At 44.6% G+C, this 576716-nt stretch overlaps 7 protein-coding genes and 3 long non-coding RNA genes across 15 annotated transcripts; 6 read left to right on the top strand and 4 right to left on the bottom strand.

Annotated features, from left to right (window-relative positions):
• Positions 1-14078: 14078 nt before the first annotated feature.
• On the top strand, positions 14079-47402 carry LOC130593944 (uncharacterized). The gene is made up of 2 exons (XR_008970929.1): positions 14079-14367; positions 45942-47402. It is a non-coding gene; the product is annotated as an uncharacterized LOC130593944 (long non-coding RNA).
• Positions 40436-77970, bottom strand: CHRDL1 (chordin like 1). Of its 2 annotated transcripts, none has more exons than XM_057399450.1 (12): positions 77441-77970; positions 74398-74544; positions 72456-72568; positions 68791-68884; positions 52476-52621; positions 51385-51478; positions 50724-50791; positions 49321-49495; positions 45838-46032; positions 44217-44384; positions 43022-43111; positions 40436-41781 (listed from the first exon to the last, which is right to left on the bottom strand). In XM_057399450.1, the coding sequence occupies exons 2-12, from the start codon at positions 74492-74494 to the stop codon at positions 41651-41653; spliced, it is 1371 nt and encodes a 456-aa protein (XP_057255433.1). In that variant the 5' UTR covers positions 74495-74544; positions 77441-77970; the 3' UTR covers positions 40436-41650. The 2 variants fall into 2 exon arrangements, with proteins under 2 accessions (XP_057255433.1, XP_057255434.1); XM_057399451.1 differs by having other exon boundaries at positions 52476-52618.
• Positions 77971-97085: 19115 nt separating this feature from the next.
• Positions 97086-214321, top strand: PAK3 (p21 (RAC1) activated kinase 3). 2 transcript variants are annotated; one of them, XM_057399448.1, is made up of 15 exons: positions 97086-97234; positions 183537-183733; positions 187705-187805; positions 192345-192498; positions 194153-194190; positions 195927-196058; positions 197018-197180; positions 201330-201393; positions 203526-203574; positions 205752-205864; positions 206717-206834; positions 207659-207758; positions 208171-208367; positions 212463-212600; positions 214057-214321. In XM_057399448.1, the coding sequence occupies exons 2-15, from the start codon at positions 183559-183561 to the stop codon at positions 214144-214146; spliced, it is 1632 nt and encodes a 543-aa protein (XP_057255431.1). In that variant the 5' UTR covers positions 97086-97234; positions 183537-183558; the 3' UTR covers positions 214147-214321. The 2 variants fall into 2 exon arrangements, with proteins under 2 accessions (XP_057255431.1, XP_057255432.1); XM_057399449.1 differs by lacking the exons at positions 97086-97234; positions 183537-183733; positions 187705-187805 and adding an exon at positions 191062-191226.
• A 9919-nt stretch (positions 214322-224240) lies between these two features.
• Positions 224241-280021, bottom strand: CAPN6 (calpain 6). Its single transcript, XM_057399447.1, has 14 exons — positions 279594-280021; positions 272703-272789; positions 271752-271926; positions 245207-245338; positions 244540-244748; positions 244003-244195; positions 241650-241843; positions 239912-239989; positions 237919-238114; positions 234955-235077; positions 233598-233800; positions 232769-232890; positions 225292-225428; positions 224241-225001 (listed from the first exon to the last, which is right to left on the bottom strand). Exons 3-14 carry the CDS (start codon positions 271914-271916, stop codon positions 224819-224821), a joined length of 1935 nt encoding a protein of 644 aa, XP_057255430.1. The 5' UTR covers positions 271917-271926; positions 272703-272789; positions 279594-280021; the 3' UTR covers positions 224241-224818.
• Positions 280022-300169: 20148 nt separating this feature from the next.
• Positions 300170-413083, bottom strand: DCX (doublecortin). Of its 4 annotated transcripts, XM_057399453.1 has the most exons (8): positions 413067-413083; positions 370151-370352; positions 368232-368622; positions 357463-357803; positions 316806-316908; positions 312618-312755; positions 303281-303378; positions 300170-301120 (listed from the first exon to the last, which is right to left on the bottom strand). In XM_057399453.1, the coding sequence occupies exons 3-8, from the start codon at positions 368593-368595 to the stop codon at positions 301064-301066; spliced, it is 1101 nt and encodes a 366-aa protein (XP_057255436.1). In that variant the 5' UTR covers positions 368596-368622; positions 370151-370352; positions 413067-413083; the 3' UTR covers positions 300170-301063. The 4 variants fall into 4 exon arrangements, with proteins under 4 accessions (XP_057255436.1, XP_057255437.1, XP_057255438.1 ...); XM_057399454.1 differs by lacking the exon at positions 413067-413083 and having other exon boundaries at positions 303284-303378; XM_057399455.1 differs by lacking the exon at positions 413067-413083 and having other exon boundaries at positions 312633-312755.
• Positions 399495-400327, top strand: SERTM2 (serine rich and transmembrane domain containing 2). The gene has a single exon (XM_057399466.1). The coding sequence runs from the start codon at positions 399697-399699 to the stop codon at positions 399976-399978; it is 282 nt and encodes a 93-aa protein (XP_057255449.1). The 5' UTR covers positions 399495-399696; the 3' UTR covers positions 399979-400327.
• A 1982-nt stretch (positions 413084-415065) lies between the features above and the next one.
• Positions 415066-443339, top strand: ALG13 (ALG13 UDP-N-acetylglucosaminyltransferase subunit). Its single transcript, XM_057399430.1, has 29 exons — positions 415066-415189; positions 415441-415609; positions 415840-415978; positions 417713-417821; positions 419394-419969; positions 420288-420371; positions 421160-421210; positions 421953-421999; positions 422865-422937; positions 424668-424749; positions 425104-425284; positions 426162-426237; positions 426927-427035; positions 428203-428267; positions 429093-429193; positions 429953-430080; positions 430752-430989; positions 431155-431268; positions 431480-431636; positions 433581-433710; positions 434178-434213; positions 434339-434394; positions 434651-434661; positions 434962-435120; positions 435357-435562; positions 436214-436336; positions 440476-440516; positions 441354-441537; positions 442369-443339. The coding sequence occupies exons 1-29, from the start codon at positions 415109-415111 to the stop codon at positions 442632-442634; spliced, it is 3792 nt and encodes a 1263-aa protein (XP_057255413.1). The 5' UTR covers positions 415066-415108; the 3' UTR covers positions 442635-443339.
• Positions 443340-455500: 12161 nt separating this feature from the next.
• On the bottom strand, positions 455501-550091 carry TRPC5 (transient receptor potential cation channel subfamily C member 5). Its single transcript, XM_057399443.1, has 11 exons — positions 549861-550091; positions 521026-521424; positions 502209-502730; positions 486677-487013; positions 483516-483655; positions 479482-479804; positions 474789-474984; positions 459674-459880; positions 459464-459505; positions 456966-457055; positions 455501-456255 (listed from the first exon to the last, which is right to left on the bottom strand). The coding sequence occupies exons 2-11, from the start codon at positions 521401-521403 to the stop codon at positions 455521-455523; spliced, it is 2970 nt and encodes a 989-aa protein (XP_057255426.1). The 5' UTR covers positions 521404-521424; positions 549861-550091; the 3' UTR covers positions 455501-455520.
• Positions 467458-487889, top strand: LOC130593933 (uncharacterized). Its single transcript, XR_008970924.1, has 5 exons — positions 467458-467591; positions 473832-473930; positions 478920-479078; positions 486681-486791; positions 487773-487889. It is a non-coding gene; the product is annotated as an uncharacterized LOC130593933 (long non-coding RNA).
• On the top strand, positions 503046-508711 carry LOC130593932 (uncharacterized). The gene is made up of 3 exons (XR_008970923.1): positions 503046-504426; positions 506863-506934; positions 508410-508711. It is a non-coding gene; the product is annotated as an uncharacterized LOC130593932 (long non-coding RNA).
• Positions 550092-576716: the final 26625 nt, after the last annotated feature.

Below are 576716 nucleotides of genomic sequence, written 5' to 3'. Positions count from 1 at the left end.
GTCTTGGAAACTGTTCTGACTTCTGGAAAGCCCAGTCTTGTGTAGGGTATATGTTAAATACCCCTTTAAGCTGTTTGTGAAAGGGAACTCGTAAGGCTTTAAGGAAGGATAACACAACACGTGAGGAAATATTCTCACTTAGGGACAAAATATCAGGAATTGCCAGAGTATCTGGCACAGCCTTGGAGGACACTTGTGTTTATACTGTGCCCAGGACGCGTTACGGTAGCTTGAGGACTGCTCCAGGTTGTTCTGGTCTGTAGGTGTTCCCTATGGATTCGCTGTGCTTACACAGATCACTAGAGCATGGCATACTTTTAGCCCACTCCTCAGCTTGCTCTCTGATGCTTTTTACTTCCCTGATTTAGGAGAAAACAAGCAGCAGTTGGCACAAAGTTGGTACATTGGCTTGACATCAGTTAAGTTTCCCAAGCAGCACCAAAAGCAATCCTTAGTAACCTATTTAGGACAGTATGAAAGCTGCAAAGCATGGACTAAGAGCTAGTCCCCGGTTTTCTTTGTATTGCCACTGAAAAGGGAAAAAGCCTCAGTACTCTTAACTGGGTTAGATTCAAGCCACATGGGACTGGGTTATGAGAGGCTGCTGCTTTGGAGAGCAATTGTGCATCTGTGAAAGGAGCTGGATGCTGCCCTTACTTCAGAATGTGCTTCTGTTTTAGCATCGGTTTTTTAAGATATGCCAGACAAAAATGATGCCATAGGGAGCACAAAATACTTGATGTGCTTCAGCCATGGTGGGGTGTGATCACTTGGTCGTTCCGGTAGGACTGTCCACTTCCTGTGGTCAAGCTGTACTTCTGTAAGACTATCTGAGGATTTTATCCTGCAGAGCTGTGTGTGTGTGTGAATGTATTTACTATATACCAGTTGCTGTAGTTTCACACAGAGCGACATTCCGCGGGGCTGAGGAGCTAAGCATTTGTCCTATGAAAACAAACAGGCGTTTAAGTTGCGCATGTTCAAGGGCAGCTGAAGATGCCTCACTATGAGCTTCCCTTTTGCTGATGCTTTGGAGAAAAAGGCCCATTTTCAGGTCTTCTGGTCTGTCTACAGTTCTAACTGTTCTGATCCTTTGTTGTTCTAGGAGCTAGAAGAGTAGACAATCCCTGAGGTAGGCTGATCATTTGCTTTGTATTTATAGCCCGGCAGGCACTTTCTGAAGTACATCTCCTGACCAAAAGGAGATTTAGAGTATTACAAATTATGGCCTAAATAATTGTGACTGTTGTTACAGCATTTGCTCTCAGACAAAAGGCAGTAAGCACTTCCATAGATCTGGCTTTATTATATATTATCAATTTCATGGTGACCTCAAGCAGTCTGATTACTGATCTCCAAAAAACTCCTAATGCAAACCTTTGTTCCTGTCTTTGAAGCACCAAGCGATAACAGAAAAGACTGTAGACACCTTTTTTGTAAGCTAATAAAACCTAAAGCCAGTAATCATGACATTTAGTGGGTAATTCATCATGTATGGTACACTGCCAGTGATATATGAGCGCAAGACTATCATTAGAGGCTAGTGTCTGTGTGTTAGCAGATGAAGTATGCATTAAAAAATGAGAAGTTTTTTCCCCACAAATGAGGTCATTAATTCAAACACTCTTTTTGTCTCTCCTTGTTATGAAGAGGTTGCTAATGCAACACAATAAAGCAGTGCCACATCTCAAACAGTTGGGAACTTAGTATTCTGAACCATTCTCTCTTTGTTCTGTTCTCTCTTTGTTGCATTTGAATAGTACTGAGAGTCTAGCTCATAAATTATATATATGAAATAATGCACTTTTTTGTACTTTTTTAACTTACGTATAACATAGGGCAAAAGTGAAAAGAAAAGAGCATGCCAGAATTGTGAGCAGAGAACAGATGGGTGGTTTGGCATGGAAACAAAGATGTTAGTGTACAGTCATCGTTCTTATAGCGAAGCACTAACACTTATGGTGCCTATCAAATAGATGTATGGAGAAAGTACATCTTCCACCAAGCATCATGCTTTATATCATGATACCTCTAAATTATCTAACGCACTCCTGAGAGCTGAATGTTTGAATGCTGTTGTTCTTCTTCAGGCATTTCTTTAATATCATATGACTCGATTTTTGCCTGAGCACCCAGTATAAGCGCAGTACTGGCTTTCATCTTTGATTTCCCTGGACAGAAGGGGAGAAGTATCCAAAACTAGTGGTATCCCACCAGGGCTGACTTAGCTGTGTAGCCTATAAATGGTTTGCCATTGTGCACATACGGATTTGGATTTCAGCATCCAGTAACGTTTGAGAATCCGTTTGTAGGTGTTGGTTGATCTGGAGAAACAAAGTCCCATCCCTACCAGTGCAGTCAAGTCACTAACGTGGCTGCAAATGAGAATTCCATTACAGAAACTTGTTCAACAGAATAAACTGGGAATGCAGGTGAGTGTTTTACACACTTCCCTGGGCAGGATGCCACCAGCTTTTCCTCTTAGGAAGTCTCTTGTTCAGGGAGCTCTTTGGATCAGAACTTCAAAATAATGTCTGGCACATGTAGATCACTGAAGGAGGAACATCTCCAGTGGATTGACAGACAATGATCTTTTGGGGACAACGCCACAGTTGGTACAAAAATGACATCTTGCATTATTGTGACTGTGACCATGATTTGAAGCAAACAGCCTCAAATGTCAGCCCTGGTAAGACCAGTGGGTAGAGAAAGAGCACAGTACCTCACACTGCAGTATGAAAACGCTAAGGATGAGGTTACCTGAAGTAACCTGGGGTAATGAAAAAGGCCGAAACTTCATGGGAGATCTTTCGGAAGTGAAAGCAAGCTGATCATTAAATTAATGTAATACCTTGGCTAATTGCTTTGAGAAAATCCCTGTTTTAATATCATGAGGCATCATTGACTAAATCTTGGTCCCACTAAAATCAATAGGAAAACTCCTGGTTTTTACTATGTTATCACCAAATCAACACCCAAATATTTTTTTACCGAAGCTTAATAATGTGGGGTTAAACTGGATTTATTGACTCAAAACAACTGGGAGTTCCTTGGGGTCTTTAAATGTTTTCCCCCATTTTGTTTAAGGTGTCAAATCAGTGTTCTGTGCTGCCTTTCATGTAATATATCCCTAGATGCTTTGCTTGATATTAAGCGACAAGTCAAAACAATAGTTTGGAAAATGCCAGTCTAAAAGCCTGAAGATTAGGTCCACTGGATCTTAGGATATCTGTTGCTCAGTATTATATGCTAAATAACTTCTGGGTGGAATGCCAGAGGTTCTTTGAGTGTGCATTATTTTTAATATGGATATTTTTTGCCTTCTGCTGTGTCTTCAGAGGCATCACTAGTGTCCAGGGCATATCGTAAGTGTTAGTGCCTTGAAGAATGTGTCTAGCTGGATTGTTTCGACAGGAGGGGTCTGGGTTTGATAGGAGAAGGCATCCTGAGGCTAATGGCCTTGCCTACTGCAACTGCCTTTTCCCTGTTCCAGTACGGCGGTCCGTGCTATTTATCTAGTGTGCAGACCTGTGCAAAAGACCTCATTATATGGCAGGAACCCAGAAAGCCCCTTCCTGCACCTCACAACTGATTCACACGGGCTTGCTGCAATACACGTCTCCCATTCTAGCTATGGCTAATGGGGCTGAAACAGTTGTTACATACCAGAAGCTCTCCACTCTTATTTTCTCTTCTATTTTTTGCCTTTCTGCCCTGCTGTCTGGGACATTCTCCTTTGTGATTAAACCCCACTTTTAATCGCCATCTCCTTGCCAAGAGGAGTGTTGCCCTGTATTTTGGCTTTCTTCTTTAGCTGGAAATCTGTTGTTAGGATGGGTAAGTCTCATCCTGTAGAACTACAGGGAAGATGCCAGTATAAGAGGAGGTGTTTGTAAAATGGATTTTCTTCTCCAGAGGACTGACTGGAAGATTTTGTGAGATCCCTGTAAAGGTTCTGTAACAGTCAGTGAAAAAGCAAATAAAGCCCCCAAAACCAGAGGAAGGGCACAACCCTGCCCTCCCCCTGGGCACTGAGTTTCTCATCAGTTGCCACTGCAGATTCCACACCTGCTTTTGGCACTATTTCAGGAAGTCTAACTCTGTGCTGTGCTTTGTTTGATTCATGACTGGTTGCAGAGATTTCCTCTGGTGTTCCTCACATGAGACATAGAGCATTATCGATCACCTCAGCAGTGTCTGGGAGCAGGGTATGTCAAGGGTATAGTTTGCTTCCCTGAGTTTATAATGGCACATCTTACTGTATTGCTTGCCCTAAGGTACTAATTTGATACATTCTGCATCTGTTTAGCCTGAGCATTGCAGGTTCACTTTAGGAATTTAATATAGTAAGAAATGGCTATTAACAACCACCAAACACCCTATTATTCCCATGCTATGGAGCACTCGGTTTGGCCTTACGGTAGTATAAACCAGGATACTTCAAAGCAACTGACTTCTGGGCTAGCATCTCCAGTACCAGAAGTTTTACTCCAGATGCTGGGGAAAACAGTGAGCAAGAAAGTCCTGGTTCAGCACTGCACGGCTGTAAATCCAAGTAATTCTTTCTAACCTTAGACATTTCAGATGAGTGTAGAAGTTGAGTTAGGTTAACTGGCATCTCCTTCTGTGTGATGAGCTTCACAGTGACAAAAAGGGAAGATACTTTATCTCATAGCTGTGATTAGCCCCGTTTCTAAATGCATGGACTCCTGTGAAAAGACTTCGGGCTTTGTTGTTGGACTCCATTTATTCTGAAGTGTACAAATCAGGAAAGGTTCCTTTGAAAACCAGCTGCAGCCTGCAGCCCATCCCTGTCATTCTGTCCAGTATGTTCACAGTGGGGAAGATTTGCTATTGCAGTCACTGCACTGCCTTTCCCTTCTCTGATCACTATTATCTGTCTCCAGTGCAGTGATTCTGTTTAAGATGGCTTTGAGGTTCCTCTTGTTTCAACATACTTTTATATCTCTGCTGCCTGCAGTCAGACTATCTAAATACCCTGGGAAAGTGTGCATAACCAAATAGTACCACATTAGTCCTTTGAGGTAGGATACTGATTTTATAACGGAGAAGAAATGGAGTAGAGAAATTAAATGACTTGTCAAGAGCTGCTCAAGAAGAATATATCAGGATCCTGACTGGAGCCCAAGCATGTGGGTTTTTTCAGTCTATAGCTGATCTGTGGTGCATTTGGATACTGGGAAAATTTGGAAGTGTCCAAAACCAGATTAAAAAAAAGCAAAGAGGAATAAAGAGGAATAAAATGCAGTGTCAGGAAGCTTTTGCAGTGTGCACCATCATTCCAACATTACCCTTTGCCTTAGAGACTCGTTGCTACCTTTTCTGTCCCTCAGGGCTATTTGATCTGTTTTCTCCATGGCAGTAGTATTTTTATCAGCTTACGGTGTTTTTCCCGTCAGTGAAGATGTCAAACATCTTCTGTGGTTACGTGTACTCCTGAAGTTTTGTATTTCCTGGTTTAGATAGTACTGTCGGTAGGAAACATTGAGCTCATTAATATCTTGAATCAGGAAAGCACTGAAGCATGCCAGTAAGTTGGCATTGCAGTAGAGTTGTATTTAACCATTCCTTGATTAAGTGTTATTTTCATATCTAAGGCACTTCAGTACTATTCTGAGGTACCTTCAGTACTGGGGCTTTCTCCTCTTCCCCTGCATGCACCAACTTTGGATTTCCAGAGGCAAGATTTTGCAATAGCTGGATCAGAGGTCTAACGGGGTAAGATAGTTCTTCCATTCCTGTCCAAAGAAGAGCCTGCCAGTTCCAACACCACGTTATCTGATGTGTAATAAACTGGCCAGCAGGGCTCCATAAAATTATTCTTCTCCTTCAACAGTTTAATCCCTTGGTTTTTTCTCAAGAAAAATTCTCCTGGCTACAATAGGAATTTAGCCTGGGGCCTGTGGAATCCTACCCAAGATGTAACCGCGCTGTTTGACAATTACTGTTTATAACACATAGAAAAGTTATCCAGTGTGAATCCCTGGTGGATCCAGTCCCGACCTTTCAGCAAGTTGGGTGCGGTCAAGAAGCTGAACAGTTCAGAAAGTGTTGTTGTTAATATTAAGGGAAATAATTTGATGGTATTTTAAGCCTGTCCCATTGGTTAATTCAAAAGAGAAACCCCAAAGTAATATTTAAAAGCAGTTGCACATGATCGGCCTCGAAGACTGTGCTACAGGATTCCTGTGTTATGGCTAATGGAAAAGAGTATTTGTTTGGACAAATAGAAGTGGAGGTTTTAATCTACTGATTTGTTCCATGTAACGCGTTTTTCCACTACTGCACCGTGCTTCTCAGTGGTGTCACTTAGAAACCCCTCCCAAGTTTAAGTTTATGGGGAAAAGGTTAGAGGAAACGCTTTGAATTTAATGTGAAGCTCTCAGCAGATGCAAAGCAGCAGATTACTGTGAAATGAAATTTCAGCTGTCCCTGAGGCAGATACATTGCCATGCCTTTGCCCCTTGTATGTCTATTTAACGTTTGACAATCGATGATCAAGTTTGCTGTCCTGTTGGGGCAATAGAAAAGCCTCCTCAAAGACACAACCACTAGATTTTCTAGTGCAAATGTGCTGCTCCTGGTAGTGATGCCCCATCCACTTGGGCTGTGTACAAAAGACGTTGAAGAGGGGAAGAAGGACACGTAGGTCAGTGTGGCCATCCTGAGTCACTGCCTATGCATGCTACACCCTGTGGGGGTCTAATTCAGCTGGGAGAGAAGCAGGGAGTCAAGTGCCTCTTGATGTTGTCCTCTCAATGTTTCCTCAGCACAACTGAATTCACATGACAGCAGTGATCTTTTGTTAGGTCTTTAGGGAGTATACTGTGTAAAATACAAGTTTCTTTGCTTTTTGAAGTATGTTTCTGTTGATGTCCGACCTTTCCTTTGCTATGCCTTTGCAATCTGCATCATTCCAAAGACCAGTTTGGTCTTACAAGTAGCTAAAGAGGGTCCCTTAGCCCAGTGGCTGCCAGCAGCTCACCTTCCTTGTTTTGGCAGCACTTCTGATGCTTTCCCTGACATGGGGCTTTCTTTTTCTTTCTTGTTTTAAACAGAAAACTTGTGTTTATTTATTTTCTGTAAACGTGGAAGCCATTTAATCAGAATATTTAATTATGTTTCCCTCCAGTTTAGGTCTGGAGCCAGTTTGGGTTTGTTTTAATTTGAACAAGATTTTCTAAATGAAGACTTTTTTTCAGTGGCTTTCAACTCAATTACAGATCAGAATCTTAACTTCTGTTCAGGGCAGGCATTCAGAGAAGTCTATAAGCCTGTTCTCAAGTCACACTGACTCCAGTGGTGCTGTTCAGGGCGCTGCAGTAATGAGCATGTACCTCCATGCCTTCCTAGCCCCAGCCTGAGTATCAACCCAGGACTTGGGAATTTAAATGTGTCAAAGAAACAAAATTATAACTGGTTATTTTATAACTGCCCTTAAAATTATTGATTTACTTTCTAATTTCAATGAATATGTATTTTGTTGGCATCTTAATTCCCATGTGGATTGAGTTAGCAGCTGAGAGTGATTACAAGTTACAGGGGGAACATGTCGACAGGCAGAATGGGTCAGGATGGGTCAGACCCCACGAGTGTTATCTAGTGTGGCAGGGTTTATAGTTCCAGCCTTGAACTGGGATGTGCTTTGTACATGTAGGACTAGGAAAACCAGGAAGATATTACCTATCTCTTTGGAAGCATGTAGAGCTTTAGTTCATTGGCACCAGTCTGTTTCTTATAGGGCAACTTGCACCGAGTAAGCAAAGGGCTGCAGCCAGATTCCCTGATAATACAGTGTCTAATGGAGCAAAATTAGTCAGGTGTGTATATATATATATATCTTTATGAAGCAGGAGCTGTCTCGAGATGTTTAGCTTTCACCCTCACAAGCAAGTACCCAATTTTGCTTTTTCTCTTGCGCTAGGAGAAACACAACCAGTGTAGAAAATGTACCGAATAAGAGCTTTCAAATGCAGTTTAAAGCACAGATGTGGTAAGCAACGTAAGGCAACCTGTGCTCTGAGGAAAGCCTGCACAGTTCTTATGCTCTGCTTTCAGTTGCTAGAGGGCAGCATTGCATAAACAACGAGTCTGGCACCTTGAGGGCTGTAAGCATCCCATCCCTGAGTTTAACCGTGGTTCTCTGAAGGATACCGGTGGTTTCTCAGTTCTGTGATCAGGGTTTAGTTAAAAAAAGCTATTTCTGCTCTGACTGCCGACCGTGTGATGTTAACAGTCACGTATCTACATTTCCCTGGTTTCTTTTTGGCTCATCAAAAATGCTCAAGAGACAGTTGCCTTGCTCACTATTCTCCTTGCAACAGCTAACACAAATAAATTATGAGATTTGAGGAGTATTTTCCTAACGTATTTTATTTTCTATCTGAGAATCATGTACAATGAATTCATTTTCCTGCTTCCCCAGTAGATGGCATCTGCAAAATGCTGATGTGTTGGCCCTTGGAACAGAGAACAGTAAGGCATAAAGTTTGTGATGAATTATTTATTTCTTAGTTATGGATGTTGCTTTGCATCCTGTCTCAGAAGGGTGTGTCCTCTGCTTTATGTGGCTCCTCTTTGGCTATTCCTTGTTTTCCCAATGCGATGCTTGCTGTACATGCGCTTTAACACTGAGTATAGAATCAGTTTTGTTGACAGTCCTCATAAACAATAAAGCACTAGAACAATACTTACAATAAATTTTCATTTCAAATGCTTATACAACCCAATTTTCAATTATAGACAATGATAAAGATTTGAAATCCCTTTAGTTTCACTAAGATTGTTGAGCTTTTCATGGCTAGATAGAACTTTCTGTGGCGTAGAAGGGTCATGGTCTTCAGCTGACAAGAAGTCAGCGTACGAAAACGAGTCTTTTCAAATATGGCAACTGATTTGGGGATGCTGGATGGGACATCTTTATCAGGCATCTGTAAACTAAGGACATCTCCAAATTGGGAGCTCCTTGTGAATAACTGACTATAGTTGCTCTGGATACTGCTGCTTTCTGCCTCCTGTGGAGATTTATTTTGGTGGTTGTTCATTGTACACATTTCATAGAAATAGGCAGAAGCATCTGCAGGGTTGCCCTGAGCCCTCCTCAGCTCTCGGGCATGCTCCCTGTGTCTGGGAGGGGCTGGACTTCACATTCCAGCCCCGACCCTGACCGTGCACTTTGCACTGAGAAGCTGTCGGCGAGCTGGATGTGGAACTGGATGTGAGCGATTGCTTTGCAGAGTTTATTTTGCCAGACAAAGCACACTTCGTAGGAGAATCCTCCCTGTCTTTGTAGGGAAACTTTACTTGTAAACTGGTGTGAATCTAAGGGAAGATACCAACAGTAACATCAGTCACAGAGTTTCTTCCGTGTTCTCCCAGATGCTATCCCTGTGACTCTTAAGCTCTAATGAAGCCCTTGAAGATCCGTGAGGCCAGGGTTATTTCTTTAAATTCCTCTGCTGCTTGCTGGCCTTGGTAGCCCCCTTTTTCCTTAGAGCCTGATGTTCAAGGAGCCTTTCTTTCCTGCATGGTCAGAGATGGTTCCTCACCCTACCTGGCTGCCCACCCCCCGGCCCCCAAACCTGCTTTGTGCTCCTGAGTGCAGAAAGCAGAAACCTGTCAGAGAAGAGCTGAGACGTAAGAGCCTCTCTGAATGTGAGGACTGACATTACTTAGGTGTAGAGGAGACTGAATGAATGTCACTACTTAGGCATAGTAGGTAGTGAAGCTGATGCTAATTTCTTGGACTCAGATAAAAAAAAAAAGTATTTAACCATTTTAAATTAAGATACAAAACCAAAACCACCTTCTAAAGAAGTGCAAAATAGCATCGTACAGTTGAAATCAATGGGATGAACGGGCTTACACCAGCAACAAGCGTGCTCCAACTGGCCTCTTGTGTTTTGCCAGTCAAGTCTGCTCATAAAAATAACAGCTTGTAATTTCAAAAGTCTTGGTTTTAAAAAAGCTGAATTAAGGAATTAGTCTGTATTTAATGAAATGATGGGATGGATGGGGAGTCAGAAGTTCAGTAGGTGTCAAAGCTTTGACAGTTTATTTGCTGAAAGACCAATGAACCCCCCAGGAACCAGGATCTACTGACACCCACTATGGACAGTCCCAGGGAAGGAGCCATGGGACTGGTGTTGTCCATCCTGCTGCTGTGGTTCTGAGACAACCGCCTGAGCCTGTCCTACCACCTGCGGCAGTTCCTTCTACACCCAGCAGCAGCCTTTCCATTCCTGCAGTGGGAGCTCAAACAGGTTTCTGGTACCTCCCAGTTCTCGCTGGCTGGAATAACCTTCCCTAGGGAAGGTCACTCCGTCACTGCCTGTTATGTGGTGTCTTCCTCTTCTCCCCTGTACCTGCCATAAACCAACTTATGTTGGCAAGAGAGTTCTGGAGGAAGTACCCACGGTTCTAATGTCCGACGTGTTTCTGCAGGGGTGAGCAGCAGACTTCAGTCTCTACAGGCTGGCAGCCTGCTTCCTTTCAGCAGTGATACAATCAGTTCATTTTTGAACTCTATGCCTTTATTTGCAGGCTCTCGGTATGAAGTTTCTTTTGGTTGTTTGTCTAGTTTTTAGTTTCACAACTAAAGAACAAAAAACACTTTTAGACCTTCTTTTAAAAACCTTCTTTTTTTTTGACTTCTGGGAAGTAAAAAGCAGCCAAAGACACACAGTACTGAATAAGTCCAATTATACTGCATTCTTGTGGTTGAGTAAGACACAGAGCAACTAAAACAAACTAACGTAAACAGGGAAAGCCAAATGAAATACTTACATTCGTATAGTGCAAGAGGATCCTGGGCTCAGGAATGTAATTCAGTCTTTATTTATTTTTTAAGTAGGCAGTGCATAAAATAGTTGGGGATCTCTGCAATGTAACTCGAAGGCAGTGGAATACTTTTTGCCTAAGGAGTCAGCTAATGCAGTGTTGTAAGGGACTAAGTGTTTGCTCAGCGTGCAAGAGGGCTTTGACAAATCTAAAGAAAGGATCATAGAGTCAGTCATGGCTCTTCATAATGCAAAAGCAAATTATCAAATGGATACCTGACACCAAACAGGGAGAGAGAATTTGGGTGTCTAATCGACACATGCACAATCTGTTTAACATTGGAAGTGTGAAGTTCTACTTGAGGCAAAAATGATTGTGGTATGTAAGGAATGCAGATGTTTATCTATATATCATTGCCAGTGGGCCTTCTCACAGTCCTCCTAATAACTGTGCTGCACAAGAGCTTTTGGACTTTTCCAAAACAAATCTGACCTTCCCATCACTCCCACTTCAGTGGGCTTTGTACAAAAGAAGACCTGTGAAAAAGTAGCTGCGGCGCGGTATGGATGTTAGGAAATGGCCACAGCACATTATTTTATAGCTGAAGATTGGGGGAGGAAGATGTCATTTGGAGGTAATACAATTCACTCACAAATCATTCACACTAGGCCACTAATTCCTGCACTGCTGCTGAGTCTGCCAGTGTGTGTCCCTGGAGCACGGACACACGCAATGCCTGTTTCCTGCTGGCAGGTTGAACTGAAGAAGCTGCAGTGTTTTTCTTTACTAGTTACTTTTCTGTGCCCACAAATGCCAGCAGCTGGTGGCATCATCACTGGGACATTTGGGGCATGAAGGAAATGTGGTGCATGTTCACAGATGAAATGGAAGGTGAATCATAACCTTCACTGAGCACTGGTCCAGGTAAGGACTATGTAGGTGTATTTCCAGATTCATCTACCATTGCAAAGGGTGGGCTTCTGGTCAGCCTGAGGGTTGATTTCGCTCAATGTCAATCTCAGTAGCAGGAATTCCAAATCCATGAAATCCACACCCATCCTCCCGATTTGCTCTGTTAGAGCTGTGTGTAGAGTTTGCCTTGAAGGCTGTGATAAAAGGACAGATCCACAATGCTTCTGTGTGAACGTTGTGGGGAAGTGTCTCAGTGTCATCCTTTGCCAAGCTGTCACTCCATTGGAAGGGATCCTTGTAAATGGGTTTTATTTCGTTGATTCAGTCACTGAAGGAAGATGTCAGAGAGTGGAACCATTCAGTGTCCCCTCCTGGGGTTACACTTTACAGCCTCTTGGGGCAATAATCTCCATCTCTGACACTTTGCCTTGTAGCAGTTGTGAGGACAAGGGACAAAATTCTCAGCTAGCAGGCCCAAGGAGCTTAAAAATGTTGTCATCCCGAATGATTTCAGCCTGTCAGAGGAATGTTTAACCTCCTGTTTTCCTTCCCCTCTAGTTTCCTCTCTATGAATGACTGTTTGCTTCTGCTTCCCCCTCCCCACCTGACTGCAGTGAAGAAAATCTGTCAGATTCTGCTGGAGTTGTTCTGCTTTAATACTCAGCCTGCACATGAAAGGTTACCAACCTTGACCTTCGCAATAATACAACTAATACTAGCTTTCTGTGGTAATCCCACTTCACTTTGCTTGTTGGCCTTGCACCATCCCCAGCTGTTTTGATATGTAAACCAAAATATCAAGATGTTATTGTTAAGAAGAGGGGCCAAGCTTTAGCTGTTCAAATGCATATTTAGTTGCTTGTGAGAGGATAGATTCTTATATAGCAGTTTCCCCAGAAGCTGCTGGACACTCAAGGGTTCTGGAAGTCAGGCCCTTCTTCAGTATGGAAACAGGCACCTTGTGAGAGCTGAAGAATGACAAAAGCTAATATTAGAATTTCCCCATGGGGTCCTCCCTGGGCTGCTGGTGGAGATTTGCTCCCCCATGGACCTCCATGGGCTGCAGGTTCACAGCCTGACTCACCATGGGCTGCACCATAGGCTGCAGGAGAACCTCTGCTCTGGTGCCTGGAAAACCTCCTCTCTCCTTCTCTGACGTTGGGGTCCGTAGGGCTGTTTCTCCCACATATACTCACTCATCTCTCCTGGCTGCTGTGGGGAACAGTTTCAACCTCCTTCTTAAATACATCATCCCAGAGGCACTACCATTGCTCCTGATGGGCTCAGCCTTGGCCAGTGGTCGGTCCATCTTGGATCCAGCTGGCATTGACTCTGTCAGACACGGGGGAAGCTTCTGGCATCTTCTCACAAAAGCCACCCCTGTAGTTTTCCACTACCAAAAGCTTGCCATGCAAACCCAATACAGCTCTCTTTAAAGATGTCTGTGCCTTTTAACACTGTAAGAAGAATGCTTTGCCTTGGCAGCAGGTATGTCAGAGCTGTTACGGGAGAGGTAACTTCTCTCATCTTGTCTGTGAGGCATGCAGCTTGCAAAGCCACCACATGGCTCTCTATCTGCACTGCACAATGTGCTATTACAGAAGCTTCTGGGCCTGCTGTAATTCTTGATAGGACTGTCCTCTCTATTTCTTTTTGAGGGCCAGGCACTTCTCATCCAAGTAACCTACACTGGTGCAGTGGGAACATTAGTAGGCTGTAAGCATCCAAAGAGTAAGACTGCATATGGATCATCTCTCAAGACATAAAGAATGATGGTTTACTGGAGTGTATGTTGTGATACATAAATTCCCAGCCTAGTTACCCTCTTCTCTACCTTCAGATCTCATTAAAGATTTAGACTCTTAGAGCTGAGCAAAGCTGACAACATGAAGTGCATTGCACCCATTTACAGTACGTATGCAGCCCCATGATGCAGCGGATGTGAACGCTCCTCCAAGTGGATACTTGAGGAGTACCAATAAAATTGTTCTCTCTGGAGTACGGAGGCATATGCTTACACATAGGCTGAACAAGCCTGTGGGCTTCAGACTTAATGGACTTTCTGGGCCTAACTAACCTCCTTTTTATACTGTTGTCAGGGAGCAGCTTGCAGGGGTTTGCCGCTGCCTGCAGATGTGAAGGGAATATGTATTGCCTGGCTTCTCTGGCCATGTTTCCTGTGCACTCTCTGCTTCCCAAGAAAGGAACCTCCACATTCTACCCAGTGGACCATGGTAAAAATGAACAGAGTGTACCTGGTGTTCATGATCTCCTCCTCTGCAGTGTTTCTAGCAAATTGGGTACCTGAATTCCTAAAGGGCTGGGATATTCTAGATATACTTGCCAGATTTAGGGGGTTCACCGGATGTCCAGCATAGTCAATGCCCAGGGGAAAGCCAAGAGAACAGCTGGAGTCTTGCTCAGAGTGGGAGAGCTCTGTTGTGTGAAAGGTAATGGAAAACTTTACTGTTCTGTTTTGGTGCTGAGTAACTTGATCTATGTGGTTATTTTTATTCTTTTCTGTTTACATTCTTAGTACCCTTTTCTGATTTTCAGACCCATATTGTACTTTCTCCTTCTATCTCCTGTGAGCTCCTGGATAGAATTCTCCTGAAACCCCTTCCCTCTAAAAACACAGACAAATGCAGATTAAAGGTATGTGCTTTTGCAAGAGAGTCTGTATTCACACTGCCACTCTCTGGATTAAGATTGCTGTGGTTTATGTATGTGCAGCTGCTTTCTAATTAAAGCCCACATCTGCCCCGGCTTTAATGCCAGTCAACTGTAGCAAAGCCATTAACCCTCTCTGTTACTTCCACCTTTTGTCCTATGGGCACGTGAAAGGACAAGTGGGTTGAGGAATGAAAACCCTAAAGCATGGTTCTCAGTCTTGCTGGGTTTATGCTCAGTACATCTGAAGAGGTAGGGACATGGAAGTCAGGTCTCTTTGTGTTCCCTCAGTCGTGGTGACATTCTGGTTTTAGTCTAATTGGACACACACTCAAGGCCAGGCTGCAGTCCTTCATCCTGCTGCTCAAAGACCCTCTACATTATTGTGTCTGCTCCCAGTCTATGTAGTTGCTTACCACTCCTGACAGGCCTCTTCTGGGAAGGACATGCATTTGTTGTGTTAAGTAGGTTACCCTGTCATCCGTCCACCCAAAGAATCCCCTGTGTCAAGGGAAGGAATCCTTAGTAATTTCTCCCTTGCTTTGTGTTGCTTCAGCTGGAGAGCCTCTGGTCTGGCTCTGGAGACTGTGCAGAGTCTCCCATCCACCTTGTAGAATTCAGGAGGCCATGTCATCCAGAAGGGATTTTTGTATGATTCCTCTAAATGATAGATGAGATAAATGGGGGCAGATGAAAGGTTTGCCTCATTTCCTTGTGACTGACCAGTAAAACAGGGAATATGAATTAAAAAAACCCAAACAAACACCAGAAAGAAACAGAAGGGAAGTTTGACCTCTTTGACTCTTGGAGCACTGTTTAGACTTTCAAACCTGAATCAGCCCAAGTTTGTGGCTTATTATGCAGGCTGCTCTTGATAACTTCTGAAACTTCATCCAAATGAACTATTCAGATCCTGGGTGGAGTAACATTAATGGTGATGTAACAGACCTGAGGTCAGTGCATCTCCTCCCAGTGTGTGGTCTGTGAATAATACGTGGGCCTGTGGGTCCCAGAAGCAGTGATCTCTGTGTGAAAGAATTCGAAATAAAGGGTAGCTGTATCACAGTTAATACTCCCATTTCCTCAGAGAATCCATTCACTGCACAGGAGGAAGGAATGGGCCTGTTCGACATTTGTCTTTGGAAGAGCACTCAGAAGTGGGGGGGCTCTGCCTGAAGTCAGGTACACCTGAAGAAAGTCTCCATCTGAAACAAATGCCTGTAAAACAAACTGAAGTCGACGTGTGATACAGGTGGCTGATGGTTTCTGAAGTCACAACATTTTTGTCTTGATGCCTACAAATGGGATAATCGCACAGTATGAGAGGGTATTGAACAATCTCTTCTCTCTAAGCATGACTTTAAGAGTGTTGCTTTAGATGGGGCAAATTTTAAGGCATTAGCCCTGGTGGTTTTTTCCCTCACTTGACAAATGATGAATGGCTAATGAGAGTTTTCAGGGGAAACTAGTGGGGTATTTTTTAACCAAACAGAAGTTTAACCTTTCTGTGTATGTTCTGTTCTCCAAAGCACTGTGCAGATTCGAAATGTTAAGTACCAAAGTTTAATGGAGAAGTTCTAAATCTCTCTCTGTAATGCTGTCTCTTCCTATGTACAGCAGAATGATCGGTATAATGATCTTATTCTGTGGTTTTATTTATATCCTGTAGTTTCAGGTTGTGAACTTCATATGTAAAAATTATTCTCGACTGATGTGGTTGAGGTGAAGCTTGTGGAGTGATTCAAACTCACGGTGGCCTGTCGGATGTGGATATGTCTTCATGGATTTTCAGATGGACATTTTCCAAATGTTTTAAGTGGAGAAGTTGTTTATTTGCATCAGCATAATCCCCCTTGCTTATGCCATGGCCCATGAAGGAGTTCAGATGGGAACCAGGGCACCACCTTGACAAAGCTTAGTGAAAGGAGCAGTGAAGATACTCTGCAGCACCCTTCAAAGCTTCAGAATAACTGCTTCCCATATGCTTCTTGATGGCAAATGGATGTTTTAAGATAAATACCATCATATAAAATCTTATTTGTCAATAGGTCCCCTGCGAGCCATCAGCCAAGTTTTGTTACCACATGCTGATGCTGTTACTGAGGGGTAACAGCAACTAGAGACTCCAGCCCCTGGCAGGCAGATGAGTCATTTTGGACTGCTGTTATGGTCCTTTTTGTTAGCAGAAAGAATCTTCTACCAGAGGATATTTCTATTTGCTTTTATCTCAGGTATATGCCTCATATGTGCCTTTGTGTTCATCTGTGTATATGTTTGCTTGTGTCTAGAATCCACTATATTTATTCAAGAAGGGTATTGAGTTCTTCAAATACGCGTAGGAATTGAGCATTAACCAACCTTGCTGCTTAGAAGATGTGATCGTTTGCTGGGTTAGAATTTGTAAAAAGAGGGATTAGCTCACTAAAAGCATCTTTAGGGACAATGTTTCAAGGCTATTCTCTCTAAGAAGAGATTGGTAGAGGTGATACAGTCAAGAGAGAGAACTAGATCTGGAGAATGATTCTCAAGAGCTTTTTAATTGTCATTTGTATGCTCAGTCCTGAAAATTCCTGTTTTTTTTTTTCACCAGTTGCTATTGGAATAATAAATATCACAATTGGATTTCAATTGGAAACTTAGAGGAAGAAAGAAAATAAATAGCCTTTGAGCTACCCACTGTGGCTTGGGCAAGAAAGCTCATGATTTTGAAGGCCAAAAAGAGACCTTGAGACATTCTTGCTGTGGATGAAAACTGGCTGGTAGTTCTCATGAGCAGTCTCTTTTCTTCCCATTAGCTCATCATTTCTTGATTTGTTCAGCTAACATTACCTGCTGTGTTTTGACTTGGAACTGAATTGTATAAGCATGTTATCAGAGATGAAGAGCATACATTTTGCTATATTCTCCCTGGTCTGGTGGTAGATACGATGCACCTTAGAGTATAATCATGAAAATCTAATAATCAAATGCAGTTTTTTCTCTTAGCTTTAAAAATTCATAATATGGCTTCTGAGTTAGGAATTTATACAAGAAAGATGACCTTGGCTATCCCTAAGGATATGTCTGAATAAGCATGATTTATATAGCATAAAAATTTCAGCAGCTGTTCTATATACTGATATTTGACATGGACTGAACTGACAGCAAGTACCTGTCATTTTTGAGGTATGATGGATTAGTCTGATTGTTATGTTTTATTAAAATTATACAGTAATGCTTAGTCATACCTTAGATGCAGTTACTGCAATAAAGGTAGATTGTGCCCTAGAGGGAAGAATCGCCTTTATTCCATTGGTGACTGTGCAATTAAAACCACATTGGAGTGATCATATCACTTTGATTCATTGGTGTAATCTTGGAGAAGGCCCTTCCCTTGAACAAGCAGGCCTTATGTCCTAATGGCCAAGTTTGTGTACCATTTTACTGTGGGAACTAAAACATACCTCTGTCAATTCTCATTTTTGGGGTCTTTCTCTGTTCAGTAACTACATTTCCAGCTGCTGTTCCTTGTGAAACTGAAAAAGAGAAAACAATCTGCCTTCTCTCCAAATAGATGCGACTCACAACCACAGTTTTTACTGATCTGTGTTTGAAGTGCAGAGTAAAAGCAAGTTTGGGGGAAGAAGCCCAAAACCACATCTGCCACCTCAGTGAAGGATCACTAACTGGAAAGGATCCTTATAATGACCAGGTTTTCATTGTATCGCAGCCTTTGAAAGTTTGCTGCTGTCAGACTGCAAATACAGAGCTGCTTCTCCTCTAGCTCCTGACATTTAGAGGAATGTGAGTCAGTGATGAATAAGGAGATGGATAATAAGTACAGCAGCAAGTGGTTTCCTTTTCTTATTAGGTAACAACCAGTTCAGCACCTATAGTCACTCTATATTTGCATAAAGGTAGGTTTCATATTGCAGTAATTAAACCTGTTCTTAAACAAGGAGTGAGTATAACTGGCAGTTTGGGAGACTTCTGACCTGCTACAGCAATAACGGAAGTGTGTGGGAAAGTGAGAGTCTGTCCCTGACCTCTTCCCTGTGGATTTTTGATAATGAGTACATAGGTGCATATTGAATGCGTCGTTTGAGACCTCCTATCTTGTGGGGTTGTAATGTGTTTTGGGGAGCAGAGGTTGCTAGAAATTTCTGATGCTTTAACTCACTAAAATCAGTGGAAGTGTTGCTGGCATTGATTTTTTTGACTATTGAAAGCAATTGTGAAGACTTTCGCCAAGTCACATTTTGAAGAGCTCATTGTTGCTCTTGCTTCAAGTCTTGCCTCTTTATTGCAGAATATCAAATTGTAGATGAAATCTGTCCAGCAGGAAATGCACACAACTGAAAATATTTCAGAGATTTTCTTTTCTCTGGCCTTGAGCTGGCATGGAAGCGAATCCTGAATCTGCAGAACATACAGAAATAGCTACTGCTTTTTAAGGAGTTTTAGGATTTTTTTCCTAAAGCTTCAGCTGATAGAATAATCTGATTCTGCAAGAATCTTCGTTTTCAGAAACACAGAGCTCGAAGACTTAAAATCTGTTTAAAAAAAAGGCCGAGGTCGATTTAAAAGAGTATTTTGATGTGGCTCAATCTTTAGGGAAGGAGAAGTTGATTTATTTTTCAAATAGACAGTCCTTAATATCTCTCACACTTGATTATTATTAATTATATCCCTTCTGAAATGTAAGAGACACTCAAAATGTAGCAGGATGAGACCAGTCCCTACGAAAACCTGTTGGCTGCACAAAAAACATCTCTTCATGTATTGCCACCAGTAGTTGCTTCACTGGAACAGGGCTGACTCACAGAGCTGAGACACCTTCTTGCAGCTGCTGAACACAAAGGCATCCATCCCCACAACACTGCTACTTCTTATGGGATTCTTCCAGCGCAATCAGTGCCAACAGCAAAATAAGAGCTCTTTCCTTGTAGCCTTTAATTGAGCTAAGCTCTCTTTGATTCAAGAGCTAGTTTTGCCTGAGCAATGAGTGCAGAACTAGGCCATACAAATAGTTTCAGTATAGATCAAAAGATTATTGTGTGTAGACATTAACAGTGAACATTATTGATATTAATGAAGAGACATGCTGTGCTTACCATCTGCAGATGTTGGAGTGGGTGGATAAGATTTGGGGTTTAGGGAATTGGAAACAACCTGATTTTTTTTTTTTTTCCATTTGGTTAATTATGAAATGATTCTTAAACCAGATAACAGTGACTAATTTGGCCAATGAATTTTATGGGATGAAAGGCAAGTACAGAAACAAAGCAAACAAAGAAAGGAGGAAAACAAACCAACACAGGAGCTTTAGCTTGTATTTAATGATGTGTAATTGCTGTTGGTATCAAAAGGAAACTTTTTTCCATAACTAATAAGGGCATTTTTCAGTTTTAGATGTTCAAATCTCAATCAGCATTTGAACACATGATAAATATCAATGGCAGAGACTGTTCCTGACTCGTACAAGGTTTGGAACACTTATGTATCCTGCATCAGCCACTAAAGGTATGGTTCAAAGGAGGAAATGTATCTATGGGTGTTACCTATCTTATCACACAATTCATGATTTAATATTTTCTGTTCATGGGCTGGTTTAAGTTTTTAATACAAACCCCACATATTCATGTTGTGTTTCACTGGGGGACTTGCCCAGTTCTGGTGAGTGTTTCATTCTGCCGCCTGCTGCTGTGAGCAGACTCTTCAGTATGTTCTTTACGTGCTGCGGCACTGTTGCTTTCTTGACATTTTACTTGCTGTAAAGAACAAAACTGTCCCAACCCAAGGAGCAGCCCTGTCAGCACTGACTGCTGCTGGAGCAAGGTCTGTTTCTAAAGGCAAGGCTGACTGAGTTTTCTCGGTGTTACAGGTCATGTACCATCAAACTTGGATGAGAGCAGATTTGTTTAAACACAGGTTAAAAAGAAGAAGAGCTAATTCGTGGCAGTTTAGGGCACACAGGGAAAATTTATTGTTATAGTCCTTTATGGGAGATTTCTTGTGAGCACAGCCCAATTGTCTTCATTCTCTGTAATTCCTCTTCCATCATCAGTCCCTCGTCTGTTCTGCACAACTTCTTTTCAGTTCTCTTGTCTTCTCTTAGGTTACTTACCTGCTTTCTTTTTGCTCCATCCTAGGTCTTACTGTGACCATGCGTCCTTGGGTAGGAAGGACACCACTTGTTGAATCCAAGTCTTGTCTTGCTGTTTTCTGCAGAGAGCCTCTAAGTTGTGGAAAGAACCGGTGCTGTGGTAACAGGGTAGCATGTTCCGCAAGGAGCCCTTCACCTTCCAGCAGTGCCAGTAAAACCCGGTTTAGTTGTGCTTTTCATGGTCATGGCAACATGTGGGGCACTTGTTTTCACCTCTTAAGCCTCAGATTGTGTCCAGGGCTTTTCTCTCCTCATGTTCAAAGGTGAATTACTCCAGTACTTCCCATTGTCCAAGTATACAGCATGGTTTATTCAGGAGTCAGCGCTAACAGACTCTGCAGAGGAACAGGCTCAGAGAGAAGAGCGAACACAGCATGACCAGTGCTGTAACTACTGCTGGTAGCGTGACTCCAAGGAAAAGGCTGCTCTGTCCACGTTCTGAGCTAAGCTGAGAGACCTGGGCTAGCAGCAAGGGCTGAACCAGAGTACACAGAGCTCTTTCCTTCTCAGTCTGCAGAGCAAAAGGAGATGTCACAAAGATGAAGTGACTTGCTTGAGGCTCCACGGAAAGCCAGTGGCAGTACTGGATCTCCCGAGGCAAATGGGTGCTTATGCTTTGAACCACAGAGCTGCTCCATAGGCCTTTAGCTCATTACATAATGTTGGTCTTATTAGCGAGGACTGTTTTTATCCAAGCAGAGCCAATGAACCTTAGGCTGCTTCGGGAGGAGGGATGCATTGCATGATAATTGCAGGATGCTAGAGCTGTCCAAGAACATTTTAAGTCGAATGTATTCGATATTATGCAGATATAAAAAGACTGCAGGTGGCTGCTCTCTCAGCTTCACCTCTTGACTTTTGGACTGTGCCTCTACAGAGGATTTTCAAGCACTTCTATGTCAGGACAACAGATAATGGAAGGCTGCCCAGATACAACTTGTGTCCTACTGGGAGGAGAAGAAATGACCATCTTCATGTTCAGCTTCTCTGTGCATGAGGATTTCATTTTGGCCAACAGACATAGCAAAGAAATAAACAAAAGAGGCGCACTTTCAGTAAAAGCTCCTACTTAAACAGCTTGTGAGAACAGAGTTTCAAGCAATATCAGTAATAAGCAAGCAACTACTCATTGACTGTAGAAGATAAATTACATAGAGGAATTTGTAGTTGACCTACCTAAAAAGGCACATATTAGTCATTAGGTTTGATTTTCTTTTAGTACTGCTAGAGGGGTGGGACTGGGAAAAACGGTTCTGCATTGCCTTTTACTAAGGGGTGAATCTCATCAGTTGTGTTTGTGTTTATCATACTTTACTGTAGGGATAAATCGAAGTTTTATATGAGAACTTCTCATATTGGACTAGTCCAGTCTAGACACTGCTTTCAGTAGGCATCGGAAAGTTCTGACATATTTTCCAGCAAGGTTTCTTTCATCACTGGTGAACTTGGACAGCAGACAAATGAAATGGATGAAAAACATGTATTTAGATCATGGCATGGAAGAAAGGGATCTCGGCGCAATAGCCTGTCACCAAGAGAGTTCCTTTTGAAGTACTGATGTCTTTAGAAAATCCTTCTCTTGCTGTAAAATGTATTATTAGTGAGAAGCTTCAAAGCAAAACATTCTTCCCTCCCACTTTTGATTATTAGCTGAAGGGATCCTTCCCATAATCATATGGTTAAACTGATTATGTAAAATAGCCTTTTAGCAATTAATACTTGAGTGAAAGCCTGCTCTCAAGTGAAACGGTAATGGATCTTGGTTACACTATCAGGTTTCATTAAAAGGCTGTTTAACCGAGCGTTTTCTGTACAAACAAACCAATAAAACACAAGTGTGAAAACCTCATCATTTTAGGACTTTGCTGTGGAATATCAGCCTCTTTGCTGATACTGGGGCAGATTTGTCTGTAATTCCAACTCTTTTCTCTTGGAATATTTTAACATAATCAGTGCTTTTGCACTGTGATCATAAGGTTTCCTTATTTGTTTTAAAGCTGTTAAAGGAGAGAGTGGTACTTTGGCATGGATTCGCAAAGAGCTTTGATGAGTTCCAGAAAAGTGACTGTTCTACAAATACAAGGAATGAAAAGAACTTGTTATCTTTAACAAGAGCTTGATTGGATGTAATAAAGGTTCCTTGTTAATTTACTGAAGTTAGCAGCTATGCTGGTAATGAATTTATAATCAACAACATTTGATCTTCTGCGGAAGCTTTTGCCCCTTTCTCCCCCGCCCCCAAAATGTTTCTGGAGAGAGTCCAGATAATTTCCTTTAATAGGGATTAAAACTTTAAAGGAGCGGTGCTTTATAGTGACCCTTTTTGGCAGTTTATCAGAACACTTATGCAGCTGGTAAATGTAACTACAAAATGCTGTGGAGGGATGGCTATTTTTCCTTAAACAGTCTCTCCTCTCCCCTCCCTGCCACGGGCAGCACATTGTTTACAGCAACACTGACAAAATAAAGAATCACAAAAATGAGTTACGTGAACAGGAAAGCTTTGATTCTGTGGGAATCGCTCCAAAAATGTCTTTGTGTAATGCATGTTAAATGAAGTCATTATCCCAGAACTTTGAAATAATTCTGCCCAAATAGACATAACCTGTTTTTTTAAGTCATTATGTTACAATTAAGAGTTCTGAGAAACTGTCTGTGTTTTCAATGTGAATTAGGGCTGATGTTCACATGCGCACTCACACAAAAGGCTGCCAAGGCGTTGTGCTGCACCTACAGAGGAGTTTTCCTGGACTCGTTTTGACTTCACAGTCCTTTCACAAACTCGGATTGTTGGAATTCAGCGTTTTAGCACGAGGAGCTGCAGCTCTGCTGTTGTTTTGTTCATTTTTTCAAAGTCTCTCGATCACCTCGATATTCCCTTAGTCCCAACTCCTGCCAAGTACTATCCTGGTCTACGGGGAGAACACCAATGGCATAGCGACAGATGGATAGGGCAGACAGACGGCCCATATAATCCATCCTATGCTGGTTTTATAAGTCTATAAAAATGCAATAAAGAAAAGGGTCTCATTAGGTAGAGGCAGGGGGCTGATCGATTTGCAGGCCACACTCAGTTTATAGCTGCCTTCTGTGTGAAAGTCCACCTTACCGTGTGAGTTCGCCCTGTTTGCCGTGCCTTGTTTAGTTAGACTTAATTTACCTCAGGTAGCGTTGAGCGTTATTCATGGTTTTTGTGGTGACTTTTACCCCAATTTGGCACCTAGGAATGGACTCACTCTCATTTGACTGCAGAAATGAAACCCTTAAGCCAGAGGTCAGGAGAAAAGCTGAGTGAAATACCAAGTGCGGGATGTCTGAGAAGGCAGGAGCTGTTAATTGAAAGGGAAACTTAATACTGTCAGATCTCTCCTTTCAACTCACGTGTGTTTTTCTGCATTGCAACAAACACCACCTCCAAGTATTGAAAGAGGCCAAAGGAAAAATACTTAGTACATAATCAGTCTCATTGAACCTCAAAGCAATCCATTTTATCTTTTGCTCTGGGAGTCTTTCTAGGGAAGAGCTTGTTTTCTGTGCAAGAAATAAGAGGAAGTGATTTTAAAGTAACGAAGGCAGTGGGACTGGGTGTCATGGCTGCATCAGTGATGTGGCGCTCTTCACATAAGGTCCATCATGGTTAATGGTGCCAACCTCTGGTGCAGGTGGGATCAGGGGGAGAGGTGAGCATGCCTGGCCCCACACTGCAGAGCATGAGATGGACACCTCATCACTGAGCGATGGGTAATGTGTTCTAGGACCTAGTCATGGGCATGGAGCAGGCAGCTCCTGACATGTGGGAAGCAAGGACCAGCCCTTGACTCTGCTGCTGACCTTGGACAAACTGCATTATCTCCCTGAGCCTGAGTTTCCCGATCTGCAAAATGGGACCAAGGACTGTGGTCGTCAAGAGATTAAAAGTCTCTGTTTCAGGTAAGTATGAAAGAAGTTTGTATCTTAGATGACACTGGGAAAACAGCACGTACTGCCCATACGCAATGTATTTTTTGGAATCCCACCTGAATAAATGATGGCAAACTCCTAAAGCTGAACTGTTGACCAAGTCCTATGGAACTGTGGATATTTTTATTCATGTACTCGTTAATATTTCAGTGAATCCAGTTAAGCTTTTCCTCAACTACCTCCTGTGTCTGTGAGTTCTTCCAGTTCTTGTTCTGCATTAAATACTTTCTTTCTACCAGTTTTCAAGTTGTTGCCTCTATGTTTTAGTGGCTGTTACTGGTTCTTACTAAGAACAGCAGTCCATAAACAGCTGTGATAATTTAAGGAAAGGACCAGTCTTCAATCAAAACTGCCTTTTAAGTCCAATTGGTGGAAATGGTTTCAAAGTGATCAGGATTATTAATGTTCAGAAAGACCCATCAACCTTAAGAGGGCTGTCACTTGGATAGCTGAATGTTCCTACCATTTACATCCATGACATTGTAATTTATTTCTTTCATTCTTACTGGATATCTAAAAGCTTCTCTTTAACCTTAAGAGAATAAAATGAGAAAATTGGCAAACTTCAAAATAAATAACTGTGTTCCAGCCAATAATGATTTGTCAAATTGTAGCATCATGCCAGAAAAGATCTGAGCCTTGAGTTCACTCAGAGTATTCCAGTTTCCATTATAAAACCTTCCACAGTGTTTAAAGTGTCTAAAGCCCATTGGGAAAAATCTGGGTATTTACTTCAATCTATTATAATTATTATTATTATTATTATTATTACTATTATTGCTGTTGTTGTTGTTATCATTATTATTCTCCTTTTTTGTTGTTTTCTTCCTCCCCCCTTCCTTTTTATTCAAGCAAACAAGCAATCCAGTCCCATGCGATGCAGTTAACCATACAACTCATCCCTACCCTTTGATATTATACATTACCCCCACGGAGCTGATTCTTCAAAGCCATTGACTGGGTTTGAGGAGCCAGTTTCTGTTAATTTTAATGGGGATTAGACATCCATCCCCTAAGGCAGCTTTGAAAAATCTCCACCAGATTCTTTATGGCTCTTCTTGGAGGCAGCAAAATGTTTACCCAGTTATGTAGCTACATTTCCCAAAACACTGCTAATGTAAAGCTGGAGATCATCTTACTTCCTCAAGCTTAAAGAGCCCCACTTTTCTGCTGAGCCAGATTTTCTATTTCATGTCTGTTGAGCCCTCTGTATGGCGCAGTTTCAAAGGGGAGTGACAGTTTTGGAAAGGAACTAGTAGATCATCGGTTTTGCATGCAAGGAAAATGCTACCTTGTTTTTTTGACATGCATTCTGTAGCTATCAGTTTATATCTTGTTCTCCTTTTCTGGAGGTTACATTGACAGCCTCCTTCAGAAAAGTGGTTTCTTTCCATCCTGCTCTGAACAATGTATTTTAAATGTGCTTCACCTTAAATATGAGGGCTTTCAAAACAAGATTACTGAACCAGACAAGGGGGAGGGAAGAGGAGAATTGCCTGTTCGGGAGAACTAAAAGTGAGAAACCCAAGTACATTTTCCATTCATTGCCACACAGAACCCAGCAGTAGTCTGGATTCCCTTTCTCATGCATTGCTACCCTTCCATCTGAATAGACTCTGGGAAATAATAAGAGCAAACCTCAACTTTTACCTTGGGCAGCTTCCTTAGAAGTATCTGCTCTGCAAACATTTCCTTTGAAAAAAGTCAGAAGTTTGCCATGTATATAAACAGAAGTGGTTTTAGTTATAGCAACATGGACGGCTGCTAAATTGCATTTAAATTGTCCTTGTTTAATTTATGTTCTGTGCTGTCTTCCTTGTATATATCCCTTAGTTATGTTTTTGTCAGTTGTGTTTCTTTAAATGTATTATAAATCTGTATTTCCCTCATAAACCAGTCTAGAAAAGGGCATCTGTACTGGAAACTGGTTTTAGTGACTTGACACTTTGGCTCTTTTATGTTGTGAAACGAGTTTTAATTTTCTTAACATAGGCCAGGCATGGTACATAAACCTCTTCCCCCCCAGGGAGGCTTTTATGTTTGATTCCTTTAGTGGCAAAGCTTTTGAATTTCTCCCCTTGATTGACTTGATTATGATCTTCCCAGTATATATCCTTCATGTTGATGAATTCCTGGTAGGGATCCTCAAAGGAGTTTACAAGCCTCAATGCTAGATGAAACAGAAGAATTAAATTATCCCTGCAAAAGCTGCTACCAGTGAAAATAGGAAGTTGAATGTTAGTGCTGCCAATTTATTTGTGCTTTGGGTGTCTAATTTGAGATACTGGGGAAAGAGTCATTTTTAGGGAATAGGTGCTCTGGGGTTTCTCCAGGTGACTGAATCTGCACAAATGCAGAACCCAGTTTGGAAACGCAGGTCAAAGCCTCTGTAAATGTGGTCCTGGCTCACTCTGCTTTTGTGCTTTGTTAATGCTGGGATGGAGTGGATCTGATCATCCTTGACCAAGGTCTTCTACTCAGGAGAAAATTGTTGATAGAATCTCCCTGCTGCAGGGAGCAGCTAATCCAACAGTCCATAAGAGAACTAAGCAGTGTGTAGCCACCACGGGGACATCTTACAGCCCTGAACAGAGGCTTTGCTGGCAGGGATGTTGCTTGAAGTATGTACATGGCAGGCGATGCTTCTGTCTTCTCTTACTCAGTATGTTGCATCAGAAAAGGCAAGGTTTTGTGCTGGGAAATTTGTTCAGAGCATGGTTGGCTTCATAATCGGCTCTTACAGGTCATTGCTGCCCAGCTCCATTTGGCTGTTAGCACTACTACACACAACAAGGCAGCTCAGGTCGTCTTAAACTTCATTCACTGGTGTGGACTCGGCCACACAGCATCAACACAATTGTCCTACTCAGAGGCTTTTTAGGTGAAAGGCAGATTACCTGGGGATGGAAAATAACTGTTAAAACTAACAACAATACCATAAACACAATAAATAACACAATGTGTACCATATCTACCCACTTACTTACAATTTGTTCATGATAGGTATGACCAGGGGTACTCTGAGATGGCGTTCCTACAGCTGAGATGATAGCCACTATGAATTCAACAGCTCTGGAATATAGATAGCAAGAAACAAAATGAGGGCAGGATATTTTGACCTTAATATAGTTTTCATTGTTGGATTTCTAGTGTAAATACAGATTGATAATTTTTTGTATTCAGGGAAGAGAGTCTGTATTGACTGTCTTTAACAGTTAGTAACATCCTGATCAAAGGATGAGTGATCTTTGGTACTCAGATTCACAGTCTTTATGGATCTTTAACTTCTTGAGAATTAGCACGATTGTAACTGATTCAGGTTGGCATCGAGTTGGATGCCACAAATAATCCAGCAGGGACCTAAGAAGATTTGGCAGATAGGTAGCAATGAGTCTGGGTGCTGCCCCTTTAGCTCTAAGAGGCCAGCTTTGCACAGGAAGGGGCTGAGAAGTTTTCCAGGAGGCCAGAGACAAACAGACCTGCTTCTTCTGTGCTTTCACAACCATTCTTTGTTCTTTTCTTCCTGTAAAGTACATAGGGAGCCAGTGGAATGGGGAAGAGAATTGGAAGTGTGAAAATGACAAAACTCGTGGATTGAGATAAAACAGTTTAAATAATGGTGATGATGGTAATCGTAATGATGATGATAATAAATTGTGAGGAAAAGGAACAAAATAACAGAGAGAAAAATAAACCACAGGAAAGACAAGTGATGGAAGTGAAAACAATTGCTTACCATCAACCTGCTGATGCCCAGCCAGTCCCTGAGCAGCATCCCCACCACATGCTTTACATGCTCAGCATGTAAAGCTGAGCATGACATGATAGGGTCTGGAATATACCCCAGGTCAGTTGGAGTCACTCTCTGTCTGTCCCCTCCCAAGTGTTTGTGCTTCCCCCCCCCCCACTAATGGGGCAGGGTGAGAAGCAGAAACAGCCTTAACTGTAAGTGCTGCTCAGCAGTAACTAAACCATCCCTGTGTTATCAGCACTGTTTCCAGCACAAATCCAAATCATCTCCCCATAACAGCTACTCTGAAGGAAATTAACTCTATCCCAGCACGTAAGGAAAAGGAAACTAAGTGGAGAATGGCAGACGAATGTCATATTTTTCACAGACTTCTTTTTTCCTTATAAGAAAACTATGGTTGGGGCTTATTCAGAAGTTAGACAGATTGGAGTTAATAAGAAAGAACTGGAAGGGTGGGCAGGAGAGACAGAGGTATGAGTTGCCTGAAAAGAGGCATAAAGTTAGGCCTGGATGTCTATGTGTATAAATTCTTTTCTAAACACAAAAATTAGAAATAATAGAGCAGTGCAATAAAGGAAAGCATGAATCCCTCTTGCTGCAGAGCTCCCCTCCCTCCTACACTGGCTTTAAGTCTCTCAGCTGTCGTTCGGCATTGTTGTTAGAGCTGGTTGAAAATGGTCCAAGCTTTATGAAAACTGTCATGACCTATTTTCCTGCCTTGACAAATAAAAGGATGTTTTTTCAGGGTGGGGAGAAGTGTTATTATCTCTAGTGAAAGCAAGCTTATTTGTTTTAAACTGGTTTGATGGTTGTTGTTTCTATTTTGGTAGGTCTGTGTGTATGGAAAATGCTGCCAGAATGCTAACACTGCGCACTGCCAGAACTCCATTATCATTTGCTTCTTTCTTGCTGTCCCATTATGAAAGTGAACTGATTAGAGGGTTCGTTATTGACTGTCTTACTCACATACGTTTCTAATCGATTTTAACACTCTGGACGCCAGTGTGTGGTCTCCTGCAGCAGTGTTCTCAAAGGGGGGAGTTACCAGTTCTGAATTTGCTGCTATTCACTAGATCAAAGAAGGTGAAAAGCAAGGATTTGTTAAGACCTTTGGGTGTAGCTGGTGCCTGGTGGTAACTTTCTGACCTTAACATAGTGGCACGCTCACATCACATCCATACCTGTTTTCCTGGGGAACCTCTGGCTAACTTTTGCTGTGTGTGAAGGCAGATCCATGCTACAGAGAACTGGAGCTGGTTTTCCCCCAAATCAAAGGTTATAAATTCTATTAGTGATTCCAAATAAGAATCAGAACAAATCTAATAAAGAGCTGTATTTTCAGATGGCAAGATTAATAAATGAATGTGAATTGCACAGGAATACATACAGTGGGGAAAACTGTTGAGTTAGCCTCATTTTTTGGAATTTGCAGGCCAGAGAAATGTACAGGATGAGAAAATGTTTCTCCATGCAGTTTCTGGTCAGGTTCTGATGTTTCTAGAGCTTTGTAGATATTTTCAGACCCTCCTCACCCCAAATGAAATCTGATGATCCAGATAAGTTCCAGGATTTGTATGTTTGGAGTGAGACCACAATGAAGTTTGAGATGTCTTGTTTGTTTCAGCATGTGCTAGGGGTGATCTGCTGGATGATAGGGAAAGCTGAGCTGTACAAGATGGGGTCCTTCTATACTGGGTTCTGTACAAGCCCAGTATAGCTCTCATAGGCAGGACTGGTGGAGGTCTGCTATCTGCTCCTTTCCCCAGGGCATCATGCCATTCCTATGCCATGTATTTTGGCATTTGTGAGCAATTTCAGGGAATCATTTTTGTGCTGTGACCAGGCATGTGGCTGTGAATATTTCATAGTCCATTCTACTGGTTGTGGTGGCGGAAGTATGTCTGGCACTAAGGTTCACCCTACAGAGGAAGTGTGCCAAACAGGGGAGCCAAGACCACAGCAGAAAGGCTTGCATGCAAACAAACAGTAAAGTGCTGCAGGAAACTGCTCAAGAATTTGCAGTCAATCGGCAGTAGTTGTTCAGCAAGACACAAGACAAGACCAGGGTGGTGCTTTCTTTACCCCTTCTTCCCCATTATAGATCCTTTGCTCATGTCTGCCCTCTGCCCAACTGTAAAAGTTCTCTTTCCCCTCTCCTTTGCTGCCTTCCTCCTTACCTCCTCCTATCATGTCTATGTCTCAGAAGGGTAGACTTGAGGAAACCAGGATAACTATTCCCACTGTCCAGCTCTCTAAAACCACAGGTGCCTTGTAGGAGTTTCAGTCATTGTTTTGCCTCATTTTAGTTGTCCTTTTATTCTTCAGGCTAACTTTTTAACAGCAACCCTTGCCAACAAGATGACAGAAGAGCCCCCACTGTTCTCCAGTAGCCTTCAGCATTTTTGAATTGGTGGCCAAAACTAATTGAATTTGTGAAAAGAGAAAATAATGAGGAAAAATGCAGATGAGGTAAAGCAAAAGCTTCAGGGACTGGACTGGAATGTAGATGAGGGAAGTAGGATCGTGGGAATAGTCAGTTCTAGAATGGGTTTGACTTTATTAATGAGTGTGAATTGAAAAATGCATATTTATTATTGCCTTGTTTCATGATTCAGGGTGTTAACAGCGTAACTCATCTGCAGGCACCTTCCTGGAGAGCAGGGTAGGCTAGCAGGGCCAGTGCTTCCCGCTGTACAGCGTGACACCGCACTTTCTCCCTTCGGCTATGCTCTTTTTGGCACAAGTCTGTTCAAAATGGTCATCTGTCACCACTGCCTGTTCACTGATATGATCAACTGCATAAATGAGATGTTTGAAAAGGAATATGTGGTCTGAGGGGCACAGGAGCTGAAAGGCAAAGAGGACTGACAAGCCTAAGGACAATGGTAAGGCCTGTTAGCAGGAGTGGTGGGGCAGGGAAGAGAGTCAGGGTGAATGCTACAGGACTAGGACAGCTGGGCAGAGCAAGAAGCAGAAGGCTGAGTGCAAAAGTAAGAATGGAGCTTCAGGAGAAAAGACTGTACTGAAGGAATACCACATTGATATACACTGCAGTGTGAGACTGAGTTAGCTGTGGTGGTGACATGGGAATGATACAGTGCTAGAGCTTCTGCTCAGTCACATGGATGAAACATACCTCACTGGGGTGTCTGCAAGTACAGGAGACCTCCCTGTACCCCCCTGAGTAAATCTGCCACTCACATAGTAAGTTAACAGGCTTTTAGAACTGAGTTCTTTCTTGCTGGGTTCATCACCAACATTTTGGTGTATTTTGTTAAGAGAGAAGTTGGGAAGGTTCATTTGTCCTCGAGAAAATGAGTATTTGAAGAACAACTCCACATATAAATTGTGGAAATGCCCACCTTGGTACTGATGACTCCTGTAGTCCTCTTCCCCCCACCTCTGTTCTCCCTGGTGGGGCTTTATCTCTCAAGATGCAGCATGGACAGGGGCTCCTGTGCTGTGTCATCTCTGTGAGAGTAGGTTGTGCATTTTGGGAAGTGTGATCTGATGAGGGGCACTTAAAGGGAGGTGGGATCAAAATGTACTTGGACTTCAACCCTCCCAGGGTACCACAGAGATCCTCATTTGCTGTAATATGTTGGCTGTTGGTTTTCTTCCTGAGCTTCCAGATTTTACATGGAAAGCTTTTACAGTGACAGAATGTTTAGCTTTTTACTAAAGACACACATTCTGCACAGCTTGCCAGCATTCTTGGACTCTCTTCTACCATATATGTGGGTAGGTTTGGAGTGTTTACATGACTATCACTGATCTGATTCCCAGGGCCCACTAAAATGGAACGTGTTTCAAAACACGTGGCTTCTGTAGGGCAAAGGAGAAATTAGTGGTAAATGCCTCCAAAAAGTGAAAGTTTTAACCCTTGGGTCCTTTAAAACCCAGTTCCCATTGGTGATAGCTTCTTTTTCATTGCAAGATAATAAACCTTCACTGCTGTTATGTGTCCTCACCTTCGGCGTGGGTTCTCTGCATGCCTCCCATTGTGGTCAATTATCCAGCAGGAGAGGCCCACAACAGCAGAGACTATTGCTTAATTGTTATGGTGGGGTCCTGATGCCCTGTGCACTTGCTGGGGCTCATTTACAATTCTAACACATCCATCTTGCCCTGCATCAGGAGTCCTGTGAACTGGACAAAAGTTAGAAAGTGGCAGCGCGGTTGCTGGCCAAAAGCTCATTAAGATAGACATCTCCTGGTAGTGAACATCACGCGGATGACACAGACAGCTCACTCCAAACGAGGAACATTCTTTTGTTCAGCCCTTACTGGGGCTTTCAGATAAAAAGAATGAGAGGCTACTCAAAGGGCCAGCTGTGATATGAAGGGAACAGGTTTAAAATAGCTCTGAGGGGCAGTAAATCCTTAATGATCAGATCTTTCATTGCTCTTGGAACATTTGAGGAAACTCAGCCAGCTAAAATTTTTGTTGATTACTTTAACAGAGGCCCTTTGTTCATATTATCATGCAGAATAATTAAGCCAATGCAAGCAAGGCTGCTTAGCTATATACATAATTAACATGTTAGGCTGTGACTGAACGGACTGTATTGGCACAGAGACCACCTATTCACTACATAAAAGAGTTCCATCACTGCCTTAAGCTTGTTTTCAACCTATTTTATTTGTTATTATTTTGGAAAAATGAGGTTTTTACAAGCTAGATAGTGGAAGATGATATGTTTCCAATGAAGTTAATGAGATTTTATAATGGAGAGGAGAGATAGAAGCATATCCAAAGTGGTTAGCATATAGGGGCAAAATCTAAGATGTGAGAAAGAGCACATCAGCCTATTTTAACTTAAAAGCTTATTTTGAAGGGGTTATGTTGAATTTTCTCATTTCCTCCTTGATTTTGGTATCTCCTATGCAGAAGTCAAATTGTAAAGTGCACCATTATGTGGCACTTGAAGCTTTGTCAGACAGGAAGACCCTTTGATCTATAAAATATTTTAATTAAATGCACTTTCAACTCACTGGACTACCTGTTTTAAGTCAACAGCTTATTGTCAAACATTACATCATCCTGAGGGCTCCCAAGCCTAATCACCAGCGTTCTTTTAGGATTCCCTCTCAGTTGGCAATTAGTGAAAATGACTGTTGTGCTGTCAGCAGGGGCAGGCTGGCTTCTCACAAGTCTTGCACAAACGGGCAGGGATCTTTTTTGATTTCCAGGGCAGCAGTGCTGGAATTTTACAGTTTCTCCCAGCCAGGGGACCAGGAGTTCTTAGGAAGAACATTGTGTCTCTCCTGCTTTTTTTGGCCACAGAAACTTCTTTTACCAGAGTTATTTCAGAGCAGAATAGGTACAAGAAGAAAGAGTCCTTAGCTCTAGGACTGGAAGGAGGGGAGACACTTGGTACAAGAGAGAAATCTGTATCTTTTGACTATTTTTGTTAATATATGTTAGGTAACAGAGACCATTAGCAGTGGCTTTAAGACATGTTGGCTGGTTGAGGCAGCCCCAGAAGAGATCCTGGAGTTCACCTGGACTACCTTTCATGTATTAGACCAGAGCAATCTTTATTTACAAGCAAGGTCTTTGGATGCATCTTCTGAGCTTTATGGAAATAAAAGCTGCTCATCCCACTGCCCTGAAGTAGAACTCATAGTACCAGCTACTCTACTCTCTTTACTAAACCTCTGGGCAAAGCAGCCCCCTGGGAAGCTCTGTTTGGAACTCCGTTCAAATTTCGCAGGTTGTTCTGCAGGAGTAGCAATGAATAATTTGGAATGGCTCTGAAAAAATAAAATCTAAAAAGAAAAGATGGGAAAAATCTTTTTCCTTACACTTATAACAGACAATGGCATATTTTTCCTATGTTTTTCTTGTGTCTTTTGTCCAGATCGTAGTGCTCATTCCTCTGTTGGGTCAGATGTCCCTCTAATGTTCAAACAGACTGATCTACATAGTATTTGATCTGGTAATTTCCTTTGAAATCCTACTTGATGGATCCTTTTCAGAAAACCCCTCAGACTTTATCATGTCTATTATGTAGATTTACAGGAAAATGTATTGTAAGGGAATGGTGACAGGCGGTGAGTTTCTGATAGGTTTGAGCTGTGTAATCCAGGATGTGGAGAAGCCCAGTTGCCTGTTACTGGATTTTTGGCTTCAAGAGTCTTCCAGCAGATTGATTTTGCTGGAGCTTCATTCTGGAGATACTGTTCTGGCAAATGCTCCTTTCAGAATTTTAATCATAGGCAAAAAGATAAAAGGTCTCTTAAGAAATATACTATTTGGTGGAGATGCCAGGAAAAAAGAGCTCCAGGTTTCAACATTTAGTGCTCAAAGGCAGTTCTGCAATCATCAAGGGTTTCTCTGTTCCTCAATTTCTCTAGGGTTTGCTTAACTCCTTGAATTTACTAAATTATGAAGTCACTAATTTACTTGAAAACTGCATCTTCTTAGGGACTCTATGTATTGGTATGAGCGATGTTCACCACGAGCATGGTACTTATGATAGTTTTGTCTTAATAAGAGTGACCTCATCATGGGTATCATTTAGATGGGGTAAGTAATTCCCAGCACATGCTGACTATAAAGAAATAGGGAGCTTGTTATGAGCTGATGTCATGGCAAGAGCCCGGTCTCTTCAGCAGGGACTCATCAGTGCAAAGGTCTCTAAAATATATCTGACTTCAAATTAAGAAGAAAAATCAGGGTGGGAAAAGCTGTTGTCAGTTCTTCAGTCTCTGTAGGCTTTGACCATTATTATCAATTGAATCTTCCAGTTACTTATGATTGCGAAATCACAGAGAATCCAGGCTGAGTGTTCTCTGAATTCACAAAACCCCTGCCATTTTCCCCTCTCACTTGTGGAAACAATCCATGATTTATAAACTGAACCCTTCACACAAAAGAGCAGCAGGGGTTTTATTTCCAGAAATTTAGCACATTTGCTGAAGCTCAAAATAACTTTTTTTTTCTTTTTTTTTTTTTTTTTTTTTAAATTAGACTTGGTTATAGTAAGTTACATAGCGTGAAGGGAGTGAGAAGTGCTACCGGCAGGATTTGGTTGCATGAGTTTACAAGTGGTTTGCATTAATATAAATGGCAAAGTTAAACTTTGTGGGTAATCAGTTCTGATTGTAAACATCCTCTAATATTTTCAATGCTATCATTGGACTGTTCTTGAAAGAATGCCACTGTCTGGCTAGATCTAAACCCAAAGAGTTCATGACTCTTTGCTTGTGTGAATATAGAATATGGCATTCCAAGCAAGAAAATATTTTCTAATAGCACAGAATTGAAAACATGATCTCAGCAAAACACAGCTTTCTGGAACATATCATCATTTGGAGCTGTACATGCGTCTCTAAGAGTAATATTTGCTAACTAAATAACCGTATTTATAATCAAATCTTCCTATTTCTAGGAAGAAGTTTGTGAAGATTGATTAGTTGGTGACTGCTCTCTGTTAGTTTATGAGATAGTTATGCAGCCACAACTATAAATACTCCTACATAATGTCTTTTCAATTCATTTATGAAAGAACTGGCCTAAGTGCTCACTTGTCTTGTTTGATGCTTCTACAGCATTTCCCATCCCACCCTGAGTATACCACAAAAAGTTTATATAGCAGCTTTTCAGTCTTTATTGAGCTGCAGCTACCTCAAACAGCACAATTTACCAGCACACAACCTGGCCATGCTGCGCGATGCTGGAGTACATGGAATTAAAATAAATACCATATTCATTTAAAGATAGGTGTTTTAACAGGGGAAGTCTGAATGTTCTCATTTAGAGATGTGGAACAAAAATATCCCCGCAGATAAACCTTAAGCATCATTTGACTCCTCTTTATGCCTCTAAAATTAGGACTCAGATTCATTGTCCCATCCTAGCTGTAGGCAGAGGGGAGAACAGAGGTGGGGAAGAACAGGCTGGAGTAACAGTGCTGGCTAAAGAACATGAAGTAGCTGGGGGTCTGCCTGTGAAAAGTATAAAGTGTACCTTTAGAACACACTAAACACTAGGGCACACTAAAATGTGTTTAATTCCAGTAGTATGTGTCAGTATGAGTTCTTCAGGGACCTATTTAAGGGATTGGGAGTTTTGCCATTTAATTCAGTGGGAATTTACTTCAGTTTTAATTAAGACACCTGATTTTGTGGTGATGTGATCCTGAAACAAACCAATAAAGAAGATAGAAACAGAAGAAGTAAATCTGTAGGAGATAGAACTGACCTTGGGGGAGAGATCAACCGGCCGTTAGCTACACTTCAGGCTTAATGTGATGTCCTATCTCTGTCTTTTGAGCTGAGGTCATGTGAGGACAGATGGAGAGTTTTTACTTTGAGTTGTAATGAGATGGGGCTCGCTGTCTTTTCTGAACACGCTGAACTGTCATCCACTGTGACTACATTAAAAACTGTTTTGCTGGGTCCAAATCAATTATTTGTTTTTGCTTTGGATGCTTTGCATTCTTGCTCACAGTTGGGTTGGTGTTATGTGAGAAGGGCAGGGTTGTGGGTTCATACTCATATACTCATGTAGTTGCAGACATATTTTACCCAAGAAGTAAACCAGTCCAAAACCTCAGATCAGAAGATGAAGACATTTTTCAAACCCCAAACAAAAGCAATAAATGGAGATGAGGATTAACTTTGTCAATTTTCACCCCTCCCACAATAAATCTCAAAAATCTTGGCTTTTATCTTCGATGGATAACACAATAGGCACCAGAGCACACCAATATTACGCAAATACTTCATGTGCTATCAATTATTTTGCACATATTCATCATCCAAATTGTGAAATGGTTTGACCTTTTTTTTTAAATGGAGAGTGTATGAAGATGAGAGTGTCGGGCTGACACATTCTCCTTTTGTAGTTGTGTAGGTATAATTTAAATATCATTTCAGCAGAAAATAGGAGCCCTATTCAGCAGTGAATAGGGCTCTCCTCCTGAGTATCCAGCCCCTCCTGGCCTGTGGAGTCGGATGGAGGCAGAGAAGATCTGTGTTACTTGAGAGGGGAATACAAGTGAAGTGAGAAACAAGATTTAATGTGCTGCTAAAAAGCATTCGGATGTTATGAAATCAAGAGAATACATTCATCGGGGATGTGGCTGTGCAACCCTGACTGTTTGTGACTTCCAGTCTGCAACTACTAGGAAGTCTAATGTTCCTCGTATAGTTTGGCTTGGAGAAGGGGGCTCTTACAGGAGGAGAGCAGAGCAGAGCAGGTTTGCATGCCTGGGGTATGTCCCCATGGAAAGGATTTTTGTAACAGATGTCTTGCTAAAATAAAAAGGTGGCTAAGACAAACACGCAGGTCGTGGTGGAATAACAGAAAACTGATGTAATGATGAATTTCCAGAGACATCTTGAATTTCACATTTGATGTACTTACTGATTCAGAGTGATTTACTGTGGAACCACTTTGAACACTCATCTTTCCCAAGGCTGATACTCTCCATTTCAGTTACACTGCTAGCTGTGTGTGAATTAATGCTTTACACTCTTATGTTTCTAAAGACCATCTCTTTTTAGTCATTAACACAGATTAATTCCATCATCCTTTTCCCAATTATTTTGATCTTCAGAGTATGCATTGCCCAGAGTATGTATACCCTGTACTCTTCCCTCAGTTGTCAATGCTCAGTTTCTTCTTTAGTTGGCTTCCATATAGAGATGTCAGTGCTTTGGTTTTCAAAATTCATCATCCTGGGTAGGTAAAAGCTGAATTAAACTGGCTGTTTCCCAAAGGTCAAATAAGTCTGAGTAGAAAATCTGTCTATTGCAGGTCCTGTGCTGTCTCCCCAACATTCTATTGCTAAACAAGTCATGGCTCTTGAGATTAAACAAATTAAATGATAGTTTGAGCATCCCGCTCCTCCTTCTGATTTGTCTGTCCGAGTCACCCAGGTTGTGATAATTTCTGTAGATTTCAGTTTAGATCAGGTGAGTGTCAAAGTTGGTTCCTGAGAGAAGACCGGAAAGGATGAACTACGGCAGCACTGAGGACACAGCTGTGCTGCAGCAAGCTTTAGCTGTCTGATTGTCAGACATGGCGAGCAGTCAGGGCTCAGGATGGGCCCTGCTGAGTTACAGCCAGTTTTTACTGTCTTGGTCTGAAACTGACTGAGATGGGAGCAATGTTCCCCCCCCATGGATTAAACACTGCAACATGTTGCAGTGCTTTAATTCATTGAAGCAAATTTGGCTGTGGAGGGCCACACAGTTCTGCTGGGACTCCCATGTGAGCACTCTGTGGAGCTCCTCAGGCCTGCTTGTAGATGGCAGTAAGTCAGAACTGCTCATAGCCTGCAGACATCTCTTTGGGGGTTGATAAACTGGTGTCTTAGGTGCGCTGCTGAAGTCCATGTGTTCAGCTCACACCTGAAGTGTGAAGGATGCTGGTGAGTGCTGAAGCCTTACTTTGCACCCTGTCCTGCCGTCCAGAGTGTTGAATCTGACTCTTCGTAGCTCAAGACCTGATAGCACAGGACCTGAACCTAGCCAGGCACGTGGGTTCAGGCTTTCTGAGGTGGCAGCAGTGGGGCTGCAAACAGGGAACTGAAACCAAGTATCTCAACCAAACAGCATCATACACAAACCATCTCCTTTTATTATCAACTTCAGGGTTTATTAATTTATCAAACCAGGCCAAAGTGATGCAACAAGTACATAAATAAGTACTGTAACAGACATACATCCCATGAAGAGAATGAAAAACATGACACTGTGTATTTTGTTGTCTTAAGTGACCAGAAACTGGAAAAATGCAACACTGCATTTCACTAAATGATGCTTATGGGGTTTCCTTTGTCTGCTTTTCTTAAACACATGTTTATTATAAAATAAATACACAACCCGGATTCCACCTGCCCTGTCACACGTACAAAAAGCAGGTTGCCTTCTTCTTAAAAGAAAGAAAATACGAACACTGTACATTCCCCCTTGGCGTTTTTTTGACCAGCTACTGCTACAGACGATGCCCGTGAGGTGAGAAACCAACTGCTGGCCATCCCACCAGATTGCTACATTTCCTTAGAACCTCTTCCTCGCAATGTCTTCCCAAAGGAACGATCAGCTTCACTCGTGACTTATTAGAAGATTTATAATGAAATTTTGCACTTCTGCAGCACGTTTCAGCCCATGTCGATGCCACGTGCAGTCGGTGCTGCTGGTGCCAGTTACACTGCAGCAACCTCTGACCCTGCGAGCTCCCAGGACCTCAGTCAGGATACACTGCACCCCTTTCAAGGAGCGGGGCAGGATTCATGGAGGCAGAGGCTCCGTGGGGTCCCGTGGAAGGCGGCGGGGCAGTTCACTTAGCTGTCCTTGTAACCCAGTGGTACAGCACTGGTAATGGCGGGTGCCAGCTCCGCCTCTGGAGCGGGGCTGCCGGCCCTGCTGAGGGAGCCGAGGGGCTGCCCCGGACCGGTTCCCGCCGGTTCCAGCGGCCCCACAGCGGGCAGCGCTGAGGCGCTCAGCGGGGCTGGAGGAGCCGCAGGAAGGTGGATTTAGGGAAGGGCAGAGCGCTGCTGGGCAGTGAAGGGAGAGTGCGAGGAACAGCCCCGGGCTGGGCAGGGAGAGGGAGCTGAGAGTCCCGGGTGACCATGGAGGCACCTTGAGGGCTCTCCCTGCAGCCCATGGAGGCTTGGGCAAGAGACTGCCATGGTTCACACTCATACCAGGTGAGAGTGTTTCGTTCTTGCAATCCATGCATTTGCTGGTGGAGCTCCCTTTTAGTGTTTTCCTATTTTGCAGTGTTATGTTGAGTGCTTGGTAGGGAGGAAAGTATTCCTAAATATCATCTGCTCTGTCCAGGCCTAGGGACATTGGGGTGGTTATATACAGGCAGGATTGCTAAGGAACCGAGATCACCACATATGTATTCTCCTAATTCCCTTTGGCTTTTCCTTTCCCTTCATGTCTGTTCTCCTCACCTGCTCCTTGTTGGGAAGCCCTGCCTTAGCTGCAGGCCCACACTGCAGAGGGAGGTTGCTGGGCTTTGCTGCTTGGGACAGGGATCCCCTCAGGATGGGGCAGCTCTGCCTGAAAGGGGCTCTCCCACACCTTCATCCCTTTGGATGTGGGTACACCCTGGCGTGCTGGCACTGGCAGGGTTACAAACCTAAAAATCCTTGCCATCACTGTTGATTTCATTCCCTGTGAAGACCCAGGCCCTGGATCAGGCCGTTTCCATAAAGCTTTGTTTCCTAGTGTGTGTTTGAACAGCAGTATTCCCATCTGCTTGTGGGGTAGAAAATGGGAGCACAAGCAGGCAGACTCGCTTGCTTCTCAGGATTTAATCCAGCATGGCAGACACAAGGCAGAGCAGATGAGAGGCACCTTTCTTACAGGCACTGCAGACATGCTACGCTGCATTAAACAGGACCTCTCAGATTTGTTTTTCACAAAGGTAAGTCTCCACAGAGCTGCTGTATTCCGAAGGGTTGCTGTAGCTGTTTGGTGTTTGTCATGGGAAAAACCTGTCCTTCAAGTGTGTGAGAATAGAGAGGTCACCCTCGGGAAAAGGCGGAAGATTCAGTTTGTAGCAGATCAGAACCAATAAATTAAGCACTGTGGTAACTTTGAAGGAGGTTTAACCTGCTAGGTGTTTTGAAAGTACTCAGAGTACTTCACCACCTTCTGCCATGTCACTTTAGAAGGCAGTTTATCAGCCAAGCCCATGCGTTAATAGGGCCCAGAAGAATGAAGTTGTTAGGGCTGTGATAGGGAGCTGACACTTCACATTTTTATAGAGAAGTGGGTGGAGGAAACAGTGAAAACCACTTAAAAGTGAACGTTTGCTCAAATTGCTACAAAAATACAGTGATTGCCACTAACACCTGCTGTTCAGTTTATGGACTCAGTTTGCTCAGCTACAAGACATCATCCCAAAGGCAGGCTGCTTAGGAGTTTGTTAGTTTAAATCTGGTTTTTTATGTCTCCAACGCAAGTATTGTATCACTTGTATTTTTTCTCCACTACTAAAATAATCCATGAGTCATTTCAACACCAGAAATGGTATAAATTCAGCACAGGCAATACTGCTCTCCATAGCTCCTGCGCATTTATTAGGTGTCTTTCTTTTCATTAGTTTGAATAAGTTGCCAAATAATAATAATAATAAAAATGTTCTGTTTTCTCTTTTTAACTTGTAAAGAAATGCAACTCTGGGAGAGTACAGTCTCTCTTTCTCCTTCCCCCACCAGTAACACAGAGCCTCCTAGTCTTTTGGAGGAGATATTTAAACGGTTGACACAGACCACTACACATAAAGCAGCAAATTTGCTGTGCATGATGTGAATAATTACTGCATTATAGTTTTGGTTTTTAGGGCAACTGTTGACTTAAGCAAAATAAGCCTGCAGTCCAGCTGCAGATCCCAAGTTTTCATAAGTTTTCTTGTGTTTTTCCCTCCAGTGCTGTCTCCCTTAACAGTGACCCTTTTCAGACTTCTCAAGGTACAAAACCTTTACCAGATCCTCGAGCTCAGTCCTGCACACTCTGCTTTCACACATTTGGCTGATCTGAGCTTCTCCCTCGCTAAATATTTTCCACTGGCCTGAAAAGAAAAACACAAAGGAGACAGATACTTAGAAAAGGGCACAAGGATCTTCAAAGACATTTACAAGCACTCTACAGACCGGCTGATTCACAATGGTCAAAGAGAGAATGCCCAGTCCTCCCATGGAAAATATTTAAAGTATCTTACAATATTCCATGCAAAATAACTTTGTTAAAAATAATAAACAAAGACCAGAATATTATTCCTTTCTTTAATTAAGTAGTACCTTAAGTTGATCTATTTAGTTAACTATTTAGGTTGTTGGATACTCTGCTTTATGATAGAGTGATGTGAGGATGTAACTCTGAAGATAAACCAAAATATTTGAAAGTTGAGAAGGAACAAGTCCAAGTGGTTCATGCACTGTGGGAACTCTGCCTGCCTGTGTGTAATGCAGACTGTGTTTGCTGGATATTCATATTTTGTACACTTTTTTCTAATGTGAATAGGAATGCCCGTTGTCCTGGTAACTACAATACTGTGGTATAGACAACAATGACAAGCTTATGGAAGGCTGACAGCAAAAATTAGGAAACTTTTTACATGAAAAGGGGTCTGCTTCTCACTAAGCCTGTATTACCAAGAGTATATGATTCTTGGGAAGAAGATTTCTTTACCCAATTAGAGACCTCAGCAAAAATGACAACTTGTAATGCAAAAGCACTGGGAACTGAAAATGCCTCTGCCTTCATTCAGCTATCAAATTAGGCGTCATATCCCAAGTTGGATAAAATACAAAAAAGAAATTAAATCAAGAGTGACAAAAGCATTACATGTGCTTTCAATAAACAGGTTTTAATAATGAAGATACTGTTAAGAACATAGGACAGGCTTGCTTCGAACACAACATGTATATTGGAGAACTCTTTAAAAAACGTCTCTGATTTTTTCCCTTCTGAATGACTTTGTAAAAAAGCTGAGGTAACTTGAATTGTTACTTAAATCCAAATTGTGCTGCTGTGCTGATGTCAGTCATATTTCAGCCTTGTGGCATTATGGGCAGAAACCAGCTTATTTATATTTTAACAAAATACAGGAGGCTAAGACAGCATGAAAATGAACTACTGCTTTATGTATCTATATGATAAATTGCTGTATTTTCTTTATTTAAATATAAACTTATAAATATTGGAGCCATGTTCTGGAGGAAAATTTGGTACATCTGTTTGTGTTGAGTAAAAGAGAATGTTTTTCAAGGCTATGTTTATATGGAGAAAGAGGTCAGAATTTTACTTACTAGGGGTTGTCCTTGTTATCTGCTTGAAGTAAGGAAGTTCTTCAAATTCTCTCTTGGACACTTTTTCAACATAGAAGTGACGCAGAATGCCTTCAGCAAGGATATGAGAAGTGCATGTTACTGGAAGTGTGCCTGTTGTTCTGAACCTGCCTATATGTAGAACTACTGCCATGTTAAGCCGCCCTGAGAAATCATCCTTACCAATTACATGAATTTTCAGCCTATTCTTTATTCTGGTTGCCACCCCCTTGGTTTTTTGCTACTCCCCTGTAAATCCTTCTGTGGATTTATGATTGCAGTTTGTGAGGGGTATGAGAATTAGCCAATTCTTTTCCAGCACAGCTGAACCCCTCCTTATTATGAATAAATGTAAGATTACAGCAGAAGCCAAAATCCCAACATCTTGGAGAAAACCAGCATCATTTTGCAGTCAGATACCATTTTGCCTGTCATGAGCTAGCAGGCAACATCACTGTCAAATCATCACGAGGCTTTGTGGCTTCTAGAACACACAGTAGTTATTAACCATCTGTTCACCTGACTTCTTTTCCGCTCACACTTTGGGCTTGGCTTTATGCCCAAGTACATTCTAGAGATGTATTGTTTCCATGAAGATATATATGAGGGTTTCCTATGAGGATGACATGCTTTTTGCTTTAAGTAGATTAAGTAGACCAGCTCTTCAGGAGGCAGAAGAGAATTTTTATTGTACTAAAAGTTCAGGATTTGCAGAATTTGGGCTCTGAATGCTTTTCTATTTTGTTCTAATTACCAGTTAGTGTAGTAAAAGATGCTGCTTCCATCCTTATACAGGTTTTGTCCATGTTCTAGACCATCACTAAGGCATCAGATAAGGCAGACTGATTTTAATGCAAAGCTTTTTGGTCCATCCTAAATAAGAACCTCTTGGCACGTGGTTTAAACCCTGCTATCCATTTCTCTGCAATAAGTTACACAGGGTATTTTTGACAACCTGTTTGTCACTGTGCTTTTGCTCCCAATGAAGGGTAGGAGTCTGCACAACTAGAGCTTTGTGTGTTATTAATGGGTTTTGTACAGCAGAACTTGAGGATGTTGGTAGTGGCTGTAACTGCAATACCCTGAATAGTGAGATCAGTCTCAGAATGCTTCAGCTTGTCCTGGGAAATTAATGGAGGGTGATACACTCTTTAAAGAAAGAACTTCCTTAGCTCACCTTTTCTAATTGTCCACACATGTATTTCTATTTGAGGTGGCTTTTCAGTTTCTACTGCAATTTTTCTGATGGTTTCTCCTTCCTCCGTGAAAACGGATTCATAGACGGGAAATGTCTCCTTCCCACAGAAGTAATCTTTGTTGTCAAAGGCTTGACTTGGTACTTCTTCTGTTTAAAAAAAAGCCCAAAACACATAATTCAGTTGTAATCAAGTCCTCCAGAACTTACTTGACAAACAGGAAATGAGCTGTGTAAAACCATGTGGTCTGTGAGACTCCTCACAGTTTTTCAAGCATATTTGAAATAATGGCAGAAGTCTCAGAGGCAGCAGAATAACTAAGTGAAAACTGGTGAAGAGACCCGCATTAATGTTTTGCTGAGGAAAAGGGCAGGTAGAACCTACATGGTTTGCATTCTGCTTGGCCAGTGCAAGCCTGTGCTAGCCACGGTACACATTATCTCCTGCTCACCTGGTAAAGTCGTAGAGCATAAGGAGAAATTGTAATTGTTCTGTTGGTAACTGGGAGTTGGACAGGAATGTGAGAGAAATGATGCAACTCATACACTCGGACTACAATTTGTGGGAAAACCTGACAATGAATACATCTCCACATAGAGCAGACAGAAAAGGTTCAGCTTTCTTAAAAAACAGCACATAGAATCGCAAAGAAAAAGACAGTAACTTTCTTTTTGCTGTTAAATTTTCTATTAAAGCCAGGTTTTGCTGACCATTCTCATAGCAAATAAGCTAAATAAAAGCTGTAATTCACAAATATCCAAAAGATCTAGATACACATCTCCTGCCTGCCTACTGCCACTGCATTGTGCTCTTCCCCAGTAAGCAAAGAAAATGGGAAGTGTGCATTCTCTGAAGGATTTCTATACATGACAGAACAACAAGCATTTCCATCCAGTGTATCACCAAACATAGAAATGAGCCATACAAATGAGAAAAGTTTAAAGGCACCAAAGGGAACTGGACACTCCTTTACCGCTTGTGTCATATGGAATGCAGCTGGTTAACCATCAGCAGGTTTATATTAGCAGATTTTTCACAAGTTGTAAGCACTGATTTTAGTAAGTAATGTCTACGTAAGTTCAGTCATTAGCACAGCATAGAAACAATGCAAAATCTATGATAAGTTAGTATTTATTTTAAGGATTAGGTTATGTAACTGACAGCAACCGATTTCTAATTGGGAGTTTTGAATCCTTCTGGTACATTTTAACAAGCAGAAAGGCTAATGATCCCCATGCAAATTTATAAGCTAGAAAAAATGATGTGAAGGTTCCGTGGGCTCTGCAGCTGGGGAAGGATGGGAGAGTCTTTTGACAATAATGAACTTTCTGTGTGCCTCTCTGAAATAGTCTCTTCAGAAATGGGCATCAGAGAGTTGTGCTACCAGTGGAGAGAAAGGCAGGGACTGATCAGAACAAACGTGTCTTCAGCAGCAAACCCCCATTTGAGGAGCAGCAGCTCTGCCTGTCTCACATTGAGACCTTTGCACACGTATGAGAACAGTGGGCATTGCTATTGCTGTTTGCATCAGATCTTATTGGCTTGAGCCAAGCCCCTTAACATGCACGGCAAAAAGGTGGTCTGTGATCAACTTTGTTTTACCTGGACAGACTTTACAGCATTTTCCTTCTACTTTCTGAGGGTATTTGCAGGGATATTGTTCTGGACAGTGAATTTTCTTACATTCTTGTTTGGTGATGTTGCAGGTGCACAACACACACTCTACGATTCCGAAGGCTCGGAGATTAGGATGCCAAGATTCACCATGTGAATATGTTTTGCCATTTGAAACGCACACTACAAAAGAAGAGAAAAGGAAAAAAAAGTACAACTGGAAAAGGTACCTTCCTTGGCTACGTCTCTATGAATATTCATTTCATTCATTCACATGTTTAAAGCAATGTCTCTATACATCATTTGTTAGTGTCTCTTGCCCATTTCTCTGGTTGCTGACTTTGAGTTTTGCTGCTTTAAATGAGTCTGGGCCTATGATCACCCTTTTCTGAGCAGTTTTGCCTTGATTCCATCTCTGCTGACACTAGTGTTCATCACCATTTAGAGGTGAACAGTGAAGGTGGCTGAATCAAGTATTTGAGTAGTTCCTCTCCAGTGCACACATTTCAGTTGTGCATCACTAACCTGCTTATAAAATTCACTCCTCCTTCCTCTTCTAATCTCAGTCACCACACAGGACACAGCCTGCCACATTGGTTCTGGCTTCTAGAATTGAATCTGCAGATGACAGGATCATGACATTTGATACTGAGTCACCTGTACAGCTTTTCTAGCCATTAACTCAACACGGCTTCTGTAGTGAGAGCCATGCTGTCAGCAGGATGAGTTAATACAACCCTTCATTGCTTTTGCATGAGAGCTCCTGCCACACAACACACAGACCAAAGTAAGGGAATGTTGCAAAAATAAAGTTTTATATCCTTTATGGAAATATACGTGTCTGTAGGTATATAGAGATTTTGCTTTTGTAATCACAAGAAGACACTAGCATGAAAGGATTTATATGGTACTGAAATTTCATCCCAATAGCATCTAAGCACCTCAGAATATTTATTCATCAGCGCCCTTAAGAGACAGAGAAATACAGCTGACACCAGGAGAGTGGAAAAATCCATGCTTGGTGGAAGGCAGTTTGGGTCACCCGGCAGTTAATGGGAATTATATCACTTTACACCATGTTTGCATTTGTCCTATAAACCTTACTTGTTTCTTTTTCAATATTTTATAAACACAAAGAAAAATGCAAACTAATCCTAACAAGGTGAAAGAAAGGGCACTGCTTCATTTCTAAAAGCAACTGAAGTGAAGCTGGGATATGTTGTAAATATTTCCAATTCTTGTAATATGCCATCATTTCTATTAATGCTTTTATTTGTAAAATATGTTCCTATTTTGCCTGTAACTTTCAAAAGCAATTTAATTTTTATCTGTAATCTGAAATTTACATCTAACTGGTAACAGATGTGACCAACTGGCTTAAACTTTACCGAGTTACTGAGATTTATGGGGAGTATTTTTTGCAATGTATTGTCTTTCAGGGGGTTATGCTATCATTTGGCTTATAATTTGCTACTTTTTAACTCTTTCTTAAGACGTGTCTTTGTTCAGAGATAGGAAACAGTTTAGTTTCTCAAATAAAAGCAACTAAAAGTGTTATCTGTATACTAAGAACATGGAAGAAAAAACATAACTGAGAAAACTGGTAAGTACTGAGCTGCTCAGCAGGCCTCTTACATGCTTGAATACTATATTATTAGTCATATTTCTGCTGAAGTAGATATTTTTTCCCCAGCTTCTCCAGATCCTTTACAGACATAAAGGTTTCATGATTTCACCCTCACAGGGTGATTTTGACATTGTGTCCATACGTATTCTCTCTGGTTTAGGGTTCTCTCTGGTTTAGGGTTTCTTTAGCACAGACCAGTTAAATAATTACTCTGAGGTGGCAGATGAAGCTTCCAGTAGAAGCCAAAATATGGCAAATAACTTCTAGTTCCCTGATGCCCTGTCATCAGTGCTCTTCATGTTTAGAATGATAAATTTGTATTCCTATAACTGCACAGTATTGGCTTGTCAGGGGAGTCATTGTGTGTTTATTGTTTAACTTGTTGAAATGCATCTCAAGGGGCATGTGCATTAATTAATAAAACACTTCTTAATTGCACAAGGACAAAAGAAAATACATGGTCAGCATTTCTGTTCCCAGCATTTCTCAGGCACTTTCCAGGCAGTGAGTGTCTGAAGTTGTGGCAGTTCCTATATACTGCACCCAGAAATATGCTGTTCATCTGTATGCTCTTTATTTGCCAAAACAAATCAGTTAGAAATTTCTTTGATGATGTCTTCATGTGTGAATTACACGTCAAAGATACTGCACTGCACAGAGATTCCTGCTCCTAGACTCAGCGTAAAACACTGGCATGATCTGAATGTTTTTTCATGCTTGTTCAGGTGGATAATAAAGATCCTATGGCCAACATTCCTTCTGTTAGTTAATACCTTAAACGATTAGTTGGCCCTAATACAAGGGCCTTTAACTCTTTGTGGGTAGTTTCTCAATGCACACTGACTGGTATTTGTGGATAGATGCTCTTCTGAACATGTGTTTTTACATCTATTTCTTTTATGGTTTCTTAGGCCTGTTCCTGCAGGCCTCTGTTCAAAGAACAGAGCATCCCACCCTTTTTATTGTACAAACCCCCTGTCCCACTAACTGGTGAATTGACATTTTCCCTCTATTTTTGTCCTTCTTGTAATGCAGCAGGTATATGGCTCAGTCATGTTTGGATGAGGTTTGCCATAGGGGCTCAAATGTCTGCTGTCCCCATAATGTAATATGTCCTATATTGTCTTATCAGGAAGCACTAAAGGATTCTTAGAGTGAGATTGATTATCTTTGTTAATTTTGCCTCTTTACAGCTCAGGCATCCAGTACAGGCTAATTGCCTACTCTGCCTCTAGTATTAGTCTTGGAGGATGCAAAGCACCCCTTGCATCCCACTGTCTCAGACAAGTAGCTTAATGGGTGGGAAGTCATGCAACTGCCTTTCTTGAGAATAATTTGCTAAGCCTTGGAAGCAGAAAACCTCTTGATTCTATGGCAGAACTTTATGGTCTGAGATTTATGGGCCAGATTAAACATACACTGCTTACAGCCAGTAAAGTTACAAAATAAGAGATGGTGTAAGGAAAATAGGACAAATAATTTCCTACTGGAAAGTCAGTTTGTGAACAAGTTAATGAATCTGAAGGCATTGTGGTGTCCTCTATGGCACAAAGCACTCACTTCCCTGGTAGCCACTGCACAATCCTACGAGGTATTTCAGAGAGCAACACAAGTGTGGTGTGCCTTTGCAGAGTGAAACGCAGTGCTGTCTGGAGGCACAACTGGTCTCAGTCAAGAGCTGATTTCATATCCTTAATAGCTTACTGCTTTTTGCCTCCCTGATTTGCGTTGGGTCTGTGCGAGTTGGCACTGTATATCCTGCTGTATATTTTGAGAACTCTTTCTGAGCTACAGGTGATTGATTCCTGACCCAGAGTAATACCATAAAAAGTAATTGTCTTTACCTCGTCCGTGCTTGTGCTTGTTGTTGATGACGATTTGTACTATTGTTCCTGAAGCTTGTTGGGGATCTGGGAGGACTCCACGGTTACTCCTGGCATTCGGAAAGCGTGGAATGTTGACTACCTGCCTTGCAGAGCTGGGTGACAGGTCATAGTGGGAGCGATGATATGAGTGTCTCTGTTTAAGAGACAGAAAGAGAGCAGGAAAGTAAATGTCTTATTCCAGTGATCTGACATGGGGAAAGCGGCTGCACTAGAAGCTTAATACAGACGAGTGTTGCTTCTATCATCAAACATCATTCACACACATATGTGGTTGTAACTCATCTCACAGACTCTATATGTCAGTGTAGGTGTCTTACTTAAGTTGGTCATCTGAAGTCCTGAATTGAGTCAATGGACAGAGAGGCAGTTTTAGAACCTCACCTGTTGTGGAACTCTGTATCATGAGGAGATGAATCACAACCCAGGAGTCCTGTTTCACTCCATGTGTTAAAAATGATGTTCAGAATTAGATGCCTACTTTACTGATGTCTACGCTAAGATTAGATGAGAAGAATTGTAACCCTGTCTAGTTTTCCTCATCAAAATTACTTTCTGCTGGGTCTCCAGGGGCAGGGCACGTCCAGAGTGACTGTCCAGCTTTGTTTGCTTGCAGCTTTGAACTCTGATGCAAGGCCAGTGTTAGGCATGCACAGACTGAGCAAGGATCTGTCTTACAGACTGGGAAGTCTCATTTTATTTGCAAAGAACAGTAGGAGCAATAATAGTAATGTGCAGTGTGTTTCCTAGAACAAAACCAATGGTTGTTTTCAGAAAATTATTTTCCAAAATACCCATGGGCATTAAAGAATAGTGTATTTTACAGCAGTTATTTTACAAGGCATGATTCTTCTCACTAGTCCAAAGACCTGTTAGTTCATGTATTTAGGTAATGCACCTAATGCTTAAAAGCACTTCACATTCTCTCCAAATGCTGTTACAAAAATCATCTCTTGAGAAGTAAGTTGTTAATGGATACTCTTAGCCCCACGGCAATGAAGCACCTAAAGTAAATATATACATGTGTAAATGCCAACTGGGAAGTAAGTTTTTTCAATTATGATTTAAAAGTGATGCCTGCATAGCAAACAAACTGCTGAAGAGTTTTATTCTTTATAGAGCGTATACAACAAAGACAAAATCCAGAGCCTGCAGGAGCTCATGGGAGTTTATAATTCAGCATTATTCCTGAAGGCTGAGTCTATTAAGGGATTTACTGAAGTGCAAGAAACCTATTTTGGGCTAGATTCACAGAGCCCAGGATGAAGCAGTAGACCTGTTACCATCCTTTTCTATTCTTTCCCTGATGTACTGATGCACAAAGCACAGCAAAAATCTGTCTTTAAGTTGTAGGTCACACTTACAGCTTCCCTGTTGGCCGGCTGCCGGAAGATATCCCCATCGGAATGTTCCCATGATAATTCTCCATCTCCTGTGTGCGAAGCAGAGCAGGAGCAGTTAGGGGGTAACTGAGCTACACCTTGAGATACTCAGGGGAAAAGTCTCATCCATTTAAAATGGATTAATTTAAAAATTCATTTAGAGTGGAGGTAGCATCAGGGTGTAGAAGTGTCAGTCTTTAGTCTGACTTCATTGTACTAGACTCTGCAAAGACCAAAAGGAAGATCTCTTCCCAAACACCATGCAAACTCAGGATGAAGATTTGCTATCGGATTTATGTGGCTTAACAAGACACTGTGTGCAAGGTGACTTCCAGCAACCATTTGCTATTGTCATCTCAGGCAAAGGTGAGAGACCTTTTTGAAGCCTTGATTAACCTCGTTCTGGGAATGGAACTTTATCATCAGTGCATACTCCTCTTGTTTCAATTTAGGAACACAAAGTTAGCAGTGATCCCCTGCTGACATTTCCCAGTGGTTTAATATCCCAACATGCTTTGGATTGTAAGTACATGGGAAACTTGCAGATTGTGTCCTGAGGGCCCGTGCTGGTGCACAGACATGGCCCTGGCAGGTGAAAGAGTAAATTCAGGGCCTGTCCTTCTGTAATTATGGTTGAACTTACCTCTGCAAACTGGACAGCAGGACTCCGGAACGGAAACTGGGAATGAGCAAGTTAATTTGGGACAAGTCTTCAACCCACAGTACACATTTCCTTCCTGCCAGCAGAACACAAGAATTTAGAAGGAGTCATTGATTTGCCTGGTACTGTGTATGCATTTTTTATGGATGTGCTTAAATCCAGTATGTGTGTTTCCATAAATGCCACTCTAGTATGCACAAGCAGAGTATCAGCCCAATGAAAAGTCTGAATAGCTTTGTTAGAATTTGTTGTCACACAGAAGAAGATTCCTTTCTTTAAAAAACTCAGAGGAAAATGGAAGAGATGAAAGTGTGTGGGGAGATTAACTGCAATTACTGTAGGCTGAAAATGTACCTGACATGGTTGGTACCAAATCACCCAGTGTAAATTCTTCCCCCTGCTCTCCTTCAGCTGTGTCTTCCCAGTGAAAAGGAGGAAAAGCTTGGCATTAACTAAAAGTTGTAAAGTCTTTTCAATGCTTGGCCTATTACATTTGTAGTTAATGTAGAATATGATGATTTGATGAGAGGAGGTCAGAGCTGCCAATACTTAATACGGAAGAGCTGGCTGGATTGAGAGGGGTGTTTTGATTCAGACACTGGCTCTGAGGAGTCCCTGGGTTACTGTTCAAACATACAGGATTTGAACTGGTGACATCTCGGCTCTGTGGCCCAGTGCCAGTTGACAGAGCTGTCCAGTCCCAGACTGTGGGGCTCTACTTATCAGTGCAGTCCAGATGAATTCAGTTTCAGGCATTGGCTTAGCACTGCGTTTTCCAGTCGGGTTGAAGTGAGATGTTCTATCTATGCCAAGTAGCAGTATTTTACCTGCTGCCTCTGCACTGTAGGCTCACTTAGAGCAGATGCTCGACAGGGTAAGCTTTGTCCACAGTGTTTGAGTAAGAGGTAGCCTGGCATTTACCAGGTACTGCAGACTGGCTCTGAACACTATGAGTTTCAGCATTAATTCTCAACTCCCAGTCTTTGCTGTGTATTGCTTATATTTCGGTGTCATGTCTTCTAGAAAGGAGAAATGAAGCACAGAGCAGGGCTCTGTTGAGCCGTGTTACTTACTGAGCAGCTGCACTGGGCACACTGGTTTGCTTGCCTGTTTTGGAAAAGTCCCTCTGCCACAAACATTTCACCATGATGGTAGGTGGTGCCATTGTATTCACAGGATTTCCCGGTGATTTTGCTGCTTACTGAGAACAGGGAGTCTTCTGGAAGTAACAGGAAAGGAACACTTCATGCAAATATCCTTGACAACTGGCAATATCACAAATACAGGGGAGGAAAAGCTTCTGTTCTTCCTCATTTCTCTTTATTATGAAAGGACAGGTTTTGTCATGCTACAAAGTGTAAGTGATATTCTCATGCTGCTATTTTGCTGCATGTTAATAATTCACACTTTGAGTTGACTGTCCCAGTTTATCTTAGGATGCTGATGATCAGCTGCAAATGCACTGTTTAGCCAGCGTGTCTTGTGCTGCTGTATTTTCTCTTGCTCTGCCTGCTGTAGCACTAGGTATTAGGATACATTGGTGCAGTTATGTGCTCACTTGTTATACATGGCTTTTTCATGCTTTGATATTGAGGGCATTAGGTCCTGTATACAGTATCCCACTATCACTAGCACAGTCCTTGTTTTCCCCTTCTTAGTACTGGTATCATTTTATTAATGATTTGTAATGTTGTAGCCTGTAGAAGACTTAATTGCAGGTTAGCAGGATATGCCATAGGACATGCATCATTCCATGCCATCCACAGGCTCAAACCTTCTGGAGAAGGAGCACGGTACTGGTGAGGAAACTGCATCAAGACAAAACCGTGGACTACACAAGTGTTTGTTCCTAGTGGCCTTCACAATTCATTGCTGCTGTTTGTTCTCTGACATGCATTTTAATGTCAGATGTGCAAATGAGTGCATTTGGTTTGCAGAACTCAGTGCATATGATGGCAGTCTCAGTTCAACCCTGAAACCTCCTGTTTCAACTCAAGATCATATCAAAGTCTGCACCACATGGGCTAAATTTTCTTCTAAGACATAAAGCTTTCCATACCTTGTACTAAAACATCCTCTAGATTGTTTAATTATTAGCAGTTGACAAACTGTGCAAAGGGATTATACTTCACCTATGAAATGTAAGTCACTTGACACCTATTGGGCAGTGAATCTGGCACTATACATTTACATTCACATGAATTTAGCATCTCAGCATGGGAAAAGACATTTTGAACAAGAGCTCCATGGAAGTAACAGTGGAGTGTTTGTTCTCCAGAGCCTGAATCACTGCAGATTTCTAGGAATGCAGCTGAAATTTCATTCAGTGGGTTTAGGTTTTCATGTAAAAGAAACCTGACCTGAAGACTCAGGTTTTGCTGTAGCCCCTTTCATTATCTAGCAGATAAACCTGGGGAGATCTTGTGTGAAACTGTGCCACCACAGAATGCGCATTTTTCAGCTGGGAGCTCAAGTGAAAAAGCAGTTTTCTGCTGGCCTGCACTGGCATTAAACACTGACATTTAGTTTTCCATAAAAGCATATATTTAGTTACATGGGTCCATCAAATACTAATAATATTCTGAATGTCAAATCTGGCTGTGGAACATACATGTGCTACAGTATATGAGAGTCTGTGGGTCAGCAAAGAATGTTCTGCAGGAGAATTGCAGGAGAATTTAGCCACTTAGGCATCCGTGCCTGACATTTCATTTCTCTTCAAGAGAAAGTCATGGTATTTGCACTCCTCCTTTTGGAAGCACTAAATACATCATTATTTCAGTGCAATCAATGATACCTTTCCAGAATCTTACAACTAGTGCAGAGCTTTGACACCACCTGTGCTTGGCATAAGAATGCAGTGCTTGTGGCTGTATGGTTTGCTAGTAACACACATTCTGGGATGGCAAGGTGTGTGCTCTCATCAACACATATCCTTTGACAGGCATTGTCAAAAGATTCAAGTGGCAAGTTCAGTGACTGTCCCATCAGGCCCAAATACTGGAAAACATGAATAATGAGGCACTTCTCAGAACTGTGCTTGTATCACCATAGTGTCTTGGGCTTTCGCAGAGTCATCTCATTGGAAGCAGAAAGAGAGACTGCCAAACCCTTAGTTACCTCCTTGCCCTTAGGGCAACTGGAAGAGCAGCAAAACTGGAAAGAAATGTAAGTGGAAGGAGAATACAGTGGTTCTTGTCTGGATGCAAGGCCCTGATCATGCAGCCTCTGCAGGACATGGCTGTGCCCATGTAAGATGCCAGTCCTAAAGCAGTGTTTGGCTTGTGGTCTGACATTTGCAGAGACCAATACCTGAATGACTCATTGTGACTCTTCAGAGCATTGGATGAAGAGAATAAATTTTACTGCAGGTTTACCTTGGTATATGCCACATTGCTCAGTTCGTTAGGAAATCACCAAATGCCTTTAAACTGTGGCTTTTATATAAGGGAAGGAGGATGGTGAAACTCTTACTGCTTGGAAAATGACAGTGGAAAGTTGCAGTAGGTAGTTGTTTTCATCTATATTTCTTTTAAGTCGATCATGGAAGTTGGGCCTGCAACAGCTAAATCATGACATGCAACTCGAAACACATGGACATCTGCCTATCTTTGGAATTTGGGATAAAATTCTATTACTATTTTGAAATCTTATTTTATTAAATAATTCTAACAAAAGTCAGTTTCGGTTACAGGGAATAAGACCATGTTGAGGTCCTGTGCTGCACGTAACTGTGCATATGATTATCCTTTAGTATATTAAATGAATGGGCCTATTTGGGTTCATAAAAGAAGGTTTAGAAGAAGTTTTCAGCTCAAGACCATATTACTGTTATTGCAAAAAAATACATACATTCATATATCAGAAACAGCATATGGGAGAGCATGACTGATCCTCTGCAAACACAGCTTCTGTCAGAACCTGCAAGGAAGCTCTGTTTATATTGTACGTCTAAATATAACTTCTGTCTGGTGCAGTTTCTCTGTCTTTGCCAGTGTGTGACTGACTTGCTACAACTAGGCCTTGCCTTGGTTTCTTTTCTAGTGCTCTTTAAATCATGGCTAATTAGGGGAGCTCAGACTCCCTCCTGATACCATATTCTCCTGTAGAATATGAAATTAGAGTCATTGTGGATTGTTTTAGTAAGTGCCAGGTTTGAACTTTCAAAAGTCTTGGCATTAATATTGCTATCAGCATGCATTATCCTGTGCCTTAGTTAAGATACGTTAGAATGCAATTAATGAACTGCAAATATACTCCTTTGCTCAAAGCTGTATTTGTGAACCTTGATTCCTAATCAAGAGTGTTCCCAAAGCTTTAGCTGGCATTTTAATGGTGCTTACTAACATTGCTTTAATTAGCTGCCTCTGGAAAGCACCAGGCAATCCATCTGTGTGAATCCTGTAATTAACTGAGTTCAATCTGAGCTCTTCTTTGTGGCATTCACAGCGTGTCAGTGGAAGCAGTATAAAATGGAGAGGGTAAAGATGTTATAGCATCAATTAAAAAGGAAGTATCTTTCTTTCTGTGCTTGGCATTTATTCTCTGAGGGCTCAGACTTCAGTATAGAGGTTGACAGGCCATGCTTGTATTTGCCTGAAATTTCAGTGCCCTCAAGATAGGACCATGAGTTAGCAATATGGATAGCACATTCAAACATTAACATTAGGCAATGGCAGGGGGATAAGATGTGCAAGTTAGGCTTCACATGACTTGATATGAACTTATCCTGTGAGTAGCTTTAAACCTTGAACCTGGCTGAAGAAATCTTTCAGGTTTTACAAGCAGGCAGCAGAATACAACTGGCTGAAAAAGAACTGCTTTTTAAAAAGCAAATGGAGACTATGGTAACTATGCTTGAATTCTTATATCCAGGCACTCCTCTGTTCCAAACACAGGATTCTGTCCAGCTTCTGCTGTCTACCTAGGCTGTTTTTCACTGGCATGCCATACACACAAGGTAAATCCTAGCCTCAGAGAAGCCAATGGAATGGTTGCCTTCAGGATTTAGCCTAGGGACTTGCTTGATCACTGCTGAAGATGGATGGTGGTACTAGGAGGAACTGTTGATCAATAAAACAAGATTTGTATCAATTCAGGTCTGTAGTACAGCCTGATAGAAAGGTTCACTGTGACCTAGAACTGCATGTAAGTGTGGTTCACAAGTTCCTATAGTCTATTTGACAGGGGGTGTGAAGAAACAGTATGGCAAAAGTTTGCCATGAAGGGATGTGAACTTCGTGTGAAGCACAGCATTAATGCTTTCCTGACAGGCTGACAGAGTTAGGTATTGATTTGATAAACTATGGGCATTTAATGGAAATGTTGTGAAGCTGTAAGCTGCTCCAATCACACATTTTTCATGGGAACCTGCCTGGGTTCCTGATGGTCTGCCTGTGACTTGAGGTTTCCAAGGACCAAGGTTTGAGGGCATCCATACTATGGACACTCACCAGGGCCTTCTGGCTTCTGGAGCTTTCCAGTCTCCTGGGACAAACAGATGCTGGATCACATGGATCACAGTTTGGGAAACACCATCTTTTAGCATTTTCTCATTACAACTCTATTCCTTCTTGAAGTGTTATAAAAGCTTGATTCTTAGCTGCTTTACCCCTACTTTCCTATGTAGCAGAAGAGCATCAGTTATCTGCAGCCAGTCCCTGGAATAGCTTAGACAAATTCCACGGGCAGTTCCTAATGTATAAAACCAGGTGGCTTCTGTAAAAGTATTTATGTGCAAAGAGAATGAAAAGCAGTAATTGGGTATGAGGAAACCAGCCTTTGGGAAATGTGAAGTGACTTACTTGAGGAAGGGCTTTAGGATCCAGGCCTTAATATAGTCAATTAACTCTTCAACTTGGGTCCTTCTGGATAAAGGCAGGACGTGCTCATACAGTTGCTAACAAACAGTTTTAGGACACTAACTAACAAACTGCCAAAATAACCTTAGAATCAGGACAGTTATGGCATGATAAGCAGTAAAGTATTTATAATGTGACATCTGATCTTCAAGACAAGAAAAACAGCTGCTATTGGGTGGTCTTCGACATCATGGACGAGGAGACCAAGCATCCAAGAGTCATTATGCTCAGTTCTACTGATCTGCATCCAGTAATCGGTTGAAGTGGTGATTGAGTGTCCTCCTGAAATGGAGACTGGACAGACTGGAAGAGGAAGGTGGGCAGGCAGAGCTCATGCTGCTGCTGCATCTCAGCATCTCAGGAAGGGTCTGTGGGATTTTACTGCATCTCTATGAGATACTTTCTTGCTCAATATTCTGGCCATTCTTGTTAGTACTTAACACTCTCACTACTGCTTATTTTAGTATCAGAACATCTGGCAAAGATCACTGTTTTAAAAAACCTACAGACTGTTGGCTTGCTGACTTAGGAACTATTTTTAAACTGCAACATTCAGAATCACCTTGTGTCATTACTGAAGAAGACAGGCTCTAACAGCAAGCAGAAACGTTCAGCCTGGCGTGGGCTTTGCAGTTTGTCTGGTTTATTAACCACCCTTATAAAAACAATCAAGTGCTAAACAATATGAAATGAATCATGAGGACTAATGTCTTAAGAAACTTACCATACTGGGAACTGTTTTGCAGATAGTCTCTCTGGTCTTTTGTAAGTAAAGATGATAGATTATGCTTTCAATCCAGAGAGGATTTTATGAAACATGTTTTCTGAATCAACACAGAGCATAAGCATGTACAGACCAAGAGACTGATCTTCGGTTTGAATTGGGTTTGGAACCTTACTTACTAGACAAGCAGTTGAATAACTCTGGGGCAACTGCTTGCACTGGCATCTCTCCTGCATATTCACCTGTATTCCCAGTGAGTTTTGCTACTTACTGAACACAATCAGGAGATTCAGTTTAGTTGCAACAGGTAGTTCAAAGCTCTCTAGGCTGTCTCCTAGTGCAGGAAACTGTTGCTCTACACCAGCTACCCAGTCATCTCACACACTGCTTCTGTACAGAAATCAGGTCACCCCAACTTCTAACGTATCATCATGTGAGGCTCTATTATTGCCTTGACATTTAAAATTGATATAAGAATTGCAGGTTAACTATTCAGAAACAACACATAAAGAGCAATTATGAAGGTCAAAATAATCCACAATTCTTGGAAATGTGCAGATCACAAGCATTTCTAATGCGAAAGGGGAACATGATGAGTATGAGAGTACTTCCCCCTGTTTTGCTCACTGAAAATGTTACGAAAGCTGAATCAGTTCAGGTACACACTGTCCAACACAAGCAGGCAGCACAGAGCAATCAGATCTAATCACTTCCAAATTTGCTTTGCAAGGGGACCTGGGCTGAACTCCTCTCCAACTTTAAAGCAGGATGTACCTCTTTCTGTTGCTGGAACAGACCTTGTGACAGCTAGATAAGCATGTATAGATGTGAGGTGTTGTGGAGCTGCTCTGATTAAGAGTATCTCAACTCACCTCCTTTCACCTCAGCAATCAGAGCACTGAGAAGTTGTAGTGAGACCTGTGACCCCTGCTGCCTTGGTGTCCCTGTTCCAGTGGGTTCAGCCAAAGCTCTTCCCAGTCCTGGAGAAATCTAAGTGCTAGTTAACATTCCAAGTAAAAGATAAAGAAGCCTACCTCCAGGCAGAAATCCTCAATGTTAGGCCTTTCCCTCTATTACACATATATAAGAAACAGCTATTCAGTATGAGACACGTATTTGGAGTGGAGGAATAAATACGTGTTGATAATCTGATCCTTACAAATTCAAACCAGAGCAGCCTAAGAGTTAAAGAGGTGAGAGAAGCATCCTGCAGAAAGAGATTATGCAGCTTGCTAGAGGGTGACAGAGAGATTTTGATCATAGTTACGCTGAATAAATCTGGAACAACTCTGTTGATTGAACTAACCTTGATGTTAATGTTCAAACCAAACTCTGTTTTTAAAAGAGATTTTAAAATAAGGATTCTTTTTAAAAAGATCCTTATGTTTATATGGAAAAAAGATCCCATAAATTATACTTTTCTATTTCTATTTATGCAGTGCGTTTCATGCACAAATAGCAGTGCTTTATATAACACAGAGCACTTGACTATTTTCCTGCAGTTCCAGTGACACTAAAGTACAGTAACAGCAGTAGGTCTGTTTTGTACCCCGAGATTCAATTAATGATCATATTTTGGCCACCTTAGCATGAGTTTGCCATGGTGGGGCTATGTGGTAAGAGGGGCCAAATGCAGAGGGATAAAGAAAACAGCAAAGCCAGGGAATCTCTGTATTACAGGAAGCAAGGGATATTGTGGGACAAGTGTCATGGTGACCTGGGATAACTCATAAGGTTTTTCCCAGAAGTTTACCAAACCTTTTTGTGGAGGTCTCTTGCATACATGTGCCTCAGAAAGGCAGGAAACCTGTCAGCACCATCACCTCAGTTACTACATATTCCTGACCTGCTCCCAGGACAGCTTCAGGACTGGAGTTCTGAACCGAGTGCCATCAGCCTGTGGTGGGACAAACTGCTCTTGCAAACTGGCTGCTGCAAGGGCAAAAGCAGCAGCTGCTGAGAGGGTTAATGATCTTACCCTGTCATGTCAAGGGGAGTGAAACACAAATAATCTATTTCATCACCAGAACTAAATCCTGATTTGTCTTACAGTTGGACTTGATGATCCTAAAGGTCTTTTCCAACCTACTTGATTCTATGATCATCTCATGAGAATACAGGAGCCAGAGACAGAGAAAACCTGTAACACTGTTTCAGTGCAAGGTTATCTCCTTGAGATCACCAAGTATTGTTTTAAATAACCTTTGTGGCTGGAGGTCACTGAGGAATTACAGCACAGCATAAGAGAGCAAATGGACTTTTTTCCTATTAAAAATTCCTTTGCTTAATTTCTGCCCTCTACTTTTGTTTCTGCTCTCCATGAATGTGTCACCTCAAGGTCTGAAGTCCATTGAACTACATAGATTTGGAACTTGGCCCAAACACCTACTCTGTGTGGTAGAGCATAAAGGCAGTTTCCTCTTTCATCTTCTGTGTTGTATTTTGACCATACTCCCCAACATTTCTAGAGAAGGGACTATATCACAGTCAATAACTGCATCTGTTTTCATGGAAGGCTGAGTCCAAAAACTAGCCAAGCTAATAGAAATCTGTTGATTGACTACAGTAAACTATGGATCAACCCTCAGTCCATCTACATTCAGCCTTCTCCCTCAGTCATGCATCACAGTCCAACTTATTATGAATCTGTGATTTAAAGAATCATAGATGATGTGTGAAGGTCCCTTTAAAAAACAACAGAAACAGTGCAAGGATGTTGTTTCTAAAGCAGTGGCTGAGGCTGACAGTAAATTTGGATTGAAAAGTTGTGCACCATCCAAAAACTGCAAACACAAGCTCTAAACAAAATCCGTATGTGCCTCTCCGAGGTGCAGGTGTCAAAAATAATAAGCCACAAAATGCTTTACATTAAAATAACTTCAAGGGCCAGGTTAAGCTTTAAAAACGCCAGGGTAATTCAGAGGTAATCACAACAGCCAAAGTGCATGAAACCCATTGCTTGAAGGAACTAGTAGCACCTTATCTAGACACTATGAGCTTTCAGGCAGATTCAAGGCAAAGATGTAGTTTCAGTTTAAACATTCTGTTGGTTGTTTTTTAGCTTTCTTGGGCTAAAGTCAAGCTCTTCACATTATTTTAATATATTTTTCTGCAGCTTAATTTCCTGTGTTTTCTTTTATAGTGGCATAAAAAATTGCCCAGCAACTCCGAAGGAGTCATAAAACACTTTCTAGGTTGCTCCATTTTAATTCCTGCTCTAAGGTTGAATTATTATATGAATCTACCAATCATTCTCCCAGCCAACAAAACAAATTGAGTAAAGCTTTGGTGTACTTTGAATCTTCTCTAAAGCATCTCTGAAGCTCTTGGAAGTCATCTTGGAAAACTTCTGAGCAGCCTATCCTATCCTGTCATGTGAGTCCAAGGAATGGAAGTTCTAAGTTTGTCATCCATGTGGGAAGATGTATATTTTTTCAGTGCATTTTTATCTGCAGAGTTTTTATGGTCAGAAAAGCAGAATGGAAGCAGGTGATGACCTGAGTCTGGTTGTGATAGCAAACACTCCTTACGAAGCTGGTAACAAAGGCAAATCATAAACCAAACTGAATTATCTGAGCACACATCAGACTTTTCCCAAGAATCCCTCTATCATTATATTTCCAAATCAAATTTACTTCCAAATAAACAATTTATTTTCACTATTTAACAGCTACTCATTGTTGGGACTATACAAAACCCAGGACATCTTACTAATCTCTAGTGCTGTGTAACATTTGTGAGTCTTTCATGTTCCAGATATGAGTACCCACCTTGTTTGTAGATGTGAAGTAACCATAAAAAAGCACAGCTCTGTAATTCTGTGGTACCTGCACATGAACCAGATGCAGACTGGAAAAAACTGAAGCTTGCTCTTATAGATACTAGTAAGTAGTTCTGTAGTTATTACTGACAGCTGCTGGGTATGTTGTTACACCATCTCCTGTACTGTGACTGCTGAGAGCTGGAGAGCTTGGCTCACAGGTTATTTTCAATCTCATTTAATTTGTTCGAAGGCTTGACTGTACTGGAGGCTGAAATCGGCCTGACTGGGAGGAAGTGCCAAAAGCACCCCAGTGTGACTGGTCCAGAGGCTACATGCATCCTGGGTATAGACTACCTCAGGAGAGGGTACTTCAAAGACCCAAAAGGGTACCGATGGGCTTTTGGTATTGCTCCTTTGGAGACAGAGGAAACTGAGCAGCTGTCCACCTTGCCTGGTGTCTCAGAGGATCCTTCTGTTGTGGGGTTGATGAAAGTCGAAGAACAACAAGTGCCAATCGCGACCATAACGGAACACTGGAACAGGCTGCCCGGGGAGGTTGTGGAGTCTCCTTCCCTGGAGACATTCAAAACCCACCTGGACCCATTCCTGTGTAACATTATCTAGGTGTTCCTGCTCCGGCAGGGGGACTGGACTAGATGATCTTTCGAGGTCCCTTCCAATCTCTAGCATACTGTGATACTGTGATAACACTGCACCAGCGGCAATATCGCACCAACCGAGACTCCCTGATTCCCATCCAAGTACTAACTGAGCCCGGCCCTGCTTCCTCCCGGCTTCCCCTCTCCCCAGGCAGAGCAGGAGACTCAAGAGTCTGAGAAGTGCAGAGGTGGGCAGTGAACGGTGCTGGGCCTGCAGGGAGTAAGCAGCATGGCTTAGAGGTCTCCAGAGGAGCAGATGCTGAAGTAAAGGAACAAGGGAAGGCAGGGGTGAACACTGAAAGGGAGCTGAGTATGCAGAATTTCTTCCGTGAACTGAGGCTTATGTCAGACCTGTGGCAAAGTGGGCAGGATGCTGAGAACATGGCCAGTATTTCTACAATGTGAGATGTGCCTATAGCCCATACCCATACTTCTATCAGTGGACTGTTAGTTAAGTGCCAGGTGTCTATTCCTTGGTGTCAGGAAGAAAATCCTTGTAGGACTCATTCCTGAGGTGGTTATGAACTTGTTATACACCATGCATCACTCCTGAGGCTTATGCTGCTCTTGATTTTCTTTCATCTGAACATTTCTGCCACGATTCAACCATTCTCAGTCAATGATTTACACAGTGACTGTCCTTCACCATTCCTTAATCCCTGCTGCCCAGAGTGCCATGTGTCATGGCACAGTACTCCCATCAGCTGTGTGTAAGGGACAAAGAATTCAGTATCAAAATTACTCACAGGCTGTTGTTGTTCTCCACAAGTGATGGATTTCATAAGATTTCTCCATGATTTATCAGGTCTTTCATAAAATGACAGTTGTTACTGCTCTGTTGTGTCCATCTCCCAGAGTACATCTACGTCTTTAGGAGGCACCTTTGTAAGATGCCCTTTTTTTTTATTGTTGTCTCAAAATACAGCATGTGTCAACTTTCAGTAGCTATAATGTTCGCTACTGTCAAGTTCAAATTTGAGTAAGAATCATGGAAGAAAGAAGTAGTTTCTGCATATCATTCTCATGAGAATCTTCCTGTGGCTTTCTTCCTTAATCCTTTCACCATTATATAAGAGAAAGGAAATCACAAGCTCAGAGATTGTTTATACTGCTGCATGACCAATGGTCTTAAATCTTTTGATGGGATAAGATGGGAAGTGGGTGTTTTGGCAGCACAGTTCATGAAGAAATTCTGCTGCCTGGGGACTTAGGCAATAGAGGGATTAACACTCTGAAAGGAAAAGTGTTTCTGTGTTTGCAGCTTGTCGGGGTTGAGAACCTTGGAAGATCTTTGATGCAAGGGCAGGAATCTGATCTTTCGGACAGTGGAGAGTTCTGATGTTTCACAAGTCATATGTGAAATCTGCATCAATCTCCAAATTCTCGTGAAGTATTTGGATGTTTGAACCATGTGTATTGGTTCAGGCACAACTTTTAGAAGGATGATATGCCCTTTGCCAGGTTACTCATAAAAATTCTTGATCTTGAGTATTGCTACAATGGCCTGTTTTCAGTCTGGAATTCAGGATATAAACTATTTCTGACTTTAATTCAGAGGTGTAGCATCAGTCAGCAGAGATACTTTTTATATGAGAGGTAACAACTGTTCTTTTACTAACAGCACAGAAAATAGTATCTGGCCAGTAAGAGACCAGCTGAACATCTCTTAGTATTACCATACTATGGGGTTTTTCTCTTTCCTACTCAGGCCTCACACCCATCTATTTAAGACAATTAAAACTCCCTGTAACTTCAGTGAGATTTGAGCCATGAGTTTCTCAGTGATATGAGAAGGGTGGGTGGTAGCAACAAGAACTGTATAGAGGAAGGAGGACCTGGGCACAATATGCCTTCCTCCATCCCACGAATATTTGTGATCTAGATTGGATTCTTCTGAATGGAAGAGTGAGAAGATTGCAACTGAGAGCCTGGAACTCTGGTGTGTGGGCTGGGTGGAACCCAAAACCTCTTCACCAAATGGTTTATTGTGTGTACATTCTGCAGTGGAAAATCATTCCACCAGAGCATTCCAACTACCCAGGTGGAAGATTTAGGTTGTAATTCAGGGCAAGATGCATTGTATTACATATATATATGTATATATAGTATTCTGTGTTTATACATACGATGTGTATCAGGCCAGCAGGAGCTACACATGCTCAACACCTTTCAAGGCTCAGTCTGTAAGAGTATCTACACTACAGAGTGCAGTGTGTTACCTGGACTAGCTGAGTTCCTGAAAGGAATTGTGAGAAGGTAGCACTGAGCTCACTGCAGGCACATTTTTCCTGCTTCTTAAGCAAGTTTTGCATTGTGGGGAGTTCTGCACTGTCCTAACTAGGCTGCTTCCAGAATCTGAAATAGCCAGTTCAAAGATACAGGTACATTTGCACGCTGCAGTCACGCTGCAGTCTGCCATGCAGACACAGCTGTTCAGGTGATGTTCTCAGACCACTGTTGTAATACCTGGTCTGGTCCATCTCTGTATTTAGTCCAGCTTTGTATATATGTACAACTTGGCATTTTGTTGTTATTTAAATATCTAAAGAACAATGAAAAGTGCATCAGAAAAATGATTTGAATTTGATATAGAAACATCACAGTACCAAAGGAGCTTAAACTTAAATGTGTTACTAATCATGAATGCTCTTGGAAGCCAGTGTGTTTAGTTGGGGCATCAACTAACTAAAAATACTGGAGCCAGATGGGCTGCTCCATGCGTCAGTGTGCAGCCTTATCTGCTGAGAAATCAAACCAGCAAGTGCAATATGGAAACTCTTTCTGACTCCTGCAGTTGTGCCTTTTTGCTTCTGATGTAAGCTTCCCCTATCTTAGATTTACATATTCCAGAGTGTACTCAATAATTTAGCTCTTTAACTAGACTCTGAATGCTTTGATTTGTAATCATTTCATGTAGCAGTGATGCAATCTACAATAAATGTTCCATTTGTAAGGGCTCCATCCATAGTAGCACCTTAAAGGAAAGCCAGCTGCAGCTAAATGCTTCAAGAACTTGTCCATTAAGCTTATTTTCATGACAGGAGGCAGGAGGTCTGAAGTCCACTCTAACCCAGAGCTAATCCAGCTCTAAGTATGACTGAATTCTCTCCTTGACTCTATAAAGCACTTATCTCCTGATGATGCCTGAGGTGGAAGGGAAGGAGTTCAAGCTCAGCAGGATGTGATGTCCTTTTGGGTCTCACTAGAGTCCCAGTGAATGTGAACCTAGTACTTTTGGTTACATATGTGTGATGATAAGAATCTAATTCAGATAATAAAATACTTTTCAGAGTTGCAAAAGGGAGGAGTTTCTCGTTCTATACAAGACACAAGGTCTGGATTGTGCCAGTGCTAGAAAAATGTTTAAAACAAAAAAAGGTCAGCAGTGAATCTGTGATAGAAGCTGGTAGATTGAAGCACTGGTGAAAAGTAGAAGATGCTTCATAATATATGTCTGACAACTACTTAAGATTCATGGTGGCTGGTGCCAGGGAGACAGGATACAAACACTGCATCTCTTTGTGTCAGCAAGTCCAGTGTCACTATGGATGCAGGAGACATGAATTCCAAGGGGAGAGTGGTGCCAACTTTTCTCAAAGGGATCCCTTCAACAGCTCCTCCACTTAGGTAGTTATGAAGTTCAGTTTCCAATGAAAGTTGCTGCCTCCTGGCATTACCTCTGCTTCATTAAATAAGGAGGCAGTTATTTGGGCAGTTATACTCTACAAAGCTACACTCTCCCTCTTGCAGAAAGGCAGGAGGAAGAGCCCAAAGTCACTCTGAGTAGCACTACTCATTTCTGAAATGAGCTTGAGAACAGAGGAGAAACCTACATGACAGAATATAATGAGTAGTTACAGTCATTCGAATGGGTGGCTAATGGCCAGAGCTCTATCACCTTCCATTAAAGAATAACCAGAGAAACCAGAGAAGTGAAATGCCAGCTTATCCTGGAGTGCTGCACAAAAGACATTGTATGCCAGACACATAGGAATGGAAAGCTAGCATAAGATGTGCAAGAATGCTTGAGATTCCTTTTCAAATCAGGCATGAACATTACTACTGAAGATAGGACACCAGATACGATATGCATAATCACTGCAGCAAGCAGAATGCAAATAACCCCTGAAATCACAGGAGATTCCTGGCCTCTTTTGCCTGACATCAGTGCAACTTTATCTGAATTATGGATTCAATTAGGGAAAAAATAGACCTTAGTAGGACTTTCATTTCTAATGAGGTGCTGCCCAGCCAGCAATTTAACTTACATATTAAATTCATTTAATACGTAGCAGATAGACTATAGATGTATTCTAGGAGCATGTAGGAGAAGATAATGGATCACAATTCAGGAAAGGCTCATTCTGGTAATTTTCTGCATTTATCAGTTTAAACACACAGTACAAAATTCTACCTGAAGACTGTGAACAGCAAGAACTCCACTTGATAAGGATTTGAGAGTTTACAGTTTATTCTTCCTTACTAGGTCATTGGAGAATGTTTTAAAATCTTGATAGGTATCACAACATTTGCAGTCCCATAAACAGAAAACAGCCAAACAGTGCAGTGCCAAAGAGCACTTGAAGCAGAGCCAGTCACTCTGAAGCATTTGTTTCTGTACTAAATACTGTACAGAGATATTTAAAACAGAAAGAAGTTCCTGACCCCAGATGCCAGTCACATACTGAGTGGGACTGCTGTGATTTAACTTAAGATGTCAAAAAAGTGAGACTCTAGTGTGAGCTATTTGCTTGTGCTCCCTCAGTAATCAGTGGAGAGAGATGGGCATCTCCAGGGGAAACTTCTCATTCTGGGTAGCAGGATGAATCACCCTCTGGGACAGCACGTTGCCAACAGCTGTGATTCCCTTCTCAACTGAAGCTTAGATTAGATGGAAAACCAGACCAGATTTGGTGCACACTGGCACACTAGTCCTTCTTTTGGTCTGAAGGCAGAAGAGGGGTTTATGTTCCCAGCATCCTACCACTTAATCTAATGCTACTAGTTAGTCAAGTAAAGCATACTACCTTAAAAAGCTTCTTGCCTATGAATTAGACCATCATAGATAAAACTGTACCATCAACTAGATGCCAGAATGTTAGATCTGAAGTTGAATGGGATGAATCTCATTCCAGGACACAAGCAGAATGTGTCTGAGCAACCTAGTCTAGTGGAAGGTGTCACTGCCCATGGCAGGGGGTTGGAACTAGTTGGGGTTTTAAGATCCCTTCCAACCCAACCCTTTCTAGGATTCTATACTAAGAGTGGCATCATGACATTAGATGAGTTATGCACTTGAAATGGTTTTTCCTCATCACTGATCAGAAAAGGATTCTGGATACCTAGACCAGATACTGATATGGCCATCTTATGTACAGATGTACGTGACTGTCAGGACAGATGAATCCAGCTGGTGGGTTGGTGTCATTTATTCTCCAGTAAGTGCAATGAACACACTCCAATCCCAGCTGAACAGCAAACTGCTTGTGCACTCACCACTGGGTACTGCTCATAGGTTTTGGTCAGGGAACAGCTGTCTGTTTTCCTCAGACAATGAAACTCTCTGGAGAAAGTCAAATAAACCCTTTCTATGATGCTGCATGAATACTCTTTTATAAGTGGAAATGAGGGGGTGCCACTAAGACAGACATTTAGGGGAAAGCTCCATTCAAATCTACCAGCCATTAGGCCATGTCGGGAATGCTGTAACAGCCTCGTGAAAGATCCTGCTTAGTCTCTTTCATACAGTGGCTCTTAATAATGAGCGTATAATAAATGTACAGTCTGGAGAAATTTACTATACAGTATCCCATTGGATTTATATAGTCATAAACTCCTACAGCACTGCTTCTATGATTTACAACAGTCTCTACTAATTATGAAGCTATGCCTGGATTTGAGATGTAAAAGGCAAATGTTACCAAACTAGTTGTATAGTGATACTATACAAATGCACATTTGCCACAGCAATTTTAAACTGCTTGTTAACAGAGAAGTAATGCAAATAACCATGTATTTCAGTCTGCTCTTAGGGAAAGCACCAAAAGCAGAAACCTAAGAAATTTGTGGGATGGGGTTTTGTTGCGATGAAGTTTAGAGATAAGGGAGGGAGTTGGGAGAGGATAGTCCATAGACCCCACCAATGAAACTTTTGCTGCCTTCTGCTCAGATTGTAGGGCACTGGGCATGCGAGCTTGCCTGATCCCTTCCCAAATCTATACTTGCTGATTTCCTAAACCACCTGTAGGACAAGCCTCTCATGACCTAAATGGACACAGAAGGATTCACAGACATTTTCCAACACAGACATTTAAAGTTGCTGTTTCTCAGCATCTTAAACAACTATTTCATCAAGGACTATATGACATTAATAGGAATTACCTGGGCATCGTGGGCAGCACAGCTGTGGTACGTGCACAGGGGAAGGACAGTGTAGACTTGGGCATCTTATTCTGCTGCACAGTACATTTCCATTCTGCAGGTGAACACAATACAATACTTTTATGAAACAACCTACCTTATAAATTTCTGTGTTCTCTATTCCACATCCAAATATTCTTTATTTAAATGCATTTCTACAACATTCTGATTTCACTCACACCAGGTTTCACTGCCTCTGAATTCATGCTGGCAGTCATAATGCAGCAGAAATCCATACAAACCTTAAAATCAGAGGAAGTGCCTAAAACTGGATTGCAACAATCATCATTTCTGTTTTTCTTTTGAGCAGATTGTGCTTAGGAATTGCATTTTCAAAACTGAGACCCAGATAATGAATGGTCGGTCTCTGAGTTATCCCCTGCTGAGGGTTAGTTCAAGACCACAAGAGACAATAGCATCTGTAATTGTTCCTGAAAACTGTGGAGTGTCTTTTGTTTTCATTTTATGGGTTCCCCAGCAGACAAAAAACACCAGTTGGGAAGTAGCCATTTTTCTAAGAAATACGAGCAAGTCTTGGGAATAGTGTTCATTATTCATGTCATTAACATCATATTCTGTTTGGCCACATCAAAGTTTGATCTATAATTAAAACACAGGGAATTTTCTTTCTCCAGTGTCTGTAACAAGCAAAGACTATCCATTTCAAATTCCCATTTCCCATCTATAATTCATCCTTTTAATTTAGCTCTGAGTTGCTCATGTTTATAGCAAGAAGGATCTTTCAGCATGAACACTGATACTATGCTATGACTGCAGTTTTAGGTGGTGTCAGGAATAAACCCACTTCATTTTCCTATGCCTTCTGGAGCACTGAAATGTTTCCAGCAGTGGTGCAGACTTCCTTAGATGGTGTATGTATGGGCTTTCCTCTCTTTCTTCTCTTTCAAAATAATCCATTGACTCCGAAGTCTCTGCAGACCACAGGCTGTAATCATAGATCATTACTACCCACAAACTACATTTGTGCATCTGCTTTGGAAAGAGACACCAAAAATGATATCACCATCTGTTTCCAATGCTGATTGAAATTAAATATACTGATTTTACAGAGGAGGAACAATTTTAGGCTGTAGATTCTGTGTGGCATAGAGACTGTCACTGGTGTGCACAGCCCCTTGCGCGGTGTACCATCACCTAAGAGCCTGTAAAGCACTGCTGTGGAAGACAGGCTGGAACTGTGCTGGCCTGGCTCCGTGTTGCTTACTTGTCCTGCTCCATGGCCTCACTCTCTTCTTCCTGACTAGTCCTGTGAAATCTCATGAGGTGAACATTTACTGCCTGTGCATGATCAGCTGTGATAGTTCTTCAGGACTGATTCACTCCTCAGTGCTGCCTGCAGTGCTCCGCTGGTTGCAGCAGGACACAACTATTCCAATGGATCTTGTGCTTCCTAAGACTGGTCTTAGACTCACAGTGATACATGGGAGATCAAACCCTACTAAGTAGGGCTTAAGCACCTAGAGCAGGACTTAAGCTCTTGTAGGCCTCTATGAGTCAGGGCCATGATGAGCATTTCTGCAGCAGATACTCCGAGTAACAATGAGTTCCTCTTCTCAGCCTGTGGTGTCAGTACTAACTGTAGAGAGCATTCACTTTGACCCTTGAAGTCTGCAGATCTGACTATGAAGACAAGCAACAAGCTGCTGCTGTATTTCAGGGAGTGAAATAATGATGTGACAAATTGTGAGTGTTCCAATATACCTGACAGTAACAGCCAACAGTCTCCACTGTACACTGGTGGGGAGGAGGGGTTGTAAAAGAAAGGGGGAGCAGGGTGAGAACACTGACCTATGTTTAGTTTTGTTCCGGTTTAAGTATGTAAATTATAACTTGTAAAAATACAATGCTACATACACACAACACCAGGAAGACTTTTTTTTTTAATCCCAAACTGAATAATTTGGCCTCTGTTCAGTTAATTGTCTTGCCTTTTTCTTCAACATTAGACATGTGTGTGTTGGGGGGATGGACAGTCACATCCAGGCTGTTGTTTAGAGATGGAGCAGAGATCTCCGTCTGTTGCCTGGCTCATAAGACTTGTTTTGTGCAGAGATCATATGGATCATGATGTTTGAGGCCAGCAAAGAAATTTTGGTGTCACTGGTGACAAGGACCCCTGGGGGTGTGTTTTTTATGCTGTAATACTAGGTTTAAGGTCTGTGCTTGTGCTATGTCATGACACATTTTCTAATGCTTTATCTAGACTTAATTTGTTGAAATTATAAATTATTGAGAGTTTCCTGATGATCTGGAACTTTCACTGTAGGTCAGTGTTCTGAGGGCACTTCTTCTGGCCAGGACAAAGCTTAAATGGATGGCTGGATGCTGCAGTTGTTATTTGGAGTCTTCTTTGCAGGCAACAAGAATCACATCCCAGAGATCCCTCAGAGCATCCTCACTGCTGAAATAACCCCAAGTTACATTTTGCACCCTCATAATGCAGCAAAGGTAAAACAGAACAAACAAGGAAGTAGAGTACAGAACCACTTCTGAGCTGCATGTACTGGTCATTACTACAGTTCCTTCTTTCTTAACAGTGTTGCCCTGAACTGTCACTCTGGTCTTTCATGCCATGAAAGAAATCAAATACACTCCACTTGTTGGAGCCTCACAGTGTGTGGGGTATGCTTGTGCTGTACAGGAGCATACCGTGCACTTTCCCATCCCTCCAGACTAACAGCTTCCTAAAACTCATTGAGCAATGATTTGTATCCAGATCTCTAGGGTTTCCAGTTAATTTCATACCCACCCAAGACACAGCCTTCCAGCAATTTAATATGTTTTACCACACACGGATTCTGAGGGAGTTTTCCACTTACACATCAGCAAAAGTGAGTGGAAACTCCTTTTTGCTAAAATCAAGGACTTAATTTTCTTCCTACTAGATTGCTTTTCTTTTACTGCCTTTTCTCTGCTGCACAGATCTGAGATGCAGCCAAGCCTGTGGGGCTACTGTTGGTGCATCTCTGCACTACACTGTAGTAGCAGATCCCTCGGAGCAAATGCTGCACGAGAGCCCAATATTTTACACTTGCAGGGGAGAAATAGCCAAGAAAACTTTATTCTGCATTAAAACTCAGCATCTGGAGTGTCTCATGTGTTACTGATTAAGAGCCCCTTATTTAGTCATTTTAAAGTACTCCAAGGACATACTCTGACCTCATTTTCCTGCCCCCCCCCAGCTGTATAAGCCATACTTAGGGGATTTATGGCTGCTGTGTCTTCATATCACGCACCACCTGATGATACCTAAGGACCTGTCCCTTCATGTCCTATTCAGTTCTCTCTGCTTCCCAAACCTTTTTCTCATTTTTCATCATCTAATTCTTCTTTCATAGATTTCTACAAGCAGTGTTACACAGTCCTGTTCCTTTAGCACATTAGGGCAGCAGATGCTTTGACTGTAGAAATGCCTCTGAAGTTGTGGGCATTGTCCATACATCCAAACAACTCCAAATTCAGGTACAGAATAATCATCCACATTGATGGAACTGCTGTTTCCTGCAGGGTGACCCACTAGTGCAAACCTGTGCATACAACAGGAAGGATTCTGGTCAATTAAGCAAGTAGAAGTGTTTGTAGGATGAATAACTCAGCAATCCTACCTCTGAGCATAGACAATTTACGCAGTAGACAAGGCCATAGGGTTCTAAGTAAGGATGCCATCTCTCTCCAACACGATACTTCTTATCTTGAAACACGCAGTATGTATCTGAGTCTGTAAAGCAGAAAAGAATTGAAAGAGCTGTGAATGCCTGTCCTCATTCCGTGCTTACCAAGTGTTCCTAGGTTTTATGTACACTACTTTTTCTTTCCCTGGAGTATCACATAATGGAAGTATCCTTGATTTCATGTACTGTTGTCTCTAACTTCCTAACATAAATGCCATGGTCTCCCATCTTTCCAAAACTGCAGCTCCTGAAATAGCTGACACAATGGCTGTCATACAGGATGAGTTTATCCTTTCACCTGCAAAAACACTGGCTAAGATCCCAGCAAAACTAAAGTGCTTGATTGCTCAGATGGGTTTGTAGGAAACAAAACCTTTTTACTGCAAAAGCAAAGCAATTGGCTCAACTCAGGAAAATCCCAGGTTGTACAGCTGAGAGACTTCAAACAAGGGGTCTGCAAAAGGAAGGTAAATGCACTGTATTTATACTGCATGTTCAGTGTCTCCCTATTTTAACAACCTAATAAAAAAGAGGTTTATACTAGTGTTTCGGAACAACTTGTGCTAACTTACATATGCTTCAGCATTCACAGTGTTTTAAGATCTTTTTGTACATTAAGCATTTCTAATCATGTGGGTGCAGTTCTGCAGGTATCCATCTACCTATCAGACATTACTGCCCTATCTCTCTCTGTCACATTACAGCCTCACATTGAAAACTCAAATCACTTCAATAAAAGGATGTTCCTCATGTGTTTTCATGAGAGAATTCCTTCCTGTTATCTTAATGATGTCCAAATTCAGCTTAATTCATTACCCTCAGTATAGATGATACTTCAGGGTATCAAACAAAATACCTCTCTTCCAAGTGATAATCCAAGCAAGGGACATTCTTCACATTTACTGGGCTAAAAGAAGGTAGCAAGAGGCAGGGATTATTAGTAGCAACTGTGAAGTGGTCTGCTTTCACTTCACACTAAAGCATGACAAATGAAAGGCAGGATCTGGAAAAGCAGATGAATGGAGTTTGGTAGTTTCTCAACTGTGCTTTCTATGACCAGGGATACCTGCACATTGTTTGCTTGGGAGCATGTTCAGCAGAAAAGGTGGCCTTTTTGGAACTCTTTTCCTTTTTTAATGCACCTACTTCCTTAGAAGCAGAAGTTTCTGATACTGAGGCTGAAAACTCTTTTTCAAGGGCAAACAATGTCTTTGGTAAGAAGGCGGCCAAAACCCAGCCTGCAGGTGAGGAGAGCAGTCCAGAGAGCTAGTAACAGGCCTGCAGCAATCTTACTTGAGTAGTTATTCCTCCTTGTCATGCTTTCTGAAATGTGTTAACATCTCCCACGGATGACAGGCTTTGTAGAAATACTCCCTTTGTTTTGTTTGTATTCTTTTCAGTTATCCTCGTCAAGTTTTTGACAGTGCTTAGACTCTTAATTTTCTCAAAGGATGTATCTAATCCAGTTCATATGAGGTTGTTTTTGGAACACACTGTAACAGTCTTGGACGAGCTTTACGCTAGCTGAAACCTTCAGCACAATAGTCTTACACATGGGACAGAATCCAGATAATCTGTCAGATGTTTACAGAGATCACCAAAGTGGAATTAAGCACTCTCTGGATTCAGGATATTTGAAATAAAACAGATTCTCCAATTGATGTGTTATGTTCTTTATGATGCAATGAAACCTGTACAACTTCAGGAAGAAGTGCCTCAAATGTGGGGGTGACCTGACTCTCCTAAATGCAGGATTAGGAGGAAGAATGTTAGAAGGTTTTGAACATAGTACCCCAGTTTGAAGACCTTTTCTGTCAAATAGAAGGAAAATGACAAATGTGGATGAAGGTGACAGCTTTGTTTGAAGTTTACTTACGTTTTACTTGTTCTAGTTTACTTCCATCTATGAAAAGGAGACAGAGCACACCACAAAAGATAAAATGAAAATCCTTCAATATCCACTTTTTTCTCATCTTTATCGACAAAAGGAAAAGAAAGAACCTCCAAAGCAGAGAACGTTGAGCTGTTGGGAAGAAAAGATTAAATTAATGAAACCAAAATCCTCTAAGATACTTGAATTCCCTGACATAATTTTATCCAGTACACACAAATCCTAAACTGTACCACGGATCTTCATTTCATGGAAGCAGCTTTGGCTTCAGATAATTTCAATATTGGAAAAGAGGCTATATCCCCATCCATGAAGGTTGAAATTGGGTATTACGTCTAATAAAGTCCTTATTTTATTCCAAAGCAGAGAAATCTGGCTTTGGAATTCTTCAAGACCTCTTTCATAGGAAGCCAGGTGGGGAGATGTTCTTGTGAAGCAGCTCTTTTGGATCTAACTGAGGAAATGCAGGTGTCAACTGTAACATGTTGGCTTCAGCATAACATGAACCTTGGCCATTTCTGGTGCGCTGGCCCCTCACTGTGGCACTCCCTGCTTAGGGCAACATGTTGGCCACGCTCTCAGCAACCAGAGCTCTCCTGCCACATCTCACAGGCTTCCACCACTATTCACCTCCTCTGTTTACCCCTTCCCAACCACTATTGTTCTGGGATTGTGTATAATTGGTTTTCCCTTCTGTGACCTTGATATCTGAAAGTAGAATGGGGGAATGACGTGTAATCTTCATTCCTGTAGATCTTTGATGTCAAAACCTGGCATATGGTCAAAGCTCAATGTGTTCTTCTCTGTGTGGTGCAGAGGTGGTATCATACTTGCTGTATGCACAGTTCCGCTTGTCTTTTTCTGCCTTTAAAATTTGGATTATTTATAATGAGGAAAAGGCATAAAATAATGAACTAAAGTAGAATTCATTTATTTCTGACAGCCAACCTAAGGTTCTGAACTGAGAAAAATGGTGATGCTTTACTGTTCATCAGAATTCACTGCAAAAAAAATTCTCTTCCCAGAGTCCACCTGTCTATAATTATAGTATCAGAAAGATTGGGGGTTGATCTGCAGAAGTTTGATGTGGATTCACAAGTAGCTTTACAAAAGTTCCAAAAAAAAAATTAAAATAATTCACTATTGGAAAAATAAACCGTCTGCTTTGTGAAGTCATTTGACTTCTTCAGATTTCATTAAGTAACAGAAGTGTGAGTATGTTTCATCTCACAGATAACCAAAGCAGAAATGATAATTTATACATGTATATTCAAAATCAAGTGGTGGATAACTTAGAGAAATCACCAGTAAGTTAACGGCACCTAAAAAGAAACTCTTCCTACTGAGGCTGTTGAGATCCAGAATCCTGCAGCGAAGGGTGGCTGGTCTGATTTTATCAGAGTGGTTTTATTGCCTTTCCTGTTCAAGGCTTGCATTACTCTACCTTCCCAAACCACAGCCAGAATGGGCATCCTCCTTAACTAACCAAATCTATGCAGCTACTCTGCCTATGCTCAGTCAGCTCACTCGAAAGGACGCAAACTGCATCTGAAAACACCCCAAAGAATAACCCCATTTTAAAAGCCCACTCCCTGTGCAGTAACAAAATACAACTTTCCATTTATTTTGGAAGCTGAGAATAATATTCCAATTTCAGAAGAAAAGTTTAAGTCATTTTTTCCTTTCAAAGTCTTCAGATCACATAGGACATTTTTAAAGCCAAACAAGCTTTTAAATACTCCTTTAAAGTTAAACCCTTGTAATTCAGTCCCAGGAATCATGCAGACACCGAGAACAACAGTAGCACATCCTGGGACCAGCAGAACTGTGAGCATTTCAGTGTTTTGGCCTTCCTGGGGGTTGCTTCAGCAAAGCATATTTATAAATGGAGTACAATTACCCTTTGTGCAGCACTTTACCTGTTGGCCAGCTTGGTTAGTTCCAACAGAAAGGCTCAGAAATCCCTCCACTTCAAAGGTCATGTATTCAAAAGGAAGAGCATTTTAAAAGTTGGCTTGCCTAGGCTCAGAAATGCTGCACGGTGATGTGAAATGGAGGAGTTAATAACAGAAACGGGATGGAGACTTTTGATGTCTTCCTTAATTCTCTTTAATTTCTGTATTGTTGTTACTCCAAATATAAACACATACTTTTCACTATTAGCACACTCCCTTTATTTCCCCAAAGGGCAACATCCTAAAAATATTCCTGGATTTAAATAATCTCGGTTAGGCTTAACCTGTTAATTATTGGTGTGTTTTCGGCGTGGTGGAAACAATGAAAGTGATCACTTCTTACATGAGGTACTCACTAGAACACAGCTTGCGGGGCTGTGTTTAACGCCTCGCCCTCCGAAGCGCCCGCCGTGGTGACCGCAAGTGGTAGTGCCCGGCCCCGCCGCGTTCCCCCGTTAGTGCAAGAAGGGAATAGGCAGCGAGACGGCGCGGGGCGGGCATCGGTTGTGCCGTGCGCGGGGACACCAACCGCGGCTGCCGGGGGGCGGCGAGGCCGGGGGAGCTCAGCCCAGGCCCGCAGGGGGGCTCTGTCCTACGCCCTCCGGTGCGGGGCACGCAGCTCCCGCCGCTCGCCCCGGGGTTTATCCCTGCGCGCCCGCCGTCGGGGGTGCTTTTAAGCGAGCGAGTGTCCAAGCGAGCCGCGGCCAGAGGCGCCTGGCTCCGCTGCTCCAGCACAACAGCCGGCCCTGGGGCCCCGAGCCCAAGGCGCGCCCCGCAACCCCGGGGCCGGCGACGAGGGTCAGGTCGAGGGCTGCCGTCGGTGGAGCCCCGGTCCGAGCAGCGGAGCTCGGCAGAGCGGACGGCGGGCCCCGGCCAGGTGCCGGCGGTGCCTCCGCGGGGAAGCAGGACCAGAGGCCGTCCCCGACCACCGCCCGGGAGGAGTAAGCCGGACCCCCGCAGGGCTGGCGGTGTCGCCATCCCAGCCGCGGGCAGCGCTCAGCCCACGGGCGCAGCTCCGACAGCGGGACCGCGCCTCCCCCGGGGTCCTGCCTAGGAAAGAAAAGCTCACTAACCTGGGGCAGGGCTGGAGGCCGCTCCGCTGTGCCGCGGGCCCCGGAGGCTGCCGGCGAACGCGGCTTCGGCTCGGAGGGCCGCGAGGCTCCGTTCTCTCCGCTCCGCCGGGGTACGGGAGGGCTCCGGCCAGGCGGCTCCGCTTCCCAGTCACGTTGCCATAATCTTCTCCCGCAGTTCGCCCGGGCTTTCAGGTTTTCTAGTCGCTCGCTCAGTGGCGGGCAAGGAGGGAACCGACGGCAGCCCCCCGACCGCCTGATGGACGGGATGGGGCGGGCGGGAGGCTGGAATCCGCTAAGCCCAGGGCGGACGCTTCGCAAGGTCCCGGGCTGCCTGGCAGGGGACACCTGCCACCACCTCCTGTCCCAGCGGGGAGCGCAGCGAGGCCCCGCGGCCGGAGGATGCTCTCCGCGGCGGGTCCTGCCCCGCAGCCCCGCCGGCACTGGAGCGGCGGTGGGAGGAGGAGTGGAGGAGCCCGCGCCCCGGCGGTCCGCCTCCCGCCCCGGCCCCCTCCTCTCCCGCGCCCGCTCCTGCCGCCCGGCACAGCAGCGTGACTGACACGACTCGGGGTGGAGTTTGCTCCCCTCTGGGGGGACAGGGCAGGCGGAGGGGGGGTGGGCTGCGATCCCGGGAGGGGTCTCGGCTCGTTGCCCCCTGCCGCCGTGCGGGAGCCACCTGCGGGACCCGCGCGGGGTTCTGCCTGCAAACGGAACTGCGGGCTGGGTGACCGCCTCGGTTACCGAGCCCCGCGGGCCCTTTGCGTAGAGAGGGGACTCTACACGACATGGCTCTCTAATGGGCTTTTCACGCACAGGGTGCCCTCCAGGGCAGGGCCAGTGGAGTCAGCGTCCACTGGGATTTGTCAGCCACCTTCTGCTGATACCCTCTGGTCTGATTTATTGTGTTAGAAGGTTTCAAGGTCACATTGAGATTCTGGTGGAACTAAATTAAACCCATGACTCATGACATTATATGCTTGGTCAAACATTCTTTTTCTGTCTTGTTGTAGCCCCTGTAACTAATAAGAAGAGATCAGTGAACCCTTGACAAATGATCTGAGAAAAAGGGTGAGGTATGAAAAGACATCCTGTGGAGAAACAAATTACAACCTATTTCCCCTAGTTTGGGAGCAGGGTGTTTGGGGAGCACTGCTGGGAGGTCACACACCTCCCAGGCTTGGTAGATCTTTTCAGAAGGCTGAAAACTGAGCAGAACTTTCATTTCTTCCATAGTAATTTAGGGGATGAAATACTGAAAACAGAATGTACAGTGAAACCTTACACTAGCATGAGGAAAAAACAGTTAACTTACTAAGGACTTTGTGGTGTGACTTTAAGAGGAACGGGGGCTGTATGTTAGTAAAATGTGACTTTATAACTCCTAATATTAAAAAAGGAAAAGAGAAAGGAACTGCATTCTGGAGCTAAGCACTCTGAAAACACTGCTCCTTGCCTACTTCTGTGTCACTGTGCCACTCTTTGCTTTGCTTTAATCCCTGTTCCATGATGACAAATCATCACTTAAAGCTCTGAGTCCTGAATGTGGTGGCTACTGCTGCAGGCTGATAGTTTTGGAGGTGAATTAGGGATAATTTTGTGTGAATTAGGGATGGGCAAATGGAAAAACAAATGGTGACTTTGAATCAGAAATATGACAGTAATTCACACATGTAGGCCAAGAATCTGAGCTGTGCAAGCTCTGGTCCTGCACAGGTATATCCATGCTCATGGAGGGAAGATATAAGCGTGTACACACATGCTTCTAAGTTGTGGGGTCGTAGTACTGTTGTTCCATTAGATGTACTGGGTTAGATTGGGCAGGCTCAGCCTGTGAGATAAACTGTATATGAATAACATCTGCACCCGGGTCTGCGACTGAGCCACCCCTACTGCATTCTGCAGAGCTAGACCCAAACCCAGTTAGAGTCTTCCCACTGACATGGGCACAGGATGGAGGGGCTTCCCTTGGAGATGCCTTTGGCTACCTGGGAGCCCACAGGCTATGGGAGTAGTAGTAAATCCCATCTCAGGAACTGAGTTCAGACACCAGCAGGAAATGTAGAAGCAAAGGGTGTGACGCCAAAGGTAAATGAAGTAAAATGAAAATAGGGATCATACTGTGAAAGGAAAGGAGTTCGGTACTGGAAGAGTCCAGCAAGATGCAGTGGATTGTGTACATCCCTTGATAGCTCTAAATTTCAGTGAGACTGTCTCATCAGGGATGCTTCCTGGATTTAGTGCAGCAACAAGTGAAGCTCTGCACTTCTGCGGTCCTTACAGGAGGCTGAGGTTCTGCTGATGAGTCTGTACGTGGTAGTTTTACTTCCAATTCAAAAATCAATCCATTCCCTACATATTGGAGGTAAATTGACATGGCACCAGATTTCAGAGGAGTTAATGAGATATTAAAACGCCCTTAGTAATGTCATTTAAATGACATTTCTCTATAGAGAAAGGGAATTGCACAGGGGTCCAAATTCCAGTCAAATGGTTTGATTTCCTAAATTCCTGTGTTACTGCAGTTGGATGAAGGCTGGGTCGCCTATCTGTGATGGTTTTCTTCTGTTGGTGATGTCAGTGATTAGAAGCTTTGTCTTTATTGTCTTTATGGATAACGGTGGCCAAAGTGATCATACATATGTGTCTTTCTCAGAAGCATCCTGGGGACTGTGAGTATCTGTTTGCTTCAGTGTTACTCAAAACCAAAGACACAATTTGCAACTCATATTAGAAAAGATTTTGCAGATCTCTGTGAGCAGGAATCCATGGCTTCTTGTGGGCAAGCTTGACAGTTTGGTTTTATAGCATCCACATCACTTTGGTGCTGCTTTGGGCCTGGCAGAGCTCAGGTTTACTGTGTTGACATCCTCAGGAGCAGCTTACCCAACAGAGCTGCCCACCTCTGTCAGACTGCCTCTAGACAGCACTCACCACATGTTTCCTTCTCTGGGCTGATACGTAGACCAGTGTGTGTAGATAAAGCCAACAGTAATCGTTGCAGTGATCTTTATGCATAGTCAGTGGAGTAGTAATGAGAAGTGAAATATTTTCTATAGACTCTGTGACCTGAATTCTTTTGCAGAGAGATTCCTTGAAAATAAATTCCTTATTTGGCCTGAAGAGTGCCTTGGGAAAGTTGCTGTAGATGCCAGCACTTCCCACTGTGTTCTGTGAGACTGTTTCAGAAGATGATGGTGTCTGACAGTCTAATTCAGGTGTAAGACCTTTGCTGAACATAGAGATATACGAAAGGGAGCTCTTTTCTCACTCTGGCATACTTAGATTGTAGAGAATTGGCTCAAAGATCCTTTCTTTCAGGTGAGGGCTTGGGACCACAGCCCACTGTGCTTTGCTTTTGTCTCACTATTAATACAGCCCCGTATAAGGGAGTCTGTCTTGTTCCCCTTAGACCACAGCACTGGTGTGATTTAGCAAACACACTGCTAAGCCCTGTCAGTGCTAGGCTGTTACTGCAGCTTGTGAACTTCAGGGCTGCCACACACGTGGGACACAGAGAGCTCCAGAGAAGCATCAGATACGTAGCTGTTACCTTTCATGCTGCCAAGCAGAGCTCACTGCTTGAATATGCTCTGCATCCTCAAGTCTGGAGAGGAAAGAACTGCTCCCCATAGGGAGCATTAGAGATTCAAGGATTTCCTAAGCTTTCAAGAGCACAGAGATTTAGCCATGTAATTCTCACAAAAGATAGTAGAAAATAACCTGTGACACTGACAGTAGGAGTCCATCTCCTTGAGCTGTGCCTCACAGTGACTGAGCAGTACGTAGGTATCCTGCTATTTTTTTCATTTGTGAGGGAAAAAACAGGATAAAAGGTTCGTGCCAATCCTGACATGTTTATGCACCATGTGGAGTTTCCTTAATTGGAACAGACATTGAGCTCTGAGAGATGTGAGACACATGATACAGCTTCCATTTACCTCCCTGTCTTTTTTCCTTTGCTTTCAAGAAAAAAATATTACCTATGGTCAAATCTTCACTCCTGAAAAAGTATGAAAGGAAATTCTTAAACTAATGAAATCCTTTGTTTTTTGCTCGCTATAAATTCCGTGGATCCTCTTGGAAAATGTGTCTTAAGAGTCTAAAAATTATTCCCAGGATTTTATAAAAAAGAAATCTAAATTACTTTTTGTGGTTTGGATCAGCCCTCCAACTATCGTATTGGGAATAGGGGCTGGATGCTCATCAAGCAGTCTTCACTTGTACTCTTAAACTAAAAGGGCTTCAGATGTGCATGATTTTGTGATTATGGCATAGGATGGTCATGAGCATTCTCCACCCTCCTGTTCATGCTGTAGCACTGACTTCATTCGCGGTGGGGTTTCAGTCCTCTTGTACTAGAAATGAATTTGCTTATTGAGCAGTGAGGCAGATGGATGTGGGGAATCCGAGATTCAGTGCAGTTTGCAAAATAGCAACAACAACATTACATAAAGTGTCTGTTTGCAGCCCGGTTCCTCATTACCTTGATGTGGACATACTCAGCTGAGACTGAACAGTAGCTGAAACCTGTCATTTGTCAAGAAAGGCAAATAAAATCTATGTTGCTAAATTTCACTTCCAAATGCACAGGTGAGAAGAAAGTCCTGAGAGTTGCCAGTGGCAAACATGAAAATGCAGAAGGGAACTACTCTTTTTCATCCTGTCCTAGAGCAAATGATGCTTTGCTAGGTGAGGTGTTGGGAATACCATGTACAGGTATAGATGTACATGCACTCAGAGGTGAGGTCCTCCTGAACTCTGCATTGGTTTCAAAGTGCTCATCTGCAGCAGTTTCTATCCTATCCTATCTAATCCAATCCCATCCATTCCAGATATTTATAAGATACTACAGTGTGTGTGCAGCTGTAATTGTGATACTATAATTCTCTTTCATACCTCTAATGTCAAAGAAAGTCTGCAAGACAGTTTGTAGGAATACAGATGTTTTAGTGGTTTTATGAGCTGCATGAGCTTCACCATGGCGTGTCAACACACCAGTACTGAGTGGTTTACTGAGAGGGAAAGAGCAGTGAAGTATCATTACCAAGATACGTGCAAGCAGTTATTATTCAGACTCTCAAAAGAATCCAAGGAATGCACACAAACTACAATGAAATTATGACAGTGCTGATCTTTGTGACATTCCCAGAAAGTTTTCCCATCTCTGCTATCTTTCCTTGTACTTTCTTATCCAGACAGTTGAATTTTCCAATTGGGAAGTTCTTGACCAGGTACATCTTACTGTCAGTGGTGCACTGTAATCTTGGACAGAAACTCCTGATTTCTGGTTTATCCCCTTTGTGTGTCAATCCATCTAACTTATGTTTTCTAAAAATGCAATTACTTAGCTATGCCAGATTTGGCTTTTTGTCTTTTTCCAGTATTAATAGTAGTGATGGATTTCTTTTGCATTATTTAATCTTCTATTGAAATGCAGTGGGTGTTGGAGGCACACTGTCAATAAAGTAGGTGAAAATAGAGCTCTAAATCCTGAGTTGGTGTCACATATTTGAGGAAGCTGAAAGGGGCCTTTTTTCCCTCCAAATCTTCAGTCCAATCTCTCATCTATAGCTCTTGCACAGACCATATTCTGTGGGCACAAAGCTTGCACAGCATCCAGTTCCTGCTTCTACCAGAGTGTAATACCACATAGCAGGCAGCAGCATCTCGGTGCCTTTTTCCAGCAAGTGAAAAGCAGCATCAGACAACCCATGTAAGTGCTTAGTTCTGAATTCTGGCAGGAGCATTACCTTCATTGGTTTTTCAGTACCACACATTTTGAAAACAGCAGAAGGTGGTGTAGCTCCCATAAAAACAACAGACGTTTTCCCTGCCGTTGGAATTGTTGATTAGAATCACACTTGGTGGAAATCTGCAGGAGTTTAAGAGAGTCACAGTAATCTGCACTTGCTGAGGTTATAGCTGTACATGAGAAAAGCAGTCACAAATCTGACAGATTGATCATACCATGATAAAGATCCACTTGCTGAGGCATTTCTGTACAGCTGAGATGCACCAGATAAAGCAGTGAGTCCTGTCTCCCAAGGCTGCCAGAAGGAGTCAAGGCAGCCTGAACGGGGCTCCAATTGCAATACAAATACACTTCTCTAAACCCGTGATTAGTGCTGCTAATCTTGCCTCGCTAAGCCAAAGATAATAACAACGAGGTTACTGAACACCTCGGCTATTAGGTAGTTCTTCTGCTTAGAAACTTGCTGGTACTAGAGGCTTTTGAAACCCATTAGTAAAACTGAACTTGCCAAATGAGCCTTCTCTAGGGAGAACAAAGTCAAATGTGTGCCAGCATGGAGCCAGAGCCTGCCAGGGCTGAGCACTCGCAAATCCCATTGCTACCAGCCAGACCTTCGTGTAACTGAACCCAGTTGTAAAATGAACTGATAGCTGTGGACCTGCCTTTCACATTGATACCAGGATTGTGCATTTGCTCAAAGCAGACCCTAATGTGTTGACTTGCACTAAACTGTGATGCTTTGGACAAGTCACATTGTCCTCTGTCTTGCAGCATCCAACTGACCATGAGGGGCCCTTACCAGCATGGAGTTAGGCCAGACAGTGGGACCACTTGTCTCTCTTGTCTAGTTCATAAAGCTGGTCCTTGAGCTTTTCTTCACCAGGAGATGGTGATCCTTTCACATGAACAGCATTGTAGAGAGAGGGGAAAAACAGCCAAGCTGTTTCAAAAACCCCCAATGAATTTTCATCAGAGGATGGGAACAGTGGAAATTTCCAAGAGGATACTGGTGAAATTAGAAATGGCTCTTAGAGAATAACTATCTACAGAAAAAAAAAAGTTAAAAATAAGGAAAAGGGGGAATTTCCTTTCATCAGGAAAAACATCAGTATAAAGCACATGGAGAAAAACAAACAGTGAAGACACTGTTGCTAGTGGGCTGCCTTTGTAAGTATTAATGGAACGTCACAGAACAAGAGTTTCTTTTATTCCTTTTATCCCAGCTCCCTGCTTGCGAGGTTCTTGTGTGAACATGCAGCAGTTTCCAAGGCTGTGAAATTATCAGACCTGGAGCAATGCCAGTACAAACCAATTTATTGGGGTCCAGCAATTAACTAAAACCTAGAAAGCTTGATTAATTGTGGCACTGCTCAGCAGGGAACGCCGAGGAAAAAAAATCAGACTAAACTCGTGCAGTGCCTCTGTTCATGTACCAATTTACACTGTATGTAAAGAAAAGTTTCCTCTCTGTAAATACCCTCAGTGTATTATTTTGCACCATGTACAGAGAATTATTACAATGCCATTTGGGAAAATGCTGGTTGATGGCTCTCTGGATAATAATTTCCTAATAGCCGTTATCCTGTTCTATATTTTCGCTGTTGAATTCATATCTTATTGTAACCCAAACAATGGGATATAGTATTTTAAAACATTGGTTTATTTAAGCTTCTCTCTGGAGGGGCATCTTGAGAATCCAGCACTGCTCTGTTTCTTTGTCTTCCCTCGAACACTGAAGTGTGCAAGCAAGGTGAGGGTTTGGAAGCTGTTCAGAATTAGCTAGGGTAGAAAAGAAGCAAACAAAAAGGTTGAGCAAAGAACCAGTTCACCAGTGCAGGATATGTGGACTGAAATGGAGTCCTGTAGTCTGAGGAGACAGACAGGAACTTGCACAAGCTGAATTAGAAATGTCTTATACATTATGAGAAACAACTACAAGGTGTAATTAAGGCATCATCTGATTTCATTATGATAGTGTTAATAGAGTGTCCACATTGCTTATTTTATTGTAGGGCTTTTCATAAACCCCTATGCATAAACCAGGATTTTAAAATCTAATTTCTAGTTGCCTTAGTGGTACATTAATCACTTTTAGTATAGATCACTGAGAAGAAAGTAAATATTCCAACTCAGTGTAATGCACCACTGCAGGGTTATTGTAATGGGTGGTACAAACCACTGGGCCTAGCAGTGCATCTTAGTGCCTCTTACATCCAAATAATTCAATGGCTAGTAATGGAAAAAAAAAGCTGGCTGAGGATAAAAAAGTAGTGGTAAAAGAACCCTCCCCCTGGCCAGTGGAAAGGAAAAGAAAGATCCATGCAAATGTTTTCACTTTTTCAACATCATTTTGTATCCTAATCTGCATCCAGCTGTGACACTGTCACATTCTCAGATTCAAAGGATGCCATCCGCAGACAGTGCTAGATCACATTAGGCAGTGGTGATAAGAGAGCCAGTGGAAGCATCATGTCCAGGCAAGGCATGAGCTGGGGCTGTAGGGTGATTTTGGCCGTTCAGTGAGGTGGGAAGGGCTGTCTCCTCCAATTTCATTGTATTTATGGGGGATTTAATGTATTTTTATTTTTTTTTGTAAATACTTGCAGTGAAATGGGTTTGTCGGAGGTCATCTAATTGAATCTACAGCCCTGGCAACCCTTCACAAAGGCTGCCAGGAGTGACCGAGTTGCTAATGTTTAACTGTGAATACCCAGCGGGGGTCCTCCACAGGCCTGAATACAGTCAATTATGTTATTTTTCTAAATATTAGTGACTCAGCTGTCTCTGCTTGTGAAGAGTTGCCAGGGTCACAGATACAATCAGACAGATCCTCCCCCCCTTCACCTCTAAGAGATCCGGAGAATCATTTTCGATATCACACTGACTGTGAGAGGGAAGGGCTCTTTCAGGGCTGCGCTGCTCCTCCAGAGTGGCTGCAGGCAGTCTTCTGCTTTTGTGGGGTTCCAGTGCACCAGACAATGTGTAATTGCTTGGGGGGAACGCTGGCATGTACAAGCAGCCTCACTGAGCTCAGTGAAATACGTTTCACAGCTTAGCTTAGTAGGCACTAGGGCTGAGATGTGACAAAACACAGAGGTGCCAATGGCTTGTGTCTCTGCTCGAGTACTGTTTTGTTCTTTCCCTCTTACAGAATCATAGAATGGTTTTCCCTCATCGTGCTCCATATATATCTCTGGGAGGAATATTTTTATGTACTGTAACAGTTCAGGTTTCCATTTTCCTCTGTAGATTTGTCAGTGAGGAACACAGAGCTGTGTCAGCAGACACAGGCACACATCCCCTGTCCAGAGCCCTCTTCAGCTGAGCCTGGCAGATGCTCAGCAGCCCTGCTCCTTTGCCCTCTACACGGAGCTCTGCAAGTATTTTGGTTTTGACTACAGCTTCCATAGTTTTTGGCACAAGGGCTCTTTTCCAAAGCCCAGCATTCTCCAGCAACAGCATCCCCATCTTTGTGGTCCCCAGCCCAGCTCTTCTTATCTGATAAACAGCTTTTGGCCAAGGGAAAAGTCCTAGAGCGTTTGAGTGCCAGTGTATCGTTCTGGCCCATGTCTGAGGTAGTGCTTTGCAGTTGGCAAAGTTTCCTAATTTACTGCTGTTAAATTTTATCCAACTTTAGGAATATTATGTGGATGTGGCCAATCTCCAGCTATTCTGAATCCATTGCAAATACTTTGCCAGCATGTGTCCAAGTATAATCCAATTTTGATGTTTTCAATGCTGATACAATTTCCCTATAAGTACCTTCAGGCATGGCATTTGAATGCAGCAGACAGGAGTTCAACTGTCTGGAGCCCCACTCCCAGGAGGTGAGACCTTTATTCCTTTGGCTCCCTGTCTCTCCTAGGGATGGAAAGCCCAGACTGGGTCTCTAGTGACCACCGGTGCTGCATCTCTGACTTGCTGAACAGCATTCTGTTTGTGAGTGAGGATCTCAACAATGGAGTGAGCAGAGAATCAGGAGTCATGAAATGTCTTTGCTGTTTGACATCAGTCCACTTCATTTCGGGGTACCAGATGTGTTAGAAATAAAGTAGCTAGATAAAACTGCAGTGAAAACAGAACCGAAGTTTGAAATGCTTCAGTACTGCACAGAACTTGACTTTGAAGAACCAGACATTATCAAAAGGGTGCCTTTGTAGCTTGTTCTTGCTATAAAAACAGGGAGGAAACCAAGCCACCTTCTGTTAAAGCTGGAGTTTCCCCTGACTGGAGCTCTCCTAGGGAGAAGGAAAATAACCCAGCAAGGGAGAGGAGGCTGGCTGTGTTTAGACAGTCTGTCCTCTTCTGATCTGCGTGTGCCTCTCAGGAGGAGGAATTCCCTGGGAAGGTTTTGATGTCTGATTAATTACCAAGGCCAATGTCTCCCTCCTGTAGGAGGAGATGGTTTGGGACAGCAGCTAAACCAAAGGAGGAGATGGTTTCCTCAATGGTTTTGAATTCTTTGCCTTCTTCCCAGATTGTTGTCATGATGGACAGAGTGTAAAACTATTATGACAGTTTAGGACTCCATTGTGGAAAACTAGAACCTGGATGTTACTAATGTTGCAGTTACATGTGACCAATCTTGGTTTCAGAAACAATCAGGTCAGCAGCATCCTGTCTTGTACTCCAACTCTTCCAAGTATTCGTCAGTGAGAACTGTGTAAATGGTGATATCCATTGCTATAAGCAGCCTATAAACACCCATCAAAGAGGGAAAAGAAGATATTTCTATCTTCTCTTTCAACAAATGCACCTTTTTTTTTCTGTTGGCACCAGCACCCATTATTGTTCACAAGACTTTTCTGCATTTCTGTTTGTTACTTTATAACATTCAATAACTTAAGCTTTTAGCAGAATCATATCAACAGCAAAAGCAATTTATCAGTCAGTGTGTTCATCTTTCCCTACTGGTTCTGTCACCATAGAGCTCCACCCTCTCCTGTGTAGTTAGAAATGCAACTGTTATGTGTGATTGACCATGGGAGGTTTTGCAGACCGAATTCACGGCTAGTGGAAGCAGGCGAATTTCACTTCAGTTTACCTGAACTCATATTCTTCTGTGCCAAAAGAAGTAGCTGACAGAACTGGTTTAATGGCGGTATAACACTAACTGATTGATTGCATGAAGTACAATAAAAATGACCATCTGAGAGCAAAATTAGTACCGACATAGCATCCTTAAAAATCCTTCCCTTTGGATCCAGTCATACTATGAAGTGGAGAGGGGAGCAGGAGTTCCAGTAGCTCACTGTTAGATGTTGCACTGCCCCATCTGATGGCAGGGGGCTGTGCTGACAAGAGGGGGATCAGACCTTGGCCCATCTGATGAGTTTGTGCCTGGCACTGCTATTGCACTGCACTGCCTTACCTGAAGGGACTTTAAAGCTTGTGACCATTTCAGGTTATCTCTTATCCAAATGAAGAAACTGGGGCACAGTAAGAGGAAATGCTTTGTGTGGAGGGACCCATCAGGCTCAGAGTGGAATTACAGTAGTCCCTGTCTCTTGAGTTTTGGCTTGGTGTGCTACCAGCTCAGTGATATTGCCACTCAATAAACATGCTTTTTCAGGTATTTATGCATTCCTTCAGGTATCTCAAATCCTGGGAGGATACAAACCTCTCTCTTCCTCAGTTAAGATATGGAAGAACCTCATATGAGGTCATAGGCTTGCTGCTTCTTCTACCATGACTCTTTAAAAGAGAAAGCAGAAGCTGATATTAAAAAACACCACCCAAACAGAAGCCCCCAAAGTTGGATACAAGCTTTAAAAAGAGCCAGTCCTTTGTTTGCTTTTCCTTTTACAGGCCACCTTCCAAATATACGCAGGTTAACTGTATTACAAGGAGTGGATTAACACAGAAAGGTTCTCTAAAGCAGACCTGTTGAAGTTATCCTTAACATTAAAAGCAGAGTGTTTGTTTTCTTTAACATGGAGGCCAGCACCAATAAAAACACCAGTGAAGGAGGCCAGTATTACTAGATCACATGTCTGCTTTTATCTCACACTGGAGTTAGAGTAGAATGATTTTTGCTTGGAAACTTTGAAGCTGGACTGCATCCTTTCATGCTGAAATCATATCTCCTGCAAGGATTATTGGAGGATATAATGTTTCCTCCAGCTTCTTATTTTCTCCACTCCTGAACTTGGACTCTTGACCTCAGCTTTTCTCTGGTTATGACCAAGCACTGGCCTTCAATTGAATAGCTGAGCTTTTTACAATCAGATCAGCTTCTGCTCTTGTAATTTCAGACTCATTTTGTGACATTGATATTGTAGATCTTAATTAAAAGCCAAACATTTTATATCTTGGGTAATGACCATACAGGAACGGCCAGGTTTCGCTCCCATGTGCGTAACCATCCAAAGCATTCAATATGTGTGATTGAAGTGGAGTTGTGCACAGGGTGTCTGCGGGCTCCTTTTCCTCTTTGTGTCCCCTCTGCAGCACAGCTCTGCACCTGGCTTTGCTCTGCGACCAGGCCATGAGTGGCAGGTAACACAGGCTTACAGGGCAGGGTTAGACGGTGGGTAGTAAAGATATCTATTGCTTGGCTATGCCACTGTTTCTTGCTAGCACCAATGGGGGGTAATTGCATTGGATTGTCTGTGTCGGTAAGGTTAGATGTACTATCCAGGAGAGTACTAAACCTGGACAGCCTTCTGTTCACAGGACTCAAGGTATTTTTTAAACTTTCAAATTATTCTTTATTAACTGGATATGTGCTTTCTCTCACTGAAGAGATGCCAGGGAGATTGGGTTTTGGTTGTGCAGCTACAGTATCAGCTCGATTATACATCTACTGATCTTGTAGCCAACAAATTTGAATGTCTTTGAATGTTTGAGACACCAAACAAGATGCTGGAATACGGTCTTGAAATCAAACAGCACTGGGTTTGATACAGTCGTGTTATCACTGTTAACAGCTATTTCATGGGCATTTCTTTGTTGCAGGAGTGTAAAAGTCAGGATAACTAGGTACCTCTGCTGTATCGCCCTGTGCAAACTTTGCCTTCTGTCAACAAGCCCCAGCCTGATAGTGTATGCATTACTTTCTGGTGAGAGTGAGACTTTCAGGGTATTTTTCAGACATGCAGATCAAGGGAAGGTTACTTAGTGAAGTCTTTCAGGTTGATTAAACTGTTGTCCAGAACACAAAATATGCCTGAAGAAGTGGGACTGCGAGTGAAGTTTTGCCTCTGAATACAACAGACGTTATCTTCACCCTGAGTGAAGTCAGTGGTAGAAGTGTCTCTGGTATTGATGGGAAGAGAATCAGTACCTAGCAAAGAGTTTCAGGATGCTCATTTACCAATACTTGAATTGCCTGCACAGGTGAGGACAGTTTATGAGGTTTTCACAGATACAAATTCTATATTTTGTAAAAATTAAAATGCAAATAGTGATATGTTTTGTGAAGCCTTTTACTTGAAACCTGACTGTCAACCAGTTATTTCAAACTAGCCATCCTCTTGGGCTTCTAAGTACCTTCACTAATAACACTTGTTTGATTCATTAGTGTAACCTGCTGGTCTTAGTGAAAGTACAGTAAACGGGCCTGTAATTCACTGTGCCATGTAGAGATAACTTATTAAACAAACACAACACAGAACAGAAAACACTTCACCAAAAGGAGACATTAACCATCGCTAATTAAAACTGAACTTGAAGCTGTCAGTCTCACTAGCAGAACTGTGGGAAACGCTGCCCCTCAGTGGTAGTAAGGACTTACTGCTTAGGAATAGTTGCACAATTATTTGCTCATCTTCCTGCGTACGTTGTGGTGAATGGCCTTACTGCACAAAGGGTGCAAAGCCTTGAGTCGCAGCCTGCCAGTGCACAGTAAGTGATGGAGTCTGAGAAAAGCAAGGCAGCAGTACTCGGGGGGGGGTTATTTCCAGAACATGCTGAAAGGGGCAGAACTCGATCCCAACATTCTTTGTACCCCAGTGAGTTCCTCACCCCTGCGCCAGCCCTGCTGAACTCACAGCCTGACAGTCCCACACTGTAAGAAAACAATGAACACCTTCAGTTTCCACTGCAGCTGAAAACAAGCTGTGTGCTTTATGCAGGTGTGTCACAGGCAGACAAAACCACAGTGATTCCTCACATCTGAGCACCCAGGCTTCCTCGCTGCCTTTAGGAGAAGGCATTCCTGGGTTTCAGGCACTGCCCTAGGGAAACTTGCTTCTTTTTCTCTGTGCTGCCACAGTCTATGGATAGTCTGGGGAGTCAGTCTCCTGGGCTGTGTAGTTTGCCTGCAAGAAGGTCATTATCATTTAAAACTTAGAATATGTTCTGCTCCTTGGCCTCACAGGTCCAATTGCCTTGTGAGGACAGTCAGACTATTTACACATGTATTTGTGTGGCTTCTTTTAGCTGTTCTTAAAACCATTATACTGTCAATACACTATTTTTTGCCAGTGGTATGTATTTGTGTCAACCCTGGTGTGTGATAATTGATTGTCACCTGTATGATAGGAGGGGCATTTGGCGGGAATGCTGCTGGAGTCCAGCTGTGGAATGCTGCCTTTTCCATTGCTGTTCCTGGAGGGTCCCAAACTCTGACATGTCTCCATTACCCCACCACAAGAGGGTGTAAGCTGGGAGACTTGCTCGTGGTTGTCTGGATTGTATCTGCTGGACAGTAGGCTTTTTGGGGATTTGCCTTTTCTATGCAGGATTCCATCTGTTGGGATATAGTTGGTGAAACTGGGTTGCCTCCTAAGAAGTTTTCCAGTGTAGAGACAGGAACATGTGAGCAGGAACAGGCTCAGACGATAATAATCATCAATTTTTCTCTGCTGCTCTCTAAAGATAGAAGGGAAAGGAATGGATTCTGTGAGCAGTGAAGAAGCTGCTACCTCACCATTGCTTTTAGCTTCTTTTTCCTGTGCTCACAGCTTTTTGTCATGCTCAGTGGCAAGTTCAGTGTGAAGCTTTCACCGAGCTTTGGAATGCCTTCAGCTGAAAACTTGTCCCACATCCTCCATGGATGCTTTTTAGAAGAGCCAAACCTGTCTGAACAGTCACACAGACACTTTGTCTGGACCTTTCTGTTTCTTCATAGTCTTCTCCCCTCCTAATTGCCTCCTTACAGAGCTTTAGAGAGGGTCTTCTTTTGGAAACATCTGTGGAGCTCTTCTTTGGAAACTCATGAGTTACCAACCATCCATTTACCCTGCTGAATTAACAAGCAGATGTTTGGCTACAGCATTGGCCAAAGTAAAAGAAGTGGCAGTGAATAAAAGCACCATTTTCCAATAACACCATCAGTAGCATGATATAAAAATTGCCAAGTTTTGAGGAGAAACAGTTGTTGTCATTTTTCTCTAGTAATTATTTCAGATGAGCAGAGTGGGTTTTTACTTCAAGTTCGTGGTTTCTAAAAGCATTCATTTCCTTTGGGAATTTGTCTCTGTTTTATTAACAGCAGATTGTTTTCTCATATTGTAGCATTTATGGGGAGAAATCTGTAATTTTTATACACACTGACAAGTATATTATTAATAAAATACTGATAATAGCAGAAGGAAATCAGTTACCAAGTTCTAGAAGAAAAACTCAAACAAAAAAAGGGGTAATTGAAGAGCATGTCAAAATAGTGACCCAGACATGATCTCCAGAAGTGACCGGCTGTTGCCAGCTCCCTCTTTCATATCCTACATGATGCCCACAGCCACTATGTAGCTTTGCATTCAGTGTGTAATGATCTCTGTATGTGCAGTAATTCCGAGTCAGGACTTTGTGCCATGGGCTGTGGGACTGACTGTTGTGTAGTTTCACTTTTCTCCCAGGAGGAGAGCAGCTGAACACAGTGAGTAGCATAGCTGGGGGCTTTTTAAATGGGGAGTGTTGCTGGACACGCGTATTTAGATGTCTCCCTGAGGCCCTGTGGGTATCTGGACTTTAACTGAGGATATTTTTCAGGACTCAGCCTGTCAGATCTCCTGTGGTGCCTGTTCTTCAGACTCATGCCCTCTGCTTGCACTCCAGTGGTTTACCTAGGGAAATCATAGCAGGACTGATGTTGGGGCTGTTCAGCCTGGAGAAGAGAAGGCTGCATGGAGACCTCATAGCAGCCCTCCAGTATCTGAAGGGGGCCTATAGGGATGCTGGGGGGGGACTCTTTATTAGGGACTGTAGTGATAGGACAAGGGGTAACGGGTTAAAACTTAAACAAGGGAAGTTTAGATTGGATATAAGGAGGAAATTCTTTCCTGTTAGGGTGGTGAGGCACTGGAATGGGTTGCCCAGGGAGGTTGTGAATGCTCCATCCCTGGCAGTGTTCAAGACCAAGTTGGACGAGGCCTTGGGTGATATGATTTAGTGTGAGGTGTCCCTGCCCATGGCAGGGGGGTTGGAACTGGATGATCTTAAGGTCGTTTCCAACCCTAACTATTCTATGATTCTATGATTCTATAAATCACACTGAGATGGAGTGTGTGCATGTATTGAAGAGGAGAGGGGAGGGAGGAAGTTGAGCCTGCTTGCACACTTAATAGGAAACACTTCCAAGGGGAATTCTGCTGGCCTAGCACACCTCATGGCTAATGCACATTTGTTTTCCCACTTCCCAGAGCTGTCTGTTTTGCTGGAAGGTCTCAGAGCACACACCAGCATGCCTGTGAGATGGTGGCTGATACACTGCAGGCTTATGCAGTGACTCTCTTCCCATATGTTCTGGAGGATTCCCTGATGTATGGAAACCTTTGGCTGTTCCCCATACCTGTCACCTGGTTGTACCAAAATATGAACATTTGAAACCAACAACACCACCTGGTGTGAATTCACAGTGTATTAATGAGTGCTGCTCCATAGCTGCCACATGGGTCCTCAGACACAGAGCTGAGAAAAGGCATCACTCATTGGCATGAAGCAAAACACTGTTTCTTTGCCCTTCTCTGCCTGTAAAACTGTCAGTGGATTGCTCAGTGCAGTCTTTAAAAGAACAACTTTCTTTAATTACAAGCAGACTCGTAGTGGAAGCGCTATCTGGTAGCAGAAGCAAGGCATATGTGCAGAGAGGACACCTACATCTTTCTGGACGTTTTAATACTTCCTGCTAGTCAATAAGCGAATCTCTGTGCCTCTCAGTTTCCCCTGTGGAGACATAGAATGAGGTGTTGTAAGGCTTCATTTAAGCACCATCTGTGAGATGCTTTGAGATCCCTGGGATGAAGGGAAGGTAGTGGTGGATGTGCGTACTGGCATTTCCTGGAAATCAGACCTGTATTTTGGGGTGTGAGGAGGGATTTGCAATAGGCTGGGTTAGATTGTTAATGGCAATTTGCTTTAATTGCATTGTGGATTTGTTTGCATCAGCTTTACGCACAGTCTTGTTCCTTTCCTATTCATTTGGGGAACCCAACAGGGGATGGTTGATTTCCTACATTCATACACAGCGGAGAATTTAAAAACTTGAAAGAATCAATAGTGCTTCAGTGGTTTCATGAAACTGACAATTTTTTTCGTTGGCTTTATGAAACTGCTAGATTACACCAGATGGATTCATTTATCTCACTATGTCTTTATATATATATTTAGATGGCTCCCATCTCTGTGGGACTTGTGTGCCTCCCAAGTATTTTAAAATAGAAAAAAGCTGTTTCCTTCTCTGCCTTGCTTTCTATCTAGCCCATAAGAGGAATAGCTTGATTAGCTTATATGGCTTGCATTTGTTGGGCTGGATACTAGCATTCCCTGCATGTTTCTGCGTGAAGAAATGAAGCTGAGGAGAGAAGTTTTGCATTTACTTCTGAATGAACTGAGATCGGGGTTGTTTGTATCTCCATGAGGCAAAGTAAGTTCCATAGTGCGGAAACACCGCCTGGGAAGGATGAAATTCCCAGAGTCTTGTCTGACCCCTTTGTCAATGGCTGCAGTGCTCCAACAAGAGGAAGAACAGTATGAAGGGCTTTGAATATCACAGAAGAAGACCAAAGTCTGTACTTAGTGAGAAACCAGGCTGTTCTCCATTGCCAAGCAGACATCTGCTGTGTTTTACACGCCTGTGGTTTATTTCAAAGCATAGGGAGTTGCAGCAATGAAGCTTCAAGACACAAATTCATGCATCAGTGTGTCCAGGTGTGCAATCCTCAGGATTAGATGCAACCTTCTGGCCAGGCCCACCAGGAAAAGGGCACTCCTGCTGACACTGTTCATCCGGGAGGCCACGGACACCCTGAGGCTGCGGGACAGATGCAGGCAGCTGACTAAGCAACTCCCTTGCTGTTGGGATGTGAAGGAAATACTTAACACAAAACTGAGCAGAGGTAAATCTGCAGAGTCCAGAACAGCAGGTCCTGAACGTGCCACTGGACATGCAGATGGCAGCAGCATTGACTGTTTTAATGCAGCACCAGAATTTAACATGGGGTTAAATTCCACCATGACACTGTGAGCAGGTGGCTTCTGGGGCAAGAGACCTCAGCAAAGAGTGTCCCAGTCATCTCTTAGAACACCTGCATCACCTGATATGAGTTACTTGTGAAGCAGAGTTTAGAAAAGCCTTTTCCAACCCATCTACTACCAGCACCCGCATGCCTCCAAACCATTATTAACCATTATTGGGAATTTCAATTGCTATGTGTCCAGGCCTGCCCAGGCAAGCCTTCATCTTTCTGATCTGGGCAATGTGGTATGGAGCTTACCAAGCTTGCCAGAAGCTGTGGAGACGTTTTTAGGCTGATGCCACCAAATCCTCATTACCAGTGGCATTGCTGTGAGCTGGAATTCAGTCAGCTCAGGTATGCCTGTTAAGTGCTGACTTAACATTTTCCTCTTAGTCTTTTGGTCCATGTGCTCAGCTCTCTTCCACCATCTTTTCTCTTCTTGCCTTTTCTGCCACAGGTCACTGGAGCACCACACTGGGTGGTGTGTGGCCAGGGAGGTGCAGAGGGGAATTCTCTAATGCAGACTTAGGGAGGGATGGAGTATCACTGCCTCGACTCCACTCCTGTGCTTCTTGGCTGGGGGAGATGCTTGGTGAGTCTGTTTCAACATGATGCTGCATGCTGAATGAAGAAACTAACATTTGCCTTAGTTAGCTGGATGTTCATTTGGTGCTTCTCTCACTCTGCTCCTCAGTCTAGGCATGCAGCCAGCTGCAGCATGTAGATCTGAGCCCTCGCTGGTCTGTAACATGCTGCGGGAGATGCTGCACGTTTACAAAGCACAAATCATAGAATCATGGAACGGTTTGGGTTGGAAGGAACCTTTAAGCTCAACTCGTTCCAAGCTTGTGGCAGGGGCAGGGACACCTTCCACTAGACCAGGTTGCAACCACCCCGCGCCGGCAGGTGCTAGGTGCGCAGCGGCTCCTCCCGCTCCGCGCCCACCCGGCCCTTGGCAGTAGTGGCCCCGCACCGCAGGATGTCACTGCGGAGCCGGCACACGCTCATGCCTTCAGCTGCATTTTGCAGCTTCCCCTCCCGTGCTGCCGCCGCAGCCGCTCGCCGCTGCAGCACCACCGCCGGCTCTCCCATCCGACCCCGGCCCTGGAGGCCGGCAGCGAGGGCGAGCAGAACCCCCTAGCTGGCTCCAGAACGCGATTCCCCCCTTTCAGCCTCCAAAGTAACCCCTGCCTCTCGGGAAGAACATTCCCGCCTGGGGGCCGAGCGCCCGGAGCGGGGCAGACCGGGGGGCCGCTGCCTCCCGCCGGGCCCGGACGCGGCCGGGCTGTGGGGCCCACGGAGCTCCCGCCGGCCCCAGGCTGCCTCCAGCCCCGGAGCATCGCGGAAGGAGGAGGGGGGCGAAAACGGGTTTCACTTCCGCCTGGTTGCAGGAACCACAAGCCCCCAGAATATATTAGAATAATAACAACAGAAAGGTTCCCCTTCAGCAGCCCGTGTTTTTGTGCCCCCCTGAAAAGAGAGGGTGGAGGGAGGAGGGGGAGAAAAAAAATAAAGGAGTCTCCCGGCAGGCAGAGCAATGTGGAGCTGGTGAGGACCGCGACCGGGCCGCCAGCATCCCGCCGGCAGCGCGGCCGCAGCCGGGAGGACGAGCGCACCCTCCCCAGCGCGGAAGAGGCCCGAGAGAAGGTCTGTCCTTTGCTTTTTTTACCTTGTGTGCCCGGCATGGCTCTGACCTGGGTGGAAAGGGAAAGGCAGGCGCCTTGCAACCTGCTTCACCAGCCTACAGCCAGCCAGCGGCAGCAACAACGCCCAGCCAGGGGGTCCCTGTGGGGCCGCAGGCTGGGAGGGACTGGGGAGAGCCCCTGAGCTACTTGTCAGTTCCCCTGCTCCCCGTGACAGTTTCCAAATCTTGTGCCTCCAAAGCACCTCAAGCCCTCTCTTCCTGTTCTCTGGGGGATCTGGTTGGTGTGAGGCGTCAGCAAGTATTGTCTGTATGGAAAATGCTCCTGCATGTGCCTGTGGTGCTGCCTGGGCCTGGCTGCCGGGGGAGCACTGGGGTGCCACTGCTGGCATCACTGGCTGGAAAGCGCAGGGAGCTGGCAGATGCAGGCAGGGAGGGTGCAAGGCCAAGCCGTCTGTGGGCTCCTTTTGGTGAGGCCCCGGAGAGCCAGGTTGCTTCCCCTCTGAGCCAGGCTGAGTTCATTCCGAGGCCAGATGTACTTTAAGTGATTCCCCCTTCCAATAGCTTGAGATCAGTCGCTTTTCATGGATTAAACATTCCCCAACTTTTGCCATGTCGTTATTTTTAATCCGAAGGCTCAGCGGGTTGGTCTTTGCATGAGTCACTTCCAGACTCACAGGAGGAGAATAATTGGAATGGGCTCCCTCTGAAGCCAGTCACAGCCTAAACCTGCTCCTGTTTGCCAGCGACGTATCCCGTGTGATGTAACCCATCTGCCTAACCCTTCCTGGGTAGATCTGATGCCCTAGTTTGAGGGAACACCATCAAGCTGGCTGAGCAGTTTGAGAGATTGGCAGCGGTGAAATGGAGATGAGCACTGAACTTCTGCTGAAACAAGACAGCAGGTTACATGAGCCCCCTTCCCCTTGGCTCAGGTGCAAGGCTCCTCTTTGCCATTGCTCCTGTCACTTCAGTGCAGCGTTTAGGTTTTGTCTTTTTGCAAACCCTGGGCACACTGAGATCATGTAAAAACTTCCAAGAAGCAAAGTACTGAAAGGGGTCCCAGCTTAAGGGTGACTCACTGGCTGCTGGAACATACACCATCTTCAAGGCTTGGTTTAAAGAAGTAACTGCTCTAACACACTATTGTACCCCCACTTGTACATTGTTTTCTTCACAAAGGTAAAACTTGTGGTGTGTGTGTCTTCAAGTAATTCTTATTTGAGTGAGATTCAGGATCAAACAGAAACTCAGCTTGGGATATGTATATCTTAACTAAGAGAATAAAGGCATTGACTGCTGTGATCTCTGGTATGTTTTAAAAGGCAGAGAGGCTGTTAGGGCTATTCCTTCCTAACTAGGGATCATAAATGTGTTGATTCTGTTTATCTCCATTTGCCTTTTTGAATTTATGTTTGATGTCTGAGATAGCTGAACACCCTGAACTCAAGAGTGCTTTTATGCCTCAAACCTGTATACTGGTAGCTGAGCCTGGTACTTTGGAAGTCTTGCCAGGACCCTGCTCCATTTAATAGTACTTAGATGTGTAGCAATGTATAAGGCAAGTGATTTGCTTAAGGCCACTGAAAGGCTGTAGAAAAAGGCCCCTGCCTATCACTGCCATGTGGCTGCACTTCCCATTGCTATTCCTTTCCTCTCGCCCTTTTTTGGCCAGCTACAAGCATGATAGCTGGAGTTGTTTAGGAGCTACTTGCCCCCATTCCCTAACAATTTACAGAAATCACCATCACAAGAGGGAAGGGAAAGTGCAAGTTGTTCAGTCCACATAGGTACCTTAGAGAAATGAAAGTATGGCACAGAAGAAATAAGGAGCAGTGGGACAATGCAGACTGAGCTGGTTTGTGAAAAAAGAAAACCCAAGGATTCCATCTGTCATCTTGCTCATTTCCTTCACGAAGTCTGCAGTATATTGAAGACAATGTGAAAGTTCATTTGAATTAGGCTCCTGACTCACGTCTGAGAGAGTGAGGTGACTTCTCAGTGGTCCCACAGTTAGAGACACGGCTGGCATCCAGCTGGTGTGTGTGGGTCTAGTGGTGTGGTTAGTTGCAAAGAGTTTTAATAATGGGCTATAGAGAACAGTGGTCCTTTTGCCTGTGAATGTGCAGAGAAAGGGAAAGAATTTTCTTTCATCCTGCTTCCCTTTGAATAACTTCTTCTGAGGTCCCTTCTGCCTGTGATGTGACTAGAATTTGTGGTGAAGACAGGATGTAACTATCGCTTCCCGGTTGGCTGGAGAGGAAAGCCCTGCTTTAATCTGGTTTGGTGGTTATGTAGATCTGCTGCTGCAACATGGTTAGCAGGAGTGATAACATGGTGAAGTCTAACTCAACTAACCATAAATCCTTTGTGGAAACTGAGCCTTGTGAGGGCAGTCATCACTTCAGACTCAGTTACACTCAACTGTGAGCATGGGGTTTGTATCACATAAACATCTGCCTCAACACAGAGGAGGCCGTGCTGTGGGTCGAGTAACAGTAGTAAGATCTCACCTCTGATTATACTGTTCACTGCAAAGATGGCAAAATAATTGAGAGGTGCTTTACCTGCTAACCAAATACAGTCCTGTAGGTAAAGTACAGCATAGCTCTGAACAGTATGGCATAGGGAGACCCCAACCTGCCAGGAGGCAGCAGTGATTCCCCCAAATACCTTCCAGCCGTGGCAGTGTTACTGGAATAGTATTGTATGGCTTTCCCTTTTAAACTGGGTTTAGTCTACAGAAGCCAAGGAAATCTGAATATTTATCTGCATTAGCAGAATGGCATTGAATCCCAGATCCTTAGCTGCCATAAATATTTATTGCTACCTTAGCTGGCTTCAAACTGCATCTCTGGCTGATTGCCATTCCTAAAGGTTATTTCAGAGAGGTTTTGGAGTGGACAAACACACTGACACACCTCCAGATTTCATATTCCCTGATGTTTCTAAACAGATTGTCAGTAGCTGGCAAAACAACTAAATGAAGACAGTCAGTGAAGAAAGTATGGGCCCCAGAATACCTTTGGGCATCAATAGATACCACTTTAAATCATCAGATCATAGCTATTCCAGTATGCATAAGTACTCCCAGTCTCACAGTGCTCTCTGAGTGGTTTAAAATTGTGCTAGTTGAAGCCTTCTGATAGAACAAACTATTATCTCATTCTATTCTGAGATCCTATAGGATTTTTGATTCTGATTTTTCTCCCCAGTAGTCTTTCTTCCAGGTCAGGAAGGTTTCCCTGTGGAACCAGTTGTCCATTGTCACAGGTTCCTGGTCTGTTGAGCACAGCAGAGTATGTGTAGTATCTTCCTGGACACGTTGAGTCCATGGTGGGTGAACTGTTTGGGGAGTGCACTGGAGGAGGTTTCTGAGTGTAAAGCTCTGCAGTGTGGATGCTGGCTGTTGTGGGTGTTTTGTGGGTAGTGCTATAATTCATCTTAGCTGAGCAATGTCAGCCTGCCTTCATTCTTGATGTGTGCCAAGGGTCAGCTTAAGTACTATAAACATGTATTAATATTTACTAAGGCTCTATGGTATGGTCCCGAATATACCCAGGGAAAATCACAGAATAATTCAGGATGGCAGTGACCTGTGGAGATTTTCTAGTCCAACCTGCTGCTCAAAGCAGGACAATTTATAGCAGGTTACTCAGGACTTTGTTCAGTTAAATTAACAGTATCTCCAAAACTGGAGAGTCTACAGCCTCTCTGATGCCATCCTAGTGCTTGACATGGAAACACCAATATCTAATCAGAATTCCCCATGTTTCACCTTGGGTCTGTTACCTTTCACTGTACGCCTTTTGGAAGAGGCTGGCTACATATTTTCTGTACCTTCTTGTTAGATACAGGTATGTATATGCATACATAGATAGAGAGTGAAGCTAGAAGAGATACGAAAGGGGCCTTTTTATAGATGCTGCTGGTTGCAGGCAGCTTTACAGTTTTTTCTATATTCTGATTTTTTTTTTTCTCTTGACTAGACCTTGTTGAGACAGGGTTTTGGAGGCAGTGGTAGTAGTAGTGCCAGAGCATATGTAGTACACTAAGATCTTCATATGGTTTGCTCTGATGTGAAGATTGGCACAGCTACAGCCTTGCAATGAACCTGCCACTGCCTCCTACATCCTGCCTCTGAATCCAGCATTATGTGACAGGCTGTGGACTGTGTTACAGGACTGGACTAAGTTCTGAATTACCTGTCTCCTTCCACCTGGGCTTTTCTGTGAAGCTCTTGGAGTTTCAAGTGCTTGAAACCCATTTGTTGGCATGTTTTTCCCCTAGGAAATTAATTTGATTTTGGAATGGATCCATCTTGCAATATTCACACAGTGTAAGACATTTCCTGCCCTGTTCCTGCACTGTCCAGGTGTGCCCCAAGTGAAGTCACAGAGCAGTGTGTCAGCAGTTTCCCTAACTTCAAACCTTGGATGCTATCAACTGGCAGCATTTTCTGCAAGGCAGCTTTTGACTGTGACCATCAAACACTGCAGAAGTGGTGTGTTTCTGTGGGAAAGGGAAGGTAAAGGTAAAGGTGTGGATAGCCTGCTTTGGCCTCGCACATCACTAGCACCTCGAGAGCTTTGGAACATGCATCAGTCAAAGCAGAGTAGGGATGAAACCATGTAGTAGATAAAACCTCCTGTGTATGCCAAATAATGGATAATGTCCCAGGCTAACACTGCTTTTGGGTGCTGCGGCTGAAACATTTAGACTTCATTTTCCCCATCCCTCCCAACTCCTGGACCTGCTCCTGTTCTATAATGTTGTTGTCAGAGTTTGTTAATGAAATCTTTTCCAATAGGCTCACACAGGTTAATGCACTTTGACCTACCCACGGTGGTGTATTAATAATCAGTTAAACACTGATTGAATTCTCAGTAATAATTCCTGTTCTAGCCCTTAGTGGATGATTTATGCAGAGGTTAGCAGAGAGCAACAATCAAGCAGTGTATCTTCCATAATAAGACAGAGGATCAGCTGGAAAAACTGACCTGCTGTCTGGCAATTGGTGTGAACTTCTTGTTTTTGTGGAAGCATAGGAACTGCTGTATTAGAGTAGGTCCGGAGGTCACCCACTCTGCTGCTGTAGTCTGGGTGGCCCAGGGGACAGCATAAAGACCACACCAGAGGAACTTGCTGGCTAGTCCGTTTCCCCACATTATAGCTCGGTGTTCTTTTGCCTTCGGAGTCCAGCACACAGTTAATATGTTTTTCAGAAGTTTATCATTATAATTGCTTTAATCTGCCCTCTTCATTTGCTGCAGTGAGCCAGAGAAACGTGTTTCCTTCATGGCAAACAAGTTGAAGCTGAGCAAAGCATGGGAAAGGTTACCATTTCTCTTTCCAGGGCACTGAGGTCGTCACACAAACACATTAAAAAATGAGATAGAACAGTGGGAAAAGATACACTTAGAAAACCCAATCCTAATTCCATTGAACTCAATAGGAGTTTTTGCCCTTGTCCTCAGTTTTGCTCCACACCTTTAATGTATCTCATCAATCTTTCCATTGCGCAAGGGCCTCATCAAAGTTTGATTAGCCCTTTCAAGGAAAACACTTTATTGCTGAGAAACAATGAATCAAGGCCTTCAGGTTAAATTAAAAGTCAGGAAGAGCCCAAAACCCAGCCCAGCAGTGAGATCGCTGACCTCTGGGAGAAGACCTGGCAAGGTTGTTACTGAAACAACCTCCTCTGCGCATCGCACAAGCTCCTGCAGCCTGGGCTCCCAGACCGGCCTGCTCACTCTTTTGGGTGCACATTGGCAGGACAGGCTTCCAGGATTGTATCAGCTGATTTGGATTCTGCCCCTGACTCTCCCATTGCCTTTCCGTAAGAGGCTGGGTTGTTCAGTTAACCTCCTTGCACTTTGCCTGCTCCAGATAGAAAATAATTTGTATTTATCTCTTTGAGATCTGTGTAAAAAGGATGCCACGTATCGCCCTCCCTCACTGCAAAAGCACCTAGAGGCAAATAATACAAAAGCCTCATAAGTGCAGTACGTTTTGGCCCGGCAGGTCTTTAACTGCCATTTCTCTGCAACTCCCTAACAGTTACAGTGACTGAAATGGAACGTCCTCCTCTCTCATATTCAGAGGCACTTCAGGAGAGCTACTGCCCAGCTGGTTGTGCACCACGAGGGGAGGACATCCCTACAGCAGATGACATGAGGTTCCATCGCAATAGGGGGTTTCATTTCTGCCATAGCACCCACAAATCGTGGCGCCCCTGTAACAAACTGGGCAAGGAGCCTGACACCTGTGTGCTAAGGTTTTCCCATAGGGTCAAAGAATCTGTCCATTCCCATTTTCGGGTTATTGCTCAGTAATTATTCATCACTGAAGGGAGGAGAGAAAGAGGTCACTTGCTTTTGCCCATCTTGAATTTCGATCAGGGGCAAAATTGTACCTTTAAGAACTGTTTATAAGACCTTTCCTCTGCTAACAGCTAGCAACGTTTACCACTGATCTCCTCAGCTGTGGCTGGAGTCTCTTTGGCTCTGAGCCTGCACAGGAAGAATAAGGGAATAAGCTGAAGGGCTGTTTTTAGGGGATTTTTGCCTATTGTTTGTTTTCTTCATGATGTCTTTGGTGCTTGTTTCCATGGGAAAATTGCAGGTAACCACAGAGCTGAGGAAATTCTAGTGTCTTGGGAACTGAGGAGTGAAAGATGAGATATCTGAGGGAGAGGAGATTTTCAGGCAAGGAACTGTTTATGTTTTCACAGAACATTCAGCACTTGCCTGCAGTGCTTTAGCTACAGAGTATTTTTTTCCCTTAGACCACCCCATCTTGGCTCTTAGCAGAGTCTGAGAAGAGTAAATCAGATATTAGAGACCATTTAAAATAAGAATTTTATGGACATCATTCCAACTCTATGGTTATAACTATCCAGCACAAATGCAGTGTAATATCTTTACATAGTGTTTTACTGTAATGTTCTTGTTTGTCTTCTTCCCTTCTCTCATTCTCACCCTGCGAGGAGTGTGAGAAGTCTTAGCACTGGCAGGAGGGGATGACACTTCTCCTGCAGCAAGTCACCACCTCTTGGCATCTGCTCGCCTTCTGGAACCACTTACAAAGAGATACCTGCCACGGTGGCAGGTTACTACCCAAAGGTAGTATCAAGAAACGCTTACATCTTCTCTCTGTTAGACTATTAATTTCTCTCTGTTAATACCACAGTATCAAGCAGTGGATCTTTTCAGTGGGCTCTATTCCAGTGGCAAGGTCGCAGAGTCTACTTTGGTATTACTTTCAGAACTTCCATCTCCAGAAATATCCGATTGGAAGGAAGTTGAGTGAAAACTGAAATTCCTGAAGCTCAACAAGTCTGAAAAATAAGCCCTAAGCAGCTCTGCTTGAGATTACAAACGGAACCAGCTTCCAGTCCCCATCCCTAGTGGGTTTTCGTATTTCAGCTGTCAATCACAGAATTCTCAGCCTTCCTCTGAACTCCTCATCCAAGAAAGGACACTCATAATTCAGTGAAGTCCAGTGATGTTGTGACCCAGATCATTTTCGGGTTTATTCAAAAGCTTTCCCCAAGTCCAGGATGTTTCTAGAGAACTCATCTTTGTCAAGCAGTTCATTTAGAAGGAAATGTGCTGAGCAAGAGACAGAAATAGCTATTTGCCTTCACTGTCCACATACGGCTTCTTGAATTTTCCAGTCAAGCCCAAGAATTACTGGTATTTATTCAAGTAAGATGATGAGATTACTTATTTTCAGTTGGCAATTAGTACATTGGCTTTAGGGAATGAAAACTGTGTTACATGAGAAAAAAGAACAGCAACATCAACAAAAGATTTTCTTCTGTTCCTTGTGCCAGTTTGTGTTGTGTGTAAATCTGTAGCTCTCAGCTGCCTCATTATCACTCATGTCTGGAATCTGGGGTGTGCCTGTGGTGTGGAGGGAGTTGCCTTTGCTAGCTCTTTGTCAGGCTTGTTTCAGAGAACAGCTTAGGAAAGGAAAGGCTTGTTCAGCCCCATGAGATCCGTTCTAGTGAAAGATGGGACTGTCATCCCTAGAGGTTTGCACTTTGCCTTGGAATGAAGTTAACCATCTCTTTCAAACCCTGCAGCTCTGGTATTAAAGATAACCAACCAGTCTTCACTTCAGAAGTTCCCATCACGGGGATCTCGAGGGGGATCCAAGCAGATGAAGCCATATTCTGAAATATTCTAGAATAAGTGCAGTAATAAGGAAGAGTTACGTGGGCACACAGTGTCTGTGTGGATTGGTTTAGCTCCTCTAATCCCTTGGGTTTGGGAGTGGAAATAACACCCCCTTTTTTTCTTCCTGTTTCTTGGTTGGACAAAAAAAATGAAATGAGCTCTGTCTGCCCTTCTGTGCCTTTCTTGCAGAGAGCTTGGGAGGTAGTAGGCAATGTCTCAATTAATGTGCTTCCTGTTTTCTGATAAGCTTCTTGTAGTTTTTTCCAGGTTTGATTTGACTCATGTCTGCGCTGAATGGAGTTGAGACATTCTCTTGATGGTTAATAAACAGCCAGGAAAGAAACTCCTGTCTAAGGGGCACAGAGTGTGAACTACAAAAGAACTGCAAAGTCCTATTTTCAGAAACCACAAATTAATTATTAATTAATGAATTCAGAAATCTGAATTAACTCAGCCAAGAAGACAGACATCTAAACACACCAAGCTCTGTTCGTTATTAATGTAAAGATACCAAACACACATTCTGTAAAACACCTTATAATAAGTCTTGATTTGAACTTCTCCCTGGAGAGTCCAGGCCTTGGCTGCCTTTTGCTTAATTCCGAAGCTGAAATTAGGAATGGGGTGAAGTTTTGCCTCTTTTGACATCAGGACGGTCTTATTTCTGGATCCAGATAAGCATGTGGATTTCATGCTGGTTTTAAAGAACTTGAGGCACAGCTTCCTGTTTCCTAGCTGGAATTTGTTCTGGTTCTCAATGAGAGAGTCAAGTTGGACATCAATGGCTATGCCTTTGTGCTCACAGGCAATTACAGCTGCAATTGATTGCATAAAAAAGTAGGAAAAAAAGAAATCTTAATTTTAAGCACTCTTAAGTCATTTGTCCAGAAGTGTTTTAATGCATATGGACAGGGACTGTTCATTTCCTTCTGTTGTGCGTCTGAAGTGTGAATAAGGTGCTTATGGAGAGCAAGTTGTTACAAGGGAGATGGACTTCTTTATTGCTTGAGTTGCTTGTGAAATATATTTTATGTAAGGAAGCACAGATTACCTAAATTAGAAACCCAGAACAATGCTGTTGTCTCATTTGGTCAGAGACGGGGATTGTGTGGACAACTGAAAGCTTGCTCAAAGGCAATCTGTGACCCACTCCGTACTATTCGTATGCTAATGTGAGAGTGGGTATCCTGGGCACCATCTGCTGTCCCTGAGGTCCCGGCCTTGGGCATTCAAAATTGGTTTGCTTTATTAATGCTAGGCCATCCAGAACAGCAGTGGTGCATTTGTTAGAGTCTATGAAATCAGAAGTTCCAGTTGTACACATACAGAGATAACTGTCACTTTTAATAGTACCCTCAAACATGAGAGCTACCACATTTTCCAACCTCTTAGGCAAAGATGCTGTCTTTCAAGCTGTAGTTACCTTCAGCAAATCCAACAAAGGCCTCTGGCCTTTCAGAGAGATGGGTTTTACTTCCTTGGAAGGTCATTTCATTCTATACAGGATGGATTTATTGGCTGGCTCTGCCTTTTAACTTTTGTAAATGCCCCCTAGAGAAACAGAGGAGTGTCTTGATAGAAATCAAAATTAATAAGTAGAACATACAATGTAATTGTTTTTGAGGGGTTAAAGGGATGGGGTATCAAGTATCCTCAGCTAGTCTAATTAAGCCAGTTGATATTTAAAGGACATCAGGCATCAGTTTTGCCTAAGCATATTGGCAGAACAAATGGCTGCAATCTCAGTTGTAAGTATCTTAATAAAGTCTCCTGTAATGATGATTTTGTTTGTGCTTATTAGCTATATAGTCCTTTCAGTGTCCATGTCTCTAATTGGAAAGCGATTCCTCCTTCTGCTCAATCATCTGAGTATTTAGATTGCTCATTACCAAGTGCCTGTGAGATACAAGTCAGCATAGTTCAACTGGTAGCCAGCAACTGAGGCCATCTGACCTGCTGTGTGCAGGGCTGTGCTCTTGGAAGAGGCAGAGCACATGGAACCCAGAAACTGCTTGTGTCCTGTTTCATCCTTGTCGAGGTGTAGGGCGGCTCTGAGCTGACACCCAGGCTCCAGCTGCTGTAGAAAACAGCATCTTGGCTTCCATTTTACACTTTCCACTTCCCTGACTGAAGTGAAGCATGACTAATACTGTGCCTTAGGTCCCCAGCCCTGAATCAACATTGGCAGCATTAAGGCTGTGCCAGATTCAGCCCCAAACTGCTCACAGAGACGGTATAAGAGACCTGAAGATGTTAGGAGAGTGGGGAAACAGTGAGGCGAAGCAATGTGACAGGCAGTGGGCTCAGCTGATGTCAGGCTTTTTATGGTGTCCTGTTGGGACAGCATTTTCTGATGCAGTGGGAAAGGAACAGGTCACCCAAGGCTGTTGATGAGCCAGTGAGTGTAATTTGGTGTTTGCCAGTCTGTCCTGGTCATTCCATTTCAGCGTGATGTGTGTGCAGAATGTATTTACAGCGACCTCTGTGATGGAAATAATTAGCCAAAGAACCAGTCATCTCTGGTTACCAAAGCAGACAACACACAGCCAACTGGGAGAGCAACTTTGAGGAGCTCCTGTTGTTCCCTCCCTTGCCTCCAGAGCTTTCTGTTGGTTCTTTCAGTTACGGGTGCAGGAGACAAGCACTCCAGGGCCAGGGGAAATGAGGGGTAATTGCACTGTGGAAGGGGATTTTTGCACAAGGCTTGTTCTTTCCCATCTTTAGCTCAATTGCTTGAGAGTACAACAAGAGTGAATAGACAGAGGTGGTCAGTACCATCCTTTGGTTATTCTGGAAGCACTGGAAATAAAACACTGGATCTCTTTCCCCGAAATGAATACAATGAGGAGTAGGCTTCTCTTTGGTCTCCACATTCATGTAAGTTGTGCCATGGTCAAGTGACATTCAGCAGAGGTGGATCTAATAGTACATAAATATTTTAGAGAAGAGAATAATATTGTAACAGTGTGTGGTATGCACTCCTTAAAGTTCCAGATTAATCTGTATTTCCAAAAATATCAACCCAGTAGGTTTTCCTTTGGTCTCCTTGCTGTAAAAGCTAGGACATCCCTGAGACATGCATAGAGGAGAAAATACTTGTATCTGGAGGGTAAGTCAAACAGTGGGATATGAAGGATTGTTGTACAAATCATTCTAGGTAATATTTACCCTTGGATCTATCTCTCGCACTTTGTGGGATTACTTACATGGCACACTGGCATTTGGCACATGGAAAAGAGTCCTTGTTTTCTTTCTTCAGTCACCCTCAAGAAAGGGGTGAGATAATGAGGGGGGTGCTGATGAGAATGTCCCCTTTGGCTCTTCTGAGCTGAGGCGCTGAACTGGAACTGGGATCTGAGTATACAAGATGTGCTACAGATTGCTGATTACTCTTAAATTTCTCAGTGATTGAGAATGATCCATTTTCACGTAGCAGAACCGTTCTGAAGCATCATCCTTGTTTAAATGGGAGTCTTTCCTATCAGGACATGCAAACCCAGTGATTATTGTACTGAGCTGAGCTGTGACAGATTCAAATACTAGTCCCTGATGTGAGATGAGGGATCTTGAACCTCAGTGCTACTGGGATAGGCTTGTTTTCATCTCACCGTAGAAGGCACTGAAATACTGAAACTTCAGACAGTGTCATGAAGCAAACTAGTTGTCTTCTTATCAGATCCTGTATGAACCATGAAGCAAACTGGTTGTCTTCTTATCAGATCCTGTATGCACCAGCTCCGGCTTACACACAGCTGGGGCTTAAGAGCATTTGCAGGGGGTGTTTATATGAATACACAGCAGAGAGGACTTCAATAAATGCTTCTTATCATGTGGGATTACATATCTTCTTCAGTGCCTGACCAAAATCAGCTCCTCTGCCTGCACCTTGCTGATGCCTGTACACACGGAGCAGTACGTGATGTGAAATAGTAAACTATTCATAGGTTAAGTTCTGCTCTTCCTGATTTGTTCTTCTCTTGCCGGATTCTGCACTGATAGGGCTGATTGAACACTTTTGAAATAGGTTTTTAGTTTCTTCCCTTGAAATAACGTGCCACTCCATTGGAAGACAGCTGACAGTAAGAACTAGGTTCTGATAAGTGAGGGAAACCAGAAACAGCAGAAGAGATGACTGTTAGTGTCTTTGTGTTTTCATTGTTGGCTGGATAGGAAAACTAGCCCTGTTAGTATGCTGGTGCTTGCATGTGGCATGAGGGTATCTGTCAAAATCTGTTGAGGTCCTTTAAAAAACTGTGAAATAACATTTCTGCAGAAGACCCAGAAGCTCCTGGAGAGATGCAGGGTCCATCTTCAAGAAGGCCACACTGACACATCTACACAAACAGCATCAAGGGAAAGTTTGTGTCCAGAGAAGATAGAAAGGAATTGTGAAGAGAGATATTCAGAGATGGCAGGACTGCAGTGGGCAAGTCCTGGTTCTTCTGTGCAAGACTCTCTGGAGTGACAGTTTTAGTTAGGAATGGTGTAGTTACTTGTTTTTGAAAGGCTAATATTGTTTCCTTCAAGCTAAATTAAGTTAACTTAGTGCTGTAACATATTTCATTTGTTACCTTGTCAGCAACTACTGGATTTCTTCTGATCTCCTTGTTATGGGAAGGACAGCTGGGGAGGCCAGAGGACAAGGATGCCTCTCAGAGGCACTGGATGCAGACAGTGGCTCAGCTTTGGTCTTGATTATCTTTGTGTCTCTGACTTGATCTAAACTGAGCCAGTGCTTGGTTCTAAGTAGGTATTTTAAGACACTGAGATACCAGTGTTACACGAATACTCGGGAAAATGGACCTTCTTTCCTTCTCTCTAAGCATGGTGACCTTTGTAGCTGTTTGGTGTGATAACCCAGCTGGGAATCAACGCCTCATTGTTCACCAGGGACTGGCACTAGGCAGTTCGAACTTGTTCTTACACCATTTTCAGACATACCATGCAGTGAGATACGGTGGATGGGCCTTGGGAGCTATTCGTTAGAACAGCAGTGGTAGTACCTTCCCCCTACCTTGTGAATTCAGGAGCAGGCTGAGCAGAAGTGCTTGCTTCTAATAGTTACCAGAGCTGCCCATACCTAGCTGTGTTGGGGTGACTGCTGGCTGGGTAACAAGAGCGACAATATGTTCTCCCCAGTCACCAGCTTCTCCTTTAGCAGAATTCTTGTGAGTGTTCACTTTCTACCTGCAGATTAACACCCTAAAAACCATCTTGTGGCATGATTTACATCCTTGCATTTGTGCACAGTCGTGGTTCTTTTCTAAGCAGAAAAAGTCCTAGCAGAATACAGCCAAGGAGGGAAGCTGAATGTAACAAGTACCAGCAAAGGGAAGAGCAAGACTGCTTTTTTCTTCCTGCTGGTTCTGTTCTTCTCCTGGTGCTTCTGGGACACTTCTGCTTATAGGCCCATTCTGCATGAGCTCAGCAAGACCTCTTCCTCAGCTCTGTGTGTGTACCAGGCAACTGATTTGCAAGGCCCAGTTTAAACTGGTAGATCAAAATGAGTGCAACTCTGCATAGGCTTCCTCAGGAGAAAGGAATGTTTTCTCATTCCTGTCTCACTTCATATTTCACAGCTGCAGTTTGTCTTGTTTTCCTCCTGCCTAAGGCCCAGCAAGTGCTGCAATGCACTGGGGTTTAAAAGATTATTTATTTTAGGGCACTGATGCCTTATTTGAAAAACTGTGCGTGTTTAGTTTATTTTACCAGGGACTCTGAGCAGCATAGGGAGTTTGCAGGGAGAAGAGGAAGGCAGTGAGTATGCGTATCTCACCCAAAAGTGTGTTATATAAAGGCATGCCTCTCAAATTACCTTAAGCAGGATGGATTGTGTTGATCTTTGTCCCTGCATTCACTTTTCTTTCGCAGTGGCTGTACATCCCACTTTCTCCACCTTAGTATAATTCCATCCCTGATTGCATTGATATCTGAATGTCCTGGAGTTATCCAACACAGGTAAAACTGGTAGGAAAATTAACTTCCATTAACCTCAGCACGTACATGATTAGTCCTTAGCTGCACCGTCTCCAGCCAAAACCAATTCTGGTGACAGTGTAGGAAGTGAAGCATCAAGAATGAGCTACCAAGTCCTGACACCTGGCCGACGGATCTCTTGTGTCACTGTGACAGTGGTATGTTGCTGCTCTACTTCTAAGAAAACTTCTTGGAAAAGGGCTTATACTTTGGAAGAAGATCTTGGAAGCAGCCATGATGGCTCTTGAAAGCTTTAACCTGGTAACTTGAGTGTCTCAGCTACCTTGTACTCCAGGTTGATCCAGCAGCACTGAAGCTTACAGTTTAGCTTAGTCAGGCTGCTGCCGAACAGTGCTGTCTTACACGTGGGTATGCTGCCAGCAAGAGTGCAAAGACAAGGCTTGCCTCAGTACATGGGGGATGTCACTTGTGAATCACAAGGGAGGAGATGGAAGCGTGACCTTCCTGCCAGCTATAGATCCTGAGAGGGAGCACTCTTCTTTCACACCATGCTTTCATTTGATTATTTCCACTCATAGGTGCACCATCTTACTGTCCTTGTCCCAGAGAAGGTCTCAACAGCAGAATTCAAAGAATGTGGCAAGGCTGAAATGTATAAATGTCTGTTAAAAATTCCCACTCTATATAGAATCATTTGCATTTTTAATTCAAGGGGGATCTCAAAAGCCCATCCATAGTGTGCCGCTTGTCAGCCTCTCTTGGGTCTGGTAGGCTTCTATCAGCTCAGGGCTAGCTTGTCCTGCTATATATGGGAGTGCTGGAGGAGTAGGTTGGTTTAGACGCACTGGTGTAATGTGATACATATAATTAATGTGTTGCTCCCTCATCTCTCACCAAAATAAATGAGTAAGATACAAAGCCAAGTCCTGCCTTGAGCCTTCCTCCGGAGCTTTCGAAATGTTTGGATCAAGGCCTCCAGACTCCAGGCTATTTGATCATCCCATCCAGAACCTGGGGAGACACTGTTGGGTTTAGTAGAGCCCCGATGTCTCTCTCATACAGCCAAAGGTCACAAAGTCTCCTGCAGTGTCTCAGGTTGCGTGAAGTGAGTTTGACAGTTCCAACAATGTGAGAGATTTCTTCTGAAATACATTTTGTGTGGATCTGGAAGTCCAAGCACAAATGTGCTGGATTATTGAATGGCCACGTCCCTTTTGCAGTAACTGTGAGAGACTGGGTAACTAATTCATCCCAACAGCATCCACAAGGGTGGAAAACATTTCCAACACATTTTCTACCTGGAAGAAACCTGCAGAAGAAAACATGCTTCTAATGGGGATATGCACCATCATTCACTTGTATGAATTACCCACTCTGATGAGGTTGCATATATTTCCTAAAATCCTAGCTCTGAAGTCAGGTGATTTATGGGAAGATTCTCTGTCTTCATATAGAAGACAGTTTCTAGTACTCCTTGTTGTGAAGGGGAAAATAAAGGAAAGCTTGAATACATAGATGCAAAAGGCAGAAACACCATCAGGCAGACAGATCATATAATATCTAAAACCATCTTGTTTTCTAAGCCAATCTCATTATTCTTTAGGATCTGACTAATGATTTTTGAATGCCCAGGTTGGCTTTGGAGACAAGAGACCTGATCTTCACAAGAGCCAAGTACTTTACTCCAGCTGTCACACCTATGAAAATCACCCATTAAAGTTATGCCTGAGGTCCAGTAGTCAGACAGAAACAGTTGGGAGTGGAGAGATGCAGATGCACGGCGTTATGTACCTGAGATATGCAATGGTAATATGTGAACTCTGTTAAGCAACACTGTCTTCTCTGAGGCAGAAACAAGAAATAACAGTAGGGGCTTCTTCGTATTTTGGTCTTTTAGGATGTAAAACATTAATGTGAAAATATTATGAAGTAGTTACGAAATCGGCATAGCTGAGATTTACATCTAAGGAACAAATTAGGTTAAAGGGAGGGGGAAGTAGAGAAAAACACATGATATCAAAGGGAAGACAGAAAGGATTTTTCACTGGGGAATACCCTGAAGTAAAACTGAGGAAATTGGGAATTTTGCCTTTGTTTGGAAAAAGGGGTTTTTGAATACCAGTGCAAAGTCTTACTGGAGACAAAGCCCCTCTTGCAGTGTTCCTTCATTACAAGTTTTGCTGGTTTGAGGTTTTCGTTAAGCTCAGGGTTCAGAGGAGAGCCTCAGCATCCCCTAAGGAAGTAATTTCCTGTGTTCCCCATCCATGGAAGAGTAAGTGGAAACCTGAGCCAGCTGCATGTTAAAGAGGAGAAACCTTTCTTGGTCCCAGACCCCGACTGCTGCTTGTTTGTGTTTATTCACTTTGAGTCCTGACTCTTGTCTTGTCAAGTGCTGGGGGTTAGTGATAGTTCAGCTTTTACCCCAAGGTCACTGATTGAACCTCGTTGTACACTTCGCAGTGGGGTTTACCTCATGTAGCTCTCTCAAGGTCAGGATGGCAGCACTGCATCTTTGCTAGGCTTTAATCTAAGGAGAACAGTTTCCCTGTAAATACACTTCTTGCAGCAAAGGTAGGCTTTTTTGAAAGTTCAGGTTCAAATTACCAGAAATAATAGGAGCACTCAAAGCCTTGAATGTTCCATACTTTTAAAATAACCTACAATTTTATAACAGAAATAAAGGGAGAGAAATTTATGTTTCAGGGATGCTATAAAAGAAGTGGTGCTTCCAGCAGGTCTCTTAATAGGGAAAGGGGATGACTTGGCTTCTGAGGGACGACAATAGAAAGTTGTGTGTGTGAATAACAGGAAAGAAAGGAGAGTCCTTATCGTGCGTGCACGATGTATGTTCTACCTGCTCATTTTCCCAATAATTATATATACACCAAACCAAAAGTCCCTCTGTGATCAGTGCCAAGCCAAACCTCCCTAACAGAGTGCTCCAAATAAGCTCCTTTCATTCCTCAATTCTACTTGTCCTTTTCAGTGAAGTAAGCTGCTATTTCCACCTACGTGTTCTCCTATTGTAGGAGGCCTTTCTCTGTCTGCTGGGGATCTTCCTGAATGTGAGGGTACACAAAATCCCTCCCCTGCAAGTAAAAGAGGGCTTGGTTTTGTACAGTGCAGTGGTAGCTGGCAAATGAAGCCGTGTATCCACAGAAAGTGAAAAGTATTCTTTTTTCTGTATAAAGGGGCTTACAGGGGGTTAATTAACGCTGACCCCATTGAAAGGGATAGCTTATGTGCCTGCTTGAGGGAGGGGAGGTTAGAGCCTCACATGTGGTGGTGGAAATCTCTTTTTCAGTGTATTTGTGGCCTGGTGCGGGGCTGAAGGGGCAATGGAGCCTGACAAATCAAGCAGCTGTTTGCCCCACAATAAGCCAGCTGGTTTGAGACCCAGGCTGTGTCACTGAGTCTCTTGCATATTCAAACCCAAGGCATATTTGCTCCTTTAATTAGTGCTCCCCCTGGTCCTTGGAATACAGGTTTGTGACAGGGGGCTTGTTAACAGCAGATGAAGAAAGATTCCCTGCTTTCCCAGCCTCTCTGAGGGGGAGAGGAGGAGGGGAGCTGGGGGACCACTGGCTGCAGGGAGGGAGGGTTGCTGTGTGGCTGAGGTTTGGGGATGGAAGAGGGGCTGGGGGGAAGCTGCTCTTGCCCATTGGAGACAGGGTTTGTGTCAAATCAGAACTGTGCTTTTTGAGCTGAACCACAGCCGTGTTTGAACTTGAGGGAAGATTCCAGCATGGTCGCAGTTCAGAAATGTGGCCTTTAGAACTTTAAGCTTTTTCTTGAGCCCATCTCTTATCAGGTGCATGGAGGAGGCTACAGAATATGACAGTCTTAGTGGTTATGTCTGTAGTGTGGGGGTCCAGCCTGTGTGACCTGCTCTCAGCAGAGATCCCACACAGACGTGTCCTCCACCAGCTCCAGGACTGAGAGGGAAACCTCCTGTGTGACTACTGTAATGCAGTGAAGTAGGCTCCTATGAAATGACTTACTTTGATGGACTCTGATAGCTCAGTTGTCTTTTGCCCCAGCAGGTCCAAGTCTTTTCCTGACAAGGTAACAGTCCTCCCAGCCTTGCTGATAAGAAATTGGCACTTAGAGTACAAAGAAGGAATTTACCTGATGCTCCCATTATCCAAGGGGATATTGCCTCTTGTTATCCCTTATCAGTGACTTCTTCTGGTGATACAATCAGGGAGCTGCTGGTATTGAGGTATTATTAGTAAGGCTGAGAGCTGTCACATCACTTTAGGTGGATTTGCTCTGTCTCTGCTGTCACACTGTATAGGAGAAACCAGGCAAGCCCTGCATTTCCAGGGCAACAAAATGCATTAAACTTCCAATAAAGCTGCTTTTTCATATGAACAGCTATAAATTAGCAAACTGCTGAGTGGGTCATTTGTTCTATGGAAGCAAAGCATTGATCTCCCAAGATTGACCATTGTTTTTTCTCTTTTCAGCAATATCATTGGGGATGGATTAAACCATGACTCAGTTTAACCCTTTGTTAGTAGGAATGGTGTTAGGAAAAACCCAAAGGAGGAGATAATGGAAACTGGTGTTAGAGTCTCAGAAAAGTGCAGTAAATTAACAATTTGGTCATTTTTCATGTTATTATTGACTGCTTTTAAAGCTTGGAGAGAAATAGAGAGGGAGGTCTGAAGAACCCCATTAGAAAACCTGATCAGTGCTTTCCTTCTCTATTTTACCTTGGGATAGAAAAGGGAAATTCAAACAGAGAAATGGGCAGTGAGTAACAGCTGAAAGACCTTATTGCATGCAAAGCAATGGGCTGGACTGTAAGAATTAACTGCCAAGAGGAGTCTTCAAGGAAAACCACACAGTAGGATTGGAAGAGGTAGGAAACATTTACCAGTGCTGACAGCTTCGTCAGCTCTGAAGCAAAGCCGTGGTGGAAAGCAGTCAGCTGTGAGGCTGCAGGGCTGCAGCATCTGCTCTTTGAGAGGATCCCCTTTTGCACAGAATCGTTCTGTGTGATGAGGAGAGGTGTAGCAGGGGGGCAGGCCGGGGCTGTTTGTCTGCCCAGGGACCTCAGATCTTCTCGGAAGTGGCCCCGAAGGAAGAGCATGGCAGATCGTCTTCCTCCGTGCTGCCGCTGAAAAGCTCTCGTACATGTTGTGTAATTAATTAAGTTTCCAAGCTGTGTAATAGCGGGTTTGCTGGAGAGGTGCTTTAATGGCACCACAAAGTGTCCTTGGGCGAACTAAAAAGACATTACTTTGAAAGGTAACTGCTCGGAGCCACACAGGGACTTTCGGGGAACGCCTGCGCTGTCTCAGGCAGAAAGACACGTACGTCTTTGTTATCAGGAGCCGACCCCGTGCTCCTGGGCATCCACTGAGACAGAGGAAGATCTGCTGTTCCCAGGAGAACCTTATAATGTGGCTTCTGGTTGGGGAATTCTGCCCCCAGCCCTCTGGAGGGGAAGTTGTTGAAGTTCACAGGACTGGAGATCTGACAGCGCTCCTGCCCTCACCTCAGGGAAACACGCGTGTGCGCTGCCTTGCGGACCTGAACCCAGCAACCCCAGCAAGGTGATTCCCACTGCTTTCGGTGGCTTTGGAGTGGGCCTGTAAGTGCTTTGTTGTCATGTTCGGGGCTTTTAGGGACAGGAGACTGGGGTGGAGACTGTAAAATGTCAGTCGTGCATCCCGTGGCTCCCTTCTTCCCATCTATCTACATTTCCATCCCATTTGATCCTCATCTCCCTTGTTTTCAGGCCAGTTGACCTCTTGCAAACTCTGGTCAGTGGTGTGAAGGAAGGTTCTCGTACTGACTCCTCAGAGTTGTGGACTCTTCACTCCTGGCAGCAGAGCTGCCAAGGCAGCCTGAGCTCCTGTAGCTCACAAATTGCCCTGGTTCCAACACCTCTGCCCCTCCTTCCCTGCCTGCTAAATTCTTCTTTGATGAAAGCAAGCGGCACGTGCGCTCCAAGTGCTGGAGACAGGGAATTTCCTAACTGCAGGTGAACTGTTAGGGCATGTGTGGTCTCCCTTTAGGAAAGTGAGTATGTTTATAATAAAACTGTTCCTCTGTAGATCAAGACTTTCAGATCTAAAGGTTCAAGCTGCTTTTTGGCTTCCATAACAGCTCCCTGGGTTGTTTGGAAGCCTTGACTCAGGTACAAGGTCTGGTATAAGGTGTGTGCACAGCAAGAACTTACTGGTTATTCAACTGGAATTCCGGGGCTCGGGGGAAAACCGTTAATGCACTTGCAATGCTTTCGCTGCATGTGGGTGATCTCACAGCTTGGTTCTTTGTGTACAGAGGAGGACAGGGGTGGTTTGCAGTTTGTTAGCCCATGATTTTCACAAGATAGAGGAGCACTGTTTGTATTTTTATTACCCTCCCTAAAGGGTTTTGGTAGAAGATGATGTATATTTGAAATAAAATACTTTGCTGTTGTTTGGTAGAGAGGTGGGAAGGAATCAAAACTCTGTTTGCTTTATTTCAGAAACAAATCATTCCTTTTGTGTTTGATTTGTTTTTCTCTCTGCTTTGGGTTTTTCTTGCCTGCTCCTTCCCACCACCCACAGCATTTTTGAACTCCTGATGCAGTTCATAGAATCGCAACCTGGTTTGTGTTGGAAGGGACCTTAAAGCTCCTGCAGTTCCAGCCCCCTGCCAGGGGCAGGGACACCTTCCACTAGAGCAGCTTGCTCCAAGCCCCTGTGTCCAACCTGGCCTTGAACACTGCCAGGGATGGGGCAGCCACAGCTTCTCTGGGCACCCTGTGCCAGCGCCTCAGCACCCTCACAGTAAGGACCTTCTTCCTAATGTCTGATCTAAATTTACCCTCTTTCAGTTCAAAACCATTCCCCCTTCCACATCGCCATAAAGCTTAGGGTTTTTTTAGGGATATTTTCTTTTATATTTTTCTTTCCACACTTTTTTGGGAAAACAAAACAAAGCTGTAAGATTTCCAAAGAAAAATGAAGGAGAAAAAGGCAACAGTGGAATTTTGCCACTCTGTAACTTTGCCAAAATCGGAGAGTTTTGGAAAGGTAGAAAATAAAAAGGGTAACAGTGAAAGGAAGAAAATGAAACTCCTCATTCCTATTTTTGCATTTAGGAGTAGAAAAAAAGGAGCTTTGACAGATTTTCATTACAGAAATTGTAACTTCCCCTCCGTCCTCCTCGTGTCTCCCCATGTGCTGTCCATGTATTTGGTACTCAGGCTGCTTCCAGGGGGGAAAGCTGGAGGACGAGAGCAGGGTGTGAGTTTGGGCAAGCTCTAAAGAGAAGCACCTCGTGTGTTCCTGTCTCCTGGGGCGCTGCAGGAGGTGGCTCCTCCTGCATCTGGTGCTGCTGAGGGGCAGTGGCACATCCAGGCCAGTGATGCCATCGGGAACACGCAGTTTGGATTTCATCTGTACGCTGGACCTGACTGACGAGCAGTGGTTAGCCAGAGCTAAAGAGGGGATTGCAGCATAGCTGAGCCAAAGGAGAAACAATGTGAATCTGATTTGACTGGATTGCTCATCCCGAGGAATATGGTTCAAACTCTTTGTGAGTCATTACAGGGTGGAGGGGTGTGAAAGCTGGGTGAAGAGTTTCTAGAAGAGAAGTCCTTGCTGCTCAGGGCTGTTTGCTCACTGTTGCAAGGAGATGTGGGAAGGGTTCAAGATGCAGCTGGATTGTTTGGTGCCAAAGAGATGGTCTCAGTGTTCAACTTTGTAAAAGATCAGTGTAAATGAATTTTTGTTTCCTAATGCTGTGGTGAGACAACCACCACTTGGAGCCTGAAAGCATTTCTCCTACAATGTCTTCATTCGTGATACGATCTACACCCCAGACTGCTGAGGATTTCCTTATAATACCATAGGTCAGAGAGGAAAGATTTATCATCTCTTTTGGGAGGCTCCTAGTTCGCTGTTTAGCACACTTATGCGGTGAAAAGTAGATTTACCCTAAATAGGGAGAGGAAGAAATTGTCTGTGGTGTAGGTTCTGCCCCATCTCTTACCCCCAAGGGTTTCCTGACATACTAAGCTGTGACTGGAGCAAACTGAACAGCTCTTAGAGAACTCCTAGTTGAGAAGCGAGTTCTCCATTCTCTTCGTTTGCTTTTCCTGTTTCTGTAGGAATAGTGATTTTCCCTCAGTTTCATTTTGTTTTGGAAATGTGGTGGAGCTGTACCTTGTGACAAATCCTTAAGGACTGAAACCTGTATTGCATCCCACAAAACCCACTTTCTTTTGTTTTTCTTTCAGGCAGGTTTGGTTCCATGATCTGGTTGACTCTATCTGTCCAATTTTGCTGCTGTGTGATCTGAATGGTTTTGATCCAGGAGAGGCTATTTCTTATTTCATCCTGCTTATTTTAGGGAAGAGAACTCACGTTGCCAGCTTCTCCTTGCAATGAAAACTGCGGAAGCAGCATCCAAATGGATTGACTAAGCAAATTCCTCAGGCCTAGCAACAGTTTGTTTCACTTTGTTCACTGGATGAAAATTGCTTCTGGAATTAGTCCTGCAGAGAAATGCTCATCTTTGCAGATGCTGCACTCACTCTCTGGTACTCTTACAATCTGCTTTCAGCAAACTTGCTAGTTTTCCAGTTTCAGCAAACTACGTGTTTATGTTCTTTGGTGAGGAATATCATTTGCCCAGAGATGTAAGCAAGGGGAAGGTGAAAGAAACATCAGCACAGGCTAAGTGTACTGCTCTGGACATCTGTGTGCACTTTTGTTCTGGTCCAGATACAGAAACTAGGGCCTGCATTCAGCGTTGCTCTCGTGATACCAGTTCTGCTGGCGCCTGCTTTGGTTTGGGGTGATTTACTGTGTGGTGCATTTGTAAGCAGGATGTGCCAAAGTTAGAACAATTTCTCTGCCTCCTTTTGATCCCTCAAATGTATTGCTTTCAGCTACAGCAGGGCGTTGATCAAAAGCAGTTCTGACTTTTGTCCTTTTCTGGTAAGAAGAACAGGGTGAATCTTTGCTCCTTCCTATCCTTTATCTCTCGTTGGTTGTGGTTTTTATGGGATGACTTTGTTTTGCAGATTGGAATTTGAAAGGCAGAGTTGATTTTTCAGCCCCAAAGAACCGGCAGGACAGCCCCAGGGAGATGTGACCTCGTGATGGACGTGGTTGCAGAAAGCTGTTCCCCTGCTCCATAGCTGAACTATGTGCAGGCACAGGGTGCATGGGCGATGGAGAAAGAGCTGGAGTCTTTTTGTCCTTCTGAACAAAACCCCAAAAGCAGGAGCAGACAAAGCAGGGGCACTTCTCATGCCACAGAGAGGTAAGGTGTTGTGGTAGCTTGTCATCCTCTTTGGTTGTGCTGCACGTGACTGCACCGTGGGAGTCAGCCTTGTCAGGGACTGACTGTGCGCCTCACTGGCTTACAGTGTATTCACACTGACAGGGTTTTCCCAGGTTATTAGACTCATTTGAGGAGGAAGCTGGATGTATTTTGCTAGCAGTGCTTTGGACACCTCTGTCATCCTCAGCTACGCTTTTAAACCTTAAAGTAAATTCTCACTTAATATAGGGCTTGCTTTTCCTTTCCCAAGTGAGTAAGCACAGAGCTGATGGGGCAGGCCATCAGCTATCTTGGACTCTGAGGCTGGCTTGTCATTTCCCACAGATGTAAGGGTTGTTCAGCGTGCTCTTCCCTCAAGCCCCAATAGCTTCTTCTGACCTTCTGTGCCATGAGCAACTTCCTGGGTGGACCTGGAGCCGCCCACCCAGTTCACTGGGGACCTGGGAGCCACCTGCCCAGCCAGTTCATCAGGGTGGCTGTGAACTGAGATCTAACAGAGCCGTGCTTTCAGATGAGCCCCGCTAGAAGGCACCCCTGCCCAGCCAGGAACCAGCTCCAACTCCTCCAACAAGGGGCAAAAGATGGTGAGCTCCTCAGAGAGGGGGTTTTTATGACATGGGGAAGAATAGGATCGTGGGTCAAATATCTGCTCTTGGACACTGCTGCTGGATGAATGGGAAAATGTGCTGGTTTGCTTCTTGTGCTTAGGAGAAAGTGAGAGAAATAGCTGCTGCTTTGGGGGCCGTGAGGATGTGGAGGAGACTGCTCCTGCACCTTTGCCCAATCCAGAGTCTACGTGACACCAACAGTAATCTGACCCCACATTCTGAGAGTAGAATTCCCATACTCAGGTGGGTTATCTGGCCTGCCTACTCGCTCTGTCTGCAGTGGAGAGTATCTAAATAGATCTGTCCAGACATTTCTAGAGTTTCTCTTTCCCTAGCTATGCCAAGCACAGTCCTTTAGCTTGGCTGTTCACAGCTGACTAAATCCTGTTAAGAATGAGTCACTCCTAAATGAGAGGTGACAATGGATATGCAGACAGCAAGAAGCTGAGAGTGAGATAATGAATATTAGAGAAAGGCTAAACTAAATAGGGAATGAGCAGTATAAACTTGCAGCCCTTATAAATAGCACTGTGCTGGAAGGATTTGGTTTAGTTAGAAATTTAGTTCCCAGGGAGAATTTAGATTTCCTGACTCATAAGTTTATGTCTCTCAACCTGTCCTTCCTTGCCAGCTCTTAAAAGGGACACAGGTTGGCACAGGTGTGTCAGTGAGGAGATTCCCAAGGCAACACCCCCCTCTGTATTGATTTAAGACGTGGCATTAATGACTGGTGAAATAATGTTCTTCCCTCTCAGTCAGCCATTCTGTGGAGCAGAAGATGGAATGGAGCTACTTATCCCAGGCTCTTGGCACTGTATCTTGTGTGAGGAAACCTCCTGTGGGCTTATGGCTAAACAGAGCACTCCTGCTTTGTGCTCCAGGCCCTGTACCAGGTCAGCAGTGGCTGTTTTTCATGATGGAAGTAACTGTACTTCAGTGGAGACAAAAGTGACCCTGGAGTTTGTTTTACACATTGGTTTGGAGTGGACATTGGCACAAGGTTATTGCTTAAGGCAAAGATTTGCAATAAACTGAAGGGAGTTAATTGTCTGAATCCCATTAAAATGCAATATAATTATAAAATCCCATTAAAATTTCATAGAATTATATAGCTTTATTTTATTTTAGTTATTTATATTGTGTGCCATGCACAGTGCTAGTTCGCATGCATCTCTGTTGAAGCACTCTGAAAGACTAATGTCCCTCCTAGTGCTGAAAATGAACCACTTACTTTTCCTAATTTAACAGTATCAAAAGCAAATGTTTGACTATTTAAGAAATATGATATCTCAAAACTTCATTTATCTGTACCTACACCAAAACATCTTTGACACGACTAAAAAGACAAATTACTGCTTTTGTCTTAAAAGAAACAAATCAGACTGTGAGGCAGGCAGGAGTCTGGAAGCAAAATGAGCAAAGAAGCTTGTGGATGAAATCATGGCAGATAAGTGGGAGAGTATCTACTGGAGTTGTCATATTGGCTTCCTGTGGCTTTCACTCATAATTGAATTAAATGAAATTTAGCTGTATGTGGATAAAAGAAGCAGGAGGGCATCTGAACGCTCTCTGGTAGCTATGGGAGGAGCAGTGAAGGAACTGAGATTATTTGAACCATTAATAAATAAAATGGCCCATGGGGACTGAGTTCTTTAATTTCTTCCCTGTGGAAATCTGAAGCCAGAAGACAACGGGTGGTGGGATGGAAAGAGGTTACGTGAGTGTGTAAAAGCCACGGGGCCCTCAGCTGGGGCATTTTTGGGGTCTTTGGTGAAATGTTATCTTCAGCCAGGTCCCAAACAGGACTGCGCAAGACTGAACCATCAGCACCCCAGAGCAGCTTCCCTTTGGGGAGCGATCTGTGTGATGGATTGTCAGGGGGATGCTGATGTGCAAACAATTGCAGGAGTTGGGAATATCTTTTCCCCTTTTTTTTGGTAGTGGTATTTTTGCCTTTACTTTCACTCCTTTTAGAAAAAGGAGCTGCTGGTGAGGGACATGTAGAGGGAGAGGACTGAAGGAGGGACATGTAGAGGGAGAGGACTGAAGCGAGGGTGTTTGCCCCCATTACGAAAGGCAGTGGTTTGTGGCATGATGATTTATTCATTTAGGAAAATAGATGGTATTAAAATGAAATAGCAGAACTCAATTTCTTTGCATGTTCTGATCCCACTGACTTCAGAGCAAATGGTTCTAATTTTCTCTGCTAATAACAGTGTTTTGTCTCTGTGAGTGTAGAGCTTTGGAGTTACCTGAATCATTGGTACTAGCTTAGACCAGCCTGGCTGATACTGGGCACTAGCTCGGCTGCTCTGGCAGTCAGTGGCAGCCAGAAGGAACTGAGGAGCCACTTCACTCCCATTATGTTGCTTGAACTAAGCATAAAGACTGTGTAGCTGGGGGGTCTTTGACCACTGACCGTTGGATTTGGGTTCTCATGGGAGGTTGATCCTCCGAGATCCCCAGTAAAACTTTGTTTTCTTCCTTCTTACTATGCCTCAAAACTTCCATCTTCCACAACAGCATTTGTTATTCTGCAGGTTCTGACAGAAGACAGTGCTATTCCTATGTTTGACCTAAATCATCCTCTTACTTCCTTATTCATCCTTAGCTGTGCCCACTTGTTACTTCAAGCTCTGTATCTGGTTTAGCAGCTCACTGGGAAGGCTGCGTGTGCTCATTTGGTCTTCTGGGGTCCTGGCCTGGGAGATGGGTCTTGCAGGTCCCACTGCAATACTGGTGATGATGATGATGCTTATTTTAGGGTTGGCTAACAAAGGCAGTGAACTCTTCAATTATTAAGGACACTCAGATAAAAGCTGGCTCTTTCTGTGCAGCAGCACCTCAGCTCTTCTGGAATAGGCACTTGCTCTTGTTGGATCATACTTGCATGTTCTGCACTATTAATTTTCCCCTGCTACAATCAATCTTTTAATATTAAGAAACATTAAATATCAACCCATATTTCATATCACTTCTGTAAAATTACTGGGCAGAGTGAGCTACAGGGTAGATCTTTAAATGGGCATAAGTACCCCACATCCCTTTGTAACTGTCTGGCAGTTGGCACTGAAGCTCATTGGGCTTCTCACTGATGCAAAAGTGACCTGAGAAGTGGAGGCAGAGGGAACTTTTTACTGTGTGGAAAATGCAACAAGGAATCAAAAGGTAGGGGAGAAGAGGTGGCTCCCCATGCAGAAGGCAGAGCGTATGGCAGGGTGTCTGTGAATTTCTATCCATTTTCATGCCATCTGCTTGTGCTCTGTGTTTCAGTTCCTTCAGGAAAGGGGCAGCAGCACTAGGGAGAGGACAGAGAGGCTTGGGTAAGACCATAACAGCTTTTTCACCCTCTTTTTTCCATTTTGTACCTAAGGAGTTGGACACACGCAACACCCAAGTGGTGGAGTCAGGTGAGCCCATAGTGTTGCTGGCCATAGAAGAGGAGTGAGTGACTGCTCTGATTCTTTGCCACTGGGCCCCTTTGGACATCGCAGGACTCATTCTGCATGAGTCAGTGATGATAATGAATCCCTCAGCCATGTGTGGGAGGGATGTACTGCGTTGTACAATGTGGGTTGTACTATGTACCTTGTGGGACAATGAACAGGTAGGAGTTGTAGTTATGTAGTACAGAGGTTTCTCAAGGTGGAACTCCCCTACTATGTCTTTGGCCTTCATCCCTGTCTCTGTTTATTTTTACCTGACTGAAGCAGTCCCTCAAGCAAACCAAGAAGCCACCCACTTTGGTTCATTGATGTAGAATGTTCTTTTTAACACAACCACCGATACCCATTTTATACAAGGCTGCAGTTCATCTGCTGCACAAGAAAAACACAACCCCAGTCTTGGCAGTGTTCAAACCATCAAGTCTGTGTGTCTTGAGCCAACTGCTGACATAAGGTGCTTCCCACCCCTTTCATTGCCCGTTGTAAAATGTTCTTGAACTTCTTCAGAAACCTGATAAAAGAAATATTCTCTGCTCTATTCCTGCAAGGTCCTTGGAGCCAGGCTCGTTTGAACAGGAGCCATGAGCTCTGGGCTGGTGACCCTGAATGTATGTGCATCCTATCTGCAGTGGCCAGCTACAAAAAAGATAACCTGTATGTGTGGTGCATATGCTGAGCTGCGTGTCATCCCTGTAGTTCAGTGCCCAGACTAATACAACAGAGCTGGGCAGTGCACTGGAGAGCAGGAATGTTTGCAGAGCCTGCCCAGCCCCTCTCTGCCTAATAGGGTTGATTCAACCTGAGCAGTTGCCACAGAGAGGCATCGACACAGCAGGGACCAAGATGTCTACCATGTTGTAGGCAAACTTTGTTGTTTTCTCATCATGTCTTCAAAGCTTTACTATTACTGTTTCTCTATGGTAAGAGGCAACCTTCTCTGCAATAGCAACCTGTGATGCAAATATTTAAATGTGCATCTCTTAATCTAGATTTGCACATTTTCCTTGGTGCTCACATGATAAGGAATTCAGGTTTTGGAATATTGCTTAGACAGCAGCCAGTATTGCATCTAAGTCCTATTTAATCTTCCCCACACGGTGAAGAACAAAATCCCAGAGCTGTGGCATAAGAAAGGTCCTGTCCTGCTTGGAAGTGATTAGAGTACTGCTGTTGTCAGCGTTTGAAGAGAGCTGTTGCCAGGCTACTTGACCAGTCAATAATGAATGCTCATTAATCTGTTTTCCACTTCTTGATGACAGTTGTTAGATAGCCTGATCAATTTTATGATTGCCATTTGTGTGATGGCCTCCTGCTGCTTTACTCTGTCTTTTTGTTTTAAGGAAGAGGAGAGCCAAACTCTGAGAGCCCTGCTTCCCCCAGCTTTGGGATGAGGAGGAAACATCACAGGTTTATTTTAACTCGCATGAGTTTTCAAGATCAAAATCTCTCGCAGTATTTTCTGTGACAACCCTGAAAGTATAAATATAGAAACCACAGACAGTTCCCTGGAGACTGAAGGCCTAATATGTGAATAATCTCACCTCCTACTTCATAACAATATCATAGGGAAAAAAAAAGGTGTATTATGCATACCCACAGCTCTGCTTCAACAGTGTCTAGTCTGGTGTGTGAAGTGTGTGTGTAAATATTTGAAGGGTAGATCTCAAGTCACGATGGTGGGAGAGACTACACAAATAAGGTGATAGAACTTTGTGCTAACACTTGGTAAGGTTTGGAATATGCCCTATATCCAGAAGCCAGAGCACACTGGGCTGGGCTTATAGTGTGCTGGGCTTATAATGGGTCTTACCAGAGCTCAGAAGCATTGTGGTGTTTTATGTGCCTGTAGTCATGCAGCATACTTGAGTTATCGAATCACCCAGCATTTAAAATGGCACTCTGGTTCTGCTTTGTCCTCAGCAAGCGTCTCTGGACCATGAAATCATTCTGAAAGTGTCAAAATCCAGATAGATTGCCAAACTGTTAAAATAATTATGGGGTTGAAGGGGATCGTTCCAGACTACGGAGGCTGAGGCTTTGGTAGTACGGGTCTTTGATTTGTTTTGCTTGGTTGTGCCTGTAGGATAAACGAAAGGTAACAGTCTAGGTGTGGATATGGACCACTGGGGCACCACCAGCACACCTTGGCCTCTCACCGCTCCTGGTGGGGTGAAAAGTGATTCTAGCAAAACTTTGTGTTTTACTGTCCACGGACACCTGATCAAAATGATCTGTACTGATAAAAGCAGTGTTGTCAGGACAGTGGTTTCTCTGCTGGCACAGCTGGACCACTTCTATTTCATAACTGTATCATAGGGAAAGGAGGGAGGAACAACCGGATACTCTGCTCGTGGAAAGTCTTAGGCTAAAGCACTGTGGCCCTGTGTCCTGAGCTCTTTCGGATCATACAGATGTGTCCAGCATATCTATATTTATATATGTGCATAGGTATATTTCTACACATGTGTATGAACAACATGTTTACACATGTGTATATATAAATGTGTATTTTGTGTGTGTGATTCTAGATGTGTTGCTTTGTATAGGAACTATGTAAGAACTCTTTGCATCGGTGTAACAGCGTTTCACAATGTAGCTCCTTTAGATAAATTCGAGTGTTGCTGCTGAAATAAATGGATGCAGAGGTCAGGCAGTGATTCACATACAGTGCTGCACTTCACGTCTGCTGCACTGCAGATTACTCTAGGCTTGCTTCCTCAGTGCCACACTACAGCTGAAAGCTGAAGCAGGTTAGTCAAACACAGCAGTAGTTTTTCATGTGAAAAGCAGAAGCTGCCAAGGCCTAATCCTTGAGAAAGGGTTGGGTTTTTTTTGTAGGTGGAAACCTAGAGAGGTGCACCTGGCTCTTGTGTTTTGGATTCTGACTAACTTGGAATGGTTTTGTGATGGAGAAGTTTGCGCAAGAAATCAAACTTGGTGTTTTCTGGGAGGGGAAATTAGAGAATTTATAAAGTCTGTGAGCTGTAATGCAGAGACACAGTGCAAATGCTTCAGTTCTGAGTCTTAAGCTATCTGTATATGCTTAAAGACTGAGCAACCACTGAGATCAGAAGTTGTGCCTGAAGAACAAATCACTCCTCTAGAGCAATTGTTATCAGCACATCTCAGAGTACTTTATAAATGAGGCCACTTTCCTAATTTCCCCTTCACAGCTGAGAAGACAGGCACTGAGATCGACATGGGAGTCATCCATCCTGAGATGGAGGAGGAAAGTTGTCCTTGGAGCCTCCCTGCCCATTCTGGAGAACTGGAAATGGTCCAATGAAGATGTTGGAGTAGCTGTGCTGTGTACCTGTGTGCTGGCTCTGTACAGCCCCTTTGCCATGCAGGCCTCCAAAGTTGTACCTGAACATCAAAGGTTGAATGTTTTTTTTTGATTCCTCCACTAGGAGCTCTCAGGACAGGACAGGACAGGACAGGACAGGACAGGACAGGACAGGACAGGACAGGATAGGACAGGACAGGATAGGATAGGATAGGATAGGATAGGATAGGATAGGATAGGATAGGATAGGATAGGATAGGATAGGACTATTTCAGTTGGAAGGGACCTACAATGATCTGTTTCAATGAGGACATTCCTTCCAGCCCTCTCCTCCTGCCATCTCCTTGGGATTGTTTCTATGGCTGATGGTAGGGACAGGCAGTAGGTTTGTCTCCAGCATATCTTCCTCATCATGAAAATTATGCTTATGCCCTTTGCACAGCCCAGCTGCAGCTCCTTATAGAAATGTTCCCGAGTCTATGCTCTTCTAGGTCACCCTGTCTCACATCTGTCCCTATAAGTGACCACTCTGTCACCTTGAGGGAGACCTCAGCTTCTTCTCTCTGGGATTGTAAACAAGACAGGAGAGTGGATCCCATGCAAAGTTTGGCCTCCAACTTGTGTAAGGAGTCCAGAGCAGGGAACTGAACCCAGCTGCCTCATTGCCCAGCCCAGCCCAACCAAAGTACCACTCTGCACCATAAGCCTGCTTGGTTTTGCCCCTGCTACTTGAGTTATGGCCCTGCCCCTCTAGTCTGGGATTTAGTGATGTAATTTCAAACAGTTGTGATTGATCGAAGACCAGAAAGAGATTGCAAGATCCTGCAATGTGTTAATAAATCACTCTGTTGATTTATCTGCAATGTAAATCACCCCAAATGAAATGCTCTGATTTATGCATCTTTACTTCATACTTGTAGCAGGAGAGACTGATATAGTGATGCTGAGCCCAGCCATTAATGTACTGCATTCATAAATCATGATGTGCATGTGTTCAACTGGGATTTATAACCCCCAGTCAGACTTTCTGATTCCTGATTTCACCCCATAGCTCTGAAAATGGGCACCTTGAAAGTTATATATAGTTATCAGCTATAGTTATAAGTATTTCCAGATAGAGAACAGTGTTAACATGACCTTAGCAGGGATTTCCTCTCTTGGAGCCTGGGGAGGCTCTGCACTTTCGGATTTGGAGATCAGATCAATAATCTTTGCTTTCCCTTTCTCATTCACAAGTCAGCAGAAAGAAGAGAAGGATGGATGAGTCATTTCTGCTGGGCACATGGGGGAGAAGGGAAGGAGCAGGGTTTGATGCAGCTGTCTGTAGTCATGATTGACTCTGATTACCTGCTGCTTTATGTTTAGTGGAGTCACAGGAGATATGTATGGGGAAGAGGGAGGTAGGATTTAAAGTGAGAAGGCATTGCCACCATCCTTCAATCTGACTTCCTGAATTATTGAAGATGTGCTATTTCACTTGTGTTTCTCACAATGAGGCTAGTAACTTAGCCACTGAACTAGGCAACTGGGAAGAGATTTAAGCATTCTCCCTTGGCCTCACCCCAAAACCACACATTCACATCTGTACTGTACCGAATAAGTTTTTTGAGGTATGAAATACTGCTGGGCCTTTGCCCTGAAGAGCTCTGAGCTTCCCACCTTTGTATTTTACACCAGTGCTGAGCTGTAAGAAGCCAGAGTTGGCAAGTTCTGTGTTACAGATGTGCAATTCATGCCTTTCCATGAGGACATCCAAGGTGCAGGAGTTTCTTGTGTGTAGCACTTGCTTTTAAATGAAATGACATAGTTCATAATTGCAGGTATGCATTGTTGTGCTTTCAGAATGGAAAATTTTAATTGAATTGGGAATTAAACTACCCCCACTACACTCTTCCCAATGCTGGGTAGTGCCAGATGAGGCTTGGTTATAATTATGGTGTCATGAGTGATAAAGCTTTCTAATGCACACAGTGATGCTTTAAAAAAGACCTTCTTCATACTGAGATTTATCAAGTTATTATCATTTCTGTATGTGTAGATTAACTGATCATAAACAGAGCTTCAGGAGGGTTGGGGAAACTAAATGGAATGTTCTCCTAGGTCTCATATCTGGACAGGTTGACTGAATTTCTGTGACTTAACAACCCACTTTCTGCCTCGCCTGTGGTCTGATCCTGTGTACGTGCTGCTCAGGAGCAGAGGTAGCACAAGCCACTCAGTGTATGGCAATACAAGTAAACTTTTCATTTCCCTCAACAGGAATGTTGGTGCCAAAAGGATTGCTAAATATTTGCCTGTTCCTTGTCCCGGTGCTTGCTCAGCCACCAGCCAGGCAGAGCCCTGTGATGGAGGAGGGTTTGCTGGGTCTCCGCAGCAGCAGGTTTCGGCAGGCAGCAAGAAACTTCCCCAGGTCTCAGGGTCAGTGCCCCAAGCTCTCTGCTGCACCGTGGCTGGCTGCTCAGCTTCCAGGTCGCAGAGGGCCAGAGCAAACCCAGGCAGAAGTCTTGCGAAATAAAGGCTAGGAAGGTAAAAGAAGTGTGACGATGAGCAAGCTGCCTGTGAGCAATAAGCTGTGTCTGCCACTGAACACTGTTGCCGTTTGTAGCATTTGCTAGGAATGTCCAGTACTGCAGAGAAATACTAATTCTCCTTTTTTCCCTTCAGTTGTCATCATTGCTGCAAGTAGCACTATTTACAGTTCTGCTTTTGTCTTTAGAAGTGAGAACTCTTGTTTAACAACTGTAGGGAAATGTGGGACAGGCCCACTTTTACTTAGTGACAGAGCATTAAGTGTTGCAATGAAATCCTGATTTTCATGAAATCAGTAGGGAAATTTTTGCTGACGTCAAAAGAGGCCATGTGCATCTATGGATGTTTCTGGTTTTTCCTGGAAAAGAGAAACTTAAGGCTGATGTCATTTAAATTAAATAATTACTATAGAATGGCTCTTAGGTCCCACAGCAGATAAAGTCATCATGCAAAGGGCTGGACAAGGCAGTGCTGAGCAGCAGACTCTGCTTCACAGACGTTATGATCTGAAGTCACAAGTCAGGAGGGTGTTTAATGCGTGTCTAACTTGTAAGCCCACAAATAGCTCCTGTGACTTCAGAGGAAGGACCCATGTGCCCAAGCTTCAGTAAGTGCTGAAGTGCCCAAGCCACTTCTAAATTAAGACACACTACACAGACAGTCTTTCTTGATTTTTAGGTTTCTCTGCCTGGCTGCCCTGACCTTCTGCAAGCCTGGGGAGGGCTGATAACGCTGTTTCTGTACATAGATTCAGCCAGTGCAGTTTTAATCTTGCAATGACGCTGGCCTCAAAATTCAAAGTACAAAACACCCTTAAACCCTCTGGACTGTGCTTCCCTACTTTTGGGAATTTAAGACAGAAAATGCTGTTGAGAAGAGCGCTATGGATGACTGTAAAATGTAACCATAGCACAATAAATCTTGGTCATTTATTAACATACCTAGCAAAGACAGAGCAGAATGGAGGATCTGCTAGGGCCATATGGAAGCATGTCAGGGGCTGTGGGGCTCTTCTCTGCGTTGTACCCCGCCAGCACTCAGCAGTCACCTGTTTGGGTCTTGGGGGCAGAGATAAAACAGTGTGTGGAGGGAAGATGTGGGCATACTGCATGTTCCAGAGAGCCTTTTCACTGTTTCTTTAATTTCTTCTTGTTTTGTTGCTTAGATCAGTCTTGAGATCCAAGGTATTCTGGTGGGGCTGACAAGCACCTTCTTATCTGTGGGAAAGAAGAAAAAGAAGTCCAAATAAGTTATTTTGCACAACTTTCTACTGTACTATCCCTTTGAGTTTGCTGCTGTGATTAAACTAAAGTAACTGTTGACAGGAGAGTGTGAAAGAGAAACCTGTGGGTATTTCTTACACGGTATATTTGTCAGAAAGGCTTCTGTTTAGTTTTGAAATGTTTGCAAAATAGGGAGATTATATTAAAGAGGGACATGGATACAGTTTGGAGATGCACAGGAGGTGCACAGGAAGCTGTTTGTTTCCTGCACTGGGTTTCCTTCTGCTGTGTGCCTTCTCACATTTTTTTTTTACCCATTTTCTTGATTTCCCTCTCTCCCTTCATTTTCCTTTTCTATTTCTACCTCTTGGGGCAGGTTAAAGATATCATCTCCATGCATGCAAGGAGACAAGAATGAGCTCACTAGTGTTTTGATCATGATAACTAGCCATGGAGTGGCACTGCCAGGCTGGCAAAGAACAGATCTACAGGCAGAGAGATCACCATTCCCTTCATGAGAATGTCTGCATAAAGCATCATATAAACCAGCATAGAATCCTTCCATGTCAAACCTGGAATGCTCCGTCCTTAGCTGAGGTATTGAATGAGTGAGGGTCCTGTGGCCTTCTTAAAGGAAAAGGGATGCTGTGCTAGAGCTCTCTCAGCTTAGAAAATAAACCCTTAAAACCAGTTTTGCCTGTTTCAGGCCAGCTGAGTTTCCTTCTTCCTTTCTCTGCACCCTGAGTTGTAAATGTTAAAAAAGATTCTGAGAAGCAGACACTCTGCTTTTGTTTTTGTGTGTGCCTGCTTCCTGCTGTCCATGTCTCTTGGGCCATAAATTGCAAATGGACTGTACTGGGGAAAAAGCTGAGCCACATTCCTTTGGGAAGTTAGAACTAGAGATGGAAGTGTTTCTCTTCCTTTCTGATTCCTGCAGATTCCAGTTACAGACTGAATATGAGTCTAGAAGCACTTGACTGCTTTTCCTCCTAAGAGTTTGTTTCCCTGCAAGGGAGTGCTTTTGGGTAGAGTTATTCCAAGAGCTTTTACACAGTTTCCCAATGCCTCACTGCAGATGTGCTACAGCAAAATCCCAGCTGGCAGTTCATCCTGGAGAGCGAGTGTGGGGCAAGTGTCTGTGTTTGTGATGAGAAGCACAAATGATGAGGGAGCCCGACTTCTCCTCTGGGCATTCCTCCTTGCAGAGCTTGCTGCACTTGTGGCCTAGTTTTAATGAGGGAGTTTTGACAGCAGTGGTGAATTCTGACATTTTCCCCTATTTTAATATTTGTTTCCTTCCTTGGGTTTGAGCTTAGCACCCGGTGCAGTGAGGAAGCTCCAGGGTGCCTGATTCAGCCCCTCTGACTGAGGTACCGTGTCCCAAAGTCTGCTTTATGAACTCCCAGAGATGGTTAATGGTTTCTTTCCCCCATTATTTCTACTGACAAGTAGCATCTGCCTCGTCCTTCTGGTAACAGAAGCACTGTAATTTCTAGCCCAAATTTTCTTATGGCCTTTTAATTCCTGTTTATTCCTAGTCCCTGATCTTGACTAGCTATTTTCTTCCTTGGTGTTTGCCTTTGAGTTATTTCTGGATTGCAGTGATGACCCCTCTCAGTCTCTGTTTAGTTAAGCTAAAAAAAGCTGCTATTCCAGTCTCCCACAGAGGAATCTCCCTCATTCTGATCACCCTTCCAGTCTTGGTCAGTCTCTGGCTTTTTTGGAGTTCAGTATGTGATGTGTGTGGAAGAGGGGCCCACACAACACCCTCTGTGTTCTGGCCACTTCCCCCAGGTTATGGACTGCTTAGAATGGCTTTGCTCATCACAAGAGCCACATGTGATTTTCAGTAAATACATGGTTTTGTTTCTTAACCCCAAGCCCCAGCCACCACTTACTGAATGCAAAAGCAGATTCTTGCCTGTGCAGAGTAAGGAGTAGCATGCAATGCTTTGGGGAGCTAAAGGATGGGATATTTGTTGGGTGCTGAAGGTATTGGAATGGCCTGCTTCCCTTGCTCCATGAGAGAGTGGCAGTTGTTGCCACCAGTCCTTTGTACTTGTCTTCTCACTTTAAGTTCGGGCCTTGCTTCTTTAGGCAGGATGCTGTTTTGTGGTAATAAGTGGAACATTTAAATGCAGTATTTATGGGTTGTGTCTGAACTGTTTATTTACAACCCACAGCAAAAGCTCCCAAACTTGGTGCAATCTAGTCCATACTGGAGCAGGACTTGCCAGGCAGCCTAGTGCAGCAGGGGGGGTGGCCTGTGCTGTTGTGGCACTTCCAGAAAGCAGCTGACTTCTTTACTTCAAGCTGTGCAGCACAGCATAAGACAGAATGGTGCGTGTCAAGCCAGGGATGGGTGTCCTGCGGCAGGAAATCCAGAAACAAATTGCAAAGTGTAAGGAAAAAACTAGTGAGGTCTGGGAAAATCAGCCCCTGGTCTGCAGAGAATAGTGAGTGGGGTTACTGCGCTGTTTGAAGGTAGGGGAGGTGCAGGCAGCACGTATGCAGCGGGAAGATCAACATTTCAGTCAAGGTAACAGAGGAGCTGATGGCCCTGTGCAGCTTTCTGCCAGCTGAGGATTGGGCCTAATCCTTGTTTTCCAAGTAAAAGGGTTCAGTCAGTCTCACAGCCTGCCTGGAGAACAAAGGAGTGAGACAGATTTGGTGCTCGTTCTAGTAATTGCCCGACGGCCATTCTTTCAGCACAGATCTGTGTTTATGTGCCAGAATGATTTGGGTTTGTGTCTGACAGAGATCTTACTCGTGGAGGGATTTCAGTCTGGGCTGTTATTCTTGAAGGACTGGGGAAATGAGGGCATATCCTCCCTGCCCTTACAGTTTGCAACTGAAGACATTCAGGTAAGAGTTGTGGCCTGGTGATGGCCAGAGCGGTGAGTGACATGTAAGCCCTCTTTTAAAGCAGAGTGAGAGGGGAAGAAAGAGAGAGAAGGGACAGAAAGGTCCTGAAGGGTTTTCTTCAGCCTGGCTTAATTTGGAGGTGACACTTCATATGTCAATTTAAATTAAGCCATTTCAGAGAGCACCCATCGTAGAGCCTCTGATGCACTCTAGACAGCAACTGTGGGGCACGTTGGGTGACTGACACAGTTGAGGGCAGAGAGGGAGGGAGCTGCAGGAGGAGCTGAGATGAGGTGCTTCGTGACAGGGCTGCTTTGTCCCCTGACATGTATGAGCACATTTAATTATGAGGATGTAGTTCACCCCTGTTTTCTTTATCACACATCTGGGCCTAGTGTTCTGTGTGTTAAATCTAGGTGACTTACATCATGATTTTCTGCAAACCTTTTAATGTGGGTAAGGTTTAAATAGGTTTCTTGCCTGGGTGTTGAACAGTTAATGTAATAGAACACTAGCACCTGCATCTGCAGCTGAATAGCATTTCTTAATGGCAGGGAAATAATTCAGTAAAGCCAGGCGCTGCTCTGTGAGCAATGAATGAAGCTCAAGTGAAGCAGAGGTCACTCGTGTTAATCTGAAGCAAATAGGATTGTGGGGCTGGGAGAAGAGGGCAAACTTCCTTTTATGTACAAATTCTATAGCTCGGAGGCTTAGGAAACACTTCATAGTAAACATGTGCAAAGTATCCATGCCATTACCCTTTTCTGAGAGGACAGACGAATGGTTTTCCTGCTCCTTTTTGTGCAGGCCTTGCATTTTGGTCCCTATGCAAATTGTGCTGGGTGGCAGTGTCTCATATAAATCAGCTTGAGATGCAGAGGCAGTCATGCAAGCAGAATGGCTTGCCTTCCCCTGCAGCTGTAACGAGACTTGTGGCACAGCAGGACCATGTGGGAGAGAGCCTGGTTTGTAAGGAAGCATCAGGGAGAGAAGAAAACCAGGAATCCTAGAATGCTGGCACAGTAGCAGAAAGAGCTGTGTCTGTGCTACAGTGCTACCCTGTATTTTGGTGGCCCAAGGAGCATCCATTAGTGTTTGGGTTTAGGATCAGTGTCTTTATCCTAACTTTTCAAGGCATGGAAATATATGAGCAGCTCAGGCTGCATGGAACTGGGGAGATGACATTTGGGAGGAAGAGATGAGCAGCACCTTTTTGAGATAAGGACCAAAAATGAGCTTGGAAGATAATACAGCTATGAAACACAAGCAGGCAACTTGGGATATTGACTGCCTGTTGTAAAGACAGTGTGTGAAGGCTGGGCACTGCAGTGTGATACTGACGTTCCCTGTCCTGGATCCTTTGTGGATCTGTGAATCACGTTTTTCCATGCTGTTTAACAGCAGTTACTGATATGCCTCTATAGGATCATCCCAATTGTACCTCTTCTGTGTCTGTAATCCTTTTGCAGTGTTTCTTTCATGAGTTGGGCAGGCAACAGGCGTTTACATTTCTAAGTAATGAGTCCCCTTTTCTCTTCATCTTAGGCTGTGCTTTCCCATCAGGTGTACCAGGAGCGAGTATCCAGCAGGTTAGACCAACACTGACTTTCTGAGTCTCTTGGTTAACAGAGTAACAAGACCAAATCTTATTTACTTTTAGTGATAAGTGACAGCAAAACAGAAGAGGAGAGGGCCTGGAAGCTGATAGAAGTTCCTAAGGCCATGAGCTTCCCTGGCTCCATGCCGTGCTGGACCTGCTCCCTCTTGCTCTTTGATCTTTTTTCACACTGAGTAACAGGCAGCATGACTGCAATGTGATGCTCTGGCTGTAGACTGCATTGTCATGTTGCAAAAATGAATTGCCTCAGAGTCTTCAGCCCATTTCCTGGGCTATTTCCTGTTAAGACCAGGAAAGCAGGGTTCTCCATGTGATTTTGAAGCTCAGAGTTCTGACGCACAGAGAAATCCTGTATGCGTTCATTCATTGCTGCTTCTGATCCCTCCTTTTCTCTTCCATTATCTCAAATGCTTTTGAAAACATCATTTTCAACACACTAGGCCATCTCATGGGCCACTGCTCACTTCAGTTTCCTTGTGTGGGCATCATGATTTAGTAGGAGATGTAACACTGCTTTGAAATGTTTGGTACACAAGATAGGGGAAAATCCATTTGTGAGCTGTTGAGGGTGAGAGCAGCGTCTTTTACCTTCTGAGCTTACAGTTACTTTTTTCCCTTCATATCTGTCAAACACTTGGGCTTTTCAGCATCGTCTGTGTCCAGAGGGTGTCTGTTTTGACAGGGAATTCTCTTGGACGTGCAGCCTATATGCAGGTGCCTCAGTCAGCTCCTGATCTCAGTGGCTCAGTCCTTCTGCGTGCACTAGGTTGTGTTTGTTTTAGCATTTCACCTCTGGTCACTCATGAACTGCTTTTGTAGAGGCAGATTTGGGTATTTCGTTTTGTAGCTCTTCATCCTCATGTGAACTGCAGGGAGAGCCTGGGCTGCACTAACTGAAAACAGCCTTTCCCCAAGGTGAGGCACTCTGCGCTTGTGACACTGCCTGTGTGGGACATGTGAATGATGGCAACAGTGGGAGTCCTAATCAGACCCTTAAAACCCACTGAAAATGAAGCAAGTTAAACCCAGCTCTTCCCCCGACCAGACCGTTCCCCTCTGAAAGAATCTTTAGACCAAAAAAAGTTCTTTTCTTGTGGTAGAGCTTTTCCAGTTGTTAGGGCTTGTCCGTGGAGGTCATGTCTTCGGTTAATATTTCATTCTCATGGGCTGTTGTAAGGTGTTTCCTTTCCATTCCCACTGTTTTCCTGGCAAAAAAGGAGGAGAGATACCACAGCACAAGTAGTGCCCTTGTTTCGCCAGCTTCACTGCACTCAGAGGTATATGATCTCCACTTGCTGCAGTTTTCAGCAGAAATACTCTTTGACTCCAGCCATTAAAAGCAGATTAGACTCTAGTGTCCATTGCAATTGCTAAGGTGCGGGAGCTGCTTTCTAGAGGTGACAAACACCTGGGAACTTCACTTGAAATGGCAAGTGTGGTGCTTCTAACGCTAGGTGTACTGTGGAAAGGAGCACTTTCATTTCTCTGCCTCTGCTGTTGCAGGAAATTCTATCCAGGGATGCTTTCCATGAGCAAGCCATATGGAGATGCCATATTGAGATCACTGGATTTCTTGCCCCATTGTAGGGCTGTTCCACTCTCTCCAAGGTTAGAAGCCCTCTCCTAGCTTTACAGTTTAAACCTAATGGGCAACCTCTACCTGTTGCCCACACCATCAAGGAACAAAGACAAGATACAAAGGCTGTATTTTAATTAGGCCACAATCTAATGAACGGACTTGTGAACCAGCCAGCCTGCACACTGTGCTTTTCTTGCTCCTTCCCACTTCTATAGGGATTCGTTACCAACCTTTCCCTCTCTGTGGGAGGAGCCTGGAAGCCAGGAGCTTTGCGCTGTTTCTGGCAGTGCTTTTGATTCACTTGTGACCTTGTGCAAGTCCCTTTGGGTTTTGCTTGTAGGGCTTTGCAAACATAGGAGGGAGATGAACACACTTCTTCACTTCTCAGCTTTTATTGAGAGCCCTAATTAACACCTAGAAAGAAACGGGGTTCAGGCTACAGGGTGCTGCAGAGGGATATTGCTATGGGAATGCAATTAATAAATAATAACATGTATGGTACAGGAGTTCCCAAACTGCATATTGCAGTGCTTTATTTTCATTATTTGTTTGCTGCATGTAATCTATATGAGTCATACTGTCCGTCTCCTTAATTTTCATTACTGCTGGGGAAGCCCTGGGTAGGCAACATTAATATTCTGCCTCCTAAAGTATTGCGTACCTAAAGTAATGGTATTGTGATCCCAGGAAAAACCATTGCTGCCGTGTTCTACTGTTCTTTGGCTGCCAGTTCTCAGACTGAGGGAGCAAAATAAGCAATGGTGTGTGCAGATGCTCTTGACTTGGGCCCATGTAATGAAATATTCCTTTGTACAAAGTGTGCAGGTTTGGGATCCTCTTGCTTCTCTCTCCCAGGAAAACTGGATAAATAACCCGTGTTTGTCCCCCAGTGGCTATCACTGCAAGTGTGGTCATTAGGGATGAGATCACTCATGGCAGAGCCATTCTTTCTGGCTCTCAGCACACTGCAAGAAACCTGGGCATCCGAATCTTGAGGTTTTGTTTGCAGTCCTTAGAAGCTGAGGTTGCAGGGGGCAGACAGTATGGGGATATGCTGGTATTCTGTTTGCACTGGTGTCTTCTTATCCAGCTAGCAGAAGCATCACCAAGAATCTCTTGAGATCTCGTTTCCTTAACTATTATCCTTTCCCTACCAGGAAAACTTACTCATTTTACTTGAACAATCCTTGTAGTAGATGATAGATTGAATCCACCTGATTTACTTCCTTGGGAGGTTGGGATACTGGAGAAGGCACAGACTTTTTCCCCTGCTAGGGAGGGAACAGGAGCCAGTGGTACCTGTGTGCTCTGGGTCTGGAGACACCCCACAAAGTGGCTTTGTAAAGGTTAGTGGAGACGGGGCCAGTATATGGCATTCATGAATACCCCACATTGTCTCAGGGGCTTGCAGGGCCACAACCACTTCTTTTGGGCATGTGTAGCAGCAAAATACGCTGAATTCACAGCCACAGCTCCAAGGCAAGTGGCCAGTGCTGCAGTAAGCAGATATCTGCGGGTTGATGAGCCCAGGAGGTGGGCAGGAGCAGGAAGAAAACTGGATTTGATGGCCATCCTTATCCCCTGCCCCATTTCCATTCAAAGCAGTTCACTTTTCCAGGCCTTGTCTGTACAAGGACACTGGAGAGAGATGTAGTGACCCAGACCTGCCAGTTCAGTGGCAGCAATTCTGGACAGACAGTTTACTGCAGGGTCAAAATGAGTTTTGCTTGGAAAATTACAAAGTAGAGCAGATAGTATAGGGAGCAGAGTGCAAAGTACATGGGCTCTTCTGCAGTGCTGGTGTGGATGTGGGGCTCGCTGTGCCTCGTTTCCCTTAGGTAGGGTAAGATCTGTTTATCTTACTTACGTGAGGTTTGGGTAGCTCATGGAGCGGAGCTGCTATATAGAGGGAGGAAAATTCCCATGTTATATGTGAGCATTTTGGTTTGGAGTTTGCCTTTTGGAACCACAACTAAAAAAGCTCAAAGGCTGTGAAGCTGAGACGCTTTCAGTGCTAGTGCTTTCTAACATTAAATCACTAAACAGCAGACAACTAAGGCCTTTCTCCTCCTGTCTCCTGAATCCACCCAGTGGATCCTGAGCGGATCACTTGGGTGCAAATGAAACTCAGTTTTGTAGTCTCCTTCCAAGGGGACTGGTGACTTTCCACCTCTCCAAGGCGTGCTGAGGGTGGCAGTGGCAGGAGACAGGAGCTGACCCTGGCAGACCCTGGCACTGAGTTAAGCTTCCCCTTGTGCCTGCCCAGTGCCCCTCTCCTGGGACAGACCCGTTCAGCTCCTGCCTGGTGCCACAAGTCTGCCAGCATTCATTCCTGATGGGCAAAGCAGTGACATTCAGCTTCCATTAGAAGACAAAAATGGCATCACAGGCCATCTGAGGGCACGTTTTCAGCAGTCAGAGCGCAGGCACGGTATGGGCTCTGTTTCTGAGCCAGAAGAGCAGTCTGTTCCTGGTCCATGGGACTTGTCAGCCCAGCAATGATTAGTGAGGCAAAAAGCAAAGGCTGCAAAGCGCCTCCTGTCTTGCTCTTGTGAGAGGTGCTGATAAGGGGTTCATTGTGAAACCGGGAGGTAACTGGCAGCAGTAGCATGAAGCAGTGCCAGTCCCTTTTGCCATAGCAATTGTCCAGATGTTCTGTTCACAGCTGTAATTCACCTTGTTGCCCAGTAAATCTGTGCTGGACTATGCTCTGTTTTGAAGGGAGCGTGGCTGCCACATAAATCAAGTGGGATGCACATAGGCTGTGTGGAATTCAGCGTGAAAATCCATTTTGGTGGAGCAGGGCTTGGGGGAGGCAGGCGCTGAAGGGACTGCACCTCCAAAGGACAAGCCAGCTTCCTCTCCCCTGTCTCCTCTCTCACTGTAGGCACTGGTAAGTGTAGCTAAGACTGTACAATCACTTAACTCCTTGTGAGGAGGAGGAGCTGGGCTGTATGTGTCTCAGCCTGAACTGACAGATCATATCTCTTATGGGAGATAGAGCCCATGACTTGTGTGTTGATAAGCTTGAAGGACTAGGGGCCTGGTCCCTCTGATGATGCCCGTGCGAAAAAGGGAACAGAGAGCTTTTGGCTTAGTTGAAAGCCTTAGTGCCTGTGTCTTACTGACCTTCTGTACGGCACACAGAGCCCAGGCTTGATGTGTCTGCCCAGCACACAAGGAGAGCAGGATGAGGCTGTCTACCGATGGCCTCTACTGTAGCTTGACTTGCAGGTGTCACCTCAAAGGAGACAGTGTGGTCAGGGTGGCTGGGCTTGGCTGCAGTGGTCTGACGATGAAGAATTTATCTGGCATTTCCCCCTTTGCTTTGCAGAGACTTCCTCAACTCCTGGGGTTTCACCCCCTCACCATGGCCAGCCATGGTTCCCACCAGGGCAAGCACCAATTGCCTCCTCAAGCAGCAGCTCTCCCTTAGGCTCTGCAAGATAATTGGCCTGTTTCCCTGGTGTGGGACCAAGGTGGCTAATGAGAGGAAGCCAGGGTAGCAACATGGTTAAAAACATGTATGAACAAACATCCTGTTTGGACTGCGAGGCTGCACTGAAGCAAGAGAGTCTGGGTCTCACAGTAAGCCAGAGGCAGGCGGGGTTGGCATTCAGACTGGCAGTCATACAGGAAAGCAACACTGGTAGCATAGGAAAAGTGAGGGCAGGAGCCCAGTCTCACACTGGTGTAAACTGGAGTTATGTCATGGAATCACCTCTTCCACTTGGCTGTAGTCTGGTGCAGATACATGGCATCAGGAGAGCGAGCAGGCAGGATGCCACTGAACCCAGCTCTGGCCTCTGGCTTTGCTCCTCTCTGGCAGTGCCCTCAACATGGGATGGTACCTTTCACTGTAAAGATTGTTCATATGGAGCCATTATCTGCTTAACAGAGACCAGGAGCAGGGAGGTGGATACTGAGCGTGGTGACCCCATCCTGGTGGGCTCCATGGGGCACTGGCAGAAGCTGAGCGTGACTGTCAGTGAAGGTATCAGCGTGACGCAGAGGTGGAGTGGGAGCTCCAGGGAAACGCGTTGCTTTTCCTCCCATGAAAAAATCAAGGTATTTAAGTTTAATTTCTATTTTAAAAGTGATTGTTCTTGGCGGGGTTGGGTCCCTGTAATACTTTTCAAAGTGAGTTCAGGTAGTTGAAGCCTGTCAACACACCCCAGTCATTTTCCTCTCGTGCAGTGAAGGAATTTTGGGGAGGAAGGTTTATGATATATCCTTGCATTGAAGCAGCTCAGACTGGCAGGGAAACTTATCAGCTAACTGCAAAAGCACTTTTCTGACAAGGAAGGCTGTCTTGGTACACTGGCTACAGGCTGCACCTATGCAACCTGAAGAGATGAAAGGTGGCTCTGAGGTCTCTTCACAGAGAGAAATTCATCTGCTCAGGGAAGGAGACAGTTTCTCTATTTATGTGCTAGGTTTACCATAAATCGCTGAGCTTCGGATTTCATGGGTACTAAAACCAGGAAATACCTCATGGAAGATGGTGGTTAGGGAAATAGTAGGGCAACCGTGCAGGTTTGTAGCCTTTGTGATGCAGGAGAGCAGCCAGACACTATTGCTGTGACAGGGATTCCTAGACCTTGAGGGAGCTTCTTGTCACTCAGCAGCCTGCGGTGTAAGGGGAGTCTGACCTGGTGCAGGAGCAGCTTGGAACTGGTCAAAAGCTTCTATCAGTCCCTGCCTCCAGTGGCCTTAATGTCATGTGTTTATGCTGGAAATCAGACCCTCTAGCCCCATCCCACATATTAACAATTCCAATCAAAATAATAATTGGATTCAGTCCATTGCATTTAACATTTCAATGTCACCTGGGGATTCCTTCCTGATCCCAGCTCTTGATTAGATGACAACTTTAAGCACCAGATGAATCAGCTTGACTGGATTCTCTGAACAACCCCCTTTCACAGCCAGAGGAGGGCTCAAATGCGCAGCTTCCTGCACTGCCAAGCTTCATATACTTTACTGAAGCTGGTCAAAAGGTCATGCTCGTGGTTCTTAACGTGTTTTTTCTTCTTTTTACATTGGTTCTTGATCTGAACTGGATGGAAACCAAAACTTTCTGAGCTTGCCATGACTTGTGTTCTCCCGTCTTGTGGGTGCATGCTGGAATTGAGGCTTTCTTGAGTTTTTTAAAGGAAGCTGGTCACTGAAAGTGATACGAACAGGTCCTCACATCTACAACAGGTCTCACCCTCACTCTATGGTCCCTCTTGGGTTCCAGATCCCATGAACATATCTGGCCATAATCTTGTGTCCAAACCTCTTTGTCCAGATAAGACTTGTCAGGCGTGAGTTATTTTGTACTCTGAAGAGCATAATTTTTAGAAGAAAAGCCCCTATTTTTCCAGAAAACTCATGCTCCCCTGCCTTCTGGGCTCTGAACTTACGATAAAAATGCTTTTTCTGGGGTCGTGGTGTATTGGCTTCAAAAACTAATGCTTGGTTCTGCCTGTGCTGTGTCAAAACATACCGTAACTTTCTCAGTGACGTGAAAGATAAATGCATGGAACAAACCTCTTGGTGTTTGTACCTGCACACAGGTTTAGCTGGGTGACCTGTCTTCAGTATTCCTTATAGAATTCTTTTTGTGGCCAAACAAACCCAAGAGTCTGGGGACAAATAGTAGTGAAATGCTGTTTGGCATGAACAAATCTCTATAAGCTTTCACATTTTACTTGCTGTGTCCTGATGTGTAGTGAGCTGGAAGCATGTGCAGAGTTACAGGGGAGAAAGGGAAAAAAGGTAATGGAAGGGTTCACAAACAGTGATGAGGAGAAGGAGAAAGAAGAAGGAGAAGGAGAATGAAGGAGAAGGAGAAAGAAGGAGAAGGAAGTATTCTCCTCTAAAGAAGTATCTGCTGAGGATGTGTTGGAGGCACGGCTGTGTTTTAGGCTCTAGTAGCTCCTCTCAATACATAGAATTTGTTTATGGCACATTTACTATCGTGATGTGGTCAGTCTTGCAAAGCTGAAAGTCCTTCCTCTGGAACAACTTCCTGAAACCCTGTGTGAAGTGTCACTAAATCAGGTTTCAGAGGACTCTTTCTCTTCAGCTGTTGCAAGTTGTTTGTATCACAAAGGCAGGCTCAGTCCCGCTGCTGTAGCTGCTGTCAGGCACGCTGAAGAAAAGAGAGGCACTTCAGCTAGTGCTGTTGATACCTGTCTGCTCTGTCTGCTATAGCCGAGAGCCACTGAATTCTCTAACCCTGCATCAAATACTTTGCCTGGTCAGCAGCCAGTTTCTTGCATTTCAGCTTTCCAGGTCACAGCCCTGGTAAGCTTGGGAAGGGTATTCTCTAAGTCAAGCTCACATTCTGGCTGCTGGGAGGACACTGCCCTGAGCTGGCATGGTAATAACTAATTGTCATGGGATATTCTCCAGGCAATGAAGTCTTCATTCATGAAATGGCAACTACATAAAGACCTTTTTCTTCTCCAGGCCCTCTGGACTGATGTTATCCCAATGCCTATAGTACCTTTGCATTGTAACGTGTTGGTAACTCGGCATTCTTCAGTGCTCACAAGCCATCATGCAGTGCCATGTGTTTGCCACCCATAGCACCTTTGTTCGTATTCACGTGACGTCAGTGGAGCTGCCATAGCTGTGAAATCAAAGTTCAGCCTCATCTGGTAGGAGGTTAATTCTCAGATTCACATTTCTTGTGGGAAAGGGGGCTCTTTAAGACAGAGCTCAATGATCAGGAGGAGATACATGTAAATAAGGATGTGCTTTCATTTGTAGGGACAGGGGAAGGAACTACAGGTCATAGAAGCATAGAATCTTAGAACAGCAGCCTCAGCTCTCCCATCTGTTTTGAAGGAATAATTCAGACCCTCCTCTGTGATACCACAGCTGGGGGTCTAGGATCTCTAAAGGGTTCAGCCTCCTGTATCTTCAGTCCATAATCATCCCACGTCTGAAATCTTCTGGTTATGGAGAGCCAAAAAGAGATCTGAATCCCTGCCTAAGCCCTTTCTGTTCCTGAAGCACAACTGCATTGTGCCTTGTTGGCTTCAATCAGTTCATTTTCGTGAATCAGATCAGCTACATACCTTCCCTTTGGATGTTACCTTCATGTGGTTTGATCTGGGATGCTGAAATGCTCTGGACAATCACAGATTATATATTGGCTTCCATATTCAGCGTCTGTGAAAACACCAAGTGTCAGGTACCCCCAATGCTTTACCCCTTTCAGATACGTGCATTGAGGTGGGAGCTCTGCAGGTCTCCCTGTGGCATGTGTGTTCTCAGCACAGGGCTGAGCTCAGGTGTCACAAGCAGAGGGATGTGCCACAGGGCTGCTTCACGCTCACTCCTCCTCAGTGCCACAGTAATGAGTCCTGCTGATTACATGGAGGTGAATGTAAATTAAAACCCCAGATCCAGACACTGCCACAGCAGTGGACGTAGCCTGTAAAATGGTGACACTTCACCTCTTGAGCCTCTTGTGATGTCTCCCAGCAGGCACAGAAACCAGTATCACTCCTGTGCACATGGAGTTGAGGGAGATAATGGAGAACAACTTGTGTAAAAATCCTAGTATGTTGGCCTATGCTTTTCAGAGGAAAACAAAGATAAACAGCTCGGAGAGTAGTTTTTACATGTCTCACCCAGCTCTAGACATTTTATAGGTGGAAAAGTGAGGCACAGTGATGTGTGGCTGTTCCAATGAAGAATCAATGTTGAATGACAGCTGTTTTTCAAGGAGAAGATAAATTTGCTGCATGTGCCCATCTTGTTGTAGTGGTTTTACTGTTTGGATGTTGCCTTAAAGCTTACAGCAGTATACTTACATATATGTGTTCCTAAATGAGAACAATCTCTCACCTCTGCATGTACATGGTTGTGCATGTGCACGTATCAGTAAACCTGGTGTTTGTGCTGGGCTGTGGCAGCTTGGCCACGCTCCCCTGGGTCTGCAGTAGCACAAGGAAGGACTGGAAGCTGTTGTGGAGGAGCAGTGGTGCTGGGCTGTATGGCCTGTCCTTGGGAAGCATCACGTCACAGTTCGTGTGGTATTTCAGAGCACTGGTTTAATCAGTATCGACTCGTATAGCTTCCCTCTTGCGAAACCCTATTCCAGGATGGGGGTTTCCTTGCACACATTCCCCTCCCTTTCAGAGAGAGGCAGGATTTGTGAAGCCAGTGCCTTATATTAATCTGTGAGTATTTCTGCTATATGTAATCAACTATATCTCTGTCTTAGCTTTGGATTTTATAGCACACACGGCCCCGCAGTAGGAGAGCATTACATTCAGTTTTACTAGTTCCTGGAGGTGGATTAAATCCCACTTGATTGTTTGCAACAGTTGTGAAGATTCAACATTTTAATGAGGTGTAGCAGTGGTATGTTAAGAAATGTATCTATTAAATGCAGTCTTCAGTAGCTGATTGCTATTTAAATGGCATGTGGCAATATTCTTATTACATCTCAAATCCACAGTTGAGGCATTAATTTTGAGTGGGAAAATGATGATATGAGGTAAAAATACAAACTAAACTAAAGTACAGCTGCTTTTAATATGAAAATTTTATTCTACTTATACTGACATAAGCAAGTGTTTATAGTAGGTATTTTTAAAGCAGATGAAGATGATGTGAAAGAAGCATTCTGTCAGTAATTGCTGTAACACTCATGAAGTTATTGATGGAGGTAAATTCTGTCTCATCCTAGGAAAGATTCAGACTTCATCATATTGCAGGAAAGTTTTATCCAAAAGTGTGTTCCTAACATGAGTGTGGGCATTCTTCTCCAGGGACCTGGACTCAGGGGTCAGTAGCTTGGCAGCTGAAGCTTCTCCAAGCAGTGTGGTTATCACCATCCATAAAGGTTTCAGCACCCCAAACCACTACTGTTGCAGGCAATGGGAGGTATCTTGAGGGTTTTCTGAGAACAGGGTAAAACCCGTGTCTTACAAGGACAAGGTGATGGACAAAATGTTTTCTGGGGTGAGAAGGCAGTGTATGTGTAGATCCCAGGGGAAAATACCGTGTTTGGTGCTTTGCATGATCCTCCAGGCTCAGTAATGCCAAGGGCACAGCTCTGTCCTGCCTTGTCATTCTTGCACCTGAGCTGTGAGGATCCTCACAGTCACCCATGAATTCTCTTGGAATGAGCTGCATTTGGTGCCAGTCCCTACCCTGCCCTGTACAAGGTTTGCAGTATGTGTACTTCCCATTGCCCATGGCATGGTGGTGGGAAGGGATTCGGAACACTCACAGAAGTTACCTGCAGATGGGGTGTACTAAGACACAGAGTCTCTCAGTGACTTACTCCCTAAATGGGAGCAAGTGGAACTAGTAGCACAGTGTGCCAGCCTCACTGTGTCACTTGTCCCAGGCTGTGTTATTGCCCTGTGCCCAAGAGACCCCTGGGCACCTTCACCCCTCAGGGGCTCCAGTTGTTCCCAAGCAGCACTCGTGTGTCCTCCTTGCTCTGTCTTTGCCTGGATCTCAGCATATAGCAGATCCCACAGCTGTGCAGTTGGGACCCCCTCACTGCTGGCAGGCAGCCTGCCTGGTTCCCATCGCTACGTGTCGGTAGGTGGTTCCTGTCTAATGAAGCTCCTTTCCAAGGGAGGCTGTTGACGTGCTCCAGCATCGCCAGATGGTCCCCTTACCTCTCCTGCTCTCACGCTCCCTCGGAAACATTAATGATCCCTAAACCTCTCTGATGGAGGGGCTCGTTTTTGTGACAACCTCATTACGTGGTTATCAGGAGCTGCCACTATCCACGTTGTCACGACAACCAGCCTGATTCAGAGCTGCTGGGAAAGGTCTGAACCTCAGGCAAACAAGCAACCCCAGCTCCCCGCAGATGCTCACCCACAGCCAATCCGCAGGGCCCTGGGGAACCATGACATCATGGGCCCCCAAATTTAACTGTTAGCTTCCAGCATCCCTCCGTGTCCCTTCCATGTGTGCCCCACATCAGCCCCGGTGCGGCTGAGTTGGTCCTGCCGTGGTACCGCTCCAAACGGCTCCGGTGCTGCTGCAGCTCAGCAGGGCTGGCAGAGGAGGTCCCTGTAGCCCACACTTGATGCAGCCTTGGTCAGGAGTAGGAGCTGTGGTGGCCGAGTGCTTGTGCCTTTGTGGTCTAGCACTGGCAGAAAGCTGCAGGGTAGTATAATACCCACAGCTGTGAGGAGCCAGAATGGATTGCTGCTTATTGGGGTTTTGTTAATGGGGTGGGAGTTAGGTGTTCAGAGTTAATTTTAGCTGCAGGATGAGCTCTCTGGCAGCTACCGCTAACTGTGGGAGATTAATGGGATCCTTTCCTCCCTTTCCCATGAAAACCTACTGACACTCAGCTGCCTGTCATGCTGTGTTGCTCAGATTGTGTTGCTTGCCAGCAAGGTGTGATAAATGCAGCAGAACCAGTTCTGTTGCAGATGGAGAATGTGTCCCCCTTCCTGCCCTGCTGAAGCAGAGAGGGGTTTGTTGCAGATACTGGGGTGTAGCTGAGCTACCTCTGGAGCCATGTACCCCATTAAGGTTACATCCTACATAGTACTGACTGAGGTGTCTTGCAGGTGTGTGGCTGCAGAGCTTTCCTAAATTCCTGCCCTCCTGCCCTGCTTGACCACATTCGCTATGGAAGCAGGATCAGGCAGCTTTTGATGGGATTCCTCCATTTGCTCAAGAAAGACTTTACTTTGGTAACTTCCTGGTCACCCCCGCTAAGAGTACATTTGGTTTCTGAAGATGCTGGTGCTTGGCCTCCTTTGCCGAGACATTTCTTGCACACCCCCCTGCCACAGGGAAGGGTGCTGGTCCTTTCAGGCAGTGTGGGTCTGCGGCACTGCAGTTTGGGAGGGTCTGTCTGATTGCATCTGACAGGTGGGGGTAGGTGGCTTTTGGCTTCTGAAGTCCTTGGGCATCTTTTGGAGGAACAAAGGCTATGAGAACGCTGTTTATTACTCAGAGCTAATATCTCATCGTCTTTCTCTTTGCTTTGCTGTGTTGGCCACCTGGCCTTGCATTGCCATGGGCTGCATCTCCAGGAGGAGTTGTCTCTGAACCGCTTTTTGGCAGGGGGTGCCCACAGAGGGGCTGAGGAGCTTGTGCACAGCCCAGCATAGAGACGCTGCGGCATGGATGGTCCTGACACAGCCAGTCCTGCCTTTTGTAGCACGGAGGAAAGGAGCTACTGGGGCTGGCAATAGGCCTGGTCCAGGCAGATCCCTCCTCCTGCTTCTCAGACACCTAAGGCCTGGGGCATTGGGGCTCAAATTAGGGCAGCTTCTGAGGTTATGTTTGCAAGATGAGACCCTTGCTCGGAGATGTCGCTGGGGCAGGGCAGGCCCTGCGGGTGTATAGGCTGGGCCTCACGGGCATGCAGACTGTAAGCATTTCCAGCTAGTTTTGACACCCGTGTGACAGTCACCCAGGACTCCCATCTAGCAGGGACTGGCCTGCTTTCCGGCACCCCGTGGGGACAAAGCCAGCACCCTGTCCACGCCTGGGCTGGACCAGGCTCAAAGGCACCCTGCTCGCCTGGTCCAGCCCAGCCCATCCCATCCCAGGTGCCAGACCTGTGGGGCCAGTCCAGCTTTGTGCTGCCGAGCCCTGTGCCTGGGGCTGGGGGGCTGCTTTCCTCTCCCAGCAGAGACTGGCTGAAACAGCACAGGTTCAAGGGGCTGTGAGGACTCCAAAGGCCAACCTTGAAGACACAAAAAAAACCCTGTGGTGTCCAGGAAGAGCTTCACTGTGCACAGGCAATGTTTGCAAGGTTTCCTCAGCTCCCAGGGGAGCTGTCGCTTTGGGCCAGGCTGACAGTATGGGGTCTGATCCTGCTTTTTCCCTGCATGCAGTCATGGAGCCAAGTTTCTGCTCTTTCACAGGGAAGAGGAAGCTGAAGCTCTTCCTTCATCTGCTCTCACCCAGTCTTTGGCAACTTTAGAGGGAAGCTGAGGCCCCGGGGTTGGTGTCTCAGAGAGCCTGCCGGTTTTGTTACAGTGCTCATGAAACAGTGCTGCTGATGGTTTGTGTTAAAACTGTGTTTTAGTTGGACTTTGTAAAATGAATGGAAGCGATTCACCCACAGGTTCAGTCCTAACATCTGTAATGGCCTGAGAGTGCTTTGGCTGCGTCTTCTCCTTGGGCTGCCTCCATCCTTCGGAAGCCTGTAAGCGAGCTCACGCTTCACACTGTGTAGGAGCTGGTCCGTAACCTTCTGTCCTGTGTCTGAAGCATTTGGGAATGATTTCTGCTCTGGAGGAGGCATGTCCACCACCTGCTCGGGCCTTTCGGACTCCGTGGGCTGTTTTTAAACAGCACTTTGCAGGGTATAGCCCTTCAGGGACCCCTGACAGCTTCTTCCGCAGCGTTCCCTTTATCACTGTTACCCTAGATCCTTGCACAGCCTTTGAAGGGGCAAAAGCTGGGACAAAGTATAAGCCCTCTGCAAACTCCGCAGTCTTGGCGGTGAGGGGTCACCCAGCCCTTGTCCCGACCCCCATGAGTGCACACTGTGACTTGCAGCAGAGAGCGGAAAGTGCCTCTTCCATTGCTGAGGCCTCACAGGGTCACTGCTGACCTTGGAGGATCTCAAGAGCCATCTATCACAGGGGTATTTCTCTACAGGGGTGGAAGCGGCACTGGCAGCTTGCTCCACAGCTTGACTGTGGCTAAGTGATAGGTTTGACTTCTGCTGGGGAAAAAAGCCTTGGTGAGGCCTCAGCAGGAGGGGACAGTGGTGATTCAGTAGGGGCTGCTTGTCACGGCAGCGTTGGCTGCGTGACTCAGGGAGCATTTGCTCCTGGAAAACACGTCCTTTGATGTTCTGTAAGGCGACAGCATGACCATGCCTGGCCAGAGAAGATCACATACCGTGTGGCGGGGCTGGGATGGTTTGTTATCTCCTCTTGGGTAATGTGACCTGCCTCTTACCTGGGGCAACAGCAGCCAGCAGAAGGCAGTCGTCATTCCTTGCCCATGGCTGCTGCATAATGCATTGATAAACGCGGCCTTGTTCTTCTCCCTTAGGAAACGATGAGAAAAGGGGTCAAAGCTGTGCCCATGTTGGGACGGAACAGCACAGCCCTTCCCGCAGCCAGTGGGGCTTGTAGAAGTGGTCACATTTGTCCGGGGATTATTTTGTTCCCCATAAACATTGTAAACTGAGGCCATCCTCATCAGAACAGTGGCTGTTTGTACTTGTCAGACCTTTCGTGGAGGAGGTGAACTTGTGGGTTTGGGGGAAGCAGGAGCAGGACTGCACACTGCCCAGGAGAGTGTGATTCTGGATGGAGGGAAGTTTTTCGTTGGTGCGTGTGGGGATCTTTGTGCCCTCTCTGTGTCCAGAGCGGGCTGCTCACGCCATGCTCCTGGTGGGTTTCCCCACGTCTGGATCAGGACAGAAGCATCCCACAGGCTGTCACGTGGCGAACGTTATCGGGGGGGAACCCGACACTGCAGGGAGGGCGAGGACCGGGCCGCACCGTGACGCCTCTCGGGACCCGCCGCGGTACCGGCCGGGGAACTCCCCCCCCCCGAACCGCGCATTCCCCACGCAGCGGCCTTGAAACACAAGATTTGCCCCCTCGCGCGCCCGCCCGCCTCGCGCGTCGAGGGGCCGTCGCAGCCGCGCGGGCGCAGCCAATGGCCGGGGCGGGCGGGCGGTGACGACACGGGTTGTGGGGCGCGGCCGCGCGCGCGAAGGGGGGGGGGACGGGGGAGCGCGGCAGATGGGCTGCGCCCGGGGGGGCAGGGGACGGCCCGGTGCCGGCCGCGGGGCTGCCGGCGGCGACACCTGTGTTACCGGTGTCGTCTGCGAGCCGAGACCGGCGGCGGGGGCTGGCCCCCCCCCGGCGTGGCCGCGGAGCCGCGGCCGGGTCCGGAGTTGTGTCGGCGCCGACATCGGCCATCGGCGCTGCCGTGGTGCGTGTGCTCCCACCTTGGACAATGCAGCCCGGCGGCGCGGCTGCGGCGGGCGGGGGATCGGGCTATAAATAACTCTGCCTTTCCCTTTTCTAAACGCTCTTTATTGGCAACGCGCAGCCCATCGACCCCTTTAGAAACGCCTGCTAAGTTTTGGCTGAAATCCATCGGGAAGGGTGGTCTCCCCCAGCACAGGCACGGTGGTGCCGGTGCCTCGCTGAAGCCGATGCCTTGCCGGGTGTCCCTTTGTCCCAGGCTTGCACACCAGCCAGTCCCGGAGCTGCTCCGGCGCGGTGCCTGGCTCCAGCCGGGAATGCCCCCGTTCTGCTCACCCAGACCGCTTCCAGATCCAGTTCTCCCCGGTACCAGAAATGAGCCCCCCCCCCCCCCGGTCGGAATACAGCGGTGTGTTTAATGGAGAAGGTTGAGGGAATTCAGACAGCAAAAGCCGTGGCTTCAAAGCGAGCAACATCTGAAAGAGATTGTGGGCCTGAGCTGGGAAGATCAGGGCTGTTCCTGGACTTGCAAGCTCCGAACGGTATCGAGGGGTTGGATTCCAGCTCCATTTGCCGGGGTGGGCACAGGGTTGGCAGTGAAGACCCAGGTTATCTGTATGGAGAGTTGGGCAGATGCCCCTGAAGGCTTCGTTCCCCTTCTCTCCCCCCCCCCCCCCCCCCCCCCCTCCGAATTTGACGCCGTGTGGAGATTGCGGGCGAGGGGATCCCGCTTTTTGTTTTCCTCTGCGCACGGCCGGTGATGGCGTTGAGCGCACGGAGCAGGGAGGCAGGGATCACGGTGGGCTGTGCCGAGCCACTTGGGCTGGCGTGAATCCCCCCACAGTGAGGAGGGACCGGGGGGTGCTGCAGGGCCCAGGCTCCCACCTGCCTGGCTGAGGGGGAGACAGAAGGAAATGCTGCGGCCGGAGGGGATGCTGAGATGAGATCTTCTCCCTGGCTCCTCCTCTTGTGTGAATCCACCTTCCCGGTGGCTGTCAGGCAGTCCCACTGCGAGGCACCCTGAGGGGGAAGCTGCTGTTGTGGATGGGGGCAGGAAGGGGGAGCGCAGAGGGGGAATGGGGATGAGGACGTAGCCTCGGACGGGTGTGCTGGGGGAGAGCCTGGTGTCCCCGAAGCGGGAGCTGGTGCAGGGAGCAGCATCGTGCAGAAGGGGCGTTGGGGATTTTCAAACACCTTAGCTCCAACTCCCATGGAAGTGGTGCATGTGGCTGCAGAGGAGCCTCGTGCTTCCAGGAAGGGTGTTCAGTCAGCAGGAAAAGTAGACCAGGAATTGGGAATAAGTGGTTTTAGCCCAGAACGTGGTGGGTTGCTCAAGGCCAGGGAGTGAAGGATGCCCTGACACGTTATGTGCATGAAGGATTGCCCTGAGCCTTGGGGTTTTCTGTGGTGAGCACAGGGCTGGTGAGGGACAGTGGCTGCACTGGTTGGAGCTGCCTTCCTTGAGCATGGGACTGGGCAGAGGAGCTGGTGGCAGGCACGGTGCAGGGGATGGGTTTGAGGTGTTGCTGGATTCACATGTGAGGGGCTGCAGAGGAGTTTGTGCTCTGATCTGAGACCTGCACGGAGGCATTTCTTCACTGAGTGACTCTGGATAACTCAAAGTAATTCTCAGTAGCTCCTGTGAGCCCTGAGCTCCTGTTACAGGATTAAGTTTCCAGCCTCATGGGCCACCGCTCGAAGCAGCAACAGTTCAGGAGGCAGCTGTGGCAGCAGTGCCGCAGGAGGCAATGCGCAGGGTGAGCTGCTTTGGTTGTCCCAGGTCCTGTGCTCTGGCCTCCTTCACCTCAGGGCTTTAGCACGAGCGTGTCAGCTTCTTGTGGGGGATGTCTGATGGGGGCTTTGTGCTCTCTGAACCACCAAGCCCAGTGAGGCGGTAGGGGTGTCCCACAGAAGTTGAGGAGCGTTCTGCTGTTGGGGTGCAGAGGGGACTTCACCTCTCCGAGTAGGCCATTCACTGGGCAATTTGTCTGTGAGGATCTGAGCAAAACTCAGTATTTAAAAGTGCATGGAAGCTGGAGTCCAGATTATCCTGTGTGTCCTGGGCCAGCTCACAAGGTCTGGAAAAACAAAACTTGGCACAAGAGGTCATCTTCCTCCATGCCCCGTATTTCTTTGCAGCTTTTGTGCATATGGTTACAGGGACAGGCGAGACAAATTCAGCTCTGCAAGATACTGTTCACCATAGCAAACCCAGCTCCAGTGTTAGCCATCTCCTGGCCTGGCAGCATTTGCTCCTGGAGGAGAGCTGGTTTGTAGTTCCTGTTCCCTCTGCCGAGGAGCTTTCTCCTTTCTTAATACTTTAATAGTGACTGTGGATCCAAGTGTTCCTGGAGCTGCCAGTGTTCTGGGATCAAAACCAGCCTGGAAGCTGGAGGCCTTTCAGATCTGCCTTCAACTCCTTCATTTTAGCCATGCCTGCACAGAACTGTTCACAGCGGAGGTGTTGCCAGATTTGGCATCTGCTTCTGCTCTGGTTGGACTCCCTGTGGCTTTGGGACATGAATGCTGCTGTCTGTGCCTAGCCGGTTGGAGTGCTGATTTCTGTTCCTTGCTGTGCTACATCTTCCTCTTTCATTGCCTGCCTTGGCTCCTGCAAAAGGTGCTTGAAGCTTTTTGTTCCAGGAAATTCATGGGCAGGGAATGGAGTGACAGGGTGGGGAGGGGGAAACATGAATTAACTTTCACTTGCAGAAATAAACCTTTCTACTGGTCAGTGCTGTTTTGTGTTTAACTAGCATTACCCCCTGCAGCTCTTGTTTTGCTTTTACCTTTCAGACACAAATGGTAGACCATAGGTATCTTCTGCTTCTTCTGTGTTTATTTGGCTTGCCCGATACTGAAGAATGGCATCAAGCTGAGTGGTGATCAGTTGGGCCTGGGTCAGCACAGGTGGAGATGCTGATGTGAGTGGCCTGTCTCAGACCTGCTGTTGCTGGGGGTACCTCCTGCTCTTGACAGTAATTCTGTGGTTTGCTGGTGGCTCGTCTCAGTGCTCCGTTCTGGAGATCTCTTGCAGGTGACCACATCAGGTGTGGCTTGTGTGCAGCTGATGGCCAGTGTGGGGTGTGCTCTGCTGGGGATAGCAGAGGGACTTGTCATGTGGCATGTTGAATTGCACAGGTGAAAGTTGGCTCTGGGGGTGCCTTGTTGATGAGTTGTCCAGCTGGGTGTCCTGAGACAAGAGACTGGCTGTAAGGTGGCCCTGATCTCCCCAGTCAGGTGGTGTGGGACATGGCATGAGGGTACCCCTTGCTCTGGGCAAGCACCATGGCATCCACGCAGTCAATGCCACTGCCTGTCATCCAGGAAGCCTCTGGTCTTGTTGATGCAGTCTCATGTCCCCAGCTTCTGGGGCTCTTGACCCCAGGAAGCCCTGGGTGAGGACAGGAAGGCCTACAAGCGCTCTTGGTGTGGGAGGATCTTTGTGTCAGCATGTGCCACCAGCCCTACCTGCAAGTTTGGTGCTCAGGGCACTGGGCTTGGTGCACCTCTGGGTACTCTGGTGTCTGGTCTCATATCTTCCCTTCCAGAGGCAGACTTGGAAGTTGTGTCCCTCTTGGAACAGGGCATGTCCTGCTCAGTTGAGAAAGCTCTGCTTAGCATGAGCAGATGTTGGTTTGTCTTGCTCTAATGTCTTATTGTCATGACTATGTGTTAAGTACTCAAGGGTGGTGTTACTATTCAGTGGGCTCATTTCTCACTGTTAGGTTTTATTGCAATTGCTTATCTAGTAGCGTATTGACACATGCAACTGGCTCTTGACTGAGCCAGAGCAAAGCACTTCTGTGCCCTGGAGTCTCTGCTGTCACTTCCACACTTTGAATAGTTTGCACTGCTTGCATGTGACAGTGCTGGTTTTGGGGCTCCCTGTGTACTGCATGTAAGACACTCCAATACAGCACTATATAAGGCTTGCCAAGATGGGAAACAGCAAAGTGAAGGTTTGATACACCTCCTTTACTCTGTCTGGTCTGGTCGTGTGTACTTTATTGCCATCAGAAGCAAATTAAGGCAATTTGGATCCTAAAACGTGTTCAGGGAATGTCTGGGGAAGTGCTACACGTTTCTTTGTAATTCTGAGAGCAGAAGTGGGCCTTCTCAGAGAAATAAAGATTCTGGTATGACCCCTTTACTTGTGAAAGTGGTGCCTCACACATGGACCAGAGGTAGCTGTGCTGTGATCCAGCTTGCTGCATACATGTGTGCTTGGCTTTACTGCAAGGCAGTGTGTGCTGTGTCACTTTTTGTCCAGCCTTAGATCCCCTATAAGCATAGAATCCCAGACTGGTTTGGGTTGAAGGGGGCCTTAAAGCTCCTCCAGTTTCAACCCCTGCCATGGTCAGGGACACCTTCCACTAGAGCAGGTTGCTCCAAGCCCCATCCAGCCTGGCCTGAAACAAACTGCCATTTCAGCATTGCAGTGCAGCGCAGGCTCCAGAGCGGGACCACTCTCATCCTCTTTCTGATCCTCAATAGCTGAAATTGCTCTGGCACCTCAGCTGCTCCCCATTGCTCTGCAGGGTTGGCTGAAAGGGACTTGGGCAGTGCTGGAATGTTTTCTTGCCATCACCTGAGCGTGCTCATTCCTCCAGGCAGAGCTGTTGGGGGAGCAGCAGTTGTGTGATCCCCAGTGCCTGACCCTTTGCTGCATGAATAAATTGCTTTTTGGGAAGGGCAGTGGAAAGTACTTCAGTGTGTCTCAAGGAGAGAGCAAGGCCTCGTGTTTTCCATTTTCTGTCTCCTCCTTCTCTGTTCCGTGTTACGAAGGAGAAAATCTTCCAGATCAGAAATTTTCCAGCACTTCCCTGCAGAGGATCTCCATTCGCCCTGCAGTGCCCAGATGCCAGCTCACATTTATCAGGTACCCAGCCCCTCCTTGGCCAGCACGTGGGGCTGCTGGTGCACAGTGAACCTGAGAGGGAAGAACGGAAGGCACACAAAACCCTGGGCATTTGCTAAAACTGTTTTTAATGTCTCCTGCCCCCCCAGGCGGAACACTGTGGATTTGGGATGCTCTTGAAGTGTCACCAGAAAAGCTGTCACATATGTGCATGCAGAAATGGAGGCTTGGAAAATGCTTTTAATTGTGATTCCACTCTGCACAACACAGATTGTCATGCTTTGAGCTCAGGTTTGTTTGTATCAGGGACAGACATTGATACCACAGCTCCTATTGGGGCATAAATATTTCAGCAACTGAAACGATGCCTGCCTGCTCCAGGAAAGGGCTGCTTGCATCCTCGTTTGATCTTTTTAGTGAGCCTAGCAGCTCAGGTTGGCATCCTGGTTAGTTATTTCCTACAGATAAAGTCCCTTTTAGCTCTTCCTTCCAGAGGCTCTGGGAAGTCAAGTGGGGAAGAAGTGAGATTTCTAGCAAGAAAAAAGGCTAAAGCAGCCAGAATTTGCTCCCTGTTTAGTTTCTTTTTGAGGAAGCGTCTTCACTGTGTAGGATGCATGGACCACAAAGAGGTGGGGTAATATCTGGAAGTATCCAGAGTGGCAGTCTGTGGGGGCAGTGTTCTCCTTTCATTTCTTCCCCAAATCCTCCACAACACCTTCTCTCCATGCTGTTGGTCTCTATCTACTACTTTTTGCACATGGGGAATGGAGAATCCTGCTGTTTAGCGGCATTAATGAATAGTATTAAGCATTTCAGAAGGAATAAGCTGGAAGTGGAGGCTTATTCTTTTCTGCAGTACATTGTCCTGAACCCTTTTGAAAGCTGTAGTGATGTGGGAGCACTGGAACTCCCAGGACTGTTTTGTGCTTCTGAAGCAAAATATCTCCAAAGCATCTGATGAGGGGGCACTTCCTGCAGCCACGATCCATAATGCAGACAGTGAGACCTCTTAAGCAGCTTGCTCTTCAGGACTTGCCCAGTGTTCTATGGTCTGTAGAGTACTCTGGACACTTGGGGTGAATGCCAGGCTTCCTCATGTGATCGGGAAAAGCAATAGGAATCTGAGTGTTGGAAGCCCTTGCTGTGGCAAGATCTATCTCCTCGTAGTGAGCAGCAGCATGTGGATGAAGCTTGCAGGCCCAAGGATGGTGCAGGAGGTCAGTTACCCGAGTCTTCAGTAATTTTTTGAGCTGTATTCCCTGATGTTTGCATTACTGATCCCAGCAGGATGGCAGAGCTTGGCCTCATGGGTACAGCTGAATGTGTGCTATCCGCTGCTTGAGGAATACATCTGTTGGCTGGTTATCCTGAGTGTAGTTGCTTGAATACCAGAACAGAAATTACACATTGAGAGTTACTGCTGCGTATGTGCCCCAGGAAAACTGATGAACATAGTCCCAAAGTCAGCCCACAGAAGGACTCACTGGGGGTAAGGAGAGGGTAAAATTGTGCTCTTACATATTCCAAACAGTGTATTTTCTGTGGAACTGATGTAAAGGTTTACAGGAAATGGCTAAAAGTCAGGCTCAGAGAAAGAGCAGAGATGTGTTGGGGCAGGGTCTGACTGCTCCAGGGGAGCTGCTGCCAGGCTGACTGGTGTCAGACACACTGGAAGCACAAGGATGAAGTCAGTGTCCCAGGTCAGACGGGTGTTGGCGGAGCAATGGAAGGGGTCAGTTAGAAGCAAACATGACTGAATTCTTGTGTCCTGACCTCGCTGTGGGGATCAGTGGTGGTGGTGTGGCCGGGGACCTTGCAAACCTGGCCTGGTAGGTGCCTAGATGGTGGAGTTTGTGTTCATGGTGACTGGCGAGGACAAGTTATGGTACAACATCACTTCATGTGTTCTTTTTGAGAGCAGGCCTGTGGTGTTTCCATCAGGAATGCTTGGGAGAGAGGAGACCTGGCACCCGGATGTGGTGAGGTTCATGCAGAACAGATACACTGAAGGGGAGGGCATGTTGGCTGAAGAACTGCTGTTTGTGATGTGTTAGGTGTTAAGTGTATCTGATACAAGGAGCTTTTAGAAGGATCTGGATTCAGGGTCTGCTTGTGCATAGCAGAAATGTCTTGGTTTGTGGTTGTTTTGAGCATAAGGACAAGGCCACCACTGTGGGCTGGTCCCGAGCAGTGCTGTAAGGTTGCCATTCCCCATTACACAGGTGGTGGGTTTTAACATAGCAGGGTTTGTAATGGAAGATGCGAGGACTCTCTGGGGACTTGGGATTTAAAGGCTTTTCAGACGTTTTGCATTGCATTTCGTATGTACATGTTTGGGAGGAGTGTCCTTGTATGCATATATATCACATGCAAATGGATGGGGAGTTGCTGTGTGTTTCGTCTGAATTTAGAAAAGAATCCTCCAGGAAATGTTGGTTTTGCAAGCACAGGCCCCTGGGCTGGGATTTGGGGGGGAGAAGGGAGTGGGAATGAGGGGGAGGCTCACTGAGGTTTTCTTCTCTTGTAGCGTTTTGGGAAAACTCCAGCCAGGGCCCACATACAGGCAAATGAATCAGCCTCCCTTTTTGCCATAAGAAATTGGCAGCTCTAGCTGCAATGCAGTTTTGATGTATGGCTAATACACTTGTTCTTGGTTAATTGAGAAGAAACACTGCAGTAGAAGCCTGATGTCGAGTTGGCCTTTGTATGGAGCCTTGAAGCTAGTAGGGAGATGTTGTTGGCTGCTTCTTTAGAGGCTGGAATTTGCTGCGAATTCTATTGCATGCTCTCATCTGAGGGCTGTTGTTGCTGTTCATCTGCTATAGAAATACACTGCTTGTTGCACACAAGTGTAGAGGGCACTGTAAGCTGGCACATGGCGCTCTTGCTCAGTGCAGGGTTTCCTTGAACAGAATATTCGTGCTCTTGTCAGCCTGTACCCGTGCTGACAAATAAAGCATTTTGGCTTCCTCATACTCCTGTACAAAATGAAATCCACGTGTTTTCTAAGGCATCTGGTGCCAGTTCAGACTCAGAGCTCGCTGTGTCTGCTGTAGGATTTGCACCGGGCTCGGAAAACTTACCAGACAAGCTCAGCATTCACCACTGGAAGTACCTGGAGTAACTGGAGGGCTTTCTTGTCCTGGAAGCAGGACATGTGGCAGTTGCCCTTGGCAGGCTGAGACTTGCCAAATGCCTTTTATTTCCTGTTGGAAGCCTAGTTTTACATGGAAGGACTGTATTCCTTTCATAACTGTAGTATCTGTTGGTAAATATTGGCTTTAATAACATACGCTTCAGTTCAGCAGGGTAACAACAGTGAGGGGTGAATGTCAAGCAGTGAAATAAGCGTGCTGTACTGGGGCAGTAACATCAGCATTCTTTTACAATGTTTTAAATGGTAAATGCCATACCTATTATTTTCATAGCATTTAAAAATTCATTGGAAACAAGTCCCTTTGAGCAACCTGTAGTCATAAATGCGATTAACTCAGCCATGGGAGTTTTAGTCATGGCCAAGCTCCACTAAATGCTGTCTAAACAGACAAAACTAGCCTGGCCTGGAGTTATTCTTTCATAGGACTGCTTCATATACAGGATGCATGTGGCCTTCCCCTCCTCCAGTAGTACTGTGGGGGAAGAAAACATTGAAAGAAGCTTCAAATGGAAAGTGTTCACGGTGGGGGGACAAGCAAAATGGTTGGCTGTGGAGCATTTTGCACTTGAAATGGACCACAAAAGTGGCTGTTCTTGTTATGGGTCAGAGAGAGCTCTCGAGCGCTTGATGATGCAAACACAGAGAAAGCAGAACAGCATGTGCTTTCCATATATACTTATCTGAACAGCACTCCTGCTTGTTTGGTTCAGTGTATGATGTGTGTCTGGAAAGAGATTATATGCAGGGCAGTTGTGCTGAAGTTTGCTCTTTCTCTCTTCAGTTCACCGGACACGTGTTTTAGTTTTCTTCAGCATAACTTTAAATGGACAATGTTTTACCTTGTTCTGGGAAGGAGCTGGTATCCTTACAGCTCATGCTGTCATGTAAGTAACCTTTTTCTTTTCTGAACAAGGTCATTACATCATGATGCAGTAATCCTCTGCCTGTGGGATAAACCTTCCTCTCTGTCCGTGTCTGTCTACTGCTCTTATCTGTGTTCTTTCTTAAAGTGTGTACAGGGGGAGGAGAAATGAGGGGAGAGCCAAAGTTTTGATGCTGGCCTGCTAAACTATGTTTGAGAGAATAATGTATGGGTTGTGAGATGCAAAGGGCTGTTGTCTCATAGAGCTATTGCTTTGATATTTTATCCACAAAGACAAGCTCCAAAGTCTCAAGTCAGAAGAGCCTGGGGATGAAATTACACCTTTGCCAGGCTCTGACAGGTTAAACTTTATGGAGATGCAGGGAGCAAATTATCCACAGGCTGAATTGCAAAGGAGAGCTTTAAAATGGGCTTTAAAAACCTGCTGGGGAGATGGAGTGAATACAGATAGTTAGTTCTTGTATTCTTCTTTTTGTCTGTAGGGCTAAAAGCAATCAACAAAGGAAGGACAAGGTCATTATCTTGGTCCCAGCCCAGAGGAACCTGAGGGATGGAGCATTGCCACTGTGGGTGGACTGGGTCAGTGTGGGAGTCAGCAGCAGGACCTGGCATCCTGCTGCCTGTCCCATTGCCTGGCCATTAGACTAAGTTGCCTCCCTGCTTACTGCAGTTTCTAATTTGTCTTGGATGTGTCTGTGTGCTCCTTCCTGAGTCAGTTTACATCATTCATGGCCAGCCTGGGGTGTGCCCCATGAAGCATCTTTCATAACTATTTTTGATTTCACTTATAAAGGGATTAGGTGACATGGTTGCACAGCAGAGCAGGGACTGTACTCGGTGACCTGGTGGGTCTCTCCCAATCCTGTGTGTTCCTATGTAACCTGAGGTGTTGCCATCTAAGCTGCATCAAGATGCCAGTGATGTAATTTCAAACTGTCTGGCCTGAGTGCCAGTGAAGTCAGGGAGGCTGCACATGTGTAAGATAGGATTGTCTTTGATCCTGTTTATTTTGCCCAAATAATAAGTGGAAGATAGGCAGGGTTTGATTTGAAACCAGTTAACTCCACAGAGCAAGTAGAGCAGATGTATTCGTGGCTGACTCCCATCTTTCGCCTGCTCTGACAGGAAGTAGCCTGTTGTATTTTACCATGCAACTCCAAGGTCCTGTTGCAGATAAAGAGAAATACCTGAGTTGAGTCATCAGGTTGTAGTGTCTCAACAAACTACTTTAAAAAATGTCAGGCCCTCACTGTGGGTGGGTGGTGAAGTGGCAGAGCTATCAAAGAAACACATCTAGAACCACATGAAGACTTCACTGTTACCGTCATGCAGTACTTTATGGCTGTTCAGAGCGTTGCAGTGGTAGAGCACATGTCCTGCAGGCTGGAAGTGATAGACTTCTGACTGCTGTCAGCAGGATGCGACTATGATGGACACCTTTCAGAGCGTGCTGGCACGGATACAGCTCTGCACTCACATGCCTTTACAGCTATCAAAACAGACACGTGCGCCAAGTTACTTGGAGTGCAGGCAGAGGAGCTCAGCTTGGGCTGTGTGCGTCTGTGGAGACTTAGTTGTGGCTGAGCAGTCCCTGTTCCAGTCAGAAGGAACACCAGTAACAGCACTGTATCTTCATGATAATATTTCTATGTTTGCACTTGTCCCTAATTTATTATATCCTCAAATCCAAGAGTCTTCTCATGGAGATGGCTTTGCTAACAGCATCTTCACCCGTGTTTCAGCTCTGCTGCCTCTGTTGATAACAGGCTTCATGTAGTTTGGACCAATATCAGAGTATTTTAATGGAGGAGGGGGATTTCTAAATGAGATGAATTTATTATGCTCTTTTATCAATGCCTGTTACTAGAAAAATTTCTAGCAAATGGGTTAGTACTACTTCATTATCCCTGTTGGGTTGCTTCTGCTTAATTCCAACAGAATCTTTGCACCCAGGTTCCAAGTGGGTAAGAGTGTTGTAGGAAAAACAGTCACAGAACATGGTCACAGCAGAACTCCCAGCCATTAGTTATGATGGCTTTGACTTGTCTACCAGGCTAAATTTCACAGCAGCATTGATTTTTATGTCTTCATGTAACTTGTGATTTGCTGAGCTATAGCTGACAGCAGCTTTTCCCTGTCCTTAAGGGGTCATTCTGCGTATGTGTGTGTGTGTGTTTGAAAACTGCAGAATCACATCTCAAAAAGAAAGTCCTCTAAACATGCTTAGCTGGGTGTTATACCTTTCCCTTTGCACTTAGTTTTAAAGCCAAAAGTCATAGAAACAACTTTCAGTGCTTTGATGTGGGCTCATAATTTTCTCCCTGATGCTATTAATATTGCAAGCCCACTTGCTCTGTGGTGGGTGTCAGCGCTTGCTAACAGCAGCCATCTGTGAGAAAGGAGCTGCTTCCTGTTAGGGAGTAAAATTTAGGCCAGCTGTGGATGCTCGAACCACACCTTAGAGCCTGTCCCTTCTGGCTCTCCCTTCCCTGTGCTTTGCCTCAGACTCTGCACCGAGCAGAATTCCTGGTACCCAGGGTCCCACAGCCTGTGGAGCTGCATATCTGTAGTGATGTCTGTGCCTTGCACTCTGAAGGCAGAAGGTAGGGCCTGAATGATGACCACGTTGGGCTTGTGCTGTTGTCATTCCAGAAAGCTGATATCCCTAAACTCAAGGGACTTGCCTGTTTCAATCCATTTAACTGTGAGATGGTTACCAACAAATGATGCTCTTGTTCCATTTGGGCAGTGCTTGAAACCTGATGTCTGCTCCTGCACCCATTCAACATGAGGGGTATGTTTTGGGTCTAGTGAAACAAGTCAAAATGCAATTGCAGCTCTGGCTTGACAGTTTGGGGAGGCCAGTTTTCCAGTGATGTCAGAAGAATCTTATTTGCCCTTCAGCTTTAATTCCTGGAAATCTAAATAGGTTAAAATTACAGCAGGGGAAAATAAACTCCAAGCAGCATCCCAGGTTAGTCTTACCTATAGAGGATGTTTTGCCACACAGTGAGTTGTTTTGCAGTCAAGCTGCTGAGATGTGAATGGATTCTCAAACGTGTCAGAGCTCAGTGCTGAGATTACTTTAGCGAAAGGGAAAAACCAAAGCTGTGCACTGCCTTCGGTGTGCACCTCAAACAGGCAGTAATTTCTCTGCTGCATTACTGAATCCAGTTGCATTCTTTCAAAGCAGATGAACGTAGTTTTGGTCATGGCTGGCAAGAAATTTATGGATAGGATGTTTAGCACAGGAATTTTGTTTCAAGGGCGTCCAAGAAGTAGATGCAGGAATGTATGCATTCAGGTGGAGGCCTTGCGTGAGGAGCAAACAGGCTGTGCAGTGAGGTCTGTCAGTGTTTTCTCATCAGGTTGATGTTTCTTTGTGAATGAAGAATGGGACGAGCTTTGTTTTGCCAAAGAGAATATGGAGGCTCTGTGTTTCCTTGGAAGTTGCTGTTTGTTGTTTCCTTCTTAAAATCCTTGATGCAAGAAAGAATTCTTTGTGGTGCAAAGTGCTTGTGCCAAGTAAAACAAACAGAGGAGGTGGCTTGAAACAGAGTTAAGTATTTCTGGGAGAAGCACAAAATGTATTTTACTTTCCAAGCTTGCATTAATGCCACATCTTAGATTTTCCTTGATGGCATTTGTAATCAGCAGCCCCTTATCCATCCTCTACCAGTATTAGTTGCAGCTTAATGACACATAATTATACTGGTTCTTTATCACTCAACTTGCCAGGTCGTTTATCTCTCCTAAGGAAGGATGGAGAGGAGAATTTATAGCCTGTTGTGCAACACAGATGCATGATTTGCCAAAGCCTTGGGGAAGATGCATTATCTGAAGCTGCAGGCAGTTGCACACTTAGAGATGGAGGTGTTGCATGCTGCCTGCCCTGATAATCTGGCAGAGTCTTTTTAATATCACATTACTCTGTATCCACAGAATTTGGTTAAAAGGGGATTAGTGAGACACCAGGATGATAAACAGGAGTTTCTGATGCATGCACATACAGCACTTGCATGCACATAAATTGGATTTTTGATGGCTGTTGGCACCAAGTTATCAAGGTGGATTTTTTCCTGAGGATAGATAGGTGAAGAGGAGAGGTGTGTAATTCCTGGGGCACCAGAACAACTGCAGGGGTCTATTCCAGGGCATGAGGTGACACTGCAGCTGGAGGGAAGCACATCTCTCTGGCTTCTCCATTGAAGTCAGCGTGGGCCAGTCACTCACCAAGGCACTCGCTTCTGGGAGAAAAATGAACTTGAGTGCATCTTCCAGAGCTGGAGGCACAGCTGTGGCTGCAGAGTGGATGTTTCTTTGGATCTTTGGCTTGCACAGGAATGAAGGTAATCCATCCTGTCAGGCTGGGAGGGGGAAGATCTGGGCTTGTCACGGAAGTGGCAGGGGCTTCACCAATTCAGTTACAAATCACCTGCTTCAGGTGGTGTGGACACTGTGTGAATGTGCTTGTGCAAATTCCAGCCTTTGCTTTGATCCACTTTGGGCAGCTGGGTTGTCAAATGAAGGAATACCTGCTGCTGAGAGACTTAGACCCACATTAAAGGGTCTAACTAATAGTTAGACTTTAATAAATGATTTTCTAAGGGTAGTCTGGCTGGCATCTTCCATGGTGTCAGTTTGGGTAAAACAGCTGAAGGGAAAGCTGATGAGTTCCAGTAGATCCAAATCCTGGTGATCCTCTTCTCCCCTCTGGTAGGAGGTACCGTTCTTATAGCCAAGTTGCAAGGAAGTGTGCCTCAGCACTGTGGGGTTGGAAAGTGAGCCCAAATCTCTGCAGTGGCACTTCAGGCTCAGTCAGCAGATGCTCCGTACAAATGGTTTAGTACAGACACATCTTCCTTTCTGCCAGTGTTTCTGGGTGAGCAGTAGCTTTTGGCAGAAGGACTTCTTCAAATAGTCTCAGGGGGCAGAGCAATGTCACACAGCTCCATTTGCATGTTGAGAGCATGGCCCTGTGCCCATCTCCAGAGCTCTCATCAAAGGTTTTAGGCCATGATGATCGTTGACTTATTATAACTTACATGTGTGCTTGGAAGAACTGATTCATGTTGAGTCCCGTGTCACAGATTCGTAGGAAGGATAGAGCCAGGTTGCCTGTGGCATGTGTGTCAGAGCATGATAACAATGGGAAATGGTAGCAATACCTTTTACCTTGTCACAGCACTCCAGTAACTAATTACTAATGTGCACAGAATCTCTGGGACGGGGCCAGCAGAGCAGGGAGCTTGAGTGGAGATTCTAATGTCAGCTCAGCTCATGATACCCTGGTCACTGCGTGTACACAGCACCACTGGTAGGTAAATGGAATCAAAGCTCTTTCCCTGTCCTAGGACCAGGCAGGAGATGGTTTCCTCTTCTCTATCTCCCTGGCACTAAGACCCTTTAAAGCTTCTTTTAGAAAAGGACAAGAGTGGGTGAAATTATGTTTTCACAAAGGAGTTGGGGGGGACTGGGATTGTGCCTGGAGAATCTGATCCCCTGAAGCGTTCAAGGCCAGGCTGGATGGGGCTTAGAGCAACCTGCTCTAGTGGAAGGTGTCCCTGGCTGTGGGAGGGGGGGTTGGAACTGGGTGAGCTTTAAGGTCCCTTCCAACCCAACCCATTCTGTGACTCTTACTGTACCTGTCAGGCTGGTGCTTGCACTGAACCCAGGTTCCTCACTCCTGTTAACAGTTCAACAGCTGCACTTTCTTCAGCTGCTCTCTAAGAGAACAAGTAAGAGACACATGCTTCTGATGAAGCCTTCCAGAACAGTCGCATATTCCCATTAAAAGTTTCTTTTTCAAGCCAGTGAGATGTAACTTGATGAAAAATTCATGGACAGCTTCAGTCAGAGACCTTGGCTCCCCCAGGAGCACGGCCTGTGCCTGTTGGATTGCGATGTGCCTGCAGGGAGGCAGGATCTTAAGTACAGGATCGGTCCCGGGTGACCAGGGATTTGTTACAGCATAATTGTAGTCACTGAGAAATGAGGGAATTGAGGCACATTGTAATTATGCTTTTGGCCAGAGTCAGCATAATAAGTTGGTTACAGAGCAGAAGAGAACATCAGATTCCTGATGTCTCCTCCTGTGCTCCTGCGGAGGGAAGCAGGATGGGAAAAGCCCTCCTAATTCTTGGACTTGATTTGGATATTGAAGGCTGCATTTTTAAAAGACCTTGGTGGCCCCTGGAGAGCATGAGAAATTGTGGGGATGACAGGAGCAAGTTAGTGCAATGTTTTAAGGAAATCAGCCACTAAGCGTTACAGGTGCAGGGGATCAGAGGCTGCAGGCGTGCAGAGGGGATGTGGTCAGTGCATCTAGCAGGAGAGTATTTGTATTGATGTGACCAGGTACCCCTGCCCTTAGAGCTGCAGGCCAGTGTTTGAGTATCGGAATATCAGGGTGAAGATAGCAAAGAGTGTGCACCTTTACAAGGAGAAGCCAGCTGTGTGACAGGTAAGATTTAGTGCTGCAAACCACCTGCTAAGGTTGACTCTCCATAGACCTTTATCTGGATGGAACTGTTCTGGATGGCGAATGGCTAACAAGTGCAGTATTACACCAGGGCAAAAATGATTTTGCTGTCACTGTTGTCAACTGGCAGTGATTGCTATTCCATAGAGTACAGAGCTGCTTTGTACAATTTAATTCAGAATATTTGATATATTAGATGCTGTGTGTACAGAGTGCAGGGCCGTTGTATTTTCTGTCTGGAGAGCTTACAACTGCTAGTGATGAAAGCTAGACAGCAAGAGGAGGAGTTTGGGCTCTTGGGATGTATGTCAGGGACGGGTGGTGGCACGGGTGTTAATTTGTCTCATTTCTACATCCATAGATTTATTAGGGCAATTTGGAGTTGTAATTGAATCTCTGTGCATTGATTTCCCGATTTGTAAGCTCTTTGTAGGCTGGTGCCTGTGTCTGGCCAGCTCAGGTAAGCTCTGATCAGCTTGTAATGCTGAGGGTGAGCTTTGTCTGGCATGGGCTGTGTGGTGTACAGTCTGCAGTGTCTGGCTTTACTCCTTTGTTCTCATTTAGGCTGAAAGGCTGAGACTTTTGGCAGTGGAAAGGCCAGGATATTCAGGCCATGGCTCTGCAGAGAAGTGTGTGATTTGTATGGTTAGAATTCACTGATCAGTCCGGATGTGGTTTGAGATCATTGAAGTTAGGTAGATTTCAGCAACACCCTTCCCTCTATGGGCTTTAATTAATTGTAGCTGGTGAAGGGCTTTGTAAACCTGAGGTGACTCTTTGGATGCACAAAATGTTATCATTCTGTATAAATATTTTCTAGATAATGGAAGAAAAAGACTTTAAAACACAGGAAGTAATGCAGGAACAGGATCTGTAGGTATTGCGTTTAGGAGCTGTTGCAGTCTGAATTGAATCTGCAGATAATGAAATAGTCATAAACCATGATGTGATGGCCCACATTTTCCAGCAGAGGTGCATTCAAGTGTGCACAGCATTCTGCACCAGCCCAAATTAGCCTTGCGGGTCCCAGAGTGACATGGAGAAGCGTGCCCACTGGTACAGCAGGACTTGTGTGCCTGGCATGCACAGTAAGGGATGCAGGGCTGCCCATTCCGAGCCATGGGCTCTGCCTTCATTCTTTCTTCGTAGGGTTTTGCATTTACTCAGCTGGCATCTTGGCATTCGGCTCCTGTGTGGCAGGCAGCCTGGGTTTCAGCATGCTGAGTCTTAGAGATGCCCTTGACTTTGGTGGGAGCTTAGTCCTCTGCAGGACTGGGCCAAGTGTGTCTGAGTCAGAGCAAGGGCAAGCAGCCAGGGCATCTTCCTCACAAAGGCAAGGAAGCTGAATTCATTTAGTTCTTAAAGGAGTGTTTAACTCCTCAGATTGGAATGGCCCATAGAAACCTGATACAGCATTACTGGAGTCTATTTGGCGACTTCAGTGGGAATTGAATAAGACTCTAAATGTGTTAAAGTCTTTGCACTTTTAGCTGTAATGATGATGCTGATAAGCAGAACTGAATTAAAGATAATAGAGGAAAGAGCTGTCTTTCCTGTTCTGTTATCTGGTTTCTCTTGATAGGAGTGTCTGCATCTAGATTATTTTAGGTTTTGTTTTGTTTCCCTGTGGTGTCATACTCTCTTTAATAAATAATTTGTGGTTCTTTGTAACAATTTTCTTTACTCCAGAAGAGAGGAGATCCAGTTTCGTATCCCTTCTGGCTTTGAGGTGTGTAGTTGCAAACAGCTCCTCCATCTTTTCTCTTCTTCCCATTTCCTCCTGTTTACAGTTGTACCTGCACCTTGGGAAAAGTTGACTTAATGCAAGGTAAATATTTCCTCTCCTCTGGTAAGCAAGGTTTCATTGTCTTACTTTGCTTCTGATGACAAATAAGAGCTGTTTGAGCTGCAAGAAATGATTCATTTTGCTGAAGAGCCTGCATCTCTTAAAAGCGGGAGGATGATTTCATTTGGGTATAAAGACTGAGCAGACAGGACGGGTGGTCGCTGTCTTTTCCTGGAGTTTGCTCTTAGGTTTCCCTCTGAAATTTATTGTAAGGAAGGGAACAAAAATGCCTGGACATTTACACTGGCAGCTCTGTGGCTGGTTTCCTGCTGTAGCTTTCTCCTAGCCCAGGTCTGTGTGTCTCACTGATGGGGACCTCTGAGCTCCCAAACAAAGACTGGGATGTAGGCAGATATTTTTGGTTGCTGTAACTTGTTTCACCCAGGACAGTGGCACTCTGATGAGAATGAATGGCAGAGGTGCATGTTAACAACAGAAGTTCTGAGGACGATGCTGATACATCATAATATGTAGTCTTGTGCTGTTTTTCTCTTGTGATCTGGCCTGTCAAAAAGCAGTGTTGCATTACTGTCTGCAGCACTCTGAAATCACTTTGAGTCTCCCATTATATTTGGGTGTGTTCTCTCCTGTCTTCTCTTCCATGGAGACATGTACATTGCATGCTGTAAAGTTCCCTTTCTACATGTCTTTGCTGCTGTTAGTGACCAGCCGGGAGGTGCTGTATGCTGATGCTCTCTGAAGAACATGGGCAGTTTGCTCTAAGGATTTCTTTAAAGGCCTCAGGGGTAAATGCAGGGCCAGGAATTAACCTCACTAGGAACAGACTCGCTCAGTGATGGTTCTTACATCGTGCTTAGTCTTTATAACCTGTTAGTTAGTGTGGCTTTTAATTGGTTTAGTGTGTTTTGTGGTTTTGTTTTGCTTTGATTCTGTTACAGTATTTTAATCAAAGCCTCTCGTCTTCTAAGGCCTTCCAGAACATAAGTTTCTACAAAAATAGTAATATTTCTTTATCAAATATGTTTATTTCCTGCATGTCCTGCTGCCAAGCAGTGGATGGCTCTGTCTGTCAGCTTCTGTCAGATTAAAGTGATAATACCTCTGGTTTTGTGAGGTGGTTTTTTATCAACAGCTTGTATTTACCCACTGACCTCAGAACATGATTTTATCTGTTCTACATTTTCAATGTACACGATGGTCAGGGTAAGATTTCAAGACCAGGTTGGACAAGGCCTTGGGTGATATGGTTTGGTGTGAGGTGACCCTGCCCATGGCAGGGGGGTTGGAACTTGATGATCCTAAGGTCCTTTCCAACCCTAACTATTCTATGATTCTATAATGTTTGGTGGCATTTCTCCAGTCTGAGATTGCCTCTTGTCACTGCAGCTGGCTCTGCAATCCAGCTGGGCTTTGATTTAGCGGCAAAGCAGCAGGCATAGCTGCAGAATGGCTGGCAACTTCTTTTGCAGAGCCTGACTATTGAGAGCCCTTTCGTCTGCTGAGGTTGTACTGCAGAGATCCTTCTTTGCATAGGAGCATCCTCAGTCACTGCATTGACTCCTGTTACTTGCTGGAGAAACTGTATCCTGAAGGTGTTCTGTTTCCTGTGTGGCTTTACCCTCTTGCTCTGAGCTGAGCATTTATCTTGTTCTGTACCTTCCTGTACTGTGCTCTGGACCACAGAGCTGTATTTTCAGCAGTCTGTCTCTCTGTGCTTCCTGGGTTCCTTTAACCCTCTTACTCACTGGGTGGTTCAGGTGGCTGTGCTGTTTGGAGGCATTTCCCTACAGCTGGATGTGGTGCGTGTCTCGGGCTGTTGCCTGTTTCATTAGGGGACCTGTAGTATCTCCTGAGTTCCGCATAGACACGGTGACACACAGCTCTAGCACCAAGGCTTGTATTCTTTTCTCTATTTCGTGGTTTTGCCTAGACAGTAGTTCCTTTAGGCAGGTTCATTTTGCCTGAGAGCAGACAACATCTCGCTCATTTCTCATAGTTTTCTGCCGCTTACTAAAATAATTCCACTTCTGTTTGGCTTGTCTTTCCCTCAAGGACACATCAGTGTTACAGGCCCTGTTCTTGCTTCTGTACTTTTTTCTAGCAATCCAGCATCGCCAGAGGCTTAATATCCCCCTCAGTCTTCCCCAGTTCTCAGCCTGCTTTGCTCCTTATAGAATATATAGCAATGCAGTTGTCGTTTTGTGCTTCATAAAAACCTCAATTAGTGTATTTTAGTTTTCTTTCAAGGCCTGAAGTTGTAAATAGAAAGTAGGGGGTGTCAAAAAGTAGTAGGCTTCAGCCAGCAGCGGGGTTAATGTTGATGAGCTGTTTTAAGAGCAAGTTTCTTTGCAAAGCTTTTATGCCATAAATCTGATGTGTGCCTGGCACAAGGAATCTATTTTGGGTCCTGTTGTTACCCTCTTTCCTCTTCCTTTGCTTTTCTGTTTGTTTACTTGTTCTCTGCTTTGTGATGGTTCCTGATTTCTGGTGCTTTCTTTGACCTGATACAAGATTGCATTAGTGTCAACTGCTCTGGGAGTTTGTACCTTTATAGGGATTGGCATTAGGTTGCTTTAAAAACTCCTACAGAGCAGCGGAACCTCTTCCCTTTTAAAGGAGCAAGTGCACACAACTCCACACGTTCTGGACAGGGACCATTAGAGATGAGGGTACCCTGATCTGTTAAGAACAGATGTGGCTTGGCTCTTGTCTGCTTATATCCAAAGATTTGTGTCCTTTAGCATCAGTGACTTGCAAATGCACTCTCAAGCTCTTCAGATGAGGCATCTGTGGTCGTACAGAGGAGCTGAGTGGTTTGTCCTAGTGAAGATTTGCAGTAAACAGGAATGAAACTGAGATACCTACCAGTTGCTCTAACAGGGATTTGCAGCGTGGACACAGTGCCACTTCCCAAACTAGAGTGGTCCCTGCTGGCTCAAGCACTCGCCCTTACAGTGACTGAGGCTGGGATGTCCCTACTCCTGGATGCCACCACCTTTTGTGGGTGTTGTTCCCTCCTGTGCTGTGCCCAGTGTTGTTAGCCATGGTGGTCACAGACGCTATCTATGCAGGAGGCTGTGGACAAGTGCAGAGGAACGGGGAGCAGTTCCCCAAACCTCTTTATTTTTTCATTTGTGTCTGAAGAGTACAGTGAGCTATGTTCCTGTCGTAATGGGGAGTCACGCAAGGAGTAGCAGAACACTGCTCTGGAGCAGAAGAGTATTTTGGGGGCCAATGAGGCGTTAACTGCTGAATCCCTGTTCTAGCAGTTTAAAAATACCAGACCGTTGTGGTAGCTGAGAAAACAACAGATTTAGTGTGTGGATCTTGTTTTGCTGTCTGCATCCAGGTGTCTTTTCTCCCCGGCCTATTTAAGAATAGCATTTGTACATTGGCTTTTCTGGCCTTCCCATCCTGCTGCTCTGAAGCCAGGTCTAGCTGGCAACTGGAAGTAAGCACGCAGAGCAACTGCTCCGTTCCCCCCCCGTGACTGCTCCAGATCCATAATACCCCCAAGGTAGATGTGCCATTACGCACGATAAGATCACTAACGTATCAGGTGAATATTAGATATATGAAGCTAGTCAGCTGTAAATAAAAGGCCTGGCAAAGAATAAAAGGCAAAATGTTGTCCCCGAGGAAGTAAATGGGGATATGAATGCCTTCCTGCCCTAGTGCCCTAAAGAGATGATGCAGAATCTGGACCGCATCCACCTCCTGGGTGAGAGGCTTGTGGCAGCCTGGGCTTTTCCCTTTCCTTACCTGGAGGCAGAAGCTGTGTCCTTCTAAATGTACCATATCTCTCAAGAAGATCAGTACAGCAAATCTCTTGGTATCTGTCTCTGCTTGTGGCATTTGGAGTCTTGAAGTCCATCCTGTGCTCTCCTGATTAGATGTCTTTGTCTTCAGCCCCAGTAGCAGAGCTGGAGACATCCAGGGGACACCCTGTTCTTTATTTTTCCCTTTTGGAGTGGGGTTTGCCTCCCAGCTCTGCCTGGAAGTCCTGGGATGGCCTTGAGTTAAGTCTTTTAAATGTCAGCTTCATCCTTCTCCTCTGACAGAGGAGGGATGTGACACAGGGGTTTAAGTGTTGTTTATTACAGCAAGTTTCTCAGTTCACAGACTAAGGACTGCTGTCCTTATCTTTGCCTTTTTGCAGAGGCAAAAAGACCTAAAAGATGACTTGAAGGTGCTGGGAAATGGCAGCTGTCTGTATTTTTCAATTCCTGGCATTGTATTGCTGCTTCCTTGCCTCTTCCTCAGTCATGTGGTGGTTGTATGGTGTGTGTTTGGTGGGGCATGGGTGGAGTTGTAGTTGGCACGTTATAGCCTCCCTCTTGCTGGCTTCCTGGAGAGCTGCACACGTGTCTTGAGGCAAAACCAGCTCTTGGTCTGCCCATGGGGACCAGTGCAGGGGAAGGCACCATGGCCGTTATCTTAGGGAGTGCTGTTGGTGTGGGTTGGAGTAGTGCTGGGATGGAGGGTTCAGCTGGTCGTGTTTATTATGGCACGTCTTCTGCGAGCATGTCAAGCAGAGAATAAACTATAGAAGAGCAGAGAAAGCACCAACACCTGCAGAGAATGAGGAGCAGCGAAAATGGTCCTTTCTTTTTCCCCCTCTTTCTTCTTCTAAACCTCATTTGATTCTTTTTATAGAATCATAGAATAGTTATGGTTGGAAAGAAGCTTAAGATTGTCCAGTTCCAACCCCCTGCCATGGGCAGGGACACCTCACACTAAACCACGTCACCCAAAAAGAAAAATATAATAGGCAAGATGCCAGGTGGTTTATTAAAAGCAGTCTCAGTGCACCAGCTAGAGTTCAGCAGGAGTTTAGAGTGCCCCAAAAGTATCAACTCAAGGGCTTTTTCTTATAGATAGAATTTTCATTCTGGAAGTCCAAGCAAGAAGAGGCTTTCTTTGTTATTGCTTAAATGGTAAGAGAGAAAACAGCGATGAGAGCAAGCTCACATCTGCCAAACCCTGTGATTCGTGAATGCTCTGCCTAGATTGATGGTCTTTAGCCTGCATATAGCTGGGCATCAAAACTCTGCTTGAGAGTGGCCAAATTCAAGGTCCTGTGCTGGGGGTTTGCAGTGCTGTCAGCTTTTCTCTTGCTGCAGCAGAGCATACCTTGTGAAACAGACCTCAGGTCTCTGCTTCGGGAGGCAGCAACCTGGATGTGTCAACAACCTGGATGCTGGTATAGATTCACCTTCGAAACACTACAAAAGAAGACAGAAGGTGCTGAGTTGCAACATTTGTGATCTTTGAACACAACAATAGCGTGCTCCCCACCACATGAATACGGGTATTATTCAAACACTGCCAGGCTAATGTTCTGAGTGTCCAGGTGCTGTTGCTGTGAGGCACAAGCCCAGGTTTGGGTTCTCTGGGTTGCTTTGGGGCCTTGCCTTTCTCAGCTGAGCTAACATAATCCCAGCCCTTTGGGGGAGATACTGCTGTAAAGCTCCCCGGCATGAATGCTCTTTTGTACCAGAAGACAAGGATGTCTGAAGAGCGCAGATCCTTTTACTCTGTGCTTGGGTTGACTGGCCAACTAAGTGAGCCAACCAGTGTTCAGCTTGAACTTGCAGAAGTCCAGCAGCCTGGGTTACAGAGTCTTACTGTGGCCAAAGGATTTCTGCCTGGCAGTTGAGCTGCGGTCGGTGAATGGTCCATTTTAATTGTCAGTTAGGAAGCATTTAAATCACTTTGAGGATGCAAGAGGCATGGGCAGGCTTTGCTGCCACGCTCAAAGGACTCATTAAGTCACAGCAAGTGGATTGCTTATCAATGTCTCTCCACATGGAGCTTGCAGTAGGGGTGGCTGCTCATACCTGGTCATGGACACTGCTTCAATATTGACTTCATGTTGCTAACTCAAAATAGAGCTAAATTACTTTGTCTTGCCTACTGTAATCTGAATTAAGGTAGTGAATTTTTAGTGCTGCAGTTGTGATATTGGTGTCTCCAGTAAATGGCTTCTTTTGGTTTAGAGGACAAAAGTGAACCTGAGGCTTAAGCTCTGAACTAGGAATAATAAAGGCCATATGGAGAATTATTTCAAGCCATCTACAATGGTTTAAATCTGCACTTCATTTCACACAGGTGCTTTTATGGGTAGACAAGGGCAGTGCTGTGGAATGTGGGATATTTGATAGGCACAGTTGATTTGGAGACACCCTTTTCTGCTTTGTGGATCCTTTCAGCTGTGTAAATAAAAAACAGGAGAGGGACTGGTAAGACTTCTGGGTTTTCCTCTTGCATATAAATGTTTTTGCTAGGTACTTTTTCATTATTTCTTATCAATCCCAGAGAAGTGTTTCCTGGTACATTAGAAAAATAGAATAAAAATAGACACACCAGCAAAACAAAACCAAAACAGAGGGAAAAAGGCCCATGGAGATAGTTCTGGGAGCTTCCACTCTATTTTGTTCTTCTTTTAGCTCCTTCTGGAGTGTCCATTGCTCTGGCAGTCTAAGCCTGGCTCCAGATTTCATGGCTTAGAGCACACCCATTTTGTTTCAAGTCCTGATTCAAAACCCCATATGCAGAAATACCTGTGTAGTGGTCTGGGGTTGGGTATGAGAGGGTGGAGGTGCCAGGGGCTCTTCCCAAGGGAGCCAGGAGGGTGAAGTGTCCCAGAGACCCAGCGAGCTTTTTGGCCTTATCAAGGTGACAGTACTGTTCTCATGTGAATGGTGTCCTGTGACAAGTAAGTTAACTTTTCCTGTCAGAAATAGTTACCCAAAGCATGTTTCTTGATGGTTTGAAATCCACGTGCCCTCAATATTTTAAAACCAGTAATGACCAAGAGGCTGCCTGGCAGAGGGTTACTGCAGGGGCTTTCCTGGTAGCCAAACTCTGAGCGTCCCCAAAACCTGAAGGTGCCTGCAGGAAACCTGGAGAGGGACTTTTCACAAGGGGTGGGACGAGGGGGCACTGCTTTAAGCTGGAAGAGGGGAAGTTCAGGTTAGAATTTAGGCAGAAGCTCTTCCCTGTGAGGGTGCTGAGGCGCTGGCACAGGGTGCCCAGAGAAGCTGTGGCTGCCCCATCCCTGGCAGTGTTCAAGGCCAGGCTGGACACGGGCTTGGAGCAACCTGCTCTAGTGGAAGGTGTGCAGGGGTTGGAGCTGGATGAGCTTTGAGGTCCCTTCCAGCCCAGATCAGTCTGTGATCCTGTGGTACATGTTATACCTGTACTCCCTCTTTCCGCATTTGCTTGTTTCTGTTATGTGACTGTGTGCATTAGGTGGGTTTGTAACCACTTCGCAAACCATCTTCTGATGCTGAGAGGTGCTCACTTAATGCAGCCCCATAGGCGTGTGCTTCCTTTCCCTGCTGTATTGTTATGAGGCTTCGTTACTGAATGCCTGGACAAGGTTGCATGTGGAAATCAGTTTTGGTGCCTCACATCCTTTGTACACACGGTTCTTCCCTTCTTGAGCCTTGTAACCATCCCAAAGCTCAAGTGGTTTAGTAAGCAGCCAGGACCCCATCCTGAGCATGGTGTGAGCACATTGCTTTTGCTTTGATGTGATTAAAAAACACCCACAAAGGAAATGCATTGGGCTGGTACTCAGGGGTGGAGAGGGACTTCCCAGTTCTTTCACAACGTCTCACAGCTACACTGATGCCTCAATGGTCTTGTTATCCCATACATTAAGTACTGGTTAAGCACAGCCCTTAAATATAGACCTGACTTTAAACATCGCTGGCTTTAGTGGTGCAAAAATAATCCCATGTTTTGCTTTTTGGGACCACAGCCTGGCTTTGTCCCAAGAGCAGAAGTGGGAGGTGGGTGCTCTGTTAGAACCTGGGCAAGTCCCAGTACTTGCTGCGCTTGGAAAAGTGAAACTGTGTGAGGAGCCATGAGGGTTTTGTAGAGAGAGCAGGTACTGGGTATTGGGACTCTGCAGATTCCACCATGTGGGAAGAGGCCCTTGGAGAGAGTGGGCTGAAGGGTGTTGGGAGGTGGTAGCCATGCGTTTTGTAGCGTGTTGCTTGTGATGACATTGGCAGTTTACAGGCAAAGAGTTGTGGAAAGAGCTGTAGTTACAGAGGCAGGCTGGATGTTTGAAGTGGGGAGATCCTTGAAGGTGTTTGCTGGAAAATGCTGTCAGAGGTAAAGCAAGGAAAAAAGCATACGTTTGCAGGTTACTGCCATCGGTTATGACGAGCTCCGCTGATTCAGTCCATTCCCAGCTCTTGGCAATTTAACTGGGTGACTCTTGAGGTCCAGACAAGGGACCTAATAATCTAAACAGAAACCAATACATTCATAGCTGCTGCATTCACATTTGTTCTGTGCTGATTTTGTGATGCTGTCGCTTCAAGCGCGCTGTCAAGAGTGATTTTTAAACCGGTGTTAGTAGGGTGCTTAGTGCTGCAGTTCCTAACAGAAACTTGGTTATCCCAGCTCAGAAAGCAGTTACAAGTCCTTGTGACCCAGGCGGTTTTGCTTGGGTACAGCTTGCTTTCAGAACGCCTCCTCTGCACAGGGAGCTGCTCGTGAGCAGCCAGTTCAGAGGCCACAAGTTATTTGTAGCGAGTTGTGGAGATTAACTTCTGAATAAATGAATATATTGGAGGAAATCCTAAGCTGCTTGCGGGGTGTTTGCAAACAGAGAGCACCTTCATCAAAGAAATTGCTCGGTTTGAATAATGCGAGCAGCTCAGAGCCCGTTTACCTGCCTGTGAGGGGAATGGGGAGGCTTAATTGGCAAATGCTTGTGTTGTGCTTTGAGACAGCTGTGTGAGAGGCAGCACGAGAATGAAGCGTTACCTTTGCGGCTCCCAGGGTTGTGATTCCTTCTCTAGTTTGTGAACGCTGCCCTCTTCCAGGGCTGCACAAAGAAGGGGTGCAAGGGGTGTTTGGGTTAGTTTGCCACACGTGCGTGTGGAGGAGTCCTGTGTCTTTGCTCCCACAGGCACGGGGCACCCTGGCTGCATCCACCCTGCAGAGCAAGCCTTGGCACCCAGCTCCCAGGCTGCAGGCATCCAGGGGTGCCCTGGGGGCATTACAGACCCTGGGTGCCCAGGCGGAGCTGGGTCTGCTTCAGCTGATGGGGAATATGGCCCTTTTCCGCCAAAAAGGCAGCAGTGTTTTAGTTTAACTTAATGTAGCTTTGCTGGGAAGACAGTGAACATCTTCTGAGGAGTGAGACTGTGTGTGCAGCCACGCTGTACAAGTCACCAGCTGCTCTTTCAAATGAGCTCTGAGAAAGCTGCAAGTAAACATGCAGATGTGGAATAGCAGATACAGTTCTTCTGCAGCTGGGCTGGGAAGTGCTCCATAAATACCTTCAGATAGTACTTAACAGAGTGTCTCAGTACTCAATATCCAGAGAGAATCCTTCTCACATCACCATTGATTTCTGGGTTAGGGCTGAGTATCTCTGGGCGCAGAATTGGACCAAATCACAAAGTAATAAAATAGCATATTTATAAACAAAGAGCGAGCGTTGCGTCTTCAAGTTACCTTTGCAAAGCTCCTGCCTGGGAATTGGCATGGCTCCTTCCAGTCGAGGGATCTTGGAGGCAGATTTGCTGCATCACAAGCTGCAATTGTATCTGTGAGGCTTTGAAAATGAACGCCAGTGTCTCTGCAAACAGGATACCACTTGTGAGGTTTAATTGGAACCAGTCATGTCTGAATGCTGCAGACTTTGAAATAACGTGAGTAACCTAAGAAAGCCATTCAAAACGTATCTACAAAGAGTATTCCCCAGATACACAGGGGTGAAGAGCTTACTGGGATGAAGGCCCAGCATGAGATTCTGCTCTGAACTTGAACTGAAGGAATTTTGTGTGTGTGCTGTTTTGAAGACATTTGGGTGCTTCAGATATCTTCCTTCATCTCCTCTCCCCAGCTTGGCAAGAACTAGATGCAAAAATATTGTAAGGCAGGCTTTTGCAAAGGGGGAATTGAGTCATGGAGAAGCTGAATGCCATATATTTAAAGTCAGTGTTTGTCTTTGCACTTCACAAAGCTGGTGGTTGGAGGAGGTGGGGGGGAAGTGACACTGGATCATCTTCTATAACCCTGTAAGAGCTGTGTAGAAACAACTGACCTGTTTGAGGATTTAATTTCAGCTTTTGCCACCTGTCTGTGAAGCCCTAGCTTACAGACTCAGATGTGCTCATGTTTGGGTACAACAGTCTGCTCGCTCTTCCGTAAAGCCAGTGGGCACCGAGAGAAATTCTCTCTGGAAGTAAGTGGTTATCGGGTATCCCTTTGCACACATGCAGATCTATGAATTTCTTGTCAAAGGGTTACCCACACTGCCTTGGTTGTACTGATGGGGTCTGTGAGGACTGAGATGAAGAAAACCCGCTGGGCTGTGCCCTCCATGGTTTTGGTGAGCACAGGTAGGCCTCTTCCAACGCAGCTCTTCGGCTCTGGTGCGGTGAGCTGCGCTGGTAGCTGTACTGCAGCAGCACTAGCAGCAGGGCACAGTGTTCCAAAGTGTGCAGGGTTTGCCAGGATCTCATCCCTGCTGCAGAATTACTCTGCAGTCTCAGTTCTGGTTTGCTTGAAGTTCACTCCCTAGAGCACAGAGCTGCAGGAAGAGCCTGGAAAATGTGACAGGAAAGTGAACCAGTGCCATGCTGCCTCTCCGAGCTTGTGAAGGCTGTGGAATATTAGCTCAGAGGCCCTGGAACTGCTCCCTGCGCCTCTGTCAGTCCTCTGGGTTTTGTGATGTTTGGCCATCGCTGTGTGCTACTTCAGCCTTGTTCTCCTAGAATTTGGGAACTGGGAGGGAGGGTTTTTTGTCTTGTTGGGGGTTTGCTTTCAGTAGCTTCTTCGAGAGGTCTTGAGTGGATTATGTGTTTCCTGAAGAACTGCATAGAAAATCAGCATGAAGTTGAGAGACTTGGGAATTCATCTTGCCCCTAAGAAATGGGTGTTTTGTGAGCCTTCGGAGAATGCAGTCATCAACCTTTGCATGTTGAGTTGAGACAGTGAGTAACAGGGATCTGCCAGGAGGTGCAGCCGAAACTCATGAAACCAGGGTGTGTTTAGAGTGGAGAGACTTGTGTTTATGAGCATGAGGTGTATGAAGGGGATGAGGCAGCAGAGATTATTTCTGGAAGGCAAGAATTGGTGCTGTTGCAACGCTTAAGGATCCTTAATGTGGCAGTAGTTACTGTTTCTGGGCATGGAAAAAAGGGCACAAACCCCATCGTAGGAGGCTGAATGCACTGTTTTGCAGACAGTTTCCTAGGAGTGCTTGCTGCATGTTTGCTGGTTTGGTGAGAGCAGTGAAAGCATTTGGTTTGGAAGGGTCATGTCCAAAGAATGACGTTCTCAGTGAACCTCACGTTTGTAAGAAATCAAAATAATTATCTTTTAGAATAGAATACTTCAGTTGGAAGGGATCCACACCCATCGTGCAGTCCAGCTGTGTGACCAAAAGTTAAAGCATGGTATTAAGGGCATTGTCTAAATGCCTCTTAAACTGTGACAAGCTGGGGCATCGTCCACCTCTCTAGGAAGCCTGTTTCAGTGTTTGACCTCCTTCTCAGTAAAGAAGTGCTTTCTAATGTCCAAATACAGCATAATCATTCCAATAGACAGGAGGTGGCTTTGGATGGTGTCATCCTATGCAGAACAAGAGTAGCAGAACCAATGACTTACTATGGTGGGAAAACCTGGTCCCAAGGTAGAGTTTAACTTGGGCTGTCATGCTGTTGGCACTTCTGCAGTGTAAACCTGAAAACCTGACAAGCTTCTGAGCAGATTCTTCTTGACCTGTCAGGTTTTCTCCAAGTTGAGGTTGGAGCAAATCAGTGCAAAACACTTAAAATCTGAAGTCTGATGGGATAGTGAGTGTTCTTTTGTTGTGCTGCAGCGCATGGCAATTCTCAAAATCAGAATGAATGGAAGAGCAGATGGGCTCTGCTTAGGAAAACCCCAAATTGTAAGTCTCTTGGTGTGTATTGCCTTGTGGTTTGCTCTAGTTTTCATTCAGACCAGCTTTAGAGAGTTAATATCAACCGTTAAACCTTTTAGACTATCACCCCCCCCCCCTTTTTTTTTTCCTTTCCTCTGGTTTAGAAGTGAATAAAAGAGCTTTGTATGGTTCTTGAAACTGAGCCTGAATCAGCTCTGAACAGAATACAGTGTTCCTTTCAAAATCTTGGGAATAATGACATCATAGGCAAATTGGGCCAGAAACCGTTAACAGTATTCTTTGTGGAATGAAATCCCATGGGAGGACCTATTTCAGCAGAGTGGCATTGTTTACAAATAGATGCAGTGACAGATACAGTTGTCCCATTCTGAGGGACAGCTGAAACTGTGCCTGTAATGGACTCACAGAGTGAGTGACTGGCTCTGTAGCAAGCTGAGAGCGTGCCCTGGTGCTTCTGTGGTCAGGCTCATGCTGATGATCTCGGGGGTTGAAGGCTCTTTGGCACTGGAGAAGTGGTTGTAGGTGGGTTAAAGAGCAAATAAAAGCCTCTGTGGCCATGTGCTGTCTGTGAGAGTTGCTGGAGGTGCCAGGAGCTGTGTCCGGATGTCTCTGTTGGGCTTCATAAGCTGGGAGCTCCCTCATGCATCCCTGTGCAGAAACACCTGGGCATCGCGTACTTCCCCTTCACCAGCGTAACACGTGCAGCACGTGCAGTTCTCCCTGTTACCTTACAGTCATTTTCATCACTGGGTCTTCTTTTTCCTTCTGTTTTGTTTTTTTTTTATATTCCTCATTACTGGAAAACCATCTGCATTTCAGGATAGAAATCCCACAGATCCCTAGTGTTAACTGCTTGACTAAACCCACAAAAGCTCTGAGTTCTCTAGGTAAATAGGTTACTCTGTGCTTGAAGGTTGGACTCAGGGCTCTTCCTTGGTCATTGCCTACATCTGTGCTTCCATAGGATGGTGGGCTGTGTTCCTCCATCACCAGAGCAGGTCTCCTGGTAGCTCTCCACCTGGACAGTGCAGATGTGTTTGCAGAACCCTCTTCTAGGGACTGGATATATGTTTGTGAATCAAGTTCTCCAGGACATCAGCTTCATGCTGTAGGTACTTGGGAGAGGGCTGGGACCAGCAGTTGCTAGAGTTTTCAACTGTGTGACTCTAGGACAGGTCCCTGGGATCCCTTGGGGATCCAGATGTTCAGGAACACTGCTTAGTGGAGCCAGGGACTGGAGCAAAACAGAGATGTGATGGTGTATTTCATTTATTATTCTTGTCACTAGGCAGATGCTTTGAATTTCAGATCTGGCATTCTGGGATCTCATACAGGTGAAATTAAAAATGTAGATCAAGTACTAAAAAAGTGATTGTTTTATATGTGGTAATTTGACAATGGAAACAAATGCCAAAATGCCCATGTCATGAAAACCAGTCTAGAGTTGGCATCTCTGTGTGTTTCAGTTGGTCAGTTGGTTTTTATATGGAAGGTACTGTCAGTTAAGGCAGTGTGGACTTGATTATCCACTACTGATATGTCAATGCCAGTGAAATTCCAGCTATATCAAAGTAAATGCACTTGTTGAAAGTGTTAGCTCAGGTTTTGGGGTATGAAAAGCAATCAAAGAACCCTGAAACCCCTCAGCCACACCAGCTTTACCTGACCAAAGGGAGAGCAGCGCTGCTGCTCCATTGGAGCTTCAGGACCTCTGTGCAAGTGACGGTCACTGTGTTTGGCTGATACTTCTGAAACAAACCTGAGGCTTCCACAGCTGAAAAACATTGTTTGCTTCACTTTAAATACAAGAGAGTGGCCAGTGAGTGCGATAACTTGTGTTAACTGTGAATCAGCGCAGGGAGGGATCCATAACACATGCACAGTGCTCTGCACGTGCCTTCCAGAACAGGAGCTGCATTGATTTTAGGGGGTTGGAAGCAAGGTGCCTGTAGAATTGTAACCTTTAAAAACGCGCAGTGTAGCCCACATCACATCTGATCTGTCTGAAGTCACACTCTATTTTCAGATTTAAATCAGTTGGGTTTACCAGGCGTCGCTTGTTTGCTAAACCAGCTGCTTAATCCAGACTTGAATTTTAGGATTTAAGATCCATTGGGCAAGTCTCACCTGCCCTGTGTGTTCCCAGCTTTGTGACGATTTCTGGGTATTATTTTCCTTCAGTCAGTACCCCTGTTCTTTGTTCATGTTTATGCACAAGAAAGTTTTTAATCGGTGCTTCTGAATGAATTTCCTTTGGGAAGATCATTCCTTTTGAAGCCCCACAGTCTTAGGACTAAAGCCTCCCCAAACACCGGAGGGAGGGAATAGAGACCTTAACGCTTGCTACCCATAGCCCCCCCGTGTGTGCCTTCTTTCTTACATTGTAAAAATGGTTCATTGCCATTACAGGTAGTTTCAGTAAATCCTTTAAATGTTGCTGGTTTCAGGGGACAGTTTGGATTGTTAACAACTACAGGAAAAAAGTTGTAAACAAAAACTTGAAAAGCCTTTAGCAGGGCTGTAAAACCCTTTATTTTAGTGATAATACCATGATTTGTAGGAATTGGCCACTGCATTTATTTATAGCAACCAGCAGTAACCTTATTCAGAGCAAACCTTCCATAGAGAGACTTCCTTATTCCACCTTTCCTCCTTATTGCCCTCTTTCCTCCCCAGGACATGAGCCTCGACATCCTCACTTGACAGACATGCTTTCTGTTCTGCCTTTGCAGGAGGCTGTGAGGGCTGCTGAAGATGTCCGATAGTCTGGATATTGAAGAGAAACCTCCAGCCCCACCGTTGAGGATGAACAGCAACAACCGCGATTCTTCAGCACTAAACCACAGCTCAAAACCGCTCCCCATGGCCCCTGAGGAGAAGAACAAGAAAGCCAGGCTTCGCTCCATCTTCCCAGGAGGAGGGGATAAAAGTAAAGTATCAGCAGTGCCAATGGCTGGCTCCGTCTCTCTTTGCCTCTGTTGGTTCTTGGTTGCTGTGTTTTATTTCTGCCACTGTTTTCTTTTTGGTTTGAGCTGCAGCGCATGGTGAAGTCCTTCCAAATCTTTCTGTTGACATGACTCTGGTGACATGTTTCTAAAGAGGAGGACGTGTTTGGTCAGTTACTTTCTTGTCTTTGAAATCCAATAAAACCTGCACATGTTGTGCAGCTTGCCTTTTAAAAGTAACTTCATAGTGAAGCTGGGGAATCCTTTCCATTGGCTTTGCATTTGCAGTAAAAGCAGAGGTAAAGTTGTGGACTTTTGAAAATAGATTTGCAAAAGAGAGAGGCAATATGCCTGATGGTTTGGGTTTGGTTTTTAATGCAATCCTAGAATTACTTCCATTCCAGGAGCCAAGAGCAAGCCTCTTGTTGCTTTTGCAGTGAGAGTGCGCATAGAATGGCTTGGTTTAAAACCTGCTTGGTGTGGTTACAGCAAAAAAGTTTCTTGAACATGCAAGAAGCAGTATTTCACTTGCATTCTGTAACATGCATTTGCAGAAAGGAGTGTGGTTTGAGTTAGTGTTTTTACAGAATTAGGGGAAGGGATCTTTGTAATGCCATGGGACCTGGTGGGCTGTACCCACAAGTGCTGAGGAGCTGGCTGATGTCAGGGCAAGGCCACTTCTGATTACCTTTGAAAGGTTATGGTGACTGGGGATGGTCCTAATGACTCTAAAAAAGCAAATGTCACTTCTGCCTTTAAGCAGGAGGATCTGGGGAACTATGGGTCAGTCAGCCTCGCCCTGTCCTTGGGAAGCTAGCTGAGCAAACCCTCCTGGAAATCATTTCAACACAAATGAAGGACAAGAATGTGGTCAGGAAGAGTCAACAAGGATTCATGAGCCTCCATGTGAGCCTCTTGTGTGAAGGCTGTGCCTGCATGGGCCCGTTCCTCAGGCAGAGCTGGCCGGTTCACTCTGCAGAGTGCTTCCAAAATGTCCCCTTTCGCAAACAAAAAAAGGCCAAAATGAAAATCCCTCCCGGCTTAATTCCTGCAAGGCCTTGGGTCGCTTCTTGCCCTTACTGCCAGCAGAATGGTATTATCCCTCTCCGAGGAAACATTTCTTAAGGAGGAGGTGCTGTGTGAAACACATGCAGAAATGGGCAGCTCCAGAGGCAAACCCTCCTGGAAATGATCAGTGACATTAAAAATGTCTTGACCTACCAGACAGAGCAGTCATCGAAAACATACACGTACCATGAGTTAAAATGTGATGTGAAGGAAAGTAAGCTAAGATTTATAGCTTAATTTTGTTGCTGAAATAATAGAGAACGTGTAGCTTGGCTGGCCAAGCTGCTTGAGGTGGTTTCATGTTGGGGTTGTTTTGTGGGTCAAACCAACCTAACCTGTGTGTGCTTCACAAGTTCAGTGACGCGTTTTTTGAGAGTCCTGCTTATAAAACAGAAGGGGATTGATACAGCTGCTCTCATCTAGTGCAGTGCTTTGCAGCATCACAGTTTTACGGTAACAGTGCACCACTAGTAAACAGAACGTGAAGAAACCACTGTGGCAGGAGGGGTGTATTGTGAGGGGCATGTATAAGAAAATGAAATACCCCTGAATGCACTCAGTCATGGCTACAAGGAAGTCGTGCCTTCTTGTATGGTTTTGCCAGCTTATGTAAAACAGAAGCAACTTGAGTTGCAGGGCACAGACAGAAATGTCAGGGGTTTTAGGCTGGGGAGGGAGGAGGGTGTTTCAAGATGTTTAATTGTATATTTAATTTACAGCTTTTCAGCATTTGGACTATAGGTGTTACATCCACAGTCTGGTAGGCAAAGGTGCATGAAGCAGATGAGCCAGATCTTGGGGAATGAGCTGGAACGCTTGTCCCCGGCAGGAGAGGCCTGGAATGGGCAGGTGCTGCATTTGATGGAATGCCTAATTTTGCTTCTGGATTTGACTTTTGTTTTGAACTGAATTTGATGATCCTTTAAATCTTAATTTTCACTGCATTTGCTTGTAAATGATGAGGTGGGAGAAGCCAGTTCTGTTATCTGCAATAGAAAGTTACATATGCTGAACGGAGATGACAACTTGTAACTGGCAACATCTATCCTGAAAATTACACAACATCATCTTAAGAGATAAAAGAAGGGGAAAAGCCTTTGCATTTGTATTTGATATATTGCTGCAGTATTTACTGAATGCTAAATGAAAATAATTCATCAGTGAACATTGTGTAGGGGTGTGCAGTGCAGACAAGGGGTGACAGTTAATTTTTTAATGAGGATAAATGGAACAGTGCAGAGAAAGCATTAGAAACATCCAAACTACTCTGGACTGTAATTATGAAGAGCAGAGCATCTTCCAACTGAAGGAAGCTATAAGGTAGAGTAAAACAAACAAAATTGTCTTCATCCAGCTGGTTTTGATGTGCATAACGTGCGCATGAAGACTGGCCCTGTGTTAAGGGAATATGTCAGGCAAAGGCAGGACCTGAACAACTGTTCCCTTCTCTCCTGTTGATGTGTAGCTATGGCATGGGTATTCATTTTTGATATTATCATTAATAGATGGTGATACACTGGCCTATAGAGATCCTGATATAGAGTCCCTTTGTGATAGGCACAGTATAAACCTCTTGTGTATCTGTGGGCACTGTGATATTTGCGCTGTTCCAATCATTAGCATGTGATTTTTCCCCAGTTTCAGTGACAGATGTATTTGATAGGAAGGCAGTTCCCTTCTTGGCTATTACAGATACACCGCTACCACCAGAGAGGATCCTACAGGTAGTTCTGTACTGTATTGTTCAACCATGTAATAGTCTTGGAGCACACTGGTTTTCCAGGGAAGCCAAATGTTTCAGGTACCTGCCAGCAGGATAGATGGTTGAAGATGGATGTACTCTGTGTTTATCTGGATGTCTGGGAGTGGTCCAGAACTGCCATTGTTGTCACTATTTTTCAGAGAAATCTCTATTGAACATGGATTCTTGATGCTTCAGAGTGAAGGCAGCTTCTCTCAGCCTTTATTCACTCGTTTGTTATCAGAATCAATAAAACTGGGCTGAAGTGAAATTTGTCAATAGTATTAAAGCACAAGAGATGGCCGACCACCAGGGATGTTGCCTTCAAAAGATGTTAAAATAGAAGGGAGATGAGAAATATATGCAGCTGAGTGACTTTCAGGTCTGTCTCCTTCAATAAGATTCTTCACACTCTGTGAATACTCAGAGTGATATAAAACAAGGAATTCCTGGAGACTAATAAAGCCTGGCTTTTATGGCTATACGTCTTAGCTAATGAGCAGCTCAAATGAAGCTTTTCCAATGGCATTTATGGGATCTTGTTGCTGTGCAGATTCTGTGGTTTCTAATACAGAGCTGCTGCTTGAGCCTTTTAATCTGAGAGGAGCCTTCTCCTCAGTTGCCTGTTTTCACAGGGCTTGTAGGAACCTCATTACCTTACAGAACTTCTCCTCTCTAACTTGGCTGAGCTTGAAAACAGGCTCAAAGTACGCTGGAGAAGAGACACACATGCAAACAGGCATGCACGTGTGTGTGCTGGGTGCTTTGCTTCTGCAGGAACCCACAGAGCAAAGTCAAAACAGGACTTAGTTGCTAGATATAAAAGCTTGACGAAGAGCAGAACTGATAACAGAAATCATACTGGTTAGAAATAGCCTAAGATGACTACTTCAAGGACAGCTTGCTTTGGCAGCAGTGATACTGGTTGGAAGAAAATCAGAATGAAGTTACACCACGTAGACCTTCCCAGGCAGGGGTTGACAGCTAGGCTGGTGTATATTAGCTTGGGTCTATTTGTCAAGTGAGATGGATGTTAATTGATCTGGTTTCCACGTGTGAAGTACTGTTCTGAGCGCACCTGCTAGAGAAAATGTTTGACTGCAAAGCTGCCCAGAAAATAAGTGCGTGTTAACGTTTTGCCTCTAGCCAACAAGAAGAAAGAGAAAGAACGTCCTGAGATCTCTCTTCCTTCAGACTTTGAACATACCATTCATGTGGGATTTGATGCCGTCACTGGAGAATTCACAGTAAGTAACCACACTGCCTTGCCTGCTTACCAGAGCTTCTAGTTTTTTGGTAAAATAACCTCCTGTTGCCAGAAACGTCAGATGACAGCAGCCAGGCTGTGAAGAAAGAGACTTTCATTTGTTGGGCTTAAGATTTGGAGTGGGTTACTTCTGATTCAGGCTGCTTTATGGTTTTTTTCTCCAAGGATTGTCAGCAGAGTGTCTGTGGCAAATGAAAACTAGGAAGAACGTAGGTGTGTGCTTTTATCAGTCCCACAGGCTGCTACAGGGGTTGGTTACTCAGCGTCTTTGGGAAAGCATAAAGAAACCCACGCACATGTGCATAGTCTGGCTGTAGACAAATCAGTCCCAAAGTGCAAAGTCCAGCTGCTCTGCAGACAGCCCTTGGAGACACCAGGCAGCAGCAGCATTGTGGATGTCCATTCATTTTAATTCAATATCTTTCAAAGTATGTCCATAGGCTAGGTGGTCAGACACGTTTCTAGCCTTTATGTATTAATAAAACAGCAGTCAGCTTTTTCTGCCTGCATCACAATGAAGTGTTGGGAAAAATGAGTCTGATAGGACCTCCTTGAGGTGTGCAGGGGGCTGAAAGCGTTCTCTTTCAGACTGCTAGTTAAGTGCTGAAGCCATTAATCCTTAAAGCTAAGGTGGCAGAAAGCCTACACTTGGTTGAGCTGTGGAGGGGAGAGGAAGCATTAGCAAGCAACTCTTCGTACCATCAGCAGTACCCTGTGAGCTAAGTGGTCAGACTGTGTTAGCACCATGCGTCGAATTGTGCAGCGTGCTAGTGCTGACAGGCTGCATACACCAAACAGGATGGGACAAATCATTTGCCTGGAAAAAAGGTGGCTCGCTTTCAGAATGTGAGTCCTAACGTGACTTCATCAGTTTTTACTTTGATTGCTACTTTTGGGTCTCACAGGCAGTTCAGAAACTGTGTGTGCTACAGCAGCAATAGTAATAATAACAGTAACAGTAGAAGAAAAGACACATCTAATGGCAGCGTGTCTTCAAAGGAGGAGTGAAATTGAATTATCCTTAGTAATGAGGAGGTACAGCTACGTTTAAAGTATGCAGACTAGTTCATTAGCCTTTATAAAATAGATGTCACTTAAAAAATCTTACTTCAGAATGTGTTCTGTGCCAAACCCTAGGGCTTGATTAAATGCTTATTTAAAAAACCCAGATGTGGTCATTTTTGATCAGAATCTTTGCGTAAAGCCTTCAAAACTGTGTTTTCCCTGCTGTCTGTCCTGGTTTTCCTCTTATTTTTTCTCAGTCTCTCCCATGTGGGCACTTTGTTCAGGTTAATCTTCAATGCCATTCTCTATCTTGGAATTGTGTTACTTTCTGCTTTTGTTTTCTCCCTCTTGTATTTGCATCCCACGTTCCTATTTATCTTCTATTTTCTTTCTTTCCTTTCTTTCCCATTTCACTGCTCTCCCCATTAATGTTCAGCTGTTCTTATTCTATATTTATTCTTCTTTCAGCCTTCTGCCTTTATTTCTACCCTGTGCTTCAGACTTTTTCCTTGTGGCTCTGTGAAAATGTGATGGGTCACAAACATGTTCTCTTGTAGGCTGACTGGTGGTGAGGATCCCAGTTAGTCTCAGGCCCCTGCCAGCTGCATCAAAAAGGAGGGATGTTGAGGTGAATACGTTTGAGTCCTCAGCACAAGCACTCTCTATCAGTACTTGAGACATCAGTTTGAATGTTTTGATTGTCATCCAGTGTGTCAAAACAGGAGCATCAGGGATTTTTGATTATTGTTTTTAATTTGTTTTTGGTGTCAGATGCCCCCAGCACAGGTCCTGGCCTTTTGTAGAACAGAGTGATTGTACAATGCTAAACATGTCCAGCTTTACTGCTGTAGCACCGCTTCATTTTAAAATCTTTTTCCCTTTCAAAACAGCAGACATTAGGTGGCTGCTGTTTTACAATGACACAATACTTCTGCAGCAATACTTGTTCCTACAGTTCCTATCAGCTCCCAAGTAATCCCAGATGCAGGTGTTGGGTTGCACATCACACTAGGCATGTTTGATTTGTCCCAACCTGGATACAACCCGTGTATCAGCTGGGTAGTTACGTGGTAAGTACGTCCTGCTCAAGGGACTGCCACTAGCCATATCATGTACAGATATTCCCACTGTCTAGCGATCACACTGCCTGTCTCCTTCAGAAGTTTGGAAGTGACATGGGAATGTCCAGTAAATGTGCAAATACCTGGGGGGTTTGGTTTGAATTGTTATAGTTGTCATGCCAGTAGTGTCTGCTCCACTGCCTATGTGCAATGCATTGGGCCATTTCTGACACCTGACAGTCACACACCCCAGCTGCATTATCTGACTGCTCTTAGCATCCCAAGTCAAAGTTGCATGGACTCCTGAGTTACAGCTTTCAGGCTTGAGCACCAAGCTGTGTTGTTGCTCATGAATGCGTGTTGTATCTACATTTCACTGTGCTTGGGGCAACCACATTTGCTTAGAAGGAGAGCTTTTAAAGCTCAAAATGGAGTTGGTTGGAAACCGTTGGGTGGGAGCATGCTGCTAGAGCTTTATGTTGGTTTATTTTGAAGGAGCAGTTGCATTTTCTGCCTGGAGGAAGGAGTGTATTGGGGAGCGCATTTTGTAAGGCATGCGTTTCTGAAACAGTTTCCTGATCCCCAGTCTAGAACAAAACGTGGTCACCCATCAAGCTTCTCAGGTGTCAAGATTATGACATTAGCAAGTGGGGGAAAAGGTTGTGGCTGTAGATCTAAGGAGGTTACAGGTTATTAACCTGACCGGTCATTCCTTTAGAGTTGTCCTGATTGTCAGTCTGACACACAGGTTGTGTTATGACCGTACCCAGTCTCCCAGTGTGAAGTCTGAGTCTGATCAGCTGCTTTTTCCGCTGCTCTTTGTTGGCTCTTACGCTGGCCAGTTGTGATCCTGGGGCTGGAGAACCACTGGAAAACACTTAATGTAGAGCCGTTAAAAAATGCTGACCTGGCTTTCAAACGAGGCAAACAGCAAAAGCCCAGATCTTTCTCTGTTGTTTTTGTTTTTTACTAAAGATATCACCGGTAATTTTTCCAGTCACTTGCTTTAATCCCCAGTAATGTATTTTTATGAGGGAGAGAAAAACTGGTTTAAAAAAAGAGGAGGGGGAAAGATGCTTCCAAACATTGGAACAGTTGTGATTTTTCTGTTTCCCTAAGCCTGCCTTCCTGTAGCCTGTCCACCACCTAATCCATTTGTTACCTACCTCGTAACTCCCATTTTAGATGGGACTTCCCCATTTTGGCCCATTGGTTTCCTCCTACCACCTTCTAAGTTGTCCCACATTCTGTTTTAACTTTCTTTTCTTTCTTTATTTACGTCCATTACAGCCAGATCTCTATGGCTCACAGATGTGCACAGGGAAGCTCCCAGAGGTGCGTCACAGGCCCAAAAGAATCTTGCATCCAAATGCTTCTTTGAGATGTCATAGCACTGCAGCAGCAGGTTGATGTGTGTGCAGTAGATTTGTTGCTTGGCTTATCCCACTCTTCTTGTCATTAATCCTAAACTTTGGAGGCCCATGTCACACATTGTTTTGTGGAGAACTTCTTAGGAAGAAAGCGTTTCCCAGATTGGGGTGGCACTAAGGCTAAATGTAAATGATGCTTCAGGTGTGGTTTCTCATTCAGTAAGTCCTACAGTTTGCTGGTAGATGTTGGCTGTGCAGTAATGGGGCAATATTACAGGCTTTCAAATTTAGGAAATTATACTGGATATTTAAAGCAATTTTCCATCAATACGTTTCCAATGCAGAGCTGCAGCTTTCACTGATTGGATCAATTTTCAAATGCCACCCTCACTCATCAGATGTCTGAGAGCTCCTCCAAGGCTTTGGCACTCTCAGCCTGTTCTCCGAGTCCCTGGTTTCTGTATATTTACATTAAAGAACCGACTGAGCTACAGGAGCTCGATAAAGAGGCACCCTCAGCAGCAGTGATACAACTCAGGGTCACAATTTTGAGGATTTAAATGCAGATTCTTAACCCCACAGTGTTCCCTGGTATGCTGAAAATTAATTGGATAAGGATGGGGTTATCCTTTTAATCCGACAGCAGTGAACGTCTCAGCAAAATGTGTTTGTGTTATTAAGCATTAAAAATCCAGTGTAAAGCTCCTAAAATACACTGTGTTGTCCACAAACATAGAATAGCCTTGTTATGTCTGCACTGAATCACCAGGAAAACAAGCTAAGCCTTAACTCATTATTCCATGGAAGAGCAGGGTTGATTTAAAGATGAGCTTCATGCACTTTTTTTCCTATCACAGTCATAACTTTCTTTTCTTTTTAAAGTTGGATCCCGGTTGTAGCTCTGTATTTTGATAGAGAACAGAATGATTGCATCTGATGTGTAGGCTCCTAATTTTAATTGTAGGGTGTCAATCAATATTTCTCAAAGTAATCTTACAGGTAGCATGGGATCTTGGTAAAGATCTGTGAGGCTGTGGCTGTTAAATACTCTAAACACACATTCTTTCCACTTGACACCTGCAGGGCATTCCAGAGCAGTGGGCCAGGCTACTACAGACCTCCAACATAACCAAGCTGGAGCAGAAGAAGAACCCACAAGCTGTTCTAGATGTTCTCAAGTTCTACGATTCCAAAGAAACAGTTAACAACCAGAAATACATGAGCTTTACGTCAGGAGGTAAGTCGACATCTCGCTGCGAAGAAGGGAGTGTCAGGCCCCAGAATGAGTCAGACCAAAGTTCCACATTCAAGTGGTCAAGAAGTAGCCTTAGAAATACTCCTGTAATCAATTATATTTCTCCTTGTGTCCCCTAAATGTCCCTGAAACTGAGTTTTCTTTGTTGCTTGCTTTTAAAACTCAATAAGGTACTAGATGGAACAATCATTAGCATTTTTAGTCAGAAGCATTGGTGGCCAAAGGCTGTGTTTCCTTCTGTTCCCTCACATCCTTGTTCTTTCACAGTGTTCACACTGGGGTACAGGGTAAACTCATTCTGTGCATTTCAGGAGTTATGCATCCTTTGAGAGACAGGTTATGAACGATGAGGATTTTTGGTGATACTTTGTCATGGAGGAGAATTTTCAAGGGTTTGTGTGCAATAGCTGTAGAGAAGTTTCTATGCATAATACACAAACAAACCTAAAAAGGCTGCTATTGTGATGTAAAAGGAATGTTGCCACAGAGGATGTGCAAGGAAGAGTCAGTGTCCACAGCAGTTTCCATAGCAGAATCATCATGACTTAGGCATTGCCATCCAAAAGGAGCCAGCAGACACGATGGGGGTGTCTTTCCTTCCCTTGTGTAGAGTCTGCAAAACTGCAGCATGGCACTGTGAAAATGAAGGAGCAAGACTGTGCTGCAGCGTGTGGTTTTCTTTATTTGGCTCACTCTTTTATTTACTAGACTCACTCCTGCAGCTGACATGCCAAGCAAGTAAGCAGAGGGTTTAACTAGGTGCAGCTTATCTGGCTTTTGTGTCAACATGTTCTTTTGCTATTCCTTAATGACCGAGTTGAGTTTTAAACAAAAGTGCCATTAAGATACCATTAGTTTGGTGAAGCTGGCGTCAACAGCTCCAGGTAATAAGGGGGTGTCTCTGTCCAAGGGCATGTGGACAGCATTTGTAATTCAGCCTGCTGTGGGTCAGTTCCATACCCATGACAGCCTGTGGCAGCAGTCTGTGATTTCCTCAGTTTGCTGGTTCAACCAGCACAACTTCTAAAATGCAGACGGGGAGAGCTCCAACTTTACCAGCATTTCTCTCACGTTGAGGGAAAGCATCTTTTTCTTAGAAACTCCATAATTAGAAGATTTGACTCTCAAACTTGATGCTTGTGTTTGCTGAAACAGCAATTACTTCTGTGATGAAATGTTTTAAGCAGTGTATGCTCCTGAGCGCAGGAGCTGCTGCTGCGCTGTGCCAGGACAGAACTGCCTCTGCTAAGGGTGATTTTGGGGAGGCTTTTATGGCAAAACATTTTCAGCAAGTTAAAGAGAATCAATGCATGCAATGGGTTAACTGAAAAAAGGAAAGAAGCTGCTTTAGCTCTTGGCTGGAACAGAAGCATTGGCTATTAAAGAACAATTTGAACTTTCTTGACCAAGTTTCTATTTGTTTTATTCACTGGCAAAAAACAGACACAGAAACTGCAGAAAAATAATAGCCTAGTATCTTGTCCTGTTATCTTGCTTGCTACTTGAAATAACTGCTGCTAGTGGAAGGATGTTGTCCAAAAAAATGCCGTCTGTTTGAATGTACTTGTTCTGTGGGACTCCCCACACCAGGCAGTTTTCTAACAGCATGTGGTTAATTTTCCCTTGCACACTGCAGATAAAAGCGCCCATGGATACATAGAAGCCCATCCTTCGGTGAGTGTGGAAGGAACCTCTTACTATCATAGCATTTAAGAACTGTGGAACAAGCTGTGAGCTTTGCTTTTGTGATGGAGTGCCAGCCTTGCCGGCTGAATGACAGACAGTGCATTGTAGTGCTCTGCAGCAGCAGAGGAGGAATCACTGGCTGTTCCCTAACTTTCTCTTTAACATCCCTTAAACAGATGCAAGTCTGGTTTTGCAGACAGAAGATTGCTTGTTGTTCTTAGCCATGCTGGGATATGTAATTCACAACAATACACACAACTGTCTAATTAGCCCTTTTTAATTTAGTTTTAACAACTTAGAATCCATTTCTGTTAAGTTTTATGATTTAGCCTTAGTACAGCTGAGTGTGTGGCTGAATATGTATAAGGTTGTAATTGATATGGAACCGGTGAAAGGAAGTTTTAACTACTCCCCCACTCTAATTAACTCTGCCTTACCATAGCAATCCCAGAGATGTAGCCATGACATCCACATTAATATTGACCAGATTTATTAATGTTAATGTTAGTGCATTAAATAGCAAATGACTGAATGGGGATTGAGCCTTTATTTTCAGGTATGAAGCAACTTAATTGTAGGTCTGTGATTGCACAACAGAGAGTATGTATAATGAAAAGAAGATCATCTTTGTATATTCGCACGCTTCAGACATTCAATTGATGCCACTTTCATTATCTTTAATAAAACTTTAGTAAGCATTCCCAATAGCTTTTCCAGTGGGTATGGACCCATGGTAAATGCTGTGGTATTTTGTTCTAGCAGATACCGAGAGTGAGACAGGATGTCAGCTTTCAGACGTTACCAGCTCAGGTCTCTCCTGCAGGACGTCCCTTACTGGTATTTCTTACTGGACTAAATTGATGCCATTTTAAGGAGAACACAAATGAGATGTGCACATACAGAAGAGTGCCTTTGATTTGCTTCAGCTCCCCAAGTGGCTTGTTGTAGCCAGCTTTAAAGCACTTGATAAACACTGAACAAGGCGCTTTTTCAGTCTTTGTTTCACCAGCCCATTGTGACAATGTGATAGGACCCCCTGCTCTGAGTAGCTGGTGGGGGGAGATGCGCCTTGCTCTGAGAGGGCTGCATTCACCCTGGGTTATTGCTGTGGTCAGAAACAGGAAAACAGTTGAAAGATCAATGTGTTAACTTAGCACTAGGTTAAGAGGAGGATGGGGCTGAAGGAGCTTTGAAACGGTGAATTTGAGTCCTTTAGAAACAGGCAATACCCACGGGTAAAGTAGTAAAGAAGCAAACAGCCTTTCTCTCTTTCTCTCCAAACCCAAATTCCCAGCAAGATGCTGAAGGAGGCTTTGCACTTTGAAGTGTGTTAATTAACCAGCCAGTAGACACCTGTTAGCTTAATTACCTGTTACCATTTGTGCAGACACAATGCCAAAGCAATTAGCCAGTAACTGCATGGGATTTCTCGTGATAGATTCAAGTGTTACGTTCTGCGAAATCAGACTCTGAGCATGGGAAGGATTTAGTTGTTCTTAACAAAACGTGAAAACCACCAAGACAAATAAAAGACAACAGCACAGTAACGTGTAACCTTTAAGTTGTATTGTGCTGTGTGTAACTTGGAACTGCGGCCCAAAGGACTGTGTCTAGGCATGTGTCTAGGCTGGTTTCTGGTGTCTAAGCAGACTAAAGTTGTGTGCTTTAACAAACCTCTCAGGTGCAGAATGGTGACTGTCACTCGTGCTGCTTTCTGTCCACAGAGCACTAAAACAGCATCAGAACCCCCACTAGCTCCCTCTGTTTCTGAAGAAGAGGATGAAGATGATGATGAAGAGGAAGATGACAATGAACCTCCACCGGTTATCGCACCACGGCCTGAACATACAAAATCAGTAAGTCCAGCTTTGGTCAGCAGTGTGTTTGCTGTAATTCAGAGCTCTGTGTTTCTGATCAGACAGCACTTGCCATTCGTGAATGAAGATTGAGGGCTGGAGTCCTACCACAACCTAGTGCTTCACCCAAGCTGCTGACACTAGGAGGTTTGAACCTTCACATGGAGTAATGAGTTCCCTGTGATAGGGACTGTGGATTCATCTTAGTATCAGATCAGAGGTAGCATTGTCTCTTTTAATGCTACCGGTGTAGAAGTGAGCAGCTTTGTCCAAAGTATCTGTGTAGGCTGTCTTGTCATCAGTGGAGAGAGTGGTCATCAGATGCAGTTCACAGCTTTTCAGGCTCCATGGCAGAAACTGTTGCCTGGAGGTGCCTGTTCCTCCCCACAAGCTATGCAAGTAGTTAAATGAACTGCTTAGGCTACACCTTCACTTTTACAAGACTGAAGGTTGAGGAGAAGAATCCTACACAGCTGTGCTTTGTAAAGAGAAGGTAGGTCTCTGATTGCAAGTCCTAATGGCCACTCTCTAAAGCTTGCAATACTGATGAGAAGTCAGTTCTGCAGTTATCATCAGAAAAGGGAAATGCTCCCTGCTTCTCTTCAGGCACGTACCAACTAAAGAGTCATATTGTTACTCATCAGAACACATGAGCATCACAAAAAAGGCTGTGGGGCCCTGCACACATCTATTTTTATATCCTTCCAATGCAGTAAGTTCATTGTTTCAGTTATCTTTCAGAAAAAACAATGAAAATTGTAAATGAAACTGGCTCTGAACTTGTGTTAAAGTGGCCTTTTGCTTCTTTCTGTTCAGTTTGAGCAGTGGACAGCAAACCCGAGCATTTTAAGAGCCTTGGATGTGGCCGAGGGCATCTTCCTAAGGGTTTGCATTTGAAATGTGATCTCAGGGGCATCTCTGCAAGCACCTTTCTGACACAGAATACTTTCTTGTCACAGATCTACACGCGCTCTGTAATCGAACCTGCCGCTGCACCAGCACCAGCTAAAGAAGCCACCACTCCCCAGCCTGAAAACTCAAACACAAGCACTTTGTACAGAAACACAGACCGGCAGCGAAAAAAGTCCAAGATGACCGATGAGGAGATCCTGGAGAAACTGAGTATGTGTCCTGGATTTCTTGCCTGATAAAGCAGTGTGCTGTATGCGTGTCTCAGGATTGCATGCACCAAATGTTCATCCTCGGTTCAGTGTCACAGAGTCACTTATGGTGCCCTATGCAAATTTAGAGGGAGTAAGAGAGCACTTTGGATGTTCCTTCTGCCTCTGAGGGCAGCGAACAGTGGGTTGGATTTGCCTGAGCTTCCTACTGTGCTAAAGGCAAAAGCAGAGATTGTTTCTGGTTGAGCAGAGGGCTGTGATCTAGTGAACTCCTGTGTGCTAATGGCCAAATGGAACAGGAAATTTGGGTGCCTAAGTTCTCTTTAGACTCCTGAAGTGTAAAGAGAATTTTCTTGGAGCCGGAATGCTTTGCAGAAATCTGTTGGGTTTATTTGTTTGTGTTGGGGGGTTTCTTGTACCAGTAGACAGCCAGAACACTCAGCTGATTCTTTAGCCTCAAGGAGCTCTCATGCCCCAGATATTCTGTTGGTGTCATTTCTATGATAGTTTTTCCTACTTTTACTAGTATATCAGAGTTAGAAGAATCCTGTGTTTCTGTCAGAACTCTTTTGAAGCTGATACCGCGGATAGAGAGGAAGAGGTGTTTTTAATGTACTCAAAAGAAAAACAACTTTGATAACAATCCTTATTTCATTTCTTAGCTATGTGCTTATAAAGATGTATCAGAGATACGTTTGTGTGGTGTGATTGGGTGAAACTGCACTGCAGGCATTTCTCAGGAGCCAGTCTCCAGCGCATCCACTGTGTATATTCCTCACATACATGGCACTTTGTCATAGCTAATTCCCAGCCAGTTAATACTGTTAGAATCCTAACCGTTGGCCCCAAAGCCCTGTGCAGATCATGCTCTAGGAAAACACTAGGAATCAAGCCCTTTGTGATTCTGCAGTACAACTAATTTACTCTGCTGCTTGCACATAATAGCTGCCAGTGCTACGCTCCCAGATGATAAATTGTTGGGTTCGTAACGTAGCCCAGTTTACTCTGTGTCTACCATTAACTGTTAGGACAAGAAGTGGATTGATCCATGCCTCCTTGTGTTTGATCTCAAAGCCAGTAATGGTCTGTCTTTAATGGGGGCAGCTGTTTGTAAAGGGGTGCAGTCTGGCTGCGGCTTCTTCTTAGTGGCTGTCAACGCTTGTTCTTGCGCTACGTGAACTGTTTTGTTATACCTGCCCCTGCCACTGATGGCTGCTCTGGCTGCAAAGGCTGAAGCCCTCCTTAGCTGTGAGATTTCAGCTGCTTGGGTAGAGTTTTTTGTACCCTTAGCAGGTTGACAGGACTATAAAGAACTGAATCTCTCTGCTGTTAGAGAGTATCCAAGGGGTAAGTTCAGTAGCTTTATTTGAGGGCACAATGAAGTAAATTCCAGAGCAGATAAGTTACCTGCAGGTATGTCAGCTTATAAAGGGAGGAATTACAGCTTCTGCAGCCAAGGATAAATGTTTGAGGCAGGCTTCCACCATGAGATCTGCAGGTAGCCTGCGCACATGAACCCAAGTGTGCCTGGCATTGCTCAAGCGTGTGTGTCAGCCAGATTAGGACTGAGCCCTGGAGTTATTGTGGGTTATGTATTTGGAATGTTACATGCTTTCATGCTTTTTCTTTCTTATGAATTTGATACCAAGTGAGCGAGGTCTGAAGCTCTGCCTTGGGCAAACTGTGATGTGGACAATGAAAATCTTTTTGTGCTTTCATGAAGCTATCTGGAAACAGGGGTGATGCTTTTTTGTTAACAGTCCTGGGCTGATTAGCCTGTGTGGTGGTTGGGGTTTTCTCTGTTTTGGTTTAACTCTTATGACTTCTCCACCTGCCTGCTTCCCCCACAATTGATTTTTATACTTCAGGAAGATGTCCTCTGCCCTCTTTCATCTTCAGTTGCTTTCATAATTCTGTTCTGCTGGAAATAACCCTGGTTTTTTTAGAACCACTTTCATTGCAAGTTTTACTGGGGAGCAAAGCCTGTAATACTGAGATAAGATCAAACAGAATTCTGCCTGTAATGAAATCACGAATATGTCCCACTGTAATTATAAAACACAAGTGGCCCAATTCTGCTTCTTATCCACTTAATTTAGGACTTGATAAAGGAAAGTGCTTAAAGACATCAAAATGGCTGATAACGTGTATCTTTTGTCCAGAGTAGGGAGTGCTGCTCTGAACTGCAGCCACGTACCAGTCACTTTGTTGATTTTAGTGCTGTCGTATTAGAATGTGCATTGGCTTAAGCACAGGAAACCAGCTACAAACAACTAACTCATGAAGCAACTACTCCAGCCTTGAAGAAAAACTCCAGAATTCTGACCTGCAAAATCGGTGGCAAATTTGGAAAATTCGATTTCAAAATGCTTATTCTGCAGTCTTGCTCTTTATTCTTTACTAACACAAACTTCCTTGAACTTCTCTGTCTGTTCGGGTAGACACCCTCTCCATTAACTAGCTGAAAATAGCACCTAGGCTGAGGCTGGCAGCACAGTGTTGTTTTCCTGTTGTCCAGCCCAGCGCAGGGTTATGGCTGTGTTTGTGTCAGTACTGCAGAGTCTGCTGGGGCTGTGCCACAGTGAGCACTCCTGATGTTCCTGCAGTGCCAGGGAAGAGGAGTGAGTGCCATGCGGCAAAGGAAGCCTCTTCTCCCACAGCTCGCATTGGGGATCTTGCCAAGGCCAGCAATGTTCTTTTAGCAGGGAGTGTACCAGATGGTGCTGATGTCCTGTCTTCGTGCCGTGCTGGCAGGCAGTATTCCTGGCCAGGCATCCAGTCAGATGCCCATTTGGATGCTAAAGCCCTCTGCTCCAAAGAAATGGCCTGGACGGGGGGGGGAGAGGTATTTGTTACTACTTACAGCAAATGGTGCATCACCTAGTTTTGTTTTGGATGCACAAGTGGACAAATAAGTGTGTGTGATACAGGAATAGTGCCAGATCAGTCAAACAAAATATGCTGTGACACACTGGAAGTCTTTCCTCCTTAATTAATCTTCAGGTATTTCAGTGATGTACCTTCCAAGTTAAATCTTTAGAAGTCACTCTCATTGAGCCATCACCTTAGGCTTCATCGTTTGTACTTGATCTGGGAAGCCACCAGACCAGAAAAAACAATATTGGTTTTGTGCTTATTCCCTCAGATTTGAGCTTATCAGGTTTTGGCTCTCACGTTTGATAAACACAGAGCAGCGAGTGCTTTAATTGCAGCTTTCAGGGGCACACGAGCTCCATGGGGCCGATGGACCCGGAGTGCTGCACGCCTGGCGCTGGGCAGGCCGGCTCTGCCTTCCCGCTGCTCCAGCGCAGAGCTGCCGGGAGGCGGCAGCACCCGGGCCGGCCTGGCTTGGCTTTGCCTGAGCCGCGGCACCTGCACTCCTCACACTGCAGCAGCTCCTCTGTGCAGCTCTGTGTGTGTGGGTAACGCTGGTGCCTCGGGAGTCCTGGTACCCGTCACGGCTGTGTGTGCCTGGGGAGATCCGCGTGTGTGCGCTGCTGAGAGTGCAAGTCAGGTGTGAGTTAGTGAGCTGGGTCAGGTTGAAGACAAGCAGTGTGGTTCTTAACATGGCACGGACAGGGTCTTCCTCAGAACCCGGTAAGAAATGGTGAGGGTCATAGTTCTTAAGGCCCCATAATTACTCATTATAACATAATCTTTGAAAACACAAAGGCATTCTTATGGCAAAGTGCCGAGAGGTTGAGAAGATCCCCTCCTGGAAACACTTTGCAGTATTCTTCCTGTTCTGAAAATGGCACCTGATGGTAAAAACTGATTCCAGAACACAAGGTGCATTTAATCTTCTGAACTATTAAACCTTCTCTTGAATCACACACGGTATTTATCCATAAAAGCTTTGTTGTTCCAGCTCTCATTAATGTTTATAGTCAACAAACACTTGCATTGGTACCTGTTCTTTTCTGACAGTGCTCTTGTGAATGATTCTCCACGTTCTTAGTCTCCTAAGGACTAACTCTCCAAAGGACTGTAGAAAATCAGTGTTTGTGGAGGCCATCTGTGCCATGGAGCTGCCTGTGGGGGTGTTACCCAACTGACTACAAAGAGTTCACAACCCCAGAGAGTGGAGCTGCAGTTCTGATCTGCTGGAAGTGGTGTCTTCATTTTAAGTGAGCATCTTTGTTTCTTTCAGGGAGCATTGTGAGTGTGGGAGATCCTAAGAAGAAATACACTCGATTCGAGAAAATTGGCCAAGGGTAAGTCCAGTCCCAGTTACTTCCACAAAAATGTGGGCTGGGTATTTTGCTGGTGTCACATCAAGCATGAAATCAGGCAAGCTCCAAACATGGTCAGTGATGGGGATGATATCCACATCGTTTATCCTAAAGAAAAAAGTCATCACAAAGGTAATGAAACGGGATGATCAGGAGGAACCAGGCTGCTGCATGGCTAGGGTCAGCAGGGCTGGGCTGAGATGTAGTGCCTTGAATGGGTGCTGATGGGCTTACTGATGGTGCCAGTTCCTGCCCACCCCTGCACTGTATGTGTATAGTTATGTCAAAGGCATGAGTAGTGTTGGAAGTGGGTAGTCTTTAGTAGCTGCTAATAAGAGCACTGCAAGGCAGCAAGAGACATGGCTGCTCGGACTGCCGGCAGAGAGCAACTTTGTACATAAGGAAAAGCAGCTTGTCCAGCATGTAGCACCTCATGGCCTCATAGGGCAGGTAAGTTAATGAACAGTGTGAGGGCTTTACAGGCACTCTGCAGTGAGCAGTAGTCAGAAGGGCTGTGCTGAAGAACAGGTCAGCTTCAGTGCTGAGTTTCTGGTTTGTCATCAGTCTCCAGTTGAGGACTTAACACGCTGCTGACGCCGGAGGGAACTTGGTTAACTTGTGCTTGATAAAGAGGCTGTGTTTGCTCAGGCAGTGTTAGCTCTTGCTAGAAAGACAAATGAGTACGGAGCCAGGAGCAGCCTGGGTTCAGGCTGGTTTTTTAACTTGTACTGCACTGCATCACAGTGACACGGATCTAATTGTGGGCCCTGGTACTTGCCTAACTGCATTAAACCCAAGATGCTACAGAAGCTTTTAAAAGGTAGATACAGATCGGGAATTGCAGTTGCTTAGAAGTAAAAGTTGGTAATGCACAATTGGAGCCCCTGCAATTAATTCACAGCTTTACTTAAATTACTCACCTTTATCTCAGCTCCTCGCAGATGGCCTGGAGCAGAGCAAAAGCATCCTAATTTAAATAGCTGGTTTTAAATGAACTCTGATAGGACTTTGCTGAGGAGCACAGCATAACATTAGCGAGTCTGAATAAATGGTGTTGGCTTTTTATGAAAACAAATTGGATTAATCTCGACAATTAGTCATAGGAAAATGCATTTGCATTTATATTAAAAGAATACATAGCGTGCCCAATGAGAACACTGTTCTCAACACACACAGTCTCTGTGCCTGTTGAACTGCAATGCTTCACAAGTATTTGAGCCTGCAGGTAAAGAGGCCAGGGATCACCTCAGAATGAGCAAACTGATGTTGGCATTTTCAGTCAGTGGGACACTTGCCGGATGCATGTTCCAAGAATTCCCACCCTGGCCTCACTGCCCATGCGGATACGGACTTAAATGATGGCAGTGTAAAACTATGGTTTAGCCCAGAAGGAAACCCCATGAGGGTTTACAAGCCCCAAGCTGCTTTTAAACCCAGAAGGATTTCCTCTGATGGTGCCTTTTCCAGCCCTTCACATGATTACAGGGGAAGAACCTCTTTCAACAAGAGGCAGATGGCAAGCAAACCCCCATGCTGTCTGGTCTGCAGGTGAGCGCACCATTTGCTGCTGGTGGCTCTGCAACACAACTGATGTCTGCCACAGAGCAAAGCATCAGCACCATGAAGAGTCCTTCATGTGTCTGCTAATGGAAGCAGCTGCTGATGGCTCTTGACACACACACAGAGAAGCTGTCTGGGGATCCTTTCAGTAGGTGTCCATGTGTGTGTGAAACCGTATCTCCCTTAACCTGCTGTAGCTGTGACCTCACAGGACAGCTGGAGAGCTTTCCTTTGTGTAACCCACAGCCACGAAAAAAGGGGAAGAAAAACCCCAAACCAAAGCAAAACTGGTGAAAATGGAGAAAGAATAAACGTAGAGCTCACCTTCAGTGTTGAGCTATAATAATTTAGTTCGAGGTTTGCACGAGCCCTTTTTCTTCATGTTGGACATAGTTTTATCCTGGGTACTCTGCATTGCAGAGGGTGCTGCGCTGCTGGTTGAAGGAACAAAGGTATTTTTATTTATAAACACTCCAGGCAGCAGAGATCTGGGCTTGTGTTCACCCATAGGGACTAAACTGCTTCTCCTTTCTTTGCTGCTGTTTTGTTTCTAGGGCATCGGGAACTGTTTATACAGCAATTGACATCGCCACAGGACAAGAGGTACGTGCCAGCAGCCCCGGCAGAGTTTGCAGATATTTGGGGCTTTCCCCTGTGGTACAAACTGTGGATGGGGCTTTTGGGTGCCAGTACATCTGTACTGCAAAGGTATAAATACCTCTGAAGCACAGACTGGTGTCAGCCTGCAAAATACATCTTCTGCTAAGGCTGTTCCTCCTAAGCGCGGACTGGTGTCAGTTGGCAGAATACATCATCTGCCGTCTTCAGCTTTGCTGTGGAAGCTCCTTAAGGGGAATGTGTTTCTGTGCCTCAGTAGCTGAACACTTCCCGTGGCCATCAACTTTCCAGCAACCATTACACTGAGGTATTGACAAATGCAAATTCCTTGGGGGTGTCCTGCTCCCCCTGGAAGCAGTAAGAGCCTTGGTGCTCTCTGCTTGGGTGAAGCATCAAGAGAAATGCTTCACCCATAGCTTTTAAGGCCAATTATAATAGCATTATGTTCTGACTTACATACTATATTTTACTACATACTACATTTACAGCATAAAATCTACCTTTGGACCTGGCCATAGATGGGTTAGCAATACAAACAGTAAAATCTAAAGCTCTGTCATAAAGCGAGGCTTCAGGAGAGCAAATGGGGTGGCCACAGGCTCTCCTGTTGCTATAAGGAGTGAATAGGTTCATTACATAGTGTAATTTCAGACAGACTTTGTCCTTATTCACAGCCAGAAAGGATGCAGGGAGGAAGTGGTATCTTTCAGAGAAGGATATATAATTAAGACAGTAGCTGTGTCTTAATTACTAAATATATTAATGCATCAGCTAGCTGATGGAGGCTGCCAGCGTTCAGTCCCAGTTAATCACAGGTTCAGGCAGCAGTGCTATTTAGCATTTTTTCCATTATATGTTTTGCCTTCGAAGTATAATGTGAGACCTAATTAAGGAGAGCTCATGTTTAGCACGCAATTTTGTGTTCAGTCATACTGACACTAGTTGACACACACACACTGACAAATGAGAAGGTGTGTATCAAGAGCAAAGAGCTCTCCTAAACCATACAGCCGTGTTTAGGTCCAGTGGCAGTGACAGCCCTTTACAGCCCACAAACTGGTCACAGGGAAGTGGGGGCCAGATATTAAGTAGCCACAGGGCCACATCTCCCCCTGAGGTGTGTGTTGGGCAGGAGGTGCTGGGAGCCCTGGGGAGGGTGTGTTTGCAGTCTTGGCTGGAGCTGGGTGCCAGGGAGGGAAGTTGGGCTGAGCCCAGAGGGATGGGGCTGGCAGAACTGGGCTCGGGAGGGAGGCCAGGAGGAGAAGCTCAACTGGAGACTGTGGGAGATGGGACCGGGCAGAGGCAGGATGGCTGCAGTGGTTCAGAGCAAAATGGATCATATTGGCAATAAATTATGTCTTAGAGAATCCTATTGCTCTTTGGTGCTACAACTTAAGATTTCTGATTTACCATTTCTGGCTGTCACCGATACATTTGGATCTTACTGGTAGTTTCTCATCTACCTGCAGTACTGCACTTTGTAACTGAGTCTGCAAGGGACCTAAGAGCCATAAGCCCTGCTTATAACCCTGGGGTTATCCATAAAATACCATAGAATGGATTAAACTTTTTTTGATCCAGAAAGTATTTGCAAATCCAAACTGTGTTGAAGAATGTTACTTAGAATTGCAAAACCCAAACGGAACAAGTTGGGAAGTACTAGGACTGGTTGTGGGGTAACCCTAGCGATCTTTTCAGTGTGGCATTTTATACGAATGTGCGTGTGTTTTGTGTGTGCAGTCAGGTGTAGCAGCAGTAGCTGACATCATGATCAAAAATCAGGGACTTGCAGAAGTATTTACCTGCTGGCTTTAGGTATTTTCACAGTAGCAAAATCGCGTCCTGCTTGCAAATGCATGAATAACAATAGTGGTGATAAACTAAGGCTGTTTGAGAGCGTAGCTCCAGAGAGTGGTGTTAGAGACTGGTGGTTAAGAGTTTAAAGACCCTTTTTATAAGGCAAAATGTCAATGGCCATGTGTCCTGCACCACCCAGGCCACAGAGAAGCAGGGTGTTGTAATGTAAGTTCCTAAGCTCTTACTCCATATAACAAGAAAGTTTGGCACAGCTCTGCTACGTCATTCCAAAGCCACTCTCTCCATGTTCATTCTGACCTCGTGCAACGGACTACTCAAGTTGATGATTTTCAATGTCGTTTTAGGTGGCCATAAAGCAAATGAATCTCCAACAGCAGCCCAAAAAGGAACTAATTATTAATGAAATCCTGGTCATGAGGGAAAATAAGAACCCCAATATCGTTAACTATTTAGACAGGTAAGTAAATGGTGTTGGACAGTGGCATTATCACGTGCATGTTCATTTACGTACTGCAAGGCAGACATGAAAAACCCCTTTTGGATGCTGGCAGCAAATCGATCTCTTTATTATTTATCTACTATTTAGTGTGTGGGAGGAGATCGCACTTTGTCTGCATTAATCTCTTCTGGCAGCTGTAGTTTGAAGACTGTTCTCAGAAACCTGGATCAGCTGGATCTTTATAAAACAACAGCCTCTAGTTTCACTGCCTCCGAGTTGCTTTATTGGGTGGCTTTGGTTTACTGTTTTTTTTTAAAGTTGATAGTATTTTCTGTGTCTTATGATGAGTGCTGATAAATCATCTTAGAAATGATTTTCCTTGGGCTATTCCCGCTATTTTCCATGGCTGTGGATGCCAGGAAGACTGGGTTCTTGTTTCCAGAAACATGTAATTTGCCAGTTTTTAAACCGTTTTTCCTGTTTCTGAATGTATTTTATGTAAGGTTTTCCAGAGTGCTGACCAATTTCTGTCCTCAGTGGTACACACCCTCCTACCATGGACACTTTGAGAGCTGTGCTGCCTTGTTCCTGGAGTAAATCATGGAATTTATGTGTTAAGATGATGAACCAAATGATGTGATAATCTGTGCAAGATTTATCTGTGCCATTGCCAAACTGCATTTTTTCACTTGTTTGCCATCTAGGACGTCTTATTTCTCACTTAATGTGCTTTCTGATTTAGACTGCACAGCTTCTAAGTACTGTATAGGCTATCAGGAATGAGCTGGAAACACAACTCAGCTGTAGTCTTTTGCATAAGGTAACTCAGCTTTGCACATTCATCTCAGTGCTGCTGTGTTCTTCTTCCAGCTACCTGGTGGGTGATGAGCTCTGGGTGGTTATGGAGTACTTGGCTGGCGGCTCTTTAACCGATGTGGTTACAGAGACATGCATGGATGAAGGACAGATAGCAGCTGTCTGTAGGGAGGTAAGGGATCCTACACGTGCTTCCATTTACTCGCACAGGATGGTACTTTTAAACAGATGGTAAGAACATGAGTGATACCTTGTTCAGAGCTTTGTTTCTGTGTTGCTTTAGTAATAGGGAGAAGAAAGAACTTAAGTGAACTGCCTGCCAGTATCACTGCACTTACTATACTCTGTTATTATACTCATATACTGTTACTGTACTGTCTCTTTTTTAGTTCTATTCTCAACTTTGCCTCTTTAAACATTTGTCTGGAGCACATCTCTACTGCATTCCTTGCCTGTAAAAGCAAACATGCTGGTGGCAGAGTTTTAAAACAACAGCAAAGAAAAATAGAGGCTCATTTATCACAGTCCTCAGCTTAAAAGGAAAGCATTCCTCCCAAAAAGGTGTTTGATTCTGAAAAATTACTAACATGCTATTTCCAAATCTGCTGTAGAGCCTAACAATAAAACCTTTGTCATGCAGCCTCCAACCTGAAAGTGATCCACTTCATACTAAAGGAAGGGAATACTCTTTGGCAAACAATAGTTTCTCATGTGGATGGAGATAGCACGTTCACTGCAGCAGCAGACATTCTCTCTGTGCTTGCAGGGGATAGTCTGTAGCAATAATTGACATTTCTCTTTCAAAAGCTAATATGCCTTCATTTAGAAAGTTATTACTCAGCCAGTTGGTGCAGCACGGTGTTCCTCTTGACAGCACAATGTTCTGCCATTAGTCACAATTCATCTAGAAATTCAATCTTTTGGAGCCATTTCCTTTCTTGTGTGATGAACTCAGGTCATTAATTTTCACCCTCCTGTTTCTTTTTTGTCTGTCAGTGCCTGCAAGCGCTGGACTTCCTTCATTCAAACCAAGTGATTCACAGAGACATCAAAAGTGACAATATCCTTCTCGGAATGGACGGCTCTGTCAAATTGAGTAGGTATTCTTGGCCAGGCGCAGCACTCCCAGGATGTGGCGTGGGGCTGCTTTTGACTGACTGCCAGTTACCCAAAAGCGATGCCTGTGGTAGCGCATTAACCACTGCTGCAAGCTAAGAGCACAGTTCCAACATGCAGAGAGGTATAGGAGGGAAAAAGGTGTTAAGAGTAGCTTTGGTTTGTGCGTGTCCTTGTCGAAGGGAGGGAGTTACAGTCTCCAGCCTCAGGTGAATCAAAGCCACTGTGTGAAACTGGCCTAAAGTGGCCAGTTCAGTGTTTCCTTGGCTGCAGCGCTGACTGAACAGGGCACGGCTCCTTCTCCAGAGAGACTCAGCAGCGTGTTCTCAGCCATGTAGTGGGGCTTTCTTTTGCTTCAGTCTGCCTTTAACAATACTTGTTTTTCCCATCAGCTGATTTTGGTTTCTGCGCTCAGATCACCCCTGAGCAGAGTAAACGGAGCACAATGGTCGGGACTCCTTACTGGATGGCACCAGAAGTGGTGACAAGGAAAGCATACGGCCCCAAAGTGGACATCTGGTCTCTTGGGATCATGGCAATAGAAATGGTGGAAGGAGAACCTCCGTACCTTAATGAAAATCCTCTCAGGGTAAGGTGCAAACAAAACCAGATACCTCTCTTTCTAATCTGTCCCATGCTTTGTATCCATGAGACAGGATCCCAGTCCCATCAGCTCCACCAAGAGCTTCTGAAAATGTCACTGGAATGTACCAGCGTATCCAGTAGTTTTGGTTACATCCATGGGAGAACCTCAGAGGAGAAGGGAGCTGTAGCCAGTTCAGAAATGTGCCATTTTTGCCTTCAGTTGTGCTTGAAATTTCTCACATGGTTTTTGAACTCTGAGCTGCATCTCAATGGCAGGAATTGCTCAGCAGCAGGTTTCCCCAGTTGGGGAACTTTCCTGAAGAGCATTTCAGCTGTATCTGTGAGCAGAGCAGACTCAGAACAGTGCTGATGGCTTACCTGAGCCTTCCCCAGAGTGTCACTGGTTATAGGAATGCCAGAATTACTCATTACCAAAAACATTTCTAAAAGTACGTTTTAGCAGGGATATTTGCAGTAAACTGATGCATTTTTAATGTTTTGAAGTTTTCCCTTTTATCCTGATTCCTTAAAATGACTTTTCCTGCCAAAGAGAGAACCCCATAGTTAATATGCTTCCATAGAAGACCCTTGTGGAAAAAAAATGCATTTGCCTTGTATAAGGCAGCAAATGCACATGAGGAGAATTAGCATTACTGGTCTGGATGCTGGAAATTCCCAGCTTCCCTAACCTCAGGTGTGGATGAGGGCTCCTGGAGAAGCCTCGGGTTAGAAAGAGAACTGAATTTCTGACCTGACCAAATTCCTGTTCAGCTCTTCCTCCCTTTAGCCAGATTATTTGAGATGCTCTCTTTCTCCATACATGGCTCATCTCCTGCTGAGGTTAAGATCACTTTGAACACTTACTGCTGCAAGGCACCTTCGGGTCTGAGGAAAATAGCAGTACATTAAAATCGGGCATCTCAAGTCAGTACTATCTGTATTAGCTTCTGGACGCTTCCTCAGAGGTTGCTACCCCTGAGGTAGGAACAGTGAAGAGCTTGTGATGGACTGCCTGAAGTTCCCCAGTTGTCAGGTAGTTTTATTAAGGTAAATCAACCCCAACAGGGACAAGATCCATCCACTACTGTACATGGAGCAGAGGCTTCAGTGAGAGGTTTCAGCTGCATCCAAACAGGAGAGCTTATAAGCAAGCCCTGTTTTTATAGCTGAGTTGTTTAGCTGCTGGCACACAGGGGTGGTTGGTTTAATAGGCACATGTAGACCACATTCAGGGTATTCTGCAAAGCCTGGAAACAAAAAGATGCTCTTTCATTTTTATGAATGATTGTTTTAATAAAGGAAGGCGTGCAGGAGCTGCAGTTACTGACACTAAATACATGAATAAATTATAAGGGCAATAAGGGACCTTAATCACAGAGTTAACAGCAGTCTTGATGCAAACACATTTGTGTTTGTGTGTGTAGAGCAGACGTGTCCCATGTTCCTCAGGTTCTTTCCAGCCTCACAGAAATGAACCGTTTTCCAGCCATGAGTGTCCTGGATATTTCTGTGATGGTATTTGTTTTTTCTCACTGTGATTTTCTTCCATCAGGCGTATGCCTGGGGCCTGAGGGGCAAACACTGGTGTGATAAATATCCTTTGAAATGTAGGTTGGACCTCCCCATTTCCAATTTAAAAAACCCAAACCCTCAGCATTTCTGTTTGCTTTTTCATTTATTAACCACAGCACATCAGTTTCCTTCAAAACTGGAGCATGTTTTCCAAATGCTTTGGATCTTCTACAGTTTCAGGCTTCTAAATCATCTGTATATTGTTCTGCCGTGTATCTGGGTGGCCTGGATAACTTTAGGATATCGTTTTCACAGACTGCAGCTATAATTGTGTGCCAAATCCTTTCTTCTTTCTTGGTATGTTAAACAAATCAATGAGCTTATTGCCCCTTTGCAGCTACTGCAAACACTCGTTTCCTTTGTACTGCTCGTGTTTTTCTTTGCTGGCTATATCACAGGAAACCAAAAGATACATAAGAAGGCGCTTTAGCTTCTCGTAGACCTCTTTCTGTCATCCTAGAAGTATGTAAAAGGTTCAGTTGCAAGCTAAAGATGACTCTTCCTCCTGATTCATGTGCTGTGGAGAAACAAGCCACTAAAAAGAGCTCCATTTGTCCTGGCACTCCTCGTTCACAGTCAGGTGAATGCGGCTGGAATAAAATCTCCAAGGTTGACATTGGTGCTGCTTTACCACAGGAGAAGTAGCATCCCTTAAGTAGCACAATTTAAGAGTGGTGAGGACAACCCTGCAGCTCGGGTCAGCTGCAGATGGACAGCAGGACCAGAGTGATGCTGTGATGTTAACGTTGTGGGAAAAGTAAAGCAACTGCCTTTTATTGTTTTACTCCAGGATAGTTCATTTGCTTTTTCAGGGTTGGAAATCTTCCTGTGTATTTAAGAGGATGACAGAGTCAATTTGGTCACAATCTATTTAAACGCCAGTCATACAGAGCTGTCATTATCATGCACGCATTTCTATGGAAGACTCCTGGGCCTATTTCTGTTCTTACTGCTGTGTATTTGAAACACATTCTGTGAGTTTAACTAGTTCAGAATTATTTACTTGTGTTTCTAAGTAACATGTTGCAAAGCCGGAAGGGACTGATCTCTCCAGCTTCTCAGCGTGTTAGACCGTGGTTACAAGTGAACCAGGCTGGATAATGCTCACCCTGTGTTTCGCAAATCTACATTGTAATTCCTGGGCAGTGGAATATCAGGAGGCCTTGCTCAGATTCATGAGCACTCCTGGGAGTGAGCATCTGTGGCTTTGCTTAAGAAACTTCAGCTTCGATTAGGCTAGATGCTGTTGAGGAGGAGAAGGGCTTGACTTTCCAAATGTTTGGGTAGGCCTGTGTGCACAGATGGGCAGCTGGATGCTTGTGCACATCATGGAAGGGAATTCACAGAGGACTCAGCAAATACTCCCAATACTCAGGTAACATTTTATTTGGGGTTTGACGTTGTTCCAGCTCTTCTGTCTGTGAAGATGACCCTGAAAACATGAAATACGTGTAGCAGATCTAATCTTACCTTTAAAAACCAAACCAAAGTAAAACCCCCAAACCACACAACCAACCAAACCACCCCACCAAAACCCCAGCACCTTTCTAAACAGGGGTTTTGAGATATAAACTGCCCCCAGTTCTTCTCACTGGAAGCTTGCCTGGAACGTGAAGATTATAGCCCAAAGGCAACATGGTCTGTTCTGCCTCTTGCCTGTTTTTCCTGAAATACTTAGTGAACATATTTCTTTCATAGTCCACTTTCTCTATGCCACCAACCCTGAGCTTCCAATAACCAAACTGCCAACACCTCCCATTTCTTCCCTGACAGTTTCTGGAATAGGGACATCATTAATGTGTTTACTTGAGTATCCAAATTAGCACAGGGCTGCCATAGGGGCTGCCATAGGAATGGAGTTACTCATTTCTCTGCTTAGACCAGTAAGTTCTCTTTTACCACATAAGCTGACCTGGAATTTGGAGGCTGCTGAAAGGCGTAGTTGCAGGTGGCCCCTGTCTGCCCAGTTACACATTTTCTTCATATTTGTGGATTTAACTTAACGTGTGTGTGTTGAAAATGAGGTTCCAAATGTTTCTGTTTCTTTACCCAAGGAACAAGCTGATGGATATACTTTTCTTTTCATCCAGTGACCATTTTTATGAAGAACAGAGCAAGAAAACTTGGCTAGCTTTTGTTCCATGGAAGCTGTACTGCAGGGACCAGTGAGCACTGCAGAGACACATTTTTATGTAATAATCCTTTGAAATTACATAGTTGGACCAAATTCACTCTTTAAAATAGCCTGTAAAGCTAGTGTCAGTACTTAGAGGAGCAAAATGTGCTTTTGCTGATGTAGTTCTTACTAACTAGGTCAGGCAATGAAATCAGCTGTCAAGGCAGGATTGTTCTGATGTTGGAGTAGCTGTGGCTGCATCAGGGTTTTTTTGTTGGTATAGAAAAATCCTCTCTCACCTTCTGCCAGGGAAGAAGCTGCCACTGGAGACTGGACTTTAAAGTGGGGTCTATGTGAGGAGTTATGGATGTGAAAGACACAGGAGGAGTCTGGTGTTTCCTTCTTCCCTAGGCGCTGTATCTGATAGCTACCAACGGGACACCAGAGCTGCAGAACCCCGAGCGACTCTCCGCTGTATTCCGAGACTTTCTGAACTGCTGCCTGGAGATGGACGTGGACAGGAGAGGGTCTGCCAAGGAGCTGCTGCAGGTACAGTGCGAGTGGCTGGGAGTGACACAGCTCTACTGTGGGATGGCTTTTTGGAAGCTGAACTCGAAGGCATAGAATCATAGAATAGTTAGGGTTGGAAAGGACCTTGAGATCATCCAGTTCCAACCCCCTGCCATGGGCAGGGACACCTCACACTAAACCAGGGCACCCAAGGCTCTGTCCGACCTGGCCTTGAACACTGCCAGGGATGGAGCATTCACAGCCTCCCTGGGCAACCCATTCCAGTGCCTCACCACCCTCACAGGAAAGAATTTCCTCCTTATATCCAATCTAAACTTCCCCTGTTTAAGTTTTAACCCGTTACCCCTTGTCCTGTCACTACAGTCCTAATGAAGAGTCCCTCCCCAGCATTCTTGTAGGCCCCCTTCAGGTACTGGAAGGCTGCTCTATCAGTCTCCAGTGCTTTTCAAATAAAAAATGAAGTAGAAGCATAGAATGATTGGAGTTGGAAGGAACCTTTTAAGCTCATCTAGTCCAACTCCCTGCCATGAACAGGGACATCTTCAGCTAGGTCAGGTATCCCAGAGACCCGTCCAACCTGGCCTTGAATGTCTCCAGAGATGGGGCATCTACCACCTCTCTGGGCAACCTGCTCCAGTGTCTCACCACCCTCACTGTAAAAAATCTCTTCCTTATATCTAGTCTGAATCTGTCCTTCTAGTTTAAAAACATCACCTCTTGTCCTACCACAAGAGGCCCTGCTAAGAAGTCTCTGTCTTTCTTACAGGGCCCCCTTTGAGTATTGAAAAGCCCCGGTAAGGTCTTCCTGGAGCCTTCTTTTTTCCAGGCTGAACAATCCCAATTCTCTCTGCCTTTCCTCGCAGGAGAGGTGCTCCCTGGACCTGTTTTGTATTTTGATAGTATATTCAGTCCTGCTGTGCAGGTGCCAGCCAGCACAGGAAGGGCAGTGCATGGGCTGGATGAGGCACTACTCAACCCAGAGCTGAGCCCATCAGTGCTGTCACTTGCCTGCCTGCTCTTGGTGCTGGAAAGCTGTACCTCAGTGGCCTTCAGAACAACTCACAGGCCTACATTCTATTGGGATAAAAGTTTCTGCAAGATTCTGTAGTTCCCTGAGGAATGGCTCATGCCCCTCATCTTTTTTGACAACTGAAATAGTCCATGTCTTTAGAAAAATGGAATCTTAAGTATTTCAGGTTTCCTGAAAGGAACAAGGCCCTGGGACAGCAAACAGCATTCCCACAGTGCTGCCAGGGTAAACACCCCAGCAAGCTGAAGCCACCTTGATAAATGGATTAGGAGGATTATGGACCATGCTTGCCTGTGACAGCAGGGTCCTGAACACAAGGACGCAGGTGCAGATGGTCCCCGCAGTCCTATTTCTGCAAACTCCTGGTAACCAGAGGACAAACTGCTTGAGCCTGTGAGTAACTGTGTTTGGAAAGTAACAGTTCTTTTTTTTTCCTTTGGGCAGCATCCATTTTTAAAGTTAGCCAAGCCTCTCTCCAGCCTGACTCCTCTGATCATTGCAGCAAAGGAAGCGATTAAGAACAGCAGCCGCTAGCGCTCCAGGCCGGTCTCCCATGCCAGCTCAGAGCAGGACTGAGAACAGAGACTCTGTGAAACCTCAACTCTTGTGCTGCGGGACAGGATGGATGCACACACCAACGGTCACAGTCACGGAGGTAGGAGGGAGAACAACCCAGTCCCTCGAGGAGTAAAACTTATCATTTGTCTTCTTCCTGCTTTCTGGCTCCTTAATTTATTTTTAAGATGAAACAGGGCTTAAGACAGAGAGGTGATGACCGAAAATGCTTTGCTGCCTCCACCATTCCCAAGGTAAAGCAAATTCAGTTGGAAGATTCCCTTCCTTCTCACCCTGTGAATAAGCTGTACATTCTCTTTTAAATTGTCAGTTGTTTCTTAAAGACAGAAAGTCCCTTTTACGGGTTTTTTTTGGTACGGTTGGAATTGGAGAAGGTTCTCCTTCATTCATAAACTCCAGACTGCACTGCCTTTTGAATACAGCCCCCTCGCTGGTATTTGCCCAGTCATGGTACTTGCATTGTATTTCCAACCAAAAACCCATCAAGAGTGGGGCAGACAAAACATCCTGTTGAGATACAGGTTTTCAACTGTGAATACGTAGTGTTTCGGTTCTTGGCAATTTGGTTTGTATAACTAATTGTAATCTGTTTGCCTGGATGCGAGTCTTACTGAAGTGAAAAAGCAGAAAGGTTTCTGAGCAGACTGTGCTCAGAAAGGGCTCGTCTGGTGCAAAGCTGTAGGAGAAATGTGAGAGCAGGCCCGGCCCTGCCTGGCACTGAGCCCCAGCAGACCCCTTGCAGAGCGCAGGGCAGCCTTGGCACCTGCAGACCCAGGCCAGAGGAAGGTTCTTGTAGCAGGAGGTGGCCACAGACTGGGGCTGGGTGCATCCCTCTTCCTGGGACCGGAATAATCATCCCGTGTCAGAGCCAAACTGGCAGCAGGCTGCTCCCGAGGTGAATCCTGGCCATGCTGTGGAATGCACAGGCTGGAGGGATTAGCTGTCTTGAGTGTGTGCAGGAATAGAGAAGGGTAGAACAGAGCTGAGTTGTGGTGTCACATCAGGATGCCTGCTCTCCCAGTCTCCTGGAGCTCCTGGTTCGTAGTGTCTCTGGGAAGAAGGGGAGGAGGGTGTCAGGCTCATATGCAGGTGAGTGTCCTTCAGGCACACGAGTTCTGACATGGAAACTCAGGCTGACAGCGTGTGAATGAGTGAGTAGCAGCTCGGATACACATGGCCAGAGCCACAGACAGCTCTCGAGGGAAGTGTGTTAAAACCTGGGGCTCTGAGCAAGAGCCAGCATATGAGATGCAGAGTGCTTTACAGACAGAGAGGCACCGGTTGCAGCTCTTGAGTTGCTGGGAGAGAGGTAATCCTGAATGTGAGTAAGGATGGTGCTTGACTAGTCCGCTGGTTTGTAAGCAGAGTTTGCTTACTCTTTGGAGCAGAATAGTTGCAGTATGCAGTTTGTGGTTTATTTATTCATTTCTGAAAGAAAGGCGCAATGTGGCTTCACTCAGAAAAAGCCATGTAGAATTCCATGTAGAATTCCATTCAGCTCCTGCATGCACACCCGGAAGCCGGCACGGGGTGGATCTTACAGCACTCTCACTTGTGTCCAGCACTCCTGTACGTACGTGCGTGTTTATTCCCCATCTCTGCACACAACTGAACCCCAGTACTTTTATAGCTGTTCGTGCTGAGTTTGAGACCGGTCGCTGCATGTCAGCAGGTCTTTCAGTCAGTCCTGTCATCAAAAATGAAGCACATTCCAGTCACCACAAGAAGGGAAGTAAGTATCTATCTGTCTCCTGTCCTCTAGCTGTAGGAACGTCCCCATCCCCTGGTGTCTATATGGCAGTTAGTTCCAGTATATGGTCAGTGGTGTGGCTACTGAATATTCCTCACGCTGAGCATGTAAATACCCATCTGTCCTAGTCCAGGCCTGAGCAATGAGCCAGGGCACGCTCTGTAACCTGCGCTTACAGATGTGTTCCCTTGCCTGACACCCAGGACATGCACATGAATACCAGCTTCACCTTGCTAGGTCTTGGGGAGTTAGTGGTCTGCACACCTTCCCAGTGAACCGTTGTTCATTCATGTGCAGATGTGCAGCAGTTTAATGGTGGGTGATGGGGAACCTGATGAAGGACCCATAAATGTAAGTGTTCAGCTTTTCTTCTCCCCCTCTCCTGACCAGGTAAATACCTTTAATTTTAGCTCTAGGTTTCAGGAAGCAGGCAAAGGGCCACCTTTGTGTTGTCCTGGCCAAGGCTGCTTTGAGTGGGATGTGCAGTTCAAGGATTCTTCAAACTTTATCTGTCCTTGAGCTGACAGGGTAGTTTCTTTTTGTGGCTGAAACTTGCAGGATCTTGCTTACCCATCCTCTCTTTGGATGAGTTTAGAGCTGATTGCTGTAATCCTCGGCGTGCATTGAATGTATAAACCATCAGTCGCCTGAGCCCACCTGTGGTAGTGACCTTGGCAGTGTTGGGTTAATGGTTGGACTTGATGAACTTAAAGGTCCTTTCCAAACTAAATGATTCTGTGATCCCAGCTGCTGGATTCATCTAGTTCCGTATTAGCAACACTGGTTTTATCAGAAAGTTTACTCTCAACCAGGTCTTGCAGGCTAAAGCTACTTTAGCTACCAGTGCTCAGCTGCTAATGCTAAAGAGACTACTCAGAAGAATGCAGTTAATCACATTTTGCTGTAACATTGAGGGAGGAAGTGAATGAACTGAGGCCATGAGTACTGTCCCTATGTCACCTCCTTTCTGGTCTTCACCCGTTTCAGGGCTTGAAACAGAGAAGAGTTTCCCTAAAGAGAGAAACTAAGCAGTGTGTTACCTTTCACAGTCTTGCTCTTCCCAGTCTCTGTGCTTGACTGATTCTGTCACTCTTCCTGTGCCCTCTGGTTTTCCTCTGCTTGGTGGCTGATAACCAAGACTCTGCAACTGGCTTAGAGTACTTGAGATCCTCTTTTCTCTGCCCTTTGAACTCCTGCTTACAGCAGCCTTTTCAGTCTGTAAGCTTGGTCTGGAGAGGGAGTTGAAAATCCCCTTCACTTAGTGCATCACCTCCAAGAACTCGGGGCCTGACATCTGAAGGCCATCGAGGGCTCCTAGGTGCCTCAAGCTGACATGATGCTATTGCAGATGTCAGGGAATAGTGGTAGGTGGTTGGTTTTAAAGTCTGGTCCTTTGCTGCTGCACAGTATGTGCATCATGGGGTATGTGTCAGCCCAGCCACAGACCTGGGGATCAGATACAGGCACTGCTGTTACTCCTAGTGAGGTCAGTGAGAGTTTGGCTGTTGGCTTCAATGATGGCAGAACTGGTCACCTCCTGAGCTGGTGCTGGTAATGCCCAGAGCACAGGGGCTGGAGACATCCTGGGTGGGAGGGAGCTGCCTGCTGTTGTTCTTCTCCATCATGCAAAATGTCCAGGGCAGAAGGACAGCAAACAGGAAGCATGCACATCTCTTACATCCATGTCCCAGCAGCCCTTTGCTCTCCAGGTCTGTAAAGGCAATTGCATTTGTCTAGCTGTTTCTGTTTGTGTCAAGCAATGCTGCTAAATCAGTCTGTAGCACAGCAACGGGAAAAAGAGCCTCTCAGCTCTTCAGGGGCCACTCTCGTGAGCCGCCTTGGCAGGTACGTAAGTGGAAGGCTGCTGCTGTAGCTGGGAACAAGTAGCAAAGGGGTGCGCACACCGTGGCCCCAGTGATGAGGGCAGCTCCTTGGGCAGAGCCCAAAGCCCGTGTGGGAATTACTGGCAGCTTTTGTGGTGCAGGAGCGTGGTGTCTGCCCTGCGGATGCCGTGAGTACAGGCACACAGGTCAGGAAGATCTGCAACAGAATTCCACAACTCTTGACTGGGTCAGGATGTAACCGATGTAAAACTCCAGTTTAGTCCAAAGCAACCAGTTTACACCTACGCTGGTGTCTGCTAGATTACTCTTTTTCTTCAGGGTATCCAAACAAGAGTAAAGAGAGGAGGAGCCTACATTGTCATCGTTATCAGAAATGTATCTATCTCATTTTGCCGTACATTCCTTTTTTAGGACGTGTTATCTGTTTAAAAAAAAACAAGAAAAAACAGAAAAAAAGAAAAAGCTAAAAACAAAAAACAAATGTGTAGTGAAAAATCTTCTGTAACTTTGGATCAAGAGGTAACGGATCTTTTTAAAAAGAGAACTAAGTTATTTACTTTGTAAATGTGCTGATGGCATGGATCCATCTTACTGACCTCAGCATCCTTTTTTTTAAGATTTTGGGTTTTGTTTCCAATATTAAGTTATTTTAAATTGTGGTTGAAGCAATAGAAAATTGAAATATGGATTGTGCATGACTGTGTCTTGAGTGTAAAAATATTGCAGTTTGAAACTTGGACCTAAAGTATTGCAAATAAAAGTTATAAATACCAGTGATTGCGTGGGTGCAGCTTTTCCCGTAGGACCGGTGGGATGAAGGTCCACAAGCCTCCATCACCTGGGGGTGGAGCTACGTGAGCTTTAAGGTCCCAATCACCCCAAACCATCCTGTGAGACTTCCAAAGAGTGCACACGTCACTGGATGATGTGGACCAGTCACTCTAGCCCTATACATCTACATATGGTATACACATACAGGGATATAAAAGATCTATACATACATATGCACATATATATAAATATACAGTGATACGTAAAATTACACATACCTTTATATAACTGAACAAAAGTCTCATGCATGTATATTTTATAAATAAACATGTATACAGGCATACATATGAGCCAGCCTTATACACTCTCCCTGGTGACCTATTTCTACACACATTTTATATATAGATATACACAGATACAGTGGGATCTATGTTAGAGCTATGTAATGTACTCTTGCTATAGTATATACCATCATTTATGTATTACATAGCTATGTATTTCTATAGGCATATATACATATGCACACATATGTATAGTATATACACACACAAAGACCCGTATAGAACTATATAATTCTATGGACATATACTTTAATGTATGATATGGATATACACATATATAACTACATTTGCATATCTACATAACACTAAATATTACACATCTATAAATACAGCTATAAAATACGTATATAATACAGATTGAGAAAGCGAGGGAACATTATATGGGGAGATGTATACAACTGTTTGTAATTATTGTATATAATTATTTCAATATCCTACATAATTATTGTGTTTCTAGACAGAGAGTTCATAGTGCTATAGTCATCTATGTGCTCTATACTGTATACAGGAGGAGGAGAGGGTAAGGCTTGCAGGCACATGAGCATAAGCACACACACGCTGAACTTAAGCACATCACCAGAGTGTGTGTTCTGTAGTTATGGACAAGTTTCTCTCTGTAGATGTGAGTACACATGGGGTGGGGTAGGAGACAGAAACCCTGCTCTATCCATGGAACATCAGCCATGTGTATCAAAGTATACATATGAATACATACACATGCCCACTAAAGCTAGAGCCATACAACTATAGTTAACACAGTCTCTCCATGGCTTTATATATGTATGTATACATGTACATGTGTATGTATTTTTACTGTTTACATAGTTTATTGGGTGCACACATGCAGCTCACCCATATAACTCTCTCGTGCTGTAGCCCCTTATGCAGAATGGTCCCTCCTTAGCTAGCTATGTAGTATTTTTATATATACACACAGAGGCCCTTCTATAATCTTACACACACTATATATATATATAGTAATGTGACTAATACAATGTATGGTATCTTCTATAAGCTATATACTATTTTATACATGTGTACCAGTCACATATTTCTAGCCATATAGATATATAAAAGACACTTAAAATACTAAAAATACATACTAAAATTAAAAACAACACGTTAAAATGTTTTTCTATATGCACGCACCTTATATATAGGGGGAGAAAGAGACACCGGTCTACAGGTGTAACACTCCCCATTTTATATATAGACAGGTTTAGGCATGCATATGAAAATATTTTTGTATATGTGTATGTATTCCCAGACATAAAAATCCATATTTCTCCTTATTTTTATATATACAGAAACACTTAGAGAACAATCCATCCGTCTGTTTTACTACACTTTTATCTGTAGCTAGTGCTGTGTGTACATGTATGTTACTGTTTTATATATATATATATATATGAAAGAGCATGTAAGCAACTCCTGTAACTATGTAACACGTCTTTAATTATCCACGCATGTTACCGTGTAGAAGACAGACACACAAGAGACAGACCCGTATGTAGCTGTACAGCAGACACAGCTCTAGCGTGGTCCCAGCTGTACGCACCCGCGGGCCCATGGCCTTTGAGCCTGTGGGGCTCAGGGACATCGAAGAAGACTGGAGGGAGGCAGACGTCACCCCCTGGAGCAGGAGGAGCCAGGGCTCTGCCCTCAGTGCCTGCGGAGGTGATGGAACCAGGCCCTCGGGGGGGCTCCAAGCCAGATAAAGCACCTGAGAAACGCCACCACGATTCATTCAGCCAAGGCAAACGAGGCATGACAAACCTCATCTGCAGCAGAGTAACCTGCCCGGTTGAAGTGGGGCTAGCCATGGCATTGTCCACCTTGAGTTCCTCAACCCTTTACATACGGTCTGCCACAGCCTCCTCCTACAGCAGCGGATGCGGTACGGTCAGCACGGGGGGGCTGTGGTGTGTGGGGACCAGCCGCACCCCAAGAGCGGGGGTGAATATATACCTATGTATGTAGCCGTATAGCAGGAGAAGACAGGCATCACTCGGGCATCCCGCTGTGGTTTAGATACAGGCGTCTGCAACACACGGCGGGGAGGAGGAGGGTGTCACACCGCTACCGCCATGTCGGTACCACAGACCCCCCCCACCGGGCACCCACCGCCCTCCCGCTGCCACACGGGCAAGATGGCGGCCGCTCCCCTCAGCCACGGCCGCCGGCGGAGCCGGGAGCGGGCCGCGGGCGCCCCCCAGCGGCGGCCTGGCGCTTCCCGCGGGGTGGGGGATCCGCGTCCAAAGCTTGGGAACGGGAAACGCCACGGGGGTCCCGGGCGGGAGCAGAACGGGAGAGGCGGCTGCTGGGGCTCTTAGCGCAGCCCCTGAGCCTTCACACCTCACCTGGAGCGGGCAGCGCCGGGCTGGCAGGACCGAGAGCCGCTGCCCGTCCCCATAGGCGGCGGGACGCTCGCAGGTGGTGGCTCTGGTCGCTCACCGTCCTCCGCGGCCTGGCAAGGGAGGTGATGCTGCGGATCCCGCCGCCGTCCACCCTAGAGTGAGGATTCCAGACAGTGAAGACAAACACCGAACCCGTGGGTGGAGAGGGGCGATTCCGGCCCCGACACAGCGGGACGGGTCTGGTGTGCTGGAGGGTACGAAACAGCCTAACGGAGAGACGTGAGGCTTCACAGGTGAAGGGAACGGGAACACAGCCGTGGGCTTCACTCAAAGAAAGAGCACTTCACAGTAAGCCATGTAAATAGTGCTGTGCTGGGGTCAGGGGCTGGGCAGGGGGTCCCAGTTACACCAGGAAATCCAGCAGCACTGCCGAGACCCTGCAGCTGTGCCGCACGGACAGGGCAGGGCCCCAGAGCTGCGGCGTGGGCTTCCTCAGCCTGAGGGACAGCAAGGGAGGCCACGGGGCAGCGGAGACCACGATGAATGTGAACCCATCGGGCACAAGTGGGGACCAGCTGTGAACTCAAAGGCAGGAAGAGGGAAAAGCTGTTCAGTGACCACATGCTGCGTCTCAAGCAAGCTGAAAACTGGCATTTGGGGTCATCCCAGACCCATTTCAACTGCTTCATGATCACTGAACATGGTTGGGTTTTTTTGGTTAACCTTTTATTTAGGTCGCTTCATGTTGCAAAGTAAACACAGGTTGTAATGAAACATCTCCCAACTACTTCCCTCTGTTTTAACTTTCGGGGGGCCATTACTCTCTGCTGAAGGTGGCAGTCTCCCACAAAAACAACCCCTTGGTTTTCCCACAGGCTCACATTAATTATTAAACAATAATGCCCAGCTCTGGTAACACTTGATACTGAATGCCTGTGTCTGTCTGAAAGGCCATCTTACCTCATCTCTTACCTCAAACAGACCACAATTACCTTCTATGTAAGCCAACCACTCACTGCTGTTGCTGGCTTTGCTTTCAGTGCATGGCAAGATGTCCAACACGAGAAAGAGCCTGCACCATCCTCTGCCTCAGGCAGCAGTGCAAGCCCCTTTCAACCTGCTCCTGCCTTGGCTTCAGCTGGGATTCAGCCTGGGAAGCCAGAAGCCTCTCTGCATCAGCACAGCAGTCGTGTTCCAGGCTGGATCAGTTCCTGCTGATGCGCAAATCCTGCCTGCTCCAACTACCTACAGAAACAAATAAATACAGAGGTACAGCCCTTCTGCTCGGCCTCAGCGTGCCTGAGCCTCCCACAGCTACCACCGCACTGAGATACCCTCAGGGCCATGCCGAGGGAGCAGCAGAGCTCCATTTCCAGCCTGGCCAGCACTGGTGTTCAAGGGACCTCTGTCCCTGCACCACAGGGACAAACTGTGGGTACGTCTTGAGTTGACATGATTATCAAGGCCTAAAACTCATCACCTTTATACACCTCATACACAACAGTCCTTAAGTAATAACCCATCTGAAATGGGGTTATACAACATGACCTATTCTGCTCTGCCTCAGCATTCTCTCCTGCGCACCTTGTTGCCCTACAAACTGCAGTGTGGGGCTTTAACCATACCTGGAATAGCAGCACGGTGCCCTGCACCCAGTGGTGAAGGTGTGCCAGTGGGCTGCAGTCACCCACTGTGCCGCACTGCTGAGAAGTGGCTACCATGACATAAAACAGTGAGAAGCAAACCAAACCGAGTGCAGGGCTAGCACAGCCCGTACCGAGGTGCAGCTCCCTGTGTGGCTTGCCTGAGCTCTGATCTGTGTGAGGAAGTCGGGGGGGGGGGGGTAAGAAATTGCAGCTTACAAACATATCTGTGAGCGAGGACTCTGAGCTGTGACTTTACAAAGAAGAATTACACTTGCCTGCGGCGCTGCCAACTAAATGTAGTTCACATCTGACAAATGCTGTGTGTGCCAAACAGCTTGAGCCCAAGCTATTTAAAAAGAGAGCTGGATTTAGTTACTTGGTACATGCAACAAAGCTGATGGCAGTATAGTAGCGGTCATAGCCTCACACACCATCTCCAACACGTCAAAGAAAGCATTTTCCTGCTGCAGCAAAGAGCCTTTTGGAGCCCCTAAAGAGACTTCAAAACCTTTGGTGAAACCATTAACCCTGCTGAGGGCCATTTTATAAGTCATAAGAATTGCACAGAATGGCTGAAGTGGTTATGAGATAAACAGAAATCCACATTTCCTGGCTGTCCACAAGGCAGGGTAGTCATCCATTAGCTTCACTTTCAGAAGACCACACAAAATCCAGTTCCAAGAGGTCTAACACAGTGAGCCTCTTACACTGCCAAATCACTGCAGAGCAGACAGCACAGAAATACCTGCTGTGAGGAATCCCTGCCAGATGCAAAGTTGAAAGAAAGCCTGTACCAGAACCCTGCTTTGAAGGAAATGATACCTGTCCTCCATTACACCCAGGTTAAACTTCATCAAAGACCTCAGCTCTGTCAGCAATAAATGGATGCAAAATTTCAAGAGTGATACCTGGAACCTGCCAGGGCACAGCATCTTTACAAACCCATGCTCATCAGGAGCTAATTTTACCCTCTCAACCCATCGCGTCTAGTGAGACAAAAGGAATCTTACTCCATTTTTAGCATCACGTGGATTAAACAAAGCCTCTTTTAACAAGGAGGCTCCCATTACTGAACGTGTCCTCTGAGGAAAACCACAGCTGAACTATGAGGTGCCCTTCTCAACTTGTGAGTCATCAGCTTGAGGTAGACAATAAAAGGACATAAAAGTCATCCTGAAAGCCTCTATGTGGGCAAAGCTGTTACGTGCTGTGGTGTTCAAATAGGCATTGCAAGACCTGCCCTTGTATTTGAATGTTGCCCTCACATGCCTGGTCTTAGTGCTATGACCTATGGCTGAACTCCTTCCATAATGATGTTTTCACCAAGGAACAGAATCACCTGATCCATAGCAATAACAGAAATTTTATATCCCTGTACAGGGGAAAAAAAAAATCCAATGAAAGCTTAAAAATTCCCTTCCCAGATACAGCCTGGCAGTGAACAGGGACTGAGCGGTGCCAATCCACCTTGTGCTTGCTACGCCACCAACCTGCTGGTACGTGACCATGGAGATGCAGCCATTCCTGCCTTCCTCCAGTCCCACTGCTGAGAACAGATGACAGCGTGCAGGGAACGTGTGAGAACGGTCACATGTGCTTCCAGCTTATGTGCCAAGAGCTCCTGAAAGATGCTGCTGGGGAAGATGGTCACATCTTAACAAGCTAACGTTTAGTTTGGCCCCACTTCTACTCTATTATCTGTATCATGAACATATATATGTATAAAAATGTGGTTTTCCCTCTTTAAAAGCCCCTCAACCCCATTACCCATGATAATGTGGAGAGTTGGAGGGTTTTTTTCCTTTTCAAAGCGATTATGATTATGTGCAACCTTTGCTCCCAAGTCATTCACACAGAAAGCACAGACAAGCCCCCCTGCTGCGAAGTGACAGCTCGCTCTGGCTCTGCAGGGCTTTGGTATTCATAGTTCCACAAGGTCATCGCTGGAAAAAACCTTGATGGTGATGCGACCTGGCACCTCGTCTGCTGCCCGCCTGCCTCTCCCTCGGAGCTGCAGCGTCTGCTCTTCTCTGGGGTCACTGGGTGAAGCTGACAGCACCGCCTGCCCAAGGAACTGGTCACACAAGATGTTGCTGTTCCAGACCTAGAGACAAGGGACCAGAAATAAACCCTGCTGAAGCAGTGCTTTTCTTGCATTCCACCTGAATGGGTTGTGCTGGAGGAGGGTCACAACCATTCACCCCTTGAAAAAGCAGTGAGGAGGGGGAGGACATCTAAATTTAGCCAAATGTCTAGAGAGTGTGTGGGAGATTCTGGATTTGCATGCTCATTTACATATACTATGCAAATATAGAGCTACATTCAGCTTTATGCTTTCTAGGTCACAGTCTGCCTGGAAGAGGAATAAAAATGACTTTGTGAGGCTTCTCTCACCTGGACAATGATAGGGCTGTCGATGTTCTTCCTGTAGAAAACCACTTGTGTGTTGAAGACGGCACTGGAGGTATCGTGCTGCACAGGGGAGCGCACGCTCTGGTTCTCACACTTGATAAGCACATAGGGATCTGCTCCTAAAACACAGTCAGCAGTACAGCAATTAGGACACAGAACGGGAGCTGAGACCTGCCCAGAAACCCAACAGAAACAATCCCCTCCTGTGCCTGACAGCACCACTGCTACTGAGCACAGAACAGGGCACCAGAGCACATCATGTCCGCTGGTGGAATGCCTCTTTCTTGTAACAATGGGATGCTCAGAGCTGGAAACCAAGCACCATTTGCTGTGAAACCAGCACACTCCCAGACTGAGGTTGCAATCTTGCCACATTCCCTTGCTGTGCATCTTCCTGGCTCATCTACAGAAAGCCTTCAATGTGACACTCTAAGCTCCCCGGCTGCTCTAGATGCGTGAGCCAAAATGCATCCGTGCATATGCAAATGTGGTGTGTAGTTCTGAGTGCCTGGGCCCAAATGGGAGGTTAAAAATGTTCATCACCAATTCCTATGGAGGGCAAGGACAGGAACTGCACAGAACTTCAGATCACTGAATGCCCCCACCTTTAGACTGCCTCACTTGAAAGTGCTGTACTCATTCTGACACGAGTACTAGTGTTAGGAGGTAGATTTTAAGAAGCAGTTTCTCTCCCAGAAAGTAAAACAGTGCCAAAATGCAAAAACATTCTGTAATAGTGCATTGGTCTCAACAATGTTTTCTGTGGGAAACTGTCCAAGAAAATCCTCCCCAGTTTCTCCTCTCATTCCCATGAGCCCTCGGTTCTGTCATTCGGGTGAATCTAACTTTAAAGTTGATGTTATCACAACATGCCTGTATCTATAATAGGTCCTAATGCATGTTTTAAATTACACTTTAATCACACATACCCCACTGAGATTACTCAGCATTCTAGAAATGCTTTGTTGGTTTTACACTGAGCATTTTTACTTTGTCATAATTTCTTTCCATGCCGGTACAGAGAAGGAGTCCATTTGGAAATACCTGTCTTTATCCTCAAAGGGAACGGGCCTTTCCACTTGCTGATCAACTTGAATTAAACACAGGCACCACCACGTTTTGAATTTCAACATAACTATTTCTGTCCATTCCTATTGTTAGTTGACACCCCTTGCTACCCGTTAAACATGGATGTTAAACAGACTCTTGATCATTTCATCACCATCCATCTACTTGGAAATGCCACCATTGGAATGACAGCCATAAGGCAGCATGATTTTAAGGTAGCTTTTGCCTTTTAGCAATTCATACCCAAGATGATTTCCCTCAAACATGTCACTCCTAAGAACAGATACCAACACCTCGCACAAACAAACTACCACCCAAAACAGGAGGACCTGCTTCCACTGACGAGAAAGCAGCAGATTTTCCCATGTGCTGTGCTGTGATTACACCTGGCCAGACATGCCAGGCCTGTTACCCTAACAACATCCCACACTTCCTATAGCAGGTAGCAGTGCATTGGCTTTCCTGCGAGACAATTACTTTCTGTGTCACTGAATGTGTGGGTTTAGCTCTGGGGCATGGTGTGGCACCACGCTGTGTGATCAGTGATGGGAAAGCTCCCCCCCCCTTTCCATTTGGAAAATGGGTCTGAATAAAACGGGGTCTTGCATGAAATGGTGTCAACTACTTTCGCCAGAGGCAAAAAGCAAAGCAAGGGCTGATCATTAACAGTAATTAAGAGATAAAGGGTATAAAAAGGGGTGGGGAAAGGACAGAGTTTAAAGGGGTGACAGGCATATCTGCTGCAGCAGGGAGCTATTAATGAAGGGACTTGCTATGTGAAAGGAAAAAGCTGACATGTGAAACATGTGAAACAAAGACTCAAATTATCAGGCAGTGATCAGGGAAAGAAAGGGATGTAGAAGAGGAACATGAACGGTACCTGCAGAGCACCACCTCACAATGGCGTTGCTGAATGGCCAGTTACATTGGGAGGACTGACTCCAGTTCCACAGCAAAAGATAAAAATGGGAGAGCTGCACATGTGGGATGAGCCAAGGGACGCTCTCAGCTGCATTTTGCCCAGGTTTCTGCAGCTCTGGGCTAGCGTATTTTCGGTACCAAGACAATGCAGAACGTTCTGCTAATGTGGAAAAGCAACATCCTAGTATTTGCCATGAGCTGGGAATGAAAACAACTGGAGCTGCTACTCCGGCAACTCTTCTGGAAGAGGACTGGGCTCAGTTCTCAGGCATACATATGGCTCAAGCTATGCCTTGAACACCATGCTGTGTATAAACAGCTGTTTCATCAGCCCTATGGCCTGGCTGTTGTATTGGGAAGCTGTATGAAAAAAACAGGGCAAAGGGAAAGGCTGAAATCCTGTAAAAGCCAGGAACATTTGAACAGTAATGACATTTCTAAGGCTTAAAGAAACCTATGCACAGTTCTCTCTTTCTGTATGAGAACTGGCTCCTCAGATACAAAAAGCTTTCTGAGAAGTTCTCAGAGATATTCCCATTCTTCTCCAGTTTAGACCACAATTACTGGTACATGGAGAGCCAAACTCAGCTGCTGGAAACAGCCATGGGCCAAGCAGAGCAGGCACGGTGCTGAAACACAAGCATTGCCTTGGGAATTACAACAGGTTGTTTTGCTTTTTGCAGTTGAGCCTTTGCTCATGTGCCTCTTGGCTTCTCCTGAAATACAGATAAGCAAAGGGAGTCTTTCCACTGGCACCACAATATCCTCTCCCCACCTCTGCTCCATTTTCTCCCTGCTTCCCTTCTGCTTTCACTGGATTATTTACCAGCTGGTTCTTGCCTGCTCTTTCCTTCTGTTTCTCAGACTGCTCCTAAGGCAGCTGCCATTAAAGGTACCAGACACTCAGCTTCCCAGGTATGTCCCATACTGGGCATGACAAACACCTAGTTCAGAAAAGTGGTGAAAGGCAAACATACGAATTCAACCTGGAATTTCAGTGGGAAATGCAGCAGGTGATTTGTTCTCAAGGGTAAGCTTTGGGGGAAGGAGTGTGACAGCAGCGAGAGCAACTTTTAAAGCAGACTTGGGAACGAGAGACGGAAAATCTCCAAGCACACAGTGCTGCCTCATCCTGCAAACCTGCCACTGCGCTTGGCTCACATATAGTTGGATCAGCTTCAGAACAAGCTAACTCAGAGAGGTACTTCCAAGAGAAGCAGCCTATATGCATTTGGAATTGAGTCTGGGCAGCCACATTCATCCACTATTCCTGTCAACAGCAAACCAGCCATTATTTTTTTCCAAACAGGACGATGAATCAAAGACAGCAGCAAGGAAGAGCTTTCCAATAAGCATTAAAAACTGAGATTAAAGAACCCTCCCCTGGCAGGGAGCAGGCTTCTGATGACAACCAGCTCATGAACCAGGCCGGATGTGCACTTGCTGTGCAATCATCATTCTCTTCCAGTTTTGTTTAAGCAATTGCTCAGAAATCTGTGCTAAGCACAGCTCCCAGATGACAGTGATGGGCTCATGTCAAGAGCAGTGCATTCAAGTCTGAAATCCCTCTGTCCTAGTTACATAAAACAAGGTATTTCTGTTCAGGCTGCTCTTGCTTTGTGGAACTGCATACCCCAGTGTCAGAGTAGAGAGATGTCCTGATGCTTTCAGGACAACTTGTCAGAGAGATGTAATGCCACATCTCAGTTCTCAGAAGCTCCAGATGAATCCTAACCTCCTCTTCAAGCTTTGTCTTCTCTCTATGCTAAGGGATGATAGTGACAAACCAGGCAGGTGGTTGAATAAGGTGGAATATAGATGACAACATAAGAAGAAAAGCAGCTTGAGAGCCGAGAAGATGCAGATCAGAAGGTGGCGTCAGGAAACCCTTGTGAAATGCAGTGGTGCTAATCAGACACAGCAGCTCACAGAGGAACAAGGTGCCAACAACCTTCACACCAGAAAATGAGTAACCTTTGTGTGAGGTCCTCTTAGCAGCAGGCACACACAACCACTTCATCTACCTATTTTCTACTTGAATAAACGTATTGACTGTGCCTAACCTGAACTTGTCCCTCCCAGTGGTGATTGCTGTGTGGCCTCTTCCCTCATCTCACAGTATTGATTAGACACGAGGCTGCTGTTGACTTTTAAATCTAGTTCACATCGTGAGCAGCAGGTAAGGCTGGTATTCCAGTAACTGCCCATGTGACCGAGGTCTGAACTCTCTTTGGGGAAAGCTGGTCTTTACTGAATGCCTGGCTGCTATTTCTCCTGGAGATAAGCATGGCAGAGTCCAGACATGGATCCAGTAAAGCCAGAGAGGAGACAAGGGATGGTAAAGGATTGCACTCTTTTGTGGCAGCATTAGGAAGCAATCTTAGAACATGGGCTATTTCATGTCTCTGGACACACTACTTTCTAGCGTAAATTTACAATCCAGCCAGTGTGCTTCAAGGAATGTCTATATCCACTTCTTTAATCTACCAAAAAAAAACAAACCCAAATGTGAGAAACATGTTCCATAGCCAGCTTTCTGCTACCAGGAATGCACTCTATCAGTCAGGACCTTTGCCAAATTTCCCAGCGAGATGCCTTTAGAAGGCAGAGTGCTGTTTACGGGTGTCATCCTGCTCACTGCACAGCTGGATTTCAGTGTGTCAGCAGTGCATATTTGGCTTTATGGAGTTTCTATTTACACACTCTCCCTACTCGATTTGCCTGAAGCTGCTGTAAGACACGACATTCTGCAAGGCAAGCTCTGAATATCCTGAGTTGGAGATACCGATAGAAAAAAAGGCTGATAAATATTCAGACAGGGATTTCACAGCAGTATTCAAGATAATAGAGAAGCTACTGAAGCTCTCCTTCAGTGCCCCCTGAATGGATGAGATTTAGGACTACAGGCTGGAAAGAGACAAGGACTTTTACTGAAAGCTTTATGTTGATACAAAGGGAAAATATTTTAACTTTTCTGGTGAAATTTCAGTCAAAGCCAAGCTATAGGAATCATTTAGGTTTTGTGTTCACATCCTGGTTTGGTTTTGATGAATTTATAATGGCCCGTTGTTTCACAAGGAAATGGAAACACAATGACAGACTGGCTTTCTTGCAGCCACTTGGTGTATTCAATACTAATTCACAAATAGCATCACTTGACCCAGTTCTGCATTTTTTCAGCAGAAAAAAAAAATAATCAAGCAGACGTTTTGCTTAGGTTTAAACAGAAAATCTGTGAGTCCACTTCCTACAGAAAGTTCTTCCCACAGTAGGTTCCTTGTTCAGTTCTGTCAAGGTTATCATCAGCCCCACACTGGCTGCTGAAATCCAATGAAGATGCTTCCATGTGTGGTAGTTCTGGGTCCCAAAGGTATTTGGGCTATGCTGTAGTTTGAGTATCTCTTACATCTTGGTTGCAAGTCCGGTTCGTGTATTCCCGAGGGTCTGTGTCACAGTGCACCCAGTCCCACAACACTGAGCTGAAGCCTGGTCTCTGACATCTGCAGGCAACTGGTTTTAAAGATCTTGTCAAAGCTGTGATTGTGCTACGGATTGTGCAATGCTAAGGGTGGAGATTTGGTAGAGAAAAATGTTTAAGGAATTTTAAAAGAAAAAACAACCCCAAACACTCCCTTAAAACTGAAAATGTCCTTCCCGGGGCAAGAACCAGAGCAAACTGCCTTGTGTCAGTGCACTGCCCTGCTATTCTTATCACATACAGCCCTGTCAGTCTCACCCATCCTTGCCGAGAACACGGAGCCCTGCAGCTTAACTGAGGTGTTTGTGGCTCCTGCTCTTCAAGAGAAGTACCAAGAAAAATGAACTGAATCCACTTCCTGTGTCCCTTTCTACCAACATTGCTGTTCCCTGAAGACACAACTGGACTTAACAGAAAGTGGCTTTCACAGTGAAAAGTACATTCAGTCACCACTCCGTGGGTGCCAGGAATAGTGATGAAAAGAGGACTGGAATAAAACTGTAGCCAGCTGGTGGGAGAAATTTACTAGCTGCTTTGTGAGACTGAAGATGAACTGTACTACAGGTCTGAGTCTAACGCCTTCTCTACCACAAGGAGTTAATGCAACTGAGCTCCACATCTTAAACTGAAGAGAGCTGAAGAGTAATCTGGAGCAAACACAGCAGATGCTCAGGAACCTCTTTAGTTCCTTGTTCCAGTTTCACCATAGTATCTTCGCTCCTTTGTTTTCTCCCTCCCAACCAAGCAGTGATTACCTTTTTCTGTTGCACTGGTCATGGAAAATGAAGGCAAACAGAGGGAGAGTAAGCGTAGAACATGAAGAAGCAAATGACAACTGGACAAGTCTCTTAATTAACTGTCAACATCAGGTGCCAGACAGATATTTTAGTGTCTTTCAGGACACTTCCTCTGATGTGTAGATACACAGTCCTCTACAAGTCACTTAATCTCTGTTTTAACTCCTAGTTTCCCAGCTGAAAATGGTTGTTTGAAAACGATAATTTCCTCCCTGAAGTGCTGCTAAGCTTGTGGGAGTGAATAAAAAGGTGTCCTGAAGGCCATGAATGACATTGCTGAGGTAAGTGCAATACCCTGTGTGAGCCTGTGCGATTCAGCTGTCTTTCTGGGTATTTTCCACTTAGAAAGCACATAACCCTGAAAGGTGAATTTCTTTCTAATCCCCACAAAAAGCTTCTTGGGAGGGTCTGGCTACTACTGCCCACCTGGGCCAGCACAGATGACACATAACTCCTGCTATTTTATATCTTTGAAGGGTCAAAGGAGGTGATCCTGCCCCTCTACTCTGCTCTCGTGAGACCTCACCTGGAGCACTGTGTGCAGTTCTGGTGTCCTCAACATAAAAAGGACATGGAACTGTTGGAACAAGTCCAGAGGAGGCCACGAGGATGATCAGGGGCTGGAGCACCTCCTGTATGAAGACAGGCTGAGAAAGTTGGGGCTGTTCAGCCTGGAGAAGAGAAGGCTGTGTGGAGACCTCAGAGCAGCCTTCCAGTATCTGAAGGGGGCCTATAGGGATGCTGGGGAGGGACTCTTCATTAGGGACTGCAGTGATAGGACAAGGGGTAACGGGTTCAAACTGAAACAGGGGAAGTTTAGATTGGATATAAGGAAGAAGTTCTTTCCTGTGAGGGTGGTGAGGTACTGGAATGGGTTGCCCAAGGAAGTTGTGAATGCTCCATCCCGGGCGGTGTTCAAAGTCAGGTCAGACAGAGCCTTGGGTGTCATGGTTTAGTGTGAGGTGTCCCTGCCCATGGCAGGGGGTTGGAACTGGATGATCTCAAGGTCCTTTCCAACCCTAACTATTCTATGATTCTATGATTTCTCCTTTTGGGCAGATTTTAAAACATGCTGAAAAGAATCCCATAAATCTTCCATTTGTTTGGATAATTTCTGGCTACGTACATATCAACCCAGACCTTCAGAGGACTGAAGAAGCCCCTTCCAACTCTCCCAAGCTCGCTTTACACTTACCGCCTGATCTGTCTTGCTTCTGTAAACCCTCTGCAGAGTGAATTTTGATTTGGGTGACTCTGCGTGGATAGCCACAGAGAAGACTCCAACATGTCATTTTAGGCTTATCTGCCTTCAGCTCCCTGAAAAATCATGGGAAAAGCAACCAAAGTAATGAATGTCAAGCAAATAATCAATGGTCGTGGAAATCTGGCATTTACAGAACGTGAGATTTGTCCTCTTTCCTCATCTAATATTTTGGAAGTTTGTGGTACAGAAATGACAAGCTTAAGAAATAAATGCAGAGCAAAGCAAAGTAAACCAGATTTGTGTCATCTTTCACATGGCAGCAAAAGTGGTGGGAAAAACCCCAACAACTTTAAATCATGGAAAACACTATCAAAGCAAGAAAAAATTCAGCAGGCCTGATTTCATGAAGCACTAGTTTTGCCCTTGCAGACAACTACTGCTTTCAAAGGGGATGCTCAAAGAAATAAGCAGTGCCAACTGTAACTGCAAACACTGCTCTGTGTTCTGACCTACAACTGGGGGCAACTACAAAAGCCAAACTAAAAGGTCAAAGGACCCAAACTGAATTGTCCACTAGGTTCATAAGTAAAAATGTCCTGACCATGCACAAATTCTTGTGAGGCTTCTGGAGGTGACCCTGACCATCTCAAGGGCCTGATTCTGGAGTGATATGATCTAGTGAGTCCGGGATATTTGCAGGCAGCCAGGTAACCATTTCCAAGGAGATGCAGCCAACGTGGGCAAGACAAAGGTTGCACTTGATGATCTTAAAGGTCTTTTCCAACCTAATTGATTCTATGATTCCATGAGTACAACCTACCTGAGTTTTGATGGCACATCTGTGAAGAGCCTCAGTATAAACTTGGTAGCAATGCCAGGATGATAGGTAGTTGGGATAAGGACATAGCGGCCTTGCTTGAGGATCCTCTTCAAGAACACAGTGCGCATGTTGATGTACGGAGACGTGGCCACTCTCTCCTGCACAGTGAGCTTGTGTAGTCGATAGCTTCTGTTATCCTCCACCTACAGCCACAGAACAGTACAGAGATTAATGCAAGGAAGGATACCAGAGCTAATAGGCAGGATTTTCCCTGCACATCACACAGCCTTTCATAGGCAGAAAAGGCAATGTGCAATAAAGGCAAATGGTTTGGCAAATGGTTTTTCACCCGCAGAAGCTGTGGCAGATATAGTCCTGGTGGGCAGCCCAGTGTTCCAAGCACAGGCCCACACAGGCTCCAAAGCAGTGATGTTTCACACTTCACTGCATTATTATATATACACACGTATACCCCTAAGTAGAGGTGAAAGCTTGGGATGGTAAAGAGATGCACCCGCTAACAGATAAAATTCTACTGCAGAGATTAGAAGGTGCATTTAGAGATGCCTGCACGCTCCAAGTACTCTACCACTGAGATACAGTTGCCTCCTTTCTCTGTGGTTAACAGGTGACTATCATATGAATAAGTGTGATGCAGATGTGAGGAGCTCTGACTGTTAAAACTGACTATTTTTAGGGTAGGGTTCAGCATAGTCCCATTAGCTAGAGCAACGGGTGCTAAGATAACCCTGATCCTCAGTGAAAAAGCACACTCATAGCTGTTTCTCTTGCTTCCTTCCTTTCGGTTTGTATGTTCTCATTTTAGTCAGATTGCTCTGTCAAATTATTGTTTGGGATCCATTTGGTTCCTTTTCACATCTGCTCATTTCCTACTCACTACTCCAGCTTTTGAAAACACTCCTGACTCTCTTCTTAAGTGGCAAAAGAAAAACTCAGACTTTTCAAACTCATTCCCTTGGCTGTATTTGCTGATGAACCGGAGGCAGGAGCCTCCAGTGGGGAGGAGAAAAAAAACCTTTCAAGCTTTATTATTTTTTTGTCTTTCTCTTCAAAGCTTGAAGTAGGAAAAGCACTTAAAATCCTTTTGCAGTAGGGAAAAATGACTTCTGTTCCTTTAGTTCAAATAGAGTTTGAACTGAAGTAGATTCAATTTAGTTCAAATAGTCTGTCTAGTATCAGCTTTGGTGACTGAGTGCAGTACACAGGCAAAGCTCATGTTGAGAGAAGAGCCAGACCCCACCATGACAATCATGCCTCTATCTGCCAAAGATCTCATTGCCAGGATGGAGTGGGGCTGCTGCACAAACTCTGAGCCAGGAGTGCAGATCCTGCCTACCTTGAATATTTCAAAGCCAATGGGGATGCTGTCTCCTTTCCCTTCTTTCTTGTATTTGCGGCGATCCTCCTGTTGTAAGGAGACCAATACTTTGTCCTCAGTCTTCTTAACATCAAAGACGTACTAGTAAAAGAAAGAAAAGGGCAAGCAGTCAGAAATGCCTTGGGATAATGAGGATAAAGCCATCGCCGAGGAAATACGTGCATACAAAGGATGCAAATGAAAACACGTGGTGTTTGGAGGTGGGAGGAGAGTTCTCCATATAACAGACATTCCCAGCAATTCCCAGCTGAAAAATTAACGCAAATAATAAGGATCTTTAAACCAAAAGTATCAGAGACACTGAAACAGGTACTTCATATAAAGGACAGCATGAGACAGTATTACAAAATAAACAGGGCTAGGAAGAACTCTGGCATCTTTAACATGCAAATCTTATACCCAAACTGTTTAAAGTAAACTTGAATGAACCAGGGTTTAAGACTAGTCAAAGGAATTTATTTCAAGTTTAGGCAGCAGTTCCTATCTCAATAAATCAGACTTGCTTACATTATTAAGGATCACCACCAGACCAGTTCACGAATGAGTATGTAGCCTTGCAGTAGACAAAAGGTCAGATAGGTATTTCTTTATATGACAAAGAATTAAACACTCAAGTCTGTTCACTATTAGGGACTCCTGTAAATTTTCTTTCATGCATTCAGAGGGCAAATCTGAGTTGTCAGAACCAGTGGAAGAGGACACTATTTACTCCAAGTCCAGACAGATGCCGTATTCTCCCATCCTCCAAAGACCTTTAAATGTGAAGCAAGCAAATAAAAGCATAAAGCTGCAGCTCTGCACAGCTGGGTATTACGTGCACCACATGTTCTGATTTCAGCCAGAATTCCCTGACAGCACTCAGAGGAATATCATCCCTGGTTCAACTCCCCCCTCCCTTCTCCTCCAAGAGCTGCTAAAAAGCAAATCCCCATTGTGCTTTGTTCTGAGGTAGATACTGAGATTGCCTTGGTTACTGCTGTGGAATGATACCCTGTAATGACTTCACATCCCCCTGTGGTCCGAGCTCTGCAGAACAAGGCACCATCCCATTCCTCATCCCTGACCCTCTCTGTCCCAGGCAGTGTTGCACCCACATGGAGGGAACACCAATCTAGCAGAGCTGGCTGAAGCACAGCAGTATTGGAAAGAAAATCAATACTTTACCAAGCCCCTGGGCTTCATTTGTTGCTCGCAATGTTTATGTTCCAGATTGGCCTCCTACAGGACTACTGTTTGCTATTCTGGTTTTGGTATAAATTCAAGGCTTCTTTGTACTCTTATTTGTATGCTATATAAACATCGCAGCAGGGAAAGCATAGGACCCTGAAGAGAGTCCTAGGGGATGTAAAGAGCCTCTGCAGAATCTAAAAAGCGAGATACAAACATGCAGGAACACCTAATAAGGCATGTTTTAATTCTCCTCCCTGTTCAACCATAGGCAGTGTTACCTTGTCAGATAGCCTGAAGTGTGCCAGGGCAAATGGAGGTGTGAAAGGGGAACTGTGAAAGTGCATGAGAGCTCTCTTGGTCTGGAGAGAACTATGCAACTCTGATGATTTTTGATCTGATGACATTTCAGCTATCCGAATGGGTAACAAACTGGAAATTAGGGGGTGGTTGTAGGAATACATTTATACTGAAATTCCTTTATCTAAAGGAACTGGAAGTGTCACAATATTGCTCTGTACAGAAAAACTTCACAGGAGGTATTTCACTCGGGGAGCACAGACAGAGATCATCTCTAGATTATGGCAGTGTGTGCTGCAGTAATTTATTACAGCCCTAAGCTAACATAAATGTGTTCCAGCACTGCTATTAAGAGCCTTTTAATCAACTAGCCTAGAGATAACACTGGGAAAAAAAAGAGCTTCCACTGCACCAGGCATTGCACTCAACTGTAACATGTATATTTTGTTCTCTGTGGCAGCTAAACACTTACAAATGAGACCCAGACAAGCACTTGGAATATGTCCAGAATCATACAGGGAAATATCTGACTAAAATCATCCTCTGGAGAAGAGGCACTGACAGAAGACAGAGCAGTGAAGAACTGCTTCTCCATCTACAGCTGTATGACAGGATGAGCTGGGAGTTTGAGATTCACTCCTAGTCTGAACAGCAAAGGCTGCACTTCTCCTGTATCCTGCTATGGAAACTGAGGGTGCAGACAGAAACCTCCCATACAATTGAAGAGAAGCAGACACAAGAACATCTTCAGTTAATCTAAAGTATGTGGTGAATTACAGAAGGACAGGAAGGTCAATTTTCAAAGTAATAACTAAAGCAGAAAGTGCTCAAATCTCAGTGGCAGTACTGGCAGTTTGATGCCTGAAATTGCATTCACTGGGATGAAAATGTACAACACAGAAGGGCAGGAGGGTGAGAAATGGAGTGAGAATGGATGAACAGATTAACTGAATTCCTTGAAACTTGCCAGGTAGGACGAGACAAGGAAATGTCTGTAATCCTGAGGAGACTGTGAGCTTGGGGAAGAGACTTCATACTTTCAGAATCTTAGATAAATACAAAGGGATACTATCTACATGCAGGGGCCCAAGTCCGTAGGCTGTTTAAGGATGTTAAATGAATGAAGTTGTCATTAGAAAAGTCAGACTTGCTACCTTTCTGGGAACTTCCCAACTGGGAAACTGAAGGAAGTCCACACAGGGCTTCACTAATCCTGGTGTGTCTGACTCATCAGCCCCAAACATGATCAGTCCTAAACCAGTATTTCAGCTCCTCTGAGAGGTTTCACAGAAATCACTCAATCAAGCAGTGAAGCAACAAACTCCCAGAGGACAGCCCCAGGCAGTGAGACTTCTGTCAAGTCATCACTGCCAGCTGCCAAGCAGGGTGGGTATTTCAGAAGCTCTGGCTAAAATGGATACACTTCAATACCTCACAAAACACAGGGATTCCCACCTGGGGATTCTGAAGGAAGGTCTCTTTGTTATCAAAGCATCCACCAGAGCGATTTAGCAGGGGTTCTGAGTTCTTTGCCCAAGCGCCATGCATCATCTTCTTCTCCCAGGTCTTGTGGATGCTGAAGTAGGAGGTATTCACAATCCGGCAGATGTCCACATCAGTGAAATTCTTACACCAGTCCTCAAACGTCATCCTGTGCCATGGGACACCAGGGAAGTAATGGTTTGCTTAAAAATAAACAGTGATACTCAAGCAAAGAGCCAAAATTACACATGAAATCTTCCAGTAATTTAAGAGGAGGCATTGCTCAGCTGTCCAGCTGATTCACTGGAAAGCTCTCCATGCGGAAATACTTGTGAAGCCACAATCACACTATCTTAGAGATTAATTTAGAGCAATACCACCTTAGCGTGGTTTGGTCAGCTCTGGATTTGTTGCAGCACCTACACCTATTAAAGGATAGGTTGCATCTACCAGGCTGAACTTGTTAACATGCATATTGCAAAGATAAAAGATTATCTGCAACCAAAGCACTATTCACACCTTGGTCCTTATTGCTACAACTGTCTCTGAGCAGGACTCAAACCTCTGTACTCTGGATACTGCTTTTATCTAGCACCATCTCAATGCTATAACCTGTGCCTGCTGAAGTGACAGACTGGCTTGCAGAGCAGTTAGAAACATTCACCTCCTCTAACAGCTTCATACCTCTGAAATAACACCATGCCCTGGCTTATTAATGTCCCAGAACCAAACCTTTCCAGTTGCCAGCTCTGACAAAGCCAAGCAAACAGAAGACTTTTCATACTGGGCCTTCCCAGCACACACTTGTGCAATATTAATGACCTACTGAAGCTGCTGCTGGATGGACTCGGCATATCTAAGCTTTAAACTGAGTCATATTAGAGTTCTAGAGATCTGTAGAGAATGAACACTTGTGCCCATGCTGGAAAACACCAACAGATACAAAAATTCTTTGGCTGTAATTGTATTTATAGATACCTCAGTGATGGTTGACCTAGAAATCCTACAGATAAGCACAGTAGTTAGGAAACAGGATTGACACTGTGTTCAATATTTGGTACTCATGTAAACCAACACATGTAGTTTTGGATTCTGACTGAATGTCCTAAATACAGATAGAATCATAGAATAGTTAGGGTTGGAAAGGACCTTAAGATCATCCAGTTCCAACACCCCTGCCATGGGCAGGGACACCTCACACTAAACCATGACACCCAAGGCTCTGTCCGACCTGACTTTGAACACCGCCAGGGATGGAGCATTCACAACCTCCCTGGGCAACCCATTGCAGTGCCTCACCACCCTTACAGTAAAGAACTTCCTCCTTCTATCCAATCTAAACTTCCCCTGTTTAAGTTTTAACCCGTTACCCCTTGTCCTGTCACTACAGTCCCTAATGAAGAGTCCCTCTCCAGCATCCCTATAGGCCCCCTTCAGATACTGGAAGGCTGCTATGAGGTCTCCACGCAGCCTTCTCTTCTCCCAACTTTCTCAGCCTGTCTTCATACAGGAGGTGCTCCAGCCCCTGATCATCCTCGTGGCCTCCTCTGGACTTGTTCCAACAGTTCCATGTCCTTTTGATGTTGAGGACACCAGAACTGCCCACAATGCTCCAAGTGAGGTCTCACAAGAGCAGAGTAGAGGGGCAGGATCACCTCCTTTGACCTGCTGGTCACGCTCCTTTTGATGCAGCCCAGGATATGGTTGCTTTCTGGGATGAATAGATTTTGAGGGTGTTTGAAACTTACAGTTACCAAGAACTACTAATTTGGTTCTACTGGCTTTTAATCCATCGTTTCTGTTCTTCTGTCATCCCTCGAGGGTTTAAAAGAAACAGACCTTGTGCCAGGACTGGATAATCTTATCCATGGGGGGCAGCTGGTTTTGAAGTTGTTTAATGGCAGAATTAATGGCAATTACTCAGTGCAGCCAGTACCTGCAAACCCTTCACATGGTTCCCACTCACCAGAACTCTCCATCATTCTCAAGAGTGAGTCCCAAGCTCTTACGTTCTGAATTGCTGACTTTCTTCCACTCCTCAGAACTAAAAGGAAAAGAGGAATAAAGTAACAGCAAGGATGATTAATGACTTCAGTTAAGTACTGCCTCCTGGAAATAAAACTGCAAGGAAAATTCTCTGATAGTCCCTTATAAAGGTAACATCAGAGTACTGAAAGGACAGATGATATTCAGGAAGAAGTGACTGGCTTTTACAGGAGGAGTTTGAAAACATAAACTGATTTGAAAGCTGCTACAAAAGAAAGAGATGAATGGGAAATTGTCACAACTAGAGCAGATATTTGTTGATTTCCTTTGTCACACCCTCCCTTAGGACACTAAACCAGCTGGTTTGGAAGGCTGTATGAGATTGAATCCATTCCCTGGAGGCCCTTCAAAAGAAACCTAGTTTTCTTCCTCAAGAGCTTATTGAACACCTCACTTAGACCAGAGAATTCTCTTTGCCTTATAGCTCTTTAAATAAAAAAGACCTGAGGTCTAACATTTCCCCAGAGAGCCTTTGAGAAGAAATTGCTGCAGCAGGAGCCTAGTGTCCAGTTTCCAGTGTGACTACACTGCATGGACACCTCATTGCCTGCATTAACATACAGCTTACATGCTCTGAAGGCACCTGCCTCTTTCCACTGACTACAGGGAGCACAGGATCCTAAATGCAAGCAGTCTGATCTTTAAATCAGACAATATGATGGAAGACAGCGCGATCCCCTTCCCTAATGTGCTACATTAGACAAACAGAGCCACAATTCCTCTCTCCCTTTCCAGAAGTACTTGGAGGATAAAGCTGAAGGTGGTTGGCAGGAGGGAAGGGAAGCTGCTTGCCATAACAGACATTTTCTTCACCTATTTGGAAATTCTCAATTTAATTCTGTTAGGCCAAAAACCAGGGGCCAGCCTCAGAGTCCTCAGTGCTTCCACTGGCAGGAGTGGTGGCTGCACAAGACAAGAGCTAGTGAAGAACCACAGGTTAAAGAAGACACAGTAGTTCTGCACATTCTTCACATACACCTGGACCAAACTCTTTGAAAGTAATTGATTATTGCTAGCTAAAGTATAAAAGGTAAGTACTTACCATCCTGTTGTTAAGAACACTACATTATTAAATGCTAACAGTGGCTGGTAAGCACAGCCCAGTTAAATGTTTTTTCATGTGTAAATTGCCAGTGATGGAATACATCCCCTCCAGCCATCATTTCTGTCTCTCTAGAGGTGCCTGCTGAGCTCGATGCCCACATTAAAATTCATTAGAAAATAATTCCAGGCATCACAAATGTGGCAATTTTACAGCATTTTTCACCAGTCACTTAAATTATCCAAGAATAAGAGGCTGATACCATCCCCAGCAGCTAGCAATTGCAGATGAGAAACTGAGTCACAGACAAAATCAGTGTTGAAGCTGGGAACAAACCTCACGTTCTTGACTCATCACTTAATCATAGACTGTTTTTCTACTTGTGGCCCAGTGTGCCAGAGCAGTGATGTATATATACAGTAAACAAAGGTCCAGGAAGCCATAACCTCCTGGCTCTTCCAGGATGTCTTCATTTGCTCAGAGAATGCTAACCGATGGCACAATAGTTCAGCCATCACTCCTAAGTACTGCAGACTGACGTTGTGTCCTAACAGTGTTTAACCATGCACCTAACCAGTGACCATAATCATAGTTTCATTCCTTTTGCAGCACTTACCTGTCACTCCATGCGCCACTCCACTCTCTTTTCCCCCAGGGATTCCTCAGCCTGATCATAAACAGCTTTTCTGCCTTAAAAGAGAATATGAGCCTCTCTCCAAGGCGCAGCTTCCGAATTGCAGTCACTGAGTAAGCATGGCCGATGACAAGACCCATCTCTGTCTCCACTTCACTGGCACTGCCAGAGGAAGCCTTTAGCACCAAGAATGACAATTAAAAAGAACTCATATCATTGAGGGACCTGACAGACACATGTTCAAAGGGGCAGGATGGGGAAGGTTTGTTTTCTTTCACAGAGCTGTATGTTCTCTTCCCAAGTGTTTTGACTGTGCAGGAAGACAACAGCACTGGGGCTCAAAACTAGTGGCCCACTAGTCTTTTGCATGACACTGCCTGGCAAGTCCAGAGCACAGGAGAATGCTGCCTGCTACAGCCATTCTGTCTCCTCCTGGCCTCTGAGAGTTAAAGACTGGGCTGGTGGCTACAACAATTTCATTTAATGCATCCAGATCAAAATCTCAGCAGTACATCTAAAACCAGAACAGCAGTACCATGAAAAGATGCTGGAGTTGCTTTGAATGACTGGCCCTTTACAAAGCCAGTGCTTTGTTGCTTCTGAGCAACACATACCAGACAGAACAATGGAAAAAGTAAAGCTGTATCAGCGCTATAACTCTTTTTTCTGAAAAGAAACAATCCAAATAGAGCCAGCATGGACATCTTTGCATTGAGCCACATCCAGTCTCTCTCACCTATGTTGGTCTATAGCCCAATGGGCCTATAGACACTTATTCCCTTGGCAACAAGGAAGGAATATTAGGTTTAGTTAGATTTAGAGCAGATCCTTGCATGTAAACTTAAAGTAAGCTAGTTAAAGAGCAAAATGATCAAGCCTTTGCTCTGGTGGAGAGAGTTGGACTTATTCAAGGTATGACACGCACACAGTGCTTTCTCAGATACTTTTACCCACTGCAGAATTCCTGTGGTCTAAACAGACATGGTCCTTCTCCTAATGCAGGTGTTGCACTGATACAACAGTGTTCAGTTCCCAAAGATAAGACATCAGGGAGGGGAAAAGACAGAAAAGAGCCATTTCTATCAAATTGGAACTGACAGATGGTCTGGCAACCGTGAGACTCTCGCCAACACCTCTTTGCCTTTCACCAACAGCACCTCCTAAAGAATCAGTTTATGTGTTACACCGAGACTGGCTGACATTTCCAATGGGTTTGAGCTTTCTCCAATGTAACACTTTCACTTGCATTTTTCACAACTAAAAGCAAACAATAGTCCCTGACAGCATGGGAGTCTGTAACCTCTCCTGCAGCTTTTGTTATCCCCCAGGCTTGGCTTTTCTTACTGCTAGGCTGCCCTTCCTACCTCATTCTGAAGGCGTTTATTTATTTCAATGAGATATTTAAACATCCACTGTCTGTTCAGATCTCTAAATGGTGGACCTCAGGGCTATTTTATAATGCAAGGAAAATGATGACATGTTTGTAAGTCAGCAATGAAGCCACTTGAGTATTAAATATTCTATACCTAGCAAGCTTCGCTGTGTGTATAATACATCTATCAAAAAGTGATAAATGCAGACAAGTCAAGCCAAACCAATAGGAACAGCCTCTGTGTAAACAATGTTTAGAAGCATCTGTGTTTAACTTGACAGGAAGAAATATAATGCTAGGAAGAAGTGAAAGCATTACAACTGTCTGTTTAATTGTTTTCTAAATACAGCTCCCTGTATTTGGCCTATCTCCTCAGGAGATTCATGTTAAGAAACAACTGCCTTAGCATCTGGGAGCAACCTACCATCCCAGAAACAACGCTCACAACGTGATTCACGTGAAGTCTGGTTTGCCATCCATTATTAACAAACAGCACTACCTAAATAACCAAGGGAGCTCAGCCTCTCAGCTCAACTCAGCTGTACACTGACGAGACAACTGCACCTTCACAACCAAAGTCAGGAAGTCTCAGCAGTGCAGTGCCAGCAGAACTGTTTTCTCTAAACAGATTTCCCTAAGAAACAGAGAAAATGAGCGCTGCTATCTGGCCTGTAAACGAGGGCATTCTGGGTGGATTAACCTCGGGTCAATACCCAACTGTGACCACTCAGAAAGAATATTATTTCAGATCCACAGTAAAGTGGCAGCACAAACGGCTTTGTGGTTTTGTGATTGTATTTAGTGGCTCGTGGAGCTGTACAGCACTGCCACTTGCTAGTTTCTTCCATAGGAAGCTTTTCCAAAGCATACAAATGAATGACACACTCAATATAGTAATAGTGGTATTTTTCCCGGATTTTTTAAACTGAAATTAACTCCTCAAATCCACCTCTCTGTACGTACCGCAATGTAGCAGCTGATCAACCCGCCTCTTTTATGCACTTTCAGCAAGTCTTCAAACAGCTTCATCTGCTCAGAAATAATCTCGCCATATTTGCCCTGTACCAAATCAATAGATTCTGCCACTGCTCCAGTGAAATCCACAATTGCATCTGCAGCACTGCCTCCGTCCAGGGCTTCATAAGATCCAGCCAGCCTGGAGGCAACACAGAACATTCTCAGTTACCAAGTGGCTGTTGTAATTCAGCTTGAATGTAGGAAATACACTTGTGTTTCACCACAGAACAAAACATCAGCTTGCATATAACCATTTGCTGGGTTTCTAGGAAAGAAGGCGAATGACCCTTGAGGTTTTGGGCTGCTGAAGGAAAGGTACATTGCACTCTTACGACTCCCCAAAGGAGTTTTCAATCATGTTTAGGTTCTCTACTAGCAGTAAACCTAAAACCTATGGAAAATATGACAGAGTTGAAAGAAAAACAAACAGATGGATAGAAGGGACAGCACTGAGGACTAAAATGACAATGAATTAGTTCATACTTTGCATAAGCCTTCTCCAACAGTGCACTCCAGAATTCATTTTTCACATTGGAATGGCAGTAGATCAACTTCCCATCCATTGTTGGCAGCAGATCATCAACCACCACCTCTGTCCATTCTCCAAAGCACCAGAAACGGAAACGGAAAATCCCAGCGTATTTCTCTGGGTTTTTTGGGTCCCATTCTTGTTCATTAAAATCTGGAATCACCTGAGGAACCATGGAAAGGAAAGTTCACCAAATGCACCATGTTAGGATTTGTCAAGAGGGCAGACTGCCCTGGGGCATGCGCTATGCTGGTATTCAGCTTTACGAGTAGTCGATCTCAAATAGATGAAGTGCAAAAAGAGGCTGAACTTGGTACAACATCAACTATAGTCCTATTTCAAAGAATCATTTAGGAAAGTCACATTCAAATTGCTCTGCAGGGAAAGACAGAACCTATTACACTATTAACTGTGGCTTTGTTATATCTCTTCTTTGGTGCTCAGTGGGACTGTGGAAGTCTCACAGGATGAAAAAGCAACTTCTGAAGAAAGCGAATGTGAAGTCACCAAAATTTACACTCATTAGAGGCACAATGGTTCTAAAGAGAAAAACACTGGTTGATAGGTAGGGAAACAACAGGGTTTGTTAGTTTTCATGTACCAAGCACACTGATCATCTACCTGCTGCCAGAGGTTCCTCCTCAGAGCCAAGCAGGAGCATGCAGCCACAAACCAGCAGTTCCCCAGGGTGCCTTGGTGTAAATCGTGGGAGCTGATTCCATTCACAAAGAGGTGCGGGTCTTCACAGAGGTCCTAACAAAGCAAAACAGCAGTTACTGGAGACTCCACTCCAGAAATGATCACAGCATCCTTCCAGCTATTCCTCTCCACACTTGGTGCGCATCACATTCCCACTGAAGAGTGGAGTTTCTGTACCAGGAAGTTCCAAAGCTCTCTGACACTGACTGTATTTGAAAGTTGTGGTACACAGGATTAAGTTTCTATAACTAGACTGTGTTGCTTTATCTAAACACCAGGATTTGCCTCTTATTTTATCAGTGTTCCTGGTTTTGCCCTCCGCTGAGGGTGATCTTTGAGGACTGGAATTAATTCAACGTTTGGAAGACTTATTTGGCATTGGCACAGTTAATGAACTAAAAGTAAATTAAAGGAGAAGGAGGAAGCATGACAGGGAAAGGCTCTGACCAGAAAAAAAACATCAAGAAAAGCAGCAGGAAACGATGCTACTGACTCCAGAACTCTAAGCTCCTCTTCCTTCTCTGCCACTCCCTTGGCTGACATACTGGAAACCCTCTTCCACCACCAGCATGAGTTATTGCATCCCACCCAGCACCAAAGGCAGCAGCGAATACATGTCTGTGAATTATGCCTCTTATTCTCTGGGTCTTGTCTTGCTTATTTCTCTGGCTCTTATTAGAACCACTCCTTCCTCCCCTCCCACTGCTTTCCTGGCTCCGTCTCTATTCACATGCAGATTCTCACCAAAGCACAGTCATCTCTTCCTGTGATGTCTCCCTGTTCCTCACTAGCTTGCCCCTTGCTGTGTCTTTATAGCCTGCAGATCAAGGCAATGGAAGGAGCACCTCTAAGTATCACTGAACATGGGAAAGCCACAGGGGTACATTTTGCAGCAGTTTTGTGGTCATTACCAAGAAATCCTTGGTAGACAGTGTTCTGCTGAACATCTGTGGCCTCACAGTCGCAGAGAGAGCTTCCCAAGCAACCCTTCAGAAAACAGGTAATCTGCCTGCCCCAGTATTGGTATGGAAGCTACTGGTTTCAACCCAGTGATTGCTCATGACTCTTGTGTGAATCATTGTCTTCCCTGACTGGTTTGAGAGGATGGGGGAACAGAGAGCAGTAAGAAATTCTGCTCTTTCACAGTATAACTCTAAATTCCAACACCGTGGAAAGGAAATTATCTTATATCCAGGCATTAGAAATGCAGAATAAGTAACACCCTCTCCCCTCAACATGGCAGGAGACTGCAAATTCACTGCAGTCTTTCCAGTTGGTTATCAGTAGCAGAGTAAGGAGCTGTGCTCCTTACCTCATGGATCCTCACTGCCCTTTGATAATTACAGATGATAATCCCAAAACACCAAGACTGCAATCCAAGGCTGGCCACACACCAGGCATGTCAAAACTTCTCAGCCTTCCCTTTGATGGGACTGTGACAAATCAGTGCCAGCTGAACTTAAGTCTCAGAGAAAAGCAGCACCTCAGTGAGAGAAAAGCCTGTTTTCCTGGGCTACCTTAGCAGATGGCAGCTTGAAGTCAGCTCATGGTGTATAAATGCATGGTGCTGCTGCTGTTTGCTGTAAGAAAATGGTATTTTTGGCTTGAGGCATTTCTCATTAAATAACAATTGGTAGAGATTTTAAATGCCTCTTGGGAAACAAGTAACTGATCATTACATGACACTGTTCTTCTGCCAGCGTTTCTTACACCTCTTCACTGAGAGACATTTCAGAGCTTATTAACGGACTTTAACAGAATTCTGAATAACAAAACGGTGCCTATGAGGAAAACTGACCATGTACCCGATACCCATCTGCATCATGGACAGATTCATTTCATCTGCCTGGATGCTCTGATACAGAACAGCAGCAAAAGCTCCAGGCTAGGCACTTCAGCTGATGTAAGTCAACTCGGTTGCCTGTTGCAGGGTTGACATCAGTTAATTGCTTGGCCTTCATGGTGGTAAGCACACATTCCAAAGCCAGCTCGGATAGACTCAAGTTTCAGATCCCATTTCCATGCATCTCTGGCAGCAACATTTTCAGTTTGTTTTTCCTTTCAAAATGGTATTTTCTTAGCATAATAAACATGGGATAAAAGGAGCCTTCAGAATTAAAATTGTCCAAACTTCTCTGTCACTACAGGAAGCCAAAACTTTCAAAAGACATTAAGCACTACCATGTATTACAAATATCTGCTCTTATTTGGGTTGCTTTGCTAAAAAAAAAAACACATTAAACTGGTATTTTTTAATTGAAGCATGTCTTGCATCTCACACAGTCCTCAGAGAAAAAACAGAGAGCAACACGTGTCAGCTGCCAAAGCTTATGGATGAGATTAACATTTGCTGATCACTGGGGTCCAAAGCAGACACGGAACAGCAGAGCTTAGGAACAGCACCTCCCTGATTCCACCACAGCCACTAAAGTCTTCAGGATCCTGCTTAATAAACCCTTTCTTATTAAGCTGCCTAGAAGCCCTGGACTGCTGAGACTAAACACCAGAGTAAGAAAATGACATTAACTCTTTTTCTCTTGTCATTAATTACAGCCACTATAACAGCTTCTGTGATGGCTGTCACTGTGTGGCCCAGATGAGATGCACACCACCACTCAGGTACAAGCTCTGGCTGATTTCAGTTGTCTGCTCTCTCGGGCTTTCTGCTTTTCACCATTTATGCAGAATAGTAAATTCTAAGGAAAACTTTTGAGATGGCATCAGCTAAACCGCAATCCCCCCACTACAGCTGGAAATGTGCTATTTAAATACAGTTTTCTGCAGTCCTTGGGAGGATCTTGAAGCACTTCTGGTTGTCCCAAGCATGTAAAAAACCCCCAACCAAACAACCCCCCCCCCCAACCTTTCCAATAATGTTCCCAGCAGTGATAATTTTGGACAGCTGAAGGACCAAGCCATCAGTGGAATTACAAGAAGAGATTGACATGAGATGTGGCCCAGGAGCTTCAGGAGACCTGGTGCCTTCTCTCCCTTGCAACCTAAGCACCCAAGCACTTGGACACTGAAGTGCTTCCTTGGCAAATATAGTGGTTTAGCCCTTATCCCTTTGCTCAGGATCAGCCTGCATCATCTGTGCTGTAAAAAAAAGAAATAGCTTCACACTTCCAAGAAAAAGTTTAAAGGAGGTTACTGAGTTATGATACACCATTGACGTATAACAGCCACACTATTTCTGATACGCCACCACTAATAAAAGCATTTGTCTTATTATTTATGCCCACAGGGAGCATTCCAGCATCCAAGAGAGAGCTCTCCCCAGTTCTCCCCTTCTGCAAGTGCATAATGAAATAAACACCATCTGCAGAACTATAATTAGGCTATATAGTCTGAAAGTGAGGTAAGAGGATGCAGGGGCTCAGAGTTCTGCTGAAAACCTTGATGCTCTTCTTTTCATACCAGACTTCCATTTGCATGACAGAAGTCTATTTGTGTCATCTCCTATCCTTGCTACTCTGCATAGGCTTTAAAGATGTGACATTCAGTGTTACTCAACGACGATGCTGTGAGAAATAAAGTGGCTCGCAAACCCCTTTTTCTGATTTAAATCGGTTTCTCTTCATAATGGAGTAAATGAACTGGTTAATACTAGGTTGAGAGAACACTGAGCAGTCTGGAGATGAGAAGCTCAGTTAATGTGGGATCACAGAAAACAACAGTGGGAGAGACCTTCACAGGCAGTCAGTCCTAACAGTTGCCTAGTGTCCAAACTGGTTATCCCAAACCTACTTGTGACTGAAGCTTCTTTAACCTCCATTTAACACAGTGCATGGGGGAAAGTTCACATGCTTCCTCCACTGGTCAGCATTGATGGGCTGCTCTACAAACCCAAGACTTCTGTGAATGGAGAGAACAGTTACTTTTCCTTTCTACAGCTACCCCTCATATAATCTAAAAGCCTGTAACAATTCTCTCTCTTCTAGTCTTAGTAACTGGTTCTTTGTATTTTGTATCACTGGTGAAGTGCAGTGCCCAAATCCAGACACTATGCTCCAAATGAGGCTTCAGCAGTGCTGAGCAGAACTCAAAGCTCTCATTTACTGAAGCTGGGGTCCTGTTTTCCTGTCTTTTTTCACTTGAACTTCACACATATAACTTGCATTCAGACTGTGACCCAGCCTTTGATCCTGTTCTACAGACTTGCTGCCCAGTCATTCTTTCTCCCTAACTGAGCCATGAAGTCACTTAATACCAAAGCACTGAACTTGGTTGCATTGATGAAGTGATGCTGAATTCCATCCTATTTATTCCACACTATTTTCTCAAGACATCAAGATAAGTTTGAATTCTCCACCCTGCAAACTGGCTTGCAATCGTATCTCAGTCCTTCAGAATTCCCATACATGCTTTTTTAGCCCCTCATCCAAGTAGTAATGAAAATACTGAAGAACAGAAGACTAAGGGAGATTTCTGTAGGGCTCCATCGATACAATGCCAGCCTGAGAGTGCTCCAAGTCATTTATTTCACCAGCTCTGCATCCCTGTTACAGAAGTTTGAATGAATGATTTTTCATACTGTGGAGAGACATACCAGATATTGCCACTCTTATGAAAGTCAAACTATACCAGATCTACTGCTCCTCTCTAAGTCACAAGATCCATCCCATCACATGCTGGAAGGAAATCAAGCTGGTAAATCAAGCTGGTATGTATTGGTGACACAATCCGTTTTTATAATGCAATCTATGCCATTAGACTAACAGTCATCTGCTCAGGTCTGACAAACTGCAGTCAGGAATTTCACTGGGATACAAAATGTTTGGACTGAAGTACAGAGATGAAAGATGGCAACTTGGCTTTTGCTACAACATCTCTTTCTTAGGAAGTTTCAAAACAATGTGAACCATGGCAGACAACAAACACCCATTTCACTGGAGCTACGGAATGGTTTGTATGTTCTCTTGGCATAAATATTATCAATTTCCATGAACTAAAAGTTATGCTCTATTGGTTATAGCAGGGAGAAAGACATCCAAAGGGTTAATTAATTACCTGTGTGTCTTCACAGATAGAAACTGAAGCTGCACTGTGAAACGCTGAGACATTTCTGATGACTGAGAAAAGGTTTAATGGTTAGTGTGTGTCAGCTGGCTCAGGCAGAAAAACAGAGATTCAGGGAAAGGGAAGAAACAAAGCAATAATGATGTCTGCAACCGAGATTTTCATAGGATTCAGTAGCATTTAGAGCTTACTTTCTTCAGCACCCTTTAAAGAACCCAGCCCTAACATAAAAAATAATCTACCTTTGCTTGCACACAAAACCTAGAGACAAGCACTGTCCTTGACCTGTTCAGACTGATCAACTTAAGCCCAGTACATCATCCCCTTGATTTTTAAAGCAGTTTGAATTATGTGAGAGCTGAGAATTCTTTCCATTTTCTTCTCCCATCCTCATGTCAACTCCTGCAGAGGGCGAGGTCAGTGCAGGGAAGGGGAAAGGCAATTCTTCCTGAATATGGATGCAAAAATTCAGCTTTGGCTACAGCTGCCTATGAACCAACCTCCCCAGTGGAAAGCAGCAAGCACAGCACTTACTGAGGTTGTGTAGCTGAAGAAGTAGAAGAGACTGTCTATCCTATAATAAATCCCAGCTGTGCTGGCATGTTTATAGAAGCCCTCTCCAGATCAGGCTCTTTGCCAAGGCAACTGCAGTTAGCCCTAAGAAGAAAAATAACTGGGTCCAACTGCCTTTTGCAACCTTGTTATGCCTGACAAAAACTGCCTATGGAGTGAAAAAAAGAGACGTTTTACATTACAATCCTGCCCTGTGGTATAGCTCTAACTCCTCAGAGGGCAGGTCCCAAGGAAACCTTCACCAACAGAAAACTGGAGTCAGGTTTGACCCTGTCTGAAGCAGCCCTTTCTGAGACCAGGATTGGCTTGATCTTGTAATGTCACATAGATGAACAAAAGGAAGACTTTGCCCTCAGGTTTCTGTCTGTACACCTCAGGATCAGGATGTGTAATTCCTCTGTAAAGTTCATGCCCACTATCTAGCAACATCCCTTCCCGAGAGGAAGGTAATGCCCAATACTGCTTAAAAAAGAAACCCAACTGTACATATGGAAGGGAAGGGTATGCCAGTTTGCTCTAGCCTTGGGTAAAAACCCCCTCAGTTACTTGGGGATTGAGAAATGCTTCTTCCCCCTCCTCCCTCTCCAATAAGTCCTGTTACAAAACCAAATGCATCACAGACATTTTTATAGTGCTCTTTTTTCCCCCTTTTTCAGTTTGGGGCTGGTGGTGACTAATACCCAGTGAAGGCCATGGGTGGCAGCCTTGCCCTGCCTATGGGACACGTATATTTGGGGAGAATCTGAATTAACGTTTTGGAAGAAAAGAACCCCAAACATTGGGCAATGTGGTGTGTATCTTGGCTGCGTCTAGATTCCACCTGACCCTTGGAGCGCTGGAGCTGCTCCCAGCCAGAATGCTGACAGTTGCTGGAAAGGGTACAAATGATGTGCATGGGGCTGACCTTTTCCTGAACCTCAATAACAAAGTGTTTACTCAAGCTCTTAAAGTTCTCTGCCACTTCACCCCAGAAATCACTCAAGAATACAATGGAAAGCTTCCTGTTCTCCCAGGACCCTCTTAGAAGTATTATCAGACATCTCTTACACTCTCGTAGCTTGTGATGTTTTAGATCAACATCCTATAGAACTGCAGTACATTCATAACACTTTGTTTTCAGAGAAAAGCTGCCTTGTTTAAGAACATTTTTTTTCTCACTCCACTTTCAAACAACAGCCTTTGCCTCCTTCCTTTTCTCTGGTACCTGCTCCCTCCTCTAAATTCAGTACTACAATTTGTGTTACTTTTCTTCATGAGCAGCAATCAGAGATGCTATTCTTAGGACTGGATTCACCTCGGGAAACAGTCATGCTCTCTCAGTTAGGTGTCCAACCTCCCCTGGAACCACAACACAGGTTCTTCCAAGAGGCAATTTACAGACGTTACCAGCCACCTCTCACGGTCTGGAAACACTGGAGAGAGGCCTCTCTCTCTGCTGATCACACAAACCAAGGTAATAGTTCAGAACAGGCTTTTAACCAGCTGCTGCACAAAATGTTATTCTTCGTGTCTTTGATCAAATAAACCCAGTAATACATATCACAAAAGCAGGCACAGCGAGTTAGAGGAACTGCATCCAAAGCAGCGCAGGTTAAAACCTAGAATATACCTATTTTAGAGGTTATTTTATCTGAAATAGTATTAATTGGTGATATGAAGTTAAAATCTCTCAAACACTACTGCTGGCTTAGCAAACACAGACACTGAGCAGCCTGAGATCACTTTGGCTGGTTGATGTTGCAACCTTCTCTGGAATATATTATTTCCTCCATGTCTCACTCGTTAGCAATTCCAACCTCTTCATTTTCTGCTATTCCAAAGCTGTGCGACAAAATTTTGGGAGGAAAAAAAAATTAATCAAAGCATCAGTTTAATTGGCTAAAATAGTGTATTTCAATTTCTTCCCATCAGAAAAGGCACCAGTTTTGGGCCATAAACCAAAGGTTTCTTGTAAAATGCTTCTAAAAGAATTTGCTGTGATTTCAAGATGGTGAAGCTCCATAAAAACAGGTAGATACAGTAGATATATTACCTGAAGGTGGACAATATTCAACACTTACTACCATAAACACAGACATCAAAAGAGCTTTTGTTGGATGAGCTGCCCACCAGCAGTGATAAGGACATTAGCAATTTGTTTAAAAGTCATAAACGAGTTCAGAACCATTCTTAGAGATTAGAATGTGTATGGCTGCAAGAGGATACACAGCATGTGGGGAAGGGCCCCCAGACAAGTCAGACTCATTGCATGTGAGCTCTGCAGTTAGCCTGTACATGTGCCATAACTCTTAATTTGGGAGTGCTACTTAGCAACTTGTAACTGCTCCACATGGGCTGCCAGCAGCCAGGGACCTCAGAACAGTTGGGTTTTTTTCTCCAATGGAAAGAAACTGAGGGCATTTTCAAGAAAACCCAAGTGTACACTTCATTTGAGAAAGAGGTGATACAAACCAGCCTATTTCTGCAAAGAAACATCTCTGCATTAAATGCATGTAACAGAGGGATGCCCAAGTTCAAAGACAATCAGTTTAGAGCGACATCAGTTCCAGGCACACACTAATGTGGCTGAGGTCAGACACAGGCTGTAAGTCCACTCACAGTTCATTAGATCAAAAGGCCACCCACTGTTTAGCTATAGTTTAGGTTTTTTACTGCTTCCTCAAAACATGTTTTTCAGTCAAGTTCTTGAGCTAGATTCCCAAGATGGGGAAAAAAAACAGTAAGAAAAGGAGGGTGGAAAACGTCACACACAGTTTTCCACAACACTGAAATATTCAGCACTGGACCAGGGTGCAATAAACAATTCCCAGGTCTGTATCTGGCTATGGAGGCAGCTATTTGCTTTGCCTGATAATGAGCATCAGTTTGGCTCAGTGGCCATGACCTTTCTAGGCTTGTCCAGTCTGACCTTAAGCTGTGTCTCAAGGGGCTGAAAACTGACGCAGGCTGAATTCCTTATCATTGCCTTTTATGAGGCGTTTACAGCCTTTTATGAGCTGTTTACAAAAAAGTATTAGGTAGATTTCAGCAGAGTCACCCTTTGGGGCTTTTTTGGGGTATTTTTTCGTATTATATTGGGCATTGTGTGGCAAAAATGAAGACAGGTCATGTAAGAAACACCGTCTGGAATGAAAATTCAAATTAAGCTGATTTGTTTTGCTTGAAAGGAAGTATTTCCTCCTTGTCCAAAGGCAATACACAAACTGAAGAGGTTAAAAAGCTTAAATCTAAACCATCAATCTAAGCATTAAAGAGCATAAACCTCTCTAGCAACAAGTTTCTCCTTTTCCCATCCTTTTCCAGCAGGATTTGGTTTCAGCCTAGATTCCAGTATCTACTAATTATGGCATTTATCTCAGACACAGAGATATGCCCAATGCCTTGAGAGAACCATAGCATTTCACACCATCAGAAGTTCATCAGATCCTTCTACAAGCTCTAGAAAAAAGCCTTCCCCATCAGCCTACTCCTTGACCTTCTGGTATAGCCCACTCCTTCCATTCACCGTCCAGACTGGGTGTGAGCTGCGGGCAGGACAGTGACACCAACATCTAGTGCTGCCTAGGTGCCAGCAGACGTCAGGTCAGCCAAGTTATGCAGTGAGGATGAACACCAGCACCCATCAGAGTGGTCAGAAAGGTCACCAGTGTTGCAAATTGCCCCCAAAGGCAGCAATACAGAAAATATTGCTGAGGAACAAAACAGACTGACCTGTGCAGAGAGAGAACCCAAAACATACCTGGTTGACAGTCTGAACAACCAACCACCTTCCCATTTCAAGGAATCTCACTGCTTGCCTAAGAGTTCAGATTCTGAGCTACTAAAAATGTTGCATTAGAAATGATACAGCAGCATTTGTTTTACATCTGAATGCTAGAAGCATTTTTATGATCAGCCACATCAGGGGATCGTCTCTCATAAATTCACAACTACTACTAGAAATATATTTACATATCTTAAAAATAAACAGCAGCTTCTAAAACATCTCTTAAGACCTCATCTTGGAAAGACGGCCATCTAGCAATAAAGTTATCATGAGATAAGTTGCTTCAGTTTTGAATGATGAAACTGAAACACTCACAACAGTCATTTCCAAAGTGAGGCACTTCAGCAAAGGTGCGGTTCTCCTACCTGCCAGGCAGTCAAGCACATCCTGTGCCATCCATGTAGGCTAGCTCTGATTTTGCCTAGGATAGATTGTTACAGGACTGAAATAACACATTTTTGGATAAGCCCTTTTCCTTCTATTAGGTTAAAAAAAACAGGAAGCTTTTGAAATTTAAGGAACCATATTAGGTGCTGAAGGGTAAGCATGTGACTAATATGCCATCTCTGCAGCCAATGATGCCAAATGATGGCCAGTACTGCCACTGTATCCATGAATTCACTTTAGTTCATGCTTCAACCAAGTATCCTCTTTTCTAGTGCTGCCTCTTATCATTATGTTCTCACATTTGCTTTTCTTACCCACATTCTGTTATCAACTCATTTCAAAAGGAATCAGTAAGAATTCTGGTGTTCAAAATTTTTGCCTGTTCAAAGCACCATAAAATTTCCTTTAAAGATGGAGATTTTCTATGAACATTTAGGAATTGCTGTGAGGACTTGAGGACTTGAAGCCTCTAACCATCTGAGATGACTGAAACCTCTCAAGGTCTTCTGTTGTGAGAAACAGTCTGCTTGTCTCCTAGCAAGACAAGTTTGAGAGGTGCTGGTAACTCAAACATGAACTTGATTAGACATCAAATTCCAGCTAGTCTTAGAGCACAGTGCTCCACCTCTAAGTGCTGAAGAACCACTCCAGTTCCAGCACTGCTCCCCTTCTGTGGGGTTTAATTTCTTTATGATGTACCAGGAAAACCATCCCAGCCAGCTGGAACTCTAAACCCCATCAGGGACACTGAAATCATTCCGGCTCACTTCTATCTCTGGTAACCTCTCCACTAGTGCTCAACACACAGACCACTTCCAAGAGAAAATCATGAGTCACCTTTTAACCCCACCCTCACACCATCCATCACATTAATTACTTGATTCAATCAGGGTCTAACAGGCAAAGTAAAGTTAGTGGAAAACCTAAGGAAATCTATCTTAACTCTCCAAAGGCAGGGACAAGGGCCTGTTTCTAATAACGCTGGGGTTTGCCAATGTTGCTTTTTTCCTGTTTTACTGTTTAAGTATTCACAGTGCAGCCATTATGGTCATTAGAAGGGGTTTTAATTCTTTGCAGATTTCAGAATGTCTGCAGAAGTAGCTTCACATGGTGTCCTTGTCTCTTCCAAGCACACCATCCCCCTTAGAACCTATGCTGTTCACTCTATTTAAATGTTAAGATGCAACCCAGATTCCCAGCCGTAAATCATCATCATTCCAGCTATGCCAAGGGGGTGATGTTGCTTTATGCAAGGGGAGGTACAAGGCCCCTCAAGCCCCTCAATCCACCCATATCCATAGATAGATACTGCTATACACCAGAGATTCATCATGTCTTTAGGAATAGAGAAAGCCCATTAAGACCAGGGATGAGAAATGCAATCTTTGTATTACATTTGAAATGTTTGGATTAAATTTGAATTTTTCCTCTTATAGTCCTGACATTAGCTGTTTTACCAGTTAGATCCCATGCCCAAATGTGAAAACAGCTTCTAGACATCACTTCTGAGAACTTCCATTGTGAGCAGAGTCAGTGAGTGAAAGAGGAGGAGGTACCACATTCACATCTCCGTTTAGGGAGGAAAATTAGATGTCAAAGTCTTACATGACGCTTACCTGAAGGCAGGAGAAAACAGACAACAGTGGTCATGCACAAAATCTACAGCAAGATGAGCTCTGCACAAACTCTTTGCAACTCTACACGGCTATCCTGGTGACCAAGGGAGAGCAAAGCCCTGCACGCATGTTCCTCATCAGTCCCACAAGTGCTTGTACCTGTAGTAAAGCTGAAGCAGCAGTAAAGCTCTCAAGTTGCAGCCTGAAGTCCAGCCCATGGCTGGATCATTGCTAAACGAGATTTAGTTTTTTCCTCACCATCACAGGACTGAATGTTTATAAAGTCAACCCCCTATTTTGATTATTTATTGACAGTATCAGACAAGAAAGTGCTGTCTCTATGCAAAAATCAGACCTCAATGTGCTCTATACAGCATAGAGGCTCTTTATTAGACAGGGCAAGTCCTGAAGGCCTTTTTAATTAATGAGGCCAGTTCTGTCCTTTTCCAGATCCCATTTTCCACCTAAAAAGTTGCAGCCAACAAAATAAGCATCTGCATAAAGCTGAATGTTTCATTATTCCTGGTGAAACAGACAGACATGGGAGTTAGAGAGTGCATTTTCGAGGATTCACCTAGAGCAGGCTGCCCAGGACAGTGTCCCGGTCACTTATGAGTATCTCCGAGAAGAGAGATGCCGTTTCCTGATGTACATGAGTAGGTGGAGATGGTTTCCTGACCTGCAACACTGGCCAAAGTTCAGTGCATAAAACCCAGAAGAGCACATTTGCACTTAACAGTGTATTTTCCTGATAAAGAACCTTTTAGTTCCTACAAACTTGAAAAGATGTAAATGGGGAACATTTTAACCTTTATGATTAGGTTAGAAACAACACCACAAAACCTTTTGTCCTGCCTTTAGCAGCTGTAAGTGAGCTTTAAAAGCTTCCAGGAAAACGTACATCTTCATTTAATTTTTACATAAAATATTGAAGGACACATTTAAATCACAGGGAAAGAGCATGAAATGAAACAAATTATTTTGCAAGTCCAAGACATAATGGCTCAGAACATCTCAAATTCCAGGACTTTACTCATCCCAAATACCCTTTTATCTATGGAAATACAATGAGAAAAGCATAAACATACAAAGCATTTTTGGGAGTCTCGGGTAAGGCTGTTGACAGAACAGCACCTTAATTGCCTTTGCAACTGGCATGTTTGGGCTATAATTTTTCCTTCAGACAAACCAGACATTTAATTCTTTAGGAAGACTGAATCAATGAACTTACAATCACAGTAAAAAGACTTAAGCTAGCTGAGGATGTAATCCTTGGGCTTTTCGTTTTACAGCCTGATATTTTACCATTTCATCCCTGCCGTCATCACATCGCCTCAGGACAAACAGAAGCCTCTGAGAAACCAATTTTCATCTAATGACGATTGAACCAACTAAATAAAACCCTGGCATTCTAAGCTTTAAAGAAACATTCAGAAGCTTGGAATTGTGCTGTTTATGTTCTAGAAAAGACGCTGAGGTTGTTTTGTACTTTTTTTCTTTAGAGGAAAAACGCAGCAATATAAGAAAGTCTCCATCCAATCTGAAGGAGGAAAATATAAACTGGATAAACTGCCAAGAGAGAAGATAACAAAATACTGGCATCTGGAGAGCTGTCTGCTTGGCAAGCATGCATGTCATTTACAAATGTTTGCTCCTAATTATATCCCTGGAAGACTTGGGTGGGTAATACTGTTGAGATAGATGCCACTTTCAAAACTATCTCTCCATCATATTGAAATGCAACACTCAAAGGGTGAGTGTATCCAAGGATGTTGCCACACAAAAGGGGTCCCTATGCCTCACACTGCCCTGGTACCTGTGAGACCAGCGGGAGGAAGGCTGGAGCTGTGTGTTGGGACATCGCTGAACTCCCAGCCCCTCAGCAAGCTTTTTGAGGAGGGAGGGCAGGGATGCTGGCCAGGAGGCACTGTGGTTTTTCCTTCCTGACATGACACAGCCAACACTGAAGAGCAAATGAGGAACAAAGAATTTTCTGAAGTAACACCAGAAACGGGATTGAGCCATCAAGTTCATGTCACGCAGGGTCCACCCAGTCACCAGACTGGAGAGGTTAGACATGGGGTATTTGCTGACGGCTAAAGGTTTTATAGATCGTTGCTCATCTCTTCTTCTGGGTAAGCTCCATCTTAACAAGATTTTCCAGGCAAAACAAACAAACAAAAAAAATAAATTATGGAATTAATAAGGGTGAGCAACAGCTCCATTCTGGGAACAGTCTGGCAATTCCAGGAGAAACATGTCACAGCTTCCCCAGATGAAAACATCGAGTACAAAATATTCTGGGAGCAATGGTTCATCCAGTTAGAAACCAAGATGAAAACACACCAAAGAATGTCTTCATGATGCCATACTCAGCCAGTTAGGGGAAAGGCAAGATGGCACCCTCGACCACAGCAAAAATCCCAAAGCTTTGAAAGGGACCAGGGTTTTACCCCCAAAACCATATTGTTAATACGGAGGTGCACCACCTTGTATCACTGATGGGAATGAGAGTGAATTCAACTAAATTCATAAATTCCCGTTTAGAAAAGGATGCTTTCTAAAATAACATCTTAGGAGAATAAAGCAGTATCTGTTCCAGTCCCAAGAGCAATTCTTGAACACCCATCTCGAAGAAGTGGGGACCTCTCCTCCCAGGTCCTGCAGCACCAGGTTCTCCCGTGCTTTCATTTTTCAAATTGCTTAACACCCTGAAGCACAATCAAAGTCTCCTGAGGCCTAAACCTGCCACCAGTTGGGTGTCACTAATTTGCTACAGAAAGGTGAGGAAAGGGACAAAGCCTAGAACAAGTCAGAGTTCCTGTTTCTGACAGATGGTCTCAAGCAGAACTGGAGTCCATCTGAATGAAATACCATGACATCTTTGGGGCTTCTTATTTAGAGCATGGCTGAGCCACAGCACACCGACTTCCCCAGTGCACCTCAGCCTTGATTTGAACTGCAGATTCTGGTCTAGGAAAATGGGACACGGACGAGGGGCACACAGCTGTACACAACCTTCTGAGACTTGAATCCTGGCCACTGCCAGCAATAACAGTTGGGATGGATTAAGGGAGTTAAGAGATCCCTACTTGTTAGTTTGGCTATGTGAGAGGAGTCCTCGGGGCACCACACTCAGCTCTGCTCACTTCCACACTACAGGAACAAAACAACTGGGAAAGAAGGCATTTAACAAGGCATCTGCAACAGCCCTTTATGTTTCATGGTTGTTCTGTCCAGTAACTTCTCCATGTCTGTCCTGGTTTGGGCTGGGAAAGAGTTAATTTTCTTCCTAGTACCTGGTACAATGCTGTGTTTTGGATTTAGTATGAGAACAGCATTGATAACCAATGCTCTAGTTGTTGTTCAGTAGTGCTACTGCAAGTCAAGGACTTTTCAGTTTCCCATGTGCCTTTCCTCACTGGCAGAGCAAGAAGTCGGGAAGAAGCAGATAGCACTTTTGACCCCAGCTATCCAAAGGGATATTCCATACCACAGAATGTCGTGCTCAGTACAGAAACTGGCGGGAGTTGACTTAAGCCACTAACTGCTGCTCAGGTCAGCAGATGGTGAGCAACTGTTTTGTGCATCACTTGGTTCTTTTTTCCTTGGGTTTTATTCATCGTTCTTGTGCTCCTTTTCATTACCATTATTATATTTTACTTTGTTCCCATTATTAAACTGTTCTTATCTCAACCTACATGTTTTACCTTCTTCTAAGTCTCCTCCCTATCCCAGCGGGGGAGCAGAGTGAGCAGCTGTGTGGTACTTCACTGCTGGCTGGGGTTAAACCACAACAGTGCTTCTTGGACCCATCTTCTAGAAGAGCTGACAGCTGCACTGTCATCTGGAATATTACTGTTTTCCCATCACTACTCTTAGGACATACAAATACTGACTCACCCCAATGAGAAAAAAAAGCTAACACCACTCAAATCTTATAGCACAGATTCTTTGTCTCTGTCTGCCTTTAAAATGCCACAGATCTGCCCTGATGTGACAACACAAATCCAAAGCACTCCTTCGTCCTCCTTCCCACTGCACCATTCTGCTTCCCAAGTCCCTGTCACGTGTCCATGTATGTACATCCATGTATGTCCCATCCTGCTTGCTCTGGGTGGGGACCTGGGAGTGCGAAGCACTTGCAGTTATTAACAGTCATTGGGACCAGACACAAACTGAGTGCACAGTGAATCTGGCATCCACACCCTGACATAAGGGCTTCATATTTATATGAGAAATTGGGTTGGTGTTGCAAGTGGAAATGCTACTGCAAGTGGATCAAGATTTCAGGGTGCTGGGGGTTTATACTGGTGAAATTTATAGTTGTATTTGCTTCACCTTTAAGATACTCTCTCTAGAAAAATGCAGTCAGGTAGAAAACATTTGCCATTAACAGGATTCTTGCAGGATCCAACGCACAGCAAAATTCCAGAGACAAGCCTGTTAATTATTACTTGCGCGTTTTAGTGACAGAGGTTATTTCAGAAAGATAACAGGCTAAATACTTCAGGATGATAACAGGCTAAATCTGCAGACAAAGTCAACACACATTTTCCAAACCCAAACCTCTGGCAATAACCTGCAATTAGAGTGGCTGCTGGAAGATGAGACAGGACTCGCAGCAGAGCATGTCACAGCCACTGTGAAAGGATCCGTGTTGTGCTGAACATGAACTAGCACAGCAGCCACAGCCTGGGCACTTCCACCCAGGATATTCACCCATCCAGGCTACTCCCCTTTACTGTCATCAACAAATGGGCCTTCAAGAGCTTGAGGAAGGATATCTTCTGGCAGCTGTCTCTTCTACTCTGGCAATAAAGGCCCTCCCCTTTGCTCTACAGGAGTTGACTTGTAAGAGATCAGCTAACAAGAACAGATGAATAATAATGTTAAGCACAGGGGACAAAATCATATGCTCTTTGGTGCCTTCTTTGGAGTCTGCCTCTTTCCCCAGGCTGCTTTCCCATCTTGTGAGCCATCAATCATGTTTTACATAGCTCATGTAACAAAAATGCTCCTGTTTTTCTCTTTTCCAGCCAGCTGGGAAAAAAACACCTCCCAGTTGTGAAACACACAAGCACACTCCCCCCAAAACTCCACCTTTGCCATTTCTCACCAAGTAAGAGCCATGGACTGCATCAAACATCTGCATGTAGCTCACAACCTTCATCTGCCAGGCTGTTGCTAAAGGGTATTGCTCTGATGCAAGTATTTCCTTCTGCTCTTGACTCACCTTGGCTACCAGCTCCTTCTGCCCAATTTCTGAGGCAGCAGGACACAGCACATCCCAGATACAGAAGCAACAGCATCTTGATGCAAGTCATGAACACCCCCGAGCATCCTTCTGTCTGCAAAGGATGACACTTATTTGGTCCCTTGCCTCCTTGCTTCTCAGGGAAGTACCCCTTTTCCCCCAAACTCAAAGCAAATCACCATAAGAAGAGCTAGAAACACACACAGGCTCAGACCTGGTTATGGTGCAAGGCAATTATGCTGATCAAACCCCAACAATAGGTACTGAAGCACAAAGACTAGACACAAAGGGCTGGAAAAGCCCAGCACAAGACTCCTCAGAACGCCTGGATCCTCAGCTACAGCACCACAAACAACAGCAATTTGGATGATTTGCCTGGGCAGTTTCCTTTATTTCTGCAAATGGTAGGAGGAGAAAAACACAGGAGCAGTCAGAGAAGGGAGAAACAAGTGAAGCTGTGCTGCCTGTAAAGGGACAACTCATTTTCTGTAGTGGAAACAAAAAACCCAAACCAAAGAACCTCAACACCACAAAACCTGAGGAGAAAATAATAATGGGAGAAAGAAAGAAACAAAACAAAGCCCACGATGTTTGCAGGGAGCCGCTCGGCCGGACACCATCAGAACATGCCGTTCCAAGTGCCTTAGGAGATGAGCAGGGGAAGTCCCTTTATAGCTGGAAAATGCTTCCTTGCTTCCAAGAAACAAAAAAGTCTAGAAATGTTTTATTTTCATTCGTGTATTTGGGGGAAGTTGCAACATCCAAGCAAAAACTAAAACAAATGCTTCAACTGAACAGTCCCTCCAAACCACCTGCCTTTTTTCCCCCCGCAGAGGTGTTCGCTCTGTCTCAGCACTCCAGGGCAAAACCAAGTGGCACTTACCCCTCCTGGCCATTACAACATTACATTTCCTTCTACAGGTGTAAATGATCCAAAGCAACTGACTCCATCAAACAAGACAAAGAAGAAAGCAGATTCCGAATCCAGCTGATCCAGAATTACAGCCATAAGGTACAGATGAGACTTGTTTTGACCTGGAATTGGAAGACCTTGCCCTCCACTTTCAGGCAGCTGCCCCTAGCAGCCAGATTCTGTAGGGCTTTCATAAACCCTACTGCTCCAGTCTGCAAATCACCAGGATGCAAGAACAGGGACAGGCGAGATGCATGGAAAACTGCTAACTCCACTAAATGTACCCTCACTAAAACTATAAAGCTCTTCAGCAGAATTTTTAGCCTCTCCAACACAAAACCAAGGTTCAGAGGCCAGCACTAATTTTACCCTTAAAGAAACACACAGCATGATGGAGTCCTGCCTCCACCAGGATCTCAGTTCATTGTTAACATCACTTACATTCACACACCACCCCTCCACTCCAACTCCAAATTCAATTTAACAACCTGAAGACAATTCCACTTAATTGCAACTGCATCATCTTCTTGGGCTCCAACTGCCAATCCCTGCCATTTGAATGTGCTGTTGCCAGGGCAACGGGCGTGAAGAGCATGCTTTTGTGTTGCCACATGCATCTTTGGGAGCTGTGCCAAGGCCTGAGCTCCCACAGCTGGGATGGGTTTAACGCCTTCCTCCCCAGAGCAGCCTGCCCATGCCACCAGCACAGGGCTACAGCAGCCAGCCCTTGGCAAGCAGCTCCTTCTCCTCTGCAGATCGACACCTGCATGAGCATGGCAGATGGCTGCAGCCAAGCTCAGTGGCATCAAACACTGAGGATGCTCTAACACTTTATCAAATCAAGCATTCAGCAGCTCTAGACTTCATTTGCAGGAGGTTATGAGGAACACAGCTCATCGTGTACATGGCTAATGAGGAAAGAACAGATCATTTACCATCATTTAGAAGTCATTTTCTTCTGGTGGTTTCCTGTCTACCTGTTATGTCTCCTCACCCACCCCCTCCATACTAACAGAAGGTTGCACCAGAACTAGAGGACTACATGTTCTCTCCACCTCCACAGTTTTAACCTAGAAAACACAATGAATGTGTACAGAAACCTTCCCATCAATCTCTCTGAATACCCTCCAGGGCAGACTGCTTCCCAGAGTTTAGTTCTTAATTGCTTTCCTATTTCTTTAAGGTGAAGGGTTTAAACTTAGGTCAGAGCCTACTTTGCCTGTGACCTTTTATACCTCTCTTGAGTCTGCACGGCTTATGCTCTTCTGTAAAAATTAAGGTGCACTCCAACCCTTCCCTTGGCTAAACATACATGTGCACATATATAAAGAAACATCTGATGACCTTTTCCATAGCTGAGAACAAGCTGGAGCTCAAGATCATAAACTAAATCTGCTTTTAATGGTAAGTAAAACTATTCATAACAATGTCAAACAGCTTCCCTGCTACTGCACTCGTGTAATCACAGCTCACTGCAGCATACCAAAGTGCCTGCTAAAACGATAAACAGTGTAATGCAGGAATGCTGTAATCCTCTAGGAGCCCTGTGTTGTTGTACATTAGTGCAAAGCCGAGTCCTTAGTCCTTTTCTCCTACAAACATGTTCCAGAGAAGCACAACAAAGGTGTAGCTCTCCCAGCCTACAACCTGGAGCCACCTTCGTATTCCCACTAACGCTTCCACATGTTTGAGGCACATAAAAGGGTTTCTGAGCTCCCTTCCAAGCTCACCACCACACTTGGAAACACATTTCCTCACATCTCAGATTCAGGCACATTCCATACGTGCCAGTATTTCAAGCGCAAACACAAATGCTGCAGCACACAGGGCTTTCCAACTTTGTGCTCACCTGCACTTCAACAGGAGTCAGCAACCACCAACACCACAGAAACATGGACAATCTGGGCACAGACAGGGAAACAAACCCCAAAACTTTGGCTATTTCAGGATGTGTCCAGCAGCCTTTGCAGAATAAGTCATATTTTCACAGGAGAACAATAATCAGATCCTGCAAACCTCGAGAGGTGGAAGGTGGGAGGTACTTCTATTCCAATTAAGCACGAGCACTGGCACTGCCCATATTTTTAACTGGAAAGAAGAGGCTGAAGGGAGAAAAAAGCATGTTTAGATCTGGAAAACTCATCATTAGATCAAAAGCTACGCTCCAGAAGGGAGCTCTGTGTGTGTGAAATACAGCAAACCAGAGAAGTGTCACTATTCAGAAGGACTGTTGCAATCAAACCAGTTTGTCATACAGAAGGCAGCAATGCAACCACACCGTACTGCTAAGAGTTCACACAGCTTTGCCATGCCTGTTTGTGGTATTCCCCTTTAATCTTCACTCTCCTCCAGCTCTGGATTGTCCCCAGGCCCCACCCGAGCAGATCTCCCAGGGTGCAATGAGCTGTCACTGTGCTCCATGCCCTGAAACTGTTCTTGCACTGCTCAAATGCAGAGGCAGTGCCAGGACACCTCCCTTTCCAGTGCCTCTCCTGCAGGCATTACTGACTTGAACACGCAGTCCCAAGCATAAGCAGATGTCTCTGGTGTTGTTACAGTCAAACTGGAAAACAGGGTTAGACTGCAGCAATGCAGCTACAGAAGAGACAGAGGAATCAGATGAGGAAGCCACGCATGATCTCTGAGGGGCATTTAACCCGGGCATGCTTACACCCTGCAACCAAGGCTTTCATGACACTCATTCCACGGAATTTATGGGATACATTTAAACAGTCCAGAGGACTGCTTATTGTGCCCACAAATCCTGTCACTGGGAACATAGGTGGAATAAAGAACACTACTACAAAATACAGCTAACCCAGACTAAGTGCCCAGGCAGGCATGCCACAAGCCCCCTCTGCCTTCCAGAGGGCAAAAAATCTTCTAAGACAGGTATCAAGGCAGGGTAGGTTTCCAAGGTCCAAATCAGCACCTGCAACTCTGAAGATGTTTCAGTTCCCGAGAGCTGAACCAATAGTTTTCCATCAGTTGGTAGCAAAAACAAGTTGCTGCCACCTTCAAGAAGCATGTGCAGGTACAGAAGTCAGAGCTCCCAAGTTCTCTGCCACCTCAGTCCTTCACACTGCCCTGAATAAACCACCAACCTGCTCATCCCACACTCCCCACTTTGGGAACTGGGAAACTCTTGTTTATTCCTACTGTTGTATCATTACAGAACACAGTGCCTTATTTCCTCGTCCTTTTCACTTGTGTGGTGATAACTGCCCCTGAAAGGGTTGAAAGTGGTGAAAAGCAGAGAATCAGGCCCATGGCATGCAGTGTTTCTGGGAACACAGGGCAGGCAGTGGGCCAGGAGTATGCAATTCTCCACTTTGTCACGTATCTGACCTTTGGCACCAGTGAATTAATAGGGATTTAATCAAACACAGCAGCAGTCCCTTCTGCGGGCTGGGACACCAGAGGGTTTTCCTGGAAAGCAGTTCAGCAGTTACTGTCACACAGCACCTTTCTGTGCTGTCTTACTGAGAAAGAACCAGCTCTGTCTTTCCACATAAGGGAAAGACATAAGTCACAGACCTGTCATAATGAGAAGATGCAGTCGAAAGTAAAAACAGGGTCAAGCAGAGAAACCAGGAAAACACATAAGACTTACTGTGTAGGATCAGACTTATTTTCCTTTATGAAGAACTAAAGAACATCACTTACTGTAAAGCAAGCTTACCCACTCTTTCCCCACATGCATGACTTCCCTGGTTGGGGAATCACTGCCATTTGTTTAATGCTGACAAAGATGTCCTTGGGATTAGATACTTTTCACAAGGTCAGTGCTCAGTAGAAAAGTTTGAGTTAAACCTGAGGTTTAGTTAAAAATAAGACAGAAAACACCCTTTGAGCAGAGTGACTGCTCTTCCCAGGTATTTTCACTAGAGATGCTTGCTACTAAAGCCAATGCTGACCAGGACCACCACACAGAGGCACTGCTTGCCCTTGGTAAGGGGTTAACCAGTATAGGTGGCTGAGGACACTCCAGGGCCAGCAGAGATAGCAGGGCGTGAGAGGCCTCTCCTACCTCTTGGCAGGGGACAGCTGCCCCAGCCCCACTGCAGCCCATCAGAGGGGATGGAAGCTCCAGGTACACCACAGGAAAAGGGCAGGATGGGTTTTGACACCAGTATCAGTGGGCAGAAAGAATGGCCACCGATGGGAGGGATTTTTCTTCTTTTTTCTAACAAACCAGCAGGTTTTCCCAACAGGAATTTTCAGGTATTTTGTGTCTTACATTATTGCTTTTGATCTAATTCTAAAAAAGGAGAGTCCGCCAGCACTGCATTGGGTCCTAAAAGTGCTGCTTGAAAATGGCTGTGCAAAATCAGCCATTTATAAATCCCTGCTTAGACCCTTCTGTCCAAGGGCAATTCTGATAAGCCCCTGCATGACCTGCCTCACAGCAGGCAGAGACACTGTCCCTCTGTGATGGTGTGGAGCAACCAGAAGAGGGAAGGACGTACCTCAATTCTCATGCGACACAAAGGGGTCAAGTGCAGGTGCTGCAATAGGAAAGTGGGGATATGTTGACCCCACTGTTCTCTCAGTGGCAGCCTGAAACAGCACAGAGCAGTGGGAGCAACACCCTTTGTGGTGTTGGGGGCAAAAGAGGGAATAAGGTGTACTTCATAAAGACGTGTTACAGCAAGGAAGCCTCCTGCACACTGAAGGGGTCTGGAAGACGCTGCACCTTTGAAATGGACATGCTCAGCTAAGGTACTATTTTAGAGGTGGATGGAGGAACTGAGGCATTAGCAGAGTCCCACAATATGAAGCACCAGCAAAGAACTCATGTTGTTGGCATTAATCCCTGAATTCACCCTCTGAGCTAGCGGTTGGCAGAGAACAGGCACTTGTGGAGTATGATTCACCTCAGCCTAAAGCCAACACTTCAGGTATGTCAGTTCTGTCACACACTGAACACATCGATTCCTCTCCATTGCCTGTAACGGGAGCTGGTGGTGACTGTCCCACATCAGACATCCATTACAAGCATCCGACCTTTGGGCATGGTGACTCCTGCCCAAAGTGCTGATGAACTGCTGTGGGCACCCTGCACACAAAGAAACCAGGGCCCAGTACTGCTCACAAGCAGGGCTCAGCACTCCTATTTGTTGGATGATCCGCCTGTAACATGATTTTTCCTTGGAAAGTCATGCTATCCCAGGGAGACTGCACGGTAATTACACAGTACCTTTTGTGCTCTCCAGTTTCTTAATACTGGGGTGCCACAGAAGCAGCACTGCCCTGTCTTTGTTCTCTTTCCCAAAGCGACTTTAAAAGTACAAAACAAGCAATTAATGTCAGACGTTAATGACCTATCTCTGCGAGTCTGACTGGAATGAGCAAACAGAACACATTTAACATTGCAGGTGCAGCTCCAAGGACAAAAACAAAGTGGAAGAAACCCTTTACCCCTCCTCCTCTTTTCTTTCACTTATACTCCTTTTTCCATTAGAGCAGAATAAAACCCTTCTGACAATACAGATACTCTCCTAAGCATTTTCTCTGTCTGGCCACCACCAGCCAATTAGGGTAACTGAACAAAGAACGAGCATATTTGAGAGCTGAAACTGAAATACTGGCTTTCACCTCTTCTCAGAATAGCTTTAAATTCACAGATCCAAACGTACTTGTTTGGACACTGGCAACAGCAGCAACACCCCACAGCAATGTGTGCTCTGGGCAGCACTCCCCAGCTGCTCACACAGCTACACAGGCTTCCTAAAGCAAAAAGCTGCTTGCTTGGACTATTACACACAAGTAGAAGCATCCAGACAGGCTATCCACTGCCTATGTGGATGGTGGGAAGACAGGAAACAGTATCACCATTTAGTTCCTTCACGTTAAAGATCCTGTATGAACATCTGGGAGTAACTGGGAGAGGCACAGCTGTAGTTTCCGGGTGAGCTGATGAGGCAAGATGACTAAGTGACCTGTTCAGGGTCTGCCTCAGTAGATGACAGCTCTGGGCTTTGCCTTATGCTCACATTGCAAGGCCATTTCCCTCTCCAAAAGAAGGAAATGCTCTGGAAAGCCCATCACTCCAAAAGGACAATTAAGCATTCAGCCAGTCAACTTAGAGTGCAAGATAGCCCCATATGGCAGAGAGGAGGCAACCCATGAACAAACATTGGGAAGCAGACCCTCACCTCTGCTCTGCTGCACAGATACTGGCCCCTCTCCCTCAAGATGTTCCATCAGGCTCACTATGAGAACTTGGGCAGCTTCCACCTCCTTGGAGCAAGGCAGGCAAGCAAGGAAGGCAGAGCTTTACAACAGCATACAATCACTGAATGACTGAGGCTGGAAGGGACCCTTGCAGGTCTCTAGTCCAATGCCCCTGCATCATCATCCAGATCCTTAATGAAGATGTGGAACAAGATTGGATTCAGTATTGACCTCTGAGTACAGTGTTAGTTACTGGCCTTCAACTAGACTTCATACAACTGATCACCACCTTGAACAAACGCACAAAAGAATGGCCTAAAATGGCATCCTTGTCTAGACTCCAGCTCTTGCTTCACATCTCTGAGGAAGCACAAAGGCTTTCTCTGACCTGGCTGTGACTGGCTGTGTATTTTCCCTTCTAGGAGGGGATGAAAAGCTCCAACAGGAAAGCACTACAGAAATAAAAATAAACCCAAAGACTTTGGAATGCCTCTGGTTTGTTTTCCAAATTCATTCTCCTTATTCTTCAATCTCATGTCTTACTTGGAAAACTGAGAAGCAGGAAAGCAACTCTTGCTCTGCACACTAAGATTTCAGTATTGAAGCTGCTGTGAGGAATGAACACCACCACGAAAACAGGAAAAAGAGGAGCAATTAAAAATAACAACCCAGTCTCATGCCATCCTGGCAAATACAGCACAGCCCTGGTCAGCCTGCTCTGTTATCCTCTGTCACAGAGGGCAGGGAACAGCACCAGCTGCATATGAAGATCACACTGTCACTGACATCATGTTTTCTAAGACACACAAGTTTGTGCTTCCAGAAGGTGAACACCAGTCCCAGAAGTAGGCATGGGTGAAATAAAGGACAGATTCATCACGCTTAAGGGTAAAAACACTGTGTGCATTTGACTAGAGGCTTCCACTGTCCTTTTCATTACACTTGTCAGAGCACAGGAGCAGATGACACTTTCTGATGGAAAGCCACGCTGTCAAATTTGGGAAGGATTTTGTATTATGAATTATTAGCTCATGGCCATGAACTGCTTTAAAAATACAAGATATGTGAAGCATAAAACCTCAGAGCAAACCGATTAACAGACCCAAATATTAACAATTTGAAATGTCTAGCGCATTAGTCACAGTTAGAGCAAACTGCACATTTGTTTTCCTGGTAAGATGCTAGTAAAAGCGGCAAATACACCTAAGCATTATTGGTTGTGTGCAGACAATAGCTGTTCATTTTGAAGATGAAATCACTGGCGTGGAATCAAGACGTTGTATAAGTCAAAGGCAAAATCCATAGAAACTTCAGCACAGCCACGCAGAGACCTGACACAGTATCAATAAAGGAAAACTCGCCCTCTGGGTAAAACTTGCTGCTAAAACTTTATCAGAACCTCTCTGAAACACAGCCAAGGAAGAAGGTATCATGATAAAGTTCACTGCAAAACAAAGTTTTGCTCAAGCACCTCTTGGGAACTCACTTTCTCTGCATCAGCTACACACCTCTGTAGATGAGTCCTCTCTTACACTGCAGATGTCATTTAGAGCTCTTCGACACTTATGTAGCTGGGCTTTGTGGTTCCAGTACAGTTAATACAAAAGGTAACCTGGCAGCCAACTATACACACATGGTTTCCTCTTATTTTCGGCACTATGTAGAGAGCAAATTAACTGATTCTGGGAGCACAATTTAGTTCCCTGTGGAGCAGAAATGAACCCATTTGCTTTGACCAGAAAGTGTGTATCTGCTTATAATGAGGGCTCTCAATTCATTGCATTGGTGGCAGTTAGAAATATCTAAGCAGTTTTTAGTGTAACAAGACCACTCCACCAATGATGGCTTGGGGTTTGCTACCTCAGATAGACCCCTTGCTGTGGCTCTTCTCTTTCCTACTCTCTCCTCCAAGAAAAGTTACAAATCATTTGTTTTTACATATAAATGATCTGAAATTGGAGAAATTCCCCTTGCTGCTGTGAGATTTCCTTTCCCCATACATTTTAATGAGGCACATGTTAACTCTGAAAACCACAGAGAGCTCTGATAACAAACCCTAAGCCAACATTATTATTAGAGCTGTTTCCAGCATTCCAGGCAGGAAGATGCTACCTATTCAGTTAGCAAAATTTTATTTCCTATGGTGTTTTCTGCAAGGATTGTATCTAACTTTAAGAACAACTTGGCGGGGCACTAGAGTGGGTACCTAAAGCTCAGATGTTATATGGCAATTACTGTGTGTACACACCAGGCCCTCAGAAGTGACAGGTATTGAAGAGAAACTTCAATTAAGAATCTCAGCACCTTGCTGAAATGCTGCTGTCACCACAGCAACCTAGACAGGTCCATATCCACAGACTGGCCCAGGAAATGAAGACTTTAGTCACAGAATACATTCCTGTATTGACCTATCTATTACCTGTATTCTTAATTAATTACTGGTATTCTTAATTAGAGGGCTGATTTAAACACCACTATGGCTGGAATCACCTCCCACTGCTGCTTGTTATTAGAAAGCCATCAAGAGTAAAATGCATGACTATGCTGCACAGAATGCTTTTCGTCTTTTTACAGTAAGGCATGAGTTTGATTTTGGACAGCAGTGTGAAACAGAGGGGCTGCTCTCTGAATCATGCTGACAGGAAATGAATGGAAAACAGGAGGGAGAACATACCTGCATAACTGTGTTTTAGCACAGAGAAGACAGTAGGAGTGAAACAACACAAAGAGCACCTCCTCGCAAGGAGAGCATCAGTTACCTTTGGGCGCTTCCATTCAACTTTCCGTTGTGATGCTGACTGGTAGAAAAGGGACTCATCTGAGGCTGGGAACTTGGGATCTTCGAAGAGTCGTCTCTGCTGGATACACTGACTTTTCAGCTCATGGTACTTCTGATCTCTGAAGAGTTGCACTGATGAAGACATATCTTTCTGTCTAGATAAGATGAATATTGGCTTGTATAAATCAGGAAGGCTCCTTAAAGTCCAGAGATATCGCTCATTAGTCTTTAACAACAGAGCATATAACTTGCTCTAAAACAAGATTAATTAGTGATTTCTGATTAAAAAGAAACCATTGTTAAATAGTAGACTAGAAAACCATAAAACCCAAGATCATCTGTATTAGGTTGGTATTTTTGGCTGAACAGAACTTTTATCAGGCAAGATATTAGAGAGTCCAGACCAGGCACAAACCCATCATTTTGCTTTGTCTAATTGACTGCAGAGCTGCAGAGTGGGGCTCTCAGCCTGCACCATGTGCAAAGGGCTGGACCATCTTTCAGGCCTACATTCTTCTTCTGACTACTTAAGCTCTAACTACTTCAACTCTTCTGCCTAAATAAAACCAAAACCAGATTTCCACAGTTCTCCATCTTAATTTAAATGACAATTATTTGGCTGGTGTTATTGTCTTTGAATTTGAAGTTATATTTCAGGGAACTGAACTCCCAGAAGTAGCAAATATTAAAAAACAAACTCACAACAAAAATAAAACCCAAACAGCTTACTCTCAGGCCCTTATTCCCAGAATTGTAACTATGTTAACGTGGCAAGTGTTTGGTCATAGCCACACAGCTCAAATAAATCACTTAAAGACATTCTGCAGATCAGAAATCAACTGCAGAAATCATTCAGCATAGTTTGAAGTCTGGGGGATGGTAAGGGATGCTACTTATAATTCAAGGGAGAAAATGGACTATCTGAACTTACTCTGTCTGGAACACTCCTGTGTGTCAATTCCTTTCTTCTTCCTTTCCCACCACAGGTTAGAGATGTATCTCCCTTTCCTTGAGTTATCTGCAGCAATAGAAGACAAACACAGTTTGTTCTGATGTCAGATCAACAGAATTAAACAAAATGCATGCAATGGAGCATAGCATCCCATTATCCTAGCACCCTACTTGCTGTGTGCTGTTGCAGTGATCTCAGCTCATGCTCCTTGAGCCACTCGCAGCATGAACTGGATGAGATTTCATAAATTTGCAGAAAACTAAACCAAGCTGGGCACAAGCCTTTCCAGGCAGGTGAGCACAGCAGGAAAAATACAGAAGAATAACGAGGAACACTGGGAAATGTCACATTTATCATGGTCTTTTTTTCTTGTGAGTGAAAGCTACTATGGCCAAAATATCCTAAGGATGGCTTGAACATCACCCCTCTCTTCTCTCACCCCTTTCCACTCCTGCCCCAAGATAAATCAGATGGTCCTTCAAGGATGACAAATGTTGCTGTCATGCCTTTGTTCATGACAATGAGGAGAGTGTTCAAGAATGCTCTTCCACCTCGTTGCCATTCTTGCACCTATTCCAAAGCCTCCTAAACCACACACAGAGTAATCTACACGTAAGTGATTTCTACCAGCAGAATTTTACAGGGCAAAGAGATAGGACTAAAAAAACCAGTTTATTCTTGATATTTCAACCAGCCAAATCTTCAAATGCCAGTCCATTTTCCATCCTTTCTCAGGGGAAGAAATCCAGCAGTAAATGTTGATTTTAGCAATTCCCTTTTTCTTAAGGGCATTTTCTTGTAAATTATCTCCCCCCCAAAAGGCAGTCACAAGGCATCTCACTTGGCAAATGCCTTGCAAGACAAGGCAAATAGACCTGCTCTCCCCAAAAAACCAGCTCTTCAGATTCAAGTGCAGAGCAACTTCTCAATTATACAGAGATAGCACAGGGACAAAGAAAGTAAGTCTGGCTAATTTGGGTGCGCTCTAGATTATTTCATGCTAACTGGCATTCCTGCTTATGAACAATTCCCCCTTTGACAACTAACATTCTAAACTGAGCCTATTTTCAAGATACACAAGGTTTTCAGCTGTCACTGCCTAATTCATGGTCTTCAGTGACCTCATTTCCCCACCCTTTCCCCCATTCTATCTGATGGATTGGAACATGAGTCTTTCCAGGATTAAAACCCCATTGCACAACAGCCAGTCTTGAAGCAATGCACAGAATGTGGTCATAAAGCACAGCACGTGAAATGAAGCTGCTCCCTGCCTCACCCTGAGCTCCACGGGGCAGTGCTCACCAAGGGGAATGCTGGCAAGGAGGAGGCTTCTCCTGCCAGGCTGTTAGCCTGCTCTTCTCCAGGCTTCCTGGGCCATCCTAAGTGTGTGTCTTGGAAAGAGCCTCTGGTCCCAGGGCTGCCCAGCCTGGCTGCTCGCTGCTTTGCATCCACCCAGGAAACACCGAGCCCTGGAGCTGCAGTCCCACCATCACCTGGTGAACCAGCAGGAGCACAAACCCACCCTTCTGAAACACAACAGAAGTCTCTTTTTTGTGTTGAGAAGTCCACAGGAAAGAACAGAAATGCAGTTTCTATACAACAGCTTCCTGGTCTGAGCACTGAGGATGGAGGACCACAGCTGAGCCCCTCCTCTCCTGGGGTGTTCACCTACCAGGACGTGGCCTAACCTGGCTGAGACACGCAGCGGGCACCAGGCTCCACTCCAAGGTTCAGTTTTGAAGCAGCTCCCAGTTTTTGACCTTCAGCTGAACGTCAAAACCAAGAACCATGCTGCCTCCTCCTTTCTCGGGTTCACATCTGCTCTGTACCCAACAGATTTACCTCTGCTTGGGCTGACACTCACAGCGTACAGCTGCACCAAGGAAACACCAAGCAGGGCTTGGCAGCAGCTCTTTGCAGGGCTCCCCCTGCCATCATGTGATACAGTGAGCTGTGCTCAGCATAAGGAGGGCCAAGGAGCACAGTCCTAAAAATACCCCTCAGTTTGGAAAGCTTCTATTGCTCTGCAGAGAGAAAGGGACCACTCCAGGGGAGGCACAGAAGAGAGAGCAAAGAGACCCCCCTCTCCGAAGAGCTCTACAGGTTGCTGTTCTTGTGCATTTGGTTTATTTCCCCTACCACATACAACTACAGATTTGCTTTTTGTCTTTCCCAGCCTCTGAGCTGAGCTCCTCAGCACTTCTCTCTGGGCAGCAGACTCCGATGTTTCTACAGCGATCCCCCTGGATATCAGCAGCACAATAGGTCCCATGTCTCTCTGCTTTCAAACACGGAGCTTTAAAGAGTTTCCCTGACCCTCTCTTTTTCCAGTGAAACAGTGAAATTCCTGTTTTAATCAGAAAAGGGATTTCAGCAGAACAGCAAAGACAAGGCAGTGCAGGTCCCCTTTCAATCAGGCTCTACTTGCACAGTCCCCTCCTCAGCCTGACAACAGCAGCGTTTCATTTTTACTTACAGTTAATACTCAGAGATGCTTCCCCCGTCAGAGCCAGCAAGAGTAAGGCTCAATTGCATTCAACACGGTGGCAACTACCAGCTCCTGGCATTATTAGCAGCCTTAAATTAAAGGGACATTCACTGGAAATCCAGTTCTTCACAAGCACATTAAGATGAGCTTCAAGGATTATTTCCACTACCCAACAGTATTTCATTACACTCACATTTTACTGTCTTAACCTTTCTCTTGCCCAGCTGCAACACAGAAGATCCATAACAAACAGGACTGACTTAATGGTCCAGACAGGTGCGAGGGGGAAATCACATCCTCGCTGCCATTAAATTCATGCAATGACCGCACAAAACCCAACAGAAGTAATCTCTTCTCAGCCCATTTTTGTTACTCTGTGTAGCTAAGAGACTCACAGGGTGAAATAAGAGAAAGAAGTTACTGCAGCCTTTAAGAGCACCCCTTAGCAGCCAGCTAGCTTGTCTGCAAACACATCCCTCCTGCTCCCATCCCTGCAGGAGGAACCCAGCACAGAGCTGGGTTTGCCTTAACAAAAACCAGCACTTTCGATCCCAAAAGCACTGCCAAGCAGCTGCAGTGACCCCTCTGTCCACAAGGAACTCCTCTTCAAGGAAGAGCCTGGAGCGTTGCAACACATACATTTTATCACGCACCCCACTTTTCTGTCCAGCTGCAGGGCTCAAAGGAATTCCCTTGCACAGCACCAGGACTAAAAGGACAAAGTGTGTTAGCAGCCAGTATTTAAGGCTACAGTTGAGCACAGCTTTGAACATGAAACTGCTTCTTCCAGCAAGTGGATCCCGAGATAAAACTGCCCAAGCCTGAGCACGCCCCGGCCTCACAACCACAGTCCTGCTGTTCCAGGAGCCCCCATCTGGGAAGACCGTAGAAGGATGCCAGAAAGGACACACAAAACGCATGCCATGCTCTGGGACAGCATCCCAGTTTTAAGGATTACTATCCATTTGCATATACCAAGCTTGCTTTCGTTTCATCCAAACAGTAGCCTTACCAATAATAACCACCAACACATGGTTCTTGGGTTTCTCTTTTGTAACTGCATTTGTGCTTCTCTTGACAACACACAAAACCCTCCCAACTCTAAACTCTGTGCTCTTCCAGAGCAGATTTACCTCCAAACCTCAAAGCCAGTGTTTGGACTGTGACAGCAAAACAGGGATTCAAGTATTTAACTGTTTGCAAACATAGTTTAGTATTTCCCTAAACATCTCTTTCTCCAAACCATAGCTTGCTTCAGAGCAATCATCAGTGGGTGCTTCCCAAAAAGCAGCCTGGCAGCCAAAAGCTTTAAATTACTCTGAACTGCTTTTCCATGAAACTAATTAAAGACTCATCCAGGGCTCCAGCTGGAAAAGGTTACTGCCTTCTCTTCCCATGCAGGATGGCCACAGGTCCTTACAAAACAGTGACTTTGCAAGTTTGTATTAAGAATGTGGGGGAATTTAAAGGAGCTGAAACACTTCCACTGCATGTACACTGAGGTTCCGTGACCTTGGCTGTTCCACTGCTACTGATGCATCAGGGTCATCCCTGCCCAAAGCACAGAGCATCACTACTGGAGGAATGTGCTCATTCAAGTTCTTTAAACAGCTCAACACACTAACTGCACTGGGAGTCTTTAGGCTGGATCAGGTATCCTCTCCTTCTGCGGAAGCCAAAATAAATGTATAGTCAGTATTAAACCTGTACTGTGTGACTATGCAATTACATTAGTAAGAACATACCCAATTTGGATCAAATTTGCTGCACAGGATAATTTAATAGCACCCAGTCCAGTATTAACAACTGTAACCCCAGAGCTTCTCAGCTGTTTTGGACGGCAGTACTCTTCCTGCTTGGATGAAATACCAAGTTTCATTGCATGCTCTGGGGATACCATGCTTGTGAAACATTAGCCTTCTCCCATCCAGCTTTTGGATTTTTCAGCAAGATAAGGTTAATTTGACTTTTTTATGGCATCTTTTACATGCATATAAAGGTTTCTCCATCTAGCTCAGCTGAAGAACTGGCCAAGGGAAGGAGACAAAAGCATTTGTCTTCTCACAGAAGCACAAAGGGGCCAACACTCTTTCTGCTGGGCAGTTTTTGCCATACTTAGCATTGAGAGGAAAACTCCCATATTTTCATCTGAGTGTATCTGCCCTATCTTACCACTTCTGACCAGGGGAGACTAACTGGGCAACAGAAACAGGACTGGGCACAACCTGTTTGCTTTCACAGGCAGCATCATGGACTGGCAGAATCATCTGGCTATAAACCAAAGCTTTCCTCCAATTAAATCAATCACAACACTTGTATTGCAACATCATGGTGTTTAACCTTCAGGTCTCACTGATGATCAGCTTGAAAACTGAGCAAAGTCAACACCCATGTGTGCATGAGATTACTCAGTGGTAAAATGGTGATTTCATGGTCAAAACTACTCAAAGTCCTGGCAGAACACACTCAAAGAGGGTCAACTTTGGCTATACTCCCTCTCTCCTCGCCTTTTCACTGAGTTCATTCCAGTGCAGTCACCTATGAAATAACTTTAAATCATTTTTATTCTCTCCCCTTGAGCAAAGGCAAAGATTTAAAAGGAAATGGAGTCAGCAGCAGAGCAGAATTTTGCTTCTGCTCACACCAAAGAATTACTATACAGTGAGTGCTTTCAGGAGGAGGCTACTCCTGCCAGGCAGCACATATTGCCCTGCTGCTTTTAACCAAGTTAGAAAAGTGGGGTTTTTTACAACTGTGTTTTGTGGGGGGTTCGGTCCTGTCCATACACAGCAAGCAAACTGCTGGAAGGGCTCTTGCACCAAGACCCCAAGGGGCTCAGCCGGGGACACAGCTTGTTTGGCAGCCACAAGTGGAAACCCACAGTGCACTGAGCAGCTCTGTTGTAGTGAGCATGTATTAAGTTAAAGGCACACCAAGTCTATGAGCTATGGGCATATGTGGTACTTTACAGCTTGGGCATTAGAGTGGTGGCTTTAGTCAAGTTTTTTAGACTACATCTGAACCCTGGCATTTGGCCTCTGTCCCCACTGCAGATGCTCAAGTCCATTGCTAGACCTCAGGCAGCACTCAGAACTCTCTGCACATCCAGATTCTAAGGGTCTCTGACTCCGAGAGCAGCCAGGGTGAGAATACAAGGATGAACACACAGCACTACAAATCAACACGTGCACATTCACCTGCAGTTGACAAGCAAGATTAAAATGCTGTTCTAAACAGCCATGCATCAGCACTGTGAGCACATGCTGCCTTGTCAACAGGTCTCAGAAGCAAGCACTCACGGTGGTCATTTCCACCTCAGGACTTGCCACTTGCTCATTTTATGCTGCCACTTTTGTTTCTCTAGTGAAAGGAGTCTTGTGTCAGGCTGTGTGCATTGCACAGGATACAGTTGTAGAACAGCTTGATCCTTTAGCTTAACTGTCCTTCCTTTTAGTGAGGACACAAAGTGGCTGTGGGACACGTTACAGAATATGCAAGCAGAGAGGGTTTTCCAAAGTGCACAGGTATCTGCACACTTCAAGTGGGATTTACCCCCGAGTGCCTTCCACCACAGCTTCAAGACCAGCCAGATTTGCAGCTAATTACAGAGGTACAATTCCAGTTTTGAACTTAAAGTAATTTTGTAGAAGAGATGCCAATTATTACAATTAACATTAAGCCAAGTCAAGTGATCTGTTACAAGCTCTAAAGCAAACGCTTACAGCAATGTCAGTTAATTCACTCAAGCCAAGCTTTTGTGCTGAAACCTCAGGAAACAACTTTCTTCAGAATTCCAGTATCCCTCCATTCTGCCTTCTGAATCAGTTTAAAAACTACTATGATTGCAAATTAATGGGTTATTCCTATCAGGCCACTCCGTTACTTTATGTATCCGCTTACCTATTATTTTAGACACAGTATAAAAGTCTCTTTCACAAGAACAACAATAAAGAAGTAGTTAAATTCCCACTTGAATTTCAATACAAAAGAATCCTCAGCAAGAACCGACAGTATTTTGGGAGATAAGAGACAGTACGGAGAATGGAATTATATGAGCACCAAGATCACATCACCCTTCATCAGCCCAGCCCCCTTATTCAATGTAACTGTCAGAGAGAAGCCTAACATCAGATCAGTTATCCCAGAAGGAACGAGAGCAACCATGCCTTTGCAATAAATCACGATGAGGTCTTGGCTCAGGGTTAACACACAGTTAAGTTGCGATGCCACTTTCCGAACGCAAGGTACATTACTGCAGTAGACGAAAGCATTTTCTCTCCTCACTGGCTGAAGTGCTCATTACAAGTAAGGCAGAGTTTTCATCCTGGCGATAAAGGCGCAGAACAGGTAAATCCTGGTTTTCAGGCTACCTCTGCACTTACCTGGCTGAGGTCTGTCCCTGCTCAGAGGCACATCAAACTCCAGAAGCACTCCTGCAAACAAAGATCCCCTCGGCTTCTTAACCTGGAACTCTTTGGACTGTACCAAGATCACATCACCAGGGGGGTGTGTGTTGGGATGACCCTTCCAGAGATGAGTTATGGAAACCCTCAGGGCTGACCCAAAATGCAGCCTTGTTGACTCCCAGTAAACTGCTTCCTAGCTGCAATTGCGGCTGTAACTGTGAATGAACTTTTAAAGGAGGAGATGAGGCAAGGCAAGATGTTTGGCAAGAGCTGCAGGCATCATTTTTTGTACGGAAAACAGGGCAGATTAATGTGCACCATGAAAAAAAATAATCATATTCCTTATTAGGCTGCACACTGTTCCTCACTTGCATAAAGCCAGCGTCAATGCCTCTGCCTCCGTGTGTCCCACAGCAGCCCATCCAGGCCATGGAGAAGTGACACACAGCTTCTCTAGGACTCACAGCACAATGGGGTACTTCAGACCAGAAGACCCAGCAAAACCCAATGGGCGGCTTTGTGCCCTCGACCCTCAGTGCAGTGACAAGCCTGCAGCAGCCTCAGGGACACCTCTCGTACACTTGGTCCTGCCTTGACTGTTCCCAGTCTAGAACTGCTCAGTTTTGCTGTTCCCATTTCATTTGTGGAGGGGGAAGCAACCTGAATGAGAAGAAGCGACAGAAGAGATTCCAGAGCTCTCCAGCCTCTGCCCTCAGGAGGCTGAGCAGCTCCTGGGCTGTGCAGCACCGAATCAGCTCTCCACCTCTGATCCTTCATGAAGCATCCTCACTCAGGCACTCATCCCATCTTGCTTCTCAAGCTGTGCTAGTAACAGGAGATGTAACACTTTATGGGGGTAACCACATAGTTTAGAAAATACGTCAGAAAATATTTAGAAAATTAGAAAATACTTTCCTTTTTGCCATGGCAAAATAAGAAAAGACAAAAGTAAATTCTCATTAAGAAATGGTTTTGGTGAAATAAGCTTCTCCCCATGCTCTGCTCAGTCCTAATTTCCTTTTGGGTGAATTTATTTAACATTTTTTTTTCCTCATTTGAGCATTATAACACCTTTGTTTTACCCCTATGTGGCTTTCATTTATATTTTAGTAAATGCAGTCCAATTTCCGAATAAGCACTATTTCAGAATACACTACAAAATCTCACAGGTACCAGTAGTTCCAAAGTCTCCCTAATTTGCTTCCTCTATTTAAATTCCCTTTATTTTAGCCTAACCAGTCTAAGCTTAAAAATAGGCCCATTCCTTCTCCCAAACCTTGCCATTCAGCACATGAATTGCCTAAAGAAGTCTGGCTGTCAGGGGATGAGTTACACCCAGAAAATACTCTGAAGATGAAATGTTAAGCAGTATCATAAACTACTGTACTGCAAGGTTCGCTGCAAGACTCTGCTCTCCTATAAAGCACTTACCCCACTTCCTTTGAAATCTGGACAGGAAGTCCCTGGAATCTGCCACTAGAGTTTTAACACTTAATGAGTAAAAAAGCCCGACATACTAAAGCCATGTGTTTTCAATTCATGATTGAGTAAGTAGACTGGAGTTTAAATCATAATAAAAAGCTGATGTCCGCCTATATGCACCATGCACACTGTGATTCATTGGCACAGTTGAGAGAACAACATGAAAAATCCCACGTGAGTTCAACAGAATTCCACTTTGTGTGTGCTGATAATAAATATTCCCAGTTTATATAGTCGTGTTCTCACAGTAGCTGCCTTTGATCCAGCGTGGAACACCACCAGGAGAACTTTGTCATACGGGTATTAAATCTGGTGGTGTATGCAGTTTGTCTGAGCTGAGGAGGAGCTCCTGCTGGAAGTCTTGTCAGAAAGAGGAATTCCTCTAGACAGGCAGCAGGATGAGCCACACGGGTGGCACCCAAGGGCAGTCAGACAGCTCTGGTCTCACTGGAGAGCCACAGCACAAAATGCTTATAATTCAGCCAGGGCATTCAAAGAGACATGCTCACACAGATTGCTGTGGTCTGGAAAGAGGTCTCACATACTGTGGACAGTTTACCCTTACAACATAGTACCGGAAATCCCTGGATGTTCCCTGCAGCCTTTCGCTTCCCTGTTGGAGGTGTCCTGAGCATCACCATTACACAGTCCTTTAGGCTGGTTGCAGGCATTTATATTCTTTTTTTTTGTATGGAAAACAGGGCAGATTCATTTCACCTCAACTGCACTGCATCTCCAGGTGTCCCTGATTGCTATCTCACACAGCCTGCTAACACCTCACAGAGCAGGGCCCCACTACACTCCCCTCTGCTCTAGCCTGGCTGCTTCCCAAACCTCACTCACACCAGCACCCTCAGCAGGCAAATAAGAGACCAGAGCTGGCCCTTTGGGTAAAGGCACATCACAGTGCAAGTAAACAACAGAACTTGCTTCTTCACAAGGCTCCCATACACCTGTACATTCAGCATCCCGCTCTGCACCCCACACTCAGGACCCATCCTTAAATACGTGCTCTCCCCTGCAAGGGAACACCTTACCATCTGCACAACCCTGTATTCCCCAGCAAACCCAGCACCCCTCAGTCCTCGAGGGCAGCCACTCCTCAGGCCCTGCAGCACAGCCCGGGCTGCAGCACTTGGCCTCATCACATTGCTGCACTCACAGCTGTGCCTAACTCAGAACCACCTACAGCTGTGGGGAGGACACAGCCTGCGCTACAGCCAGGCTCATTACATGGCTGCCAGAGACTACGAGGGGCTGTTCTGACCCAGGCAGTGTCCTCCAGCTCTGCCTACCTGCAACCTGCCCATCACCTTGCAGATACGCTCCACAGTTAGGTCCTTGCATCCCACCAGAGCTACATTCATCTATTATTCACCTAACTCATGGGGCACTTTGTTAATAAAACATTAGGCGGTTTCCAGCAGAGATTCTACTTTAATCTTACATGTTTACTCTTTCCAATATAAGCAGTTTTGTACAGAGAAGAGCCCCAGGGGCACAATCTGAAAACTAACCAAAACTCAACAAAAAAGTCATGTACCCAGCTAAGGTCTGAGTCTGCTCAACAGCAGCGTTTGAATCCAAATCACTCGTCCCTTTCACCTCAGGATTTCAATACTTTATTCCATAGCATAAATGACAGAAGGGATTGGAGTGAGGGATCAGCCCAGGCCTGATCTGTGCAGCACTGAGTGAAAGGAAGACAACCCCTAAAATGGAGGGCACAGAAGCTTGCAGCTTCATCACCCTCCAGCTGCCTGTGCTTTGCCCCTGGCTACAGAGAAGCTTTTTGCCCACTGAGTGTACAGGGCAGGACTTACCCCCGGCAGCCTTAACCACAATCATAACTGAAATTTCCAAACCTTCAGACATAAAAGGCCAAATTCTGCAACTCGGAGACCACAGATTAAGTACGGGAAAGCAAGGCAGCATTGCCATCTCTCAGGCAGGACAAGACCTGAAGCGGGTGTTGGGAGTTACTTAGCTGCAGGCTGCTCATGGAAAGGAGACTGAGGAGCAGAGGAGTGCGGCTCCAGAGCGCACACAGCCCGAGGGAACGGCAACAGGACAGACACTGAGCTGGCTGTCCTGTGAACCCTTCAGAGCACAGCCCTCCCCCAGGCCCCGGCTACAAAACAGCTCCTCCGCACCGACTGAAAGCCAGCTTCGTGCCCACCGGAGGCGCGCTATGGCTGCGGCCTGCGAGCCCCTGTCAGGCCCCATCGAGGGGCACAGGCCGCGGTACGCACCAACACCTCCCCTCCGGGCAGGGCTGTCCGCGGGAGCCGCTCCTCTCTGAAGCAGGATCATGGCTGTGCTGAGGGAGCTGCACTCGGCTCCGGGAGGGCGGGTAAGGGCGTCCCACACCGCCCAGCTGGGAGCCCTCAGCACCTGCGAGTTAATCAAGGACACTGCTCGCAGCCTCATCGCCCTCCTGCTGCCCTGCAGCGCTCAGGGCTGCGGCTGTGAAGGAAGCTCCTTCCGCAGCCGACCCCAGCCCGGCCTTCAAGGGACGCTCTGCCCATGGCGGCGCAGCAGCGGGGGCTCGGGTGGGACGATTGAGCCGCCGACCCGAAGCTCGCCCCGGGGCTGTCACCACGGCTGAGCTCCGCCGCCCTCACCGGGGCCTGGCGCGGGCAGCGCCGCCGCGCACCGCTAGGTGGCGGCCTAGCCCAAGGGTGCGCGGGCCGCCGCCGCCATGGTGCGGTGGGCGCGGTGCGGGGATGAGGGGAGCGCAGTGCCGGTTGCCTCCCGTGCGTGGCGGAGCCCGGGTGCTGCGGGCAGCGCCCATCGTGCGGGCCTTAAGGGCACCTCAGCCTGGGCCTGTGCTCAGGGAGCGGAGGGAGAGGCTGGTTCCTCCTCCCCAGCCGACCGTGGGCATGCTGTGGGTGAGGTGGGTTTTACCCCCAGTGACATGGCGGGTGTTCTCTGGGGTGGGGAGCTCGCAGAGACAGGCACAGGGACAGCGGGGTGTTTTGGGAGGCACACGGGAGTTGCGATCTCTTAACCGGTGTGCAGGCAGGTGTCAAGTCATGCTGAAAAACGCACATGAAGAGAAAACTCCCCGAGGAGCTTGCAGGAGACGGTTTCCTTCTCGGTGAATTGCCGTTTGTATTCTGAGTGTTGTGTAAGCATTAAATATTTAGAGCCTTGCCTGTAGCACTCTTGTTTCTCTGGGGGGTTTGGATAAAGCCGTGCCTGTCTCAGGGTCATGGGGAAAACGCTCGGCTTGAACTGTTCTCACTTCATCTGAGCAGCTGAGCCCTCTTGGAAATGGGCATGGATCAAAGCTTCGTATAAAGTTAGGAGGAGCTGGAAGGGGATTCTGCCGGGTTTGCTCTGTCACTCGCAGCTGGGATGCTGCTGCTCCTGCGGGAATGCCGGCTGAACCTCTCCTGGGCAGCACACTCCTCCCAGCTACAGCGCTTGCCTCAGCAGTTCCTGCTTCAACCCTGCTGATAGCACAGGTGCTGGGGGCTCTTAGCGGCTATTCTGGTTGCCCACGTGAAGCTCTACACACAGGCTGGAGCAGTGACTGTCCTGCCTGCTGGCACCTGAGCTCCAAGGAAAGTCCAAGCCCATCTGCCCTGTTGGCTGTGGCCCTGGGTGACCCCTCTGGTCTCACAGAAGCTGGTGGCCCCATGAGGAGGTGAAAGGGAGTTGCAGCCTCCTGGGCTAATTACTCTTGTCCTGGTGCCATTGCCTGATGTTTTTAGAAGTTGCAGCTGATCTGATGAGCCAGCAGTGTGCGTTCACAGCCCGGAAAGCAACCCTATCCTGGGCTGCATCAAAAGGAGCGTGACCAGAGGTCGAAGGAGGTGATCCTGCCCCTCTACTCTGCTCTCGTGAGACCTCACCTGGAGCATTGTGTGCAGTTCTGGTATCCTCAACATCAAAAGGACATGGAACTGTTGGAACAAGTCCAGAGGAGGCCACGAGGATGATCAGGGGCTGGAGCACCTCCTGTATGAAGACAGGCTGAGGAAGTTGAGGCTGTTCAGCCTGGAGAAGAGAAGGCTGCGTGGAGACCTCAGAGCAGCTTCCAGTATCTGAAGGGGGCCTATAGGGATGCTGGGGAGGGACTCTTCATTAGAGACTGTAGTGATAGGACAAGGGATAATGGGTTCAAATTTAAACAGGGGAAGTTTAGATTGGATGTAAGGAAGAAGTTCTTTACTGTGAGGGTGGTGAGGCACTGGAATGGGTTGCCCAGGGAGGTTGTGAATCCTGGCAGTGTTCAAGACCAGGTTGGACAGAGCCTTGGGTGTCATGGTTTAGTGTGAGGTGTCCCTACCCATGGCAGAGGGGTTGGAACTGGATGATCTTAAGGTCCTTTCCGACCCTAACTATTCTATGATTCTATCTACTTTTCTGACCAGCAGCAGAGTATCTTGAGTCATTTAAGGGTTTTAAAGGTTTAAGGGCAGGCTTGGTTTTCTGTATCTGAATCCATGCTAAGGGGACAGAAAGGTGTTTTTTAGTTTCTACTTTAATGGAATAAGCCACGAGGAGGATGCTGTAAGTGCCCATGTGTGCCTGGGAGCCTGTTCTGCAGTACTTTGGCATTAGCATAAAGGAACTTGCTTTTGAAAGGAGCTCTGAGGAGGGCACAGGAGGACACGTGTGCCCTTATTATTCAGTTCTCCAGCACACAACTCCCCTTTTGGTTCCCCTCCCTGCCCAAAGCACAACCTATTCATTGCAGAGCTACAAAAGCCTGGCCTCATCTCACTGCATTTGGCTCGTCTTCCTGCTGCATGGACACAGTAGTACATGGGTGGGCGACCTCATTTGAGAGTTGATTTCATTATAGATCAAGTGTGTTCCTCCCCTCACATATCTCGTGGTTATCTTCATCCCTGATGAGGACTTGTTAATTAAAGCATGAACAATTTGTGACAGGATAGTGTCTTCCAAAGATTTTTCTTTCCTGGGTGAACAAATGCATTGTTCTGCAAAGGCCAGGCTGGTCATCTGTTAATTTAAAATGCAGGTTTGATTGCTGCATTCTGCTGTAGGTGCTGGTCACCTTTCTAGGCAGTATAGCAAGAATCATGATTTACAGCCAGATTACAGATTTGGCTGTGTTTGCATAAAGCACTGATAGAACTAACGTGGTGCTGCTGGGGTGTTCAGACCACTGATGTGTTCTTGCAGCTCTCTGGAGGCTCTCCCTGTGGTTATGAATGATCGTATCCATTTGGACATCTCTGCTTTAGAAGGTGGACAAGGACTGACTGATGTGTTGTCTAGAGAGCAGCCTGCGGTGACAGAAACTTCTTAAATCACAAGATTTTGTGATATACAGTGAAAGAACGTGGTCAAACTCATGGTTTGTTGCCCTGGGTTCATTGAAGGTAGAGATCTGAACACAGATGCTGAGCATCATTTTGTGATCTGAACTCCTCCCAGTCTCCACATAACATTACCAAGCAGTGCTTGAGTGACAGCCTGTGTCACCAATGTGATGTGTTGCCGGGGACCTTTGGGAATAACCTCTTTCTCCTCAGCTCCTGTTGCTTCCTGCTGTCACTCTCTCACAGTGACTGACAGAATAAAGGTTGAACCGGCTTAATGGCACGTCCCATGGCTGTATGTAGGTGCTAAAAGCAGACTCTGAGCACTGAAATTAGAACATGACACACGCATCGTGGCTGGAGCACAGCTATCAGATGAAAGAACTCCAATCTATTCCATACAGCTCTTTGACTGCCAGCACTCAGTTGGATGCACCAACTGCGGGATCTCAGGATGAAGAGATTTATGTAAGACATTGATGGGAATTTTTAAGTGCTAAAAGCAGACTCTTTTTTAAGTTCAGTAGACCTAGTTGTGAATGAGGAATACAGATTAACAATGAACAATCATTGTTACTTTCAGTGGTAATTGAAGACATACTCCATAAAACATTACTTCTGTCCTCTTATACACACACACAGAGTTGATAATCTTACAGACACCTAGCACTAGGAGTCTGGTTGTTCAAGGCACCCTGCAGAGCCCAGGGGAGTATTTCACATACTAACAAGATTGCACATACAGGGCTGGGCACCTGCGGTTTCAAGTCATTGGAGTTCTCATTTACTTTGGGGCTGTAAAATTAAACCTTTTGGATTTGGTGTTTTAAACCCCCAACAGCTGTACTGACTCTTTTCCCTGTGGACAGTCACATCCATATGCAGGTGTGCAGGGCTGGCATTATGGCAAAGGCGATGCTTGCATGGAAAGCTGTACCTCAGAAGTTTCCTGTATTTGCAGGAGGCTGGGGAGAGGCAGGAGATGGCTGTAGTGGAGGACAAGGGACAGAGCTCAGACCTTAGGAGAAACTATGTAAGCGATCTAGATTTGTTGACTTTTAAAGGTGTGACTACTCTGAGCTAGAGAGTTGATGCTACAGTCCTGTTTAGCATCTCTGGAGCTAAGCTGACAGTTACCCATGGATCTGGCTGCCATATTTCAGACTGCAGTTCCAAGCCAACTGCCTCAGAAGACTTGGATCATTTACAGCTGACAGGGAAGTCTGTTTTCTCTGACTGGAGCCAGACTACAGCGAGCAATGGCCAAGCATCAAGTAATGGTGATTAGGTCAAGAGACCAGGCAAAGGTTTTCCAACCAGGCCAAACAACTGACACCGCACAGGGCCAATGCACTTGAACCTGGGCCTTCTGGAAACAATCAGTGTTGTGCTGCTCAGATGAAACATACTCAGGGATACCCAGTGTACCTTTCTGGAGAGATCCTTGCTGTTGTATGAGGAACTGGGCTTTGGAAGCTTAATTTTGCTCCCATTTACATGGCTGTAAATCTGGAGTAGTTGCCTATGTGTCAGTGGGATTCATGGTAAGACAACAGCAGCATTTCCACTGGTTTGCAGGGCTGGTTGTTGCTGCCACGCTGTCATCATCTAGGTTTCCTCTGGAGTTCCTGGAATAGCTGTGGTAGATGCAGACAGCAGGTTGAAGGTGTTAAATCTGCCATTTTCAGAGCATTTCACATGAGCAGGAGGAGAGCTACCTCTTTTCTATTGACCTCATCTCATAAAAAGCCCCTAGAAAAGACACCTGTGCTTTGTTTGCTCTCGGGGTGCATAAAGACACAAGCAGGGTATTTTCTGAAGTACTTATTCTGCTTTTCTGATAACATTCGCTTCAGTTTCAGTTCATGCACATTCAGACAAAGGCTGTTATTAGAGTGGTTTTCTTCTACTGGTTTTGTTTTGGGAACTGCTGTTTTTTTAGTGTGGCCTTTCACTGCAACCAGAACCGTGCTGCAAGTGCTGCTTCTGGCGTGTCCAAGCACAGGACTAGTGGGAGCCAGTGGGGTGATGTGTTGTTCATCCCAATGCTGTTTGCCAGTCAGCACAGCACCTTCTCTGGATCTAGAGGGCAAAGAGCACAGCCCCCTCTAGGCTGACATGTGGTACCCACAGGGGGAAAGGGATAAAGGGCTCCATCCAAGCATGCAACACTGGGAAGAGCCTGAGCTCTTGCTCAGCTTCCCACTCTAGAGCAGGGATGGCCAGAGCCAACTCACCACACTCACTTTTAATTCTGCAGCTGTGAAGGAGAAGCAAAGTGGCTTCTACCATATCATTAAATGAAGAGGTCTAAGCCTTTTAACATTTTTCAGGGCTTACAAGGAAGAATGCTGTTGTCTTCACTGTGGTTCTGACAGGGTAGTGGCAAAAGAACTTGGACCTTTCTCAGGCCTGTGTGGGAAGGCAGAACAAACACAGCACATCTCAAATGTCACCAAACTTCCCAAAGCTGATGTGAGACCATGTGGGCCTTGCCCAGGCCCTGGATGCCAAGACAGAGTTCAGATGGGGGCCACATCTTGCTATTTTGAATCCACGGTTTTGACTGAAGTACTGTAGGTGGGAGAGAGCTGCCAGTACCTGTATCTCTGTGTGTGACCCACACTGAGCTCATCCCTTCAGTCAAAAGCATTGGTCTTACACAGGCTGGGCTGTTTCAATCAGGCAGATGTGGATCTGAAATTCCTCCCCACTCTTTTTTCTGCATTTGTACAAGCGGGACCACTTTGGGAAAGCTGATGAATCAAACTGATCCAGCACCACTGTGATTCACACATCACAGTCGACACGCACCTGCCAAATAAAAGCATCAGAAAGGTTTTTATCGGCCTAAATATTGAAACCAAATTTTATTTTTTTGAAAATGACATTACACACATCTTGCAAATGTACATTTAGATGAGAAAACAATGAGTAACAAATATTGAGAGCAAAGCTATAAAGTGGACAGGTTCTCTGCTGCATGGCATTGCATTACAAGAATACTCAGACCTGGGATGGTTATTACAAGTAGTAAAAACAGTTCACAACACCTCACAAAAATGGAATTTTTTTTCCCTAGCAAGTCAAATCTCCTAACAAAAGGAATTTCTGTTAAGGGAGCAGAGGTGCGGGGGATAGATGTGTGGATCTAGGGACATATTGTGGTCTTGTGGCAGGGCTTTGTGGGGGGGGGTTAAGTCTGTTTCTTACAAAATCTGTCTTTGAGAGTGACCCCCTCTTTTCCAAGACTCGGACTGTTTTCCGTCCTCCATTGCCAACAGAGCCACAGCCAGTGAACAGTAAGCCCTGCGTACTGAGCTCAGAGCTTGGGAGTGTGGAGAAGGAGCTGCCTCCAGAACCCCTAACAACATAAATCCCATGCACCATCCCCACCCCCTTCTGCTCTGTATCCAGGAAGATCAAAGTGTGCAAACTCCGCAATCAGGGGCCATGGGACTGGTCCCATGTAGAACAACCAGGTGGGGAGGCCACGGCTGATACGCCACGTGCCACGTGCCTCAGCTGACACGGATCAGCAAGATCTCATCGTTTACCAGTGACATTCCAAAGATGTAACTGGTTTCCCAGTCCAAGCAGAGGCAACAGATGACTGATTTCCATCTGTTTCACCTTGAAAGTTAGAGTCTAATCAAGTGCCAAGGCAAGGCGCTGTGAGAAGTAAGTTCCCCGAGAGAACCTGTTGAGAACTGCTTTTCAAACCTCGTCGTAGATCATTTTATTTATGCCCAAATCCATACTTTACAACCACGAGAGAGACAAAGTCAGAATAAGAGAGAGGGAGAGAGAGAGAATCTTTCCAGGAGGAAAGGAAGAGCTAATTTAAGAGAAGAGAGGTACAGGACCATGCATTTACTCTCAAAAGCTTGTTCACGAGCAAGCTACCATTTCTAACACTACAACCACTCATCTACATCTGTTTGCTAAGTAACTGAGTTCTACCTACAACTAGGGAGCAGGAGGGGGTTTCTTCTTTTCTTCCCCCCCTCCCTTTAAAACGTCAATAAAAATGTTTTCTGTACAAGTTGAATGGCACAAAAGGTGGTTAAAATGCTAAATAACTCACCACAAATGGAGAATGCAAAATTAGTTCAAAACATGCATGGACTGTGTACAGGTAAGCAAGGAATCATTGGCATAAAGCTGCAATATATTACAAGATGATACAGTTGAGATCTTTTGGAATAACCTCTGCTTGTTCTGTCCCTTTAAGTGAACTTCACACAAAAGTTCAGTGCAAAGGGAATTGAAGGTGTATATCCAAACAGAAAGTTAACAATGGGCAACATTACTTGTCTGAAGAGAAAAACATTTCCCTTCCCTTTCCACGCACTCCCCCAAGGTACAAAACTCAACACGATGAGCATTGCTGCAGGCTTGCCAAAAAGAAAGGTTAAAGAGATCTGTTCTAGGAGAACAAAAGCACCATTTAAATTAATAGCTCTTTGTACAATGTCATTAAATACCTTAGCATTTAAGCAAAAACAATCTGAAATTTATCAATCCCAACAAAGTAACCACTGACCCCTCACCACCCACGTGTCCTCCAAGGTTATGTACACAGAGTTTAAAGTATACCAGCTAAACTTTAAACCCGGCCACCCCTCCAGCCCCCACCCACTGAGTGACAATAGAAAATACATCGTGGCCTCTCGGTTATATTATATTGCAGCTTCTTAAGTGATGATGAAATCATACAAACTCAATGAATGACCTAAGACAGTAATCCATGATAGGTTCCAGTTCAGCTGCACATCTCCCTCCCTCAACACAACTTATTGGCACAGCGGCAGCTTAGAGCGAGCCGCATTGCTGCAGGCAGGTTGTGCTCTTCCCAGAAGAGTGGTGTGAAGAACTCAGGCTCATATGATGAGAGCCACTAACCCAGCTTGTGGCTGTATTGTCATTAAGAAGATAGACAAAGGCTGGTAACAGCAAAGTCAGCACACTGATACTCTTTTCCTCTGTTTCTGGAATAGAAGGTGTCATAAACAGAGTATCAGGGAGGGAATGTGTCCTCATTTCAGAGACTAGAAGGAGACTTGGCTAGACAGGTTTCCTCTTTCTAAAAGACCCTGGGTGTCCTCTAACTTGAGAATTGCAGCTGTGCTAGTACTGCCACAGTGATAAAGCTGCTTGGGTCACACATCATTTAAATAAGAAGCAAACAAACAACAATTTTACATGTCAGAATTCAGCATGTAATTATAACTCACAGGCATTCTTGTTCTTACATTCAATACTTCTGCTTCACCTTAGCTATAAACACCAATTAGCAGTGCAATTAATTCCCTAGACATTCTTCTTTTTAAGGAGACACATCATTAGACATCACACTAAATCTGGAAAAAGCTCTTCTGCTCTAAAGAGAGGAGAAAAGAAAAAGGGAAAACCAGCTGTGTGTTCTGTAGCCTCTCAGTGACTGTAGGGTCAGCGTGAGAGGGAGACAGAATATCACTACAATTCAACAGCTACCTGCAAAGGGAAGTGAATTAAAACCCATCTGTATGTGCTCTGCAATGGCTGGAAGGAGATGGAGGAAAGCAGAAAGCAGCCATGCTGCCATTTTAAGAAGAACACACAAAACAAAGCCCAAAACAAACCCAAGAAACAAACAACAAAAACCCCACTAAACGTTTCACAGGGATTCTCTGGAGGTAAAATTCATCTCAAGAACTGGGCCTGGACCCCAGCTCAGGGGCTATTTGGTCCATTACAGACATTTCCCAAGTCTGACTCTGCACGTGGGTTTCACAGAACGTGGGGTTCAGAACCAGGGTTTGGTTCAGGTGCACCCTGACCAAGTGCTACCAATGTGTTTTATTCTAACTGCATGTGCCAGGAAAATCACTTCGCTCTGCAACAGCCCCACTGTAAATGTGACTCAAACACATCTCAATTTCCTGTACACAACTGTTGCAAATAGAGATGGAAAGACCAGCTTGGATAAAGATCAAAAGCAGTCGTGAGTTTAGAAGAGTCACCTAAAATGAACTGAATCTTCCTTTTTATGTTCAGAGACATTTGGTAATGTTTTTCTCTAAAAACAAAGCCAACCGTAAATCTCTGCTTGGTCCTAGCTGGGTCTTGAGTAGAAAACTACAGGAAGAAATAGAAATGCTGTTTCTGGTTCCATAAACCTGCTGGGCTCAGGGCATATCTTACTGGTAGACTGAAGTGAGAGTAAAGTGAGATAGAGCCAACACTCTTTAGAACCAGAAAATACAGAGACCCTGATTTATTAAGGTTATTTGTTTAATTTTCAATTCGAATTTTTTTAAGATATTTCAACAGAGAAAACTACTTCTGCTTTATCACTGATGATTAAAAAACTATATGAAGTATCTCCTATATATAACTTGCTGTTAGAGGTTCATACAAGAGATCACCTTATAGCTGGGGTCAAAGAAGCTTTATTCTCTGCAAAGTCTGCAGCTGTCAGCCAGGAAACTGAATCTGCACTTAAGTAATCCATCACATGAGAATTACTGACAGTAATCAATCTTTGAAATAGGAGACCAAACTTGGACCAAATGGATTCAGCTCCCTTCATTTCAGAGGAGCTTCTGTCTGTTTAAAGTAGCAGAGAATAAGGTGTACTGCGTTTCACTTGTGTTATATTGAGTGCCTGAGCACCTATGGAAACAAAGAGGTGCAATCTTTATGGAGAAATAAAATGTGTTCAGATGAAGCAGCTGTTTTGCCTTTTAGGATTAAATCCACAAGTGCTGTAACTCAATTTAGACAAAAGTCTCATGAGAGAACCAGTGTTGAACACAGATCCCCTTGTTGAGCACGGACTTCCCATAGATTTACTGAATGCAGCAGCTCTCATACGTGGCCAAGCAGCTCATGGACAAGATCAGCAGCAGCTGCTGCACAGCAAATCAAGGTAGCCTCCTCCAGGAGCCTGTCTTGGCCTTCCACCCTGCTGCAAGTGGGTTGCTGCGTTTCCAGGGTTTGCTGAGCCCTGTGGGAAGGGATGGGAGGCTCAGAGGTGCCCTCATTATCTCTTGCCCACGTCTGGCAGTTCCCCTGTGTGCCAGACCTGTCTCTTCCAAGCCAGGGCTGCTGATGAGTTCCTATTTCTGATCTGATTGAGAGGAATAAAAATAAACCAAACCATAGGTTGGTGCTGTCACTCAGCAAAGGGCTGCATCTTCCCTTCCCCCTTTGAGGGATGCCACATGCTGGCAGGAGAGTCAGACAGGAGCAGGGGAGGATCTTCAAGCCAAGTTCTCCTGCCTGAAGCCAAGAGTGACCTTATTTCTGCCATGGGGAGCAGGGCTCACTGCTGTGGCAGATAGCCTACATCCACTTAGATACCTGCAGGGCCAATAGCTAATCTCCACACAAAGCCAGGGTCCCCTGCTGCTTTTCTGTCCAGAACCCAGATGCAGATCCTCAGCTAGCCCCAGCCTCCCCTTTTGTTTGTCCCTGGAATTGCGTGGCTTTTGTCTTTTATTATCCCCACACATCAATGGCACTGACATTTCCAGTGCTCTGCCTCATGCTCTTCTTTCCATTTGATATTCTGTGCAGTTCAAGCTCATTTCATTGGTCAGTAAATGTCTCCTAACAAATGCCCCCTACCATTCCTCTTAGAAACAAGCCTGTTTCCTTGTTTCCCATGACACTGGCCATCACAGCATCTTTCTCTAGTGATGCCAACTGTCTTTCTTTCAGCCAACAGACTCTAATTACTGCAGAGATTTGTTAATTCTCTTCAGGCATCCTCCTCCTTCAGTTGAGTGATAAACTGTCAGACATAGGGAAACTCTAAACTGGCTCCAGAGTCCTGAGTTACAGTTCATTGAGATACAGAGCAAGAGCCAGAATAGGTTAGTTCAACTAAGTGCATGAAGCAATGAAACTGAAAGGCAGCTCTTTCCCATGTAGCCATCTGGCCATGAACACTTCCTAAACAAGAAAGCTTTCAACAACAGGCCCACTGTTTGCCTGGTAGAAGGCCACTGAAAGAATTAGACTTACTCATCATTTACAAACACAAGGCCCACAGTCTGAAGGGTAACACAAAATGGCCCTGTTATGTACACTTACGTGTAACAAAAAGAGGGGCAGCAGAGGTCTGGATTCAGGCCAGAGGTGGCATCTCCAGACGAGAGCACTGGGCTGCTGGAAGTGGATGTGGCCTTGCTCTGAGGGGTGTTGCTGGCTCCTCCCTGGGTTTTGGGGAACTAAAAATGGAGTATGTGTCTTTCACCACTGGTAAAGTAACAAAGCATCTTTACAGCATAGTTTTAAGAGCCAGAGCTCCTGAGAAGACTCACCAAAGACAATGGACCCTAGTTTGCTTCTGTAAGGTTTACAGACTTTGCTAAGTAATGAATAAATCTTAAAAGCAAGCTCTTCCGTAGCTCTTTTTATCAGCTTATCTCAAAGCACTTTACAGATGAAGGCTAGTACTGTGATCAGCTCTTTATGCATTGGGACACCATGGCACAAGGAGAACCGGTCTGTAAGAAGTCACATCAAAGACCAATAGCTCTGAAATCCCACTGCTGAATCCACTAGGTTTGAGTCTGTTTTGTTAAGCAGCTCATCTATTGGCCTAAAATCGGCATCAGTGTTTTTAACCTTCTCTAAACAGAGTGTCCTGAGGGGTGGAGAGTGGTTTGTGAGTGCAAAGCTCTGCATTTTCTTCTGCAGGGTACTCATATCCTATGCTGCGACTGGGATTCAGTCAGAGCAGCTATGCAATGGCATCGCTGAAAAAAGCCTTTCCATCCACCCGTGTACCATCTCTGGGCATCTCCCCTCTCCCTGTTAAAACGTGGGGCTTTTGTCAGCTTGACCCCGACCTTCTGACAAACATGAGATGACCAGCTCTATTCCACAGGAAACAAAACTAAACAAAATGCAGGGTCTATACACATTGCTGGCCACAGCCTTTCACCTGCAGGCACCCAGAATGAGAGACACCAAGTCTAACGCCAGGAGTAAGAGAGGAGTGTGAAGAGTGAGTAACAGGATCGATAACCAGTGCACAGAACCCAGCCCAGTTCACTCCACAGTCAGGGAGCAGTAACTGCACTGTGAGACACAATACTCAGCTTTCACATTTCCTGAGATGCCACGGAGAGGCTGCTCAGATTCATATTGCTGGGACAGAGGCATCACCCAGAAACCTGTGATTCTGGAGACAGTGATTTTCAAGGGCTGGTTGAATAACTGTGAGATGAGCTAAATATGTCAAGAAACAAAGTCTGTCCTGTCCCCTTTTGTCAAGGGTAATTTTTATCTAGACCTTGTTGGGCAAATGCATAGTTTCATTTCTGAAGCCCAAAGCATGTTGGAAGGCACTTAATGTCTTAACCTTCTTGGTCTCATCACACCAAGCTGGATCTCTTCTAGGTATTTTGTATGAAGCACTAGTCCTGTGGCATGGACTCTTTATTTAGATAGATAGAAAAAGACCTTCATCTTGTGCCACCCATTTGCTTCCACAAAGAAGCTCAACAGCCCCAAATACTGCTCCAGCCTGCTTCCATCAGCAACCAGAAAAGTAACTTTAAGCCACAAAAAAAAGGCTGTTTTGTTCTGTCCTGGCCACAATCAGCACCTCGTGTGTGGTGAACACACCTCTATATAGCTTTTCTCTGGCTGTGGATTGTCTTAGCTTGAGAAGACACTTCCTGGACTCATTTTATGCTTGCTTTACTTGGCCATTTTGTCTTCCTTTCTCTAAAAATGCTTCTGTCTCTACCATAGTAAAAGACAACTCCCCAGTTGCCTTGAACGGATGTGGGGTACCACTGAAGTCAGTGACAAAATACACCTGTGCTTTCACTGCAACAGTCTCATACTGTAAAGTCCATACTATGACTCTGCAGAGAGGAGGCAGCTATCAAGGGGTGGCTGTCACACAGGGAGTATGTCTGTGCAGGGATCCAGCATGGCCTAACAGAGCAATTTCACAAGGGGTTCTATGAAGTAGCAGGAAAACCAGCACTGACCTTGAAGACATGAAAAAGCAAACATAAGGCGTCCTAGACAATACCATCAGTATCCATAAAGAGAAACTAACACTTCCATGCCATTATTTCCTGTTAAAAATGCCTGTGCATTACACAGCTATGCTGTTTGCCACAATTCTTGGTCCTACCTCCCTTTTTCCCCTTCAAAAGGACTGTCCAAGCAAATGAGAGAGAAATAATGGCTGAACTGTGTGTGCTTTTTTGAACATGCAGATGTGTGGGTTTAGCTAAATACAAGAGAAATGTGGAAGCTGTTGTCTAAGCAGAATGATTTTTTTTCTGTTGTCTATGAAAATAACCAAATTAGTGTTTCTAGCTCCTGAGAAGATTGTGAACAGTGCACAGATACAGGAAACACAGACAACGGTGGACAAAAGCTATTCCCACCTCCCACTGCAGAGTGGACCAACGTCAAATCCCATTACTAAACTCTCTCAAGATGACTTCAACGTGTAGAGTCCTGGCTGGCTCTTCAGCTGGTGGAACTGAAATAGCTCCAAATCTTATAACAGATGAGGCTTTAACCCAGAAACTTCAGGATTATAAATGCTTCACAAGTGACAAAAATCCTAAGGCTGAAGATTTTCCTGTATCCTGTATCACCCTGATCTTCTACAGTCAAGACCATCACTGGAATGTACGAATACTAAATACATTGGTCTATGCTTGTAGGATTGCTCTAATTCCTTCCTAATGATCATGTGCCAGGTATTTTTACTGTATTATGTACATTTGTTATACTGGATACTGAATAAAGGCAAATTTCAAAGAAACAAAACCCTACTACTTTAAGAGCCTTTCCAATTGGTTTTTAAATACTGCATTGTTTTAAAACAAGCTACTCTTAGTGATTCAATTAGTCTCTGAAAACACTAAAGGCAGCCTCATGAGGCAAATTAGACAGGGTTTTTATAGCAGAATTAATATTGCAAATCCTCATATCCTGTGGAGTTTTATGTGCTTGTAGAAAAAAAACCATAAAAGGTAAACTCTGGAGTATACAGTGGAATTACTGTCATCTGCCCCAGGATCTCATAGGGTCTGGAATTACTACAGTATATTGAAAGTAATTACTAATTCATTCCAGTTCAGGAAAGCTTTTTGACCAAACCCAAGCTTGTATCTTGTGAAAACTCAGCAGGAGTAAAGTATGTGCTAAGATTTAAGCATGTCTTTAAGCTCTTTCCTGAATCAGGGCTGTCCTTACATTTAAATGACTAAGGTACAATGCCTGTGCATTGTTTCTCTTTGTATTCGAACCTATGTTAGGGATCCTACAAAGCCAAAGGTAACTAGTTTTGAATGTAGGTAACATTCCACATGCATTTCTGTACAAGAACTCATGCAATATTGGCATTAATACAGACTTAACTATACGTTACAGCTGAAGTGCTCACTGACTTCTCCTACTGCCCTGGCATTTCTACCTAGAAAATTGCTTTTTGAAACCTGGGAGTTTGACCTCATACCCTGTTTTCTTTGCGGCTTCTACTGGTTTGAATGGCTATTTTTCCCACTGAACAATTATTTTCTTCTTCTAGGCCTTTTCAAGGTCCCCTCATTCCCTGAAGGAACTGTTGGGCTCAGCCCGACCTCAGGATGATCCCCATGCAAACAGAACTCCACTCCCAAGGGAGCTCTGGCAGGATCAGGTTTTAGGTGTGTCACTAGGTGCAGCTCAGGAAGAAGGCCTCAGTGATTCCTCAGCACGCTCCACCAGGAAGAGCATCCTCAAATAACCAAACACTACTGTGACAGGAAGGAAAGGAGCCACTTCTCAACAGCTACCTCAACAACCATCCATCCAAGGTTCACGCAACCCTTGGGATCCTGCGGCATCTTATACAAACTGAACTCATGGATACTGGATGAAAACACATCTCACTCCTTTTCTACCACCATCAGTTCTAGCAGTTCAGTCTGCTTATGGATATCAAGGATTTAGGTTTTCCTGGTGGATCTGTGGTCAGTGTCCCATACTGAATTAGCAAGAGAACCTAGATGTGATTTCATGGCTGGTCTCTTGGTTTAGCAGAGACTCGGAGGAAAGGTGGCAGGACATGCTCACCCTGGCAATGACAGGAATGGCCTGTGTCGTTCGAGTGACACCACCTTTGACTGGAGTCCAAGTCCATCATCTCTGACAGGCAGGGTCATGACTGCTAGTCAGGGTCCTTGGAAAGGCAGGGGCTTGGGGAGGGACTCTTGGGGTTTCCACCAACAGAGGAGAGAGTAAAAGCGTGTCAAGTTATCCATCCTGCTAAAGCCTTTACTAAGACAAAAGCTCTGATGAATAATACTGTTAGCATAACTATGGCCTTTGACATCCTTATGCTTAAAAGGTCATATTTTCTCATAACCAGTGTCTACAGTAGCATCCACAGGATTAAATGGCCAAAAAATAGCACCCATAATCAAATCTGCACCCAGAATACTTCAGCACCTTCTGGTAGAGGATCTGAAAGCACTTCACAAATGTTGACCAACATTTGGCCTCACAAACCCCAGTGAGGTAGAACAGTGTTGTCCCTGTAGGGACAGACAGACAGATTGAGGCACAGGGTTACTAAGAGACCTGCTCCCGTTCAGACACTACATTTAGCAACGCCAAGGGCTGAATGAAGGTGTCCTGACTACTGCACCTATGCTTTGTTCACACTACCACCCTCTTTCCCACAGACCTTCAACACGAGCCCTTAGCTTTTGAACCAAACCCAGGATTCTATGTACAATAGGTGAGACGATCCTTTAGCAGTCGCATAGTCAGTTATTCAATTCAATGAAGTTATTTGTGGGAACAAATGATTTCTTGTGCAAAACTCTGGGTGTAAATGATCATGCACTAGGACTACTGGGTGCAAATTTGGTGCATGATAACTCTGACCCCTTGATTATTCCCAGTCCTGGCCTCTCTCAGATAAATCTGTTTTTTTTAATTGCTTTAAATGTACCATCACACGAACCTTTAAAGATGCAGCCTGCACAGATTGTTCCATACCAGCAATGCAAGCAAACAAAATGTGGAGTGGCTTTGGGAACAACCCAGCATTCATGTAGCATCAAATATCACAACATTATAATCCATTCTAATCACAAGGGGTTGCAAGACAATAGGGAATAGGTGTATATGTTGCAATATAAAAAAAACCCCAGGCAAATAGAGCAACAAAGAAAGATTTGATTGCACAGATTTCATTTAGGTAAAGTTTCATCAAAAGCTTATCCCATGAGGAAAGGAGGCAATGCCAGTTAGCCTAGGACAAAGCTTCGGCATAGTAAAAACCACCAGCCCTGCATGAATACATGAACTTTGCATTCTGTAGGAGTCATTGCTGATTAATAAAAGCAAAAGGTTTCTCTAAATACTGTAAGTTTGGTTTTTGTCAGATAGAAGAGTTTCTTAAAATATGGGGTTTGAAGCCCACAAAATCCCATTTGTTAGAGAAGTAGCGAATGTGGCCATAGTCAGGAATACTGAAGTGTAAAAACCCAAATACATAGCCCTAAACATTACAAAAACTATCAAAACATTCAATATTTTGAATTGACCTTCCCCTTCCCTCCCCCCCATGTGTCTGTTCTGGCAGTGATTGCAAGATTTCTACGCTGAGTTGTTGGCATTACTGTGCTGCAGTTGTTGGTTGGTTTTTTTGTACATTTTTCTGCACGTGTTTTTTAACCAAAAGAAAATCACCAGTTTCTATACAAAAGAAGGAACTCGAATCCTTACTCCCAAAACACAGCTACAAGATTTTCCTGTATAAAAAGTGTATTGATTTTTTTTTTTTTTGCTATAAAAAGTGACCTGTAGGGTGTCAAACCTGAAAACAAATGTTCACAGTGTTTTCAGTGTTGGCTGTTCACAAGGCATTACTGATACAGAGATAGAGAGATACCATAGGGTAGGTATAACAAATTGTTACCAGCTAGCAGTACCTTTGGATCCCATGAAGGATGTTCCACTTCATGTGACTCAGATGACTTCCTTTCTTTTTCCTTAATCATAAATAAAATCCCAATATTCCAATCACTATTGTAACGACCTTCCTTAGCATCTTGCACAATCATTCCTAATCTCATCCAAGCTTCTGCTGGCATCTCAAGCATCAAACTGGCAAGTCATTTCCCTTCCTGCTCTCCAACAACAAAAACAAGACTAGTTAGTATGCAGGTGCTAAAATAAGGGCTGCAAATGAGGAGCAGGTTGGTTGGCAAATATGGGTAGTTTGGAGAGGTGGAGGACATTATGTGCTCTACTTGAGCTTGCAAATTCATCAGCAAGCGATCCATTTGCACAATTCCAGGGGGAGCTACTTTACTACCACTAGGAAAATCACACAGTTGCAGCAGAAGAAGGAATAATAGAAGCAAATGGGAAATGCACAGGATCATTGGCATATTGGCCCCAAATTTCTTGCAATGTCCATTTTGCACCCCTGTATCTTAGAAGAATGGTATCCCTCTATCTCTATAGACTGGCAGGTGTTGAGTTGTGGCACAGAGGATAAATCACAGAAAACAAATGACATATAACTGTGTGTCCTTTGATTTGAAAGCACCAGTCACCTATCTGCTTATTTTGGCAGAAGTACTCTACTGTATCTTAAACATAGCTTGCAATATGGACATTTAGCTTCATGTTGCTTTACATGGAATCTCCAAGGGAATCAGAGTCATCCAAAGACAGAGGCAGATACAAGTCCTGTAGGAAGAAAGAAGAAAATGTTAACTCACACCATCAGGTTCCACCTTTGGTCGTGCATAAGGAAGCAGTCAAATGGTCCAGTTGTGCAGTTCATAGGGACAGGGTGGAAGACTCATGCACTGGTTACTGGGTGGGCTGACCAGTTTTCCAGGTAGCTCAAGACCAAAACCAAGGGAGGACTTGCACAGTAGAGCAAGAGGATCTTGGTACCAGAAGAAAGAAGACTGTTCAGTGACAAATTTGGGAGTATTTTTTTGGTCACTTATGGATCAATGTGTCCGTGATAGTACATGCATGAAAGAGCAGGACCCTTCATGAACAGCTGAACCTAAGTCCAGAATAAAGTGTCTTACCTTGATTTGACAGCTACTCTTAGGACAAACGTCTAGGAAAATCACACATTCCACAATTTAGTTTTTATTTTAAGTCACTTATGATCATTTATGATCATTTTGATGGGTTAATAAAATAATCCCAAATTTATGATTTGGATCAAATGCTGTATGTAAAGCTTTTCCAGGTTCCTTTCTGAGGTAACCATCTTATTCCACTTCCTCCAAGTTCTGGATGGAACTAGGTAAACAGCCAGCTCAACGGCTAAAGCTCTCCTTGGACCTTTTTGAGCTCTGACCCACACACAGGTAAAATATGAGCAAAATGAAGGAAAGCCCAAATACACAGAAAGGACATTCCCAACAGTCTTGATATAAGAAGAGGTAAAATAGGACTCTGAGGTGAACTCAACCTAAGAATTTATCATTTGAGCTTTAGGGGAAAAAGGAAAAATGATTTCATCATAAAGCAGGAAATTGCTTCTGGGAGAAAGACAATGATGCTTGAATACTGTGGTAACCTAAAATGCTACATTCATGTTTGCTGCTTGGCTTAAGTTAGTGGAGAAACTCATAGATGGATTAGCTTTGCCCTCAGCAGTCACCATCTATTACAAATGTTCTGGGGGCTTCACTGGAAAGGTCATAAATCAGCCAGCTGAAAACATAACATAAAGCATTAAAGAAGGTGAGTTTTACTTGTCTTTTCCAGGAAGCAGATCCTCATCTCCAAAGTCCTAAATGTGATAGTGTTTGGAAATTGCTTTAGGTTCTTGAAATAGGCAGAAGCAAAGGGTGCTTTAACAGTGTTACTTTTGCTGAACTACTGTTGAAATTCAGACTATGGGTCAGATTCTGTTCTCAATTATAAATTAATAATCAACTTGTGTTAAAACTGGTGCATTTCCTCAGACTTGGCCTGAGCAGTGGAGATCAGAGTGAAGTCCTGAGGAAAACACAGAGTTTGTTTAGACTCAGGTATTTTGTTAAAGATAGTCAAATAAAGCCAAGTAACTACAGCTGACTAACTACTACAGCTTTTCCACATGTTGGGGATAATTTAAAGATCTGATTTGTCAGAAGCCAAAAGTCCACCTCAGGCTCCCCCAGTACCATTCAACTCCATGTCCAAAGGTCTCAGTCCAAAACCTTACATGTTAGAGGTGTAATCCACTGGACTTTCAGGTATTCCTCCCACTGACTTCTCTGTGATCTGAATTATCTATGAGGCAGCATAGGTTTACTGATCTCTGCTAGGCTGTGGTGCTACCTGGTAGATACCCTGTTTGTAACCAGGAAAAACACCTACTGCACCAGAACACAATTACTACCCCAGCTGTAAAAATCACTCGTTTCCTGTAAAACAGAGCATGGCCTTAAATAATTAAAACAAAAATCCTTGAGAAGCATCATTAAAGTGATGTCTCGGAGCTGCAGGAACATTTGCATTTCTTCTGCTGCTTAATGGACCAGATTTGCCAACCCTTAAGGCATTTCAAGAGAGGAGGGTTTGTATGAAGATCATATCCATTAATAACTTGTGAACTTTCTAAAATAGTGATACAAGCTCAGGGTTAAGTAATCTCTTCCAATCCATATGGATGATCTCCAACACACATTAGTAACTCCAGGGGAAGAAACAGGCCAATTATTTGGTGTTCCCCATCTTGCTAAAGCCCACAGTGACAACCCTTTTAGATAATAGGTCAAATTCTCCACTGTCCCAACATAAGAAGTTGTGCTTCCAGAGAATATGGCCCTGACTTAAACGTCATACTGAGTAGACTAAAGAAGAAACAGATGTAGTAAGGTATAAGAAACGTAATACCTTGTGCTTACGGAGGCTCCCTGGGCTGGTTGGTGTGGAGATTGGGGACTGCTTTGATTTGGGTGTAGACAGCTGACTGCTTGAGGTCCCATTTGCTGTCAGAAAACAAGACAGAAGCTGGCAATCAGACAAGCAAGAGGAAGATCTTCTTTCTCCTTTGGGGAGATGGAAGGTATCCAGACATTTAACACAGAAATGCTATAGTTTATTCATGTTAGGCAGGAGGAAAAAAACCCCAAGCAAACACCATGGCTATTCACCCATTTTAAGGCATTCAGTTGTTCAGGATAATAGACTCTAAAATACAGTGAAATACAAAATATATTGATGGAGTGATATTTTACACTACAACTATTCACCAAATTGATCCAAGACACACATCATCAGAAAAACAGAAAGACAAGTTCTGTGTTCTCAAACTGTGCAACGCAATTGAAACCACATGGCATTTAAAGGCATGAGTGGAAACCAGAGGCTGCAGATATCCTGGATCCTATACAAGAAATATTAGATGTCAAATATACACATTACAAATTAGACAAACAGCTGCCTGGAATGCCCTGGATGCAGTTAGCTGTGGCTGGGATTAAATGACCAAAAGAGCCCTTCTGAAGGTGTAAGCACAGAGTGACATGTCCCTGTTCACCTCTTTGGGGAGAGACCAGAGCTAGCTCTGGTGTTCCTCCACTACCTGCACCCCACAGGTGAATATGGTCCATCAGGGGAGGAACAGGAGAATCGCATCAAGCAACGAGCCTCTTGCAGAGATCAAAATCTGCCCTTTTGGGTTGCTTTGTTTGTTTGCGTTGCATTGAAGAAAGCACAGTTACTCTCCATTAAAAAAAAAAAATATGATTTATTTAAACCAAATGGCTTTTGGAAGAGTTGTTTGGACTAAAAAGTAAATAGTATATAATGCAGAAAAAAGAGGGGAAACAAAATGGAGTAAGTATAAATAAAGTTTTTCCTACCGCTGATGTTCTTTGGAGTGAGCTGATGTCTTTGCTAACTGCCAGATGTCACGATATGGATTTCATAAGGGTGTACTTACACATAGTGAACTTGGTCATTCATAGGTTGTGTATCAACTCCAGGATACAGACCCCCTTGTTATCAGGGGTTGTAAACACACAGCGCCACCAGCACAAGCAGCATTACTTAAAGGAAGGAAGTTCAAACTCATGCTGGCTCTGTCCAAGTATATTGTCTTTTTTAGCCTTTTGGTTTGCAATCCAAGCAGCAGCAAGCTGAAGGCCTTATGAGCATTAAACTACATATTCCAATCAAGTCTACTGAAAGTGACATTTCCCAAACCTACTCCAGATGTTAACATATACAGCACAAACCACAAAACTAAACCCCAAATATTTTGACTGTCGTTTCCATAAATGGCAGTAGTGTTGCCAGCACTTCAGATAACTCCACAAATCCCTACCCCTTTTAAAGAAAGCATTTTGAATTGTGTTGATGGTTCACACAGAGGGAAAAAGACAAGCGTATGATGATCCAGGCTTGTCCTGCTCTCTGATGCCCAATGTCTCTCTATCCCATTGCTCTAACTGTAAAGGCATGGGCACAAGAGTATGGATGATTTCAGCATATGGGACTTATGCTTTCAATTATAATAGCTGAATAAGCAAATCAGATATTTAAAATTAAGCAAGTAGTTGCATGTCTGGAGGAGACCTAAGAAGAGGACCATAGAGTAAGAAGAAGGTCTGTGAGTGTTGTATTTTTAAGAGCAAAACCAGCATAACTCTTGCTTTAATGCCTAAGACAGCCTCATTCCTCTTCTGTTACCTTCTTCTGAGAAAGAGGGCATAGTTAAAGTTCACAGTATCACTGGCCTAAATGTAGTGCTCATACATGTGAATTCAAAGTGTAAAGAAATGTGCTCTAAGCCACAGGACAAAGGAGGATCTGCAGGCATATTATAGAAGCTCAGGCTCAACAGATTCATGGTGGTGTGGGCCCTCTGCCTTCACATCCATCATTTCTGTGCAGAAGGCACTATTGGGAAGAGGAGGCTATTCATCACATGTAGCTCTTTTCCCATGACAAATGCTCCTCACTGAGGAAATAGGTGTTTCTTAAAAGGTGGTAGAAATAATGATTTATAGATAATTGGGGAACAGAGTGACCCTTCAGCTCCCCATTCCACTCAGATCATTCTTTATTGGTGGGGGGAAAACTAGTTAGAGAGACCCAGAAACTGTTACACACTGGTCCCTGTGTGGTGATGTGCCACTCTTCACTTTGCTCCAGTCCTACAAAGTGAGCTGCCCTCCAGGTTGGTGGCAGAAGGAGCAGAGTTCACACATTACATGCCATACAATGAAGGCAATTCAGAGAAAAGAACTTGCATCTCTTTCATGTTTTTTTTTTTCCACCAATGACTCTGGGGTTTCTAGTCAAGAAAATGCGGGGTACAGCAGCACTAACGGAACCTGTGTTAGCCAGAATCCACCTCTGGTTGCTAAAATGCCTCTTCCTTTATTTATTTCCAATTGCCACTGATCCTGAAGCAGGAAGCAGTCCTTCTTAAGACGAAGCATGCCACTTAGCAACTCTACAAAGAACCCAAGTTTCGCTTCCACAAGCAGGAAGACTGGAAGAACAGCTAACAGTCAGTGTGCAGTAAATAGATGTAGTTGCTGCAGGGGAGGACAGAAACTCCCTAATACAATGAGACTTTTAAGTGCTACAGCAGGGATGTTAATATTTTATGAGCACCAATGAAGAAGCAGATGTGACATTCAAACCAGAAACCCAGTAAGAAGGATGTGTATCATTACAAACACTCACTAAGAGTCTTGCAGCAGGAACACCGATTAAGAAGCCCAGTTTCATTTTCTCTCTGTCTGCTAATGAAGAATACTGTTCATAACCAAACTTTGCACACATTTCTTCTGAACTCAAATGCCAGAAAAGAGCCAGAGGCAAAGGGCAGATCCTGGGTGGTGTGTAACTCATGACTTTGGGTACCTCAGGATCTCACATGAGCTTGGCTATTGGAAACCATTCTGTATAACCAGCTTTCACTTGAATTCATTTGGGGTTTTTCACCACATTATTGTTGGTGTATTGAGTCTTATTTATGTCGTTGTATTTGTTTTGCAACCCCAATTTACTTTAAAGCCCCTTTGTGCTTATGACACATTCCTTAATTGCATGAACATGCGCACTTCCTTTTTTCCTTACCTCCTTCGGTGCACAAGACAATCTGTAGTTAGGAGATAAATCGGGTTTGCCCTGCACATGAGAGGGAGGACAGAGAATATAGCATTATGTCATGTCTGAGATCCTGAGAGATCCAGGGAAATGGAATTCTCTGCTTCTCCCGCAGATATTTTAGCCAAACTTCTCATGTGCAATTATTCCTTGAGTGATGCTCAGGTTTGCTTGGATCACTGGGACTCTGGGCCTGAATAGCCAACAATGACAAGCACCAAGACCTATACGTGAGATTGAGCTCACATTTCTGTCCATGAACAGAAGTGGTAAATGCAGGGCCAAGTATCACGGTGAGTGCACAAAATGTGTGGAGATACCTCCTTTTCTATCAGTTTGTAACATAAGGTTAATATTCCCTGCTCCATTGGGGTTCCCAGGGTTCTGCAGGTGAGTTCCTACTTTGAGGAGTACATGCTCATGTGTCACAAGAATGAGAGAAAGAACCATGAAATACATGGATGGTTTTGTCTCCAGGGCAGGGTTTGAAGTGTCACTAAGAAAATAAAGACAGGCAACAACCAGAACAAGGACAGCATAAAGCAGATGTAGAAATAGCAGCTCATTTAGTGAGCACAAGGCATCCTGGCCCCCAGGACAGAGAAGCCTGAGGGAAAAATAAAGACTCCGTTGTAGTGTTCATTCAGGAGTGGAAGAATTCAGATTGCACAGGCATCCTTTGCTCAGGCACCTCCTAACTTCCAAGCACTTGCTCTGCAGTGCTGGCACCCTTTTCTCATCACGTTTTGTGAGGATGATCTCTCCACTGGATGCACACTGTGGGTTGTCAGCTAGCAGAACATAAGTAAGCACAAGTGGGATAACAAGCTGCTCTATCTCGTGTGCAATGCAAAAGACATCTGCTGCCTTTTTAACACATTCATATATAATGACCCTGGGGAGCCAGATCTGCAGTCAGGACAGACTGACGTTCTGTATCTGTTTGTTAATTGCTGCTGCCTTGTGAATATGCTTTTGTCCCTCTACCCAAACCCATCCATTAGAGAATGGAGAAATTGAAGTCCTGCAGCAGTGTCTCAGAGCCCTGCTCATGGGCTGAGCCAAATCAGGGCTGGTAGGAGAAGGAATAGGATGGTATACTGCAGGTGTAGTTTAGTCTGGGTTTTATTGCTCTAAGCTATGTCATTTAGCAAAGCTGACTTTCACAGAAATTAAAATAGAGGTAGAGATAACCATAGAAGCTTTGAAACTCCAACTCTCTGCTCTAAATTGGCGATTAATATATTTGGGTCATCCCCGGTAGAAAGCTTGTATTTTAAAAGCCCCAGGTTTGTCAGGGATTCACAGGCTCCCTAGGAGATCTGCTGTAGCGTTTAAGACGCTTGTAATTGAAAGGTGTTCCTAATATTTGATCTGTATATCTTTTATTAAAGATTAAACCAATGTCCTGTCTCTATCCCTGACAGGAGCACAGGAAAATCGGTCCTTATCCTCTTCTTAATACTTCAAATGCATTTCAAGAGTGTTAAATTGTCCCTTCTCAAGTTTCCTTTTTTCCTAAACTGGATCAGTCCATTTTCTTCAACCTTTCCTCCCAAAGTAGTTTCTGAACCTTAGGAAATTTCTTTTGTATGTTCTCTTTTGCCTATGTCTTTCTTAGCATGTTCAGTCCATACAAAACCACAGCAACCCAAGCAGGCTCAACTAACACCAGAGACACCGATCCCTTCCAGTCTCAATTCACACCTCATATATGAGAAACTGGTTGAGCTCTACTAGCCAGCGTTTGGGAGACAGACAAGAGAAAGGCACTTGGATATATTCTTGTAGAGGGAGAAGTAAAACCCTGCTGTGTTCCACCTTCCTGGAAGCAACATACTGGGGGAGTTAGGTGGAGGATATAGATGAAAGACTGCATCCCAGCTCCAGCACCAGAAAGGTGGGAAACTAAAGGATATATTGGAAGCCCAGTGCAAACTGCTGACAAAGCCAGGGCCTTCCAGACAAAATGAACCAAGAGGCGAAAACAGCCCCATGATGGAATGATCAACACAGTGTCTGGAGGAATAGCTGGATCAAAACACTGGATATGCACTGGTGTTGCTGAGGAAGTATATATATAGGTTGGGGTTAATGAGAGAAGGAAAAAAGGATTCCCCTTGGGAATATCAGGACTGTGGTCTGTTACCACCTGCTTATAGCAAGACACTTCTTCATTCTTCATCCGTCCATTTAATGTTCATTCATTCATTTAATGTTTCATTCATTTAATAGCTGTATGGCAAATAAAGAGGTAGAAGCACCATGCCAAGAAAACAGTGTTTAACATGTTTCTGCAGATGAGCTATTTCAGTTTTTTACTATCCTTGGAGCTGAAGGGCCCTGGATGCCCAGAGGGAATTGAGCTTTTCGCAGTGAGGCCATGACACATCTAGGCAGGAGGCAGATTACCTCTGGCAGAAGGTAGCAATTCAACCAGCAAACTCGAATCAGTGCAGCAGGAGCTGACACCCTCTGTGTGGCTGCACTTCTGTGCACAGCCTTTTGTCCTGATGTTTCCTAATACAGTATTTTGTTTCCATGTTCTTTGTTGTTCCATGTTAATCCTCGTTATTTTGGGATAGGAGCTGACCACTCCTTAGGTGGCTCACTACCAGGACTGCTGTAACAAGACAGTCAAAGAATACATCACAGTTCACATCTAGCTGGTGATAGCAGCTTAGAAGCTGCTTCCTTTTCAGTGCTAGATCTACATTCTTGCTGCATGTATTTCCTTTTGTATTCTGCTGTTGTTCTGATGCAGAGGTGGCCCCAGAGACCACAGTCAGGAGCAAAGCTTTGGGTGCCATCACAGGAAACTGGGCCCCAAACAGCAGTACACTCTCTGTGTCTTTCCCAGAAAGCTAGTCATACCTGGATCTATGCTTCTTAAGACATAGATCACTAAATCCATAGCCAAAACCAGAAGGAGCAAAGGATATCAAAGATGAACGGAGATCACCTGGCACAGAAGGCAGATCCCTACATAGAAAGCTTCCAGGCTTACAAATCAGCTCAAACGGGAAGTTACACAGTCTATGATGATGGCTAACACGGCATCAGGCCACACAGTTGTACTCATTCACCTGCATAACCAACAATTTACTGCATCAGGATTGAAAGCATTAGAGTCTACAGGCTGCTGGAGCAGTCTGTGATCCACTGGAGTGTGGATGGTGGCCTTGCTGGAGTGTGGCTTGCTTCTGTTGAAGGTCTGGAGCACAAGCTGCAGTTACTCTGCTGCTGGAGATGTCTTTTGTCTCTGGGAATCTGTGAGATAATAGCTTTGGTTTTGGTTTTAGCAATATTATTCTCCAAATGCTTTCAGAATACACAAAAAGCCCCAGATAAAGAGCCTCAAAGCTCTTTACTGTGCATGATTCCACGGTTAGATTACAGAGCTCTGTATACAGATTGGTTATCACTGTCTTGGATGACCCATTGGGAAAGAAGACATGAACAGCTTAAGTAATGTACTCAAAGCCACAGAGTGAGTCAGTGGAGAAGACTGGAGTAAAACACAAGTCCCCAGCAACCCCAGCCTGTGTGGAGGATGGCTGCTGCTGGGCACAAAGCATTTTCACAGCTTTGAGTAAGATGTGTTTTATTTATGTTGACACATGAAGATCAGAAGCATTCCTGCAGCGAGTGGAAGGGAAAGCGGATGCAATGTTTGCATGCTGTCAATGTTACACCCTCAGAATTAGCACTAGCAAGCTCTGCTGAAGCAGTTTTTTTCCTGTTCTCTCTGTGCTGTAACAGTAGCTTATTACTTTTGTCCACTATCTGCTGGCAACACTGAAGCCCTTGCCAAGGAGTGAGGCAGAGCTGTGCACGCACAACCTGCTTTAAGCCTTAGCTGCCTCTGTGGGCAATGCATGTCGACCACTGTATCCATGTAAATCCGTTGCATGCTCATTTTTGCTGCTGATACATTATGTTCCATTTTCCTGTATGCTTTAACAGGGAAATGGCATAATCAGGATGAGAAATGGAAGAAAATAACATCCCTTTCTGTAACTCTGGTGTGCTTGTAATGAGAAGGGTTCAGACTTCTTCAGCTCAAGCAGCATGGTGATTTACTTCAGAATCTGCATTTACATCAGTGCCCACATATGTCACAAAGGCCTTAGAGACTATGGTGGAAAAAAACCCATACAGAAACCCACATGGAAAAGAACAGAAACTAACAAGTCAGAATCGAAAAACCACCAAGTTCTGATATGACAACCATAGCAGAGTGAAAGACAGCAAAGACAAAAGGTACAAATGGGTACAAATCAAACACATAGAAAAAATATTTAATATACTTGAAATAAAACTGCTTTTGAATCCTTTCACAAATTAAATAGGTGAGAATTCTGGGAAAAAGAAAAAGGGTCAGATCATGTTTTATTAATCAGGCTTCATTCAACATTCCTTATCTTTTTCATGTGATAACTTCAAAATCCAACTGAATGCAAATAGTGATTCTTAAGCAATATGTAAACCCACTCACTTTATTAGAGATTCAAGGGGCAAGAACAGAGGATGATATTCCTTTTTCTCTCTGCCCTGAGAAAACAAGTCTGTGATTACGTTTCCACTGCTAAGAGTTCAGTCTGGTTTGTAGTTCTCATTAAGCAGGACAGGCTGACATTTTTTCCTGTACTGACACCACAAGGAAGTAGAAAGACCCTTGTCTAAATGGATTAAAGGAACCTGATTTGTCCTTCATTACTGGCCTTAACTCCAGGAGCTAGCTATTGTTCAGCATTGCTGGTTGTTTTAATCTCCTGAAAGGCTCTACTAACCATGTTCATTAAACTGCATCCGATGACTCACTGTTTAGTCCTACAAGTCATTCAATCAGTTAAAATTAGGAACACAATAGTTGTCATTTCACATTAGACTATAGGTTTGTGCAGTAAGGTCTAGTTCTGGTCGTAATTAGCACCTGATGCTTAAGGAGAAGGTTCAAATGCTGTTTCACACCTCATGCATGAGCTGACTCCCACATCACTGAATGGGAACGGTTTGGGTTTTTTTAAATCAACAACATATTTTGCATCATGCCTTCAATGTACCTACACAACTTCACCACACATTTGGGATTGTAAAAGCTTTATAGGCTATTACAAACCCAAGTTTAAGAACAGCCAACAGTGTAATCCTGAAGGAAAACTCTATAAAGGCAGAATCACCTTACAGAGAAATACCTTTTTTAAAATCACAGAGCATGTGCCAACCAATTTCACAGTCTTTTTAAGCAGCTGAAGAACATCAAGAGACCCTAAACAAATGAATTGCTTCCTGGGGAAAATCCCTCTGAATACTGTCAAGAGAATTTTATATCCAGTAATCCAGTATCTACTGATGGTCAACTGTTGTGTGGTGTTCACATGCAGCATGGAATGCGCTCCATGAAGCTGAAATGCAATTTATGCCATCCACCCTCTCCCACATGACTCCAAAACTCTCCATGACTCCCAAAACTATCAATTACCAAAAGTGTGATATTCAGCCCAGCCTTTAACTCATAGGCTCTGCAGGTGTGCACACTGTTAATCCAGTTGCTACTGAAGAGGGAGGAAGGCATTTCAAATGATGCAAGCTGCTGCAGCAGGTTAGGATTCCCGTTTTCCTTCCCCTCTGAACAAACATCTCTATATCACATCAATAAACCCATGACCAGCTCTCCCGTTGCAAGGTCACTGGTCTTCTTTAAATAATGATGAGGATACATTTCTGACCCGCACAGTAATGAACATTTACATTGCACAGGAGTTTCTCCTAAATCAGTCTGCACCTGTGAGGAACATATCGGAGCACTCTGGGCCTTGATTTCCTGCCTGTGACATAGATACTTCTTTTAAAATGCAGTTAGGGCAGAAGGCTGACACTGGGGGTGAGATGACCTAAAGCCACAACTGCGCTTAACCAACCAGAGGATGCTTCAACAATAGATATTAAGTGCTTCTGTTCACTAGCACAAGCTCCTTGTTATTAAAAAGTGCCAAAGCTTCATATGCCAACGCCCAAGGTCAGTGTATCCCACAACACATAGTGTGTGTTCTTCTCTTGAGCACAGTTAGTATTCAGACACCAGAAAACAATCACTCACCATCTTGGTGGTTACCTGAATCGGCTGGAGACTTGCTCCGGCGCATGGGGGCTGGACTCTTTGCTGAGCTCTTCTGAGGGGTGGGAGATGACTTACTGCCCGTGGCATTCGCAGGGCTCCCCTTCATCACCCGGCACTCTAAGGGAACAGACAGCAACTGTGGTTATGTCCCTGCCTATGGACACCATGAAAGATCCATGGGTGCTTCGTCTCCAAAAAGCTACAGAAAGCATTAATGACAAGGGAAAATCTGCTCTCTCCATATTTCCTCCAGAAGAGAAAGGAGACATTTTAGGGGGAGAGCAAGAAGAAAATCGGCTTTGCTCTTCTGAGAAGCTGAGACAGTGTATGTCAAGGGCAGGCTAGCTCCCTAGCAGGGCCCATCTCCATACCTGTGTCCCACCAAAGATTTTCTGCCCTTCCCCTCGCCTTGGTTCTCACAATGAGAGCACAATGAAAATGGCCAACACTGACTGAGGGAAGAGTCGGGTCAAAAAACCAGTTAATTTGCTCTAACTCTTCCATGAAGACCAAGTAGTAGCAGTGCTGAGTGCACTTTATGCAGGTGCAGAAAGCCAGCAAACAGCTCATGGCATGGCACAAAGGTCTCTGAGTGGCAGATGGGACATCTGCCCCAGGAGGCTTTCAGCCAGCCTCAATCGATCTCTTCTCTGGTTTCAACAAGCTGCAACGTTTTAGATGCAGAAAGTAGAGACAACAAAATGGCTTCACAGAACACATCCTCTGTCCTGGCCACTCATCCCTTTCAGAGGGCTTTGCATAAACAAGTCTATAGGAGATTTATGTACTTGAAGACATGAGCAGATGAGAACCCCAACTTGTGTTTTCTTAAAAAATAAATACTCCAGGAAGAGTGGAAAATGTAAACATGATCTATAGTGTCCTGCAGAAGGGAACCGAAATGCTAACAAACCTCTGTGTGTCCCAGGGCTTCAGGCATGCCAAACCTTCAAACCCATGGTTTATTTACATTGAGAGCTAACAGCAAAAGCACTTTTCACCCTTGGAGTTATTGGCTTAACCCAGTTAAGAAGGAGGCAATAAAAAGGGGATTTCCTTTCTGTCAAACACCAACTGGTCTCACCTCATCTCCTACAGCAGATCGTCCTCACCAAGATGTGAAAACCAGGTCTTTTTTACAGACATGAATTAGATGTTCCATATACAGACTGGTTTGTATAGGAAGGTTCAGCTCAGCATGCATGGGCTGGACTGAGGATCCCCTGACTGGGTTCCCTTACAGGAATCCACACATAGCAGATAAATACTTGGTCAACCAAAACCAAGCTGTCTGACCTAAATGTATGGGTTATTTACGTATATATCACTGTATCTATGCAAATGTAATTGGCTTAAATTTTTCCCCATTCTCAGGCAGTCAAGAATCAGTCTCTTCTTCTTGCAGATGGTTTGTGAGAGAGTTTGCTGTTGGGTCATGCAGTATAAGAATATGAAGAGAGGATGCCCTGTGCTCCAGGCATACTGCATGGGCATAAACAAACCTACAGTGAGGTTATTCTCTCTCCTGCTAAATGGATTTTGGAAACTGTAAATCAGGGATAGAAGAAGGTGTGGGGTTTTTATCAGAGGTACTTGGCTTCTCACAGATGATGCTACAGGAAGGCTTGGAGGGCTCCAGTGTTGATATAGCCCCAATTTTTTATACATGAAGAATAGTAATAACTTGGGTGGGGAGTGTGGAAGGTAGATTAACGAATGATACTAATGAATATAGTGTTGAAGAGACACTGTGAAATAGCCACTAGGGAGAGTGTGCAAATAACTGCTCCAGCCAAGCCACAATATGGGCAAAAATCAACTTCAGCCACTGAAGAAGGGGTATTTTAAAGATATATATATATATATATATATTATATGCATGTACCTGTTTAACAAAACCAGCACAACATTTTGATGGTAGATCATGATTCATTTGCCCAGCCACAGGCACCAAATGCTATGTGAGATACACTAGAGTACAGCCTCCCTGGAGCAGAATGGGTCTCCTGGTGTGGTATCTGTCAATCACATATCATGTGGGTATCTCAGAAACAAAGGGGGCCTCAAAGGGTGTCAGACATCCATGTTTAGTCACAGGAATTGCTCCCTAAAAAAATAAACCTGAAAGCAGAAATACTTTGTGCTACAACTTTCCGAGAGCTTTCAGATTTATTTTCTTCCCAGGGGATTAATTCCTTGAAAAGAAACTCTGCTTTGCATCTTCCAGCACAGACAGGCTGACACTGAGGAATTCCTCCAGCTCAGCCGCTGGCAAGTGTCACTACACCAAAGGCAATCACTGAGCATTTGCACATCTTGAGACAAGGTTCTAAAGGTGGAAACCTGACTGTGCTGAAGTTAGTGTAAACAGGCCTCTAAACATCACAGGGGGCATGACATTTACATGGGCTGATGCTGAAACCAGCAGGTATGAACGAGACAGAGCAATGTCATCTCAGCTATGGGGATTAGAGGGCGGAAGCTGTGGTGGGCAGCCAGGAGGAAAGAGATGACATAATCCTCTCTTATGCTATTTCTCATTTTGCTTCCTGATCTCCTGCCAGAATGAACATAATAAGCAGCAATCCAAGTGCATGTCATCCTAACAGGCAAGAAAAAGCACCCCATGACAGAGGAGATTTTAGTAAGTGACATTCATCTGCAAGACTTCAGGACTCTTACAGCATCTGACTTGTAACAAGGAAGGATGATGGGTGCATAGCAGGGAAACGCTGCTGGCTAACAGCACCTCATCTGCTTCTTGAGAGGTGCTAGGCGCCCCTACTCCCCTCAAAATACCACCGTGAGATGCAGTTACTTGGTGCCCTCCCAACAGTAAGCTTTGCTTATTTTTGCTAAACAAATAAGCCAAGAAATAAGCTGGAATAATCAGTAGTAACCAGGAGTGTAGGCAGAGAGCTGGGCTTCCCATCAAGTTGTTCTTCTAGGATTGCATCCAAACTGTTTCACAGTGTGGAATTCCCCGTGGTGCTGACTCAACTGCTGAGTGTTAAAATGATGAAGCTCAGGTTACAAATCACTTCCCCAGCCTGAGATGGGCTTTGTTCTCTGCCTGCAAAGTTTCAGCTGATCCTTGGAAACTTTCTTTGAATCACCCAAACCATCTCATGGGTTCATCTGGAGTACACAGGTCAGAAGTACCGTCATCAAATAAAATCAGGAGTCATAAAAATACAGTGGTTGAAGATTAGAGGCTGCTTGACTTCCTGGTACACAGCAAAACCCCTCTTTGGTCTTCAATGCTGAGCCAGTTTGTAGCACGTAAGAATGCCATGGGGTGGTGTTCCTTATACAGGATACCTAGAGCTTTGGGAAATAAGCCTGAATGTCTGGAGTCACATTTTCTTCTAGCTTAAATGGTCAAAGTTACACTAATTTACTCTTGCTGCATCAGCAGACAGCCTGAGCTGTTGGCATCTATGGTTATCAGGTGGGGTAGGGGCAACACCTTTGAGCAAACTCTGTATATTCTGTGAAATCAAAGACTTCATGGCTTATTTAATCATAGAAATTCACGTTATTACAGAACTGTGCTTGCAGTTGTAACAGGGACAAATAATGGTGCTGTCCTAGTCTTTCCCCCAGAAAAGGGAATTATTGTTCTGCTTTCTGGATCAGCAGAAGAAAGCAGTAGAGTGATTTTTCTTTTAAATGTGCTTGTTCCCATATTTTAATATTCACATGTGTAGGTAAGGACAAGAGTCCTTTAGTTCTCAAGAAAAATGTATCTATCTGACTGCAACTGGATAGACACTACCAGATTCGGCAGTAAATGTCAAATGGTGCAGGAGTCCATCTATTCTGACTCGGGCTACAAGTTTCTGACAAGGCTACACTGTTTGCCCTATTATAGTACGTGCTGACTGTACAGTATCACAAAAGGATGCTAAATTCCATATAGTTCAAGGTGTTCAAGGCCAGGCTGGACAGAGCCTTGGGTGGCATGGTTTAGTGTGAGGTGTCCCTGCCCATGGCAGGGGGGTTGGAACCGGATTATCTTAAGGTCCTTTCCAACCCCAACTATTCTATGATTCCATATACTAGGTCTTAAAAACCAGAATGGAAGCATGCAGCATTATTATGTGATACAAACAACTGAATGGAAGTAAAGCCATAGATTGGAGAGCAGTGTGAGTTTGATGTTACCGCTTTCATCCAAAGAAAAGTCATCCTGTGCATAGCGGAATTTTTCTGGACCACAGGCGATGAACACATCATCATCCCCAAAGAAATCGTGCAGACAGGTCACCTACAGAGAGAGCAAAGTCATTCATGTTAGTTTTAATTGGCAACTTTCTGATGTGGCTTAGTTAGAGGGAGCTGCCTCTCTGCTGTTCCCCTGTCCCATGCTGATTCAGTCCTACTTCCTGTAAGCCTGGTGCACACAAAGCTTCTCTGGGCAATCCAAGCATAAAAGTGTAATTGAAAATAAGAAATTCCCACCTACCTTGCAAATTCTGAGGGACTGAAGGATGGCATTTCCAATCCATTCAGGAGCTGACAGAAAACATCAGTCACCCTAATGGATGACACAGGCATTCCTGAGCTACTTGGGACACCACTGCCCATAGAATCATAGAATCCCAGACTGGTTTGTATTGAAAGGGACCTTAAAGCTCATCCAGCTCCAACCCCTGCCACGGGCAGGGACACCTTCCACTAGAGCAGCTTGCTCCAAGCCCCTGTGTCTAACTTGGCCTTGAACACTACCAGGGAAGGGGCAGCCACAGCTTCTCTGGGTACCCTGTGCCACGCTGATGAGTATCTTAGTACCAACAAAGCCTAAAAATTCAAAGAACCACTAAAAAGGCAAAGAGCTGCAGGTCCCAGCACAGGGGCAGGAACGTGACTCTTCCTGAGCAGGTCTCATGATGATAGGTTTAAAAGGCCAAAGGTTTATCTGACCATTGAGGGAGAGGCCCAAGTTACCACTGGATGCCCTTCCCACCCAAGCAGCATGTAAATCCACAGATTTACTCCAGAGGTTGTGTCTCCTTCTCCCTGCTTTTGCCACCCAGATATGTGATGGTGCATGGTGCAGGGCTGCCCATCCCACAGAAGGCCAGGGAGGGGAGATGTGCACAAGACTGACACTGACATTTATAATGGAGGTGTGAGGCTGACAGCTGATGCTCAGTGTTTTGGCATGTCTGGATACTGTGGTCTTAACAGAGGATAGCTGCATTGCAAGGGGGTGGAGGTAACTGGGGGGAAACTTAGAGCTGAATTTCCATATCTACTGATCTCTGAGCTGGACTGTGAAAAATTCATTTCAAGCTCTAATGAATTGACTATAAAGGAGGCTTTTGGATATCTTAATAAAGCTCAGTATTTCACACTGGTTAATATAATGTATAATTAAAGCACTGCCTGAGAGTGCCAGCTCTGGATAGGATGCCAAACATTAGCAAAAAGCTTGCTTTTCACATCAGCATGACTTTCAAAATGGAGCAAGCTGAAATCTGCTATAGCTTTGATCAAAGGTAGAATTATCTTTGCAAACTTCAGTGAATTCCAGTTTCTGTTTGCCTAAAATTAGGTTGAAAATCATTAATATGTTACCTATAGAGAATTCTCCCATGGTAAATATGACATTTCAAACCAGCACTTGGTATTATAGTCCTCCCCCTGAGGATGCTGGCACCAATTCATTTGCAAATGATTGGGCTTGGCAAGATACACTGCTTCCCATCTGAATGCTAAGTATTATACTTATGCCATGGCACAAACTGAAGTGTTGCTTAGCTCACCCTTCACTACAGAAACAACTGCAGAGTTAAATGTGCAAAGCTAGGTCACCACATAAGGGTTCAAACATTTCCCAGCCTTTTAGAAGAAATCAGACAGAACCTACAGGTGCCTTTATTGTCTGCAGGTCGTAAGTCAAAGTGTATATTTTGTCCTTAAACTCTCCACAAGCACCACAAGCAAAATAAAGTCCAGGCCACCATGAAAGCCTTCAGATCAATGGAAAACTACCAGCATGCACAAGGCTAGAAACCTGGTTACATGTCAAGCAGAGACACTTGGAATTCACTTTGCTGCGTTCTTGTCCCTTCAGATAGTAGGTTATTATGTGTATTTTATAATTATGAAGAGCTGTCTGGATGAGCACTGGGGCTGGTAAAGAAATGAGATTATCTCCTTGTTGAGCTCCTGATATGCAGGAAACAATAAGTGCTGCATTGGCTTTATTTGTTCCCTTTTGTTTCCTGCTGTAACTTCCACTATTAAGACCTCACCACAACACAGCAGAAAAGACAGCAAAAACGCAAGCCCACTGTCATTACATAGTGGAAAACATTGCAAAATCCAGACAATAACAAGGGGCACATGTTATGCAGTTTTAGCTGTGCTGCTCATGTCCACCACGTGTGTGGGATTTTCTATTTACCTTTGGTTTATTAAACTTCAGCCCAGGATCATTACTGCATGTCCCTGAAACAGGCCCCATACGTACTGCTGTCTACATGAACTTGCTGGAGTAAACTTCCTTTGTGAAAACATGGGACTTAAGTGCTGGATCTTACAGCATTAGCACCAGCGCCAGCTTGCCTAAGCAGTGCACAGACAAAGAAAGCCCCAGGAGAAAGCCCTGGAAATGCTCATTCCTGAAGGAGGTGAAGCTAAAGAGGATGCTAGCTGGGAAGCAGGATTATGGGCTGCTCTGCTGGGACAGGGAGTCTTGCATGACAGGGTTTAGTGTGAGGTGTCCCTGCCCATGGCAGGGGATTGGAACGGGATGATCTTAAGGTCCTTTCCAGCCCAAACTATTCTATGATTCTATCATACCTGGTTTGAGACTTTATCAGCCTGTATGGAACATTTCAGGGATGTTCTTTCAAGGAAAGCCAAACCTCTACCCTGCATTAATTGTTGAGGGGGTTTTAGTGACTCCTGAGTAACCCTGTAAGTCTTCTTAGGTTCATTCTTCAAAAGTCTTTTTTTCTCATGTTTTCTCAATTAAAAAAAATTAATTGAAACTGGCACAAGTCTCCCCCCAAGCAGTCAGGACTGTTTGGAAAGTCTATGTTCTGCTTTCGCTTCATCTGCTGTTCTAATTCTATCCAGTAATGAGTCTGGAACACCATGAATACCCTGAAAGAAAGTTTACATCAACAAAAATTCACCCCAGCTGATAGCCTGAAGATCAGCGCTTTTAAATGCTGCATTTTGCTTTTAGCTATACATTCATGAAAGCACAAAACAAAAGCTGATAGAAAGCACAAAACAAAAGCTGATAGTAGCCAGCTATTACAAGGACCTACCTGAAAATGGTGATTTTCTTATGACTGTTATCATGCCCCCTTAGCAATGACACTGGAAACCATCAAATTAGTCAGATTTTGTCTTTTTCCATTGTTAAGCCTACAAGCTTTTTCAACTCCACCAGAAATGAAACTCATGTATATAATTACAGCAGACAAGGATAAATAGCATTGATTTCCAAGATGTATATGCATGCCATTGTTTAAAGGAGGATAATATTTAATTTGAAATTTGGGATTAAAAAGACAACATGGATTTTTAAAGGATCATACTGCATTAAATGTTTCCTCTCCCTTTCCTGTAGCTTAAGCAAATCCAATGAAGGAAGTCAATTCTTCACACTCCGGTCGGTGAGGCACAAGTGCATTTCTCACAAAGCAATTCTTTCTAATAGATTTGATGGTAACATTTTCCTTTATGTCAAGGTTTGATTTTTTCCCAAACTTTATGATATATTATGAAGGAAATAGAAGTTGGTGGAGATTAACAGAGATTTTATGGAGTGCAAAACCATTTGTAATTCCTTAGGTTTTCATTAAGCGTAGTTTCTTCTCTTGTTAAATGAAATCCTTCTCTGCTTGTATCAGAGAAACCTTCCCAGAGAGGAAAATATCCCCCCAAGAGGGGATTTCTGCAGTGACAGTCCATTAGCATCTGCTGCAGGAATTTTAATTGCAGAAAGGAAAGATGGGGCCTTCTGAGAGATGCTTCCTGTTCACTTTAATACAGCAGTTGTAGAACTAAGCGGTTTTCAGGGTTTTGACAAAATGGAGCTTGCCTCAAGCATCTCTCTGGGTGTGAGCTCACAGTCTGCTGAAATATCTATTCTGCTACAGGTATTTGGAGTTCAGCTGGAAAAGGAGCAGTAAACATGCAGGATATATACCTGCCCAGCTGTGAATAACCGGCTATTTCTACCATCCTCCAGGAGGCAGCAGCAGCATTTACAAAGTGTAATTCATTAATAAGTAAAATAACTAGAAGGAATCGGGAATCAAAAGCCTGAAGACTTAAATCTTAGAATCCCCTATCCATGCAGAGCCTCCTGCACATTAAATGGGTGTTATGATTAACCAGCTCCTTTTGTTCCCTTTCCATCTTCAGAATGGTGGAGCTCGCTGTGTCTGCATGGCTGACAGCTTGCCCTCACTGTCACTCTCTGCAAGTGCGAACATTGTCACAGCAGTAACATAGGCTCCAGCCACATTTTGGTTGTTTCACTGCTGGATCGAGCTCTGTAGCTCCTGTGGCTGCCACTTCAGGAGGAGGCTCCAGAAGCCTGGCTTGGCCATCACTGTTTGCCAAGAAGATGACAGAGCATGTCCCTGAAGAGGAATACATCACCAGGAGGGTTAACTGAACTGTCTTTTCATCTTTCAGAGAGGTGTCTTCATCAGAGGTTCCTATTTTTAGCTAATGGAGCCAGGTGAGGCTGAATGATAAATGATCAGATGCTATAGCTAGTGATTATTCAGAACAGTGATTTATGTACACAGTCCTGCTTCCAGACTTTCCATTATGTCATGGAATGAGGAAAGACCTCTAGCTAAACAGCCAGCAGAGGTCTGGCAAAGGAGGTTTGGAATAATACCACCATGGGTTCGACCCAGGGGCTGAACATCTTCCATCTTGGGGATGTCAGCTTTAACCAACTGCCTGACTCTGTTCAAGTCTTTGGATCAGTGAAGGCCAGTGCAGGGCTTCTCCCTCTGCTCCTCTCTCCCATTTCATAATGATTTTGCTAAGTGTTCTCTCTGTAATATCCCTCCTCTTTAAGAATTTAGACAGCAGAACAGAAAGCGATAGCAGTACATAGGTAGCTTCCAACTGCTCCCTAAGTTTCTGCCGATCTAATGGTTATGCTCAAAGAAAAGAGATGTCCATTTGCTTTCTTTACATGATCATACTTCTTCAGCTTGTAGGCTTCCAGAGTTCAGAACAGGGGGAAACTGCCTTCAGAGACAACTTCTTTAAGCCGAAAAGACTGCAGAGACAATTTGCGTGCCAAACACACATAAAGCCCGTCCAGAGCACAACTGAATTAAGACACACTCATTTTCTAAGTTGCTTTGATAAATGCTGTAGAATTGAAGACATCCGACCATCTGTTAGCTAAAGACAATTAACGTATTTTAGATGCTTGCTCATGCCCTTTCTCTTCCAGCACTAAGTGCTAGATAGAGCTAAGGAAGTCAGACTAGCAGTTAGACAGGCACTGAGAGTTAACTGAGCTGAGAACAGAACTAAAATCTGTTTAAATTCTGCATTAACTCAAACCAGAAATCTGATGGACTTATTTATATTCCAGCACTTGTACCCCAAGTCCAACTGGCAGTGGTATGTTTATTTCAGCTATTCTGAGAAGCCAAAGTCCTAAATCACAAAGGCAACTGTGCTTTACAATCCATTAGTTGGGTGTTTGCAATCAAGAAAGCACGGTATAGAAACCAAACACAGCCTTGTCCACAGGAAGATTCAACAAGGTCATGCACCAGAGTGAGTATCAGGAATAAATGAACATACAGAGCAGACTTTAAATGGACTGCCTTCTGACAAGCTCTTCACCACATATCCAGAAAGAAAAAGATTTCAGAAGACTTAAGGGATAGGATGGAAAATAAAGATGTTGATATTGGAACGCACAGCACTTTATACATTTTTTCTTAACAGTCTGATACTGCAAGCCCAAAGCAGACACTGAATTGATTTACATTTTATTAGATTCTGGTTTCCTGCATTTAAAAAGAAGAGATGTTTGGATTCAATTATTTCTTTAAAGCATGCACACACCCACTCAGTATATTCCACATTTGCATTCCCAGAAAGAGAATTATTTATCCACTTTTGGGAAAAGATACTGCTTAAAATGGATCAGCAATAGAAAGATGAGCAGAAAAAGCACAGATGTTGACATTCAGAAATGGATCAGGAGCGCTCCTGCATGCCCAGCCCATGCCATAGAAGTACATGCAATTACACTTTGGGGACCCCTTTTCTGAATTGCCCAGCAGTGAGGGGAGGGGTCTCAGTCATCTCTCTTCCATCTCTGCTCCCCTCCACCACCAAACATCCACATGGAAACCTGGGAAGACCACGGTAGTGCTGTCCCCTCATTACTGGGTTTGCAGTGAGCCATCATGAGGAGTAGGAAAAGTCATCTCTATTATCTAGGTTTCAGGGCCCATAATTTGATCTCTCAATAGAAACTTGAGATTTCCATTCTTTAAAACATTATTCAGGGATCTCAACCTTTTCTTGTATTCGTGACAGCCGCAGCTTATATTTATGCTACACAGTTTGATTGAAACAATCAATTCCACTCTTCCGTACAGATTTCTCACTTCAGAAGAGAAAATTCTGGGCAAGTCATAAGGATCAAGTGTTTTCTTTGATGCAAAAGGGAATTTTCACACCTTTTTATTGCTGAAAAATGCAGATCCTCTCAATTAGCCCACAGAACTACAGAAGGTTGATTCCAAATGTTGTATGTCCACTTGGACTATTTTGTTATAATGTGACTAAACCAGAGTAGGGACACCAGCTTCTGACCAATATGCATTATTTCTATAATAAGCATTTCTGTTGCTTATTTAAGTGGAATAAGAAATATTCATGCATGTATGTGCACAGCAGCTCGTAAGACTTCACGCATGAAGAAACTCCGCTGTCAAAAGGGCTGCAGCACAAGGAGCCTGTTTAAGTATTGGAAATGGCTGCGTTTGAAATAGAATAGAATAAAAAGCAAGGGAGGGGGGGAAGGTCAATAGCCAAGAAACCCAGTAGGAATGTTAAAGCTGAATTTAATATATCTGGTGAATTAGTAGTGCTTCCAAACTGTGTGAAATCCAATTAGCCTCTGGAAGAAAGGTTAGTGTGTTATCCCCATTCCCTATACATATGGAGGACTGTGAAACAGATAGGCTGTTGATTCTTTTTTTCTTAGAAGAAAGGCTGTTCTTGCATTCATGAGGGTATTAGGCTGAGGAAAAACATGCTGTGCAGTTTGGAAACATAAGAAGCACAGCCATCAGTACCAGTATATAAAACATTACCCTTTCTCCAGTCAGAAAACCGTAAAACCAGAAATTCTAGGTGGCAAATTAAGACTATGAAAGTGTTCCAGCACAACTTGCCCTAAAACAGGTAGCACTGAAGAATTAGAGAACTGTCAAACCATTCTTCCTAATCATCCCCCCTCATCACTCTTGAGAGGAAACAGTAGTTCTGAACTCCAAAAGAGCATCAGAAACTTTGGAAGTAGTGTCACCACACAGCCAAGGTCAAGCGATACTGCTGGAAACAGGAGGCTTGGAAGTAGGAACACAGGGAATCTAACAACCTACTCAAGGTCAGGCTGAAGAGCCAGTGGGCTGGAATTTCCAGTTAATGGGATTTCCAGCAACACGCTCCTAAAACCTATAGCTGTTGCTGATCCTGTTGTGCATATCTTTGTGAAAGAGAAAGGCTCTTGTTCAGCTTTGTGTGTTTTTCTTCAACTGCACAATGGTACTGAAGGTGATGGAGAGGCACTGGTAAATAGAGCTTCACGCTGCTTAAAACACGAACAAACAGAACACCACACACCGGGACTGGATAGTTTGGTGTGTGCTTGCAAACTACTTCCTCCATCTTCAGGGTGCCCAGAAAGAGTATCACCATTGCTGAACAGCAGAAGGGCGAAAAGTTACACCAAGCATTTGCTGCTTATAAGCAAGCTCTGAGGGCTGAAGGAGACCAACAGCCATATCCTGACTTCATTTCAATACCAACTTTCCCTCGAGGAGTTTTCCCCTCTGTACCCCACAGCATCTACTTGGTGTGTGAGAAGGTCACAACCAGCACCCCCACAGCCACCCCTCTGCCTGCTGACTTTTGTTTGGGGAAGATGATGGGGAAGGGAGGAGGTAAATGTAGCTGTGAGAACTGCTCCCATTCCCAGAAGCAGTGTGTGATGTCTGCTTAAAAGACTAAGACATCATCTCCGCTTTCCTTACCTGCTAGAAGAGAGTCTTTCCCTCCTCAATGTCTTGTAAGTGTTCCTGGCTCCTGCTCCTTCTTTTCTCTTTATCAGTCAGCATTATGTAAAAATACTCTCTCCAGTGAATTATTTCATGGTTAGATGAATCAAGAACTTAATTCTCAGCCCAATCATTTCAAAGGACAGTACACTGGCCACCTACCAAAGAGAAATCCCTTGGTACTTTGACCCACCTGAGTACAGTTACAGATTTCAGCCCAGTGCAGCACTGGTCAAAGATGAACCCTCACTGGGGGACAAAACTGATTTATTCATGCATTTCCATTTGTCAGGGGTAAGTCCACTGTCTTCCAACCCACCCGTTCTGCCTGACTACTGCCCAGCATGCAGCTGTGGAAGCAGAGGGCAGCAACATGCTTTTGGGAAGAATTAAGTTCTGGCAAAATGACAGGTGTACGAAATAGCAGGATTTGTTCCACAGCCTCTTTGTGGTGTGGTGTACAGAGACATAAGAGAGGAAATTCTGTCTTTGACAATCACTCAGAGTGACCAAGGAAATTATATTAAATATGAACAGATCTGGTTTCCATTTAACAAGTGGATGTGTTTTACTCACTGAGGCAGCCTCTCTTTAAAAGATGCAGTTATTCAACATTGTCCTGGCTGCTGCTGACATCAGTAACTCCCTTCCAAAATAATAAGTCTTAGGGAGAAGTCAGAGTTAGACTTGCCATTATTATTAGTGCATCAGGGGAGCTCAAGGGCACTTCACTTGAAGTCAGGCATCACCACTGACTCTGAAGGCAGCATGTTTTGGGCTGCACAGCAGCACACTAACACACTTCACTACAGATAGCCTTGTCTTTCTTGATGTCTGTAGAAGGCAGCATATGTTAATGAGGATTATAGAAATGTATTATCACAGTTTTTCGTGGGGAGGATGCACCCAGTTGTAATTAAAACCTTTTTCTGACCAGACAAGACTATTCTGTCAATGCAGCTTATGCACATATTTGTGTCTCAGGCTGAACTTGTTTTATGCAGGGTCTAGGTCTCCAACTACACAGCTTTTCAAACATCTCTGCTATTTATGTCATATCTAAAGATACTTCTAATAATCAATCCTTGGATGTGTCACTAAGCTCATATTTTGTACAGGTCCCCTCAGTTTTGTTCAACATCTGCAAAATCCATAGCACTTTCTCATCAAAGGAGATGCCAAAAAGATAACATTTATACTTTGTGCTATCAACTGTAATGGAAAAAAGGCACCAGTATGAAGTATTCAGCCTTCAAAGTCATCCTTCCTAATACACACCTCCAAACCTGATGATGAACAAGCTGTCCTGTCCTCCAGTGTAACTTCATTTGCAGCCTATGGATCCAAGTCAGCCTAATTCTTCAAGACGATGAGAAGATGCAACTGGTTCTGTTCCTAATTAACACCGGCCTTGCATGTCACTCCACTCATAGCATCAAAACTGTTGCTCAATTGCTAAACTATTCTCTAAAGGCATTTTGACTAGTTAAATTTTGCAAGGCTCTTTATTACACTGTTAATTGTGGAGATTAATGGGAATTAAAAATGGTGTCCTTTAAAAATTAAACTGTAACAGATGCTACATCCAATTGAAAGGAACGTTCCAATCGCCATCAAGCTGTTCTTTCGGGGAGTGAACATTTCTGCCTTAATTATAAGTCTTTGTTTGGGGAGATATCCTGAATTTACAGCCAATGTAAATGCCCTCCTTATGGGAACCATTTTGTTTTCACCCTAATTTCTGTTAATCTTTGAATAAAGCTAATAACTTTTTTCTCATTACCAGGTCTTTTGAATGCGGCTGACAGCTAACGAGGTCATGGAAAATTCAGCATTATGTCCTGAGCTAAACCATACTACGGTAGAAATTACCAGTGTTAAGCAGGCTGGGAGATAAAAATACGTTGTCCAGACAATGCAGCGAGGCTGCTGAAATGAATGTTCCAACGCCTCTCACATGAAAATGCCTTTTCCCCACCCCTTTTATTCTTTCTTTTTCTTTTCATTTGAAATCCATTCCATCCCTTCCATGTCCACAGGATCAGTGACATGTTCGAGCTCAGTATGCAGTAATGTTAATGGAATAATTGATGCAGGAGTACTGAAATAGAGTATGTGTAAAATGGCAGGCTGCATAATTGTCTGGAGTGAGTTCAAGCATTTCTGCAGTGAAAAACGGTCCTGTTTTATAATCCCATCACGCCTCCTTGCTGCTGAGTAGCAAGCAAATTTCGTTTGGAGATGATCCCAAGATGCAGTTGATTTACTGGGAGGATTCCGAAGGGCAGAAGGTTAAAGCCTTCTTGCCCCAACTTAATAGCACCTGGGAGAGGTATTAAAGGGTCCACACTAGTTTTGGAGGTATCATTCAGATGACATCATTGTAATAAATGTCTAGCACAGCAGCGTGAAGCTTTGCTATTGAGCAGTGCCAAAAGAGGACCTGATTTACAAATCAAAATCCTTTTTAATATTTCACCTTTCTTTTTGAAATATAAAGAATTGGGTGATGGAAGAAGGGGGAATAAAAGGAGTTTTAAAAATTATGACGCAATTAATTTCTGCTTCTGTGAAACGTGCAAGAACCATTATATTGGATGGCTTTTCTCATAAAATGAGTTGTAGACTACTGAAGCAATTAGAAACTAATTGCTATGAGATTCCCCCAAGAGATATGTGATAAGAGAAACAGGAGACAGCCAGTGACTTACAAGCAGAACTGTATCTGTTTCTTTCCCAATGTCTACAAAATGGCAAATTCCACTTGTACTGGTGCAGAGGTGACTATCCAAGCACACAGATCAGCCAGCTGCAGAGGGTTGTACACATTTACATTCCCTTTCTGCACTGTCTCTGGGATAATAGGATATTGTTTTTCTTATGTGAATCACAGAAATAGCACTGGATTATTCCCTCCTTTCTCCGTTGCTGAATGAATTTGTCAGCTCTTCACCCATCCTTCACTCTCCATCTCATCCCCAGCCCTCACCCCTCTAGACTATGTCATTTCCATGACACATGGAGTCTTTCTGCTGGTGTGAAGAGCATGAGCCTGGCATCTGCCCGTGCAGGGCTTGTCTCTGTGCCACTGACATAACAGGACTGAGCTATTCATTCCCAAATGCACGCTGGTGTGAGGCAATAATGAGCACAGGTAGCACCTTGCAGTGGACATCACCTTTCCAGGGGTAGATATTACAGATTCTTTCCTCCCTCAATCATTCCTGTGATCCTCACCTCTGCAGAAAAGAAATCATTTTTTGTTCCTTGCAGGTTTTGAGTCAGCTTTTGCTCTCATACACGCAACAACCCCAGGTCAAAGCACCAATTCTGAATCCTCACTGTGACTGTGGAGATCAATCAACTTTGCAACTACGGTTAAAACAAAAGGATGCTAAAGAACCCTTTGTTAGGTTCAGTAAAGCTGATACCTTAATATCAGTTAAAAGATGTGGCTCTTTTGTTCGATTTGTTGTGGGTTGGTTTGGATTTTTAAACTTTGTTGTGGATGCCAAGAAAGAACCAAGGTGGCTGTTCCTCGTGGGAATGCTGCTCAAACACAAACTCCTGTGTAGACACTGCAGAAAGACTCAACATACAGTTATGAAAAGAAAAGTAAACAGAAGGGCCAAACCTGTCTTGGCATACAAGCCTCTTGGTACAAACCTACTGAAGTCAAAAGATGACACAAAGCATCAATCTGCCTTCACTCCCTGATTAGACTGACAGCACTTCTAAACTCTGTGTTTTTATTTTTTCCCCTCCAATGTTTTATAGCTTCCCTTTGCTCCCTTCCCCTTTCATCTCAGATCAGTTTTGACAGGTAATCCAGCACTATCAGCCCCTCCTGTGGAGATCTTCTCTATACCCACAGTGGTATGCTTTCAATTTGCTCCAGCACTCTAATAAACATCTAATGCAGACAGTGTGGTCTGAGGATTTTAGGAAACACTGAATGTCTGCAATTCCAGCAGGGTTCCGTAAGAACTACAGAAGCACAGCATTGCTGAAGCATGGGATAGCAGGAATATGTGGGAAGAGGTAATTGCAACAAGACCGGTGCTGTATTTTCATTGGTGTCTCTGAAGAAATACTGTTCAGTCCAGAATACATACTTCCATTGGGAATGTGGTGCTGGAGTTCACTACAATGTCACGGTACTAAACCAAGTGCCCTTTTCCTTTCCCTTATTTTTAACTCTGGACCAAGAGGCAGTAAAGCATCTGTGACCAAATAAGGCAACACCTGAACATCCTTTAAAAGAAATTAAGAAATCATACCCTGACAATTAGCATGCTGGTGCAGGGGATTCTCACAACATCAGATTAACCATGCTACATGCACAACAGAATGATCTAACAAGCGTTTTGCTTTTGCTGTGCTGTTTTGAACTCAAACACACCAAAGTAATGTTAAAAACTGGATACTCTTTCCTTTACAGTCCAAGCTAAATATTTCATTTCTTTCCTCAAGAGAACACATAATCCACACCTTTGTATTGCTTTACTTCCAAGGCAGTTTTCTTGGATAAAAGGAAAAACTATGGCTGCAAAGAGGAAAATCAGTTTTAGATAACGAGTAGTGTATTTTGCTCTGTGACTGCTTTTCACTTCTTTGTAATACCTAGGAAAGTATTAAATGCTGTTACACAAGCTGAGCTGTATGTAAGAAGTTTCATTGACAAGTATGCTGTCCATTTTCCCTAGTTACCTGGTCTGGGTTTGTAGATCCAGCCACTCTGCCTCTGGTGTGTTGTATTAAGTCACAGTTTTTATTCAGTTGAATTCTGACTGTGACATTGTCTCATAAGATAATGTGGATTTTTATGTTATTCTGGCTCCTTGCTGTGAGATTTAGGCTATTGTTTGTTGGTTTTTCCTTCTCCTCAGGATGTAAGTGGAAATCTGAGAAGTCCTGTCTTACAGCCTGAGCCTTTGCATAATCCTCTTTGAGGTGCCCAGCTCACCTATATTGAATTGAAAATTAAAGCATCAATATTGTAAGCTTTTCCACTGTGCTCTGGTGGTACACTCTGATTGTACCTTAAACAGACACATCTGAGGAGACCCTTGGGGTGCTTATTCAGCCCTTCGCATCTCCTCTAATACTAGTGAGGGATACCTCATCTACTGTAACATCAGAATTTGTTCTTTGAACTTACCCTGGTTCATACTATGCCCAATGAGACACACGGGCAGGTTTCAGCCCTAGACTTGCTACCAGTGCTTGCTAGCTGCTCTAAATTCTGCACCACACACAGTTATTAAACAATGTGACTTATGTACTTCTAAATGACTAAGACAATGAGAAACAAAGAGCAGTAGTACTACATACTGTGGTGCCGGGGGAATAGTAGTAAGCCATGGGAAAGCTAATGACATTCAATATGGCACGTGCTGATGATAACCTGACCCTTTTTTTAGCAGGTAGCATCATACACAAGAAACGTAGCACAAGAAAAGGCATCCTATTTAAATCACACATGCATTTGTTTTATTGTCATTTCCCACCCATGGTTATAGCCACTAATAAGATGACTTGCTCTCTTGTTTGTGTATACAGACCAGCCTGCCATTTGGGGGTTAATGAATGATAGCAAGTAGAAGCATGAAAATAAAATTAGCAATGCCCAGAGCAACCCACTTTATCAACCTCACCAGTTTATAGGATTAGCAATGGATTCTGTGCAAATCTTCGCTATGGGTATTAGGAGCGAGATTTATGCCAATTAGCAGTAACAGTGCAGATTATTTGGGAAAAGCGCTGACACCAGTTAAAAGTTCCTTCTACTTTTAAACCATGTTGTAGGACATCCATTTCAAGCATTCACGTCCACTTATCTGACTATTTTTACTCATCTCCCAACTGCTATTTAATTTCTTATGTGCATTCATGGCATCGTTTCCTGAGGCAAAAAAGACGACTAAATCACTCCTTTTCTAAGTTAAGGCTTGCAGTAGCTACTCTCAACGTCTTTGGATTCAGGTCAGGTTGCTCTCAGCAGAATCCAACATGTATTAGATTCTTCATTCATCTGTAGAAGATGTGATTCTGATCACACAAAGCAATAGGGAAAATTCCCAATTGACTTCACCATGCATTGGATCAGCCCCTAAATTCCCACAGCAATCAAGAGACCTGAAGAGAAGAATTACAGTAATCGACTGGGAGATGCCTCTGTCCAGCGGAAGACTTCCGCCAGTCTCCACCAGAGGAACATTGCTCATACATACAGCTCCAAGCTTCTGCAACATGAAGTTCTCCTGTGGGCTTCAGGACAGCAATGCCCATGCATAAGTTTCATTGATGATCTGATTAAAGATGACAACTTTATGGAAGGTAGACTTTTCCCACAGACTCTCATGCCTACAAGACAGGGACAAGGCTGAAGCCAGTGCCACTGTACACTAAAACACCCCTTAGAAAATTAAGTCTGACCCAGTTTGGGGGAGGGAGGACCATTTTCTCTACAACCAAGTTCTTATAAATTAATGAACTTCCAAGACCGCACCCTCTCATCTCTGCACATGGGGGATGTGTGAGCCAGTACCACTGCAGCACCTGCAGCAGCAAAGGGCGGTGAGTTTGGTCCAATTCCACACATGCACGTGTTACACTTACAGACACCCTCTGCTTTTCCCTACAAAACCTGATAATCTCTTCGCCAGTTTATCCTGAAGAAAAGCTGGTTAATAAAACTAGGTATTTACAACTGTGACAATTACATTGATGCAATTTGTGTGCGGACATAATTATGTTCCTAATGAAGATTAACTTAAATTAAATGCTTTTAATTACAATTTACACAGCCCTTGGCTATTGTGCAGACAGTATTCTGACATTCATGCCTCACCAGAAATGAGGTTTATACCTTGCTGTGTCAAAGCTGACTGTAATTATTTGCTGGATATTTAATATCAGATGCTGCTGACCCTGCAAAAGGTTTCAGTGCTGTAAATCACAGTGTGGAAGGATTAGAGATTTCCATTTTCAGGAGCCATTTGCTCAGACTCCTCTGATAACACTCCATCTGCGTTCACGACTGCAAGTACTTCTACCTGTCTGCCTCAGCCTTCTCCAAAAGCGGAGAGAATGTCGCTTTTTATTTCATGTGGAGGTCTGCATGTCTGTACTATTTGCCAAAGTTCCTTCTCAGTGTTAAATCAGAACACCAGCTATGGGAACCCAGCTTCCATATTCAATCCAAATTTGAAACATTAATTGCAAAGGATCCTTAGAGGCAGCAGCCTCATTATTCAGAAAAATGTTGGGATGTAAACTCCACCTACCAGCATTCAAAAAGAATGAGTGATCAAAACCAGATTACAAATTCATTAGTGATTAATCTGTCTGAAAAACCTTCCCTGATGCTTTGCAGGAATATGATAGCAATATGATTAATAGTTACAATAGGATTATGGCCAAAACCATAAATACTAAGCAACATGACCTTGGAGAAACAAGAGCCACTGAGTTCCATTCCCAAAAAGATCTTATTTGTTGGAGATGGATTCAGAGCTGTCCCCTCTGAATCACTATGGCCACTGTGCTGGGGACCTCTACAAGCCTTAACATCACACTGAAGAGCTGGTAATAAGAGACCTAGCACTGGATTTGCTTTGCACTTCCAGAACTGCAGTGTTTTGCAGGAGCCTAAGTTATTGCCTCCATTATGCCCTGTGCAACTCTAATGCCTTTAGTAAAACTGAAGATGACATAAGTCAGAGTAGAACTGGGCCCAGAGCTTCTCCTTCTGGGGTCTGCCTTGTTCTTTCTGAAGAGTTCTTTAAACGTGTCAGAACAAGAATGAGTTACAGGAAATATTTCATATCTCCTCCCTTCCTTCTGCAAGAGACCGTCACAGATACATAGAGTATCCCTGTGTGCACACATGCAATATGCTTCACTTCCAGGCTGGACATGGCTGTGGCTCGAAGCTTGCATCAGCACTTTGTCCTTCCCCAAAAGGCTGTGACAGCTCCCTGCCTGCCCTTTCAAGGGGAGATCAGAAGGTGCTAAATTCCCCTTTAAAGCATAGTCTCAACTTAGAGGAGTGTTTTGTGCAGTAAGACATAGCATGGAAACTCTCCAACATCTCCACTGGGCTAAAATGTAGTGGGGCCTCTCCATAAGCCAAAGTTATATCCTGCCAGATTTGTTTCATAGAATTGCCATAGAATTGCTTAGGTTGGAAAAGACCTTTAAGATCATCTAGTCCAACCATTAACCCAGCACTGCCAAGACTACCACTCAGTTAAGAGTCATGCTTATCCCACTTAGTATTCATTCCAATACATATTTCATCATGTTAATGCATATTTTATTGCACTTTTTGTACCAATTCCTCTAGTATTTTGCTTTTGGAATGGTACCTAATAACTCATGTCTGCATATAGCCCTGCATGCATGTTTCTGACTTGCGTGATTCCCTCCAGTCCCTAGGAGGAACTGATCTTTCCAGACTCCTATTCTTGCTCTAAACTTCCAATTTAGTTCTCTCTTCTTGGGTTTCTCAGCCCATGTGTTATAACAAAAGTGAGTCCACACCACGTCTTCCCTGCTCCACTCAAGCCATTCCTACAAACTTAACACCATTCAGCTTTCCTAGCTAGAATATCTATGGCCACTCTACCCATATAAACCAGATCTTGTACCTTTTACTTTCACCCACAGTCCTCCTGGTTGGAATAAGTTTTATTAATAGAAAGGCAGATTTTTGGTAAAACATTAAGAAAAATGAATATTTGCACTAAAGGTAAACCAAAGCATCAACCTTTTCCTAAGCTGCTGTTTCTAACATGAGGGACTGGCTCGTGGACTACCCATTGCTTGCAGTGCACTGTGCTCTGAAAATGAAGCAATGGAAACCAGGAACATTTGTCAAGTACATTACTTCTAACATGTTATCTGACCCGCCAAAGAACTCTCTTAGCTCTTAAGAGCTCTGCAAGAAGAATATATAGCATAGTCAGATGATTCAGCTGTCTCATTCCACAGGCCAAGCTAATCCTATAAAGAGCTATCTGAAAATATGTAACAGTGTAGGTCTTCAGAGCTGTACACATGCATGTATGCTTGTACACTTACATACCTGTGCACAAAGGTAGTTCCACATCTTGAAAGAACATACAATATCATATTTTACAGTATCAGAGGAAATGATGAAATGGCATTACCATCAGATCTTCAAAGACAAGATACTAAAGCAGCTCTTTAAGTTGCTACACTCTCAAATTAGTTCCTATAAGGAAGTGCTTCACTGTCTACAGAAGTCACTAGTGGCTTTAATGACTCATGTTAGGATTTAAAGCATTTGAAAAATAGCTCCATGAATGTATCAGAATAATTAAAACTAGCATACTTGCAGAGTTATGGGGGTTTTAATCAAATTCCATTCATCTTTTTGCACTCAAATCTAACACACAAATTTTAGCCTGTTTCCCCAAGAGAAATCTAATATACAAATTTCATATGTATTTCTTTTTAGCAGTACAAAATGCATCCTCTTCCCAACACACTTCAGGGTACACTTACACAAACTCATTAAAAACCCACACACATCTGCACACACATGTATCTGTATCTATATATATATATATATCTGCTTCTGTGTAAGTGGAAAACCTACCATCATTGTGGTCACTCTGCCATGCCCAGGAAACCCAACAGAGAACAGCACTACTGACATTAATTCAGTGCTGAGTGATTCAGGCAGGACTGGGCAACTGGGGAAGGCAGCTTCCAAATGTGAGTGCCCCAATATCAAGTCATTGCTGAGGTTTTAGATTTGGGAAGCAGTCAGGGCATGTGGCAGATCCTCAGCACTCCAGGTAAAAGAAGCCCTCTTAGGCAGTCATGCCCCGAAGTATCTGCAGTTTTGCAAATCCAAATCAATACCCCAAATTTACACTCCAAATGTAGCAGGGAATGGAAAAAAAAGCAACCCAGGAGGAGGGAGAATAAAGAAAAAGAAAAGGTGCAAGGTGTACTAACAATCAATGGCCTTGCACTTCTCTTTTTCCCTCTTTTATGTTCCCTAAGCAGAACACAACATAACAAAGACCAAATTCACAGGTTCCAAAGGGATGGATTAGTGTACTGAGACCCAGCTCACCAGAAGCAGATGGCCACAGAAGTCCCTTGGGACTAGAGATCACAGGCACTGAACCTCCTGGGCAAACCAAGGAACAAAGGGCATGCCAAGAACAGGTTGAGATCCCTTCCATGACCCTACTGCGGGCCAGAATCCTGTCTGGATGGGCTTCAGCCAGCTTGCCCTTTGGGAGGTGAGAAGGCAGTGCCTCAGAGAGCATCAGCCTGGGGCAGGTGGAGTGCAGACATCCAACCATTCCTGCTGCCAGCAAACTTGACCAGGAGGGTCAGGATATTCTCTGTGAATCCAGGTGATCCCAGTAACAGGAAAAAGTATTTATCTAATCAGCAAAAAAGCTAGAAATGCATTCTCTATAATAAATAGTAAGCTCCAATGTTTGTAAATGATGCTGAAAAAGCACTACTCACTCCATTTGAGCTAATTCGCTTTCTCCTGCTCTTTCAAGTTGGTGTGTTCCCTGCGATGGACTAATGATGTAGGAAAGAGGCTCTCCTACCTAGCTATGCTTGGGGCAAGTAATGACCCCAAGCCTTAGGTCACCAGCCTGTTTGCTGCCTCTTCTTTCCTCTTGTATTACTTTCCATGCACATGGCTCCCACAGGGAATTCTTTGTTCATTTTGGGGCTGTGAAAAAAATCAAGCCATTTCAGCTGTTCACACCTACAGACCCGTTTCCACCTTGCAGTTCTCCGGGGATAAGTGAAGATTAATTACACTCTCCCCAAAGTCCTTCTTTTGATAAATGGAGTTTGCCCACATGCTTTGTCCAGGAAGGGCAATATTGCAGAGGTATGGAGCGCACGTAGCGCAGCAGTTAAGCACAATGCTGTTGGGAGTTTAGCTTAATTGACATGGAATAATAGAAATAAACCTTTGAAGTACAGTGGGGAACAAGGCTGCATCAGTGGGGGAAGTGAGGAAGGTGTGGGAAAGGATCACTCAGCCAGGGAGGGGGGAAAACGGGAATGCTGAAGTCATCTTGTAGCTGTCATACCTGCTGGGTGACCTCAACAACCCAAGCAGTCTGAGGCTGGAAGGTAAAGACAGATCAATGAGCAGAGGGCACTTTGGCCACTTTGAGGATCAGTGTGACCATTTCCTACCCCTAAAATGAGGACAATAACACATGCTTTGTTTGTAACATATCTGAGCTGCACTGCGAACAAGCCTCCTGAGGATGCATCAGCCTGCATCCAACACCAAGATCTCTTCGATGCTATTCTCCAAATGTATTTGATTTCCCTGGATTTTCAGTCACCCTTGAATAACTTAACCATGCATGAGGTGCCTGAAGTATTCTTATGCTTGACTGACTGCTTGTTTTGGAAGGTGCTCTTTTTCCCCCAAAATTCAAAGGTATCTTTAGCCAAAGTAATCGTATTCTGTAGAGATGAAAATCCATTTATGCAAAATATCACCCAGCTTTTGAGGGCTGGAAAACTTAAAGAGTGTCCTATACTGGACTGAATCACAAGTACTTCTTCCTTTCATCAGCATCTCCTGGTCTTCCCACTCAGCACTCCTGCAGCAGAGACTCTGTCTTCCTCTGTCAGTGTCTCTACATTAATGTTTTTAATCTTTCATGCTGCCTGCTGGGACAGCCTGAAAAAGGAACCCAAAATAACCACAGGAATCATGACGATTCTAAACTTTGAACTGAAATTCATCCATTTGGCACCTGTGATTACTGTAGTTGAGCCCAATTTGACACCACCCTAATTTTGATGCAGATTTGCCATAACACTTGCTTTGCATATGCCAGTTTGATTACAAATACCCTTTCTCTGCACTGCTGCCTCCCAGATGCACTAAACTTCCCTCCTGTAGACTACAGGAAAATGACTTGGCTTCTATTCCGCTCCCTTCTTTTCATCCCATTACATCAGGCAAATAAATAAGACTAATTTGCACTGAATCAGTATATCCCCCCCCTTACTTTCTTCTGGGCAGATAGCAAAAAAGTAGTGTCCAAACCTCATGCACTGGTAACTCACATATTTAAGTATCCATCTCCTTGCTTACTACAGGGGAGAAAGAGGGTTAGAAAGCAAGAGGAGTTGTTCCAACATCTCCTCATGAGGCAAACGCTGGCTGTCTTTTATAACTGAATTACTGGTGTTCAAGGACTAAATCCTGTTAGAGTTTACTCTAAGCACAGCTACTTACTAAACAAGATGTCTCAAACATGCCAGAAGGAATCGACGTGCCCCCAGGCAGCCTTTCATTTACCTGTACTGATGTATGGTTTACTTTTAGCAGACTGACTTCTCTGCCCACTGGGGTATACAAAAATGTTTCCTTCTTTACCAGTCTCCCTCCACAGCCACATGTGGAAGCTGTTCATCACCTGTCTGCCAACCACACTAATATGAATTGGTGAAGCATCTTTGCAATGGCCTGTACAAACCAAAGCTGTCTCCAAAGCAGTGCTGCCATGGCAAAGCAGGAGAGCCCTATATTGACTTCACTGCTGATTTGCTGTGGCTCTGGGGAACCCACAACATCAGAGCTGCTCTTAGATCGCATTTCCTGCAGCCCCAGGCTTTGTTCTCTCATTTACACCAATTTAAATTGAGCACAGAGTGCAAAGCAAGACAGAAAATCAGGGTCTTTCTGGCCAGCTGAGCAATAAACAAGCACCTTTGCTAAGAGGATTAAATCTCTTCCTAGATTACAAGTGCGTCCAGTTTACAAATAACCAGTTTGGGGCCAAGCCCTCAATTTGCAGCACTTCATGCTACAGGTGACAGCCAGCTCTGAGGTAAGCATGCTGAGCCTTTAGGTGCACACATATTCACATTGGGAAGTTCAAGATAACTCCCTCATCCTCTCCAGCCAATGACTTTCCTATTTTCCTTTCAGCACACTAAGTGGATTTCAACCTCACCCTCCTCTGACCAGGTTCAGTTGCTTGTCACTTGCTCCAGCATTGATGACGAGTGCTTGCTAATGGCCTCTGCACAGCAAATAAGCCAAGTGCAACCTGAGGCAGATGTTATCTCCGTAAGTAAAAGTCTGTAAATTACCTCCATAGGAAGGGAGGAAACCTGGAATCCGAAGTCTCTTTGTCTTCTCCAGCATAAACAGACAAATGGCCGGGCTGATAAAGTCCAGTTCTGCTCACCAGAGATTTGGACACCACAGTATTGCCTCAGTGGTCCACTCTGCCTGTTTACTGCATCTCTGTAAACACCCTGTAAATGACTGAGCCAAAGTAGAATCTTTAAACCTACTTCTCTTACACCCTGCTGATGGAGCAGAGGAAAAGGGGGCTGTGTCCTGGGCTAGGGAAAATGCTGACCAGTAGGAGCTTGGCTGGCTAACAGTCCATCTCTGACATATGCAAACAGCACCAGCAGAATACACACAAGGTAAATAGGCAAGCACCTCTGAGGAAAATTTCCCTTCTAAGGCAACGAGGAGAAAGCATTTCTTGGAGCTCCTTTCTCTCCTGCTAAAGGCAGCTCATCTGCCACAGCCCAGGCGGCTCAGCTTTCCCACCGAGCTTAAACAAAGGATTTGCTGGGAGCTCGGTTACCTCATTGCTGCTGGGGAGGATGTGCGCTTCACGCACCAGCAGAGATGCTGCAGGTCAGTACTGGGGTGGCCCCTTTGGCTGAGGACTCTGTGCTACAGTGATGCAGTTGCTTAGAAATAATTCTGACCTGCTCAGGTTGGATAAATTCGGAGAGGTTTTTCTTCTGCATTTCCCCCACTCCCTCCTCTGCAGCAATGAAGAGGACAAACACCAAATCTCTGCCTGGAGCTGCCTCAGATGCTGGGTGTAATGTAGCAGGGAGAAAATAGTAAAGATTGTTTCACAAGGTGGGCATCTGGTGCTTAAGTGGCTAAAATGGCAGATTTGCCCTGAGAGGAAATCGGGTAATTGCTGAGACTGGTAGAACAATGCTCCCATTAACAGTATCATGTTCAAAATCCTCCAAACACCCTTTCCAAATACATTTTTAAGCTGTCAGCACTTAAGCAAGGAACAGAAGTAACGCTGTTAGGAAGGACAGGGACAAGCAATAAGAACTACATTACTTTGGTTTTAAAAGCAGCTTTAGGGACAGATTATCAGCTAGTGTAAATCAATAAATCTGCACTGGGTTTAATACAGCTTTCCAGACTTCTATCAGTTCTTGTTCTGCAAATAGCACCCCAGACTTTCCCATTTACAGCATCTCAAAATCCTGCTTTGGGAATATTCTATTGTCAAGAAGGAACAATTTTCCTAGCAGGTTTATTGCAAACGTAGCCCAAAATGTGACAGGAAATTCCCATACTAGCCCTGTTAATGGATTGCTGCAAGTTCAAGACCTGCATACACTGTGCTTTGGGAACATGTTTGTTTTGAGTGCTGTCAGAAATAGCATCTCTGCCACTGTGCCAGCTCAGGGAGAATTACATGGGTGCTACCCACAAGTAATTCTTTTACAGCTCTCCACGGAGAGTTCAGCATCTTCCTCCCAGCTCTTCAGCTAAAAGGAGGAAAGGGAATAAAAACCTGGAGTATCATGCCTAGTTGTTGTAAATCCACTTAACTGGTAACTGATGGTAGCTGAAGACAGCCTCCCATGTCTCACATTAAGTCTAGCCCTGTTGGCAGCACAGAAATAGCTTTCTCAGGAAGGAGTTCAAATATTGGGGCATGGTGCCCAACTGACACCAGTCGGAGCCAATGTGACCTGACATCAGCATTACTGATGTGCAAAGACCAGAGGAAGGGTGACAGGGTCAGCAGGAGGCAGCTGAAGCAGATGAGGGTATGGTGAGGGCAAGGTAAAGACCCATTCCACACCATCTGACAGCACAGATGTGCTCTGGGCCCCACAGAATGCTGCAGCAGTGGCTGTTTGAGTATCTGCTGCCCCAGTGATCCTAGAAGCATGGCACCTGCCTTGGGCTCAGCATCCCTGGGACCTGCTGTCAGGGAACACACCACTAGCCATCCCCCAGTGAGGATGGTGCCTTGAACTGCTTTGTACTGAGAGCAAGGCCAATAGGCTTGTGCTGAGAATCTGGCTCACCACCGCAGCCCTTTACTGTCACTAGTGCAGCAGAGCCTGATGGAAACAATAAAAACCTTGAGGCTTTTACGTTTATTGCGTTCATTGTGTGCATTGTGAAGGGAAGGAATGCCATCCAGAGGGACCTCGACACGCTTGTGAGGTGGGCTGATGCCAACCTCATGAGGTTTAACCATGCCAAGTGCAAGGTCCTACACCTGGGTTGGAGCAATCCCAGGCACAGCTACAGGTTGGGCAGAGAAGAGATTCAGAGCAGCCCTGCAGAGAAGGACTTGGGGGTGTTGGTGATGAGAAAATGAACATGAGCCGGCTTCAGTGTGCGCTCACAGCCCAGAAAGCAACCGTATCCTGGGCTGCATCAAAAGGAGCGTGACCAGCAGGTCAAAGGAGGTGATCCTGCCCCTCTACTCTGCTCTCGTGAGACCTCACCTGGAGCACTGTGTGCAGTTCTGGTGTCCTCAGCATAAAAAGGACTCTTATTATGTTGAGGAACTGTTGGAACAAGTCCAGAGGAGGCCACGAGGATGATCAGGGGCTGGAGCACCTCCTGTATGAAGACAGGCTGAGAAAGTTGGGGCTGTTCAGCCTGGAGAAGAGAAGGCTGCGTGGAGACCTCAGAGCAGCCTTCCAGTATCTGAAGGGGGCCTATAGGGATGCTGGAGAGGGACTCTTCATTAGGGACTGTAGTGATAGGACAAGGGGTAACGGGTTCAAACTTAAACAGGGGAAGTTTAGGTTGGATGTAAGGAGGAAATTCTTTCCTGTTAGGGTGGTGAGGCACTGGAATGAGTTGCCCAGGGAGGTTGTGAATGCTCCATCCCTGGCAGTGTTCAAGACCAGGTTGGACGAGGCCTTGGCTGACATGATTTAGTGTGAGGTGTCCCTGCCCACGGCAGGGGTTGGAACTGGATGATCTTAAGGTCCTTTCCAACCCTAACTATTCTATGATTCTATGATTTTCAACATTTCTGTCCAGGGAAGCAATGCAAAGCAATCCTGAACAGCTGCTGCAACTGGTCTGTGCTAGTATGCCCACAAACTTCAGCAGTCATGTATTACCTGCAATCACCTTTATATTAATCAGCACTTACTACTGGTATAACTTCCATTTGACAGCACAGAGCCCCATGGAACAACATCTAAGTGTTAAGTGGGCCATCAGAGCTGGAAAGGCAGGGAGAGAGTGTTGCTGCACTCCCTCCTTGTGCTGGCTGACAAGGTGGGTTGGACACAAAGCTCTGCTCAAGACATGATCCAGTGAGGCTGGAAGAAGCCTCTGGGTTGTGTCATTTCTGCCCGAATTGCAATGAGATACTTTTTCCTTACTTATAATCTTTGTAATAAATTGTTTCAAACTCTTGGCTTAGGTCTGTAGTAAAGATACAAAATGGTGAGTGTGGAGATAAACGCACTCTGCTTAAGCACCATCAGTACATGAAAATGCTGACACAGGGCATCAAACCCAGGAAATAATCTGAATTGCTTTAGTCAGGCTGCAAAAAATAACCTGCAATTATCAAAACCATTAGAAAACCCCAGGAAAGTCTGCATCTGCAGGGGATGCACACACAGACTTGACTACTTCCCAGCTGCCTCTACATTTCTCAGGGGTTCCTCAGTGTCAAAACTTGAACCCAGCCAGGGCAGGGACATCTGCATGAGGGGAGAGCCCTTCTGTGGGGCTGAAAGCACACAGGTCACTAAGTCTATGCTGGAGATGAGTAAAAAATTGGTTTCAGAGTATCTCTAGGGCATGTAACCTTTGCTGTTACAGATGGGTTTATTCTATGTGACAGAAGCATTTAAATAACTGGGTAAGAGTTTCCCCTCCAAAACTGCATTTCTTGCTAGATCAGACATTGCCGACTGTTAAATTATAGTTTGTCATAAAGTGGATTTTCCAGCCCTTGCTCCACAGGAGCTGGGACAGTGATATCATTCCTAAGGGAAAGCCACAAAGGCTTACGTGAGCTACAGGCAAATTTGATGGAAAACAACACAAGTATTTAGAGTTACAAAGAACAAAACTTTCCACAGCCAGCTGGCCTGGGGAAAAAAAATCAAGGCTTAGTTTGTGTAGACTCCCTTGTGTAGCAGCAGATTTGACTCACTGCACTGGCATTTTGGATGCAAATGCTCAAAGGGTTGCACCAGTAGAATAGGCTCTGCAGAGAACAGACATAAAGGCCTGACTGTTGAAGAGCCTCATTCGTCCACCGGTGAGAAGCGAGTTCAAACTGAAGCATCCAGTAACAACAAGGCAAACAAAGAGCAGCCAAGAGGGACTGGAGCTGCAACAAGAGAGCAGGGCACAGAGCAACAAGCTTCTGTAGTGAGAAATAAACTAAAACAAAAGGCTGGACTGGAAAAGCTTTGGCAGTGGAAATAACAGGACACATGTACACAGATTTCTTCCAAATGGCCAGCTAACCACTGCTGCTTGTAAAGCTGTGCACACATTGTGTTTTGTGTTAGTGGTTAATCCGCAGCTGATTAAGATCCACCCTGTCTGTGCGTGTGCACGAACAGACTGAGGGAATGGTGCTTAATAACAGCACATCCAGTTGCATGATTTGACTCACACTTATCTGCATAACCAGCAGCCCAAGAGATACAAATGTGGTCCTCCTGAGTCTGAGAAAAGGAGCCTCTGTGTGTAATGCAATTACTTCTCAGCTGTGATGTGAAACACACTGGTGCATCCTTCCTTTCAGAGGTGGCAATTCTCCTTTGTCATTGAAGGCACCGAATACATTAGATCATCAGATTGAGGTCATGGCCTGTGGAAATCTTCTATAGACTTCAGTGAGCTCTGGATGAGGCTCTGCAGCTGGGTAAGAAATAAGTATCCACAACTAAGAGATTAATGCATACCTATATAGAAAAGGATGAGTTCAAGGCACTGCCCAGGCCTCCCCATGTGCTATATACTTCTCCTTTTTTGCTCCTTTGATGTTACATGATAATGTAAATTACAGATTTATTCAGAACACCACCACACACACTGGATGACACTTCTTCCAGCTCAAGCAGTGGAAGCCCAGCACACAAGGAGCGATGACAAGCTGCAAGGCATAACCTGAGTTGCTGCAGGGATCAGGAGGGAATCCTGTTCCTCCCACTCCTATTGACTCAACTGTATCACCCAGGAGCATTTCCAGCTAAAGCAAAAAGAACCAGCCAGGGGCAAAATGAAGGACTTGGTCAGCTAAGGGTCTCGTTTGGTGTGGCAAATCCTCTGAAATCCACTGACAATTTAGGAACATAATCCCCTTGCTTTTATAGTGACATACTTCAGTCTTCAATCAGAGACTACAGTTTCCCTATTACCACAAATTTACACACAGTGATTTATCTCAAAATAGGATGCCTTCGTCAAACTGCCTGGTAGGAATGTCTTTGCCCCTGAACATAGAAGGGATTAAGGTGTGAAATTCCTATTAGGACAAGGGGATTAGGCTATTACATTTACATAAGGATTTGACACAGAGGATCAGCTCATCGTGGGTGTAGGCAGGCTGACGCATAGCCTCTGTGAGGGGCTAATAGCTGATGTTTCACAAGGGAGGGAAGCTCCTCCTTCACAAATCCACATCCATCTTTTTGCATCATGCTGCTTGGAGACACCAATTCCTTCTTGATCCTTTCAGTGATCACTCTAAACCCTAATGCATGAGCTACAGGATTGCCCTGGTTATTGTCTCGATACGTCTATATCTGAAGTAGTAAATTGGAAAGTAATTAATGAGAAAAACTGTTAGATTTGGAACCAACGAAATCTATGTAAACACCATGCACACAAAAATATCTGGGAAGCACCAGCTCAGGGATGAAAACTATGCCATGAGTACCTGGATTAGAGTGACAAAATATTTTCAGAACAGAAGAAAGAGACTATAGCTCAATCATGTGTTTTTTAACAAAGAAACACCACTTGGGCTGCTGTCTCTTCACTAAAAAGGTTCATGTAATAAGGCCCTGTGCAGACACGTGGGTATACAAACCAGGTCTAAGAGCCCAGCCTGTCTCCTCTAACACCTGCTATTCCAGATTGTCAGTGTAAATCTTCATTTTCACACCCAGATCAGAAGATCTCACCAACTTAGCCCGTTCCTTCAGCAGCTCTGCATGCCAGATTTAGCACCATGTTAGGCAGGTTCATTTCCACTTCAGTTCACATTCCTCAGTCTTCCTTGACTTTAGCCCTAGGAACAGTGGGCCAAACTCCCAAATGGTAGTTTTATTTCTTGGTACCTCAGGGCTTTTGATCAGGGAAGAAAATGCACAAACTACTTTCTGGCCTGGATTTTAACAGCAGACCCTTTAGCATGCTCATGCATCAGTTTATCCATGTTAGTGTGCATGTCACCAGTGAAATGTTAATATTCAGTGTTAAGGTTTAATTGTTTGGTTACCACATAACACTTTGCATAATTAAACTACCCATCTGAGCTGGCATGATCAGCACTTGGTAGTAGCAAGACCCAACATGTGACTGATGCTGGCACTGGCTTGAGAAGTCCTGCTACTCCAGAAGCACAAGCCAAGCAGTACTAATGTCCCATCACCTTTTCCTCTGTACCTTCTTGTGCCTAGGTCCAGCCAGCCTGACCCCAAGCAGAAATCAGCTGAAACACCAGGTAATTTAGGATAACATAGCCTACACAGGAGCAGAAATGAGAATCCAGGAGTTCATAAAATGAAGGCCTGTGCCCGGGTCATTAAATCACAACATTTTCACCTTGTACAAAATCTAAGGAGTGGTGGATCCTTCTGCAGTAAAGTCATTAATAGCTATCTCATAGACGCGACCATGCAGCATATGATTATTACAAAGAATGAACAGGCAGGCAGTCACACACTGGATTAAGGAACAACGATTCATAAATCCAAAACCCCAGTCTCACATGTTGCTTTTGTATAGGCCCTGGTAAGAACCTGCCTGAACCAGAAGTGGAAATCATGCCTTTTAATTTTATTCCTGCGTTTCTGAAATCACAGCCCACTGCTGGCACACGCTGTCACTCCCCTGACTCAGGGAGAAAAAGGTAGATGTTAAAGAAGCCATAAATAGTATCTGCTGGTGCTCCCCTTTCTATTACGTTCACTTTGATTCAGCTCCCTGCAATTATCAGGAACGAGAGAAAGACAAATAAAATTACCCCAGCTGTTTGTGGCAGACAGACCTGGCCTCCCAGCTGAGAGCTCTTTGTGCTGCTAAGAGCGTCACCAAGCAACCAGCCCTTGCAGCTGCCAGGCTACAAAGCAGCAGCGAAACCGTGACTTATGGAAAGGAAGCACATGGGAAGGTTGGGACTGAATCAATCTCCGCTTTGTCTCCTGCCTAAGTATGGCACCAGATACAAGAAGAGATCACCCTCAATGGATCTTACCCGCTGAGGGGGCAGAACCTGGACACGTAGTCTGTTTTAGAAGCCAGACCCTTGGAGCACTAAACCCAGGTGTCCTGTATGTGATATCTGGTTGCAGTGAAAAGAAAAGGAATGGAGTCTGTTATGATGCAATTGAGACCTAATATTCTACATCGATCTTAGCTGGTGGTCCAAAAAGCAGCAGAAGGTGGCTCACAATACAGCTGCCAGAATGACTGTATTGTCCCAGTTGTAAGTCAAACCCACATATAAGTCAAGTGGAGGTGAAAAAAAGATTGTCTGATAATTGAAACAATATGGCAAGAAAGGAAAGCAAACAGGCAAATCCCCATGCACACAGGCAGAGAATGAATAGAATGGGAGGGGAAAAATAGAGAGATAAATGAACATTCCAACTGTGCTGTATGTTTTACTGATTGGTATAACAATGTTAGCTGTTAGAAACCTGTTAGAAATGGGTAATAGACATTCTTCCTACAGAATTTAGGCAGTCCTTTGGGAAAAAAACAGAGTTGAGAAACCCTGATCAGTATAATCCCTTACTTACCTCATCCCCCAGCTCTCAGCAGTTTGAATAAATCATATCCATTTTACCAAAAACCAGCTAAGACAAAGATGTGTGAAAACTTTTCAAACTTGAACATTTAAGGCAAATTAACAGCCTCATGTCAGCCTCCTTAGGAGTTTAAATGTGTCAAGGCACATCTGTCTGAAAACACCAGATTAATTGGCTTAACCTGGGTCACACACTGCAGCTGAATCAAGGATACATGCCAAGAGCCCTGAGCCCCACTCTTGCTGCTTGAATCCCTGAGCACACTGCCTCTTATCTGTGACATAAGGTAGTCCCTGTAGCAACACCCTTCTGCTTTTGAGAGGAAGAAAGTCTTTGGTGAGCTGTGCCAGAAGAAAAACTCAAGTTGGTTTTCACCAGTATTAAATATTACAAGATCTGTAAGTCAGCCCTCAGTCCATCCACATTTAGCCCAACTTCTTTTCCTTGTTTACTGTCCATTTTGCACTAAATTCAACACTTCACACATGCAACTGGAAACAACCCAAACAATGAAGGTCAGGATCAGAAAACATTTTTTCCACCATCTATTTTCTGGAAGAAAAAGCATTCTGCAGAAACAGCATAAAATGGAGCAGTTCTTCACTGTTGGGCAGTAAATCACTGCCAAGAGCAGTGCAAAAACTGTATGAAGAAGCTCATGATATGGATAAAAATTCAAGGGAAAGCAGACATTTCAAAAGCTATTCTCCATTTTAAAACTGCAAGAAATGCCAAGATTGTAAAGAACTCTGTTGCTTTACAGTGCTAAAAATAATGCACCAACAACTCAATGGAGACTCTGACACACAACTCAGCCAGCCTTATGGCTTTCATTTCGATTGTGAAATGCACACATGGTTTTGCAACCCTCGGTGACTGAGGTTGTCTAAAATGAAGGAAATCCCCAGCACCATTTACTCTCAGAGTATTAAAATTCACTAGAAGCAGAAAGATGCCTTAATTTTCAGCTGGTATTAAGAGATGTAAGTTCTTGTTTCTAATCCATTATGAAGGGCTTTCAAGTAGGCAAGAATAACATTCTTAGCTCCTAATGTTGGCGATCTAACTCGACTCTTTGATACACTTAATTTACATGTAATCCTGCAGCCTGCCAGCAGTTGATAAGGTTCCTGATATGTGCACATTTGAGGCAAGGAAGTTTAGCCATCTTACTTTCCGGAGAGCTGAGCTCCATGATGGAAGCTGCACAGGTTTAAGGTTTCAGATGGATTTTTGCTTCTCAGCATTTGTCCCCAAATAATTTATCTGCTCAGTTTAAAATTCCTGATAAAGTTGAAATGGCTGCACTGCAGTTTTATGTGTTTCCATTATTCAAATCCTAGGCTCCCATAAATCCTAAGTGGCATTAGAGAAGAGTGGAGGGTGTACTTTTGATCCCTGCTCCAATGAAACTATTATGTAGATGCAAAGAAAGTGCAAAAGCTAGACATCAACAAAGTGGTTAACAGAGGTTACAGATCCTGAGTTAATGGCTACACAACACACCTGGCTGAAGAGTGGAGATGTCCACACACATTAAGAGCATCGCTTTCACAAGCACTTTATTGTGTGCCATGAATATAAAGAGTAGGATCACTCCATGCAGTTTTGACAAACCCATTTCAAATGTTCCACCATGCAGGGGGATGACATGTGTCACCTCTCAATAGAAAGCTAAGGTATATCCCATCTGTCAAGTTACATCTTTGCATAACTAGACACCTTGGACCTCCAAAGGGCATTTACTTACTGGGTACCAGGTCATCTCAATACCCCAGCCACAGGCAAACTCCCAGTTTCATACATGCAGGCATATTTGTAACCTTCTTGTTTTACTGAAGTTCCAGTTATAACATAGAATCATAGAATCATAGAATAGTTAGGGTTGCAAAGGACCTTAAGATCATCCAGTTCCAAACCCCCTGCCATGGGCAGGGACACCTCACACTAAATCATGTCAGCCAAGGCTCTGTCCAACCTGGCCTTGGACACCACCAGGGATGGAGCATTCACAACCTCCCTGGGCAACCCATTCCAGTGCCTCACCACCCTCACAGTAAAGAACTTCCTCCTTACATCCAATCTAAACTTCCCCTGTTTAAGTTACTAAGCACCTGCATGAGCTACCCACCCCTTCTAGCTGCTTCAAGAGAAGATGAGGAAGTTGCAGAGGGCTGCAATACAGTCAGTGGAGAAGCTTCTTATTTACTTCTATATTCTGAAACACATTTGTGAATATGCAGAGGTGAAATGGAAGGGTAAATGGAACACAGCAATATTTTAAAAAGCTGCTTTCTGTCTGAATTATGAATGCATACCATATGCTTTAGCATGTTGTTTGGATTCTGTGCTAAGATATTCTTTACTTGCCTGCCTCATCAAGACCAATCCTCTCTGCAGAATAGTTATTTTTAATTGAAAAGCTAAGTAATTTCTACCAGTGTTTGCTGCTCATCCATTACACTGGTAAGTTTCCATTACATCCAATACATCTTGCTAAATCTCTTGCTTGTCTCCCAGCTTTCTTTACCACAATAATCTTACGTTGTCTTCACTAATTCCACTTCCAGATCATTCAAGAAAACAGTAAACACCACTTGTATCATGATGCTTTATTTTTACTGATAAAAAGTTATTTCTACCCTGTTTTCTTCTTCTAAACCTGCTTCCCATCTGTGATAATATTTTCCCTTCTTATCACTACCACAGGGTCCTTAATAGATTCTTGAAGAAGTATTTTTCCTCATGAAATTTTGAAGTCCAAATGTCCATTGGCTCTCCCCTATCCATGATTTTGTTCCATTATTCTATGCTAATAGAGCATCAAGGTGAAAGCTTGCCTTGCAGAAGTCACACTTATGTTATGCCATGTTGTGGATTTCGCAATTTTAACTTTCATTTCAGTTGATTTATCTAGTACAGAAGCTGTGTTTTCACCATCAGCCATCCAGAGAACAGCTACACCCCTGCTCACCAATCCCAGCCTCTCTGAACTGGCCCATCACAACCAGGGAGCCACATCCACAGAAAGGCAGCAGCAGAACCAGAGCTGTGGGCCCTGGCAGCCCAGGGGACTGCGTACCAGATAAACAGCACAGAGCAGATGGTGAGGGCAGGGGAGCAGGAGGAAGGAGCCTGGTGTCCTGCTCTCCCCTGCTGCCCTGCAGGCTCACTGGCTGCATAATTACTCCTATGGAGCTGATAAAGCTGGGTGTTCATTGTCCTCCAGATAACAGAGCTCAGACCTGGAGCACTGGAAGGACCGACCTCTCACGCCAATTCTGACTGCAGCAAAATCCCCTGGAAAAAATCCTTTGATGAATGGTGCATATTATCTCATCTTCCCCATGTCTGGCCTTTGTCCATTTTGTTCATAACTAAGTCCCCCATCTGGGGAAAAAAAGAATTAGTAAAAAGCAGCCTATATTTTACACCCACTCAGGTTGAAAAATCCTGGATATGAAGTATTTCTCAAGATAAAAATGAGAGAAAAGGATCATGTGCCAATATCTACGGATTTCCCATCTATTTTATATTATGTGGATAACTGGAGAACTGTTAATGACACCGAGATTTCCATTTAGCTCAAAGAATAATGGAAAAGCAAGCAAATGTTTTCAAAGTGCAGTTAAAGACTCCAGTAAAACACATTTGGTTTATTAGAATAAGGGAAGAAAAAAACCATAACATGGCTTGAGGATATCACCGTTAAAGCACGATAGTCCCTGGGATCCTTTAACTAAATGGAGAGTTTAGATTGCTTAGACAGCAAGTTGAGCTGCAGAGTTGTGTTCTGCAACACTTATTAAAATGTAGACAGACACACATGTGTGTACTCATACACACCCTGCTTGCTGCTCACCAGGAAACCAGAATTATGGCTATTAGTTCAGAAAGGACCGGCTGTATGCTCACAGGGGAGAGGGTGTGACTTATGGCTTGGAGCAGGGAATGCTCTCGGTATTGGCCTTACTTATTTTTTCCCTATTCAGTTTGAAACCAGAGCTAAGCAGATCTCCAGGAGCAGGCTGCTTTTCCAGCTCTGTGTGCTAATCAGTTTGCTGCAGCACTGAACACAAGCTGGACTAGCCCTCACCTCTTGTTGCTTGTCTTTGTGCTTCCCCACACATGCGGGCCTACCTCAGCCAACTCGGAAAATCTGGATGGATTGGATCCAATTTTTTTTTTCTCCTCAACTCCTTTAGACATACTTTTATTACACACATTTCTGTGCCAACGTCTTTGTCATCCCTGGCAGACCTGAGGGTGGATGGAAGCTGTTATCTTGTGCTCTTGAGCAAAGCCATCACTTGCTGCCTTACTGTCCCATAGAGACCTCTGTATGACACTGGCATCACATTCAGAAGACAAGATGAGAAGGCTTTTGACAACCTCTCATGCTGAGCCTGGGCCCTTTGCAATGTGTATTCATTTCTTTAACACTTAAGCTTCCTCAAAATGCACATACTACATATAAAAAAGAATAATCACTGTTTCAGTTCTGTGTGCTGTTTCAGGGACAAGAGAGGACGAGATACTGCTGTGCTGGATGATAGCTCCGTTATCTGTTGTTAGGCTATGTGCCTTTACTCACATCTAGTGCAGGCTCTTCCTAAAGAAATGTAAGTACATGCTGTGCCATAACTTACCTGCTACAAAGTGAAAATAGCCTTTGCATCACAGGCCAGTAAGAGCCAAGAAGAAGTGGTCTCAAGCACACAAGAAGAAGACGTGGAACTTGCAACAAGATATGAAATACGGTACCTACTACCATCAGATTCTCAAGGACCTTGGCACACCAGAATAAGCAAGACATTTCCCCATTACAAACAGGGAAAATACACTTATTTCTATTCTACCTGATCAAAAGAAATAAGACATTAACTTGAGCTCATGCATGCTCAGAATACATTCAATGTAAACTGCTCCCTCTCAGGGATTCCCATTCAAACTGGTGAGAATTCTAACTGAAGCACCAAAAAAGAACCAGAAACTTAGTTTTGGTGAGAATACAAACTAGCAGTGGAAAAAACTCCAAGGCATTCTTGATCTGTCTCAGCTCCCAGGATTCAGCCTAATTTCCTTGCTCATTTTCAGCCCATTTATTCCCACTTAAACCCTCTGGCACTACAGTGAATAATCCTCTTCTCTCCTGGGATTCCAAGTAAAAGGGGAACACGTCACTCTGTATGACAGAAAGAACTGCCAAAATAAAGATGCTGGTGAGGATTGAATTTTTAGCATACATCTCTTTCAGGGTGTGAATAGCAGCAGGATTCAGTAATAGGGGCCACGTACTTCTAGGTCACCAGGTCAGATGTGACTGCATCTTTCAGTAATTTTGACAGCCTGCCATCTGTGACACCAGTAGCAGGTGTTCACGTGCATCGTGGTCAGTACATGTCAAATAGCAAGGCTTCTGCTTCTAGAAACCCCACAGCGTTCAGCAAGCAGCAGCACAAGTCCAGAGCCTGCTTCTGGACTTGGAGCCTAACTGCCTTAGGAAGACAATGGATTCACCACAGCCCTAGCCAGCATCTGCACAAGAACATGCCTGTGAAGGCTCCAAACCCTGCTGCGTAGCAGGCAGGAGCAGGACACCTCCTCCAGAATCTGAGGCTGAGAAAAGCAGTGGCAAAACACCCAAAGTTTGCAAGATGCTGTCTCCCCTTGCTCCATACAAGCCTTGGGGAGCTGATTTAAGACCACATTGATGGCAAACAAGTCAGCCTCAATGCTCACAAGAGAACGGATTTGGTCAAGACTTTAGCTGCTGAGATCAGACTGTGTCTGCTTCAGTAAATACAGGAATTAGGATTCACAGTGTTCCAGTGGCCCCTTTTCACTCAGTTTCTGTGGCCCACAGACCTAAGTAAACAGAAATTAATAAGCATAACATCTCAGAAAGCCTCTGAATATTTTATCATAGGTACTTAGATACACATTCATGGAAGCTTGGCTAATTCATTCTAGCAAGTGATAAAATCCCTAAGGGATACCTGCAGACTAATAGGGTTTGTCTGTGTTAGTGTCTACTCACAGCATGAGTCAGGCAATGCTGAGTTCCCAGCTCAGGCTGAGAGCTCCCTAAAGAGAGAGAGAACTAGGCTGTGTTGTCTGGTGGTGTAAATGACTTGGGTTCAGAAGTTCTTCAGCCCATGCATTATTACTAACCTTCCTCGCATGACACATGGTTGCTAGAGAGGAATAATCTCATGCAAACACTCTAAGTGAGAGAAGTCTGCAAAAGCAATGAGAAGGAGTGAAGCTGGGAGCAACCCAATCCCTGAGGGAGCTGCTGGGGAGGCAGCTATGGGAAAAGCCCCTGCCTGCACAATTCTTCCATCCAGACCTGGCCTCTTGGTACCAGAGAGGAAGATTTCTGCAACACCTGCCAAATCTCAGCATTTAGCAAGAAGCACTGAGATGAAGATGCACAACAGATACGGTTTCATTGTTACAGCTTCATGCTGTAGCAGGGAGGGAAGATGGAAGATGAGACTCACCTCTCTTCTGTGAGTACTGGCTGATGCAGGGCCTTTTGCAGGAGGCGGGGTACAAAACACACTTGCACACATCTCCTGCTCCTTCCCTCCCTTTTGTTCTTGGGCTAGATCTCTCAGCTTTACGCAAGTGCATGAAACTGCTTTGTTTTGGGGTTACCCGAATGCAGTTTTTCTGTATCTCAGAATTATCTAGGCGCAGAAGGATGAAGAGTTTCTGACATCTTACCCCTCGACATGTGTAAGAACACAAAGCAATTTGCTTGCTTTGTAACCTTGAACCTCATGCCTCAGGGCGTAAGTTAAGCATCTCCAGGGCTCTAGAGGGAGTATTTTCCCTCTCATCTTTCAGGAATGCAGATGTTGCTAGGTACATCACACAGGTATTCACCTTCTTCTTGAACATCAATTACAGGCTACAGCCATTGGAGGCAATTGCATGTTTTGATACAAGCCTTGTTCTATGTCACATTGATACAATTTCACTAATCTAATCAATAGACCTTTAACCTGTTTTGAGCTTTGTCATCTGCTTCTCCCTCTGCGGCTGCTGCCCTTCCTAGATGCAAGTCATCTAAAATGAACTGGCAACTTCTTCTCTGGCCAGGAGAGGAGGGCTGGCCTTCCAGGCATTTGCATCAGCCTTGCAAACAGAAAGATGAACTTCACTCATCACCTGCCACATGAAATCCTCCTCAAAGCAAGGACTGCTAGAGGGGACCATTTTATTAAGACTAGAAATTCTTTTGGGAGCACAGTCACAAAGACCCTGACTTATGAAAATGTATGTCATTTCATGTGATGAGACAGCTAATGCTCAGATACAGAAGCACTTTGTCTGGGCTAGGTAAAAGCCAATGAATGTCTCTCTTCTGAGCTTTGAAGTCTTCAAGCACAGGGAGAGGAGATCACGGCATGTTATTATGGCTAAAACCACATTCAGTTCCCTGCTTGTTGACCAGAATATCTATTTATATGTGGAACTGAAGCGTACAAGCTCTCCCTCTCTGAACAGCACCTTATTCTGCTTATTTGGTGATGTTAATTGCTGTGTCACAGAAGAGGTGGTTTAGTTAAGACATGGCAATACATCAGCTAAAGAAAAAGCAGAAGGAATTCCATACCACAAAAGGTATCTTAATGCTAAAGCACAACTGAAGATGCATGATGAGATCCTGGTTACCTCAGAGTATCACCCGCTTGGCCAATCACAAAATAAGGAACTGATTTTTGTCAATACTGAACAGCTCACAGACTTTGGAATACAAGCCAGTGCAGGAAAAGAGAAGTTCAGGACGTACAGAGGGCATTAGCTTTTACTGGTCACTTCTTAAAAGCAGGAAGGAATGCAGACAGAGACCACTTGCAAAGCAAGGTGCAGGAAGCAGAAGATGGGCACTGGGCTGCTAGTGATTAAATAGCTTCCTTTTTTCCAGCAAAACACCCATTTATTGTACACCATAGTGAGAAAGAAGCTCAAGCACAAAGAGGACAGTAAATCTATACAAAGTCTAGCTCAGACTATTGCATTCAAAATATCTGAATGCAACTGCATCCTCAGCCTCACATTCTGTTTTCTAATTTGGTGTATTAAACACATGAAGCAGAAACAGTCATCGTGTGTTTATAGAGCAGCCAGTGCTTCCAGGACTCCAGACTTATTGGGGACACTAGAGATAACCAAGTGTTTAAAGAAAGAGAAGGAATCCCTCAAGACAACTGGTTTCCAAGGTCTGATCCACAGATCAGACCAAATTCAATCCTGCATATGTGTATATTAATATATACTATGCATTTCAACACGACAGCAGTTGTAGTCATCAAATCAAGTGCTGAATTTGATCCATTGTAATATTTAATGCACTGGATTCTTTGACCTGTCCCATTTCCTATACGGCCATAAAAGTTCAAAAGTTAAATCTTCATTGTGTTTCTGTGTCATGACTCATATTTGGTCAACAGTTTGAAACCCCTTTTGAGTTCAGGGATGTCCATCAAGGACAAGGAGGGAAGGAGCTTGCGTACAGACAGATAAGGCACAAGGTATTAGAAAGATGCGCAAGACCAAGTTAAATAAACTATTTAAACATAAGATACTAATTTAGCAGCTTCAAAGGGCCATATTCCTGTAGACAGCCTAAGACATAGGAAGAAACAGAATTTCCTTTCAAAAGCCCAAGCTCACTGTTGTTTTGGTTGTTACATTTATTCAAACACACCCCACCCAGCTCTCAGTTAACTGCTTTCTCACTCCCAGTGCAGCAGGTCTGCAGTGCACAGGAATGTAATTATTTACACACCACTCCATCATTGCCCCTATTGTCTGTACTTCTAAAGCATCTTGATTACTGATGAGCACCATGGAACTGCCTCAAAATAATCATCTCCCCTCATTAAGTCCCAGCTCATGGACTGAGAAAGGATGATTTTCCTTTGTACGTTCCTTTTGTAAATGTTACTACTTCACAACAGAGGGAGGAACGTGCCTCTGATGACACTCAAAGAGACAGACTGTCAGGATTCTTGTCAGGATTTCAGCTTTGAGCAGCTTCTGCTTTTGCATGAATATTTGCTGCCGAAAATAAAGCACTGTTTGTCAGAATTAGGCATTCAAGAATCTTTTTCTAATGTCAGACTCAGACATGGAAAAACCTCCAATGTCATGTCAAAAGGTCACATTTTATGGAGCAGAATGTCATGGAAACCCTAACAGCAAACACTGTGCCCACAAGAGAAGCTTCAAGCTCTAGCTTCAACACCAAGAACATGCTTGGATTAAAAAAACAAGGAAGGTTTCCTGCAATCTAATAAAAGCAAAGCCTAAGTGAGCCAGGTAAGCTGCAAACAAGTATCAGTTGCCCAATGGATATTATCAAATTGTCAGATCACAAAACCTCACTCTTTTCAGTAGCTGCAATGCTGTGTGGACGTTTGCACACAAGTACACTCCCCATGGTGGCTCAACACAATGAAATATTACATATCATAAAACAGTGAATTATACAGGCAGCAAAACAAGTTGAATGGGGTATCTTTGCTCTGTCTTTACTGACATCACATTTCTGCAACAAAAACTGATGGTGAAGTTGTCAGGTTGCCTCAGCCAAAATAGTACTGAATTAAGCACCAGTCATTATACAGTGATCAGAGGCTGACACCTGCCATGAGGCAAACAACATTGCCTTTTATGCTTTGATTCAAGAGGAGTCATGTATCGTGTGGTGTCTGCAATGGACAACAGCTTGGAGTAGGAACTGCTGAATTACATAGATCTTTGTGCCCCTTTCTAAAGAGAACAGTTTGATGGCAGTACATGAGACATCCCTATTTCTGCACGCCACGCAAAGCAACATCTCACCTCCAAAATGCTGGCTGTTCTCAAAGAACTGAGGGAATTTGCAAGTTCATATTAAGGTCCTCATTCACAGATGTGAGAGAAACAGGACCCTGTGTCAGTGTGAGTAGGCTCATGCTGCTTTCAGGCCAGATTCATCTAATAAACGCTATGTAAAGCTGCTGTGACCCAAAACACATGAACTTGTGCCCATGTATAATTTTCTCAGTGAGGACAGATCATGACTCTTTCCTTCCTGTTCCTCCAGCCACTTTCAAGGTTTCCAGTACATAGCTCTCTGCATCACTGCTTATTTACAGCATGCTACTGTATCTACAGACAGTCTAGCTGGAAAGTCACCCACTTACATATAAATTATACATCAAATAAAGAAAAAAATGCTGGGTTGAGACAAGTGGAAAGAGAAGCTTTGACAAGCAGATGTGATTTTTGTGTATCTGAAGTTAAGTAACATGCAGGATCCAGAGATTGGGAAAACCCAAGGCTATCAGACAGGTCAGAGTGCCACACCACTCTCAGCTCCCAGACACTGCACATGGACTGCACAGGACACTTTACAAGCCTATATTTGGGGTTCCAAGAATGAACATTTTCATATGTAAAGTCTGCACATTAGTTGGATGCATTGCCTGGGGTTGGCATGGTATTTCAAGAGAAAATTGAATCATTTTCTCCAGAGATAGGAAAAATAATTAATTTAAAGCAATAGCATCAATCCCTAGAATAGCCAGTGTCCACCCCTACCTACAAGAGCTATGCTGCCTCACTCTAGAATCTGGACCAAGAGAAATAGTAACAAAAATAGGATCATCCCTCAGTTACAGAAGACACAGAACTTTTAAATCAAGCTTAGAACTGTCCTTGAAGCATCTGGTTCTTCCCAGTCCCCAGAGTTATCCTCCACATTCCTTTAAGGGTTTTCATAGATGCAGCAATATAAAATGGCTTATTGCTATGCAGCTGCTAACAAAAGACAGATGTTTCCTTCAGTTCCAAGAAAATGTAGACATGAAGCATATTGTGATGACCCACTAAACATTTCTGACCCAAATCCCTTTCTGCATGCTATTTCTTCACGTCAAGAAAACACAACAGAGTTCCATGGGTTTCCTGCTAATTACTGAGCCCGCCAGAAGTGCATGCTTGGGTCAATTACTTTATCTTAGCAAGCCTTCATCTGAGGGCAAGGAAAATCAAGCAACACATTTTCACTGAGTGAATCCAAAGCTTGAGAGTTCTTGCAATGACTCCAGAGCCAAATCAGCTGGTGGCTGTGAGTTGAACTCCCCATATTAGTATTTAGCTAGTACAGACAACACGCACTGCACGCTGGCGTGCAGGACGGAGCATCTGTTTCCCTCACGCTGTTGGCTGCATTCTTTACTTGATATTAATATCAGTGAAAATTTAGTAACTTAACCACTGGCATGAGAAGTCTGACTTCTAAGAGAACAGATGGCAATGATCATCTCAGGTTAATTTTAGGCTTCAAAAATCATACTGAGTCAGCAAAGCCTCAAGATAAAAGAAAGAAAAAGACATATAACATCTGTAAAAACTCGTACCTGTTTCCCATCCAAGGTATACAGCTTTTTGACCACTCCTGTCTCCAGTTTTATAGCTTCAGTGATATCAGTGAGAACTTGCTCAAAGGAATGGGCAGTCTTCTTGTTCAAGAGCACACGCACTGCCTTCCGGGGCTTCACCCCGCTGCGGATGATGGTAACCAGCTTGGGACGCACAAAATCTTTGTTCTCCTTGGCCTGGGCGCTGTTGCTGCTGGCCAGAGACTGAGGTGCTTTCTGGTTGGCAGATGTCTTCACGTTGACAGACCAGTTAGGATTGACGTTCTTGGTGTATTCCACCTTCTTGAAGAAGTTGTCAGATGAGCAAACGTAACTCTCTCCTTTGGAAAGAAATGAACACCAGTCTAATTCTACACTTCTTACCATAAGACAGCTGAAAACCAGACCTTACCCATTTCCCCCATTAATTGTACAAATCATTAATAATTTTTCCATTAGCACTTTCATGACAGCTTGTTATGAAAACTTTTTGGTTTGTTTTAATTTTATATTTATGCTTATTTAATATATGACTAGAATTTCCCCACAGTAAGCAAGTCAGCCATAGCTTACATCAAATACAAACCACTAAGCCACATGAACCAGGGGTTAAAAAGCGTTCAGAGTTCTAAGGGTATTCAGACACCTGAACATGCAACTAAGCTGCTAAAAGCTCCTAAACACCAAATTCATTTAATCACCTAAGTTATTTTGTAAGTTTACCAGCTTCCTCTCCATCTTTAAAGACCCAACTACATCCTCAGCCTGTCATCCCCTGCCAAGAGGATATCGACATTCACCCACAAAGTACCTTTAGTCTCATGCCTGAATAATAATGAAACCCTAGTACTGAATAGCCTTTACCAAAAGAAGCTCTGATAAATCTTGCAGGCATAACAAATATGCTTCGTTATAGTGTCAGTGGTCTATTAGAGGACAGACTTAGTGGCAACTGATCTAAAACACTACACCAAATACCACCCATTGCTTTTACATGGCTGGTACCAACCAAAAATACATTAAATCCCAATTTAGACACGGTAAAGAAGGGTTACACAGTCTTGTTAGCAATTCGTCAAAAAAACCCAACCCTTCCCTACCCCATCCAAAATTAGTTTCAAGCTTTGTCTGTGATTTACAGAGTCCTATCTAAGGTTTTAAGAGCACCTTAAAGGATTTATAGGATTTATTTTGGGTCTGCAAATCTGATGGATGCTAGAAGAGTTATGACTAGAATGAGACCGTAAAACAGTATCCCTAAGGGAATGTAGCTGTCTAGTCTGAAATGACTCAGGCTGTTGAGCACTTGAGGATGCAACTGGAAAAAACCTCAGTCATTGCTAGAGGAAAAAGCTTTTGTCTCACCATTAGATAAAATTTTAATAGGAACTGAAGGCATAACATAGGTACCTGTAGGATTTTATGGTGTTTCTTTGGGTGTTGTACTGAGCTGATTTTGCAGAATGAAGTTCTTTAAATATTACGATAGGTTTGAAATCAAAATACAGATTGCACTGTTTTGAATAAGTAAAAATCCTTCTTCATATAAGTAGACTGGCTGCATTTCCTTATCTGTTCCCTCCTGCAAACTGGCCATCTCTGAAGAGCCTACCCAACACCTAAGTCTGGCTTTCCACTACAGGATCTCCAGGGCAGGATTTCACATCTAATCGGCAAAAGTGTAAATATGGATTTTCAAACAGCCCACTGATTTCCACAGCATTTTATGGTCCAGGAATGTAACACAGCCAGTTCACTGTTTATGTATGCATCCTTCTGCTGATCAAGTTGCATTTCTGATGGAGGCACTGAGACAATCCCTTGACAGACCATTAACAGGTACATATAAACAGATGACTTTATTAGGTTTAAAAGAGCAGTCTGTGTAGTATTTGTGTCCTTATTACTGCTAAGTGAGCAGCCACAGAAAGATGCAGGATGCTAACATTTTAACCCCAACTTTGTACCCAGTTCACCAGAAAGGGATGTGTACTCGTGGTGCTTACATCAACTGCAGCTTTTCTCCATCTCCAGTGACCAAAATCATGTATCAACAGGAAGCAGATACTCTGTTTTCCCTTCTGAGGATGGAACAGAAATACAGAAGGGAGAAACCAGCTAGCAAGGCTCCTGATGAACACTGCCAGTTGAGCATTTTATCAACTAGCATCCCCCAAATGCACTAATCCCACCAGGAGGCTCTGTTACCTTGAACAAGCAATAAAGATCTATATTTGAGGCATGTATGCTGTCAGCAAAACCCCTCCATAAACTGATCCTGTAGTGCCCATCGCTGAAGGTCCTTAATTTCTTACATTTCTTGACTCTGGCTCAATAGAAGCATAAAGATACCCTACAGAGTACCATACATTATAATGAATTCCCATTGGAGATATTGGTTTCCAGAAGCACTGAATACTTTAAGTCTTTCTGATTAATAAGTGATAAGTTGTGGTTTATTCATCTGTTTCAGCCAAGCAACACCCAGTGCAGAGGAGGCCCACGCTCCTCTCCAGTTTCACAACTGTATGAAGTGCAGCAAGGGGAGTTTGAAATGCACACAGGGAATTAGCCCTCCTAAGAACCTGAGCCCTCCCAAGCCCATAATCCCCGCGTGGCAGAGCCTTTAAAAGTGTGCTCAACAGAACTGTAGCATTAGCCTTTGAGAAAAGGGATTTCTATGTTTAAATGCAGGACTAGGAATAAGTGATTGGAATACTACTCACCCCTGCCCAGGCCTCTGGGTGGAAGCTACCGACCAATCCTGCACCTCTGCTTCCCTACCTGGAAGCAGAAGTAGCAGTATCTGCCACTGAAATGTTGCAAGGCTTGACTTTCATCTGTGTTTATGTAAAACTTTGAGTTTGAAGACACCACAATGAAAGCAAGTATATATTTGTGCTGTGTTCTATAAACATGGGAGGTGTTAGAGCATATTTTCCATTAATAAGTTCCATGCTTTAAAGTAAACTGTAGAGATTATTGGTTTGTTCTATAGAGCACTATTACTCTTAGTTCCAGCTGAATCATTTGAAATTCTTCCCTGCACACCGTATCTGTCTAGTGTATTTACAAGAGCATACACTGAAGGCAACAGTGGCATTTAGGCAATACTCTTCTCCCAGGCTTTGTTTCCACAAATGTGGCATTAGGTAGTTGTGCATATATATATACATGTATATATACACATAATGACCTTTCAAATTACACTGACAGTCACAGGTGGAAAATGTAATCTGTCCTTTCTCACTTGGTTTCATTAAACCAAACCCCTGCAAATACCTCACTGAATTCTAAATCCAGACAGCAATTTGCTGAGAGTGACACTTCAGAAGAGCAGTTCAGAAGGGCAACTCTTCCAGCATCATTTCTGCAGTCACAGCAGTAGAGCTGCAGGGAAAAGGAGCTTTTCCTTCCTTCTTCCCTGACCTAAAGGTGTAACCCAAAGTTTTAACTGAATTTAAAAATCACTTCAGCTGATGTCTTCCCAAATCAGTTTATGGCTCTCGAATAGCAGCAAAATTATTATTCAAGTTCCTCAGTGAGGCACATCCCTTTTGCCATTTGTTAGCCAGGAATATCTGCTATTTCACTTCCCACAGCTGAGTGTTACTCAAACCTTACCATGAGGGGGTATCAGGATTGGGCAAATACTGGCTGAGGACTTGTGAACTTGCCAGCTTCAAACACTGTTGTACTGTGGTACCACTGTGGTACTGTGGCCAGAAGATCACAAGAGAGAAAACTAATGGGGAATAGTGCTACCACAGAAAGAGGAGTAGTTTCTTGGTTTCTCTGCTACTTCCATCTATGCTAAGCCTATAATAGGAAGTCAAGGTGTACAACTCTGCCAGTCAAAGAAATATAAGTGATAGACAGCATGGTTGCAGAAGATGTGCACAGCATAACAGAAGGAAGGGGAGGATATGAGATTTTGTCAAAAGCAAAAGAAACCACTCCAAGCAGTACATTGCTCCCCAGCCCTAAGCATAAAATCTGTGCACAGATATTTCCAGGAACACATCTTTAGAGCACAAGCAGCTGTGTACACGTGCAGAAATCCAAATACAAGCCCTGAGAAGGTTATGAGGAACAGCCCTGTCACTGCTGCCAAACAAAACCCTAAATGGGAGCCCAGAGAAACACATTAATTCACTGGGGGTGGGAAGATTCTGCAGGAGTGGGAGCATCCTCCTGACAAGATCCAGGCTGCTGCTGAACACGCTGTAGGCATGACACCAATGTGCTAAGGACAGCACAGTGCCAGGTCAGTGCAAGATGCCCTTCCTGCACAGCGAAACCAAAGCCCTGCAGCATGATGTGCACTTGTCATCATGCCAGCGTGCTCCAGAGGTGTCACAACTGCTATCGTGACACCAAACCAGCCAAGGCACTTATTTATTCTTTCTATCCTGCCCTTAGCAATAGATGAACTGACTGTAGACCTTAAGTCCTGATCAGCATATTTGCCATTTGAAGCCATGGCTTCTAACACACTGAGTTACTCTGACTACAAGCACATTACACAGTTATGTGCTACCCATTTGATAGAAGCACAAGGTGATTACTCAGCCCCTAAAGAAGGGATGATCTCAGCAGAGATAAGGTTTGCCTTAGAGAAGGTTTCTTAGAGGAACTCTAAGCTCAAGATGAGCACTAATCTCTCAACCCTCTTACAGTAGCTCCTTGTGACAATACTAAAAATGACAGGTTGTGCTTTCAGGAAAAGTTATCCTTCCTCAGCATGCCCCAGCAAGGTTCCAAATATTATGAACTGCAGGCAGAAGTCTTGCGAGAAAAATCGGGAAAGCTGGATTGGGGCCATTTTGAAAGTGTCACTGCTAACAGTTATTCCAAAAACAGCCTCTGTGGGCTGCAGGCAATTATTTTGGTTGTAAGCTCTGCTCCTGCAAAGTTGAGATTGTGCTGCTGTGCCCAGCTTTTGTGTTTCATGGGATTTACCATGACTTCAATAGGAATTAAATGGACTTAACACCTTGCAGAGTTCGTTGCATATGGTGTTAAAGTAGGCTTTTCGTTTCAAATGCATGAACTTCCTGCTTCTTTATGCATTAAAAAGGATCTTTCTCTGCCTCAAGACCTACTCCACCACGGCAAAAAGAACTCTGGAAGAGCTCCTTTCTTTTGGCTCTTCGACAGGGAGCTCTTCCATGAGAGAGACACCTCTTGTTCTGTTAAGTGAAAGAAACACATGGTTAGAAATTGCCTTCAGAACCACGTGATGCCGAGAAAGATTTTCTGGGACCACACCAGTCCTGGTTCAACAGCCAGGAGGAGCAAGCAAATGAAACAGAACCACAAGGATAAGTTTTGTTATATAGGATGTAATTAGCCAAGCTGCCAGGACAACAGCCATAGGAAACAATGGCCTAGGTTCCCAAGACTTCAGTACTGGGCTATGTGAAATTCAGTTTTCCAGGCAAACTGGAACACACATGCACTGGGTGGGGATTTCAATGCACTTCCCATGAACCCCTCAGTCCCAGCACACACCAGGCTCTGTGCAGCTCCAGGGCGGAGTCCCTGCTATGATCACTGGAAACACTCCTGGATGAGCTTTTGGAAAAGATTCCCCAGGGCACGACAGGATACAAAAAGCTTGGAAGCACTCTCTGGAACATCTCACACAGCCCAAGAACATTTGTAATGAAACCCCATTGAGCAAAACAAAATCCTATTCAGTTTTTTCTAGTGTTTAATCTGAGGCAAGAGCAAATTTCAGACAAGTAGCCCAGCACAGGACAAGGGCATAAACCCAGCCTTGGATGGGCCCTCTGACCACAGCACAAGGGGGGGCTCTGTCCTGCCTAACAGCCTGAGTAAACCAGGAGCTCACAAGGGAGCAGCTCTACAGCTTCAACTAAATGTTGAGCCTCTCAAGTTCTAGTTTTAGCCTATGTCTGCATTTCTGCCTTGCTGACCATGTAATCAATGCTGTATTTGTATGTCATAGAATCATAGAATAGTTAGGGTTGGATAGGACCTTAAGATTTGGTGGGTTTATTTCCACATGAAATCAGCCACTGGCTAGAAGCAGGTCCTAAATCTACCTATAATAAAACCCCTGAAAGATGCATCTTAGTTCCTCAACACCTTCTTCCACCTTGACATGTTCAGAACATAATCTCCCTGGGCAGGAGTTCTCTCTTCCTACATTTAAATGGTGCCTTGCACAGTAGGCTGCCCCACTTGGTCAGCACTTCTAAATACATTGTGACAAATGTCTGATCTTTAAAAGTGGGGAAAATTTGGCTTCTGTGGAAGTGCCAGTCTCTCCCTTCAGAGGAACCAATCCGTTCTTCACCAGCACTGAGGTTAACCCAGAGTTGCAATGGCTTCAGCAGCCAGGACTCTGCCTTGTGCCTTTCCCTCACTCTCAGCTTGCACCTTACTGCCCCTTTCCTTATCTCAAGCAACTGCTAGTGGGGCCACATGGGAAAGAAGCAAAATGATGGAGGGGACTAAAAAGAGCTCATCTGTGGAACAACAGAGACAGCAGGTGGCCACATCATTCCAAAGTCGGGTTGCAAAGAACAGCATTTCTTAAGCCATCTTTGCTGTGGAAATGAATGCATAACATTCACTTCCACCTCTATCCAGCCCTCCCTTCAAAGAAGAAGGGTAATCAGAGCCGAGACAGGGAGAATTTGCCATCCCATCACAATGGGTTTACAAGTATAAGAGAGGCTCAAATGAGCCGAGGAACAAGCCACCCTGTCCAGATGTCAAAGGCAGATAGGTTTAGTATAAACTTGGGTGACAATGTGAGCCGCTCTACTGTCAGCTTGAGCAAGGCTGGAAAAGATGGCACATGAGGGTTTTTAGTATCATTCATATTCAAGTTTTCTCACAGTACAAGGCACAGAATTAACTGTTACAACAGCGGCTCACCAATAATCTATAAAGGCAGCTTCATATATCGACTTCCTAAAGCCTTGGTCACTAGAACCAATTATAATATCAAAGGAATAAAGATCACCTGGTGCTCTGTTCCAAAAGATTTACTTACTGACTAAACCAACCATGATAGACAGTAGCACTTGGGCCCAACATCCACTCCTGACTCAGCCAAGGGAGTATACAAGTGGGAGATGCTGTCAGCAATTTACCTGTAGTCAGGACCAGCTGTAATAGTGCAGTAATATGCTGTACTGCATTAAACCAACATATAGATTCAGGAAAAATACAGTCCTAATCAACAGCAGCATGTGGATTATTTACAAATACATTAAAACTGAATGCTGGAAATAAGGAGCCAAGACAAGACATTGACTACAGTGATGGAAGATGGCCATTAGGAGTGAAAGGAGGGAGAAAAAAATGATAAGACAAGTTGATTTTGAGAGGTCATTGGGAGATGTGGACATGGGCAGCTTTCTAGTACAGGAGGCAGTTTGGGGAAAGCAGCCAGTGCCAGCTGAAGAAGAACTCAGCAGGCAGTAAAAGAACCTGTGTGACAGAGTCCTGGTGGGCTTCCAAAATGTGAGGCATTAGGGTTCAGTACAGGAAAGGACCAAGAGGCACATTCCAACAGGCAGTTAGGAGGCATCCATGTGAAATATTACAGCTTCTGCAATCATACTGAGATGAGCCTCTCTGGTGAGTTCTCTTCCCAGGTTCTACTTGTTTATTGGAAATTACAACATCAGTCACATTATAGGAACTAGAATTGGTTTAGTTATGCTCAGTCTCCAAGCAGAAAGCTAATTTATATGGCAAACATACACTGTGTATGCACTGTTCTTGTATGTCATAGCACAATTACACTGAAGTCCTGTTTTTCCACGTGTGCACCGAGAGCACAGTTACACACACCCAAGCTAACAGCACTTTACCACAAGGTTGGTTACAACCATGGTATTAGAAATCAAAAGTAATGTATTTCCCAGATTGCTTTTCTGCAACAGGTCATCCCTAGAAATATGGGAATATTGTTATCACTAAGCTGTCAATAACAAGCAGATTGACATTTGCATTTTCAAACACTGCATTCCTTTGTTTTCACTCTGCTCAGATTGTATTTTCCTCACTGATGCTCTGCTGAGGACACAGCCACGCACACAATCCCATTTTCTTTTTAGTACCACATCTTCAGTGCTGTTTCCAGATACCACTTTGGCAGAACAAAGCCAGAACCCAAATCTCATCACCTCCTGCCTGTGCCTTAACCAGTAAAAAACATTTTAAGAGCCAGGTACATTCTGACCTGCAGCAAAACCCAGTGTAAAGCAGGTGTAACAACTAAAGGTTTGACTTCACCGGCAAAAAAAATTGAAAGAGCATAAATGCAGGAAGATTATAAAAAGAGAATAAAGAACTGCATTTTCTGCTGTGGGAGGATTGCTGAGGATTCATGTAAAAAACCTGGGCCAAGCCTGAGAGCTGCCACCAGAGAAAGGCTGTGGCCATAGGAAAAGCTCAGAATGAAACCTGGCAGAATCTCTGACATTAAGGGAGGCCACACCTCCGTTTGACAGCTGTAACTGGGCTGAGAATAACTCCAGCAGGGCTGCATCAGCGCTCTGAAAGGCAGCAATTTCCTCCCAGTAGAACTGCTCTATGGAAACCAATATTTATTCTCTGTGCTTGTCCTCACAAACTATTTTGGGGAAATGAGTATCCCATTTGACAGATAAAGAATTGTAGGGAGAGATGCTTTAGTCAAGGTCACACAATGACTCAGTGGTGAGGATGCCCCTGCAGTTCAGTGGCTAACACACATCCATTGTCTTTTACAACAGGCAAAAGCCTTCAGGAATTTCTGTCCTTACCAAATCAGCCAGGTCATCTGCTTGGAGGAAAACATCAAGGAACAGGGAAGAACAACTCCCTTCTTGCAACAGATAATCAGGATATTCCAGCTCCAAACAAAGAATGGATTGCTCGGGGAAGAGAAAAGCAGGGAGGCTGCGGGTGTTGTCTGTGCACCCCAGTTTGGCTGCACCACCAGCTTGGTGTTGCCCACAGCCATGCCCTGGCCACATAGTATTGATTTTTGACTTATCCCTCATCCCACAGTCCAAGTGTCCCTCGGGGGAACAGGCACTGACACCCTCTCTAGATATAGGAATACACTCAGGCCTCTCCTGAGCATCCCCTGCACACTCAGACCTGCCACCCAGGGGATGCCTTTTCACACTCCCCCCCCGACCTACCACCCCAACCCCCCCCCCCCCCCCCCCAGCCCCTGCAGAAACACTCCCAAATATACCCCCTTACACACCCCCCATCTGCACATCTCAGTACACCTCCCTTCCATATAGACTGCGTGAATCATATTCAGATGCAGCACATGAACTCCCAATGCCCTCTCCACACACACAGCCAGCACACCCCCTTACACACACACAGCCAGCACACCCCCTTACACACACACAGCCAGCACACCCCCTTACACACACACAGCCAGCACACCCCCTTACACACACACAGCCAGCACACCCCCTTACACACACACAGCCAGCACACCCCCTTACACACACAGCCCAGCACACCCCCTTACACACACACAGCCAGCACACCCCCTTACACACACAGCCAGCACACCCCCTTACACACACACAGCCCAGCACACCCCGTTACACACAGCAGCACACCCCCTTACACACACAGCCAGCACACCCCCTTACACACACAACCCAGCACACCCCCTTACACACACAGCCCAGCACACCCCCTTACACACACACAGCCCAGCACACCCCGTTACACACAGCAGCACACCCCCTTACACACACAGCCAGCACACCCCCTTACACACACAGCCAGCACACCCCCTTACACACACAGCCCAGCACACCCTGTTACACACAGCAGCACACCCCCTTACACACACAGCCAGCACACCCCGTTACACACACACAGCCAGCACACCCCCTTACACACACAGCCAGAACACCTCCTTACACACACACAGCCAGCACACCTCCACACACTCCCTGTGCACAAACCCAACCCAACACCCTCATGAACCCCCTCAAGGAATAAGGAATCCCAACACCTCCTCTGCAATTAACCCTTCTTACACCTCCCTCCACATATGTATAAACCCCCAAATTTTACCAAGTGCAACCCACCCAAAACACCCTTCTGCATACATACACCTTTCATTAACTCCCCCTAAACACATTGCAGCACACCCCACACACTGTAAAATAATTCACGCCCCACCTTCCACACATCCACCATACACACACTGCATGCACCCCAACACCCCACTACACATACTTAAGTCCCTGCACAGCCCTGACCACACCCCAACACACACATACAGAGTGCACAAGCCCCTCAAAACACCCCCATGCACAAAGTGCATAAATCCTTCCCACCCTCATTACACACACGCTACATGAATCCCCCAGCACCCTTTGCTTTTTCATTCATACCCATCCACCCCAGTGAGAAACCCATACCGCTCCCCAGCCTCTCCCTGGAGCCATCTGGGACACACATCCCTCCCCAGCCCAGAGAGACACGGGGACACCCTCAGAAAGCCCCGAGCTATGGACACAGCCGTATCTAACCAGGAGTCAGACACACCCCTGTGTCTGCACCCGAGCTGGGGACACCCCAGAGATGTCAGCCCCTGCACTGTCACCCCCTCCAGAGGGAAGGGGAAGAGGTAGACTCAGCTCAGAGGGGCAGAAATCCCCGAGCACCTGAGGAAACGTGACCTTAGCAGCAGCCCCAAGTGGTGCAGCCCCCTTCCCACCCCGCCTCCTCACTGCACCAGCCCGCGATGCAATTACCTTCCTCCAGCTCATCCATGCTCCCGATCTTCCGCGAGCCATCGATGGTGTAAATGTAACGGACTCCCTGAGGCAGGTTAATGTTGTCGGACAGGGACCGGGTGAGGTCAGCCAGGAGAGCATCGAAACTTCGGAAGCGGTCGGAGGACACGGCGTATACAATCCCCTTGAAGTAGCGGTCCCCGTTGCGATAGAAACGCACCTTCTTGGCTTTCTTCTCGTTACTCAGTGCCTGTAAGGTCCTGGTTCTGTAGAAGCTACAGTGAGCACTGTGAGTGGGGCTGGGCAGCCCGTTCATACGTGAGCCTCGCATGTTTCTGGACGCCTTGTCTCGTTCGTCAAAGTGTCCAAAATCAAGTTCCATAGTTTGGTGAACCCTAAAGATCTGAAGCTGAGCAGGAAGAAGATGGGGAGAGGAGTGCGAAGGGACAGGTTAGAGCCAAGCAGAGCCACGATCCAGAGAGAAAAACAACACTAAGGCAAAGAGCTGTGCCTGGAGCAGGACAGATGCATTCGGGAAGCTCCCCCTCCCCTGACTGAGGTATTGATTCTGGAGACTGAGCGTAGGAGGGGTCCTCACATTCTGAAAGGCATCCAGCTCCTGGGGGCAGGGAGCACGTTCCTAGAGAGCTGTGTGCTCCTGCACCTGGGAGTTTTCAAAGTGCAGTAAATGAGGACCTGGGGCCAGAGGGATACATGGCAAACACAGCTCAGCCCCAAAAAACCTCGACCAAACACCAGTTGGCAATGAATTAAACCTCTGAGCCCTGTGAGGTTTCCTTTGGCAACAGAAAACAAGGAGATCCCAGTAAGTCAGCCCTTCAATCTGTCGAATCACGGAAGGAACCAGAGCATCTGAATGTTTAACATTAGAATAAACTGGCATTTATGAAAGAATGGTCACAGGGGAATAAGCAGTTTCTTTGTGACAGCCTGTTCAATAAGGGTAAGCAATGAGATCCAGCCCACCCTTCCCCCTATCCGCAGCCCCCTCCTAGCCCATCAATCAATTCCCAGGACCAGCCTACATCTCTAAGAAATGACTGGAAAGAAAAATCTGTCATTGAAATGAAGCTTTGGTAAGCTCCTTTCAGCCTGAGACTCCTCTGAATTGCATTTCTGCTCCCGTTTAATGAGGAGGAGAAAATAAAGGGGCTGTTTCCACCCCCCTTCCAGCCTTAAGTGCTTTAATTGCTGGAAGTGCCACTGCTCAAGGGATACACCGCCCCTGCTCCTCACCTTTCATTGTTCTGAGCACGGGGGGCTCCAAGCCCCAGCACAGAAAAGCTGAGACTTGAGCTGACACCCACCAAGCAGGAATGTCTGTGCAGTCCCCAGTTTATGCTCATGAACAACCTTCCTCCTGCACCAAACCCCAACACAAAAGGAGGAGGAACCCCCAACCCTGCAACAGAAAGACCCTTCCACTCCCCCAGCACAGCCAGGAACATGCAGCTCACGTATGTTGCCTGCATGTTAATACAGGGTAGAAAGGGGGTTTAAAACAGCACTTGGCAGTGAGGTATAAATCTAGGAAAAGCTGTTGCTATCTCTTCTCCACCCTTACATTTGGCAGAACGAAGCTTCTTCCCTGTATTTTTACAATGTCAGTGTGACCTGTGCAAGAAAAATCCTTGTCCCCAGTCTGCAGTAAAGCACAAGATGACAATGAGGGGATCTGCACAGAAATCACAAGTTGGGAACATTCCCCCCATGACTGCAGTCGGGGCAGATTCAGCCCGGTGTCATGCCCTGAACAATGAAACATCCAAGCAACTTCGGGAATGAATCAGAGGATGCAGAGGTTCGGTTTTAAAATGAACTGCAGCTACTGTAAGGTACTAACAGGCAGATTCCCCCATTCTAGCTGACATCTGTTACTTTCCCGCATGCAAGTCACCTAAAAAAGCTCTACTCACCGGGTTTCAGCGCGCAGGGTGGAGATGCTGAGAGAAAGAACACCAGGCTCACTCTGCCTTTGTTGTCTGAGCTCCAAGCAAGAAATTCCTGCCAGGGTGGATGAGACGCCTCCTAGGTCCTAGTGCCTTGTTCCATCCCTCCGCAGTAACTTTGCCTCAGTGGTTTTTACTCTCATTACCAGTTTTCTGGTTGTTGTATTCTCTGTATTTGAGGAAAAAAAGGGTGTGTTCATGTCAGCTCTGGGTGTGTTAACTGATGTGAACATAACAGGGTAAACAGTTTAAAGGGGCAGGATTTGGGGTGCAGTTCTGAAGGATGCAAATTTCCCCCTGGCTCTAGTTTCACTAAGAATTGATCTGGCCCCACTAAAATAAAGGGGTAATTGGACCAATGCACCAGCATTATAGGATTACCAGTACTGGGATTTCATGGCTACAACCCTGCAGTGTGCTGCAATGCTGGCACTAGAGTTCTGTGCATTAGGAAAGCAACTACGAGCAAAGCTGACCAGTGAAGCTGGGCATACTCCTGCTCCTGTCCTGGTTTTACACAGCAACCGTGTTTACACTGGCTAGCAGAAAGGGAGAATTCACTTCATGGTTCTGCATGAAGTGCCCCTGAATAACTTTTCTCCGTTAACACTGGACACAAGCCAAAGCCAGAGCTCTGAATCCCAGTTCATTCAAACCCCAAGGGGCTCAGGACAGAGTCATTCAACACAAGCTTAACCCAACAGATTCAGCCTGGCTCCTGTGCCAAACTAAGAGAAGCTTATTTTCCAGGTCCACTGCAGGACAACACAGCTGACACAAAATTGTACCGGGCGCTTTCACTTTGAAAACAAAATCTTTCTGGATGGAGATTTCTACCCTGCAGCTTGGAGAACAGCACCACTAACCCCACTCGGTGCTTTCAGAGAAGACCAGGATTTGGAAATGGGAGGGTCTTCTCATGTGTAGAAAGAAATCTTTCCTAACAACACTGTGCCCATTTTGAATGGAAACATCAGATGTTGTCATTTTGGCACATCCCAGAAGTATCACATTTAGTTAGCATCTATTCCAGCTTTGTCTGCCCTGTACATGATAGTCCAGGCAACACTGACAAAAACCCACTAACAGCTCATCTTTATTTGCCAGCAACACATGGCATTTGTTAAGTTTCTCTGAAACCATACTTTTAGTCAAAGGCTCCTGTGCACCCCTCAGTAAAGCTGTTGACTGCTTCCTTATGTGTTTAGTGGGATCACTACAGAGGACCCTCCAAATCTGCTCTCCTTCCTCAGGAATTAGCACTTGAGAAGACCCCAGGGAAGAGAAGGGTCTGAGCTCTTTAGAGCATATGCCAGTAGGTCTCTGGAACTTTGAGCCTTCTCTTTCCCATAAAATCCCATTTCAAATCAGATAATTCCCAGCCATTCATCACTACATGCTTAATCTGTCCAGGATTAACAATTCTTCTCTATACCACATTACTGCTGTAAATACAAATTTTAGACTTTTAAAATGTGCCAAAATACAAATCATGTGCTAAGTACAGTAACAGCAAGAATAGAGAAAACCAAAATCAGTCTTCAGTGGTGCACAGAGCTTTGATAGAGAAGAGGCAGACTGTACGGGATTATGTCTAAAGATACTACCCAGGATAACCTGGCAGGAGGATGAAAACCCATGCAGTCAGTGGAATTGTACAACATGTTCACCTCCCAAATTTGACATGCATGGAGAGTTCTGAGGACAGCAAAGGGTCTCCAATAGCATAACGGATGGTTCTTGACTTCTTTGCATATCCTGGTGAGAAAATAAAGCATGGCTATATAGACATGTCTGCTCAGGACACTGCCAGAAGCTTTTCTGGAGCATGTGTACTTCCTTTAAAAAGCAGAATTACTCCAGCAAGACACCTGGTATTCATCCCTGACTGAAAGATAAGGTTTCTACAGCCAATGATGGTAACCTTCATCTGGAGAAAAACCTCAAGTTGTTCCTAAAAGGTACTCAAATCACCTTCAGTACAGTTCTCCTTTAACCCTGCCATGAAACAGCTAGAGCATCATCAGAGGCGAAGAACCCCAGAGCCAGGTTGATTTCACATGTTCTGAGTGGAATCACACCCCATTCTTCAAATGAGAACAGGATCAGCTCAGTCTACAAACATTGGCTATGCAATAATGCACCAAAATGTACAGCTTTTTCTTGATGAATGTAGGGCCTGCTCCCGACTTCAGTTCTGTTGGTCAGACACGAGCTTCTTCACTGGCCTTAAGGCATTAAGGTCAGTCAGAACTTACATCAGAAGAAACTCACCCTCTGAGACACCATAACCTAAAACCATTTCAGGCAGCATGAGTGACTGAGAATTGGAAGGACAATAATTCTTCTCATCAGTGAATTCATCCAGCTAAAAAGGAAAGACAAATTTAGCTCTTCAGATTAAATTATCTGTTTTAAATCAGGTGAATCATCTTTCCTCCAGGAAACATGTAGACTATTGCCTGTGTAACTAAATCTGTATAAAGACATGTTTATTGTCATTGCTGAGCAACTGTGATACTTTGGAAAGGGACAGACTGCAGGTGAAAGGGGGTTTGCAACTGCTTTGTTCTAACTTCTTCACGTACACCTAGAAACTCCAGTTTCTATCATCATCAGGAGTTGTAGTCTGAAGTACTCTATGTCAGTGTCCAGTTGCCTTGTCACACATCATCCTGACTTGTATAAAAGACTGCATATCTGATAGCAGAACATGTTCTCTGATCAGGATGTAAGTTAGGGTGGGAAGTAGCTGAGGTCTGGCTGCACCACAGATGAGGATCCTGGAAAAATCCACATCAAGTGATTAGAGCTTTTGAAGGAAGTCTTGGATCAACATTTTCAAGTCAGTCTACTTAGATGCAGATGTTTAATTACATTTCTTATTTTAACCTCTGTTCTTCTGGACTGCTTTGGAAGTGTCATCCCTGGTCACTGCTTCCAAGGCTTTGCTTTGCTGTGAGCTTACACACCAAAACCTTCTGAAATGACAAATTACTATTTCAGGGCTCTGACAAATGTGTGGAGGCTCTCAAAATGAGAGCCCAAAATGCCAATGGCTCAGTCTTGACCCTATAGAACAACAGGCTTTGAATCTGAATCTTCAAAACAGATACCATATCAGACTATAGAGTTAAGTCTCTCCCACATAATACTATGAGCTAATAAGCAACGGGAACTTGGCTGACTTTCACCACATAACATTTGTTTCCTTTGGAGATTTATTTTTACAGAGACCACACACATGAAAGCCTTTTAAATACCAATGCTAGTGAGCCAAAGTCAGCTCAGCCATGGGGAGAGAAGGATGGACAAATACTTCCATAGCATAGTTTCCCCACTCTAAGCCTTGTAACCACCTGCAGAGGCAGTTCAGACTTTGAAGTCAGAGGGTTAGATCCTTCTACAACCTGAATCACTGGAAACCCCAGGGAGCAGGGGGGACAAAGATGTCAGTCTAGGGAAAGAGGAGAGGGAGGAGGCAGAAGCTAGGCTCCAAGGCCACCTCCAGCATCTAGGGCCCACATGGGGCCCTCACCTGTGTTCCAACAGCACTGGTACCTCTGGGGTCAGACCTGCCACTCCTCCAGACCCCAGAGGCTGCGATGAGTCAGTGCATTTGTGCTGCAGTCCCACACCCTGGGCACACACCCTCAATCTCAGCAAATAACTTTAGCTTCAGATAAGCTTCTGCTGAGATCTGGGAGAAAGAGACCTTTCCATCCTCCAAGGGACCAGCAGAAAGCAAGCTGCAAGTGAAAAGGCAATTTCCTGTCCTAATAAACTTGAGGAACACACTCAGGACATTCCCAACACACCCAGACACAAAATAAGTATTAAAATGCACAAGTCACTCAAAAGAAAATACCTCTTGCACTGGATTTCTGCTGGCTCCCTCCTACAAGTAAATCACCAGAATGAATAAATCTTTCCCAGCTGAAAGCAAATTCCCTGATAGCAGAAAATGAGACATTCCCAGCCCATGATTTCTTGGGTAAATCCTGCCAGACCCAGTGAGCTCCACAAGCCAAATTCTGTTGGCACTTCAGTGGCATCAATTTGCAAGGCTTGCAGAAAGCCATGGAAACATCTGCCACATGCATTGCCTGTGCGCTGGGGGACATGTGGAACCTCACAGAGGTTGTCAGTACATTTTTGCTGACCAAATGATATGATGTATTGTCTGCAAGCCCCAGCAAAGGTCACAGCAAATGGAACCACACGAAATCCAGATGTCTCCTTTCTCTGAGGTTGTCCATGGGCTGCATCATAGTAGTTAGGAGACTTATGATCAAGAACCTAACCACCTTGATATTTTCATTTTATACAGTAATTCTAACTGACTTACAATCATTGCCAGCCTCTCAAAGTGCCTGCTGAATCCATCATTGGTTTGAAGGGCTTTTCTGATGGAATATTAAGTGATAGAAAAGAAAATCCCATCAGAGCGGATCACGTCACATGCAAGTTGGAAATGCAAGATATTTCCTTTCAAATACAGATCCTCTCTGTCACTCTGAAGGCAGTGACAGTGAAGTCAGGTGACACTGGGGAGCATGTATAAAAGATACCCAAACAGCCCAGCTTATAAACTTAGAAACAACAACAGACCATTCCAGAACTTGTTTTCCGTAAGAGATTTCCACTCAGTATACTCAGTCCGTGCCATCCCAGACCAAGCCCAAAAGCCTACAAGATTAGCCATATAAGCATCCTAAGCAAATACCTTCTCATTATCAAATAGCGAATGTATGTGACCTATAGAACTAGCATTTTAAATAGAAGACAAATGTTGCCTCCAGTGGCCTGAGGAGACATTAAGAGATTTCAAGCTCTGATATTCAGTATAACATAGGACAAAGACTAGAGACCACAAGGGGGCAAATTAAACCAACCTGGAGCTCTTATAGCCCACCTCAGCCTCACTTTAAACTTCAATGTTGCAAGCATCTGGCAGGTCCCTGCACCCAACACATTGCCCACGGCTAGTCTAGGTTCAGCCTCACACCATCTTTGGAGCACAGACCCCTCACTGGTGGAAGGCTCACGCTCTGGTCCAGTCTGTGTCTGTGCCAACACATCTGGCATGTGGCAGAGAGCATGGGTGCTGGAAGGCTCCCAGGGTGGCTGTAAGGCTCTAAGGAAACCTGACTCTTGGCAGGAGATGAGTAATCAGTATTTACAGTGCACATTCTGGCTGAGCTCAGCTGTTGTGTAGAAGCTTTGAGCTGTCAGCTACGTAATTGTCATTCAGCTTGTTCACCTTCTACCAGCAGAAACAGCCCAGAGATAGAGGCAGCACAAAGGTTTTTACGCTCTCCAGGAATGATGAGAGTGGAGTGGGGACAGTGCTTTTGTGCTGGTGGGTTTTTGCTTTCAGGGGATGTTCCCTATCTGGTTTATCCTAAATATTCACAGAGAACAAGTATAAATGGTGAATTTTAATGGCTGCAGATACTGCTTAGCTATTTGCTTCTGTTCTCCATACCATTTACCTATAATAAACTATTGATAATCATTTCAATCTGCATTGAAATTTAAAGGTTGATACAGCAATAAAAAACTCACTTGGCTACATTAAAAGACAAACTTATCTACTCAAAGTCTTGTACAAACTAGAATACAGGAAAGACCATTGTTTAAAAATCAATGAACTGAGATTCCTCATTTAGAGAGCTGCAGACACTCACTCCAGAAAGACGCAGACTCATTGCAGTCAGGCAGAATGGAAGAACAATAAAACCCATTATAACATACCAGGTCAGCACTCACCTTCAGCCCCCTTTCTCCAGCAACCAGAGCCCACACTGCAAGCTAAACCAAACCAAATCTAATTCTTCTTCTCCCAGAATTACTACCAGGCTTTGAAAAGCTGGGTCTTGCATGCAGCAGCCAGCAATAGCCTGCTTGTTTCTAGTATAGGGCAACCTTGAGCACAGTGAGCATGGGAAGTAAGCAGGTTCCAAACACATGCTGACATGCAAAGCCCTGTCCCTAGCAGCTACTGATGTATCCCCAGGGATTTTGGATACCTCCTGAGAACCTACACAGAGCTACATGTTTTACCTCTAAGGTTACAGTAGGGAAACACTGCAAGACACTCACCTTCTAATAGCTCTATTTTAAGTACTGGAACTCTGATCTGAATTTCTGCAGCTCTTCCCCTGTTCCCTCCATGCAGAGTTGTACTGACAAGTGAGAGATGGCTTCAGGCAGGAGTTCTTCTCCTTGTCTACAGTGTGATCATCAAGAGGCATCCTTCTGCTCCATTAATGTCCTTAACAGACTCAGTGGAGGAAAGCATCTCATCCAGTGACTATCAGTGCTTTGATACTCACCTCTTTAGGAAAAAAAGTTATACCCTTTTTTCCTGTCGAACATCTGCAGTTTGCTGAAACCTAGGTCATTGTTCAACATCCCAGAGAAGTACCAGATGATATGGAAGCTACTGGGCTAGAAGCTGACACCAGAAACTCCACAGTGATGCTTTTGATGCTATTTAATCTTCAGATTGTGCAGGTTCTGTTCATTAGGAAACCCTCCCAAGATAAAAAGTTACTACACATTGCTCACAGATTGTTTCTTCCTCATTAGAGGAAATTCCCAGCCTGGAAAACTTGTGAAACACAGTATAATTGAATAGGAGAATCAGAATCATACCAGAACATGAGGGCTAGCATCCAAAAGTTAGATCAAGCACAAGAAGAAACTCCTGGTGTCATCTGAAGGTGCTGTCAACTACACTTCTGATTCAATGAGCTCTCGTAAGTGCTAGCCACTAGCAGCTACATAACCACAAAATATTAACAAGAATAGTAGGAGATCAGGCATCAGATAAAGCACATTTCCACTGAGGATGGTCTGTACGTGGGATGCCTGGGGACAAGCGGCTCAAGTCAGGAAACCAACTGATGAAATGCTGTCCTAGTGCGAAACCAAAATCAGGTTCAATCCCAGTAAGCTGCAAGAAAAGGGTATCAGTAGTAGTCTGGCTTTACCAAGGGCCCTGTGGGCTATAACCACATTCCACTCCTCCACCAGCATCAGATAACTACAAAGGGGAGGGTCCTCCTGCAGCAGTGGCTTCAGCCCCAGTGCTGAGTGCACATTAAGTCCCAGCAGAATGTCACTATCCCACCTTTATACCACAAGATAGTAATGTATTACCACAATTGCCACTACTTTTGTCCTTCTCCTGCTTTATTCTAACCTCCAGAGAAAGGCAGGCCAGCTGACTGCAGCCCGACTACAGAAACAGGGTACAGCCATAAATACTAACAGGCCATTGTTTGCTCTTTGTACCCATGAAGTGCTTTGCTGCTCCAAGCTAGTTTTATTCTGTTTCCAATTAGGAATCCAAACTGCTTGTTGGATTAGGTGATTCCGCTCACTAGGCAACCCAAGAAATATTTGCAGTTTCATCTTTACATTTATTAACCCAGAAAGCACACAGCATTCTGCTCAAATACCTCTTACTCAAGATTAATTCAGTGCCCACACCACAGTATGAATCGCCTTTGCATATCTCCTGGGGATGGTCATGACTTGTTTCATTATGGTCACCCTGCAATGAGCCAGCCCTCAGCACTGCTGGCCCAAACCTCCAGTTTGTGGGCTGAGTCTGTAGACATAACCCTGAAAGTGAACTGTGAAAGGCACAGATTGTTTCACTTTCAGCCCACAGAAGCCCACTCATCTCCAGGCTGGTTGTAGCAGAGATCTTACTCTTTTCTTTAGGCACTCTTCCCCCCCACCATTGTAGGCCTCCTTCCTTGCTTCTTCCATTGATGTGTGAAAGGCAGACCTGCAGAGAGAGGTCTAGCTGTACTTCCTGCAGTGCTAATCACAATCCACATCCCACACACCACTCCCATAGGGGCAGTAACACCAGCACACGCTGGCTCCCTGGGAGGTTGGCAGATGTGACAGGAGGTATTTGGGAGGCATAGATGATGCACCAGTTCCGTGCACAAAGAGCATCTCCGCTGTGCCTTGCAAAGCGGTACAGACCTGCAGAGCGCCCAAACGAGCTCATGTGCTGGCCAGCAATCACACTGCAAGGACCTTATTCGAGCTGTGCGTCTTCCTCTGGCCGTGTCTGTCTGTCGGACAACAACGATGCCACCCTGTGGCAAAACTGAGAAGCAGAGTGGAAATAGTGATCCCTGGCCAGGGGCTGCTCGGTTTAGAGTGACTGCTGCTCATGACAGTGCTCCTGGGTTTCTAGAAGTTGAGAGGAAAGACACAAGGAAATGACGAGCGGTCACTACGCTTTAGTTGCAGCACTGCTGCAGCTGTGGGTCAAGAAATCTCCAGGAAGGACTTGCAGTAACAGTAGCCCATCTTTTCTACAAATTTCTATGGCAAGAAATTAGTCACCTCCCTTTCTAACCTTCATGCCTTTTGGCATGAAGACCATGGTGAGGTAGACTGTGCCCCTGCAGCCCAGGCTGGTCCATGGTGAGGCAGATATCCCCCTGCAGCCCAGGGCAGACCCCATGGCAGAGCACAAGGATGCCCAAAGGAGGCTGTGACCCCATGGGAAGCCCATGCTGGAGAAGGCTCCTGGCAGAACCTGTGGACACATAGAAGGGGCCCACACCAAAGCAGCTTATGAAGAACTGCAGCCTGTGGGAAGGATACACATTGGAGAAGTTCCTGGAGGACTGTCTCCCATAGGAGAGACCCCATACTGGAGCAGGGGAAGAGTGTAAAAACAAAGGAGCAGCAGAGACAAGATGTGATGAACTGAGCGCAACCCCCATTCCCCATCCCCCTCCACCACTCAGGAAGGAGGTGCAGAGAGAAATCAGGAGTGAAGTTGAGTCCACGGAGAAGAAAGGGGTGGGAGGAAGGAGTTTCAAGATTTTGGTTTATTTTCCATTATCCTATTCTGATTTGATTGACAGTAAATTAAATTTCCCTAAATAGCATCTGCTTTGCCCATGATGGTAATTTGTGAGTGATCTCCCTGTCCCACCACAACAGATTAAGCACACTCGTCCAAGAGCCTAACAACAAAGCAAACTCCATCTCCACAAGCTTCCCTCAATTTTGAATGGTCAGTGAGGTCTGGACCAATGCTTCTTGGCAATGGTACAGGTAGATCTATACACATCTTTCAGTTTGCACATTGGGATTTCCCACCCCTAAAGCGGAAAAGGAAGACAAACATACTCTGGGTTTTGCCTTAAAAGATCAAAAGCAGAATTGCCCTTGCATAAAATTAAACTAGCTTATCATTTGAACTACTTCTAGGGAAAACAAGCGTCAGAGATGGCATTTTAGCTCAGTCAATATTGCACTGAAACATTAGCTGTAATGTGACCTGATTCAAGTCAGACCAAATGAAGGCTTTGCAGAAGCTAATTATTGCTTTGTTTCATGTGGCCCATTGGGTGATGATAGTAAGAAACCATTCCAAATTAGAACAGACTAGGAACAGGCTCCCTATGTGACAACGCAGCTTTCTCCCCTTTAATGTAAGGTCTGCTAAGCCAGCATAGACAATTGGTTGAAGGACTTGTAAAATACTTGAAGTTACCGGGTGCTTTACCTTGAGGCTTTTTTGATCCTCTTTGGTAGGTGTCCTCTTCACCTCTCCCAGTAGGAAGCACTTAGAGGCAATGCCAGCAGATGGCAACCCAATGGAGTTTGTTTGTAGCAGCATTTTGAGTCATGCAAGCAGCAGCGTGGGCAGCCAAGCAGCTGCTCCCTGGCCTCAGCAAAGCAGCAAGAGGAGCACAGGAGTTCTGTGTTGTTACAATTAAATCTTTGATGGAGCTGAGAGACCAAACAACATATCTATCTGGGTGGTTTAGGCCCTAGCCAGCCACTCTGCAGCGGAGACATCTCCATGGCACTCCCATTTTGATAGCCTTTAACTCATTCCATAACTTCTTCCTAGTTTCTCAGTGCTGACACATAGGAAGTTCACACCACATGCATGCAGTCACTGACTGCTGTGATTTAGTGTCAGAATCTCCCTTTTTACTTCCACACCCTTGATGAAGGCCTAGAGAGGCAAGGAGCTTGAGCAACATCATCCAAGGCACAACTTTGAATACATACACATTGGCATTTCAGGTAGCATATGACCACAGGCACACATCCCATCTTCTCCAAGTCTCCATGCCCAGGATTTCCTTTTGACTCACTCTAGAACTACCTTATACTGTGAATTCCTGCTCAGACATATTTCCCTCTTCCTTCAACAACTCATGGTATTAGGTGGTTGGGGTTTACAGGCAGAAAACATTTTCAGTATTGCTTTAAGCATTCAGAGTCCTCCTGGATTTTCGAAGGCTATTAGGTAGGTTTCATGCTCCCTGCAGAGTTAAGGTACTGCCTCTTTTGAAGGAGCAGTACATGCCCACAGCCACAGGACCAGGGTGCCCAGGGACACGTCAGAACCCCAAGGACTGAAGCTAGAGCACAGATTCAGACAAGCCACAACCCACATGCTTTTCACCCATGTTTCTGTCAATAGCACAGCTCAAGATGCCCGTTTGCTGACTCTCCCTTACCAGCCTGTCTTACACAGAGCACAGGAGAAGTATCTGCTCAAAGTAGAGTCCAGTCTATTCTTGAACCTGTGCTTCTGCATTTACAGAGGGGGGAATTTAGACCTGAAACAGTGAAGAGTCTCAGTCTTGCCAGCAACTGAACAAACCCTAAACTCAGGCACATACTCCATCAACACGAGTTATCTTGAGAAGGGATGAAAGACTGAAAACTATCCCTGTACAGGGTGACAACTACAAGGACAAACATATATGGAAGGACTACTTGAAGTGTGCATTTTGGACTCATTAAAGGGGATACAAGTGAGCTGTCTAGTGAGGGAAGAAACTACAGCAACACCTACCTAATTAGTGGCAAGGCTGGAGACAGGAGGTCCTATACACTGAACCAGCTGATGGAGCTCACTGATGAAATTGGTGCTTTTAACAACGACCTCAGTGACTGTGCTGACTGCTTTCCACCCCCTCACCCAGGACACATTAGCAGTAGCTTTATGTTAATTTCTGTTGGCTGAAAAGCTAGTCATTTTAGGAGACATTTAGATTTCTGAGAGGAAGTGCTTATTAATATTCATCTCAGCTTCTATAAATATATTTCTAATCCACTGCAGGATTTAGTAGGCTGTGAATGTCAGATGTGTCACTGTGCACATTGGATCTGTTACAGAGCAGGGGCTGTGTCACGTCATGTGGGTCTCAGAGCAGGAGTGAGCCCATACTGTGACAAGGATGGATGCTAGCTCACTAGCTATGTGATGTGGAAGGTAGCATACCTACGTTTCTGCTATGGAGCTGGGTAAGGCCCAGGACAAGCACATATGATATCTCACAAGCTGTAGTCCTTTTCTCCATCTCCTGGGCTAAGCAATTATCCATCACACTTTAAACTTTGCTACTCCCTGCCAAAACCCCGCTCTGTGGTGTAGCCACAATCCAGCTGAACAGAGACATTCCCAAAGTGGCACCATTTTCTAGACTCCCCACACACAGTCCCATGCACTGACCTTCCCACATGCTTCCACTCACTTCTCCACCAGTAAGAACTGGTTCCAGGATAAGAAAACATTTTCCCAATCCAATTTCAGCCACAGCAGATGCAAAATAATCATTGTTTTAGCTGCCCTGCTGTAAAGCCTCTGATGTTTGCAAAGTATCCAGAAGGTATGCGATGGGATCCATGAGCAAAACCATGACATGCCCTAGACCCCAGGAAATAAGATTTCCAGAGCAAACAATGTAAGTATAGTAATACCATTATTTTACTCACATGTGGGGAGGGGCTGCATCACAGGCTGGCTAAAGAACTTCTGATTCCTTTATATTCTGCACACCATCTATAAGAAACAGCCATGGGGAAGATAAAACTAAGGGCAAGTCCTATAAAGCAACAGTCATCACCAAACACCACCAAGGAGGAAAGGTGCTATTACACCTTATTAGAAATCAGCCAGCTCCATGCCTCAGTCAGGCAGTCCTGGGGTAGATTCAGAATGATGCTAAAGAAAGATGTCTTCTCTAGCATGGAATACATCCTTCAGAGATGAGGCAGGCAATAACTCACTCTAGTATAACTATTCCCTGTAGTAAATAGCATTGGATTTGTTTCTGGAATAACTAGCTCATTACCTCAGCTGTGGCAGAAGCAGCAAGTGCCAGCCATCTGGAGTGCTAGATGGCCTGTTGCCAGCATAGCTCTGATGCTGTGGAAGAAAGAGGTGGGGAGCAGGGATGAATTACAGCAACAAGCATGTGTACAGCATAGAGAAGGGAGAGCAAGGGAAGGAATGTGTAAAAAAAAAAATAAGGAAGAAAGAACTACTCTTAAAAAGTTAATAATTGATACCTAAGAACAAGCAGATGATGCAAACAAGATCATTTCCAGTCTGCTTGTTAGCACGAAGATGGGGGAAAGATGAGCTAACCAGAGAGCAAGACTGAGGGGAGGAAAAAAGAAGTAGAAAGCCATTGAAGAAAGTGCTTAATTCACTAAAAAACCCTGGACAGTGAGAATACCTTGACCTGAACACCAAAGCTGCAGCAGAGACATCACAATACAGTCCTCTGCCATATTTGCAGACCCAAGGCTTGTCTGCTTGCTAAGGGTCACTTGGCACTCAGACTTCCTGTAGACCCCACTTGGTGTGTTTGACACAAGCTATCATCAGGCTTTCCTTGCCTTCTCTTGATATGAGAGCACAAGAGCACTCAGGTGAATTCAGGTCTTTCACACGGCCCAAAGTACTTTACCCTTTTCAGGTTAAAACCTCAATACTGTAACTAATTTATCAACATAAAACCAGTTACTATCCAACCACACACAGACACTTCCTAGAAACCCAAGTACAAAACAAACCTCAAAACCCACAAACAAATGAGAAAATCCCTCCACCTTTCAACACCCCCCAAAGAAAACCTCAAAAGAAGTACTATTTGCCATATACAGAACACAAAGCACCAAAACCCAGTGACTTTATCAGAACAGACAATAACCCTCAAAATTGACCAAACAACCTACCCTCTACTAAGGGCTTACAGACCTTTTAAAAAGAGGCTTGCTGGCAAGGATTGGTTCAAAGCAAAGGCCAGGTGTGGCCAGAGTTCTTAAAGGAAATGGGGCAAGATGATTTCCTTGTTTTTTTCCTGGTACTTACAGTTATTGGTAAGGTAATAGACAAGAAATTGTAACACTCTAATAGTATTTCAGTTTTATACTAGCTTGCCATGCAAGAAGACGGTTTCTGTCTTTTGTCTTTATGGGCTCTTAAAATCAGGGTCTTTGTGCTGCAAGGGATTACAGGAAAAATGTGAATATAGAGCCTGGGTGACTGTGTTTGCCTTCTGCTGATGTGTGGCCATCAATCAGGCTGTAGTACTCTCCTCTTTTCAAAATGAAGGCCTCTAGTCAGTGCCTCCTCATCTTTAATTCCTCATTCCCTCAGGCTCCTTGAAGAAAACTGTTCTACTGTTTAAGAAGCTGCATGTGAGAGTCATGCCTGCAGAGGGCTAATGGGATGTTGCTGTTCTGCAGAGCTGGTATCTCTTTCTCTGGAAGCAGGGAGAATAAAGCTTTCTCTGTAAAGGACAGGCAAGCGGGGTTTAGGCAAAACATAACAAAGAGTTCTGCATTTTTTCCCCAAATTAAAATGTGCTGGTTTGGGGTGATTCTAGGGAGGAAATGTTGTTTCACAGGCAACCACGAGGCCAGCAACTAACTAGGAAGCTAAATTAGCTCACGGTTCACCTGGCCTTGTTTGTCACAGATAAGACAACTGCTTTGGAAGCTGCTGTAAAACCTGAGTAGTAACATCTGGGTAATAACCAACCCCCAGGCTGGTGGCTGCTGTGAAGTTGTGGCAGTTGCTGATGCTGCAGGCAGAGCTTTTCTACCAGCCACCAGCTTTCAGGGGCTTGGGTTTTAGTTGCACTTTCTGAAGTGTCTTAGTGAATCTGCACTGTGTCAGCTTCCAGCAGTTGCTATCCTAGCCCAGTCCACTGCTTGGCTCTTGTTCACCACCACTCTTTCACTGTCATTCTTAGCTAGTTCTGTCATTACTTACACCTTATAGGTTTTAACTTGTCCATTGCACAACAAACATATGTATTACAGAGATGATTGCTTTTATCTGCTGGAGTCCCAGAGAGATTTGGAGATTCATGGTTGGATAATGCAGTTTGAATAGGAGATGCTGTCTACAGTAAGTGACTAAGGAGTTCTTGTATCTTTCTTACTTCTTCCAGTAATTAATATATCTCTCTTCTTTATGGCAGAGTCTCCACGACCTCTGTAATGAAAAGCACCACTTTTGTTTCCCTAAGGACATCTGGGAAAGAAGGCTGTGCTTTGCTGCTTTCAGCCATCTAATGAGGAGAGGGGTTGTGTGAGTAAGCAGGTAGCCTGGGAGCTTCTCTTTTGTGAAGAGAGCAAATTTCATTTGTGCAAAGAGAAACGTGGGGCTTAGGCTGAATTATCAAATGCATTATAACAACAGATCATGTGCCTTTGCAGTGATTTAATTATCAAAGATTTTCCAAATGAAGGGAGGGGGGGAGCCAGAAAAGGGGCAGAGCATTTCCTGAGGGAAATGTCAGCCTGCCAGTTGCATCCCTTACCTGGATATCTCAGGTCAAGGTCATGAGGGGAAGGTGCCATGGTGCAATCATTTGTGTTCCCAAGCACCAGCTTTTCCATGATGTGGCATATATATTGCCATGTAGAAATAGATGTGCAAGTCAAAATATTCAAGTGAATACTTTGAACACTGAAGGCCACTTCTGTCCACAGAACAAAGCCACTGTCATGCATAGTAAAAGCCACATCAGACCTTGTCTTACCACTAGACTGTGCTTTTCTGAGACAAAGAGCAGGAAAGAAATCTCTATTCTCTTCATTTCTGTTAAAAATGTTTTCTTGTCTACAGGTAATACCTGGTAGGAGAAGACGGCTCCTAGAGCACAGGTCATGCATTGCAAACTGCGTACATTTTACACAGTATAAGGCAGCTTGTGGAATTATAGCCACTGAAAAGGAAGTATCTCAAAATACAAAAGGGACAGAGAAATGTTATGCCTAGAAAAAGTAGTGGCCCAAATCTTCCTGCTGCTTCAAAGGAGATCAGATGCTTCAGGAAGATTTAGAGATTTAAGTTCCCTTCAGAGAACTTATCTTTACATTAGCAGAGTTGATTACAGTGCAGGGTGTTCAGATGGTCTTCAGAGGCTGGACTTCACTCTTCCCCAGGAGAATTTAAGTTGCATTGCTGAAATAGACTGATAAGAGGAACCTTCCAAGGCAAAATCAGTGCCAGCATAGAAAATACACTTCACCTTTGCTATTTCCTTTTAAATGGTGGCAAGTGCACTATTTAAAAGTAGATTGAATGAAGTACTTGTAAATGTACTGCAGGGAAGAGCCTTCACTGTGACAGACAGAGAAGAGATTTCCTTTCCTAACAACTCTGCTCTTGGTGAGAGGGGAATATATTCATCCAAGTCACTGCTGGGTGGACACACAACTGGATGCAGAGAGAAGGTGCTGGTTTAATTGTGGGACCTTCTGAGTTTTTCCACCTGCTTTTTCTTACTGCTAGCAGAGTAGCCTCTGCTCACCAGAACATACAGTGGGTGAAAGAGGTAAGAATGAACTCACTGCTGTGAGGAAGCTGCAGGGAGCTGCAACCCATCACAAATGGTGACCTCATGGATGTCCTCGGGGTTTAGCCTGGAATACAAACAGGAATACCTGGGTGTTACCCTGGGCCAGCAAGAGTGAATCCCCCCCAGAAATTTCTGTACTGTCCTCAATGCTATACTACAATTTAAAACCCAGCAGAGGCAAGGTAATATTTCACAACCACCACCACAGAAAAGGCAATTCATCTTCCTAAGAGTCACCAGCTCTTTCCAGTCTACTACAGCCCAGAGCTTTCCTGCAGCCCCTGTGAAGCAGGACTGCCCTTGCTGTGCCTTGGCAATAGAAGTTACCAGAATCATGCACTTGCAGAGAACAATTATGTTCTGCAAAGGAGCTGAGAGCTGCTGAGGTGGTGCTGTGGCAGTGAGTGATGCAGATTAGCTCATCCTGCTGATGAAGGATGCAGGCACTTGGTCCATCTCGGAACTCAGGAGCAGTTGGCTGATACCCAACCAACCAAAAAAGCAGATGCTAAAAGCTTGTTTAATATTCTGCTGACAGCACTGTGGAGGTTACATGAGAATAAATGGGAACCAGCTGCCCAAGGCTGCTTTCCCAATGCAGCCCTGTGTTGTATGACCCTCTCACTGAAAGATGAGTATCGCAATGAATTGGCTGTGCTCCCACAAGTGTTGTGTGAGCCTGAGGTGGGCTGGGGGTGGGGGAAGATGGCTTGGGAAGGACAAGGATGAACAGTGCACAGAAGGAACAGGAGAGGAATTGTAGTGGTTGGATGTGGAACTGTGTGTGAAGAAATGAATACTGCTAAAGCAGTGAGGGGAAGCTCAGACTTCAGGAGATAACAGATTCTAGACCTTGTAAAAGGCCTCTCCATTCTTGTAAGAGCATTTACCTTGACTGCCAGCAGGTTTTGAACAAGGCTTCTTCAGTGTCACAAGCATGAGCTGCTATATTTTAAGCTACAAAGCCAAGTCCTGTGAAATATAACAGGCCAATCTCTGCTCTGTGCTGAGCAACAAGAACTTGTCAGTGGGTTACACCAGTCCTGGCTGCAGTCTCAGAGCTTTGGCAGTTGTAACATCCAACAGTGATATGGTGAATTCCAGAGGGTCTGCCACCTATAACATTAAGTGGGCTAATTCAGAGCCCAAGGGAACACAGCACCTTTAGGTGCTGCAAGCCATCTGTTAGCCTTCAGCAACTGAGCAATTCAGCTTTTGCAGACAACCAAGGGACCAGGAGTATATCAAATCCCACTCTGCTCAGCACTTGTAAGGCCATGGTTGGAATACTGTGTTCAGTTTTGGTCCCTGATGTACAAAAAAGATGTGGACAGGTTAGAGAGGGCCCAGAAAAGGGGCACAACAATGGCCTTTTTCAGAGGACTCTGAAGTGTGCTGTATGAGAGGGGGCTGAGAGAACTGCCTTTGTTTAGCGTTCAGAAAAGGTTTACAGGAGACCTTATTAGCATATACTAGTATTTTAAAGGGTGGCTACAAAGAAGATGGAGACTCCCTTTTTACAAGGAGTAACATGGAAAAGACAAGGAGTGACGGGCACAAGTTACTCCTGGGGAGAATCCGACTGGACACAAGAGGATGATTTTTCACACTGAGAACAATCAGCCATTGGAATAACCTCCCCAGGGAAATGGTGGATTCCCCAGTGTTGGACACTAAAGATTTGGCTGGACAGTGTCACTGGAAGTAGAGCTGAAGAAGGAAGAAACATTGATAATAAATTGTATGCAGAAGCAGATAATGTGCTTTCTCCTCCCTATTGCACAGGACTAAAATCCTAGGAAATGGAAACAAAGATTTTGTTGGCACTAGTGGCTACGATAGCAAATTACTATCTCTTCCAGAAGTGGAGATAGAGCATTTAATAGCTTTACAGAGAGCAGCACTAGCATTGAGTTGACACAGGTTTAACATTTCCTAAAGCCATTGCTAGGGAAGGGCTGAATGCCTTTGCCTCTCCGGTGGGAGTCACGTGAGTATATGCAGAGTAAACTTGGTCCAGAATGTTTAAATGTCCTTTAACCTGGGTACATGGAACTGCTGTTTAAATGACAGCAGGGACCTGCCAGAGCAAATGCTAGTCTTCAGCCATAGCATGGCATCTATGAAGTACTTCTTTTCAGTACCCTCCCCTGTAGCAAGGCACATCTCATGTGGCCACTATGTGGGCCCAGTGAGGAGGCTTCCTACTGCTTCACAGGACAAGCAGCCTGTCGCTCTTCCAAAGAGCATCACCTGATTTCAGTACAAGATCTGTGTGGCAAAATGGTCAAATCAGCTTCCAAGCTGATGCCCAGGCGCTAGAAAAGCCTGGGGCTTCAGAAGCTGGCATGGATAAAACCTCCCTGATTTCAGTGAGACTTAAGTGAGGCTGTGTAGAGCAAGGCAGGGTCTTGTGTGCATTTGACATCTGAGAAAAAGAACCAGGTGACCAAGCAGAGGACTTCATGTGTGTCATGCAGGAGAACCATGTGGTGAATTCTTCTGGGTAGAGATCTTTGTCCATATTGAAAATGTGTCTTCATCCATAGAAGCAATAAAGCAACTTTTGTTGGTAGCATCCTAAAAATAAAAAGAGATCACTCTTCTGATAAGAAGGAAGGAATGTTCAACAAGGTTTTTGTACAGGCACTTCACAGAACAGTGGCTTCCCAGACAACTTCATCCCAGAGACAGAAGGGAAATGTATTTTGTGACACATAGGCTGGGAGGGGGCCAAAACTGACTATTAATAATCAGGCACATTAGTTAAGCAGTCACACAGTGACATTTATTCTTTGCTTCACCAAAAATGAACAATAATGAAGTGAGGCTGCCCAGTGAGCTTGTTTGGTGACTGACCCAGAGGCTGGGGAAGAAGGACCTTGTGACTGCTATTAGACAAAAACAGGCATCAAATGTAAAGACTCCTGGCTTTACCATAAATGTATAGCAGCTGTGTCATGACTCAGACTGAGAGTCTGTCTGGGCTGACATCCTGTCTCCACTCTTGGTAGAAAGCAGTAGACACTAAAAATTGTTGTATAAAGAAGCCTCCAGTGAAACAAAGTGGGAACTCAAACACAGACACTGTGCAGTTTTCCTTCCTTTGTCTTCATGCTGTCTGTTCTTCAAAACTGTGGTGAAAACTGGAGGAAACATGGTTGAAATACAGCCATAGATGCAGACACTGCCATCTCTGACACCAAACAGGTTTAGAAAGAGTTCATCCAGTCCTGGATAGAAATGCTGAGATCTGAAATGTCAATGTGGGTGGGCAGAGTTCTCTCAGCTGCATATTTTGTAAATGAGAACTGAGAAAAGAGATATTCTTCTTGAAGACTGGAATTAAAACAAACCAACCAAAGAAGTAAAAAGTGATGGAATGGGGTCATCACAAATTGTTTTCCATTCAGTATACTGTCATGATTCTTATTTAATGCTAGCAACTGAAGAACTGCACCCCCACCACCACCACTGTCAGTATAGGCATGAGCCCATCTGTTAACTGTGAATCATGTAAATAAGGAGGCATCAGAGACTTCAGAGAAGGGCTGCACTGTTTCGCAGCCAGCATTCCCCACACTCTGCCCACTTTGCATTCAGCTCTATGGTATGGCTTAGGAGGGTTTGGTTAGAATTCAGGGAATAGGTGTTCACATGTTAAAGGCTCTGGAAGTTATGCCTCAGGGGTGCCTGCCAATAGTGAGTTAGTGAATACTTGAGCGTATGAGCTCTGGGCTGAGACCAGAATACCATCCTGCATAATAGTGAACACCAGCTTTAGGATGGTTCTGCTCAGGATTTGATCTCTGAAGAAAAAGCCTTTTACTGATCAGCATTGTAGGCACAGTGCTGCCTGGCAAGTTCAGGTGGTACCTCTGACTGTAGCAGGAGAGGTACACGTTTTAACATGTGTGGTTATAGCTGAGCCCTTCCTCACATCATCTGTGCTGGGAAAAGCACCTTTCAGGGAATCACATCTAAACCTTAACCCTACAAACTATTCCTGCAGGCAGGAACCTGTGTGAAGCCCTGTCATGGTTTAAGCCCAGCCATAAATCAGAACCAATGCAGTCTCTCTCTCACACCCCCTTTCCCCCACCCCGGGAGGGATGGGGAGGAGAATCGAAAGAATGTAACTCCCATGGGTTGAGATGAGAGCAGCCCAGTAACTAAGGTATAACACAAGCCACTGCTGCTGCCACCAATGATAATAATGATAAGGGAAATAACAGGGAAGAGAATACAACCGCTCACAACCCAGTTTGGGTCAGGTGTCCTGTCTCTGCTTCCTCCCAGCTTCCCCTCCTCCCTGGCAGAGCATGAGGCTCAGAAAGTCCTTGGTCAGACTAAACATTACTGAGCAACAACTAAAACCATCGGTGTTATCAGTGCTGTTCCCAGGCTGAAAGTCAAAACCACAGCACTGCACCAGCTACTCAGAAGGCGAAAAAATGACTGCTACTGCTGAACCCAGGACAAGCCCACAGGAGTCAGAGGGCTCTTTGCTCACAGACAACCCCAGCTCTGGGTGGGCTGAGATGGCCTTTGTGGCATGTCCAGTAGCTTATGTGTAGCTCAACCGCTTGTCCATGGACTAGTAGTAACACTGAAGGCAATGCTGTCCACAGGCAGAACACGGAGTCATGCAGTGGGGAAATGAGATGGAAATAACAAAATGAACAAGTAGATTTTTAGGCTCCCTCAAGAATAGCCACAGTTTCAGACAACATTTGAAGTGACTAAACCAGAGTGGCCCACTGTCATGCAAGTGAGCACCTCTTGGTTTGTATCTTAGCAACTGGCCAGCCAAAAGCAGACCATCAGCACATCTGAAAGCCTCTCCAGACTCACTTGAAGCTTTTGAGTCTAAAAACTGTGCTGAACTCCCCAGAAATAGGCACTGCTGCAAGAACTGACCTATTTCAGAAATAATATACCAGAGCATGGGCTGGAGAAGACAGGATCTGTTTTAAGTTCTGTCCCTGAGTCACTGTTCAACTAATTTTTTGCCAAGGCCCACAGGGACCTGTGCAGGACCTTGATGGAGGGTGGCTGACATGTATTTCCAGTTTGGATCCAGGTGGAACCTGCTTTTTAGCTCTTTGCTCCCAGGGTTGTCTATATGACCCTGCTCACTGCCAGTTGGCCCTTCCTGAGCTGCTTCTCACTGACATATCTAGAGCACTGGAATTCTCCTCTGTGAGTGGTGGTAACACCATTCTGGGGACCTGCAATGCCTTCTTCACAAGCTCTCTCAAGAAAATGAAGTTTAGGACTGTTCCAGACAGAATTCTGTGTAGGACAAAGTAGCCCTTCACTGGCAACAGTAAATCAAATTAGAAATGTTCCTAAAACTTAGGATTAACATCAGACCAGGCTGGATTTCCTCAGTTATCTATGGGAGAGAGTGAGTTTCTATAAATAAACTGAACCATTGCAATATTTCTGATGAAGTTCAAAACAAATCCAAACTGTCAAAACAGCCTGAAGCCTTTCAAAGCAACAAGACCCTTTTAGTCCAAACACATAAGCATTTGCAGATACACTGGACTGGACAAAACAATCCAGTGTGGGAATGCAGAGAGGAAAAGGCCCTGAGCTCTGCTGGAGCAGCAGGCACATGACCACACGCATTCACGTAGCACTCAGTGCTGACAGATTACTTTTACGGGTGAGGTACAAATGAATATTCCCTTTTCAGAACAGAAAGAAGTGAGACAGAGCGAAGTCAGTACCTTTTCTTGGGGCACTTAGTGGCCTAAGCAAGAAACAAGCTACAGGCAACTTTCTTCGCTTTCAAAGTTGCAATCCCATGAACGATGGAATTTCTCCTTTAAAGCTGACGGCTGATAGACCTGCTTCATACAAATCTGATGAGCAATACATGCTTGAATGTCCAAACATTCATTAGAGATCCTTGATTCAAAACCTACTGTAACATGATGGTTTATGTGTTCCACAAGCCTGCTTGTGATATAGGCCATCTGTCACTCAGTGCCGTGGCTATAAAGACAAAACACATTAAACCAAAACCATATTTATGACAGATTCCACTCTGCCACAACAAACACCTCTAAGTGCTGTCACTTGCTTCAGCACCTCTTCCATAGTGACCTACCCTCTCGTTTATAGCACTTGTACTGGTCAGGAACCATCCTGATCTTTGGAAGAGCAACTCCCCAAGCAACCATCTCAGGCAGTTCCAGTTGTCTAACTCTCCTCATGGCAGCAAGGGGCCTCCCAGCACCTCTGCAATGACCAGGGCAGGGGTAAGGAAGGCAGGAAAGGTAAAGGACAAGTCTTTTTGCATGTGACATGTCTAGTAGCAGCTGAGCACCACAGGAGTTCGATCTTGTAGCCTCTAAGGCTAGAGAGGGGCTGAGCAGCTCTTCAAGACATCTCATGAGTAGCTATGCTGCAGAGCTACAAAGCCTTAACAGCCACAAAAGGTAAAAATGTGGATGCTTGGCAGCTCCCTTAAAAGCTGTTTGACTGTATCTCACTGAGGGACTGTGTAACTGTGAAGTGTCTTGAAAATACAGAAGTGCTAAGTATGATTACAATTGCCATAAGTAATGAATACTACAAGTTGATAGCGCTGAGCTGATTTCTAAGCCATCTGGTGCAGGTTTCTAGCAGTGCTCTCAGGGGAAGTGGGTGAACTCTCTTCCTAAGACCTTTGAAAGCCAGTGAAACTCCAGGCAAGCTAAGCTGCCTCAGTTCAGTGCAACAGCTCTGTCAGCCAAACTCTGCTCCAGGCAGGGATTAACCACATAGGCAAAGTAGAAGAATCGTTTTAACAGGAGGAAAGAGGAGAATAATGGAGAAATAATGAGTTGTCATTAACTGTAACCTCTAAACAACACGTGTAAAGTATGTCCAAACACAGAATATGCTTCAGACATAATTTAACACACTTTCTGCCCTTAAGACTGAAAACTCAACCACTGCTTCTGTTTTCTCTGTCATCTTTGACATGTGCACAGGCACCTACCAAATTGTGTCTCTTTCCCAAGTTCAACATACAGCATCTACATTAGCAAAAGAGGCCCCTGCTTGGCCCTGCACCCTCTTCCACTATGAACATCCTCAAATAATGAAAGATCTTTACAGCTGTGGGCTTGAATAAACCATTCTGGGATGTGTCTGCTATGAAAGGCACAGCAATTTCTCCAGTCACTGAAATGCAGTTTTATAAAGAGCCAAAGCATGTGTTCATAGGATTTGTGAATTTGGATAATAGAAGAATCCCTATAGATTATACTCTATACTAACTAACTCACTACCTCATTCACAGATCTTTTTTGCTCTTTGTTAAAGCCACATTTCACTTTAAGACTGGTGGGGGACTATTATGAGATATTATATATATTAACAGACACAGAGCTTGAGATGCAGATGAAATAATGCAAAGGGAAGAACCTAACAAGCTCCCTGTTCTTTTTTTCCCCAAAATTCTTAATGGCTGCTTGAAAAATGACTCTCACTGGGTTTGTATCTGTGTATTTCCAAGGGAATTTGTACACCTTTTTGTGTACACTCAAATTTGTACAACCCCATTTGTCATGGATTGGCCAAAAAATTTACATAGAGATAAAGCCTTCAATACTTGTCAACCATTCAGGAATCCAGCAGTCTTTTAGCCCAGCATTCATCACCCTCAGCTGGTAGAAATTGTGGCATTATCTAAAACTCATCTGTCTTTATTATACCCTGCTACAAAGGGAACAAGAAATCTAATGTACCCATCCAGCAAACAGCAGCCTCATCCTACAAAAGGGAGAGATCATTTACTGCAAAATCAACAAAGGGGAAAAGAGCTGAGCAGAGAAGCTGGATGGCATGGCCAGGGAGGGAGCCTTTCATTTCAGCACTGCTCATTAGCATTGTACAGAAATCAGGGCTGCAGGATTTCAGCACATTCTGTCTCTTCTGCCTCTTGTAACTCAACCAGCAACATAATTCCTGGTTAAATATTGCTCTCACTTGTTTCTTCTTAAATAAGAGGCCCCACACCCAGAGTTTAGAGGTGCTCTCAAGTAGTTTGTTGGTAAAGTAGTAGTTGTACAGATTCCAGGGGGAAATACGCAGTCTTCCCTCCGCTTTATCAATAAACCTTCATTCCTATAGCAGGGAATTGTGGCATAGACTGCACTGCTGGGCACTGCACATGATAATACAACATAGGAAATGTGAAAGAAAATCAGCAAAGCTGCCTGATAAGTCTCAGTGTTCAGAGAGCCCCCCCCACCCCCCCACCCCCCCCCAGAGATCATGGAGGAATGGTATTTTTTCCAGGGGCTATGTTTTATTTACCTAAATAGTGCTGCACTGCAATAAAACACTGTGCTTGTGAGCTCCAGAGATTGAAGAGACCTGTGAGAGAGGGATTTATAATACCCTCCACCCCAGGAGGATGAAAGAGTTGTGTAGATCTGGATTTCATTACCCTTTGGCTCAAGCTGTGGCCATGGGGGACCAGAGAGGGAAAGCAATTCTGAGGGTTTTGAGATGAAATGTCTCTATTTTGTCACAGAGAAAGTGGCAGAGAGAGAATGAACTTGTCTTTCCCAAACCCCTGTGTGGGACCCACATTTCACTGGGGGACTTTGCTCCCAGTGCCCCAAACACAGGCCACAGAAGACAACCTCCAGGCACAGGAAGCCAAGCGGCCAGCATGGGCCTGCAGGTCAGCTTCACCCCATGAGATGCCTCCAGCCAACCTACCTGCTGAGGCACAGGGACATGGACATGTGAAATACAGCTGCAAACTACTGCTACTCTGTGTATTGATCCAGCTGTGCTCCTTTGCTGGTGAAACCCTGGGGGTCACTGCAATGCCCCCCAGACTGAGCCACCCTGTAGAAAGGAAAGGAAATCTTGTCCCCCGTCCCCCTTCTGAAACATACACACTAAAACTAAAATTATACTGATTCCTTGATATGGTTCACCCTAATTTGTGTCATAACTGGAACAGGATCACAAAACACACTTACTTTGTCAGCTGGGGGGAGCTAAGAAATGCAGGTCAATAGGAGTGGTAATCAGAGGGATCAGGATGGTTTGTGTTCTTACCACAACCTCGGCTCGTTCTGCCTCATTGTAGGTAGATCTGTGCTTCACGCATTCATAAATTGCTGAAAAAATTTTTGCCCACAACACTGCAAAGCTGGGGTTAAGCTTATTCATGCAGAATTTCAAAGTACTCAAGGGAAAGGGGACCCATAATCTTAAGCAGCCACACAGCCCTTCCCAAAGCACCAAGCAGCAAGCACAGGGACACAAACACATCAAAAGCTCCAGTGCTGAAGAGCTTGGGGACTACACTGAGGGTTTCAGCTGAAAGGTGACACTTGTCCATGGATCCAGACAGGAGCCCACCTGGGAGCGCTCACCAGGTAACCCTTCCCAAGAGGCACAAAACAAAAAACCTCTCCACCTTCCAGAAAATTAGAGAAAGAACCCGGTAACTTCCTGGCTCGTGTCTTACCCCACAGTTAGGAGCTCAGTCTCATTTACCACTCCTAACCACGGAGGGGTTAAGACGAACCTTGCCCAAAACTTTGCAGCGAGCTGAGCTCACCGACTCCCTCCCCTCCCTCCGCGCCGGGAGCCAACGCAGCCCAGGCAGCACCGTCCTCCCTGCTGAACTGCTGCCTACCGCTGGGCAGGGAGAGGGCTGCTTCCACCCGAGCAGTGAGGCTCCCGAAGAGAAGGTTCCTTGTCCCCCTTCTCCCATCGCCCGCGGAGGAGGGCACCAGCAGTGACGCTGCTCAGTCAGACTGTCAGTTGACATCTCCAGAGCCGGAGGAAGAGCCGTGCCTGCCAGCGAACCGCGCGACTTCAACAGCAAAGGAGAAGAAAGTGCACTCGCCGTGTGTGTTGCTGAACAGACAGTATCCTGACGCCAGCAATCAGACAGCAAATCTCTTCTGCGCGAATCCCACTCCCTGGGAGGACATGTTCCCAGATAAATCATCAGCAAGCTCATGGGCTGCACTGCCTGCTCTGAAAGGTAACTATGCTTTATTCTGTTCTCTTCCTATGCACTACCACAGCTGAGACACTGACACTATCGTGCACTTCAGCATGACAGCAAAACTACCGTCTGCCACTGAAAGCAGAGACCCCCCTCCTTTCCTCTCCCTCAAGTTCTCCCTGGAGAAAATGCAAACCGGGGATGGATTTGATACTTTAACACTTTATTTACACTTCAATGCTGACTTTTCTCTCTAAAGGTCACTTAGGCAGAATACACCTGGTACTGCGTGTGTTCAAACCTTTCTGTGTTTGCCAGCCAGTTCAGTGCAGTCTAACAGCCTTGGAGAAGCTAAAAGTAATTGTTCTGATCTGTTCCACTTGGAGCATTGGGTGGAAAAGCAAAAGAGAACTCAGAATATTGTTTGCACTCTCAGAGATGCTTTGCTGCAAGTGGCACTTCAAGCGAGTATGGGAGTCAAAGGAAGCGAGCAGGCAAGACAAGACATGTTCTGCAGTTGCAGAATACATTTGTACTGTCTGGCTGCACTGTTTTGGGGAAAATCTGACTTTCTCTGCTCCCCTGTACCCTACAAAGGTGCAGAGTAGGGCCATGCAGCCTCCATAAACACTCCCTAAACCTGAAGCTCCCCAAGTCTGATTGCTGTAGCGGGAGCATGGTGATTTGAGTGCCATGAAGGCTTGTGAATTTCCTGTCTCAGTGACACACTCTGAGAAGAAACCTGTTGTTTTGTATGAGTCTTCTATTCTCATTACTGGTTGTTATTACGTGAAGTACATTGGTTTGGGATTTTGTAATCCTTGCTTGGAAACAACCACAAACTGATAAATAAAGAAGTGTCTGCTTGTAATCAATCTGTGCCCACTGAGCATGCTTGGCACATCTCAGAAACTATTATCCAGCCAGAGAAGAATTACTAAGCCTTGATCAACAGCTGAGATCACAGGGAATGTGGGCTCTAGTTATGCTGCTGTGCTCTGTTACAAACTTCTACTTACTATCTCTGTCCATGGACTCAAGGGCTTCCCAAGGAAACCAGTGAGGTTTTGCCTCCTGTGATCTAAGTCATGCAAAGTTACAGTGCTGACCTCCTTTATACACAGCTTTTTATAGAATCCTTGTGTACAACTTATTTCCACATGACTTTGGTCTCTACAAGCTTCAAGCTTCTGTTCCTTAAAGGGGAGTGTGCAAAGGTAAATCTACTAATACCCAAACCCATGTGCTCAGTGAGGTAATTTGGTAGATTGAAAAGCAAAAATCTTTGGGGTTTCCTAGAGCTACTGAAGTATTTGCAGCTCATTTCTGGGAAAGATGTTGTTAATTCCACAGCTTTCAATGGTCTGAATGGTTGATTGCTCCTGACAATTCCATAGCTGAGACTACAAAACCAAAAAGCTGTGCCAACTCCCCATTGCTAACACTTGTCACTATTAATCTGCTGCTTTTATCAATAAATGCCCAGCTGAACTTTGTTAATTCAATGTCTTGGTTTGCAGTTCATTACTGAACCTCAGACTAATGTCTTCAGTGTTGTGCAGTCTAATGTTATAAAGTATGTAAAGCCATTAGGCTCCCTGCTCCTTAAGGAGAGAAACGAGCTCTGGCTTTTGCTCTCAGGAAGACAGCAGATGAGATGGGCAAAGACACTGCTCTGTACTTGAACCCACAAAAGTGTCAAATTCCAGACTGATTGCATTTCATTATCAACAGAGAAATCATATTGTAGAAACAGAGGTTTAATATGGCAAATAACTTTCTCACCCTCTATTTCCCACCTGATGTGTAACCTAAGAATATTTTTCATAGGGGAAGAATTCCCATTTATAGGTTCAAAGTGTGAAAATCACAGTTACTGCCCTAAAATTGAGAGCAAAAGTGCCTGGCTGCAACACAACCTTCACTTTCATGTCTCACACTTCTGCATCAGCACCAAACCTGCTGCCAGTATAACTAACTGGCGCCAAAGGGGTTGGGTCATCCCCTGGAAAAGTACTGAGCAGCCGTTTTCATTCCATGCTTGCCCACATCTTCCTGCACAAAGCATAGCGCAGACTCCACTACCCACCCAGGGACTGCAGAAGTCAAGTTTTTCCATCAGCAGTTTGGCCCAGTTTAGACAGCCTTTTACTAAGCAGGATCTGTCCCAATAGTCCCTAAATTGCATCACTGTTATCTCAAATACTTTGCTACTGAAGAAGGTGTTGCAGGAGTTGGGAGGTAAGGTGTAGATGATCCCCAGTGTCCCTTCTTCAACAACTCAGCATATCAGATGTTTCCTATCACGTGAGCCAAAATAGGGCTGTCTTGCTTGTAATGAAAACCTGGATATCAGCCCCTTGATGACTCAGGCCTCCAGATTTCAAGCAGCTCTCTCTGAAGAACAGCAAGGTGTTGTTCCCACTGGTGCATGGGGAGAACACAACCAAACATTGTCAATAAACAGCTACATTTTACAAGCTGAAGCCTCATGAAAGTCATGATTTTTTGCAGCAGAATGTCTTTTACATGAAATTTTTATCTAAAAGCATCAGAACTCTTATCATTTTGACCTAATGCTTTGTTTTAATCTGACTACCATAGTATATTACCATATTACTATTACTACATTCACATCTCATGTAGGCGTATATGTAGTGAGCACTACAAATGACTGCATCACTTTGTTTCAGTGTTACCATTTTGTTTCAGCTAAAACCAAAAAAGCAGAACATGATGCTTTTGGATGCACCATTTGCAGTGAAATTTTGGCATTTACACTTTCTGTTTCCAGCCAGAAGAATTAAAAATGCTAAACCGTTAAGATTTCTCCCATTTCTAGGAAGCTCTGTTCCCAAGCAGTAAGTGGAGCATCACATCCTGTGACAGAGTTGCCCCAGCAGAACAGGTAAGAGTTCTGGATGCCTGTCTGGGGCACCCTGCCTCAGAAACAGAGGGTCCTGGTAAATAATGAATAAGACACACATGGTGGAAGACACTGGCTGGATTCGTATCTCCCCTTCCTCTGTGACATCTAATTCCACAGAATGTGGGGCCTTCTCCTACCCATTAAGTAGTGAGTGCTAGTAAAGAAGAGACCTTAACAATTAGATTTGCATGGTCTTTCTTTAAAATTAAATACTCAGTGCTCCTCCTGATCATAAGGTTTCTCACAGGAGCAGGTGAGGGTTTTCTTATTTGTTCAGGAGATACAACATATAGGCTTTGCTATTTCGATACCTGGTTTCATTTCTCTCTCTCTCATTTTTTCCCTTTTAGAAAGTCAACTTTTTGTGTGTTCCTAATGAGAAACTCAAAACTCCATGCTCTTTAAGCATGTATCAATAGCTCTGGATTAGGAAAGAAGAGATTCCCCCCAGCAGTCTGGCAAAGCAGAGAACAACCTTCCCCAGCTCATGCAAGGACAACCTACATGCTGTGGGAGAAGCTGGCAGAAAGCTGACTGGAAAACAGCACCTGCAAAGACCAGAGCTGTGCAAACCTTTGTAGTTCAGTTTGAGAGAAGGACTAAAGCTCTTCACCTACCAAAGGAGGTGGCCTACGAAAAGAAGGACCAAAGCATTTTCAGGACAAAATAAAAGCCAGATATAAAACACAAGTCTTAATGCTTGTTGTTGTTGTTGTAAATGGCAAAATGAGTTGCAAAGGCCTATCTCATGCAATCTGCTTAACTGTGTGAACCAGCAGTCTTGAGATGAAGAGGATGGAGCAGTTCTTGCTGAAGCCATTGTGTATCCTAAGTTTCCTCTCTTGACCTACTTGGTGAGTCTGGTGAGAGAAGACAGCAGACCTGAAAGTAAATGGTGAAAATGGACCAAAGGTGACAGAGAGCAATGACTGAGCTTTATTTCAAATTCCGTGGAAACCTGACGGGCCGCGTCCACTTTCCAACTCTGGCTACAGAAGCAGACACAAGAGCAGATAAATATTCCAGCCTCTACATGTATGTGGGATTGTTCCTAACACTTCTGGCTATACTTCTCATATTGCTTTTCTCCATGCTCTTGCGCCTGAAGCATGTTATTGCCCCAATCACCACGTCTCCAGAGAGCACTGAGAATACAGTCCAGCAGTTCACAGATGTGGAAATGCACAGCAGGATTCCTACCACTTAGAGACCCCAAAGCAAAAAGGCCTGTGTGCTTGTGAAACATGTTTTGTTCTGCAAAATGGTTGTGGAAAGAATCTCTGCCTGTCTGTTGAGCCCTGGAACTTACTGCACAACCATCAACAGCAGCACAGAGCATCTGGAGAGTGTCAGGCAGCTCAGACTGACTGGCTGGGGCCCACTGGCTGTTGACACTACATACAATGTGTGCGCAACAGCCTCAGTAAAACTGACATTACAGAAACCTGCTGTTAGGAAAGCCTCCTATCCCTCCAAAAGGCCTTGCAGAAAATGGTAAAAGCCACAACGACAGCCAAAAACCCAAAGAGACATGTACCAGAATGTGTTCTGGAGCCTGGATTCCAGAGCCTGGATTCCAGAGCCTGTTCTGGAGCCTGATTTATCTCTCTGCCCTTAAATTCCTTGTGAAGAGTTGAATCAAGAAAGTGAAGTGGCGTAAGCAGGAAAAGCCCATGGGACATGTACAGAAATTATCAGTGGTTTGGAATTCTCAGGAATTTATCCCATTCAAGAAGGAAAACCATAAACTGCTTTTTTCCTACTTGATTGGCAGATTTACACAGCAGAGTTTCAGAAGTATACAAATGTGTCATCACCTGCTGGAAGTATTGGTTCCTGACATTAACAACCACACAGGGAAGAGTTGCATTCCAGATATCAGAAAGAGATGGAACTTTTAAAAGAGGAAAGAAAATAAAAATAAAATTGAACAAAGGTTGAAAATCAAAAGAAAGCATCAGCAGGAAATGAGCAGCAGGAGAAAAAAAGACATTCTACCTCTCTCTGCCTTTGTTCTCCATTAGATAACTGAGGTGAATACAATCATGTTCATGCCATTTAGCCTCCCAAGTATCACTCAGTAATTAAAATGCAGTGTGAAGTGTGAGTCAAATGGACATCATTCTCCTAAACAGACCCAAATTCATAATCCCATTTCCTCTCGTACTCATGTTGGGTTTTCTTCCTCAAAAGACAGACCAGTTCTGCCAAAACTTTTTCACTTTTCATTTGTTTTCCTCCAAAGAAAGTTGAAGAAACGCCAGGGCCTGGCACTGCAATAATGAATAGTGTGAACAGCTTTGGACATAGACTAATGGGGAACACACAGATGGAAAGTTAACTCACTGAGCACTAAAAGATAGCACTGGATTCAAATATCCTGGCAGATCATTTGGAACAGTGAGGAAAAAAAATGTTTCCTTACATTTGTGAAATGATAATCTGACCCAATCCTCTCACCTCTGACTGATGCACAGAGACAGACTTTGCTTCTGTGGATGGGAAAGATGGAATCAAATACAGCACGTTACTGCTGGGAGAGTCACTGCCTCTTACAGACAAACCTTGAGCAACATTGTTTGAGCTACGTCTTTACAAGGCATGAATTTTACCCATCTTCTCTTCTTTATTTCAGTCTCATTCTGGCTTAGCTATACAAGCCCTATGTGCTTTCCACATTTATATACACTTATTTGCCAATTCTTCTTTCTCCAAGGGCTTGGGAAGTATAAAATCTCCACACAAAACCAATGCTAAAATCAGAGAAGACACTGATTCCATGGACTTGTATTAGTAACAAGAAACTGCTTCTCAAATGCTTTGTGTACAACAGGTTCTTTATTTACCTTTAAAAGTCTGTATATGGGTAAGCTGTTTGGTTTGGCTTTTATAGCTGATTGTGTTTGTGTGGAGAACAGAATGATAAGTAACATCCATACTGGATACAGTTGGTCCACAGGCAGGACTAGTATTTTCTCAGTGATATATTTAGTACAAAACTTTAAAAATTGCTTCCTTATTTAGAATAGCACCTTTTATACTCCATTAACCACACATAAGCAGGTTTAATCTGTGAAATAGCACAATGACTGCAATGCTCCAGGCTTGGGGAAGAGCAGCTCGAAAGCTGCTCATGGAAAAGGACCTGGGGGTGCTGGCTGATGGAGCTGAACATGAGCAGCTTGTGCCCAGGCAGCCAAGAAGGCAAACAGCATCTTGGCCTGCATCAGCACCAGTGTGGCAGCATGGCCAAGGCAGTGATGGAGGCTGCACCTCAAATCCTGTGTCAGTTCTGGGCCCCCCACTACTAGAGAGACATTGAGGTGCTGGAGTGGGGCCAGAGAAGGGCAACAGACCTGGCGAAGGGCCTGGAGCACAACTGTGATGGCGAACAGCTGAGGGACCTGAGGGGACTTGGTATGGACAAAAGAAGGCTCAGGGGGGACTTTATCGCTCTCTACAGCTACCTGAAAGGAGGATGGAGCAAGGTGGGGGTCAACCTCTGCTCCCAAGTGACAGGACAAGAGGAAACAGCCTTAAGCTGAGCCAAGGGAGGTTTAGACTGATACTAGGAAAAAGTTCTTCACCAAGAGGGCAATTAGGCATTAGAACATGGAGCAGTGGTGGAGTCACCACCCCTGGAAGTATTCACAAGCTGTGTAGACAAGGCCCTCAGTGACATGGTTTAGTGGTGGTCTTCCCACTGCTGGGGAGCAGTTGGACTTGATGATCTTAAAGGTCTTTTCCAACCTAGCTGATTCTGTGATTCTATGATTCTAAGGGAATACAGCAAACACACTCTCAGCAATATCCACATGCCATGCTTGCCTGTGTTTACCTGGAAAAGAAGGCAGGAGGCAGGTTGCCCTTGAGCTTTCTGCCACAGGGATAATACACAGGTATCACTAGGCAGGATGGCGGCTTCACACCCCATCTAAAGATTGGCTCCTCAGGGAGTGCTACTCTCAGTACTGCACAAGAGCACAAATTCTGTGTGATAATTTGGATATTAATCCAACTAAGACAGACAGCTGCTTAGTTAATGACATTTAAATGTAACAAAAATCTATGCAGATCAAGTTGGCTTGGTATTTGTCACTCATTCAGCCATCAGGAAGCAGACTAGCCCAAGACATTTCTCTTGTCCTGTACAACTGCTTAATTTTTCTGATGTGGCATTCAAAAGCTACAATTTAGAACATAAATGTTCTAACATATTAAATCAGCAACTAAACCACATGAGCCAGCACAACTATCACTGGAAAAACCTTATTTCCAAGAAGCTGCAGGACAGATTCAAATATTGACATAAACATCAGCCCTACTAATGGGAAATGATAGTATCAGAATTTAAGTTGGGACCCAAATTCTGCTTGCTCTGACCTCAGCTGAAAAGCCGCCAGAGGCAGATGTCAAGACTCTGTTTCTTTCCTTCATACTAAAGAACGTTAACTCAGAAGAGTCTCACAGCCCTTTAAAACTTATTCAATAAATATACTGCAAATAAAAATGTAACCACTTTGTATATGATTACATTTTATCACATGGTATCTTTGAGCAGACTGTGTATTTCTATGTAATACTGCTAAGGAAGGCAGCCCTATCAACACAAGTTTTCCTTTCTAAAGCTTCATTTCACACAAAGTATCTGTCCCACTTGATATATCAACAATCCCAGAGGCACTCAGAGTGCCTCACCTGATTGTACAATGCCGCCAAATTTTAAAGCCTTTCCCATTGAGAAATAAAAGAATGTCTTTTCCCCCTTTTCATTCTCATTTGTAATGTCCAAGACCTGACATCACCAAGAAAAGAGGCTGCTGGATGCATTGATCTGTGTTTGCTGAGTGGGACTTCGTGGACTTTCGCATTCTTTAGCTATACGGAGTGGCTACTGGAACTTCTGCATGGATTTGCTGGATCTTGGAGAACTGCAGGTTCCATACCCTTCCCCTCCAGGAGTCTGTTTCCTTCTCACTTGTCCATCTGCTACAGAAAATTGGGGGTGCTTACAAAATAAAGAGACATGGTACTATCAATGGTCACTGCTCTGTGCCATTCCCATGTGTGGATCTGAGGGACTAGCTCATATGCAGAAATAGGCTCAAGCAGTGCCACTCATTTCAGATTAATTGTTGGCTTTAGGGGGCATCTGTGTAAAGTATCACTTGAAACGAGACAGTTTGTTCCCAGCTTTACTTCTGTCTTAGACACTGGAAGCAAATACGACTATTTAGTGAATTCCTCACCTTCTCTATTCAGCCACAGGGATGCACTGCCAGCAGAAGACTCTGGGATGCAGACAGACTATGGGACTATTCAACAAGCAGTTCTTTTCACTGAGTTCAGATGCAGCAAATGCAGTTGAGCTATACCCAGTTTATCTTTGTGCATGTCCCGTTGCTTCTCCTTCCATTTACCTTTGCATATCACTGTGTGAACCACTTACACAGGAAACTGATAGGAAGAAATTATCTAAATAAAATCTTTACATTCTTAAAGTCACATTCCCTTTGATGTAATTTAAAGGTAAAAATGAGGAGAAGCCAACCACCTTTCCTGACTTGTTATCACATGGTTTGACTTCAATGTTGCTGATGCAGGAAGCCTGTGAGGTTTTGTCTCATTTCTGCAGATTTTGTCTTTGTGGGTGTATAAATTCTCTCAATTGTTTCCCACAAGGAAAGACAAACACTGCAAACAAACGTCTCCATGGCCAGGAAGCAGTGAGAGCTGCTGTCTGTCCCTCAGGTGATTAGATGCAGCTATTTCCACTTCCCAAGGCATCATCTTGCAGCAGTAATCGTCATTTGTTTTCATTTTTCTTAGTAGACCCATCTGTAAATAAATGTGACCTGCACTTCTCCTCTGGGGAAAGCTGTTTCTGCCTTCTTGTGAGTCTGAAAGATCTTTCATTCAGTGTTATGAAGGATGTGAGACCATTCCATTGAATGAAAATAGGAGTTTGAACTCAATTTCACCAGACAGCTGGGGAAGGCACCGTTTAGGCCATTCCAGTGTGTACCTGTGGTTATCTCATCCTGGAGTGACCATAGACTATTCTTTGTCATGCTCATCTACAACCATCCTCTGCTGTGCTGAAGAAGCCCTGCAGTTCTTCTCTCTGCTTTTTTTGCCATTCTGCAGTCTTTTGAACAACCCCCAATAGAGCACTGCAGCTTAATGAACTATTTCAGATTTGCAGAAATCCAATCAAATTGATGTTGGAACTTGGTCTGAAGAATAGGACTGGGAGTGAGGAAATCAGAGGGTTTCCCCTTTTCCATCACAGGCAACCCAGTTTATGATATAACATGCTTGGTGACAGGAACTACAATACACAAAGCTAACTGCATGCCTAAGAAGTCTGGGTAGCCACATTAGTTTGGAGTGTCTCAGAATTTAGGAGTATCATAGAACTTGTTTTCAGCCCTTTTCTCCCAAAGTCTCTCTAGTCCAACATTATTACTTGAGTATATGTCAAGAAATCTATCAACTCTCCATTGACAGTAACGCTTTGAGGCATAGGACCATCACGCTATTTATTTAGTACAAGCCTAGATGAAGAATGAGGGAAGTTTATCCAAACTACTTCCCATTCCCTCTCTGTCTCCCAGGGTATTCCTTCATCTTTTCCTGTGTTTTTTGTTGTGGTAAGTGGCTGGCACAGGCTCTCTCTCTGATTCTCTCTATCTACTGAGAAATGTATTCTAATTAGAGTTCTTTAAGAGTTTTAGCATTTCTAGAGGGAATTAGTTCTTTACAGAAGCAGGGTTTTCTCCAGTGTGGGATTCATACCATAATTAGACAAAATGTTGGGCTAAATCCCAGTGGAAAAACTGCACTGTAATTGGTGTTCATTTTTGCTACATAAACCCATGGAGACCATGCTGATTCCTCTTATTGCAGCCACTTCTGAAGCACAGTGTTCAATTTAAAACTGATGTATCATTATTATGTAGTACCCATAAATATCCTCAAGACTTTATTCATCTAAGAAATCTGATGTGAACCTTCTTCCTCTGAGAAAAATAAAATGTCCCAAAGAACATTTAAGATTAGTGGCATTCGCATTGCCTGCTCTCAGAAGCAACAGATAACAGCCAGCCATGCTTTGCCTCATGGCTTTTGTTCAGGCATCATTGAACTCAAGTGGGAAAAGAAACACCTGGCATGGCACAAATCACATCTGGATGTCAAAGTTAGGTGCACAAAAGAATTTCTTCCAGCCTACAGAATATATAGGGCAAGAAAACAGCTGATTACAATCATAAACCAGAGGTACCAACCACCAAAGACAGATCTTGTTGAATACAAGCCATAAGTGGCCAGATTTTGTGGAAGAGAAATACAAATATTTAAATGGTTTGACTGCATCTAACAAATCTTTAATGAGGATGGGTGTTGTTAGGAATTGCGAGCAATCTCACAAGGTTTTGCTGATTTCAGAAGCCCAGGATGCTCAGGATGAGGCCAATCAGTTAAAGTCACCACCACAACAACTGTATTTTTATGGAGGAACAAAACAGTTCTCTGTGTATATGCAATTCTTCTGGCTAATGAGCACCTTGGGGTAGGTTGTTCACAAACACAAAACAGAAAGGGACCTGCACTATATCCCAGCAGTACCTTGTGCAATACCAGGCTCAGGATCAATGAAGATTTCACCTGAATCCTCCCCAAGTCACTGCCTCAAAAAATAAAAAATAGAATTCCGGGTTCAGAGGAACCAAAGGGAATGATTTTGCCTATCAAGACAGAAATCAAAGATCCTGGAGGGAAATGGGACACTGTCTGCTTCAGAAGATGTTTCCTTCTGATCTTATACATGAATCATTTCTTCAATATTAAAGCTTATTACATTTAGAAATACTAACTTATTTTACTAGTTATGCCAGAGGTGTCACCTTATCAACTGTGGGTGCTGCCAGGCAATTATATCCCTTTGCTAAGGGACAGAAAAAGAGCATTATGTGCTTCATGGCAAAGGCATTGGGTCAAGTTCAATGTTGTCTGATAGCAACCTGGTGCCCAGGAGCCTGCAAGTATCCTCCATCCAGTTTCTGATGGCCACCTAACTGCCATATCTCCAATGAAAGCTCAGAGCCATTACCAAAAGGACCATGCTGTGAAGCATGAAGAATATTCTCTGCCACAATTCCACCTCCCACACAAGACAAAGGAAAGCTGACCTGAAAGTTTCACCTCACTTTTGTATCAAAGATCTCTATCTACCCTCAGCTGTCAACCCAATCTGACTGACAAAATCAGACAAATCAAAACCAAGGCCCTTCATTTGTACTGATTTAACCATGAATCACCATTTTAGTATGGCACAGTGACAAGAACAGTGCTTTGTAGTGTGCTGCTAACAGGAAACATTGGTACACAAAGTCTTATTTAAATGAGCAGTCATATTTAGTATCCAAATGTCTCTTAGTTTCATCAGGGAAACGGAAAGGCAGTGTTACTGTAAGTGGAAACACAACTACAGTGTTACTGTAAATGGAAGTACAGGCGGCCATGCATAAGCATGCTACAGGGTGGAGCGAACAGGACTACTGTGAGTTCAGCAAAGTTTTCTCTGGGGACAATACAAAGTTAAACAGTCTTGTTTTGACATCAGTGCACGCATCAATAATGACTCTCCCAAATGTAACCCTGAGTTCTGTTTTAGATCTAAGTCAGTTAAATTAACACCTGGAATGAATCTAGTCCAATATTTCTCACTGAGTTCTAGCAAGATTATTTATTTTAAATAGCTGAATGTTATCCTGGAAGTATGATGCAAGAGATCCTGAGAGAAGATGCACCATTACATGTCAATACCTAAATAAGAATATATACTTGTAAAGTGCACAGGCACACACACTCAAAACATGACTATATATCTCTCTTAGGCAGCTCTCTGCATACATACTTAGGACTTTAAAAAATAAAAGCCACAATTTTTTATCTTCACATCCTTGTGAAATGTACCACATGAATATTAATCCTCTGGTTTGCCTCTGCATAATATATTTCCAGCATTTCTGGTGGTAAATAGAAGGCCATAAACAGGAAATGCAAGCAAGCGGAGATGTTCTGGTATTGATTCTTCTCACTATGATTCACTGCTATATAAACATGCAAACAAAAATAATGGTGGCCCAGACAGAGCTGTTAAAGAATCTCTGAGTTGGATCTCAGTGGTCTGTATCTAGTGGCGACATCAAGCCCTAATGTCTAATGGAAAGCAGACTGTAAATAATAAGCTTGCACCTTATTAATACAAACAAAAAGGAGAGAGAAATTAATCACAACTTCGTCACTGCTATTAGCACCCCTACTGCTGCTGTAAAAGTCTGGGAATGATGCAGACGGTGCGGTCCCTCTGAGCAGGGCTTGCTAGAAACAAGCAGCTCGGCACATGAAACATCATTCCATGTTTCAGGCCTTGTGCACGTCTCTGTTCATCGCCTGGGAAATGAATCTCATATGATTTCACTATTTCACTTTGGTTTTGAGAGCCAGCTGGGGAAGAAAAAACGGGCATTGCAAATGTAAAGATGCGAATACTATTCTGAAAAGACAAACAGAAAGGAGCCTGCATGCTTGATACCTTTCAGTCTCCTGGATGCAGTGTATGCGGGCAGCCCTCTACTGGTATGAACGCCACTGATCATGTTTGCCCAGCACCCGTGCTCTTCTGTTTTCTTCTCAGGCAGAATCAGAGCAGCTTTTCATTAGTTGTAGGGTATATTCAGCTAGTCTACATACTTGATCAGTGCTCTGACTTAGGTGTCTCTGGGCTTCTCTGGGCAACCTGAACAGGTTCATACAACCTTCACAGTAAAGAACTTCTTCTAGTATCTTCTCTAAATCTCTCCTGTCAGGTTAAAGCCATTCCCCCTTTTCCTATAACTAACTGCCCTTGCCAAAAGGCCCCTCTCCAGATTTCTTGTAGGCCCCCTTTAGGTACTGGAAGAATGTTATAAAGTCTCCCCTTAAGGGGCCTTCTGTTCTCCAGGCTGAACCAGCCCAGCTCCCTCAGCATGTCTCCAGAGGAGAGCTGTTCCAGCCCTGACAGCATCTCTATGGCCTCCCCTGGACTCTCTTCAACAGCTCCAAGTCCTTCTTATGATGAGAGCCCCAGGGCTGGATGCAGGACTGCAGGGGGGGGGTCTCATCAGGACAGAGTAGAGGGGGAGAATAGCTTCCCTTGACCTGCTGGTGATGCTTCTAAAGCTGCTGGTTTACTTGGGTATAATATGGTATTTCCTTCAAAAATGCACATCAAAAAGAATAACTGAAACATGAAGTTTATCCCAGTTCTAGTAAAAACGCATGCAAGGCACCTCAGGATTTGCTGCCTTCAGAGAACACAGCTTGATTTCAGGGAGTCTGACTTGCCTGGATGAAAATTAGTTTTTAATACATTTGGTTGTCAGAGGGATTATGCAGGAATATGGAATGGCAGGCCATTCCTACAGTGCTTTGCTGTGGAGGTGTTTGCTAGTGGCCAGTAGGCGAGGAATAGTGGCGTGTGTTTTCCACAGACAGCAAGGACTGATGCCAGACTGTACCAGGCAGAGGCTCCCTGGGGAGCTGAAGGGAGTTGCCAGGAGACATCACCAGATCGAGTGTTCACAGAGACAGACTCAAGACTCCCTCCTATGTTTGCATACCAGCCTGTTTTGCAATCATTCTTCACATGACTTCCTTTACAATCTCCCAAATATCCCCACCACTTACTAGAATTTACCAGCTTTGAGAAATTTTATGTGATATGAAGCCCACTTTCTGGTTCTTTAATGTGAGCATTTTACCCTTAGAGGCATCACACATCAGTAAAGATCCAGCTCATAAGCCAGTTGAGCCACACTCCTTGTAACAAGGATTGAAACACAGTGTATGCTATGTCCCAGTTTAGAGGGGACCTGCTTCATGGGCAGGACAAAGACCAGCAGCACTTCCATAAATTAGTAAGCTCTGAGCTTCCAGAAGTTAGGTCTCAAAGAATCATGACATTGTTTGAATATTCAGCAAAACAGGAGTAATAAAAAGATACATAGTTATAGTTACAGACGTACAATAAATGTTATTTACGTGTTAGTCTTCAGGGCCTTCAGATTCAGTGAGTCATTTTCTCAGTCCCCTCTTCAGAAGCATAAAGCCTTAAAAATCATGATTATCAATTCCAGAACCTGGGGCTTCAAGATTTGCCATCAAAACTCCGAGAAATCCATGAGGGCTGTCAGATCATGGACACTCATTCTAACAAAGCCAAAGCCTCCCTTCCACTTCAAATGTAAGATATTTAGCCAGTGGACACAGTTCCTCTGTGCTGCATCAGCACCTGTCTTTTGCCAGTCAGCCCTGAGGAAGAGGTGACCTAACATCCCCTTCACTGTCTCCAGTCAGTCTGAGCCTCTCTGCAAGCGATCTGACAATCCTTGCTGACAAATAACAAGCCCACAAAGAGACAAGTCAAAAGATGTAGAAATGTTGTGATGCAATACTTCAGTGTACTATTTAAATTCACCTGACAAATGTTCCTCTGTTATTTTCCCAGACCAAGCATCTCTGAATCATGATAATATAAAGGAATCATTCCCCAGAATGTTCTCCATCTAATTTTCACAGTTCCCTATAGTAACAGAAATACCCCTCATAGGTACAGCAATACATCTGAATGACAAATGTAAAGGAAGTGAACATTTTTTCAGTTCAAATTTATATAAAGCCAACTAGAAATAGAAGTAAGACTATCTTTACTCCTTTTTCACATTCATAAACATACAAAAAGTACTGAAGCTTAATGTAAATTTAGTGTGGAGAAATCTAATAGCTCTCTTGTGCCTCACGTCAGCCACTGCACCATTATATCATAAGCCAAATGGAGAATCAATCTGTGCACAAAATACAGGGTAAAAGAAAGACAGGGTTGTATGTTTAACTAACTAGTCATTGGGTTTTTGATTCAGATTCAAAGAAAATCAGACTTTGTAGGCTTTGAGCTTTACCTGCCTTTCTGTTGGTGTGTATGTTTTAATGATTCATTATGGTTCATTATGTGATACCTTGTCTCCAGCCTGTGCGTTTCAGGAGTCATCAGAGTTTTAGTGCACCAGTTATGAGTTAGTCTTCAGAGTTCAAGAGCAAACTGAGGGCAGAACATAGTTTTCAGATACCAAGATGTGAACTGACTGGTTTACTTTCGTGCATTTTCTCACTCCTGAATAATATAATTATGGAGCTTTCAGGGCAAACTTTGGCAAGCTGAGCTGAATACAAACTGACAGTGCTCAAAACTGAGCCATCCAGAAACATTTCAAATAGAAGCCAAGGAGAAAGGAGGAGGCACACATCATTTCTCACTTTAAAAAAAACAGCTTGCACTCCTGCCATCTTCAGTTTTTTGCTCAGATGTTGTCATGGGAAGAACACATTAGAATATAAATTATGCCATATAAAGCACAGATGGGAGCAATCTCTCACAAGAATGTATATTCCATTTTAGCCCTCTCTCTGGTGTCTTGGACTACATTATGTCAGATTGAGCCCATATCTCTTGAATGCCCCTCATAGTATCTCACACACATATCCTGGAGTTAAAACAACTGGCATTGGAAAGAGACTCGCCAACACAAGCAGGGATATGTTCACCCAGGGTCTGCCCCAAAGGCAAACTGCCTTAAAGCCATAAGGGATCAGCTCCAAGTATCTCATTCTGCAAATGATCTGTACTTCTCATGGACCAGAGAATAAGTGCTCATGGACAAAACTGTACCCTACACAACTTTTAATGAAAATAGCAGGCACAAATTACCATGAGATCGAGTCCTGTAATGGATGGCTTTCCCTTTTCTCTTTACTTTGAAATCATCCTGACAAGCCTAACTCCATGTGCAAATGGGATGCATCCTCCACTAAAAACAAAGCAAATTTAAGTCACTGCAATGTTACTTTTGAGTATTTTCTTCTAGTCCCTACCCAGCGTGATGCTGGGAATACAAGCTGCAGAGGATACTGACTTTCAGTGACACATGGAAAATACCAAGCTGGAATCACACAGACCTGCTCCATACCACAGAAATAATTCCAGTAATTTCTGAATTCTCATCATTCTAGAAAGCAAGTGAGCAAAACAGGGTCCTGTAGAAGTGAAATTCAGCATTCATACATAAAAAAAAATGAAAATAATCAAATGCAAAACCTGATGATTGTTGTACATGAATCTGTACACAATGTATTGTAAAAATAGCTATATTAACCCTTATTTCAAACAACACTGTATATAACATCTTCCACAAGGAGATTGAAAAGGGATTCAGTGTAAGGACTCCCTGTTGACAGGTGCTCACTCCTCGACGTTTTTGATTAAGAAATCTGAACTATAGATTCCTGTTCTAACTGCAGAATCAATGTGTGGGTGTATCATGATGGTGAGGGTTTTTTTCAATTTGGGCAGAGTAAGAGCATGCATTTGGTTATTTACAGTGCTTTAGATACAAATGAGCAGTAATTTCCTAAACTACTGTAATTAACCTACTATAAAATAATTACATAAACAGGAAAACACTCCAATGTATTTAAATTCTATCTCTTAATAAATTGCAATCATATAATTATCCTGAACTTAACCTTTTATGACAAAGTTTTACGAATGTCCTGACCCACATCTCTGATAAACCATGAAAAATTTATCATCTTTCCTTTCAGCCCAAAATCTGACTTCCTGCCATCAATTGTCAGGATCTTGACCGCACTAATAAAGCTCATCCAGTTCCAACCCTCTGCCATGGGCAAGGACACCTTCCACTACCCCAGGCTGCTCCAAACCCTGTCCAAGCTGGTCTTAAACACTGCCAAGGATGGGGCAGCCACAGCTTCTCTGGGCAACCTCTGCCAATGCATCACCCTCAATAGTAGAGAATTTATTCTTAATATCTAATCCAAATCTGCCCTCTTTCAGTTTAAAACCCTTATCCCTCATCCTATTATACTCTCTGTTAAAAGAGTTCTTCCCCATCTTTTCCTGTGGGCCCCTTTAGGCACTGGAAGCTGCTCTAAGGTCTCCTGGGAGCATTCTCTTCCTGGGAGCATTCTCTTCCCCAGACTGAACAACCCCAGCTCTCTCAGCCTATCCTCCTAGGGAAGATGCTATCTTTGTGGCCCTCCTCCTGACCCGCTTAAGCAGGTCTGTATCTTATGCTGGGATGACAGAGGTAAGTTGTAGGTGTCCTTGCTGCTAATTCTGTTCCTGAATTGCTGTTTGGGTTTCCTGGATTGATCATGCAAATAGCACGTTACCTTGTGTTTGCCTGATGGTCGCGGGACTGCTGGACCTGTTGCTGCCTCTGCTCTGCTTGCTTTTCTCTGGTGAGGGTCAGGCTGTTCTCTGTTGGAGAGGTGTTTGCCTGGCTTGTGTTTTGGTCACCCTCAGCTCCTGGCTTCCTTGTCCTGAGGGACAGCAGTAAGAGCTGGATGAGGCTGGTCAGGGCCACCCTGTGCACTCAGGACTCTGATATTGTTTCGCTCTACAGCCTGTTTCCCAAGATAAAGTACCACCCTCCCCCTGCCCATGTCTGCTGTCAGCACCATTTGCTTGAATAAAAAAATAAATTCATTTCAGTGTGGCTCATTATGCTAAATGAAAGCAACGGGGGGCTAATGAGCATTGTGAATGAGCCATTAACATGGCAATCAGTGCTATCCTCAAGATAGCTACATCTTTCCTACATCTTTCTTGGAACACTCAGTAGCATTATACAGATGTGGCCTCATCTATTAAATTTAATTCAGGAAACAAATAGATTTATATGTCTGAGTAGTTTCTTTCTGTAGAATTGTACATTGTGTTACACTTGCAATTAATAACAAAGCCCTGCTAGTTCATTTTGTGGAACTGCTGAGGGGTTAGTCTTAGTCTTCAGTGGACAGGACTGTGCTAACAGAGTTAATGTTTGGATTATCTGGAACCCAGAATGTTGTCCCTCTCCTACTTCCCCCTGGTTTTCATCACAAAAGGGAAATGTACCTGAAACAATAAATTTACTGATGACTTCATCTTCGCAATGAAGTTAATGTGGTTTAAACAGCATTTTTATATTTCAGAAGTGGCCTTCACCTCCAGCCTCAGCTCCTGCCTGATTCACTGTCCCTTGGCTCTGAGGATCACATTCCACAGGAAGCTGACATACCTTTGCTCAAGGAAGCAGTCTCCTCAGACCTCTTAAGAAGGCAGGAAGACTGCCCTGAAACAGCATCAGAAAGATGTGTGCTTAAAGGGCAATAGGGAGGAGGAGAAACCTACTTGTATTCAGTGATACTCAGAATGTGTCTTTCAGAAGGCCAAGGGAAGAAGGCAAAAAAAACCCTCTTCAGTGTTTTCAGACACTGCTGCATTGAAGGCTTTTAGAACACTCAACGTCTGCACATGATCGCCTCCACGAAAAGCTTTTCATAGCACTGCCTTGTAGCTGGAGGCACAGAAGATGAGCAGCTCCCCAAGGAGCTAACACTGGTCACTGGCGAAGTGAGGGAAAGAAACGCGGAGGATCTGAAAAGGATTCCAGGGTTTTCCTTGAGTTGCAGTCTCAGCTCCTGTGACAGGTTCATCCATTCAGACCGCTCAACTCTTATGTCCGACCTCTTGGAATCAAGTAAGTCAGCAGAGAGCAGTTTCTATGGGTTTGCATCATTTCTGGGGGAGTGGGCACAGGACACCTACATAGCCAGAATTACTGAAGCTGTCTAACAAAAACACAGAATGCAGAGTTCAAACTATGTCTTTTTCCCTTCTGTTTCCCACCTTCACCAGTCCCTGTGGCATCAATGGAAGGAGAAACCCCCCCAAGCTCACTCGCTGGCAGAAACTGATACCATCTTCTCCTGCCTCCACTCATCTGAAGGCAGGTTTGTATCCCCCTGCCTTTGCTCTGCAACGCTACAAGTCCCCAGCCGATGCTCTCACCACGAGCGGTGTGTCCCAGAAAGGCACAATGCTCAAGGGGATGTGTCAGGCCCTGGGCCGCCATTGCAGGACCCACTGTTCAACCGCTTCAGGCAACGGCTCAGAAACACCAATCTCCTAAGCACGAGTGAGCGCTCCGTTACCACGATCCTTTCGCGCTTTCTCTGCCTCAGCAGGAGGACCGAGACGCCGATCCCAACCCTGCCCCGTCCCCCGGTCGCTGGGCGGAGAGAGCGGGGCCGTGAGGAGAAGGGGGCGTGTCCCCGTGGCGCCCTCAGCCTGGCCGCCATTTTGGGGCGGGCAGGGCGGAGCGGGCGGTGCACGGCGCCCTCTGGCGGGTCCCCGCGCGCAGACCCGCTCGGCGCTGGGGCCGCCGGCCATGAAGTCAGTTCTCGTCACCGTGGGTACCACCAGCTTCGATGACCTGATCGCGGCCGTCTGCTCCCCGCCCGCGCTGCAGGTGAGCCCGCCCCGCCTCGCCGCCGCGCCCGCCGCACGGCCTGCCCCGCCGCTTCAACCGCGCGCCTGCGCGCTGCGAGCTGCTCCGCCCTCCCCATTCCCGCCAGCGCCTGTCTGACGCGGCGCGGGGAGCGGTTGAGTTGCGGGGAGCGTGAGGGGCACGGTGTGTGGTACGGAGGCAGAGGGTAGCCGTGGCCCCGGTGCCCGACCTAGGTACACGCAAGCCGCCATTCTGCCGCCCTTCCGCCGCAGGTGCTGCAGAGCCTTGGCTACGGGAAGCTGGTGCTGCAGGTGGGGCGGTGCGCGCTGGACCCGGCGCTGCTCGGCGGCCCGGACGTGGCCGTGGAAGTGGAAGCCTTCCGCTACAAGGAGTCTCTGGCTGAGGACCTGCGGAGGGCGGACCTGGTCATCAGCCACGCAGGTAGAGCCCCGGCTGCTTGCCGAGCCTGTTCTCCTCGGGCACGAGTGGAAGTCGGTTGGATGAAGTCTGTTCCTCAACAGCTCAGGGTGGGCTGGCAGTGAGTTCATGCCCACACCTGAGATGAGTGGTTAAATGTTCACCGTCGGGAGTCCCCTGTGCTGCAAGAGCGAACAGGGAGATATTTCATGTATCAGGGCAGAAACTCAGCGTGTTTTCTGTTTCTCCTCTAGGCGCAGGTAGCTGTCTGGAGACTCTAGAAAAAGGAAAACCACTAATAGTAGTAATAAATGAGAAGCTGATGAACAACCATCAGCTTGAACTGGCGAAACAGCTCCACAAAGATGGGCATGTCCTCTACTGTAACTGCAGGTATGGAGCTGCTATGGCTGTCCTAGCTGAACAAGGAGGGTTCAGCATCGGCACTGGCTTACAGCACTGAGAATGTGGCAGGGAAATCTGCATCCTTCTCTGTAACAGCCATTTGTTTGCAAGGTAGATTTCCCGCAGTGGATCGGTTCCAATTCACCAACAGCCATGCTTTTTTGACCACGGCTCCTTTTAAATCTTTTATTTTTCTTCAAGGGCACATGTATTCAGATTGAAAGAAGAGCAGTTTAAAGCCAACAGAAGTGACTGAATTTGGAACAGTCAGGTAGCATCCTCGAGGCACCCAGTAGGTTCACTCTTTCTCTGCTCTTAGCAGGTGTTGGATTCTTTTTGGAAGTCCAGAAACAATACAACCCAGACCATTGGTTTGTAACCATGAACTCTAAGGACTAAATTGTTCCCTGCAGACTTAGGACTCCCATTTCATCATTTTCCTGTTTGGATTTTCCTTATAAAGGGCACTAAAGTTGACTTGACATCATCAAGTTGAAAGGATTTGGAGTGTTTAAAATAAAACATGAAATTGGCCTCACTGGTATGGATCAGGAGTCCATGTAGTTCAGTATCCTCATTGCAGTAGCCATATGCAGATGTCCAGCCTAAAGTAGAAACGGGGCACAAGCATAAGGTACTTCCTTGGGTTAGATTCCCTCTCATGCTCTTAAGTGCTTTGATTGAGGGGGGATTCCTATACAGATGCTGTCTGGTTAATAACTTTCAATATCTCCTTTTTCCAAGTACCTTCTTGGGCTGCCTTTTCAACCAAACTTCCTGAATGCACCACATCCTCTGACAAGGAGTTTCACAGATTGCTGCCTGTCACTTCAGGGGAACAAAACAAAACACTACAAAACCCCAGAACAAACCACCAAGCAGCCAACCTCCCAGAGAAGTACCACTGCCAAAACACAGCCCCCCCCCCCCCAATGACACCACCAAAACAGCCAGCTCCTTTTATTTGTTTATCCTAGCTCCTGTTAGATTCATTTGATCTCTTGTTTTGACTGTATGTTACTGTTTTCTCTTTATGATTCTTTATGATTGATTGCACTCTATAAATAACAGCTGACCCCTAAGTTGAAGGCAGAGGAAGTGTAACTCCTGTTCCTTAGTCTGTATCTTACTCCTTTGCCCTGCAAATGGGATTTCATGTTTTGGGAGAGCTTTCTTAAAACACGAGGCCTGTCACTCACTTCTGTTGGGCAAGTCCCTTACCTTATTATCTCAGTGCTTCTGACAGCTTTGGAGACAGGAAGGAATTTTTGTTGAGCAGTGCCTGGCATCAGAGTCTTTATTTGCAGCCTGACAAAACCAAGCAAACAGATTGATTTAACTGTTCTTCTGGCTATGTGTTAAGTGGAGAACTATGCCGTGTGTTCAGCTAGGATGGGTATCCTGGGATGGTTTATGGTGAAGGTCCTCAGGTCTTGTTGAGTCACCCAACATTGCAGCCAGAGATAAGAAAGTAAAGAGCTGAGATTGTTTGTGACAGATTGAAGCGTGTTCTCAGCAGTGCTGTCTGTGAGCAGTGAGCGCTGGGGCCCACTGCTTTGTGGGGGTCTTGAAACAAAGTGTATTGAAACATACACTTCCTTATTTTTGCTTCCATGCTAAAGGATTATGTATGGATGAATAGAAAGAAACTTGTGTGGAGAAAAAAAAATTCCCTTTGGAGTGGATTTCTTTTTAATGTCGGGTTTTGGTCTGTTTCTACAGCACTCTTGTGGAGACGCTGCAGTCGATGGAGTTACCAACTTTGAAACCTTTTCCTCCTGGACAGCCAGAAAAGTTTGCTTTGTTCTTGGATCAAGTTTTTGGGATTCAATAAATAATACAGAGGAATAAAAATGACAATTAAACCTTTATTCCTCTCCTAGTGAGGTCTTCCATACTTAGAGTCCAGCAGCTGGGACAAACCCTCAAAGAACATGTCTGTTAGCATTAACCAATGTTAAATGGTTCCTGTCTAGCGCGGGTTCAGAGTTATCTATGCTACAAAGAACAGAGTGCCAACAAGGAAGGGGAGTATGAACTGTCAAGTTTCTTGGACAGACACATATTTGCCTCATAAAATCTGCAGGAGTTGGTGATTGCAGTGAGGAGGACAAGCTAAATTACTTCTTAACCAGTATGGCATGCACGTCCTTGTCTCTTGACCATACTTTCCTAGTTCTAGTGGAAGTAAGTTGTTCTTTTTGATGTTCCTGTGATGTTCTGCAAATGAGCAGATGTCTTCAGCTCTCATGTGTTTACAGAAGCACTGAATGGAGAATTGAAACACAAATTGAAGCCTCTTCAAAGGGAAGGGGCATGTATGTGGTAAATCTGGGTGGGAAGAGTCAAGAGTTGCAAATCTGCTGCCAAACTGCCCCCCAAAATACAGCATGGCCCATAGGAGAGGAACTGGCTGTGCAATGCAGTCGATCCATTCATGCAGCTATGCCATCATTACTTGGTTTGGACTTCTCTGGAGTGTGGTGTTTCCTGTTTGATGCTGACTGGAGCTCCCCATTTCAAGTGTTGAGATTGTCAACTGTGTTGATGCTCCCATCCATTGGTTTAAGTAAATACTCTGAAAAACGTTCACGCAGGCTGTTTGGTGTCTAATCTCCAGAATTGTCTCAGTGTGCAGCTGGTGCTGACAGCTCTGCCTGCAGGTACATTGCTTGGCTGGGTTTTGTTGGGTTCTCTTTTTTTGGTTGCTGTTGCTTAAATGAATGTTGCTTAACTCCTGGATCAGTGCATCTGATGTCCTAGCGCCATTTTGACCAGCAAGTTAAATGTGCATGGAATCACGTTCCCAATCAAATGAAGCACAAGGGTTACAAGAGGAGTAGACAGTGCTGCACTGTCGTGCGAGAGTGATTTTTGCAAAGTTTTCCCTGAACACTTTATTAGAGGAATTTTTCACTTCATGATTTCTATGGAGCTGGTGTTATTTCCAGTTTACTGCTCACTCAGCTCCAGCCTGAGAGCACACAAGAATGTTGCAGGCAGTTTTGAATGACCAGTTGGCAAGGGCTTAGCAAGGGTTCCCTTCTCTCCCAAGCTCCCAGGCAGAGGTTCCCTAAAGGAAAGATGGGGAAAGACTTTTTAGCAAGGCCTGCTGCGCTAGGATGGGTTTAAACTAAAAGAGGGGCGATTCGGGCTGGATGTGAGGGGGAAAAAAAACCCACAAAATCTTTACAACGAGGGTGGTAAAACAGACGCCCAGGGTGCCTGGAGAAGTGGTGGATGCACCATCCCTGGAGACACTCCAGGCCAGGCTGGATGTGGTTCTGGGCAGCCTGATCTAGTTGGAGATGTCCTTTCTCATTGCAGGGGGTTGGACGAGATGAGCTTTGAGGGTCCCTTCCAACCCAAACTCGTTTATTCTGTGATTCTATGACCTCCGTAGGGGGTTATCGATGTTCGAGGGACTCGAACCCACGGTCCCGGCCGGCCCTTCCGGTCGTTAAGGGTAGAGCGGAGCAGGGACCGGGGGGCTCCTGGCTGGCACCGTAAAATGGCCGCGGAGGGGTCTCCGCCGCCGGGCCGCGCTCGGGGCCGACCCGCGCTCGGGGCCGCTTTCGGTGGCCGGCGGGCAGGGAGGGGAATGCGGGAGCCGGACCGGGCCGTGCTCGGGGCTGCTCTCCGTGTGCGGCGGGCAAGGAAGGGGGTGCTGCGGCCGGGCCGGGCGCAGGTGGGCGCGTTGTGCGGCGGCCCCTCATTAGCAGCAGCCGCGCGGCGAGGCCCCACGCGCCGCTCAGCGCAGCGCTCTGCGTGGAGCTCCCGCGTGCCGTGGCCGCTTCAGCCGCTGCCGCCTTCGCCTCAGCCGCTGCCACCCGCGACGATGCAGAAGGGCTGGAAGAAGTACTTCGGGCAGAAGTCCTTCAGCGAGGTGGCCATGGACAAGTACCTGGGCAGCCTGGGGCTGTACCGCAAGGTGACGGCGAAGGACACCTCCTGCTTCTTCCGAGCCGTCTCGGAGCAGGTACGCGGTGGGACGGCTCCGGTAACGGTCCCGGCGCCTCAGCTCCTCGCCGGGCCGTGTCTGCTGCCTGCCCGCGGGTGGTGGGTGATGCCGGAGACCCCTCCGGGGTGCCCCGTGGGTGGGATGTGCGAGGGGATGTGCGGTCACCCTGGGGCTCCCAGTGAGCTGCTTCCCACAGCTGCCTGTGGCACCCTGCAGTACAGTGTGTTGTGGTGGGGTTACCCATAAACTACGAGTAAAACAAGCCTAGCGGAAAGCATAACTTTAATATTTTCTTTCATTCTTCTACAACCTTTTATGGGATTTTTTTTTTCCCAGCTGTTTTTAACTCAAATTCACCACCTAGAAGTTAGGAAAGCTTGTGTTTCGTTTATGAGGCAGCATCAGCTTCAGTTTGAATCTGTAAGTAATGTCCATGTTCAGCAGCTTTGCACGTGTAGTCGGGGGGCGATGTGGGAGGTGGCGAGCGGTTTAAGGTGCGCTGAAAACATGTCATGCTTTGCCAGGCTTCGTGCACGTAATAGAGCAGGAGCAGCAGCGTGCTTGCTTGCTTACCTTGAGTTGCTATCGCACAAGTTTTACTTGGGTTTATATTCTGAAGCTCCTGAGATCAAGTTACTAATACCTAACTAACCTGTAAGGTGGTAGTTATTGGTGTAGTATATTCTCTCTGGAGCAGAATTCAGTAGGCAGGAAATTCATAGGATTTTGGAGTAAAGAAACAAACATCAAAAGATGGCGGAAAACCCCAGAATGTGTTTAATTGTTGCATAAAGTAATGAGATATTTAGGTGTATTTATTTTGGTAGGGTTTGTGTGTGTTTGTTTGCTTGGTTTTGGTGTGTGTTTTGCCCCCCAGTTGCCTTGTAATCACAGTTAAGTGCTCAGTCTGATTTAGGAGGCAGATGAGTCCCTGTTTACAGGATTATGCTCTTAAGTTCTTTAGACTCTCTTGGTATTCCCACGTTGGTACCCCATGCAGGGAGCAGTGAAGTCATACCCCCAGTCAGACCACAGCCCTTCAGAAACCAAAGACGATAGGAAGTGGCAAACTAATCCCCAGTTTGGTGTCTGTGCTCCCAACCCCTGTTCTGCCCCCTTCCATTCACTAGCCAGTAATGGGCAGCTTCTGTTTAACTTTGCTTTGCAACTAGCTAAGTTTTTACATTTGTTTTATTCTTTGCTAAAAGTATGTGGAAGGATCATTTGAGAAATACCTTGAACGACTGGGAGATCCAAAGGTAAGACTGATCTAATACTTGGTAAGAGATTAAAATTTTAGGGGCCAAAACCAGGAAAATAATCAGGTGGTTGCTTAAAATTTGGTGATCTGGGGTTTTGTGTTTAGATAGACCCCAATCCTGGGGTTCTATTTTCATAGGTAATACAATGAATTTGTGCTGAATATTCACATGTATAAACCATATCAATCAGTATCAATATTTTACTGGTGCATTTGTGTTAGTGCAAAGGAGCAATGTGTGCAGACTGGACAGTAAAGCTGAAGCCTCTCATGGGCCTTATTCATAATTGCAGTTCTTCTCTCAGAAGGAAAAGGCAAAATATGTGTGGTGTACGTCACATCAAGTGATGATCAGGCTTTGCAATCCGCTGGTTCTTCCTCTGTCCCCAGGTTCAAACACTAGAGATCAGACTTTTTATGAAGACTTTAGCCAGTAAGTGTGGTGGATGCAGCAATCTCTGAAACAAATGTAGTGGCTTTAAATTAAAACAAAAATACATCTTGAGTGATGTGATTAAGAGTTGCTGCCAGAACTAGCTCCATTTTATTCAGCTCATGCCCATCCCATGTTGCAGGCTTTTGTATGCCATAGAAGTGGAAATACTAATATCTCGATTCTCAATGCATTGGTTGTTTTAAGCAATGGATGAATTTGGTTACATATCCTCATAGAAGAGAGAACTTAGGTTCTCAGTGTTGAAGACTTCCGCTAGCTCACGTAGTCTCATAATCTTGCACAGGAAAGTGCTGGCCAGCTGGAAATGAGTGCCTTATCAGTGGTGTACAAGTAAGTGTCTCTTCCTTAAGTTTCATTTTGCTTTTACTTTAATGGCATTTGGATTCTGGCCCCAGGACCTTTTATTTGTTTGTTGCTGAGATAGTAATGTGTGAAACATGCTGAGAAATGCTGTCCAAACAAAGCTAAACTACTGTGTAAACAGGTGCCACCACAGCCCCTGTTCTCATAGCCTGCATTTAAGGGGAGGGTCAATTTCCAGCTATGTTTATTATCTTTGTGCTAATGTTCAAAGAACATTTCCTTCTAGTGGCTGAAGGATAGAAAACGGGAACAAACAAGTAGCTATGTGTAGTGGAAGTGCTGTGTGGTAATTATAAGCATAACTAAAACTCATGTAGGTGTTCTTGAAAGCTCCAGTAGTGAGGAGTAATGGGCCTACTTGGTGTGTAAGCTCTCATGCTTATGTGAAAGGTAACATAAGCCTGTGCAGGTGCTGCTGTCTTGTAACAAGCTGTCTGGCTCTCCAGTGGTAGAAGGAAGAACCCTCCCTTTGCAGGCTCATTCTGTTCTTGTACTGAAGGAACAAACAAGCTTTGCAAGAGTTCCTGGTTCCCTGTGCTGCAGCGCTAATCGTTTGCAGGGTGACACTTAAATTGCCTTGGTGTCTGAGCACCCTGCTGTAAGCACAGATACCTGACCTAGTCTGTGACTAAGTGTAATAATCTTTCCCACATAACTGTTTTCCCCTAAGATGAGTGTTTGCTCATCTAGCTCTTGCTGTATGGTAGCATTCATTTATCAGGAAAAGTATTCTCCTTGTTTTTCCTATAAACAGCTTCCTGCAAACTTCTCCATAATATGGTTCTACTAAAAGTGTGTTCTTTCGAGTATTGTTTTTCCTCTGCTTACCTAGGCGAGACTTTATTCTCTACCGCTACCCTGGAAAGCCACCCATTTATGCTACGAACAATGGCTTTGATGACAAGGTGAGCAGAAGTGAGGCAATTTCCTACCCCTAAATCCTAGTGACCTCCAGTCCTGCTTAGCTGTTAAAACTTGCCACTGGAATTGGGCTCTTGTAAGTCCAGTGCTCTTTTGTACCTGAACAAAACCCCAAACTGACTTCAGCTTGTGGAAAAAGCACAGTATTTGCACAGCAGTGAATTATAGTAACTTTGCTTCCCATTTGAGAGGTGGATCGTGTGTTGTTCTCCTGCCAGTCGTTTGTTACGCTAGCACATTATCGCAGAGAAGTCCAGTTTTGACTGGAAGAGATAACATTGCAATTCCAGAATGTTCTTCCATGTCTCTGAAATCTCTTTGGGTAAAAACCCTTCTCAGTGGGAATTTGACTGATCCAACAAGGTAAAATGAAATACCTGGGTTGAGCTGAAGAGCAGAACAAGATCTGTTTATTGTATTGGTGAAGAGAGGGTGTTTTCCCTCACCTCCAGTACCTCTGCTCTTGACATTGGATGAGGTGTGCAGCTTTTCTTCTGAAAACAGGAAGTTAATGGAAATTGATTAACAAACTGGTTCATTTCTATGACGTACAAATTGAGCACAGTTAAGAACAGGAGCTAATGGAAGAGCTTATATAGACAAGAATTACTGCTGGGGGTCAAGAGAAAGCACATAAAGGAGAAATATTCTGTGTTACATCCTATCTGCCCCTTCTTGTGTTTTCTGCAGTCATGTAGATGTGTCCACACAATTCCATGACTAGCTTGGGCACAAAGCCAGAAAAGTTGCTGCAGTATGGAATTCAGTGTAGGCTACTATATTTGCCAAAGAGGCTGGTCTGTTCTGAAACCTGTGCTGCTGCAGCTGTTCTCTGTTGGTTAGAGAATAACTGCCATTGTTTACATGTGCTTCTTTCTTTTTCTGCATAGCTTAATCTAACTCAGAATGAGCCAGCTTTAAAAATCAAGCAGGATGGTCTGTGTGTTTGTCCTCAAAGGCTTCATCACCAGAGCTCTCATTAAGTGTTGGCAGCTGTCTGTCATTACCCTGCATCTACAGCCAGTAGCTCTGTCTGCTGTTGCTCATTCTTACCATGAGATGAGAGCTTGAGTTGGCAGAAGGCATAGTGCACACTGAAATAAGAGCCCTGGCATCCCAGCTTTTGCTGGTTAACTGGGAAGCTTCCTTGCTGGGAGTGTGCTGACAGCCTGGGCTTTTGCTAGTTGTGATCATATGGCAAGATGAGGTTTGATGGTGTATGTTTACGTGGGATGTCAGTGCATATGTTGCAGAAAGCAAAAGGACAACGTAATATCTCTAAAAGCAGGGATTTGCTGAGGGCTGGAGAAGTAGATGCTTTTCTAGTCCCTCAGGCAGGGAACAGCGAAATGTGCCTTTGTTGCTTGGGCAGTGTGTATTGGGGTACTGAATTTAATAGCTTGTATTTATTTTACCTCTTGAGCACTTGGTGGTTTCAGAGGTAGGTTGGAAACCAATTATTTCATGTTTAATGCAGCATGATGTACAAATTGATAGTTTTCCTTGGTATAATAGACAAATTTATTTAGATAGTTTACTAGGATTCAGTTTTTAAGCTGATTCTACACCTTTTTCATATTTAGAGTATTTATTGGGTTTAGATGAGCTGGTATTGACTGTAGAATGAAAAAGAATTATGTGGTCTTGAGCTAGGATTTCGAACACAGTTAAGTTTTACATCATTCCGGACTTAAACTGTGTTTTCTTTTCCCAGGTTTTGCTGTGTTGTTCAGGCAATGGCCATTATGACTCTGTGTATACAAAACAGTTCCAGGAAACTGCTGCTATTTGCCAGGGTAATTTTGAAATCCTTTTCCTATGGAAGAAAATTAGGTGTTTTCATATGTTTATAGGCAGTGTTTGCTTTGGTTTTCAGAGGTGCAGTGGAGAAGGATGGAAGCTCATTTATTGTATATTAATGTACGCTTGTTATTCTAGCTGTTAAGTGGGGTATTGGACCAAATGACTTCCAGAGGTCCCTTCTTCCCACCTGAATTATTTTATGGTTCTCTCATTAACTGAATGTAATATAACAAGTGCTTTGTAACAATAGATAATATATGAAGATACGCTTACCTTGAAACTTGCAGCAGTTCTTACTGTTCTGGTGTTACCTTAATTTGGTTTGAGCTTTGTGTTGATTTGTTCAGCTGTATTATATGAGATCCTGTACAAGGATGTGTTTGGCATGGATGAGGAAGAATTAAAGTCTGCAGTGGAGATGTTTCGAAGTGGATCCAAGAAGAACAGAAACAATGTCTCTGTGGCAAGTGAGGATGCAAACTTTGATTGTCTTCATGAAAAAGTATCCAGAAATCCATCAGAAAAGAGGTAGTGTTTTGGGAGGGGAATATGGTGAAAGGGAAGGAAAAAACCTTTAAAAATCTTGCAAAGAGCAATTTTTTCAAGGTTTTTTTTCCAGTGTTTATGGGTTATTAACTCTTTTATCTATCCTGTGGCGCAAACACAAAGCTGAAATATATTGTGGAAGAGAATGTGCTTTCCTTGGGGCTGGGAAGTATCATGTAACTGAAAAGCCTATGCTGCTGGCTATGTTATAGTTGTGTGTTACTCTGTAAAATGACAGCTTATTTGTAAATAAAATTGATCTTTGTGATCAGAATTTTAGTGAAAACCTGTTATTATCCTTCTAAGCCTCTGTCACTCTGCAGAGGAATTAATGTATTGAGAAAATCAGCTCTGCTTGACTTTGTCCTCTTTTGGATGGAATCATACCTCAAGTAATAAAGTGGACTCATTCAAGTCTGTTGGATCACTGTGGACAAGAGGAACAGGCAGGATGTCACTATAGAAACCCTCATATCCTGTGTTGCTCAAGTCATTAGAAAGGCTTGCAGGGTTGCAAGGGTTGCATCTGAATGCTTGCAGATGACATTGGTTTGATAGGATTTAGGGTGACTTCTTAAACTTGGCAGTGCAAGAGTTTAATCAGTCAGTGGAATCATCTTCATCGTTTCTTAATGCAAGCAGTAGCCCCCATTAGGGATGGGTGTTGGAACAAGTAAAGATGAAATCAGGGAAAGGGTTGTCCTGTACCTTATCGTAGCCGTGGCTTGTGTTTAAGGCAAAAATCTACCACTTGATGGCACCATAGTGCTTTTTCAGGTTGTGTGTACAGTTGGTTGATTTTAATCCTGGTTAGAAATTGTGCATTGTATCTTTTGTAATCTTATTTTCAATTGCTTAGACTGAACGACTGGGAAGGCAATGAGACTGACAATCCACAGGAAGATAAGTTCAAACAAGGCATTGAAGAAGAAAAGGTTTGTCAGTTAGGAAAGAGTTCCTTATGGTGTGTTCTTTTTGTTGCTGTTGTTGTATGACATTACCCTTGTTAGGGCTATACCTTCTTTTCCACGTTGTAAAATGACATTGTGGAAAGTGGGTGGCTTATTTTTAACATCTGCTTGTCACTTGGTTTTGCCCCTAAGTTTCTATTAAATTGGATAAGCCTTTTTCCTTTCTGATGTTCTCTTGTTCTTTAGCTAATATCCCTTCAAAGATGGAGCTTATAGATGTTTTCTGGTCTGCTGTTTGCTTTTCCTAGAAGTGGTTTAAATTGGCTCACTTTTGTTTGAACACAGTATAAATCACTCTAGAACAGTTTGAGAAACTCTGTAGAAACATGTTTTCAGATATAATAACTGAAACTCCCACCAACATCTGAAACTATGATTTCATTGGTCTAGTTGGTTTCCTTTGATTCTTTCCGAGTAAAGAACGTGTTAAATGTTAGTTTTGAGCTTGTTTCTAACCTTCCCAAGTCTTTTTGCTCAGCTTCTGAATGGTTAAATGTGTTTTCATATTCTTAAGGTTTAGTTTTTAGGAAAATACAGCAGAACTGAAAGTCTTGGAAAATGGCATTTGTACATTTTAAAGTGTTCCATAGATGCTAGCAGGGTGGAGACCATGCTGAGCACACTAAATGCACTTGTTTCAACTCTCTTTTTAGCATCTGGAAAATCCATCAAAGATGCCTGTTCCTTATAAAGTACTAAAGGCTCTGGACCCTGGGATCTATCGAAATGTGGAGTTTGATGTTTGGCTGGACAGCAGAAAAGGTATCTTTAAAAAAGAAAAACTAGAAGGCTCTCTGTACTAGGCTCAGTGTTAAATTTGTCAGAGAAGCTGATTCTTCACAACTGAAATGTGAGGGATCCTGGTTAACCCAGCAAATACTTGTAGATAGTACATCTTGCTAGTAGCTGGTTTCTTGGCTTCCTTTCAAAATATGAACTACACTGCTGCTGACACTGTACAGTGGTTACAAGGTTGCCAAAAATCTGGCCTTTGATACTTACTGACTACAGTATGGGAAATGCGAGGACTCAAAGCAGAATGCAGAATGTTGTATTGGACATCATTCAAATTTGGGAGGTTTTTGTTGCAGCATGTGTGCAAGGACTTCTGCTTTTTTAAGCATGATTTTGGCTTCAGAGATGTACAATAATGATCTCAAATTTAGCATTGAGATCTGTCAAATGAGATGAGTTTTGTCTTGCTTCCCAGCTCTCCTGGGCTTGAACTTTCTGGAAAGATTTCATGGTCTTTGTGGCTTGAGATAGGTTGCTGCTCTTTGGGATACACTGTGGCTGATCCATAAAGAAAGAAGTTACTGAGAGAGACAAGTTTTGAAATGGCATTTAATGTCTGACCCAAAGTGCTTTGCATACTGAAGGGCTTCAGCATTTTACAGCTGCATAAGCAGTAGAGGGTCATTAAAATTCTTGGAACAGGGTATAGTAACTAATTATCTATGTAGCGTACTGGTGTGCAGAGAATCCAGGCAAGGAATATTGAAAAACTATTGACATCCAGCAGCAATGAGACTTTAGGCAACGTTAGCTTTTACTGGATAACATCTCAGTTTTGCCAAGTGCCACCAGTACTGTGGCAAGACAAGACATGTTCAACATTCTTAATGCCAGGATTTTTATTAAATGCAGGATTAACTTGCAAAAGGCACTGTAGTATTAAAGTAGCAGTGCTACTTACTGCATTATCTGGATATTAGTGATGTCCTGTGATTTAACTTGGTTAGGGTCTGTTCTAAGAACATCTATAGTTATTTCACCATTACTATGGGGAATGTTCAAGTATGCATAGGAAGTACTTAATTGGCCTGTAACTTGTAGTTGGATGCTGTCGTGACGTACTTGTAGGATACATGAAGAAAGAACAGTAGTTTAAAGGCTTTTTCCTTTTTTTTATTATCCATTTATTTTTAGAGCTTCAAAAAACTGACTACATGGTGTTTGCTGGGAGACAGTACTATTTAGGAGACAAGTGTCAGGTTAGTACACAAAGGAGACTCAGTTACGATGAACTATTAAAACTTCTTTAAATGGAGTATGGTAAGCCTTAAAATAATTTGGCTTCGTAGAATTTTCCAAGGCTTTTCTCATTCTCTTCCTTGTAGCTATTAATCTGACTTCCTTTTTGATTTAATCTCTTTCTAAAATCTTTAAACATTGGGTAGCATGAAGGAAAAGCTCCTTGGAAATTCCTTGCAAACGGGAATTTGATGCACATTCTGTGAGTGTGGAGATTCCAGACCAAGAGCTCAAAATGCCCTGAGTGTGCCCTGGAGCTAGTTGTCTGTTAGATTTTCGCTGGGGGTTAACAGCAAGCCTGGACAGTCAGAGTAGCATGATCTGGTCTGGAAATGCTGAGAGGAAGGTCAGCTTTCTTTGTATTCTAATGTATGTAGTGAGGGCTTATTTTTTTATCACTGTTTGAGGTAGTCCTGATGATTCACTCAATGACTTGCTTCTAGCTGAGCAGAGCTTTCCTTTCCAGTTTCCTGTTTTATCTTCTCTTCTCCTTGAGTTCTTAAATAACAGTCTTCCTTGATGCTTATCTGCTTGGCACAGTGTATAAAAATAAGTAAAAAAAGCGGGTATTTTACCTCTCAGTTACTTATAAGAAGATTGGTTTTCTCTCCCTGAAGTTAGTATAGTGCTCTTTATTTTGCCTGCTATTTTGGAGAAGTATTTGAGACTCCTGAGCCAACATAGGATCATTTAGGAGCAGGCTTTGCTATCAGCTGTTTGCAGATAGTATTCTAAATCCCCTGGTAGAGTTTAGCTATTTTAGAGCTTCCCTTTTCTCTCTTCAGGTACGTCTGGAGCCTGGAGGTAAGTATTACAATGCTCATATCCAGGAAGTCGGACAAGATGGTGACACCTTGACTGTATTCGTTGAGGAGTTGGCAGAAAAGTAAGCAGCCTGGTGACACTTTGTGTTTAAGCTCTTTCTGGTTGAGTTTATGTATTCACAGAGGCTTTAAACAGGGTTGTTAAGATAGTTTGAAAAGAGAACCTAGGCTTTCAAATACAAAGTGAAGCTTTGCTTCCTTGTTGGCTATCACCCCTCAAAGGCAGTGTTTCAGGAGTGCCATTTCTAATGACCAAAATCGTTACTGTAATGCATTCTGTGAAATCTTGCTGCTTGCTCTTCTCTGAAAGATGGAAATGATTTTTGCACTTTGGGTTTAATTCATGAATAGCAAGCAGATTGCCCTCTGGTGTTGGTTTCTCTGGAGTTCTTACGTTGTACTGAAACAACTGAATAATTGGCACTTCTGGTGGGTCTGATCACTTCCTCTACCTTGCTGTTCAAAGCATTCACCTTCCTCCAAGAATTCTGGGTAAACTTAGAATTCAGCTTGATGACATACTGCAGAAATCCTGTGTTGTCACATGCTTTCAGATGTAGCTCTATAGGCATACATGTGCAGGGAACAAAGTCTTGACCGGGAAATCAGTGTGTTGAGCGTAAATCCTGGCTTGCCTTGTTTAATAAATAAGTAACAATTGTGTGCTTGTTGTCAGGGAAAGAGATGATTTATTTTTTCTTTATTTCCCCAAGCTCCCTACAGTCCCGTTTGTGGGTTTTTCTGTTCTCTCCTGTCTTACGTTGTTGTGCAGTTATACATATTATATCCTTGTGGCACCAACATCAGTATTCTTCCTGCAGGCATGCAGTTCCTTTGACAAACTTGAAACCAGTGACACAAGTAGCACCTGTCCTTGCTTGGAATATGGTTTCCACCAGAAAAGGAGGAACATATCAGAAAATATCAGGTGGATGCTTCTCAGGAATAGGTTTGTACAAGGTTTCTACAATATTCCTTTCCTTGTAGCCAGGGGGAAGTGGGGAAGAAGCTCATGGCAGTTTTAACAGTAGCAGTCTTTGGACACTGGAAGTGACTTAAGGCTGTGATATAAAACTTGGTCGCTACAGGGGTTTGATGTAAAGTGACCCTTTAGACAGAGGGATGAATTTGTCTTTGCAAAGGAAGAAATGCATTGAAAATACACAGCAAAGTGTGTTGCTCGAAATTACCAAGGAGAAATTTCACACTTAAAAAAAAGATACAGAGATTGGGTCTGTGAATCAAGCAGCTTGTTTGGTTTGATCATAGCAGAGGAGAATGGGTAGATGAGAGCTTCCCCAGCTAATAAATATGGACTATATTTGTTTGATTTCATAAAGGGATTTTAACACTGGTGAACATTGGTTTGATCAGCTGAATTTGGAAGGCATTCACATGTGAGATGTTTGCATTCTGCTCAGAACTTAGAATACCCCCTAGAGCCTTCAAAATAAGGGTATACTTAAAATGCATTCTTCTGCGATAGGCTGTTGACTGTTTTCTGAGTGTCCAAATATTGACACTTCTCAACTGATAAAGAGAACGAAGCTCTGGAGTCAGGTGTTTAAGGTGTAAATATATATTTATTTTTTTTTTTTCTGTCCTCAACTGAAACTGCAGAAATGGATGCAAAGACACGGAAGAAACTGCCTAAGAAAATCCGTGGAAAGGAAGTTTTTATGACCGTTTCTTACAGCAGGGGTCAGGCAGGTCTTCCACCCCGGCTACAGCATGGCATTTCTTCGGGGCACTCCACTCCACTTCGTAGCTCGCAGGGTGGTGGGAACATGCCACCTTATGAACCCTATCATCCTCAGAACACTCCTCAGAGACATAACCGTGGATTTGGGATGTCAAGGTATGCAGCCTTGAAAACCTGTCTGAGATCGTCACTCATTTTCTATCCATTCTTGCTGCAGACTAGTTAGGAGAGAGTTTGTGCTATTTAGTAGGTAAATCTGCAAATGAGTTCCATCTGAAGAAGCACTTCCTGGTAATTGCATCTTTTACCCTTTAAACTTAGGGGATCTGCCCGATTTATAAACAGGCACAACATGGTTGGCCCTCAAATAGCATTCTGCCCCAGTCCAGGAAAGAGGTGCTATCAGAGCTATGGCAATTTCTCCTGCAGGTCCTGGTAAGTGAATATAAACATCTTCACAAAATCTTGCTCTAAAAGAGCTGGGGAGGATGGTGGCACATGGAGAGCTGTGTTGGCTGTTAGTGGCGCAGTACGAAACAGTGGGTTTATTGTGCCTCTCCAAAAAGCACCGAGTAAAATTGAGCAATGAAACGAAGGTGAAACTCCAGATGGTGGCAGTTCTTAATCTCCTTCCTTGTTTTTAAAGTTCATACAGCCGTAGCTGCCGTCGAATGCAGTGTGTGAATAAGGAGTGTCAGTATGGGTTTGTGCCAGGGAATGGAGAGCAGCCTCAAGGACCAGAAGAAACTATAACTTTCTATGAAATAGAAGGAGAGGATAACACTGCTTTTCCTGCTTTGCCAGTAAGTTACTAACAAAGGATATGTTAATATCTCTCAAAGAGTTGGGAGCTGTACCAGCACTTGTTTACCTAAGTACACAGCAGGTTTGTTTTGTTGTTTTTTCTTTTGCCTTGGAATAAGCTGTAGCAGTGAATGTGTTCAAGAAGGAATAGCTGAAATGAGTCTAGATCTGTAAAAAAAAGCCCTGCTTGAAACCTTTTTTTTTCTGAATATTCCACTTCTTTCTCCCTCCCCTCACCAGCAGCATTTTTCTCTTTAGTGTATTTTCATAGAAGTAGGGTAATATTTCTCCTTTCCATTGCAGTTTGAGAACTAAACAAAGAAAATCCCTTCTTCCTGTGGATGTCTGTCTCTAAATAGTGTGGGAGAAAGCTGTTCATTTGTTTGCCACATTAATTTATCATTTGTCTAACTAGATTCAGAAAGCATATAGTGATAGCCTGGATTGTGCCTGTAAATTTGTATTTGTGATGTTTTGGGGCTAACATGTTGTTCCTGAAACCATTTCTTCTGCTACAGAAACAGGAGAAAATTCCAGATACAGACTTCTTCTAAAGCAGTCTTTCTGTGAGATAGTAAAGTGGCTCAGTGTAGTCTTAAACTTTAAAGTAAGTCTTTTATTTGTAGTCTAACCCTAGTACAAAGTTGGATATGCTACAAAGAATCAATTGATATTTAGGTAGCTGATGAGGAAAGCAGAAATTTTCTTTTTTTTCTTTTTTTTTTTTAAGAAAAACTCTAGTAGGTTTGAATTTTTACTGTGTTGAAGCAGTGACCTTAGTGAATGTTAGACATGCATTTGAATGAGAGAGAGGGAGTCTGCCCACGGCTGTTCCAGCAGCAGCCATTGTTTAGTTTTTCCTCATGTGCTAGATCTGTAATCTTTGCTCTGATTTTTCTTCCAAGAGTGTTGAGCCATAAGGACAGATTATCCTGCAGTGGTGGGGCATTTTTTTTCCCCCACCACAAAATCAATACAGCTCACTAGCTTTTCATCCCCTTGATAGACTATATATCTGCAGCTCCTAATGAATAGATTTTCATGTTCATTCAGTGACTTTGTACTGTCAATGCCAAAGCCTTTTCTCTGTCTCTCCCTTGTCTTGTTTAGTCAAGGAATAAAACATTTCCTGGGGAAAGATGCACATCACAGAAAACTCTGCCATCCTACTAGAGGCCTGGTGGGAGAATCTTCTGACTTAACCACCTCTTCTTCAACCTTGGAAATCTTACAAGCCTCTCTGAGCACTTTTATCGATCTCATAGTCACCATGTCTTCTGAGGAGAATGTTGGGTGTCACCTTAGCCATCACAAAAGAGTGAATCAACTTCTTGAACATCTAGATTCCTGCTTCAGAGAACTCTATCTTTTAAATTTTGGTGCAGCTTAAGGACTGACTTCAGCACAATGTTGTGTGAAGTGTTAAGGAGTCCTGTGGGAAACCTGAATGGGTGCTGCTTTTTGAAAGAGCCAGACTTGCATTTGCCAACTGTGACTAAAGAAAACCTTTTCCCATGCAATTAGTGTAGTGGATGCACTGATGTGGTGGTGGTGTGGTGGGAATGCTCCAGCATGAGGAAAACGGGAGTCTTTGTTGGCTGTTGTCTGGGGACTGCTCATTCCTTTTGAGCTTTGAGCTTGAGATAAAGCTGGCTATGTTCTGGGCGGGAACAACTTGACTGTATGGCATAGGGCAGTGGTAGGTCTTCAAAGTGAATTACCTGAAGTATACTAGGCAAAACCAAAGGTAAAGGCAAGAAATGTGTCAGTAACCATTTTGCTGCAATCAAAGTGCATAGGAATGGGCACACATACGGTAATTCTAGTAAGATTTGGTTGTAGCAGTCTCGGCCTGCTAGCCTGTTTCTACTGTGTGTGTGTGTGTAGAGCATGGAAAGGGTTTAAACTATTTCTAAATGCATGCTTTTGATTTTGCTCTTTAGAGCCAGGGTAGCCCTGGTCCCATTATCCATGGTACAGCAGGATTCTGGGTAGCAAGGAGAGGCCCAAACTCAGATGTGCCTAACAAGCAGATCCTGAATTCCTGTGAGGAGGAAGAAGCAAGTGAAAGTGGTAAGTCCTTAAAGGATTAGTTGGGTAAACAGAAAAGACAATGTTTAGAAGATCTTCAAATTGTCAAAGTAGGTACCTTGCATCTCCTAAAGATCTGTTTTTTAGGAGCTTTAAACCTGTGTGAGCACAGTATTTTTCTTTGTCTGCTAGAACTGTTACTTCTGTTTGAGCTTGCTATGCTATCACCTTTGTGATTAGGTAGGTCTGCAGCAGGCCATGTTGCTGCCAAAAAATGCATGAGTGCATGGTATAAACTTGGTAACGGCAACCTTAATACTTGGTCGAATAACAAAATGAGCATATCTTGAGAGTTTTTATATCTTTCCTGCACAAAAGATGATGATCCTGAAAGCAGCTCATTAATGGGTACGCTGACATGTAATTCTGGTAACTTCAGCTTTAAGCTTTTTTTCTTTTCTGTTTTCTTTTTCCCTTTGAATCAAAGCATCTTGTTCTTTCCCTTGTAGGGAAATTCCATGATGAATATATGTATGCATCTCCAGGTTAGTAAAACTTGAGTGTTTACTGCTAGGATGCTTGCTGACTGTAATGCACTCATTATGATCTTTTTCTGAAGCATTAGATTTAATGCTGCTTTTTTTCAATTAATTTTGCCAATGCCCTCCAGATCCTGACTGTGACACTGCAACAGTATTTAGTTCAGCAGAGCCTACGGAAAACTTGGTAAGCTTTAGTCACTGGCTGTTCAGATTACAAATCCCTGAAGTGTGTGGCATTCTTCATAGAAACTGTCCTTGGATCCAGGCATAACATAGTAGGTCAGAGACCTCTTTTGAAAGAAGGGAATGGTGGTTTTATTTATGTATTCACACAAACACACACCTCTTTCCTCCCTAAATATTGAGGGTTTTATCTGAGTCTGCAAATACAGTCTGCATTGCACAGGATAATTAATGATTTTCCACTTTCCCCTTTGCAGAGAGAAAGTGTGTAGTTGAGTGCTGTTTACTTTTTCTGCTCCTGACAGCACTTGCTTTTATCATGCTACCCTTCAAGTCCTATTGCAGTCAGTCTTACTCCTCCACTGTGGGACTGGAGAGATGTCACCTCTGATAGACCTGATTGTGGAATTCTTATTTTTTGTAGTCTGAAACTAACTCTTTAGTCACCTGCTGGTCTGCAGTGGTGTGAAAGCCAGTCCTGTGCTTGTCAGAATAAAACTGCTTTTGCCCAAGTTACCAAAGATGCCCTGTGTGTGTATATAGTCCATAAATAAACCTTTAAAAATAGAGGTATAGTGTGTGTGCCTTGGGACTTCTTTTGCCTCTTAAATGGACCATGCTTTGCTTTGGAATCCCTTCAGGAAGAAGGGGCAGTCTCTGTGTCACCTCAAGATGGAGTGGCTTCCCACAGCTGTCCCCAGAAGGTAGTATCTAGTACTTTTATGTGGTAGCCCTGTGAAGAGGCAACCACTCTGCTCAGTTAGTGCCAGTAGATGGGTTCCCTTTACCTGCCCCTTCATAGCTTCTTGTAGAAGGGTGAGAAGATGCTTTGCAGCTGGTATTTTCAAGCCAATTTTTAGAGAACTTGGATAGCTAGCTGCCTTACAGCTAGGACTTCCAAGATGCATTTATGTGAAGTGAGTATTTTCCAAGTATGTGACGTTTCTATAATCTTTGTCAAAGCAAGTTGTCTGTGAGTACTCTGACTCTTTTCCAGGTGATGGTGAATTCTGCAGCTATCTCAACCTCTACAGCTGTTTATGCTGCTCCAGCTACAGGTTTCTCCTCAAATTCTGTTGCCTCCAGTCCAGCAAGTGCCACAACACCAGTTCCCCCACAAACAGCAGGCCAGCCGGTTGTGGTATCTCCCCCTTCTATAGGGAGGCCAGGTAGAGTGTGCATGCTACATCTGTGGACTTGGATGTCTGAGGTTTATGGATCACTTGCTTTGGCTTAAAATGACTTAGTATTAGTTTTAACTTCACTGCTCACTTCTTGCTTTTGTGTTTTGAAGGATACAGTTGCCTCTGAATTTGCATGGGAACTGGAGGTATCTGATTTGGGTTCCCCCTTCACCACCTTTAGCCACCAATGCCAAGGGTTGTGCTAGACAGCTCTTTTCAGAAGGCAGAAGTTCCTGGCAGCTCCCTTCTCCCCAGTTTCCTACAGTTAATTATCATCTTGAGTTAAGATGCTGGTCCTGAGGCTTTACTGTCCCTTCCAAAAGAGTCTCTGGCTGTCATGGTTCAGGATCCACACAAATGCCCAATATGTTTTTTGTGGCCCTTATTTTGCTCCTCTGCTTAGTTACATGAAGCTTGCACACAGACATACAGTTCAGGCTTGTGAGACTGGAACCTTCCCATCTGGTTTTAAAAGCTTTGGATTTCTTTTAAAGTGATTACTAAGGAGAACTTTGTTAAAGTTTGTACTGAGGGGCACTGAGATGAGGAAGAAGTGCGTGCTGAATCGTGTGACTTAGCATCTCGCTCATTTGACGTGCCATTGCAAAGCTGACTTTTGTTTCCTTCTAATTGTAGCAGTTTCTTTGGTGCCATTGCCAATTTATTCAGCCCCTCTTCCTCCAGTCAGTGAGGTGGGAGAAGCTGGTGCCGTTCTTCCACCTTACTCTTGTGATCCTAATGGCAGTGATCTGCCTCAAGGTAATGACAGTATTTTGTGCTTTTACTACTGCTGCTCTTCAGCATGCTTCTGACTCGTGTTCTCCATGGAAACTTCACAGAATACCTATAGTGAGAAGAAATGGCTCTTGGCAGTTTGCAGGGAGTGAGAAATAATGTTATGGATGCTTCTGCTAAAACCAATTTCATTTCCAGTTCTGTATAGCAAGTTCATGTCTGACTCAAGTATGTGATTACCACAGCCTTAAACAGCATCTAAAGAAATGAGTACCAAGGCAGGGGGTGCTTGGCCTGTATTGTGCTGGTTCTTGGTGGAGGAATCGTTTGGCTGATAGCTGATTTAAAAAAAAACCCAAACAGTTTCCTTATAGTCATACTGTTGCATAGTTGAGTGGCATATTGCGGTGTTCTCCTGTATAGGTCCAAGAAGTCATTCTGTGGTGGTATAAATGGGGGATAAAATGCAGGGTCATGTTGTTCCATGTGTGCATAGCCTTCTCATGTACTGTTACACTTTCAACACAATCCTAACTGGTATTTTGGCTGTTAAGCAGTGAGCATGCAAAAACCAGCATAGCACCTACCGGCAGGGCAGCTCAGAAACAACTTTTGGCTTTATCAGCTGAAGATGGACTTCATTTTGAAAGTGGTAATCTTTAGTCAGTTTGCTCTTACAATATAAAAATATCTGCATACTGATTACATCAGACAGCTGAGCTTGCTAAGCTATGCAACGGCACTGTTACACTTGATGTTTTTGTTATTAATTTATCCCTTTATTCTCTCATTTTTATGGTTCACAAGTCCTAAATAGAGCCTGTAATTCACAGAGCTTTCTCTGATAACCCAGAGATCAAGCTAAGTGCCTCAGCTACAGGAAAAATGGTGCTGCTTGCTGTTAAGCTACATAACTTATTTTTCTCTAGATGAGGAATGCTGTAAGGCCCAAGTGTGCCACTGTTGCATCATTGCACACATCTCAAGAGGCAGATAAGCTGTAGCCTATCCTTAAGAGCAGCAGTCCAAAACTGGCTGTTCATGATTTTGTTGATCAAGTAGTTGATGTATCTCTGCACGCTGGTTAAAGTACACGGGTTTTTTTAATGTCCTCTATACACTGAAAGTCTGCATCATAGCTGGCTTGTTCTAATAGCTGTAGATAGAGCAGATTACGGGATTTTATCAGACTTACCACCTTTAGTTCAAGTTCCTGAACCTACCATGTTCTCTAGTGTAGAGAGTAGCTGCTCATTCGGGGGCAAGCAAGGGAAGGAACTGGCTGCATATCTGTAGTGATTGTAAAATCCAGGTGTTCCTTTTTGAACTCTTTTGAAAAGTGTAATTTCACTATCACTGTCTGACTTGATTTCTTCCCCAGCTCCCTCCCAAAAAAAAACTCATCCTTGTAACAGACTGAATTTTAGCTATCTGCCAGTTGTAGCTTTCACTGCATCAGAATGATGCAATGAAAGCCTCTGGCTTTTATTCTGAAATCTATTACTTTAAGATAGACCATGAAATAATTCAGTAATGCAAATTGTTTTTATGTTGGATTCAATGTGTTGCCATCTAACTTGGCTCTATTGACCCTGTGTGGGGCTTTCTTCGATTTACTAATCCTAGAGGGCTAAATTCAGGTAAGATAAAGAGCTGCTCTTGATATCTGCAGTGCAGGTATCTACATCTGGTAGATTGCAGAATAACTGGGCTGAAAAACTATGGATTCTTTCAGTTGCATTTACCATGTGATGTGCTTGTCAGAAGTTGGCAGGTCCCAAAACACTGTGGTGAGGCTGCTCAAAGGCCTGCTGCTTTCACAGGTACCACTTGTGTGCTCTGCAGGAGCTCTGCTTTCTTGCCCCTGCTCTGAGTTCCTGCTGGTGTTAGTCTTGAATATTCAGTTTTCCAAGTCCCTGCTGCAGCAGTACTGCTCTAGATGATACCATGCACACATCAGGGTTAGTGTTTTTCAGCTTTAGTTGAATGCCCTTAACTGAGGCTTCTGGCACTTGGGAGAATTGGGTGTTAAGTGGGCTGACAAGAATCTGGAGTGGATGTGGATTAATAACCTCTTCAGGCCCTGCCTGTGGCTCTTCAGTTGAGTCACTCCGTTTGATACTGGCCATGTTCTTTTTGGCATAAACTCTGGAAGCCTTTTTTTTTTCCAAAGGATTTTAAGGTTGGTAGTTAATAAGTCGTTGTATGTAGCAGTTACGTTGTCACACTGCTGCAGGATAATACGTGTGGCTTTTTAAGTTCAGAAATCCAGAAGCTTTGGACTGTAGTACAGAATATGTTGGTACACTTGACCTAGAGTTCTGTGTGCTTTGCTGAAGATACTTGCAGGCCTCGTATAGATGGGGAGTGTGACTTGTCAACAGAGTTAAATCCTGGACCTGGGAGGAAAACCTACTGTGTGCCTTAGTATTACTTGGTACATTTGCATTTGTTCCAGTCTTCATCTCTTGGATCTTCTTTTAGTGGTGCTTAGGGCTTTTGAAACATGTTTATTAATGTGGTGACCTTAGATGTCCACGCCTTATCTACTCTCTTGTGTTTGTATTTGAAGGAGCTGTTGGTAAAAGACTGCTTGATATTACTGTGCTCCAGAGACTGCAGTAGTGTTCAGGACTGACCAAAGCTTCCCATCAGCACAGCAAAAATTCTGTCATGGTTTTTGTCCTGCTTGCATCTAAGATGAGGTTTTTCAGCCTTCAACATGGTCTTCATGTTTCCATCTCAGAGTAGGTAGTTATTGCTTCATAAGGTAGTCATGTTTTAGTGAAGATTGACTTGATTTCTAGACATCTGAAAGAGGAATATAAACAAAAACTGGTCTCCTGCTGTCCTGGCTTCTGTTCCAGCATTCCACAGACGTCAGTATTTCCAGTATCAGTTTGTCACTTCAGTCTCCCCGCTCTTCCTTTGTACTGTTATCGGTGCTATGAAGCAGCTGTTTCATTGCACTCTTAGGCTTCTTTTGCATAGATTTGCATAAACAATTGAAGAACAAAATCAGGTTAAAAAATTCACCAACAACTTGTTCCAAACGTAGATGCAGTTTTAGCTGGATACTAAAAAAAATAGGCATTTATGTGAGGCTTATTTATAATGTTTGCTGGCTGTGGTCAATGTCACAGCCAAATCACCAGCACTTTGGGGAGTTAAGCTTAATGCTGTTAGATGTAAGGAAGGACCTGTGCACACTTCCTAAAATAACTGCATGAATTGTTGCCCTGATCCAATGTGCTGAGCAGTGAAAAGAGTTGAGAATTGGCAACAGCAATGAAGCAACAAATCCTGTGTATTTCAAGGTTGGGGTTTGCATTTCTGATGCTGTGCTTGCCTGCAGCAAAATGCAACATGCAGGGTTGGTGTGTGTGTTGGATGGGTGGACAGCGCAGCAATGTGGAGCCAAGGCCCTGATCTAGGTAGGAAGTGACAAGATGGTGTATGTGGTAACTCTGAAGGTGTTGTCAAGTTGAAGTTCTTTGTGGCTTGGTCCTTTGGAGCTGTCTCCCTGGTTTCCCTTTCAGTGTCCAGTGGTACTAAAGCAAAGTCTGTGTGCATGCACTCACATGCAGACCTACTGCTGTCGAAGAAGTGACTTGCTTTTCCTGAGCCTTTAAAACAAATCTGTATCTGAATCTGAGAAATCAACAGTTTTTCTGAGAACTGCACAGTTCCAGAACTGCATCACGGGATTAAAACGTACGTTTCTTTTCTTTTCAGTGCTCAAGCTTTAAAGGTTTAAAACTGCTTCAGTTTTGGACAGTTGGAAGTGTGTTTCCAAGTTCAGACCCCTGCTGTTCTTGGAGTGTGGTTTCAAAGTTCCTTCACACATCTGTGATTCCTTCTCAGTATATTATGTATTTGCCTGGGGGCAAATTATTCAGTACATGGAAAACAAGTAAAAGACTACTTGCAAGAAAGCAGGGAATGGAGCACCCTTGTGTGGAAAGGGAAGGAATTAACATAATCCTTAACTCCCCCCCCCCAATTTTCTGACTTGATACAGCAGTTTGGGAGGACCTTCAAAACTAGGTCAGAAGATCTTAAGTAAGAGTAACTTAAAATAAAATGCTCTTAATGTGCATAAATTTCTTCTGCTTCTCAGTTTGTACTTTTTCGTTCTTTAATGTCACGTCCTTTAATTTCAGATGCAAAGGTCTTGCGGTATTATTTTAATCTGGGATTGCAAGTAAGTGCTTTTAAAATGTACAGTAAATTGCCTGTAAAACCTGCTGATTTTCTTGACAAATGCACTGATGTATTTGAGATTTCCAGGTGTGCTAAATGCACGCCCTGCACGCCTGACTTAAAACATACAGGCTTGTTTGGTGGAGATAAAAGTATAGCTCAGGACGTGAAGTTGTAACTCAAAATGTGAAGCACACTAGCATGCATGTTCAGTTGTTTTACCTTAGATTATGGTGGTGGTTTTTGTTTTCGCTTTTGTTTTTGCAGAGAATGGTGGATAAGTACTGTTCTTCCGTGAAGATGCAAGGGAAGGAACCTCAGGCATTCTTAAGAAAATGTGTACTTAGACAAGACATCAAAGGCCATGTAGAGATGCGTGTTTTGAGTCTTTTAGGACTTGTACAACTGTGTTCAGACTGGTTAGCACAACTTGCCTGTGTTCTGGGAGCTCTTGCTGTGCTGAAGAGTTGTCTTTGCACCAGCAGGCATATACTGTGTCAGTGCTGCTGCTCAGGAAAGTAGAGGAAGTCATGTCAGCTTCTGCAGCTGAAGAAATAGGAAAAAATCTGTTTGTGACAAAGTTGATAGGGGGGAATCTTGTCTCTCTGTAGAGCTTTCTGACACAACAATGTGTGAGGTGGCTATTGCTGCAGGTATTGCAGTGTCTTTTCTGGTATGCTGTATTGAGGTGTTTGGCATGTGTAGTGTCTTAAGGGTCTAGAAAGGAAGAAATGTACTTCTTTCTAACTTCAGATCTGAAGCTAGCAGTGATTTGGAAGAGCAATGGAGAGTTTGTGGTTGTATGAGTGACCTTGTATCATTTTTCCTTTTCTCAAAGTATTACCATCAGAGCTATTGGCCTCCCATGATGTATGTAGAGCCAGTGCTGCCCCCGTCACCCGTGGAAGTTTATCCATCATATACTGAGCCAGCTCCTGCCCTAGATCAGTCAGTACCTCAGCTCTACACTGATGCTGGGCGAACTGGAATCCACCAGGTTCCCTTGGAAGCACCTGCAAACGGTTAGTATTTGAATGTAAGACCACATAGACAACAAATGAGAATGAGGGAATAGATTTCTCAGAGCTGCTTGCCTGCAGCTTTACTATCCTATGGGAAGAGTGAGGTTGGGAGGTCAGAGTAAACCTTGTAAGGGGTTATCACAAGTTCCTCTGCCGTTTGTGGTACTTTGAAGTATGTCACAGTCACTGGTGTAGCCACCAGGGTGTCAAGGGCTTTCTAAAGCCATAAAAAGGAAGAAGGAATCCTTTCTAGGCCTGTACCAGGTATGCTAACTTTAACTTGGCAGAACTCTTTCGAAACCTCTGAAGAGCATTTTTGCTTCCTGATGAGCAGATATTCAGGGTATCAAACCAGAATGCCTGTATTTTTTAAGCTGAGTTTTGGCAAGCATTTCAGCTTAAGGCTTATAGATATGCTTGGCAGTAAATAAGGAGTATTGTAGTGAGTGAGGAAAAAGACTTAATTACTCTGATAATGCTGTTCGGTTTGAGTGGTTCTTTTGCATAAATTAATGCCATATGGTCAGAGATCAAATAGGGAAGAAGATACTGGCTCTCTACCAGAGCCCTTGAAAAAGCTGCCACTCCAAAGCAGAATGCTACTAAGCAACTCTTGAACAGAGTTTTGTGAGCAAGTTGTCCTCTAGTCTAACTTAGGACCCCAAATGATTTTGACCCCTCCATTAGGAAGGGCATCTATGGGCATAAAATTGTCATCCAAATGGATTTTCCCTTTGGGCCACCAGAGTAATGCTGTCTTCATAGTAATGAAAGTCTGCATAAACAGGCCACAGTTATAGTAAGAGTGTGTATTTTGTTCTGTTTTTTAAGGTAACTTTCAAAATGGAGAGGCTCCAGCCCTGTCCTACGGGTCAGTGTATTACCCAGTCATGTCAGACCCCTTCAGCCAGCAGTCTCTTCCTGGGTTTGATTCTTTAGTACCTGCCTATCGCTATGTTAGTACCTGGCATCCAGCAAATCCACCCTATGGAAGTTCTCCACAGATTGCTAATGCTGTGAGTTCTGGACCAACGCAGCAAGTGAGCTATATTGCCTCACCTAACCCTGCACCTCATGATGTGCCTCAAGGAATGTAAACCAGAGAACCATAAACTCACTTCTTGCCTTTGGTTTATTTGTTTGTCAACTATGTTGATACTGTTTTGTAAATCTCACCTTGTCTTAGTGGGCTGGGTCAGTTGATTAAACTACACTCAAATTTCATGTCTCTCCTTAGGTTTATGCTAGTGATACATGACTTAATGTTTTAGTGGATTATTTAGGAAAGCATAGGAAAAGATTGTACAGAAACAATAGTGCAGGGAACACAAAGCTTGAGTTTGACTGTATAAAGTATGTGTAATAACCTATGCTATCACTAAATGAATATTGTGCTTCTGAGGGGTTGCACTGGAACATGTAGACACCTGGTTCTTGCATAGTCACTGAAATAGGCTGCAGTTACAAATGCAGGTAAAAATAGGGCACAGGGTCATTAGAGGATGTTTGAAAGAGGTTGGCTTTCTCAGATTCAGCAAATCAATGCTGCTTTGCCACTAGTGGTCACATATTGTGATAGCTGTATTTCTTCTGTCTAATTTTGTTCTGTATAGGTTTCATGAGTCTTGAAATGTCTAAGAATACTGTTTGAATATGTTGGATATTGCTCTGTGTTTGTAAGATTTGGTTTTTGGAAGCTGTTGCACAAATGATGGTAGTCTTGGTGTTTACTTTGCACTGAGAGCACAAAATGAAAGCATTGAACACATGAAAGTGAGTGGTCATTGGAGGATGAAAATCTTTGAAAGAGATTGGCTTTCTCAGATCCAGCAAATCAATGCTGCTTTCCCACTAGTGGTCACATATTTGTAATAGCCATATTTCTTATGTCTGATTTTGTTCTGTACAGGTTTCATTACTTTTGAAAGGGTAAGAATACCGTTTGAATCTCTTGGATATTGCTCTATGTTTGTAAGATTTGTTTTGTGGAAGCAGTTGCACAAGTGGTGGTAGTCTTGGTGTGTATTTTGCACTGAGAGCACAAAATAAAAGCATTGAACGCATGAAAATGAGTGGTCATTTATCACTGGCAGGTTACATTTCTGACAACTAGGCATCCAACAGCCTGGACTGAAGAGATGTAGTTGTCTTGTGTGGGGTAAAGCTGCTCCAGCCTTCTGTGAGAAAGTAGCAAAAGATTTCAGCATGAGAATGGGGTGTGGAAGGCAGTAGCTCTGGTTTTGCTGATAAGTTTAAGAAGAAAACTTAAGAGTATCTGTGCATGTAAGCTGTAATTCTTTCAAAGGACTGTCTGCACAGCCTTTGTCCTTGGTAGAAACTTGCACCATACATGCAAAACCAGCAAGAAGTGGGTGTGAGCTGAGCCCTCCTTGTAGCCCAGGCGCATCATGTTGGCAAAGTCTTCTCATGGAGTAATGAACAAGAGCACAAGCGCAGGTAACGCTGCTCAGTGCCAGAGGCCCTGAAATATGCTTATTTAGCAAATCTTTAATTCTTTGTAGAGGCAGTCTCCTGACTACTCTGACTCTTTCCCAGGTGATGGGTGAACGCTGCAGCAATCTCAGCCTCAGCAGGTATTTATGCTGCTCCACCTTCAGGCTTCTGCTCCACTCCAGCCAGTGCCACAACAGCAGTCGCTTCGCAGATAGCAGTCCAGCCAGTCATGGTATCTCCTCCTTCTATAGGGAGGCCAGGTAGAGTATGCATGCTATGGACTTGGATTACTAAGATTTCAGTTACATCTTCCCCTCCGTTCCCCTTTCCCCCCACCTATCCAAGACAAACGTTAAAAGGCTTGAAGAAAAAAGTCAGCTTCAGACAGTGGTGTAATTGCCTTTTGCTGAAGTTGCAATCACCATGCTGGTGTTCAGTGATTTTCTTATTTCTTTTTTTTTTTGTACAAAACTAAGTGGTGGTGAAAATGGATATTAACTGCAGAACTGGGAGGGGAGCAGTACATTTCCTTTGGTATCTGTTTTAAGTATCCAAAGAAGCAAAAGCAGTAGGAAAAAGTGACTCCTTAAAACTTTTAAGTTAAGTTCAAGCAGCACTTTTGGTGTTGATCCTATTTCCATAGAATTCTTAACTTTTTACTCCCCTTGCTTAAAGAAAATGGCACTAGACTCCTCTGTTAGGAGGGTTGCAAGCTTGGCTGTTGGGTTGTCTCATCAAGTCTCTAATTGCTGTACATGTAATTTGGCAATTTAATAATGGTTTTTCAAGATGGAAGAGCCAGTTTAAAAGTCAGAACATGATGAAGATTACCCTGAGTAGGTAATTTGATTATCAGCTGCTGTGCTGCTTCAAAAACCCCAAACCATGCACAAAAATGGTTTTACAAAGTTGTTGGCAGTCAGGACCTTGGTCTTTGCATTTCTGCCTCTTTAGGAGCATTTGGCTTGCACAGTCCTTTTGTGGAAAGCAGAGACGATACCATAGCTCCTTTCACTGAAAAACCATTCACTGCCCTAACCTCTTACAGGAACCAGTAAAGCGTGTGACTTACGAACTTTAAAATGGATTTAAGTGCAGTCTCCATGATGGAGTCATTAGGGATGTTTCCACCTCAGTCACAAGTGCCATCTGTCGTATCGCAAACACTCACTGTCAGGCACTGAAGTATCTTCCACTTTCATGCTGAAGCTATGAATAATGCCTCCTTTCTTCTCCTGGCACTGAGACAAGCCTTCCTTTTTTCTGCACAAATGGTTATCATAGTTACGTGTTGGTGGTTTTATCTTCTGGTTTTAGTGTCTCCTGCAGTCAGCTGCTTTTTTTTTTTCATTAGAAACACTGAGAATTCTGGAGTCAAGTTTTTTGTGTGATCATCCAGACTTGTTTACTTTGACACAGCATTTGATTATTGCCCCATTACAGTTTGGTAGTAGACCAATGCTCGGGGTTTTCATGCCCAGCAGAATCGTAGAATTGCCATGAACAGGGGCAGCAGGATAGAGCTTTCCGTATAAGCACATTTTCTCTTGAAACAAGCACAGAAAAGTCCATGGGTATTGAAACAAGTGCAGAAAAATCCATGAGTATTGATTTCTATTGGGAACAATTATTTTCCGTCAGAATTGTTCTTTCTTGCTTTCTTTATTGGCCTTCTTGGAGTATGTTACAGAGTAATGAGTTTTTAAAGGAGGAATTTGATCCTGAAATGTTTTTCATTTCTCTTCCTTTTGTGTGGATGGCTTTCCAGCCTTTAACAGGGAGAAGAGACGTGCAGCCAAGCCTGCACTAGTCATGCCTGCTGCCTCCTTTTCCACACCATGTTTTTGTATATGAAAGGCAGGGGCTCAAATTAACACCTGAAGGCTGTGCAGGAAGACTCCAGGAGCAGGCAGCGCCACAGTGTGCTCCCTTTAGATGTGAGCACTTGTGATTTCACAGCCCTTATAAACAGCCTCAGAGCCAAGCTCTTCTGAAACAGCAGGGTGAAAGAGGCAGTGATCAGCGGTAGTGTGTGTGTTTGGGGGGTGAGCTGCTTGTGGTTTTCAGTACGTCAGCCTCTTCTGAGCTGCTGCACATCCTTCTGCCCTGGGAAGGAGCAGGCTTTGGTCTGACCACATTCAAGACACTCGAGTGCACTTCCGTTCTCTGAGCACCCTTTGCTATACAGCTAAGCAGTGGTGCTTGGGTCTTGCACCAAAGGATGTGCTAAGCCTGTGCTCTGTTGCAGTTGGCTGTGGGTGCTGCCTTCCTGCCCTGTGCCCTGCAAACTGCCTCCACAGCCGGAGCACCACCAGTCCAGCTTGTCTGAGTGTGTTGACATCTCCTGCGCCACTGTTGCTTACTAGAGGGACAAGTCTCTTTCTGAAGTGTTCTGAGCTGCAAAATCTGTTGTTTAAGGTAACTATTACAAATACTGTAGAAGAAAAGCACGCTGCTTCTGCCTGCCAGCAGCACCAGTGTGCTGGCCTGTCACTCCGGTGCTCTGTTTCCCCTTGGTCACATAAGAACACCAAACTGATTCCTAGAGCAAGCTGGTTTTCTCTCTCAGTTGTGTTTCACACAGCTTCCAGTTCTCTCTGCGGTGCTGCTGGATATTTTTCTCTGTTATAAAATTACACCATCAATGATAGCAAAGATATTCAGTGTATTAATTCAGACCCATACTTCAGGAAACTGCTTTTTTCATACGGGAGGAAAATAAAACCCTTGGACTTGATTGTTGCAATAAAATCAGAGTTTAAATTCTGCAGGGCAAGTCTGTATCTAGAAATTCTTATACATGATCAAGCAACTGCTGCTTCCCAAGTTTCACAGTCAGCTGAGTTGGGGCAAGTATGAAACAGTTGACCCAGTACGGGCCATAGGCTCCGAGCATATACTCAGGCAGTTACTGCACTTGATCCATCTCTGCAAGTGGTGCAATCTACAGGAACAGGCACCCAAGTCCTGATGGGATGTGTTTATGTGTTGGGCTCATCAGGTTCATGGCTGTTTATCCCAGATGCAAACTCTTACCTTCCCTGAAGCAGGTGTTCTGCCATGAGCTTCAGGGTGCTGGGGCTTACCCTAAGTGTCATTCTGTTCTTGTAGCTGTGCTGTATTAGAGAAAATGGACTTTTGAGAGAAAGTCCAATATCCTCGAATGATGAAGTTAATGCACTAACTCCCTCTACACTCTCCTTTATATGCTTTTCATGTTCCCTATCCATTAGTGTTACCCTGCTCTTGCAGGAGGGTTGGACTAGATGATCTTTTGTGGTCCCTTCCAACCCGTAGGATTCTGTGATTCCAATCCAAATTGTGGTTTCTGGCTTTTTGAAACCAGTTCTTTTTAATGTTTTTCATAGTTAAAAGCCAAAAACCTTTGTTTCAGTGTTTGTGGTGATGAAGTGAATGTGTGATTTATATTGCTGCTTCAGGAAGCACAAGTAAGGGGAGGTACAATACACTGTGAAACTTCTTCCCCTGCCTCCCTGGTCACATCTGGAATTCTCTGCCGCAGCACATCTGTCTGCATCCGCAGGGACAGCCAAGGAGATGGAAGTCATTTGCAGGTGCAGTTTGGTTCCTGTTTCTGGAATAGGAAGCACAACTTGGGATTCGGGATGCCTGAACTTTGAACTTCTCAGCTCTCCGATGTGAGTGGGAATGCACTCATGTAGCTTGGAAATGTCTTCTGTATTTAAATAAAATAGCTTTCTGTCATGTGGGTATTTAGAGTTCTGTAGCTGTGGATCACTGTGGTCCTGGGCTTTGCTACAGCTTTTGGCTTGGGCTGTGTTTATTGCTCTCTGTGTCCCTGTCTCCCTTGGGCTGGAATCTTCTGCATTTCAAGGAAAGGGATCTTGCTGCTGTTTAACTTGAGAAAACTCTTGTTCTACTGGAGGCTTGACAAAGGGCCTCAGCTTTTGAAGCCTATCTCCATGCCTCCAGTGAGATGCTGTTGGAGGACAGCTTTACGTAAGCAAATTATGTTAATACAGTTGGATGCTGTTGCTTAATGACTCTTTTACACTCTTGGCTCTATTGCTGTGTATTGCTGTATATATCCCAGTGTGGCTGATGTAGTTGTGCTGGTGTAAGGATATCTTTGGGGAGCAAATTAAAATGGAATTACACCGAGACTTCTTTCTGCAGGAGTGACCGCGTTCACGTGGTGTGTTTTATTCACCAACACCTCCCGTGGTTTGCTGCTTTCTGTGGTAGACAGGATATGAAGGGGTTGGATTGTTCGGTGTGGATTTGGTTTTACAGAGCCAGGTGTTGTTCAGCTCTTGCCCATGAGCAGGAACACAGATTTGGTGGCCAGCTTTGTTGTAGGTGAGTGGGACTGTGCCATGTCTTTATGTAAGTACCAGTATAAGACCCTATAGAATTGGGGTCCTTACGTGCTCATCTGACAGCCCTGGAGAATCTGTGCTGAATGTGATAACTAAGAAACTATACATGCCAGGCCCGTTGCTGTTCATAAATGTTTATTATCAATAGGCAGCTGGAAATGTTACATCTGAAAAGGTAGAAACACCTTGAATTTCAATAGGCTTACATTTTGGGAAAAAATTAAATGCCTTTTTTCTTTATTTTCAGTTTACAGTTAAGCTAAAAATACACATAAAATAAATAATTTTATTTATTATGTACATCATTTCATTTTTACATGTCGCACATGGGGATGATGTGGAGGCTGCACTACAGACAGGAGAGATGCGAGTAGAAAAGTACATAAAACTAAGCGCTTGGTTTTGCTTTTTGCTCTTCCCCTCGTCTCTCCGCCTGTCTCTAGGGGTGGCTGTTACTCAACTGGCGAATGCTGAGCTCCCTTCTCTGTCTTTATCTTCTCACATCTAAAAGCTCTTTTGCCTGGAGCAGTTGCTGATCAAAACTAAAATAAAGGAGGGCAAAAAAAAAAGCCTCACCTTCTTATGCCACAAAGTAAATGGCAGTTTAAAACAAGTGAGTATGTTCAGGTGTGAAGCTCTTTCTGTGACAGCTTTTTTTTAATGAAGAGTTAATTTGATTGCTAAAAAATCTGTTTGCACAGTTAAGCCTTAGGGTCTCTAGGGCTTGCTATATAGAAAATAGAGTCCTTAAGCATCTACTAGTATCCTTGGCTTCCCCAAGACCCTCAGCCCTCCAGACCCACCTTATAAACACATTCAGTAGTTTTTAAACAAGACTATACAATACCCCAAAAATAGCTACACCAAAAAGTGCCCCCTTGCTCAAAAACAGCTATTTATAGTCAAAAGGCATTTCACTCCGTTGGCTAAAGGTATCACAGTGTTCTCTTAGCTAATGTGCTAAAGGCCAGCTCCTTCATTGATCATTTCTTGTCCTAAGCACATTGTTTCTGCTGGCTTAGGAGTTACTGCTGATAGGGAGATACCTTAGGTGGGAGGGGGGGAAAAATTCCCTCCACTAACCACAATAAGCTATGCTGAAGAAGACAATGCTGGCCAGGAGGAATGGTCTGCACTGGCTCCGTGGTAGGTGAGCCATGGATTGAGAAGGGTTAGCATGTGAAGAATGAACTGCATGACCCATCTGTCTTTTAGCATAGTGGGAGTTCTGAGCTAGGGCAGTAGGGCTCTATTGCTGTAGTGGTTGGGTTTGTTGTTTGTTTTGCACATCTTAAACAAACACAGCATGTAGAAGTGTTTCCCTGAAGCACAAAATCCTGTCACATTTGGTAGGGGAGGAACAAACGTGTCTGCACTTAAATATACTTCTGTATCTAAAGCATTGAAATCATCGTTCTTGGTCATGAATTTACTCCAGAGCCGGAGTTGTTGTAGGTGGAGGCAATTGTATGAATAATATATGATGTGTTTGTAACAGTGTAGTGACCTGAAATGGGGAATTTTGTGTGAAAATGAAACTGAATCCAATTATAGATGGGTAGAACTGATGTGGCTACCCCAGAGTGCTCCCTGCTTCCTCCTCCTCCTCCAAAAACCCCAGTAAGGGATTGACTTGTTAGGTTTTGAGTTACACATTCACTGCAAACTGCAGCTTATTCTGGTAACAGTTTATTTTAGATGCTCCTCCCGTGAGCTGAGTTATTATTCACTGTGGTCTCACCAATTCTCCCGTTACACGAATAGGAGTCAGTGATGCTTCCAGCACACCCAGGCAGGCTGCAACCGGCTGTGCTGCAGCACTCGGGAGGTCCCACAGTGCCTCCGCCCCAAAACCAGCCCCATAGAGCTGCTAGTTGAGTAACAACTTCCATTAATTCCAGGCAGCCCATGTGGTTTGGATGCTTTTGCTTATTTTTTGCCATTTCTGTTTGTGTGATTACAAGAGAGGTGGGCGAGTGATCCTGTTTCTTTGGAAATGAGCCTTTGAGGCTGCACAGAACTTTCTCATAGCCGGGTCTGTGGGACAGTGTTAGCACCCCACAGGAGAAGTTACCTGGTTAAAGGAGAACTCGGCCAGACATGAAACCAAAACTGAACCTCTTCCTGGGTAACTGAAATACGCTTTTCTTTGGGATTTTGGTCTTTTGAAACAGAAGGTAGAAATATCAAAGCAAAACCGAGAAGTCCCAAGGGAAGTGGGACATACACTTAACAGTGAGACAGCAGCAGGTGCTTATGTAGTTTTCTAACTGCTAGGAAACCCAGCAGTAAATCAGATCCATGCTTACACTTACCAGTAACTGTCCAAATACCCCGTGCAGACACCCTGCAACTGCTCGTGTTCCTGGAAAGGGAGCTCAGGATGCTCGCAGCGCCCTTACTGTGCAAGTCAAATCTTAGAGCTCCCGTCACTCAAACCAAAGACTTTTATCCTGAGAAAGCACTGAAGGAAACCAGATTGGACCTACAGAGAAACCAGGGTGAAGGCCCCCCTGTAGGGATGCAGGAGACAGTCTCCTGCTGTCCAGGAAAGGTTCCTGCAGCAGCCCTTGTATAGGTGATACACCACTGCCCGAGGTGCGTGCCTGGGACCTGCCTTGTCCCGCTCCTCCTCATGCTGAGCAGGCAGCAGGGATTTCGCTCCAGCCCTTCCTGTGCCCCAGCACACTGCACACCCAGCACACTGTGAGACCCCATGGCCAGCCCTTCCCAATGAGGGGGTGAAAAATGAACACGAAGGAAGTGATGACACGTGGTGACACTTCCCTATAGCCCTATACAAGTATCCTAGCACATGTGTGCACGTCAGTGCCTGTGGAACCTCCCCATGCTTAGAAGTCTGTTGCATCAACCGATCTTAACCTCTTTAAAAGGTAAAGTTTAATATTTATACATGAATATATTTATTTAAATACTCTTTAATATATACAGTGGCTGTTTCTGCTAAAAATTATGTTACATGTACCATCAGAAAAAGGATGAAACACAAACACAGTGACGTGACTGAAGGGTGAGACATAAATCACAAAAGCAAGGGTGTTAAAGAGTTTAGGCTTCCAGGGTATGCTCCTCCTGCTCACTGTCTACTGCAGAAGTCCCCTAATTTCCCTTCCTGGGGAAACCATGCCAGTTTTCTACGTGGAAAACTCTCATAACGGACATACAGTTAAATCCTAACCTGAATGAACTGTAAGAAAATAAAAGTACATCCTACTGCTACGGATATGAACTGCTTCCTGTATATAGCGCCTTTAATTTGAGGATCTGAAAGTGCTTATAAATAATGAACTAACCCCCCCTGCGAGGTAGGTAAGTATTATTATCCCTATTTTACAGATGGGGAAACTGAGGCAATCAGAGAGGTGAAGTGACTTGCCCAAGGTCACAGGTGAATCGGTGGCAAAGCTGGGACTAGACCTCAGCTGTCCTGTTCTCTAACCCTGTGCTCTCCCTGTGGTACATCTTCCTCTGGAGGGACCACGCAGCCAAAACTTGAGTATCCACACACACAGAGCGGTGAGTCAGTGAATATACAAATGCCATTACCACATCATCTGCAGAGATGGGTCAGTTAATTCCTTGTTCCTGAACAGCTTCCTTAGCCTCTGACCTGAGCACAAACACCTCCCAGCTCTAAGGTGATGTTCTTAACCCTGGCTGTTGTTTGTTAACCGTTTACTTGGTGATCACTTGTGGGTGTACTGCTTTAAAGAGCCAGGTGAAAATGACACCGGGGATGGCAGGTGAGAAACAAAGCAACTTCAGGAGCAAGAAATCTAAAGAAAAAGTGGTAAAGATTCTATTACTCCCAATTCCTTGCATATGTGTAAGGATTATTCCTGAAGCCCAGGAAAGGCCAGGCCTGTGCCAGCTGGAGCACAGCTGTGCATCCTGAACCCAAGCCAAGGAGAAGTTTAATTCCTCATGGGAGCAGCTCCGAGCATCCCACCAGCTCCCACCCTGCTTGCTTGCAGAGGCAGCACAGGGGCAATTCACCGGCTCCTCTGAAGGAAAGAGAACTTGCACTAAAACGTGTTTCCTTGTTGAGCAATAGAAAATGGGTAAATGCTGGTGAGTCCCAAGTACTGTGACTGCAAGTGGAGCAAAACCTACTTGGGTTTTTAATTATCATCCTATTTTTCACAGGCTGCTTTAATTTCCCTCCCCTGAAGCTCCTGTTTTAGTGTAATAATAACAATAATTCACCAGCTGCTATAAAGTCTATTGCTACCAAAGGGGATGCATAGATGCAATCAAACAGGACTTTGCCTTTTGGGGGAACCAATCTGAGTTCTGCAAACTCCTGGACACGTGAATCAATCACAGCAAAGCAAAGGTTTGTGTTTGAGTTCCGCAGTCAGCTCAGAGAGGAAGTATCTGGGTGATGAAACAAAGCCTGGGGGAGCCCCAGCCGTGATGCAGCTCTCGCTTTAACACTGCTATTGGGAGGGCCCTGCAGGCTGCAGGATCCATCACGCCATCCCAGCGAGGCTGTGACCGCCCCTGCCCTTTCGGGACACAGCATGGGAATGTGACTCAGGCGGTTTGTGCTGCCCTGTGTCATTGTTGGGGGGCACCACTGCAGAGTTAATTGTGTTTCAGTTTATTCGTACCCGTTAGTGCAGCGCTGCGAGTGAATGACACGTTACAACCACCACCGGTTCTCAGGGAAAGCTTAAATACCTTTCTGCTGTCCAAGGACAGGAGCCCCGCTTCTGTCCCAGCTTCAGTGGATGTCTCTGCACAACCCTACTTGAATCGTTACCATTCTTACTCCTTGCACAGGAAATACCAAAAAGATTTGCTGGCCCCATGTCAAGTAGAGTTCACAAACTGCGGTGGGGTTGGGTGAGGCTTAAACTGATTCAACCCCCCTGTAGCAGCTCTTGCTCATGTCCCTCTTTCAGAAATGTGCTCAGTTTGGTTTATTAAACTGCAGGGCTTTTATTGTGAGCAGCTTTGGGAGCTGCCTGCAGTCGGTGTGACTGCAGCTCCCAAATGGCAGGGCTGCTGGATCCCTTGATGAGGGATCAGCAAGATGCTTCTGACCTGCACATTCTACAGGTCTCCTTGTGCAGCACACAGACCAGTTTGCTCAGCCTTTCCTCAAGGAAGAGGAGATGCAGCTCTCAGACAGCTCTAACCCTGCAGTCGGTATGAAAGCCTGAAATCTGTCCATGCAAAAATGCTTTTCACTCTGCCTTAACTAACGCAGACAGAGGCTTAAATATCTGGGGCTTTCTACTGCATGCTGGTAACAAGAGTGGTGTCACCAGCAAGGAGTACAGAAACGTTCTGGAGTCTCTGCTCCTTGTTGCTGATTTTCCTTGACACCAGAGCTGCCCTAGAGCCACAGTCTCCTCCCTGAGGTCTGTACTGAAACCTGCCCACGGGTCCCGTGTGCTGGCACTCGCAATGCTGCTAGAGGAGCTGGGCTGCAGCGTTCACATTTACCCCGATGCAGCTGTAACCTTTAGGTGCCCAAAGGGAGAGGCAGGTTTCAAGCCCCAGCAGAGCATCCAGCTGCAGGCGTCCCAGCAGCTCGCTGGGGGGGAATGGCTGTCGTGAGAAATCCCCCTCCTGACCCTCGTGCTGCCACGAGCGCTGCTCCTGCCCTGTGGTAGCACCCGAGCAGCGCCAGTGGCACTGTGGATTTCCCAGCATTACGCTTTTCCAAGTGCAGCTCACAACCAGGTCACACAAGAGGTGATGCTTTGGCGGCCACCCCTGGGGTATGCTCCAGCTCCTGTAACCTCTCCTGGGAACCGAGCCTGAAGCGTGGCAGCACGAGCGCTGTAACAAGGCTCTGTCCTATGGGAAGGACAGTTCTGAGCTTGGGACTTGCTTCCTCCAAGCAAGCAGCTGACTTAGTACCGGCTCTGGAGCGGTGGCAAGTGCTGATCTCTGTGTTTCTTAGCAACACCACACAAGAAAGTTCAAGTATCACATGGTTAAAACTGAAATCACTGTTAAAAAATGAACCATTTTGCCCTTGATGGGGTTGTCTTCTCCCCACGCTGATGCTCCTTAGGACAAAAGCAGTGACAGTGCAAGGTCCTGTGCTGACACTACCGTGGTTAGGGAAAGAAAAGATAACCTCTACCGCTGCACTCCTTTTTGCTGCACCTTAGCAAAGGAACTGCAGAGACTTTCCAGGCTGCCAGATGCAGTTTGAGCCTCTATTGCTTAGGTTGCTTGTCAAAAATGCAGCTCATGGGCCCAGGGAAGATGCTCTCTCTTAGCACTTGCCATCCAGGAGGATGGTTTCCTTCCTAAAGCCTTCCATCCATCAGAGAGGCAGCAAAAAGTAAATGCAGCAGTGGAATGAGATTGGGAATTTCAAGAGGCAGATGCAGCTGAGCGCTGGGTTTGGCTCAATGTGAGAACCACACTGAGGTTTGGGTTTCGAGCAGCCACGGCCGGTTCAGGGGCAGTTCACCTATGCAGAAGTTGGCAGCAAGGCCCTAACTGGCAGGTCATTCTGCTCCCTACAGGGGGAATCTGTCATGGGAATTGGGTAAATGAGCAAATCATACCATGTTCTAGTGGATGATCAAAGGGGTCTCTTATTCAGTAACCATTTACAGTATTAATATAACAAACAACCTGAAACCCACACACAACCGAAAGACTCGGAGGTCCATATTGCTTAAAGAAAACAAAAAAGCCCAGTTGTAAATTGAAACCCTTTCTAAGAAGATTTTAAACACGATTCTCAGCCTCCTGCTAAGCCACTGCTCACCAGCTGGTTGTGTGGATGAGGAAAACCAAGCAGGATGCAGACCCAACGGGCTGGATAGCAGCAGTGAGAACCCAGTGGCGGTGGGACGATGGTGACAGCACAGGAGGAATCCTTTCCTCGGCCCCCAGCGTGTCTGAAGTCTGTGGGGTTTGGAGACAAGACTGCATCTGAAGGAATTCCTGTGGGTTACAGTGACCTTATCAGTGGTGAAACCTTTAGTTTGGTATTTGTGAGTGTAAAAATAGTAAATGGAAAACCTGCAGATGGCTATAAAATAGGCTAACATGAGTCTGACGCTTCTTTCCCACCTGTGGACAGAAAGGAAATGGTAATGCTGAATCAGATGAGAGCAAACCATTACAAATAAGGGGCTAAGTTCTCCAGGGAGTGCTAAGATAGCTTTACTTATAGCCGAGTCGTGACGTGATCCTCCTGCCCATCTTTCCACTGGTTTATAAACAAGTCACAGGCCTCTCCCCATGAATCAAACACATCCTCTGATGAGTCTATAAGTTTGGAGTTAGAGGAACAAATACTGGAAGCACAGTGAAGGGAGCTGGTACAAACCACAGGGCACTCCTTGCTCTGTCCTGTAAGTCTCGTGTTCCCACTGTAGTCCACCTCATTGAGGTTAATTTCACTTTTGGAACAATTCTCTTCTTTCTCTTTATCAATCTGAGAATATTTAATGTCTTTCCACATGTAGTGTGGCTGAATAATTCCGTCTGAAATAGTGTACATGGGTTCTGAGTTTGGTTCAGGGACGTGTCCATTCATCTTGGAGAAAAGCAGGCCCAGTCTCTTAAAGGACTCCTTCTTGGAGCTGGAAAGTCTCTGCACTCTATTTCCATTCCGGACGAAGGAGCGCTTACTGATCCCGTTGCTTTTTGGCTTCTCTTCCACCATATCAATCCCGGACATAGTTTTAATCAGAGCAGATACATTGAAGTCCTTTTTTTTGTTGGCTACATTGAAAGACACGCTCTTGGCTTTAGGTTTTTCTCCAGCACCATCCTCATTTGTTTCATCCTTTTGGGACACCTCCGTGCTGCTGGTAGAGTAACTTCTCCTCTGGGGCTTCCTGTTTCCTAAGAGGTCAAGAACTTCATAGCGAAAACTCGAGATGTCCTGTTTTAACTCCTAGGGCAAGAGCAGAAATGAGTTACACTCAGCAGCGTTATCTGTGACACGGAAGAACGATCATGGTCCCTTGGGAGAGCTGTTCAGTTACGCAGATGGCTGATAGCAAATCACACTTGCAAGAACACCAGGTCCATCATCATTACTCAGTGACACACAACAAAAAGCATTGGCAATACCAAGAATTGGAGACCTCCCAAGGTCTTTGTCTCCCAGGGCTGTGGGACCAGCCCCAATGACCAACCTGCTCTGCCCACACCACCACCCCCTCCAAGAAAAATAAAGGTCAAATAAGGGAGTTCCAGAAGAGGGGAAACTGCTGAAACTCAGGGGCAGGAATCCTGTTTAGGTGATAGGCCCAACTTTAACATGTTGGTGTGTGGTCTTCATATCCATTAACCCAGACTCATTCTTTGGCTCTGCCTGGGTTAGGGTTAGGAACATGATGTTAAATCAGATACTTCATTCCTACCATTTCCAAGTGCTTTTGTCTACAGAACACAGTAAAAATCGGGGGGTGATCATATGAGAAGATACTCAAGTAATATTTTCTGCTCAAAACCCCCATATGCACATCATCTAGATCCCAGCTCCAGTAACAGTCCTATTCCCACAGAGGCTGCAGATCATCCTAACAAGTAGGTGTGAGCTCTGTAAGCTGCTACTTGAATGAGTGTAACAAATTAAGGAATTAAGGAATAATGAATTACCTTGAAGTTCTCTTCAGTTAAACCTTCGTTGGTTTTGGAAGTTCTTATCATTGCTGCAACGTATCTTTTCACAAGGTTTCTTATCACCTCCTGGAACAGGAAACAACATGAATGATTCAGACTCTGTTCTTGCTGCACTTCCCCGAGTTCTGACCCACAGAACTCTGTCCCAGCTCTGCTGACTAGAAAGAAAATCACCCTCCGTTAGAAGGAGAACTCCCTCTTTTAAAGAAAACAAAACTTTGGAAAGGTTTGGAAAGGTCTCTTTGCACACAGAGTTGTGGTCAATGGCTCAGTGTCCGGATGGAGACCAGTAACGAGTGGTGTCCCTCAGGGATCGGTGTTGGGACCGGTCTTGTTCAACACCTTTGTCACTGACATGGACAGAAGATTGAGTGTGCCCTCAACAAGTTTGCCAATGACACCAAGCTGTGTGGTTCGGTTGATAGGCTGGAGGGAAGGAATGCCATCCAGAGGGACCTTGACACGCTTGTGAGGTGGGCTGATGCCAACCTTATGGAGTTTAACCATGCCAAGTGCAAGGTCCTACACCTGGGTCGGAGCAATCCCAGGCACAGCTCCAGGCTGGGCAGAGAAGAGATTCAGAGCAGCCCTGCGGAGAAGGACTTGGGGGTGTTGGTTGATGAGAAAATGAACATGAGCCGGCTTCAGTGTGCGCTCGCAGCCCAGAAAGCAACCGTATCCTGGGCTGCATCAAAAGGAGCGTGACCAGCAGGTCAAAGGAGGTGATCCTGCCCCTCTACTCTGCTCTCGTGAGACCTCACTTCGAGCATTGTGTGCAGTTCTGGTGTCCTCAGCATCAAAAAGGACATGGAGCTGTTGGAACAAGTCCAGAGGAGGCCACAAGGATGATCGGGGCTGGAGCACCTCCTGTATGAAGACAGGCTGAGAAAGTTGGGGCTGTTCAGCCTGGAGAAGGGAAGCTGCATGGAGACCTCAGAGCAGCTTCCAGTATCTGAAGGGGGCCTATAGGGATGCTGGAGAGGGACTCTTCATTAGGGACTGTAGTGACAGGACAAGGGGTAACGGGTTAAAACTGAAACAGGGGAAGTTTAGATTGGATATAAGGAGGAAATTCTTTCCTGTAAGGGTGGTGAGGCACTGGAATGGGTTGCCCAGGGAGGTTGTGAATGCTCCATCCCTGGCAGTGTTCAAGGCCAGGTTGGACAGAGCCTTGGGTGGCATGGTTTAGTGTGAGGTGTCCCTGCCCATGGCAGGGGGGTTGGAACTGGATGATCTTAAGGTCCTTTCCAACCCTAATTATTCTATGATTCTATGAAAGGGTTATGTACCTTCCACCTTGAATGCTCAGGAGTTAACTACAGCAAGCAGGCACTTTCTACCCATTTTGTATGTGTAAAAGCTGTTGAGAAGAAAATCTGGATGTTCTTAAGTGTCCCCAAGCTGTCTAATGTCAGTTCTTAAGGTGACCAAACTCATGGATGTGCTGTGTGTGCCTGTTTGTTACAGTGCAGGTTTTTGGCAGGATGAGATCCATCTTGCTCTGTGTTCATGAACCTCTTTGCTCACTTTACATAAGCAGACTGGTGCTTCAGGCTTGTACATGTATCTGTGCTGGCAACATACACAGAGGTGGATCTCTCAGTACCCAAGAAACTACTCCAAACCTTCTCTTCATTTCCCCCATTTCATAAATAGGGATAACAAGTCTGAGCAACACCAATACAGTCTCCGCACTGAGGTTTTACTGGGAGGTTTGTGTAAAAGCTCCTGCTGTTGGTACCCATAAGCTGTGCTGTGAAGTCAGGAAATAACCAAATGTCTGTTGCCAAAGGTGACTCATTACAGCAAACACCAACCTCAGAGAAAAATACTCTTTAAAAAGCAGATGTCTTAAGTAAGACAAATCCCTGATGGCTTTTGTCAGTAACCCTAAGGTACCACCTAACATTCTGGAGAGCACTATTTTCCCTTCCAGCACGCTGGCATAATGCACCACACTGAATGCAAGTACTGAAGCTGCTTTTAATACAGTTTCATCCTTTTGTAGCTTGACTTTAATGAGCATTTGATGACAGGCAGGCTGAGAAGAAACAAACCCAGCAAAACTCAACAAAGGGACCGTTCCTCCTTCCGGAGCTGTCCAAAACAAATCCCAAGCACTGGGATGCTTTACAAAAACAGCAGGAGAGGAACAATTCAGGAGTGTGTGAAAACACTGCAGAAACAGATTTAATCAGGGTGCTGTGACAGCCTGGTCCCTCTGACGGACCTGAGGGTGTCACCTTTGACTTGTGCTGATACCCAGCAAGTTTTCCACTGCTTCAGAGGGGGTGAAAGGCAAGGAGTGATTTACTCAGTCATCCCACCTCCAATGAGGAAAGGTTTTAATCCGTGCTAAGCAAAATCCTCTGAGGGGACTTGCACTTAGCAGAATACATTGCAGAAGCAAGAATGGAGGTTCCAGAAAATGAGCAGGAAGGAAAAACAAGACCTTTGTGTGCTCAAGAGTTTACCTGGTAATGTTGATTCTGGATCAGGTTGTCAGCATGCCGCTCCTGGAAAGGGAAAGGCACAGACAGGTTACCTCTTCAGTCCCATCTTTAGTGCTCCTGATGGCTCCTAGCAAGTTATGAGCCAGTAACCTTCTAGTGCAGGGGCCCTTGTGATGTGAACGTGCACAAGCACCCTGGAAAAGCGAAGTGTAAACGCACGCAGCTCCTTACTGTGAATGTTTTGAGGTTTTCGTGCCTCTTCTGTTCGTTGTCAGAGTCGTTGCCTGGGCACAGGTGATTGTGAAGCCACTTGCAGAGGTACCAGACCGACTTGGGACTTGGGATGATGTTAAAAGGAGGGGGCAGAGTGGCACCTTCATCAAAGTAACTCATCCAGAGCTTCGTCCGGGCAAACTTCCACTCGATATCCGCATGGTCCTGTGGGAGAAGGAGGGAGACTATCAACAGCTTCAGGCAGGCTCTGCATGGCGGAGGAGGTGGCACGTGAGCAATAAAGGGAGCTCTCCAGCTCAGGCAGAGCAGGAGCGCTTCTTCTATCTCCCTTGCTGGGGGTGTACTTAAAATCAATGTGAAATGTAGCCAGAGTGTCAAAATACCAACCCCTGAGGAATGAGATGACAGCAATATTCAGAAGAAGGAATTGCAGATGCTAAAGCCCAGCTTCGTCCTCAGAGGCTGTGCTCATATTAGTTTGCCAATACAAGAAGCAAGAAAACACCTTTCTTTGCTTTTTGTTAGCACTTTTATTGCACAAACCCTTGGTTTTCATGCATAAATCCAATGAATTCTCGCTTTCTTCCCTAGGAAAAGATATTTCACAGTAGGGATTTTTTGTTTCTGTTTTATAGCATCCATGAATTCAGCTCTTACAAGGAAGCGACACATTTTATGCGTGCCGTATTTTACATCTTGCCTCCGCATTATCCGTACACAAACCAGAAGACGTTTTACTGTTTGTTTTGTTCCACTTGTGTTAGCACCACGCTAGCTTGCCGTGCTCTAGTGGTTTTCATCCCCCAAAGTAACGGTGGAAAGTCAACAGCATCACTTTACAGCTGCACAGGCAGACACACGGTCCATACAGTCACTGCCAAAGGAATACCAAGGCTGTGCAAGACACTGCCCTCACAGACTGCAGAATGGTGACCCCCAAATCAAGGTATTCCATGGAGTCAACAGGCTCTTCTGCTCAGTAACACACTCCATATTCCCTCCACCATCAGGGCAGAGCTCTCTGCCTCCAGCCTGCACTCAGAGAGCTGCTGCAGCATCATTCAGAATGGATTTTGTGCTCATTTGGAGTTAAACAGTACCACCGGTTCTGCAGAAATCCTGATGTTAGCCAGAAGAAGAAGGAAAGAGTTTGAAGCCTTCAAGCCAGGCAGTGCTGACAACAGCTAACAACAGGACACTGAATCTAAATGGGAAGTTAGTGAATTGTTCCCACTGCAGAGCACAGTGCTGAGCTGATGGTTATGGCATTTCAGCTGTTCAGCATGTCTGGCAGCAGTACCTGACAGGAGATTAAACCAAAGCTGTGGTGATCTGAGCTAAGGAGCAGCACAAGTAGGAGGAAAGGACAGCTTCAACCAGGCTGGAACAAGCAGCCCTCTTGAGTGAGGGATGCTGCAGCCCTCAGAAACAGGCACTGAGGTGCAGGACAGGGAGTTTGAGTAAAATATGGCTGAACATTAGGCCCAAAGAATCACTACACCAGCTTTGTGGCTGAGCTCCAGTGTTCTGGCATGGGGAAATGCGCTCAGATCTGGACAGTGAGGTGCAGCTGAGCTCCGGTTTAGTGGTGTATTCAGGTTATGTGCAGCTCTGGGTTTAAACTGAGAGCCTCAGTGGCCCAGGAGCACATTAGTCTCTGCAGATGGCCTGAATCAGCCTAGAACACTACTGTTCCCCTGCCAGCTTAGTGCAAGGGCTGTTTTCAAGCCACGGGTAGACTCAGAGCAGCAGCGTGCCATGCGCCTTCTTGCCTCACACATTAACAGTCCCCCTAAGCAAGGAAATTGCAGCATCACTGTGAAGCATTAGAAGCTGATGCTGGTGGAAATGAAGCTCCGGGTAGTAAAAAATGCAGTTTGCAGCAGTAACTGCCACTAAGAAAATAAAAGAACAAGCGTTGCTCATCTCTTCTTCATTTGTCTCTTCCTGCATGAGATCAGCACTGAGTTACTCAGCCCTACTGTGAGTGAACCTTTCCCACGTGGCAGCACTGACAGCACTGTCTGGGGCAGCTGCAGAGTCTGGGGTACGGCAGTAGCTGAAAGAGACTGCAAAGGCTGTTATTCTGGATAGAGACGTGTATGTGTTCAGTTCTTTGTCAGTACAGAAGCAGGTGTGAATCTGCTCCAGTGTGAACAGGACTCAACGAGGTCCTGTTGAGGAGTCAGAAGGGAGAAGGCAGCTTGGAGAAGGTTATAAATCCACCCTGCCATTCTACAAAGGCCCATCAAAGGCTCAGCGGAGGTGGGGTGGGATCAGGTGTGGTGACTTGGCAGCAATTCCCTTCAGCACCTTATGAAAGGGCATGTCCTGGGCAGAGGCAGTTTAGCAGGGGATGTGGATGCTGTCTGCAGAGGAAGGTAAGGCAGAGCTGTAGCTCGGGGACTGCAAATGAGTGGGAATGGAAGAAAAGGGCTAAAATTCTTTTCTGTGCGAAGGTTTCTTTTTGTCCCTACAGTTTTAAATAGCTGAAGGGGACCACACGGGCTTGACCAGGGACTGAAGGCAGGTGCAGGGCAGTGCTGTGGAACTTAGTGGGAGCTCTTCATTAGGGAAGTTTTGTGGTTGTTCTGACCAAATCCCTGCTGATGTCAGTGTCTGTGGGTGAGGTTGGTGGGCACTGGCTTCAACCCCGCCTGTATTTAGTTCATCTTGTGCTCAACTGGTGAGTGCAACACAAGCTCTCTGAAAAGACAGGCTCTCCATACAAAGCTCAAAGTACCTTTTCTGTTTGCTGCTGCTGTGAGCTCCCCAGGGTTTACAAGCCCAGCCTGTCTCAATTACTCACCTTGATGTTTTGAGGACCTGAACTAATCAGATGAGGGCTCCTGGCAGCAGTTTTGTGTTGCAAACACAGCAAAGAGACATTGCAGTTTTACTGAGAATGCCTGTGTGTGCCAGGAAGCCATTTCCTTCGTTAGAGCTCTCTTTAGTGCTATAAGCACTGAAACCTACACACAAAACTACAGTTTTCCTAACTCTCCTGTGGTGAGTACCAGGAATACCGTGCTTCACCAGTCATTCAATACCCAATTCAGAGTTGAAGCACTCCTGAGCTACAGCCTGTATCTCGGTCACTGCGCTGGCTGTGAACATGGCCACGGGGACCGCCAGATGTGCTCCAGGTTTTTGGAGCATCTCATAGAATCACAGGATGGTTTGGGCTGGAGGGACCTCAAAGCTCATCCAGCTCCAACCCCTGCCGTGGGCAGGGACCCCTTCCACTAGAGCAGCTTGCTCCAAGCCCCTGTGTCCAACCTGGCCTTGAACACTGCCAGCCCGGGCCCTGCTGCGGTGCTGCGCTGGCTGCTGATTTAAGTGTGGGTCACGGGAGGTGGGTGTCGGAGCCCGCTCCCACGGACATCCCGCACGGACACAACCCGGGAGGCTTCAGTAGGAGCGGGTTCCTGAGGGAGGGCAGGAGGCGGCGCGGGCACTGACCCAGGTCGCTCAGCGGTACGGATGTGCCCTGCAGCGCCCGGCCGTGGCGAGGCGAGGCGCTTCCAGCACCGCGCGGTACGGACGGGCTCCTCGCTGTCCCGTACAGCGCTCTCGGGTGGCAGCTCTTTGGTAACGCTCATGATAAGCTAAAGACACGCATCCACTAATGCTGAGAGCGTGACCTTGTTGCTAGGAATTTAAAACCGAGTCTGGATTTCACTGTCCTCTCTTTGAGCTTCTGTTGCTGTTGCCCTTGTTCTCATCACCGTTTACTTTCAAGCACTGCTCATCATTACAGCTATAAAACATTCCCCTTCTTAAGAGGGGCCAAGCCCGCAAGCTCAAAGAACACATAAACTCAGAAACCAGCCCTCGGCTTCTCCGTGAGAACAAAAGGGATGTGTGACTTACTATCACAGCGTGGATGTGTCATACCGGCCACAGAATCCTCTTGCAAGTCTCTGCCATTTGAAGTGAGAATTAATCTCCCATAAAGATTTCCCTGTGGGATCGCTGCAGCCATCTTACTGTAGCAGTTGTGAGGATTTTCTAATTCACTCAAAGCGGTGTATTTGCAGATGTGCCACATTTTATATCATTACCTGCTACACTAATGGTCCGGGGTAATTCCAGCATTCATCTCCATCTCTGGGTAGAAAATCTGTTGTTTACATCTCATCAAACCTTTGCTAGAAAGATTTCCATCACCATCTCCTCGCTGGGCCATATGGTTTCGATCATCCTTTGCCAAGTAACAGCCAGTTTCTCAGCTGGTACTGACCCAGCCAGCACAGACCCAGGCTGTTCCAGTCCTCTGCGTGAGGTGGTTTCCACTGCCGCAGCCTCTAGTTTCACAAACCTCTTTGTGTGTTCAGCTCCCCTGTGGCTGGGAAGCTGATGGATGAAAAGGCTGCTACTTCCAGCACACAGGAGCTGAAACACGGGGCTGTCCTGTGGGAAGCCTGTGGCAAAGCGGGGCACAGGAGCCCGATCTTATGACTGCTGAGTTAGCATCCCTGGAAGCACTGGGGTAGTTCTGAGTTCAGGTTATGAAATGGATTGTGGCAGCTCCCTGCGCTCTGCTGTTGCACACTGTGGTTAGCTCTGAATTAGTGCCGTGGTACAAAGACACTGCTAAAACACGATGCTGAGGTGATGGTAATGCTCAGCAGCCAGGCACCCTGAGAGCTTCAAACCTACCCACTGCAAAACAGTAACACGATAACCAGTTACTTAAGTTCCCCTAGACTACAAGGCCAGGTTGGACGAAGCCTTGGGTGCCCTGGTTTAGTGTGAGGTGTCCCTGCCCATGGCAGGGGGTTGGAACTGGATGATCTTAAGGTCCTTTCCCACCCAAACTCTTCTATGATTCTACACAGAGGTGCACTGAGAAGCGTGTTCCTGGGATGCAAATCCTCCCCATGCCCATTAGGAAAGAATAAAGATACCCAGCATCTTTCTAGCTGGCACAAAAAGGGCTGCGTGTGCTTTTCTTGTGTTTTATGATACAACAGTCAGTGGGCTAAGCTGGAAATCAGGCTGCTGCCTGTCAGATGCAGACACAGATGGCTGTGACGATGCCCTTGGGACCAGGCTGTCTGGCCATGGCTGAGTGCCTTGGAAGGAGGCACAGGCAGCTTTCCAGTTGTGCCGGGAATGCTGGCAGAAGCATTTCTGCATCCGGAGTAGCAGGATTGCTCCCTGCTGCTGTCCCAGGAGGTGTCAGCAGCAGCCCCATGAGATCAGGAGTGCCCAGGATGTGGTGTTTTCCTCTAGGAAGGAAGAAGGAGACACAGAGTTCACCTTAAACAGGTGAACACCAACATCTCATCTGCAGCCTATGGAGAAGTCGTTAAACTCTCTTTAGTGTATTTCCATCTCACATGCCTTTTTATTGCTCTCTGCTAAATCCAGAGCAAGAAACAGCACAGAAAATACATCAGCTTTTGGGCAGGCTAGCACAAACAATATACCCTGGTGTGTCCTGAATAGGAAGCATTGCAGAAAAGGGGTCAGGGGAAAGTTATGCTTTACAGAACCTGACACAGACAACTCTTGTGCAGTTTCATAGCTGTTCATTTTGCAATATGTGTTGGGCAAACTGGTGGTAACGTCGGCAGAGCCTGGGGGTTTAATGAGGAGCTCAGAGCTTCGAGCAGCAAAAGCCTATTTGAGGTAAACGGTGTTTGATAGCTTCTGAAGAAAAATATGTCACAGAAAGAAAGAAAAAGTCTGTGAGAGAAATCAGGCACCTACAAAGGCAATTAATGCACAGGTAATTCAGCTGCAGCTGCCAACAAATGACTCTGCTTTCACAGCCGGGGATGACATACTGAAGGATAAGAACTTAATAGGATCAATCTCAGATACAAGAAAAATTACTAGAGGAGGACAATCCAGCAGTAGAAGAAGCAATTAGAACAGTGAGGGAATGAGGCAGCCAGAGAAGAGATGGAAGCGCTGCCTAGCACAAAATGACTGGGTAAAGCAAACGCAATCCTCACCAGCCCTCCATACCATGGGAGCTGTGGTGGCCCCGGGACAGACCCACACTGCTTTGAAGAGGGGCAAGTGGCAAAGCCTGGAGAGAACCAGCCCCCAGCAGACTCAAACCAGCACATACAAAGGGAAGGAGCACTCAGATGAGAGGGAAAAGGTGCCTTGTGTGGAGAGCTGCAGAGCAAAGCCCGTGTGTGAGCACTCAGCACGGGCATAGGCATGGGCAGGGAGAGCTGCTCCCTGTGGCCCTTTCTGCTCCAGCACAGGAAAGGAAAAGGATGTGAAACATCGGCAGGTCCTGAAGAAATACTCATAAAGAAACACCAGTGCTAGGATACAGGTAAAGACTTAACTCCAGAAAAGCACTCTCCTTATCTGGTACAGGCAGATGGCAGCAAGGCCCTTAGGTGAGGGAATCAAACAGAGCGCAAGGGAGAAGAACACCAAAATCAGAACTTTCGCACAGCAGACGTTTCAAACAAGCCATCAATGGGACTGAGCCTTAAAACCCTGAAAGCTGGATAAAGATCCCAGTCATGGCAAAGCCCCTAAAAGACCACACTGTAACAGGGAAAAGGAGGAAAAGCTGCCTTAATTTTGCAGTGTCCAAGGTCCATCACTTCAAACAGATCAAGGGAATGGCCAGTTCAGCGTCAACAAGACACAGAGCACAGCAACAGCAGTGAGTAATGAGTTGGATAAAGGACTCCATCCTTGGAGCCTAGCCAAAGAGACTTGGAAATCATGGGAATTGTGCAGGTCACTGGTTGCAGGAGAAAAGAAAGCCACTAATGGCTTGTGAATACAGAAGGTGGAGCCAAGAGCGCAGGCGTTCACTCTGGAGGACACCAGAGGCAGACCTCCCTGATGAGCTGCTCCTCTGGCCATCACTTCTCAAGATGATCTCCATACTGTGAGCTTCCCAAGATGATCTCCATACTGTGAGCTGGCTGATTTTCCCAGCTCTGGGGAATCAGTTTGTTTGTACTTGGAAAATGCATGCTTTAGCATCTCTGCTATTTATATCTTCCATGTGCAGAATATACTCATAATTAACAGTTTTATTATAGCTTGACTGCGCTACATTCCACAATGTATTTAGGTTATATATATACATCAATTACCTTTCATCTCCCACCAGCATATTGGATAGAAACAAAGATAGCTAATGAGAAGGCCAGGGAATATTACACTTGCGAAAACACCGAACTGCGGATTGTGCTGGTTTTAGTGCAGTTAAATTATGTGAACTGACACCTTTTTTATTTCAGTCATCTTCCAGCAAAGTTCAGGTTTTATTTTAATAGCCAAATAAATCAGAGCAGGAGGAAGGTCCTGCAGACAAACAGCTCTCTGAAAAAGCCTCAGCGGGAAGAAACAATGAAAAAGATATCACTAAGGCTTTGTTCTTCCTGCCATCCATTCCCTCTCCTTTATCACTGCCTGATAAGAGCCTCTTTTCATGCTGAAGGTCAGAGAGATAAGGTGCATCTGTGCTGGTGATGTTAACTACCTCCAGCCAGGTCAAAATCAAGTAATTCACACATGCCCATAGAGAACTGGTGGGCTGAGGTGTAACCCAGAGTGCTGATGTAATTCTATGGCATAAAGAAAAGCACTTCCCCTCGTGTCTACCTGCGCTATTTCCAGAACGTTACCTTTATTTCTGCAGAGCAGGTCAGCCTGGGATTGGAGCAGGAAGGAAGAATTGTCTTCAAATCCATTGCTGGACTGGTGGGAGCCAGATACAGGGGAGAATCAGGTATTTCTCTGTACCCCTCTTTATTTATTTATCCTTTTTTTTTTTTTTCTTTTTTAGTTTCCAAGAGAAATTCTTCCCAAGAAGAAAAATCCCAGTTTGGATCCACATGTGGATTCCAGATCCCAGGATCCACTCTGTGCCATAATAAGGCTGTGCCATCAGCTGGGAAACATGATGTCAACTGCAACACAGGTATTTAAAGGTCTAACAGTTTATTTAGTGTGTTCTTTAGGGCCATTTGTAACTTTCAGATCTGAGTTCTGATTATGAACAATCACCAACTACATTTGATGGTCTTTGCTGCTGACTCCTGTGCTACAGGAATGCTCACCAGAGTACCCGGTCACATGGAGCTGACCAGGAGGGTAGGAACACAGTGAAATCCTGATCGCCCTGACCCTGGGAGCTGTTTTCCTGTGTTGCTGGCATTTCCCTGAAGCAAAGCTCTGCCTCACTGTCTCTCCTTATGCTTTACAACCTTGTTGTGCACATACGTCCACAGCCCTTATGTCCCTTCCTCAAGTAGCTAAAAGAATGAAACGATCATTCCCAAACTCCCATAGTCAAGGAATGAAACCGTGTACATGTACGCAGGTACCAGATGCTTTAGTATTTTTGGCTGGTCATAAGCTGCCTTTCCTCAGCAAAGCTTGACTGTGTCTTGTATTGAGTCTCTAAAGGTCATCCCACCAGCAGGAGAAGCAGGTGCCCAACACCTCTGGAAATCAGCCTGCTTGTACAGTCACTTAATGCAGTGCCTGAGCTGAGCTGAGCTGCCAAAAATTGAGTAATTGCTGAAGAATCTTAGTTAACATCCCAGTCATTTAAATATATCCTTGAGCCCGAAGAAAGGGACCCATTATAAATGTATGAGATCGCTCAAGTCTCCAAGTGAATCCTGAGCCATGCAGGTAGCATTGAGTCAGGAGATGAAGCTGACTCTGAAACCAGGGTCTGAGCTGCAGGAGTCGGACCAGAGAACAGGAACACAGCCCAGGAGCCACAGCACAGCATCCAGGTTATGAGACAGCTTCCTGTTTAATTGGATGGAGTTGTATGTTTCCTATTTCACCTGTAATAAAATCAGCATCAACTTATTTGCTGGACTGCAGTGTGTTGGAAAGGAAATCTCTGAACCACTGGCATCTAAACAGTCATGTTTCAGGGGATTCTTAATATAGCTGTTGCCGTTGCTCAGCATCAGGTGAAAGCTCTTCCAAGATAAAACCTTTTAGTTTTTCCTCAGTATTTTTTCCTTTGTCTTTCACTTTTCCTCTTCTGCCTTTTTAGCTGAAGTCCCCCTGATGCAGAAGCGCAAGATAATGCTAATTGAGCTTGTCAGGCCTAAATAAAAGATGGGATAATGCAGGGGGCTGCAACCTATGTGGTTCCATCTGGATACTTCAGCTCCTGTCATGTAGCAAGAGCAAACCTTGCTGCGCTGCTTTGCACGAAATGGGCAGAGAATTATTGACCTGTCATGCAGGGCACTGGTGTGTTAACTACACCCCAGAAACCAGACCCCACCTGTGTAAATGCCAGCAAATTCCCTGTAATATCTTGATCCAGACCAGGGGTCACCTGTAGATTGCAAGCTTGTCTTGGTTTTCACTTAAATGTAATGGTTTTGCTCCTCTAAGTCTCGAAACGGTTTGGCCGTGGTGGTACACAGGGTCAGGTAAATATCTGGGGTTTCAAAGACTGAAAACACCAGACAGCATTAACTTGCTGATCCTGGTGACAATACTCTCGTGGGCAGGGGTCTGCAGGACTGGCCTCTAGGATGGAGAATTAGTTTTGTCTAGTCTAACAGCAGAAGAAAGATGCTGCGTGTGAAGTCAGAGCACACTGAGTGCTTCCATTTAGAGGCTCTGCAAACACCAGATGAATATTAACAACTTGATTCAAGTCCATGGGTTATATGTAATTAGGCCAAAGCCAGCAAAAAGACAAACAGTTCTACACCTTCAAATGAATACTTGAGCTTGCTAACAAAAAGTAATTAACTGCCTGCCAGTCTAGAGCAAGGCTCCGGGCTAATTTCACACGCAGGCCACTAGCTGTACGGCAGCATCCTGGCACGCTGCTGCTCCAATGTTTTTCCCTTCACTTTCAAATGAAAAGCTCCTGGGGGTCCCTCACATCGAGTCAAAAGCCACAGAGAGAGCATCCAGCCTTGGAATCGATCCCACTCCTCTAAAGCTACCCAGGAGGGACCTGCAGAGCAGGGGTCCAGCGTTTCTCGACACGTATCGCACTCCGCAGGGAGATGTACCAGGAATCTGCCCGTCCAAATGTCACAAAAGGCCTCGAGTAAGTTCAGGAGAGCTTGTGATTTCAATTAATTATTACTGATGACACAGATGAGTTCTGGGAGCGCAGTAATTGAGATCTGGGTAATTACAGCTGCATTGCAGAATGAAGCAAAGACTGGAGCATATTACCTGCTTGCGGGCAGGGACCAACGGAATGGGATGCGTGTGCTGGTCAGCTGGAGTCCCCAAGGGCCATAAAACTGGGGGACAATCAGTGGTATTTCACTCATCCAGCATACCAAAGAACCACTTAATCCCCTTTCCAGAGCCTAGTTGTTTTGCTACATCATAAAAAACTTCAGGAGACATTAATCCCAGCTCATACTGGCAACAGGAGTGTAATAAGAGCGTAATTTCATTTCCTGCTGTATGACAGAGTTAAAAACCAAATGCATCTCAATTTCTCCTAAGAAATTCAAATGAATGGTTCTGAGGGCTTGTGAGATGAACACCTTCCTGATGCTTTGTAATAGCTTTGATTTGAGTCCAGGCTTTGGAGCTGGCCTTTTCTCTACAGGGGAGCAATCTACCACCTCAAACCCTGTCGAGCTGTGAATCTTGAACTAAGTTTATAGATTCATAAAGTTCTTCCTTGGCAAAGCCACCAAGTAATAACTGTGCAGGTCACGCAAGCAGAGGAGGTGCAACATTTTTTTGACAGTACTAAGGGTCATAGATCACAGTGGGGAAAAGAATTTCTGCTGCTGTTGTGAATTAGACTGGGGCCCAATTACTGAGGCAGCTCAATTGGTGCAGAAAACTGGAGGAATTCTTGGTCTCTGTAGATGAAGAAAAGTTTGATACTACTGCCTGGGGGAAATCCAAGGTTACCTTCGAAACAATGGAACAGGGAGCTGAGAAGTCTTTATATTCCGTTGTGCTTTCATTTTAAGTTCTCTGCTATGCAGAATTCCATGTACAATATCCCTACGCTTAATCTCCTGAAAGCAATCACTTATTTTTAGCTGCACATACCAACTGGTTCTGTTTACTGCACTGGTTTTGTTTTGCTGTGCCAAGTATTTACCATTTTCATTCCTGCCCTCCACAATATGTACTAATCCGATCTATCTCATGCCATCATTTAAAACTGCAATCCTAGTTTGGTGTCCAAGGCCCTAAGTTCTCCAGTCTTAACACTGGCAACTGTGTCTCAGCTTGGTCATACACTCCCAGAGTACAAATATATATATTATATATATACTATATATACTACATATAATATATATATACTGTCTTTTGCAGTCACAGCTGCCTGAGATGAACCAGCTTAAAATAACAAGACATGCAAACCAACAGGAGGATACAAAATACAAACCAATTTCATAACTTAATACCTATTGCTAGAATGAAGTCATTCCAACATCACACATACACTGTGTATGACACACTTGAAGCTGTAACACCTTCATTTTCACTCACAGTAGTTAGAGGTCATTTTTCTCGGGCCTATTTTGCTATCCCTGCAGTATTAAGCATCGTTGGACTTTCCTAAAACACCTGAAAGCTCCTTTCGAGATGCTTAAATCTCTGCTTAGTATGTCAGTGGGATGCCTCATGCTGCAGTGCTGGTGTGTGCCATTTATCTCTCTCACTCACCTGGCACTCAGATTAGGAGTTCACACCCCTACGGTTTTCCTCCTGCGGATGGGTCTTAGTTGCTGTTCTTCAGTCGATCTTGCTTCCCATTGCTCCTGCAGCTGCAGAGTCAGAACTGTTGGTACAGTTCCAGTGACTAATTCCTGCATGACTTCCCAGAGCATCACAGATGTGTCCATAAGGAACATGCTTTCAGAAAATGTGTGTAGATTGCTAATTCCCTTCAAAATGTACCCTTGGACCCCCAGTACCACCCACTGCCACATTACTTTGAGGAGATTACAGATTGTGTAACTATTAACAGGCAAGTGGCATTCCTATGAGAAGCAGGCTATCAGATGAAGTGTCCTCATTACCCACTCTGCTACTTTCTGCCACTTAGGAATGATGGAGTCACCTGGCTACTCTCAGATAAGCTCCATTGTCCTTCCTCTTGCCATCATGACGTATTCCTCTGCTATTAATCGGGTGAGGGTATTTCTGTCACGTCTGGAAGGTATTGAGATGAGGACCCGGCCGTGCATCACACCCAGCCGCATTATGTGCTGCTTGCATAGAACATTCTGATCCTCGAGTACAGACGCGGTGCAAATGCTGGTGTGTGTTTGGATTTTGTTTGCTTTGGCAGTGAAACATTGTGCCTGCTGGAACCAGTTTGGCAAAAGAGAAAAATGGGCTGCATGTAAAGAAATCAATATTGAAACTGCCTCGGGGTACCCCCAGAAAGATGCGTTTATTGAAGGCTGAAATAGCTTAGTGAAAAAACCCCAACAAAATTATGGCAGGAAAATTCTTCCTCCTGTGGGTGAGGAATCACTCAGAGCGGTGTGGAGGTTTTACTCTTTGCTTGCCTTGCTCTGCCTTCCACAGAAACCCTGTGGTTTCACGGTGTGCACCTACAGTGCTTAACTAACTACCGAGCCCTAAGCCCCACACTGCGGAGACACAATGAAGAGTGAAGAAATACACAGCAGAATTGATGTATATATAGGAGACAATGGAGAGACGCTAACTTGATGAGTAACTGCTACAAATGCATTAATGTATTTGTCCCTGCAAAAAAGCAGGGGAGAAAGACTGTTTGCATTGCAGCAGTGCCACTGGCTCATTAGCAAGTGGAATTAATTAAGGTGTCCTGATCACTCCATTGCAGGGAAATCAACAGCAGAGATGCACTCTCATCCCTGGGGTCTAGCTCATCTTATTTCTCTGCAGAGCCCTGCACATGGCACGAGGTTTCCTACTGAAGTATTTGAGAAGACCTCCACCCCACCCCAAGGGTCCTTTCCCCTCCTTCTTCCCTGGAACACTGTCATTCCATGTGTATTCAATGTAATTTAAATACCAGGAGGAAGAAATGCCCAGTCTAGCAACCAGTCTACTGTGATTCGGAAAGGGGTAGAGCTGATTACAGGAGGTTAAAAACTGACCCACAGTTGTAAAGCGCAACATCTATTAATGAGTTGTTTTCTTCAGGGAAGAGATTAGTTGATGTTTGTCACACGAGGAAAACTTGTCCCCAAGAGAATGCTGTGAGCACGCAGAACTATTAGCTTCAAACACCAAGCTGCATGAGAAGGGGCTGGAAGTGACTGCTCTTGCCTTCCCAAGCAATGTCACTGCTCTCAGCAGCCATTGCGATATGACAGCTTAAGTGACAAAGAATATCCTGTGGCATTTTCACTATCCTTCCTCTGAGTAAGGACTCATGCATGCTGAATTGGGTGTTATGGCCAGGTTTATCCGGTGAGTTCAGTCCTTCACCTTCAGGCCTCTCACAAACAATACCTTTTGATCTCGCAATTCACTGTTCCCAACTGCTCCAAAAACATTAACACAAGTCCTGCTCTGGACCATTCACTTCAGTTAATTGTTATGATGGGTCTCTGAAGTCATGTGGGATGGTTTGTAATGTGTCACTGAACCACTCAGATTACTCAGGGAAAAGAATGATGAGTGGTTTGTGTCCCAGTGAATGGAAAATACTGCTGTTCTTAGCCAATCTTAGGTTTGGGCTTTCTGTCAGTGACAAGCCTATTTGATGACAATAAAGGAAGGGGAATGGGACAAAAAGGCCAAGGAGAGTATCTTTGTTTCCTGCCCCTCATTCCAGTCTCCCTGGAATGTGAGGAGTAGCACTGAACAAAGAGAAAGCACTTAAAGCACTGAAAGACTGATACAGCTCCCTGATGCTTTGTGATAAGCTGCCTTTCTGCTTGTTTGGAAGGTAAATGGTCCAGTTTTTCTCATACTTTTTAACGTGATAAAGATCAGGTGTCCAAAAGTATCACCGGTTTGACTGGGTCTGTGCTCAGTGTGGCCAGGTAACTAAATCTATAAGCCACTCGAAACAGCGGTTTTGGAACCTGCTCCAGCAGACAACTCAATACTCTCCGTGTGCTTTAGCCAGGAAAGGAGCTCACCCATACATTTCCCCAGAGATTTGTCCAGGAAGTTGGGAATGAAAACAGTAGGAGAGCTGGTGCTGGTTCTATTTTTCCTCTGTTTCATGTTCTAGAGTAAATCCAAGAGCAGAGAAGGAAGTCTCCATGGCGTCTCTACTGAGTGAGCAGCTGAGGAGACGAATGACTTTCCCAACTCCTGTTTCTGTTCACAGGTGATGTAACACTTCATCATCTCACTAGCTCTAAACCTATCATGTTAGGTGTCAGCACTGGAAAGTAAGTGCCCGTTGATTTACCTTAAGTACTGTGCACACAAGATTTAACTTCCTTCCATACTGTCTGTGCAATTTACCTGAACAGCCTTAAAATGCAGGGCCACGCTGCTGCAGTTTTCAATCTGTTGACAAATTTAATCATCAATGTGCAGATTGGCTTTTAGGTACACAGAATGAGATTACAGTAGAGACCAGTTCTGAACATTCAAATGAAGATAAGGTCTGAAACTGGCTCTACAGCCAACTGGCAGCTCAGATCCATCCTGCGCTGAGGTGGCTCGGAGATTATGGGTCTAGAGTGTCAGCTGCCAGGAGGCTGGCTGGTGTTACAGATGGCAATGATCTAATTTCAGTGGGAAGACTGTGGAGTAAGAAATTACAGGACTGGGCTTCTGACACATTCTCAAACGAGAGAACAGTAATAGGAGAGAGGGGGAAAAAATAGCACCCCAAGTTAAAGCCCAACACCAAGAAGCAGTGGGAAGGCTTTCCTTTTAGATACCCTCTCTGCTGCCAAGTAAATCAGCTGCTCATGCCAAGGTGACCAGTGAGGTGACAAGGGCAGATAACAGCTGATAAGCCTTTTCCACTGAGGTAGCATTACAAACTGAGCAAAACCTCCTCTGCAAGCATGATTTTAGGCTAGTGAGTAGAAATCCCAACTATCTGCTGTCAAAAACAGGAGGCAGCAGCCTCCAGCATCCCAGAAGATACGCATTTGCTGCAAGCCAAACAGATGAAGCACATGGAAGAAAAATAAAAGCCGAGAGAGAGAGAGAGAATGAGATAACTTACAGCAATGAGCTGGTAGGAGTTGTTCATCATGGCTATGAGCATGTTCAGCAGCACGACGAGGGAGATGACGTTGTAGGTCCCAAACATAGTGGCCCCAACAAACTCTGTGAACTCGTGTCTGGCTTTCACGTTGGTGACGTAGAGATTGAGCAGACCAAACACAGACCAGAAGAGCGACTGGAGGGTCTCGAAAAGTCTGCAAATAAAAACAGGTTTTTACTTGGCTGCCTGGCTCTGGGGAATGGAAAACAATGCCTGGTTCAGGTGCTAGAGAACACATTAGGCATCAGAAGCCTGGGGCACTCCAAAGTGGCTGCTCAGTGCAGCCATTTATTCTCCCTGGGGACAGTCCTCACTCCAGCCACAGTGACCCATTGGCCAATGCATGTGAGAGCTGTGTCACATCAACATTTGCTACCTGTCCAAGAACCCTGTCCGTATCATTGTGAGGTGCAGCAAGCATAAGTGCCCTGAAGGAACCCAAAGTTCCTTTTTGCGCTCTACACACACCGAAAGAACAGCCACGACATATTCCCTCTAATTAGAATTGCTGTGCTGTGACACTGCTGTTATCTGTAGACACAAACTCTCCTGTTCAATCAGTGCCTCCATCATTAACACATCTGCAGACTCAATGTTCAGGGAACCCACCCCCAAGTACAGCATGACCGCAGTAGTTAAACAGTGCACAACAACAATGCAACATGAGGTAGGAGATGGGAGAAACCACATTGACTTGCACCTTTGCTCTAATACAGGCTGAGAGCTTGCCATTGATTTGGCTGCAAGTGAGCCAGGCCAGTGTGCTAAGACCCTGTCAGTTTGCAGCGCATGAGGTCAAAAATGCTGCTCTCTGTGGCTTGCTTGTGCAGCAGCTAACACCACCGCAGCGCAGGGCCGGCAACAGCACTGCAAGAATTGATCAGTAATGACTGATCAGAAATGACTCAGATGAGAGTCATCACTTTAATTCAGCTCAAGAGGTTTTTCTTCTTTTGAAGTCTTCCTTCCATAGATGAACTAGACCTGACCTCACTGTGCTTTACAGCTGATGAGATCATCCCAGGTCTCTATTTGCTTCAGCCAGAGACAAGTGACCTTTCGCAATCACGTCAAATACATAATCAGCAATCTAAATAATTGCTCTATTTGGGCATCTTTGTTCTGGCTTTCCAGAATATGGCATTTATATAATCAAAAAATGACATTTATATTCCTGTTTAAGAGTTCCCATTTTGGCCGGAGGGCAGTAGGTATTTTCAAAAGCTACTACTGGAAAAATCAATGCAAACAATTCAGATACGTTACTTGACATGCCAGGAATCTGTACCCCAGCCTTCTCCAGGCATCTGCTCCACATGTAACCCCCTTGCTTCGTATGGGGATTTCGTTTCTTTGTATTTTGTGGACATATCTTACGTTTTTCACTGGCCAAGACTATAAAGACTCTTTAAAGCAAAAATCCTTTCTCCCAAAAGTCAGGCTGTTTGTTAGCTTTGTTAAGTAAGTGAGGTGGTAAAATAAGAATGCTAAACATTCCCCTGCTAAAAACGCGAGAGTGCCAGCTATCTTTTAACTATTAGCAGCAGAAGTACTGATTAGGCTCAGGGGAGACAGAGGTTCCTGTCATGAACCTGAAACCAGAGATCACTGCATTGCTCTGAATTCACACTACTAACCAGGAGTATAATTTGGGCCCAGACTAAGGCAAACATGTTTACATGTGGACATGAAAAAGACAGCAACTGGTTTCTGCACCTCTGCAGAGAAGTAAGGCTTAGTTACTCTCTCCTCAGTGTTTAATGCCAGGTCAGAACCATGATCTCTTTCCACAGTAATTGTTTCAGGTGGGGCTCACACCACTCATAGAATCATGGAACAGAATCCTAGAATAGTTAGGGTTGGAAAGGACCTTAAGATCATCCAGTTCCAACCCCGTGCCATGGGCAGGGACACCTCACACTAAACCATGTCACCCAAGAAGCACCCTACTTGGGGGAAGCAGCTTTAGAAAGGGAATTTTGTTAATTGCGATCGAGAGACTCCCCCTCTTGATGAGTACATCCTGCATCTGAAGCAAACTGGATAAATCCCAAAGCACCACCATCTCTCCACAGAGAGCAAGTGCTCCTCTGCTGCAGGAACCCTCCTGCAGCCCCTGGGGAACAGCCCTGGACACCAGTGTGTCCCTCCAGTGAGAAGGAGAGTAGGCAGCGAGGTGTGACTGCCTCCACCCCTTCCTCCTCTTCCTCTCTCTCTTCTCCTTCCTCCAGCTGCCAGAATCACAGCAATAAACACATTTTCAAATTGCCCAAGCTTTCCAAGGTGAGGCTGAAGCACAAAACCTTAAATTATTCATGACTTCACCTCATTGCTGTCACAAAGGAATATTACTTTCCCATGATCTGTGTTCGCAATGCAGAAAATTTCCTCACCAAGAAATATTAAACCCATCCTTTGGGACTAATAGGAAATAATGCAGCAGTAAATAGGTGTCACGTTTTAAACAAGCTGTACAAACACGAGTGGCGTCTTGCTTTTCCTCCCCTTAGGAAATTAGGTCTCATTGTGTGAGCGCCTAGAAATGCTGGCAGGAATCAAAGGGTACTGATTGAAAGCTTTTTACATTTATTCTTTCATTAGGCATGAACTATGAGCAAACCTGAGGTACCACCAGCTCTGACTTGAACTCACTCCAGCCCAACAATACAATGTTCCGTTCTGCAGGTTGCTTGTTCTCAGCCAGTCCCCCATGCTGTGCATCTGCTCAGGGGCCAAGTGTCAGCTTGTACCGGGGGTGTTAATAACGACTATTTAAACCTTTAAGAACATGTTAAATACATTTCTTAAGCAAGTCTCAAACAAAAAGTAACCGCGGAGCATTCTGTCCCCTGCCAGGAGACCTCGGTCCTAATGGATCCCCTCCCACTGCGATTTTGTTTTACACAAGCCTCTGCCATAAAGGCTGAGCCCCCTCAATTTCCTCTCTGTGCTACATTCTCCTTGGCAGGGGGTTTAAACTGAATGCTAGGGTGGGAGAAACTGTGGTCTGTATTTAAGCTGATCTGCACACTTTCTGTCGAGTGGTTCTGTATCATTGCCACTTCCCAAGATATTACACCTTCTTACAGGCTTGAAGAGCTTTTTCTTTTCCCCACTGACTCAAGGCCCTTTTTCTTCAGTCAAATCCTGCTGTTGTTTTTTCCCCTAACCTGCTGACAGTGAAATCCGTAAAGCAACTGGTTTGCAGTGGAGACAGGCCCAAGCTAGAACGCAGAACTAAGCACATCTGCTCACCCTAGCTCCAGGGGAAGGCAGGCTCTGGTTCTGAACTTGGGTTTGCTCCTTCCTGTGCTAGAAGTTGCCATTTAACAAACACTGTGCTCGCCAAACGTTTCTCCCTCTGGCTGCTGCATCAGTATGGACGCAGGTCAAGGAATAGGATTGTGTTAACTTGATTCCTTTGCAAGGGCAGCACGGCACATTTCTGGGGCATGGGAAGCAATTAACATACAAACCAGACCGAAGTCTTTAATTCTGCTTTTCATTAGCACAGTGCAGTTCCATTCACTCCTTCCAGATAGAGGGGGGCTTCCCGAGAAAATTAATCAAGCCTGTGGTGCTCCTGCTCTGCAGTGGAAACCAGCAGCGTGTCTGGTCTATCGAGTCAGGATGCTCTTGTAAAGCTGGGCTCTATCCTGTGAAAACCCCCTGCTTCTTTAAAGCACAGAGCCCACAGGGCAGTGCTGGAGCCTTTCCTCTCCCCACCTCATCATGTGGCCTCAGCCATCATCTGCTTTTGATAACAGTGCAAGTGTGTCACAAATCCTTTCTTAACCTCAAGCCTTCAGCTGAGGAAGGGTGGAGAATTATTGGGCGTTATGACAAGTTTCACTTCATTTAGCATAGCCTGGTGGACAACAGTTCTGGTTTGCTTGTTTGCAGGGCGTAGGCCTTTTTCTAGACCGTGCTTTATTTATTTCTCTTCCCATTGTGTTTTAAGTACTGTGCAAGCGGCAAGAACAAAGGCACAGGGGCTGATTATTATAATTATTTGCACTATTAGTAATTAAAACAAATACATCAGAAAGAGAATTCATGTTATTTTTCAGCATGTGCTATCTCTTTCAGCCCTGCCAGCTGTCACCACAGCCATTTCCATGCCAACATCTCAGTAAAGTATCAGCGTTTCCAGCAAAAAAAGGGTTTTGCTGGGATTGTAGTCTCACCGCACCGCAAGGAAAGCAGAGAAGCCTGCAACGTCATCATGTGTGCATAAAAAAGCCCTGGGTGAGACTGATGTCTTTTTTCTTATGTTTCTCCCTTGTTTGCTACATTTTGTTTAGCTTCTCCTTCTTTCCTTCTTTACAATTATCATGGCCAAAGTATCCTTGCTTTCTGAAACACACTGGGATTGAACACAGCCGTAATAAAACGTAAGTTTCAGGATCACATAGGGTGACAGCTTCATCCAGAACTTGCAGACATAAGTAAGTCTTTCTGATAGCAAAGCTCAGCAGAATGTCTGCCCCAGTTCCCTCACACCTTTCCTGCAGCATCAACCAGCTCACCTGATACTTGCAAATGAATAAATAAGGGCACTGTCAGCGCAGCGACAAGACACCAGGCAAAGGCAGGTAACAGAGTGACAGTGGAAGTCACGCTTACAAATGGAAAGGAAAGGACCTCTTACGTGGAGAAGGCATTGTTCTGTTTCTCACATCGGATCCCCTTGCAGTTGTTGGGTTCCTCCGAGGCACTGGTCTCATAGTAAAAATAAAGCTGGTTCAGTCCATTGGCAAAAGCCAGAAGCACCAGGCAGTAGATAAAAAGGAACTTAAGGATGTCTAGCAGCATGCGTCCCAGAGAAATCTGCAAGGGTCCCAGGTGTGAATTTGCTGTAAACAGGGATATGAGACGCAAGGAACTTAAGATGTTGGATATTGCAAAGAGGGCTTCTGCAATGAGAGTCGGGTGCCACATCTCCCACTCCTCCCTTGGACGAGAACCGTTATACTGAAAGAAATAACAAGGGTATAAAAGTTAATTATGTTGTAACTGCTCTCAGATAACGTAAAAAGACGCATCCTCTAATACATGTAACCGCTACCATGAGAAGTAGTTTTAGACTCTTCAGAGGCTTCTGGAACATTGGCTGGTCTTAGCCTAAACTTAGAAAACAAGGCTTTTGAATTCTGAGTTCACTGTTTGCAGGTCCTTCAGGTCCACGGGCTCGTCCACAACCTATTTCAATGCTTAAAGAGTTCAGGTCAGAAATTCCCCACTACCTTTTCTTTCCTTTTGCTCCTAAAAATGATCGCACATTGAGAACACTTGCACATTCCTGGAAGAATCCAGGGGATGGAGGAGGGAAGAGGGGAAGCAATGAACTGGTGAGCCTAAGAAATGGATGCTTTCCTTCCCTGGTAATCTCAAAACCTCGCCAACAGCCCAGAAACAAAACACTTTCTTCAAATTAATTTTATTAGTTAATTTGCCATGGCAATTTTAGGAGAGTTGCTAAAGCACAGGTCCTAATTACAGCTGAAGCACTGGATACATTTGAGTGCATCAATTATAACATTAACTTGGTTTGTAATGCAACTGTAAAAGCAGAAGCATTTTCTGAGCAAAGAGCAGCCAGATGCAAATAGGTTACACAAACGAGCTGGTTGTATAAATGTTAACTACTCTGGCTTAACTACGCTGGCACAACAGAATGGAGTCAAAGACATTTTAATGTCAAGAATAATTGTCCTCTTAACATTTGTCTCTGCTCATTTCCCATGTATAAAAGGCAAAAATGTACTTGGAATATATAGCTAACAGTGCAGCCAGTGTGTTTAGGACTCCTAAAATAATTTTTGTGTCTCTTAAAAGGAAGAAACATCAGAGACAGATGAATTTAGGGGACTTTTCTATTTAAATCTGAAGGTCCAACATGTGAGCTCACAATTTTCTTTCAAGGACACAGCTGAAAGCAAGTTGGTATTTCAAACAATTCCTCTGTATGGCGGAGCTGAGACATGATACAAAGGCATTGCAGCATGACCTCTGATTGTTTCTGACATTTCCAAACTGCTCTTTATTACATGAACATCATGACCCGCGCCTGTTAACTTGATTTGAAGATGGGTCTTAAAATGCTTACAAACAGGTAGCCATGTTAACTTTTTGCCAGTATCCAGCACTGGGGGTGGGTGGGTGGGATTGGAAAGTCTCCCCTGCACAGACAGCAGATTTGTATAGCTGTTTGCAATTCTCTTCTGCATGCTGCCTGGACATAGCAGCCCAGGGTCCCTCTGCTAGGGCTTAGCATAGACTGCATGTAAAGGTATGTGAAAAGGTCATCTTCATCTCACATCTATTATTAAAGCAGCTTGTTAGGGTCATATATTGGCCCTGATGATATATCCCTGCTTGGTAATCAGTAGACTCTTCAGAGCAACCTAGCCATCACAGATAAAAGATTTCAGAGGTATCTAATGAAGCTGGGTGTCTAGGGAGGCTGGAGTTGGTTGGGTTGGGCATCACAAAATGAAACAGAGCAGAGATGCATTCAGACTAGTACAAGTAAGTTACACCAGGCAGTCACATTTACCCTTCCTCATTACATGATAATTCAATGCAACAAAGGAAAGCTGATTAAGAAAGTATTTTTACCCTATAATTAGCCGGAAGATTTCATTGGTATTGGATGATATTAGGGTCAGGTCTTGGAACCAGTCAAATCAAAACAAGAAAAAGTCGCCACATAAAAACAAGGATGGAAAACATTAGTGTCAGTTTGCAATTTATTTTTCTGATATTTGGCAGAAATCTAAATGTCCATGTAATCCTTTGAAGTTCTAAGAAGTGTTAGAACATGGTATATTGGCATATATCCCAGCCTTTTCCAGCTCAGGGCTGTTCTATAAATAACAAAAACCTTTACAAATCATGTTGCAAAAGGTTTTGAAGCCATTATCAGTGTTATATATCCTCATGTTTCAGAGCATACTGCAGCCTCTAAGTGACATAGGTCACTTAGAAGGGAACTTCTGCGGGCATGCTGGTTCAGAACTACTCCGATAGGAGATTTTATGCACCTCTCAGAATTGTCTGACACTGGAGCAGACCTTAGATCAGCCAGGTTTAATCCAAGAGGGTCTGATCTGTACTCAGAGACAGATATATTCCTTTTGTGTACTGGCATATAGGTCTTTGTAGTCAGCCTGTAAGTAACTGTAGCTCTTACAGAGTATACAAACAAAGCTGTACCTCCTTTGTACATGTGGTTTGGCTATGAGCTTAAATCTCAGTATGTGACTGTGTAAGTCTATGGATGCACAGCTCTTCTAGTCATTTGTGTGTGAGAAAGAACAAGATTGTTAACATTTTAAGATTTGTTTGTGAATCTTCCCATTTCCAGCATTATTTTTTTTTATTGCTCTCAGTTTAAAGGCCAACCTTTCAAGTCTGTAATTTCCTCCCTGGTTCTGAATCCTGGGAGAAAAAAGATGTAATCTCTTCCTGCTTTGATGCTGTTACAGAGCTGCCTCTTCAGGGAGCAGCAGCTATGTTAAAGCTCTTCCCTTTGAAAAGCTAACTCAGTGCTATGCAGCATCCTGGATTTTTAAAAAGACCCCACAGCAGACTGCTTGCCATGGTGGAGTCAATGAGCTTTGTGCTGCTTTCTCCTCATTTCCTCTCTGCCTGTGCACATGCTTGGGTGGGACTAAACAAGGTTACCTGGGGGAAGTGCTTGTCCTGGTTATTAGGAGCTGGGCTAAAACAAGCAGTATTCTTCTAGCAGGGCAAAACCAACACAGTAGCACAGGGAACCTGGAAAGTGCACAAATGGCCAAGGAGCAGACTTCAATTACTTGATTTACACCTGTGTAATTACACTCACTGCAGTGCAGTTACTGCAGATTACCGCAGATTCAGACCAAGAGAAGAACCAGGCCAAGCACGCACAGACTGAAGTCACAGAGCCATTGCATAAAGAAGTTTGCAGGAGACCATTTGTGCCTTGTCTGGGTCTTTGAAACAGAGAGACAGAAGGAAAGTGCTTCAGGCCATTCTCTGGCTTCAAAACATGGGCATACGCTAAATGGAGCATCAGAAGCTGATAAATGTGGAAGGTGCTTTTGAGGATGAGCTCTGCTGTGCGTTCTTGCCATCAATGGAAGATGACAGTGAAGCGTCTACACAATATCAAAGTTCCAGCATGCTCCTTTGTCATTTCTTTGCCTATGGTTTAAAGCTATATATTGAAGAGAATAAGTTGACTCTTTTGTATGAGACAGAAGCCTCCTACTAGCAGGCCTGCTTTTCTTGGTAGACTTTTCACAGCTTATAAATCTTGGCTGCAGATGCTTTCAGATAACCCTATTCTTGCTTTTAACTTTACTGTTTTATTTTAGATTCATGTTTTCACTATATCTAGAATTGTTGAAAGATGTCCAGCGTCAGTATGGAAAACAAAACGGATGTTTGACAACTAAGGAGCTACAAAATTGACACCAAATGGGGAAACTTCTACCTACTGCCCAAACAATCTACTTCAGTCTTGATTTAAATGTCAGGGTGAGAAGGATGAGCATTCTCCAAACAAATTCCTAAGCTTTCCAGGTGAATTTCCAGGTGAAAAAGCAGCTTTTCTCTTTGATTTTGACAGCTACTACCCTGTGCACTACAGTTCTCAGAAGCGAGTTACAAATTATCTCTCCCAAGATACCGTACCTTGACGTAGGCAACAATTTTAAGGGAGATAGTTGCAAGGTAGAGGGAGTTCATTGCAAAATCCATCAGATTCCACCAGTCATGTACATACTCATTGAATCCACCATCCCACATCTCCTTGATTTCTCCCCAGATAAAACCTGTAGAAAGAAAGAGAGTTCATTGACATGACAAGGTATTATTTGCCATTAAAGCACTGTGTATACCTGCTGAAATAAAAGACAATTCTAAATTAATAGCTTGGAAAAAGTGTCTCATCCCTCCTGTCTTTGACAAAGTACAATAGTGCTGATCATGAAGCATTTTACAACTCTGTGGGGAATGGAGTCTAGAGAGAGATGAAAAAGACCCAGGTTTCCTATGTAGGGCTCCAGACATACACACAAGGAAACTGCTTGAAATGTATGTTAATTACAGCTAGTATGAGCGGATTGGCTCAGGTCAAATTTGTTCTACACGAATAAACTATTTATGCCACTGTATTTTATATAGTTTCTAACAGATTGTCTGCTCTCCCAGAAACTATCAGTAACTCATTGCTCAGTTGGACAGCACTGATTTTTCCTGACTGTCTCTGCAGAACATGCAACACTAGCACCGGCTTCTGTGTGCCAGTACATTTCCTCCCTGACCTAGAAATATCACACCAAAGAAGGAAGAAGTGAATTCATTCTCTGTGCTCAGTCACTGTATTGATGCTTCTTGCTGCATAAAAAGCCCATTGGGACCACTTGTGAGAAAAGGTAGGACTCGGCAGGAAGAAAGGCACTGCAGCCTGGCAGTGGGACTGACTCACCTGGTGTCAGATACGGCTATGGGTTCTGTGAGGTGAATATTTGCTCCTGAGGGTACGGCCAGAGCCCATCATCTCAACTCTGAAATGCCTTCTGGTAATCATTTCTGGCACCTGCTAACCTTCACTCTACCTCCTTGGGGCTGGTGGGGAGAGGGCCAGCTTCTGAAGTTCCTTACCTGACTGCTAGACTCACAATTCTAATTCTAAGTAACTTACGTGTCCTTTACTGTAGAACTGTTTAAGCATTTTTGAAAGCATAAGTCCCATTAAAAGCAAATGGCAGCTAGGCTCCTTCATCATCTGTATGCTTCTGAGAGTATCTATAGAGCCCCCACATACTTTAAATTACTCAGTTTACAACATTTTCCTTGAATGAAGACCCGAAACATATGAAAAGAAAAAGAAACCAACAAAATACACCTTAGGTGCATTACCAACATAGTTACCCAAATTGCTGCCGGTCCCTAACCACAGGACACTGCAGTGGTCACTGAAATGCTACCAGCAACTCCAGCTTTAGGACCTGAAAGCTCGATCTGAAGAGCAGATAACGTTGAAATGAACTGCTGCAAACACCTAAATATCTATCTTAGCTCTTCAGCTGCCAGCCAGCAGGTCAATGGTCAGGCAACGTCAAGGCCAACGGGGTGGTTTTATTACAGCTGCCTCCAAATCTTTGCATGCACACAAAACCATGGAATGAAATAAATCAACAGAGAGGAGCCTGTTGAAGAACTCATGCACTGTATTTATAGAGAGTTATCGCTGCTGGTTACTATAGTTACAGCAATGCCGTGTGTGCCTGCTCTCTCTCTCCTTTTATTGTGGAAAATATTTCTTAAACCATAACCTTTATGCTGGTGAAACTGTTCTAATTTCTCAATACACAGTCCCACAATATCCCTACTTATCCAAAACACAGGAACTCCAAAGGAGGAGCAGGCAGCTGTAAGAGGTGACTTTGACAGGGGTTTTTTAATGGATTATCCTTCAGCTAATCAATTTTGCTGAAATGTTTACCATTTCCCTCAGTTTTAACCACAAAGTTAAGGATAAAGTGAAGAGATCACCTAAGCTCAATAGAGACGTTTAACCTCCTCAGCTTATGCTGGAGTTTCTACCAACACATGTGTTCAATGGCATAAATCAGTTTAACAAGATGGTGAGCCTTGAGTTACCATTTGTAAGTTGTGGTAGAGCTATGGAAGAGGCAAAGTGCCCTGGGTCACCACTGGAATGGATTTTGTTTGCAACTCTTATTTTCTTGTTTTCCACCAGCATCAGTGTGGCTTTCCAGGCCACTGCCCCCTACCAGACAGTCTTAATTCACTGGTACCTGATCTCTGGGGTTTTGCAATGAACTGACCAGGGCTGTATTGGCAGAGGATGGAGGAGAGCTGTAAAGGTATGGAAACCACTTCCAGTGAGCAGGCCTTCTGGTAACACCCCAGCTCATAGTGGTGCTACATGTTCATGGCACAGCAAAGGAGATGTGAGTGTAGTTAAAGGGGAGATCATGCTTCTAATGGAGGTCTCAGGTTTTTGCTTGCCTTTGTGTTGAAGCTCAGTTTGAGAGGGTAAATGCTTCTTGCTCATAAAAAACACATCCAACTTGGTTTCTCTGCTCTTCTCCCTCAGAGGCTCTATCTGCTTTCTCCTGTCCCATCTCACTACCTCACCCGTACGTCCTGCCCTCAGGAACACTGGCACCTTTTCTTCACAGCTGTGGTTGCCCACTGTGACTGCAGTTAAGAGCCTCCTTGTAATAAACACTCTCTCCTTCCAGTGCTTATATTAGAGCAGTAGATATTGATTTAGTCGGTGTTTATTAGCACAGAGGCATACGGCAGAGTGAGATTTATCTTTTCTGCCAGCCTTAGGCTATTTGGGAGTCTGGGACCCCAGGAATCAGGTCTGGTACCTGTGCACTGGCTCTGGGCACAGATCAGTGAGAGGGTGAAAGCAGAGTCAGGCTCTGGGCACTGCCTTCTGCCACGTATCAGCCAGCAGAACTAAGCCAGCATGAGAGGTGACACTATTTGTTACTAGCATGACCCAGAAGCTAATTCCTAACCCGTTCCTCACACAGAGCATGGGGGAAGCAAGGAGAGAGCTGTGTCTGCTGCGGTTTACTCAGGGTCATGTCTGATGGCATGTCAGATGGCAATATGAACAGCAGAAGAGCCCTAGGCCAATGGGATCTGTTGTTCCAGAAGGAGCCCAGCTGTTTTATGCAGTTACTGAAGCTGGCTGCCAAATCTCTTTACATGCTGCTGATGCTGAGATCAGGAATGAGTCTCCCCACAGTTGCCATGGGTGCGAGTCAGGAGACTGTGGCTCAGGCATGTTTGTGTTTGTGATTTACCTAGAACCCAGGGCAGGATCATCCATTCCACGATGGTGGGAGGTGGTCCCTGCATGTGAAGGTCAGTCCTGACGATGTGCTGCGACGCCAGCAGGAGCATGAAGAGGAAGGTTAGGTAAGAGCCGGTGTGGCAGATAAACTTTATAAATGGCTTTTTAATGAACAGTCCCAGCCTGCTCTTCGGTGCAATCAGATATGCCACGGATAGCACAGGAAATAGCAGTCCAATGGTGACACAGGTCAAGAGTTTTACTGCCCAGTGTTTCCGCCTCCATCCTGGAAAGCCATCATACCAGAGTGTTGCTAGTAGCTGCTGGCAGTTTGGCTGAGCAACAAACTGAGGAGAGGAAGAAAAACCAAAGAAAGATCATTACTGACTGGTGCTTTATGTGCACTCCCCCATACGTATGTGTTAGAGCCCACACAGACCCTCATGTTGAGTTTAGGGCTGGTTACGGAGTGGAAAAGCGTATTTTGGAGACAGAGGGTAGAAAAGAGGGAGATTTCACTCTTGTTTTTCTGCATAGGGTTTAAGATTTCTTCTGGGAGTGTTTTTCTATTTGAAGCATCCTTACGTAGATCACTCGCTCACCACACAGGAAGCCTTGTGCAAAAGAGCTACAACGAAAACTACTATGAGCTTTTTCTCTTCCCATGTGTTTCTCTTCCAGCACGTTTCTTCTCAGAGTGTTTCAGGTCTCGACCGCCTCAAACAAATCAGCGTCAGCATCTTTAGAAAGTGACTAAAAGATGAGACAAGAGGGAAAGGGTGTGTGAGAGAGGGAGAGAGAATGCCTCCAGAAGCGTGTGGGGTGCAGCACGTGGTTTAGTGCAAGGAGGCCAGCATATGTGTGTGTGGGCCGGGGGGGGCATGAGACAGCATGCAGTAATGTGAAGTGAAGGCAGGCGATGTCTGCTGGGAAGCAGGACAGCACGTCTGTAAACGTGCCTCGCTGTTACAGAGGAGAGCAGCTGTAAAACGGAAGGGATGAAGCAGAGGCAAACAGAAATCTTTGATCAGTACCAAAAGTGACACTGAAAGTTCACCTTCACTCTGCAAAAACCAGCGTTCTGATGGCGATTTACTGCATCCCAGTGACTCCATACCAGACACGCTCAGGTTGCAGCTACTTCAGACTGCTCCAACACCTAACATCCTCTGGAAATTTAAACTCTGGTCTATGCCAGCAGACTTTGTGCTCCTGATCATACCCTGACAGCCCCATGGTTCTCAAAACGTTTCCCATCGCTCATTAGAGATGTCTGCAAGACCAAGACAGCTTTGTTTTCCTTACGCATCTGATTGCTAATCCATCTTAATGAAGTTACACTTCTGAGCTAACAAATTCAGATGTCTCACTGAGCAATCTCAACTGTTGTTTGAGGATGCCCATTACACTTTGCTGTAATGAAACCAGAAAAACTGTCTTAGCGTGGATACAGTTACTGATAAACATACTCCTGCAGCAATATAACTACATCTCTGATAGGACACAGCTGTATTAGAAGGAACCACACTTCCAGTGGACACCATAGTTCTAACAGCGTTTACCAAGGAAAAGACACCTTTCATAGAAGACTAAACCAAGGGCAAGCAAAGGGAAAACCAAGTTGCTCAGTCTCATAAAGTCATTCATTTCTGTAGGTATTTTTAGATCTTGTGAATACATTTTATATGCTACATCAGGCTGTTTATATCAGAATCAAACCATTCTGGAATGGGTAGTTCGAATAGATGAGCTGACCTGAGTTAGTATTGAAAGTAAGATCTCCAAGAGGAATATCTGGCATTTATGAAGTGGGATGTTTATCTGTTACTACTATGATAAATAAGACTGCTGCATCTAACATACAAGTGACACTGCTCCAGAGGGCATCAAGAGACAACATCAGAAACACACGTGATTTGGAACCAAGCTACACACGTGTGCAGCAGAAACTGGACAACAGTTGATGGGGTGATGAACTCCAGAAGAAACCAAGACCTGCAGCCTGCAACGATCAGAAAATGTTATTGTAAAAGTCTGGAGACTTGGAATGCGGAAACTGGTGAAAGAAACAATTCCACAGACACTGCAAAACCATCCAGCACTGACTGTCCTTTAGTTGGCTGGGGTTTAATCTGTGATTTCAGAAGGGTCAGCATGGGTTGTCTAAAAGCCAGAAGAAACAGAAGGTTACACTGCTATATATTCTCTTTTAAGATCCCAAGCAGGAGCTGTGCCTGGATGCGTTCTGCAGTAATTTACATGGTAATAGATGGTGCCATTTCTCTGCGATGAGGTACAACTTTTTTTGTAAGGGGGAAAACGTGTAAACACATTTTCTCTTCATCACATATGAGAGAAAGCTCTGAGGGGAGAATAAAACTGTTTTTCCCCTGAGTCAAAGTCAGAGTCATTTGAGGAATCAAATGACTGCGAGTTCCCCTGGTTGCTGTGCAACTTGCGAGCATCTTAAAAGCGCCTCTTCTCTGCCTAATAGCTCATTTCTAAAACCTGCTCGCTGTGTTGTATCTGATGTTAGTTCTTCAAATGGAGAGAAATTCACACATCATGAAAGTGCAGCTTTAAAGACCAGCCTGGCAAAAGGGAATGGAAACCATTAAATGGAACCCATTAAATTTTCCAATCAAGCCCATCCCAACCTCACTGAAAAAGGCCTAAGGGAAATTTCAGCATACCGCAGAAAGAAGCTCTCCCTAATGTCACAAACCATCAAATGCTGTCTTTATTGAAGGTAACGCTAAGCACTTACTAATGTGGGCTTTTACTAACATATTACTCCAACATATGAATCACAGATTTAATAGTGCACAGATAGATGAATGCATGTAAAATATAAACCCATGGAAAAGCTCAGCTTTAGGCCTTTCAGGTGTGAAGTAGCCTGAAACTGTAATAGTATCATGGAACTTTGGTTATCATTCCACAATCTCTAATTTCTTCATAAAGTTAAGGAAACAGTCTCACTTCTGCTTTGTAAATAGACAGAACTAAGATCTGGGAAAGCAAATTGACTTCTCCAGCACTGCTTATGCCAAGGCCTTTCGTGAGCACTTTCCAAGTTCAATTTCAGCCCAAGTAGAGTCTCAAATACGTTTTTTCACTTTTTTTGCAAAGCTTTTCCTTTGCCATAGGTAGAAATAGTGCATGTGTATATCACAGTCCTGTACCATTTCACTTCAACATACCACATGTGACAGGATTTGGTATCAGTTAAAGTTTCTGCACAGTGAAAAGGAGAGATCACGATGGTATAAAACCTGTATATTGTCCCTGTTTTGTAGATGGTCCAGAATGAGAGGCAGATGTACTGTGCCAGAAGCTCTCTATTTGTGTAAGAACACGAGCACACAACTTGCAAACAGTGTATTTCTCTAGTACATAACAAGATGGTGTCACGGATTTTTTCCAAGGACTGCTGCATTATCAGAGCCTCCAGTCCCTATTACAAGTGGCAGCACAAGACATTATCCCGCAGACGTGATGGAGAATGTTCTGACAGCTGCATTAATGACAAGAAATGCTTCCAAAAGGTGGAACTTATGCTCAGTTCACCTAAGGTATGAACTAAACATTCAGTGCTATGAATCCTGGGGTAGTGCTGGCGTAACATTGTCCAGGATTGTCCCTATGTGTAAACAAAGCCTGTAGATGCATTTCTGGGGGAGGCGATCCAAAGGGCAAGCTCCTCCTTTACCTGTTGAGCAGAACCTGTCCCAGCTGAAGCTACAATTCACTTAATGACTAGGAGACAAGAGGCAACTCAGAGTACCTTCTTGTGAGGACAACGCCATCGTGTCACTGTTCAGTCCCCTGGCTTCTGAAAATGGCCATAAGTGTCTCTGCCTTTCCAAGAAGTGAGATCAGCAACTTCAGTCATGGTGGTTGGGAAGCACTTTGAGGGTAGAGGCTGCTGCAATACAAAGTCTGTTACGTTCCCTCTTTCTTCCTTCACTCTTGCCAGGGTCTTTGTGTGACATTTGGCTTGCAGGTGGATTGTGCTATTAGAGAATTTCATTTTCAATGCTCATCAAACTCATTGTCACCTGATCCTCTACCAAGGGGACCATTTTCAAGGGAAAGCAGCAGCTGCTGGAGGCAGTGTCTTTTTCTTCCTATCTAATCTTCACCGATATTTTTATGTCACCTACATTCTACTTCTTGGGAATTAAGTGCTTTCTGCGTGCTGTGCCATTAATATAAATATCAAACACAGAAATTATGTTCCGCCCCCCCCTCCCCTTATCTATGGGGAAATCCCTTATCTCTCACAGCCATAAGTAATTTAGGATCAGACACAGATGGGCTGAGATGTGAATGCCTCAGGGAGCAACTGAAATAGCTCCCTGATAGACATCACAGGGGCTGAGCACAGTATTTCTCTGCATTTATTCTGATTATCACGAAGGCTGCCAACAGGCTCTTCTCTTTGGAGTTTGGTGGAGCTCTCTTCTGTACTCTTGCTGCGGATGGTGATAGCAAACGCTCTTCATAGATGAATAAGCACTAATTTGTAACCGCAGAGCCCTGTGTTAATAAGCAGGACAGAGTTCTTCTATCAGTCAGCTACATCAGCTCCCAGTGAGGTTACCACTGAGAGGCAAATGTGGCATGGGAGCCATGAAATTAACTTTAGTTCCCCTGACACTCATTTCAATAGGTTAGATCTCACCCGCAGCACTGAATCCCACAGCACCTAAAACATACCCCCAAGGTTATGTGTTTGGGGGTATATTATATGCTGCTGCCTTCTACAACTAAAGCTATTTTGGCCTTGGAGAGGGAGCTTTCACACGAACTGAACTACATTTTGCAGTCTGTGTGACAACAGGGCAACTGCAGTGTCTGATGTAGTAGCACAAGTATATATTCTAGCTGCACCCAAAAAGCATGTGATTTCTGTATCATGAAAAGGAGAAATGCCATTGCTGGCAAGCACAGCATGGCGAGGCAGGACTGGGAGCAGCAGGTCTATACCCCCATCCATCCCCGTTTCTGAGCAGGGGGGACATGCACAGAAGCATCTGCTCCCCCCCATCAATACAACTGCAGGTGACTGGGGAGAACACAGCTTTTTTTTTGCTTGATTTTTCAGAATCAATTGGCAAGGATTTCTTTCCTCCCATGAAGTGAGGAAACTCCTCACTGTCAGTCCTACCCCACGCTTGGGTTTATCCATCAGTGCCAAATCTTAATGTATTAACCCACAAAGCTTAGTACACAGCGTCCAACAGCCCAAAACATGCTCTAACACTTGGCACAACGTTAACAGGTACATGACCACACCGTGCAATGAAGTGATCTGACTTCAGGAGCATGAAATGGCATGCAAAGAAATGAACTTCTAAAATCCATGTTCTCCTTGCGCTCCCAAATCCTGCAGATGCTGCTGTTAAGAACCAAGTAGCACAACATCCAGTGCAAGAGACAAACCACCCTGCTTCCATTTCCTATCACGGACAGGACCTTCTGAGGAGAAAGGGAATTGTGGTTGTTACATCAGTTTGATGGCTCTTAAAGGAAATTCCAGTGGGCAATACTCAAAGAGCTGTTTCTAAATTAGCCCAAGACAGAAAGTATCTGTGGCCTAATTCGATGTGTGCTGCAGAGAGCCAGTAAGCCCTATGAGACCAGCTATTCTACATAAGAAACACCAGCCTCCTCAAGCTTGCAGTGTTGCAAACAGTGAGATGAATAAGAAAATCCTCTTTTGTAGCACATTTCTTTTTAAAGTTCAACCTTGTTAATGACTGCAAAGCTATCTGCATTCTGCTGCTGAAGTGGGAGCTGCACAGGGGAAGCACCTAATGGATGCTCATCCTGTTAATTACTTCTGCAACAGGAAAAGAAGGAAGGAAACCAAGTTGGGGGGGTGGTGGTGGAAGGTGGGGAAAAGGAACCATAACCCAACACCCTCATCAGGCACTTGCAAGAGATGGTAGTTCTTTCTCAGGAAAATACAGGATGAATATGCTATCAGACACCCAGCTGCTACTCAGATGCCTGTTACAACTAATGATGCAAGTCCAAATGGCAGTCATTCCTGCCATTAACAAGATCACTAGCTAAGCTGAAAGAGTCCTTCAAGAAAACCAGGTGCTACCCAAATTACTCAATCCCTTTGCTGGTGAATTAAACAAACTCCAGATCCTCCACAGATGAACATATGGCTTCAAATTATACAGAATTTTGTCTAATCTGTTCTCAAAATATTTTAAGTGATGATGACACATGAATCTTAACTAAAGGTCTCCTATCCATAACACATCTCTCGATGGTAGCAGACATGAACTCAGCTTAAGCACTAGCAATTGGAAATTCACCAGTGATGTGAATACTGACAAAAAGGAAGACTGAATAACCTCTAAAAACCAGAATAACCTCTAAAACCACAGAGTTTTCACAAAATCATGTTGGATTGGCTTAAATATTTAAGTCCCACATAGTCTAGGACAAAGGCACCCAGGCAAATCCTGGGTATCTACCCATGGAATAAGCAATTAAGAAAGTATTTAAGCTTGAAATTAAATTCATTTCTACTCAGAGAGCTTAAACATGTGTGCAGCTATAGGTTTTATTTATGGCTGTGCAGCAGGATTTAAGAGCAGGTATAACCATGCCAAGTGCAAGGTCCTACACCTGGGTCAGAGCAATCCCAGGCACAGCTACAGGTTGGGCAGAGAAGAGATTCAGAGCAGCCCTGCAGGAAGGGCTTGGGGGTGCTGGTGAATGAGAAAATGAACATGAGCCGGCTTCAGTGTGTGCTCACAGACCAGAAAGCAACCGTATCCTGGGCTGCATCAAAAGGAGCATGACCAGCAGGTCAAAGGAGGTGATCCTGCCCCTCTACTCTGCTCTCACCTGGAGCACTGTGTGCAGTTCTGGTGTCCTCTACATAAAAAGGACATGGAACTGTTGGAACAAGTCCAGAGGAGGCCACGAGGATGATCAGGGGCTGGAGCACCTCCTGTATGAAGACAGGCTGAGAAAGTTGGGGCTGTTCAGCCTGGAGAAGAGAAGGCTGCGTGGAGACCCCAGAGCAGCTTCCAGTATCTGAAGGGGGCCTATAGGGATGCTGGGGAGGGACTCTTCATTAGGGACTGTAGTGATAGGACAAGGGGTAACGGGTTCAAACTTAAACAGGGGAAGTTTAGATTGGATATAAGGAAGAAGTTCTTTACTGTGAGGGTGGTGAGGCACTGGAATGGGTTGCCCAAGGAAGTTGTGAATGCTCCATCCCTGCCGGTGTTCAAGGCCAGGTTGGACGAGGCCTTCGGTGCCATGGTTTAGTGTGAGGTGTCCCTGCCCATGGCAGGGGGGTTGGAACCAGATGATCTTAAGGTCCTTTCCAACCCTAACTGTTCTATGATTCTAAATTCTTCACTGAGGAAAGGCAAGCTGCTGAAGAGAGGCCATCCCCCATCAGCAAACTCCCCACCAGAACACAGCTCAAGTGGGTCAGACCCTGAGCAAGAGCCCAGACATAAGCCAACCTTTCCAGTGTTTATTTTAGCAGACAGCAGACTACAGCTGACAAATAAATGCCTGCAGGATGTATTTCAGCAAACATTCCAGGATACGGCTCTGTTGTGAAGTTAGAATAGACCTGTTTCCAAAGGCAGAGTGCTGCAGTACAGCAAGTGCTGGATACGAGCAATATACCTAAGAGAGAGACAGCTGATTCACAAAACACATTACCTGGTTTCCAAGAGCTGAACAGGGGATATCAGACACATCCTATAGAAGCACTGAAAAAACGCTCAGGCTAAAAACTCTTGAGAGGCAAAACCTTGAAGTTTCCTAAGTCCTTCTGCAGGCAGCACTTCAAGAGTTACAGATCTTGTGAATGAATATGGGGAGCTCTCACAGGCTTTAGCTGAAGTGGAGGAGGTATTGACTTAAGTAAAAGGCTGGCTTTATTCTCCCTAGTGGATGTCTGACATTTACATTAAATCAGTGATAAGTAAAGCAAACAGGAGAATATAAAAAGTCATTCACAAGTGTTTTAAACGCAGACCTACTTTATGCTGTTAGTGTTAATAAAAAGTCATAAAATATTTCACATTTGCTTCCTTTCTGACCTGAGCAATATCTGTGCTGAAGCTATTTAATTGTGTTTTGTCTTTCTACCTTCCCTTCTCCTGAATGAGTAAATCTAGTCCAATATCCAGGGAAGAACAGACCAGCATACAGTAAACATTTCTCTCATTCTTGGGAATCTCTAAAGGCTACCTCTGCTCTGAGCAGTATCACTGTTGTATGGTGAGGAGGACGCATGCTTTACTGAAGGATGTTTACTCGGCAGCCAGCTGGGGTTTGTAGAGAAAGAACACAAAACTTGCAGTCACAGCTGCTAAATGCCATGCTGCACAAGATCTCCGTTTGGGGAGTTATGATTAACCCATCTATCCATCTCACTTTTCCTGGAGTGAAGAAGTATGTGTTCTCAGTCATGAGACACCTAAATGGCCTGTCTGGATGATGATGAATCTGATGTATACATAAGAGGTGTAAGAGGAGTGGAATCTCACTTCTTTAAAGAAAGAATTTCCTGACAGTCTTCACTAAGCAACAGAAATAAAGCTGAAGTTCACAGAAATCAGATAAATAACAATGACCACTTCTATAGCCAAAAGGCAGAATCCATAGCAGCACTTTTTCCATAGTTTATTATTTCAGGGTATCATTCAAAGTGAAGTATGAAATAACATGATGTACTCTTCACTACTGACACAAAGCTGACTCTGAAAGACACACTAGACCTTCAGACGTAGAAAGACTCTTGGCTTATACAAGGTGTCACTTCTCCTTTCCAGTTTCTGTTGTGCATAGAAAGCCAGTCAAACATGTCCTGTACTTTAACTCTGGCTTCCCAGGCCTTGCCTCTTGCTCACAGAAGACTGATGGGATACATGAAGTTAAGGGAACTGGCAAACCCACCAAGTCATTTTTGAATGTTCCTTAAACAGCGTCAATCCCTTTAGCTCTCAACGTATTTCTTGTCTTTGTCAATGAGATCACTCAAGTCAGAGGCACGAGGCTCCAAACATGACTTGGACAACGATCCAGGCATTTACTGCCTGCTACACATTACACTAACAGCAGCAAAGCCCTTGTCCTTGACTGATATATTGATCTTATGTTGTTTTCTCGTATTTGTGCATAGCAAGATTAGTCAGAGATGATTTTGCTGTCAAAAGATAGTCTTCTGCACTTCTGTTCTGTGACAGCTGCAATATATGGCTAACCTTCATCAAGTTTGAATGTTTTGGTGTTACGTGAACAATATACCAAATAATACTGTTTCCTCAAATAAGCATACAAGTCCACTTTGTCAAACTGATGAACCATCATTCTCTGTGTATTTCTTCTTATTCTTCTTCAAAGTCTGGAGACAGTACAGGAACCCATAGAGCAGGGGCTCCAAGACATGCACCACTCACCCTGCTACCCCACCAGCCATCGGCAGGAAGGACTGTTTCTAAGGGTGCAAATGCACATACGGCTCCTCACCTGCTACCCAAGGTCCTGCTGCTGAGCCTGTTGGTAACAGCTCAGGTGGTACCACATACATGGAAGATTTTGTAAGGTGGTCACCTGCCTGTTGGGATTGAGTTTGAGGAAAGCCAGTTCATTTAGCAGTTTCATTTAGCATAGGCCACTGATCATGCATGGGAAGGTAACTTTGCTGCCTATAATAATGAATGAAGGAATGCTGTTGGAAAATGAAAGATGCCATTTGGACATTCAGTGCTTTTGAAATCCCTACATTTAAATTCTTGTTTGTGGTGAAGGACACATCTGGACATAGTGTAACCACACTGTCCTCACCACCTACTGCCCTAAGGGATACAGATATTCCAAGTGATTAGAAACTAAGAAAGCTTTCGCAAGGATCAGCTTTGCTTCTCTCATGTCATCTAATAAAGGTCTTCTCCTGACATGGTATGACTTCACTCTAAAAACCTGGAAGTAAAAGCCTGTTTATTAACCTCCTGAGCTGTGCAGGCTCACAAAACAGCTATTTATTGTGCCTTTAAAGAGCATAATACAAATATGCAGCCCTGTACTACTTCCAGGCAGTGTGGCATAAAAACAGACAAACCCACGGGAGAATAACTTAGCATTGCCTGCAAGCAAAAAAAGACCTGTGGCTTTCCATCAGGATACCTGAATGACTTTCAGAACAGGTAAGCAAGGTGCAGTGGATGAGCTTTGATTTGCACAGGCCTCACACTTCGTTTTTCATGCATTTCTGATATTTTTAAAAGCTCTTTTTATACAGTAACTAAAGTGCCCTTAGAAATTTGCCAGGTTTACACATACTCCCTGGAGAATGCTTCTGTGCTTCTAACAGCAGCCACACAGATGATGAAAGTCAAGACACGGCTGAGAAAGATGTGGCGTGGCAGGAATGATTATTCATTTGCTCTAGTACTGTATCTCAGGAGGTACTTGTCTATGTAAATGTCTTGGAAAAAAGAACCAGAACTTTGGAAGGTTCATCCTGGAAACAGAGAAGAGCACAGTTTTTAAATTAGAAAAGCTAACAATTATACTTCTTTCCTGTCACTGATTAGAGTGAGTAAGAGGGACTGCAGTCAAGGTTTCTCTGAGGGAATTTAATGCACTTCCTTGGTCTAAGGATCCATATTGCTAAGCAATATAGTTATAGGTAAAATAGGGTTTTTTTCTGACTGCTTTGCATTGTGTGTTTCTTGCAGACCTATCAACTAAACCTGCACAGCCGTTTGCAACTACCAGTACCAGAAAAATGCAAAGCACTAAAACCCCACTGCTGTGATGTTTCACTTCATCTTGAAGATGTGAATGACCTGTGCAGGAGGGCAGGAAAGCAGAATAGGCTGAATGTATATTATTTTTCTTAAGGCTTAGCACATACAAGGAGAAACCTGCCCCGTTAGACCTGAGTCACTGCTACAGTATGGTTGCCTTACATCATTTTGGCAATGTGAAAAAACCTTAAAGAACATTAAAACGGTATTTGCAGTCCGCCTATGCTCCAATCCTCTAACACAGCGATGGTACACTGTACATACAACTGTGTTTTACATGACTGGCAAGATCCTGAGAGATGACTTTTCCCCACCTTTTCTTAGAAATGCAAACAAATTAACAAATGCAGAGCTAATGTGGTGCCAGAACTGCAAAGCAAACACTGATCCTCAACAGCTGAGCTGTGCCTTTTTGTATTAAGTTTTCAGCACCTTTCTCCTTCCAAAATTAGCCATGAATAAAAGAATTTGATAAGTAATAATACGAAGAGAAGTGCCATAAACTGCAGAGCATTTCTGAAAAGCCTGCTTGTTTCTTAGGCTGTGGATTGCTGTGATCCTATTAAAACAATTTCTTTCAAAAGTGGATCGAGCAAACTGACGTGTCCACGCTGCATCTAACTCATCCCATTTCCCAGCGTACTATAGCTGTCCTCAGGTTTTGTGACTGCCATCTAAGAGTGATCACAACTAGCAAGTTCTTCCTATCTTCTAAAGAAATTATCGGGTCCCTTTCTAATTTGAAGCTGAGAACACGATCATTCTACACTGAAGATGAGATGGCGAGGGAGCTTGTGAACACTGCACAGCATGGTTTTAACATTTACCACTGTAAAATACACTACAAAGCTACCTTAGGGCACATTTTAATCTTGCCTGTATAATTGAAATTTTTCCTTCTCTGTAAACAGTAATTTACCTTCTAGGATATAGGGGCTTATTAAAAACAAACATGAAAAGCAAGAAATCTTTTCTCCATTGTTCAGGCCCTCCTCCAAAGGAAAATTACTTCTTCCTTATGAGCGACACTATATCAAATACTTAACACATGTAATGTTTGGGAGTAATCAAACCTTCTACCTCCCAGGCTTTTCTGTTGGAAAAAGGAAAAGAATGGGAGATTTCTCTGCCCCTGTAAAGATTAAACCCACATCTGCATCATCAGGCAGAAAGGCACTGGTGGGATTTACCTGGGGACACAGACTGAGGTGGAGCCTCTGTGGAGCTCATATTCCTCTGGAGATGGGACTGAAGTGAACTGGTTCCCCTTGCTAATGCAGCCCTCATCCAGGTTGCCCATTGAGAAGACTGAGGCACTCGGGCCAGATCAAAAGATGAAGTTGTGTGTATCATGTTTACTGGATTCGGTGCAGAGAACAGGGATTTGAGTCCGTGGTGGGACTGATTGCTAACTGTTGGCTAAAACTCACTGCACAAGATCATGTTTTTCTCCAAGAGATGCAGCTAATTCAGCAGTGGAATTCCAAACTGCCTCAGCAAGGTAAGTGTCTAATCTCTATCAGGATTCAGGCACTTAACCACTTTATACTCTGTTTAAAAACTTATTGCCTACTACCTGCATATTTAAGCAGCCTAACTAGCTTTAAAAAGCTTTCCTCCACGGGCCCAGTTTGGAACAAGAACTACCCATAGATATTTAGCTTTTCCCATCAGGATTTTATTCAGTCCTGTATGTTCATTGCTGGAGATCATCAACCTGCACTAGAAATGTAAATGCTGTTACTTTTCCGTACCTGGATCAAACCAGTACATACTCTTCAGTACAGAAGTGCAATGGGGGGAAAAACAAACACGCAGTGGGTTCATCTGGAATGCCTGGGAGAGAAGAACACTGAATAACGTGGCTTGTGAAGAGTACTCTTGAATTCCCACATCACTTAGGCTGGTACAAAGAAATAATAACTTTTAGATCTGTTACCTTCCCAAAACACACAGTAGAGCCCCTCCATCCAAAGGCAACGATCTCTTTACCAATCCTTCTTAACAACTTCTCTAGACAAATGTGGAACATCTCTGCCTGATGAAGCTGAAATGGAATAATTTCACATTGGGGGGGGAAGTTTGAGGTTTATTTCTCTCAAAACGAAGAAAAGCTGCAGGGAATTTGGCTAGCAATTAGTCTAAAATCAATGGGAGATTACACATTGCTTATGCTGAATATAAAGAATTAACAACTAAGGTAACAATTTTTACAGACACAGAACTTAACCAAGGTCCACTTGGGATTTTCATTTTAGGCTACTAAGGATTTGACTTGTGACTTTGTCAACTTTAAGACATGAAAAGCTTCTCCATCCAATCCAATCCCATTTAACGTGAAGACATAAAAAGCTTCAGTGGAACAAGATGATCTACTTTTAAAAATCCTGCTGTTTCTCTCTGCAGAACTGTCTTTCATGGCACCAAACTTGCTTCTATTTTCCTCCCCATCCCCACAAAATCTCTCTCGGTTGATACACTTCAATCATGATTAATAGGCCTTTCTTAGTCTCCCTGACAAATGTTCCTACTTGCTTTATCCAGAAGCTGGCAATGACATTTGCATCTTGCTTGGTGTTTTGTATTGGACTAAATATCATGATATGAGAACAACTGCAATATTTTGCTGAATACAACACCATGCTGCAGGCTGCATCAGGTGTGTGGGAATAAGTAGGGAGGATGATGGGGTTTGGTAGGGCTGGTTCACCAAACTCATTCATTCTGTCCCAGCCCACCAGTGTTCCACCTGGAAACAGAACTGTCTTTAGCTGGCAACACAGAGCAGATTTGCTATCGCTTATGTGCTGGAACTGTCATGAATATGTCACAAAACATGGAATTTGTCCATATGCTTGGAATTCAGTCAACTATACCTGAAAAAAAAAAAGAGATTAAAACTGTCAAGCAAGCAAAGATTAAAAGTTTGTAACTTAAAATAAAAGAGCTTCAGGACTGTTGAGCATTACATTTCAAATAGTGAACTGCTCCAGACTTGCAGTTGCTTAATGTGAACACAAGGTAAGGGTAGCCACAGATTTATGCTTGGATGTCAACAGTGAGCTTGAACTGTGACAAGACATCGAAATCAGCAGTGATCTACACACAGCAGAGCCAGTGGTATCCTGGCTGCTGAAGGATGTGTGTGCATGCAGCATCTGTGGTTATCAGGCCAGTAAATAAAACAGAAGTAGAGTTTCTGGCCCTTCTTAGATTCAAGGAACATTTGATCTGATTTACTGTATTACCCTTTTCCAGACTAATTCTTCACTACTTGTTTGTGTCCCTAAAGCACTTATGGTGTCACCTTACTGTCAACTAGAGTGAAAAATACAACCTGACATGAATCCAAGTGAGCCTTGCTGATGCTGCACTGGAGTTGCCCAGTAAGAGCAGTAAGTGACCAGTGTAAGATCCCAGAAACCTTGAGACTTCATCCCCAGCTTGTTGCATCAAGGGGCTGTACTCAGGAGGCATAACAGGCCAAAGAAGAAAGGAAAATCTGCACCTTTCCCTTCTTGATTATTGTACCTAGGATGACAGAAGCAGCCATTAAGGGAGGCAGAATGCATCATATCAGTCTGTCCTCAAATGGATCAGTGCACAAAACAAAGCATCAAATGTGGGGAAGAAAGTGAAGAGAGGAATGTAGCAGGCTTTTCTGCCACTCCTGCCTGTCACCCTCTGGACACTGAAGAAAGTAATAGACACTGCAACTCACTCCTTAACTAAGCAAGCTAAATTCCTCCTTCAGATAACCTGGAACATCACTGCCAACAAATATGTATCATCTACTAAATGGTACTAAATGTCCACCTTTGGAAAGAGAAAGAAAATCCAGAGCCAACTAATGGAACTGTTGCAGGCATTCTCCTTGGGTTCATGGCCTTTATTGAATCAGCTTATAAATCTCTATTGAATCAGCTTACAAATCTCTGGATTTGCAGGGCTTCTGAAAGACTCCATGGCCTTTAGCTGAAGAACATCTTTCCTTTCTGGTTCTACAGGCAGGAGCTTAAATTTCTGGGAATTGCTTCTCAGTTCCTAAATCACAGAGGAATCCAAGAGCAAGGATCAACCTGAGGTATCCCAGGTGTGAAGAAGTATTTGCATCCACCTCCTAGCATCACACAAGCATTCTGACCTATTGCTGGCAACATGGAGACCTGGGACAGTGAGAGTGCTCTTGATCCCCCCTGCTCTCTTCTGCTGCTGTTGTTTTTCTGGCCCTTCTGAGTTAGTGTTGAATGGGTGCTAGGAAGCATTTGGTGGTTGGAGGAAGTGATTTGTATATTGTATTGTTTCCTGTAGTCAAGACCTTCACGAGCCAAACAAACCCTGCTAGGTTTTGGTTCCTGTGTAAAAGCAGCTACTGGGAAAAGCTTTTGGAGCAAATAAACCTGGAAATCTTTGAAGGCTGTTCTTGGCAGAGTGATGGGTTACAATGAAGCGGGACTAAAGTACCTGAAACGGAAAGTGTCGGTGCTGCAGAAGCCCTAACCCACTGCAGCAAGTCCCAGTCCTGCTGCCCTCAACTGTCACCAGATTCATGCTGTCACCAGGGTGCACTGAACCTCCTGGTTTGCAACTAACTCATTTGCACAGGGCTCTCCGCTCAACCCAAACTCATCCTGCTGTCAAGTCTGAAAGAATCCATGGAGACTGGAGATAAGAGTTATTTTATCCAGCACATGAAACCTTCACACACCTTCACATTTAGATGACTCTTACCTCTTTCTGGTGATACTTTATTGCTACCTTTAGCTTTGCCAAATCATGACATTTTTGGGGATCCAGCTCTTCGCTTTGATCATCTCTGTGATTGAGAATGATCTCCAATTCTCGGGAACTCCGTGCTTGATCCAAAAGGTCCTTAGCAAAACGCTTGCACTGCTGTGAAAGCTCTTCATATTCAGCCTTGAACTCATTTTCCACTTTGCTGAGCTCCTTGAGCTCCCAGCCCAGTCGGAAAGCTGTCAAGATGGGGTCCTCACTTGATAAGGCAATCAACGAAGGGCTGGCTAAGGCTTTGTAGATGTTCAGCCTTGATCTGGAATGCCTCAGGCTGTCCACCTCTGAACTGGAGACACATTCCACACAGTTGCATCTGATCTGGTGTGGGCGTGGAATTGTTACCCGTCTTTGGACAAGCAGTTTGATGATTTCATAGTTGTTGGTGTGAGCCGCCAGCATTATTGGGGTGATGTCTGGAGTGAATTCCGAAAACTGAGTGTCCATCATCAAGGTTGGAACCTATACAAAGGGATAAACCACAGTCATATTTCACGTGGAACGGCAGAAATCAGATGTCCCTCCTTCATGCTTTTGAAGTGACGCCATAACGAAACAGAGCTTTTACAACGCCCTCTGTTCTTTAAATCCTGTTGTATCCATGCACACTCACACCTCTCCCATTCCAGCAAAACCGTCTCCCCCCAGATCATGCCTGCCTGCCTCCTGAGCAGGAACCTGTGACGATTCAGTTCCCAGCCTGCTGTCGAAGGCAGTCACATCCCCACCTGAATGTTTTCTACCTGCTCTGAAATGGGTGCTGGCTCACATACCCAAAGGTGGAATTTTGTACGGAAAAAGAAAGGCAAAAGACCCAGGTAATTATACAAAAAAGAAAGTCTAGAAAATAGGGAACACTGAATAGACTTCAATAACTGTAATTATTTGCATTATATAGCTGCATTGGCATGCCAAGAACATGCTTGCAGATGGCCTTGCACAAACCAAACCAAACACTGACCTGCAGTTGAGCAAAGCTCTTCCTCACCTTTTGCCCACTGTTTTTACGTGAACATACCTTTGTGTGGCAGGATACATTACATAACTGCCCTTAGAATAGATCTGGTGGTTTGTTTTTTTTAAAATGGGTTTGAAAAAATCTAAATGTAAAATTAATGAGCCATAGTCCACTACAAATAAGACACTCCAGGGTGTGCATTATTCAGCTACTGTTGCACTTCTCAAAAGATGAGCTTAATGCACACCCTGTTGTGACTTATTACTATATGCAGCGTGCAGAATTAGACCAAAATGCTCTTACATCCGAAGCACGCAGTGTGTTTCCATTTGCAGCAGAGGCAGCTCTCTTTGTTGTGTGTTAATCATTACTCAAGCATACTGTACTCCGTGTGCCCACCACTCCTGCCCTGGCAGTTGGCATCCTGCTGCTCAGGGGGTGATTGCTGGGTTTGGTGAACAGTAGGCCCATTTCCCGTCGCAAATGTCAGAGGTGTTTCAGAGAAGCTATTGTCAAAGAGTGCTAATGATAGGAAACATGAGTCAGCCTGTGAAAATCCAGGAGTAAAGAGGCGATAAAGTAGCAGGAAGTAACCTGCTAGAAATCCTTCTGTAGGCTGTGCCTGAGCCTGGTTATGAGAGAGTGAAGCTCTAACCTCTGAATCTGAGTTCCCCGGGAGTTAAGTGCCTCTCCAGCGCTAAAGAGCTAAAGGCTCCTGGGCTGTAGCTGGTTGATAAACCTCTCCATAACCCAGACGTGACAGCAGGCAGTTGACAACACACAGCGCTCCCCCAAAGGTCAGCCCCACACTGAGGTACAGGGTTATTTGCTGGACCAGGGCTCATTGGGTGGCTGGAGGTATTTTTGGGAATCCTACAGGTTTGTTACCCTGGATGTGGCACATGAGGAGTTAAATCTCTGGCAGCCAACAGACACACAGGTGTAAAGAGGATTTGCTAAGGAGGCTGGTCCCTACAGAGGCTGCCGGGGGGGGGGAGCCTACAAATACAGCTCATGGGAAGAAAAGAGAGTGGTGATGAGGGTCTGCTGTGGGTCATGGAGGGCTTGGTGTTTCTTAGCAAGGTTGGGTAAACGTATTTCAAGTAACAAACAGCCAAAAGCAGCTCCCTTTGTGAGGTTTTTGACATTCTTTTGCTTTGTTTGGCTTGTTTAGGTGCTTTGTTAAATGTCAAGAGAAAGGTAAAGGCTTTTCTTTTTCCTCTCTCTTAGAAGCAATTTTTTTTAAAGCCCTGAATAGCTGCATTTATCTCGCTTCCCCTCCTTTTCCAGTCAGTCACTGGCTGTTGTATTCAGAGCCTCTGCCTCAAAGGAAGAATGTTTTCCCTCTCTATCATTCCTATTACTGTCAAGTTTCATCTTGTTTTTCTATATGGAAGTTACTGTACCCAGGGCTGTGAAAAGGATTTTCAGCTTTACCCAGGTGAGGTGCTTGTGTTGCTCAGACTATGAAATGGGTGCTTGCAGACAGGTAGTAATGCTGCAGGTGGGGATAGTTTTAATCTTGTCTGCTCCTCCCTACTCCTAAGGCTTCCTAAATCTGTATCTAGGGCTCTCAAAATGGTTGTCCCAAGGTCTGGAATCAAACTGGGGCTATCTATCAAGTGATGTTAAATCCCTTATTCTGGCTCATATCAGAGGTCCTGAACTGGAGCACTGCTTCGTTTGGGCTCAGGCTGCTGTGTGGAAGGCATGTTTTCCCGGGCAGCTTCCGGTACTTTTCATTAAGGGATAAGAAGGGAAATGGTGCTGCAGAGACATAGAGTCTCCCTGGGGCCTGGGAGAAGATCAGTGGAAGGCCTCAGTCACAGGAGCTGAAGCTTATTTCTGATTATAGCTGAGCAACAAAACAAGCCACTGAAACACCAGACAGAACAGTGTGAACGATGGCTGCTGGGGCCTCTTTTCCATCCCTGCCTGCTCCAAAGGCCAGGCATGGGCTAAAACATTCATGTCTCGTGGTCAGTATTTTTGTTGTCCCCTTGCACAGTGCTTTGGTAACCTGCATCTTAACAAAGTGTCTGGTTTTAAAGATGGGGATATGCAAAGCGAGCCTGTGCTCTGAGGGATGTACTCTGTGTATCATCACTGGAGGGGCAGCAGAGATGACGGCAATGCGTTGTAATTGCTGATGTTCCTTCTGCACTACTCTGACAGGCTGAGTGCATGTTTAAATCAGCTGCTTCTATGTCTTGGGTTAACTTACAGTGATGGAAGCAGATGAGGAATAAATTATTCTACCCCAGGGCTCTGTGAGGCTCTACCAAGGTTATTTTCATTAGGTGACCTGAATAACGTTCTTTTCCATTAACCTCATCACCTGACACAAGCTGTTAAGCTGAGTCCTTCAGAACCTTATTGCCACTACTTGCATAGGAGCGTGTGCCTTGTCTGTATTTCATCTTGGTAATGTTCACTGAAGAACTTAACTACCACTAGCAAGTGACTGAATGCTTGCTACCAACTTTCTAGACTTAATCCTCATAAAGGTAGGCTGCTTACCACCGCTGCTTCTCTGAATGGTACTGCACTGAGTGAAAAATCTCCTTTATTTAAAAGACTGGGGGGAAAGAAACAAGCTTAATGAATTTGAGAGGAAAATGGAGGATTAGCTCACGTAAAAAACAAGTTTTCCAGTAAATACTGCACTGCTGGAAAGAAGCTCTGGATAGGAGGAGTAAGAATCTCTGCCTATGTTAGTAACTAGTACAGTGCAAGAGGAGCAGAAACACAGAGCAAAAAAAAACCCCATCCCAAGCCTGGTACTGAAGACCCAATGGCCTTATTGTAGGTCTTTCAGGAGTTTTACTCCGGACTTAACCTAGTCTGGTGTTTGAGGGCCCATGGAGCACGTGCTCTGGTTTAGTGCTGTGCAAAAGCAATGCAGCTCCAGTGCCCTGAGACTGCGCAGCAGTGTGAACCACAGCACAGTAAATGGGGAGGTTAAGGAGATACAGCTCAGAAATATGCTCTTCAACCAAGCTAAAAGACTAATATGAATGATCTTCTGCCTGCTTTTCATGGACCATGGAAGCTAATACCCAGGTTTAAACACCAGAAGATTTAAAAGCAAGCTGTAGCCTTTCTACAGCATGCCATTTATCTGTGCGTAGAAAGAGGATGACTAAGGGAAAATAAGCTGTTCTCAGGAAAGGAATTTGCCAGTTAAGTTCAGAATCTTGAACTCCAAGGAGAGCGTGGCTCTGTTTAATGGCTGTTTTGGGGATGGCTTCCTGTTCTCTATGTATGCTTTTCTGCCTTTCCATACTGATAGTCCTGATTATGGCCTGGTACCCCTCCAAGGCTCCCTTCATACTCAGGTGTCTCCTCAGCTTCACCTTTACTTGTGCTCACAGCTGCAGTCTCCCTAGAGAACAACTTGTCAGTGCTTCAGATCTGATCTGGAAAGAGAGTAACTTGTGAGTGCTTCAGATCTGATCTGGAAAGAGAGTATCTAGAAAGTAAAGCAAAGACTAACCAAAGGATCCTTTACCTTCTGAAGCTGTTTATAATCTCTGACTGTTTCTTGTGTCAGAGGCAGTTTAAATAAGTGTCCTCTCTGGCATTAAGAGCGTTCCCACTTTTGCTTGACAATAATAATGCTTTTACCCGTTACAGGTGGAACTGCCCCATTTTCAAGCCATCTCCATTCTACAGACTAGCACCTCACCTGGACCAGTGTAATGAACTGTAAGTATGGCCATAATCAACAGTGCACATATTAATCTGCATTATTTTCAGCTTGCGTAACTTTGGTACAACTGTACGTTATAAAATACTTTAATTGCCAAAACAACGTTTCACTAAACAAACCCAACTCCTGCAACCTCACTGGAAAACTTCAAATTTAACATTTATAGAACTGGAAGCCTGAGCAATGATTTCCCCTTTCGAGTTTGCTTTTCTGCATGCAGCCCCATGGGGGAGGCGTGTTTGTCATCCACAAGCATGTAACGGGCACAACCGAGTTCTGTCATTCTAAAAGGCTTTTGTGCTCAGTGGTCAGACAGAGCTTTAGCAGTGACTGTGATTTTGTTCAGAATCCTGTGGTACTTTCGCTGCAGCTCTATAAATAGAGCCAGAGAGATGCAGTCAGTGTTGCCAGACTGCGGGTCAGCCGTGTTACCAGCAAAAGGGTCTTGGAAAACATCAGTATTGTGACTGGCATAACCAGCTGCATGCTGCTCCTTGCCTAAACCCATAAATAAATTCTTTCATTGACAGAACCTCAGGGGCATTTGTTTCCTCATGTGGGACTTCAGAAAAATGTTACATGCCGCTATGAATTTAAGCATTCATTTTGGTTGATGCAGTGGTGCAGGTTTCAATAACCAAGTATCTTAATCAGAGATGCCTTGAGAGACATCTTCTATCAGAGTAATGACAGTATCTGTATTTATAGCGAGGTTGTCTTTTCTCTAAAGAGCAATCCATTGACTGAAATGATGTAATTTGGTTAATGAAATACAATGAACACCACAAATTGATAACAAAGTAATGGACTTTAAGGGCTTTTGTACTGGTTATGAACAAGTTTGTAGCTCTGGCATAAAGCACAGGTGGTTACAGAAGTACTTTTGGGCAAGCTCTACTGTTGTTATTGAAGTATTCCAGTGATTTCAATACAGCTGTCCCAGAATATCCAGCTAAAGAAAAGGCTCCTTCTGCTCACTGACCTACATGCCTGTAAAGTCACATAAAGTCTCTGCCCCTGAGACTGGTACTGCAGAATGGGGAACATTAATACCTCTTAGTGCCTTGTAGCAAGCAAAATTCTGATACCCGTTTACCAGATGGCACATATTAACACTGAAATGGGTATCTTTGATTAAAAAACTGCATAATGTGATGCATTCCTACTGAAATAATGTGGAAAATTAGGTTTGTGATATCTGTATAATCAAAATACAGATATATCTGCTCTAGATTCTTCAAGGTTTAATTTAGCTTCTTATCCATGTGTTTGAAAATGGAGGTAGACCCAAGGGATTAGTTTTCAGAGCTGAAATGAAACTTAGTGCATCTGACAGTGGCAGAAGTGCATCCGAGCTTGTGCTCAGCCGTGTGTTTAGGAAATGCAGCACAGCCAGAGAGATTGTCAAAAGATGTCATCATTTGTGGTCGATGCTATATAATAACGTCTCTTTTGTTGGGGATTAAAACAGAGGAGTCCAGAGAGAAGCCTTCAGAAGGAAAGGATTTTGTAAATATGCATTTAAATGGCCTGTGGCAACTTGTTCCAGACAGAGCACTTTCTCCTCTAAGCCACTCTCCCTTTCTGATGCGAGAGGAGGAAATAAGACGAGGCACTTGAGGATGAAATGAAGAAAGAGCACAATCAGTGTGGAGTTTATTCTCCAAGTCACAGAAGGGTGCTGTTAAAGACCTGGTTTGTGTTTGAACCTCTTCTATTTAAATGAAGTGCAGTCTTGAGGTCTGCTTTGCCTTGAATTCCTGTGTCTTGCTCTTGCTACTGAACCCAGTCGGAAGAGGGACTGGTGAGTGCCTACCGTTGTCTAGAGAAGCAAGGCCAGTGCTGTGCCATGAGCAATTGCACCCTCTCCTGGTTATGACTCTGCGAGAGCAGTTGAGAAGCTCATAGTAGTGACAACTTACATGTTATGTTGTATTATCTCTATGATATGACCAACCATCAAATGAATCTTGGTTTTTATATGCTTATGTAGCCTGGGGCCAGCTTCACTTGTGCAGTAAAACAAACAAGGGACAGAAGTTTGGGACTGTTACAAATCCAGGCATTACATGGTGTAAGTGACATCAGAACCTGGCTCACAGCACGTTATGGATCTACCAGGGCCTTGTACAGAGATTCCCTGGCTGCTTGCTGGACCTGTTTCCTGAGACCCCCTGATGCCATCTCACTGTAAGTCCAGTGTTGCTGACATGAGAGTAAATCTAGTTGTCTTGTGCGGCTTGGACAGGCAAGACTAGTTCACACATGTCTGCAGCTGGGTTGGGTTTATTTTGTTTCCTCATTTGGAAATATAAAATGCTGTTTGTTCATTTTTTCACCTTCAGATCATTTTAAGAATTACTCTGTGACAGGAGCAGCTGCTTTGAGTAAAAATAAAAACGACATCCTAAACATTTTTAATATTTTTAAGTTTGGAAATGAATTTTAAGAGCTTACTTAAGCCAGTCCAGTCCATAACTACATTTAAGGCCTTGGAATGTCATCCAGGTTTTTAATTTTATCTGGTTTCTCTATTTTCTCTTCTTAATGGTAACAAGGACAAGATGTGCTAATACAGGCTAATAATCATGCTATCTATAGCCGCCTATGTCATCTTTGTACATAAAATGTGCCTATTTCCTGCTATTTATTGCTGTGTATGGATGAGAGATGTTTCATTAAGTTTAGGTGAGGTAATATGTTGCTAAAAGGGCTTGAAAAGGGAGGGCTTTTTGCTTGGGAGAAGTGGGGTTGTGTTCCTATTCAACCACATGCCTTTAAAAAAAGAATGAGATTAAATCATAAGACAACATCACAGGGAGGAACGAGTGGCTGCATCTGGTGCCAGCCCAGTGCTGTTTGATGCTGCACGAACACATCTTGATGCTCACAAACCAGGAGGCTGCATTTCTCCCCATTCTGACTATTGAGCTGTGCTTTTGGCATTCTGGTACTAACCAAGAAGACACTGTGGCTTCCGAAAAGATCCCTGAATTTGTGATAGCAGAGAAATGACAATCTAGACAGATGGCAGGGTCTCGCATGAGAACAAAATCTGCGTGGTTGTGATCTTCCTTTATTATTACCACTCAGGCAGTGACTGTTTCTTATTTCTGATGCTAACACACCCCCACTGCAACCAAAAGACTGTCCATCACAGGGATAAACAAGCCATAAAGGTGCCATTCTGTTTTGCAAACCCAAGCACAGCTCTATTCCTCAGCCAGATGAGGACTAGGGGACTTCTACTAAACCATCCTGCAATTCTTTATGGATCCCAGAGCTTTGTTTCGGAGGATCCTGTAATGCATGTTTAATTTCCCCATTAAAAGAAGCTTCCCTTGGAAAATGGGTTGCGACTATTGCACCAGGCAGACTCTCCTGCATATTTGTATCAGTGAATCTAGATAGCCACGTCAAAAGCCCCTCAAGGGCTTCAGAAGTCGTACAGACCAGAGGCAAAACCATGTGTTCTGTGATGTAAGGGAGCAGCTAGTGCTGAAATTCGGGCTTATGAGCAAAGGGTGGTGAATCAACTCAGCGCATGCATGGATGCTGCATAGGTAATGAAATATGGTTTTCTGAAACTTCAAACCCTCATCAACAGATCAATAGAGAGTCCAATGCAGGCAAGTGCTAAGATCACTCTGACACACTAATAAAGAGAACTCCCTGGGAAGCACCTTGTGTAACAGTGCATTCCCAACTTTTCAACGTGTCTATACGTTAAATTAAAAGCACAACATGCCTGTGCATGTTGCAGTGCAGTTCTTGCCCTGACCCCATCAGCTCTCCTAGGAGCTAATAACAGACTTCATATTGGCCTAGGAGAAAGGGCCAGTGACTTCTTTGCCACTGTCAGATGTCTGGTAGCTGACACTGCAGCCTGCAAGCCCTAGCTCTGGTGCTACCCATTGGGTCTACACAATACATCATCAGAGCTCTTCATTTTCGAACAAACAAGAGGAATTAGAGATGTGTGCACGTCTACGGGGGTATGATACAATAGGCATCACAGAAACATGGTGGGATGGCTCCTACGACTGGAGTGTTGGAATGGAAGGTTACAAGCTCTTTAGGGAGGACAGGCCTGGCAGGCGGGGAGGGGGAGTTGCCCTTTATGTTAGGGATAGGCTGGAGAGTATGGAACTGTCACTGGGGACAGGTGAGCAGTTAACAGAGAGTTTGTGGGTCAGGTTTAAAGGGAATATAGCTATGGGGGACATTACTGTGGGGATCTGTTACAGACCGCCTGATCAAGGACAACCTGCGGATGAAGCACTCCATAGACAGATAGGAAAAGCCTCACGCTCACAGGCCCTTGTTCTCATGGGTGACTTCAACCACCCTGACCTTGTTGGAAGGACGGTACGGCCCGGAACAAGCAATCCAGGAGGTTCCTCGATTGTGTAGAAGACAGCTTCCTTCTGCAAGTAATAGAGGAGGTGACAAGGAGAGGTGCCGTGCTTGACCTCCTGCTCACCAGCAGGGAAGGGCTCGTTGGAAATGTGACGCTCCAAGGCAGCCTTGGATGCAGCGATCATGAGATGCTCGAATTTGAGATCCTCAGGACAGTGAGAAGAGCGTGCAGCAAGCTCACTGCCCTGGACTTCAAAAGAGCAGACTTTGGCCTCTTCAGGAACCTGCTTCGGAAGGTTCCATGAGATACAGCCCTAGAGGGCAGAGGGGCCCAAGACTGTTGGTTGATATTCAAGGATCACCTGCTACAAGCTCAGGAGTGTTGCATCCCAACCAGAAGGAAGTGCAGCAGGAAGGCCAGGAGACCTCCATAGATGGATAAAGAGCTCCTGAGGAAAATTCAATTGAAAAAAGAGGCTTATAATAAGTGGAAGCAAGGACAGGTGGCATGGGAAGAGTACAGGGATGTTGTCCGGGAAGCTAGGGACCAGGTTAGGAAAGCTAAGGCCCAGTTAGAATTAAACTTAGGTAGAGGTATTAACAATAACAGGAAGGGATTCTACAAGTACATAGCAAATAAAAAACAGAGAGGGAGAATGTAGGCCCCCTCAGGAAGCTCTCAGAAGAACTGGCTATGCAGGATTTGGAGAAGGCTGAGGTTCTGAATGACTTCTTTGCCTCGGTCTTCACTGGCAAAGGCTCTGACCAAACCACCCAAGTCTTGGAAGGCAGATGCAGGGACTGTGAGAATGAAGACCTTGCGCCCACTGTAGGAGAATATATGGTCCAAGACCATCTTAAAAATCTGATCGTGCACAAGTCCATGGGTCCTGATGAGATCCATCCGCGGGTCCTGAAGGAGCTGGTGAATGAAGTTGTGGAGCCGCTGGCCATCATATTTGAGAAATCCTGGCAGTCAGGTGAAGTTCCCGACGACTGGGAAAAGGGAAATATAACCCCCATTGTCAAGAAGGGGAAAATGGATGACCGGGGAATTACAGAGCAGTCAGTCTCACCTCTGTGCCTGGCAAAATCTTGGAGCAGATTCTCCTGGAAGGCATGCTAAGGCACATGAAAATCAACAAGGTGCTTGGTGACAGCCAGCATGGCTTCACTACAGGGAAATCCTGCCTGACCAATTTGGTGGCCTTCTATGATGGGGCTACAGAACTGATGGACAGGGGTAGAGCAGTTGACATCATCTGCCTGGACTTGTGCAAAGCGTTCGACACTGTCCCACACGACATCCTTGTCTCTAAATTGGAGAGACATCAATTTGATGGATGGACCACTCGGTGGATAAAGAACCGGCTGGATGGGCGCACACAAAGAGTTGTGGTCAATGGCTCAATGTCCGGATGGAGACCAGTAACGAGTGGTGTCCCTCAGGGATCGGTGTTGGGACTGGTCTTGTTCAACACCTTTGTCACTGACATGGACAGTGGGATTGAGTGCATCCTCAGCAAGTTTGCCGATGACACCAAGCTGTGTGGTTCGGTTGATCCGCTGGAGGGAAGGAATGCCATCCAGAGGGACCTCGACACGCTTGTGAGGTGGGCTGATGCCAACCTCATGAGGTTTAACCATGCCAAGTGCAAGGTCCTACACCTGGGTCGGAGCAATCCCAGGCACAGCTACAGGTTGGGCAGAGAAGAGATTCAGAGCAGCCCTGCGGAGAAGGACTTGGGGGTGTTGGTTGATGAGAAAATGAACATGAGCCGGCTTCAGTGTGCGCTCGCAGCCCAGAAAGCAACCGTATCCTGGGCTGCATCAAAAGGAGCGTGACCAGCAGGTCGAAGGAGGTGATCCTGCCCCTCTGCTCTCCTCTTGTGAGACCTCACCTGGAGCATTGTGTGCAGTTCTGGTGTCCTCAGCATAAAAAGGACATGGAACTGTTGGAACAAGTCCAGAGGAGGCCACAAGGATGATCAGGGGCTGGAGCACCTCCTGTATGAAGACAGGCTGAGAAAGTTGGGGCTGTTCAGCCTGGAGAAGAGAAGGCTGCGTGGAGACCTCAGAGCAGCCTTCCAGTATCTGAAGGGGGCCTATAGGGATGCTGGAGAGGGACTCTTCATTAGGGACTGTAGTGATAGGACAAGGGGTAACGGGTTAAAACTTAAACAGGGGAAGTTTAGATTGGATATAAGGAGGAAATTCTTCCCTGTGAGGGTGGTGAGGCACGGGAATGGGTTGCCCAGGGAGGTTGTGAATGCTCCATCCCTGGCAGTGTTCAAGGCCAGGTTGGACGAGGCCTTGGGTGATATGATTTAGCATAAGGTGTCCCTGCCCATGGCAGGGGGGTTGGAACTGGATGATCTTCAGGTCCTTTCCAACCCTAATTATTCTATGATTCTATGATTTTGCCTCACACCTCCTTCTCAAGGATTTAAGATCATCCAGGGAGGAAGGCAGTGGGGAGAGAGGAAAGAAATTCCCAGTTAAATGTAATCATTAACTGAAGTGGTCTTTGATTTCTCTGCTGCTTAGTTTAATTAGATGGGAATCATTCTGAAGGCAGCCGCCAATGTCAAAGGCATGTTAACTGTAGCTGTGAATTATTACTGCATCAATACCAATAATGAAAAGCTTGGATGCAAGCAGAGCCATTAGGCTTTGGAGCAGTAACAACTAGTTTTCTGTTTTCAGACACAATCGTTCTTCCTTAGTGTGCCTTTCAAATATTTTCGTACTGAGAACTTGAGGCCAGTTTTTCTTAACTGCTTCTATTCTTCAGAACCTGTGTTTCTATCTAACAGGTTCAGCCTTCCCTTTTCACTGTGGACCTCTCATATTAACATGGAAATGGCTGGTTTGAGTCATACCAAAGGGCACAGTATCTGCACTGAGTCATACCACTCAGCCTGTTACCCTCTCTCTTCCTGCTTGACAGCAGGAATTCAGTGACAACGGGTCATGCCTATAGAATTCCTCGATACAAACGCCCAGGTGTCAGCAACACCTTCCTGAATTAGCCAAACCTTTTAAATCCAGGAAAACCACAAATACTGCTGGTAGGCAATGGTCAGCACTGCAGAAGGGGTACACGGGGCTGCATGCACTTTGGTCTTACTTTGATCACTTACTTGTACCTCACACCTTTGTAATGCTCCCTGCATTATGTATCTATTACCACCATGTAAGCAAGACTCATTTGTTCACCCTGTGTATGAGTGATGTCCCCACATCCATCCTCGGCTTCTAGGCTAAGAGCTAGTGCTGCAAGGCTTAACAGTTATAGGGAAGTCCACAAGTCTCTCTTTGGGTAATGAGACAGGATGATGTTTCTCACACCTACAACCCCCGGTCCTGCCGCAGGGCACCTCTGTGCACTTGCCTGCAGGTGAGACATGCTAGGGCATGAGGAGCACCAACTGCTTCTAAAACTCTTCTCTCTGCCTTTTATGTCAGGAGGTATCTGACAACTGATCTGTTTCTTTTGACTTAAAAAGTCCTGTCAGTGATAGCACAGGGCTGACAATGCTGGTAATGAGCCTGTACATCTAATTAGTATCAGCAAGTCTGCAGAAATCAAGGGCTGTTGGTGGTAAGAACTAAACTTTGCACCGGACTCTGAGTATAAAGAACCCTACGTGAGGAGGAAAACTAAGGTAAACCTCACTGGATTAAGGAAGTTACCGGACTTGGGCAAGAATAAAATGGTTTAATGCAACATAACTTCTGGTTCACAAAAGACTGCCTCTAGGCTGTTAAGCTGTCATGTTGACACAAAGATTAAGGCAGATTTTCACTCATCAGCTCATCTGGAAAAGGATTTTTTGTGCTCAAATTTGAAGTTCACTAATACTATCAAGTGCAGCACCTTCCACCAGCAGGTATCTGAGGATTAGCAACTAAGACTGAAAACTTGCCTTTTATTCTCTATAGTTTCCTCTTCACAAACATATTCTTCTAGGGTTTATTTCTGCAAAGCTCCTTCTTTTGGAAGCCATATGGACAGGTATCTGTTGAGATCTCATTGATTCAGGCCTCTGGTCCACTGCAACAAACTGAATCACAGTCATAAATACTGAGATCCCTTTTCTTCTTACTCTCATTATTGAGGAATTGCATTTGTAGTCCCATCTGTGAACCAGATTAATTTGGAGCCATCTGCCATGAGCAAATTGCTAATTTTGGCAGATAGCAGAGAGATGCTAGTATCATCCTTCTGTAAACATTTGATGTCAGCTCCGATTGTTGTGAAGAAAACAGCTACCCATAAAGGTGCTTATGGCTACACCATGAAGGTGCAGGAACTCAGACGACTGATCACAGCTCCTTAAAGAACAGCAAGAGGGCTCAGCAGTCAGCACAGACTGTGTCTGGTGTGCTGCAAACACATCCACTGTGGCAAGGCACAAAATGATGCAAGAGGGATCTGTGCAAACTGAATGCGCTGCCCTGAGAGCTGTGATCGTGTTTAGGGGAGAACTGGGGCCACTCCACTGAGCTCACACGAGTGCTGTGAAGAAAATGCCCCTGAAGAGCTCGCCTGGAGTCAGAGGGAAAACTTGTTCTGATTTTAGTGGTCTTCAAAATGCATGATGATGATTTTACTAATGACAAATACAAAGGGAATCAAATATGGAGGAAAATGTGAGTTTTGAGACCTGTGTTCCCTGTTCTTTGCTTGCTGGTGCATTTTAGGTGCAGACTCCAGCCTGGCTGAACACACAGCCCGCTGTACTGATGTTTGTACAGCAAAAATAATTCTGATATGACTTTTAGGGGGAAAAATAAAAGGCAAACCTCAAAGTTTGAATAGGTTGGGAGACAGAAGATTTTACTAAGAAAGATAATTTACTCAGCTGGCTTCACAGATCCATTGCCTCGCTCCTACAGCAGTAATGGACCAAGAAAAGAACTAATTTGAAGTTCCCTCTTAATTCCACCCCCATAGGACCCCAGCCAGATCTCTGGTTTTGACATGTACCAAAAAGTTCCATTTTGCCCTTATATGTATTGCACCTGTCCTGTGGAGAGACAACTCTGCAGTTTAACATTCCTACCCCAAAAAGATGAGCCACCTGATTCAGTAAGTCTAAAGTTAATACTGCATCTGTGTGTGCGGAGGTCTACTATTTCTAACCCAGCCCCAGGCTTTTTGATAGATATTCAGTGGTTTGTTGTCTTATTTAAGTAAGATGATACTCATCCTGTGGAACACCTGAGTGCGGGTTGCCATGCTAAGCGGTCTGCAGTACACACATACTACTCTTCTGCCTCTATGCAGTACAACATCAGCCTGCTCACAGTGCCAAAAAGCAAACAATAACTATCAAAGCTCGAGATTAAGCTCACTTTTCTGGAGAATACATATTCACTGAGTCCAAATCTCCTCAGGAAAAGCACCACCTGCATACCCTCCAGGTGCCACAAATATTAGTTTGCTTTGTTGTTCCTCTTAATATTCATGAATAGGCTGTTTGCTTTCCAAATGTCTGTCATCTATTTGGGGAAAAACAAACTATCTGATGATTTAAGTGACCAATGAGCGATACAAAGTGACTGGCCAAAGCAAACTCTGATTTGACAAAGCTTGGAGGATTAACGGGAGTAAATGACATAAGGTTTGGAAATAACAAGTGAGCTTGTAAAGAATCATAGACCTATAGAAGCTCTTTTGTTACTTGATCTACTTTGAGCAGATAATTGAGTTTTCCTTTATTTCCCTGAGAATTCAGCCCTCAGTGCTGGGCCAGGTCCAGACTGTGCCCCACAGAGGTCAGTAAAGCTCCTACCTGCACTGTGGTGGGTGAGCAGGGCTGTCTCATCACTGCATGCTCTGCAAGCAGGCATCTTCCATTGCACCCTGCACCACACTTGCACACTGACAGTATCAAACAGTGCGAGTGCACCTCTGAGCATGGTGCAGCACGTTTGAGGAGAAGTTAGCTCTGATCTGAAGAAGAGAATGAGCCCCTTAAAGCCTGAGAGTGAAGCACACCAGCACACCTCTATGGTCTTCCCACTGTAGCAAAAGTAAGATGCTTGCACCATGGTGACTTTCACTGACCCCAAAATCTCCCAGAGGCGACAGCATCTTTCAAAGCAGCTCTAACATTATTAGCTCTAGAGTTATTTTGGCTGCAACTGGTGAAGTCTTCTCCCCAGCTTTATCAAGGGACTCACAGATCAGTACACAAAAGTGTGGCTTTAAAGTGTCAGGACCAAGCAGAAGATATTGGAGGAGAAAAGTTCTTAAAATAGCCGGTGAACCTTGCCTGGAGGTAAACCTACAAGGAAATGCATCTCAAGCTCATCGCTGTTCAGCACACTCATCTATCATGTGCCTTTAGAGAGAGGTGGCTCATGCTCCTGGCTCTCATACGCTCCACATGTAAACAGACTAATTTCTTCCTCTCCCAAGACACCCCTGACACGCAGGGCTGCAGTGCAGGAGAAGCGTGTTGTTATAGTTACTGGCTATGACTTGCCCTGCCATTAGCGTGTTATTTCCAGTAAATGGTGCTTAAACAGCAGTCGAGCACAGGTTTGTAGAATAATGACTGCCTACATTCACAATAACATGACACAGGCATTTCTGCCACCTATCTCTTCATCCATTTCTCCCTGTCCCTTATATTGTGATCCTCTTACATAAGGAACACAACAAAGGTCACTTCTTACATTCACTTCTGCTCCCTGGAAAGGTCATCATAAAGGGGAAAGCAGAGCTCTTCTCCTCGGGCAGCTCTCAAGTGACAGGTATAGAACACATCATCTTTTAGAGACTGGGGCTGGTAAGCAAAACTGCTTTGCAAGTCAAGTCTGCACGGAGCTATAGTTTTCTGCCTTGGTTTGGGTGTAGCTTTTGCTAGCTAGACCCAATCACTGTAACCCCACAAGAGGCTGGCATAACGCAACCTGGTACATTTTGAGTCAGGATTGTGGTATGACGATAAAGTTGTAGGAATGAGCAAAGATACATGCCCATAAAGTGGATTATGCTGAATGATGCTACTCAGCTGCTTTTGAGATGCAAAGACAACAATTAACTGAGCTGACGCGAACAGACACAAATAGGAACAGCGCTTCATGCCTGGCAGAGAGATGAGACTTTGGTACAGAGGCAATAATAACCTCTCAGAGGCAGACAGCAGGAATGTGGGAACTAACAGGGTTTCAGAGACCCCAGACTCAGATGAATGAAGGCGATGTATTGAACGTGTAGAGGCAATCAGAAGGTGCTGCTTCTGCACCTTTGCCGGGAGTGCAGCAAAGACAGACAGACAAACAGCCCCTAACTGGAAACAGGCTGCTACACGAGAGTCAAAGAGCTGTCTTCGCATGGGTTTGTCCAGGCAAACTGAACCTTGTCTACATTGATTAACAGATTATCCTCACCCTTACATATTAAGAAGTGGTATGACACTATCTTACAGATTTCTCAAGACAGATATAAGAGGTTCCATAAAGTGTGAATTTTTGGCACTACTCAACCAAAAAAGCAGGTTTCCTCTATGTGTTAGAATGTACAAGTAGCTGCTTAGGACAAAACCCTGCTAATCTAATTTATCAGGAGCTTCTTGTGGAAGCAGTTAGGTATGGGATTCCCAAAGGGCTTCCTGAGAAAGGGTCTAGCAAGATAGCTGCTGAACATATAACGACACTGCTTTGGGATCAGCAGCTTGTGTTCAGCACCCCCTCCTGTATTAGCTTTGTGATTTGACAAGCTAACCGACTGCGTCCCAACTTTGCCTAACCAAGCCCTTATTTCCATTTAACGTTATATCACTATACACATGTATGCTTTCATACATACAATGAAATAAGTGTTAATTACCATCACTGCACGAGAGAAACTGCTGAAATGGAAGTCCCATCCTGCAGCCCTTTACCTGCAAATGCTTCCTGCAGTCTACTGACGAGCCTGAACCCCAGCCAGGGAAGTTAATCCTGGTGTGTACACAGGGTCTTGCATCAAGCCAGTACCAGTCTAAAACATACTGATGAAATCTGCTCTAGTAACAAACCTTGTAAATAAAGCTGAAACTGGCGCCGTGGCTCTTCTCCCACACACATGTTCTCCCTCGAGTTGTAAACTGTGCAGCAGATACAAACCTAGCTACAGAGGGATGGCTGCACGCTGGCAGAGAGAAAAATGAAACAGACCTACAGTGAAATGTATCATTGAACTAAGGATGCTGGAGCTCAATTTGAGCTGCAATAAGCCAACCTTATTTCACGGCCCTCTGACTCTGTCCAGTTAAGCCAGCACGGCTGTGAATTTCAGTGGACACAAGTTTTGGTATTCAAGAGATCTTACACTTGCAGAAATCCACATGGATCCCATCACTTGCCATGACATTTCAGGAGAAACTTGTCATTAACCTGCACTAATTACTGGCAGTTCTTCATGCATCTGGAAAAAAACTTCTTCTATTCTACTTTCTACCCTGTTGGCCTATAGGATGGTCAAACTTTCCAGAAGACCAAGAAAAAAAAACAGCTCATTCTCCATGTATGATCCAAATTTTCCTGCTTACATTTTGTCTGACTAAAACCTAGCACTAACTTTTCAATTTTTAGGTCTGATAGAAGAGATTCTTCCCATCTCTTGTGCTTAAACCACATATTAGAATCCCACCGCTATAGCATGCAGAATGCTGCTGTTTCCAAGTATTAAGCTGAGCACTTCTGAATGTTGTCAAGGTTGATCCTTAATTTCTACTCTGGCTACATGAAATTACTATTTAAAACTATGTGCCAAGGGGCTTATCCATTGAAAACATTTTCTTCTATGACTGACTGGTATTAATCATTTTCTTCTTTTACACACAGAGGGATGTGTTCCAGTGGGCTTCAAAATGAGCCTTGACATGTAAGGATTATTCAAGTTTTGAATGCCCCTTTCTAAGCAGTGAACATGCAAAAATTGCCAGTGGTCAGGAACGTACATAAGCTGTTCTAGGGATTGGCAGTAAGTACCTGCAAAGGAAAAGCAGCAAATAAGAAGAAAGCAAAGTTAGGGACAGTGATAGGTGACACCTGAAGTGACAGGATTCAGACTTTGTGGCTTTTCACAAAGACCCTTCTGTAAGTTACTGATGGCCTGTAGCTAAGGATCCTTCCTCCAAGTCATAATTGTTCACTGCTCAGATATATAGCAGCTTAGCTCATGCTGTAACCTTATGTACTGCATCAGCATTTCTGAACGGGAGCTCTTTGGAGATGGAGTCCAAGAGGATGTATCTGTACTATGGCTAAGTACCGAAACCTAGCAGACTACTTGCTTGCTTACAGTTATTTATAAGCTTCTGAGCTTTCAGGATTTACTGGGGAAAACCAATTGCACTTAATACCAGAACAACAGCAGGGCAATAGTTCATATTTATAGATTGTAATATAATTTCAGACAGCCCCAAATTCCTTTATAAAGTATGTGTCTGTAAATCCACCTATAAATCAGTATGTTCACAAACACTGTAAGACTGAAAAGAACACTCAGTGAAATTGAAAACGCTGAGTATTTAAGTCAGGCAGAACATGTTTGCTCAGACTGGAAAGATATCATCCACAAGGACTGCCCATGTCTAGCCAGGGCATTTAAAGCAATGAGCCTATAAGGACTTTGTTTTATGACTTCTGCACAGCAGCTCTCTGTGCAGTACCACTTCCCTAACACAGGATAATACCTCAAAACTGAACTGGAACACTCCACTAACCTGTTTTTCACCACTTGGCTTCCTGTAATTCAGCAGCAGCTCCACAGCTCCCACCACCTCTTTCCGTATTGCGTACAGCAGAGCATCTCCCACGTACACACTGTGGCTCAAAAGCAACTCCATGATCTCCAGATTTTCATTCTCTATGGCTATTAAAAGGGCACTGCGACCAAGAGGATCCATACAGTTAATGTTGATGTTGTAGTAGATCTCTGCCTCTTGCAAGGCATGTTTCACACTGGCATAGTCCCCCTTCTCCACAGCGCTGAGGTAGGCCTTCTCCTCCGCCGAGAGCTCTGCCTCCGCTCGCACGATCTGTAGTGGGATGCGGTCTCTGTACGGTGAGTAGTTTACCTTTTTGTAGTAGAGCTGGGCCATTGTTCATAGTGACTGGGCAACCTAGGGGGGAAGAAGAAGCATGCATAAGTGACAAAACAGACAAGCAACCCCTAACTGTTCTTCTAGGAGACAAACTGCAAAAGCTCCATCGTGGTGAAAGCTTCCGATCCCTTTTTAAGCTGTTTTATTCTCAAAACAATGACTGTAACACCCCCTGAGCAATCCCGCATTAAAAGGCCACCTGGATAAATGAAGGTTACGCTGCTGCTCAGAAGAGGTACACAGAATGGCACACAGTGTATCTCCAAACCTGGTTTAAACGCTATGCTATTGATCGATCAGAATCATGGGCTTGCTGTTTATGGATAATCTATCACGGCTGCAAAGAGGAGGACTTCTCATCTTTGCTTCATTTCCTGCTCAGTGTTTTTTCCACTTCCCTCCTTTTTCACTGCTGAACCAGGTCCTCAGCATCTCCGAGCTGTCGGTGGTGGGAGCTGCTGATTTGCACCCTCCTATTTACAGTAATAAGGTTTATTTTGATTATTTTTGCTGATTCTTCTCTGCTTCCATCTCTTAAAATAGGTTGTCATTTTTCCCTAATGTTTAGTCTTTGACTAGGTCACAGTCTTATTTTTAAAGCTGGCATGTTTTTAAACATATTTTCTCACTCTCCTCTTTTATAAATAGGACCTAAAGGCAGGCTGATGTAGAAAGCCACCACCCTTGCTCTTCAAAGGCAGTGGTGTTGTTTATGGTCTAGGAAAATAATGAGAAGTAAATCCTGCCTTGGAACAAGTGTAGCACACTACATGAATTGCTGTTTCTCCCCATGGCTCAAACATGAGCTGCACAGCTACTCGCACATCAACAAGAAAAGAGCTATGCTCATCGACCCCTGTTTGCCACCAAAAGCCAAATCAGGGCTAGGGGACACCAGCAGCTATTAACTAATTGGATGACTTATTTCATGCCCAAAGCTCGATAGTTTCCTGCAGGAAATCAGCCAGAGCTTTGCTCCATTCTAGTGCCCTATCCAGGAGAAAGAGGAGGCTTTGGTACAGAGATAATGAGTAGGAAGATCCTGAGGTTCAGGTGCCGAGCCATGAGTGAGGCTCTGTTTCTCCCATCCCACCGCACGCCATAAGGCAACCGTGTTTCAGCAGAGACAATCTGCATTCTGCCTTCAGCTCCAGCGTGCTGGGCCCGGTGCAGCAGCAGTGGGTGGATCTGAGCTCCAGCCCAGCTGACACTGCAACCGGTGGGTGGTTGTAGCACACAGCAAAGCTACATCTGCGAATTTTCCTGGGGAGCCAGAGATCTGGAACGGCGAGTTTGGCATCTCAAGCAATGTGCTGGATCCCGCTTCCCTACAAGTGCGAGGAAAGTTTTTGTTTGTTACACTTGCAGAGTTGCAGCTCTCTGCACATATGCTCCAAGCTGACGACACACAGAAAAGCGTTAGAGGCAGAAGGGCCGATCTTCTGAATAGAAGCTATCACAAACACATCGATCTGTTTCCTGGTTATGCTGCTGAAGCTTCTACAGCCAAGGAACAAGCTCAAGTGACTTAGGATCTTCAAGTCTCAATAAGCTACATGTATAGCCAACTACTCTGATCCTCAGAAGAACTAATGGTCACTGGACACTCTTCAAATTTTGGTTTTGAGAAGGTGAGGTCCGGACAATTCCCACTGAAATACTGGTCAGACACAAAAGGATGCAGAACGGGCCTCACAACAAGTAAAACCAAAGAGATCTTTGGGAAAGTAAGGCTAAGCTCTCAAGAGAGGGAACACCGACCAGTGGGACTGGTAGCAGAGGACAGCAGCCGCTGTGTGGAGATCTGCAGGAGAGAATCCACTGACTTCAGAAACCCCAAGGGATTCTGGTGACAAGTGAAGCTGCTAAAGTGGAGCTGAGTATTTCTCACTGCTCTTCAGTTTAATTGAGTGGTTTGTGGATGGTGAGTAACATTTGGAATGAGTTATAACAAATGTCACCTTCTGAAACATCATGCTAGAATTGGATCCCTTTCCTTTCCAACAGTTCTGGAGAAAGAAAGCTTCAGCTATCTTAACTTCTCAGTGAGATCTCATCTCCCAGTACAACCTCAGCTCAAGACAGCACTCTGTTAATACTTCAAGCAAGTAGGAAGCCTATAAAGCTAAACAGGACTCATAAAAGGAATTATTTGCCCTGAATAGCAATAGGATGGGGGGAATGGCTTTAACCTGACGGAGGGGAGACTGAGATGAGCTCTTAGGCAGAAGCTCTTCCCTGTGAGGGTGCTGAGGCGCTGGCACAGGGTGCCCAGAGAAGCTGTGGCTGCCCCATCCCTGGCAGTGTTCAAGGCCAGGTTGGACACAGGGGCTTGGAGCAAGCTGCTCTAGTGGAAGGTGTCCCTGGGCTTGGCAGGGATTGGAACTGGATGAGCTTTAACATCCCTTCCAACCCAAATTACTCTATGATTCTACGAATTCTTCTCATGCCACTATCTGCCCAGCCTAACAAACACGCACTGCTGACTGGATTTGGAAATGATGGCACGTAGTATCAAAACAAATACATGTCTGCCTGGATTATATGGCAGATTTCAGCAAAACCTTTAGCTGAGCCACCCCTCTGTCTGAGATCCAGCACAATTACAGATGGACCTCCCAAACCTGGTGTCTTTCTCTTCCAAAACTGGCTAACAGAGCATCAGTCAAGCATGTGGATGAAACAGTGATGCCAAGGATCACAGCTCTCTAGCTGTTGCTTCCAAGTGCCACCAATTTCCTGGAGGCTGCATCTCTTGATGAAACAAACAGACAATACTGGTAGACCACAGACCACCTGTGTGACCCAGAGTGGTACTGACTCCTGCTTAACAGTTAAAAAATGGCATAAATATTGATGAAATCCGGGTAACAAAAGGGATTGGCAATTCATAGGTGCTCAGAAAGAAGAACCAGTGACGTACTTGAAAGGTAGCAAAAATAGAAACACAGTCACATGAAAATTTTGGAATCTGTGCAGAGAGCCCGAAAACACCCGTTTTCCATCTGAATTCTCCTCACAGAGGCACTTTCTGCTACTTGAGTTAATATTTGGGGCAAGGAAATATTTTTCCAGTCTATGCCTGGTTGCAGATGCATCAGACAATATCCAATGACTAGCTAATGCAGTGGTGATACCTGCAGCACAAACAGGCATAGAAAAACTAAGAGAACCACATAACAAACTACACAAGGGTAAGAGAACTTACCACTCAGTTTGTACTCTATCGCCTCTCTCCAGTTGGGTCACCCTTCTTCCTGAACTATTAGTCCAAATCTTCAAGCCATTTCAGCCTGACACCACTTCTATGTTGCCTGGCACAGAAATTAAAGCTTTAGCCCCTGAAAAGCAGCCATACCTGGCAGAAACAGCTTGTCTGGTTTGGGGAAGGAAGGTTTCCAGACACATTACTTTGTCTAGTAACACAAAATGGGTTTTCTATCCCATTTCCCAAATTTGTCTGCATCTTCCAGCATTCAGTTCAGATTTATCTATCCCCTGCATCAACGGGGCCACTTTTTTCAGCCTGAAGAGTGAAACGGCATCACATATGCTACAGGTGGGCTTGTTGAGATCTGCTGCCTTCTTCTGGACTGGACTCGTGGCTGGACATGTTACAATCACAAGGGAATGGTCTGACTTCAGTCAAGGGTTTAAAACAATGGCTTTTGCTGAAAACTAAGAAGTGGCTCTATACATGTCACTGTCTGTATGAAATCTACAGTCAGCACTCTACAGACACTGCACTGTCCTCAGTGCTCTTACATTGATCCTCCCACTCTGGTTCATGACCTGACACCCGCTGATCGTCACAGTGGTGCAGTGTGCCCAGGTGAGCTGGAGATTGCTCCAGCACAACAGCAAGAACAAAAATTAGCTTTCCTTTCTAATGCTTCTTATTGGAGAGAACAACGTGAAAATTTCACCAAGTTTAGAGCAATGTGTGGTAGCTCAGGAAAAGACAAGGGGGGGGCAGCCCCAGTGATGTGTAAGAAGCAGTGAGGAGAGGGCAAAGAGAAAGAAGAGCAGGGGAGCAGCACTGAATAATAGCCATTAGTTAGAGCTGTGGTTAATGCAGATAGACAGGCAAAGGTCACTCAGCAGCACTGCCTTTTGTCACTAAATATTTCATGAGTTTCAACTGCATTTATTTTTTTGTAGGATCTGTTAAACCATCTTTATTTCCCACTTTACATGCACAACACACTCCCACGTGCCACTCTCTCATGGGAATCAGAATGACCTGTAGGAAATGGGATGAGTGTAACTGAAAGGGTGGGAGCGACTGCTGCTTCACATCTACATAGTCCCGCTATGGAACAGCACCTTCCTGGCTTTTATTTGCTTTTCTCATCATTTGCCTTTTCATGATGCTGAGTAAGAGGTGGAAAAGCACCACTGCTCTGATTGCTGAGCTACCTGTGTAATGGGAGCAGCAAAGACAGGTAGAGGTTTTGAATTTAGATATTGGAGCTCATCGCTCTCAGTCGATGTGAGCATCTGAGGAACAAATCAAAGCCTGGATCTTGAACACAAGCCCAACAGACAAGAGGTACCTTTCCCACTTGAAGGGACACAGTACGAGCAGCCGACTCACATCACACATTAGAGCAGACAACAAAACACCCCATCTGCCAAATTGCAAATAGAGAGGTTGGTTGTTCCCTCCTACCGGCGATTCACTCTGCTACATGTTGGCAAAACCATGCGTGTGGCTTTAAATGTCACTACATCTTCTGTCTCAGATCTGCCGAAGGGTTTATGTGCTGGAAAGCCTGCCTGAATTGTCTAGTTGTACCAGCCCAATACTGCAACACATCTTACTGCACTGCTTCCTTCCATCCTCTTGCCAAGGCTACTTTTTCTTTTTGGTATTTCAGAGAGAGTATTTTCCTCATCTTGCATTTCTAATCTGGACTTTGGGTCTGGAAATCATGGACCATAACTGCTATAATGGCCTGCCTGACTCTTCCATCATGCTCAGAGGCAGGTTGTGTGCTCAGTAATATTCATCTATTTTTAAGAAACCTGAGTTATGAAATAGTCCAGAAGGGCCACTTAGTTAAATAATACCACATGTAGTTAATGGACCAACTGAATTTGTGATTGGATCCTTCTTTTAAGTGTCCTAGATCTTATTTACTAACAATGCCTGACTGAGCTTACACCTCCCACAGTCTGAGGAAATAAAACTGACTTTGTAGCATCCTGCATTTCCTTTTCTTCTGCAAAGATACCCTCTTGTTCCAGAAACCTGCCTTTTCCATGGAGTTCAGTGGGAACCAGATTGCAACCCTAAGTCTCACTGCTTGTCATGATGTCTCTATCACATTCACCACCCTTTTGGTGAGAAGCAGAAATTTTTCCTGCTGCTTTCAATGCAGAAAGAGCCACTACTGAATGCATGTACAACCTCAGAAGTATTTTTAAATGATACAATTGCAATGACCTTCTGGTGTATATGGCTGCACCAATTCCCGGTAGCAAAGGCCCCGTGATCTCAGGAAGTTCGTAACTTCATCTCGTAAGTTATACAAGATATATCATTCCCCTGGAATAAGTGCTTCCCAAAACTTGCAGGGTTGCAGTGCAGCACAGAAATGAGAAACTGACACCTAATAAAACTGGAGATGAGTAATCTGGTTTCACTGCCTAAGATGAGCGAAAGGGAGAGCACTAATAGAGGGTGTGATAAAAACGCAAGGCTGCAGTCGGTCATGATTCACATTGGAGGATACGTCCTTAGAAGAGACGGAAAAATTCCTTAGAACATTTTCCACTCCTCATCACTTCAGGCATGGTTAAGAATGCATACACACACTGGGGTACTGCATGTAACCTTCTAATCTGAGAAGCATTTGGAAAAGAAAAGACAACCTCAAGCTTCAGGTTAGAAATTTACAGAAGCCAAATTAAAATTCTTTGCCAGTAACTCAAAATGTCATAATTTGACTCAAGTCCCAGCTGCAATTCTTAACTTCCTGGGGAGGGTGACAATTATCCAAGATCTATATGTTTGATTTGGAAAGGCCAACTCTTTGGTATAATTCCCTTCCGCTGCGTAATCAATTGATGAGTCATGACCAACCACATACGGGTGTCTGTGTATATATATATATATGTATATATGAACATAGCATTACAAAAGATGTTGCGTATGCAGTATGCTTGGAGATTCTGTTGGGCTTACGAAAGTACCTGCTCCTCTCTGAGCAATCAGTGGTCCTAACTCAAACTTAGAAATCAAACTCAGTTCTCAGTCTTCTGGCTTTAGGATGCTCCATCATGTCAGTCCTACAAGGCTGCATAATGCTGGAGGATGGGAATCTTGGCACAGATGAATTCTCCACTAGATGAATAAGCTCTCTCTGCTGGATACAGCCTTACTGAGAGCCAGTATGACTCTAGCACAAACTTGTCCAGGATGCAAAATATGACACTTTCAAGTCAAAGCACTTGGTTCGACCTTGCCTTCTCAAGCATTTAATACTCCTTGCTTTCCTCATCAAGCCAACTGCGATTTTTGTTCTGTTCTTGCTAGGTTTCTCTATTGAACCTACTACTTCAGCACTTGAGTCCTTCATAAGACTGGGGACAGGCCAGACCATTGTTCTGCATGACCAGGATGTTCTCAAAATGCTTTCTTCCATGGAGCTGCAGAGGTTGGCTACCGCTGATTCACAGCTAGCAATGACCACCTGCAGCAACCCAGAAGAGTTATTCTTCTCTCTTTGTCCCCAATGGTTCTCTGTTCTCCCTCTCCACCTACTGAGCTCGATGTTCTCTTTGGCAGATCTGTATTTCAAACGGGTTTTCTTCTCCAGATATTTAAGTTGTCTACATCTGTGTCTTAAATAAGCTAATTTTCCCTCAATGGGAAACTTCTTAAATATGTATTTTAGTGCATTCTAGCTGTATTTTAAAGTATGCAGTGTAACAACATTTCAGTAGATACACAGTCACCACATTTTGTGGGCAGGCTGCTTAATTCATCCACATGAGTAATGCCCTGAGTTTTAACAGTGCATGGGAAAACACTTCTCTGGGGGACTCTGCTTTGCCATGGAGGAAAAAGATGTGTACTCACCGGGCTCAGCTCAGCATATTTCTGTTACCTCCACTGCACACGACTCTTAAAGGCCTGAACAGGATGTACTGGCATGATTTAAGGGTGTAAGCCACCAAGAAAACAGAATTAGGAAACCCCCAGTTTGTGTTATAACCTTCATTAGTTTCACTCTAGTTGCACAGTGTGAATGCAGCATTTCATGCTAACCTGACAAGCCCTAGATATATGGGCTTAAACCAAAATCCATTACTGTGAGCACACCGGTATGGGGAGGCTCAGCCTTAAGCTCTGCTACTGAACTCAAGCAACAAACAGTACCCTTCTTGGGGTACTCAAACAAAAGTTAATATCAAGCTTGCCTGAATTTATCAAACTGCAGATTCATTCTATACACACATCAATAGTGTGTGCATTCCAGTGAAGTTGCTAATATATTTGACTTTGCTTTCTCTGGTCTCTGGACAATAATAAACAGGACATTTACTGTTTGTCGTTGTAACCTGCACACATCCTAAGCAGCCATATAGAACATGTGCCAAGTAACATCCTTGTCTATCTCCAGCTCTGTCAGTGTCATCTTTGCAGGGTATAGGTAGCCTAGATTTGGTTTTATGTGTCCTGAAAGCAACACACAGCTTCCAGCATGTCTTAATGGAAAGGATGACAGAAGAAACCTCTGGTGTAGAGTCAATTACAAAAATCCTATTTGGGAGGCAGAGGGAGGGGGGGAGTATTAACCCATCCCTGGAATATTTCAGTATTGCCTCAACGAAAATCAGTCCGGGCTACTCAAATGACTAGAATAACTTCTGGTGATGGAATGGCTGCAGCACATGCTTTTAGCCACTATTACAATGAAGTGTTTACAGTTTGTAATTCTCCCACTTCTCTCCACACAGCCATCACACAGGTGTGAATAAATAAAAATGAACCATTGTGAGGAGCTTAAAAAAACCCAACCCTAGAATAGATTCATAGTATGAATCTTTGCAAAAGCAGACAGAACAGAGAGCTTATTTTGTCTATCTGACGTCACTGCTCTGTCCCCTACTCTTTTGAGATGGGTTATCTATTCATTTTCCACCACTAATAACAAAAAAGAGATGTCAACTGAACTGAGAAATACTGTCAAGCAAGCTGCCCCGTTGTCTTATCTGCTAATGCAGCACTAATGTGGCATGGCATCATTATCGTCTCTCTGCTCTGTGTCCACTGTTTCTGCTGCAGGTAATCTCTTGCTGCTGTAGCTATTGACAAAGAGATTTTTTCCCCTGTTCCCACTCCTGCTCAATGAGCACTGTAACCATTTCTCCAATCAACAAGATGACCTGTGAACACTGTCTGTAGGAGAGCTGATGGCAGCATGGACTGTTAGACCTGCCTCAGCCTGGCTGGAAGAGCAAGTAAACCACCCAGTCACAGGAGGAAAGCACAAGATTACGGCACGGGTGCTGGGATGAGGGAAGGGCAGTTGCAGCAGGCTATAAACAACTGACAGTGCCAGCTGTGGAGGCTCTGTTTCTTGTCTCAGTAATGGGTGGATTTATTAGTGGTTATCAGTTACCTCTTCTGAACAAGCTCTGCTGGAACGGTTTTCCCTGGAACACGTGTAAAGATACAGTCAAGACCCAGTGTACGCAGCAGCCATCACCTGCAGCCCCTATGCTGACAGTCTCCAGGGTTACTCTGAGTATTGAATTAGCTCTGGCTCCATTTTAGTTTTGTTCCTAATTTTGTCACTGGAACCAGACTGGAAGTTCTTGGAAGGAAGAGGAAAAAAATCTTGTGCTCAATTCTCACATAAATGTTTCCCAATCGCAAAGAAAGGCTGCTTTAGAGAGTACTGTGGTCACCTACAGCACCTTTTGGAGATGAAACACGATTACTGTTTCCCTGAGTTAATTTCCACACTATAGTAAATATGCTGGTTCAGGCACACCTCGCCAGCAAACCCCGTAGGCTGAGCTGCCTACATGGGTGTAGAGCTGAGAAGGAGAAACATTTCTCTGAGCTAAAGGTCTTGCTGAATGTACTGTTTTAAAATGATGGAGACTAAGCACTACAGCTTGCAATGGTTGTGCAATCACAGTTTGTCTCAGTCATGTTTTTGCACAGGATCAGGCCTGGTTCTAGCATCCTTCACTGCCACTTCTGTTGAGACAGTCCCTTGGCAAAATGACTGCTTTGGCTGTGCAGTAAAATGGGGCATTTTATGGGGAGGTGGGAATGCCATACAGAAAAAAGAGAACTCATCATAGAAAGAAAGTGGGAGGGAGCCTCTCCGACAATGATAATAAACAGACCAGTCTGCAGATAAAATAAAGAGGCAAAGTCAAATCCTGGTTTATTGAGCTAGCTCAGGAAACCGCCTACAACAGCAAACTGCACAGCTCTGGAAGACCCACCGAAAAGTTGGAGGAGACAAAAACACATTCATATAAAATGGGAAAATATTGTTCTCAAGATAATTAAGCATGTGGATCTAAAAGGCACGAACGAATGCTGCTGACATAAAACAGCATGGAAGAGGAGTGACACTTATACTATATACTTATACTGCTTGTGAGTAAAGAAATGTAGGACACTGACACTTGCTTCTATTAAGGCCCTAATAAGGTTCCAGAGTACTATCTCCAGTATAGAACTTGCCTAGTCAACTACCAGATCATTCCTCTGAAGTCAGAGATTGGGGTCAGAGCTTTACAGGAGTAACCATGTTATTTCTTTATCTTTATATACCTACATTGTGCCCTTTAGCTACCAACAATAACAACACCCACCTCTTACACAGCTTCTTAGCCACAGATTTAAAGGTACTTTGCAAAGGACATGTAGCATTCATCCTCTCATTGTACGGATGGGAAATCCACAGCACACAGAAGTGAAGTGACTTGCTTCATCTTTTTATGACAGCAATTGGCCATCATTGCCCAGAAATATACATATATACATATATAAATGTATAGCGTAATATCCCTTGGTATCTACTGAGACAAGCACAAGGCAGAGCAGTCTGGAGTCAGGATGCCTCCAGGGGAGCTGAGTCAGTGAGCCCCTTTAGAGGGATGTGAAATGCTCTTCCCCTGCCCTATTTTTCCCTTCTGCATAGAGAGAACCAAGCAGGAGCTTTGCCTCTGCCCGCACCTGCTCCTCGCCTCACCACTGTGGTTAACAGCAACACGGTCTCTCTTCCTTGGGCTCACGTCTGAAGTCTGCAGATATCCTGCCCCGTGATCTTGCAGTGGAAGCCTTGTGGCACCCTCTTCCAACCCCACGGTAATGACTTCCCTCTCCCGGAGCCCATGCCCTGACTGGGAGCACAAGTTCTGTCCCATGAAAGGCTGCACAAGAAGAGATGATCGGCTATGGAAATATCCCAGCTTCCTAGGAAACACCTTACTTTAAATATTCCACAGGGCTACTCTGTCACATGCTGGAAAATCTGCAAGACATTATCTTGGAAGTCAGTCCTGGTTTTTCTAAGGGGAACTTCTCACAGGGGCATAGGATGCTTTGCTCTTCCTCCCCGAGCTCTTGCCTGAAGTATGATGTATTTTCTTTCTATTCTAAAATTTTCTCCCATTTTCTTTTGGATTTCATTTTGCAGTTTGCTCCCCTGCTCAGTTAAGTGTTCCTTCAAGATATCTCGGCTGCCAAGAGACATCTGAGGGGAGGCTCGTCAGTTTTTCTTCAGAAGAGATTTATTTTGTATGCTCTCGGTTTTAGGCTCGGCTACAGTCTAACTGCAGGGGGTTCATGTTTCAATTGGGCTATATTCTTCTGGCTGCAGGAGTGGGCCTATGCAAAGGAAATGCACAAATCCATAAATAAGGCTTGGCACGACTTCACTGCTCTGCTTAATGCCAACATTTGCAACCTCTGTTTTCCCAAACCTCTTGCTTCCAAATCCCTGCACCTGCTAATTTGTTAATTCTATTTTCAGTGAGTTTAGACTTGTGTATTCTTAATTATGCTAATGAAGGATAAACTATTTAAAATATTAATGTTTTGCAAACCTTAAGAAGAAAACAGTTAACAAATACCTTGCCCCAGGGTCTTCTCTGCTGCATTCACAGACCAGTCCAGGGCATTACATTTTCTCTCCCAGGTTCTCTTGAGGGGATGTCCTGTCCTCCCTTTCTCCCTTCTCCTCCCTCTCAGGTCTTCTCTGACACAGCTTCACTTTCCCTTTTTTTGTCTGATCTCTGTTGAGAGGAAGATCTTGCAGGTTGGTGAAGATCACTCCTTACCACGGAGGTCGCTAGCAGTTTTCTTTTCCTCTCTTGATATGGATCACCTCTCCCTTCCAAGGCTCTGTAAGGCTCTTTCATAGAATCATAGAATAGTTAGGGTTGGAAAGGACCTTAAGATCATCCAGTTCCGGCAGGGACACCTCAAACTAAACCATGTCACCCATGGCTCTGTCCACCCTGGCCTTTCCTTCTGCTCTCCCTCAGCTAGCCCTCATGCCTGGAACCTGCTGGGAGTTACTGTGGTGCCCCAGACCTCTGTCCCCCTCACATCCTTTGGGCACCTCTCAGGCATCTCTGCCAGGCAGAAGAGTTCTGGGAAAGGAATGAGGCATGAGACAACGTGTGGTCCCTCACGGCAGCAGCTGTGGCCTCTCCTCCCCACGCACCTACAATGTTAGCGCACTGTTGTTCTGCTTCCCCTGAATGAACATCGCTTTGCAGAACTGGTTTATGTTTTTCTGGCTTTACATAAAATGTGGGTCAGATCACGGTAAACATACATCAAAATTGTGATTTACTGCGCGTGGAATAGTGAGCACTGAACACCCAAAGAAGAAAGGCGACTAACTGAGTAATTACTAATGGAGTAAACAACATCTTCCTGCAGAACGTCTCTGTTCTTGGCTCCTTGGGGTTTCTTCCTATATGTGCATTCCTGATGCACCTGTAGCTGTGCTTTTTATGTGCTTGTCTTCCCTGGATGTCTATGCAGAGCTGCTGAATCGCAGATACACAACATGTAGGCTATCATTCTCACCATCTCCCTGACAAGACAGCATTGTTTCTTACAGTACAGATGGCTTACGAGATACTGATCTCTTACAGTGGAGCAGCAATGCACTATCTGTAAAGTGACTCTGAAAGGAACTGTTTTGGCACTAAGATTGTGACTGAGGACAAACCACATCACCCAGTCAGGGCTGAGCAGGCCATAGAAGCAGCATCACTCTTAGCAGTGTAACAAGAGTTGTTTCACCCCAGGAAAGCAGTTTTCCCCAGGGCTGTGGGCTCTCATAACTGTTCGCAGCCTGCACGACTAGACTAGATTACAGCCATGCCACGCTTGTCACTTCCTTGGGAGTCTAGCCACATTTACTGGGGTTTATTTTCAGCCCTGAGCTTTGGGAATTCAATAATTACTTGAGAATGTGGTGTTCTTCAGGAAAAAAAAAAAAAAAAAAAAGAGAAAGAGAAAAAAGAAAAAAAAAGTTCCTAGCCTCTCGGGTGTGAAGTAAAGCGTGTGAGTCACTGAGTGAACCTCATTGATGCAGAAACCAGGCAGAAAGTGTCCCACATCCTCTCGCTTTAAAAACCTCATTAACTTGAAGACAAAGTTTGCAGATCTGAGGCATGGGGCAGAGAGGGAAGAAGCAGGGCTTTAGAGCCCATGGACTTGGCAGTTCTATTACTGATTGATTTGGGCATCCCAGATCTTCTCTGCAAGCCATGGCACCAGCTCCTGTAAGCCCTTTCCTGGCTGGAAAAAGCCCGGCATGGTCCGTGCAGTAAGGGATGTCTTCGTGCTCTCCTCTGGTACCAGGAGGTCAGTGGTGTTTTGTACACTGACTCATGCCCACACACTTTAAGGATTGCCTGCTCTGTTATTTATAAACCTAAAAGGGTGTTATCAATGCAGTGCAGAAGCACCACTGGGTATTCTCCATGAAGACAGTTTTGTAAGTCCATTAAATCATGCCAGCAAGATATCATAAACCCTTGTTCACATGTAGCATGAGAGGAGCGCTTGGACTCAATCAGATAAAACAGCCACCAATTTAACACCACTTCTGGCTGAGGAAAAAGGCATATCTACACGTCTTGTTAGAGCCAAGGCCTGCTGAAGCTTCTCTGCTGCAAGACACCTCTATTACTGCCATGCAGAGTTTAAAATCAGCTGAGAAAATGTTACACACCAGACAACTTTCTATTTAAGCACAGCCATAACTGTGGCTGCAGACAGAAATGCAAACTGTGTGTATATTACCAGACAAGCACTACTTTCAGATTTCTTTCCTTTTTCTTTAAAGTCCTGGGCTTAAGGGGCCCTCCTCCAGCAAATCCTTGCTTGTTCACATGTCTGGTTAGGGCTCCCTGCAAAACAGAAAGTGTCATCACTCCCATTTTCTAAGTAAAGCAAAGCAGGAGACACTACCAACTCTTGACAGGAAGTCTAGGGCCAGAAAAAACCCTCCTTCCACTCCAGGCTCACACCTCAACCACTGACTGACAGCTGAGCTATGTGTGGAAGACTGTAGAGGAGAGTCAGGCTTCAGGGTAGCAAAGCTGTTTTCCCTACTGATGTTTGCACTAGAACAAGGCACTGGAGCAGCAGATGCACAGTGATGATGCACTGCTAGTCTCTTCTGACAGGCACTGTTCTCTCAAATCCTCATTTTCTTTAGCCTTTCTCTTGCTTTTTTTGGTCTTGATTTCTTAACTGAAAGCCTTCATCTGTGATGGCTGTGAAGAGACTCTGATGCTTAGACAGCTACCAGAGTTAGCAGAGAGCCTGGGAAAGGAACAAAAGGCTCAGAGAGGTTTGAACAGTCCCATCCATCTCAGTGACAGGCTAATTCCGGGGCACGATGATCAAGGTATCAGTGCTGATTGCAAGTCTATTCCTTACAGAAGACAGGAGAAGGAAAGCTGCCTCCATGCTTGGGTGATGCTTGAAGATAGCCTCACCTATTCTGCCCTACCAAAAAGGTGGTGCATGAACAAAACTTGTACAAGTGAACAGAAAGAGCACTATGCCTGAGGTGTTCATGGAAGCACAGAGAATTTAAATAACTATGCACACTGCTGTGGATCGTCAGTGTCAGACATCACTTGAACACTGTTCCACCTGGAGTATGTTACTTTAATGAGCAGAGATTGGAGAGGCACTTCCACTTTTTGCTTCTCAGTCTGACCCCAGTCCTAGACTCTGAACTATCTCCTGCTGTGAGGATGGTGTTCAGAATGTAATCTTCCCTTCTCAGAGTTACTTCCAGAAGAGCAGGTCTCTTGACATTGACTGGAGAGATGAGTCTCAAACTAAGATCCCTGCCATCTAGCTACCTGAGGCTTAGCTGCCCCCAAACCTTCAAAGGTCAGGAGGGCTGGGGATGACCTCCATAACCAGGTCAGCCGAGCTTCTCACACACCATCAGGTCTACAGCAAAACAAGCAGAATCAGTGTGGGAAATGAGGTTAGTCCCCAGCTCTGCTCTGGCTTAGGCTTATGTCAGTTACGTGAAGGATCTGGTGCTTCCCACCAGAATCAGATCTGCCTGTTACACAGAATACTCCATCAAACACGCCAAAATAAAGTGGCTAAAATCCTTGAGGTGCCCAAGGGCTTCTCTGGGGTTGCAAAGGAACCAGGATTTTAACTGGGAGTTTTATGAGCAGCATTTGTTCTATCTGCCAGCCACATCCCAGTGACACGGCAAACTGGGGATCTTCCCCCTGCTCTTCTGGTGCAGCTCTGGGCAAGTGGTTTTTCAGATCTGCGCTTCCCTTTGCTTCTTTCCTTTGGTTTTTAGAGCATACAGCATCACTGGTGGCTACAGGTGAGTACACCAAGAGGCCCTGGTCTTGGCTGCTGTAACAGGAATGCATGAGAATTCATTTTTTGCTTTCATCTCAGCTTCAGTAACTTTCTGTCACTGCACAGCTCTCATTTTCAAGATACTGTCAGCACTGTTCTTTCCAGACACATAAAGCAGATAAAGTGTCTGATTAAGAAACACCTCCAAAAGGCTAAACCCAGCTTGTACAGAACAACTGGCAAAGATACTAAATGAAGACCTGGGGATTTTTCTCACCTCGGCTTTCAGTGGGCATGGCCATAATGACCATATAGAGATCTGTCATTTCAAGCTCTGCGGTTAGTTTTACCCATTTCTCTTGCTCCTCTAATGAGCTGTTAGCATTCCTGAATACCATCCATTAAATTTTATTACCCACAGTCAAGTTTTCATAGCGAAATAGCAAAAATGACTGCAAAAAGAGTATCCATGGAAGACATGGTACGTTACATGCATCACTACAAGGGAAAATTGGGACCTTCCTCAAGTTCTGGGCTGTTCCTAGCTTGGCTGCATGACTGATGAAAATCCTGAGCCTGATTTTGCTTGAGGGCATGTTGTCACAAATCTAAAATTAATTGCTTGACTCTTTAGAATAACGCTGCATCTCCACCAGCTTAATTACAGCCAGGACTTCATTTGGCTGCACTGAAAGCATTCAGGTCCCCAGTTTCCTCGAGATCTCATTTTTCAGGTCCCCTTCTGTCACTATAATAATGGAAGGGGTTTGTATTTGGTAGCTCGTTTCAGCTAGTACATACCCGAACAAATGAATAAAACAATGAACTTTTTACACTAAGGAACTAAGGCCAAATTCTTCTTAATGTTCTGAGGTTACATTTCCTGGGCGCTGTGCTCCCAAGTACCATGATGGATTAGAAGCATCTTTCTGTTCAATGCTATGGCACTTGAAACCTAGCTATCTTTCCTCAGCTTCTTCAGTCCCTGTTTCTTTGAGATTTCCATCCCCTGCCCCTCAAATACCTTTGCACTGCCCAGCTCTCCAGTGGGAAGCTAGATTCAGCACCAACTTCCCTGTGCCCTCCAGCACCCTGAGGAGCCCTTGCATTCTCTTTTTAACTGGATTTTGCTGTCAGTGAAGACCTCCTCAATTTTGTCTAAAATGCATTAGACCAGTTACTTGGTATTTGCTCTCTGGTTTGCATACCTTTGGCCCAGCAGGTCTGGCTCCTTCCTCCCAGAGCTATGTTCAGAGCTACAGTGCAGGTCCACCTCTACTGATTTCTGATCAAAACACAGTAGTGTAGACCTTACATCTATCTACACGAGCACAAGCGCTACTTCTCTCCCCACAATGAGCTAGGGATCTGCTGCTGCCACTGCTCATCCTGCAGTTCCCAGAGCAAGGAACTACTCTGCTCCTTTGTCAGCCTTTCTCCTTGCAAGAGGAATTTACTCTTTGCCCCCATGATTCCCGCTTGCCTCCTCCCCACATTGCTCTTGCAATAGGAAGGAAGGCAGTACAGTCCTTGCACCTTCCGCGAGGTCTTGTGGCATTTATTCAGAGTATGCACTCTGAAGGGATTCTAAGTTGCAGATGCTTTTCTACCTCAAGTCTTTCTTTTTCCTCCTAGTACTCTGGGTTTTCTTTCATCCCTGGGGCGTCACAGAACAGTCCACCTTCACTCAGTCATGGGTGATTTATTTCCCTTGGCAATATCAAAATGTTTTGCTAAGGGTAATTCTGGGTTCTGAAATAGGTTGGGTTTTTTTTCCTGTGAGGACTATTGCCCGGTTTCTCTTTATTTGTGCTTTGAGTTTTCTGTGGTGTTTTTAATGACAGCAGCACTCAAGCCCACTCTGAATATACCAGGTCAGGTAAAGCAAACAGTGCCCCACTCAGTTACTGAGATTCCCCCTGAAGCAACAAACCAGCTCAACATATCATGCTAATACTAACACCAGTCCCAAACCATTGCTGACTTAGCCAAGATACATGCATCGCCTTTCAAAGGAGCCACAGGAGCGAGGGGTCTGGGTGAAAGAATTCCTGGGGGTCCTCAAAGAATTCCCCTATATTTCAGGCAAGCTACTGAATCTCCTTGTAAATCCTTAGCAGGATGGTCCAGGCTACCACAGTGACTACTGCCTGGTTCCACAAATGTTACTTGGCTGACATTTCAGGTTGAAAAAGTCAAATGCTATCCATATGTTTGCCAAATTTCATCCTGGACTTCAACTTTCTACAAAAGAAAATGAGGGGCAGTGACAGCTCGAGGGATACTGCATTCCTGCCAAGCACCCTGCAGTTTGAGCTGCCCCAAAATAAGTGCAAACACTGCACCGTGTAATGCCATGGACAGTGAGTGAAAGCCAGCATGAAATGTTCAGCACACTTCAAGTACGCTCTCCTTAAAGCCTGAAAAAGGTGAAGCCACTCAGAGAAACACCATCCCTCCCTGGGGAAAATCCCCACAAGATTGCCCACTGTTGGTCTGTGCAGTGTTTGACAAGAACTATGCTCCCAAGGCCACCGCACCAGCCACTGAGCCAGCCAGCCTCCAAAATCTGTTACTGAGGATGAAGCTGTTTGTTTGTCATCTCAAGGCTGAACAGGAATGACATTTCTGTTGCAGTGCAGTAAAAGGTTAGCACTTGCATAAGCTGATAAATGTGAAGTCAAGGTGACTCTATGTATTACATTAGCATAGGACTGCAAATCCTTAGGGCACACAGCAAAGTCTAAGCAAGCAATACAAGCAACTACGGCACTGCATCTAAAAATGCGTCAGAGAAAATCCTCCCTTTACACACACCATAAAATGTGGGACAAAATCTCATGGCACGTTTGCAGTCTGCAGGGCAAAGAGAACAAACCAATCCAAAGGTACAAGGGATGAGTATCGCCTGTTAACACGAGAAACACCTTTTCTGTGATATTATTTCTTTCCATTCAGTTGACCAAAAAGACCGAAGTTCTGCACCGGTGTCTCACTGTACCACCGGCATGACTGGATGAATGGATCCGGTTTAATTAAAGGCCTTTTTTACAGTAGGCTGTAACAAAATATTGTGAGAAAGTGTGAAGCTGAGAGCTGGCTTTGAGATTTCAAGTAATCTTCTCCTAATTAAGTCTGTATATATTTATATGTCATGTTAGGGTACGAAAACAGTTCGAGCTCTCCTTTCTTTTACCTTCTTTTTTCTGTTTCCCTTTCTAGCATTAATTATTAATTTACTACCCTCTTCCTTCACATTACTTCAGCCAAAGCAGAGCCAAATTGTTTCAAATACATCTTATGTACTCTGAACTTCATTCTGCTTGTGCAGATTCACTTGTCTTCCTGGCTCCAGTGATGTAATTCCTAATTACACAGGTAAAACTGAAAAGAGAAGCCGCTACTCTGGACTCCTTCCTCCTTTGTTACACTGGGCTGATATCGTTCACTAGACTCACCAAGTTAAAACTCCAACTCAGCAGGGAAGGTATTACAAAGCTTTGGTAGCACATCAAAGCATCTCCATGCTTTGCTGCTTATTTAATGTACCACTGATGTAGTCTATCACGTGCTGTTCCTGAACTTCTTCAGTTCTCAGCCCCAAAGCCTCCTGTGTTTTGACTTAGTCTATTGTCACTCTCACTTCTGGGCCCTATCTTCCCTACTCAGCACCCCAAGAAAAAAGCAAGAGAAGAGAACAAGTGCTAATTTAGAGCTATGTCTCTATCCATGTCACCAGTGCTTTGATGGGCTTGGATGTGTGCAGCAGGGGAGCTTCAGGGCCTAATACAGCACAAATTAGCAGGACCATCTCCTGGCACCTTACATATCTGGATGCAGAAATAGGGTGTTTTGAAAACACTGGCGAATGCTCTTCAAAGACTCAAAGGGTATTGACGTTACCCTTTTTGTATTCAAAGACTCTTCTGTATCTCCAGCATCCCCATGGCACAGAGGTGGTTCATCAAGCCTCTGGAGCCTGAGGAGACTGTTCTCTGGGTTCATTTTTCAGGTGCAAGAGGCTCTTTTTAGGACCAAGCCAATGCTCTTGATAATGATAATTGATCCATATGGATTCAACAGGAATGTTGGATAAAAAAACAGCAGATCAGGCCTCTGGATCCAAACCAAGATAAAAAAAGAATGAATTTAAATGAGAAAAGAGTAGGTCTACTTATGTGTTGGTTAATTTGGAAACAAACCAGTACTTTCGAACAGCATCAGTTATCCATGATATTAATAAATGATCTTTCCCATAAAAGACTACTTCCGCTGAGGAGACAACCTGCCCGTATTCTTCACTTTCCGTATTTGCAGATTAGAATTCATTCATTCACTCCTGCTTTGGGCTGAGCTTAGTGGCAGGAAGATTGACACCTGTAATGGAGAAGGAAAAGGCTGTTCCACAGCTTGATCCATTCCTCATCATGCAGCAAGATAGAAGCAAAGAATCCATCTGCACACTTCTACAAACTTCTATGGGAGCTTCTGCTACAAACTCTTGCTTGGATCCTCCATCTAAGAGTGCTTCATAATTATTTCATAAATATCCTACTTTATGTTCCCTTCTTCGAACTGCCAGTCCCATTTTAGCCCTGGATATGTTCAATATTGAGTTTAAACTGGCCATAACAGCACGATGTGTGTATGTGTAACTGCAGCACTGCCAATGGTCTCTCTGTGGGAAGTGGGCTGGGCTTTGTGCCCCCTAATCTCAATTCTTTATGACTTGAGTCCCCATAGAGTACTCACAAAGGCTTATGGTATATGTTTGGGCTATAAAAGATGATTAAAACAGGAATCCATCCATCACAAAATCTACACAGCATGTTGGTACCCCTCGTGTAACCATGTTATTAGTAGCACACTGTTCTTTTGCTTCTGAATAACAAAACATGCCTCACAAAGCTGAATTCAGTGACAGCTTTCTGTGGTATGGCATCAAGGAAGAAAGAGACCTGGCTTTTGATTTCTTGAACTTGCATAATCATGGGAATGCTTCTGCGTTTCTCCTTCCTTGTCTGTAAAATGGGTGACGATGCTGCTAATCTATCCTAACTCCACATTAAGAGGCTCAATCCGTAAGCTGATTTAAACAACTGCAATATGGGCACAGTATTAATACTATTTAACATCAGATTTTCCAGAAATGAACAAGAACTAAAAGCTTATTTCGGTTTCTTTGGAACTCTGCATTCCCTTCATAATGCTTCAACATTTAAGCATAGGAACACGCTATAGACCACAGGCCCCACTGCCCTGTGACTACACGCTGCTGTCTGCCCCAGCATGTACCCACTCATGCACGGTCATCACTTGAAAAGGGAGCAAGCCCCATGCTGTAATGTGTACAACAGCACTCAGCTTGCCAGTACTACCAGAGACCACCTGAACAGAGCAGGCTCTCAGGCCCAAGCATCAGTGTCTGGATCAAGAAGAGACATATCCTGTGGCTGCCCAAATCTTCCTAGAGGCATCACAGAAAGCAAGACCAGTCTAGAAGCCATTGCTGGCAAAAACATCCAGGAACACCAGAGCCATTTGTAGAACCTGGATCAGGTTCTGAAATGTCCATAAACAACAACAAAATCCATCTATGATGTAGTTGCTGTGAATAATCTGACAGCAGCAGAGATTTGACAAGTATCTGTGGTCTCACCCGGTTCAAATATAGCACCAGCCAGGCACAGGATCCTCTCACGGCACCAGAGCCTCAGCGCTGCAAGTTTGGCAGCTAAAGGACTCCATCCAAGCAGAATAACCAGATTAAAGGACTCTAAAAGAGCACTGCCATGAAAGGGGCTACGTAGCAGGACTGCAGGAATCACATCTCTGTGACTCTGGAGCAACTCCTTAGTTCCCTTCACCTCAGCCCTGTCACAGTGCAAAACACACTCAGCTTTTATCCAGCTATTTGTAACCCCATGCTTACCAAGGGCTGAGCCTGAAGATGAGCCCCAGCTCCTGGGCTGAGTCAAACCCTGTTCTGGGAGGGACAGAAAGATGCCTCAGGAGAGCTCACCTTCACAAGCCTCCTGCCGCCCCAGTGGCACATCCTGCTCCACACACACACCTTGGGCCACCGAGGGGAAGCTCTGCATGCAGAAACAGGAGAAAGAAAGGCTCTGATCCTAAAAAAGTGAGCACACAAAGCAGCCCAAAGAGGCCCGCTCCGCACAGCTCGGTACCACAGCGGAGGGAGCTCGGTTTCAGTTGGTTTTTGTAAGAGAGATTCATCCAAACATGCATGGGAAGGAAGGTCATGGCAGCAACCCTGCTCCTTCACTACACCCCAAATACTTCACCCTGAATTTTGGTGCCATCAACTACTGGACCTTAAAAACGAATGAAAGCAAGCCCTTCAGGGGACAGCGAGAACATCTGACATCAAACACTGCTCTTCAACGCTCAGTGAAGTCAATGGGAATTTTCCCATTTCCCACTGCTGTTTCTATGCTCACCTCATAGGTCCAGAGAGTCCCTTCAGATTCAACCCACGGCCAGTCCTGGGACTGGTGAAAAACAACAGGTCACTGAGAGCCACATTTCCCTTCAGCCAGGCAAAAACTGGGAATTCTGAGAACTGAGCTTAGCTGACTGGAAATGTGTCTGAGCAGGGACCAAACAGCTCCAGCAAATCTGATCTTTCTTCCATACAGGGAAGAGCAAACAGGCTTTGGGCCCAAAATGCATTGGTGGCCCAAATCCCAGCCTTTCCTTTTCTTTCCCCAGGCCTCTGCTGAGTGATTTAAGTACCAGGCTCCTGGCTTCTCTAGATGCTCCATTTTGCACAAATAATGACAAACGTTCGGGGCTCGTAGGCTGGAGTAACGTTCTGAGAATCTGCAAGATTTGTGCGGGAAGAAAAACCCCATTTTCTGTCTTGTTCCATTCACGATTACATTCAAATCTTTGGCAAAATCAGAAGTCAGCCCAGGAAGATCTGCTGCCATTTGTGCTACCTGAATCACTCCACAGATGCAGAGCCAGTGCAGATGAACTGGTTTTGACTGAAGCCCTCACAGCTAGAAGACTTTCTAAAACAACTCTTCCTTTCACCCATTGCAGCATCCTGCACACATTACTTTCAGCCTAGCTTCAACTTCTTCCTTTTCCCAACCTATTTCAGTCAAGCAGGGGTTCGTGTGTCTTCTGTGGACAGCAATGGGTTTATTTTTGGGAGGGGTGTCTACCCTCACTGGTTACAGTTTGTGCCAATAGCTAATGTGATGGCTTGTTGACTGCTGATATTCATACCCGTATCTTTGACAGGCAAGGCGCCCACTCACCAGCTGCTCAGCCTGTTTGATTAGGTTATAGACATGGTGCAGGGAAAACTGCAGGAGATGAGGTGGAAGTGAAGCCATTTTGTGCGTGCGCGCAGGCGTGCACTTGCAGGACCAGAACGCATCCCTCCTCATCGCCAGCTCTTCGTATGACCTTAGCAGTGTGCATGTGTGCACACCAGCACCAACCCCTGGGTAGGGTGAAGCAGTAAAGATATCATTTCAAACCTGGCGTGATTTCAAGATCAATAGAAACCCACAGACAAATGTCAGAACATTTGCCCTAACACTCCATAAACACAGAGCTCCAGGCTTAAACAAAGATGTGCATTTTAAGGCATACACTTCTTTTAGACTTCGAGTCTGAGAAGCCTGAAGTCCTCTTCCCAGCTATGGAGCACACCCCTGCTCTGGGCTCAGCTTGTGCCCTTTATGTCTATCCCACATGGAGGGGAATTGGTGTCTGTCAGGAACAGTGACGTGGCCATGTTGTATCTATCTCCTGTTGTGCATCCCCCTGTCAGCAGGAGCTGGTGATGACGGGGTGTCAGAAAGGACCTCGTGGGAGCTGCTCTTCCTGAGGAGGAACCAGGAGGCTGGTGGAGAACTGTGCTGCTGGCTGAGCAGCCCTGTCCTCTCCAACAGCCCCTGTGGAACCAGTGGGCACAGTCAGCTCCAGAAGCCCCCATGGACTTGTCCAAGAGGGAGGTTAGACTTTGTTTCTCCTGCTGAAGAGACAGGAGATTGCGGGAGAAGACTTTTAGGATTCTTCACAGACTCAGTGTTCTCTTCCCAAATGGGGATACCCTGCTGGTGTTATACAGCAAAAAGACCTGGGTAAAGCATTTTCACTGCAGCCTTAAATATACTGCAGGGACTTGACACCTTTTGATCGAACATTGTCTCTGCTCTGCTGACCTCTTCCTCTTCCCTAGATCAGGCTTTACTTCCTTCGCTAATATAACCTCTCCTCTACTGCTACAAAAATCACTCTGCTGCAGCAGATGCTTCCCACTGAAATAGCCTCCCTAGCTGTACCTTGAGGTACATCCCACAGCCCCTTGTCCATTCTCTGCATAACGTGACCTCCCAAGAGAAAAGGCTGAAGAGTCAGTGACGAGGGGCTGACACCCTAGGAATCTTTATTCTTCTTCTTCCCACTAGGAACAGTTTTAGGGCATTAGGGCAATTTTATAAACCTGGAGGTCTTTCCACCCAGAACCTTTCAAATACCCCAATACACAAAATACAGGTATTTCCATTAACCGCAGCTCCAGGGTAAATAAGAGATCAGCACCTCCATTTCATAATGCAGCACAAACCAGAATGAACAGGACACAAAGGCTGAATGAGAGAGTGGAATTATTTCATCTCTTATCCCAGCCAGGGCCCTGAGCCCCAAATGGCTTCATGCTCTCGCACTACTTTGCCAGTAAGGCTTCGTACAATGAAATTCTTGCAGCTTCCTATGTTAATCCATTAATACCTGTGAGAGCAGGCTGAAATCCCTACTCTGGTTATCATTCTGGAACCAGAATGCCCAATAAACACTATCCCATAAGCTCTGTTATTCGCTCTTTATTTTACTGAGGAGAAAGTGAATTGCTTATTTTAGCAAGCTATGTCTGTCAGTGCTGGGAGAACACAAGAATAGATTAGACCCATGGTCCTTCTATCCCAGGATGTTATCTCTGGTGACGGGCAGCAGTTTGCATCCACTGCACTTACAGTGACTGCACTCTCCCTGCATCTGACAATTCATAGTGTAGACAGCCAGAGCCATCATGCTTCCTACCCAGAATCTGTTGTGAACTCATCTCATCCTTTTCAACCTGCTTATGCTTTTGCCCTCCACAGCATCCTGTGGTAATGAGCATTACAATTTAATTAGCAGACATGATAAGAAACATATCTGACTCTATTCAGGTGCTTAAGCCAGTCTTTCCCAAACAGTGAATCAGTGGCACGTCCAAGGATGCAAAAGGGATGCAGGACACGTGAGAGAAGCCAGGAAATTGCTTCAGGTCTTACCGGAACATGTTCACTGCACATGAAGAGGGAGAAACTGAGAGAAGGGAGAAAGGAATAAGGACGAAGTAGCTTCCTGACTTGAATCCAGAGATGAAGCTGAGAACAAATAAGTGTCTAATGATGTAACACAAACACCCATAATTCTAACAGCAAAAACTGTCCTGATGCTTAAGTCAAGTCTCCTGTCATGGCCACTGTGACCATAACACTATAAAAACCCTAATGTACTCTTAAAAAAAAATAAAAAATGGAGAAATGAGGACTGAGGTCTACCTGCCACTCATACACATAGAGAACCACACTTGGCCTCTCCAGTTCCTCACCTTCACAGCCATCATCTCATGGAAAACATGGCAAAGATGCCATACCTACAGCCACACTTCACTCTAAGGACTGCTTTCCAAGACAGGAAACCCCAGGAAGAGCACAGGTTTTACACTGACTGACTCCACAAAACAACACAGCATCTTCTTCTTACCATGATGATAAACCTGCCCGGATCTGCTCTGGGGATCTGATCCTTGTGCAGGAAAAGGGGATCAACCCCAGCTCCCCTCCTTTTAACCCTGGATTTCAACCCTCATTTCAACCACTTTTCTTGCTTCCCCAAGAGGGAACTTAACCTAACTTACCCTGAAAACACACTGAAGCATAACGGCTCAGACAGCTGAAAGGGATAAAAACCCTGCTCTTCCAGTGACTGCAGTCTCCCACACACAGAGAGAGCTCCATCTTCCTATGGCTTTTAAGTGCACAGGGCCTGGGCAATCAGGAGGACCTGACTGGCAAGATGCTCTGTTGCAGTGATTTGTGCTTACTGGCAGGAAAACCAAATGAGAATAGCCTCTGCCATGTTCTGATTTTGTCCTAGAGACTCACCTAGCTAAAAAGAAACCAACAGCTGTTTCAAAGCCACTGACTTGCTTTGGTACTTCTTGATCTGAACCACAAGCTGGGTCTGGATCCTTCTGCAGATACATGTACCAACACCACATTGCTATCCAGGATTTGGGGCTCAGAAACTTCCAGGAATCACTTGCTAGCTTGCATTTTCCCCTAAACTGGACATTGTAAAGACTACCAACAAGACACTGGCAGCACCCTGCCTCTCCGAGTCAGGCAGTACACCTGGTTCCCAGCTCTCACAGTAAGTGGGACATTTAAAAGTGCCCAAATGCAGTTTCGACATGAGCCTGCTCACCTCTGTGCCAGACTATCAGCCCAAGCAACTGGAAAACCCTGCTTGCTTGTAATACTTGCATTCAGGCACTCACTTATCCAGGTTCCTCTCATGACAAAGCTAAAACACTGTGGCAAATCCAGCCCTGACTTTTTGATGGTTGAATCCTGCCTAACTTAGTGATCCTTGCTGATCATGCCATTATAAATGCCTTATCCTTGAGGCTGGCTTTTCTCTGCTCCCTCCTGTTTTCCTTTCTCTCTCTGTAGCCAGAAATGATTTACATGTTTGTTTACTCTGAGCTACATTCATCTGAGTCATTCAGCAACCCTCTACCCACAATCACATCACAGCAAAGTTTGAACTGGAGTCTTGGTGAGTGAGTATTGTGCTGCTGTGAACAGGAGAACGTGGGGCTAAATTCTGGGCCATATTCTGCCACTGGCTTTCCAGCAGAACTGACCTTTGCTATGAACATGTCAAAACTCAAGAGCATCATAGTCCCCTGTGTTCTACATTACTTCCTGGAGCAGGAGAAACTCCAGCCAAAGGAATTACTCTTTATTTACACCAGTGTAACAATTAGTAAGATTTGGCTCATTTTGTACAAATTATACTACCGTACTTGTAGGAATAATCTTTTCTGTTTCAAACTAATTTTAGCCCCTCTTGAGCGGTGATTATCGAGCTCTCCCATCTGTTGTACCAAAAAAAAATTATTTGCACATAGCTTTTGTGAATTTTCTCCTCTGAGGTATGTTTCCAAGAACTGTATCCCTCAAAAACCAACGTAATCGTATTATCAGCAAGACTCATAACGCAGCTGACAGTACCTTCTCTATTAAATCCACCCCATGAAAAGACCTCAGAATTGACATTCTAAGAATTTTTTAAGGTGGTCTGAAAGCAGATCTCTGCAAAAAGCGAGTTAATCAAAGAATTTTGCATCTTGCCATTACCTCAGATGCGATTCCGAGCAGAAGCTATTCAGGGATCCTACCAAAGCAGAAGGTGGTTAAGAAAATAACAATGCTTTGAAAAAATACATATTACAAAACCAGTGAGATTTCAGTCTCCTAGAATGAAAGCAATGCGCATCAAAATAGAATGGATTCCTTCAGAATCCCACTGATAAAAACAAGGAATTCTGTTCATGCTGTATGCACTTGGGAGATAAATTAAAGCTCATCAGAGGTTAGTCAGAAGCTCAAGTGCTTTTCCATCTAGTTTCTTTCCACAGCTTAAAAAATAATAAAATAAAATAAGCCAGCATCTTGACCTTTTTCTTTACTTCTAACACTAGAAATGTGCCCTGTCAGTGTCTGAGACATTGCTCTTGCCTAGGAAGACTTGCTCCTAGCTGAGAGCACATTGATCACTGCTATAGCTCTAAATACACACAACCAGATGGAACAGTAAAGCCACACCACAGAGACCAGTGGACTCACAGTGGGCAAGGCTGATGTCATGGTCAGGGTAAGCTCTTTCATGTCTTTATCCACCACTTGCAGCTTAAACCATCTAGGACAGAAGCGTTTCTTCAGCTGGTAATTACTGCCAAGTTACATGCGGAAGAAACTGGGGGTGAATATTCAAGGACAGAACAACGAATGGCACATCTGATGACACCCAAATGTTACATTTTTTTTTCCTTTTCCTCAGAAACGACACCAGATCTCTTTACTCAAGGAAATAGTTCCTCTAGCCTGCTTTGGACCTGTCTGCAAAGACATTTGGCTACAGCTTCAATAAGGTGCCTAAAGACACTGCTTTAAGGTCTGAAAAGCATTTTTAGAACAGCAATAGAGTAATTTGCATTTACACAGTACCTCCCTGGCTGAGAAGTGTTTTCAAGGGCTCCTGAGTAGCTGCACACAGCCCTGAGAAGCAGCAACACAGGATAAGCCATATTTGACAGAGAAGGCAAGCAACACTGAAGAAGACGGAGAGATTTGCCCAGGATTAGGCAGGACGTCGACAGAAGAAAATAACCCTCCTTGGTGGTTCCCCCATGGGGACAGGCACACACACACACACAGACACTGCAACCACATGACCATCCTCGTCCCAAAAATCTTCCCTTCCATCTCCTCTTGCATTCTGCACAGGGCGCTGCATTACATAAGCTTGCTTGCGAGGAGGTGCACCCGGTACAAAACTTATATCTGACCAGCAGGAAGATGAAATATATTTCATTACACAGTGGAAAAGTTAAGGGGAAGCGATCAAACGGGCTGGAAGTTCAAAGCAACACAGCTCCCGTGCAGCAGCAGCGAGACTTCATACATGCCAGTGCACCCATGTTACCTAGGGCATGTGGGATTTAATGGAAGACTCGCACATTACCATATTCATAACCGTGACTAACAAATCTGTTGTCAGTGCCACCAAAAATATCACACAAAGCAGAATGTTTCTGTGCCAAAGAGACCACTGAAGTCACGGTTCCATAGTAAACAAATGAACTTATGGAGAGTCTTGAGAATCGGCCCTGACTTTTCTTTGTAGGCTGCAGAATTCGATAAACTATAAACTGCCAGATGCTCGCGTCTGTGGACTGAAGGGACGATGAATGAGGCATTTCTTCTGCGAGCATCACAGCAGAGAACACCCTCTGCGACATCACTGTTACCTTTCCCACCCTGAGGGCTCCTGGGTCAGTGGAGAACTCACAACCAGGTCAAAGGATGCCGTAATTAACAACAATTTACATTCGGATCTAATCCGTGAGCGGGAGGACGCAGGTGGCTGACACGGGGCGCGCTGTCATTTAGCGCAAGGACAGGGAAAATTCAGCTCCGTCCCTTGGGGTGCGAGTCCCGCTGGGGCCGGCAACTCCTCCTCACCGCGCTCCCCAGCCCCGCGGCACCCACAACTTCAGCAGGAGAACACCCACCCCCCCCCCCCCGGCCCGGGGCAAGCGGGAGCCGGTGCCCCGGCCCAAGTCAAGCACCGGCCCCGCCACACGCGGCTGCAGAGGGGACGAAGGGCCCGCGGCGCCAAGTTCGGTCACTGCCCTGGGGTTCGCGGCGGTCCCCGCCCGGCCCCGCCGCCGCGGCCCCGCTCTCCGCGCAAGGTGCGCGCCCGCCGCGGCCCCGCTCACCTCCGCGCCGCTCCGTCAGGGTCTACATGCCGGGGTGCCCGCGGGCCCGGGCCGCGGGGCCGTGCCGCTCATTTGTAATCCGCTCCTTGCCGAGCGCCGCGGGGGGCGGGAGCCCCCATGCCGCCCCGCCCGCGCTGCCCAGCCCGATCGCCCGAGGCGGGCGCGCTACGCCGGCGGCGCGGAGCCGCGGGGCCGGTGACAAGCAGGGCAAGGCGGGAGCGGCATCGCGCTCCTCGCCCCGGCAGCGGGCGGGCGCCGGGTCCCGGCGGTGCTCCCGGCAGCAGCCGCCTCCGACCGCCCCTCGGCGGGAGCCGGGGCCGAGCCGGAGCAGAGAGGAGAAGAGAGGGAAGGAGAGGAGCGTCGCGGGCAGGGACGCGCAGCGCCCCTCGCACTCCCTCACCGGCGCACGCCGCCCCTCACACACACACACACGGGTACACCCGCCCCTCACACACACACACACACACACACACACACACACACACACACACACACACACACACGGGTACACCCGCCCCTCGCACACACACACACACACGGGTACACCCGCCCCTCACACACACACACACACACACACACGGGTACACCCGCCCCTCACACACACACGCACACACTCACACGGGTACACCCGCCTCTCACACACACACACGCACACACACGGGTACCTCCTCCTCTCCCGCACTCGCACACCCATACACCATCCGCTCACACACAAACACACCCGCGTTCACAAACACCCAGCGATACAGGCTCCCTTAACACACACACACACCCACCCTCCAAGTTGAAGCAGCACTAAGGGGAGAAGGAGAGATCACACCCATCTCCCCAGTCACACTCCTCACCCCACACACCCCTTCACACACACCGTCTCCACACTCACTGTCCTGGTTTTGGCTGGGATAGAGTTAATTTTGTTTCTGGTCCAGTGCTGTGCCCGGATTTCGTATGAGAATGATGTTGATAACACAGCAATGTTTTAGTTGTTGCTACTCCAAGACAAGGACTTTTCAGCTTTGCACGCTCTGCCACTGAGGATGGGCACAAGAAGCAGGGAGGGACACCTGACCTGAGCTATCCAAAGGGATATTCCACACCATAGGACATCAGGCTCTGTGTAGAGACTGGGGGCAGTTGGCCGGGAGGGTCCAATCGCTGCCTGGGGACAGCCAATTGTTGGTCGTGGTGAGTGATTGTTCTATGGCTTCCTGGGCCGGTGGTGGAGAGGCTGAAGGTGGAGGCTGAGGGGTACCCCTCCATTCCAGCCGCTCCTGGGCTGGTGAGAGCCATTGGAGCCCTGCACCCCAGCCTGAGCCCCTGACACCGGACAATCCTAACTGCCTGCCTCAGCTGCATCCAGCCAAACTCCCTGCCGGGCCGTTAATACCTGTCAGCCCACCACTGAGTGATACCAGGTTCAGTGATCAGCTCGTTCCAGCCACCTGAGGGCTCTGAGTTTGTATGTCCTCCTCATTTCCCAGACCCTATGACGCATGGGTGTCTAAATCCTTTAGACAACTGAGAAAATCTCTTAACTCATTTACTGACAGACTAAATCCAGGGAAATCCAGTTTTTACCTTTTCTCTCACCAGGAAAGCTTCCCTCTGGTCAGCTGGAGGCACTTTTTCTGTCTTTCCCTCCTTCCCTTTCCCACTGACTCCCCTTTCCCGGCCAGTGACTGGTCACACTGCGGTTCTCTCCCCCTCTTCCCACACTCTCAAGCCAAGCATAGCATTTTATTTATGCCAGAAGAGTGAAGCTCCAATAGATGCATTTGTGCCATTCCTGCCTTCTCCATCATGCTGCCACAATGCCTATGGCCAGACCTGTTATGGGGAGGATTGCACCCTCCTGACAGCACCCATGTGGGAGCAGGTTCGTTTTCTTACTCTGCTCCCCCATGCTAATCCCCTGTAGTTCTGTCATGGGCACAAAATCCCAGCATTAAAGTGTTTTTCCTTTGTAAGCACTCTAATTGTTACAATGAGCTTTTCTTACTGCTTTATGTTTGAAACTGAGACTTGACGCTCAATAGGAGTTTGTAATTGGCTTTATAGACACGTCAAACCTGTGTCCTGCCCTCTTTAATCATCAAAGTTGTCCCCATTCTCCCCTAAATTTTGCTGGGATATTGTTAAAAGATGAATAATGCATACTAACACTCTGAACTTGCTGCACTCTTCTGGCACTTTTCAGAAGAAAGCACTTTACCAGCTACAGCCTGTGTACAGGGACCACTTTATCTGTCACAGAGATGCACCCACCTATAAGGTGAAATGCAACAGTGGCTTTAATGGGGTACAAAACCATTACGCAAACAGTAACAGGCTCTGCAGCTCCAAGTGCCATATCCTGCCAGCAGCCACACTAGGAATGCACAAGCTAAATTGGTCAGAGCATCAGGACAAGCACTTCTTCCCCAGCAAAACAGTACTTGAGTCGACTCAATATTTTATCACTGCAAGTGTTTAGCAGCCCTCCTTGGCCTCTGAGGTACTGAGTAGAGCCGGGTAAATGATTCAGAGCAAATCATTTATTCAGAACTTCTGCCCACATTTTGTGTCAGTCCAAGAACACAAAATTGTTTTCTTCCTGCTCACATTCAGTCAACCCATGCTTTAGAGTTTGCCTGGGCTTTAAATCCAAGGGCTGGCATACGTGACACGTTGCTGCAGGGGTTTTGCTGTACCGTATATACGTGTATGTGCTGAGTGGGTGCAGTTGGTTTTGTAAATGACATCAATTTGTCCCTGTTCCACTGGGACGAACTGAATTTACTGCCAAGAAACAGCCTTGAGCCCAAGGAGAGCCCTTTAGCGGCCAAGATTAGGTTCAGATTAGTGACAGAAAATAGTTTAAGAGAGAAAGAAACAAATAATTTGCAACCATGAAGCAAAAGACTCAGGTCATTGTAAAGCAACAACATAGGTAAGGGCTTTTCGAGCTACCTCTTCTGGTTGGCTTGATTAATTTCCTTTTGTATACTCTCTTTAGGATTTTTCTGTGTTTTACTGCAGACCCTGGTCCTTGGTTCTGCCCAGCCAGGGTGCTTGACCACAGTCTGGAAGAGCAAAGGGTTGATTTTTGTGCATATGGAAGGGTGCAATGCCACCCAAGGGACAACAGGAAAAGCTGGTGGCAGGGCAGCCCTGTGAGCAGGGAAGGAGGGCAAGGCTGCAGCGAGGCTGTGCAGGGTTCTGGCAGAGGCGAGCTTCACACAGAAAGCAATGCAAAACACCCCCAAAAATCCCATACATGCAGGTGGTGTTATTTCTGAAGAGCAATACTAACCCAAATTCCTTTTAACAAGTGTATGTGTGTATATCCATCTCACTTGGGAAGCCATTCCTCTGGAGCCACCTAAACTAAATTGAAGAGTAAAGGTCCAGGTTCCTAACTACACCAAGCTCCAGCAGTGCGTGGTGGTACTGCTGTCAATCAGAATCGGGCCATTGTGTGTGAACAACCGATTTTGTCTCACAAAAGCTGTGATGTGGTGCTAGTCATCTTCAGAACAAAACCAAGTAAAATGTGCAAGATTGTTTAGTTCCCATTTCTCCATCATAAAGTGAAGCATCTAAGCCCTAAAAACAGAGAGGGGAGCAATTATTCTTAGAAACAAAGCCTCTGGAAAATGCCTTTTATCTCGCTGGAAAAATGTCTATTCCTTCTTGGTGCAGAAAGGGAGATTTTGCATATTTTAATTAGATCAGTTGAAAAGTTGGGGAAAAGGGAACCTGCTTTGCTGTCAAGCTGCTTAGTGAAGAAAAGTTCTGGAAGTTCAGGAACTTGGAGAGAGCTTTAAATCTCCACGGCTAAAAATAATTCATCCTCTAAGAAAATGCCACAGATTTCTTTTTCTCTTTTATTTTTTTTATGGCTGCCTTAGTTGACTTCAGGTCATCAGAACATGGAAATTAAACTGGGAAACTGGAAATCTTTTTCATTTTAACTTTCTACACTTCAAAACCTTCTCGCTGCGAACAGGGCAGTGGGTAGTCCCTGCGGGGCTGCCATTTTACTTGTATTTGCAAGAAGTAGTGCAGCTTGATGAAATACAGCTTGACAAGAGGTTCGGGGCTACAGCTGGTGATGCAGACATGGGCGGGAGATTTCCATGCCTCCTCTTTGGTGGTTTTCATTTTTCCCTGGATTACCTTTATTATCATTATTTCAGATACCATCTTTTTTACTCCAGTGAACGCCCACTGAACAAGCGCTCCAGGTCAGCTGCTTCACTGGTGCATGGTCATCACAGTTTGGTTTGTGTTAGTGGCAGAGCACTGATTTACATCAGGGAACATCAACTGTTTGAGGCCAGGTTGGACAGGGCTTGGAGAAACCTGCTCTAGTGGAAGGTGTCCCTGCCTGTGGCAGTGGGTTGGAACTGGATGAGCTTTAGGGTTCCTTCCAACCCAAATGATTGTAGGAGTCTATGATCAGGCCCCAGAACCTGCTGCTTCCACTAAGCTGCGTGGAAAAATGACTTTAATTTCTGTTGTCACCGTATCCCTTCCATCCTGCAATGGATGTGTTAGCCCAAGGGCAGTTTGAATCCATTTACTTGTTAAGCTAACAGTCCTTTTTTTCCCTTTTGTAATACATAATTTAGGTTGTTGTTTCCTGCTTGCAGACAGACACACCGCCGGTCTGTTCGGCTGCTCACGTCAGGATGGGTATTTTCTGGCAAGGTTGACGCTGAGCTGTAGGACAGGTGAAAAGACCAAAATTATCCTTCAGAAAGACAGCCTTTAAACAAGTTATTCCCTTCCTCAATTTTACTCCAGTCCTTCAGCACAAAGCAAGCCAGCTCTGAGTCTGTTACATGAGTGCATTGTTTCATGACTGCTGCTACCTGCAGGAGCCAGCAGGAGATAGATGACCACGAGCAGCAGCCACAGTGCTGTTTAATAGATTGATGCTCATTAACTTAATGCCATTTGCTCCTTCTGCTCCCTGCAAACACAGCTTTAATGCATTTCCTGAGCCCTCCTCATGCTCCCCGTACATGTGGCTTGTGCGTGCAGCTCTGCAGGGCATGCTGGCCCCAGCACGGCTTCCCTGCACCCACTAGCAGAGCTCATGCACCTGATAGTCTGTTCTCAGAAATGCCCTGGCAGTTCTCCCTGCAGACACGGGTGTGGGGTTTAGTGCATACTGGATCTGCCAGAAAGGAAGCAAAGGTCTTGACCTGGCAATAAATATCATGGGAAGAGTGATGGGGGAACTGCACAGGGCTCGGCAGCCAGGGGCACTCAAGCGTGTTCTGCTATTTGCAGGCATTTGTATGAGACCAAAGCAGTTTAATTTCTATCTGCCCACAATTCACCTCTAATTTTAGCCTTTAGGATGAATACCTCTGAAACTGCCTTTACGCTCCTTTGCTCTGGTTTGGATATCTGTCTTCAAACCTCATCTTTTCCTTAGTATGCAATTCTTTATTCTTTAAAAAGGAGAGTTTTGAAACTAAAGACTTACTCCTAAGTTAGCTCATGGTTTATGTTGTATTAAGTGACTGAAGTAACTATTTTACATGCCATCACTGCCTCACATTAGTATTATCACAACGTCTTGTCCTTAGTTCGTAAGCTTCCTTTCCCCAGCACGCTGAGCCACCCTGCATTTCAAGAAAACCACTGAGTCTCTAGATAAAACTGGAAACTTCCTGCCAAAGTCATTTTCCAGCTGGGCAAAAGCAAGTGCTGTCAAATGCTTGCTTGAGAGGGCAGTGGGAAAGGCTTGCTGTCAGTGACACCTGCATCAGCTGCAGTGTGTTTCTCCTGGCATCATATTCCCCATCCACAGCCTCAGGGTGGGACCCTAGAGGCAAGAAAGGAGTATGAGGATTTGGGATGCAGACTGCTTGCTGTGGTCAATTCTGTACTGGATGGTTGGTGCCCAGTGCTTTAGGGGCTGTTTGTAAAACCCACAGCTGGCTCCAGTTCAGTGCCTCAGCACTCCCAAAGCAAAGATACTTTGAAGTGGGTCAGCTACCGGGGGTGGCTGCCAGCTGGTGCAGATTTGAGAGTTCAGCCAGCTCTCTCCTCCTCAGACAATCTCTCAAAATGCCATTGAACCACTTAGCTATATACTGTACCTGTCCCTATATAAATTGGTCTCTGGGGAGCTTACCAGCAAACTGATGCAGCATATCCTTGTCTGTGTGTTTGTGTTTAATTAGGATTTACATACTGGGGACATCAAATCCAGTGCCCTATCCTTGTCAGGGCTGTGCTCTAGCTGAGTGAGAGAAAAAAGGCAGGAAATCACATTGTGGATGCGAGTGGAATAAACAGCCTGGAGAAAAAGCATCTTCCAATTTCTGCTGGCAATAGGCTCCTGTGCTGAAGCAGGAGGGATTATATCCCTTCAAAAAATATTAACTTCCTCTGTCTGATACAGTGGAGGAAACTCTCACTTTACAGATAAATCTCACTATGTGCCATTTTTGGTGCTATTTATCCACTGTGCATCTCTCAGACTAATTACAGACAGCGGCTTTTTTTGCATGCAGTGTTTTGCCGGTTTGATCGTTGCATCTTTGGTTTTACATTCTATGAAAATCATGGGCTCAGGAAAATCTACGAATGCACAATATGCAAGATATGGTTGATGACTGTCTGTCCTTCTTCCTGTGCATCTGCGTAACACCTTCCCAAATGGAATCATTCCCATCTTTTCTCTCTCCCCCTCAGTAAGGACATGTGTTTTAATTCAGGACTTTTCAGTTCTTCAACCCTCAAGTCTTTTGAACTGAAGCAGGATAGTGGTTGTCCAGGGTGTACCCCGGTACTAGTTACCTACAGCCAGACTCTGATTGCATCTATATGCAGGCTGAGCCTAAGCAAAATATTGATTTCAGTGGTGTTTCTCATTATTTATGTTTATGTAACAAAATTGTTTCTGCTACACATATCCGATTTCTCTTCTGTTTAATGGAAACAGGGTTCTTCAAGTGGAAATAGTTTTGTTTGGCTTTTAAAACTGGCTGCACTGGAGGCAATAAAAGAGGTCAGAAGATACATAGTGGGATTGAGTTCACCAAATAAGACCTCTGACTTTGCGTAGTTCAGACTGCAATTTATTGTTTGGGAATAGGAACTGCTCACTTTGCTATTGCAAACTTTTACTAGAGGAGTTTGTTAAATCACCTTTCTACACCATGCACGGTTATTAATGAGCTCAGAGATGGAGCCACAATGGAGGGGTAATAAGTTGATGATCACTTATATCGGTTTTAGCACAAAACTGCCAGTGTCATGGGATTTAGTACTGCGTTTGAGGACAAAAAGAACGTTTTTTTATGTATCAGCATCTGTCTGCAATTTCAAACCATGGCACCGACATAGATCCCTTAGTAGGAGCCTTTAAAATAAATTATCCTGCTGTGCAAAGCCTCTGCTACCTTGCCCTTAGTATTGCTGTGCATTATCTTTTACTGTCTTCTTTCCTTTTATCACCCCATTTTTATTTACAATACAGCCCTTAATTTAGTAGTGCTGACACAGTTACATTTGCAGTAATAGCATAATTACCATATATTCATGAATAGGGTGGTTAGGGATAGTAGCTACAAACATGACAGATTCATTTGCATTATTATCATTAGCATGCTGCACAAATGAGTTTATGTTTGTGAAGTAAGCATTTAATGGGGCTGTATTGCTTCCATAAGAACCCAAGTCTGGAGGAGAACAGCGAGCTGCTACTAACGCTGTACCGGTCTGAAACTTCCAAATTGCACTAGGATCACACTGACAGATGGTATGCAATGCCTTTTTCCAACTCAGCAGAAAACGGAGAAATATAATAAAGAGACTACAGAGATTAGAGTCTTCATCAATGGGACTTGAAATCTAGTGCACCATATGCTTGGTATAAAAAGAAACATTTATCTGGAAAAATTAAAGCAGAGCATAGACTGAATTTATCTGTTATTCTTCATAGGTCTCGTGGATAGGTTTTAAACCATAATTTTAAGCATAAATGTAATTGCAGTGAGTAATAACTTGATGCCCTGGCATCTTCCTTGCTCCCCTTAGTAGCGAGGGCTTCTTCACCGCTCTCAGAACCCGACTCTCTGTACACGAAGGTGATTTTGCCAGCAGCAGACGGGCCGGCACCAGCTGGTGCTCCCAGTCCTTCTCCCCACACCGTTTGGTGGTGGCAGACCTGATCCGAAGCCCACAGGAGCAGCGGGATCTCAGCCAGCAGCCGCCTGACCTTGCAGGCTGTTGGTGGAGAGGCCTTTGGCAAAGGCCCAGAGCTGTATCTCCAATCATTCACAATCAGTGCTGGTGCTTCTGCAAGGGTTATTATAGCTGCTTTTTATTAAGTGTTCCTTGGTGGCAACAGATGAGGTGTTCAACAGCCTTTGCAGTGCCTTGCACAGTCACACAGTGCTCGAAACCTAAGCTTACCAATTCTGCTGCTAAATAAACTCCTTTCAAGTAGTACACAGAGATAGCCATCCTTCCTGGTAAAATGCTGATCGCTAACTCAAGTGTATGTGAAATGCTGTACCATAGCTAACTGCACGTGTTTCTTTGCACATATTCACAAAGAGAAGAATTGCAGATCTTGAATCACAAAGATACTCAGGTGCGTGCCTGGTTCTCAGCACGTGAAAAGCCCCACTGTAGTTATTGCACTTGCTGAAAATCAGGTTATTTATTTACTGAAGAGCATCCCCTGATCTGGATCAGAATTAAGGTCTGAGGGAGCAGGGGAAGCTAAAATGTTGCTTTGATTCCTCTTGAAGCTGTGAACTCTTTAGCCAGGAGATGAAGAGTGGTTGGGAGACTAATGACACAGAAAGTGATGAGGCTGCTCCCCCTGGGGAAAGACACAGATTTCCCAACCTTATTTACGAATTTGCAATACACAAAACTAATGATTTGAAAATGAGATCTTGTAACCGTTTTTTTTGCCTTCTTGCCCTACCTGTTAGCTAGTTCTTCAGCATGGACACTAGCCTGAACAAAAGCTCCTTTCAACCACACTTGCAATAGAAAAGAGACATTTGTTTGGAATGAGCAGAGAGGCCAGGCAGGAGGGATTACAAAAGGGGCAGTAGGTAGCAACACTTCCATAGGAAATGCTGCCAAACTCCCACGTCTTGGAGCCTCAGAGCTTCCCTGTCCAGAGATGCTGTCTTGGTATTTAAGATAACTCAATGATATTTACTTTCGTTAATTTTTACTACTTCTAGCATCTACAGCACCCTGTAGCAAGGAGTCCCGTTGCCAATTCCTATGTTCTCTAAAAACCCCAATTTTTTATATTTAACAGATTATCTACTTGCTTTCTCCCACTCCTGGAGTCTTGGTTGACTCCTGCATAGGAAATCCTATGGCCCTGGTTGTTCCTGGATTTAGGATGTGTCAGCAGGATGCACTTGGCAGGGTTACAAGAGTGTTTCATCGGAATAAGACTTGGTCTCTATGCTCCCAAGCACAAAACCCACTATGTTACTCAGCAGTATATTCACACTATAAATACCCTTCTTTTTCACATTAATTCATCCTTATTTACCACAGCAGATAACAGAACTCCAGGCTCAGATTCATGCAGCAATAAAAGAAAGGAAGAAATTTCTCCCAGATTATAAAGATCTGTCATGTTGTCACCATGTTTGTTTTCTCCATCTATTTCTCCCCTTTCTGTGCATTGCTTTATGCTCTGCAGGGCCCTCAGGGAAGGAAAAGAGGGTATTATTTTGAAAAATATAAGTTTTTTTGATTAAAGGATACAAAATTAATTTGCTTCCCAGACCCTGCGAGCGTATTATTTGACAACTGTACTTTGCCGAGCAAACAGAGCACACAGATAAGTTTATCATGTTCATCACCAGACCCTGGTCTTTTGTTCTTCAGACTATGGAGCCTCTCTTGCAATTAGAGAATGTGAATTTGCTAAAACACATGTAATCACAAGTCGCTGTTCTTTTTGCTACCTCCCACAAGGTTACAGTAATGATGCAGCTACAGTGCTCATTGAGCTGGGAAGGGCAGAGGAGCACAGCATTGACCACACTGTAGATATAAGACACTGGAGACTGAACCGCCTTTACTGGCTAACCCAAACCTATTCTTGGCGGCAAGGACCTCACCCTAAGAGCAAAGAGATCAGAGGCTGAAAGAGCCACAGTGGTTTCCTCTGAAAGGAAGATTTTTCCCATTTGAAGGACTGGGAATCACCAAGGTTCAGAGCCACATCTGGATGGACTCCAGAGCACCACCACTGCTCCCATGCTGGTTGCATCCAACTGAGGTTGTTCTGGATGTTTGATGCTCTCAGAATAGGACACTGCCTGTCCTTTGGGCAGATAACATTAACAAGATGGGAAACAAAGCTGAAAACAATTTGCTTCCTGGGATATTTGTGCACCAGAAGATGGGGGACAGAAATCTGTCTCGTGGCACTGCCCCAGGGAGGTATGTCTGTATGGTGCTGTCCCAAATGCATGCAGATCCATTGGTCTCATCTGGGACATCCACTTGTAGTAACATTGCCTGTTATATCTCCTTTTTGCTTCATGATTTTGAGTGTGACAAGAAAGAGCCCAAAAATACTCATATAGTCAGAAATGTCACTATGGAAACAAGGAGAGAGTTTAGTGCAGTTTGGCCAGTATTGACACAGCTGCTCTAATAACCCCAAAGATGGTGTGACCCTGTGTGTCTGCAGGCGAGCCCCCTGAGGAGCACCCTCACGTCACAGTGGGGTGGGTAAAACCAAACAGCACAGTGCTGCTTTCAAAAGCCTTGGGTGTCTGTGCCAGGAAATCCAGACCCTTAAAGATGCTAAAGTATATATGAAATATATATATGGGCCTAACAGACATTAACAACTTTTCCGTATTCTCACAGTGCCTTCCCATATCTAAAGGACTTTGGGATAGCAGAGACAGGATGAGACTTGAGCAAGCCGAACGTTTGCAGAGTGAAGACACTGTTTTGCCTGTCCCAGGCTTTCTAAGGGATCAGATGTGCTTTTCTCCAGTGGTGTGTACTTACAGATTAAGATTACATTATGTTTGTATGCACACAGTAGCTAAGGTCTGTTTGCTGCAGCCCCAGGAGAGCTGTGGCCCTGGGCTCAGGATGGAGAGTGTCACACGCTGCTGGTAAGCACAAAGCCAGCAGTGACACTGGCCACAGCAAACGCATCGTGTGTTCAGCACAACCAGTTCCATCAACTCAAGTGAAACTAATGTTATAAAACCAAGCTGTGCAGGGAGTGGTGAAAATCCTGCTGCCTACGGGCCCTGGGGAGAACACACCTTCCCTTCTCCCATCTCTCCGGGGCTTATTTCCTTCATTGCCTCAATCCATGCAGAGAGCTTTCATAAAGATGCTGCTGTAACTCTTTTGGCTGCAGATGTATTCTCTGTGGGGTCTTACTCTGCATCACTTGACTGAAAGATGAGCACGAGGAGTACGGATTTGAGACTCTTCCTGCAGATTAGCAGGAAGCTTTCCCTGCCAGCACAGACTCTCATACCTCATGTGGTATAAAACCAATTTAAGTTGAAAATACAATTAGAAACAGTGTGTAACGCCAGTGCTTTAAATACCTTCCAGACACCTCTGTACCCTGGGAGGTACTCAGTGTGGCATCCAAGTGGATGGTCCCCAAAGGGTGAGCGGGAATAGGCCCTCCAGGACCCCCTTTGGGCAATTTTGACCAGTTATTCCTGCCCCGGGTGGGAATCATGCACAGGTCTCCCACTGCATCCCAGACACCCACTGCTTCAGCCAATTTGCCTGCAGCAAACAAAGTAATTAGTCTGATTAGGATGTTTTTGCTGGTTTTGTTGTTTTCTGGAGCCAATTATTGGTGAAGAAGGAAAAGGCAGGTTTTAACCATCTGTATTTTGGGCAGAACAAACCTTCTCTCTCTCAGAATACCAAAGGGGCTTCATGGCCCCAGACCTCCTGCGGATAACCAGGGCCATCGCTGCTGCTTAAGAAGTAATTTCAGTAACATTGAGAGTTGTAGGGGAGAGCTTCCAAAGACGTGCTCTCACCTTAAGACTTCAGCAACACTGAACTTGTAGCTCAGACTTTTCACAAAGAGCTTGCTCCAGAGCTGTCAATCCACCATGCCTTAAACTGCAAGAGAAAGCAAAAACCTTTAATCTCCCTCAAGCTCAAATCAAGGTTAACCTACAGGGACAATTCTTCTCACTCATCCTCTCTACACGAAAGCAGCTAAGCTGGTGCATGGGTGGGAGCAGAATTTGGGGAGGGGAGCAGAGTCATGCACACACACTCCGACCCCTGTGCTATTTCTATTTTTGGCACATAGGCTAATTTCCTTAACATGATTAGATGCTGCTTTCCAGTACAACCAGGGATGTGTGACCAAAGGTTAGCCTCATTTTGGAAAGACATGATTTCCTCAAAAAAAAAGGGGGGTTTAAAGGGGATTAACTGACCCATCTGAGCTATCAGCTTTGCTTTTTCCTAAGTAACTATGCTGTCCTTTACACAACCACATTTCTTAAAATAGGCAGCTTTAAAGAAAATTAATCCTCTAAAGTCAAATGCATCTTGAGCCTTTCTGGGCTAGTGTCTCTGATCCGATACAATTTTTCCATGCCTATGCTGCTCAAAAGCAGTGGAAACAAATCTTCCTGCGAATCACTGCCTTCTTCAGCCTGTGATTTCTATTATCTGATTCATTTAGTTCTGTACGTGAAACAAAATGAGGGGAGATGGTGATTTTCTTCCCACTGAGGCAAGTTGATATCGGGACTTCTTAGCCTCCAGTACTTCTTACTCTTTTGAAGGCTCTGCCATACTGTGGTACTACTGGAAACACACAGGAAAGCAGAAAAGTGAGCTGATATGACCAAGAGCTATGAACAACGGAGAGAATCTGCCAGGCTCCTCCATGTTAGGAAATGCAAGCATTTTGTCTCAGGCTGCTCTAGTAAACAGCATTTGTAATATGTTCCCCAGGAGGGAAAGATGAAATAAGCTCCCGTATATAATATAATTTCTGTGGGAGGAAGCTGTCTGCGTCGTTAGTTATATTGAACATGTTCCCCTTTTCTTGCATTGTGCTCTGCTTTCAAGTCTTAAGTCTCAGAAAGATCCCCCTTGGAGAACACTGAAATTAAAGACTGACTCAAGAATTAATTAATTCTGTTCACTAATTAAAATGCTCATGTTACCTGGTCCTTGGGAGCAGCATGAGGAGCAGCTGCTGCTCTGCCATGGCGAGGTTCTGCTCCCTGCAGCCAGGGAAGAGCTGAATGTTTGATTTTAATGCGCCTTTTGGTCCCCAGCATCTCAGTGAACACGTGAAATGTTTGCTGATGCCAAAGTGATTCCTGTCCCAGGATAAGTTTGGGCAAACTGCAGGGTCCCGCTGAGCTTTGCCAGGAGGATTTGCTCTCCCAGTGTCTCCCCTGCTGTAGAGCCAGGAACAGGCTGGTGAAGCATGGCCACATAAAGGCTAGTTTTCAGCATCACTGTGTCTGATTTCAGTTGTGTAAGTCATACTAATCCGGCAGCTCTCCGAGTCCCTTTCCAGGCTGGTGGTAACCTGGTAGGATGCTGGGGTGAGAAAGGAGCTTCGGTGTTTGGTGTGACCCCCTTCCCACCCTGGCATACCACAGCAGTGAAAGTTGGTGACCTTCATTTAAGACCCAAATAGTGCTGTCATAGCTCCACTCCCCCAGTAAATATTATCCATTACAAGTGAGCTGTTTGCCACCTAACTGGGGAAATAACTCCAAATAACAAATCGCTGTGCCCCTCAGTCACCTCTTTGCGTCTGAGCAATGCAAATAGGTTATTTGCTTTGTCAACCCCTCACTGGTCAAAAGTCCTTATTGAATACCATGATTTGAAGCATCAAGCTGATGAACTGGATGGTTGTGGCAGACCGTTTTTCCCATTGGAGTATTGTTTGGCTTCACACACAGTGTGGACTTGGTTTGTAGCCAAGAAGCCAGTGGGAAACTGGCACATGGTGTGCCTGCAGTGTCCCTTGACATCGGGTGTGCTGGGGAGCACTTTGTAAAAGTGGATATGACAATAAGAATAGTCCCAAAGCACATCAGTATTATTCCTCACTAAACCTGACTACTCTTAATTCTGGATGCGTTTCTGATGTGTGTGCTCCCAGTTTATCAACTCCTTCATTCAGCATAGGCTACCCTAGACTGGTCCAGAGGTTTCTGCGCTGCTCAGGAGGTGCAGCAGAGCAGAAGAAGAGAAGGAAAGGAGAGAAGGAAAGGTCTTTTGTAGATTTTGTAGATTTTTGCAGATTTTTATAGATTCTTTTCATAGATACTGTCGAATTGTTGGTCTCTTACCTACAAATCATCTTCGAACTTCCAAGGCATACTTCTTCTTCCAAAGTGGCACATAAAAGTCCCCAGACCTTAAAGACTGCATGTCCTGGGTTCAGCAGTAGCAGTCATTTTTCTCCTTCTTAGTAGCTGTGTTTTTGACTTTCAGCCTGGGAACAGCACTGATAACACCGATGGTTTTAGTTGTTGCTCAGTAATGTTTACTCTGACCAAGAACTTTCTGAGCCTCATGCTCTGCCAGGGAGGAGGGGAAGCCAGGAGGAAGCAGAGACAGGACACCTGACCCAAAGGTATTCCATATCACAGTACATCATGCCCAGTATATAAACTGGGGGCAGTTACCCGGAAGGGCTGAGATCACTGCTCGGTCGGGCTGGGTATCGGTTGGCGGGTCGTGAGCAGTTGTATTCTCTTCCCTTGTTATTTCCCTTATCATTATTATCATTGGTGGCAGCAGCAGTGGTTTGTGTTATACCTTAGTTACTGGGCTGCTCTTATCTCAAGCCGTGGGAGTTACATTCTTTCGATTCTCCTCCCCATCTCTCCAGGAGCATGGTGGGGACCCGGGGGGGGGGGGGGGAGAGAGACTGCATGGTTCTGATTTACGGCTGGACTGTATTAAGCCCATTGACTTTACAGCATATTGGAAAATAATCCGTATTAAACATACATTATTGAAAGAAGTCTCCGAGATCAGTCAGAGCAAACATTTCAGCTCTGGATGTGCTTGTCAGAAGACAAGCAGACACATAGAGCCCTCATTTTCATAAAAGTACACTTTAAGTGAGTGCCATCTGTATATTTTTTTAGCTTTTAACAAGAAGTTTCACCTCTTTGAAATTAACTTCACTTTTGACATATAATGATGCAATTGCTCATCACATCTTCGATTCTGCATTAGCTGTTGGAATTCAAGACATTCCCTGCCTCTCTTTGAGTGTCTCTTAATAACAAAGTTCAATTAAAAAAGAACTTTGTTTTCATATGCATTCCCCGTGCATGTGTAAGGCCCACAGCCAGCTTCAGAGCTGCCTCCTAATCGAAAGCCCTCAATGGCTCATTATAAACTCTGCAATATATTGCTGTCATTCTGTGTTTCAGGGCAGGTGCTATTATAGGACATAAGATAGGTCAACGTAATGCCCGGAGGTAATTGGAGAGAAGCATCTTGGTGGCAGCACTTTGTGTGCAGCGGGAGAGTGACAAGTGGTGGGTGTTCAGCGCTGGCACGTTCCCTGCTGGCAGGCTCCTTGCCTTGCAGGGTGGAGAGTTACGATACGACTCATGTGGCATCAGCTCTTTATATATAAACTCCAGATTTAGATCCTCCTTTTTGGGGGGTGAACATTTTACCAGGGAAAAGGCAGGGCACTACTTCTTGTTTAGCAAATATTTCTGATGGTCTCAAATGGGGAGAAGACAGAGGAGGGAAAGGAAATCCCTAATGATATGGGAGTCATCAGTCATTGTTCACACCTAATCAGCTGGGGACATAAAGGGATCATTATCATATTAGTGCCGTTCCTAGGCTCCAGTGAAAAGATGGTGATAGACATTTTGGTGAAGTCAGACCAACCAGTGATTTTTGTTGTAATCTGGAAAACTTTTCCCTATGTAGTGAACTTGTAATATAAAAAAAGTTCCAAATTTAGATGCCATCCCTGAATGGCACTGTCTGAATTTCACCAGATCTGATATACCCCTGTTCAGCCTAGAGAAGAGAAGGCTCAGGGGAATCTGATCCAAATATTTAAGTATCTGAAGGCATGGTGTCAAGAGGATTGGGCCAGACTCTTCTCAGTGCCAGATGATAGGATGAGGAGCAATGGGTATAAACTAAACCATAGAAAGATCCAGCTGAACATGAGGAAGAACTTCTTTATTGTGAGGGTGACTGAGCATTGGAATAGGTTGCCCGGAGATGTTGTGGAGTCTTCTTCCCTGGAGAGTCCAGCCAAAATCCGAACCACAGCACTGTACAAGCTACTGGGAAAAAAATTAACTCTATCCCAGGCAAAACCAGGACATTCTGGGTTCCTGAGGCTTTGGGCTTGACAGAACAGGGGGTGCTGATATCACATGGATTTCCTAAGTGTAGGATCTTTTGTCTGCAATTGCGTTTCAGACATACTGCATGGTCGAAACATTCTCAGTGGCTCTGTACATGTGTATCTGTACTATATAGGTGTATATTTGCTCATCCTGTAATTGGTGCTCACCCCTTCTATGAGACTAGAACACAATGTGCCTCTAGCCCAAATTTAGATACAGGGCAAAAGACCCTGGTTTGCATCCTGGCAGTCTTTGTCATCCCTGGTATATCCACCAAAGCAGTGTTTGTGCCTTTAGAAATGTTCTGCTACAGCTGGGCTCTTGTTTGTACAGCACATGTAATGTGAGCTACAACTGACAATACTTAATGGAATTAAAAGCATCAAGGCTATGGAAGCGTAAAGGGAAGGAAGGAAAAAAGTTGATGTACTGGTGAAAAGAAAGGATTCCTTTCTGATTCATTTGTATTAAATTGTGGATAATGTCTCTGAAGGCAAAATATAAATGGCACCAGGAAGACCAGAAACTCCCCCTAAATCAAAGCTTCTCAACCCTTCCAGGTGAGCACAGCTCCCGAACAGCAGCAGGAAATTGTCCTGATTTTGATGTAAGGACAAGTGCAGGGATGCCAGTGTAACTGAGGCATGTGGCATTTTGAGCCAAAAGGTTGTCAGAAGAAGGGGAGCGAGGCTTCTAACAGCTAGAAACACGGCTCAGGGCTGGTAGTGGTACACTTACCTGCTGAGTGTGAATCCTAGCTCCTGTGTGCAGCTCGAAGTTGTAAGAAAGCAGACTCTAGAGGAGATAAATGAAATTATGGGTTGTTTTTGACATATTACCTCCCTCTGTCTAGAGACTACTGTCTTCCATGGACAGGAATTGTCCCTCTGAAGAGCTTGGGGCTCCAGCAGGTCTCTGGGGCATCTGCAGCAAAACCTACCCAACTCCAACGTCATAGAAGTATACATATGTATTTATATCCACACACACTCGTATGTATGTATGCACATTTACATATACTTGGGCCTGTTAGTATTGTAGAGAGCAAACGCTGCCTCAGAACTGTACCTTTGTAGTGTCTTATGTTCTCTTATTTTATATAGAGAGCAACAATAGAAACAGGAAACAGGCCTTTTTGCTCCAAGCAAAATAGCTGAAGCTCTTGACGTAATTTAACTGGGAAAAGGCAAAATAATATCAAAAGAATAATAACACAGAAAAGCAAAAGCCCAGTTTTCAAGTTAATTAAACACATATAACAGCCCAGCTTCTTGGTGGACATCCTTTGAAATGCACAGTTATCACCCTTGCTTAAAAGCTGAGTATAAAGCACACTCTTTATCTTTACTCTCCCAGCCCACCTGCTCTCTGTAGATGTGTCCAGCTGCAGTTCAAGGAATGAAATACAGCTCTGCAAGTAGAATAGTGCAGAGAAAAGAGGATGACTCCAATGTCCCATGTCCAAGGTCATCCCAGCACTATATAAGGAGTCAATCATAGGATACCCCGGGTTTTCAGTGCAGATGTGTTCTCTGAAAGCACCAAATATCTTCAACAAACATGGCCCTCCAATAAAAGTGACCCACTTTTGCCCATGCTGGTGTGGGTCCAGAGCCATCTGGGGTGTTCATGATGGACAAAATGGCATTTTCATTACCAGTTACAAAAGAGTTCCATTTACCACCTTCTGTTTCATCTGAGGCTTTCCAGATGCTCCTGCTGTGCATTAATCATCAACAGAACTCATGAGGATGACTGGAAGAGCTGTCTGCTTTTGAGGGAGGGCAAAGGCAAAGAGGACAACTGGAAGATTCCTGCAACAGGGCTCGCTGCAGCCATGATGCAGTTTCTAATATGCTGGTGGTTTAAGATGCATTGGTTTGTTCCAGAGAACAGTGGACAGCACTGCGATGAGGGTGTTAGCAGATGCCTGATGCTTCTGGGTGCTGAAGGGCAGCATCTGAAACAGCAAATGATGTCTTGGGCATTCCTACAACTTTGCACATAGCTCATGTGTTAAAGAGGCAAGGTCACAGGAAGGGTTTAGCTTGAGGGCATCTGCACCAAAAGCAGGTGATGCTCTGGTAATGGTCTGTCGGTTTGTCCGCCCCTGCCAAGCTGATGGTGGATGCTGTGAGAGGGTATCTGCATGAAGCAGAGGTGATGGGGAGCAACCTCCCTCAGTCCCGCGTGTCCTGCCATCCCCGCCCTCTCCCTTCATCTAGTACAGCTACTTCATCCTCAACTTTGTATTTCAGAGCCCATTTTCAGAGCGGAAGATGATGGGCTCCAGAAGTGCCTGGGGTACCGCAGGTCAGGAGCACACCTCCTCACTGAAAAGCTGAGAGATCTTGCTAAATAGAGATTTCTTTCTCTCGCTCATGAGAGTCAAACTTGCCCCCTCTTTGCCCTCAACCCTGTTATTTTTGGAGATTAGCAGAACACCCCGTGAGCCCTCACAGGCCCTGTGGATAAGCTGAGAGAGGAAGAAACCAGCTTTGCATGCAAAGCAGCCAGGGACATGGGGATGACTCCCTGCACGTGGGTTCAATACCCACCAACAGACAGGAAACAGAGAAATCATTCAGGAGCTGAAGAAGGGACAGGGAAAGCCTGGCAAGGTCAGGGGGTGGATGTTTTGGCAGGGACGGAGCTGTGGGCAGAGCCCAGGGCACTGCTCAAGTGCCTGCAAAACATGTCGTTTATCAAGGTGGCTGATACTGCAGTTTGTCAAGCCAAAATCTTCATCATCCAACTGCTCTGAATGCAGTGGAAGGAGGCCAGAGGCTTTCTGGCTCAGCCAGTGCATATCCCTGGCCCATAAAGTGTTTGGCGGGGGGGGGAATCTGGGTTTGATAATGCTTTCTATCCATGCTGGCAGCAGATATTTTTGACAGGGGCACTACCCAGAACACCTGCAATGACAGGTTATATATTCTGAAGGTACCATTTGTTGGCATTGGCACATTTATGGGAAGATCAGTACCATTCTGAAAATGCTTTTAATGTTTTACTCCACATTTACAGCTAAAGGAAAATAATGGACTTGATCCTCATTTACCAAGAATGACATCTTCTTATCGAAAACCAAAGTTTGAAGAAAATGATTTATACATCAGATTTGAAACTGGGTGTTTGATATATAGACATAAAGGTATTTGATGAATATCTTAATTCTGCTGCTCATAGAGCAGTGCTATTAATAATGACATGGGAAATGGAGACATTCTGTCATGCAGGTTTTCTAGTGGAAAATTTCCTTTGAAAGATTATCTTCAAAACAAGAAGTTGTTCATACAAAAAGAATTAGTTAATTTTCAGCCAGTTATCCTACCAAAAATCTCTCCCTCAGAAATGTTTTGCTGAGTTAAGGGCTATTTCCTTAATTTCTCCTGGAAGGCAAGGGCATCACAGCAAATTCTGCTGAATAAAGCGCTGACAAGAGATGCAGATTGACATTAAAACCCAGAAACCTTCCACAGGCAGCTGTCAGGGAATGTCATTATTATCAAATCTCATCTTTCATCGCCATCCAAAACGGGATGAAATCTTTGCGGACCTCAGTGATAACATTTCTGTAACAAATACTGAAGGCTCTTATTCCCAGATCTAATGAGCTGCAGAATGAGACCTGGAATCTGCCAATGGCTATGGGCAGAATATCACCCAAGATGGATTTCTAGGACATGTAATTTTGTTACAAAATCTTACGTTTCGGTGGGAAGAAGGGCACATTTCTTTGGAAAGTGCCTTTCAACATTGCCAGAGGAGAGGGAGCTGGGAACATTGGGCTAGTAGTGAGCTGCGTGCTGCTCTGGTTGTCAGAGGTGCATCAGACACACGCTTTAGCACACGGCTCTCTAATTGCCTACATAAATAACAATATAGGATCTGAGAATAAAAGCAGCTTAGCTGTGATTTAGATCTCCCACGGAGCCCATCACCAGCAATTCACTGTTCCCTGCGACGCCTGTTTTATAGGTGTCAGAGCACAAAGCCCTTGCTTGCCAAAAAAGTTTGTAAACTGGCACAAACATGTCTCAGATCCTTTTCTCCGCAACAGATTTCCCCGTATCCTCCCAGCAAGCGCCTCATGTGCTGAGAACATTTTATTGGCACACATTGGAGCAACTTGCACGCGACGCCCGCTCGTCCCCCCTGCCTCCTGCGCCCTGGAATCTGAGGCAAGGAAAGCAGTATAAGCTCTCAGTCGAGGCACAGCAGTTTGTGTTCTGTTCAGTTAAGCAGAAACAGGTGAGCTGCTGTGTGAGCAAAATGGGGAAGTAGTAGAAAATGGCAAAGAAATCCTATTTCTTTGCTTAAAATACATTCCCAGGCTAAACCCCACCAGTCTGTTAAAACTCCTCTCTCTCAGATTTTCTCTTACTGGGTGCCCAAGCATCTTCTTGGCAGGGCTGATGTGAGTCCAGGCCAGCCCAAGAACCAAATTCTCATCCTTTCTTCCTTGCCTGAGGCAGGCGTTAGCGGCTCGGCAGCAAAATTCAGACTTGGAGCATTGTGTGCAGCTCTGGTGTCCTTAACATCAGAAGGACATGGAACTGTTGGAACAAGTGCAGAGGAGGCCACGAGGATGATCAGGGGCTGGAGCACCTCCTGTATGAAGACAGGCTGAGAAAGTTGGGGCTGTTCAGCCTGGAGAAGAGAAGACTGCGTGGAGACCTCAGAGCAGCTTCCAGTATCTGAAGGGGGCCTATAGGGATGCTGGGGAGGGACTCTTCATTAGGGACTGTAGTGATAGGACAAGGGGTAATGGGTTAAAACTGAAACAGGGGAAGTTTAGATTGGATATAAGGAAGAAATTCATTACTGTGAGGGTGGTGAGGCACTGGAATGGGTTGCCCAGGGAGGTTGTGAATGCTCCATCCCTGGCAGTGTTCAAGGCCAGGTTGGACGAGGCCTTGGGCGAGATGGTTTAGTGTGAGGTGTCCCTGCCCATGGCAGGGGGGTTGGAACTGGATGATCTTAAGGTCCTTTCCATCCCTAACTATTCTATGACTCTATGATTCCATGAAAATCAGCATTTTCAGCCACAGGGAGGTGATTGCAGCCAGAAGGATCAGAGCGGGGATTTAATCAGAGGAATGTGCTTTTAATTTTGCCTTTTTTCTTTTTGTACCAGGCCTGCTGAAGAGCCTGGGAAGAGGAATAATTAATACATGAGGCCTGAGAGCAGCACAGGTAGCAAAGGCAAAGATTCCACTGAAAGCCAGGTTTAATTGTGCCTGCTAGCCATCTGCCAGGGAACCGCTGCTGCTCCGAGTGCTTTGGAAGGAAAAGGGGACAGTTTGCTGCACCACTTTGATGTTCTGGGATTTTGGGGCTGCTCTGGAGAGCATTTGGTGGGTTTTTTTTCTCCTGGAGAGCACCCGAGGGCTCCAGCTTCTCTGCCTCAGTGTCTCATCTGGGAACTGGGTGAGACAGGGGAAGCATCTACATGGGGTGAACCTGGAAAGGCACAAAGCTTTAAAGCATGGAGAAAATAATAACCAAAGGTCTTTCCACAGACTTTAAGGAAAGAGCTGATGGTGCTTTCTTCAGTCTTTCTGCAAACTGAACAGGGTCGTTTTTCTGTAGAGCAATGTGATTCTGTCAATGAAAACCTTGAAGGTTTTGAACTCCTTAAAAAAGTAAAAATCCCTATTTCCCTTCCTCCAAGCCACAGTTATTAGATGTACTCAAATGAGATTCACCAGCATTAGTCCTCTGATCTGTCTGTTATGATGAATAACTTCACCTTCAAAACTGGTCTGGCTCTAGGTGAGACCATAGGAAGAAATCAAATGAGCAGAAATTAATGCCTCCCAATAGTTGCCGTCATTGACATGATATTGTATTAGAATAAGTGTTTGTGAAAAATAAAGGTTGCCCTTCACCTGCTGTGACAGTGCCTCCTCGGCCACGTTGTTGGAGCCATTGGCAAGGGAGCTCCCATTGCTGTGCCCGCACTGCGTTTGCCCTGCAAATGCTGTAAGTCTCGGGAGCATTTCAGTCCAAAATGGAAGAAGGAGGCTGGGAGTGCGTTGTGCTGTACAGAGAATACTGGTGTTTCTTTGCGTGTGTTTCTTCAGAGGAAGGCTCTTTGCTCAGCGTTCAGTCCTTGCGGTTCACAAACTCTCTGCAGCTCCACGGGAGCGGAAATCAGCTCCCAAAAGACAACTTAAGAATAAATAGTCCCAAATACATTCCTGACAGGCAGCAGAGCGTACCAATAACAGAATAACTTTTGAGTCAGCAGTGCTGGGTTTTAGCTTTTCCTTGGGCTGGAACTGGTTGTGTTGAGCTGGATGTAAGAGCAGAAGCTCCACGGCTGTGTGAGCTGCTGGCAGGGAGCACTGCGGGAGCAGTGTTCTCTGCTCCCATGGGATTCTTGGTTGATGTAACAGCACAGAATGATGCCAGGCCTGGCATCAGCGAGGAGTTCCCTCCAGGTCTTTAATTAATGCCTGGGTAATGAGAAGTTTCATTGTGGAAACCCTCCATTAGCACAGGGCGCAGTTAACATTCGGCTTCCAGGGCTGGGTCCTCCCAGCTGCACAAGTCCCACCATTTGCTGCCTATTTCTGAACCATTAGGAGAACTGGCACAGTGGATTTTCCAGTTGAGGCATCCCCATCAGCCGTGTTGGCATTGCGCTGATGCTTGGCTGCAGGCTCCAAGTTGAGCAGGGCCAGAGAAAAACTCAACCTGGGGGGGAAACCAGGACATGGGGGCATAAGATGCGGTGACAACCTGAAGGCAGATGCATCCAGAGAGGAAATAATATTCAACAGTGAAGTGGTTAGTGTGGGGACACCACTTTAAGTGCCTCAAGGCCCATGTGCTGCCTGGGCTCAATAAATGACCCTTACAAATATTCCTGGATGGCACCAGTTATTCCCAACATCCTCGAGCCACTTAGTGCATGCCCTACACTAGACATTCATCAAAACCCAGAGCAAGGCTGACTATTTGAGGCTCCTTTTCTGAAGAACTGGGCAATTATTATAGCTAAATGGTGGGGGAGAGAAAAAAAGAAAAGCACTTTTTGAGCAAGATATCATTACCTGCAAGATGTGGGTGAGACCTTCACTCCCCTGCCTCTATTGCAATGTACAGTCTCCTGCTGTAATGATAATATGACTTTGTTTTCAAACAGAGCCTTTTAAAGGAGGAAATAGCTGCTATCCACCTTCAGGAGGAAATGGAGGTCAGTTGTCCAGGGCTGCACGGTGAGACTTGGCAGAGACAGCAGCAGATGACTCTTGCTATCTCAGCCAAATTACTGGCAATTCAGTCATTTTCTCCATTTTCTCCTGAATCTTCAATGCTTTGGAGCTGTGGGGCTAAGGGCAGTGTGACTCCCAGACCAAGGCTGTCATCGTGTTTTCCAGTTCCTCAATTCTCAGGTAGATGAGAAGGCAATTTTTGTTATCATATTTAGGTTCATTAGTAGCCCATCAAATCTATCACCTCCGATCCTGCTGATGACACTTGGTTGGACTCCAGCTCCAAGCACACCATGACGTTGCTGACAACATCTGTGTTACCCCCAGCCGGTTGTCAGCAGGAGAAAAAAAATCACTGCTGTCACTGTCATTTGGTCCCGATTGGACAGATTATGTAGGAAATCTGCCTATTCCAAGAAAACAGAACCACTGACTACAAGTGATGTCCGCTGGTGCTTGCTCTCCGCACTCTGTAGAGCCATCACTGATGTTTCCCAAGCAGCAAGGATCGGAGTTGAAAGAGCTGTCTGATGGCAGATATTGTCACAAGAGCTTCATCTCTGTGTTTAAGCCCTTGGCGTGTGGTTGCTCTTCACAGCCATGGCCTCGAGACAGAGGGACAAAATGAAAGCCATGAGTTATGAACACAAACCTCTCCTGCCTTTTAATTTATTTGTAACCAATGACCGACTTGTCATTATAACCCACTCAGTTTTGAAACAGCATTTTGGTGTGTTTCCAGCACCTAATACAATACAGATAATTCTCTCACAAAGTACCAAAGATAATGCAATTAGCATAGAGTTTCCATAGGCATGTTTTATATTATCTACTTAAAATAATCCCATTTCCTTGCCGTAATCTAATCTAGCTGTGTCTTGGTTTGCCCTAAATGAGATATATGGTTCAAGACAACTCAGAAATGATATACAAGGGGAGGATAAATGCTGTATCATTGCTTTTCGATTGAGACACTATGGATTCAGAGCAGACTTAGCACTATGTCTGGCTTGGGGTAGCGTAGTTGTTAATCAACTGACTGCATTGTTTAAAGGCATCACTGATGTCCAGATGCAGGAAGATCAAGGGAGAATACGACTGGGGTCTTTGGCCAATGAACTGGAGTGTAGGGGCAGCTCATGGCCTGGGGAACAGGGCGATGAGATCTGTGGATCTGAAGGGTTATTCCTGCTTCAGAGGAGCGTGTGGCCTGCCAATGGCCACAAAGTGTGCAAGAAAATAAGGAGCTGATCCGATGGTCTTGACTGTCGCTTCTGCCTTCCTCTGGTATCCAGCTGATCCTGCTGGTGTTCAGGGCATGAGAAGTGGTGAGTCCCCAAACAAGAAGCACCCTTCAGCACCTCCTCAGCAATGCCAGAACACGGCTTTCCCTTTAGCTCAGAACGAACAGTGATCAATCTGGCTCCATCAACCCCAAGGTGCAGGAAGGGCCCAATGTGAAGTGAAACATTAACAATTATTAGTATTGGAATAAGATCTGACAGTATGGTTAGCAGGTTAAATAAGGATTAATGGGACTTTGCTGCCATGCTGTATGTGTTTGCTATGGGAAACATATTCCTCACATCTTGGAAACCTATGTGGCTATGTGAAACAGCCTGTACTGTACCACGGAGTTTCCAAGTGATGTGAAAACTCCTCCGTCTGCACCAGAAACGCAGTTTGGGCTCTTTTTTTGTCCCTTTCTCACCCTCTAATGATCTGTCTGCCACAAAATCAATTTAGAGTTGGCTGAAAACCTAGACGGGCTTTCAATGTCTGTCAAAACTTCCCAGTCCAGTGTCTGTCCTCTACAACCATATGCATCCATCTCTTTTTCTTCCCTGCCTTCAGAGCATCGTATCATGGACAGTCAGGAAGCACGGAAATTCAGACAATTTATATGGAAAGAAAGAAAATTCCCTGTTTATATAGCAGACCAGGTTCTGCCTTGCATTTTCATGCACCCCACATAGCACCCATTAGGCACGTCCCTGGTGGGGTCTGAGCTCAAGTTCCCTGAGGGGGAATCAGTGCCACAACCCCTGTCCATGTACTATGGACAGGGTTGTACTATGGCCAGGTACCCTATCCAAGTACCCCCTGGAAGGGACCCCCAGTTGGGCCCAGGGCACGGCACTGGCCTCCATCATTCAAAATCCTGGAAATGGGTGCTCATTCTTCCTGTCCCGAGCGCACACAACCCACAGATGTGCTTTTGTTGTAGCCGTGTATTTTTAACAGGCAATCATTCATCCTGCAAACTCCAGACATCCTTTTGGATTTGTTGCCACAGCTGAAACATCTCATGGAAACAGGATGGCTCTTAGGTGTAACACAAGTAGTGCTTTTGTCACAGCTTAAAGTCAGATTAGTCGATACAGATGGAGGGCCCGATCCTGCTCTTAGCATTGGAGATGCACCATCGATTCAAGCTTCTCAGTATCTTGTGCAGGAAAGCACTTAAACACGTTCCTAGCTGCATGAACATGAATCCCATCTCCTTCACTCTGTGGGATTTACGGCTGTGCTTATAGATAAATACACCTCCAAAGTGGCTTAAGTACTCAATGAACAGGGATGAAGGATCTCATAAGCTTACAGTCATTGCCAGACCGGGTCTTTAAACAGATTTTGTGGCTTTTAAGATGTTTGTGTTTGTGTTTCCTCCCAGCACAAAAGCCCTACTCTGCCAGGCACAGTGGAGGCTGTGAACCCAACCCCACCATCATCTCAGTGTCCCCAAAAGTCACACTTACCCCCATCTGACCAGACTGGCTGATACCTGCTTTGTACCATGATGGCCACTCAAATTCCACCGCTGCGGTCACTGGGCAGATGCTAAAACACAGTCATCTTTCCCAGGCTTCAGTTGTGTTGCTGTCCAAGTACATGGTTTGTTTGACCACCCCCAGTTAGAAAGCTGTGGGTTTCCATGTATATCTATTTCATGGAGGTGAAATAATATACACCATAAAGATAACTTCAGCTTTAAGCTTCTGCATTCATAGTATTTCTGTTTTATTTTGTCTCCAAAATTATTACCACTGAACTGCAGCATCTCTAATCTGTGTGGATGAAGATGCAGGAAATCCAGAGCACACTATTAATATACAGTAATTTCCAAAGCATTAAGAGCAGACACATATTATGGCAGACACCGTAAACCAACAGCAAAACCTAATAACAAGTAAAGCAAAAGAAAACCGTATTGCAGAAAGGTTTTTACAAGTTGAAAGATGATGTAA

The sequence above is a fragment of the Pezoporus wallicus genome, unplaced genomic scaffold (assembly GCF_028554395.1).
Source record: "Pezoporus wallicus isolate ANWC-B61680 ecotype Strahan unplaced genomic scaffold, APGP_CSIRO_Pwel_v1 contig_13659, whole genome shotgun sequence".
NCBI classification, from domain to species: Eukaryota; Metazoa; Chordata; class Aves; order Psittaciformes; family Psittacidae; genus Pezoporus; species Pezoporus wallicus.
The sequence above is the reverse complement of the archived record's forward strand: the minus strand, read 5'-3'. Positions and strand labels throughout refer to the sequence as shown.

Excerpts from the sequence above, each read along its gene's own strand:
- TRPC5 (XM_057399443.1), bottom strand. The coding sequence starts at position 521,403 with ATGGCCCAGCTCTACTACAAAAAGGTAAACTACTCACCGTACAGAGAC. Across the intron at positions 474,985-479,481 it reads CAGAACAATGCCTTCTCCAC|ACTTTTCGAGACCCTCCAGT; the intron begins GTAAGAGGTCCT and ends TTTTATTTGCAG. Across the intron at positions 457,056-459,463 it reads TCCAGAATCAACATTACCAG|GAGGTGATAAGAAACCTTGT; the intron begins GTAAACTCTTGA and ends TTCCTGTTCCAG.
- CAPN6 (XM_057399447.1), bottom strand. The coding sequence starts at position 271,916 with ATGTCTTCATCAGTGCAACTCTTCAGAGATCAGAAGTACCATGAGCTG. Across the intron at positions 233,801-234,954 it reads TTGGCTTTGAAATATTCAAG|GTGGAGGATAACAGAAGCTA; the intron begins GTAGGCAGGATC and ends CTGTGGCTGTAG. Across the intron at positions 232,891-233,597 it reads GATGTGCCATCAAAACTCAG|GGAGCTGAAGGCAGATAAGC; the intron begins GTAGGTTGTACT and ends ATGATTTTTCAG.
- CHRDL1 (XM_057399450.1), bottom strand. The coding sequence starts at position 74,494 with ATGAGAAAAAAGTGGATATTGAAGGATTTTCATTTTATCTTTTGTGGT. Across the intron at positions 51,479-52,475 it reads GTGCCCAGTGCAGCTGCTCA|GAAGGAAATGTGTACTGTGG; the intron begins GTAAGTAACACG and ends TTCTGCTGGCAG. Across the intron at positions 41,782-43,021 it reads GATAACAAGGACAACCCCTA|GCCAGTGGAAAATATTTAGC; the intron begins GTAAGTAAAATT and ends TTTTCTTTTCAG.
- ALG13 (XM_057399430.1), top strand. The coding sequence starts at position 415,109 with ATGAAGTCAGTTCTCGTCACCGTGGGTACCACCAGCTTCGATGACCTG. Across the intron at positions 420,372-421,159 it reads ATCAGCTTCAGTTTGAATCT|TATGTGGAAGGATCATTTGA; the intron begins GTAAGTAATGTC and ends CTTTGCTAAAAG. Across the intron at positions 430,081-430,751 it reads TGGATGCTTCTCAGGAATAG|AAATGGATGCAAAGACACGG; the intron begins GTTTGTACAAGG and ends CTGAAACTGCAG.
- PAK3 (XM_057399448.1), top strand. The coding sequence starts at position 183,559 with ATGTCCGATAGTCTGGATATTGAAGAGAAACCTCCAGCCCCACCGTTG. Across the intron at positions 194,191-195,926 it reads ACATAGAAGCCCATCCTTCG|AGCACTAAAACAGCATCAGA; the intron begins GTGAGTGTGGAA and ends TTCTGTCCACAG. Across the intron at positions 206,835-207,658 it reads TAGCAGCTGTCTGTAGGGAG|TGCCTGCAAGCGCTGGACTT; the intron begins GTAAGGGATCCT and ends TTTGTCTGTCAG.
- SERTM2 (XM_057399466.1), top strand. The coding sequence starts at position 399,697 with ATGACTGAGCTTTATTTCAAATTCCGTGGAAACCTGACGGGCCGCGTC.
- DCX (XM_057399453.1), bottom strand. The coding sequence starts at position 368,595 with ATGGAACTTGATTTTGGACACTTTGACGAACGAGACAAGGCGTCCAGA. Across the intron at positions 312,756-316,805 it reads CTTTTCTTTGGATGAAAGCG|AGTGCCGGGTGATGAAGGGG; the intron begins GTAACATCAAAC and ends CTGTTCCCTTAG. Across the intron at positions 301,121-303,280 it reads GCCTCCGTAAGCACAAGGTA|GACTTGTATCTGCCTCTGTC; the intron begins TTACGTTTCTTA and ends TTCTTCCTACAG.